The 548526-nt window shown below is 38.3% G+C and overlaps 14 protein-coding genes, 1 long non-coding RNA gene and 3 pseudogenes across 41 annotated transcripts; 10 read left to right on the forward strand and 8 right to left on the reverse strand.

Moving 5' to 3' along the window:
- The first annotated feature begins 1238 nt into the window (after positions 1-1238).
- On the forward strand, positions 1239-54596 carry PPP3CB (protein phosphatase 3 catalytic subunit beta). Of its 7 annotated transcripts, none has more exons than XM_045841953.1 (15): positions 1239-1365; positions 21714-21914; positions 22618-22742; positions 25304-25415; positions 28170-28315; positions 28593-28732; positions 28837-28914; positions 29020-29114; positions 31852-31977; positions 38097-38174; positions 43329-43355; positions 45511-45595; positions 46619-46716; positions 51538-51567; positions 52985-54596. In XM_045841953.1, exons 1-15 carry the CDS (start codon positions 1281-1283, stop codon positions 53161-53163), a joined length of 1605 nt encoding a protein of 534 aa, XP_045697909.1. In that variant the 5' UTR covers positions 1239-1280; the 3' UTR covers positions 53164-54596. The 7 variants fall into 7 exon arrangements, with proteins under 7 accessions (XP_045697909.1, XP_045697910.1, XP_045697914.1 ...); XM_045841954.1 differs by having other exon boundaries at positions 45514-45595; XM_045841958.1 differs by lacking the exon at positions 51538-51567.
- A 3668-nt stretch (positions 54597-58264) lies between these two features.
- MSS51 (MSS51 mitochondrial translational activator) lies at positions 58265-72093 on the forward strand. Of its 3 annotated transcripts, XM_045842095.1 has the most exons (7): positions 58267-58473; positions 68766-68992; positions 69407-69562; positions 70153-70277; positions 70490-71056; positions 71358-71451; positions 71806-72093. In XM_045842095.1, exons 2-7 carry the CDS (start codon positions 68790-68792, stop codon positions 72023-72025), a joined length of 1365 nt encoding a protein of 454 aa, XP_045698051.1. In that variant the 5' UTR covers positions 58267-58473; positions 68766-68789; the 3' UTR covers positions 72026-72093. The 3 variants fall into 3 exon arrangements, with proteins under 3 accessions (XP_045698052.1, XP_045698053.1, XP_045698051.1); XM_045842096.1 differs by lacking the exon at positions 71358-71451 and having other exon boundaries at positions 58265-58473; XM_045842097.1 differs by lacking the exon at positions 69407-69562 and having other exon boundaries at positions 58265-58473.
- A 5112-nt stretch (positions 72094-77205) lies between these two features.
- LOC123821162 (translation initiation factor IF-2-like) lies at positions 77206-78388 on the forward strand. Its single transcript, XM_045842439.1, has 3 exons — positions 77206-77423; positions 77868-78087; positions 78206-78388. The coding sequence occupies exons 1-3, from the start codon at positions 77377-77379 to the stop codon at positions 78386-78388; spliced, it is 450 nt and encodes a 149-aa protein (XP_045698395.1). The 5' UTR covers positions 77206-77376.
- On the forward strand, positions 77952-106466 carry ANXA7 (annexin A7). Of its 6 annotated transcripts, XM_045842109.1 has the most exons (16): positions 78015-78087; positions 78418-78542; positions 88561-88615; positions 90354-90387; positions 90490-90558; positions 91020-91130; positions 91932-91996; positions 92410-92475; positions 96689-96791; positions 97004-97098; positions 99647-99760; positions 99997-100167; positions 102857-103027; positions 103107-103182; positions 104318-104430; positions 106019-106466. In XM_045842109.1, the coding sequence occupies exons 2-16, from the start codon at positions 78451-78453 to the stop codon at positions 106139-106141; spliced, it is 1458 nt and encodes a 485-aa protein (XP_045698065.1). In that variant the 5' UTR covers positions 78015-78087; positions 78418-78450; the 3' UTR covers positions 106142-106466. The 6 variants fall into 6 exon arrangements, with proteins under 6 accessions (XP_045698066.1, XP_045698062.1, XP_045698065.1 ...); XM_045842110.1 differs by lacking the exon at positions 78418-78542 and having other exon boundaries at positions 77952-78087; XM_045842104.1 differs by having other exon boundaries at positions 90354-90558.
- Positions 106467-114990: 8524 nt separating this feature from the next.
- Positions 114991-235045, forward strand: CFAP70 (cilia and flagella associated protein 70). Its single transcript, XM_045842232.1, is given in 31 exon segments — positions 114991-115020; positions 115118-115273; positions 115599-115648; positions 116868-116970; positions 117942-118128; positions 125695-125793; positions 125964-126043; positions 131642-131821; positions 134835-135017; positions 136039-136133; positions 141369-141468; positions 147438-147572; positions 150020-150140; positions 150143-150189; positions 150363-150443; positions 152428-152519; positions 162313-162373; positions 162701-162895; positions 164661-164792; positions 179727-179852; positions 188754-188887; positions 189008-189123; positions 189323-189532; positions 205704-205862; positions 209684-209805; positions 211300-211452; positions 211943-212104; positions 215053-215142; positions 222421-222522; positions 233472-233519; positions 234948-235045. Coding segments are annotated over 28 exon segments (3354 nt in total). The 5' UTR covers positions 114991-115020; positions 115118-115273; positions 115599-115648; positions 116868-116907; the 3' UTR covers positions 235029-235045.
- Positions 154100-154867, reverse strand: LOC123821000 (annotated as a pseudogene).
- On the reverse strand, positions 234169-236088 carry LOC123821001. Its single transcript, XR_006786049.1, has 3 exons — positions 235939-236088; positions 234820-235118; positions 234169-234506 (listed from the first exon to the last, which is right to left on the reverse strand). It is a non-coding gene; the product is annotated as an uncharacterized LOC123821001 (long non-coding RNA).
- Positions 236089-236271: 183 nt separating this feature from the next.
- Positions 236272-239994, forward strand: MRPS16 (mitochondrial ribosomal protein S16). 2 transcript variants are annotated; one of them, XM_045841854.1, is made up of 4 exons: positions 236272-236452; positions 236962-237222; positions 237675-237836; positions 239853-239994. In XM_045841854.1, the coding sequence occupies exons 1-3, from the start codon at positions 236440-236442 to the stop codon at positions 237806-237808; spliced, it is 408 nt and encodes a 135-aa protein (XP_045697810.1). In that variant the 5' UTR covers positions 236272-236439; the 3' UTR covers positions 237809-237836; positions 239853-239994. The 2 variants fall into 2 exon arrangements, with proteins under 2 accessions (XP_045697810.1, XP_045697809.1); XM_045841853.1 differs by lacking the exon at positions 239853-239994 and having other exon boundaries at positions 237675-237917.
- Positions 239995-240313: 319 nt separating this feature from the next.
- Positions 240314-245321, forward strand: DNAJC9 (DnaJ heat shock protein family (Hsp40) member C9). Its single transcript, XM_045841852.1, has 5 exons — positions 240314-240641; positions 240824-240964; positions 241578-241832; positions 243877-243960; positions 244315-245321. The coding sequence occupies exons 1-5, from the start codon at positions 240462-240464 to the stop codon at positions 244432-244434; spliced, it is 780 nt and encodes a 259-aa protein (XP_045697808.1). The 5' UTR covers positions 240314-240461; the 3' UTR covers positions 244435-245321.
- A 147-nt stretch (positions 245322-245468) lies between these two features.
- Positions 245469-305027, reverse strand: FAM149B1 (family with sequence similarity 149 member B1). 5 transcript variants are annotated; one of them, XM_045841844.1, is made up of 14 exons: positions 304790-305027; positions 304599-304682; positions 300755-300859; positions 299710-299837; positions 275197-275339; positions 274315-274431; positions 270473-270640; positions 267439-267626; positions 256801-256925; positions 255110-255216; positions 252682-252906; positions 250938-251061; positions 250594-250719; positions 245469-246680 (listed from the first exon to the last, which is right to left on the reverse strand). In XM_045841844.1, the coding sequence occupies exons 3-14, from the start codon at positions 300840-300842 to the stop codon at positions 246414-246416; spliced, it is 1806 nt and encodes a 601-aa protein (XP_045697800.1). In that variant the 5' UTR covers positions 300843-300859; positions 304599-304682; positions 304790-305027; the 3' UTR covers positions 245469-246413. The 5 variants fall into 5 exon arrangements, with proteins under 5 accessions (XP_045697800.1, XP_045697799.1, XP_045697801.1 ...); XM_045841846.1 differs by lacking the exon at positions 304599-304682 and adding an exon at positions 247803-247878 and having other exon boundaries at positions 246468-246680; positions 299708-299837; XM_045841843.1 differs by lacking the exon at positions 304599-304682 and having other exon boundaries at positions 299708-299837.
- Positions 305028-305068: 41 nt separating this feature from the next.
- Positions 305069-348905, forward strand: ECD (ecdysoneless cell cycle regulator). Of its 2 annotated transcripts, XM_045841841.1 has the most exons (15): positions 305069-305275; positions 306449-306666; positions 312435-312552; positions 315117-315204; positions 315321-315499; positions 316294-316486; positions 317030-317158; positions 319325-319453; positions 320803-320888; positions 332092-332198; positions 332335-332518; positions 333694-333761; positions 335283-335497; positions 337087-337285; positions 348754-348905. In XM_045841841.1, the coding sequence occupies exons 1-15, from the start codon at positions 305070-305072 to the stop codon at positions 348819-348821; spliced, it is 2187 nt and encodes a 728-aa protein (XP_045697797.1). In that variant the 5' UTR covers position 305069; the 3' UTR covers positions 348822-348905. The 2 variants fall into 2 exon arrangements, with proteins under 2 accessions (XP_045697797.1, XP_045697798.1); XM_045841842.1 differs by lacking the exon at positions 348754-348905 and having other exon boundaries at positions 305070-305275; positions 337087-337367.
- NUDT13 (nudix hydrolase 13) lies at positions 338695-354353 on the reverse strand. Of its 3 annotated transcripts, none has more exons than XM_045841848.1 (10): positions 354242-354353; positions 350098-350224; positions 348237-348328; positions 345274-345413; positions 343913-344047; positions 343008-343114; positions 341928-342053; positions 341661-341772; positions 340792-340946; positions 338695-339815 (listed from the first exon to the last, which is right to left on the reverse strand). In XM_045841848.1, exons 3-10 carry the CDS (start codon positions 348317-348319, stop codon positions 339615-339617), a joined length of 1059 nt encoding a protein of 352 aa, XP_045697804.1. In that variant the 5' UTR covers positions 348320-348328; positions 350098-350224; positions 354242-354353; the 3' UTR covers positions 338695-339614. The 3 variants fall into 3 exon arrangements, with proteins under 3 accessions (XP_045697804.1, XP_045697806.1, XP_045697807.1); XM_045841850.1 differs by lacking the exon at positions 354242-354353 and adding an exon at positions 351848-351903; XM_045841851.1 differs by lacking the exon at positions 345274-345413.
- Positions 354354-354633: 280 nt separating this feature from the next.
- On the reverse strand, positions 354634-357619 carry LOC123821163 (annotated as a pseudogene).
- A 10143-nt stretch (positions 357620-367762) lies between these two features.
- LOC123820978 lies at positions 367763-368423 on the reverse strand (annotated as a pseudogene).
- Positions 368424-374938: 6515 nt separating this feature from the next.
- P4HA1 (prolyl 4-hydroxylase subunit alpha 1) lies at positions 374939-463880 on the forward strand. 3 transcript variants are annotated; one of them, XM_045842311.1, is made up of 16 exons: positions 374973-375080; positions 377460-377550; positions 395625-395732; positions 396859-396955; positions 397855-398006; positions 400642-400779; positions 425243-425482; positions 427254-427450; positions 429714-429890; positions 433266-433336; positions 445021-445120; positions 452453-452506; positions 457877-457942; positions 460736-460804; positions 461300-461396; positions 462853-463880. In XM_045842311.1, the coding sequence occupies exons 3-16, from the start codon at positions 395657-395659 to the stop codon at positions 462921-462923; spliced, it is 1605 nt and encodes a 534-aa protein (XP_045698267.1). In that variant the 5' UTR covers positions 374973-375080; positions 377460-377550; positions 395625-395656; the 3' UTR covers positions 462924-463880. The 3 variants fall into 3 exon arrangements, with proteins under 3 accessions (XP_045698266.1, XP_045698265.1, XP_045698267.1); XM_045842310.1 differs by lacking the exons at positions 377460-377550; positions 433266-433336 and adding an exon at positions 432163-432233 and having other exon boundaries at positions 374939-375080; XM_045842309.1 differs by lacking the exon at positions 377460-377550 and having other exon boundaries at positions 374939-375080.
- Positions 386502-386884, reverse strand: LOC123821038 (60S ribosomal protein L36a-like). The gene has a single exon (XM_045842312.1). It carries the CDS (start codon positions 386867-386869, stop codon positions 386549-386551), a length of 321 nt encoding a protein of 106 aa, XP_045698268.1. The 5' UTR covers positions 386870-386884; the 3' UTR covers positions 386502-386548.
- A 33075-nt stretch (positions 463881-496955) lies between the features above and the next one.
- Positions 496956-513822, forward strand: PLA2G12B (phospholipase A2 group XIIB). Of its 3 annotated transcripts, none has more exons than XM_045842418.1 (4): positions 496956-497296; positions 506564-506652; positions 509572-509737; positions 512145-513822. In XM_045842418.1, exons 1-4 carry the CDS (start codon positions 497086-497088, stop codon positions 512264-512266), a joined length of 588 nt encoding a protein of 195 aa, XP_045698374.1. In that variant the 5' UTR covers positions 496956-497085; the 3' UTR covers positions 512267-513822. The 3 variants fall into 3 exon arrangements, with proteins under 3 accessions (XP_045698374.1, XP_045698375.1, XP_045698376.1); XM_045842419.1 differs by having other exon boundaries at positions 512148-513822; XM_045842420.1 differs by having other exon boundaries at positions 506564-506640.
- A 107-nt stretch (positions 513823-513929) lies between these two features.
- Positions 513930-542756, reverse strand: OIT3 (oncoprotein induced transcript 3). Of its 2 annotated transcripts, none has more exons than XM_045842417.1 (9): positions 542624-542756; positions 538406-538780; positions 536844-536951; positions 528503-528625; positions 525362-525484; positions 523514-523674; positions 521585-522000; positions 516138-516237; positions 513930-514729 (listed from the first exon to the last, which is right to left on the reverse strand). In XM_045842417.1, exons 1-9 carry the CDS (start codon positions 542682-542684, stop codon positions 514559-514561), a joined length of 1638 nt encoding a protein of 545 aa, XP_045698373.1. In that variant the 5' UTR covers positions 542685-542756; the 3' UTR covers positions 513930-514558. The 2 variants fall into 2 exon arrangements, with proteins under 2 accessions (XP_045698373.1, XP_045698372.1); XM_045842416.1 differs by having other exon boundaries at positions 528494-528625.
- Positions 542757-548526: the final 5770 nt, after the last annotated feature.

Genomic DNA, 548526 nt, shown 5'->3' on the forward strand with positions numbered 1-548526 from the left:
TCCTAGAGATTAGACCTCCTCTTAGAAATTCACCTGGGGTCTATGTACTCTTGGTGCCCTTCTACAAGTGCATGAGGTGCCTCCTCTTTCGTGTTCCTTTCTCCCCAGGTCTCCTCTTCCCCTTCCCTTCCTCTGTGGAATTGTACTTCAACGCCAGAAAGATCCATTTTCACCCCTGCCCCCATCCCAAATTCTCCTCCTTCTAAAAGATAATTTGTAGGCTCTTCGAAAAGAATACCTATTGGGTACTCCCCTTCTCTATTATCCCAGGTCTCAGGATCATTGAGAGTGACAAAAGGAAACGGTAGAAAGGTGTTCTTCAAGACCTTTGGACCACTGCTTTCCTAATTATCACCATCCATTGTGGACAGATCCTGAGCACAACCTGTGCTTCAAGATATATACATCTCAGTACACACGCTGGTCTCTATCCAGAGTATCAAGAAGGATGTTGTGTTCTTTCCAAGTGAATTCTGTAGACTTTTTGAATATCATTTGGTGTCATCCCAGCCTTTTCCTTACCAGTTTGATTTGTTATTGTTAAGGAGAGAGAGAAACATTGATGGGAGAGAGAAGCATCGATTGGTTGCCTCCCCAATGCGGGCCCAGACAGAAGTTCCAACTGCAACCTTTCGGTTACAGGACAACGCTCCAACCTAACCACACTGGCCTGGGCCTATTTGATTCTTAACCCATTGGGTCTAATCTGCTCTCCCTGTATTCTTACTTTGTGCTTTCAGAGCCTTAACAATTCCAGGCTCTAAACACAAGGAGCAGATTCTCTCTCAAACTCCACTTTGAACGCTCACTTCTCTATAAATCTTGTAATGACTCCTCTATTTCTCTTGTCCTTTACCAACTAGATCCAGTACCAAATTGATATACACTTGTTTTTCTATTAGGAGGAGATTTTGAGGTTTGATCACGTTTCCCATCTTACAGGGAGCTCCAAGAGAGCCGGTGTCGTGATTCCTAGCACTCATTTATTGCAGCAACTAGTGATCGGTAGCCTTCATGCCCCACTCTGATTTTTGCCTGCCCAGAATTTTAACTTGTTCCCTTGGCCTCGTCCTGTTTCTTCAGCTTCAGTAATTTTGACCAAGTCCCTAGAGCCTGCCCCGCCCCCGCCCCCGCACGCGCAGTGCATGCCGGCCTTAGCCCCTCTGTAGGGAAAGAGGGTCCGCCATGTTCCCCGGCGGCGCCGCCGCTTGGCTCTGGTAGCCGCCACCCCCGCCCCCAACCCCGCCCGGCCCAACGCGTAGCCGAGCCCCGGGCCCAGCATGGCCGCCCCGGAGCCGGCCCGGGCTGCACCGCCCCCACCCTCGCCCCCGCCGCCCCCTCCCGGGGCGGACCGCGTCGTCAAAGGTGAGAGGTGGACGAAGCCCTGGGGGCCTGGCCTGAGGAGCTATGTGTGAGGGAGGGCGGGAGACCGTCCCCTCCGGAGCGGCCGGGAAAGGCGGGCGAGTGACTGGCTGCCTCCCTTGGGGAGTGGCCCCTGGGCGGGCCCCTGCTGGGCTGGGCTGAGTCGGTAGCGGAGGCTCCTCCGTCTTTCGCTTGCCTTCGGGCCGGGGCGGAGGTTTCGCTCTCGAGGTCTCTTAGCCGAAGGGGTGAGGCTTCTAGCCGCAGTGAGCCCCTTTTCCTACTCGGCCTGTCAAAGCGGCCCAGAGGCCGCGATTAGCTTCCTGCTCTGCGACAGCTGCTCGCCCGGCTTGCCGAGGCTGACCGAGGGCCTCGGAGACCTTCGGCCGCGCGGGGCTGGGCGATGAGCAGTCAGAAATCATCACCGCGGTTTTGGCCCACGCCTGGTCCCCAGTGACAGCCATCCGCCCTGTTCGCTCCTGCTTAGCGCCAGCCCCAGGGGTTCGTGAGATTGGACAAGGGTGAAGGGACGAGGCAGGATTTGGGGGCCTTGGCTTTAAGTGCAGTATAGATGGAGAAGAGGCCGCTTAAAAGACCTCTCCAAAAAAAAGCCTCGTGGGTAAGAAGCAGCATTTGCGTAGAAAACCGTCAACACTGGTCAAAGCCCAAAAGGGGTTATCTCTTCCCTTCAAGCACAACCCACACACTCCCCCTAGAAGGAAAAGTTAAATATTTCTCAGCTGAGCCAGAATGTCAACATTCTGGGTGTTTACTGACAAAAAGTCAACAGATTAATTTAAAATGTAAAGATTGAGGGCTAATTGAGAGTTAACTGAAGATTTCCATGCTCTCTAGGAGAGCCCATCAACTTCAAGCACTGCTGTGGAGGTGAAACACAATTTGAAATAATTTTTCTTTACCATGTAGCTTGGTCAATAGTTTGAAATCATTACAACGTTTTTTTATTGTATTATGTTTGTTTTTGAAAGATAGATACTTTTTAAATTCAGTTTCTTACATATACTGGCACAGTGTTTAAACACTGTTAGCCCAGTTTTTGAAGTCTGACCAGATATGTTTCCATTAAAATATTTAAAAACGAGAAAACCTTTTTCCTTTGTGTTGTTTTAATATTTCAATTTGAGCCTGCTTTGAGAATAACACTAATTTGTATCCAGGCTTCTGTAGATAATTTTTAAAAGTTAGTGGTCTGTCCAGCTGGGCCAGGCATTGGAATGAACTGAATAAAGAGTTTATGGAATTGTCCTGAGAAATCTTTTTAAAAAGAAAGGGTGGGGAGGGGGAGATTAGTAGTTCAGGTATTCATTCTATCATGAAATACTAGAATTTTATGGGGGTGGGAATAGGAGACCTGGGCTGACTCTTTATTTTCTGACTATGTATCTTGTGTTTATGTTTATTTCCCTGGGCACTCTTCACCCTACTGTTAGATGGCAAAACCAATCACATTCCTGAACAATTAGTTTATGCTATCCTTATGAATCTTCTTGTTTCTTGTCATATATATGGTAATGTTTTCCCTGTACTGCTTTAATACAATAAAAATAAGATTTCAAACATAAGGCATGTTCTGTAGAGTAAGTTGTGAATCTCAGTCATAATTTGATTGCTATGAAATAAAAGTCATTTGGTTTGGGTAAATAGGAAAAGAGCTTGTTGGCATATGAAGTTATAGTTTAACAGAGCTCATAGATATGTGATCTCATGTACTTAGTAGTGTATTCTTCATCAAGACAACTTTCATTTCTTTATGGAATTTGTTAGCTAGTTGAAGTGCCTGATATGGATCACATGTTTATAGAGGTGGTTTGCAACAGACTAGTTTGCACATGGAGTATTATCTCTGGCTTCCTTGGAAATTACTGGGAAATTCACCTTGCATACAGAAATCCACTTGTAGATTTCATCTTCAGACTTTCTTGACCTTTCTCATTCAATAGTTGTATACCATGATGTTACAGTTGCTGACAGAGAAGATCTCTGACTAGTTCAGCTAGTTTGCTAGTTCAACTCAAGTTTAACTTGTTAAAATGCAGATTTTTAAAAAAGTCCAGTATGTGCTAGTTTTGCAGCTGTACCATTTCATAGTAGTAATATTATGGAGACCTTCTTTGGTATCCATACAATTACTTTTTTATGCCTTGAAACTTTTCCTTTTCTCAATTTTATGCTGTTACACTTATAGTCAGGAGGCCTGTATACTACTGTCATGTAGGTTTTAAGGGTGGGGGTGGGGAATATTTATCTTTTTGTGTTTAATATCAGATGCCTGAAATTTACTTAATGTGAAGTTTGAAGTACTGGAATACTGTAGGTGATTCATATGTAAATGTAATTAGCTCTTCACTGAAATTAATAGTAGTGATTCCATATCACTAATTATGAGTGATTAGGTTTCCTGTCTAGTTAAAGGAAATTTATTTCTGAGTCCACTCCAGCTGATGGCCCTGGTCAAATTCTTCTATTTTAAAGTTGATGTAGCCCAACTGGTTTAGGTGAGATTAGCATTCACTCTTACCTATATTCTGTTGAGCATTTTTCTATACTTTAGCTAAGATAAGAAGTTGGAAATAAAAAAATAGAAAAAAACTAGAAAAAATAGATAACTGTATCTGCATAAGTGTCTTACTGCCACATCAACAAAATTGGTATGGGTAATTAAAACATAAAACCTTAAATTTATGTATATTGTTTTCCCTCCACCTCAAATTTGCCTCACCTGACTTGTCCAGATACTTCCTTTTCTTTCCAGATACTTTTAAAATGTATCCAGATTTGCCCTGGCAGGTATGGTTCAGTTGGTTGGAGGATCATCCCATATGCCAAAAGGATGCGGGTTTGATCCTGGGTCAGGGTGTGTATGGGAGGCAACCAGTTGGTGTTTCTCCTTCACAACAATGTTCTTCTCTGTCTCTCCCTTTCTCTCTCTCTAAAATCAGTAAACATTTTTTTTTTAAATGTACCCATATTTGTAAAACTAAGTTGTCCCTTGAGATTATTATATCTATTAGTCTTGATACAAAAATTCACCTTTATCACTAAGAGTGTTGTCTGTATTGTGTATATGTTCACTTTAGCATACTCAACATGACTCTCTTTTGTGTTCAATATATATTCTTTATTTTCTAGGTTATATTAACCTTATTTTTTAAATTATCAGATTTTCTGATTAAGCCAAAATACTGAAGTATCTTTTTAAATTTTTAAGGCTGATATATTTCTTATGGCCATCCTTTTTTATTTATAAGCTGCCCTGCTTACAAGTCTGAAGTCATTTGACTAAAGTGTTTTTGAGTACCTTAAGTTTATTAGGATTTCTTATTTTTCATGACAGATTTTTAGATGAACCACATAGGTCTTGGGGTCATATAGCTACTGCAGTGTTTCTTACTAGTTCTATATCATATTTTAAACCAACTTGAATTTTAATTTTTGTTTATGAGCTATTTTGTGGACTTACCTATCTAAAATATAACTCTTAAAAATGGTTTTTAATTTTCTTTCCACCTCCATTAAATTCTTAAGTATACTAAAGTAAGTCTGTAGTACCATGTTCTAGAGAAAGCAAAGGAACAGAATAGTGTGTGTGTGTGAATGAGAGAGAGAGAGAGGGAGAGGGAGAGAGGTACAGATACACTGTAGTAACAAGACATTTTAGAAGAAAAATACCAAGGAGGAAATACAGCTGCTCATTAGTAAGGCAAGTGAGGCAAAAGCTTCAGGTTCCGGAGCTATTGAATGAATTGGCAAGAGTAGTAAGGAAGTTTAGTGAAAAGGACCTTAATGCACTAATTGAGGTATGTTTTGTGCTAATTATATGACTTTATTTCATTATAAAAATGCTTATACACAGATGAAACAAGCTGGCGCTAATTGGGCATTCTTGTTTGGTATGTAATATTTATTTTAAAACTTCAAATAATCAAGTAGAAAATATTTATTGAATGCCTGCTGTATGCTAAGATTGTAGGGAAACAGCAGAAGTGTAAAAAGATAAAATATAGTCTTGGTCCTTGGGGAAATAAGTACTCATGAAAAGTTATATATGTCATAAGGATGGGTGTGATTTACAATTGCAAGCTAAGAGGCAGAGCCAGCAAGTTCAAAGGAGATAGTGACTCTGGACTGGAGTGGCCTAGCAAGAGTTTGTGTGGGAGGAAATAGACCTTGAAGTATTGGTAGGTTTCAAATAGGCAGAAGATTGGGACCTTATATTTGTCCAACATTTGAGTACCTGCTTTGTACCAGGCATTATACTAGACATTGGCAATGTAGAATTAATTAGCTATGTTAAGATAAATTCTCTTGGAGTGCTGGCAATCTAGTGGAGGAGACATTATTGCAAGTAAATAATATAATGAACTAGGTACAAAGTGCTGTTGGAGATGTAAAGGAGGAATTGACTATCTCACCTGGAGTGAAAGCATAGTCACTGAGGTTTATGTTTTGAGGTGTGCCTTGAAGGATGAGTAGAATTTCTCTAGGTAGAAGGTAGAGCTGGGTAGTGAATACTTCCTGGTAGAACAAACAGCAGCAGAAAGGCATGACATTTTTAGGAAGCACGAAATGTGTGCTTCCTAAAGTGCTTGGCAAGTAATGGCAGGAGATGAAGTTGGAAAGAATCTTTTGTACACCAAGTTAAGAAGCTGGAATTTAGGTTAATGCACAGTATAACCTCTGGATGATTGAAAACACAGTTTCTAGAGTCAGATTGACTGGGTTTGAATCCTAGGTCTACCTTAATCTTTTCACTGTGGACAAGATACTTAATATCACTAAGTCTCAGTTTTCATATCTGTAAAATAGAGATAATAAAATATCATTATGGGGTTTTTGAAGGATTAATGAAAGCTGTTCATGTGAACTGTGTACCACAGTGCCTGGCCTGGCACATAAGTACTCAACCAATGGTAGCCATCATCTTCATTATTATTGAAGGTTTTAAAGTAGACGGATGATCTAATGTCTTGGTTCTTTGAAAGCTAACCTGGTATTGTGTAGAATAAAATTTTAGAGGAGGAGGGGCTTAAATCTGCGTATTAGAAGATTAATGGTGCATCCAAATACAGAATGACCAAGGTTGAATGAAAAGGAAGAGAGAAATCAAATATGACTCAAATTGTGAGTAATATTATAAGGTAGACATATACTGGATCAGTGATTGGGTATGGGAATGAAATAGGTGGGAGAGCAGAACTTTTTAAGGAAACAATCAGACTAATTTTGCTTTAAGAGCTAATTGAGCAATTGCAGTTAGAGGCAGAGATTAGAATGACATGTAAAAGACAGGTAATGGTCAAATTGAGGATGACCCTGAAAATAAGTTTCAGGCTTTTTTCCCCTTTGTTCTTTGGTCCTTAAGAAGTCATTCAACATTTTTGAGTAGGTTAATTTAGCTGTTCTTTGAACAGTCAAGGGGAAGGAAAAGTAGAGCATATTTTTTCTAGTTCACAAAGTGGTAAGAACTTGAACTAGCTAACATTGATTGCAGTAATGGAGATGTAAGAAAATGAGAATTTGAAGAATCAATAGGACTTAGAGTCCAAGAAAAGAACAGTTTCACCAAATTTTAAGCCCAAGTGATGGAGAATAGTAATGCCACAACAAAAATCAGCCCGGAAAGGGAACCAATTTTGAGGGAAAGATATTGTACTCACAAAACTACCACAAATTAAAAGGAATCCAAGGGGTACCTTGAAATTTTGAAGACAGTGCTGTGGGATTATTGACTTTTAGGGCATATAGCCAATGCCCTCTGGTAGAATGCCTTCTACCTCTGGTCATTGAAATGGTTATACGGTTTTTCATGATTAGGAGACTTCTGATGAATATTTTAGTCACTAGAGCATTGTCACTGTTTTGGTCTAAGACAGATAGTACTGGAGTAGCATTTAAAGACCCCAGTTTCAACCATGGTTCTACCATGCTTATTAAGGTAGAGCTAGGATTCAAACACAGTCAGTTGAACTACCTAGAGAGAGTATTTAAGTTTTTTGAACCTATTATCTCATTTGTGAAATGGAGGTAAAACCTGCTTTACCAACTCACAGGATGTTGCTGAGAATTATGCAGGTTTATGTATGTGAAAATACTTTGTTAACTGTAAATGAAACACTATAAATATAGTTATTGCTGTTAAATTTGGGTCAAGATATACAAGTATTTTAGAAACTGTAACATATGTTCAATTCAATAAACATTTTTTGGTACCTATGTTCTAATCACTAGGTATGTAGAAATGAAAGACAGCCCCCTCCCTTCAAGGAACTCATAAGCTTGTTGGAGAGACAGATATTTACAGTATAGTTAGTAAGTGCCATGCTATAGATGTGTATCATATGTCATGCTATAGGACCACAAAAAAGAAAGTGACTTTAACCTAGTCTGGAAACATCAGGAAAATTTTTCTTTTTCTTTTTGTATTTAATCTTTATTGTGGTTTTTTTTTCCTGTTACCATTAAGGGTACCCCTCTCCCCCCAGCAGTCACCACACTATTGTCCATATCCATGAGTCCTTTTTCCTTGTTCAATCCCTCCAACCCCTAATCTCTCCAACCCCTACTAGCCATCATCTGCTGTCCATCTATGAGTCTGTCCCTACTTTGCTTGTTAGTTCAGTTTGTTCATTGGATTTCACATATGAGTGAATATATATGGTATTTGTCTTTCTCTGACTGGCTTGTTTCACTTAGCATAATGTTCTCCAGGCTCATTCATACTGTTAGAAAAGGAAACATTTTCTTCTTTTTTATGACCAAGTAGAATTCCAATGTCTAAATGGCCCATAATTGTTTTATCCACTCATCTACAGATGGACACTTGGGCTGCTTCCATATTTTGGCGATTGGAAATAACACTACAATGAACATAGGAGTGCTTATATTATTTAGAATTAGTGTTTTGGGTTCCTTCGGATATATTCCCAAAAGTGGGATCGCTGGGTCAAAAGACCATTTTTTTAATTTTTTGAGGTATCTCCATACTGCTTTCCACAGGTACATGTACCAATCTGATCTCTAACCAACAGTGCAAAAGGGTTCCCCTTTCTCCACATCCTCACCAGCACTTGTTGTTTGTTGATTTATTCCTTTAATCTTTAAAGATTTTATATGTTTTCATTTTTATTTTTAATATATTTTCTTGATTATGTTATTACAGTTGTCCCATTTTTTTCTCCCCTTTATTCCCCTCTTCCATGTACCCCCCACCTTATTCATGTTCATGGCTTTTATATATATATATATATTCTTTGGCTTCTCCATTTCCCATCCTATTCTTAACCTCCTGCTGTCTATTTTGTGCCTGCCAATTATGCTTCTTATTCTGTGTACCTTTTCCCCATTCTCCCTCCCTCTCCCCACTGATAATCCTCCATGTGATCTTTATTTCTATGAATCTGTTGCTGTTCTAGTTTGCTTAGATGGTTTTTGTTTTTGTAGGTTCAGCTGTTGATAGTTTTGGGTTTGTTGTCATTTTACTGTTCCTATTTTTTATCTTCTTTTTCTTAGATAAGTCCCTTTAACATCTGATAGAATAAGGGCTTGGCGACGATGAACTCCTTTAATTTGACCTTATGTGGGAAGCACTTTATCTGCCCTTCCATTCTAAATGAAAGCTTTGCTGGGTAGAGTAATCTTGGCTGTAGGTCCCTGCTTTTCATGACTTGGAATACTTCTTTCCAGCCCCTTCTTGCCTGCAAGGTCTCTTTTGAGAAATCAGCTGACAGTCTGATGGGAACTCCTTTGTAGGTTACTGTCTCCTTATCTGTTGCTGCTTCTAGGATTCTCTCCTTCATTTTACTTTGGCTAATGTAATTATGATGTGCCTTTGTGTTTTCCTCCTTGGGCCCAACTTCTTTGAGATTTTTTGAGCTTCCTGAACTTCCTGGAAGCCTGTTTCCTTTGCCAAATTAGGGAAGTTTTTCTTCATTATTTTTTCAAATAAGTTCTCAATTTCTTGGTCTTCCTTTTTTCCTTCTGGCACCCCCGTGATTCTGATGTTGGAACATTTAAAATTGTTCCAGAGGTTGCTAAGCCTCTCCTAATTTTTTTTGAATTCTTGTTTCTTCATTCTGTTGTGGTTAAATTTTTATTTCGTCCTTCTTTAAACTGTTGATTTGAGTTCCGGTTTCCTTCCTGTCACTGTTGGTTCCCTGTACATTTTCCTTTATTTCACTTTTCATAGCCTCCACTTTTTCCTCTGATTTGTGACTATACTCAACCATTCCTGTGAGCATCCTGATTACCAGTGTTTTGAACTGTGCCTCTAATAGGTTGACTATCTCTTCATCGCTTAGTTGTATTTTTTCTGGAGTTTTGATCTGTTCTTTCATTTGGGTTACGTTTTTTTTTTTTGTCTTGGTGCATCTGTTTTGTAGTAAGGGGCAGAGCCTTAGGTATTCCCCAGAGCAGGGCAACCCATGTTGCTATGCTGTGGCGCTGTGTGTGTGTGGGAGGGGTCCCAGAGGGAACAGTGTTGCTTGTTCAGTCCTGAGCAGTTTTCAGTCTCTTCCTTGGTACCTAGAAGCAAATTGGGCCCTTCTGGTGCTGATTCCCCAAGTGGGTGGTTTTGTGTATGTTCTAGGACCCTGTGGGTCTCTCTAGCAAACTCTCCTGTGAGGCTGGGAGTTTCTCCTGATGCCTAAACACCCACAGGTTTTTTCATTCAGAGGCTTTGAGGCTTTATTCCCACCCTCCACCCCCTACCTCCTGCACTGGAAACCTGGGTTGCTTGATCTGCCTTGCTCCCCAGTTGTTCCTCTGGTTTATCTGCAAACAAATATGGGACCACCTGCTCTGCCAGCTGCCACCTGGCCCACCCCTGTTCTCCAGCCACCACTTTGCCACGAGACCTCTCCACCCCAGCTGCCCCTCTCTGCCTCTCCTACTGGTTTGGATGAGTATTTCTTCTTTAATTCCTTGGTTGTCAGACTTCCACACAGTTCGATTTTCTGGCAGTTCTGTTTACTGTTTTTTTTTTTTTAAATTTGTTGTTGTCCTTTTTTTTGGTCGATGGCCAGAAGTCTAAAGATTTTATTTGTTTTTAGAGAGAGGGGAAGAGAGGAAGAGAAACATCAGTGTGTGGTTGCCTCTTGTGTACCCCCTATTGGGTACCTGGTCTACAACCCAGGCATATACCCTGACTGGGAATTGAACTGACAACCCTTTATTTCGTAGGCTGGCACTCAATCCACTGAGCCACATCAGCCAGGGCTTTTGTTAATTTATTAACGATACCATTCTGACATGTGTGAGATCACATCTCATTGTGGTTTTAATTTTCATTTGTCTGATGATTAGTGATGTTGAGCATCTTTTCATATGTCTATTGGCCATTTGTATGTCCTCTTTGAAGAGGTGTCTCTTCAGATTCTTTGCCCATTTTTTAATTGGATTGTTTGTTTTTTGGGGTTTGAGTTTTGTAAGTTGTTTATAAGTTTTGGATATTAACCCCTTATTAGATGTATCAGCAAATATGGTCTCCCATTCGGTGGGTAGTCTTTTTATTTTGTTGGTAATTTCCTTTGCTGTAAAAAACTTTTTAGTTTGATACAGTCCCATTTGTTTATTTTTTCTTTTCGTTTCCCTTGCCTGGGGAGATATATTCAATAAAAAATTTCTATGAGCAATGTCTGAGGTTTTGCTGCCTATGTTTTTATGGTTTCAGTTCTAATATTTAAGTTTTTGATCCAGTTTGAATTTATTGTGTGTGGTGAAATAAGGTGGTCCAGTTTCATTTTTCTGCACATATCTGTCCAATTTTTCCAACACCATTTATTGAATAAACTATATTTAGCCCACTGTATGTGCTACCTTCCTCTGTCAAGTATTAATTGAATATGAAGGTGTGAGTTTATTTCTGGGGTGTCTGTTCTGTTCAATTGATTATATGTCTTTTTATGCCAGTACCAGACTGTTTTGAGTTCTGTGGCCTTAGAATATAGTTTGATATTAGGTAGTGTGATTCCTCCAACTTTGTTCTACTTTCTTAGGATTGCTGTTGCTATGCAGGGCCTTTTGTGGTTCCATACAAACTTTTGAAATATTTGTTCTAGTTCTGTGACATACATCATTGGAATATTGATAGGAACTGTGTTCAATCTATAGATTGCTTTGAGTAGCATGGACATTTTAATGATGTTAATTCTTCCTATGCATGAACAAGGTATATACTTCCACTTATTTTTTTGTTTAAAAATATATATTATTGATTATGCTATTACAGTGGTCCCAATTTTCCCCCTATGCCCCCCTCTACCTGATACCCTCCATTCTTTCCAGCAGTCCACCCACTTAGTTCATGTCCATGAGTCATGCATGGAAATTCTTTGGCTTCTCCATTTTCTGTACTGTTCTTAACATCCACCTGTCTATTTTTTACCTATCAACTTATATTTATTAATCCCTCTACCTTTGGTCCCATTCTTCTTTGTTTCAACTGATAATCCTCCAAATTCATATCTGTGGTTCTGTTTCAGTTCTATTTGTTTGCTTAGTTTGTTTTTTAGTTCAATTGTTGACAGTTGTGAATTTATTGCCATTTTAATGTTCATAGTTTTGATCTTCTTTTTCTTAAATAAGTCCCTTTATCATTTAATGTGATAATGGTTTGGTGATGGTTAACTCCTTTAGCTTTATGTTGTCTGGGAAGCACTTTATCTGCCCTTCAATTCTAAATGGTAGCTTTGCTAGATAGAGAAATCTAGGTTGTAGGTCTCTGCTTTTAATAATTTGGAATATTTCTTGCCAATCCCTTCTAGCCTACAAAGTTTCTTTTGAGAAATCAGCTGACAGTCTTATAGGAATTACCTTGCAGGTAACTAGCTGATTTTCTCTTGCTGCTTTGAAGATTCTCTCTTTATCTTTAACCATTGGCACTTTAATTATGATGTGTCTTGGTGTGGTCCTCTTTGGGTCCATCTTGTTTGGGATTCTGTGTTTCCTAGACTTGTGCATCTATTTCCCTCACCAAATTAAGGAAGTTTTCTTTCATTATTTTTTCAAATAAGTTTTCAATGTCTTGCTCTTTCCCTTTGACATCTCTATGATTCAAACGTTGGTACCATTGAAGATGTCCCAAAGGCTGCTTACACTGTCCTCGTTTGTTTGCATTCTTTTTCTTCTTGCTGTTCTGATTGAATGTTTTTACCTTCTTTATGTTCCAAATCATTGATTTGGTTCTCAGCCTCATTCCCCCGCTGTTGGTTCTTTGTAAAACAATTTTTTTAGTTCATTTAGTATAACCTTCATGTCTGCCTGGGTCTTTTTTATGCTGTTGAAGTACCCAGTATTTCCTTGAGCATCCTAATAACCGGTGGTTTGAACTCTGCTTCTGATAGATTGTGTATCTCCATTTCATTTAGTTCTTTTTCTGGAGTTTTGTTTTCTTTTATTTGGGCCATATTTCTTTGTCTCCTCATTTTGGCAGCCTCTCTATGTTTCTTTTTGTGTATTAGGTAGAGCTGCTTTGACTCCCTCCCTGTCTTAGTAGCATGACCTAATAAGTTGTATGGGGTAGAGCCTTAGGTAATTGCCAGGGTAGGGCAACCCTAGTTGCCAAGTCCTTGCTCTGTGGTTCTGTGTGGGAGAGGGCTTAGAGAGGGAACAATGCCACTGCCTGGCCTCTGGGATTTTCCCCAGGAGGAAGCTGTCTCCCTGCACTTGCCCTGATGTCCGTCACTTCAGTTTCTCCCCGTATGCCACTAGTGTACTTCCAGCTGTTGCCCTGGTGCTGAAGCCTAGATTGAGTGAATCTTTGTAAATTCTGTCTGTTGGGGGCCCTTTCCAAGGAGACTCCTGAGAATAGTGCGGTTTCTTCCACTGCCCTTTCCCTAGCTGGTTTTTACAGTGGGAAATTATGGGCACTTATCTTCCTGGTGCTGGAACTGTGGGCTGGGTGGTCTGGTGTGGAGTGGGATTCCCTTACTCCTGAGGTATCCCTCCCAATTTTTATCTACCACACGTGGGTACGGGATCCCTAGTCCATGCCTCTGTGCCTCTGCACATTTCTGTCCCTTCTACTCATCTGGATGAATGTGGCTTCTTTAATTCCTTGGTTGTCAGACTTCCATACAACTTGATTTTCTGACGATTCTGGGTGATACTTTTTTTGTTATCTAGTTGTAATTTTTGCTGTGGTTGTGCGAGGAGGCAAGCTGTGTTTATCTATACCTCTGTCTTTGACCAGAAGCTCTGCTTCCAGTTATTTGTATCTTCATTTTCTTTCTTCAGTATCATGTAATTTTCTGAGTGTAGGTCTTTTGCAAAATCTTTGGTTAGGTTTATTCCTAGGTATTTTATAGCAATTGTGGATAGGATTGTTTCCTTAATTTCCCATTCTGTTAGTTCATTATTGGCATATAAAAATGCAACTGATTTCTGGATATTAATTTTGTATCCTGCTACTTTGCTGAATTCATTTTTCAGTTCTAGTAGGTTCTTAGTGGAATCTTTGGGGTTGTCTATGTACAGTATCATGTCATCTGCAAATAAAGACAGTTTTATTTCTTCCTTTCCAATTTGGATGCCTTGTATTTCTTCTAATTGCTGTGGCTAGGATATCCAGTACTATGTTGAGTAAGAGAGGTGAAAGTGGACATCCTTGTCTTGTTCTCGATGTTAAGGGGAGTGTTTGTTTTTGTCCGTTGAGATGGAGGCTGGCAGTGGGTATGTCATATATGGCCTTGATTATGTTTAAGTATGTTCCCTCCATTGCCATTTTGCTGAGAGTTTTGATCATAAATGTGTGCTGGATTTTATCAGAAGCTTTTTCTGCATCTATTGATAATGACCACGTGGTTTTACCCTTCATTTTGTTTATGTGGTGAATCACATTTATTGATTTGTGAATGTTGTACTAACCTTGCATTCCCAGAATAAATCCCACTTGATAATGGTGTATGATCTTTCTGATGCATTGCTGTATTTGGTTTGCTAATATTTTGTTGAGGATTTTAGCATCTGTGTTCATCTGGGATATTGGCCTATAATTTTCTTTCTTTGTAGTGTCTTTATCTGGTTTGGGAATTAAGATAACACTGGCCTTACTTCCCTCCTCTTGAATTTTATGAAATAGTTTGAGAAGGAGAAGTGTTGGTTTTTCTTGAATGTTTGGTAAAATTCACCTGTGATGCCATCTGGTCCAGGGCTTTTGCTTTTAGTTTTTTGATTACTGATTCAATTTCATTAGGTGTAATCCATCTACTCAGATTCTCTGATTCTTCCTGATTTATTTTTGGAAGATTATGTTTCTAGGAATTTGTCCATTTTGTCCAGGTTGTCCAGTTTGTTGGCATATAATTGTTCATAATATTTTCTTACAATCCTTAATATTTCTTTGGTGTTAGTTGTTATTTCTCCTCTTTCATTTCTGATTTTATTTATTTGGGTCCTCTCTCTCTTTTTTTTCTTGATGAGTCTAGGAAAAGGTTTGTCAGTCTTGCTTATCTTTTCAAAGAACCAGCTCTTGGATTCATTGATTTTTTTGTACCATTTTTCTTGTACTCTGTTTATTTGTGCTCTGGCTTGATTATTTCCTTCTGGACTTGATCAAGTTCCTTTAAGTGTAAAGTTAGATTGTGTATTTGAGTCTTCTTGTTTTTTGAGATAGGCCTGTAATGCTATGAATTTATTTCCCTGTTAGGATTGCTTTCCCTGCGTCTTAGATTTTGGATTATTGTGTTCTCATTTTCATTTGTTTCGAGGTAGCTTTTGATTTCTTCCTTGATCCTATTGTTGGCCCATTCATTGTTTAACAACATATTTTTAGCTTCTATGCCTTTGTGTGGTTTTCAGTGTTCTTGTGATTGATTTCTAGTTTCGTAGCATTGTGTTCAGAGAAGATGCTTGATATGATTTCAAACTTCTCAAATTTATTGAGACTTGTTTTGTGACCTAACATGTAGTCTGTCCTAGGAAATGTTCTATGTGCACTTTGAAAAATGTGTATATTCTGCCCTGGCTGGTGTAGCTCAGTGGATTGAGCGCGGGCTGCGAACCAGGGTGTCGCAGGTTCGATTCCCAGTCAGGGTACATGCCTGGGTTGCAGGCCGTGACCCCCAGCAACCCCACATTGATGTGTCTCTCCCTCCCCCCCCTCAAATAAATAAGTAAATAAATAAGACATTCATCAGGGAGGGTGTTGTCAAATATATTTTAAAAAAGAGAGAAAAGTATGTATATTCTGTTGTTTTGTGGTGAAATGCTGTCAAGTTATCAATTAAATCCATTTGATCTAGTGTGTTGTTTAAGGCCACTGCCTTGTTGATTTTCTGTCTGGAAGATCTATTCATTGAAGTCAGTGGGATATTAAAATTCCCAATGGTTACTGTATTTCAGTCACACTCTCCCTGTATGTCCTTCAAGATTTGCTTCACAAATTTAGGTGCATCTATATTCAGTGCATAAATATGTACTAGGGTTATATGCTCTTGTTGGATTGTTCCCTTTATTATTATATATTGTCGTCCTTTGTCTCTAACTATAGCCTTGGTTTTAAAGTCTATTTTGTCAGATATAAGTATTGCTACTCCAGCTTTTTCTCTTTTCCATTTGCATGAGATACCTTTTTCCATCTCTTTACTTTTATTTATTTAAAGACTATATTTATTTTTAGAGAGAGGGGAAGAGAGGGAGAAAGCAGGGGAGTGAAACATCAATGTGTGGTTGCCTCTTGCACACCCCCTACTGGAGACATAGCCTGCAACCCAGGCATGTGCCCTGACTGGGAATTGAACTGGCAACCCTTTGATTCACAGGCCTGCTCTCAATCCACTGAGCTACACCAGGTAGGGCCCATCTCTTTACTTTTAGTCTGTGTATCTTTGATCTGAGATGGGTCTCTTTGAGGCAGCATAGATATGGGTCTTGTTTTCTTATTCATTCAGCCACCCTGTGTGTTTTGATTGGCACATTTTAGCCATTTACAATTAAGATGATTATTGATAGATACATATTTAGTGCCATTTTATTGTTAGACTATTTTCCTCTGCTTGTTTGTTTGTTTTTTAAAGATTTTTATTTACTTATTCATTCTTAGAGACAGGGAAGGGAAGGAGAAAGAGAGGGAGAGAAACATCAATGTGTGGTTGCCTCTTATGTGCCCCCACACTGGGGACCTCGCCCACAACCCAGGCATGTGTCCTGACTGGGAATCAAACCCGCGACCCCTTGGTTTGCAGCCTGCACTCGGTCCACTAAGCTACACTAGCTGGGGCTGCTGCTTCTTAAAGCAAGCCCTTTAACTTTTGTTGCAATACTGGTTTGTGGTTAACAAACTCCTTTAGCTTTTTCTTGTCTGTGACGCTCCTTATTTCTCCTTCAATTTTAAATGATAACCTTGCTTGGTAAAGTAGCCTTGGTTGTAGGTCCCTCTTTTTCATTACTTTGAATATTTCACTCCTTTCTGGCCTGAAATGTTTCTATTGAGAAATCAGATGACTGTCTAATTGTTGCTCCCTTGTAGGTTACTACCTGGCCTTTCTCTTGCGGCTTTTAGGATTCTTTCCTTGTCCTTTATCATTTTAATTATGATGGGTCTCAGTGTAGGCCTCTTTGGATACAACCTGTTTGGGATTCTCTGAGGTTCCTGGACTTGTGTGACTTTTTCCTTCACCAGATTAGGGAAGTTTTCAGTCATTATTTCTTCAAATAGGTTCTCAATCCCTTGCTCAGTCTCATCTCCTTCTGGTGTTCCCATTATGCGGACATTGTTATGCTTCACATTGCCCAAAATGTTTCTTAAGCTCTTCTTAATTTTTTAAATTTCTTTTTTCTTCTTGCTGCTCTGCCTGGGTGTTTTTTTTTTTTTTTCCCTACATTGTCTTCTGAATCACTGATGTGATCCTCTGCTTCATTTCACCTACTGTTTATTCCTTCCAGTGTATTACTTATTTCAGGTCTTACACGCTTTATTTCTGACTGGTCCTTTTTTAATGGTTTCTGTATCTTTTTTTTCATGCTGTTCAGTATTCTTGTAATCATTACTCTAAACTCTATCTGATAAATTGTTTGACTCCATTTCATCTAGCTCTTCTTTAGAAGTCACTTATTCTTTCATTTGGGGTCTGTTTCTTTGTCTTCCCATTTTTGGCTGCTTCTTTGTATGTGTTCCTATGTATTGGGTAGATCTGCAAAGTCTCTGGTGTAGGCCTTCGTTAGACACTGCTCTTGACTAGCCCTAGTCAACCTATTTGGAACTTTGAGCAGAGTGCGACTCCCTCAGCTGAGCCTGTTTGTGTGCAGAAGGAACAGGCTGCACATCAAAGCTGCCTTTTATTAGCACAGGGCCCTGATGAGAGTCAGCTGAAGTCTCATAGAGCTCCCAGAGATCTGCCTTAGGTGTTAAACTAATTGGTGTTATGGTCTCAAGCTGTAATCAGCAGCCCTGCTTAAACTCCACAGGGTGGGCCTATTGCTTCCCCTCAGGCTGATACACTTGGAGGGGAGTGCTCTGCCTGAGAAAGATGCCTCCTGCAGTATGGGGAATAACTCAGCACAGGGATCTTGGTGGCTGTTCCTTCATTCTTTCCCTAGAACCACCAACCCCAGACTCTCCTCAAGCGTCTCTAGTGCACTCTGCCCTCCCTCTGCTGGAGCCCAAAGTAAGTGGCTACAAATGAAATTTTGAGCATTGGCCCCTTAAGAGGCTCTCTGAGTCTCCAGCCATCTCCCTGGCAGACAGAAACCTTGCTGCTTTTCACAGCTGGATATTATCTGGGTTCTCTGGTTCTGGTGCTGTAGGCTGGGGTGCCTGGCTTGGAGTTTAGACCCCATACTTCTCAAGGGGAGCCCTCCAGCTGCTGAAATAGTCCTCTGGAAATACAGCTGCCACCCGTGTGGCCCAGCCAGTCGTTTTGTGCCTCCTCTGCACACCCTACCAGTGAGATTGTGGTGAAGTGGTTTTTTCCATCTGTCTGTGGTTATAAAGCTTCTCTGCAGCTACTGTTCAGTTGGTTATTTAGGATGATTTCTCTACAATTTAGTTTTAATTCCAGTTTGGTCCTGGAAAGAGGCTAATGTAGCTTCCACTTACTCTTCCACCATGTTGGATCTCTCGTCATATGATGCACTTTTAAAGGATTGAGTTCTTTCTAATTTTTTCCCCCTGTATGAGAATGTGCTTATTTATACTTCCTTAGGTAATAGATACAATTCTAACCCAGCCCCCTGTTTTTAGTTGCTTTAAGGTATGAAATGTGAAGAAGCTATTGTTTCTATACAATTCCCGTCTTCTATATAATAATTACTAATCACAATGGTGACTCAGAAACATCAAGAAAATACTGTATATTGACTTCCGGCCAAGATGGAGGCATAGGTAGACACACTGTGCCTCCTCGCACAACCAAGATAGGGACCACAACAATTTAGAAACAGAATAACAACCAGAACTGACAGAAAATTGAACTGTATGGAAGTCGGACAACCAAGGAGTTAAAATAGACATGTTCATCCAGACCTGTAGGAGGGGCAGAGTCGGGCATCCAGGTGGAGAAAGGTCGAGGAACAAAGAGTGTTGGGACCGGCATAAGGCACTCTGGGAGCTCAAGACCGCAGCAGGCGGACCCTGGGTGTGCAAGCAGTGGCTGGCAGACCCCAGCCGAGGGGTGGCAATGAGCAGACCCAGCAAGGCGGCAATTGTGAAGCAAGGCACTGCGCACAAGGCGGCTGGCTAACCAGGCAGTCCCAATCCCAGTGATGGGAAATAGAGCCTTGGGGCAGTGATTGAAAACACCTGTGGGGGGTTGAGGCGCAGGGAGAGACTCCCAGCTTCACAGGAGGGGTTGTTGGAAAAACCCACGGGGCATACATGCCCACCCACACAGGAATTGGCACCAGAAAGGCCCATTTTGCTTGGGGGAAACGCCGGAAGGGACTGAAGTCCAACGGAGAGCGGAGCAAGCACCATTGTCCCTCTTGGACTCCGCCCCCATATACAGCGTCACAACCCAGAAACAGGGTTGACCCGCCCTGGTGAACACCTAAGGCTCTGCCCCTCATATGTAACAGGTGTGACCCCCTGCCGCCCGAAACAAAAGATGGCTCAAACAGAGGAACAAATGAAAGCTCCAGAACCAATACTTTTAAGTGACTGAGAGATAGCCAGCCTATCAGATGCACAGTTCAAAACACTGGTGATCAGGAAGCTCACAGAATTGGTTGACTTTGGTCACAAATTAGATGAAAAAATGAAGGCTACAATAAGTGAAATGAAGAAAAATGTGCAGGGAACCAACAGTGATGGAAAGAAAGCTGGGTCTCACATCAATGGAGTGGACCAGAAGGAAAAAAACAACATACAATCAGAAAAGAATGAAGAAATAAGAATTCAAAAAAATGAGTAGAGGCTTAGGAACCTCCAGGACATCTTGAAACGTTCCAACATCCGAATTATAGGGGTACCAGAAGGAGAAGAGGAAGAGCAACAAGTGGAAAACTCATTTGAACAAATAGTAAAGGAGAACTTTCCCCAATCTGGCAAAGGAAATAGACTTCCAGGAAGTCCAGGAAGCTCAGAGAGTCCCAAAGAAGTGGGACCCAAGGAAGAACACACGAAGACACATCATAATTACATTAGCCAAGGTAAAAATGAAGGAGAGAATCCTAGAAGCAGCAAGAGAAAAGGAGACAATCACCTACAAAGGAGTTCCCATCAGACTGTCAGCTGATTTCTCAAAGGAGACCTTGCAGGCAAGAAGGGACTAGAAAGAAGTATTCCAAGTCACGAAAGGCAAGAACCTACATCCCAGATTGCTCTATCCAGCAAAGTTTTCATTTAGAATGGAAGGGCAGATAAAGTGCTTTCCTGATAAGGTCAAGCTAAAGGAGTTCATCATCACCAAACCCTTATTTTATGAAATGTTAAAGGGACTTATGTAAGAAAAAGAAGATAAAAAATATCAACAATAAAATAACAACAAACTCACAATTATTAACAACCACACCTAAAACAAAAACAAAAAGAAACTAAGCAAACAACTAGAACAGGAACAGAACCACAGAAATGGAGATCATGTGGAGGGTTATCAACAGAGGAGTGGGAGGAGGAGAGAGGGAGAAAAGGAACGGAGAATAAGTAGCATAGATGGTAGGCAGAAAATAGACAGGGGGAGGGCAAGAATAGTATGGGAAATGTAGAAGCTAAAGAATTTATGATACATGGGCATGAACTGAAGGGGGGTAGTGGGACAACTGTAATAGCATAATCAATAAAATATATTTAAAAAAAGAGCCCTGGCTGGTATGGCTCAGTGGACTGAGTGCTGGCCTGTGAATCAAAGGGTTGCTGGATTAATTCCCAGTCAGGGCACATGCCTGGGTTGTGGGCCAGGTCCCCAGGAGGGGGCACTCAAGAGGCAATCACACATCGATGTTTTTCTCTCCCCTTCCCCTCTCTCTAAACAAACAAACAAACAACTATATATTGTACTGTATATAAAACAGTGAATATAAAATGAGTTGTCTAAAAAAACTTATTTCAGAAAAGAGGGAACTTACTGCCTTAAGTTTATGTCTTTATATAGACTCTTACTGTAAATTGCTCTCTTTCCCTCTTTATTTTGAAAAAGAAAGTAGTGTTTGGTAAAGAGCCTAAAACAACTTCAGTAATTTTAAATGTATAAAGAGGTCACTTGTTGGATTCAGTAAAAAAGGAATCAAATAAATTTAATAGGTGTATGGTAATTTTTGCTAGGTATATGACCTCAAATTGTGCTAAATACCTTTGAAAGTAGACCTTTTGCCCTGACTATTGTGGCTTAGCGGGCAGCATTCCACAAACCTAAAACAACCCAGTCATGTGTCCCTGACTGGGAATCGAACCAGCGCCCCTTTGGTTTGGAGGTCGGTGCTCAATCCATTGAACCACACCAGCCAGGGCCAGAAAACATTGTCTTTGATATTCTTATTATGAACATGGTGGCTTGTCTTATATTTGGGCTATCTTTCTATGCAGGCTTATGTGGTATTGAGTTATATTATTTGTAAGGTGAAAAATGTATGATATGTTGTGAGTTCTCCCTAAAAGATGTTTTGGCTTAAAGAAAATAGCTTTAGTTATCCTGAAAGAACTTTTAGTTTTATGAGACAATTCATTCCTCTAGTAATTCTCAACAAAGAAAATGTTATATACAGATTAACAAAAAGAAGTATAATTTGATTACTCATTTTTTTAAAAAAGTCTTTTTAAAAGATAACATGTCCATCCAATAAATGAAGATGAAACAAAAACCAGCTTTTTTTATTCTTATTTCCTAGATCCACTGATTAATTTTGTTAGCATATTATAATATAATATATAGTGATTTATTTTTTCTTAATTAAAACAATTGCAGCTGTCCCTTTTCCCCCAACACATCGCTTGACATCTGAAGAAGTATTTGATATGGATGGGATACCTAGGGTTGATGTTCTGAAGAATCACTTAGTAAAAGAAGGTCGGGTAGATGAAGAAATTGCACTTAGAATTATCAATGAGGGTGCTGCCATCCTTCGGAGAGAGAAAACCATGATAGAAGTAGAGGCTCCAATTACAGGTACATTTATTTACATTTTGGATATTTCTTTATTACATTATTATTTAGTTGCCTAGTTATAAGACTGTTTCTTCTTTAATCATATCATATTCCCAATTAATATTACGTAGACATCTTGAATTTCTAAATTATTGATGTTAATTTTTTAAAGTTTCTTTTTGTTTTTAGTGAATAAACATGATCCAAAATAATTTGAACCCTGAAGCTAGTCTAACATGCTATTTTGACGAGTCTAGTATGCTATTTTGACGGTTTCATTAGTTGTGTTGGCCATAATTCAGTTTGATTCAACAGATAATTACTTTGCTTTCAAAGGGAAATACCTAAATGTCATATTAGATACCAAAGCTAGTTATTTAGAAGTCAATAGAAGGTACTGAGTTAGATTGGAGTTTTCACTGCCACCATTATAATTTTGTCATCCTAAGACATACATGCTTGGTTTTCGAAAGAGGAGCTTTATAAACCTAGATGAAAATTTTGTTACCATCTACAAGTTTCATTACTTGTTACATTTTCTAGATCTTAAGCATAGGAACATTTGGGTACACATCATCCCTATCATGAGTCTTTATAGATAACTTCCTTCTCAGACATTTCTTGATAGAATTTATACTGTCTCTTATTTAAAAGAAATTAGAATTTAAGTAAAATTTGTTATTTCAGAGTTTTTCTTTCATATCTAATAATCTTCTTGTTTCAGTGTGTGGTGACATCCATGGCCAATTTTTTGATCTGATGAAACTTTTTGAAGTAGGAGGATCACCTGCTAATACACGATACCTTTTTCTTGGTGATTATGTGGACAGAGGTTATTTTAGTATAGAGGTAATAATCATATACTGTCATTTGATTTGCTTTTAAGTGTTATCATAGATGATTTTCATTAATTCCTAGTAAATAAGTTCCTTAAAGTTCCTTAAAGTATTGGGTTCTTTTTAATACCTCTGCATTTTCTGAAATTTTCTGGTAAAGTCATTATTTATTCCTCTTCTGTTATTCAAACTATTCCATTAATTATCCCTATATTACTCTGTTGATATAATTGCCATTTTATTTCCCAGTGGAAATTATAAGTAAACTGAGAGGTGTACACTGCCCTATTATCTAGTGGCCCTAAGGAGTTAGTGCTATTTATCTGTTACCCCTAAAGATATTAACCTGTGTGGAAAAGGATTAATTGAATTTTCTCTGATTAAATAAAGCACATTATAATACTTTTATTGCTTAAACTTTGGTGCTTCTATCCCTCTTTCTGTAGCTGTTAAGACGGTAGTATATCATGTGGAATCTTTTGTGTATTCTCAAATTACTCATTTGTTTTTAAAAACTTAAAAGGCATTAAAATGACCTATTGATTTTCACTTACTGGTAGATGGTGTTTTTCTTCTCTTTGAATTATATAAATAAAATCAGGTAATATAGAACAATTTATATTTTCTAATATAATTTCTTTAAAATTTTAAAATTGGTATACAAGATTGTATATATTGTAGGCAAATAACATAATTTGATATTTATTCTATTTTTCTTAAGTGAAAATGAAACTATTTTATATTTTTCTGTAACTAGCTTTTTTTCTTACATTCTTATACTGAGATGTATTCCAGGTCAGTAAATATAAATTTACAGCATTTTTAATATTTTCAGCAGCTGCATTGTATTCCATTGAATAAACAAACCACAATTGATTTAATCAATTCCTGTGGTTAGACACTGAAGGTATTTGCAGTTTTTTGTCATTTCAAATGATGCTTCATTTAGCCATTTATTTATGCATCTTTGCATACGTGTGTAATTATTTCTATAGGACAGATTCCTAGAGGTAAAGTTACTAGATAAAAGCTCTACCAATCGATATTTGTGTTGAGCATTTAATATGTTCCTGCATATTCTAAGCACTTAACATACATTGATTAATCCTCACAACAACATTATGAGGTAAGTACTGTTATTTTATCCAGTTTAGAGATGAGGAACCCTAGGCTTGGAAAGGTTAAGTAAACTTGCCCTAGGTCACATTGTTAGTAATCTGTGCAGCCAGGCGGTCTGACTCCAAGCCTATCTTAACCCACCTCTCCTGGTAAATATTAAAGATTTACTTGGTGAATTTCCATGCTGGTTATTATTGTTTATATCCCCTTCTTCAGTGTTTTGTCTACCTCCTTTGAAGTATGTTAGGACACCTAGTGGAGAAAGGAGTTCAGTGCTCTGTCCACTGAAATTTGCTTAGAAATTTTATTATCGTGAGTGCTTCCTTCTGTTCATAGTTTCATCATCAGGCTCCTCAACCGTCCTTCGTGGCTTCTAAAAAAACAACCATCAGAAAATAGTTCTTAACAAAAAGACTGGGGACTTTGACAAAAGCAGCAAACAATTTTAGAAAGCTTAGTTGGTAACTGAACGTGTTGGCATGTATGCCCTTATATTAGACTTATAGCTGACTTCCTAATATCTATTACTGTTATAAAAGGAAAATAGCAAAGAATCAAAATAAGGACAAGTAGTCCATTAATAAGTATTTTTAATAAGTATTTTCCTGGTTCAATTACTTTTTTTCTCTGTGAATAAAATGAAGGTGTGAATAGTTATACATTTCAGTATACCTTAACTTGATAAATATAAAGCTTATATTTTCTTTTTATGTATGATTATATGAACCAAGCTTATTTCCATATGAAATGGTCCTTCCTTTTTTTTAACCAATTAAGTAAAATGTGACTCTGTATCTTATATTAAATCTACTTAGAGAAAAAATCTTGTGTTTATTACAAAATAAACATAAAACATATCTATTTCCTTCATTAGGCAGCATGTCCTACTGCTTAAGATCAAAGTATCAGAATCCTATCTCCATTACTTATAAGTTTTATAATTTTGGACAAGTTACTTAAACTCTTTGCTTTAGTGTCTTCATTTGTAAAAGAGAGATAATATTATATACTTCATGGGGTTGGAGGAATAAATGAGAGGGATTAATTTTATAGTGCTCTATACATTATAATTATTTAACAAATGTTAGCTGCTATACTTTCTTACATTATTATTTATTGATCTACCTAAGGAGGATATCAATCTGCTAATTGTTTTTATAGTAAGTAGTCTATAAATCTAAAGTAGTTAAATAGATCATTTGACTCATTCATTCAACAAATATTTATTGCTCTTATACTGTTTGCTAGATACTTTTCTAGTGGAGAATAAGAAGGGAGTAAGATGACAAAAGTCCTTGTTTCATGAGCTTCTATTTTAGTTAAGGACAAAGAAAAAAATAATAATGAGTAATAGAGATTATAAGGTAATAGGGTTAGAGAAAAAGGAACAAAGATCAACCAACTAAGTTAAACAAAAATATAAGATAAATTCACTGGAAACATTTTCTCTTGCAGTGTGTCTTATATTTATGGGTCCTGAAGATTCTGTACCCAAGCACATTATTTCTTCTGAGAGGCAATCACGAATGCAGACACCTTACGGAATATTTTACCTTTAAACAGGAATGTGAGTACTGCCATCAGAAATAGTTTCACTTCCTCAGTATTCTTTTAGAGTGACATGGGTAGTAAGAGTTTGAAGATTTTACAGTATAACATATAAGAACAGATTTTATTTACAAACATGTATAAGAGTTGAGGATTGTCAAGAACTCTCTAGTGTCTAATGGCATTTTAAAGAACAGTTCGTTTTAAATTTTTTTTAATGTTTATTGATTTGAGAGAGAGAGAAAAACATCTGTGTGAGGGAGAGACATTGCTTGGTTGCCTCCCATGTGCACCCCAGCTAGGGATCAAAACTGCAACCTAGGTATCAGCCCTGACTGGGAATCAAACCCCTAGCTTTTTAGTGTACCGGACAATGCTCCAATCAACTGAGCCAGGACCTTAACAGTTTGAGTTTTACATATAGTCACTTATATATAGTAATGTTAATAAGAAGGATAAAAGTGAAAAAAAAAAAAAACCCAAACCATTGTCTCATTGGAGATTTTTGTACCCTAATATTGAGGCATTCCCATGAAGGTCTTTTTTTAATACTCACCCAAGGATATGTTTATTGATAATGGGGCTAGGAGGGAGAAACATTGATGTGAGGGAGAAACATTGATGTGAGAAAGAAACATCAATCCATTGCCTTCCGTACATGCCCCAAGCAGGGATCAAACCCACAACCTTTTGGTACATGGATGATGCTCCAACCAACCGAGCCACCTGGCCAGGGCCCATGAAGGTTCTTAACAAAATTATTCATTCTCTTAACACTGCAAATTGTTTGAAATGTGCTAATAATGAATTGAAATTCTTAGCCTGTAAGGTGTATCCATTTCTCTCTTAAATTATTATAGCACTGATAATCAAATAGCTATAAACAACCATGTGATACAGAGCAGTGTTTGGCTGTTTTTCACTCATAGCTGTGTGCTTGTTAAGTTAATAATTAACTGTTAGAGTTAAGTTTTAAAAATAGGTAATTTCAGAATTATTGAGACTCAAAACATGATCCAGTAAGGATCATATTAGTAGAGACTACCAGTACAAGTAGAAAAATATAGTGATGGATAGTTGTGGACATGGCAAACTCCATAACTTCAAGAGTCAGGCAGGTAACCTAAGTGAATGTAAGACAAACCTGGAAAAGTGCGTGCTTGACCTAAAAGCAATCAAATTAAAATTTTTATTAAGCCACAGTGCTGGAAAACAGGTCTGTTAGCAGACTATCAGTTTAGAACCTCTGGTTGCTGGATGTAGAGATACTCATATTTGAATGTTACAATATTAAGGAGGAAAATAGGAACTAAGGGTTTTACCCCCTTAGATAATTAACAAACCACCCACCAAAATCCTACCAAAAACAAGATATCCAGGAATTAAAGGGATAAAGGAATGTATATGGTATCTCCTTAAAAGTAAATGACAAGTTTGATTTGATAGAGTTTTTGTGTTATATTGGCTTCTGCCATCACTGCCCATTTTAAGCATGCATTGTAGACTTGAGGAATCCCTCTGCCTCTCCAGCATATGAATAATATTTTTTAATTGGATGGACCTTGAGCTTTATTATGATGATATAGAAGTAGTCTTGCTTGTATCAACAAAGTAGTCACTGACTCTTAAAATAAAGTATTAAAAATATTTTAACTTTATAGTTTTAATTTAGCCTTACTTTGAAGAATTGAACTGTTTTTAAATTTTTTTTTTAAGATTTTATTTATTTATTTTTAGGGAGGGAAGGGAGGGGGAGAGAGACAGAGAGAGAGAGAGAGAGAGAGAGAGAGAGAGAGAAACATCAATGTGCGGTTGCTGGGGGTTATGGCCTGCAACCCAGGAATGTACCCTGGCTGGGAATCGAACCTGGGACACTTTGGTTCCCAGCCTGTGCTCAATCCACTGAGCTATGCCAGCCAGGGCTGAACTGTTTTTAAATTTTTAAAAATATGTTTATTGATTTTAGAGAGAGAAAGAAACATCAATGTGAGAGAGAAATGTCAATCAGCTGCTTCCTATACACATGCCAGCCAGGTATTGAACCCACTACCCAGGTGTGTTCTCTGATCATGTATCAAACCCTCAATCTTTTGGTGTACCAGATGACGTTTTAACCAACTGAGCCACACTAGCCAGGGCAGAGTTGAGATGTTTTTAGAGATTTGACTTATTTTTAGTAGTATTATATGACTATTTGCTACATACCCAAAATAAATTTAAAAGAACAAATATTTTGTCTTCATAGGACTAATAAAAACCCTGGCTGGGTGGTTCAGTTGATTGGAGCATTGTCTCATACACCAAAATGTTGTGAGTTCCATCCTTGGTCAGGGCGTGTATGGGAGGCAACCAGTTGATGTTTCTCTCTCTCTCTCTTTCTCTCTCTTTCCTTCCTTCCTTTCCCCTCTCTCTAAAATCAATAAACATATCTTTGGATTAGGATTTTAAAAAAGACCAGTAACATTGCTTATCTTTGTTGATTTTTCTAGAGCAAGATGCTTGCCTCTTTAAAAATTGTTTACAGTAAAATTCACTCTTTATGGTGTTTAATTCTGAGACATGACAAATGTGTAGAGCTGCCCATCACCACAGTCATGATACAGAAAGAGGATACTAAATTCCTCCTGCTGCCTTCTTATAGTCACCCCTTACCCACTCTCACTTCTGGTCACCACTGGCTGTTTTCTGTGTCTGTAGTTTTCTTGCCTTTGTTTTAATAGTCAAATAAGATCAAGTAATAATGTAACTTTCCATTTAATTCTTCTTTTTCTAGGTAAAATTAAATATTCAGAAAGAGTCTATGAAGCTTGTATGGAAGCTTTTGATAGCCTGCCTCTTGCTGCACTTTTAAACCAACAATTTCTTTGTGTTCATGGTGGACTTTCACCAGAAATCCACACACTTGATGATATTAGGAGAGTAAGTACATATTTTAGTTTCAATGTTGATTCCTATATATAGTACTTTGATGGGTAGAGAGTAGATGCTTCAGACTACTCTTCACTGCCAAATTAAGTATAGTAAAAATTAATATACTGGTATTTTAAGGAAATACCCTCTAACCATTCAAAACAATGTAGTATGTAGTATGTTATACTTCAGTGTAGTATTGTAAGTTGTTATCACTTTCCTATGTCCATTCTGTTCTCACTTTTTGACAAGTTATTTTTGTTGTTTCTTTTCTTTTCTTTCACAGTTAGATAGATTCAAAGAGCCACCTGCATTTGGACCAATGTGTGACTTGTTATGGTCCGATCCTTCTGAAGATTTTGGAAATGAAAAATCACAGGAACATTTTAGTCACAATACAGTTCGAGGATGTTCTTATTTTTATAAGTAAGGAAAGCTATCCAAGATTAATCACATTTTAGTTGTTAAAATAGAATATGCTTCATATGGAAAACCGTTACTTTACTTAATTCACTCTTTTCCCCCTACAGCTACCCAGCAGTGTGTGAATTTTTGCAAAACAATAATTTGTTATCGATTATTAGAGCTCATGAAGCTCAAGATGCAGGGTAAGAATTCTGTTTCCCTGACCCAAATTAACACCTTATGTACAAATCAAACTTAGTAACAATGATTGATGCTTTACGATGCATATTAAGCTATTTGTTTTGCAGCTATAGAATGTACAGAAAAAGTCAAACTACAGGGTTCCCTTCATTAATAACAATTTTTTCGGCACCTAATTACTTAGATGTCTACAATAATAAAGGTAAGATGTTGTTGATAAAAAAATTGTTGAACAACTTAGCATTTTAATTGACTTAATTTTGAAATTATAATAGAAAAGGGGCATTGTTATGAATCTATAACTATCCAAATCTCTTTATAAAAAAAGTCTAAGATGTAAGGGAGGGGAGAGAACAAGAAATAAAAATCCAAAATGTAAAACTTAAGTCATATGTAACCATTCTACAACTTGTCACAAAAGCTGTCTTGTAAAAGTCAAGCAAAACCAAACATGATTTTCTCCAACTCCCCTTTCTTAACTCTTTCCTTTTATAAGCAAGAGAATGTTTTCTTGTTTACGTAAAACTACTGCCGCTGCTTTGACCATTTTATGTGTTTATACTGTATAGTTGTTTCTTGTTTTATGTTCACTGATCTAGGTTCTCTTTCCCTTTCTTATTTCCTTTTACCTCTACAGTCTTATCACTGCCCCATGAAAATTTGTAGTTGAGCCTTCTTTGATTAATTTACTCTGACCTCCTTTCACGGATACATTCTTCCCTTTCCTTTCTTTTTACTGTTCTTCCTTCTTTATTTCTTATATCCTTTTTTCTTTACCTTCTGTTCCATTGGTTTCCATCCCTCCTCCTCCCCTCCAAATTTGATCTATGTATAATAGTAATTGGGTTTCATAGCTTATTGACAGATGATATCAAAAGATTTTAATCGAGTTATGTGCCAAGGTCATTGGAGGTGAGCTTGGGTATGTTTATATAGTTCACATTTTTAGGAGAAGATATTAAGAAGTCAGTTCCTATTCTGTCTCAGTGTATCTAGAATTCAGTTGACTGTGTCATAGTTTGAAGAGTCAGACTGGAGTGAATGTGCCAGGAAGAAAGAACAGACTTTAGAGAGATAATGAGGTCATTATTAAATATGGGTCTTGGTGTGAATTTAAAAGAGGAGAAGAGTAAGAGTTCTTTGGGTGATTGGAGGTGATGGTTAAAAGATTAAAACATTTGCCAGAGGTCAAATAGTACCATGCTATATAATAACTTTGATACAGAATATGCTGCAAGAACTTAATACTATGTTAATTACCAAAACGCCAAACTTGATGTTAGCTGAGTTGCTGATCATTAGAAGCTAGGATTAATGCAGACTTGAATGGTTATGCCAGTGCTAAAATATTTAAAATTATATTTTGGTTTATAAATTTAAAAACTAATGGAAAATGTGCCTTCATTTTTGAGGAGAAACATGTCTTAAGTTTTGACTACATTCTCAAGAACAGAATCAAGTCCTACATTTAACTTTCTACTAGTTTCTCCTACTTTCTACTAGTGTTCTCATTTCTCAACTGTGACTTCCTCTTGTCAGTATTAACAAAGCTAGTGTTCAGTGCTCAGTTGACTGCTGCCTTACTGTTGTCCTTTGCTAGCTTGACTCAGGAGGTTAGAGGATCAATTTTCTTAATACTCAGAAAAGAAACTCAGACCATTGAATCTGTCTTGTCAAAATCAAATGTCTCTTGGTAGTTCTGAGTCTGTACATAGTGTTAGTAATTTGAGTGCTTATGTGGTATGTTATGTTTATAATGTGTCATCCTATATGTCAGACAATTTTCTAGATTCTCTTTTTAATGCTGAAAGCTTAGTATCAAGTCTTTAATTTCTGAGGCTAAATTTAAAATACTTTTATTTCATGGGAATTTCATAAGAGAGACAAACAATATTACTTGTGATTCTGTATTAGTCAGAATCTCAAATCTTGGAATTTAACATCTGTATTTCAATACTTTTTATTAAAATGAAAAAAAAATGTAGCCACATAATTATTATAATATCTGCAGAACATTTTATACTTTTATGTACTGTCATGTGAAATATATTCTCTGATCTTAAAACAAATTTCTGAGGTAGGCAGGTTGGACATATTAGTCCTTTTTATAAATGAGAAACAGATTAGGTAAATAATTTACTAAGCATTTTGAACCTAGTGTGTACCATAGCTTAGATTAGAATCTAGCCCATCTAACCCAGTGTTCCTAAAAATAATAAAATCAGTGACTGAAACTTATGTCAATTAATTTAAGATACTATTTATATCAACATATTGAAACATTAGAAAAATACCTAGAATTGAGATGAGTATGTTATCTTTTGGCATATTTGGCTGTTATATTCTCTCTCTTTTTTGGTATTTTAATGGATTTTTGCCCTAAATGAAGTAAAATATTTCTTTATAGTACTTCACTTGATTCCCCATATTAAATGAAATAAATATATTCATACATTTATAAATGTTTCACACTGGGGTTTTTGTTTTGTTTTGTTTTTCTTTATTACCATTCAGCTATACTTTTCATGTTGCCTGCAACGAAAAAGACTCTTAAATTTCTTTAATTTATATGAACTTTTAAACCTAGAAAATTGTTCATTGCCATTCTGTGTTTTCTCTAAAAATGGAGTTTTCACAATTTTGGATTTAGTAAAAGTGCATATTTATCATTGCATTATAAAGTAAAACAAACATTTTAGAAAGAATCTGGAAATTTTATTAATAATAATAAGATCTGACTATACTCTACATAAAAGTGTGTTAAAAAACAAAAAGTGTTTCATTATTAAAAATTAGTCCTTACCTCCCTCTACTAGCCCTCATTCTACTCATCCCTTGATTCACCATCCTGTTAAAAAGGTATTTTTCTGCTTTTATGTGTTTTAGACTTCTGGAAGTAAAGACAAATTGTTACATTGATATTCAAACTTATCTTGCAGCTGCTGTATTAAAGTATGAAAATAATGTGATGAATATTAGACAGTTTAACTGTTCTCCACATCCTTACTGGTTGCCCAATTTTATGGATGTCTTCACATGGTCTTTACCATTTGTTGGAGAAAAAGGTATAATTTTAATTTTTAAAACATTGTTTTATTACTGTTAGATTTACTCCAGTTTACTGTCGCAGGCACATACTTGGTAAAGGAAGCTAAAGTCTAGTTTCACTGTGGGTACAGCTCTACTTGTGTCAGTGGGTGGGGATTGGAAAGCCTCAAAGATATTTTAGTTAGCTGTTTACAGCCCCTGTGTGAATGTGTCTGGGGGACTGGGAGAAGACTTATAAATAGCCTGATGTTTTCTTCAGCTGTTGGGTTTTCTTTTTTTCTTTAGCTTAAGTCTTTTATAGAGATATAGCTTTGCTTTGTAATGGACACTTTTATATGTTCTAACACCAATTTTGGGGATGTCACAGCAGCTCATGGGAGAATTTCATAGGCCTTATTTTGGGCAATGTTAGTCATTTTATAGCAGTCCTGTACTCTGTAAAAAAAAAAAAAAGGTAAAGAAAAATCCAGATTCTAATTTAATATTTCTTCTCCTGTAAAAAATTTGTAGGCAATTTTGGTGGTAATGCTTCTTTAGTAATTAGAGTGATACCTATTAGTATATACTCAGTAGGCTTTTAAAGAGAACATAAATTCTATTTAAGAAATTCTGTGTTTTGTTCTAGTTCTATAGAATTCTTAGGACTTCCTTATTTTATCACATTTCCAATTTTGTATTAATTTTTCCACAAGGCAATACCTTAGTTTCCTTATGTGGGAGAGTATGATGAGAGTACAGACACAATATAAAACATTTTGTTCTATATCCTTCTCTATTTTTTGTCACACCTCTTTCATGTCACAAAATGTTTCTTTCTGTTTGAGATATGTTACTTCTGCCAAGGCAGTTTTTGGTTCTAAAATTTAGAGTTAATATTTAAGCAGTACATGTTAAACAGGTTTTTTTTAGATTGCCTTGACTCTTCATCAGTTACTCAAAAGGTCAACAGTAAGTTAATGTGAAGATAGAATTACCCACTTTAGCATTTGAGAAGGGGACCAGTGAAGGGCTTAGGTTTCAGGGATGCATTACATTTATAACCTTCTATCTTTGCACATGAGAAATAGTTTAATCATAGCATCATCAGACTAAAGGTAATTTAATAATTTATTTTGCCTCTTCCCTATCTCCAGGCTAGATTGCAACTCAACTATTTTAATGTAATATGAATGGAATGTGGGGGGTGGAGAAAGCAGGAAAGGTAGGTTAGGAAGAAAATGGACATTTCATAAATTCTAATTTGATTCTCTGATGTTTACACAATAAAGAAATATTTATACCTAATTTAAATGTTTGTGCTATAAGTGTTTCAACAAGGAAAGCAATAACAATAATAGTTTTTCTCAACTAATTCACCCATCAGAAACCAGGAAAGAATCACAGAATTTTAGAGCTCATAGTGAACTTAACAATCATGTGTAGTATAACTTCTTTTGAAAGATGAGACAATTTAGTCTACTTTTGGTTGCTCTCTCATAAGTGAAGATGGAGAACAGATTTCTACCAGCATATTTACGTTTGAAGTCTGCTACTAAGTGATCTTTTGTTCTTTTGCCACTCTAAATCACCTTACCAATGATAAGATGAGGAAGATTCAAACCTTTTAACCATTTTAGTTGTTTTTCTATGGGTCTTCTCAAAATTATTCACATCTTTTTAAAAACGTGAAGCTCAGATTTCAATATTATTTGCAAATAGAATGCTAACCATTGTTGAGCACAATAGGGAGATTTTCTCAAACTAGTTGCATATTTTTCCATTTTAATAATTGTTTAGATAATTGGACTGCCTTTTTTATTACTTTTTTGAAAAATCCTCGCCTGAGGATATATTCACTGATTTTTTTTGAGAGAGAGAGAGAGGGAAATATCTATGCAAGAGAGAAATATTGATATGCCACCTCCCATATGTGCCTCCACCAACTGAGGATGGAACCTGCAATCTAGGCATATGCCCTCACTGGGAATTGAACCCACAGCCTTTTGGTATATGGGATGGTGCTCCAACCAACTGAGCCACCCAGCCAAGGTACCTAACTACTTACTGATTCTAGTTGGAAGTTTTTTTAGATGTGGAAAGCAGCAAATGATAATCTTACTTATTCCACTTTAAACAAGCCAGTTTGACTCTGCTCTAGTTTCTGGGAAGCAACTAACATAAGCCAGAGATTTCCTGAAAGGCTGGTTAAATCCTCAAGTTAGATAAAAGCTGTGTTTTTTAACCTTTTGGGGGGCTTTTTATTTCATTTTTTAAAATTGTTGGAATTTCCAACATATACAACGGCAGAGTGAATGATAAGATGAGCTCCCATGTACCAATTACTCAGCTTTGACAATTGTCAAATCATGGCCCATACTGTGTTATTTATATCCCCGTCTACTATTCCCCAACACACACACCTCTCAAATATTTTCAACCAAGTCTCAGCTGGGTTTTTTTAAATCTATAAATATTTTAGAAAATGGAAAACAATTTATAGTGAGGACTCCCTTTTTAATTAAGGTAACTACACAAAAACATCAGTTTCCTAGTGCAAAACACTTTTGAGAATCTGATGAGTTATGAATTTTTACCCCAGAAAAATTCGTGTACATAACATGTTTACATTTGTACATATGCATAACATTTTCAGGATGTTCATACATCTGAAGTCAGATGGTTGTCCGCCCACCTCAGGTTTATTGGCCGCAATTTCAAAATCTCTGTTCTAGAGGATATAATATGGTATGGTCTTTAATAAAAGGTCATACATATAAGACTTATTCATTTACTAGATTTTTTTTGAATGTGTGTTTTATGCAAGGTACTTAGGATACAAAAATTCAGATATATATTTAAGCTGCATAAATGATGATAAAATGTAATACAGTAAGCACTCTAAGACAAGTATAGTTTTATAACAATTAAGAGAGGGGAGATATCTATCGAAGGGATTAAAGTAACATTTGGTCTAAGGCTTGAAGAATGGTGGAATTGTGCTGGTACATACAGGCATGAGAATTCTATGGAAGGGAACCTCCCAAGCCTGAGTCTGAAAGCAAGAAAGCATAAGGTCACTGACAAATGTTAAGGTGTTCAGTTTGATTAGCCAGTAGGATGTATGGACAGTAGTAGAAAAAGAATGAAATGTTAAGTCATGCTTAGATTATGAGGCTCTTGATCACCAACACACAGAATTTGGAACTTTCATAAAGGTGGAGAGCAAGTGAAACAGAATATGACCATGATAGTTATTTAGAAAATTATTCTGGTGAAATAGACTGGAAGGAAGACTAAAGTTGGAGAGACCTGTTATGAAGCTACATCAAGGGTCAAATGGAAACATGATGAAGCTTTGGGAGGATCTAGAATAGAGAGCAGAGGAGAACTGCAAGAACTGTAGACATGGAACCAGTGAGACCTAACAAGATTGCATGTTTAATGGGAGGGAATGATTAAAGATAACTTGGATGTTTTGAGTCTGATAATGATAGTGCCAATAACACCCTCTGATGAACACCCCTGGTATTCTATCAATGCCTCATTCTGGTTATAGCTGCTCTTAAGCTTCATTGGAATCACTAGGCCTTTGACCATGTCATTTTTTTTATTAATCAAACCTCTCCTTGCCTCCCATCTTTCCTAACACACCTTCAGACTCTTTATCTCTTGTTTTTCTATTTTGCTTGTGATAACTCAGCCCCAGTAAAGTCTAGCCATCCATTTTCTCCATTCTTATAGCCAGGATCTATAGCACTGCTGAATATATATAGACAACCTTATAAATTGGTACCACCCTTTGATTTCTGGGTGCATTAGCTGGGCTCTCAATAGTACTCAGACATCCTTTATGTCACTGGTTGGTTTCCTCTCCGATTTCCTTTAGGACGTAGTCTAAATTTTCATCCCTTTTTTCCAGCCACTTTCCTCACACTGAGAGAAAACACAAAACATTAGTGGCAGCTTTCTGTACTTACTGTTCCCTGCTTAATAAGCTGCACTCATCTTGAGTTCTTGTCTTTTTGTCCCTGGATTCTATTTCCCTTCTGCTTTTTTCAGGAAATTTGCTTCATCAGTTAGGCCTCCTATATCTTCAAATTACGCCTGAATGTTTCCTCTATAACTGATTTCTTTCTGTACCATCAAATGACCATTTCTATTCCTTCTTGGGTATTATATTTGTACTTAAACCCTAAGTGGTCATTGATGGGTTGTATTTGAGCAGTTTGTTATGCTAAAATGGCCTTTGGGCTTGGGGGAATTCACTTTAATTCTATCTATTGACATCCAGATACCAAGGGGTTCTTGTTCTTCTGGTCTGGTGGTTAGGCCTTTCCAACCAAATATTGACTTCTAAACTAACCGCAAGGGTTTTTTCCTAATGCTGTGGACTAAGCAGAAATGCTGCCTTCTGCCCTGGCTGGGTAGTTCATTTGGTTAGAGCGTCGTCCCAATATGCCAAGGTTGTGGATTTAATCCCTTTTCAAGGCACATACAAGAATCAACCAGTGACCGCATAAATAAGTAGAACAACAAATCAACTTCTCTCTCTCTCTCAAATCACTAAATTAAAAAAATTAGTTTACTTTAAATGTGAGGTTTTATTTCTGGACTCTTAATTGTATTCCATTGATCTATATGAACACCTAATATTTTTTCTAACTTTTTTTTACAATGCCTTATCTGCCCTTTCCACCTGGACATACTCCTACTTTATTATTCCTCTACCAAAAGCCTTCCTTTCTCTAACAGATCTTTGACATACTTCTTTATATTTACAGCATAGTGCTCATCACTCTTTTGTAGCATACACACACGCACGCATGTACACATTCTTCAGTAGTTAGTAAGCTTTTGGAGAGTAGGGACTGGGCATTTTATTTTTATTATTTATTTATTTATTTTTAAAATTTTTATTTATTTATTTTTTAGAGACAGGGAATGGGAAGGAGAAAGAGAAGGAGGGGAAACATCAGTGTGTGGTTGCCTCTCGAATGCTCTCTGCTGGGTACCTGGTCTGCAACCTAGGCATGTGCCCTGACTGGGGATCAAACCAGCGAACCTTTAGTTTGCACACTGGCACTTGATTGACTGAGCCACACCAGCCACAGTGGGACTGGATCATTTATATATGAATCCCAGAGTTATTAATTTCTAGGTGCTTTCAGAATATTGAATAGACATTTTTATTTACTAATTGAAGTTCATTATACCTTTTTTATTTACTAATTTGTCAGATACTTATTATGTGCCAGGCACAGTACTAGGCCCTGGGGATACAATGGCAAACAAAACAATACACTACATTCAAGAAGCTTTCATTTTAGTAAGGGAAACAGACAGTATACAAATAGTTTAAGAGGCTGCCAATAAAACCAGCAAGGAAATCCAGACTCTGAAAGAGAAGTCAAGACCAGTGACAGAGAATTGGGAATCATCTTCAAAAAGGTGATATATTAAACTATATAGTAATAGATGGAATCACCAAGAAATTTGAGCATATGAAAAGAAGTGCAGAAAGAATCTTCAGAATAGTCCAATTTTTGGAAAAATAGTCTAAAGGTAGGAAAACCTTAAGAGTAGAATCCTAGAAGCCAAGGGCAAAAAGGGAAAAATATGTAGAATGCTAAAGGTGGATTAAGCCTAAGAACAAAGTGCTGGTTCAGGTTGTTAGGTGGTCATTAGTAGTCTTAAGAGTTAAATTTCAGGAGAGTTGTTGGAGCCAGTTTTTAAAAGATTGAGTCCTGGGACTTTTTTTTTTTTGCAACAGTGGAATTGAGATGGGATTTTTTTTCCTTACTCCTTAATGCTATGTCCATAAATAAAGAATTTAAATGTATATATTTAAAAATAATAAATGTATATATTTAGATGTTTTTCATCTCTGTTCTCATCTTTGTAGGTCTTTATTTCTTTTTTCTAAGAGACCTGAAAACTTACTCCCTAAAGAATCTCTCTCATACTTGTTATCAATTAAATTTCTTCATTTTGAAAGACTTTGTATCTTTTAACTCCATCATTCCTGCTGTCAGAATATGTTAGTCTTCTTGGGTTAATCATTTGACCATTTATATGAATAGTTGCTGTGTATACATATAGACAGGTGAATATAGGCAGCTAATGTGTAACTGTTTTTTGTTCTGTTTCTTTGGAATAGTGACAGAAATGTTGGTAAATGTTCTAAGTATTTGCTCTGATGATGAACTGATGACTGAAGGTGAAGACCAGTTTGATGGTATGATTATTCATTTTACTATTTTTTAAATTGTGGAATGGTATCTTTTAACTGCCCCACTTTAGTACACACTGTTTTGCAAAATATAATCATAGCCCAAGTGACTGCTATTTGATAAGTGACACTTTTTCAGATATTATTTAAGATTTTAAAATGTTAGTGATTTAATATTTTGATGTTTGTATGAGGAAGAAGATGAATTTGGGGGAAGGGGAAATTTGGAAAAAGGAACAGAAGGAAAGGAAAATTGAAAGTATAAAAAGATGTGGTTCTTCATGAATATAGACACTGCTTAGAGAAGGGAGGATAAAAATGCTGTTTGTTTCACTGTTACAGTATTGCTTAGTGCATCAGAAACATACCTGAACCCCTAGTGTTGTTATTTCCTCTTTCCAAAAACAGAAGTAGGCTGTGCCAAACTTAGGAGTGGTTGTGTTCTAAGAAACCATCTGTAGTGTAGAGATTCAGAAAGCACTTTTTTCTTTGGAAACAAAGTTATACACAGTGTTTGGTTCTTATGAAAGCCAATCAGCCTATGCACCTAATGTGCATTTATAGTATAAATTATTACCACAGAAACAAATTTTTTTTATGTTTTGAAAATTTTGTTTAAAACTTTTAAATTCAATTAACTGAGTAAACAAGGACATAAACAACTAATAAGCTGAAAACTCTTTATTTTCTTCCTTTTGCCCTTCACATTTTTGTTAGTATACTTTTCATAGTTAAATGTTCCCATGTACTAAACATGGTTTACATATTGTTAACATTTAATAGCTACATATTTCTAAGTATGTTGATATACAATAACTTTCATAGTTACCCTCATTGGCTGGCATTCGGGTAGCTTTAAATTATCCTTATTATGAATAACATACAATAAATATATTTGTACAATAGTTTTTATTTTCCTTCTTGGAATAAATTTCTAGACGAGAATAACAGTTAAAGAATATACATTTTAGCTTTATTGTTTCAGCTATGAATTGCCAGGTTACTCTGCAGAAGAATCAGGCCAATACGAAGCTATTCCAGCAATGAATTCATAGATCTATTTCTCCACAGGCCCACCTCATTGGATTTTCCTCATATTTACTTATTTTGCTTGGTGGCTATATTGTAGTAAATTATAGTTCGTTTAATTTACATTTCCTTGATGTTAAGGGAAAAAATTACTGTCTACTTTCCAACCATGTAAACTGACCATTTCAGTTGACCACTTACCAAGTAAAATCTGAGTGAAAACTGTTTTGATACTTCTTTACTTACAAACAGGTTCGGTTCTTAAACCCTGTTGTAAGTCCATTTGTTCAAAGTACAAAGTGACTGTGCAGGTGTCTGCTATTGCCATCTGTTGGTGACAGGCAGAGATATGCTTTTTTTACTCTGGCTTGTTAACTGAAATAAATTACTTATATCAGGTTTTTTAGTTTTTTGTTTTGGGTAATAAGCTTTACCGAATAATATTTATTTTTCTTTAATTCTCTCATGTTTGTGTAGAAGTTTTCATTCTAACATGTTTTACCGTATTTGTCTATTCCATACAATTTTTAAATAGTTTTAATCAAGTATTTGTTTTCCCTGTTCTGCTACCACTTTTGTAAAGACTAAATCTGGATTCAGACTCTCGTTTCTTATAATGGCTGGGTGGCCTCAGGCAAGTTAACCTTTCTGAGCCTCAGTTTTCTTCAAAATGAAGATGATAGTACCTACCTCATAATGTTATAGGTGTTGGTATAATGACTGAAGTAATTTTTGGTACATAAGCCCCCTAATATTTTTAGATAAATTTTTCTGTTAATTTGTCAAATTACATGAAATAGCTAGTAGGAGTTTTAATTGGTATTACATTAAATCTGTATCTAAAATCTAGGAAGTTTTTTAAAAAAGATTTTCTTCATTTATTTTTAGAGAGAATGGGAGGGAGAAAAAGAGTGAGAGAAACATTGATCAGTTGCCTCTTGCATGCACCTGACCGGGAACTGAACACACAACCCAGGCACCAGCTGAGCCACATCAGTTAGGGCTAAATCTAGGAAGTTTTTATTTTATTTTTTAAAAATATTTAATTTATTTATTTTTAGAGAGAGGGGAAGAGAAGGAGAAGGAGAGGGACAGAAACATCAATGTGTGGTTGCCTCTCACACACCCCACACTGGGGGACCTGGCCTGCAACCCAGGCATGCACCCCGACTGGAAACCGAACTGACAACCCCCTGGTTTGAAGGCCAGCACTCAGTCCACTGAGCCACATCAGCCAGGGCTCTAGGAAGTTTTTAAGAAAATAATATTTAGTTTTCTAAACTAAGATCTAGATCTCTTGCTCTATATAATTAGTTCATTTACTATAATTACTCCATTTAATGTGTTCCATTTAATGGAATAATATAATTATTACATTTAAAATTATAGTTTTTCTTTGAAAAAACTGTTATTGCCCTGATCAGTGCAGCTTAGTTGGTTGGGCATTGTCCCACAAGGCAAAGGTTACCAGCTTGGTCCCTGGTCAGGGCACATGCTTTGGTTGCGGGTTTGGCCCCTTGTCAGGACCCACATGAAAGAGGCAACCAATTGATGTTTCTCTCTCACATCGATGTTTCTCTTCCTTTCTTTTTCTCTCCTTTCCCTACTCTCTAAAAATAAATAGATAAAATGTTTTAAGAAACAAGAAAAGAAATCTGTTACTACCAAGTTAAATTAGTACTTCAGTATTTTATATTCTTTTTTATCTTTATTGTATTTTTTCCATTACCATTTAGCCCCTTTATTCCCCCCCTTATATTCTTATGATAACAGGTATCTCTCAATGTGTTTTCTAACTGGATATTTGTGGGTTTATCTTATGTTCAGGAACTTGGGTCACAAAAATTATTTCCTATGGTAATTTTTGTTTTGTTTCTGTAAACTTAAGTCGTTTGTATAGGGCTAATATTATTTATTTTCTATATTTTTACCTTTTATTTCTTTTTATTCTTTAAAATATCAATATTGCAAATAGTATGTTAAATGGGAGTATTTAACATTAAATAGCTTATGCTTTAATTTTCTTCCTATAATGAATAGGAAAAAAGTTTTCTTGGTAAGTCTAGTATAGTTTGTGGTTTAGATACCTGTGACTTCTATGCATATAGATACTAAATCATTTTGGGGGATTCAACTAGGAATAAACATAAAATATTATTATAGTTTTTACAATGAGATTTTTAATGTGTCTTATCAATATTTTTCCTATCAGTGGTAAGTTATGCCTATCTATCCACTTATATCATGCTTACACTCCAGGGATGAATCACATTTGATTATTAAAGAGGCAATGTATTAGTGGAAAGGATCAATGGTTCAGGTGTCTTGGCACTACTACTATACTAGCTGTGTCATCTTGGAAAAGTTACCTGACTTCTCAGGATCTTCTTATCTACAGATTGAAGGGATAGAAAGGATGAAAATTCTTCCCCACTCTTAATTTAGAAAATTGGTAGCACTGTTTATGACAGTGTTTCTATGGGAAAATACACTGAGTTCCTCATTTCTTCACCCTTAGACTATCAAGTACTAGGAGCAAGAACTCCAAGAAAATTTTAAGAATATGAGTCTGAGAGTTTGCACGAAGGAATGACAGTGGTTTAAGGGAGGCAGAGCATTGAAGAATGGAGGAAAAGGAGAGAAGATTAGGATAGATACTGGGCTGGGGTAGGGAAAAGAGCTCCTGGAACTAGGTTTATTTCCCTGCCTTATTCATATTTCCACATTTCTTCCCCATAACTATCCATCTTTTCTGCTTTTCTTTCACTGTAATAGCATGCTTTCTGTCCTCTCCTTTTTCTACTCAGCAGTGGAACCATCCTATGGACTGGGCCTGGGGAGAAATCTGGCTTAGAAAGAAAACTTGATGGGGGTGGGGGTGTTGCTCTGGAGGCAGAACAAGGGTTTAGCTTTTCTGTGAGGAAGGGGAGAGCGCATTGGAGATTTCCCGATGACAGGAAGGAAAGAGTGATTTTTGCATATTTATGTTTGAAATTAGGTGAAGGAATAAGATTCTCTTCTTAAATGATGATCTTTGATTTTCAAATGTATGTGTGGGGTTATTTTTAAAGGCAAATATTTGCATTAACATTGCACATATAAATGCACATAGCATTCCTTTTAGAGGTATTATTTAATCAATAAAGAGTTTTTGAATACTGACTTTTGTGAAATATAGAATATTTAAAATGCATACTAAATATCTAGGAATTTAGAATGCATAGTATTTATTTCAGATATTTATCTTTTATCTTGAGTTTGGTAAAGGAAATACATAATCCATATTTGCTGTAGTTTTACTAAACTAAACCTTTGTATTTCCTATAATGCAATCATGTATCTCACTCAGCACTAGAATGGGAGATACAGAAAACCCGAATGAAATATTTCTGCTGCCTACTCTTTTAGCTATTACTTGGTTAGAAACTATCTGTTACTATTTCTGCAAAAAGATGTCCTTCAAACTCCCAGATTCTATTAGGAACAGAAAGCACATACTGTTGGTCCTGAGTATGTGCAGAAGTTCTACAATTCAGATTGAAGAAATCGTGTGCTGTTGATATTATGGAGTGAGGGAGGCTTAGTCTTTCCTTTACTAGGATTGGGTGAGGTTTTCCACTGAGTTAGTTTACAAAGTTACCTACATTTCTCTGTATATACTACAGATTTTGCAGATGTTGGTGTCCTTGAAGAACCACATGAGTTTGTATCATATTTGTGTCATTACCTTTCACTTAACATGCTTCCACGGGTGATATATTTCTTTTGGGGGATCAATATAAATGTGCGATTGTTAGTAGTCTTTTATCAGTCTTACATGTTTTCACGTGTATTTTTGTCCCTAATTTGTCTATTTTCATCAAATATTATAGTCATTCTGTCCATAATTTCTTCTGAACACATATCTTTTAAGAAATCTCCTTTAGAGCTCTGCACAGTGGCATCCCTCTTTTATTCACCCCATCCTACAGTACCACATTTTTCAAATTTCAAATATGAAGGCCTTCATTTTTCTCTCTTTCTACATTCATTCTTCAGTACCACTGCCAAGTTAAATCTCTATCTTTTTATTTGTCTCAACCACCTTTTCTCCATCATTCACTTCCTTTTTTCTGGACTCTCCATCTGAAGAACGGCTCATATATGGCAATAAAAAAGGTACAGACCAGACAGAGTTACACTGTTTTGAAATATGACTTCATAATTTAACCCTCATGTCCATGTAAGTTAGCACATTCATAGAGTACTACTTATGCAGAGTCCTCTTGGGCCTTATGCAAATTTAGTTTAAGTTCTAAGTTAGAATTTGATGTGTTTAGAAGTCATATTCCAAGATATCTGTCTTTCTGTGCATGGAAATATTTTTCCCTCTTTTTCATTCCTCTTGTTTTAAAATTTCATTCTTTTGCTTATTTGTAATGTTTTGTACTTTTCCCTGCATGATTAGGGGTGTTTGATTGTCTGTCTATTCCCCAAAGTAATTTTACTGTGGACATTTACTTTAATATTATGCATGACGTGTTTTTAGACTGATTTAAAATCCTGATTTGTACAATGTTTTTTATATTCCAGTGAATTTTTAAATTTGAAGTCAGTATAGATTATATAGCATTCAGTTTTGCAGATATATAAATTAAGATTGAAAATATGAATGTACTTCATTACACATACTTTCCTCCATCCCTGTACTCTTCTCCTAGCTTTTTTTCTTTATTTTGTCAATTTTAAAGCAAAATGTCTTACCAGTTTATTGGAGTAGAATCAGACTTACTTTATATCCTTGGACAAAATACTTAGTAAGCTTATTCTATTTGTCTGTAAAATGAAGAGATTGAAATTTGAAATACCTTTAATGTCTCTTCAAATTCTAATATTCTATGATTCTGAGATTTATAGTATTTGTTTGTTTGTTTGTTTGTTTGCATCTTGAAAATACCAGCACAGTTTTGAACTTATAAAAGCTGTAGCTTCAGTGCTCATAATATTACCCTTTATAGTACCATAACTGGTCGTGGAGCCTATTTTCTCTAAAATATGTCTTTTGTTTTCATCTTTGAAATTGGGTTTCTATTTCCTTGCAGTAAGGTCCAGCTATCATCTTAGTTTTTAATTATATGTATTTGTGGAATGACTGAATCTTCTAGCCCAGAACACTGGTTGGCAGACCTGTGTATATCTAAGGCCCCTTTTAGCCTAGTGTCTTTAGCCTTTTTCTAACCTTCTCCTCAATCATGGTGCTTCCATGTGTGCGTTTTCCTTGTATTGAAGCACAGTTCTAAGATACCACACCCTTGGGTCCAGAGTGATTCTAGTTGCTATATATGAGATGACAGGACTGAGATTGTTGTTCTTTCTGGAGGCCAAGGAAAGAAGATACAACCTTTCAGTGTTTCATCATCTAAAGATCCAGTTATTTTGGTATATTCTCTTCTGTATCAGTGATAGACAACACAGCTAACCCTGTAGAAATGAAGCATTAGAGAGCACTTGAGATCTTATTCCCCAGCAATTGTCCTCAGTTTTGGCTCAAATAAACTCTTATTTAAAATTGCAAAAATTACATACATACATACATACATACATACATACATACATAAATGGAACTGAAACATTAGTGATTCTTTAGCCATGTTTTTTAGGAAGTCTTTTCTCATTGTTTACTCTCCTTGTGTCATACTCACCTAGGGATGTAAGAGCTTGTGTATATTTGCATGACCTTAGAAAATACCTAGTTCTTGAGGTTGAGATGTGCAGTGTTGTTGAAATGCTGGTATGACTCTTATTTCTGGGTCACCTGCATAGTAGTCACTTCATACCATTGGTTTTAGAGAGCAAGGAAACTCATTTTGTCATAGTATGATGGGATATTTCCAGCCTGCATGTTAAAGGCTTTTATAATAGTTAAAAAGACAACTTGTAGGTATCAGTTTTTTTCTGTCAGTCTGCATGCCATTGGCTCTGGTGAGAATTAAACAAAGATTGTAGAATTGTTACTTTTTTGTCCTTTGGCTTATGATACAGGTTGGGCAGTAGTTTCTTTCCCATTGTGGTTTTACTGACTAGTTAGTAGTGCAAGAGTCATAAAGTTTGTGGATTATTTTTCATTTGCATCTCTATCAGATTCCAGTGTTAGACCAATTTTGAGCTAAACATTGAAAGAGTGAGAAGCTTTTAGGCATGAGTTCATCTAGTCTCCTCCATATGAGCTGGTGGCAGGGGGCTTGGTATTGGTTCAGATGAGTATGGAATAGGCTAATAGCATGGTGCAAGTGTGAATGCCCTAAACTTGAGTCTTTATTTATTCCATTGAAAGTAGGTTCAGCTGCAGCCCGGAAAGAAATCATAAGAAACAAAATTCGAGCAATTGGCAAGATGGCAAGGGTCTTCTCTGTTCTCAGGTAATGATACATTTTTCTAATTATTTGTTTCATAGAAATAACTTTTATTGTACTTTGTTAACGAGCAATGTCCTCTTTTACTTCTAAGAGCAATATAGTAGCCTTCTCCCTATAAAGAAGTTCTACATTTATACATTGAAGAGGGGAACACAAGTCCCTTTGAAACTAGAGTTTTTGACCCTCCTGATTATTATTGTTCACTTTTGATATCTCTTGGCCTTCTGTGATGAAAGTACTAGTTCTACACATTAAAAATTAGAGCAGGATAAGAAGGAAGAGGACACTTACTATTTTTTAAGATTTTTTTTTTTTTTTAACTTTAAAAAAAAGCCTCACCTGAGGACCTGCGTATTGATTTTAGGGGGAGGAGCAGGGGAGAGAGGAAGACAGGGAGAGAAACATTGATCTGTTGCCTCTTATACATGCCCTAACCAGGAACTGAATCAGTGACCTAGGTATATGTGCCCTGAACAGGAATTGAACTGGTGACTTTTCAGTTTATGGGATGATGCTGTAGCCAACTGAGCCACACTGGCAAGAGGGCACTTTCTAAGAGTATTCCAGATGAACTTGCTCATCTGTATAGGAAGTCCCTTTTGCTGGAGCCACAAATTATCTTCTTGGGGTTCATTCAGGAAGACCAGGTTTAAGGTACACATGAATGTGTCAGTCCTTTAAATTTTGTTCGCAAAAGTGATTATATCAATACATTTACTCTCTAAAGGATATGAAATACCATATTTTCTCACTTGTATAGTGCCCAATGATGATAAATTTTAATCATATATTTATTTAATGAAGCTTTTCAGGAAACACAATACATGCCTCAGTTGTAAGGCACAATCTCATATCTGAAACATTTAGAACATAGAAAGATGTATATCTTGGAATTGAGGAAAATATGGTAATAGCAATGCATGTCATAAGTTATATGCGTGGCCTACCTACATCTGGGCCTGTCTTCTCTTTTAAAATAAGTACTTGTTGGAAGTCTCTGATGTTTGTTATATTTTTCTGCTACAGGGAGGAAAGTGAAAGTGTGCTGACACTCAAGGGCCTGACTCCCACAGGGATGTTGCCTAGTGGAGTGTTGGCTGGAGGACGGCAGACCCTGCAAAGTGGTAATGATGTTATGCAACTTGCTGTACCTCAGATGGACTGGGGCACTCCTCACTCTTTTGCTAACAATACACATAATGCATGCAGGGAATTCCTTCTGCTTTTTAGTTCCTGTCTCAGCAGCTGACACAGGGAGAAGACTATATGATAGGTAGTATCTGATTAGTAAATTGATCAGGGCAGAAAATTTATAGAATGGGCATTTGTTTCAATTGAAAATAATGGTCAGTCTCTCAGACTGACCATCTCTCAGCTTCTCATGAAATGATATGGGAGCAGCTCATATCATAATATCAGAAATATTTATTTATTCATGTGTCTAATGCACCCTTTTCTTTTAAAAGCCCCAGTTTCAGAATGTGAATCCAGGATATACTACATCGTATTACTAAAATGGAAATGTATTTTTAAGTTTATTTTTTACTTTTTATGTTTATGTAAATGTATTAGACTATGCTTTTATTATCAGATACTTAATTTCAGAATTAACAATCTGCCTGGGCCCCAGAACATTACTTATGCACTTACTTGCCAAAAAATTTGTGCAAGGTTTTGTACCCTGGTAAATGATGCCAAAGTTTGTTTTCTGTGGTGTTTGTCAAATGTTCTATGTATAATTGACTGTCTGTAACATGCTGTTTCCTTCCTCTGCAGATGTAGCTGCTTTCCTAAATCTGTCTGTCTTTCTTTAGGCTAGCTGTATGTCTGTAAAAGTATGTTAAATTAAATTACTCTATCAGACACTTGTCTGTCTTTTGATGTAGAAGCAACTTTGTAGCACCTTGTTTTGAGGTTTGCTGCATTTGTTGCTGCACTTTGTGCATTCTGAACATGAATGTAACATTAGTTAATAAGTCATTGTTAAAAGAGGTTGAATTTAAATCCTGTAAGTCAAAATCAAAAGGGTGTTATTAAGTGTGCCTTTATTTTGCATGAAAATAAAAAGAATTATACATAAAGCATTCCTGTAATCTGGCTCATTGAATATTTTATATTAAAAAACACCTAACCTTTTTTGCGTAAATATATGTGTAAATACTGTGTTAACTTTTTGAAAGCCCATTTCAGATTAAATAGAAGAGAGTGTTGTAAATGTTATAGACTATGCACAGTAACTCAAAGTCTAGATTTCTTTCCCTTGTGGTTGGAAAGCAAAAAATATGATATGGAAAGCTTAATTTATTTTATTGTACCACTTTTGACAGCCCTGTAAGGGTTATTGCTCTATTAAAACAGGCATCAACAGAGCTGTTATTTTCTTTAGTCATGATTAACAATTTCTTTTTGGTGTTGTAATTAGTAAATGTTTATAGCAAAAAAACAAAAAAGGAAATTTAAATTAAAATATTTGAATAAATTTAAGTTAAATTGGCTTTTGACAATTTCATTTCACTCAGTCTCATAATAAATGCTTAAATAAATAAAAAGAGTTTTTCCTGTAGACAAATAATTTCTACTCGTGGCCTATTCACGTTTTATTCTATGTGTTATTGTGTTGTCTAATACCCCCACTGGCATATGTGAGAAGTACAACTATGTTTTGAAATTACAGTTTCAAATTTTTATTCTGAATAAGGTTTTGTAAACATTTTTTTAAAACCTGCTTTTATTTTATTTATATTCCTTACCCTCCATTTTTCTTACTCTATTATAAACATTTAAAATATGAGCTAAAAAGAATTTGATTAAAACAAATTAAGATCTTCAACATTCACTAAAACTTGCAACAATGTTAATAGAAAAAGAATGAGTTTTAATAGCTGGAAAAATGTTATACCCTTCTTCCTCTTTTTCAGAAGAGAAAAAGAAAACTGAACGGGTCTCATACATAAATAAATCTACACTACTGTCATCTCAGTTATCCTTGGATATATTAATGCTTTTATGTTGTTTCCACAACAAACCTTTCTTTTGATTTCACAATTAGCACCTGCTAATTACATACTTTGTTGGCACCTTAGCACTTCTATTTATTTTTAATTTACATGCCGTCTGAAGCTCAGTCTTGAATTTTGAAATCAGCCCCAACTGCAGGGAAGGTTTGAAAGAAAAGTGTACTAAAGAGACTGTCTATTCCAAGCATAGAGTGAGTTACTGGATGGTATGAGTTTAAGGGGTTCAATTTGGGAAACTAGATAGCTCCCTACTTCTGCCAGTGATGGTGATAGTGAGATTTGACCATGTGGTTGAAGTGATTTCCTTAGCATAAGGTAAACTTATTTTGGAACAAATAATGAAATTCATACAAAAGCTGCAACTTCGTGTTTTTTAAAAGTCATCTAGTGGTTTAAATTTTAGTAGACATGTTTCCTGATGTGAATAACTGAGAATTAAGTATTGCAAAAAACATTTTTAAATTCTAGGACCTCAGTTCTATTGTCAGAAAATAAAAATAGTCTGCAATAACTTTAAAGTTAATGATATGTACAAAGTTAATAAAGTTATGATATTAAGTATTTTTTACAAACCATACAACTATTGGAGTAGTATTTGATATTCATATTTTATGTGCATTTTCTTCATGGAAATTTAGTTGGGAGCTAGCCCTATATTGCTACCTTCACCAAGATGTATATCGGGAATTATATGGCCTTCTAGTGTTTAGTAATGTCAAATTCCTCTTGATCATTTATCTTATGTAATTTTGTAAAACACAATTTGAGACAGCACAATTTGAGACTCAAACTTATTAAGGCCATGTCAAGACATCCTATAAAACTGAAAACAAATAGAGGAAAAATAGTGCCTTTCAGATGGAATTTTGCAATTATCAGATCTCTTTCTTTCCACTGTAATGTTTAAGTTTCAGATGACTTTTTAATTCTAAACATTTGAGTTTGACATGGTATGCAATTTTGAGTATGATAGCTATTTTGAATTCAGCAAAGGATTTGGGAGCATTTAGAGGCCTCAAGAAAGGACAGAGAATATCATTTGACTTAGAAAATGCTTTTACATATCATATTAAAAGATGATTTCAAAAGTATATTATCACATTTCATAATTTGAAAAATGTAGATTTAAACTATTAATACAATCATAGATACCACTTATAGTGATGTTTTTATCTTTAATTAGTTGCCATATATGTTACAAGTTATGAAATATTTCATATAAAATCACTTCTGTTACCACAAACTCTAGAAATATTCTGTCATTTTATTTTTTTCCCCCATTCAGCTTCTAAATTATAAAGAAAATAGTCCACCTTTTGAAGAATAGGTCTAATCAAGTAGAGATAGGTAATTTATCCTGGTTTTCAGTCTGGGCAAATTCCAAGGGTATTTTCCAAATGTACAGAGCTAGATTTTATAAGTGGTGATTTGTACAGTGGTATCCAATAAGTATATCTACTTTTATTTATAATATTTAATAGTTAAGGAGAATTAATTTTTTCCCTATTTAGTGTTCATCCTACTTCTTTTGGGTCCCCAATTCATTTTACTATCTGGTTGAGATAAAAAGCTTTTCTAATTTAGTCTACTTTCATTCCTTAGATTCTTCAATGTCCTATTACATTAATAACTGTTTTAGATAAAATTTATTTCTAAATCATGTGTACTGCTAAAAGGTTGTTTTAGTAATAATTATTCTAAATTGGTCTTACTGTAGAAGAAGCAAAATACAAGGAGTGGGGCATTATTATTCTAAATATTCTCAATGTGTTCACTTTACGTAAAGTGGAGAATTGGCAGTGTTGTCAGACAGTAATATTGTTCTCTGCTGTCTTTGGTCCCGGTTCTTTATGTGAGTGCTTTATACAATTTGAACCCAGAAATAAGTCAAAGAAATTGTTGACTATAAAATGTATGACTAAATATTTTGAGATTCTGTAAGTGGGGCAGAGACAAGCTTTACCAAGAATATATTTTTTATTTATATGACCTATTTGTATGTCCATATCATGAAATAAGTAGTATTTATTGCCTGTAAGACCTCAGTTCTGTCTCTTGATTCCTATGTGGTTAATAGCTGGATTTGAAAAGATGTTCAGTAGCTTTTTTTCTGTCTTTACTTGAGAATGCAGGTTTTTAGTACCTAGGCAGATTTGAGGTGATGATAAACTGAATGAACATAAATGGATTTTTAAAGCTGTAGATGTTAATATCTTTATATATTTGGAACATCATTGTCAGAATAGAAAGGATGTTCCTAGTAGACAAGAGGGCCTTAGGGGTCCTTTTAGGTCACCCACAAAGAACAGAGCTACAGAACTATCCTACTTAGAGTAACTCACCAAGTTTAATTAAATTTCATTGTAGCCATACCAACTTTTGCAGCTTATGCTTTGCCCTGTGATTCAGAAGCAACAGGAAAAACATTGCTGACTTCTAATTTATGTCTTAGGGAACCAACTGGTGATGAGTATTATTTTAGTTAGACATGAAAGTAAAGAATTTCCTGTTTGCTCTTCTGCTGGCTACAATTCTACCATCATAATTTCACCATAGAGAATTCCCTTGTGATTATGATGGACATGATAAAACAAAAATGTTGGAAAATTCTAAGATGATGAGAATGCCGAATTCAAGATGGGTAATTAATACTGGAGTGCATTTTCATGGGTGCTGGGGTGTCTGTTTACAGTAGGTCTGTGTGTTCTGTGCTCTGAGTGATGTCATAGTGCTGTGTCTAAACTGTGCTGTGTCCAGAAACTGGGGATTGGATGGGGCTCTAATATGGGTACTATTATGTTAAATTCTAAATGATATGTAGTAGGGGGTACTGTGATATTTTAAGTGATCATTGCCTTTTCTGCTGTACAATATGACCCTTCTCATCTCTCTCATTCATTTTGCATGCCTCTGCTCACTTCTGTACAGCCACAGTTGAGGCTATTGAGGCTGAAAAAGGTACGATCAGAGTCCTTGCGCTGGGCAGAGATCTGTGGTGTGTGGGTGGGCATCAGAGAATGTCTTGTGGGTGTGTCTTACTCCTAGCTTGCACAGCCCAAGATGAATCAGACTCACTGGCTCATCAAGTTTAAGTTACCTCTCTCTTTCTCTTTCTCTCTGTCTCTCTGTCTGTCTGTCTCTCTGTCTCTCTCTCAATCAGAAGTACTGATGTCCATAGTAACAATCTGTTTTTTTCCCCTTTTATAGCACAGTGTGAAACTAGCATTTAATTTTCCTGAATTCTTCATTAGAGTATAGAATGTTATGCTATAATATCATAGCATTTAAAGTTGCATATAAAGATCTAGCCCATATTTTGTATGATTCTGTGCCACTCAAATTGTTTTTTTCTAAGTTAAATAAACCCACTCTAGACTTAGGTTTGAGTCTGTTTTTACTCATTTTCAATAATTTACCTGGGTACAGAAGCTGTAACTATGATTTTTTTTTTGACTGCAGTTGGGCTAGTCTTTGTTGATGATATTATATTCCTGTATATCATATGTTGGCTTAATATTCCACATTGCTAAATGCTTTGCTGCCCAACCATTTATTTGGTTCACAGGCACAGACCCTGAGTCCCAGGGATTGCACATATTAAAGCAACCAGATTATAACCAGTAGTATGGAATTCTTTTCCATGTACGTTTTAATGTAGAATACATCATTCCAGATGAAGTAAATGAGAAACCATAACAATTGGAGAATTGCCTTTTATTTTGATTTGGGCTTCCCAAGAACATGTGGTGAACTAAAGATGACATCACCTAAAATATGAAACTTATAAATACTTTTTTGCTATCAGCAAAACACAGATCTGACTCCTGGAGGCACTTCTCACCTTTTTCTTTTCATATTGCTGGTGATGGAATGATGTTACCTTGACCTCCAAGATAGTTCTGATCTGCTAAATTTTAACTTTACCTCTTTCTCCTCCCAAACTCTTGGTACAGATTTGTATGTCAAGGATTAACCTTGTTAAGCCTCTTCACTTGCCCCTTTTCTTGATCCTGCCTTACTGTGGTAGTTACTGATGATTTTGGGGTCTGAGGTAGGAGAAAGTTGGTACAGTAGAAGTCAGACTGAAACTCTGAGACCATTGCTTGGAGGTTGATTTTGGGGAAAGGGGAGAGTTACTTTTGTGTGTTTTTAAAAGGCTACACTAACATTGTCATCTATAATGTTGTCATGTTTGTATTTAGGTTTAAACATTTCACATTTAAGGGAAAGTTGGCATGGGGATAGAATTCAGTTAAAGTAAGATTTAAATGTTGCTACATATAGTTAATGTCTTCTTATAAAATCATTAATTATGTTTTTGAAATCTCAGAAATGTTTTTCAATTACTGACTTATCAAATTTGCATTTTGTTAAGCAATACGAGGATTCTCTCCACCACATAGAATCTGCAGTTTTGAAGAGGCAAAGGGTTTGGATAGAATCAATGAGAGAATGCCACCCCGGAAAGATGCTGTACAACCAGATGGTTTCAATTCTCTGAACACCGCACATGCCACTGAGAACCACGGGACTGGCAACCATAGTGCCCAGTGACCCACGGCTTCCCAGGGACTCTCACATCTCGGGCCTCAAATGGACAGATTACCCGAGGAGCTGGAGGGGTCAGCCACGCTGACTGTAAATGTCACAGTCTCTCTGGAGAAACCATTGTGCTTTTGAGACCCCAGCCCCCTTCGTGGATAGAGGCTTGTGGGCCCTGGGATATATTGTGCTACCTGATAAGACTGGGTCATCGCTGCCAAGGTGGAGAGCAGTAAGCAAGGGGCTTGGGGCAATTTCCAGTGGAGGGCCACTGCACCTCCATTTATGCTTGTGGTTCACACATTTAAGTTTACAATTGAGGTTTCTTTTTCCTTCAGTAGAAGTAGATTTTTGTTTTCAACCATGACTTCAAATGCAATCCTAAGAACTAATGTGGACTTTTTTTCCCCATGAAATGTCTTTAAAGCGTGAATTAGCATGGTCTTAAAATACATTACTGAGGTTACTAAACTGTATTTTGAATTATGGGCAAAATGCTGAGAAACTCAGCTGGCATTTATACAAAATGCTGACCTCAGGTCTATAGTTCTTAAATGTGGCTAATTCTGTAATATAGTCTCAGTATTTTTTAATTATGAATACATAACCTATTTCTAGGCAGACTCTCTTACTTGAACACAAATTCAAAAACTAATTTAGAATCTTTTTTGCCCAGATCTTTTGTGATTTACACACCAGAGATTTAAGAAGAAAACCTCTAAATTACAAAATTATGAATAATTACAGAATTACTCATTTAAGATACTTTAAAAGAAGTTTGTACATGTCAAAGCAAATTTTAATTCAAATCATGTCTGTAAAACTTGACGTATTTTGTGTATGCATGTTTTCATTTTGCAAATATTTAATATATAGACCTATGATGTACAGGTACAACATGTATAGGTTACCTAGATGTTATGAGAAATTTTAGTTTATTGTGAGTACTCAAGTTGCTTAAATAGCCACCAGGGTGATTTGCTGCTGGCTTTCTATCATTTTTATGTTTTGATGCAAAGGAAATTTTAAAATGTTCTGGAAGTGTTTTTGATTAAGCAATGCAGCATAGAAGCAACAAATCCAATCATTCAGTTATTAGTGGAGGCATAAAAGTCAAGTCTGCATGTTGAACATTTTCTTTTGATAGTTACAGAACTGCTTGGTTAAATTAAATGGAACCATGTGCTAATATTTCACAATTATTGACCTGTATTGATTGCCACTGTAGTTTGGTATTTCCCTTTACTTTGGTGGCCTGCTTCCCTCATGCCCTGGAATACAACTCAGAGCTCCAGGCAGCGGAACCATCTATTGTTTTGTTTGCCAGAAAGTGCACCCTGTATGGTCTCCTGTCTGAGTTGGAAATATTATGCATGTGCAGGACTATTTGAGTATTTTATAAACAGTAGCACACAATAAATTCCATGCATGGGCCGCTGCTCCTATCTCTGTGTTGGGTTTTATTTGAATGTAGTCTGATTTGACCACCTCATGCATATCAGAAAATCCTGTTAATAGAACTGTGATAACCCTAACTAGTGTGGCTCGGTGGATTGAGCACTGGCCTGTGAACCAGAAGGTTGCCAGTTCAATTCCCAATCAGGCCACATGCCTGGGTTGCGGGCCTGGTCCCTCGGTTGGGGTCTGCAAGAGGCAACTGATCAATGTTTCTTTCCCTCTCTTTTTCTCTCCCTTTTCCTTTGTCTAAAAAATAAATAAAATAAAAATAAAGAACTGAGATATATCTTTCAGATAAGATTATCTCATGCATAGTTCATGATAATTTGATGAATTGAATTCTTCATGAATTTTGCTTTTTAAAAAACTTTAGTTACACTTGTTTTACATGAGCAATAGTAGCTGAGCACTGGAGGACTGGATGCCTATTATAGATAGGCCTTTTAAACCTAATATTTAAAATCAGTGTTTCACTGAATTTTTAATTGAAAGAAAGTCTTATTGCCTAGCATTTTGTCATGGTAGTATTGGAAATTTATTGGGTGTTTTCTTTAACAGTAAGAAAAAAGGTATTAGTGATACCACATTTTCCTGTCATCATATTCCTCCTTTGCCATAATCAAAATTAGCATAGAACTTTGAAAATTGAGGGAAATTACGATATTGCTCAACACTTTATAATAATATCATACAGCAACTTTAAGTACAGTTTTCAACAATAATTATGATACACATTTATAAAGCATTAATTTAAAATCTAAATATATATACTTACCTAATTCCAGACAACAAACAGAAATCAAATTGTTAACTATTACAATTTCTACTTGCTGTTATATTAACTTGAATACTATCCCATGAAGGCATACCTGCCTTTAAAGTTATACCTGCCTTTAACGTTATATACACTGCCCTGACTGGTATGGTTCAGTGAGTTGAGCGTTGTACCGCAAACCAAAAGGTTGCAAATGCCTGGGTTGTGGGCCAGGCCCCAGTTGGGGGTGTGCAAGAGGCAACTGATTTATGTTTCCCTCCCACATCAATGTTTCTCTCCCTCTCTTTTTCCCCTCCCTTCCTCTCTGTCTAAAAATAAATAAATAAAACCTTTAAAGTTATTCACACTGCATACCTTAAATTTTTTCTTGATGTTACTTTTTTATGAAAACTGTGCATCTCTAAATTAGGAGCTTAGGTCCATCACTAGGGTTATATAGTGTTTGTGGGAATACTGGGTAAATATAAAGCATAATTAGCAAACTAAGAAGAATTACTTGTTCATGATAAAAATTGAAAAGGAGAAAGTAAGGGAAAGGAACAGAACACAGGAAAAATGCTATACATGAAGGGTGGAAGAGTAAAACACCCTGTGCCTCATAGACTACTTCCTACCTGTTTGAATAGGACCCTCCTCTAGTCTTTCTTCATAGTTAGTTTCACAACAAACCACAGAATATTTTTAAAATTAAAAAAAACATATATATATATATATTTCATGGTGAATGCAAATTATCTCTACCAGAGCAAGTAGTAGTGATAGTAAAATGTAAATTACCATTCACTATCAATTTTTTCTATATATCATCTTTTTTATTCAAATATGACACTTATGAGTTAAAAAGACAGTTTCTGACTTCTTGTACTTTCTGCAGTTCAGGCATTATTAACAGAACTGAAAACCTTTACATGTTCTTTTAATTACATATGAAATTGGCCTGAAACCTTTGTTGAAAATGGATCAACTCTATTTTGTTCAGGATTTTTGCCTGTTGGAATTGATTTTCCTTTTCCCACAGCTGTTCTACATAATGTTATATTTTGTTTCATCCTTAACATTTTTCTTCCACCCTCCCTTTTTGTATTTTGTGCTCACTGCCGTTTAGCGTTCCTTTGGAATCCATTCTCTGTATCTTTTTGCATGTAGACTTGATTTGCCACATTCCAGGTCCTCATGGCAGGTGGTCTGTTCCCCAGTTTGATGTTCACAGAGGCAGGTAAGTGACATAGCTAGAGCCAGGTGTAAGCAGAAAAACTAGATCTTGCAGTCACATAGGACCACTGCTCACAAGGTTCTGGAGTTTTACAGCTCTAAGTAAAAATGAGCTAGGAATGTGGAATTAAATTCCCCAGGTCAGCATTTATTACAGAAGGAAATATGATGGTGTTTGAGTTGATTCTTATTTTCTGTTCCTGGAAATAGTATGAATTTTTGTCATTAATATTTTGGTCTGCCTACTTTAATTATTTTTAAATCCTCACCTGAGGATATATTTTATTGATTTTAGAGAGGGAAGGAGAGAGAGAAAGAAAACATCAATCAGTTGGCTCCTATATGCACCCTGACTGGGGATCAAACCCCACAACCTTTTGGTGTACGGGATGATGCTCCAGTTTAGCCACCTGGCCAGGGTAGGTCTTGCTTTAATATTCTAGAAATATTTATAGTAGTCCCCCTTTATCTGTGGTCTCGTTTTCCATGGTTTCAGTGAACTGTGAACTAATAATTTTAAATGGAAAATTCCAGGAATAAACAATTCATAAGTTTTAGATTGCACACAATTCTGAGTAGCATGATGAAAACTCATGCTGTCCTGCTCTATCCTGCCCAGGTCATGACTCATCTCTTTGTCCAGCATATCTACACTGTCTACACTCCCATGAACCATAATAACCTCCTCTTCTTGGTTATCAGATGAACTATCAAGGTATTGCAGTACTTGTTCAAGTAATCCATATTTTTCTTAATGCTACATTCACATAACTTATAATTGTTCTATTTTATTAGTTATTACTGTTAATCTCTTACTGTGCCTAATATATAAATTAAACTGCTATAGGGCTATATGTATAGGAAAAGACATAGCATTTATAGCGTTTGTCCTATCTGTGGTTTTAGGCATCTACTGAGGCATCTTGGAACATATATACCCAGTGGGTAAGGGGTTACTACATTCCTTTTTGAAATAAATAGGGGGAGTGCCCCAGATTTGGACATTCACTCAGAAAGTGCCTTGCTCTCTTTTCAGGCAAAGTGAATCTTATATATTAATTCTGGATGTTTCCCCTACAGTTGATTTCCTCTGTGCCATCAAATGACCATTTGTCTTTCTTCTTGGAAAATATATTTGTACTTAAGCCTCAAGTGGTCATTGCTGAGTTGTGTTTGAGCAGATTTGGGCTTAGGGGAACTCATTTGGGTGTATGCTGACATGCAGATACCAAGGGGTTCCTGTTCCTCTGGTTTAGTGCTTAGGCCTTTCCAACCAAATACTGACTTCTGAACTAATTCCAAGGGGTTTTTCCCGATGCTGCAGACTAAGCAGAAATGTTGCCTTCTGCCATGGCCAGGTAACTCAGTTGGTTAGAGTGTTGTGCCCATACATTAAGGTTGCGGGTTCAGTCCCTGGTCAGGGCACATACGAGAATCAACCAATGAATGTATAAATAGGTGTAACAACAAATCTCTCTCCTCTCCTACTTCATCTCTCTAAAATCAATAAATAAAAAATTAAATTAAAAAATGTTGTCATAGTGAGAGAGGTTCAGGAAGCAGTAAGCTTCATATTCAGCCTGTCTGGCCTTTGGCAAGTTTGGGAGTGTTGACAAAGTCCTAAGCCTTCTTGGCAGAAAAGGAAGGTCAGAAAGAGAAGTCTATGGGCTGGGGGCCAAGTCCCTTCTTTCTTTGTTAGGGAGGATTAAGCACGTCTGGCTGGCAGGGCACACGTAATTACGGAGACCCAGCATTTCAGCAAAGAAAGGTGATATGAAGAGACAGCTGCAAGTCACTCATTACCTAGATCTGAGTAAATCAAACATTCACTTCACTTGGAAGAAACAGAGAAGAAAGAAAGCCGAGGGCTTAGCAGGGTAAGTGACTTTTTCATCAACCAGTTTGCTTGCTTAGTTTATAGTTGAGTAAGACATTTATCACTCCAGGGAGTGTTAATCACTGCTTAAGCAGCTGAATGTGGTCCTAATAGCAATGCCCCTAACGCATTTCTCCTTTTCTCTTATTCTTAACCCCTTTTGAGGATCTGCAATGACTAGCTTGATTCCCCTTGTCTTCTTCCCTACCTCTCCAAAGACACTTTGTATTTGCTGGTGAATTAGAGAAAATTAGATGGGCCTTCCTGGTCTGGAGTTGATGATGTGGTTTAAGTGAAACTTAAGGCTTTTGGTGGTAAGGAGGGAGAAAGATGGGAGACCTAGGACTAGGAATAAACTAATATTTTAGGGGGGTTGGTGATGAAGGATAAGAGTTTTTCTAGTCAATCCAGTTCATGTCTCATCTCCTCTCCAGTCCTTGGTGTTTTCTCTCATGTATACTGGGAGTAAATTAGAGCCCAAGTCATTGGGGATGGCTGGAAAAAAGTAAAAATGATTCCCCTTCCTAGGTGGGTAGACTCTGAACTCTGGGAAATTCTGAAAGCTTGCGATAATTCTTCACAACTTACTGTCCCCTCTTTTTTCACCTTTTTCTCAGTACCCATTCTCCCCCCTCTTGGCCCCTCCCCCCACACTTCTTATGAGGAGTCTGGGGTTAGGGTACACAAACTCACAGGTGAGTTTGTAGATGCACGTGCAAAGACCTGGTTCCTTATTTCTACCTTCTTTCTTCCTGCCAGGAAATTAATTCATTTGTATCATGAACCTGCTGTAAACACAGGAAACTATGACCTCAGGGAATTCACCAGTCCTCCCCAGGCTGTGTGATCCCTTGACTTCTGACTTCCAGCCAGTTCAGCCAACTCCCAGACAGCCAAGAGTTAATCTTCCATTGGAGGAAGACCTCTCCTTGGAAAGGCAGATAAATGCCTTTCCGATCTTAATCCAGCTTCCTTTGTAGCGTAAAGGCTTTTGGTTGTACATCAGAAAGATATTTGTCGTTACTTCTGGGATTTAAGACTCTTGAGTTGTCTCAAATCAAAGGTACTTTTCCACCCTACCTATAAACAAAAGATGAGTTAGCCCTGGCTGGTGTGGTTCAGTAGATTGGGTTCCAGCCTGCCAACTGAAAGGTCGCTGGTTTGATTCCTGGTCAGGGCACATGCCTGGGTTTTGGGCCAGGTCCCCAGCTGGGGCCCTGTGAGAGGCTACGTATTGATGTCTCTTGAACCTTGTTTCCCTCTCTCTCTTTTTCCCTTCCCCTCTCTAAAAGTAAATAACTATAATCTGTAAAAAAATTTTTTAAAAGGATAAATTTTAAAAAAAGATGAGTTTATTCTTTCAAGGTTTGTCTTGCCTGAGTGGCCTGGGTAGATAGAGCAGATAAATGCTTCTTCTAGAAATGCAGTGATAAGGAGATGTGAGGAGAAAATACAGTGATAAAAGTGTAGAGGGGTCAGGTCATTTGTTGGGAATGAAGTCCAAAGGGGTGAAAGCAGTACCACCCACCTTTAGTAAAAGGACATGACCCTTAAATCCTAAAATTATTGTTAGATCTAGTTTCTTCTTTATTGGTGGGATTGCTGCTTCTTCATATGTGTTTTGCTATCTCTGTTCTGTAGACTCTGAACCCATTCGTTCATCTCTGGGTTGAGGGGACTCGTCATCTCATGGAATGAAGGGATGAGAAAGAAAATACAAAGGAAAATATAAATTAGTTCCTTCATTAACCTGAGGACAGGGTTTTACAAGAACCATGTTGTAAGATAATGGATATTAGCTGGATGATTCTGGAGGGTTTTTTGCTAACAAATGTGGTCCGGAAGGATTAAATGTCAGACCATTTTTGTAACAAAACATGATCCCTGATTTGAACTTTAATAGTTAGTTACCTCATTCAAACCAACCACTGTGAGTGTCGTTATCCTCTCGGATTTCCCTGTCCCCAGAGGCAGTTAATCTGGGGGTTAATAATGTTTTAGTTTCTCAATCTCTATGGATACCTTTTTTAATTGAGGTGAAATCCACATAAAATTAATCCTTTTAAACTGAGCAATTAAATGTCATTTAGTGCCTTCACATTGTTGTGTAACCACCTGTGACCTTTTATGTCTGGCTTCTTGTACTTAGCGTGTTTTTGAGGCTCATCCATGTTGTAACGTATATCAGTATTTTATTTTGCCGTAACCCTGAATAATATGCCATTGTATACATATCTCACTTTGTTTATTGTCAAAGTAAGAAATGTTCAAACCTGTAGAGGATTTTCATAAGAGTTTATTTGAACCAAACTGACAACATGCTGAGGAACAGGATCTTAAAACCTCCAAAAACAGGTTTTGCAGCTGAAGGTAAGTGGTCAATTAAGGAAGATTACATGGAAATGGGGGAAATAAAAAGCAAGGTGGGGATTGGAATACAGGATAGTAAGATTATGTTCTTTCATGAGGTGGTAAGGCCTGTTTCATAGGTGTGTTAACCTAGATGCATAGAAACAATGGACAGGGCTTGGTTAAGGCGAGAAATTTTTACTAAAAAGTTATATGCCTGGGGCATGATTACCCACCAAGACCTGCCTAGTTACGAATGTGTGATCAGATCACTGTGTGAAGTTACTTTGCATAGAATCATCCCCCTTTTTTCACATAATTCATCTGTTGGTGGACTTTTGGGTTACTTTGACTTTTTGACTATTGTGAAGGGCGGTACTGAAACTGGAAAAGTTGGAGTTTTTGCTGCCTGTCACTACCATAACTGATAAGTAAAAACAGGGATTGAATCTTTATGAGTGTTTTAATCAGATGGCCAGCCATCTGAGAAGACGGTGGTTTATGTGCCCTCAAAAAGCTTCTTAGCAGCTCCTTTCAAGCTGATCTTTTTATAAGAAGAAAGGGTGGGAAAGGGCTTTGGAAAAAGGTTAATTGTATAAGAGTTGTAGTCTGACAGTGATTTTCTTAGTACTTCTTTACCTATTGATCAACAACTCTTTATCTGCATCCGGGAGTTTCCTCCCTGGAACACAATGGTTCAGATACCATCTCCATGGCTACCAGACCCCCTGGGGTGCAAAGGTTGAGTTGCTCCTTGCTGCATTCCAGTTCCTGGAATAACAGCTTTCCATGTGCATTAGTCACTTAAGCCTATCAACTAAGGCAAAAATCTTTAACTCTTGAGTTCCTGTCTCATTTTCCTTTGTTAGTTTTTTAATTATCTTATTTCTGTAAGATTCGTTTACAAACTAAAACAACGTAAGATAAATTAGCGGTGGTATTGCAGTTCATCTCAAAGAGTTTTAGTACAGTTGACGAAAGTTGCACGTTTTCCAGCTGGGGCTACATTAGCATTTTTAAGGAAAACATTTTCCTGTCCTTTAGAGTTACTATAGGTCCCCAATTATATTAGTGATTTCAGAGGCTTCCCAGGGGAGTACAAATACCAACAAGACAGGAAGTAAAAGTTTGTTCAACATATGTTCCTTCTGTAAGACAAAAGTCAGAGAGATTTAGACCAAATATACCCAGATATTTTAATCTTGTTTGAAAGGAATAAGTTCTCCATAACATGGGAAAAGAATTAAGTCGTTCTTTTCAAAAGATGACTTTCAGTTCTTCATGTGGTCCAGTGATCCATTATTCTGGTGCTTTCTTTATTCTGGTGTGATCAATCCAAGGTTTTATTCCTTCAGTTTGACCGTGAGGAGTATGTCCCAAGGTACAGTCCACTTTTCTTCTAGTTGGCTCTCTGGAGATCCTGTCTTCCAAGTCTTGAGTAGCACCTTATCTTCAGGCTCAAAGGAATGTAGCAAACCTGTGGGGGAGAGGTCTCTAATACAAGCAAGGTCATTAATGACAGCCAAGGTCTGACTTAGATGTTGTACATAGTTCTTTACCTTTACTTCTTGATCTGCATATGTATCTCCTACTCCAATTGTAGCCTGGAGTGGTCACCCATACATGATTTCATATGGACTCATCTGAATCCCACCTCAAAGGGCCACTCTTATCCTAAGCAAGGCTATAGCTAAAACTTGATCCCAATGGAGATGAGTTTCTTGACACAGATTGGCTATATTTTTCTTCAAGGTGTGATTCATCTTCTTTCCCTTCCCAGCAGCCTGAGGTCTCCATGCTGTGTGAAATCTCCACTTGATTCTTAAAAATTTACTAACCTCCCATGTAATTTCTGAAACAAAAGCAGGTCCATTATTGCTCTGGCTGCTGCCAAGTAGCCCAAAGTGAGGAATTGTTTCCTTCGGTAAGGCTTTCATTACCTCTGAGGATTTCTCAGTTCTAGTAGGACAGGCCTCTACCCATCCTGAAAAGGTATCAATGAAGACTAGCAAATATTTCCATGCCCAGGCCCTCGACTCTGGGTAAAGTCTATTTGCCAGTCCTGAAACAGGCACTGCTCTTTCCCTTCTTTTTCTGATGGGAACCTGTTTTAGGATTCTTCTTCTGGAATACATGGCTTTAGAAATTCCAGGACCTGTGAGCCATGGTTTAATATAAGTGGTTCAAAACCCCATTTGTTAGCTTTCTATAAGTCTGCAGTCAAACATTTAGAGTCAAATTGTGACAAGTCTAGAACAAGTATCAAAGGCATTATAAATTTTCCTTTAGCAGCCTCTTTTGCTGCTCAGTTGGCCAGATTGATTCTTCCAGCCACTTCAGTATCTTCTTTCTGATGCCCATGGCAATGCATGACTGCCACCTGTGAAGGTACCTGGACAGCTTCTAATACTTTTAAAATTTCTGCTGGATGCTTAATTTCCTCTTATTGGAAATTAATAGTTCTCGTTCCTTCCAAATCAAAACATCTGCATGCAAAATTAGGAAAGTGTACCTCAAGTTGATATACACATTCACTCTCTCTTCATGTAACAATTCCAGTGCCCTCTCAGTACAATCAGTTCAGGTTTCTGAGCAGAGGTTCCTGGCAGTAAGGCCTTTGTCTCTACTATTCCTTTGAGAGTCACAACTGCATACCCAGCCTTTCTGTTTCCTTTGTCCATATAACTGCTTACATCTGCATATAGAATCCAGTCTGCCTCTTCTAGAGGATGGTCCTGGAAGTCAATTCTCCTAGAATATGCTTCATCAATTATGTCAGCAGAGTCATGCAATAGTGCAGCCCAGTCAGGTCTGGGATAAGGGAGGCAGGATTTAACTTAATTGCATTTTTAAATTGCTTGGTACCTGCCCATTTTTCCAACAGAGAGCCACAAATTTGCTTTTTGCTCTGGCAGGCTCAACACTTGGTGGGGTGCATAAATGGTGATAGGCTACCCCAAGGAAAACTTTGCAGTTTCTATGAAAAGTCATAGGTGGCTGCCACAGCTCTCAAGCAGGCTGGCAACCCTTGGACAGTGCGATCTAGTTTCTTTGGCAAGCCTAGTAACACTCCTTCTGCCAGATTCAAGCAGAAACCCAAGAACTCTTACTGCTTGTTGGCAAATCTGGGCCTTCTGTGCTGACACTTGATAGCCGCAAGATGCCAAATGGTTTAAGGTAGCTATAGTATAGTTAAATGATGCATCTACATATTGTAAGAAAGCTCCTCCTTCAATTTTTAGATCTTTTTTTTTAGAGTTCTGGCTCAGGGTGTCACCCAAAACCATGTGGGAGTTCTTGAACTCTTGTAGTAGGACTGTCCAGCCATACTGAGTTTTGATCCAAGATTCCAGGTCCTGCCATTCAAAAGCAAACAACAGTTGAGAGTCTTGGTCAACCAGAATGCAAAGGAAAGCATCTTTTAAACCCAATACTGAATACCAGAGGCTGTCCCTGAGTATGCTGCTCTGTACAGTGTCACTTATTGCCCTTAAATCTCGTATAGGGAGCAACAGGGCCAAATGAGTCCATATTCCTGAAACTTCAGAATTATTGGGTGTATTCCTTCTAGGATCTCCTTTCACAAGGGATACTGCCTCTTATGGGGAGACCCTTTCCCTGGTCTGAGGTCAACTTTAATAGGGGAGGCTCGCTTAGCCTTCCCTAACCTTCCAGCAGCCCACACAGTGAAGCTCACCTAATTCTAAATTTCCTCTGGCCAGGGTTGCTTTCCTCCTTCCCACAGTTTCATAAGAAACTGCTGGATGTTCTCTGGAGGAACCTGTAGGTGGAGCTGCTGTTCCTCGGGATAGAAAGTGATTTGAACATGTAGTTCTGACAACAAATCCTTTCCCAGAAGAGAAAAACTGTACCTACCACAGCACATTCTAATGGCTTCAAGAAAATTGGTTTTTGGGGCTTCTGGAAATTACAGTTACAGTTCAGCTAGAGGTCTACTGACCACAGAATATGTCGCTCTGGTATCAGTCAAAAAGTTCTACAATTTGTTCCCCACGCTGTTAGTTTTATCCAAGTTCTTAGACTCTAACCTCCTTTTCCCTCACTTGGGGTACTCATTTTTCCAGTGCGTTTTTCTCTTGTAGTGTAATTGCCCTGCCCCAATAGGGGCTTGTCCTTCACCAAATTTGGTGGAGGTTTCAGATGGAAACCTGATGGGTTTCGAATGGAAAAAAACATTTCAGGCTCACCTCCTTTGGACCCCTCAGCCTAGTGTGCAGGATCCTCCATGGCTGGAGGGGCCATGGGAACCCTGACTGTGCTCACAGCAGCCATCCTGATCTTCCTGGTGCCTCTCCTGAGCTTCTGCTATCTGCCACAGGCAAATTCCCTTTTCTGCAGACCATTTTCTCATTTCCTTGATCTTTGACAAAACAATTCTAATCGTAGTATAGTACAGTGGTTTAAATACCCATACAGCTGCAAGCATCCTTCTGAGTCCAGACTATACATAAGCCAAACAATATTGCAATTAACATATGTTTATAAGCATAGGTCGACTAATCAGTGAAAACTTGCCCCAAAGGGCTGTTTCCTGGAACAGAGGCTTCTCCCATTCTATCAGACAGAGCTTTGTAATATTACACAAAGCAGAAGGAATTCACCCCAAAGGGCTGTTTTCTGGAATGGAGGCTTCCCTCCCATTCTACCAGACAGAGCTCTGTAATATCACACAAGCAGATGGCACCTAAATTAAACCAGAAGATACTTTTTTTACCAGACAGAACTTTATAAACCAGAAGGTGCCTTAATACCAGACAGAGCTCTGTAAACTGAAGGTGCCTTAATTATCCAGGGACTACAGTCCTGAGCCAGAAAGTACAGTGATTCAAACAAAAGTGAAGGTGACGGGGTGTTGAGAATCAGAGGCAAATCCCCCAGGGAAATCACTTGGCAGCTGCGAGGGAGTCTCCAAATCCATACGCTGAGGTCCCCCAGTCCAGGTAGCCAACAGGACTCCCCCCCAAATACCCAGACTTTCCAGAGAGTCCCAAAGTCTGTCCCATCTGGGTCGCCTGAAGCACTACGAACATTTGTACATGAGTATTTGTTTAAGTACCTGTTTCCAATTATTTTGGATATATATTAAGAGTGAAATTGCTGAGTCTTATGGTAATTATATATTTAACATTTTGCAGAGCCACCATACTGTTTTCCATAGTGTCTGTACTATTTACATTCCTACTGTCAGTGCACAAATGCTCCAGTTTTTCACATCTCACCAATACTTTTTTTTCTGGGTTTTTTATAACAGCCATCTTAATGGATGTGAAGAGTTATCTCCTGGTTGTATTTTGCATTTTCTTAGTGATTAGCATGGATGAAAAGGAAGCCACATACTAAACCTCACAAACCTAGGTGATGCCTGCACAGAGGGCCCTGCAAACTCAGGGACTGAAAGTTTTCAACATACGGGATGGCCTGTACATAAAAATTTCTAATCATGAAAGCAAGGCATGGTGGGTAGTTATGTCCTAGGCCTGGCGCTTCCTTGACAAAGGTCAGTCTTTACTAAGTAAGCCGATCTATTGTCATTTTGCATCTAAGATAACATACTTTGAAGTGTCAGAGTAGTCATCTTTTCCAGACCCCTCAGAAGCACATGCACTGCACCAGAGCAAGAGACCACAGAACCTCTCATTGTTATCTTGTTCACTGAATACCATCTCTCTGTGCTATAAATATTTATTTATCCTGTGCCCACAAATGTAAAAGAAGTGTGTCTCTTCACTTTACTTTTTATTTAAACACTTTTTAAAAGATTTTCTTTATTTTTAGAGAGAAGGAAGGGGTATGAGAAAGAGAGAGAGAAACATTGAATGGTTGCCTCTGGTACTCACCCTGACTGGGAAGTGAACTGGCAACCTTTTACTTTGTAGAACAATGCCCAACCAGCTGGCTTACTTTTTATCCAGTTCCAGAGGTTTCTCTGCCTTGCTTTCTTCCTCCTCCTTAATCTACCACCAGTGGATTTCATGTAATACTCAGTCTCCTCATTTGATTCTAATGTATAAATTAAGATGCAAAATTATCAATCTCTGGAGCATGTTTTCAATCTGTTGAGATTTTGCTTCCCAGCAGTTGTCCTCAGACTGGTTCAAATAAACTCTTATAAAACTTTTTCTCAAGCTGGACATTCTTTTTTTGACATTAGTGATGATGAACATCTTTTCATGTGCTTTTAGGCAATTTATATATTTTCTTTTGAGAAATATCTGGTCAGAGCTTTTGCCTATTTATTACTTGGGTTATTTGATATTTTTGAATTTTTTATTTTTTAAGATTTTATTTATTCATTTTTAGAGAGAGGGGAAGAGAAGGAGAAAGAGAGGAAGAAAAACATCAGTGTGTGGTTGCCTCTCACACGCCTTGTACTGGGGACCTGGCCCGCAACCCAGACATGTGTCCTGACTGGGAATTGAACTGGTGACCCTTTGATTCACAGCTGGTGCTCAATCCACTGAGCTACACCAGCTAGGGCTTATTTTTATTTTTTTTAAGATTGTATTTATTTTAGAGAGAGGAAAAGGGAGGGAGAAAGAGAGGGAGAGAGACATCAATATGTGGTTGCCTCTAGTATACCCCCTCCTAGGGACCTGGCTTGCAACCCAGGTATGTGCCCTGACCAGGAATTGAACCAGCCAACTCTTAGGTTCGCAGGCCAGCACTCAATCCACTGAGCCACACCAGCTGGGTCCCTTAAGTGTTTTTATGACTATAATTTTAGCTCTTAATGTTTAGGCTTTTAGACTCAGTAGTCAAGCTCTATATTTCTATGCTCAAGTTCTTTGTGTTTAGAATTCCTTTTTTTCTGTCTCCTTGTATTCAAAATATTACCATCTTTTGTGGTTTCTTCTGGCGATTTTTAACCTTTTTTATCTCATGGTATACATAAACTAATTTCTATAATCCTGTGGCACACCAGAAAACATGTTTGCTGATCTGACCAAAAAAAAAAAACAAAAACAGGTATAATTTTGATTCATTCATACCAGACAGTTATTGTTGTGTTAGTTGTCATTTTTTTCTTATTTGACAATCTAAGGGAAAGATGGTCAGTGCCCATGACTAAACAGTCAGGTATTGTATGTTTTAAATATTCTTGGGACACACCATTGTGTTGAAAATTGCTGGTCTTTTCCAACCACTCCCTGCGTGATCAAGTCTTCCTATAGCTCACCAGCTGAAGAGACTCACTTCTCTCCATCTCCCACTAGTGCTTTAGTTTCACTTTTCTTAAGCAATGTATACACTGCCTTATACTATACTATACTATACATTTAATCCCTCTATAAGACATTTAGATGTTAACCCTGCAGAGGTTGCAGTCCAAAAAATTACAGCGTAGGTCATGTGTATCTGAGAGATACATACATTACTAGTATGTATGTACTGAAATGCGCTGAAAAAAAAACCCAAACACTCTCAGTCCATCCTAGTGCCTATCCCCCTCAGTTAATCTCTATTACTGGTTTTGGATGAGCCCTGCCAGACATTTTTTTTAATGCATTACTTACATATACAGGGTCCAGAAGAAGTGACACCATTGAGTGTGGTTGGTGGAGTAGGTGAATGTTTCACACAAGATAGACAGCCATTTGAACATCTCACCTAAAATGTCATACGGTGTGCTTGAGTGTGATATTGTCATATTGCAGAATTACATGCTTATGATTTTGTAATAAAAAGGGGGTGTGATTTGTGCCAGACTTTGTATATTTATATTTTATATAGAACTTCATTTGTAATATTCCCCTTCTGTTTTTTTACAACTGCCTGTAGTAATAAAATATCAGTAGATGTGAAATAAATCTTACTGATATGTGGGTCTGAGAGACTAGAATGAGAAATGAAAGGTCAAACATGTGAAAACACATCATATGTATCCAGCTTGCAAAATTCCATTCCCTGTCGTGTTGCATACAGTCTCCAGGTGTCAGCGGGCAAGCCATGGCTCCACGACACCGGCAGCGAAGACACAAGAGACCTCCCCCATCAGGGGCCCCCACAGTTGTGACACCTGTGCCTCTTACCCTCTCAAAACCTGGCCCTAGTATTGATGCACTTGGCTTCTGCTCCTTGGAGAGTAATGTTCCTGGCCTATCCCAGCTGATTCTCCAAAAGCTGAACATGAAAAGCTATGAAGAATACAAGTGAGTGACTAGCTCTCTGGAAAAGCAATATATTGTCCCTGGTAGAAGTGATTTCAAAAGGTGGAGAGGGAATATAACTTGGGGATAATCGGGTATTTGCAACAAAGGATTTTTCTCATCCTGACTTTTACCAGTTTATTACTATAGAAATGTTAAAATACGTAATTTTCTAAGTCATAAATGATGGGAGTAGGTGGAAATACAAAGGTGGGGAAAGTAGATCTACAGTTGTGAGTATGCAAAACACAGTTTATTCTTGTTATTTATTTATTTACTATTATGTCTTTTTTCATTTGAATAACTGTAAACTTCCTTTTGCCCACTCCTGTATATAGGTGGCAAGGGAGGGGTCATGAGGAATTGGGGGGATGTTCTTTTTCCTATTGCTGCACCTCTTCCATGCTATCCCTGCAGACTGGTGATAGATGGTGGCACTCCTGTATCAGGCTTTGGATTTCGATGCCCTCAAGAAATGTTCCAGAAGATGGAGGACACTTTCCGATTCTGTGCTCACTGTAGAGCACTTCCTAGTGCGCTTTCAGAATCCAAGGTCCTCCGGCACTGCAAGAGGTGACTAGTCGGGCTAGTAGGGGAGATGTCTGGAAGTGATCCTCTTCTAAGACCTCACTGTGGGAGGAAAGGGCTGAGAGTTTTCAGAATAACTCAAGGCCTACTCCTCATTTTGTGTGATCTAGGCCATAGAGAGATGAGAAAAGGGTTTGGCTCTTGCTTATTTTTGGTGTTTTAGGGAAATTTGATGGGGACCACAGTACAATTCTTTCTGCCTTCCTGCTCTTGAGTGCTCAAGGGGTAAGACCATAATCTGTTCTGGGGAGGTTGGGATTGAGACATGACCATGAGAAGAGGGCAGCCACAAACTGCTGGAGTTATTTTTTCTGTAAGGGATGAAAAAGTGAGTTGTTGCAGATAGAGACTGAGGTGTCACTCTGACCCAAGAGAAAAATTACATTCCTGCTCTCTCCTGCCTCCCCTTCTAAATGTAGTCCCCAAATTTGGTGCATCAGCCATCATTCCTCTCTCTACCTCTCTTACCCAGTAACCTTCTTCCTAGGAACAGAAATATCAGTTTTCTCTCCCAGATATTCTCCCAATAATCTTTGAAATATAGGAGCAAATATTTCTGGGGCTTATTTTCTCAGGTGCAGAAATGTCTATTACTGTGGACCAGAGTGCCAGAGGTCAGATTGGCCAGCACACAGGAGGGTTTGTCAAGAGCTGTGTCTTGTGGCTGTGGACCGTCTCATGGAATGGCTTCTGGTCACAGGTGGAGTGGTGGCGGGTGGAGGGAGTTCTGCCATGATAGTCAGTGGTGGTACTTGAAGAGAGCAATGAAAGCATGTGGCCACAAGGGAAAAGTGAGGAACTGAGTGGGCAGGGTAGTAGGGCATTCCTGGTCACAGGTCGGGATAGTGGACAAGGAAGGAATATTGAGGCCAGGGAAGGAGTAGGTCACTTCTTGTCCCTTCTTTCCTGCAGGAGATTTTGTCCTACCCTCAGGACCTTGGCCACAGCAGGCTGAAGTTGTACAGGGCTGGGACACCTGGTTTTCTCTACGGCATTTACAGCTAGATGCTACAATGGATGCTGTGCTAGGTAGTCATGCCATGACCACCCTTTGGGCCAGTGTAGGAAGGCCAAGGCCAGACCTAGATGTCCTCCAGGGCTCTTTGAAGCGACTCCTGACAGATGTCCTGTCCCGGCCTTTGACACTGGGCTTTGGGCTTCGGGCCTTGGGGGTAAATGTTAACAAGATGGGAGGAAGCACAGTGCATGTAGTCGGTGCTTCCCATGTAGAGACATTTCTCACTCACCCTGGGGACTATGATGAGCTTGGTCACATGTTTCCTGGACACCTTGGCCTCCGTATAATAATGGTGGGTGTAGACGTTGCTGCTGGCTTTTCAGAAAGCACCTCAACTTCACCACTGGAACCTGGCACAGTTCAGCTTAGTGGCCATAGGGGCCTCTACCATAACTTCTGGGAGGAGCAGGTAGAGACTGGGCAGACAGCCCATCCAGATTTGGCTGTGGCATTCCATCCAGGTAAGAGTTGTTTGTTCAGGGGGTTACTGGGTGGGATCCTCTGGGAATTTTTCATTCAGACTCTTGTATCCTATTTGGAGCCCCATTCATTTGGTCAGGTTAAACACAATGTGATAATGACCTTGTTGATCATTAGCTCTATGTGCTACACCTGAGTTCAGAATTTTCCATGGCAGAACCTGGGGTGGGTGATAGTGGTAAATGAGCATTAGCAGTGAGCAAGGTGAGGGTCGGAGTGGACACAATCAGAGAAGTATCTTGCTTAAGGTCTACCTGAGCCTTTCCCCTCTCTATTCCATAGGTTTTCATGCTTCCCCAGACTTGATGGAGGCTTGGCTGCCCACCCTTCTGCTACTTCGTGATTATGAGATCCCTACATTGATTACTGTTTACAGGTTTCAACCTCTTCCTATTTGGGATACCTCCCTAACACTTCCTATTTGTGATACTTCCTTCACACTCTCTTTATGTAGATGAGCTTATTTCTCTCCCGCTTGCTCATCTTCTGCCTTCTAGTGAGGATTTTCTTCCTTCTCATACTTGGTTTTCTCGTTCTCCTTTGAACAAAGGTCTATGTTAGTAAACTGGTAATTACTGAGACATTCGGAAGGGAGGGATCGCCCCTTACCTAGTTAAGCCTTAGGTAATTTTTGGGTTTGATGAGTACAGAAATGTCAAGTTCTGAGCAGTTTCTTTCCTCTCTCTTTTTCATAATAAGCAGAGCAATTTTTCTTATGTGTTTCCCATAGCCAGCAGGAGTTGGCAGCCTCGTTGCAGATTCTGGTGGACCTGGACACACACGTCATTGCCTATGGAGCCAACCCTTTCGCGTCTCTCAAACCTGAACAGGTCTACTCCAATCCCAACAAGCAGCCTGTATACTGCAGTGCCTACTATATCATGTTTCTTGGAAGCTCCTGCCAGCTGGATAAGAGGCAATTGGAAGAGAAAGTAGATGGTAGAGTTTAAATAGCTGAGCCAGATTCTGACTGGATGCCTAGAAAAGGGGGAGGTTGTGATACCACAATAAATTCAGTTTGGGCTTCTTAAGTCACTTGTTTTTCTTATTTCCTGTCCACTGGCAAGTGTTACTTATCTATACACACAGCACCTCACAACTGGAGGTTTCTCTCCGAGTGATTAACGTCAGCTCTGTTTGGGCCTGCCATTCTACCACACCCTGTCTCCTGTGTTCCTTCTTATATCACACTCTCAGGATCAGGATATTTCCTGGCCAGGGCCTCAAGGCCCTACCCCTACCCTAACACACACCTGTACATTCTTATTGCCCTCTCTGACAGGGCAATGTCAGAATTCATTTATTCATTCAAAACGTTTAATTAGTACCTCATATAAAAGGTATTGTATTAGGGCTTTGGGGAGATACAAAGTTGAATGAGATATGGCCCTTATTCTTAGCCTAGGAAGGAAAATAATACATATACATAGGTATCTTTATTATAAAATGTAATGTGGAATAAAAAGCTGAGAAAATCTTGTAGTACTAAGGAAATAGAGTGAAAAGAGAGATCACTTTGCTAAGCAATAGTGGAAATTTTATGTGTTAGAATTTTATGGAACAGATGGAGGGCAGGGTGCTTTAGATGGAGGGAACAATAGGAGCAGAAGTTTGGAGGCAGAAAAGCATAGGAGATGTATTTGCATGCACTGGGGGATTAGCATAGATTAAGTCCGGAAGATCGATTAGAACCAGATTGTAGAAGGAGCATAGCCAATGGGTCAGCTTTATATAGATCTGAATGTGAATCCTGGGGCAACCACCAAATGCTTTGTGCCTGTGGGAAAGCTAAACTTTTTAAAGTTCCTTAATTTCCTCATTTGTAAAATGGGGATAATGTCTAGTACTCAGAGGTTCAATAAAAGTTAAATAAGAATGTTTGCAAAGTTGGAGGACTCACACCTCTCTCTTTCAAAATTTATTTCAAAGAATGGTAACCAAGACAATGTGATACTGGTATAGGACAGACATTAGAACAATAAAACACAATTGAGAATCAAGAAGTAAATCTTTACATTTATAGTCAACTGATTTTCAAGAAGGCTGCCAAAACAATTCAATGGGAAAAGAATAGACTTTTTGATGTTGTCTGGGACAGCTGGATACCCACGTGCAAAAGAATGAAGTTGGACGTTTGCCTCATACAATATATAAAAATTAACTCAAAATGAATCAAAGACCTAAGAGCTAAAACTATACAACTCTTAGAAGAAAACAGGGTAAATCTTCACACATCGATGTGTCTCTCTTTTTGTCCCTCCCTTCCCCTCTATAAATAAATAAATCTTTTAAAAAAGAATGGGAGAAAATATAAATCATATATCTTAAAAATGGTAACTGTTTCCATACTGTTTCCAAATGGCATACTGTTTCAAGTTTTATTCAGTAACATAAACAGATGAACTGGCAGTGCTGTGTGAGATAGTTTAATGATGGAAAACCAATTGGGAAGCTATTGGTTCAGACGAGATAATGCAGGTGTCAGCTAAGTTGGGCATGGAAAGGAAGAGGTGATTTCTAGCTATAATGAGTAAAGTATACAAATAGTGACATTTTGTAAATAGAACATGAAACTAAAATCTTTAGGGTTTGTTTACTGATTGTGATTAATGAAGCGTGATATACAATACCTACTAGAATTTAATCAGGAGACAAAAACCACACAGTAACAGGTGACACAAAATTTCCATCTTAGTAGAATGGTGGTGTTAGTACATAAATTCTAAATGCCTAGCTTAATGGCAAATACTGAGGAGTCTAAGATGGCTTTTGCCCTTAGAGCACTTAGAGTTTAACAGGAGAGGACTGACATAAGCAAGGGCAATATAATAGAGTTATATTTCTCTTTTTTTAAAGATTTTATTTATTTTTAAAGAGGAGAAGGGAGGGAGGGAAAAAGGAAGAGAAGCATCAGTGTGTGGTTGCCCCTCGAATACCCACTACTGGGGACCCAGGCATGTGCCCTGACTGGGAATCAAACCAGTGATCCTTTGGTTCACAGGCTAACACTCAATCCACTGAGCCACACCAGCCAGGTGAAAATAAGAATTCTTGAAAATAAGAATTGTATTTTCAAAAATACATTGATCCCTGGCCAGGTAGCTCAGTTGGTTACAGCATCATCCTGATATGCCAAGCTTGGGCTTTCAATCTGTGGTCAGGACACATACAAGAATCAAGAATTAACCAATGTCCCTGGCTGGTGTGGCTCAGTTGGAATTCTGTTAGTGCATGGAAAAGGCTGCAGTTTTAGTTCCCAGTTGGCGTACATGCCTGGGCTGCAGGTTTGATCCCTGGTCAGGGAGTCTAAAAGAGGCAGACAAACAATGTTTCTCTGTTACATTATTTTGTTTAAGATTTTATTTATTTATTTTTAGAGAGAGGGAAGGGAGGGAGAAATAGAGGGAGAGAAACACTGATGTGAGAAATACTAATTGGTTGCCTCCACTGCATGCCCCAACAAATCGCAACCTAGGCATGTGCCTGAACCAAGAACTGAACCAGTGACCTTTTGCTTTGTGGAACAATGCCCAACCGACTGAGCCACACTGGTCAGGGCCCTTCCTCTCTCTCTCTCAAAACAATGGAAAAAAAATGTCCTCTGGTGAGGATTTTTTTAAAAAGTTAAAGGAATAAAAAGAATCAGTCCTGGCTGGCAGGGCTCAGTTGGTTGGGCATCAGCCTGCAAAGGGAGCGGTTGCTGGTTCGATTCCTCTCCAGGGCAGATGCCTGGGCTGCACAGAGGTGCAGCATGCGAGAGGCAACCAATCGATGTTTGTCTCCCCTTTTTTTCTCCCTCCCCTCACTTCTCTCAAAAATAAGTAATTCTTTTTAAGAATCAACCACTAAATGCATCAATAAATTGAGCAACAAGTTGATGTTTGTCTTTCTCTCTTTTCCTCTCTGTCTCATAAATCAATAAATAAAAATTAAAAAAAAATTAAAACTGCATTGAAAATCCCTTAGGATAACATTACATTGGATTCTGACATTTCCTTCTCTCAAGAGTCTTATTTGTTTTTCCTCTAATATTAGGAAACAAATCTCTTTTTTTTTTAGCTGATTACCAAATGAAATAGTTGGCTTGGGTTTGGGGGGCTCTGTTATAGTTGATCAAATATTTATTGAACATTTATTGCTAGACTCTACAGATATCCATGTTCTCAAGGAGCTTATATTCTAGCTGGGGGAAATAAACTATAAACATGCAGAATTTCAGATGGTTTTAAGTGCTATAAAGAAAGTTATAGCCCTGGCCGGTTGATTCAGTTGGTTGGAGTGTCATCTTGTACACCAAAAATGTAGGTTTTGAGTTCGATCCCCAGATTGCATATGGGAGGCAACTGATTGATGTTTCTCTCTCATATTGATGTTCCTCTCTCTGTCTCCCCACCCCCACCCATTCTTCTCTCTCTAAAATCAATAAAAGTAAAATTATCCTCTGGTGAAGATTAAAAAAAAGTTAAATAGGGTAATGAATGTGTATAACTGGTAGTGGTGTTGATGGCAGTGGCTGCTACTAATGCTACAATGTTTAGGGAATACATACCGCTTTGAGGAAACGGGTATCATTTGAGATGATACATATAGTGGAGAACATTCCAAGTAGAAGCAATAACAAATGCAGAGGTCCAGAGAATCTCTGGTGAGTTTGGGCACAAGCTTGGTGTGTTTGGACTGCAGACTACTTTGACCAGATTTAGTGACTGAGAGGTAAGTTGAAGAGGGATGAGGTCCCAGAGGTAGGCAGACTCCACATTACATAGGGCCTAAAGGACCATGGCCAGGAGTTTGGCTTTTGTTTCCAGAGAGAAGCCATTGGAAGAGTTTAATCAAGGGAATGATATAACTGAATTTACTCTTTAGAAAGATTACACAGGATTATTAACCTTAGCATTATTCACATTTTTGGCTGCAAACTTCTTTGTTTAGGGGGCTGTTGAGTGTATTGTAGAATGTTTAGTAGCATCCCTGACCTCTACACATTTGATACTAGTAATACCTCCCCGCCCCTCAGTGACAACCAAAAATGTCTTTAGATGCTGTGAAGTGTTCCCTTGGGAACAAAATTGCTGCTCTATCCATACAGAAAGTAGACTCTGACACAATGGGATTTTCACAGTAGGAGGCGCACGATGGCTGCTATTTCACATGAATTCTGGGGCATATGATGATTTTCAGAGGGGTTTTGTTTTTGCAAAGTTTATGTGGTTGAAAACAGGTAAGTTAAATGCTCACGTGCTGTGACTACTGTTAAATGTGCCACAGTAGACTTCTATAAAAGGTTTAGTTGGGTGATCACATCTCCCCAAGAAAAGGTAAGGAACAGCAGATGATCAGGAAAAGGTTTGAAGCAGGAAGGAGTCTGTCAGTCTTTGAATTGTGTTAATAAGTGAATAATCGCTGAAAGGCAGTCCGTGCCGTGATTTCTAGGCAGAGAAAACGTGAGGAATGGGTGCCTGATGCTGAAGGGCCTTCTATGTCAACAAAGAACGGGGACTTGAAAGGATGAACTGGGAAATCGAGTGGTAGTGTCTGAACAGGCTGTTGGATATTTGGACCTATAGGTCAGGAAAGTGGGCTAGAAATAAGAGGCTTGAAAAATATCCTCTTAAGGGTATAGCTAAGGCAGAGGAAAGGTTGGGGATAGGATCACCAAGGGAATAATTTAGAGCGAGGATGAGTAAAGACAGGCTTTTTAGGGAATGCTTAAATTCCCAAGGTTTCTGGGGGCAGATTGGACAGAAAGTCCAGATATTTGCCAGGCAGACAGACTGGTAGGAAGGATCTGGGGTAAAATGCCGGGTACTCAAAGTGGTTTAAATTCAGTAGTGACCTTCCTGAAGTACCTTCCACTTCACTCCTCTTTTAGGCACGTATATATCTTCCTCTTCCCAATTAACTGTTTTTTTTTTTTTTTTTCAAATTAGAAAGTTTATTTAGAAAGTTAGAGGTAGCAGTAGGGCCCTTGAAGCCTAGCACAGAGAAAGGCAGAGGTAACACGCCTCGGGGGCCGGGCAGCGGTAGGGGGAAGAAGAGCGGAAAGGGAAAGGCGCAGGCGCGCTCGCTGGAAGGAGAGCACACCCCATTAAAAATTTTAATCCACACCATCCCACTCCATTGAGGAAGATTTTGGGTAGAAAAGCATGCAGAGTAATAGATTGATGACTCTCAAACCTTAGTGTGCGTCAGAGCCACTAGAAGGGCTGGTTAAAACAGATTGCTGGGCTCTACCCCTAGAGTTTGACTCAGTAGCTCTAAGGTGGAACCCGACAATGTGCATTTCTACCCTTTCCGTGTGATGTTGCCGTTGCGGTTCTGGGGACACTTTGAGAACCACTGTAAAAGGTAAGCTGACTGGTTTCTGCTGTGCAATGCCAGTTCTCTTGTGAGTTGCAGACACTGGTCTGGGCCTTTGAAATTGCCCCAAATGTTCAACGCTAACGTGTGTGCCAGGTTACAGGGCTCTAGTATAAAGGGAACCCAGAATCACCCTACCACTCCCTTGTGATTTTGATTAAGTATATCTCGAGTTGAGACAGTACAGGAACTGCAGTAAATATTTACTTCACAGAAGGCTAATAAAAGATGCGGTCCTTGTCTCTGGAAGATACAAGGGAGGACCCGGCCTGACGCAGCCCTAGTCTGCCTCCGAGCGCGAAGGGGATCCGGGCTCCAGAGAACAGCGGCGACCGCCCGCCCCGAGCACCGAAACGGGATCGGGGTGTGGCCCGCGGATGGAGAAAGTGGGGAAACTGGTCGGTCCACTGAAAAGAGCGTCCTTCCGCGCAGGTGGAGCAGCGGGGGCGGGGAGACGGAGGGAAAGTCGGGCCGAGTCCTGGGCCGCCCCCTGCCGGGCACCTCCCTCCCCGCCCCAGGGGCGTTCCCGGCTGCTGCGACGATCCTAACGGGCTCCCACGGCGGCTCCCGGCGCCCCGCCCTCCCCGGGCCCGCCCCGGGCTCCATCTTGCCACCGACTGGGTTGGGCTGTGACGCTGCTCGCCGGTGTCAGGTGAGGAAGGTGCCCCCTGCCCTTGCCACCCCCTGTCCCCCTCGGCCACCTCGGCCCGGCCCTCTCTGAGGCCCGCCGTCCGGGAGACGGCAGGGCCCCGCTTGTGTCCCCGCGCCAGGGGTCGGTGCCGGGGCCTGTGGGCCTCCCTGGTGGCTGGCGACTCGACGTGCGCGTCTCGGGACCCCGGCTGCCCGGTGGGCGCGCTGTGCGGTGGGATGGGCGAGGCGGCCGGCCCGGCGGACAGGAAGCGGGAAGTCCTGTTGGCCAGTTCTCTGTGGCGTCCGTCTGTCCGGAGGAGTGACGGAAGAGTGACGCCCCGCCCCTGGGCAGGTGGACCGCTGGTGGAGGGACCGCGGCTAGGAGATGGCCCGGCTCCGTGGACCTGGAGGAAGGCTGAGTGGGGAAACCAATGAGCAGCTCCGAAACAGAAGTCTGGCCGGTGACGAGACTTTCCGGTGACACAGCAAATTTTGGGAAACTTCGGGAATTTGTACTAAGCTTAGTAAACCCTAGGGCACAGTACGAAAGCCTGAAGTTGTACACTGGTTCGGGTTTCTAATTCTTGGAACTGTTACAGGAAATACCATTCCAGGTGTGATTCCTATTCCCTGAGCAGCAGCAGCAGCAGCAGCAGCCCTATTCGAACACTTCTCGGATAGAGGGAAATGGCTGATGTCCACCATAAAGTGACAAGTGGGAAGAAGTCACCCAACTGCCTTTTCACTACCTAGGTTTGCCAGCTGATAGGGCGCTGATCTGGGAATCTGTCCTAGTTAGATAATGAATGTAATGAGTTATCTCAGCCTGGGAAGGAATTTCAAGACTGGATAGGCAGGTGTAAGAGTTCGTTTTGACCACTGCAAATTTAAGCCTCTTAGCATTCCTCACCGTTGGTAGCTGCCCATCTGGTCCACGCAGAAGTTAGCCACGCCTCCAATTCTTTATCCAAGGGCCCCTGCCGACTGATTTAATAGGTCCTTCTCAACCAAGGAACAGGTTGTAGAAAATCGTATCTGCTGTTGGCCATCGACATTCACCCTTCCTGTTTCCTATTTGTTCCTATTTATTTCATAAATTTGCAACAGCTGCCTCTTGTGTTCCTGGGCTTCATGCCATCTGTGAGACTCCTATAGTGAGTCCCACCCTTTTTTGTAGTTGACTCACGGGGTGGAGATGGTTTGGAGAACCAAGAATGATTTTCTAGTCTTTTAGAGGTAGTTGTTGAGGGAGAATGCTAAAAGAAAAGCTCTGGTTCACCATTATGGTCTCACTACGCCTTCAGCAAAATGACTAATATGTTGAGTCATCCCAGGGTTTGTTTAAGCTTTTTACAAAAGGTTTCAAAATCTGCCTTTTCAATATATGGTACATGCCCAAATCAAAAAGGGTTCAAGTTAGGTGGAAAAGTAAGTGCCCTTTTCATTATGTCCCAGCTCTCCTTGCTGAGGCAGCCACTGTTTTTCTACTTCCTTGGAGACTTTCAGGGGTATTGTCTATGTAGTCAAATAAGTGTATTTTTTCTACATATGGTTACAAATTACCTGTGCAGTTTCTACCTTATTTTTTCTTCCCACTTAATATGATTTAGAGGAGAATTCATATATAAGTAAAAAAAGAGCTGCTCAGTTTTAATAGTTTCATAACACTTCATTGTAAGGCTGTCCATAATCTATTAATTTTTTTACATTATATTTTATTGATTACACTGTTACAGCTGTCCCAAATTTTCCTCCTTTGTTCCCATCCACCCAGCATCCCCCACTCCTTCAGGCAATCCCCACACCATCATTCATGTTCACGGGTCATGCATATAAGTTCTTTGGCTACTCCATTTCCTATACTGTACTTTACATACCTGTGGCTATTCTGTAACTACCTATTTGTATTTCTTAATCCCCTCACCTCTTCACCCATTCTCACACATCCTCTTTCCAACTGGCAACCATCAAAATGCTCTCCATATCCATGATTCTGTCTCTGTTCTAATTGTTTGCTTGTTTGTTTTTAGGCTTCAGTCATTGATAGATATGTATTTATTGCCATTTTATTGTTCATAGTTTTGATCTTCTTTTTCCTAAATAAGTCCCTTTAACATTTCATGTAATAATGTTTTGGTGATGATGAACTTTTTTTTTTAATATTTTATTTATTTATTTTTTTTTAGAGCGGGAAGGGAGGGAGATAGAGAGAGAGAGACATCAATGTGCGGTTGCTGGGGGTTATGGCCTGCAACCCAGGAATGTACCCTGGCTGGGAATCGAACCTGGGACACTTTGGTTCCCAGCCCGTGCTCAATCCACTGAGCTACGCCAGCCAGGGCTGGTGATGATGAACTTTAATTTTTTCTTGTCTGGAGCTCTTTATCTGTCCTTTGATTCTAAAGGATAGCTTTGCTGGGGAGAGCAATCTTAGCTGTAGGTCCCTGCTTTTCATAACTTTGAATATTTCTTGCCAGTTCCTTCCAGCCTGAAAAGTTTCTTTTGAGAAGTCAGCTGATAGTCTTACGGGGATTCCCCTGTAAGTACCTAAATGCTTCTCTATTGCTGCATTTAAGATTCTCTTTATCTTTAACCATTAGCACTTTAACTGTGATGAGTTTTGGTGTGTTCCTCTTTGTATCCATCTGTTTGGGACTCTTTGTGCTTCCTGGACTTGCATGTTTATTTTCTTCACTAAATCAGGGAAGTTTTCTTTCATTATTTTTTTCAGATAGATTTCTAATTTCTTGCTCTTTTTCTTCTTCTGGAACCCCTATCATGTGAATGTTGGACCTCTTAAAGTTGTTTCATAGGCTGCTTACATTAGCCTCATTTTTTTGGCTTCTTTTTTGTTCCTGTTCTGATTGCTTTTTTGATTCTTGGCTTTATTAATTCTATTGTTGTTCTCCTGTAAATTGCTTTTTATTTCAATTAGTGAATCCTTTTTTTCTGACTGGATCTTTTTTATGCTGTTGAGGTCCTCACTAAGTTCCTTGAGCATCCTTATAAACAGTGTTTTGAACTCTGCATCTGATAGATTACTTATCTCCATTTTGTTCTTTTTCTGGAGTTTTGATCTGTTCTTTCATTTGGGCCATGTTACTTTGTCTTTCCTTTTGTCAGCCTCCCTGTGTTTGTTTCTGTGTATTAGTTATAGCTGCTGTGACTCCTCTGTCTTGGTAGTGTGGCCTAATGTAGTGGGTGTCCTGTAGGGTCCAGTGGCACAGCCTCCCCTATCACCCCAACTGGGTACTTGAGGTGCACCCTCTGTGTGAGCTGAGTATATCCTCTTTTGTAGTTAAGCCTTAATTGCTGTTGGCCAGTCAGTGGGAGAGATTTATTTCCCCGGGTGGATCAGCTGCAAGATTGGCTGGGAACACTGTAGTCACCAATCACCATCCTCCGTGGAGGGTCAGCTGTGCAGGGTCAGGGTGTTGGTGCTCCAACATGATCTCTAGCTGTCCACTGATTGTGAAGGCTCTGGGTTTTCCTGGGTGGTGCCGGCCAAGGTCAGCCCGCACCGATGTTCTCTGCCCAGGGGCACTCGGCATGAACTGTAAAGCAGTCTACAGATGACTGCTACTTGTGCTGGGCTTGGAGACTCCCAGGAAAGCCAAGCTGTGAATCTTGGCTGGGGCTGCTGCTACTACCATTCATGGGACCACATAGTAAGAGGTATTCTGGCTGTGGGCTCACTGAGGCCAGCTGTTGCTTGTTTGAAAGGATTTAGGATTCGTGAAGCAGGAGCGAAGACCAGCCATTCATGTGGAAAAGTCACTGTTAACAACTTGGGCTGGCCAGCTCTAATTGGGTGGGATGTAGCCTCAGGGGATCTCCAGGGCAAGACAAACAGTGTTAGCCAGGTTGGTTGAGTCTCGGATATGGTACCTGCCTTCCTGATCTGTGTCTCTGTTGGGGGAGAGTTCAGAAAAGGGACAGTGGCACCTTCCTGCCTTTCTGGGAGAAAGCTGTCCTCCCAGCTTTCTCATTGATGCCAGACATTTCAGTTCCTCCCTCAATGCCACTGGTGCCTTTCAAGCTGCTATCCTGGTGCTGGAGCTCAGAGAGAGTGAGTCTGAGTAAGACCATGTGTGGATTCTTTAAGAGGAACTGCTTGGGCCTCCAGAAGTTTCTTCCACTGACTCAATCTTTATTGATTTTTGCAGCCAGAAGTTATGGGGACTTATCTCCTGACACTGGAACCCTGGGTTGGGGGGCCTGGTGTGGAGCCAGGGCTTCCCGCTTCCAATATATCCCTCCTGAATATTTATCCAGCACACGTGGATGTGGGACCAGCCCAATCCATGTCTTTGCCCCTCCTACCAGTCTTTATTTATGGGGTTTCTTTAATTCCGTAGTTGTCGGACTTCCATTCAATTCAATTTTTGACAGTTCTGAGTGATGGTTGTTCTGTATTTTAGTTGTAATTTTGATATGGTTGTGGGAGGAGGCGAGCAGTGTTCACTTACCCTGCTCCATCTTGACTGTAAGTCCCCATAATCTGTTTAAACTGTCTCTTAATGATGGACTTTTAGATTTTTTTTAACCTTTTCGTTTGTATTACAAATAGTGCTGTAATCAGTAGTCTTGTGTGTGTGTGTGTGTGTGTGTGTGTAGCATTTGTGCAAGTATTTCTATAATGGAATTGTGTTTTAGTTCTTTATATAATTACATTCCTCAAATGTACCCAAATTCACTTTCTTAAAATTGCATTATATTTTCTCATATGCAGATAGTCTTTATTTTCATTATGTTTTGAAACTCTTGTTGACATAATTCCCTTTAGGCCCTTAAAGATACGATTTAATAAATGCAGAAATAGGGCTTTGAGACAAATCCCGAGATTTAGAAGTTAAGTTCCTTATGTAGTCTTTCATACTGTAACTACTTGTTGCCTTTAAAGTTATTATTCATGTCTTTCCTAAATTACTTTCAGATTTCCTCCCCCTTTTTCTGACCCTGACATCTTTTGCTCTCAGTCCATTTGACTGTTTTTAGATGTTGTTGTCCCTTTACTCCTTATACCAACCAGGCTTAGGGAAGAAGAGGCAAAAAAATTTTTTTAGTGTCTGTTTTTACATTCAAGACTTTGGATACCAGATAACTATTTTAGAACTGACTGGAACAGTTTCTATAAGTTCTTATTATCCATTTATTAGCTTCTAACTTTGACTCAATATACGCCCATTTATTCTCAATTTAGCAAGTGTTTAGCTTCTATTCTGTGCTTATGTCATAAGGGACACTATAGTAACTTCAATTTATTGGTTCATTTTCCTATATTTTTTACTCAAAAGGCAGGATACTCTTCCCCCGTCTTTCTACCAGCACCTAGGGACAGTTTGTATTACGTAGTGGGTTTTCACTATGTAAATGTTGAGGATTTGTTTGGGGTCTTGATATAAAAATAATACAGATTATTTACAGCCATGCTGGGGAGAAGAACCAAAACACATTTTGAAAAAATTAGCCAATTAGTTGGATCCAGAGATGTCAAAATATTCTAGTATGAAAATATGATTCACAGACTAGTAGCATAAGCATCATCTGGAAGCTTGGTCAAAAATGCAGGATCTCAAGCTTCATTTCAAAACTACCGTGTCAAGAGTTTGCATTTTAACAAGATTCCCCAAGTGATTGACATATATATTAATGTTTAAGAAGTACTGTTTTATCCAGTACATTGCTCAAAGAAGAGAGAGAGGATTTGAGCTGGATAGGTGAGGAGAAGTGAGTGAGCTCAGGCTTGAGGGCCAGGTCAGTTTGTGACAATAGCGGCTGAAGCGAAGACGTGCTGAGAATGGTTCACATGGCAGAGATTTCGTATCAGGAATTAGGTGTTGGTAAGAGGGTTTTTTTTTTTTTTAAGATTTTATTTATTTATCTTTAGAGAGAGGGGAAGGGAAGGAGAGTGAGAGAAACATCAGTGTGCAAGAGATACACTGATCGGTTATCTCTCACATGCCCCCAACGAGGGGCCTGGCCTGCAGCCCAGGCACATGCCCTGACTGGGAATTGAACCAGCGACCTTTTGGTTCACAGGCTAGCAGTCAATCCACTGAGCCACAGAAGCCAGGGTGGTAAGAGTTTTTAATTGTTAAGAGTTTTTAACTGATGTTTCTCCCGCACACTTAGTTATTGATGTTTCTCTCCCTCGCTTTCTCCTTCTATTCCCCTCTCTCTAGAAATGAATAAATAAAATCTTTTAAAAATATTTTATTGATTATGCTATTGCAGTTGTCCCATTTTCCCCCCTTTATTCCCCTCCACTCTGCACACCCCCTCCCATCCTCATTCCCACCCCCCCTTTAGTTCATGTCCATGGGCCGTATGTATAAGTTCTTTGGCTTCTACATTTCCTATACTATTATTAACCTCCCCCTGTCTATTTTCTACCTACCATTTATGTTACCTATTCCCTGTACTTTTTCTCCCCTCTCCCCTTCCCACTCCCGCACTGATAACCCTCCATGTGATCTCCATTTCTATGATTCTGTTCCTGTTATAGTTGTTTGCTTAGTTTATTTTTGTTTTTGTTTTTTAGGTTCTGTTGTAAATAGCTGTGAGTTTGTTGTAATTTTACTGTTCATATTTCTTATTTTCTTTTTCTTAGATAAGTCCCTTTAACATTTCATGTAATAAGGGTTGGGTGACGATGAACTCCTTTAATTTGACCTTATCTGGGAAGCACTTTATTTGCCCTTCTATTATAAATGATAACTTTGCTGGATAGAATAACCTTGAATGTAGCTCCTTGCCTTTCATGACTTTGAATACTTCTTTCCAGCTGAGGTTTCTTTTGAGAAATCAGCTGACAGTCTTATGGGAACTCCTTTGTGGTAACTGTCTCCTTTTCTCTTGCTGCTTTTAAGATTCTCTCCTTATCTTTAATCTCGGGTAACTTGATGATGATGTGCCTTGGTGTGTTCTTCCTTGGGTGCAACTTGTTTGGGACTCTCTGAGCTTCCTGGACTTCCTGAAAGTCTATTTCCTTTACCAGAGTGGGGAAGTTCTCCTTCATTATGTTTTCAAATAGGTTTTCAATTTTTTGGTCTTCCTCTTCTCCTTCTGGCACCCCTATGATTCAGATGTTGGAACGTTTAAAGATGTCCTGGAGGTTCCTAAGCCTCTCCTCATTTTTTTGGATTCTTGTTTCTTTATTCTGTTCTGGTTGCAAGTTTGTTTCTTCCTTCTGCTCCAAATCGTTGACTTGAGTCCTGGTTTCTTTCCCATCACTGTTGGTTCCCTGTAGATTTTTCTTTACTTCACATAATGCAACCTTCATTGCTGCCTGGGTCTTTCTTATGCTGTTGAAGTACCAGCATACTGGTACCAGGATACTCCAGTGAGTTCCTGGAACATTTTGATAATCAGTGTTTTGAACTGTGTATCTGATAGGTTGGTATCTCTTTGTTGCTTTGTTGTATTTTTTTCTGGAGCTTTGATCTGTTCTTTCATTTGGGCCATTTTTTTTTCTGTCTCAGCAAGCCTGTAAGTAGTAAGGGGCGGGGCCTTAGGTGTTCTCCAGGGCCGGACAGCCCACGTGGCTGGGTTGTCACCTGTTTGTGGAGGAGGGGTAGGAGAGGGAACAATGGTGCTTGCTCCACTTTCTGCTGGTTTTCAGTCACTTCTGCCCCTACCCACAATCAAACTGGGCCCTTCTGGTGCTGATTCCCAGGTGGGTGGGTTTGTGTACGTTCTAGGACCCTGTGGGTCTTTACAACAAACTCTCCTGTGAGGCTGGGAGTCTCTCCTGCTGCCGCCTCAACCCTCACAGGTGTTTTCAGTCAGAGACTTTGAGGCTTTATTTCCTCCCACTTCAACCCTGGGTTGTGCGGTCTGTCTCGTGCCCTAGTTTTTCCTCCTGGTTTATCCACACGGGAATGTGGGACCGCCTGGTCCGTCAGCCACTGCCTTGCTGTGAGTCCTCCCCACCCCAGCTGTCAGTCTCCACCCCTCCTACCTGTCTGGATGAATAGTTCTTCTTTAACTCCTTGGTTGTCAGACTTCTATTCAGTTTGGTTTTCTGTCAGTTCTGGTTTTTTGTTTTTAAATTTGATGTTGTCCTTCTTTCGGTTGTGCGAGGAGGCACAGTATGTCTACCTACGCCTCCATCTTGGTCGGAAGTCCTGGTCCGAATAAATAAAATCTTACAAAAAAGTTTTTAATTGTTTTTGGGAATCTTATTGTCGGTAACAATATAGGTGTTTATTTCTATTAATTTCCTGTGGCTGCTATAACTAAATTACTACAAACTTGATGGCCTAAAACAATAATAGTTTATTGTCTCTCAGTTCTGAAGGCCAGAAGTCCAAAATCGGTAGTACTGGGCTGAAATTGGGTGTTGACTGGGCCACACTCCCTCAGGAGGCTCTAGGGGAGGATCTATCCCTTGTCTCTTCCAGTTTCTGGTGACCGCCAGCATCCCCCCATGTCTGCCTTCTTGGCCACAGTGCCTTCCCCTCTTCTGTTAAATCTTTCTCTGCCTCCCATTCATAAAGATACATGTAAGTGCATGTTGAGTCTCCTAAATTTCAAAAACTGGTAAATGAAGAGGAAAAAAATCAAACATTGTATCTTTCCTATATAGATTATACTTCAGACAATATAGTTCTTTCCTATATAGATTATACTTCAGACAAATCATATGGTTGTTAAGGGAAAATTTCTCAAGAAGTATTCCAGATAATAAATGAAGAAGGAATGATATAGAATTAGATGTAGGTTGATCATCAACCACAAAAAAAAGAGAGACAGCTGAGCATTATGTGTTTCCTGATATAAGTACTCTACACAAAATACCTGTTGAGTATTCTTGCTGACAAAAGTAACCTGAATCTTATCAAGCTTGTAGATCTGACTACTAACAAGAAATAACTATTGAAGAATATTGTGGAGATTTGATCAGTAAAATCCAGATAGATGGTGGTAGATTTTAGGACAAACTGCCTTCAACAAAAAAACCCTGCAAAACTGGAAAAACTGCAAACTGGAAAAATAAGAGAGGGGGGCTTATAGACTAAAAGAGAAGAGGCACATGAACAAATTTTTAAGGTACAAAATTGGTAAATGGCTGTGGTTTAAAAGAGTTCTTGTCTTTTTTTTTTTAAGATTTTATATATTCTTTAGAGAGAGGGGAAGGAAGGAAGAAAGGAAGAAAAACATCAATGTGAGAGAGAAACATGGATTGGTTGCCTCTGGTAACTGCCCTGACTACAGGCCAAACCCACAACTCTGGCATGTGCCCTGACCAAGATTCGAACTGGCGACCTTTTGCTTTGCGGGATGATGCCCAACCCACTAAGCGATATTGGTCAGGGCAAGAGTCCTTGTCTTTTTACACATAATATATTGAAGTCCTTATGAATAAAAGGATATGATGTCTGGGGATTTGCTTCAAGATAATCAAGGGAAGGGTAGTCGTTGGGGTACAAATGAAATAGGATTAACCTTGACTTGGTAATTATTGAAACTGAACATGAAGATTACATGGACATTTATTATATTAGGTTGAACCACACATTTTTTCGTATGTTAAAAACAGATGAATTTCAGTAATGCCATATAGTTCAACCTAATACTGTTCTTTCTACTTTTAAGTGCTTGGAATTTTCTATAATAAATAAAGTACAAAATAAAAAAAATAATAAAAATATTTAAAAGACAATGGAAATTTTAACACTGACACATTGATGATGTTATGGCTATATTTTTATAATAGCCCTTTTAACTAAAAATCTATGTTTTTAGAGATGTGTACTGAAGTACATACAGATTAAAATGATAGAATGTCCAGAATGCTGCCTCACAGCAGTCCAGTGGACTGGCAGGGAGGGAGAGAGAATATTGAAAAGATAAGATTGGCTATGAATTGGTAATTACTGCAGCTCGGTTATGAGCCTGTGAGGTTTCTTATCTGTTATCTTTACATTTTAATAAGTTTGAAATTTTCCAAAATCAGAATTTTATAAAAAAGAAAGCCAGGGTAAATTCAGGTATGTATGTCTACAGAATGTTAACTCTTAGTCATCATACCACTGTTTTCCACAACGTGGTTATATCACTATATGAGAGGATTTCTATGGCACATGAAAAGTATTTTAGCATTTATATATTCATTTTAATGTTACCTTCTCTTTGTGACAAGAAAACTATTTCATGTTTTCCATTTATGGAAGTGATATAAAGCAACTTGAAGTGAAAAATTGATTGACTTAGAGAAAAATACTCCTTAAATAATAGTACTGGTAGTATTTAGAGATGACAAAAATTGTATATGAAATTGGGACATTTACTACGCTGTACTGAATCCACTGGTACTGATGATGAAGTGAAGAAACATTTTATCAGCACTGCTTTTCCAATAATATCCACATATGAATGTCAACCGCCTCTTGAAAGAAGGTGTATTTTGTGTAAGACCTCTTGACAACATCTAACTACGAAGGCTTTCACCTTTATAACCAATCACAGAAGACATTTTTTATTGTTGCAGAATGTCATACCCAGGCTATCCCCCCACGGGCTACCCACCTTTCCCGGGATATCCTGTAAGTATTGCCACTTATAATATGAAAATAGCCTATATTTTTGGAACAGGTGTTGTATAGGGCCAGCCCATGACCAATCTCAGAGATATGCCAGATCAGATGTCTGACATGGCCATGCAGGGGGGCAGACCCAGTGTTGCTAGATACTCTGTCTCTTCAAGCACAGCAAGAAATCTGGACTTTATGCAAAATTGCCCCCTTTTTAAAATTGGGAAATTAATTTTTTAAGTGTTAAATGCTGTGTGAGTCAATACAACGTGTGTGAGCTAAATTTATCCCTTGAGTCACTGGTTTTTAACCTTTGTGTTAGGAGGTTTAAAATAGTTAAGAAGGACTTGACTCAAAGATAACAAATTGTGGTGGATTAGAGGGCCCTTCATTTGTAGTTCTGAGACTTTTAGTGTTTGGAGTACATCTTATAAACGTGCTATCAAATTCTGTTTGTTGATGTCTATACTACAAGGACTAAACTTACAGCTGAGGCACAAGTAAGAATCATGAATTTCAATGTTATAGTCGAAGTATGTGGGGCTTCTTTCTGACTGAGAGAATAGAAAGAGGGGCTTACAGATTAATGATAGTATATGTGCCCTTATGTAAAGTGAATATATAGCTGGATTTATCAAGGGAGAGATGAGAATTATGGATGTGTTCCCAGGTTCCCGTGTTCTAAACAGGACTCTGGTGATCATTCCAGTCAATGTAGGCTGATTGCTGAGACAGACAACCTGAACATCCCAGTGACTCACAGTAAAAGCTCATTTCTTCCTTACTTCAGTCTCCTGAAAGTCAGTGGTCGTGGGGCGGAGTCTTTGTTCCATGTAGTCTTTCAGGTTCCCAGGCTCCTTCCAGGTATTGGCTCTACCATCTTCTAGCACCTTGGAGTTCTCCACTGGATCCTCTGCTTCCAGCTGCAGATGAAGGAAATGAGAGTAGAGGATTTGGCAGGAGGTTTTTAGGGGTCAGGCTGGAAGTGGTGTGTTACTCTGTCCGCATTCATTCACCAGTATTCAGTCATATGGTCCTACTTAACTGGAAGGGGTTCTGGGAAATGTAGTCTAACTTTATGGCCAGAGAAAGAAGTTTAGTGAACACACAACAATCTTTGCTGCACTTAGATGTTGTCTGGTCCAAATTGATGCCCAAAATTTCATACCTCTTGTGTCTCAGGTCACCTTTTATTTTTATTTTTTAATTGATTTTAGAGAGAGAGAGGAACATCGATTTGTTGTTCCATTTATGTATGCATTTAGGTTGCTTCTTGTATGTGCCCTGACGAGATTGAACCCACAACCTTGACATGTTGGGACGATGCTCTAACCAACTGAAGTATCTGGCCAGGACCACTTTTTTCTAGCCCCTATTGTGCAACAGGTCCAGGTGTGTTGCAGGAAAGCCATGAATTCCTTACTTTAGGGTAGAGAGATGGATCTTTGTCTTATTTCTCGGTGCTAGGAAATTGAAGGAACTAATGAGCTTTGTTAGTTGTTGCCGAAGGTTTGGAAAGAGCCTGGCTCTTACTCCCAAATAGAGAAACTGAGTTCTGACAAACAAGTGTCCTGAAAAATATAGTATATTGATAAACTAGGATAAGATACCAAGACTTCTAATGGGGTTTTTAATATGTAATAAAAGGACAAGCTAAACTTTAACAGTTATTCCTGTCTGTTCCTTGTTTTTAGATGGGTTGTATTTCTCTGCGATAGCATTCATTTGAAAATGTTTTCTGTTTTTTCAGCCTGTGGGTCAGGAGTCATCTTTCCCCCCTCCGGGTCAGTATCCTTATCCTAGTGGCTTTCCTGCAATGGGAGGGAGTGCCTACCCAGCAGCACCAGGTAGTGGCTACCCAGCAACTGGAGGCTACCCTGCTGCAGGTGGTTACCCAGCCCCTGGAGGCTATCCTGGTGCCCCACAGCCAGGAGGAGCTCCATCCTATCCCGGAGGTGAGTTATGGGTTGAGGAATTCATGATGATTTGGGGTTGCTACAGCGCTTTCCTCTTCTTTCCTTTATCCAGTTCCTTCCTGCTTATTCTGTATGAAGTCAGAATAGCACTTAGCATACTTTCTACCTTAGGCAACAAGGATGTAGCTGGCAAGATAGAGGGATAAACATCCACAGGGGGTCTGACAACTAGGAGCAAGCTCAACAATTCTGTTGTGAAAGAAATTGAAAGAAATAATTGTAATAAAGGACCAACATGTAACAGTTTGATTATTTGTAAACTTAAGACGTGAGTAAGGCATTTCAGTTAGCATGCTTATAACCTTTAAGATAGCTTTTCCCAAAGAGGGCAAGAAATGTAGCACTTTGGTAATACAAGTTAGTAAGGCAAATGAATGAGGTAAAACCTTTAAATTTAATCCTGAGAACTGTCACTAGAGTTTATTTATTCTTTTCTCTAGTTCCTCCAGGCCAAGGCTTTGGAGCCCCACCCGCTGGAGCAGGCTTTTCTGGCTATCCACAGCCGCCCGCACAGTCTTATGGAGGCGGCCCGGGACAGGTCCCACTACCTGGTATGTACCAGGTGTCCAGAGAAAACAATAGCATGGTGTTTTGAGTTTTTCAAGTGCCATTGAGAGAACGTTATGTTTGGGATAGTTGTCTATAGATGTTTATACTGAGTACCTCTATAAATAATTTTAAATACATGGTTTCATGAACTATACTAATTTGATAAAAAAGTTTAATCAGTAAGTTCGAAATAAGGGCCCACTTTTTCAGTTAAAAAAAATAGTGTTCCAAAGCCAAAAAGCACAACCTTCTCTGTTCACTCCTACCACAAATGGACAACCCCCACAACTGTGTCTTGACATTCTTTCCAGATAGAATCAGAATTTACCTTGTTGCAAGTGTTTTTAAAAAATATATTATTTGTTAGAATATTACCATATTTTTTGGACCATAAGACACACCTAGGTTTTAGAGGAGGAAAATAGGGGAAAAATTATTGAAGCAAAAAAATGTGGTAAAATATTTAATAACATAAATAATATAATATTTCACCAACATAAATGTAAACAGAACTCAACAGCAACATTAACAACCATTATTCCTCCCAAATAGGGGGCTGGGGGGTGCATCTTATAGTCTGAAAAATACAATATATGTAGGACATATACTGTAGGACATGGCATATTTTAAAAGGTTCTTATGACCAAAGTTTGTTTTAGATTTAGTAAATTATACTAAAAAATTATCCTGGTGAATAACATAATGTGACTGTTCTTATATATTTTCATATTAACAATAGCCAATGCTGTTTTGAAGAGCTAAATCACATAAGACCTGTTTGCTGTATGTTTTTAAACACATAGGTGGCTTTCCTGGAGGACAGATGCCTTCTCAGTTTCCTGGAGGACAAGCTCCTTTCCCTAGTCAGGTATCTTTGCTTCTACTTTTTAACTTTAGTCTGGGTAACTGCATAATGCCAAAGAAGAGCACCACTCCTTCACCACAGAGGTTTTCATGAAGCAGATGGGATGGTCTGTAACATCACTTGAGACTTTCAACTTTGCTTTTAATACTCCATGCTCTCCTTGGTATTTCTGCTTTGAGTAGTATCCTGATCACTTTGATAAGGCAAATATATGTTCCTTCTCACACATGATGATACTTACAACTTTTGCATAGAGATTCACTTGGGCTCTTAACATGGGTTTTAGTTCTTTTTTCTCTTCCTCACTGCTATAGATATGACCTTGGGTGACTGGGTTATTGGTATTTTGGCAGTGTTTTATGAAGTGTGGTTTTGTTTTTCATTTTTACCTTTATAACTTTTTACTCTTCTTTCAGATCAATACAGAGTCCTTTCCTTCCTATCCTGTTTTCTCTCCTGTTTCTTTGGATTATAGCAGTGAAGTGAGTAAGGTTTTCTAATGTTCACTAATTACTAGGTCCCCTACATGTGCCTTTCTTTGTTTCTGATTTCTTGTGTATTTTTCTTTCACTACTTTCTGAGGGCTCACAGTATCTGTTTTATCTTTATGTCCCTCTAGCACTTGGCAGGGCTTTAGACATAGTAGATAATTAACTGTCTATTGAATTGATTTCTCAGTAGCTTCAAAAGGTCTCCTATATGTCAAATCCCTGCCCCATCTCTATATAGCTCCTTGGTTTATTCATTGCCTTTTTAATTCCTTATGGCTTATGCAAGTTACTAGGAACATAAGTAGTGCACTTTTATGCTTAACTTTATCTTAATTTTTTAATTTATTTTTATACTGTATATTCATAAAAATCTAGCATTTTCAAGCTTTTTTAAGGCTGGGGTGGGAGAGGGATTTCAGTACTAGAAGAGAAATACCTTAGCCATTTTCTGGCTTACTTTCCTGATTTGAGGGGTTTGAGTTCCGGAGAGATTAAGAAACTTGTCCAGAGCCACTCAGCTAGTGAAAGACAAGGCTGAGGCTGAATCCTAGCAGTTCTGACTCCCAGACCAGAGGAGTCCCTGTTACATAATGCTGCTGTGCTGATAGAACAAATGATGTTCCTCAAAACGGTCAATTGTTTTCACCCTTTTTTATTGTTGAAATTGATTGTTAGTCATACTGTAAATCTTTAACCCTTTTAATCATTCCATTACCATTTAACAGACATATACCCCTTTTCCCACCACAGTCAGCACTCTGTTGTCCATGTTCATGAGTCCTTTTTCCTTTTTATGTGATCCCTCCACCTCCTCATCACCACCACCACCACCCATAGGCTGTCAGCGGGCTCTCTATGAGTCTGTCTCTATTTTGTTTGTCAGTCAGTTTGTTCATTGGATTCCACATGAGTGAAATCATATGGTACTTGTCTTTTTCTGACTGGCTTATTTCACTTAGCATAAAGTTCTCCAAATCCTTCTATACTGTCGCAAAGGGTAAAATCTTTTTTATGGCCACGTAGTATTCCATCGTGTAAATGTACTGTAGCTGTTTTATCCACTCATCTACTGATAGACACTTGGGCTGCTTCCATGTCTTGGCAATTTTAAATAATGCTGCATTGAACATAGGGGTGCTTTTGTTCTTTAGAATTAGTGTTTTGGGTTTCTTCTATGTATTCCCAGAAGTGGGATTGCTGGGTCAAAAGGCTGGCCCATTTTTAATATTTTGAGGTATCTCCATACTGCTTTTCATAGTAGCTGTCCCAGTCTGCATTCCCACCAACAGTGCAAAAGGGTCCCCCTTTTTCCACATCCTCACCAGCACTTCTTGTTTGTTGATCTTATTTTATTTTACTTTTTAAAAACATTTTGTTTATTTTTAGAGAGAAGGGAAAGGAAGGAGAAAGACAGGGAGAGAAACAGCAGTGTGTGGTTGCCCCTCGTGTGCTCCCTGCCGGGGACCTGGCCTGCAACCCAGGCATGTGCCTTGACTGGGAATTGAACAAATGACCCTTTGGTTCACAGGCCCGAGCTCAATCCACTGAGCTACACCATCCAGGGCCCTGTTGATTTATTGATGATAGCCATTCTGACAGGTGTGAGATGGTATCTCATTATGGTTTTAATTTGCATTTCTCTGATGGTTAGTGACATTGAGCATCTTTTCATATTTCTATTGTCCATCTGTATGTCTTCTTTGGAGAAATGTCTATTCAGGTCCTTTGCCCATTATTTAATTGGATTGTTTGTTTTGTTGGTGTTGAGTTTTGTAAGTTCTTTATAAATTTTGGATATTAACCACTTATCAGATGTATTGGTGAATATGTTCTCCCATTCAGTGGGTTGTCTTTTTGTTTTGTTGACTTTTTCCTTTTTTGTGCAAAAAGTTTTTAGTTTAATGTAGTCCCATTTGTTTATTTTTCTTTTGTTTTCTTGCCTGGGGAGAAATGTCAGATAAACTATTGCTACGAGCAGTGTTTGAGATTTTACTGCCTATGTTTTCTTCAAGGATTTTTATGGTTTCAGTTCTAATATTTAAGTCTTTATTCATTTTGAATTTATTCTTGTATGTGGTGAAAGAAGGTGATCTAGTTTCATTTTTCTGCACATATCTGTCCAATTTTGCCAACATCATTTATTGACTAAACTATCTTTAGCCCACTGTATGTGCTTGCTTCTTCTGTGATTAACTGATTATAAAATATGGGTTTATTTCTGGGCTCTCTATTTTGTTCCATTTATCTGTGTGTCTGTTTTTATGCCAGTACCATGCTATTTTGAGTTCTATGGCCTTAGAGTATAGTTTGATATTAGGCAGCATGTTTCCTCCAACTTTGTTCTTCTTTCTCAGGATTGCTGTTACTATGCAGGGCCTTTTGTGGTTCCATACAAATTTTTGAAATATTTGTTCTAGTTCTGTGAAATATGTTGTTGGAATCTTGATAGGAATTGTATTGAATCTATAGATTGCTTTGGGTAGTACAGACATTTTAATGATGTTAATTCTTCCTATCTGTAAACAGAGTATGTGCTTCCACTTACTTGTACCTTCTTAAATTTCTTTCTTCAGTGTCTTATAATTTTCTGAGTACAGATCTTTTCCATCCTTGGTTAGATTTATCCCTAGGTATTTTATTCTTTTTTAATTAATTGTAAATGGGATTGTTTTCTTAATTTCTCTTTATTATAGTTCATTATTGCATATAAAAATGTAACTGATTTCTGGATGTTAATTTTTGTATTCTGCTGGAGCCCTGGCTGGTGTGGCTCGGTGGATTGAATGCTAGCCTGTGAACTAAAAGGTTGCTGGTTCAATTCCTAGTCAGGGCACATGCCTGGGTTGTGGGCCAGGTCCCCAGGTGGGGGTGTACGAGAGGCAACTGATTGATGTTTCACATCCATGTTTCTCTCCCTTACCTTCTCTCTAAGAGTAAATAAAATGTTTATTAAAAAATATATACATAGTCCCTATTTTACTTTTTGGTTTATTTCCTTATAAATTGTATTGAGGAATATTAATCACTTTCATTTTGTGCCCTTTTTTGTGGTTAGAAGTTTAAGTAACAGTGGCAAGGTTTATTTTATTTTTATTTTTATTTTATTTTAATTGTTCAAGTAGTGGCAAGGTTTATTAAAGCAAAAAGTAAAAGTCCACTCTCGGATAATAAATGTCCAGCCTGAGTACTAAACAAAAGATTAAAAAAAAAAAAAAAAGAAAGTCCATGCTCGGCAAGAGAAAGAGAGCTGGCAGTCTAAAGAGAACACTGTATTTCTTAATATACAGTGTTTTATTTCATGTCTATAATCAGGGCTCATAGAGGAAATGAGATAGTAACAAAATTATATTGCTTATTGAATATAATAAGCAATATAACAGCTCATTGGGCAACTCAATGTTCTGCTTTACTAAAGCCATTATTATATTATTGTCTTTAAATCAAACACTGCCACTCATTTCACACTATCCAGGGATCTTCTCTTTTTTTCCCTCCTATTCTACTAAGCAGGAATATCCAACTATAATTTGAAGGTTCTCAATTTTCTTCTTACAGTGGGATTCAAGGACATTATATAGCTCCTTATTATTCTTGATCCTTGGTATCATCTTTCATTCCTCTCCTTGCCTCTAAGCATATCCTGTGTCCTAAGGAAGCCCAAGGAATACCAGCTGGGATTCAAGGAATAGGAAGAATGTGACTAATTTAACAAGCTTAACTACTCTCCTGAAAGTCTGGTGTTTGACTGTCTGTTGGCAGGATAGAGATAGGTTTTTCCTTCCTATTCCAGAATGAGCCCTGATAACAAGATGCCTGTGTTCTTGTTCTAACACCCAAACACTGGCCTCTTTACCTAAGAGTTTTGACTGGGGAAGTCTTGAGTTGTTGTCTTGTCAGCAAAGAATCCTAACTTGGATTATTATTTTTATTCTTTGAATTTTTATGAGTTTATTTGAGTCAAACTTGAGGACATATGCCAGGGAGCAAGATTTCAAATGCTTCCTGAATTTTTATTTTTAATTCTTTTTTTTTTAATTAAAGAAGGTGAACATTTTTTCATATTCTTTTTTCCAATTTTACTGAGATACAGTTGGCACACAATGTTCTATTAATTTTAGGTGTACACATGATGGTTTTGTGTATGTATCTATTGTGAAATAATTGCCACAATAACCGACTTGGGTGTTATGCCTCTGGTTCTCAGCCTGCTGCGATGACTCAGGGAACTCAAGGAACAATTCGACCAGCTGCCAACTTTGATGCTATGAGAGATGCAGAAATTCTTCGTAAAGCCATGAAGGGTTTTGGTAAGGAAAATAGAATTTTGTCTTATTTATAATAAGTTTAAGTGATTAAAGTAAAAACAAGCTTTATATCATAAACCATGTTTATGTGTCAGCCTGTGTGCATGTACCTCAATTGAATATGGCACCAGTTACCTCGTGAGCATCTAAGAGATGTCCTCAGGGAGCTCCCACCACAGGCTTTATCCTGACTTAAACGTATGTGGTTCTTTCAGGGACAGATGAACAGGCAATTGTGGATGTTGTGGCCAACCGTTCCAACGATCAAAGGCAAAAAATTAAAGCAGCTTTTAAGACCATGTATGGAAAGGTATTTTTTTTTTTCTTGAGTGAGCATGAACAGTGACCTGTGGAGCCTGCATTCATGTCAGGTTGCGTACTATTGTTTTATGAGTACTAATGGAACCAAACAGATACAGCTACATTCCAGAGACCCCAGGAGTGGTGTATTCATTATTTTTTCTCTTAAAAGCCTTTGTAATTCTAGAGTAGTCTTTGATCTTGCAGTCATACCTTATATTGTGTCTGTGTGATAGATGTTCAGTAGAAAGTAGGTTATGACCACAGTCATGATCAGTAGCTTTGTTCTTGGTCTTCTCCTTACAGTGGGATTCGGGGGCTACTTGTATAGCCCCACCTGCTCTTGGGCCTTGGCATCATCTTCCACTCCTCTCCTTCCCTCTGAACATACCCTGTGTTTACGATTGTGTGGACCTTCTTGCCATTTTCTGCACACACCATGATCTCTTTTTTAAATTAAGATTTTATTTATTTATTTTTAGAGAGAGGGAAAGGGAGGGAGAAAGAGTGGGAGAGAAACATCAATGTGTGGTTGCCTCTTGTGCGCCCCCAGCTGATGACCTGGCCTGCAACGCAGGCAAGTGCCTCGACTGGGAATCAGAGATCCGTTGCTGCACAGGCCAGCACTCAATCCACTGAGCCACACCAGCCAGATCACACCATGATTTTTTATATGTCTGTGCTTGGTATGTGTTGTTCTCTTGGCCTAGAACACCTTTTTCTCTTTTCTGCACAGCAAACAACTTCTCCAGGATTTGGTTTAAATTGGCTACTCTGTGAAGTTTCTTCCATTGTGGTCCCCTAGCACTTTGTAAAACCTCTACAATATCTAATCTCACTGTCCCCTCCCCAAAACTCTGAGCTCCCCTCAGGCAAACCATGTCATTCATATTTATTTTTGTACTGTATTTATAGCACCAAGTACAGGAACAATAACAAGTACCCACTTAATATTTGTTGAAGGGATGACTTGTGACTAAAGCTAACAAGATTCTATGGCTAAAAAGTGTCATCACTTCTCAGCTATAAAGGGAAAACTGGGTATCATGCATTTGCCATTTACTTTGGAATCCTAAAACTATCTTAACATCCTCTGGATCAAGTTTATTTTTCTCAGAATGGGAGTGGAGGTATATCTGTTGGTCCCACTTTGCCTATTTTACTCCGCCTTTCCTTTTCTGCCCAGCCTAGATTCACATCTTTAGCCTTAAGGCTGATTAAACAACACAAATTCTGTATTTCCTTAGGGCTTAATATCAGACTCACTTCTCTCATAAATTCTCTCATATTATGAATTTCTTCAGTTCCTAGATAGTTTGCACTATATACACCATTCTGAATTTTCTCATATATCACTTTAGAATTAGAACTAAATTCACAGCCTATTTTCCTTATTCCCCAGCCAACTCTTCTCTTAAATTCTTATTAATCAATAAAAATACTACTCTTCTGGGCTGCATGGCCTTCTGTGATTCCTATCCTTTATCGGTCAGTGAATATTTATTCACTGCCTGCCATATGCTAGACACTGCTTTGTTCTAGCAACTGGTTATTGACTGTATCTTATTGATGTAATCTGTAAAGAGGCTCTTTAAAAATGTGTCTTCTACCCTCTGTTTAATTTTTTAAAATAACTTTTTAATTTTTCAATTACAGTTGACATATTATATTAGTTTCAGGTGTACATGTGGTGATGAGACATTTCTGTAACTTATGAGATGATCACCCCTGGTCAGTCCAGCACCCATCTGACACCCTACATAGTTTTTACGATATTATTGGCTGTTTTATTCCCTATGCTGTACTTTACATCCCATGACTATTTTGTAACTTCTTAATCTCTTCCCCTTTTCCACCCTCTTCCATTGCCAGGACTGAAGTCCAAGCCTTTGTTACTTCCTACCTAAGTATTTCAGTAGCTTAAATGTTCTTATAGCCTCTCTGTCATCATAGTCCACACTGCCTGGTGTTGACACATCAGTGCCATTTTCTTGCATAAAAGTTCCCAGTGGCTCCTCCAGCATGCAGACTCTAATTCACATTCTCTTTAGCCTGGTGTTCAAGGTAATAACCTAAGCAGGTAGTTACAACTTTGATTTACTAATCTGTGAGAACATTCCCCTCTATCAGAACTGGTTGTCTTATTGTTCCATTGAACAAGCTTTGCTTATTCTTGCCCCTATCCTAATGATTCTCAGCCATAGCTCATCATAGCCTCCTTTAGAACTTAAAAACACATGCAGAGGAGCATTTGAGACCTTGCTCCCTGGTCAGATACACCTTTGTTTCATGCATTACTTTCCTTTGTACCTGATGTAGTGGTAGAACAACAGTAAGAATTTAAGTGTTCATTGATAGAATGAATGCAATAATACATCTGCTTGAATATAACAAATTTAGAATGTATATATTTACTTATTTCTTAGTATATAATATTCAGATTTTAAATTTAGATTTTCATAAAGCAATTCAATTTCATTTTCAATGCTTCCCTTTCAAAATTTAAGCAACAGAATTTGGAGAGCACATATACTTAGTTTGTACTTCTAATTCAACAGGATTTAATTAAAGATCTCAAATCAGAGTTAAGTGGCAATGTGGAAGAACTGGTCCTTGCCCTGTTCATGCCAACCACATATTACGATGCCTGGAGTTTACGGAATGCAATGAAGGTACAGTACTGCATGTCATTTTCTTCAAATACTTTATCCTATTTCAAAAAATCCCACAAATTGTGGCATTTCTGAATTTTTAGTGACAGGTAAACCAATACATTATTTCATGTCTCTGAATATATAGAGCTTTTCTGGACTGGAGGCCAAAGATATATTTGATGGAACAGTAAGATTTAATAACTTTCAGAGATTTTATTTTTTCTTTTGTGTAATTCTCCCTTTATTTCACATAGGGAGCAGGAACTCAGGAACGTGTATTGATTGAAATTTTGTGCACAAGAACTAATCAGGAAATCCAAGAAATTGTCAGATGTTATCAGTCTGAATTTGGACGAGACCTTGAAAAGGACATTCGGTCAGACACATCGGGGCATTTTGAACGTTTACTTGTATCCATGTGCCAGGTGAGTATAGCATGAACATCTGTGTGAGGGTGGAGGGAACATCTTTACTGCCTATTGCCAGTAAGCATTCTTTATTCCTTTTATGATTTAGCCCCCTTGGAACCTTGCCACATTTAGGAGGGGCAACACAGAACCTAGTGTACACATTTTCTTGTAGTCATTTATTTCTGTAGATTTGGCATTTGAAGGAACCAGAAATTAACCTCTTTAAGGTTATATGGAATCAGAAATCAGCTTGAAGCTGTGTCTTAGGATGAGGATGAGTCTGTACTGTGAAGCTTAGCATTGCACTGCCAGTCGAGTTGTCCCGTCAGCTGAAGCTGTGCAGGACTGCCATGGAAGTACTGTTTGGGTGAGCAGGGTGTGAGGAGGGCCAGAAATGTGGAAAGTGTTTCAAGGGTCACAGAAATACTGTGATTGGCACCTCCTTATTCTGATTCCCAAGGTGTGCTGGAGAGGTGAGAGAAAATTATACAGTCCTGACCGGGTTGCTCAGGTGGTTGGAGCATTAGCCCAGTACACCAGGGTTGCAGATTTGCTCCCCTGACAGGGCACATAAAAGAATCAGCCAATGAATGCATAAATAAAATGCAACCACAAAAAAATTGATGTGAGGAAAAAAAAAGAAAATTCTCCAAATAGGGTATTTGGAACAATATTACAAACACACTTAGAATACTCTTGGTTTCTTTTCAGAAAGAACACATCTTTCACCTTTTTTACAAACACTTGTGATGAAGGTTTATTTCAAAGTGTGCAAAAGACTAGCACACTGACTCAGTGTCAGGAGTGACTGGCTATCCTGCTAGTGCACAAGGTTGGACAGTCTTGAGGGATCTAAAAGTAGAAGAGAGGCTCTTCAGAGCAAGGGGAGGTAGCTACGGAAAAGGTAGTGAGCTACAGGAGTGGGTGTGGAAATGACAAAAGAACAGGAATGGGTGGGAAGAATTCGAATTTACCTACAACCGAGTAACAGAGCAGGGGAGTGGGTTCACATTTGAAAAGAAGAGCCCTTCCCCTGTGTGGCTTGGTTGGGCATAGTCCCACAAAGCCAAAGGTCACTAGCTCGACACCTGCTCAGGGCACAGGCTGGGGTAGTGGGTCCAGTCCCAGTGAGGGCACCTGCAAGAGGCAACTGATTGATGTTTCTCTCTCACATTAATGTTTCTCTCCCTTTCTTTCTCCCTCCTTTCCCCTCTCTCTATAAATGAATAAAATTTTAAAAAAGAGAAGGAAACAAACAGGAACAGATTTAACTCTAAAAAATGATTAACACTTAATATGAGGTACTGAGTGTCTCTATTCATGGTTTAAGACCCACCCATTTTACAGTGTAAAGGGATCTCTTCCAGGGACTCACAAGGGGAATGGCTTCCTAGGAAAATGGGACTATGTATGTGTTTGAATTTAAAGGCAATAATGTGGGAAGTTTTTCTGAACACCTTTTCCTATGTTATATTTAGTCATCCACCTAGAATACACTTCTACACATTCTTTGTACCCAGCGTTCTTCAGAAGACAGTTTCTCACCTTTAAGGAATGCCCTTCCATTTTGTTCCTCAGAAAGACACCGAGGATCTTGAGGACAGCCTTTCCTTAGTTTGGGTTTGTGTTTCTATTTTTGAGAGAGACCAACTGCCCATCTAAGCTTTACTCTTATTCAGGCTCAGAACTTCTTCCTCTTTCCTTCTCCTTCCTTCCCCCCCAGGGGAAAGTTTGGTATACAAATCAGCAGTTTAGCAGAACTTGAGTTACTCATACCTTCTTCTAAAAAGCTCATGCATCATTTTTATTTATATATTCATAATAAATACTTAATGTTTTTGTTTTTTTTTAAGGTTTTGTTTATTTTGTTTATTTTTAGAGAGAAGGAAGGAAGGGAGAAAGACAGGGAGAGAAACATCAATGTGTGGTTGCCTTTCGCACTTCCCCACCAGGGACCCAGCCTGCAACCCAGGCATGCACGCTGACGGGAATCGAACAGGCGACCCTTTGGTGCTCAGGCTGGCGCTTAGTCCACTGAGCCACACCAGCCAGGGGAATAAATACTTACTGTAGTAAGATTACACTTGGATAAAGGAAAGAAAGTTCATGAAACTTCCATGTTACATGTTCCCTCCCATGACTTGAGGTCGAGGACCTTGTGCTTTCTACATAAACAGCCTGTTGGTTCTCTTTCTCTGGAGGACTCTACTACAGCCTGGCCCAAAGCAAGTGCTCCATACCTTTTAGTTGTATTAATTAATACAAAGTGGAATTAAATATAATGCATTTTAATCTTAAATCATAGCTAAGGAGGATAATAATTTCTTCCTTTAAGTGGTAGTTTATATCTCATAGTAGAGAGATTTTTCTTTTTGTTTATGTGTATAAATGATATATGTATGTATATAATTTTTTAGGGAAACTTTTTCTGGTTCAATTTAGCTCTCAAAGCCCTGAAAACTTCTCATTTTAACAAAACATCATTAAACCATGATCATATATTATAAAATCCAAAGTTGCAGTGCAATAAAGTCCTACTTACACTAGTGTAGTTTCTTTGGAAATGAAAGCTATGCATGATAAGCTTTATGCATTAATCTTTAATAAATTCTCTCTTTAAATCTGTAAGTGAATAGATGGGAAAGAAAATTTTTAATAGAACTTAATACCACTTCCCTTCAATTCCTGTCTTCTTCTTTTGCAGGGAAACCGTGATGAGAACCAGAATGTTAACCACCAGTTGGCTCAGGAAGATGCTCAGCGTCTCTATCAGGCTGGCGAGGGGAAATTGGGGACAGATGAGTCTTGCTTTAACATGATTCTTGCCACACGAAGCTTTCCTCAGCTGAGAGCTACCATGGAGGCTTATTCCAGGGTATGAATTTTTATTTTGAAGATCTGGCTTCTACTTGAAGGTGTGAAAAGATTTTAACCCGTATACATTTTGTTTGCAGATGGCTAACCGAGATTTGTTCAGCAGTGTTGGCCGTGAGTTTTCCGGAAACATTGAGAGTGGTTTGAAGGCCATCCGTAAGATACTTTTGTGTTTTGCTTTGTTATGCTTATAAATGAATGAGGCTTTGAGTAATTGTTCCTATTAAGTCATGATAATTAATATAGCCTTCCTGGAGTCTGCTGAAGCAGAGGCTGAGCCACTTCTGTTTTTACATGCAATTCCCTGCGAATGGTTGGTGGCATGATCAATTAGGGTTGTTTTGGAATTATTTGATCTTTATGCTACATATCATTCTTGTGAACTATGCAAGAATACATGGTAGATTGCAGCATTTGCATTAAGGTTCATGGGAAAGCACTAAGCAGCTATGAGTGCCACCATACAAAGCATCATTTTGAGCCACCCCCCAAAACACTGCAAGTACTCAGCCTGAGGAGACCCTTTTCTCTTTTAAAGTTAAAAACCTAATTTCTGGTGTCCTCATATTCAGATAGCTAATGAAATAGAAATTTTATTCTTATAGAGAATATGGGACTAAAGAGAGTATTGGTGACACATTGGTATTAGCAATTGAATGTCTTACAAATATTATTATACTATAGTAATTATAGCTAAATTAATAATGAATAGTTAGTATTCATTAGTTAGTAATAAATAGTTAGAATTTAATAATGAATAGTTAGTATTATCTCTACCATCTGCAGGAAAAGACTTTGCTAAGTTAATTTTTCTAAGAGAAAATGTGTCACATTTCTTATTTTCTTAAATCTTTGCTCAAATCTATATCTTCTTTTTTTATATTGGAGTGTATTTCATATCCTTCTCTGGGCAAATAATATATTTGACTTAAAGAATTAAGAATTTATTATTGCTTTTAAGAAAGGTACTGTTGGGGCCCAGTTGCTGCACATCCTGTTATTGTAAGGGGGAAAATGTAAATAATCTAAGCTATGGCATCTGTGGAGAGGAAATGGGTTTTGAAGGGTCAGAGGGAGTCTTCTAGAATTGAAAGCAGCCAGTCTGGTACATCTAGAAAGAAAGATGGATGCTGAGAAAAATCAAGGGGGAAACCATTTTCAACTAGCCTCAGATTTCTGAGATGATTACACAGAAAATGATCTGAGACAGGTTAGAAGCGATCAGTGAAGCTAGAACATGGACTACATTGTCAAGTCCTGACTCTGTATCTGAAGCATCTCTGACTTGCAGTGCAGTGCGCCCTGAACCGCCCGGCCTTCTTTGCTGAGAGGCTCTACTATTCTATGAAAGGTGCCGGCACAGATGACTCCACCCTGATCAGGATCGTGGTCACTCGAAGTGAGGTGTGAGACTTTCTTTTTTGTCTGGTCATAATGAATTTTGAACGTTGATTTCTTTTAAAAGTTCTTCAGTTGGTTGTCAGTCCCTGAGGAATGATGTTAAGAAAAAGCTGTCTTTGTCACTGCTGCTGGTTGGTGTGGAGTACAGCGTGCACTGTCCTGGTGCCGTGAGAGAGGCTTCCATTAGGGAAACAGACCACTGTACTGTATGTACCTTAGTGAAGCATCGATGCCAAGAGGTTTTTCCTACCTGAGAAGGTCTGAGAAGGAGAATACTAGTTTATGGCAAGTTGGAGAAGGTTTTCGGTTTTCATTTTGCTTATGTAAAAAATTGTATGAAAGACCTATGTAGGTTAACCCTATTAGATATAAAATTTCCTGAAATTTAGTATACCTTGTTAATCATAGAACTATTTTTGAAAAAATTTATCTTTGTCTCTTTACCTAAATATAGCTTCAAATGTTTTCCTTTCTTTGATTTTTAAATATTTACTGGATTTTTTTATTGAAAGAAAACATATACAACTGAATTATACTAACGAAGGTAAATTGCTTTTAAAAAGACAACCAGAATAAGGTGAAAACTTTTTTGCATATTTGTTCTTAGACCTAAATATTCTATGGAGGATCTTTTTTAAAAATTGGAATAAAATCTACATAGCATCAAGCTTATATTTTGACTGTTGTTGAATGTAGTTCAGTAGCATAAGCACATTCACACTGTTGTGGAACCATCACCATCAGCACTTTTTTATCTGTAGGTCCATACTCATAAACAAGAATTCACCATTCTCTCTCCCCATTTCTTTGCAGCTCCCATTCTATTTCCTGTCCCTATGTATTTGACTACCCTAGGTACCTTATATAAGTGGAATCATACACTATTTGCCTGGTTGTGATTGTTTTTTTCCCTTAAGATAACGTCTTCAAGTTTCATCCATGTTGTATCTTGTGTCAGAATTTCCTTCCTTTTTAGTAGTGAAGAATATTCTATTGTATGTATCTCCCACTTTTTGTTTATCCATTCATCTGTCGATGCATATTAGGTTTGCTTACACTCTTTGGCTATTCTTAACAGTGGTGCTTTGAACATGGGTGTACAAATATTTGAGTCCCTGCTTTTACTTTTGTGTATATACCCAGAAGTGGAATTGCTGCATCATGTGGTCATTCTGTTTTATTTTATTGTTTTTAAGGGATCACCATACTGTTTCCCACAGTGGCTGCAACATTTTACTGTCCTACCAGCAATCCACAAGTTTCCCAACTTCTCCACACCCCTGCCAACATTTATTTTCTGTGTTTTGACAATAGCTATCTTAGCAAATGGTTTTTAAATGACTAGTACTTACAATAGATGAGACTAGTACCACTCTTACCCAATGTTTTTATAGAACAGTGAATCAGACCTTCATTGGGTGATGCTAGCACTAGTATGAATACCAGCTATAAAGTGTCAGTCACTTGGTGCTATTTTCCCCTCTGCTTTGATTATAATTAGGATCTTTTCATTATCAAAGAAAAATTTTAATAAACACCAGTTTTCTTTTGTCAGCTTTTTTCTAACATCAAAAATATCTCTTGCATGCAGATTGATCTTGTACAAATAAAACAGATATTCTGTCAGACATATCAGAAGACCCTCGGCACAATGATTGCAAGTGACACCAGTGGAGATTACCGAAAGCTGCTTCTAGCCATCGTGGGCCAGTAGGAGGTTTTTTTGTTTTGTTTTGTTTTGTTTTAATTAACGAAGCTATTCAGAGCTTATCCTTCAAAGCCGTGACAGACCAGCATGCAGCAATATCAACTATCATCTAACCAAAAGAGCTTTTTACTGAAGACTGTGTCAGGGTAGTGCTTGGTTTGCACATGTGGTTATTGCCTTAATGCCAATGTTATTTTTTCTCTGTATACAATCAATGTAAAGCCATATCATAATGATGTAGTACTAATGCAATATTTGTAAAGCATAGTTTTCTCACTGCTGTTATTCTAATCAGGATACCAAATTGAATAAAAATCACAGCAATCTCTAATTCTGTGTAATAATACTGTATTTTTAAAAAGGTTGCTAAGAATTTTGCCTGCCGAAGTCCTACTAGGTCCATTAGACAGTTATAATTTGTGGTACTTTAAAACTACTACTTTAAAAAAATTGGCTCTTTTAACCTAGTGCAGTTTACATCTTATTTTATATAAATTGGTATTCTTATAAACACTGAACTTTACACATAGAAAAAAGGTTAATATTGCCTATAACAACTTTTATAAAAGGGACTAGGTATTATATGCATAAAACATATAGCTTTCTTTTATGTCTACTAAACCCCCCTGAATATCTTTGTTGGCCCCTGAATAAAAAAAAATTATAAAAGACTTTAAAACTAGATGAAATTTAATTACAATTCAAGAAAGTGAAGCTTGGTACATAGCAGATGCTCCATTAATGAGTGAATGAGTCTTAAAACATCTCCTTGGCAGAATTGAATGTAAGTTTTTTGGAAAAGTTAGGAACATATTAGTGGTACAGCAGGGTGATTTAAAAAACCATTGGTTTATCCCCAGTACTGAGCAATTACTTAATTGAGTATGTTGAGCATTATAATAAATAGGGAAAATACAATGGAAGGAAGTTTGTGATCTAGTCAGGGTTCTAAACAAAAGTTACGATACAAGGAAATTGTAAATATTGGATTATAAATTCTGCTGAGGATAAGAACTCTATTTGTTCTTTGTACTGTGCTACCTGGCATAAAGCAGATATTTAATGAAAATTTGGTGAATGATTGTACTAAAAATTGAGGGGAAGAATAGTAAATATCAAGTATAATTCAGTGCACATTTGTTTTTCGTAAGTACTAAGAAGACACGAGTAGGTGTAAGACACAACCTTACACTTAGACAGAGAGACTTAAGTATAATGTGAGGCAAAGGCAGGGTACATGCATTGAAGGATAATAGGATAAGATAGATGTAATTGCTTTTTTAAAAAATATTTGTTTTCAGAGGAAGGAGAAGGGAAGAGGAAAGAGGGAGAGAAATAGCAATGTGAGAGAGAAACATCAGTTGGCTGCCGCTTGCATGCCCCAGCTGGGGACGTGGCCCACAACTCAGGCATTTGCCCCGACTGGGAATAGAACTAGTGACCTTTCAGTTCACAGGCTGGCACTCAATCCATTGAGACACACCAGCCAGGGCCGCTTTTAAAATTTTCATTGAAAAAAGTTCATTTTTGATCTAGGTTTTGAAAAGTAATAGTGATGGGACTTGGTAAAGATGAGAAAGAAGGATAGGTATTAAAGAAAAAAAGACATAAGCAATACATTTTTAAACTTGAGATAAAATTAATATACCATGCACAGTTCAGCACTTTTTTGCATAATTACAAATTTGTGCAACCATTATTACCACAATTACCTTTTGAACATTTTCATCACCCAAAAAGAAACCTTATACTGATTACAGTCACTCATCATTCCCCTCCTCCTGTCCAGCCTGTGGCAATCACTAACCTACTTTCTATCCCTCTGGATTTGCCCATTATTGGGCTTTTCATAAGAATAAAATCATATAGCCTGGCTGGCGTAGCTCAGTGGATTGAGCGCGGGCTGCGAACCAAAGTGTCACAGGTTCGATTCCCAGTCAGGGCACATGCCCGGGTTGCAGGCCACGGCCCCCAGCAACCCCACATGGATGTTTCTCTCTCTCTTTCTCCCTCCCTTCCCTCTCTAAAAATAAAATAAAATCTTAAAAAAAAAAAGAATAAAATCATATAATATGTGGCCCTTTTTGTCTGGCTTCTTTCAATTAGCATACTGGGTTTTGTTTTTTTTTTTTTAAGATTTTATTTATTTTTGGGGAGGGAAGGGAGGGAGGGGGAGAGAGAGAGAGAGAGAGAGAGAAACATCAATGTGCGGTTGCTGGGGGTTATGGCCTGCAACCCAGGAATGTACCCTGGCTGGGAATCGAACCTGGGACACTTTGGTTCCCAGCCCGCGCTCAATCCACTGAGTTACGCCAGCCAGGGCTTCATACTGGGTTTTTTAAAATAATTTTTTATAAGATTTTTATTTATTTTTAGAGAGGGGGAAGGAAGGAGAAAGGGAGAGAAACACCAATGTGTGGTTGCTTCTCACACGCCCCACCACTGGGAACCTGGCCTGCAACCCAGGCATGTGCCCTGACTGGGAATTGAACCAGCGACCCTTTGGTTTGCAGGCCAGCACTCAATCCACTGAGCCACACCAGCCAGGGTAGCACACTGTTTTGAGATCCATCTGTTGTAGCATGAATCAGTACTTCATTCTGTTTTATGGTTGAGTACCCATTGTTTAGATACACATTTTGTTTGTATTCATTAATTGATGGATATTGGGTTGTTTTCACCTTTGGTTATGAATAATGTTGCTAGGAACATTCTTGTACAAATTTTTGTGTGGACATGTTTTCAATTCTCTTGGCTGTGGAACTAGGAATTACTAGATCATATGATATCTTTATTTTTAACTTTTTGAGGATCTGCCATATTCCAAAGCAGTGACACCATTATATAATCTTACCAGCAACAAATAATGTTTCTGATTTCTCTCCATCCTCCCCAGCACTATCATTGTCTATCTGTTTGATAATAGCCATCCTAGTGGGTGTGAAGTGGCAGCTAGTGGTTTCGATTTGCACTTCCCTGATGACTAACGAGCATATTTTCTTGTGTTTATTGGCCATTTGCATTCTTCTTTGGAAAAATGTCTGTTCAAATACTTTGCCCATTTCTTTAAAAGATTTTATTTATTTTTCTAGAGAGGGGAGAAGGGAGGGTGAAAGAGAGGGCGAGAAACCTCAATGTGTGAGAGAAACATTGACTGGTTGCCTTGTGTACACCCCTAACTGGGGACCTAGACTGCAGCCCAGGTATGGGCCCTGGCCAGGAATCAAACTGGTGACCTTTTGGTTTGCAGGCCGATGCTCAATTCACTCAGCCACACCAGCCAAGGCTCTTGCACATTTTTAAATTGGGTTATTTCTCTCTCTCTTTTTTTTTGAGTTGCAGTGTTATTTATATATTCTGGATAGTAGACCCTTACCAAATATGATTTTGTTTTGTATTCTTTTATGATACAGTCTGCTGTGGACCCTGAGAAGAAATTTATCTGCTGAGATGTACTCCCCATGGTTACCTTGTCATCAGTTGGGGACTGGGCTGAGGTGGGTCTGCCCTGGCACAGTCTGAGATGTGTGGGTCCTTGACTTCACACAGTAAAGAGTTCAGTACACGAGTCCAGGTGATTTTGAGAGTACGTTTATTAGATCCTGGGACAGTGAAACAAAGAAAGGCTTCAGTGTAAATGTAGAATCAGGAAAGGAAGTCACAGTAACAGAAGTGAGCCTAGGCTAGGTTGGTTGTTTTTTTGTTTTTTAAATATCAAGTATGATAAAACAAAAAAAAGATTTTATTTATTTTTAGAAGGGAAGGGAGGGAGAAAGAGAGGGAGGCATCACTGTGTGGGTGCCTCTTGAGCGCCCCCTACTGGGGACCTGGCCTGCAACCCAGGCATGTGCCCTGACTGGGAATTGAACTGGTGACCCTTTGGTTCTCAGGCCGGCACCCAATCCACTGAGCCACACCAGCCAGGGGATAAAAAATAAATAAAATCTTTAAAAAAAACCTCACCCAACCCAGATCTTACCTTCTTTAACCAAGGAAACAGGTGCAAATGGTTTATACATTCCAGACTGTGCTGAGGGCAGACCTGCCTGGGTACTGGCCCCTTTCTGGTGACATTCTTTAAAGGTGAAACTGACCAGAGAATGACACTGATTCCTCTATACTCTAATTCTGATGCATCAACATATCAAAGGCGACCTGGAAAACTGTTGAATATTCTGTAGTCATCCTCCTCTGAGACCTAAAATTGCTACCTTTAGAAAACAGATAAAAACCCTTAAGACAAAGGACCCAGTGCACACTCTCGGTGGAGTACATCTATGTCTCCCCCCACCTTCTTTCCTCAGAAGTGTGTCTTAGCTTGGTTTCTCCTAAGCTCTACATGTTCCCAGGAGACTTTCAACCAGGGGAGCAGTAGACAGTGGCAGCTTGTCTGAGCAACTCCCTGAACCTGTCTCCAAGGTCCCTCCTTTTGCCTCTGCTACTTGTTTCCTGAGCCCACGCAGCCCAGGTGGCCCACTTCTACCTCTGTGACTTTTTTCCCAAAGGGCCAAGGCAGCCTTGCCTAGGCTCAACTCTTCCTTACGTTTCCAAAGAGCCAAGGCAACTCTGTTTAGTCCTACTCCTGTTTCTGTGACCTTGCCTCCTCTCTCTGAAGCCCTTCCTTTGTTTCACTGTCCCCGGCGTAATTAAACACACCCTCAAAATCACCTGGACTCACAGCGTGAAATCTTTCCTACACTAAGTCAAGGGCCTGTACATTCCAGACTGTGCCAGGGCAGACCCACTTCAGTCCCAGTCCCTTTCCAGTGACACTTGGCCAGGGAGCATAGCGTCTTGTGATTTATTAGCTGGCTGATAATTGCTTGACCATCTTCTTAACTATCTGTCTCTAAAGTCAATTTTGGTTTATCGGCAGGTGCAGCCACAAAAAAAGACACAGTAGAGGCTCAGGAAAACAATTTATTATATTCCAATGTCCTAGAGACAGGAGGCACTCCACACACAGGGTCCCCTGGGAAAGACACCAGGGTGGCCAGGAATGGGGGCAGAAGGGTGGTACTTACGACATGACCTTTACTGGAGTTTCTGAGGAAAAGGCAGGGCAGGGCATGCAGTTTAAATTAGCTAGTTTGAATAATTTAGGGTGGCCTTCAATTGCCTGGTACCTGGCCATGAGGTGATTAAGGCAGAGAAATAATTGCTTCCTGGGGCTGCAGAGCCAGACACCGGACATACAGCTGTGGATTGGTTAGTCTTCATATCAAAGGCAAGCCCCTGGCTGGGTCTTTTGCTATCTCTAATAATTGGCTACTTGGGGAGGGGCAGCCTCTCCCATCCAGAATGTTTTTTTAAGATGTAAAAGCAACATAATATAAAAAAAATTATATACAGTGTTGGGCAAAAGTAGGTTTGCAGTTGTTAGTATGGAAAATAATACAATAATAAATAATAACACAAGAATAAACTTTTGTTTACTTGCAACTATAAACCTATTTTTGTCCCTCCCTGTACACACACACTACAGATTTACCAATATTTTCTCCCATTCTGTGGGTTGTCTTTTAACTCTCTTGATGGTGTCCTTTGATGCACAAAACTTTTCAATTTTGATGAAGTCCAATCTTTCTCATTCACTCTCTTTTTTGGTTGCTTTTATTTTGGAGTTATTGCCTAATTCAAGCTCATGAAAATTTGCCCTTATGTTTTTTTCAAAACATTTATAGGTTTGGTTTGTATATTTAAGTTTTGTTGACATTTTACTATTTATACCTGGTGTGAGGTAGGTGTTCAACTTCTTTCTTTTGCATTTGTATGTCCAGTTGTCCCAGCATTAGTGAGAAGACTATTCTTTCCCCATTGAATTGTCTTGGCAGTATTGTTAAAAGTTGGCCATAAATATTAAGGTCTATTTCTGAACTTTCAATTCAGTTTCATTTATCTATATGTCTATCCTTGGGCCTTGATAACAATAGCTTTGTAATAAGTTAGAAAATTGGGAAGTGTGAGTCCTGCAACTATGTTGTTTTTCTAGATTGCGTTGGCTATTCTGGATCCCTTGCATCTCCATATTAATTTTAGAATTAGCTTATCAATTTCTGCAAAAAAATCCATCTGAGATGTAGATGGTGAATGTTTTGTAGATATGAGCACTTGAGGTACACTTTGAGGTGAACACTTTGAGGTATGAGCAATACATTTGCGATATTATTGGATATTGTCAGAAATAAGTTGACTTTGGGAATAAGAAATTAGCTAATTAGAAACAAGTTTTTTGGAATAATGAGAAAGGAGTTTGTTGAGATAGTGTGTCATTTAGTGGAGATCTTTGAAACCCAGTCTGAGAAATTTGAATTTTATTAGATTTTGTAGCTCCCTCTAGATTGATTTGTGTATGTAGATGGCTTAATTCTGAATATCAGCACTATTTTACTTTTTATAGCACTAAAGAGGGTCCTGTCTATGTTTTCTATGTGCAAGTGGATGTTTTAAGTCAGTCAAAAAGTATTTGAATGTCTTTCTTCAGAAAGACTATAGGAATTTCAGAGCAGCACTAATAAGCACTCTAAAGGAATAAAAATAACATTACCTTGTAGTTTTGCCTACAGTCTAATAAGGATCAATTGTTTAAAGAATTGACACCTGTTACTTACCCTTCATTGCTTAGGCCTTGAAACCAAACACTAAGTAAACTAAGATCATAAGAGTGGTTCCCTAGCAAAGGCTTGTCCTAATTCAAGCTTATTATGGAAAAAAAAGGTATGTCATGTGGTAGGAAGGCTCTCAAGTGCAAATTTACTCACAATCCACACTTGTGGAAAAAGCCAGAGAGGAATGCATTTTTCAATAGTTCCATTGTTTTATTCTGAGAACATTTTTATTACTTTACAACACTGCAACTTTGAAAAAGTCTTTTTTTCTTTATTTTTATCATTTTAATGTTTATTAGCAGAAATAAAATTTATTAAAAAAATTTGGCTTTGGTAACTCTGTATCCTAAGTATGGAGTTTTCATGCAGAGTGACATGTATATGTGTGAATAGTTTAAATAAAAATTTTTAAAAAATAATTTCAAATGTATAGAAAAGTTGCCAAAACACTGCAAAGAATTCCTATGTCCCCTTCTCCCAGATTTTCAAGTAGTTAATATTTTAGTGGTTCATTGTTCACTCTGTGTATGTATATACGTGTGCATATAACCCTTGTTATTAACCTTTTTCTGGACCTTTTGAGGGTTAACAGAGCACACTGCAGACGGGATGTCCCATCACTCCTAAACACTCCCACATATATTTCCCCCAAGTAGGCTCACTCCCCTACCTAACAGCAAACAACCTTCTGCATCAGGAAGTCAATGTCATACATCACCATCTAGGCCACGAAGCCCATTCAGATTTCCCCCACTGTCCCAACAATGTTTCCTTCTTTCCTTTCTGGTTCAAAATGCTGTACAGGAATACATACTGCATTTAGTTGTCGTCTGTTCTGAGACTCCTTTAATCTGAAACAGTTCCAAGTCTTTTATGTCTTCGACAGTTTTAAAGAGTGCAGGCCTCACTTTCTATAGGATGGCCTACAAATGTGGGTCCCTCGTGGAAGGAATAACAAAAAATGATGCCTTTCCCTGTGAGGGAGGCTCATCAGGAAGCTCAAGTTTTGGACACATCCCAACATGGTGATGTTAACCTTGATAATCTGATCTTGCTGGTTTCTTCAATTACTGGGTTTTCCCCTTTGTGACTGATTTGTATTCCCAAATCACGCTGATATCCTATTGGTCATCAAACCTCCACCAATCAACCATTGAACCATCCACTTTGATAATGGTTGACAAACAGTAATTCTTCATTTCCATCATTTCCTCTCCATTACTGAGTTGGCATTCTACTGTTGGAACTTTCCTTCCCATTTATTTATATGAGTGTGAACTTGTGTATTTATTTCTTTTAATCAGTAGATTGTCATCCATTATTATCACTGCTTATTTTGATGCTCAAATTGTTTCCGATTTGGCCAGTGGGAGCCCCTTCAAGCTGGTTGTTAACATTGCAACATTTAAAAGTATGCATACTGCTCACATTCCTCCATGTTATGACTGCTTTGCAATATGCTTTTTTTGTAAATATATGTTTATTCATCCATTCTATTGATGAGCACTTGGATTGTTTACAGGTTTTTGCTGTTGTATTTTGCTATTCCAACTCTAAAGTAATGCTGCATTTCAACTGTATTAAAATTTCACATTATCATTTATATCGTCTGTATATTGTATAAATATTAAGCACTAAAAGCAGCATTATTTTGCATTCTCACAATGTGCAAGGCCCACTTTTAAAATACCATCTTGACTCACAGATGGCAGGATGACAGCTATGGAGGGGGAAGGTAAGGGGTGGAGGGATTGAGGAAAAAGGACTCATGGGCATGGACAACAGTGTGGGAAGGGAGGTATAAGGGGACTCAATGGTAAAGGAAAAAGACTAAACAAACAAGCAAACATTCTTTTCTGCGTTTTCCACGGAGAACGATTTAAACGACCTGCTTTAAAAACCATTTAATAAAGTCTTTATCTTGAAACAAATTTCCTTTTGTTTTTTTTCCTACTTATGGAGGGATATTGAAAGAAAATGGTTTAGAAAGCAAAACTGAAACGTGGAAAACTTTGCACTTAACCAAAACTTTTGCTAAGGGAAAGGAACACCCGTGGGACCAGAGACGCCCAAAGTAAAAAAGCTGCCACTGGCGCGCTCCGCAGGTGCAGCCGGAGCGCAGGCGCAGGAACTTACCTCTGCCCTGCTAGTTTCCTACCCTGAAAATATTATCTTATCGCGAGCACTGGGGAAAACTTGTGGTAATTACAGAAACTACGTTCTCGCGAGAGTAATTGGTTGCTATAGTTGCGGTAAATACATCTGTGGCTGTTGAGGGTAAGACGGCTGTGGCTCCTCCGAAAACCTTCTCTTCCCGGCCTGGCTAGCCTGGTCCTCCAGCCAGACCCCCTTACCTCAATCCCTGCTCTCTCAGCAGTGGCCTAGCTGCAACTCATCCCTGCAAGGCTGCACCTCCGTACACACCTAAACGCCACCGACCCTGCCAGACGCGACGCTCCCGCCAGCCCTACACCTCCCGCCCAAAGCCAGACTTAGACCCCCTTCCTGCTCGGTGCCAAGGTTCCCCGTGGTAAGCGCACACTGCACCTCTGTCCCCAGACCCACCTCACCCCATCGTCTCCTTCATATAATTTGACTCCTCTGCAGATTCTTCTGAAAAGATAAGAAATGCGTGCCCTATTGGGGTCTCTCACCATAGGAGCCTGACTGTCCTGACCATAACTTGTAATTAACCAAACTTTTTGTATTCATTATTCAACAAATATGTCGCTAATGCCTCTTGCAGCCAGGGCCTCAGAGGCTGTGAATATGAATGACAGATTACTTGTATTTAAGGGGGTAATTGAGCATTAAGGAAAAGTGCATATTGATAATATCATTGCTTTGCTTCATAGGTTTGGCGGTTTGGCCATTTTAGTGGATATTTACAACAAATGTGAAACAGGTCAGAAATTTTCTTATTTATTTTACAGACTGTGAAACAGGTCAGATGTTATTCATTTTACAGAAGGTGAAACTGAGGCTCAGAGAGGTTAGGCGTTTGTCCAGGGTCAGGCTAGTAAAGGCCTAATTCATGTGGTACTATTGAAAAGGAAAGAAGAAAACTAATGTAAAAAGTCATTTCAAATGTAAACTTGGTAAGAAAGTAGTCAGGGCCACTTAGGTTTGAATGAGCTTGGAGACATGGTGTTGAGCAAGTGATCTGAGCATTGAAGGTTGAGTGGGAAAATGAGGGAGTAGCTGGTAAGAGGCAGGATAACTATAAAGTGTGGGGGCAGCAAGGCATCTCCTTATTTTATACCACCAGTCCTAGACACACTGAACATAGCATATCCTAAGTGAATGTTTGAATTGCATTAAGTTCCACTTTGAATTGATTCAGAAAACATGACCTTTAAAAAAAAAGCATATCCAGCCCTGGCTGGCGTAGCTCAGTGGATTGAGTGCGAGCTGGGAACCAAAGTGTCCCAGGTTGGATTCCCAGTCAGGGCACATGCCTGGGTTGCAGGCCGCGGCCCCCAGCAACCGCACATTGATGTTTCTCTCTCTCTCTCTCTCTCTCTCTCTCTCTTTCTCCCTCCCTTCCCCCTCTAAAAAATAAGTAAATAAAATCTTTAAACAAAAAGAAAAAAAGAAAAAAAAGCATATCCAATTTATTTTTGAAATTGTGTCCTCAGTGTTGTAAAATAATTAAAATGTCTTTGACTGAATAAGACACATGTCAGGACTTTTTCCAGTGGACTGTATATGTGTCTGCTTCTTTCCTGTTATCAAAGAATATTTTTGTTTAACTGGGAGATTAAATAACCTTTGAGTTGAGCTTTGAACATTAAAAAGAAAGAAGGAAAAGAAAAGAAAGCTACCAAAGAACACAACGAAGGATGTGGGGAATGGATGCTGAGGATTGGCATTTATACCCTCTTTGTCTTGTGATAACTTGTGCTCAGTGAGTTAGTTACATGTACAAGGATCTTGTAAGCACTAACCAGTGGAATCATCCTTGTGGTCGGCTCCCTAACCTCTAGCAACAGTGGTTGGAAAGGCCCCGAAATTGTGGGACTATTGCATTTCCCTAAGTTCTCCTCTGGTGTTGGTAATGAGTAATGTGAGTTCTTGTGCAGCGGTGGTACATGAGGAGACAGTTTCATTTATTATGTTTACAGGGACCAAAGAAGACCAGAGGGATTTTGCCCAAGTGCCAATATGGAGCAGGTTGCATCAACAGGCAAACCTGTGCAGATCGCTGTGACAAAGGGATATGAGTTGGTAAAGTTATTTTTGGAAATCTGAGATGTTCCTAGTTTATTCCTACTTCTTGAAAGTATGTTTGTCTTTGAGCTCATATATCTCTGTCAAACACCTATGGGTCGTGGAAGATGCATTGGGAGCTCCAGAGGGAGGAATGAAGTTTGCCATCATCTCGTACCACCAACCCGCTGGCTTCACAGAGCCGTGGCCCCTCCTTCTCAGTGTTTCACTTTTCTGCATAATTTAAATTTAATTTATTGGGGTGACATTGGTTAATAAAATTATATATGCTTTAGGTATATCATTGTTTCTTATTGATAGTCTAGAATCAGGAATTCACATTACTGCATGTATATAATACCTGGCAACTTCAATATTTAACAGGTAAAACAAGAAGTAGTTTTCACTTCCCCAGACAGCAGTTCCTTTTTTCTGAAAACAATCTAAATTCTTCCCAAGTTTCCCTTGTGATTAATTTCATATGGTGAATTTAAATAATAAAACAATATGGTATAACTTAAAAATTACAAGAGTAATGGAATGGCAAAATATTCATTCAGTATTAAGTCAAAAAACTTTCTAAAGCAGGGTGTAATAAATGTTCTCTACTTTGTATTAAAATACACACACACACATTCACAAAAAGCACCAGGAAATATATTCTAAAATGGTAATAGTGTTTGCACATTAGAGATTATAGGTAATTTATTTTCCTATGTACTTCTCTCACTTTTCCAAATGTTCCACAATATAATTTTATAAACACAGTGTTATTTTTCAAATCTTCAACATAATGGTATTTAATACAGTGTTGCATTTAACTACAATTAAATTTATCTAATGACTTTTTGCCTACTTTTGTATTTGTAATATAGTTTGATAGGAAAACAGGAAAAATACTATATAGTACAAGTAAGAATGGGTTGCCAGTTGCATAGGAACATTCTCTGTTTGATTATAATTGTAAAGTAATATGTTTCTGTCAACAGAAAGGTTTTAAAGGAGATACCCCAGTTACCTTTATTCGTGCAGAATTTAATCAGGCAGTTTTGGGAGACTCTGCCAAAATTACCGTTTCTTCAGAAGGAACTGCAGTGTACAACTTCACTGCTAGCTTTGAGTTCAATCCTGAAGGAGGAATCACTTTAGATGACCTCGCCCACAAACCTGTGTTCTGTAAGTCTTTGTGGTTATAAAAATGTTAATTATATGAGTATATTATGAGGAGATTCTGAAATATTTAGTAGCTGTTGTTGGGACAGATGAACACACTTTACCTTTTAATCTAGGTATAACACAGCGCACCTGGAGTCCCACCTGCTCCCTGCAGCAGTCACCATGACCTACTAATTTTAACTAATATGTATCAAAGACCTGTTGATATATGACTCAACTTGGCAGCCCTTATCTCCTAAACGGAGTTGAAAACTCTTCCTTTGTATTCCTGTATTTACAGTTGCCAGATTTAGAATAAAACAAGAAATAAAACTTGAGAAATACTTAGACTAAAAATTGTTTATCTGAACTTCAAATTTTAAAATAAGCATCTTGTATTTTACTTGGCAACCCTATTGTACTTCTGTGTACTCACCATACCATATGGCAATTATTAATTTGCCTCCCTTGTTAGAGGAGGCAGTTTTTGAAATCTGGGCTAGATCTTATTTATTTCAGAGTTTCTACTGTTTAGAAATATCTGGGACATAAAAGGACTCAAAGAGTGTTCAATGAATGACTGGATAAGTGGGTGGATGGTTTCTGTATCCACACTGCTGTACTTTCTAACTATATAGTATTTTCTCTGACATATTTTGGTCTTACCCTGTAAGCCAAGACTCTCAAAAAGAATGGACTAGAAGCCCTGGCTGGGTAGCTCAGTTGGTTAGAGCATCATCCAGATAAACCAAAATTGCCGGTTCGATCTCTGGTCAGGGCACATACAAGAAGCAACCAATAAGTGCATAAACAAGTGTAACAATAAGTTGATCTCTCTCTCTCTTTCTCTCTGTTTCTCAAAAAGAAAAAAAAAGAATGGACTAGAAAAAAAACCACCTCACCATTTTATCTGTCTAGGCCATGGGCAGAGGAAAAAAGTCTTCCTTGAGTTAGTAGTCAAGCACTTATGTCAAATGTTAAATAACCTACAAATTTCTTAAAGCACACAAAGAACATTTATATAATAAAAACTGACCACATACGAGGCCATAAAGCAGGTCCTGCCATATATATCAAAGAATCAATAGCATGCAGACCAAGTGTTCTGATCAAAATACAGCCATCAACATTAGAAATCAATCATAAAAAGACAGAAAAAATCCATTTGGAAAATTAAGACATACTTATGAATATTTCACAGTAAAAATTAAAAAATCATTATGAAAACTATAAAACATTTAGAATCAGTCAACACCAAATATCAAAACTTGTGGAGAGGCCAAAGGGACATAAAAAGAGGTAAGTTTTCTATACTTGAACTAGTGAAATGATGAAGTGCAGACTAATAAGTAATGTACATATAATGTAATACCTAGAGCAACAACTAAAAAATATATTCAAAGAGATGTATTCAAAAGTATTATCAGTAAATAAAAATGGAATTCTAAAAAAGGTGTTCAGGTGATCCACAGAAAGGTGGAAAAACCCCCCAGAGAAAAGAAAAAGAGAACAAACAGAAGAGCTCAGCAGACTTTAGCCCTAATACATTGATAATTACATTATTATTTTTACAGAATTGCAGAGTGAATTTAAAAATGCCCCAACCATATGCTGTTGATAAGAAACTCAAAATAGAACCATATAATCAGATAAAAAGTGAAAAGATAGACAAAGATAAATAATGCACACATTAACCAAAACAAAGTAAAAGTGACTACATTAGCATTAGATAAAATAGACTTAGCAAAGAAAATAACCAGAGATAGAGAAGGTTATTACATAATGATAAAAAAGGTAAATCTACCAAGAAGACGTAACAATTCTAAGCAGGCATGTACCAAATAACAGAGCTGCTAAATATGTGAAACAAAACTGAGAAAACTGAAAGGGAGAATAGATAAATTCACAATAATAGGAGATGTAAACATCTTTCAATAATTTGTAGAATAACTAGACAGAAAGTCAGCAAGGATATAGGAAAACTCAACAGCACTTCCAACCAACAAGATCTAATCAATAGCAGAATATATATATACAGATTTTCAAAACCCCACAGATCACATACCGAAACCATTTCCTGGGTCATAAAGTTAAATGGATGAAAATAATACCAAATATGTGCTCTGACAATAATAGTATCATAGTAGAAATCCATAATAGAAAGATAATAGGAAAATCTTCAAACACTTGAAAACTTAAATCATACTTCTGAATAATCCAAGTGTCAAAGAGGAAGTCTCAAAGGGAATAAAGAGAACATTGAACTGAATGAAGAAAAAAAATGCTACATATTAAAGTTTGTCAGACATACCTAAAGCATTGCTGAGAAAATTTACGGCACTAAATGCATACATTAAGAAAGAGGAAAAACCTCAGGCCAATTATCTAAGTTCTCACTTCAAGAGTCTAGAAAAAGAAAAGCAAAAGAAACCCAAAGAAAACAGAAGGAAGAAAATAATAATGATAAAATCAGCAATCAATGAAATACATAAAGAAAAATAAGGAAAATCACTTAAATAAATAGCTGGTTATTTGAAAACATCAAATTTGACAAATCTCTGGTCAGGGGAAAGAGAGCACAAATGATCAGTTATCAATATTGGGAATGAAATGGAATGAATATTGATGCTGCAGACATTAAAAGTAAGGAAATATTGTGTTAGCCAAAAAGTCCATTTAGTATTTTTCCATAAAATAAAAGACTTTTTGTTTTCACCAGTAACTTTATTGATTTGGATATTTTGAGTGTGTCAGCTACCTCCCACATGGTATAATGCTAATTGTTCTCAATTAATGTCTCAATTTGATCCCTATCAATTTCAACTGGTCTATCTGAACACGGAGCATCATCCAGCGAGAAATCTTCAGCACTTCACGAAACTTCGCAACTTCGAAAGCCACTTTTGACATGTTCAATCGGTCACAGCACCTTCTTCATACCTTGCACAAATCTTTTTTTGCATTTCAGTTGTGTTTTTACCTTTCTTGAAATAATAAACCATAATATGCTGAAAATGTTGCATATTTTCTTCCGTCTTCAATATAAAATGGCTACACAAAATTTCACCGGTTTTTATAAGTTTTTTTTTAAATTATTCATTTATTTTTAGAGAGGGGGAAGGGAGGGAGAAAGAGAGGAAGAGAAACATCAATATGTGGTTGCCTCTCATGTGGCCCCCACTGGGGACCTGGCCTACAACCCAGGCATGTGCCCTGACTGGGAATCAAACCGGCAACCCTCTGGTTCACAGCCCATGCTCAATCCACTGATCTACACCAGCCAAGGCTGATAAGTTTTTTAAAATGCACACTGATATGACAGCTGTCACACTACAATCTAACAAAATTGTTTTGAATGAAGTTAAAGACAATTAAGTGCTACTAGAGCCATTTTATGGGAAAAAACAAAATAACTTTTGGCCAACCCAAAATTATGAACTACTTTACATATATGAATTTAACAACAAAATGAGACAGTTCCTTGAAAAACACTAACCACAACTCATCCTATATGAAAAGAAATTGCCCTATAACTATTAAGGAAATTGAACTCATAATCTGAGTTCTCTAAGAGCAGATAGTTTCACTGGAGAATTCTATAAGCCCTTTGCCTTTGCCGCTTTTAAGATTCCTTCAACTTTGATTTTTTTTCATTTTTTAAATCGTTGTTCAGGTACAGTTGTCTTCTTCTTCACCCCACCATGCCCCCTGCCCGCACCCATCCCTATCTCCCAGCCTTGAACCTACCCCCTTTGGCTTTGTCCATGTGTCCATTATACATGTTCCTTGATCGACCTTCCCCTATATTCCCCCATTATCCCTCCCCCCCCCCCCCCGGTTACTGACAATTTGTTCTTTATTTCAATGTCTCTGAATGTATTTTGCTTGCTTAGTTTTGTTGATTAAGTCCCACTTATAGGTGAGATCATATGGTGTTTCTCGTTGACTGCCTGGGTTATTTTCACTTAGCATAATGCTCTCCAGTTCCATACATGCTGTTGTGAAGGGTAGGAGCTCTTTCTTTCTGCCGTGTAGTATTCCATTGTGCAAATGTACCACAGTTTTTTGATCCACTTGTTTACTGATGGGCACCTAGGTTGCTTCCAGCACTTGGCTATTGTAAGTTGTGTTGCTATGAACTTTGGGCTGCATAGGTTCTTCTGAATTGGTGTTTCAGGGTTCTTAGGGTATAATCTGAGCAGTGGAATTGCCAGGTCAAAAAGCATATCCATTTTTAGTTTTCTGAGGAAATTCCATTCTGTTTTCCAAAGTGGCTGCACCAGTCTGCATTCCCACCAACAGTGCACTAGAATTCCCTTTCTCCACATCCTCTCCAACACTTGTTGTTTGTTGATTTGATTATGATGGCCATTCTCACCAGTGTGAAGTGGCGTCTCATTGTGGTTTTAATTTGCATCTCTCTGATGGCTAGTGATGCTGAGCATCCTTTCATATGTCTCTGGGCCCTCTGTATGTCTTTCTTAGAGAAGTGTGTGTTCATGTCCTTTGCCCATTTTTTAACTGGGTTGTTTGTCTTCCTGGAGTGGAGTTGTGTGAGTTCTTTATATATTTTGGAGATCAAACCCTTGTCTGAGGTATCATTGGCAAATATGTTTTCCTGTACAGTTGGTTCTCTTTTTATTTTAATGCTGTTTTCTTTAGCTGTGCAGAAGCTTTTTATTTTGATAAAGACCCATTTGTTTATTCTTTCTTTTATGTTCCTTGCTCTAGGGGACATATTGGTGAAAATATTGCTGCATGGAATATCTGAGATTTTCCTGCCTATGTTCTCCTCTAGGACTTTTATGGTGTTGCAATTTATATTTAAGTCTTTTATCCACCCTGAATTTATTTTTGTGTATGATGTAAGTTGGTGATTGAGTTTCATTTTTTTGCATATCGCTGTCCAGATCTCCCAACACTATTTGTTGAAGAGTCTATTTTTCTCCATTTTATGCTTCTGCCCACTTTGTTGACTATTAATTGGCCATAGAGACTTGGGTATATTTCTGGGCTCATTAGTCTGTTCTATTAGTCTGTGTGTCTGTTCTTATGCCAGTACCAGACTGTTTTGATTACAGTGGACTTGTAATATATTTTTTGTTGTTTTTAAATATATTTTATTGGTTATGTTATGACAGTTGTCCCACTCCTGCCCTTTATTCCCCTCTGCCCTGTACACCCTCTCCCACTGACATTCCCACCCTCTTAGTTCATGTCTACGGGTTGTACATATAAGTTCTTTGGCTTCTACATTTGTTATACTATTCTTAATGCCCTCTCCCCACTGTCTGTTTTCTATCTACCATTTATGCTACTTAGTCCCTTTACTTTTCCCCCACATTCCCCCTATCCTCTTCCCTGCGGATAACCCTCCATGTGATCTCCATTTCTGTGATTATGTTCCTGTTCTAGTTGTTTGCTTTGTTTTTGTTTTCATTTTTTTTGGTTGAGTTATTGATAGTTGTATTTGTTGTCACTTTACTGTTCCTTTTTTTGATCTTCTCTTTTTCTTAGATAAGTCCCTTTAACATTTCATATAATAATGGCTTGGTAATGATGAACTCCTTTAACTTGACCTTATCTGGGAAGCACTTTATCTGCCCTTCCATTCTAAATGATAGCTTCACTGGATAGAGTAATCTTGGGTATAGGTCCTTGCCTTTCATGACTTTGAATACTTCCTTCAGCCCCTTCTTGCCTGCAAGGTTTCTTTTGAGAAATCAGCTGATAGTCTTATGGGCACTCCTTTGCAGGTATCTGTCTCCTTTTCTCTTGCTGCTTTTAAGATTCTCTGCTTATCTTTAATCTTGGGTAATGTGACTATGATGTGCCTTGGTGTGTCTTCCTTGGGTCCAACTTTTTGGGGGCTCTCTGGGTTTCCTGGACTTCCTGGAAATCTATTTCCTTCACTGCACTGGGGAAGTTCTCCTTCATTATTCTTTCAAATAAGTTTTTAATTTCTTGCTCTTCCTCTTCTGCTTCTGATACCCCCATGATTCAAATGTTGGAATGTTTAAAGCTGTCCTGGAGTTTCCTAAGCCTCTCCTCATTGTTCTGAATTTTTGTTTTTTCATTCTGTTCTGGTTAAATGTTTATGTTTTCCTTCTGCTCCAAATCATTAATCTGAGTCCTGGTTCTTTCCTATCACTGTTGGTTCCCTGTGCATCTTCCTTTATTTCACTTTGCATAGCCTTCAGTTTTTCCTTATTTTGCACCCATACTCAACTATTTCTGTGAGCATCCTGATTCCCAGTGTTTTGAACTGTGCATCTGATAGGTTGGGTATCTCTTTGTTGATTAGTTGCATTTTTTCTGGACCTTTAGAGTTGCACTTTTAAAGGTGAAAAGAGTTATGGAGATAGATTATGCTGGTGTACATAATGGTGTACATTAATGTACATAATACCACTGGACTGTACACTTAAAAATGGTTATGATCATAAATTTATATAATGCGTATTTTACCACAATATTAAAAAGGCATAGAAAGAATATTCTGCTATTACTTTTGAAAACTTAGATAAAATGGACAATTTATTAGAAAAATAAAAATGGGAAAAATCTAATTAAATGAAAAAGAAACCAATGTGATGCGGACTCCGACCAGCGGGGTCCATGTGTTGTGGCTGCGATGAACAAATTCACATGGATTACAGAAGTCCTGTGGAGAAAAAGGGACGGCATGGCCACTCTCTAAGTGAGAGAGGTCCCTGATCCCTGCCTGGACAGGCTTTTATTGTTTTTCTGGGTACATCACACCAAGAATGGTCCTCATTTACTATACACAGGTTCACTTTTGAGGATTGCCTTTTACGGATAACAAAGGAAAGAATGTTGCTGATTATTTCAAAGAAAAGGATGTTGAAGATGTAAGGGGAAAAGTGTTTGAACTACTGCTTACACTCCCTACTTGGGAGGTTTAGCACAGATTTTAGGAAGTTACTTTAAAGATATGCAGTAAACACGTGCTGCTTCAATTCAAGGTGAGGGAGTTTTAGCAAAAAGCAAGTCTCAAAGCAGCCTAGGTACAATGCAGGCCTGATTCCCCATGGGAGAACCTATCCGTGGGCTCAGTTCCAGTGTGCTGACTCGCTCCCCACTGGCCTTTCTGAGTGGGGGCTGGGCTACATTCCCACACCATGCAGGTAGGTTCCCTATACCTATGGAGTAAAAGAGACTTAAGAGACATGAATTAGTTTGCAATGTCTAGACTTTATTTGGTCCTGACAGAAACAAATTGTAAAGAAAATGCTACTGAGAGACATGAGGTTGAACAAGAGAAAAGATGTATCATGTTCTTGGGAATGCTCAACATTATAAAGATGTCATTTTTCCTAAATTTCTGTAAGCTTAATATGATTTCTATAAATCTGCCAACATTTTTTTTCAATACTGAGTTGTTACAGAAGTCACTGAGGTGGTCCAGTAGTTTCCATCAGAAATCACCAATAATGGTGCCTTCTTGGGTGTCAAAGTTTATTTCTCTTAACTTAAATTTCTTTGATGATGCATTGCATGTTGCACCTTGACTATCTGATTGATGAGCTATACATGCTCTCATTTTCTTTGTTTTGATTTTTCTAGTAACTGTGACTGAAGTTTTACCAAAGGAAAAGAAACAGAAAGATGAGAAGACCTTAATTCTTGGTCAGGCTGTGGTTGACCTTCTTCCTTTAGTGGAAGGTGAGATGTATGATTTTTTCAAAAGCAGATATAAGAAAGCTCAAAAAATTTAACTCTAATGAAATGAAAAAATCAGTCACATTGAATTTGAAGGATTTGATGAAAAGATGAGCACATTTATCTTTGTCTAAGCTTTCCTTTTTTGGCTTGACTTGACCTTTTTTTTGTAGGAGAGAGTTCATTTGAAACAATGGCCCCCCTGCACCCTGTGACAGGCTCTCCCTTGGAGTTTCCTCGGTCAGGTGGTAAGGTAATCAGAGTTGTTGTTATTTTTTTAAAGATTTTATTTATTTATTTTTAGAGAGGGAAGGGAGGGAGAAAGAGAGAGGGAAACATCAGTGTGCGGTTGCTGGGGGCCATGGCCTGCAACCTAGGCATGTGCCCTGACTGGGAATCGAATCTGTGATGCCTAGTTCACAGCCTGCACTCAATCCACTGAGCTACGCCAGCCAGGGCATAATCAGAGTTTTAACATTCAACATTTCAGCCTACCATTCAGTCTGATGAGTTGTCTGGGATTAAGGTTCAATTCAGTTGAGTTCAATTTGTCAGGCACCTTCTTGTTGTAGGCATTGTGTTAGGTTCTGGGAAACAAAGATAAATAAAGCAGAATCCTACCTTAGGAGTCCATAATTTACATATTATGGATTTTAGTCCAGTGTGATTAAATGCAAGGGCACATGGGCACAGAGTGGGACAGAGTTGGTATTGGTTACTTTGCCCAGGGGTAGATGTAAGAAAGGCTTAGCCATGGAAATGCCTCTTGAGCTGTCTTGATGGATTAAATTAAATAGTATATGAATGTATATAACATACTTTCTGGTATGGTAGCCTGCCTCTGGTTATTGGAGGAGAGGAAGCATGAACTAGTAGGCTGTGTTACTAGTTTGTCTTCTGGGCTGTGTTTCCCATTCCTTCTGGGGGTTAGTAACTTCTTGGGGCACTATTTGCCACTCTGGTGTAGGTGTACTCACTCTCAGCAGATACCATGGCTACCTTCTGTTTTGCAAGAGTAAGGGAGAGAGGAGGGTCCAGTTGACCCAACTCTTCTGACTGCAGTTCTCTAACCTTCACTGTAGGTTTCTTTCTGCTTCTCATTGATCTGACCTGGGAGCTGCCACAATCCACTCCTGCATCTGCTGTGGTTCTCTTCTTATTTTAGGATGTGGTTGATTTATTCCAAGGTTTTTTTTAGATCTGATTTAATTTGACTTCTATCTTTCAAGGATTCCTTAAAAATGTCTAGTTTAGTGATGGCATTTCTTATTTTCTGGGGGTTATTATAGCATTATTCTTTAATTGGATGTAAAGACATAATTTAATATCTTTCTGTTATTCCATGTGATTTGTGCTGGAAGGAAGTGTGTATCTGAATTCAGTCTGACTTCCCTGGTCCAGTCTCACAGCCTATGTACTGTTGATTTTCCTTAGATACCTATAGAAGAAAATGTAGTCAAATGGATTGTAGTCCTCATATTTGCTAATAATATTTCTGTGTTTACTTGTTTTACATACTCCAAGAAAAAATATATGACAGTTAATTTCCATTTGCTTGAGAGTTCTCACTAATTTTATATTTAAGCTAGACTCAGAGGCTAAAATGAAATAAACTTGTACTAGGAAAGAAGATTCCAATTCACCTTCCAATAATCCCTGCCTTGATTAATACAAGCTAGGAACCTTAGGGACACTTACTTATCTTCTCAGAGACATAATGACCAGTGGTGTCACCATCTTCAGGGCCCCTTTCTTAAAATCTTTCCTTCCTTTAGTGTTCTGATTTCCTACTCACTGACTGTACTTTTCCAGGTTCCTGCACTAGATCTCTCCTCCTCATATCCTTAAGAACAAAAGGTCTATTCTTGGCCACCTTCTCTTTTTAGTGTGTGTTCATACTCCTGTGGGTAGGAGGTGGCATCCATAATTTTAAAAGTTACCAGTACACTGAAGATTTCTATTTCAGTGGCTCCATTCCAGACCCCTCTCCTGCACTCTGGAATGTCAGACTTCACAACCACCTGCTGGATTTCTCTATAATGATATACCATCAGCATCTAAAACTCAATACTCCAAAGCAACTCCATATCCACCCTTAAACTTACTCTTCCTTTTATCTTAGTTATTTTAACTAGTGGCATCACCTCTTTGTGAAATCATAGGACATGCATAGGACCTCTGCTATATCCATGACTGCTCCCTCAGACCCTAAGTACAACGAATTCCCCAATCTGCCTTTCATCAAATTCAACTTTTCTGTATCCTGAATGCCTTTGGACTCTCTATTCTTAGATTCATTCCTACTCTTTATTGTCTTATAATTTCTCACCTGGAACATTACACATTGCCTTGTAACTGCCCTTACCTCCCTCCAGTTCAGCCTTCCGACTCCTAAGAGAGTGGCATAAAAGTGAAGATGATCACATCTCTTCCCTAGCCTAGGTCTGTATGGTTCATAGATTCACCCACTGTTTGCATGGTAAGGTCCAGATTTCTTAGCAGGCATGCAACAGCCTTTATGAAATGAGCTTCCAACTTGTTCAGTTCATCTCTCAGCACTCTCTTCCTTATGCTTTATGTTCTCAAATCCTGAACTACTTACTTCCACCTGAACTCAGTATACCATGCCACTTTACTCAGTACCACTTTACACACAACTCTTCTTTTTGTTCAGAATTATTTTCTCTTTCCTCCTCTGCTTATCCAGATTCTAACTCCTATTCATCTTATAAAAGTTAGTTCATCTGACAAAAATACTATCTCTTACTCCTCCACAGCCCAATAATTAATTATTTATTTCCTCACTTCCTCAGGTCTCTATCATAGCATTTCTAAGTCATAGAGTTATAACATGAATTCTCTGATGAATTGGGCCATGTCTTCTTTATCTTTATATTCCTACTGCAATAGTAAAGTGCTTAGCATATTATGACACATTTTAAACCTAATTTTATTGTATAAAATATATGCATCTATATCTATATATGAACATATATACATTTGAAAAAAATTTATTATTAAGAAGCACTACATTTTCCAAACCAAAATTACTATTGGAGAAATAACTTGGGAACTTCCCATTAGCAGGACACTTAATTCTTTAAAAACAATACTATTTATTGTTATTAAACTGTAAATTCTTGTTATTAAACAATATTAATTATTGTTATTAAACTTACTAATGTTGACTTTTAAGAAATAAAATGAAAATAAACAAATTCTTGTCTCTTCTCTAATTTACAAAGCACTAGCTGTCTTGCCTACCCTACTTGGATACATCACTAACATCAAATCCTTGGCAGTCCCTCTAAAAAACTTATTCCTTGAGCTTATCTATGTTGCCAAAAAACTTTTCATATTTGAAAAATTAGAAATATGTCAAAGAATATGATTTTTAGATATTTCTTTTTTTAAATTTTATTTTAATCATTCTTCAAATACAGTTTTCTCCTTTTCACTCCCAATCCAGCCCCCCCCACCCCTCCCCACTTCCCTCCCATTACCACCCTCCCCTTAGTTTTTGACCATGTGTCCTTTAAGTTTGTTCCCGTGAACCCTTCCCACTGTCCCCTGAAATTCCCTCTACTCTCTTCTGTGGGCACTGTCAGCCTGTCCTCTATTTCAGTGTCTTTGGCTATTATTTGCTTATTTGTTTGTTTTGTTGTTTAGGTTCCTGTTAAAGGTGAGATCATACGGTATTTGTCTTTCACTGCCTGGCTTGTTTCGCTTAGCATAATGCTTTCCAGCTCCATCCATGCTGTTGTAAAGGGTAGGAGCTCCTTCTTTCCTTCCGCTGCATAGAATTCCATTGTGTAAATGTACCATAGTTTTTTGATCCATTCATTTACTGATGGGCATCTTGGTTGCTTCCAGCATCTAGCTATCGTAAATTGTGCTGCTATGAACATTGGGATGCATAGGTTCTTTTGGATTGGTGTTTTAGTATTCTTAGGATAGAGTCCCAGGAGTGGAATTGCTGGGTCAAAAGAATGATACATTTTTAGTTTTCTGAGGAAGTTCCATACTGCTTTCCATAGTGGTTGTACCAGTCTGCATTCCCACCAACAGTGCAGTAGGGTCCCCTTTTCTCCACAACCTGTCCAACACTTGTTTGTTGCTTTGTTTATGATGGCCATTCTGACTGGTGTGAAGTGGTATCTCATTGTGGTTTTAAAATGCATCTCTCTGATAGCTAGCAATATTGAGAATCTTTTCATGTGTCTCTGGATCCTTTGTGTGTCCTCCTTGGAGAAGTGTCTGTTCAAGTCCTTTGCCCACTTTTTAATTGGATTCCTTGTCTTTGTAGACTGGAGTTGTGTAAGTTCGTTATGTATTTTGGAGATTAAACCCTTGTCTGAGGTATCATTGGCAAATATGTTTTCCCATACAGTTGGTTCTCTTTTAATTTTGATACTGTTTTCTTTAGCTGTGCAGAAACTTTTAATTTTGATGAGATCCCATTTGTTTATTCTTTCCTTTATGTCCCTTGCTCTAGGGGAGAAGTCAGTAAGAAAGTTTCTTCGTGAAATATCTGAGATTTTCCTACCTATGTTCTCCTCTAAGACTTTAATGGTGTCACGTTTTATATTTAAGTCTTTTATCCACCTTGAATTTATTTTTGTATATGGTGTAAGTTGGTGCTCAAGTTTCATTTTTTTGCACGTAGCTGTCCAGTTCTCCCAACACCATTTGTTGAAGAGGTTATTTTCACTCCATTTGATGCTTCTGCCCCCTTTGTCCAATATTAATTGACCATAGATACTTGGGTTTATTTCTGGTCTCTCTGTTCTGTTCCATTGTTCTATGTGCCTATTTTTATGCCAGTACCAGGCTGTTTTGATTACAGTGGCCTTGTAGTATAGTTTAGTGTCGGGTATTGTGATCCCTCCTACTTTACTCTTCTTTCTCAAAATTGCAGCAGTTATTTGGGGTCGTTTATAATTCCATATAAATTTTTGAAGTGTTCTATGTCTGTGAAATATGCCATTGGTACTTTAATAGGAATTGCATTGAATGTGTAAATTGCTTTGGGTAGTATGGACATTTTGATGATATTAATTCTTCCAATCCGTGAACATGGTATATGTTCCCATTTGTTTGTGTCTTCCTTGATTTCTTTCCTGAGTGTTGATTTTTAGATATTTCATAAAAACCTAAAAGTTTTTTTTTAAAAGCACATTTGACTTACAGAATAAACATGATATAGATTAGCAAAAAATTTACTCCAATCTCATCCACTCAATTATATGCAACCACTGTTAACATTTAAGTATAGAACCTTCCAATTTTTCTTCTATGTGTGTTTGGGTTTTTCTTTTCTGGGTTTTTAAAAAATCCTCACCTGAGGACATTTTTTCATTACTTCTAGAGAGAAAGGTGGGGGTGTGTGTGGGAGAGAGAGAGAGAAACAGAGAAACACTGATGTGAGAGAGAAACATTGATGTGAGAGAAACATTGATTGGTTGCCTTCTCCTCTCTGGGGATTGAACCTGCAATCTGTGTATGTGCCCTGACTGGGAATCAAACCTGCAACCTTTCGGTCTACAGGTCAACACTCCAACCAACTGAGCCAAACCATCCAGGGTGGTCTTCTATATGTATTTGTATATACATATTTGACCTCAGCACTGTAGAAGGGAAGCACTCTAGTTTGGGGATAAGGTTCTTTTCTTGGCTCTATCTGTCTAATTCTTGGGACCTACAGAAAGTTATTTGAATCCTTCATGTGGAAATAAAGTTGACCTTTTTACTTTGAACAGTGATGTAATATTCAAATAAGATAAGGAAAAATTGTCATTTTTCCTTACCTGACATTTTCAAAATGTTGCATAATTTTACTTTATTTTTCCAGCAGTGCACTCTTGAAGTTAAAGCATCTGTGGCAGAGTCTTTATTGACCACAGCCCAGATGGTAGGAGGCAATCTACTGAAGGTCACATTGGAGGCTGCCTACTCTGTGCCTGAATCCTTCTTTCCAGTAGGGCCCCTGCAGAACTACATGGCTGGTCTGCAAGTTCCATCAAGTGGAGAGGTAAAACCCTGTAGCCAGATATTTATATACATTTAAACACTCACATGAGCATACCTTCTTCACATGCTAAGATTTCATTCACAGCAAGCTCTGTTACTGGCTAAGATTTATATGAGGCTTAAAAAAATAAAGTTTACTTCTATTTTACAAATAGATGTTTATATTTATAGCTTATATATTATACATAATGTATTATAGATTACATATAATTTATATAAATAAATAAACATGGTAGAAAAATATGTAAAACATTTTTAAATTGACAATTTTTGGATGTATTTCTGTGCGAATACTTTATGCATATTTTTGTAGATTTTGTGTAATGTACTTTGTTATCCAAAACTTTATCTTAAAGGTTATATTCTTAGTCCAAATTTCTATAGAGTGATTGTGTATGGGTGTTTTGAGTCTCTTCATAGAGGTTTCCAATTTGCTTGTTAAAAGGATTTAATTAGTTAATATTCCCACCTGTTTTATTGCCATTTTACATTTTCAGTATAGACTCTTCCAATTACTCTTCACTATTTTACATTCCCAAGAGCAGTGCACAGGTTCCAATTTCTCCACATCCTTGCTAACACTCATTTTCTGGTTTTTGATAATAGTCAACATAAGCCCTTACTGATGTGGCTCAGTGGATTGAGCACCGGCCTGTGAACCAAAAGGTTGTAAGTTCAATTCCCAGTCAGGGCAAATGCCTGAGTTGCGGGCCAAGTTCTCCAGTTGGGGGCATGTGAGAGGCAATTGATTGATGTTTCTGTTACACATTGATCTTTCTCTCCCTTTCTTTCTCCCTCCCTTCCTCTCTCTCTAAAAAGTAAACAAATAAAATTTAAAAAATAGTCAACATAAGAGGTGTGAAGTGGCATCTCCTTGTGGTTTTGATTTGCATTTCCTTAATGACTAACGACTTTCAGTATCTTTTCATGTGCTAATTGGCCTTTTGTATATATTTCTGGGGCAAATATATATTCACTTTCTTTGCTCTTTTTTTTAATCTTTGTTGTTGTTTTTGAGCCTTTGGAGTTCTCTGTATATCTTAGCTATTAACACCTCATCAAATATGTGATTAGCGAATATTTTCTCCCATTCTATGGGTTGTCTTTTGCACTCTATTTTTAGTATCTTTTTTTTTAAAGATTTTCTTTATTTTATTTTTAGACAAGAGGGGAAGGGAGGGAGAAAAAGAGGAAGAGAAACATCAGTGTGTGGTTGCCTCTTGCACACCCCCTACTGGGGACCTGGCCTGCAAACTAGGCATGTGTCCTGACTGGGAATAGAACCGGTGACCCTTTGATTTGCAGGCTGGCTCTGAATGCACTGAGCCACACCAGCCAGGGCCATAGTTAGTATCCCTGTACAAAAGACTTTAATTTTGATGAAGTGCAATTTGTCCATATTTTCTTTTGTTGTTCATGACCAAAAAATCACCATTAAACCCAATGTCATGAAGCTTTTTTCTCTGTTTTCTTCTAAGAGTTTTATAGTTTTAGCTCTTTGGTTTAGGTCTTTGATCTATTTGAGTTAAGTTTTGTATGTGATGTTAGGTGAGGGTCCAACTTCATTCTTTTGCATGTGGATAACTAGTTTTCTGAGCACTGTTTGTTGAAAAAACTACTCTGTCCTCATTGAATGTACTCGGCACACTTAATTTTGACCATTTTTGCCAGTGCTTTTATTGTTTTTATGGAGGAGCAGATTTTTAGAAGTTCTCACTCTGCCAATCCAGAAATGCCCCTTCTTCACAAAACTTAGATATTTTCGTTTATCCTCACTAGAGGATACACACACACACACACACACACACACACACACACACAACTTTTTAGAGACAGAAAGGAGAAGGGAGGGGGAGAGAGAGGGAGAGAGAAATATCCATCGGTTGCCTCTTGTACACACCCCAACCAGGTATCGAACCCACAACTTAGGTGTGTACCCTGACCAGGAATTGAACCTAATCGAAACTTTTGGGTTTACAGGATGATGTTCCAACCAACTTAGCCACAACAGCCAGGGCTTCACAAAAATTTTTAAACTTAAAATAAAGAACTAGAATAGTTGAATTCCAGGGTATGCCAATTTTAACTTTTACTAGAGACTACAAAATTGCTTTCCATAATTGTACCAATGTGCACTTCTATCAACTATATATAAAATAATACCTTTCCCTTAAGAGATTAGCCAAAGAACATATATGTGTACCCAAAGGACACAGACAACAATGTGGTAAAGATGAGGGTGGGGGCTGGGTGGAGGGGGCCAGGGGGGAAAATGTGCGACATCTGTAGTAATGTCAAAAATAAAAAAAAGAATTCCCTTAACAGTATTTACACTTGATATTTTCAGACTTTGATTTTTGCCAATCTATGGTTTAAAATTGTATCTCATTGTTTAAATGTGCATTTCACTTATCATTAACAATATCTAGCATGTTTTTATTTAAATGTAGAATTTTAAAATTTCTTTTATAAATTTCCTATTTACATATTTACCAATTTTCTATTACAAATATATTTTAGATAAATTATAAATATGAAAATGCTTATATTTTAGGCTGTTGAAAAATTTAAGTTTGTTTTTTAAAAGATAATTTTTAAAAAGTTACATCATGACCCTCATATGAATATAACAAAAAGCTTTAAAACAGTGCAAAGGTGAGTCTGAAGAAATGACTCATAAATGAGCTTTTGGGACTGTTGAAGTGGATTTGCAAATTATTCAAAACCTGTTGCCAGCCACAAGGCAATAATCAATTACATCTCCACTGGATGAAATCTATTTGCATATTTTGGACAAGAATAATTTGCATTATTATCAATTTTTAATAAATTACAACACAAAAAATAAATTACAGCACAAAGACAATGAAGGGCACAGGCTGTTCTACAGATAATCACAGAAGGGTTTGTTAGATAATACCCAGCGTTCCATTGTAAAGACACTTCAGTAATCCTTTTTGTCCATTTCAAAGTCTTTTGCAAAATCTTCTGATGTATGGTATTTATTTCTGCAGAAAGACTATCCTATTTTCTTTAAGAATGGAACTCTGAAGCTTGGAGGGGAAAAAGAACCTGTCCCTCGGCCCAAAAAATGGCCTATTGCCAACATTCTGGCTCCAGGGGCTAATAATATTCCTGATGCATTCATTGTTGGTGGGCCCTATGAGGAAGAAGACGGAGAACTCAACCACCCTGAGGTGAAAGAGTTACGCGGTTTTTCTGTGGTAAACTCAGTGCACTGATGTAAGATAAAATGTTCTGTGAATCACTGTAATTTATATACATCATCACTTGTTAAAATAAAGCAATTACGTGTCAGAATAATACAGTTAGCTATCTAATTTTGATTTAAAAGTCTCCTGACATGTTATGTCCAAAAATAAAAGGTACATTTGAATTAAATCAATTCTAAATTTATTTATTTTTGAGTAGGTAATAATACAGTCATAGGTCAAAATAAGAAATTGAAGCATGCTGTCAAAGTCTCCCTCCTTCCTCTTTATTCCTTCCCAGATCATCACTCCAATAGTCACCTTTGTTATAGTTCCTTACAGTTTCAGTGAAATAATGTGTAAGATGAGATGGTTGAGTAATACCTGACACTAAATATTTTAAGTAGTAGAGCTAAAGCTGAAATATTTGAAAACATTATGCAGTGTCTTTTCTCACTATTGTGATTAGTGGAAATTCATATTGTTCTTAGATTTATATTTTCATTTTGGTCAGGTATTTTATTTTAAATATTTAGAGATTATATTATAGTTTAGTTTAAATCATTAGTTCTTAAGACAAGTTGCTCATTAGAATCACCTGGAGAGCTTTTACAACAACAACAATGGCCAAGCCTTAACCCCACCAATTACATAAGAATTTACTTTTAAAGTAATACTAATGCCCAGGTGTTGATTATCTTTAAAGAAGCTCCCAGATAATTCTAACATGCATTCAGGGTTGAGAATCACTGATTGGGGTTCTATGAAACAGTACTGGATAGATGTAAGGATAGTATAAGTAATTTAGCTTATATACTTTATTAATGTATAAGTACCCTAAAATTTAAGATGGTATAGTATTTACAGTGGTGTCATACTTATGGCAATACTATTAGTAGTAATAAAAATATTGTGATCAAATCCATTAAAAGAATGCCCTACAAATTGAGCAGGATGAAACAATAGCACACAGAAAGAACATAAGTCCCTATCTTATATTTTACAGGACAGGGAATTTAGGAACCAATCAGAGACCATAAAGAAAAGGATTATTTGGGACTTGGAGAGCCGTTGCTATCTCGATCCTCCTGCGGTGGTCAGGTAGGAAGAGGAAGGCAATTTGTCTAAAGAACAAAGACTGTAGGTGGGAAGAAATGTCACTTTTGTTAGTTTTATCTATACAGTTAAGGTGATAGGAGACTCTCTTTCAGCACATCTGCTAATAAGAGAGGCATCTAGTGATGGTGAATTAACCAAGGTGGGTTCCTACTTCTCTTTCATGTAAAACAACTGCAGAGCTGGTATGTATGGTGGCTCCTGAGTGTAATGAGGGAAATAGGCTCAGTGTTTCTTTCTCTGACCTTTTTTAACATGTGCCCTTCATTCACAAGCTTGTCTCATGGTCCAAAAGAGCTATTGAAGTTCCAGCCTGCACATTCACGTTCCTGGCAGAAAGTTGGAAGAGGGGAGTACTTATGGATAAAAACAAACACATGCTGGCTGTTTTAGACTGTCTTATAGAATCTTCCTGCAATCTGATAACCTCTGTATCTCATTGGTCACCTTTAGATGCAAAAGAGGCTAGGAAATAGTGTTTTGTTGCTTTTTGCCCAGATTAAATCAGGATTTAGATAGTACAAAAGAACAGGACCCTTGATACCATATAGGTAACTATTAGTCTCTGTCAGTGATTTGGTGATTACGGAAATATGAGAAAAGAGAATTAATATATATATAATCTGAATGAACTAGTGTTTTATTTTCAATTAATAGATTATTTTTTAGAATTACAGAAAGATTGAGCAGGTATTATGGTGAATTTCTGTATACCCCTGGTTCCCCACTTGATTATAGTATATAATATAAAATATACATTGTTGGATTTGACTGGCTAATATTTTGTTAAGACTACATTGTTCCTATTATTACTTCAAACAAACACTTATCTATTTGACTAAAAATAAAAATAAATAAAAATTTTTCACCTTAATTTATTTTGTTCTCTCATCCTTTTCTTTAGCAGATTCAAATTTCTGACCCATATCATTTTTCTTTTCTCTGAACACTTTTATCATTTCTTGTAAGCATGCCTACGGGCCACAAATTCCCTCCACTTATGTTTGAGAAAATCTTTATTTTTCTGTCACCTTGAAGGAAAATCCCACTGGATCCAGTCGAATACTGGTTTGTTTCTTTCAGAACTTTAAATTTTTCTTTTTTTTTTTTTAAGATTTTATTTATTTTTTTTGGGAGGGAAGGAAGGGGGAGAGAGAGAGAGAGAGAGAGAGAGGGAGAAAGAGAGAGGGAGAAACATCAATGTGCGGTTGCTGGGGGTTATGGCCTGCAACCCAGGAATGTACCCTAGCTGGGAATCGAACCTGGGACACTTTGGTTCCCAGCCCGCGCTCAATCCACTGAGCTACGCCAGCCAGGGCTTAAATTTTTCACTCTACTCTCTTCTTCCTTGCAGGTTTTCTAAAAGGAGTCCAATGTAACCCTTATCCTTGTTCCTTTATAGAAGAGGTGTTTTTTTCCCTCCTGGCTTCTTTCAAGATTTTCACTTTCTCTTTGGTTTTCAACAGTTTGAATATGATATACCCAGGTATAGATTTTTTAGTATTGATTGTGCTTGGTGTTCTTTGAGCATCCTGGATCTGTGATTTTGTGTGTCATTACTTTGGTAAAATTCTTAGCCATGACGACTTCAAACAATATCTTTTGCTCCTTTTTCACTTTCTTCTCCTTCTGGTGTACCTGTTACCTACTTTGTAAGTGTCCTACAGTTCTTGCATATTCTGTTATGATTTTTTTTCAGTCTTCCCACTTCCCGTTTCAGTTTGAGAAGTTTTTATTTATATATCTTCAAACTCACTGATTCTTTCCTTAGCTATTTCCAGTCTACTGATGAGCCTATCAAATGAATTCTTCATATTAGTTGCAGTGGGTTTTTTTGTAACTTAAAAAAAAATTATTGTTGTTCAAGTACAATTGTCTCCATTTTCACCCCATCATGGCTCCCTGCCCCACCCATCCCTACCTCCTACCCTCGAACCTACATGCCCTTTCGCTTTCTCAGGGTGTCCTTTCACTTTCACATGCCCTTTTGCTGTGTCCTTTTACCTGTTCCTTGATGGACCTTCCCTTATTATCCCCTATTATCCCTTTCCCCCCTCCTCTGTGGTACTGTCAGTTTGTTCTTTATTTCAATGTTTCTGGTTGTATTTTGCTTGCTTGTTTGTTCTGTTGATTAGGTTCCACTTATAAGTGAGATCCTATGGTATTTGTCTTTCACTGCCTGGCTTATTTCACTTAGCATAATGCTCTCCAGTTCCATCCATGCTGTTATGAAGGGTAGGAGCTCCTTCTTTCTTTCTGCTGTGTAGTATTCCATTGTGCAAATGTACCACAGTTTTTTGATCCACTTGTTTACTGATGGGCACCTAGGTTGCTTCCAGCACTTGGCTATTGTAAGTTGTGTTGCTATGAACATTGGGCTGCATAGGTTCTTCTGAATTGGTGTTTCAGGGTTCTTAGGGTATAATCTGAGCAGTGGAATTGCCAGGTCAAAAAGCATATCCATTTTTAGTTTTCTGAGGAAATTCCATTCTGTTTTCCAAAGTGGCTGCACCAGTCTGCATTCCCACCAACAGTGCACTAGAATTCCCTTTCTCCACATCCTCTCCAACACTTGTTGTTTGTTGATTTGATTATGATGGCCATTCTCACCAGTGTGAAGTGGTGTCTCATTGTGGTTTTAATTTGCATCTCTCTGATGGCTAGTGATGCTGAGCATCCTTTCATATGTCTCTGGGCCCTCTGTATGTCCTTCTTAGAGAAGTGTGTGTTCATGTCCTTTGCCCATTTTTTAACTGGGTTGTTTGTCTTCCTGGAGTGGAGTTGTGTGAGTTCTTTATATATTTTGGAGATCAAACCCTAGTCCAAGGTATCATTTGCAAATGTGTTTTCCCATACAGCTGGTTGTCTTTTCATTTTAATGCTGTTTTCTTTTGCCATGCAGAAGCTTTTTATTTTGATAAAGACCCATTTGTTTATTCTTTCTTTTATGTTCCTTGCTCTAGGGGACATATTGGTGAAAATATTGCTGCATGGAATATCTGAGATTGTCCTGCCTATGTTCTCCCTAGGACTTTTATGGTGTAGTGACTTATGTTTGTCTTTTATCCACCTTGAATTTATTTTTGTGTATGATTTAAGTTGGTGATTGAGTTTAATGTTTTTTGCATGTAGCTGCCCAGATCTCCCAACACCATTTGTTGAAGAGGCTATTTTTACACTATTTTATGCCTCTGCCAGAAAACCACACTGCACTGAAGAAAGAAATGGAAGCATATACTGTGTTCATGGATCGAAAGAATTAACATCATCAAATTGTCCATATTACCGAAAGCAATTTATAGATTCAATGCAATCCCTATTAAGATACCAATGACATATTTCACAGATATAGAACAAACATTTCAAAAATTTATATGGAACTGTAAACAACCCCGAATAGCTGTGGCAATTTTGAGAAAGAAGATTAGGGGGGATCACAATACCTGATATCAAACTATATTACAAGGCCACTATAATCAAAACAGTCTGGTACTGGCATAAGAACAGACACATAGACCAATGGAATAGAATAGAGAAGCCCAGAAATAGACCCAAGTCTCTATGGTAAATTAATATTAGTTGCAGTATTTTTGATTTCTAGCATTTTCTTTTGATTCTTTCTTAGAGTTTCTGTATCTTTGCTTACATTACCCATCTGTTCCTGCATGTTGTCTGCTTTTTCATTAGAGCCCTTGATATATTAATCAATTATTTTAAATTCCCCATCTGATCATTCCAAGATCTGTGTCCTATCTGAGTATAATCCTTATAGTATCTTTCTCTTCGGGCTGAATTTTTGTTGCATTTTAGTGTTTCATACAATTTTTAATTTTATTGTTTTGATGTTCATGAACATGAAAGGTTATTTAATGACAGTACTCTTGATCTTGTAATTTTTTATTGAAAGCTGGACATGATGTACTGAATAATAAGAAATGAGGTAATTAGATTCTTTAGTGTGAGGTTTTATGTTAATCTGGCTAGGAGCTGGGCTGTGTTTAATGTTTGTTCTAGCTGTAGGTGCTAAAGGCCTTCAGTTTCTTTTTTTTGCTTGTTTGCTCTTCTCCTGTTGTCTCTGGGTTTGCATGTGAACTCTTTCTTAGATAGTGTCTGTGTTTTGTCATCTGTCAGTTATAGTCTACTGTTATCATACTGGAATTCTGTTGATTTAGTGGTAAGGTGTTGAGGAGGGGAAGTATCCTATAAGCCTATGATCTCAGTATTTTAATAGGTTTGAGTCCCTGGGTTGTGACCTTCAGAAGTGTTTTATAGCCTTTTTTTCTTCCTGCCCTTATGTGAGGCAGGAAACCTAGATGGGGCTGGAGATGCCTGATTACACTTCTCCTGGGTCAGATAGGGCTCTTGTCGTTTACCTTAAAGAGTAGGCCTTTGTTATGGAGAACGCTCTGGGCATATTCCAAAATGTTTTCTTTTTCCTTGTCTCTGCCTAAGAGGATTTTTATCTTGTCTTCACTGTGAGAATCTGCTGTAGCTCCTTGTTTTAAAATGAAAAAAAGTGTGGGGAACCTTTAAGACTGGTCGCCTAGTTTGTAACTCTTGCTCATCCACACTCAGCCTCCAGCAATATGTCAAAATTACCCTCAAATTGTTTCTACCTGTTACAGACTCCAGTGGCTTCTGCATCCTATAAGCTGACCTCAGCTGTGATTTTCTGTACTTGACCATGTCTCCAAATTTCAGGGTGGCAATTTGCCCTATGACCTTAATTCTTTGATGGATCTTAGAAAAGTTGTTGATTTTCAGTTTGATCAGCTTTTTTCTTATGTGAGGAAAGTAATAAAACAGCTCTTTACTGTCAGTCAACTGGTACTAGATGACCCACTCTATCTGTTTTCACAGTAGAGATAAACATATTTTATACTACCTTTGCATACTGGTCTGATTATTTGTTTAGAAAATATCACTAAAAGTGGAATTTCTGGGTCAAGGATTATTAATATTTTAAGGCTTTTGATTCATATTGCTGAATTGCTCTAAAATGTATAATTTGCCTCTGTAGTATATTAGAATAATGTTCAGAATTTATATACTTATAAATTTATAGATTTGAGAAAGTTTTTAAAAACCCACTTACCTCATACAAATTTATATATGTGTATTCCATTACTTTTTTTTTTAAAAGAAATATTTCCCTATAATCTAAATTATACTAACTCCATTTTTGCATATAATGCTAATGGGCTGATTCTTGATGTGCAGTTTTCAGAAGCGAATTGCAGATTGCCGATTGTGGCCTGTAGAGATCACAAGAGTTCCTCTGGTTACTCAACCCAAAGGGAAATCTGCCAAATTTGATAAGGTAAATTGATTCACTTAAAATATTTATATAAGAAATGATGCTTCTGACTTCCAGCCAAGATGGAGGTATAGGTAGATAGCTTCTCCTCTTTGCACAATAAGGATAACAATCAATCTAAAAACAAAACAAAAAAAACAACAACCAGAAATGCTAGAAAATCAAACTGTATGGAAGTCTGGTGACCAAGGAGTTAAAGAAGAAACATTCATCCAGATGGGTGAGAGGGGCGGAGACCGGCAGCGGGGCCTGAGGGGATGTGCAGCAAGGTAGCTGTACTGTCAGCCAGCCAGCATAATGTGTGGTTCCACATTCACATGCAGGGATAAAAACCGGGAGTGACAACTGGCGAGTGAGCAATCCCAGCCCCAGACCAGACTACACAGCCTGGGGTTAGTACAGGAGAAATAAAGACTCATAACCTGTGCTTGTAAAAACCAATGGGGGTTGTAGCAGCAGAAGAAACTGTTAGTGTTTCAGGAGAGTCAGTTTATAGGGTCAACAGGGTCCTAGAACATACACAAACCCACTCACTTGGGGAATCAGTGCCAGGGAAACAGCTAAAAGGGCACCACTTACAGGAAGTGGGAAAAGTGACTGAAAACAGGTCAAGAGCCGAGCAAGTGGCATTGTTTCCTCTTTGACCCCTCCCTCACATACAGTGCCACAAAGTGAAGCAGGTTGCCCTGCCCTGGTGAATACCTAAGGCTCCGCCTCTTATAACTTAACAGGTGGGAAAACACCATCAGAGAAGCTCTACCTAATACACAGAAACACAGGGAGGCTGCCAAATGGAGAAGACAAAGAAATATGGCCCAAATGAAAGCACAGATCAAAACTCCAGAAAAAGAACAAAGCAACTTGGAGATAGCCAACCTATCAGATGCAGAGTTCAAAACACTGGTGAGCAGGATGCTCATAGAAATGACTGAGTATAGCTGCAAAATAAAGGAAGAAGTGAAGTCTATACAAAATGAAATAAAGAAAAATATACAGGGAACTAACAATGGTGGGAAGGAAGCCATGATTCAAATTAACAGTTTGGAACAAAGGAAGAAATAAACATTCACCCAGAACAGAAAGAAGAAACAGAATTTTAAAAAAAATGAGGAGAGGCTTAGGAACCTCTGGGACAACTTTAAACATTCCAACATCAGAATCATAGGGGTGCCAGAAGGGGAAGAGGAAGAACGAGAATTTGGAAAGCTATTTGAAAAATAATGAAAGAAAACTTCCCTAATTTGGCAAAGGAAATAGACATACAAGTCTAGGAAGCACACAGAGTCCCAAGCAAGTTGGACCCAAAGAGGGCCACACCAAAACATATCATAATTAAAATGTCAGAGATGAAATATAAAGAGGGAATCTTAAAAGCAGCAAGAGAAAAGCAGAGAGTCACCTACAAAGAAGTTTCCATAAGACTCTCAGCTGATTTCTCAAAAGAAATGATACAGGGAACAAGTATTCAAAGTGATGAGAAGCAAGGACTTACAATCAAGATGTCTCTACCCAGCAAAGCTATCATTTAGAATGGAAGGGCAAATAAAGTGCTTCCCAGACAAGGTCAAGTTAAAAGAGTTCATCATCACCAAGCCCTTATTATATGAAATGTTAAAGGGACTTATCTAAGAAAGAGATCAAAACTATGAACAGTAAAATGTTGACAGACTCACAACTGTCAGCTACTGAACCTAAAAAAAACCAAACAAACACAAAACCTAAGCATATAACTAGAACAGGAATGGAATCATAGAAATTGAGATCACATGGAGGGTTATCAGCAGAGAAGGGGAAGGGGAAGAACAGAGAAAAAGGTATAGGGAATAAGGAACATAATTGGTAGGTACAAAATAGACAGGGGGAAGTTAGGGATAGTGTAGGAAATGGAGACATCAAAGAACCTATAGGTATGACCCATGGACACAAACTAAGGCAGGGGGACTACTGAAGGGAATGGGGGTACAGGATGGAAGGGGGCAAAGGGGAAAAATGGGACAACTATAATAGCATAATCAATAAAATATATGTTTTTAAAAAGAAATGCTGCTTCTAATTCTAATACCAATGGAAAATATGAACTGATGTGGCTGCTCCCTAGCATGACCAACTGCTCCTGATTTGTTGAATAGTTTCCTGGTTTTAGTGCTGAAAGTCTCCAGGAAACTCCACTGTCCCTGGCAAATCAGAATGACTGCTCACCCTAGCTCCCTACTGTTCACTAAAAATAACTTAGCCTTTATTCCTAGACATCCTATTTCTCTGTAGCCCATCAGTACAGTTTTACCACAGGTAAAATCATACAAAATAGCTATTTTTATAGGTCAAAAGTAGTTAAATATTGGCAATATGGTTCAATGCAATGCGTCTTTTATCATTTCTTTTAGACTTTGGACTTACAATGTTTTAGCCTGCTAATTAGTGGAGTAATAGGATTCATAGGTGTACTACTGTTCTGAAAAGATAGAACTTTGACGAGCCTAGCATAGGTTCGTTACTGTTTTGCTTGTGCATATCTGGTCTTTTATGTTTGTTCATAAACTCCCTGTAGATAGGGATCCTATTGTAGACTGCTTTGTATCCTCCACAGTACCTAGCATGATTCATTGCATATAGCAGATACTTAACAATTAGTACCTAAAATTAAGTACCTAAACTGTTTTATTGATTTTTTAAAAAAATATTAATTTCTTTTAAATGAGAGGGGAATGGAGTGGGGGAGTAAGAGAGGGACAGAAACGTGGATCAGTTGTCTCTTGCATATCCCCAACTGGGGACTTGGCTGCAACCCGGGCATGTGTCCCCACCAGGAATCAAACTGGTGGCCTTTTAGTTTTGCGGGACGATGCCCAACCCAATGAGCCACACCAATCAGGGCTATTTTATTCATTTTTAAAATGGGCTTTTTGGGAGAATAAAATTACTGCTACCGTGTTACCACTTCTCCCTTTGTAATATGTAATATGTATTGGCTAAGTTTCCTTAGGTTTCTAAACAACATAATATTATTGTACGTACATAGGACTTTAATTTCTAATTTTTTTTAAAACAAGCTGTTGGGTTTTTAAAAAGATTTTATTTATTTATTTTTAGAGAGAGGGGAAGGGAGGGAGAAAGAGAGGGAGAGAAACATCAATGTGTGGTTGCATTTCATGTGCCCCCAACTGGGGACCTGGCCTGCAACCCAGGCATGTGCCCTGGCTGGGAATTGAACCTGTGACCCTTTGGTTCACAGGCCAGTGCTCAATCCACTGAGCCACACCAGCCAGGGCTAATTTCTAGTTATTTTAATAGTTTATATCAAAAAGATTACTTTTAACCTGTAAGAATTCAATGTGTGTTCTTTCACTTTTTTCCTTATAAAAGTTTTTATGGCAAACCATACAGCCATTAAAAATGATGTTAACCCATATTTATTGACATGTTCATCTTTTAAAAAGTATTTTATTGATTTATTTTCAGAGAAGGGGAGGGAAGGGAGAAAGAGAGGGAGAGAAACATTGACGTGTGAGGGAAATATCAGTTGGTTGCCTCTCACATGCCCCCCAACCAGAGAACTGGCTGGCAACCTAGGTATGTACCCTGACTGGGGATTGAACTGGTGACCTTTTGGTTTGCTTGATGACACCCAGCTCACTGAGCCACACCAGTGAGGGGATGTTCTTCATTTTACAGATGGTAAATACATCCATGATGGCAGACATCCTCCATCCCCCACAGATTGTACTGATCAATCAAGGCACTCTTTCCTTGTGAACCTAAAATACAGACCCTCTCTCAATGCAGTACTCTAACATACCTCCACCAATTGATAAGAATGTAGTCATTAGTTAAAGGCTATTTGTCCTGTACAGTTGGTTCCCTTTTCATTTTGCTGATGTTTCTTTACTGTGCAGAAGCTTTTTCTTTTGATGAGATCCCATTTGTTTATTCTTTCCTTTATGTCCCTTGCTGTAGGGGACATATTGGTGAAAATATTGCTGCATGGAATATCTGAGATTTTCCTGCCTATGTTCTCCTCTAGGACTTTTATGGTGTAGTGACTTATGTTTGTCTTTTATCCACCTTGAATTTATTTTTATGTATGGTATAAGTTGGTGATCGAGTTTAATTTTTTTGCATGTAGCTGTCCAGATGTCCCAGCACCATTTATTGAAGAGGCTATTTTTACTCCATTTTATGCTTCTTCTCTCTTTGTGGAATATTAATTGACCATAGAGACTTGGGAAAATATATTTGCCAATGATACCTTGGACTAGGGTTTGATCTCCAAAATATATAAAGAACTCACACAACTCCACTCCAGGAAGACAAACAACCCAGTTAAAAAATGGGCAAAGGACATGAACACACACTTCTCTAAGAAGGACATACAGAGGGCCCAGAGACATATGAAAGGATGCTCAGCATCACTAGCCATCAGAGAGATGCAAATTAAAACCACAATGAGACACCACTTCACACTGGTGAGAATGGCCATCATAATCAAATCAACAAACAGCAAGTGTTGGAGAGGATGTGGAGAAAGGGAATTCTAGTGCACTGTTGGTGGGAATGCAGACTGGTGCAGCCACTTTGGAAAACAGAATGGAATTTCCTCAGAAAACTAAAAATGGATATGCTTTTTGACCTGGCAATTCCACTGCTCAGATTATACCCTAAGAACCCTGAAACACCAATTCAGAAGAACCTATGCAGCCCAATGTTCATAGCAACACAACTTACAATAGCCAAGTGCTGGAAGCAACCTAGGTGCCCATCAGTAAACAAGTGGATCAAAAAACTGTGGTACATTTGCACAATGGAATACTACACAGCAGAAAGAAAGAAGGAGCTCCTACCCTTCATAACAGCATGGATGGAACTGGAGAGCATTATGCTAAGTGAAATAAGCCAGGCAGTGAAAGACAAATACCATAGGATCTCACAAATAAATGGAACCTAATCAACAGAACAAACAAGCAAGCAAAATACAACCAGAAACATTGAAATAAAGAACAAACTGACAGTACCACAGAGGAGGGGGGAAAGGGATAATAGGGGATAATAAGGGAAGGTCCATCAAGGAACAGGTAAAAGGACACAGCAAAAGGGCATGTGAAAGTGAAAGGACACCCTGAGAAAGCGAAAGGGCATGTAGGTTCGAGGGTGGGAGGGGGGATGGGTGGGGTAGGGGACTGTGGAGGGGTGAAAATGGAGACAATTGTACTTGAACAACAATAAAAACAAGCAAGCAAATATAACCAGGGACACTGAAATAAAGAGGAAACTGAGAGTAACCAGAGAGAAGGGGGATGGGATAATGGGGGGAAGTAGGGGAAGGATCATCAAGGAACATGTATAAAGGAATAAAGGGCACATGGACAAAGCCAAAGGGGATAGGATCAAGGGTGGTAGGTGGGAGGGGGATGGGGCGGCAAGTAGTGGTAGGGGGGAAATGGAGATAAGTCTACTTGAACAACAATAAAATACTTTAAAAATAAAGTTTCTAAGATCTACGAGGCAGAAAAATAAATAAAGCCTATTTGTCAACACTGGTCCAGATGATTTGTAAGACTTTTTTTTCATTCATATAAATCTATGAACTAAAGCTAAAAGCTATACTTTCTGAGTTTTAAAAAAATTTTGTTGTTATTATTGTTGTTTTTTATAGTTTACTTTTTCTTAAGAATCAGCATTGTGAAACTGACTTTTTATTGAATTATCAATGTATTTGAGTGTGTGTTGATCCAACTACTGCCATTACTATTCTTTAACACTGTTTACATGCATTATCTCTGTGATCATATTATTATTAAAGCCATTTTGAAAATAAAGAAATGAATACCCAAAATGTCTGTTACTGGCCCAAAGTCAAGTAGTTAAGTAACATAGCTAGTTTCTAAAGCCAGGTCTTTGAATTGCTGAGTTAGAGCTCCATACCTTATACTACATTGCTCTGTAACACTAATAGGTCTCTGGTTTTATTCCTTTAGACAGATGATGAAAGTCCGCTTTCATTTCATGGTGTGGCTTATGTTAATATGGTCCCATTGCTGTATCCAGGTGTGAAGAGAATTCGGGGAGCTTTTCATGTTTACCCTTACCTCGATAATGCAGTGTATGAAAAGGTAAGAAAAGCTGTATAGAAGATATCTATACACTATACAAATTTATCCTTTAGTATGGATTCATTTGCATCTTTAGCACATACATCTTTGCAATGGATATTGGAATCAATTGGTATACTGGGATATTAAATATAGAGCCTTGCTGTCATTCTGCCATTGAACCTCAAAAAATTTGGGCCAAATATTTCAACAATAATACTATGTGTGTATAGACTAAACTCCCCAATGAAAAGGACATAGATTATGAGACTGGATTTTAAAATATCAAGGTTCAGTGATGTGCTGTCCACAACAAAGGTACCTTAGATTTAGACATACATAAGTTGAAGTAAAAGAATGGAAAAGAGACCTGGCTAGGTAGCTCAGATGGTTAGAGCATTGTCCTGATACACCTAGTTTGTGGGTTCAATTTCCAGTAACGACACATACAAGAAGCAACCAATGAATGCATAAATAATTGTGGTAACAAATTCTCTCTCTCTCTCTCTTCCCCCTTCCTTCCCTCCTTTCCTCTCTCTTTCTAAAAAAATCACTAAAAAGTATAAAAATAAGATGCCTTATTAAAAAAAGAATGGGAAAGACGTACTATGCAGGTAGCAAATATAACAGAGGTGAGTGACAATATTTATCTCAGACAAGAGACTTCAAGGCAAGAAACAAAGACATAGGGTGTCATGTCATAATGATCAAAGGGTCAATTAATCAGAAAGGCATAATTTATAAATTATATATTATGTAAAGTAAGTATAGAAATTATAAATGTATACATACCTAACAATAGAACATCATAACACATGAAGCAAACCCAAAAGAATTTAAAAGAGAAATAGGCAATTTAACAGTAGCATTTAGAAATGTCCATATTGTACTGTTAATATTTAATAGAACAACTAGATAGAAAATCTACATTAAATATAAACTTAACATGCAACCCAGCAAATTATTCCTGGGAACCTACTCCAGAGAACTGAAAACCAGCATTTATACAGATCCATGCATGTGAATATTTATAATGGCATTATTCACACTAGCCCAAAACTTACCACAGTTCAACTGGTAAATTGGTAAACAAAATTTGGTATATCTATACAAGTGAATACTATTTAACAGTGAATAGGAATGGACTACAAATAATGTAATATGCCAAAACCATTGAATTTCAAGTGAATTATATGGAATGTGAATTCTATCTCAATAAAGCTGTCTCAAAAAAGTAATAGGCTACTGATACATTCTAAAACATGGATGAACTTCAAAAACTTTATGTAAAGTGAAAGAAAGAAGACAAAAATGACTATATATTGTACAATACCACTTACATGAAATATTCCAATTTCCCAGAGATGTTAAAATTTGAAAAAATTTGCATTTTAGAATCTATGAAATACTGTAATTGTAGGCTTGGGAATGATGTTTAGTATATACAATTTTTCTTTAATATTGTCAAATTGTCTTAGCAGCTATATTGAGGTATAAATGACATATAATAATAACTGACATGTATTTAAAGTACATGATTTAAACCTTTTGACATAGGTATATATCTATGAAACTATCACCTCAATCAAGATCATGAAAACATCCATTACTCCTCATAGTTTCTTCATGACTTTTCTGTTATCCTTCTTTCCTACTTCTGTTTACTCCCCCCCTTTTTGGGGGGGTGGCTTCTTTCATTCAACATAAATGATATTTAGATTCATCCATGTTGTTCAATTTAAAAATTGCTGTAAGATTCTTTTCCAGCCATTGCAGTTTGAATTTTCCCATGCAAAGTTTTTATTTTGAACTTTAAACTTGCCCTATTCTTCTACTTATAATTGATAGGCCAGTGGTAGTTAGACAAATATTTCTTGTACAGAAATACATTCTACCACTTAATTTGAAATTATACCCTCCCTTTCCCTCTGTCTAAAAATAAAGGAATAAAATATTTAAAAAAAAATCCCTGGCTGGTGTGGCTCAGTGGATTGAGTGCCAGCTTGCAAACCAAAGGGTCATGGGTTTGATTCCCAGTCAGGGCACATGCCTGTGTTGTGGGCCAGGTCCCCGGGGCGGGACACATGAGAGGCAGCCACACATTGATGTTTCTCTCCCTCTCTCTCTCTCTCCCTTCCCTTCTGTCTAAAAATTAGTAAATAAAATATGTGTCAAAGACTAAAAGCTGTCTGATAGCAAGTTAATGAGATACACAATCGACCTGGGTTGAAAAGTCTCCTCTTAAGAATTGAATAATGAGATAGGCAGCTAACTTTTTGTGATGGTTTCACCTGTTAAAGCATGGCAATGCAATGGAATTTATTATTTTCCCTAATTCTCTTTGTTTCTACGATGCTGAAATTATCTGGAAAACTAAATGATGTTAAAGAATAATGTGGGCTTTTTTTATTTGCCTGTAATTCATTGCATCTTTTCTGCTTTTGTTTTTCTGTTTTTGTTTTTTTCAGACCAAGAGTTTATGTAGCTTGTTCCGGGATACTGGGCATCATTTGATTCAGAATAACAAAATAGGAGGAATCAATTCTCCGTTGTCCAAGCCAGTTGTTTCTAAGAGTCTGAAAGAAGATAAAGTAGTAAGAAAAGGATATGGAAGGGAAGGCCTAGGCCTGGGGATGTGGTAGGTTGTTGAGAAGGTGATGGTTTTGCTGATTTTGTTATACTCCAGAGGCTTACACTAATTTCTCATTTGGCAAATTGCCTCAGTTTAGTTTGCATTCTGATGCAGTTTAATGACCATTGTTCCTGCCATTTTAAGAATTCAATTTTTAAGGTGTGTTCATTTTCTTTCAGCAAGCATCTAGTATAAAATCTCAGAACTCAGATACTCCTTTGGAAACTGAACCCCCTCTAAACCACAATCCAGAAGGACAGGTAACTATGCGTAAAGAGGTGGAAATTAAATTTAAATTCATCAGTACTGTACTGAGCAAGGTAGTATGCTATAGTGGAAAATGCTCAGGAAAATATTCATTGAGTTACCATCCTATACTTACCAAGACTGGTTTGTGATGTTGGGTAAATTTCTTTGTCTTGCTGAGACTTGCTTAAATGTGTGGGTATCAGATTAACTTTAATGTCCTTTCCAGCATAAAAATGTATGTCTTTTCTTAAATAAAAAAGTAATAAAGAAAAATTTTAAATGAAAAACAATGGAGTATGTAAATATATAAAGTGTGTAAGTATTCTCAATAAGAATGACTAGAGGAAATAATTTTCCACAGTTTTGAATTTTTCATTTGGCATTTGTAAGAAAAAAACCCCAAGCAATCATTTTGAAAAATAAAGTTCTGATGTAGTTTTGATATTTAGGAAAATTATAAAAGTATATATATTTCTACACAATGAACATTTGCTTCTAAGCAACTATAACTAAATCCTTGAATTACCAATGATGGGGTGAATATTAAATAGTTCTGGTAAATTTTGAATATAGTGCTGTATTTAAGAGACTAAACTTTTCAGTGTGATTAATGACCATTTTATAATCTTTATTGCATTTCTTTCTCTATGGGTAACATATAATTCAAAAGATGGCATAACTAGAAAAAGTAAAAATTTATGTCTTTAATTACTTCTACTATATTGAGCCCTGTGGGGGTTAGAGATGTATCAGCTATAGCTTTTATTCATTCACTCTCAGGACACTCAACAGTCTGGTGGGTGAAATAGACTAGTATATAACCATGGTACAGAATTTTGATGAATGCTATGGTAGAGATACACATAAAAGTGTTATGTGGGCTCTGAGGAGACAGATTAATAGGTAATAGGATGGGGCAGTCTCAGAAGTCTTCATGGAAGAGGTGGCATCCAAGCTAAGTAGTGAAAGATGTGAAGAGAACCCTTTGCTAGATGAAGATGGAGGAAGAGGCATTTCAGGGACAGGGAACAGCTGGAGTCAAGACACAAAGAAGGTAGCAGAATTGGTATACATCAGTTAACTCAGTGCATGGTATGGAGAAATGAAAAAAAAGGAGAGATTCTAAGAGGTGAGAAAGAAGAGATTGAGTTGGGTTATAGAAAGACTTTGAAAGACTTGCTGAAAAGTTTGGGCTTAATTCTGTAGATGAGAAAGGACTCTTGAACCTCATCTTAGAGGCTCACATTAAGGTTTTTAACTTATGTGGAAACAAGACCTCATGTGTGTTTCAGGGCAGAACTCTTGGAAGGCTGTTGAAAAGGGAGATAGAAGTTGGGATAGGGGCCTTAGATGTGAGTTTATAGGTTTTTCTTATAGTGCAGATGAGTGTTCATAACAGTTTGAGTTAAGGGAGGGATTTTAAAGAAAGTGAGAAGCCTGCAGAAGCAAGGTGGAACTGGGAAACTTTCAGGTGTTGAGGAAGAAAAGTTAAAGATAACTCAGGTTTCAAGCCTTACTTTTTGGAAGGGTGACAACATCATTAAAAAAGTCAAAAGAGAGGATAATATACAGCAAATGATATGTTCAATTTTGGACATGTTATTTTTAGGATGCTAGCAAAAGTCTGAGTCGAGATGTCCATCGGGTCGCAGTTGGTAGGTGGTACTGAAGAGGTTGTGAGTGAGAATGTCAGAAAGTTATGAGGAAAATACTTCTGCCGGACTCATGAGAGAGGTTTAGTGGAAGAAAGAATGGCATTCACTTACAACAATTCCAAGAAAGGTACTGAACAAGTTAAACAGGGCTTCAGCTGTGGTAGACATTTCCAAGAATAAAACGCAAGAAGTAACCAGTGTTATTGTTTTTCTGTCCAGTTAAGATTACGCCGTATAAGTTCCCTTACTTGTTATATTGACGACATTATCTTATGTTACTAAAATTTTTCATAAACATGTTTTCCTGAATAGAATAAATTAGAAAAAAATGTCTTTACAGCAATACGTAGAAGCAGGGACATACATCGTGTTGGAGATTCAGCTGGACAAAGCCTTGGTTCCAAAGCGAATGCCAGAGGAGCTAGCCAGACGGTGTGTAGCAATGGTTGTCATTCTTGTTTGCAAAAACAATTTAAGTATAAATAAAAGAAAGTCAGTTTGTGCCCATAAATGTAATTTCCCTTGGGATAAACATCAATTTACTTCTTTTTCCAGATTAAGTTTTTTATGTTTTCTTACTACAAAAGCAGTATATGCCTATCACAAAAATTTTGAGAAATTGAGATTAGCAAGAAAGTATAAAGACACAGATTTCTACTCACTGAGTGATAATCACTTTTAACACCTTGGATTTATCCTTCTAGAGTTATTGTAAAGCCCCTATGTTATGCAAACACACACCCAATGTTGCATATATTTTTATGTAATTTTAAAAACTTTATTTCATTTAATTAATTAATTAATTAATTGTTGTTCAAGTACAGTTTTCTCCATTTCACCCACCACTCTCCCCCACCCCACTGACCCCCACCTCTCACCCTCAGTCTTACCCCCTTTGGTTTCTCCATTGGTCCTTTACATATGTTCCTTGATGACCCTTCTCTTCCACACCCCCCCTCCACCCCCCCCAGTTACTGTCAGTTCTTTCTTTATTTCAATGTCTCTGGTTATATTTTGCTCGCTTGTTTGTTTTGTTGATTAGGTTCCATTTATAAAACTTATTTTAGTCCCTGGCTGGCGTAGCTCAGTGGATTGAGTGCGGGCTGTGAACCAAAGTGTCGCAGGTTCGATTCCCATTCAGGCCACATACCTGGGTTGCAGGCCACAGCCCCCAGCAAATGCACATTGATGTTTCTCTCTCTCTCTCTTTCTCCCTTCCTTCCCTCTCTAAAAATAAATAAATAAAATCTTAAAAAAACAGTTATTTTAAATACTTTTAAATTTTATTGTTGTTCAAGTACAGTTTTCTGCCTTTCCCCTCATAAAACTTATTATTTGCATCATAGTGCTTTGACTGTTTTTCTAGGAAGTCCATTTTATCCAGGTTATCCAATTTGTATATGTACAGTCATTCATGGCATTTTCTTATTATCCTTCTTATCTTTGTAAAAACGGGAATAATATCTCCACCCTCATTTCTGATTTTAGTAACATGAGTCTTTTTTTTCTTAGTACCTCTGCCTAAGAATAATCCATTTTGTTGATCTTCTCAAAGAACTAGTCTTCTCATTTTATTGATTTTCTCTATTACATTTCTTTTTTCTATTTTATCTCTACTATAATTCTGTTATTTCATTCCTTCTACTAGCTTTGGGTTCAGTTTTCTCTCCTCTTCTAGTTACTTAAGGTATACAGTTAAATTATTGATTTGTGAGCTTTCTTTTTTTTAATGTGTGAGTTAGAACTATAAATTTCCCTCTGAACACTTCTTTTATTGTATTTTATAAATTTTCATATGTTGTGTTTTTGTTTTCATTCATCTCAAAGTATTTTCTAATTTCCCTGTGATTTATTCTTTTTTTTTTAGTTTAATGTATTTTAATAGCAAACTTACAGGAACAGAACAGAAGACAGACAACATTAAAAACATACTTGCATGTGGGACAACTCAGAAAAGTATAGAGAATGGATAGAATCTACTGTATGATAAAAATGCTACAAACACCATTTAGTTGCCATCAATAAGAAATTTACTTGTTTTAAAAAAATCCAAATGCTGGCATTGTCCAGAAAAATTTAACAGGTTTATTTATATTGTTATAAAGTTGAACTGCTTGAAACTTGTTCACTGAAACACCTTGACTTGCATTAATGCTTTATGTCCCCGCATCTATATTTAAAAAATTCACACACAAATGAAAATGGAAAAATGGCCAATACCTGATTTCTGTCCCCTATTTTCCACTTGTAATCATATACTTAGGTACCTTTTTGACCCCATGGAAAAAAAAATCTAACGTTCAGAACTACCAATAACAGGAAGGAGAGAATTTCTTTTTTAAGAATGAAATGTTTCCCATCATAGTGGATTCTTAATCACGTTCTCCATGTATGCGGCGTGCTAGCTGGATGTCTTTTGGCATAATTGTTACATGTTTGCCATGGATAGCACACAGGTTGGTGTCTTCAAAAAGGCCAATCAGATAGGCTTCACTTGCCTCCTGCAAAGCACCAATAGCTGCAATCTGGAGGTGCAGATCTGTTTTGAAGTCCTGAGCAATTTCTCACACCAGACGCTGGAAGGGAAGTTTGCGAATCAGTTCAGTGGACTTCTGATAACCTCTAATTTCATGAAGTGCCACTGTACCAGGCCTGCAACGATGAGGTTTCTTCACTACTCCAGTAGAGGGCGCACTCTTGAGAGCAGCTTTGGTAGCCAGTTGCTTCCTCCGTGCTTTACCACCAGTTGATTTGCAGGCAGTCTGCTTTGTAGGAACCATGGTATAGGGACTTCTTTGCTTACCCTCCTCCTTCCGCTGGAGCTTGACGAGCTGGAGGAGGTGCCCGCGTTAGAGAGCAACGGCGGCTGCGAACACTCTCTGTGATTTATTCTTGGACCTATTATTTAAAAGCATGTTGCTTAATTTTCATGTATTTGTGACTTTTCCAATTTTCAGTTTCCTTCCAGGTATTGATTTCTAGTTTTATTTCATTGTAATTAGAAAAGATATTTTGTATGATTTCAATCTTTTAAAATTTGAGATTTGTTTTGTATCCTAATATATGGGTTAGCCTACAGATTGTTCCATGTGCACTTGAAAAGAATATGTATTCTGTGGTGTTAGGTGGAATTCTCCATATATATCTATTAGGTCAAATGGCTTTATATTGTCATTTAGGTCCATTATTTTCTTTTTTTCTGTGAGTTTTTAAAAATTGTATTTTATTGATTATGCTATTACAGTTGTACCAGTATTTCCCCTTTTGCCTTCCTCACACCCAAACAGTGCACCATACTCCCTCAGGCAATCCCCATGAACCATAGTTCATGTCCATGGGTCATGCATATAGCTTCTTTGGCTACTCCCTTTTCTATCATGTACTATACATCCCATGATTATTCTTTAACTACCAATTTGTATTTCTTAATCCTTTTACCTTTTACCCCTTCCCCCAGACACCTCTACTCCTGGAAACCATACAAACATTATCCATATCTATGCTTGTTTCTGTTCTGCTTGTTTGCTTATTTTTTTATTCAATTGTCAATAAATATGTATTTATTGCCATTTTATTGTTCATATTTTTAATCTTTTTATTAAATAATTTCCTTTAACATTTTATATAATAATAGTTTGGTGATGAACTCCTTTAACTTTTTCTTGTCTGGGAAGCTCTTTATCTGCCCTTCGATTCTAAATGATAGCTTTGCTGGATAATAGAGTAATCTTGGTTATAGGTCCCTGCTTTTCATGACTTTGAATATTTCTTGCCAATCCCTTTTGGCCTGCAAAGTTTCTTTAGAGAAATCAGTTAGCAGTCTTATTGGAACTCCCCTGTAGGTAACTTCTTTTTTCCTTGCTGCTTTTAAGATTCAATCTTTACCTTTAGCCTTTGGCATTTTAATTATAATGTGTCTTGGAGTGGGCCTTTTTGCATCCATCTTGTTTGGGAATTTCTGTGCTTCCTGGACTTGCATGTCTATTTCTTTCACCAAATTAGGGAAGTTTTCTTTCATTGTTTTTCAAATAGATTTCCAATTTCTTGCTGTTTCACTTCTCCTTCTGGTACCTCTATGCTGTGAATGTTAGAACACTTGAAGTTGTCCCAAAGGCTGCTTATACTATTCTCATATTTTTAGATTCTTTTTTCTTCTTGTTCTTGGTTTTTGCTTCCTTATGTTCCAAATCATTGATTTGATTCTAGGCTTCATCCACTCTACTGTTGTTCTCCTGTAAATTGTTCTTTATTTCAATTAGTGAATCCTTTGTTTCTGACTAGACCTTTTTTATGCTGCTGAGGTCTTCACTAAGTTTTTTGAGCTTTCTTATAAACAGTGTTTTGAACATTGCACCTGATAGATTGCTTATCTCTATTTTATTTAGTTATTTCTGGAGGGTTTTTTTTTAAGATTATTTGTTTATTTTTTAGACAGAGGGGAAGGGAGAGAGAGAGGGAGAGAAACATCAATGTGTGGTTGCCTCTCTCATGCTCTCCACTGGGGATCTAGCCTGCAACCCAGGCATGTGCCCTGACTGGGAATTGAACCAGCAACCCGTTGGTTTGCAGGCCGGTGCTCAGTCCACTGAATCACACCAGCTAAGGCTCTTTCTGGAGTTTTGATCTGTTGGGCCATGTTTCTTTGTCTCCTCAATTTGGCAGCCTCCCTCTGCTTGTTTCTATGTATTACCATATTTTGCTGTATATACTGTGCTCCCATGAATAATGCACACCCACATTTTTGACCCAAACTTTCAGGAAATAAATCTTTCACTTTAATTTTTTAAAGATTTTATTTGTTTATTTTTAGAGAATAGGGAAGGGAGGGAGAAAGGGAGAGAAACATCAATGTGTGGTTGCCTCTTGCATGCCTCCCGCAGAGGACCTGGCCCACATCCCAGGCATGTGCCCTAGACTGGGAGTCAAACCAGGATCCTTTGGTTCCCAGGCCCATGCTCAATCCACTGAGTTACACCAGCCAGGGCTCACTTTAATTTTTAATTCAATTTTTAATTTATTTGCATTTAGAAACAAAACCAGTTATTGTATTCCAGGGTATTATTTTGCATACAGATATCATTATTGCTTTCTAAAATTATACTTTTAATGCATAAGCATAAGAGAATTAAAAACATTTATATAGATATGAAACTAGTACTCCCCATGTATAATGTGCACCCTTTTTTCTCAAAAATTTGTGCAAAAGAGTGCAAATTATACAAGCAAAATATGGTAGATAGAGCTGCTTTGACTCAATGTCTTGGCAGTGTGGCCTAATGTAGTAGGTGTCCTGTAGGGTCCAGTGGCACAGCCTCCCCTATCACCCAAATTAGGTACTGGAGGTGAGCCCTTTGTGTGGGCTGAGTACACCCTCCTCTTGCAGTTGAGTTGGTTGCTGTTGGGAAATAAATAAGAGGGATTTACCCAGGCCGTAAGGACTGACTGTGGCTGCCGACCACCAACCTCTGCCCTCTGTGGAGGATCAGCTATACAGGGCATGGTGGTGGTGTTCTGATGTGGTCTGTAGCTGGGTGCACTGGCCCTGGGGTTTCATAGGTGGTGCAGGCCAAGATCATCCCCACCCTGTGTTTTGCCTGGGGCCACCCTACCTGAGCTATAAAGCAATTTGAGATGGCTGCGACTTGTGTTGGGTTTGGAGATTCCCAGGCAAAGCCAAGCTGTGAATCTAGGCTGGCTACTGCTAATGCCTGGCCTGGGGCTCACTGAGGCCAGCTGTTGCTGGTTTGATAGGATCTAGAAAGTTGTGAAGCATGAGCCACAACCAGCCATTCGTATGGAAAAGCAGCTTGGATGGGCCTGTTAGTTGGGTGGGGCTGAGTCTCTGGGGATCTCCAAGGTGGGTCAAACACTATTAGCAGGTTAATGGAGTCTCAGATGTGGCACCAGCTTGCCAGCTCTGTGGGGGTAAAGTTTCAAAAAGGGACAATGGCATCAGCTTGCCTTGATGCCAGATACTTCTCTTTCTCCCTGTATACCACTGGTGCTTTTGAAGCTCCTATCCCAGTGCTGGAGCTCAGAGATAGTGAGTTTGAGTAGGTGAGTTTGTGTGTGGGTTCTTTAAGAGGAACTGCTTGGGGTTTCACAGTTTCTTCTACTGACTCAATCTCCACTGGTTTTTTGCAGCCAGAAGTTGTGGGGAATTATCTTCTTGGTAGTGGAACCCTGAGTTGGGGGCCTGGTGTGGGGCTAAGACTCTTTGCTCCCAAGATATCCCTCTCAAGTTTTATCCATCACATGTGTGTGAGGGACCAGCCTGTTCTGCATTTGCACCCCTCCTACCAGTCTGGATGGATGTGGTTTCTTTACTCCATAGTTGTCAGAGTTCCATTCAACTGGATTTCTGACAGTTCTGAATGATAGTTGTTTTATGTTTTAGTTGTAATTTTGATATGCTTGTGCAAAGAGGTGAGCTATGTCTGCCTATGCTGCCATCTTGACCAGAAGTCCCCTCTTCATCCATTTACAGTGTATAATTCAATAGCTTTTAGTATACGCAGAGTTGTGTAGCCATCATCACAATCAACTTTCTAATATTTTTATTATCTCTAAAATAAACTCCATATACACTAGTAATCACTCTACATTTCCTCCCAACACTTATGTCAACCTTCCCCACTCCTATGCCTACCCCCATCCCTTGGAAACTGTTTATCTACTTTTTGTCTGTGTAGATTTGCCAACTCTGGACATTTCATATAAATGGAATCATACAATATGTGGTTTCTTTGTGACTGGTCTCTTTCATTTAACATAATGCTATCAAGGTTCATCCATACTGTGGTATGTATCAGTACTTAATGTCTTTACTGCTGAATAATATTGCATTGTATGGATATACCTAATTTTGTTTTTCCATTTGGGTAGTTTCTTCTTAAGACAGCATTCTCTAATTGTATTTAAGTGGAAGTCAATTCATGTAACTCCTCTGCTCAGAAAGTACCAGTGTCCTGCAAGGTCCTACACATTCCGCATGTACTTTGTCCTCACTTTTTCAGTCCAGCCAAACTGACCTCCCTGCTCTTCTTCATACATGCCAGGCATACTCTTGCAGTAAGACCTTTACACTTACTGTTCCCTTTGCCTGTAACTTTCTTACCCCTGATATCTACATGACTTGATTCCTCACTTCCATCAAATGTTATTTATTATTTTAGCAAGGTTTTCTCTAGTGAAATATGCTTTTCAACTTCACCACTCCAGCCCTAAACACAGTCTGTCAGCCTTTCTGCATTACTTTTCCATGGCACATATAATTAACATATTTATCTTTATTATTTAAGTTGTTTATCATCTTTCCCCATCAAAACGTAAGCTCCATGAAGGCAAGCATTTTTGTTTGTTTTGTTTAATTCCCCAGGACCTAGGAAAGTGCCTGATGGATAGGAGCCACTCTGTGTATATTTTGAATGGCTGAATGAATAAATAACATTGTCTCTGGAGAGGACACTGGGTAGTTGGAAAACAAGGTTGGAAGGATATAGTTTATTATATATTGTTTTATACTTCTTAATCCTTGAATCATTTAGATATATTACCCATTAAAGTAAATAAAATTTAGCCCTGGCTTGTGTGGCTCAGTGGATTGAGTGCTGGCCTTTGAACCAAAGGGTCACCAGTTCAATTCCCTGTCAGGGCACATGCCTGGATTGCTGGTCAGGTCCCCAGTAGGGGGCATGTGAGAGGCAACCACACATTGAGGTTTCCCTCTCTCCCTTTCTTCCCCTCTGTCTAAAACAAATAAATAAGATCTTTTAAATTTTTTTTTATTTTCAATTACAGTTGCCATATATTGTAATATTAGCATTATGTGTAACCCCAGTGATTAGACATTACATAACTTACTAAGTGATATCCTGATAAAACTCATACCCATCTGACATCATAAATTATTAGAACATTATTGGCTGTATTACCTATGCTGTACTTGATATTCCCATAACTATTCTGTAACAACAAATTTGCACTTTTTTTAAAATTTTATTTTAATCATTGTTCAAGTACATTTCTCTGTCCTTTACTCCCGTCTGAGCCCACCCACCCATCTCTCCCCACCTCCCTCCCATTTCCATCCCCCCTAGTTTTTGTCCATGTGTCCTTTATATTTGTTCCTGTAAACCCTTCCCATTCTCTCCTGAAATTCCCTCCCCTCTCCCCTCTGGTCACTGTCAGCCTGTCCTCTATTTCAGTGTCTTTGGCTATTATTTGCTTGTTTCTTTGTTTTGTTGTTTAGGTTCCTGTTAAAGGTGAAATCATATGGTATTTGTCTTTCACTGCCTGTCTTATTTCACTTAGCATAATGCTTTCCAGCTCCATCCATGCTGTTGTAAAGGGTAGGAGCTCCTTCTTTCTTTCTGCTGCATAGAATTCCATTGTGTAAATGTACCATAGTTTTTTGATCCATTCATTTACTCATGGGCATCTAGGTTGCTTCCAGTACTTGGCTATTGTAAATTGTGCTGCTATGAACATCGGGGTGCAAAGGTTCTTTTGTATTGGTGTTTTAGTATTCTTAGGATATAGTCCCAGCAGTGGAATTGCTGGGTCAAAAGAAAGATACATTTTTAGTTTTCTGAGAAAATTCCATACTGTTTTCCATAGTGGTTGTACCAGTCTGCATTCCCACCAACAGTGCAGTAGGGTCCCCTTTTCTCCACAACCTGTCCAACACTTGTTTGTTGCTTTGTTTATGATGGCCATTCTGACTGGTGTGAAGTGGTATCTCATTGTGGTTTTAAAATGCATCTCTCTGATACCTAGCAATATTGAGCATCTTTTCATGTGTCTCTGGATCCTTTGTGTATCCTCCTTGGAGAAGTGTTCAAGTCCTTTGCCCATTTTTTAATTGGGTTGCTTGTCTTCGTAGAGTGGAGTTGTGTAAGTTCCTTATATATTTTGGAGATTAAACCCTTGTCTGAGGTATCATTGGCAAATATGTTTTCCCATACAGTTGGTTCTCTTTTTATTTTAATATTGTTTTCTTTAGCCATGCAGAAGCTTTTTATTTTGTTGAGATCCCATTTGTTTATTTTTTCCTTTATGTCCCTTGTTCTAGGGGACAGTAAAGGAAATGTCAGTGAAAATGTTGCTGCGTGAAAAAATTTGAGATTTTCTTGCCTATGTTCTCCTCTAGGACTTTGTGTCATGGTTTATATTTAAGTCTCTTATCCACCTTGAATTTATTTTTATGTATGGTGTAAGTTGGTGCTCGAGTGTCATTTTTTTGCATGTAGCTGTCCAGTTCTCCCAACACCATTTGTTGAAGAGGCTATTTTTACTCCATTTTATGTTGCTGTCCACTCTGTCAAATATTAATTGACCATAGAGACTTGGGTTTATTTCTGGGCTCTCTGTTCTGTTCAGTTGGTCCATGTGCCTGTTTTTATGCCAGTACCAGGCTGTTTTGATTACAGTGGCCCTGTAATATAATTTGGTATCTGGTATTGTGATCCCTCCTACTTTACTCTTCTTTCTCAAAATTGCATCAGCTATCTGGGGTCATTTATGGTTCCATATAAATTTTTGAAGTGTTCGTTCTATGTCTGTGAAATATGCCATTGGTACTTTAATAGGTATTGAATTAAATGTGAAATAAAGATCTTAAAAATAAATGAAATTTAAAAGCTATAACTTAATTCCATCTAGGTTCTTAAAAAGTGTCCTAAAAATGTAAAGTGGAAGTTTCATCATAAGTAGTTTTATAGTGACAAAATGTATTTTTTTTACTCACCATAAAGTCTGATATTATTGTAATTTAAAGCAGTCATAAATCATGACCTAGATGGAGGGGAAAGAAAAGCTTTCACTTGCCTGTACCATTTAAATTTCCAAAACTTTATGCTTTCAGAGACTTTGTTGAGTGTACATAAAATTGTAACACCCATTTCTTTCTAACCCCCCAAGTCAAGTGCCCCTTGTACATAGCATTGGTTTAAAAAAATATGTAATGGTAAAGCCAGGGCTCAAAGTAGCCAAAAGTACAACTTAGCTACTCATTAAGTAGCTGTTTCTTTGCTTTCTTCCTATCTGATCCATAGCTACAAACTGTTCTGGGGTTCATACTGTCTAGGCTTTTACATGAGAGAATAGCACAATGCTCAAGTATACTGGGGGAACAGACCTTAGTCTTCCCCATGCAGACTCTTTGGTGGTGGGAAGTAAGAGAACATGAATCTGCAGATAATGAAACTGTTGTTTCCTGATACAGAGTCAAGGAACTGATTCCTCCGAGGCCACCTGTTTCCCGCAGGACAGGAGGAGCTGAGAAGGTAAGTGCCAAAGCCAAGTAGAAACTGTAAGTAGTAAGGTGTTGAGAGCATCGTTTGAAAATAAAGCAAGGATTCTTCAATGTATTTTTCAGAAGGGGTGAGAACTGGCAGCTTCACATATTTTCTTCCTGTATCTATCTGTGACAAGTGGCTTACAATGAGTAGTATCTGGTGTTCAATATTTAGCTGGTGGTCTCTGAGCTGAGAAGAAAAGGGCAATTCATACCTTAAGTACTGTTGAACGTAAAACACAATCCAGTTTCAGAATTCCGTTCCACGTCTTGACCTCTTTGAGGTCTCTTTACCAGACAGTTTGTATTTTCCTAGGCGGTGAGTGACTACCACACGCAGATCAAGAACATTTCTAGAGCCATTTTGGACGAGTATTACAGGATGTTTGGAAAACAGGTGGCCAAACTGGAGAATGATATAGATAGTGAAACCCTGGTGGAGCAGAAGTGCCAGCTCAACTATGAACTTAATTGCTCTGGAAAATATTTTGCTTTCAAAGAGCAACTCAAGGTAAACATTCATTTATTTAATTATTCCATGGATTTTATGCAGCATCTTCTTTACATACTTAGTTGTCATTTTTTTCTGTGGTTATGTTCGGCTCTGCTTCCACCTTTCTTGCTGAAGATAGCTACGTTCTCCATGACAGACTGTTAGGAGAAGCTCCACTCCTGCAGAGCCATGGAATGGTTCTGCATCCTTTCAAGTATAAACCTTTAGGAAATAGATTCTTCACTTGAGACTAGGTCAGATTTTGAGCCAGATTTCATGTTGCTCTGGCAGGCAGAAACTCTGTGCCATGTACTGAGTCCATGACTAATTATCTCTCTCTTCTATTACAAACTTGTCCCTAGTCCATAGAATCACTAAGATTTGAGAAATATTTACCTAATAATAATTTCCTGAATAATAATGGCTAACTTTCTACTTATTTTTAGAGAGGGGGGAAGGGAGGGAGAAGGAGAAGGATAGAAACATTGATGTGAGAGAGAAACATTGATTGGTTGCCTCTTGCATGCACCCTGATAATAGCCTAAGCCTGCAGCCCAGGCATGTGTCCTGACCAGACATTAAACCAGCAACCTTTTACTTTGCAAGACCATGCCAAACCAATTGATCCACACCAGTCAGGGTGATAATGGCTGACATTTATTGAGTTTTTACAGTATACCAGACAAATTTTTTAATGCTTCATATTTTACTAATTTAATCCTCACAACAACCCTGTGATGTAAGTAATTCCCAGTTTTACAGATGGAAAAATGCAACATTAGTTGGTTAAGTAATTTGCCCATGGTCACAGTGCTAGTAAAGGTCAAAGATGGGACTCAGATTCTGGTAGCCTGGCTCCAGAAATCATGTTCTTAACTGCTATTCTGTGCTGCTTCTCTATGGGCATTTACTATATGCTGTGTACTATAGTAAACAAATACAAAAAAGCACGTGGAAGTAATAAAGTAAAAAATGACTGATTCTCCTGGAAGCAAGAGGCTGTTCTCAGTAGGTGGCGTGGTCACATTTCAGTTTGATTTTGGCTCTACGGTTACTAGTTGGATTGTGTTAGTCAAGTGACTTTACACCTCTGTGAGCCTCAGTTTCTTTGCCTAAACATGAGGGATAATATAATCACATGGGATCATAATGAGAATTCAGTAACATAATGCATGGAAAGTGTTTAGTTTAAAACCTGGCGATAATGTTAGCTTGAGGGGAAAAAAGAAGAAGCTGTCTTGGCTATAGCCATATGTTATTTGTAGAGCATTTTAAGCTTCACCACTTATTGCTTCTTTTTGGCTTTTCAATCATCTTCTGAAGTAAGATAGTAACACCAGAAGTCCATACCTATTTAACAAATAAGGAAACTGAAGTGTCAAGTATAAAATTCTTTATGAGATTGCATAATGGCAGAATTAAAACCAGAATTCTGTTCTCTAAATTCTCAAATCAGGCCTTCCTCCCTTGAATCAAATGGCCACCATAAGAGACATAATGCATAAACCTAATGCTAAGGTTTTCTTCAGCTTTATGACTCTCTCCACACAGTATGAGTCTTGCATTGACCATGTTAGTGACGACAGTGACATCAAGAAAAGAAGTCATACAGAGTGTGTTGATTAGGGGAAAATCAGACAGCCAACAGTTTACCAGTCGCCAAGGGATAAATCAGTTCCCATCTGAAATTCTTATGAGCCTTAGACCAGAAGCTCAGGGGAGGCCTGTGGTGTCAGCATGGTGCTGGATGTGTTATTAGACGGGTGATCTGTGTCTCTTGCAGCATGCTGTGGTAAAGATTGTGAGAGAGAAGTACTTGAAAACAACATCATTTGAAAGCCAGGAGGAACTGCAGACATTCATTAGTGAGCTCTATGTGTTCTTGGTGGACCAGATGCATATAGCCTTAAACCAGGTGGGTGTTCACAAACTAAGAGCCCTTCCTTTTCTTTGTAGGGCATCAGGGTTTCTTCTGAAAAACCCCTTTCTTCCTTGTTTCTTTTCTTCCTTAATTCCACACCATTTATTGAGATATCTGCTCTGTTCTAGGCACTGAAACACAAACATGAATAAGAAACTGTCTAAATTATAAGACTGATTTTCAGGAGAACAGTATATATGCTCTTTCAACTTCTATAAAATTAATTTTACAACTGTCATAAATATGATGATAAAAATAGATAAAATAGTCTATTTAAATTATAAAATGAAAATTATTCTGTTTATTCTGTGAATGTATGCAATTCTCACTTTTTGTCTTTAAGACTGACAAAGGAAAATTATGTTTTCAGATATCATACCTCAATGACGACGCTTTAAATATGACTTTTCTATTTGAGGGTGGCCTGCTTTTCTCCCACTTGTCTGTTCATATGTATTATTTGCACAGCTTGTATCTTGCCTTTATTTGCTCATTTTAAAAAATTTTGCAGTCGTGGTTAATTTCAAAGCAATGACAAGAATCAGTCTTTCTGTTCCCCTGGTAGTCTGTGTCTAACAAGTTATGCTTCCTTAAACCCCCTATTCTATTTTCTCTTTCCTTCACTATTTTTTTTTCTTTTTGCCACCATTAGTTTTCTTTCACTTTCTTTAGCATCCCTGGAAGAGGTAGGAGAGGAGTGTCCAGTATCCTAGGATTAAAAGTGCAATCCTGCTTTGTGCACAGATGATTTGGGTGATTTGATTTGGAAAGCAATTGAGCATGAGATAGATGGGAATTATTGTTGCCTTATGCTCCCAAGGAGCCCCTGTCTAGTAGGAGACAGATACAAAGTACAAGTACCTGTGGTAGATAGAGTAAGGTAAGTACTGTGACAGAGTGTGTCCATGGTGCAGCAGGTTAGGGGGTGCCTTAAGAAAAAGTGATAAACTTTACTCTGGGACCTTTCAGGGAGGGATTTACAGAGGAGTGTGACTTGAATTGTGCTTTGAAGGCTAAAAAGAAGTTCTCCAGGTGGATGTTTCAGAGAATTTTAGTCATAGGGAATATCAAAAAGGCATAGAAATTTGGAAGAATATGATATGCATAGAACCTGCTTATGTTCAGGAGTAGAGGTTGAAGTGGTAAGGGACAAAGAAGCAGGAGATGAAGCCAGTTACTGGGAGGAGAGTCGGGAGTGTAGAGGGAGGCTTTGTACAAAAAAAACTCACATCGAAATACGTAGAATGGGTTAGAGGTGGTGAAACTCATGATGTTAACTGATTAATACATTGTATGGAGGAAAAGAAATAAGAGATTCTTAAGTTTTAGTGACTGGGTAGCTGGTAGTACCATTATCCAGGACAAGAAATACAACAGGAGTAAATTTGGTGGGAAACAAATTGATGTTGAATTAAATTGTGAACATTGGTTCTAGTGGGATTTTACTCAAGAGAGATATGAGCTGGAGATGAAATTTGGTGAGCCATGAATAGATAAATGCTAGTTAAACTATGGTCATAGATAAAGCTGCTGAGAAAAACATGAGTAGAGAGAAAAGCAAGCTGGTGGTAGAATCTTAGGAAAAAATTAAGGGATGGATGAGTAGAAGGATTAATGAAAGAGGCAAGCAAGATATAACCATAGACATTGAAATAAAAAACAAACTGAAAGTAATCAGAGGGGAGATGGGAGAGGGATAATGGAGAAAAATAGGGAAAGGGACATCAAGGAACATATATAAAGAACACATAGGCAGAGCCAAAGCAGGTAGGTTTGAGGGTGGGCGGAGAGGAGGGATGGGGCCTGAGGGCATGGTGGGAGGAAAATGGAGACAACCTTATTTGAACAACAATAAAAATAATAATAACATAGAATATGAAGCCAGCAAAAAGAAGAAAAAGAAAGAGGCAAATCAATTGTTAAAAAGGCAAAAGAGCCAGTGGACATTGGTATCATAGAAGCTAAGGGATGAAAATTTAAAGAAGAAAAAAAGTGTTCAACATTGTCAAATATTCCTAGAAATTCAAGAAAAACAAAATCCGGGATGGAAGAAGGGGGAGTTGGTTAGAAGGCACAAACTTCCAATTATAAGATAAATAAGTACTAAGGATATAGTATACAGTACTATAGTTAACCCTGCTGCATGATATATATAAAATTTTATGTTAAGATAGTAAATCCAAAGAGTTCTCAAGGAAAATGATTTTTTCTTTTTTCTTTCTCATTTTATTGTATGTATATGAGGTGATGGATGCTACCTAAACTTATTGCTATAATCAGGCAGAAAATAGAGGTTCCAGCCAAGATGGAGGTGTAGGTGGAAACACTTTGCTTCCTTGTACAACAAAAAGAATAACAACCAATTTAAAAACAATAAAAAAACAGAACTGCCAGAATAGCAAACTGCATGAAACTCCAACAACCAAGGAGTTAAAGAAACATTCATCCAGACTGGTAGGAGGGGAGGAGATGGGCAGCCAGGTGGAGAAGGCAGGTGGAGGACCTTGCAGATGAGGCAGGGCTGGCTGACCAGGAAATTAAAGACTCAAAGCCTGTAGCTGTAAAATACTGTGGGGGCTGTGAAGGTGAGAGAAACTCCCAGTCTCACAAAAGAGATCGTTGGAAAGGTGGAGCTAGAGCACAGTGAGCAAGCAGCATTGTTCCCTCTCTGACCCCTCCCCCATAGACAGCGCCATAATGCAGCAAAGAGAGTTGCCCCTCAGGCAGATACCTAAGGATCCACCCCCTTACAGTTTAACAGATGCACCAAGACCAAGAAATATGGCCCAAATGAAAGAACAGATTAAAACTTTGAAAAAGGAGCTAAGTGATGAGGAAGTAGACAACCTATTTGATGCAGAGTTCAACACATTGGTAATCAGGATGCTCACAGAATTGACTGAGCTCAGTTGCAAAATGAAGGGAAAAATGAAGACTACACAAAGTGAAATAAAGGAAAATATACAGGGAACCAACAGCGAAGGGAAGGAAACCAGCACTCAAATCAACAATTTGGAACAAAAGGAAGAAATAAATATCCAACCAGAACAGAATAAAGAAACAAGAATTCAAAAAAATGAGGAAAGGCTTAGGAACCTCTGGGAAAACTTTAAGCACTCTGACATCTGAATCATAGGGGTGCCAGAAGGAGAACAAGAGCAAGAAATTGAAAAGTTATTTGAAAAAATAATGAAGGAGGAGAGAGGGAAGATGGTGGCGTTCAATCTTTGTTCAATCAAGAGGTTTTTTTGTTGTTTCTTTGATTTCTTAAAATAATTTTTTATTTTTTATTATTTTTATATCTCTCAATTCCTTTTGCTTTTCCTTCCTTCTTTCTAGTTTTATTCCTTCTTCCTTTCTTTCCAATTTTATCTCTTCTTCCTTCCTTCTTATGCTCTTTTCTTCTTTCTTTTTCTTTTTTCTCTTTAAATACTAACAAGTGAGGCAAAGAAAAAACGAACAAACCAGGAACTGTGAAAAGACCAGAGTTGGACCCAAAGTGAGGGCATCCCAACAGCTGAGACAGAGAGCGAGACAAATTTCACTTTGCTATTACAGACAACCTACAAGTTATTGCATATTTGTATTATTATTTTTCATTCTTACATCTTTTATTTTGATAGTATTTTTGTATTTCTCTTCTTTCTGTATAGTCTTCTTTGCTTGGCTGTTTATATTGCATTGTTTGACAGGTTTCCCCTGTTATCTCATTCATGTGTATTGCTAATTTATGTTCTTCACCTAATTTGTGTTCCTTCAGTACACTACTCAAGGTTCTATACTCCCTATTCTTGTATCTAGATCTCGTAGATTCTGTCATATGATTCTTGCTCTAATGTTACTGTAAATAATAGCTATTCCATACAATTGTAAATACTACACAACACCCCCTCCCCCCAGAACTTAGCCCACTTCACGGTTTACTGTATTACTGTAGTGATTAACTCTATTCTCTCACACACTACACCTATTTACTATCCTTTACTCCCACCTTACCTCAGAATCTGACATCCCACAACCTCACTGCTTTCTAGATCCAACTCACAATACTTCCTTCCCCAACAAGAGTCTTATCTTCTTTCCATACTTTCTAAAAAGTGTCTAGTTGGGTGGAATATCACAGTTAACACTATACATAGTCAAAGGGTCACTCATTTCTTTTCTACCAGCTGCTACTGTAAATATCATAGAATACGCTCTTGCTATCTTAATCTATTTTGCCTTCCCCCTCCAACTGATCACAAAAAAGAGTAGAGGGAAGCTGTGAACACCAGGATACCCAAAGGAGACCGCATCACTGAATCTCACAGGTGTTCTACCACAGAAGTTCACACCATAAACCCAGGGAGCCAGAACAGATCAATTTAAGAAGCAGAGGCTAACAAGAAGAATCTCACAAACAATGGGAAAACAAAGAAACAATCCCCAAATGAAAGGAAAAAAAGAAGCCTCAGAAAGAATGCTAAATGAAATAGAGGCAACTCAACTATCAGATACTGAGTTCAAAGCAATGATTTTCAGGAAGCTCAATGAGCTCACAATGAGCTACCAGAAATGACAGGGAAGCTACAATGAACTCACTGCAAACTATGTCAACATGAAAAAGGAAATAAAAACTATCAACAAGGGCCAAGAGGACATGAAGAATACAATTTCTGAACTGAAGTATGCAGTAGAAGGAATCAAAAGCAGGATCAATGAAGCAGAAGATCAGATCATTGAGTTGGTGGACAAAGTAGAAAAAAACACCCAGAAAGAGCAAGAAAAAGAAAAGAGGCTCAGAAAGAATGAAGAGGGATTAAGAGAAATGCAAGATAATATGAAACATAATAATATCCATATAATAGGGATACCAGAAGGAGAAGAAGAACAAGGGCTGGAAAACCTATTTGGAAAAGTAATGATGGAAAACTTCCCTAATTCGATGAGAGAAAAAAGTCATACAAATCCAGGAAACACAGAGAGTCCCAATCAAGAGGAACCCAAAGAGGCCCACCTCAAGACATATCATAATTAATATGACAAAATTCCAAGACAAAGAGAGAATCTTAAAGGCAGCAAGGGAGAAACAGGAAGTAACATACAAGGGAGCCCCAATAAGGTTAGCAGCTCACTTCTCAATGGAAACGCCCCAAGCCAGAAGAGAATGGCAAGAAATATTCCAAGTAATGAGAATCAGAAGTCTGCAACCAAGGCTACTTTACCCAGCAAGGCTCTCAATCAAGATAGAAGGCCAAATAAGGAGCTTCTCAGACAAAAGAAGTCTAAAAGAATACACCTCCACCAAACCAGCTCTTCAAGAGATGCTAAAGGGTATGCTTTAAGGAAAGGAAGGAAAAGAGGGAGAGAGGGGAGAGAGAGAGAGAGACAGAGAGAGAGAGAGAGAGAGAGAGAGAGAGAGAGAGAGAGAGAGAGAGAGAGGAACACAGGTATGAAAATGGCAATGAATAAGTACCTATCAGTAATAACCTTAAATGTAAATGGATTAAAAGCTCCAATCAAAAGATGTAGAATAGCTGAATGGATAGGAAAGCATGACCCACACATATGCTGCCTACAAGAGACCCACCTCAGGACAAAAGATCTACACAGACTAAAAGTAAAGGTCTGGAAACAAATTTTCCAAGCAAATAAACAGGGGAAAAGAAAAGCCGGGGTAGCAATACTCATATCAGACAAAACAGACTTCCAAAACAGGGCCATAAGAGAAACCCAGAAGGTCACTTCATAATATTCAAGGGAAGAATCCACCAAGAAGACATAAACGTTGTAAATATATATGCACCCAACATAGGAGCACCCAAATATATAAAGAAAATCTTAGAAGACTTCAAGAAAAATATTGAAAGCAACACAATTATAGTAGGGGATTTTAACACCCCACTGTCAAAAATGAACAGATCTTCCAAACAATATATCAACAAAGATATTGTGGCATTGAACAATGTCCTAGATGAAATGGACTTAACTGATATATATAGAGCCCTCCATCCCAAAGAAGCTTAAATACACATTCTTTTCAAATGCACATGGAACATTTTCAAAGATAGACTGCATGACAGGACACAAAACAAGCCTCAACAAATTCAAGAAAATTGAAATCATACCAAGCATCTTCTCAGATCACAAGGGAATGAAACTAGAAACCAACCCCAAGGAAAAAACCCCAAAACACCCAAAATCATGGAGATTGAATAGCATACTGTTAAACAACAAATGGGTCAAGAATGAAATTAGGGAAGAAATCAAAAAGTTTCTGGAAACAAATGAAAATGAACTCACAACAACCCAAAAGTTATGGGACACAGCGAAGGCAGTCCTGAGAGGGAAGTTCATAGTTATACAGGCCCACTTAAAAAAGATAGAAACATTTTAAACAAATACCTAACCCTACATCTACAAGAACTCGAGGAACAATAACAAAGACAGCTCAGAGCAAGTAGAAGGAAGGAAATAACCAAGATCAGAGCAGAATTAAATGACATAGAGACTAAAAGCACAATTCTAAGGATCAATGAATCCAGGAGCTGGTTCTTTGAAAAGATAAACAAAATCAACAAGCCTTTAAGCAGGCTCATTAAGAAAAAAAGAGAGTAAACCCAAATAAACACAACCAGAAATGAAAGAGGAGAGACTGCAACTGATACCACAGAAATACAAAGGATTGTAAGACATTTCTATGAAGAACTGTATGCCAAGAAATTTGAAAACCTAGGTGAAATGGACAAATTTCTAGAAAAATATAATCTTCCAAAACTCAATGAAGAAGAAGCAGAAAGCCTGAACACACCAATAACAGCAGATGAAATTAAAGCAGTAATAAAAAAACTCCCGACACACAAGCCCTGGACCACATGGTTTCACAGGGGAATTCTATAAAGCATTTAAGGAAGAGTTAATCCCTATCCTTCACAGACTATTCAAAAAAATCCAAAATGATGGAAGACTCCCAAACTCTTTCTATGAAGCCAGCATCATCCTAATCCCAAAACCAGATAAAGACACAACAAAGAAAGAAAACTTCAGGCCAATATAGCTGATGAACATAGACGCTAAAATCCTCAACAAAATATTGGCAAACTGCATCCAACAATACATTAAAAAGATCATACACCATGACCAAGTGGGATTCATCCCAGGAATGTAAGCATGGTACAATATTCGCAAATCAGTAAATGTAATACATCACATAAACAAAAGCAAAGACAAAAATCACATGATCATATCAATAGATGAGAAAAAGCATTCGATAAGGTACAGCACCCATTTATGCTAAAAACACTCTGCAAAGTGGGAATAGAGGGAGCATTCCTCAACATAATAAAGGCCACATATGAGAGACCTACAGTCAACATCATACTCAATGGGCAAAAACTAAAATCTTTTCCACAAAGATCAGGAACAAGACAAGGTTGTCCACTTTTACCACTTCTATTCAATATAGTATTGGAAGTTTCAGCCACAGCGATCAGACAAGAAAAAGAAATAAAAGACATCCAAATCAAAAAGAAGGAAACAAAACTGTCACTGTTTGCAGATGACATGATAGTGTACATAGAAAATCCTATAGACTCAGCCAAAAAACTACTTGACCTAATAAATGAATTTGGCAAAACAGCAGGATACAAAATCAATATCCAGAACTCAAAGGCATTTCTGTACACCAACAATGAAACAGCAGAAGCAGAAACCAAGAAAAAATCCCGTTCAATATAGCAAAAAGAAAAATAAAATACCTAGGAATAAACCTAACCAAAAAGGTAAAAGACCTGTATTCAGAAAACTATACAGTACTGAAGAAAGAAATCAAAGAAGACACAAACAAATGGAAACATAAACTGTGTTCATGGATTGGAAGAATTAACATAATCAAAATGTCCATCCCAAAGAATTTACAGATTTATTGTAATACCTATTAAAGTACCAATAGCATATTTCACAGATATAGAACAAACACTTCAAAAATTCATATGGAACCGTAAACGACCCTGAATAGCTGCTACAATTTTGAGAAAGAAGAGTAAAGTAGGAGGGATCACAATACCAAATATCAAACTGTATTACAAGGCCACTGTAGTCAGAACAGCCTGGTACTGGCATAAAAACAGCCATATGGACCAATGGAACAGAACAGAGAGCCCAGAAATAAACCCAAGTCTCTATGGTCAATTAATATTTGACAAAGGGGGCAGCAACATAAAATGGAGTAAAAATAGCCTCTTCAACAAATGGTGTTGGGAGAACTGGACAGCTACATGCAAAAAAATGACACTCGAGCACCAACTTACACCATACATAAAAATAAATTCAAGGTGGATAAGAGACTTAAATATAAACCATGACACAAAGTCCTAGAGGAGAACATAGGCAAGAAAATCTCAAATTTTTCACGCAGCAACATTTTCACTGACATTTCCTTTACTGTCCCCTAGAACAAGGGACATAAAGGAAAAAATAAACAAATGGGATCTCAACAAAATAAAAAGCTTCTGCATGGCTAAAGAAAACAATATTAAAATAAAAAGAGAACCAACTGTATGGGAAAACATATTTGCTAATGATACCTCAGACAAGGGTTTAATCTCCAAAATATATAAGGAACTTACACAACTCCACTCTACGAAGACAAGCAACCCAATTAAAAAATGGGCAAAGGACTTGAACACTTCTCCAAGGAGGACACACAAAGGATCCAGAGACACATGAAAAGATGCTCAATATTGCTAGGTATCAGAGAGATGCAAATTAAAACCACAATGAGATACCACTTCACACCAGTCAGAATGGCCATCATAAACAAAGCAACAAACAACAAGTGTTGGAGAAGTTGTGGAGAAAAGGGGACCCTACTGCACTGTTGGTGGGAATGCAGACTGGTACAACCACTATGGAAAACAGTATGGAATTTTCTCAGAAAACTAAAAATGTATCTTTCTTTTGACCCAGCAATTCCACTGCTGGGACTATATCCTAAGAATACTAAAACACCAATCCAGAAGAACCTTTGCATCCCAATGTTCATAGCACAATTTACAATAGCCAAGTGCTGGAAGCAACCTAGATGCCCATGAGTAAATGAATGGATCAAAAAACTATGGTACATTTACACAATGGAATTCTATGCAGCTGAAAGAAAGAAGGAGCTCCTACACTGTGCAACAGCATGGATGGAGCTGGAAAGCATCATGCTAAGGGAAATAAGCCAGGCAGTGAAAGACAAATGATCTCACCTTTAACAGGAACCTAAACAACAAAACAAACAAATAAGCAAATAATAGCCAAAGACACTGAAATAGAGGACAGGCTGACAGTGACCAGAGGGGAGAGGGGAGGGAATTTCAGGGGTGAATGGGAAGGGTTTACAGGAACAAATATAAAGGACACATGGACAAAAACTAGGGGGGATGGAAATGGGAGGGAGGTGGGGAGGGATGGGTGGGTAGGCTCAGACGGGAGTAAAGGACAGAAAACTGTACTTGAACAATTATTAAAATAAAATTTTAAACAAACAAACAAGCACACACACACACACACACACACACACACACACAAAAGAAAAAAAATAATGAAGGAAAACTTCCCCCAAGTGGCAAAGGAAATAAATTTCCAGGAAGTCCAGGAAACCCAGAGTTCCAAAGAAATTGGACCCAAGGAGGAACACACCAAGGCACATAATTAAGTTATGAAGATTAAAGATAAGGAGAGAATCTTAAAAGCAGCAAGAGGAAAGGAGACAGTTACCTACAAAGGAGTGCACATAAGACTATCAGCTGATTTCTCAAAGAAACCTTACAGGCAAGAAGGGGCTGGAAAGTATTCCAAGTCATGAAAGGCAAGGACCTACATCCAAGTTTACTCTATCCAGCAAAGCTTTCATTTAGAATGGAAGGGCAGTTAAAGTGCTTCCCAAGTAAGGTCAAGTTAAAGGAGTTCATCATCACTAAGTCCTTATTATATGAAATGTTAAAGGGACTTATCTAAGAAATAGAAAAAGATAACTATGAAGAATAAAATGATAACAAATCACAGCAAGCAACCACTGAACCTAAGAAAACAGAAGCAAAAACTAAGCAACCAACTAAAACAGGAACAGAATCACAGAAATAATGATCACATGGAAGGTTATCAATGGGGAGAGGTAGGGGGAGAATGGGGTTGGTAAGGTACAGGGAATAAGAATCATAATTGGTAGGCATAAAATAGACAGGGGTAGGTTAAGAATATTTAGTATAGGAAATAGAGAAGCCAAAGAACTTATATGTACAACCCACAGACGTGTACTGGGCAGGGGTGATGTAGGAGTGTGTGTGGGGGGGGGCAGAGCGGGGATAAAGGGAAAAATTGGGACAACTGTAATGACATAATCAATAAAATATACTTTAAAAAATAAACTTGTTGCAGTAATCATTTCACAATATATGTAAGTCAAACCGTCATGCTGTGCACCTTAAACTCATACAGTGACGTATGACAACTAAATCTCAAGAAAACTAAGGGAAAAAGAAACAATTTGAAATTTTTTCATTGGATTTGACAATAAAGAGATTATTGTTAACCTTTATATGATAATTTCACTGTACAAATTGAAGTGGATTCAATTTATAGTGAATTGAGGAGTAAATGAATATTTAGGAAACAAGTGAATATACATTAAAAAATTGGAGGATGAAGGGAAGAAGTTGGAAAGTAGCTAGAAATTACAGAGATTTTTTTTTAAAAGATGGAAAAGACTTTAGCATGTGTGCTGGTTTGGGAAAAGGAGTTGGCAGAGACTGTGAAAACAGAGGAAAAGGGGATAGTCAGTGGCAAGCCCAGGGTGTGCAAATGGGAAAGGGTTAAGACTTTACTCTAGTGCACTGTTGGTGGGAATGCAGACTAGTGCAGTCACTTTGGAAAACAGAATGGGATTTCCTCAGAAAACTAAAAATGGATATGCTTTTTGACCTGGCAATTCACTGCTGGGATTATACCCTAAGAATCCTGAAACGCCAATTCAGAAGAACCTATGCAGCCCAATGTTCATAGCAACACAACTTACAATAGCCAATTGCTGGAAGCAACCTAGGTGCCCATCAGTAAACAAGTGGATCAAAAAACTATGGCACATTTACATGTGGAATACTATGCAGCAGAAAGAACGAGTTTCTACCCTTTACAACAGCATAAATGGAACTGGAGAGCATTATGCTAAGTGAACTAAGCCAGGCAGTGAAAGAGAAATACCATATGATCTCACCTATAAGTGGAACCTAATAAAAAAAAAAACAGGCAAGCAAGCAAAATACAATCAGAGACACAGAAATAAAGAACAATCTCTCAGTAATCAGAGAGAAGGAGGGACAGGGATAATAGGGGATAATGGAGAGGGCCATCCAGGATCATGTATGAAGGACACATGAACAAAACCAAACCGTGGGAGGTGGGGATGGGTGGGGAAAGGGGCATGGTGGGGTGAAAATGATGACAATTGTACTTGAACAACAATAAAAATAAAAATGTTAAAAATGTTAAAAAATGAGTTTAGATGGAAGAGTTAACCTTGAAATAGAAGTTTGGGACTTCTGGCCAAGATGGACGTGTAGGTAGACACACTGTCTCCTCGCACAACCAAAAGAAGGACAATAACAATTTAGAAACAAAAAACAACCAGTACCGACAGAACATTGAACTGTATGGAAGTCTGACAACCAAGGAGTTAAAGAAGAAATATTCATCCAGACTGGTAGGAGGGGTGGAGTCTGGCAGCCAGGCAGAAAGGGGTCTTGGCAAAGTGGTGGCTGGCGGACCCAGAAAGGTGGTGGATTGTGGAGGGGCACAGCGCAAAAGGCAGCTGGGGGAGGGGGCGGTCTCACATTCACACGCAGATAAACCAGGAGAAATTGGGGAGTGAGACAGACTGAGCAACCCAGGGTCCCAGCACGGGGAAATAAAGCCTCAAAACACCAGTTGAAAACACCTGTGGGGGTTGAGGTGCTGGGAAAGACTCCCAGCCTCAGAGGAGATTTCGTTGGAGAGATCCACAGGGTCCTAGAACATACACAAACCTACCCACATGAGAATCAGCACCAGAAGGGCCCAGTTTGCTTGGTGGTGGTGCAGTGGTGGGGGAGAGTGACTGAAATCCGGCAGACTGGAGCAAGTGCTATTGTTCCTTCTTGGACCCCTGCCCCACATACAGCGTCACAACCCAGAAACTGGGTTGCCCCACCCTGGTGAACACCTAAGGCTCCACCCATCATACGTAACAGGTGCATCAAAACAAGAAAAAAAAAGCACAAATGGAAGAACAGATCAAAGCTCCAGAAAAAATACAACTAAGCGACAAAGAGATAGCCAACCTATTAGATGCACAATTCAAAGCCCTGGTGATCAGATGCTCACAGAACTGGCTGAATTTGGTCACGGATTAGATGAACAAATGAAGCCTATGCTAAGTGAAATGAAGGAAAATGTACAGGGAATCAATAGTGACGGGAAGGAAACGAACTCAAATCAATGGAGTGGACCAGAAGGAAGAAAGAAACATCCAATGAGAAAAGAATGAAGAAACAAGAATTCAAAAAAATGAGGAGAGGCTTAGGAACCTCCAGGACATCTTTAAACATTCCAACATCCAAATTATAGGGGTACCAGAAGGGGAAGAGGAAGAGCAACAAGTAGAAAAGTTATTTGAACAAATAATGAAGGAGAACTTCCCCAATCTGGCAAAGGAAATAGACTTCCAGGAAGTCCAGGAAGCTCAGAGAGTCCCAAAGAAGTTGGACCCAAGGAGGAACACACCAAGGCACATCATAATTACATTAGCCAAGGTAAAAATGAAGGAGAGAATCCTAGAAGCAGGAAGAGAAAAAGGAGACAGTCACCTACAAAGGAGTTCCCATCAGACTGTCAGCTGATTTCTCAAAGGAGACCTTGCAGGCAAGAAGGGGCTGGAAAGAAGTATTCCAAGTCATGAAAGGCAAGGACCTACATCCAAGATTGCTCTATCCAGCAAAGCTTTCATTTAGAATGGAAGGGCAGATAAAGTGCTTCCCAGGTAAGGTCAAGTTAAAGGAGTTCATCATTACTAAATCCTTATTATATGAAATGTTAAAGGGACTTATCTAAGAAAAAGAAGATAAAAAACATGTACAGTAAAATGACAGCAAACTCACAATTATTAACAACCACACCTAAAACAAAAACAAAAAGAAACTAAGCAAACAACTGGAACAGGAACAGAATCACAGAAATGGAGATCACATGGAGGGTTAGCAACAGGGAAGTGGGAGGAGGAGGGGAGGAAAAGGTACAGAGAATAAGTAGCATAGATGGTAGGTAGAAAATAGATGGGGGGAGGATAAGAATAGTATGGGAAATGTAGAAGCTAAAGAACTTATAAGTATGACACATGGACATGAACTAAAGGGGGGGAATGTCGGTAGGAGGGGGGAGGGGGGAGGGGAGTGAACAGGGAAAATGGGACAACTGTAATAACATAATCAATAAAATATATTTTTAAAAATTTTTAGAAAGAAGTTTGGTTCTGCCTCTTCCTCTGATGCTGAAAGGAAAGAGATATAGTGGATGCATAAATAAACAATTTTGGTATAGTGTTCAAAAGTTGAGGGATTTCTTGCCTAATGATTTCTATTTTGTTTGTGAAGTAACATCTTTACTGAAAGTGGAGGGGAGAAGGGTTGAACAAAAAGTTTGAAGAAAAAGAAAAAATGTCGATACTGCATAGCATTGTGACATATGTTGCTGAACAATGACAAATACATAGATTGCTGAGGGTATTAAAAGCCTTCAGCTAAGATTGAATGTCAGAAGAGTCTATGGCAGCTCAGATATCTTTATGTTGTATGCAGTTTTCCTTAGGACCAGATATCAGCTCCTACCTAAAAATGAGGCCAGATTGTAGGAGTGTTTTAATTTGGGAGTTTGCAGGACAATTTCGGGAGGAAGAGGATGCCTGGGACTTGGTATGCTGGTGACAGAGTAGTATGGATGGATGATCATGAAGTCTAGGCTTATCCACTTGGGAAATTATGGGCATATTGGAAGTGCAGGAAATGAAGTCAGAGAGCAGTTTTTAGGGGACTAAGTGAAAAAAAGGCAGCAGGCTGAGTGTGGGTTCTGGTAGTGGGTTAATTGAGGCAGAGTTTTGGTTTTAGTATGGAAGTGTGTTGCTGGAGGGATTTGGAGGTCAAGATCATCAAAATTAAAAAGAACAAGAACAGAGGCATTAATTAATTAATTATCAGTAGTTCTGTTTGGCCCATCTCAAATTTAGCTTTACTCATCACATCTCTTAGCAACTCTACTTATTAAAGTCACTGATATTATTTTTACTTCTAATTAAGGAATTTTGGGGGGTCTTCTTTGGTCATAGCTTCTAACCCAGATTATTTATTATACAAGACTTGCTTTCCTATCTGGGTATATTAGATATATTATTTTCTGGGTGTCTCCCTACATTTCTGACCATTTCTATACTGTCTTCTTTGTAGTGTCTATCTGTCTATACATCTCATAAGTATAGGTATGGCTTCCAAAGCTTTACCCTTAGCCTCCTGTTTTCTTGACATTTGAAGACTCTAGTTAGTATGTGTCAATCTTTTTTCATGTCATGACACCTAAAAAATTATAATATATCTGTACCCTAGAGAAAGTGTTCGATACTGACTTCCCTGAGGACTGAGGAAAGCAGTTCTGCCTTAAGTGATTTTTACTCACTTCCATGATAGTTAGATAACTGAGCTTCCCTTTCATCATTGGTATTTCTTTTGCTTCACTCTCTGTCTCTTACTGTATTGGCAAGACTGTAAGAAACTTTAAAATCAATTTAGACCTCATGACTGGAGTCTTGCATCTGGTTTATTCTTATAAAACTTCTCTACTTGTAATTGCTTCATTTTGTCTGCCTAACATCTTGATGTTGACAAGACCATGCCAGATGATGTCCAAGGTGCTGTCCCAGCCATTCGTACAACTAGTGAACAGCTTCGACTCTTTGCGTTTGAAGCAGAAGTCAATGAGAACTTTGGAATGGCAGCTGCATATTATGAAGAGGTAATTAAACACCTTCCTGGTGGTTGTTGTTACTCTTATTTGTACAATATGGGTACAATAAATAGTGGTTCTTGGTTATTTAAAAATCCAACCTGATTAGTGAAAGGACAGACACACAGATCAATAAGAGTCCAAAAATTGGTCCATACAAATAAAGCTATTATATTTTTGACAAAAGTATAAAAGAAATTCCATGGAGAAGGGATAGCCTTTTCAAAAAATGGTGTTAGAACAGTTGGTCATAATGTTAAAAAGAATGAACACTTGACCTAAACCTCAAATGTATTAAAATCAACTCAAAATTGATCATAGGTCTGAATGTAAAATATAAAACTATAAAACTTTTAGAAGAACACAAAGGAGAAAATCTTTATGACTTGGAATTAGGTGAAGAGTTCTTAGACATGATATCAAATCATTATTTATCAAAAATTTTTGATAAATGGAACTTTTTCACTTTTTGATTAATTTATAATCAAAATTAAAAACATATGCTCTCTGAAACACACTGTTAAGGAAAAGAACCAAAAGAAAATCTATGCAAAACATACATCTGACACAGGGTTCATTTCCAGAATAATAAGAACTCTCAAGACTCAACAATAAAAAACAACCAAATAAAAATGAGCAAAGAAATTGAATAGACACTTTACTAAAGAGGAATTAAGTATGATAAATAACATGAAAAGATGTTCAACATCATTAGCCATTAGATAATGCAAATTAAAACCAGAATGAGATGCCACTGCATACTTGCTAGAATACCTAAAATGAAAAGTGCTGACAATACCAGGTACTGGTGATGATAAAAAGCAACTGAAATCTTGAAACTTTGGTGAAGGAAATGTACAGTGATATAGCTACTCTGGAAAGTAGTTTTGCAGTTTCTTGTACATGTACCATCTGACCCATTCTTGTGTATTTACCTTAAAGAAATGAAATCTTATATATACAAATGCTTATAGCAGCTCTAGTCATAACTTCCAAAACCAGAAGAAACTAAAATATTCTTCAAAGTGTGAATAGATGAACCACGATAATCCATATGAGATGCTACTCAGCAATGAAAGAAATGAACCGAGACATACAACTACTTGGCATTATACTAAGTGAAAGAAGCCAGTGCCAAAGGTTACACACTGTATAGTTCCATTTATGTGACATCCTTGGAAAGGCAAAACTGTAATGATAGATAACAGATTACTGGTTGCCAAAATTTATGGGTAGCGGAAAAGATGACTATAAAAAGATGGTACAATGAAGTTTTCTGGGGTGGTTAGAACTGTTCTGTATTTTGATTTTGATGGTGGTAACATGAAGGTATACATGTGTTAAAATTCTTAAAACTGTATACAAAGGAAAACATTAATTTCTTATAAATAATTAAAAAATAAAACCTGTGTATTCAACAAATTCAGCAAACATTTACTGAGCCCTTACAATGTGTTATGAATGACAATTGAGTCCTCTAGTTCTTTTAGTACTGCCTACCACATGCATCATGAGCTAAATAAAAACATATGAAAACATGGTCCAAACCTTCATTTATATTTATTTCATTATTGAGATATAATTCACCTGCCATAACATTCAGTCATTGAAAGTATACAGTATTATGTACTATACTGTATTTACAAAGTTGTGCAACCATCACCACAATCTTTTAATAGATATTTTTCATTATTTTTATTTTTTAGTCTTTTATTTCTCAATTATAGTTTACTTTCAGTATTATTTTGCATTGGTTTGAGTTATACAGCATAGTGATTACACAATCATATACTTTACAAGGTGTTCTCCTGATATTTCTAGTACTCACCTGGGACCATACATACTTACTGCAATATTATTGACTATATTACTTCTACTGTACTTACAATTGACTTTTTAAAGAAGTTTTAGGTTCACAGAAGTACCACAATTTAATTTTAAAGAATTTGCATTAACAGTCACTCTCCATTCCTCTTTACCCTCTGATTGAGGCAACTGCTAATTTACTTTAAATTGTGAGATATATAGATATGCCTATTGTAGATAGTTTATATGAATGGAATCATGTAATTGGAGGTCTTTTGTGCCTACCTTTTTTCACTTAGTATAATTTTTTAAATCCTCACCCAAGGGTATGCTCACTGATTTTAGAGAGAGAGAGAGAGAGAGAAAGTAGAAGGGGATAGGGGAGGAGAGAAAGAGAGAGAGAGGGAGAGGGAGAAACATCAATGTGAGAGAGAAACATTGATTGGTTGCCTCCCATGTACACCCTAACTGGAGATCAAACTTGCAACCTGGTGTGTGCCATGACTGGGATTGCACCTGCAATATTTTGGTGTATGGAACAATGCTCCAACCAACTATGCCAACTGGCTATAGCCACTTAGCATAATGTTTTTGAGGGTCATTCATGTAGCATGTAGAAGTATTTTATTCCTTTTTATGGTGAATAACATTCCATTGCATAGATACACCACATTTTGTTTCTTCACTCATTATTGATGGGCATTTGACTGATTTTGACTTTTTAGCTCTTATGAATAATGCTGCTATGAACATTCATGTATAAAGTATGTAAGTTTTTGTATGAATGGATATTTTCAGTTCTCTTGATATATAGTAAGAAGTGGAATTGCTATGTCATATGGTAAACTCTGTGGTTAACTTTCTGAGGAGCTGCCAAACTGTTATCCAAAAGGCTGTACTAATATTTTACATTCCCACCAGTAATGGATGAAAGTTTCATTTTCTCCACATTCTTCCTAATGCTTGTTATTGTCCAATGTTTAAAAAAAATTATAGCCATTCTAAAAGGGTTGAAGTGGTATCTCATTGTAGTTTTGTTTTGCATTTCTCTAATGACTAGTGATTTTGAACATCTCTTCACATTTATAATTTTTTCAGTAGAAAATATTTTCTAAATTCTAAATTAATTGACAAAGGAACATTTAGACCTCAAATAGTTCAAAACATTAGTCTGTATAAATAAAGTGTGTTGGCTCCCAGCCAAGATGGAGGCATAGGTAGACACACACTGTGCCTCCTTGCACAACCAAAATAAGGACAACAATTTAGAAACAAAATAACAACCAGAACTGACAGAAAATTGAACTGTATGGAAGTTCAACAACCAAGGAGTTAAAATAGACACATTCATCCAGACAGGTAGGAGGGGTGGAGTTGGAGACTAGGCAGAGAAGGTTGAGGCAAAAAAAGCAGTGGCACCAGGTGTGCAGGGCAGTGGCTGACAAACCCCAGGTGCAGTGTGGCAACGGGCAGACCCAGCGAGATGGTGATTGTGAAGTGGGGCACAGTGTGCAAGGCGACTGGCTGACCAGGCTGTCTCACATTCTTGCGAGCAGGTAAACCAGGCAAAACTGGGAAGTGAGACAGACCTTCCAACCCAGGGTCCCAGTGCGGGGAAGTAGAGCCTCAAAACACCAATTGAAAACACCTGTGGGGATTGAGGTGCTGGGAGAGACCCCCAGTTTCACAGGGGAGTTTGTTGGAGAGACCCACAGGGTCTTAGAACATACAGGAGCCCACCCGCAGGGGAATCGGCACTGGCAAGTCCCAGTTTGCTTGGGGGAAGCTGTGGAAGGGACTGAAATCCGACAGAGAGCAGAGCAAGCACTATTGTTCCCTCTTGGACCCCACCCCCACATACAACGTCACAACCCAGAAACTGGGTTGCCCCACCCTGGTGAACACCTAAGGCTCTGCCCCTCACTAACAGGTGCAACAAGACAAAAAAAAAATGGCCCAAATGAAAGAATAGATAAAGCTCCAGAAAAATACAACTAAACGACGAAGAGATAGCCAACCTATCAGATGCACAGTTCAAAGCACTGGTGATCAGGTTGCTCACAGAATTGGTTGAATTTGGTTGCAAATTAGATGAAAAAATGAAGGCTATGCTAAGTGAAATGAAGGAAATGCACGGGGAACCAATAGTGATGGGAAGAAAACTGGGACCTAAATTAATGGAGTGGACCAGAAGGAAGAAAGAAACATCCAATGAGAAAAGAATGAAGAAACAAGAATTCAAAAAAATGAGGAGAGGCTTAGGAACCTCCAGGACATCTTTAAACATTCCAACATCCAAATTATAGGGGTACCAGAAGGGGAAGAGGAAGAGCAACAAGTAGAAAAGTTATTTGAACAAATAATGAAGGAGAACTTCCCCAATCTGGCAAAGGAAATAGACTTCCAGGAAGTCCAGGAAGCTCAGAGAGTCCCAAAGAAGTTGGACCCAAGGAGGAACACACCAAGGCACATCATAATTACATTAGCCAAGGTAAAAATGAAGGAGAGAATCCTAGAAGCAGGAAGAGAAAAGGAGACAGTCACCTACAAAGGAGTTCCCATCAGACTGTCAGCTGATTTCTCAAAGGAGACCTTGCAGGCAAGAAGGGGCTGGAAAGAAGTATTCCAAGTCATGAAAGGCAAGGACCTACATCCAAGATTGCTCTATCCAGCAAAGCTTTCATTTAGAATGGAAGGGCAGATAAAGTGCTTCCCAGGTAAGGTCAAGTTAAAGGAGTTCATCATTACTAAATCCTTATTATATGAAATGTTAAAGGGACTTATCTAAGAAAAAGAAGATAAAAAACATGTACAGTAAAATGACAGCAAACTCACAATTATTAACAACCACACCTAAAACAAAAACAAAAAGAAACTAAGCAAACAACTGGAACAGGAACAGAATCACAGAAATGGAGATCACATGGAGGGTTAGCAACAGGGAAGTGGGAGGAGGAGGGGAGGAAAAGGTACAGAGAATAAGTAGCATAGATGGTAGGTAGAAAATAGATGGGGGGAGGATAAGAATAGTATGGGAAATGTAGAAGCTAAAGAACTTATGACACATGGACATGAACTAAAGGGGGGGAATGTGGGTGGGAGAGGGTGTGCAGGGTGTAGGGGAATGAAGGGGGGAAAATGGGACAACTGTAATAGCACAATCAATATAATGTATTTTTAAATATTTTTTAAATTAAAAAAATAAAGCATTATATCCCATTGTAAATGGCTTATTTAATCAGTATATATTCTTAAGGGTTCATCCATATTGAAGCCTATGTCAGAATTTCTTTCCTTTTTAGGGTTAAATAATATTCCCTTGTGTGTTATACCACATTTCACTCATCCATATATCTGTCAGTGGGCTTGTGCTTGTACCTTTTAGCTATTATAAATAATGCTTCTATGAATATGGATATACACATATATCTTTGAAGCTCTGCTTTTAATTTTTTAGTATATACACAGAAGTAGGATCATTGTATCATAGAGCAATTCTATTTTTAATTTTTTTGAGGAACCAAAGTGGCTTAATTTTTCTTTATTGTTTTCCAAAGTGGCTTCATTTTACATTCCCACATTGTACAAGAGTTCTAATTTCTCCACCTCCTCATCAACAGTTGTTATTTTCTGTTTTGTTGATAATAACTATCCTAATGGGTGAGAGGTGGGATTTCACTGTGGTTTGATTCCTTGACAATTAGTGATGTTGAACCTCTTTTCCTATGCATTTTGGCCATTTGTAGATCAGATCTTTGGGAAAATATCTATTCAAGTTCTTTGCCCATTTTTGAGTCAGATCATTTAACATTTTCTTATTGAGTTTTAGGAATTCTTTATTTACAATATTCTGAATATTAATCCCTTACCACATATATGGTTTGCAAATATTCTTTCCCATTTCTCCCCAAATCACTGTGAGTTATATATTTACTCTGTAGATAGTTTATTTTGATGTGCAAAAGTTTTTAATATTTATGGAGTTCAATTTGTCTATTTTTTCTTTTGTGGCCTGTGCCTTGATATCATTTGCAAGAAATCATTGTTAAGTCCAATGGCTGAAGCTATTGTCCTATGTTTTCTTTTAAAAGTTTTATAGTTTTAGGTCTTATGTTTAGGCCTTTGATCTAATTTGAATTATTTTTTTTATATGTAGTGTTAACTAAGGGTCCAACTTTATTCTTTTCTATGTAGATATCCAGTTTCCCTAGAACTATTTGTTGAAAAGACTGTCCTTCCCACCCTCCCTTCCTTCCTTCCTTCTTTATTTATTTTAGAGAAAGAGAAGAAGGGGGAGAGAGAAAGAGAGAGAGAGAAACGTGAATTTGTTGTTCCACTTATCGATGTATTAATTGGTTCATTCTTCTATGTGCCCTGACTAGGAATCGAACCCACAACCTTGGCATATTGGGACAATGCTCTAAACAACTGAGCTACCTGGCCAGGGCCATGTACTTTCCCTATTGAATGTTCTTGATACCTTTGTCTAAAATAGTTTGGCCATATATGCAAGAGTTTATTTCTGGGCTGTCTATTCTATTCCATTAGTCTTTGTGTGTGTGTTTATACCAGTACCACACCAATTTGTAATTTATTTCTCATTAACCTATGTGATTTATTTATTTTATTTTTTATTGAATTTATTGAGGTGGCATTGGTTAATAAAATTATATAGGTTACATGATCTATATATTGTATTGTGTGTTCACCACCCCAGTCTCATTAAACTTTGTTTTAATGGGTCTCAAAGTTCTGTACTGATTTTAAAATCTAATAATTTAAAAATACCATACAAAAACCCCAAATGGTCTAAAACATTTTCACTTTCTTCTAAAGATTTTTATGATGTATTGTAATCATTACCCAATCTTTTACTATTAAATTTAAATGGCTAATTCAGACAACCAGTTCTGAGACCATTCTTCCACCACTGATTAAGACTGGCATAGCAAGTTTCAGGGATAATATTTATTTAGCCTTCTGAGCATCCTGGGCAACTTGGTAACTTTGCCAGCTCCAGCTGTCTTATTGTCTACTGCTTTGATGACACCCACAGCAACTCTGTCTCATGTCACAAACAGCAAAACAGTCCAGAAGAGGATGATCAGGGAAGGTCTCAACATGCATGGGCTTGTCAGGAACCATATCAACAATGGCAGTATTGCCAGATTTCAAACACTTTGGGCCATCTTCCAGCTTTTCCCAGAATGATGATCAACTTCCTTCATCCCAGCAAATTTGCAAGCAGTGTGAGCTATGTGACAAGCCAGCACAGGTGCATACCCAGCACTTATTTGGCCTGGATGGCTCAGGATAATCACTTGAGCTGAGAAGCCAGCTGCTTCCATTAATGGGTCATTTTTTGCTGTCATCAGCCACATTGCCACAATGACTATTTTTGACAGGCATGTTCTTGACATGGAAGCCCACATTGTCTCCAGGAAGGGCTTAACTCAAAGCTTCATAGTGATTTCAAACTTGATTTCAGACTTGACTTAAGCTGTAACATTGACTGAAGGAAAAGTGACCACCATGCAGGGTTTAGAACACCTGTCTCCACTCAGCCCACAGGGACAGTACCAATACCACCAATTTTGTAGACATGCTGGAGGGGCAGACACAGTGGCTTGTCAGTTGGATGACATGGTGGCAGGATGCAATCCAGAGCTTCAAGCAGTGTGGTTCCATTGCCATTGCCATATGGGTGACTTTCCATCCCTTGAGCCAAGGCATATTAGCACTTGGCTCCAGCTTGTTGTCACTATTTCAACCAAAAATTGGCACAAATGCTACTGTCAAGATTATGGCCGATTTTCTTAATGTGGGTACTGGCTTCTTTAACAATTCCCTCATATCTCTTCTGACTGTAGTGCAACTCAATGGAATCCATTTTAACACAAATAATCAGTTGTTTCACACCCAGTGTGTAAACCAGAAGGGCATGGTCATGGGCCTGCCCATTCTTGGAGATACCTTCTTTACATTCACCAACATAAGCAGCAACAGTCAGGACAGCACAGTCAGCCTGAGATGTGCCTTTAATCATGTTTTTAATAAAGTCTCTGTGTCCTTGGGCATCAATAATGGTCACATAATATTTGCTTGTCTCAAATTTCCACAGGGTAACATCAATGGTGTTACCACACTGACATTCAGCTTTCAGTTTATCCAAGACTTAGGCATACTTGAAGGAGCCTATCCCCATCTTAGCATTCTTCTCCTCAAAATTTTCAATGTTTCCTTTGTCAGTCTCACCACATTTGTAGATCAGATTGCCGGTAATGGTAGTCTTGCTGGAGTCTACATGTCCAAAGATAATGATGTCAATATGAGTGTTTATCTTTCCCATTTTGGCTTTGATTAGTGGTGGTTTTCATGACACCTGTGTTCTGGAGACAAACCTATTGTGAAAAAAAAAAAGCCTTAGCTTTGTAAGTTTTGAAATCAGTAAGTGTGAGTTCTCCAGTTTTATTTTTCTTTTTAAAGATTGTTTTGGCTATTTGGTTTCGTTGACATTCCATATCAATTTTAGGATGGGTTTTTCTATTTCTCAAAAAAAATTAGGACTTTGATAGAGACTACATTGAATCTGTAATTTGATTTGTGTAGTATTGACATCTTAACATATTAAGTCTTCCAATCCATGAATGTGGAGTGTGTTTCTATTTATTTATGTCTGCTTTAACTTCTTTCAGCAATATTTTGTAGTTTTCATTTATTATGAGGTGCTTTTTTGAATATTTTTAGATAAACACATTTTCCAATTAAGATTATGACAAAAATAAATGTATATGAATCTTTAATATGAACCATAAAATCAGTCATTAGCTTCCTAAGTAATTGGATGAGCTTATAGTAACCAGAACACAAATACCAGAAAGCAATCAATTTTTAGGTTATTCTTAATAAATATTTATTGATTTGACTGTAAGCCAGAACACTGACTGTATTAGGCATTCAGAAGTCAGTGGTAAGCAAAAAAGAAGCCATAGTTTCTGCTTTCATAGAGCTTATAGTATTTATGGAGTGCTCCTGTGTGATGTCATGTGCATTAAATATAACAGTGTAAAATAACTTTGGTTCTCCTGATACTTCGTGCTGTAGAGGCTGGCTCGTGAGCCCCAGAACCTGGAACACTGGTTGGACTATGGTGCCTTCTGCCTTCTAATTGAGGACAACATCAAAGCACAAGAATGTTTTCGGAAAGCCCTTTCCCTCAACCAGAATCATATCCACAGGTATGTGTGAAGAGAGATGGGGAATGAGTAGGAGCAGATAAACTTCTATATGAAGTGGTCTTTTCTCCATGACTGTGATACTGGATCATGCTGTTAATCATGTTGGTGCTATCTCCTCAGCTTGTTGCTGTGTGGTGTCCTGGCTGTCCTGCTGGAGAACTATGAGCAGGCAGAAATTTTCTTTGAGGATGCTACTTGCTTGGAACCAACCAGTGTTATAGCCTGGACTTTACTTGGTATGATATTTTCCTGTGATCTGAATATGTTTTTATTACATTATAAGATTCTCCTTTGTCTTTCTACTGTTTAATGGCTCTTCATGTAGTTATTCAACTTTAGTAAAAAATGTGAAAAATGTAAGTGAAATATTACAATTCTTCAGTAGATGATGGTGGCAAATCAGTCACATTTATTTCAGCATCTTTCTTTCTTCAGGTATATACTATGAAATTCAAAACAATGGTATTCGAATGGAAATGGCATTTCATGAGGCCTTCAAACAGCAGCAGGCCCGAGTAACAAAGCAGAAGAGCACTGGTACTGTAGAGTACGTTGAAGAAGGAGGGAAAACAGAATCCAGTTTTGGTCCTTGGAGAATCACTAGTGGTTCTTCTACAATAGCAATCAAGGTGGAAGCCCCCCCAGGTAGGACAAAGGAATGGAGATGATTAGTAGCTATTGGAAAAAATTACTGGTCTTCTGAATGGAACTAGGCACATAGTAGGTATTCAGTAAATATTTGTGAAATGAACAGGTGGAGTTTTGAGTTGTTCCAGGGATACCAGGGAAGAATCCTCCAATATATTTCCTCGTTGACATGATTGAAAGTCTAAAGCTTTTAATGTTGCTATTCAGTGTTTTTTATCTTAGAGAATTTGCTATCTCTGTGCACCCCTAAAAGGAGTATCATTCTAGCAGATTAAATTTCTTTTTTTTCCTCCTCACTCTCTTCCCCAACATATAAGGTCCCTCTCTTGTGATTCTTAAATTTACTTACGTGTTTGTACACTCCCTTTTTTCCACTGTTCTTCATTGCCATTCTTTTTTTCTCCACTTTAGGAACTTGGTCATTCTACTGTGTGTTTTTATTTATGTGTTTCTTGCATATGTTATTTTATTTGTATGTTATTGCATATTCTTATTTTGTGTGCATATACTTTCAATAGTTTGAGGTATAATTGATATTACATAAACTGAATATATTTAAATGTACAATTTAATAAGTTTTGACACATAACACACCTATGAAAATAGCACGACAATCAAGATAATGAACATATCCAAAATCTCACACACTTTCCTTGTGCCCATTCATACTCTTTTTTTCTTGCCCCCATTGCCAGAAAACCAATTAGCTTCTGTCACCATACATGAGTTTGCATTTTCTAGAATTTTAGAATTCCAGAAAAATTTAGAATTTTCAAGAATTTCTGGAATTAAATAGAATTGCACAGTATATAGTCTTTCTTGTCTGACTTTTTCACATACATATAATTATTTTGAGATTCAGACATGCTTTTGCCTATACCAGGAGTTAATCCTTTTATATTGCTAAATAGTTTCCCATTATATGAATATGCTACAATATGTTTATCTATTCACCTGTTTATAGATATTTGGTTCTTTCCAGTTTGGGGCTATTAAAATAAAGCTGCTGTGGATGTTCATCTACAAGTCTTTGTATGGATATATGTTTTTGTTTCTTTTGGATATATGTAGGATTTGAGTGGCTGGAATCATGGTTTTTTAGCAGTATGTTTTTTATTTTCTAAATAGTTGGGGATTTTTCCATATATGATTGTTTTTTATTTCTAATTTAATTTCATTGTGATTAGAAAACATACTTTGCATGGTTTGAATTCTTTAACATTGATTTTGATCAGTTTTATGATCTAGTTATATGACCTTTCTTGAAAAAATGTTCTATAAATACTTGAGAAAATGTGTATTCTGCTGTTGTTGACTGACTGTTCCAATAGATATCAATTGGGTTTAATTAGTTGATTGTATTGTTCCTTTATCTTTTGTAGTTTTGTGCCTTTGAAGTTTTGTTTTAGTAGTTCTTCCTGTCTCATTTTATTTTCTTCAATTAACTTTATCATGGTAATTTTACATTTAGATCTTTATCCAGATTTCATCGTTGTGATGTTAGGTGGGCATCCAATTTAATTTTTCTCCGTATAAGGATCTAGTTTTGTCAAAATCATTAATTAAACAATAATATTTCCCCCTTAGATTTAAGGTCCATATGTCTTTGAGCTCTTTATTCTGTCTTTTTTATCTGATCTTAAAATAACATCACACTCTTCATTGCTGTGCTGTTGTGGTATGCCTTAATATCTGGTATATGAGTTTCTCTAATTTACTTGCTTTTTTATACCAGACTTAGCTATTCATGGACCTTTATTCACATATATGGATTTTACAGTGAGTTTATAGAGTATATAAAAATCCAGTTGAAATTTTTATTTGAACTACATTGTATTTATAGATTAATTTAGGGATAATTAACATGTACATATTATTTAAACTCTTCCATCCAAGTATGTTAAGATCTTCCCATTTACTTGTATCATCTTCTATGTATTTTACTGAAATTTTAACATTCTCCCCAATGAGGCCCTCTTTAAGTAATTCATAGATATTTTATAGATTCTATTGTTATCATAATAGGGTCTTATTTTAATTTTATTTTCTAGCCAGTTATTGTTGGTATTTTTTAGTGGTTATGCTATTGATTTTATGCATTTTAGATTTTACTGTATACTATTGTTCTTTTTTAATTTTTTTTAATTGCATTTTATTGGTTATGCTATTAGAGTTATCCCAATTTTTCCTCTTTGCCCCCCTCCAACCTACCCACCTCACTCCCTCAGGCAACCCCACACAATTGTCCATGTCCATGGGTCATGCATACATATGTTCTTTGTGTTCTTTGGCTACTCTGTTTCCTATGCTGTACTTTATACCCCTATGACTATTCTTTAACTATCAATTTGTACTACTTAATCCTTTCACCTTTTTTACCTGATCCACCAACCTTCCTCGTGTCTGGCAACCACCAAAATATTCTCTGTATCTGTGATTCTGTTTCTGTTCTACTTGTTTGTTTATTTTGTTTTTATTTAAAAAAATTTTTTTTTAATTTTTATTTATTTTTAGAGAGAGTGGAAGGGAGGGAAACAGGGAGAGACACATCAATGTGTGGTTATCTCTTGTGTACCCTTTACTGGGGACCTGGCCTGCAACCCAGGCATGTGCCCTGACTGAGAATTGAACTGGCGACCCTTTGGTTCGCAGGCTGGCACTCAGTCCACTGAGCCACGCCAACCAGGGCTATTTTGTTTTTTAGATTCAATTGTTGATAGATATGTATTTGTTGCCATTTTATTGTTCATATTTTTTATCATCTTCTCAAAGAAAACTCTTTAACATTTAATATAATAGTTTGATGATGATGAACTTTTAGCTTTTTCTTGTTTAGGAAGCTCTTTATCTGCCTTTTGACTCTAAATGATAGCTTTGCTGGGTAGAGTAATCTTGGTTGTAGGTCCTTGCTTTTCATGACTATGAATATTTCTTGCCAATCCATTTTAGCCTGCGAAGTTTCTTCTGAGAAATTAGGTGACAGTCTTATGGGAATTCCATTGTAAGTAAATAACCAACTTTGTGTTGTTGCTTTTAAGATTCAGTCTTTATAATTTCAATTATGACTGAAGATAAAGACTGAATTAAGATTCAGTCTTTGGCATCTTAATTATGATGTGTCTTGGTGTAGGCTTCTTTGGGTTCATTTTGTTTGGTACTCTTTCTGCTTCCTGAGCTTTTAAGCCAGTTTCCTTCAAGTTAGAGAAGTTTTCTCTCATTATCTTTTCAAAGAGATTTTTAATTTCTTGCTGTCTCTCTTTTCCTTTTGGCACACCCATGGTGTGAATGTTGATATACTTGAAGTTGTCCCAGAGGCTCCTTACACTATCCTCATTTTTTGGATTTTTTTTCCCTTTTGCTGTTCTGATTGGGTGTTTTTTGCTCTCTTATATTCCAAATTGCCAATTTGATTCTTGGCTTCATCCACTCCACTTTATTCCTGTAAATTGTTCATTTCAGTTAGTATATGCTTCATTTCTGATTGGTTCTTTTTTATGATTTCCATGTAATTTTTTACACTATTGAATTTCTCTCTGAGTTCATCTGCTCTTCTCCTAAGTTCATTCAGCATCCTTATAACCAGTGTTTTGACCTCTATGTCTCTCAGGCCTGGTAGAGTGGACTAACATAGTTGGTGTCCTGTATGGTCTAGTGGCACAGCCTTTCCTATCACTCAAGCTGAGTACTCGAGGTGTACCCACCGTATGGTCTGTGTACACTCTCCTCTTGTAGTTGAGCCTTGATTGCTATTGGCAGGTCAATGGAAGGGATTTATTAAGGTTGATCAGCTGCAAGGACTGGCCATGAACTCTGACTACCACCCTCTGACTACTGTGGAGGATCAGCTGTGCAGGGGCCCACTCCACAGAGCAGAATTTACTTCATCAGGCCTCTTGTGTCTACTGAGTCTGCCCCTTGAGTGTGTCACTTGTGGAAGAGTTGGGTAGTGGTACTCTGACATGGTCTGTAGCTGTGCATTGGATGCACAGGCTCTGGGGCTTTCTTTGAGGTGCTGGTCATAGTCAGCCACCACCTGTGTTCTGTCAGGGGCCACCTGGCATAAGCTACAAAGTGATCTACAGATGACTGCTAATTGTATTGGGCTTGGAGGTGCCCCAGTGAGGCCATGCTGTGAACCAAGGCCTACTGCTGCTAGTGCCAGGCCTGGGGCATTTAGGAAGAGGTACAGGGACTTCCTGGGGCCAGATGATGCTTGTTTGAGAGGATTTAGGAAGATCTGAAGCCTGAGCCAAGACAAATCATTTATATGGAAAAGCCACTGTTAACAGCTTGGGTGGGCCTATAAGTTGGGTGGGTCAAAGCCTCATGGAATCACCAGGGTGGGGCAAATAGTGAAAGCCAGATTGATAGTGTCTCAGATATGGTACCTGTCTGCCAGTTCTGTGGGATGGGAGGGCTCAGAAAAGGAACAATGGCCTCTGCCAGCAGGTCTCTGTGGAAGAAAGCTGCCCCTGAGCTCCCGTCCTGATGCTAGACACTTCAGTTTGGCCCCATCTGCCCCTGGTGTCTTTCAAGCTGCTGCCCCAGTGCTGGAGCTCAGAGGGAATGAGTCTGAATAGGCCCATGTATGGGCCATTTAAGAGGAACTGCCTGGGAATCCAGCAGTTTCTGTTTTCCACAGCCTCAATCCTCACTGGTTTTTAGAGCCAGAATTTATGGGGACTTATCTTCCTGGCACTGGAACACTGGGCTGGGAGTGGGGGGACTGTTTTGGGGCTGGGATATCCCTTCTGATTTTTATCTGCCACAAGTGTGTGTGGAACCAGCCCATTCTGTGTCTCCACCTCTCCTACCAGTCTTGATGTGGTTTCTTCTTTAGTTCCATAGTTGTAGGACTCCATTCAGCTCAGTTTCTGGCAGTTCGGAATAATGATTGTTCTATAGTTTAGTTGTAATTTTGATGTGGTTGTGTGAGGAGATGAGTTGTGTTTACCTAGGCTGCCATCTTAGCTTTCTTCTACTGTATATTATTATTTTTAGATTTAACTTGTATACAACAGTCTTCTTTGACTCATTGATTCTAACACATTATTAATTCTATTGTTTTTTTCTTGAATATGATTATCATGTCATCTGTCAATAATGAGAGTGTTACCTTTTTCCTCCAGATCCTCATACTACTCATGTCTTTTTATTATTTTCAATAATATGTTATATAGTCATGTGCTGCGTAGCCATGTTTTGCTCAGTGATGGATTGCATATGTGATGGTGGGCCTATAGATCAGGGATGTCAAACTCATTTTCACCAGGGGCCACATCAGCCTCAGAATTGCCTTCAAAGGGTCTAATGTAATTTCAACTCCTTAACAATTAAGGAGTAGTTACATTTATACAGTCCTAAAACTATTTCAGCCCTTTGACAGCAGCTGCAAAGCTGATGTAGCCCCGGGTGAAAATGAGTTTGACACCTCTGCTATAGATTATAATGGAGCCGAATTTCCTGTAAGAAATAGAAGGATATGTGGATCAGGAGGATTTTTTTCTTTGACAGGAGCTATGTCTGTGGGGCTTGGCAATAGATTTCCTCTCACTCGTCACCTCAACTTCGAGTGTACAGATTACATCCCAGTCAATGAGCTGTGACCTGTTTCAGCATGAAGGAACCTGTACCTCCCCAACTGCTACATATTCAGAAGGTGCTACAGCCTCCCAGACACAGCTTGATGGTCTTCAGAGAACACTGCTATAAATTCTTTGTTGAGGACCTAAGATCCTGTACACAGAGAAACAGGTCTGCAGGAACTACCTTAACAACTATTAGGTGCCACTTTAGTACCAGTTTTCTGTGGTAGCATGGAGCTAGTCTGTCCCTGTACTTTGGAAATGTTTTCAGATTGTAATGATGAAAAGCACAAGTAAGTTTTATTTCTTCTATCAGTGAAAGAGAGACCCCTAATATAATGAATTTCAGAATAGAAATCAATGCAATGGGGAACAGCAAAGAACAGAGAAAATTAATGAGACCAATATGAGATTTTTTGAAAAGATCAATTAAATTGATAAATTTGATTAGAAAAAAAGAAGATACATTGTACCAATTTATCTGGCTGTACAACTATTCCCATCAATCAGGAATGAAAGGAGACACTGCTGCAAGTCTTATCCATATTAGAAATATAGTAAGGGAAAATTATTAACAACTTAATGTCAACAAATTCAACAACTTAGGTGAAATGTAAATACCTTGACAGGCATAAAAAGGTTACTCAGGAACAAAGAGAAAATTTGAGTAGCCCTATATCTCCTAAGGACTAAATGTGTAATTAAAAATCTCTCACAAAGACACTCCTGGCCTACCCTCTTCCTATCAAAAACTTAGAAAATAGAAGAGGGAATACTTCCATTATTGAAGTTTGAGAATAGTTGTCATCATGATACCAAAACCAGACAAATCCATCCAAGGAGAGCATAGCAATAAACTTCATGAACCTAGACACAAAAATTCTTGACAAATAGCCTATCAATTTTAGCAACATATATAAAAGATAAGCTATCCAATCCAAGTAGTTTGTAAGTTTGGTTTCGCATTTGAAAATCAGTGCAGTTTACCACTAGACCTGCTAAAATTAAGAAGACTGATGAAGATTAATAAAGTTATAGAAAGGATATGCAGTTACTGGAATTCTCAAACATTTCTGGTGGGAATACCAAGTGGTATAACTAGGAAGTTTCATTTTTAATTAAATTTATTGGGGTGACACTGGTTGATAAAAGTATATAGGTTTCAAGAGTACAATTCTATAATACATCATCTATATATTACATTGTATTCACTACTCAACGTTAAATATATATTAGACCCCTTTTACCCTTTATTACCTCTCTCCCATCCCCTTTTCCCTCTGGAAACTACCAAACTGTTATGTCTATAAGGTTTTGGTTTTTTGTCTTGTTTGCTCATTTGTTACTTTCTGTTTTATAGCTCACATATGAGTTAAATCATACAGTTCTTGACTTTTTCTACCTGCCTTACTTCATTTAGCATGGTATTCTCAAGGTCCATCCATTGTGTCACAAGTGGCATTATTTCATCTTTTTTTATGGCCAAGAAGTATTCTATTGTGTATAGGTACCATATCTTCTTTATTTAATCATCTATAAAAGGACACTATTGTTTCTATGTCTTTTTTCTCCTTTTTAATTATTATTATTTTTTTATTGTTGTTCAAGTACAGTTTTCTGCATTTTCAGCCCACCATGGCCCTCCACCCCATTCATCTCCATCTCCCACCCTCAAACCTACCCCCTTTGGCTTTGTCCATGTGTCTTCTATACATGTTCCTTGATGGACCTTCCCCTATTATTCCCTATTATCCCTTTCCCCCTACCCTCTGGTTACTGGCAATTTGTTCTTTATTTCAATGTCTCTGGTTGTATTTTGCTTGCTTGTTTGTTTTGTTGATTAGGTTCCATTTATTTGTGAGATCATATGGTATTTGTCTTTCACTGCCTGGCTTATTTCATTTAGCATAATATTCTCCAGTTCCATCCATGCTGTTGTGAAGAGTAGGAGCTCCTTTCTTTCTGCTGTGTAATATTCCACTGTGTAAATGTACCACAGTTTTTTTTATTCACTCATGTACTGATGGACACTTAGGTTGCTTCCAACACTTAACTATTGTAAATTGTGCTGCTATGTGCTCTAAACCATTTTCCATAGCAGCTGTAGGAGTCTAAATTCCCACCAGCAGTGAATGATGGTTCCTTTTTCTCCACAACCTCTCCCACATTTGTTATTATTTCTCTTGTTGATGATAGTCATTCTCACAGGTGTGAGATAGTATCTCATTGTAGTTTTGATTTGCGTTTCTGTAATAGCTAGTGAAGTTGAGCATCATTTTGTATATCTGTTGGCCATCGACATAGTTAGAATGACCATATTACACAAAGCAAAATACAGATTTAATGCAATCCCCATCCAAATCCCAATGGCACTTTTAAAAAAAGAAATACAGGCTCTGGCACAAATAATGCCCCTTTTTATTACAAAATCTTTTATTACCAAATCATAAGCATGTAATTCTATAATATAACAATATCACACTCCAGCACGCAATATGACATTTTAGGTGAAATGTTCAAATTAAAACTATAAATTATTACACCCATATTATAACCCTACCAACCACACTCAAGCAGGCATTACTTCTGCTGGAGTCTGTAGAACAAAAAAATCATCAGATTTGTATAGAACCACAAAAGACATAAATAGCCAAAGCAATCCTGAGGGAAAAAGAGCAAAACTGAGGTATCAGACTCCCTGACTTCAAATTATACTACAAAGGTACAATAATCAAAACAGCATGATATTGGCAGAAAAAAACAGACATGCAAACCAATGGAACAGAATTGAGAGCCCAGAAATAAACCCACATGTATTTGGGTAAGTAATTTTTGACAAAGGAGCCAAAAACATTCAATGGAGAAATGAAGAACTCTTCAATAAATGGTCCTGGGAAAACCAGAAAGCCATATGCAAAAGAATGAATCTAGACTGCTATTTGTCACCATACACAAAAAATTAACTCAAATGGTAAAAGACCTAAAAATGAGATCTGAAATAATAAATTACATATTCATAGCAGCACAATTTACAATTGCCAAGTGCTGGAAGCAACTTAAGTGCCCATTGGTAAATGAGTGGATAAAAAACTGTGGTACATTTACACAATGGAATACTATACAACAGAAAGAAAGAAGGAGCTTCTACCCTTTGTGACAGTACAGATGGAACTGGAGAGCATTATGCTAAGTGAAATAAGCCAGGCACTGAAAGACAAATACCATATGATCTCACCTATAAGTAGAACCTAACCAAGAAAACAAACAAGCAAGCAAAATATAATCAGAGACATTAAAATAAAGAACAAACTGACAGTAATCAGAGGGGAGGAGAAGAGAATAATGGGGGAAAATAGGGAAGGGCTGTCAAGAAACATATATAAAGGACACATGAACAAAGCCAGCAGAGGTTGGGGAGTAGGATCCAGGGTGGGAGGTAGGGATGGGTGGGGCAGAAGTAGTGGTGGGGGGAAAATGGAGTAAACCGTACTTGAAGAACAATTATAAAATGAAAAAAAAAAAAAAGAAGGAAACATAGGGAGAATTTACTGTATTTGATCCCAAAGGCAGGGGAAGGAAAAGGAAAAATAAATGAATGGGACTGTATCAAGCTAAAAACCTTCTACACAGCAAAAGAAATCATCAACAAAACAAAAAGGAAATCTACCAAATGGGAGATGATATTTGCACAGAACACCTCTGATAACAGTTCATATCCAAAATATATAAAGAACTCATACTGAAAAACAAAAACAAATAATCCAATTAAAAAATGGGCAGAGGACCTGAACAGACTTTTCTCCCAAGAAGACAACCAGGTAGTTTTAAAATAAAGTTACACATACATGCATCAGCGATTTCACTCCTTGGTATTTACCCAAGAGAAATGAAAACATATGTCCTTGCAAAGATTTATATACAAATATTCATAACAGATTTATTTATAGTAGGCAAAAACTGGAAACAACCCAGTCGCCTATAGATAGGTAAATGGTTAATAAAGTTTTGTGGAACCACATAATCAAAAACCACTTAGCAAAGAAAGAAATTACTGATATACACAATATGGATGAATCTCAAAAACATTATGCTAAGTTAATAAGCCAGATACAAAAGAATACATACTGTATCACTGTATCATTGCATTTAAGTTAAGTTCTTTAAAAAGCAAAACTAATCTATATTGACAGAAAGCAGGTCAGTGGTTGCCTTGGGTTGGGAGCTGGGGATTAACTGTGAAGAGCACAAGGGAGCTTGGGGGAGTATTTAAAGTCTTGTATATTGATTGTGATAGTGGTTACTTAAGTGTAGATATTTGTTAAAATGCATTAAAATATACACTTAAAAGTGAACACTTTATCATATGTAAGCTATACCTCAGAAAAGCTGAATATCAATAATTTTTTTTCATTAAGATCCTCACCCTTTAATTATCAGTTTGTATAATTGAACCACTCTCCTTCATAAAATACAAGTTGGATTGCCTCCTAGATCTCTGACAATTTTTGTTTCCTTTGTTAGCTTCTCTTTCTTGTCATGCTATTTAGATACAATTTTCCAATAGCACAGTCTTACTTTCTTTTTTTTTTTACTTTTTAAAAAGATTTTATTTATTTATTTTAGAGAGATGGGGAAGGGAGGGAGAAGGAGAGGGAGTGAAATGTCAATGTATGGTTGCCTCTAGCACACCCCATACTGGGGATATAACCTGCAACCCAGGCATGTGCCCTGATTGGAAATCAAACCGGTGGTGCTTTGGTTCGCAGGCCTGCGCTCAATCCACTGAGCTACACCAGCCAGGGCACAGTCTTAATTTCTAAGCAGCCATCTACCCTCAGTTTTCTTTTCACTACTGATAATTCTCAAATATCTGTAACTCTGACATCCCCCTAGAAACCAGCAGCTAGATTATTCTACTAGTGAATTCAACTCCTTATCTTCTAAAACAGGGGTGTCAAACTCATTTTCACCAAGGGGCCACATCAGCCTCGCAGTTGCCTTCATAGGGCTGAATATAATTTTAGGACTTTGTAAATGTAACTACTCCTTAACAGTTAAGTGGGAGCTGGGCACTGCCACTGAGTAGAAACAAGGTGCTGGGCCAATTAAACAAGGTGGAGGGCTGGATTTGGCCTGCGGCCTTGTGTTTGCCACCCATGTTCTAAATTGACTCTACATCCTTACATTAGGCACCCAAGCTCATGATCTTATCCATGTTCCTCTTTCTTGCTTGCTCGACCTTCCCAGATCCCTTATCAGGTTAATTCCCAAGACTAGTTGATTCTCTTTAAAAATGTTGGTTGCATCTTCATTTATGTTTTAAAAGATTTTATATACTTTTAGAGGGAGAGAAACATCAATGTGCGAGAGAAACAGAAACACCTATCAGTTGCCTTTCACATGCCCCCAACTGAGGACCTGGCCTGCAACCCAGACATGTGTCCTGGCTGGGAATCAAACCAGTGACCCTGCAGTTTGCAGGACAACTCCCAGCTCACTGAGCCATGCCAGTCAGGGTGCATCTTCCCTTTTGATTCCACTACTCTCCATTATCAAATGCCTATAGTGTTGTAATAGCTTTATTACAGACCTCTTGTCTATATCCACACTGTTTTTCTCCTTGTTCCCTGGTACTGTTGGAATAATCTTCATAAAATACCACTTTCATCCTTTATTTTTCTGCTTAATACTCTTCATTGTAACCCTCTCCTTTTGCCTGTGGAAGAAAAATCCTAGCATTCAAATATCAATACAGTGTTGACCTAACCTAACTTTTCCTTAATTTTCTTTTTTTTAGAAAATTTTAAAGATTTTATTTATTTATTTTTAGAGAGGGAAGGGGGGGGGAGAGAGAGAGAAACATCAATGTGCAGTTGCTGAGGTCATGGCCTGCAACCCAGGTATGTACCTTGGCTGGGAATCGAACCTGCTACACTTTGGTTCACAGCCCGTGCTCAATCCACTGAGCTATGCCAGCCAGGGCTAATTTTCTTTATGCAATCTTCAATAGCCAGTAAAATAAATGACTACTTCCATGCTTTTGCCAGTGGCATACCCCCAGCTTGAATGCCCCTTCTTTTTCTATCTATTCAATTTCTACATATTTTTCAAAGTGATATCTTTTTTTTTACACTTTAAAGAGTGTTTTATTACAAAGCTTCTTTTAAAAAATGCTCAGCATGTTAACTCAAACTGGAATGACAAACATTAGATGACAGTCTGGGGTAAAGGCTGTGCCGTGCTGTTTAAAAAAAAATGGGTACATCAATGATCATTTTAACAAGTGGCATAAAATTCCACTAACTGGCTAATAAAAACAGATACAAATACAGAACATTTAAAGTAATAACAATTCAAGTTCTGGGCTTTTTACAAGAAGGGGTGAGAAGAAATGAAAATTCACTACAAACTGGTCTACTGAAAGTATCTGTTAAGTTTACCATTAAAAAAAAGAGAAGAAACTTCCGGCCAAGATGGGGGCATAGGTAGACACACTGTGCCTCCTTGCACAACCAAGATAAGGTCAGCAACAATTTAGAAACAAGATAACAACCAGATCTGACAGAAAATTGAACTGTATGGAAGTCCGACAACCAAGGAGTTAAAATATACACATTGATCTAGACCGGTAGGAGGGGCAGAGTCCAGCAGCCAGGCGGACAGGGTCGTGGCACAAAAAGCACGCATAAAGCTTAACCCATCCCAGGCACTTAAGTCATCCCCAGCGCACAGGTGGCTGGCAGACCCAGCGAGGTGGCAATTGTGAAGCGAGGCACTGTGTGCAAGGCACCTGGCTGTCTAGGCCACATTCGTGCACTGATAAACCAGATGAAATTGGTCAGTGAGACAGACTGTGCCACCTAGGGTCCCAGTGCGGGGAAGTAGAACTTCGGGGCACTGATTGAAAACACCTGTGAGGGTTGAGGCACAGGGAGAGACTCCCAGCCTCACAGGATATTGTGTTGGAGAGACCCACGGGGTCCTAGAACATACACAAGCCCACCCACATGGGAATTAGCACCAGAAAGTCCCAGTTAGCTTGAGAGAAGTGGCGGAAGTGTCTGAAATCCGACGGAGAGAGGAGCAAGCACCATTGTTTCCTCTTGGACCCTGCCCCCACATACAGCGTCATAACCCAGAAACTGGGTTGCCCCTCCCTGGAGAACACCTAAGGCTCCGCCCCTTACTACATAACAGGTGCGACCAGACCCCCCCCCCCCAAAAAATGGCTCAAACCGAAGTACAAATCAGAGCCAATATTTTTAAGCAACCAAGAGATAGCCAACCTATCAGATGCACAGTTCAAAGTACTGATGATCAGGATGCTCACAGAATTGGTTGAATTTGGTCGCAAATTAGATGAAAAAATGAAGGTTACGATAAGAGAAATGAAGGAAAATGCACAGGGAACCAATAGTGATGGGAAGGAAACTGGGACTCAAAACAATAGAGTGGACCAGAAGGAAGAAAGAAACAATTAAACAGAAAAGAATGGAGAAAGAATTCAAAGAAATGAGAGGCTTAAGAACCTCCAGGACATCTTTAAACATTCCAACATCCAAATTATAGGGGTACCAGAAGGGGAAGAGGAAGAGCAACAATTAGAAAAGTTATTAATAATAAAGGAGAACTTCCCCAATCTGGCAAAGGAAATAGACTTCCAGGAAGTCCAGGAAGCTCAGAGAGTCCCAAAGAAGTTGGACCCAAGGAGGAACACACCAAGGCACATCATAATTACATTAGCCAAGGTAAAAATGAAGGAGAGAATCCTAGAAGCAACAAGAGATAAGGGAACAGTAACCTACAAAGGAGTGGCCATCAGACTGTCAGCTGATTTCTCAAAGGAGACCTTGCAGGCAAGAAGGGGCTGGAAAGAAGTATTCCAAGTCATGAAAGGCAAGGACCTACATCCAAGATTGCTCTATCCAGCAAAGCTTTCATTTAGAATGGAAGGGCAGATAAAATGCTTCTCAAATAAGGTCAAGTTAAAGGAGTCCATCATCACCAAGCCCTTATTATATGAAATGTTAAAGGGACTTATCTAAGAAAAAGGAGATAAAAAACATGTACAGTAAAATGACAGCAAACTCACAATTACTAACAGCCACACCTAAACCAAAAACAAACTGAGCAAACAACTAGAATAGGAACAGAACCACAGAAACGGAGACCACATGGAGGGTTAGCAACAGGGAAGTGGGAGGAGGAGAGAGGGGGAAAAGGTATGGAGAATAAGTAGCATAGATGGTAGGTAGAAAATAGACAGGGGGAGGATAAGAATAGTATGGGAAATGTAGAAGCTAAAGTACTTATAAGTATGACACATGGACATGAACTAAAGGGGGGGAATGTGGATGGGAGAGGGTGTGCAGGGTGGAGAGCAGTGAAGGGGGGAAAATGGGCCAACTGTAATAGCATAATCAATAAAATATATTTAAAAAAAGAATATGAATAAAGTTAAAACTGCCCTGTCAAAAAAAAAAGAGAAAAGAGCAGAAGAAAAATAAAGTGAAATATGTAATACTGTCCACTGCTACTGACAGAGTGGATTTGGCTGTTACGTTTATTCAGCTCTATCAAACACCTTCAAAGACAGAGAGGCCACTATTTGTTACAAGTCATTCACAGAGAAGCCACTTATTGGACAAGATGCTGCTCAAAACAAAGGTGGCTTCTTTTCATTTCATTTTTATTTCAAACTTTTCCAGATCTTTGAATTTTATTTAAAAGTTCATAGCTAGCAAAATATACAAGAAAATTGAAACTAAAAAGTGTAAATTAAAAAATTCAAGTTTAAAAAAGCAAACATTAAGATTGATCCTTTTGCACTGTTAAGTAAAAGCTTTAGGAGAAAGGAAGAGAAAGACAAGTAAAGACGGAGACAAAGAGGGAATTCTTCCACAGGGTCCCCACTGGGAGGAGGGAGGGCGTGCTGGCTGCTGGCTCCAGTTGCTTGTGGCAGCCGCAGCAGCCAAGTGACTGTCCTGGCCAGAAGGTGACAGGTATGGATGCGAGATGCTCTGGGAAGGGCACGGGGACGTGAGGGAGGCGAGCTGCTCAGTGGGCCCAGGGCCTGCTAGCAAACTCATGTGCTTTTTAATTTTCTTTAAAAAAACCTTTAATGCTTTATTTTGGAACTTGGCTCTCACAGAGGATGAAAGAGGGTTTGGCAGTGATTGTCTCTATGAATCAGTGTTTCTAGCAGTGAAGCTAGAAACCTCCGAAGCTAGTGAAGCTAGAGTGACCTCAGAGTGAAGTTGGTGTCTGGCCTCATTTGAGGTGGACTAGGCAAGCCGTGGAGACAGTCTGGGTTTCAACAAGCTTCCATCTCCAGAAGAGGTCCCGGGGTTCTGCCTTGGCTTTGCACATTGGGAATGAGCTTCGTTTTCCACCATGTTTCAGATGTAGGCAGCTGTCATTCTTGGACCTGTACCTGATGTGGATTCCTGTAGTTTCTCTCTCTTCCTCTTCTTTTTCTGACCATAATTGTCTCTTGCAGACCAACCTGGATAAAGCTGCATATGTAGCTGTCTTTCCTTCCACACTGATTCATAATATTTAGCCTTCTCTTCACAGGAAAGGGCATGCCACCTTCTGCCTAGAATCTGGTTGATAGCTGCCCTTTCTTTCAGGGTATACTCAGCCACGACATTGGCTCTCATTTCTTTCATGTATAACATAAAAGCACTCAGAGGCTTCTTAATGTGAGGTCTTTTTGGTTCCTGCTCCTTTCGCTGTTCATGCTGAGGTTTCCTAAAAAATGGGTGTGGTGGTGTTACAGGAGGGGTGCACAGCACGAGGAAGACACCAGAAGGGAGAGGAGAGAAGCAGGAGAGAAGCAGAGCATCTGTTTACATCACCAGTCAAACCTGGGCTGGGGCAACCCTCCAGCTCTCCACAAGCCTGAACACCTCAAAGCCGTATCTCTTGCTCTGAGTGACTTCTAATCAGGAGCCAGCTGGCACTGCTCATTTCCCACCTGGCATTGCTTTTTATTTTATTTGTCAGTGTTTGCTTGAGAGGCAACATGCATGTTTAAGAGCTTCAGCAAATTATTTAACTCCACCATGACTCACTTAGTTTAAAAGAGTATAATAAATAAAATATGTGAAAAATAAATGAGATTATACATTAAAATCCTTACTATAATATTTGGCAAAGTCTTGATCTAACACAGCTACTTTATTAGTAGTAGTAGTAGTAGGTTAAACACTGAGATGATTATAATTCCTGTTCTTCAGGGATTTTAATATAACCTAAAAATACATTAATCTTTTTATCTGGATTTTTGAGATTTTGAGTTTAGCAAGTTACTTTTATAATCAGTATCTGTTTGAGACTTAGGCTAGTGGCAGGGATAAACCAGAAGTCATAGTGGCAGAAGCCATAGTATCATTTGAGCTTCTACTCTTTAAATTATATCAGAAATATAAAAAGTCTAAAAAACAAGTTTGTCCATGCAGTATTTCAGGAATATGTTTTTATGTTTTGAAAACTGATTGTATTTTATCTTCTGTACTAACCTTTTAATATTCAATGTAGGAAGGGGTGTTTCTTTTCTCATTAAAATTTAATCTATTTAGGGCCAGGACCTCGGTTATCCATCCTGGATGAATTTCTTGACGAATCTTCCAAACGGCTGTCATATTCACAAGAACAAGTTTTGCCTGTACCATCTCAGGATCCATTAGTCAGCCAAAAACCATCCAATGTATTTGTCAAGGAGATACCAGAAAAAAGAGGTAATTATGAATAAAGATTTCTAATTTAAAAAGGGATCTAAACAAACTAGACAAGGATGAGAACTCCTGTGATTACCAAAATGGAAATTTTAACTTGTTTGAGGTTGATTAGTTTATCCATCATTTTGCCTAAGTGCCTTCATGTGAGGCTAGGCTCTGAATCCAAACTTAGTAATACAACTCTTTGTTTTTCTAAAAAAATATATATAAAAATTTATTTGAGCCAAAACTGATGACATGCTGGGAAGCAAGTTTTCAAATGCTCCAAACTCAGTAAACAAGAATTATGCCAGAAAGAAGAGAAATAAAAATAATAATCAAGTAAAAGAAATAAAAATACCAAAAAAATAATAAAAATAAACAATAAAATGCAAGTTCTATAGGATAGCAAAGTGAAATTCGTCTCAGTTTCTCAGTTGTTGGTGTTAGACTTGTGATCCTCCTCTAGATATGTTTTTGGTCCTTTCTCTACTCAGGTCTTATTGTCTCACACTTGGGAAAAGAAAAAAGAAAAAGAAAAAAAGCCTCCTGCTGTCTTTAAACCCACCAAGCAAGTTCTGCTGATCTTCCTGGATGCTGCAGGCATAAAGGGGTTGGGAGAAAAAGTGAAGTTGGGCTTCACTTTTTTCCTTTCCTGTGGTTTTGCAAGGATGGGGCTTGGTCTGGGTTGCAATGTTCACGGGTGCCCAGCTCCAGCCCAGGCCTTCAGAGTGCAGCTGGGCCCCCACTGTCCCTTTGCACCAGAACCACGCCTTTAATCCACCACAGTGTTCTGACCATCAGGTGCCCTTATTTGGAGCAAATCACGCCCCTTGTCCTCCCTCTTCACTGGCCTAGCCACTGGGCAAGTTCCTTAAACAGCGGCTGATAGCCCATTTTTTTTTTTTTTTAGTAAATTCCTCTTGTTTGCCCCTGCCATTCTCAACAAGAGCCCTGCACAAGAATTCCTTAAACAGTGGCTGAGTATGGTACTGGCATAAGAACATATACATAGACCAATGGAACAGAATAGAGAGCCCAGAAATAAACCCAAGTTTCTATGGTCAATTAATATTCAACAAAGGGAGCATGAGCATAAAATGGAGTAAAAATCATCTTGCCAATAAATGGGATTGGGACATCTGGACAGCTACATGCAAAAAAATTAAACTCCATCACCAATTTGCACCATACACAAAAATAAATTCAAGGTAGATAAAATATAAGTTGTGGCACCATTAAAGTCCTAGAGGAGAACATAGGCAGGAAAATCTCAGATATTTCATGCAGCAATATTTTCACTGATATGTCCCCTAGAGTAAGGGACATAAAGGAAAGAATAAACAAATGGGACCTCATCAAAATAAAAAGCTTCTGCACAGCTAAAGAAAACAGCACTAAAATGAAAAGAGAACCAACCATACAGGAAAACATATTTGCCAATGATACCTCAGACAAGGGTTTGATCTCCAAAATACATAAAAAAACTTACACGACTCCACTCCAGGAAGACAAACCACCCAATTTAAAAAATGGGCAAAGGACTCAAATAGATAATTCTTTAAGGAGAACATAGAGGGCCCAGAGACAGGAAAAGATGCTCAGCATCACTAGCCATCAGAGAGATGCAAATTAACACCACAATAAGATACCACTTCACACCAGTGAGAATGGCCATCATCACCAAATCAACAAGTGTTGGAGAGGTTGTAGAGAAAAAGGAACCCTAGTTCACTGTAGGTAGGAATGCAGACTGGTGCAGCTGTTACAGGACAGATCTGTGGGAGGGGACAAGATACTGTTACCAAATGGACCCCCTGCCCTGGGGTCCCTCTGTGCTAGGTTCACCTTGCCCGCTGCCAAAGAATTACGGCTCTTGGTGCCAGAGTTTGGTAAAAAGGAAAGGAACTATTTATTCAAAAGTTATACAGACTTAAGAGTAATGACTTAATGTCTTCATTAAATTCCCAAAGTCCCTTAAAACACCCACCAACACACAGCCCTTCCTTCCCCTCTCTTCCCGGTCTCGGGTACCATATCGCAGGAAAAAAATAGAAGTCCATGGCTTGAGTACCCCCAGTTCTTCCCAGTAATCTGGGCTTGGCTGGCAGGAAGCCTAGAGGTTTCCTCTGGTTCCCAGCATCATCAGCTGTGTTGCCAGGATCTCCAGTTCTTAAATCCAAACCCATGTGGCACCTTCTCATGGCCCACCAGCAAGAGTCCTTTCACCCCTTTCCTTCTCTGCAAGATCTTACATTGTCTCTCCTGATTCCTAAGCCACATAGCAAAGGGAGCCCCAAAACCATGTGGTTCCCCCAAAACTACGTGGTTTCAACCAAAACCATGTGGTTCCCCTGGTATGGCTGCCATGCTTAGGTTTAAATCCCAATGCAAATCTTCCTCTGCAGCCGCATTTCTGACTCTTCCCACAATGCACCTGCCAGCATTCCTGTATTTGTCCAGCTTTTCTGGGCTGCCATAGGAAGTCCAGGGAGGTGTGGCCCTGTGGCATGGAGCAAACCATCTCCAAGTTTTCACACAGGTGCTGTAACCAGGGGGAGCTACCTCCTAGTTATGTCATGGGTCAAAGTCACTCCCATCTCTCTGGCTCAAAGCTTGGCCACAGCTACTTAACATATCTATGAAGCCACCCAAAAGTTATAGATACGAAAAATAACTCTCAATGGCCCTGCTTCCTGTGTCCTATCCCCTAGTTCAGACTTGTGAGGGTGAGGAAATCCACTTTATAATTCCTGGACACCCTGAGTTCTGGAACCGGTTTCAAATCCTTCATTTGTCGGGGATGGGGGGCTGGTGGCACCCTGTTACACAGCCACTGTGGAAAACAGTATGGAATTCCCTCAGAACACTAAAAATTGAACTGCCTTTTGACACAGCAATTCCACTGCTGGGACTATAGCCTAAGAATCCTGAAACACCAGTCCAAAAGAACCTATGGACCCCAATGTTCATAGCAGCACAATTTACAATAGCCAAGTGTTGGAAGCAACCTAAGTGCCCATCAGTAAATAAGTGGATCAAAAAACTGTGGTACATTTGCACAATGGAATACTACACAACAGAAAGAAAGGAGCCCCTACCTGTGCAACAACATGGATGGAACTGGAAAGCATTATGTTAAATGAAATAAGACAGGCAGTGAAAGACAAATACCTACCATAAGCGGAATCCTGTAAGCGGAACCTAATCAACAAAACAAGCAAGCAAGCAAAATACAACCAGAGACATTGAAATAAAGAACAAACGGACAGTAACCAGAGAGGAGGTGGGTGAGGAATAATAGGGGATAATAGGGGAAGGTCCATCAAGGAACATGTATAATGAACACACGGACAGAGCCAAAGGGCATGTAGGTTTGAGAGTGGGAAGCAGAGATGGGTGGGGCAGGGAACCGTGGTGGCATGAGAAGGGAGACAACTATACTTGAGCAACAATTAAAAAAAGAAAAGAACAAAAAATAAATAAACAAGGGTTGATATTTAGCTCAGAATACTAGCCAACTACAGACCTATGATTTTCTAACAATCATTCTTCATTTTTAGAACCTCTATAGATTGTGTTTCACATTCGGGAAGATCTGAATACTTTTTAAAATACTTTTATTTGGTTGTGACTTGCACTTGGAACCACCAGTAGACTAGTCTTAAGAACCTTTGAGGTCTCCTCTTTGGGACCATTGGTACGGAGCAGCCTATTGCTTTCCAGATTATAATCTATCTCATATATTAGATTAGAATACTCTCCCTGCTCCATTAGTGTACCTGAGCTTTGTATATTTTTTCCTTTACACCTAATTGTCTATTCTTTTAATACATTTTCAGAAGCATCAAAATCTCAAGATTCATCGACTTTTCTGCATCCTTCCCCTCAGGGTGTTTCCCAAACTCCTACCACCATCTTTATGGAGACCATACACTTTTTGATGAAGGTCAACGCTGTGCAGGTCAGATTATTTGGATTTGAGCAAGTTAGTAGAAAAATTTTGATGAACTACTTATTCTATGTGTGATGGTATCTTTGCAAGCTTAAGTGTGTTTGATGCAGAAATCAAATAAGCTATTGAGAGCACACTGTAAATCCAAAGGGGTGAGCATCCAAGTGTGGACCACTCTCTACAGAGCACATCAGAGGACCTCACTGCGAGTCTGCTTCCTGCAGAATATCAGCACTGTGAATTCAGACTGAGTCTTATGTAAACTGATGTCACTGTATTATGGGAACTCATATTATGTGAGTGTTGGGGGTTCACAGGAGCCTAATCATACCCTTCTTCTCTTTCAGGTTCTGAACCAATTGGAACAGATACACAGTGCTAAATGGGGGGACTAAAAATATTAAATTGTTTTATTGGTAAAACGGGGCTGGAGATGTGACTGGTTCCAGATTTGACTTACCCATGCTATCATAGGTGGAACAGGTGGATAGCAGCCTCCTCCCAGACAAGAGCATCCTAGGAGGTCTACCTGCCACATGGGAAACAAGAAATATGTATCCATGAAGCAAGCAATAGGAGAGAGAGCAGGATCCAGCTGGCCCCATCCAATGATCCCACAGTATGCATGCTCCACTTTGTGTGGAAAAGTTCAAGAAAGGGCAAGAATGATGAACTGGGTGGGAGGGGGCCACATTAAACTTCCCCAGTAGAGAAACAGGCTGTCTCCCTGCCGCCCATGTCAAAGAGCCAGAATGCAGGGAGTGGGAATAGCTGCAGAGCCTCCGTCCAGTACTTCCTGAGAAGGTGTTTAAGTGTTAGTGGAAGTTTCTATATTATAGGCTGAGATAGGAACAGAAGGGAAAGAAAAGAAAAGAAGGGTTCTCCCTTTGCTTAACAAGTATGTGAGACTTTGTCAAATTTTCAGGCCTTGTATAGTATTAAAAATAGAGAATAGCTCTAAGTATAAAACTGATGCATATAACAAATATTTGAGAGTGTGTCAGAAACAGATACACTGTTTCCAAGATTCTGAGTATAGAATTTTAGCAGAGAGGTTTTTGCCTCTCTTTGGGTTTCCTTACAATTACAGCTGCCTAAAAATGTTACCTCATGTGTAAATGTCAATGAAGTGTCTCTCTGCAGCATAACAAATACAGGTTAATACTCTGGTTTCTCTTCAGATCATATAAATCTTTCTTCTCTTACAAATACAGGTTAAAACATATCTGGTGTGATGACCAGCAAGACCAACGTTGTGCAATACTGCCAATTATTCACTTGGAAAAGTCTACATTTGATGACTAAGTGAATAGCTGGTAATGAATCCATGATGAGCTGAACATTTATAATTCACCTCTAACCTTTTGAAGTTGATAATCACTTCATTTTATAATATGTTCCTTATTATTTATTATCAGAAACAGAATCTTCAACCATAAGAGCCATGGAACTGACACAATGCAGCCATTTATGTGTTCCTTATAATCCGATGTTTCCTTGCAGTATGTGCACAGAGTGCTTGCACATGAGCTGTTACGTTCTCAGGGAGGCCCCAGCTGTGAGTATTACTTGGTGCTGGCTCAGATACACCTTCTCAAGAAGGACTTTCCCAAGGCGGAGGAATACCTTCAACAAGCAGCTCAGATGGATTACCTGGTAATAACTTTTGCTAAAGCCTCTTGAGTTTAGTTTGAAGAAGGGGCAAGCAGGCTTTCTTAAAGGTGGCAATGTCATATCTCAGGTAGATTTCTGATAACCAGAGGTGGGGCACATCAGTTGTCAGTTAATTCATCTATCTACTTCCTTCCATTGGTTTTTCTTAAGTAATCATGAGTTTTGCAAAGGGACAGAGGAAAAGATAAGGACAGCTCTTTAGCAGATAGTTAATCTATTTCAAATTTTCTGGACTTCTTTTTTCTTATTGTGAACACTATCATTGTTAGGCTTCAATGTTTTTCTTAATATTTACCCCCAAAACAAAACTGCAAGAATACAAGAAAGAAATGAGAAGACAAACCTCTTTTTAATTGAGTGCTATTAGAAAAAGAAAGCAGACTTAATCTAAATTTTAATGTTAAACAAAGCTCATTAATGTACTTTAAAATACCACCTCATCCCATGTACTACCTGCTCTTCACTTTTTCAGAACCCTAATGTCTGGAGTTTGAAGGGCCACGTAAATTTTCTGAGTGGAAATCATGCTGAGGCCAAGGCGTGCTATGAGAGAACTGTGAGTTTTGTAGTGGATGCTTCTGAGATGCACTTCGTGTTCCTGCGACTGGGGCACATCTATCTGGAGGAGAAAGAGGTGAGGGGTAGAGGATGGGGAATAACCATGTCACTCAGGTCATGGTCTGGGACCTGACTATGGGCAAGTATTAACATCCATGTTGACTAAAAATTAATACAATAATGGCACTTTTATATTGAAAGAAAAAGTGACCTGTCTGGCATCAGATAACCAGTAATTAATAGAAATAGGATTTAAATACAGGCAGCATCATACTAGTCTGTGGTTTTAAACATTATATACTAAAAAGTTACTAAGAATTCAATAAATTTTATTTTAGCTAATTTTCTTTATTAGCAGTAGTAGAGATATTCTTAACTTGCCCTAACTAATGGAAAGTGTCATGGGCTTTGACATAAGTGCTCCAAACTTCCTCCTGGATACAAAGGATTATATTTAATTTGGCCGAGGCTAACCTCATTTCACAGGGCACTCTGACCTGACTTTTTAGCAATTCCTCTCCATGTTTTAGGAAATGCTCCAAAGCCTTCTAAAGGAAACTTTCTGTTATGAAAACTTTCAAATACACGTAAACAGAGGAGAAGAGTGAACCAACATGGACCTGTGACTCCACTTCAACAATTACAACATCCTCCTGAAGGCCTTTTGTTTTGACTTTATTCCATTCCCCACCTCCCAGAACACCTAGTTTTCTTTACGTTTAAAATAAAACAACAGCAGCAAGAAGTTACAATGCCTTATAATTTAAGTAGGAGAGCTCACATAGGCTTGAAAGAGAAAAATTGCAGTAAATAAGAAGCTTTCCAATGTCATTGCAAGCTGCGTCTACACAGAGCTGCTGACTTATGCGGTCACTCGGCTGTTTGCTATGGCTCTGCTGTAGTTCCATCTCACATGGAAGATACAAGACAAGAATTGGTCCTTTGAGGTTTACTACTTTTTTTTTAGTTTTTCTAAATGTCTCATGTACTACTGAGAGCTTCTAAGATGTTTTACAACAAGCGAACAGACTCTTAGAATATGAGTTTCTGTCAGGTATATTCCTTAGTTCAGAGATTCTGTGTGTCACCCCACCACATGATGTCACTTTTAAGTGAGAAGGGGTAATCTCTAAGTCTAGGTGGAATTCAAATAATCACTGTGGTCACCCAGAACTTCCTGTGTAACTCTTTGCTTCAACTCTCAAAGAGACTATGAATGTCTTTGGAACTGCTTTCACGTCAAAGTCTGCCCTTTAATTTAGTCTGTCCATCTCTTGCACAAGTCTTCTTGCAATAGCTCTCTGAAAATAGACATCAAATACAATTTAAGTCCAGAACAGCTAACACAATATTAAAAGAACAGAAGTGGAAGACTGGCCCCCTACCCAACTACAAGACTCAGTATAAACTATAACAGTGATCAGGTCAGTGTGGTATTGGTGAAAGAATAGGCAAATATATCAATGGAACAGTATAGAGAACCCAGGAATAGATCCACATAAATACAGTGGAGAAAAACAATCTTTTCAACAAATAGTGGTAGAACAACTGGACATCCATGTGCAAAAAAAAAAAAAAAGAATCTAGACACAGACCTTATGCCTTTAAAAATTAACTCAAAATGGATCACAGAATTAAATGTAAAATGCAAAACTATAAAACTCCTAGAAGATAATATAGAAGAAAACCTATATTATATTGGAAATGGTGCTGACTTTTCAAGTACAACAACAAAGGCATGATTTGTGGGAGAATTGATAAGTTAGTCTTAATTGAAATGAAAAGTTTATGTTTTGTAAAAGATAATGTGAAGAGAATGAGAAAACAAATCATAAACTTGGAGAAAATATTTGTAAAAGACATATCTGATAAAGGATTGCTATCTAAAATATAAAAAGAACTCTTGAAACTTGACAATAAGAAAACAGTCTGATTTTAAAATGGGTCAAAGACCTTAATGGATACCTCACCAAAGAAGATATGTAGATGGCAAATAAGCATATGAAAAGATTCTCCACATCATACATCATCATGGAAATACAACATTTAAAACAACATTGAGATACCACTACACATCAACATCTGGCCAAAATCTAGAACATTGGCAACATCAGATGCTGACAAGGATGTGGAGCATCAGGAACTCTTATTTATTGCTGGTGGGAATGTAAAATGGTACAGCCACTTTGGGTGACAGTTTGGCAACATCATACAGAACTAAAATTATTTTTAACATCCCATGCAGTGATTGTGCTCCTTAACATTTATCAAAAGGAGTTAAGAACATATCCACACAAAAATCTGCACTCAGATTTATAGTGGCTTGATTCATACTGGCCAAAACTTGGTCACAACCAAGGATGTCCTCCAGTAGGTGAATGAATAAAGAGTTTGTGGTACATCCAGGCAATGGAATATTATCAGGGATAAAAGGCAATAAGCTATCAAGCCATGAAAAAATACAAAGGAACCTTAAATGCACACTACTAAGTGCAATAAGTCAACCTGAGAGGTCTACATACTGCATGATTCTAACTGTATAAAATTCTGAAAAAGGCAAAAGTATGGAGACAGTAAGGAGACCAGTGCTTTCCCGGGGTGGGTGAAGAGGACTGATGAATAGGTGGAGCACAGAGAATTTTTAGGGCAGGAAAATGCTCTGGTGGAGGATACCTGTCATTACACATTTGTTCAAAGCCATAGACTATATGGACTTTGGGTGGTGATGAAGTACTGGTATAGATTTATCAATTACAACAAATGTACCACTGTGGTGGGGGAGGCTATACATATGTAGGGGCAGGACGTATGTGGAAATCTCTGAACTTTACTCTAGATTCTTCTATAAACCTTAGCCCCCCCCCCCAAAAAAAAAATTTAAGGTTTAAGAAAAGCATATAACTCAAGGACTCAACTTAGATTGGTCTGGAGTGCAACTGCAGAGGCACCATGATTATCTTAGTACTGCAGTAGTTGAAGCCTCCAAAGGAACAATGGCTTAGTGAGTTTTTTTTTCCTCTACAGTATGAAAAAGCAAAGAAAACCTACCTGCAAGCCTGTAAGAGATCACCTTCATGCCTTACTTGGCTGGGACTGGGAATTGCCTGTTATCGGGTAAGAGGATGAGGGCTTGACACTAGCCCATGGTATAGCTGACCTTGATCCCTTGGTCTTTCAAGCACCCTGGCAGTTTGGGATGACAGTGAAATAGCAATCAGGGCCATTTTCTCTTATGAAAAGTCGCTCTTCCAAGTTGTTTAGCAAACTGAAGTTTAATCTGAAGTAGAAAAATAAAACGTTCTTTAAAAATCCTGCAGAAACTTGAACCAAGAAGATACAAAATAAAAAATTTCAGGTTATTTGATACAGAAGCTCATAATTTTATAATGCTATCTGTAAGGGGAAAATGATATAAAATCTCCTCAAATTAAATTAAAGAAATTGATTGATATTTACTAAGCTCTGTGGTCTCTTGATATTCAGGAGAAGCTGCTATAGCTTCTGGAAGGCCTTGTGCTCTGCCATCCCTAAAAACGCTCGAGTTACTTTCCTTCCCTCTAATCTTTGAAAGAGGTGTGCATCCTGCTCTTCTTGTCTAATTTTTCACATGTATTCTTGATTCTATCCCTCTCCTTCTCTTCTAATACCTTACTCTCTTAATTTTTTCTTTCTGCATGATTTAAAATTGTAAACTGTCCTTCTCAGTCAGCTCTTTGCCCATGCCTTCCCCCTTCTTATTAAACAGCAGTGATGATGACAACCTTCCTGGTTGTCAACCTTTGAACCAAAAGTGGTGTCTACATTTCTTGTCTCCTTTTCCTTATTGCTGTTTTTAAACCATAAAGAAAAGATATGTTCATGACAGAAAATGTGTAAGATACAAAATATGAAGGAAACATAAAAATATCCATAGTCCCACCACCACTCAGTGATGACCACTGCTAACATCTGAGCACATTGTTCTCCAGACTCTTTCCATACACATATGGAAGCAATTGTAAATATATATTTACTGCTTAAATAAGGTGATCATGTTATTTATCATACAAACCAAGGCACTTCTGAGGATGAAAAGAGTGCTATTAATAATTACAATGGGACACAGATACTGTTCCAGGCCAATCAGGGCATGTGATCACTTATACATAAGCCAAGTGCCCTCTTCTCCACCTTCCCAGAAAGGAAGTAGCATTTGTAGCAGTTAGAAACCTGGCAATACTGTTGAAATCACAAGAAATTATTCAGATAAGTCATGAATCTCTTTATTTTGAATAGTGTTAGGAATAGTTTTAGTGGGAAAGAAAGAAAGAGAGAGAGAGAGAGAGAGAGGGAAAGAAAGAGAAAGAAAGAAAGAAAGAAAGAAAGAAAGAAAGAAAGAAAGAAAGAGAAAGAAAGAAAGAAAGAAAGAAAAAAAAAACACACACAAAAACTTGAGTTAAACCCTACCATTAAAACTTCCAGGTAATCTCTGGCCCTCATCAATGTTTTAGTTAAACTATACCGATGTGTGGATATACCATAATTTGTTTTACTAACCACTTATGATTGGACATGTTAGTTTCTACAACTATACTATTTATTAATAAACACCGCTAAAATAAACACTCTTGGACATAAATTTCTCTGCTTAACTTTCATTATTTCCTTAGGATACATTCTAAAGGAATGTAGAAAAATGTTAAAATATTTAAATTATAGTGTCAACTTGCCCTCTAGAGGGGGTGTATACTGATTTATACTTCTTCAGAAGGTATGAGTCATTTTACTTTTACCTCATCAATAATGAACATTATCATTTGCCAATTTGATAGGTATCTTTTCAAATATTTTTATCTTTATTTTATAGGTATCTTTTTAAAATAGTTTTTTATTTTTCAATTATAGTTAACATGCAATATTATATATTAGTTTCAGGTGTACAACATAGTGATTAGACATTTACATAATTTATAAAGAGATCACCCCAATAAAATTAGTACCCAACTAACATTATACATAATTATTACAGTATTATTGACTTTGTTCTCTATGCTGTACTTTGTATCTTCATGACTATTTTGTAACTACCAATTTGTGCTTCTAAAATCCCTTTCCCTTTTCACCCAACCCCCAACCCCCAACCCCTTCCATCTGGCAACCATAAAAATGTTCTCTGTATCTATGAGTTTGTTTCTGTTTTGTTTATTCATTTATTTTGTTTTTTATATTACACATAAGAGTGAAATCATATAGTATCTGTCTTTCTCTGTCTGGCTTATTTGACTTAGCATAATACCTTCTAGATCCATTCATGTTGCTGCAGATGGCAAGATTTCATTCTTTTTTATGGCTCAGTAATATTTCATTGTATATAGATACCACTTCTTCTTTATCCATTCATCTATTGATGGACACTTAGCTTGCTTCCACACCTGGCTAATAATAATAATCCACACCTGTAAATAATGCTGCAAAGAACATATGTTTTTATTTACAATGTGTTCTTTCAAATTAATGTTTGGGGTTTCTTTGAATAAATACTCAGAAGTAGGATTGCTAGGTCCTTCTTTGTCTCTTGTTATAACTTTTGTTTTAAAGTTTATTTTGTCTGGTATAAATATTGCTACCCCAGCTTTTCCTTTTTTGTTTTCATTTTAATAAAATAACTTTTTCCATCTTTTCACTTTTGGCCTCTGTGTGTCTTTCAAGCTGAAGTAAGTCTTGTGTAGATATCATATATGAGGGTCTTGTTTTCTTATCTATTCAGCCACCGTGTCTTTTGATTGGAGCATTTAATCCATTTACATTTAAAGTTGATATATAGTTATTGTTGATAGATATGTAGCTATTGTTGTTATAGAAATATAGTTATTATTGATAGAAACGTAGTTATTGCCATTTTGTTATTCATATTTTTAAACTTTGTTTTTCTTCTTAAAGAAGTTCCTTTAATATTTCATGTAATATTGGTTTGGTGGTGATGAACTCCCTTAGCTTTTTCTTGTCTGAGAAGTTCTTTATCTGTCCTTCCATTCTAAATGGTAGCTTTTGCTCTTTTCATGACTTTGAATATTTCATGCCAGTTCCTTCTGGCCTGCAAAGTTCCTGTTGAAAAATCAGCTGACAGTCTTATGGGAGCTCCCTTGTAGGTAATTAACTGCTTTTCACTTACTGATTTTGAGTCTCTTTTTATCTTTCACTATTGGTACTTTAATTATGATGTGTCTAGTGTGGTTCTTTTTGCATCCATCTTGTTTGGGACTCTCTGTGCTTCCTGGACTTGCATGTCTGTTTCCTTATCCAGATAGGGACATTTTCTATCACTATTTCTTTTTTCTTTTTTTTAAAGATTTTTAAAAATTTACTTATTTTTAGAGAGGGAAGGGAGGGAGAGAGAGAGAGAGAGAGAGAGAGAGAGAGAAACATCAATGTGTGGTTGCTGGGGGTCATGGCCTGCAACCCAGGCATATACCCTAACTGGGAATTGAACCTACAACACTTTGGTTCCCAGCCCGTGCTCAATCTACTGAGCTACGCCAGCCAGGGCGCCCATCACTATTTCTTAACTCATTGATCTGTCTCTTCTCTTTCTGGTACCCCTATGATGCAAATGTTGGTATGCTTGATGTTGTCCCAGAGACCTCTAAACCAGCACTTTTTTTCTTTTTAAAAAATTTTATTGCATTTATTGGGGTGACATTGGTTAATAAAATTGTACAGATTTCAAGTGTACAATTACATCATCTATATGTATAATATATCATCAGTATATTTTACTGTGTTCACCACTCAAAGTCACGTCTTCTTCTATTACCATTTATCCCCTCTTTACCCTCTTCTACCTGCCCCCACCCCCTTTCTCTCTGGTAATCACCATATAGTTGTCTATGTCTATGAGGGCTTTTTTTCTTAATCCCTTCACCTATTTCACCCCTCCCCTCTGATGGCTATCAGTCTGTTCTCTGTATCTGTGAATCTGTTTCTATTTTGTTTATTTTGTTCATTAGATTCTAACCCCATTTTTTAAAATTATTTTTTTCTTTTTTGCTTTTTTGATTGGGTGTTTTCTGGTACTTTTCTTCCAAATCACTAATTCTTTCCTCTGCTTCATCTACTCTACTATTGATTTCCCCAATGTAGTTTTCATTTCAGTTATTGTAGTCTTCATTTCTGACTAGTTCTTCTTTATGGTTTCTATCTCCATTTCTATGTTTCCTATCTCTTTGTTGAAGTTCTCAGTGGTATCATTGAGCATCCCTATAACCAGTGTTTTGAACGCTGCCTCTGGTAGATTGTCCTCATTTTGGCTGCCTGTTTGTTTCTGTGTAGTAGCTACTACATCTCTTGGTCTTGGTACAGTGGTCTTATGTAGTTGGGACCCAGTGGTGCAGTCTTCCTGGTTACCTGAGTCAGGTGCTCCAGGTGTGTCCCTTGTGTGGGTTGTATATGCCCTGTTATTGTAGTTGAGCCTTAACTGTTGTTGGCACATCAATAGGAGGATTGACCCTCGGGCTGATTGGTTTGAGGACTGGCTATGACTACAGTGGAGGAGCTATTGTGCAGGGGCTGACTCTACAGAGCAGGATTTGATTTAGTAGGTCTTATCTGCCTGCTAAGTCTGCCTTTTGGCTATGTTATTTGTGGAGGTGGTTGGGTGATACTCTGTTGTGGTCTGAAGCTAGCCCTCAGGTGTGTTGATCCTGGGGCCTCTTGGGAAGGGCTTTGGTGCAGGCCAAGGTCAGCCGCTGCCTGTGCCCTTCCCAGGGCCTCTTGGTATGAGCAGCAAATTGATCTATAGGTGGTTGCCTCGTGTGCTAGGCTTGGAGGTGTCCTGCGAGATGCTAAGCTGTGATCTGAGGCTGGCTGCTGAGGCCAGATGCTGCTTGTTTGGGTTTTGCAAATGTTTGAGAGATTTTAGGAATGTCTATGGCATGAGCCAAGACAGGCCATTTATATAGAAAAGCCCCTGAAGAATGCTTGATTGGGTTGAAAATTGGGTTGGGTTGAGGTCTTAGGGAATCACCAGGGTGGTATGAAGGATTTTAGGTAGGTTGATGGAGACTCAGATATAGCACCCACCTGTGTGTGCGGACTGGGTACGGGGAGGGCTCAACAAAGGAACAATGGCCTCTGGGAGCACTTCTGTATGGGAGAAAGCTGCCCCTCCAGCACTTGCTCTGAAGCCAGAGAGTCCCTCCTCGTATGTTCCTGGTGCCTTTAAAGCTACTGCCCCAGTGCTGGAGCTCAGAGTCTAAGTTCATGAATGGGCCCTTTAAGATGAGTACGTTGGACTCCAGAAGCCCTCAGTCTCACTCAGCCACAATTGCTGCTGTTTTTCACAGCTGGAAGTTATGAGGACTTTTCTTGCCTTCACCAGAACCTTGGGCTGGGAGCTTGACATGGGGTTGGAGCTTTTGCTCCTCAGGGGAAAATTCTGCAGCCAAGATATCCCTTCCCATTTTTAACTGCCATTCATGGGTGTGGGACCAGCCTGGTCTGCCACTCTGCCCCTCCTACCAGTCTTGATGTGGCTTCTCCTGTATAGCCTTAGTTATAGGACTTCTGTCCAGCTAGACTTCAGGTGATTCTCAATGATGGTTGTTTTGTAGTTCAGTTGTAATTTTGATGCAGTTGTGGGAGGAGGTATGTACAGCATTACTTACTCTGTGATCGTGACTGGAAGATCAGTATGTATCTTAATTTGCATTTTATCACCAAGGAGGTTGAAATCATGTGATATACATATTTGTGTACTTGTGAATTACCTGTTCATTTCCCAAGTTCCATTTACCCTTCACTATATTACAATCAGGCGTATATCCCTTACCACTTTACTGAAACTTATCTGACAGAAGTCCCCTATGCCAAGTGCAATAGACAGATGAAGTCTCAGTGACACTTAACCCTGTTGACTACTTCCTGTTGAAGCCTTCTCTTCCCTTGACTTTCATAATACCACATTCACAATGTTTCAGTTCTGTGTTTTCCTCTCTGATGTCTCATGCTCAGCCTTTTTTACTGGCTCCTAGTCTTATACCCATGATAATTGTTGGATCTACTCCAGTGATCTTAACTACCACTTGTGCCCTAATGAATCCTAAAGATTCAGTTTGTAACACTTTTCAAGTTCTGGCCCTTATATCTAACAGTGTAATGGACAGCTCCATTGATGGTTTCTTAGTCACCTCATAAAATGTACATATCCAAACTAGAGTCTAACTTATTTCTCAAAGATTCTCACATTCCTTGAGCCTATACCTTCTCCTATATTCCCTGTGTTGGTGAATGGGGCTATAATAAACCCAGTCAACCATGCCAGAAACCAAAAAGCTATCCTAGTCTACTTTCCTGTTACTTTTAATCCAGTCATCAAATATCCTATTGATTTGGTGCTTAAACATCTCTTAAGTCTATTGTCTCCTCTTCTTACCTATTTTTACTGGTCTAATTCAAGCTCTTTTCTTTTTTAACATATCTGTCAGGGAACTCTTTGAGGGCAGGGATTTTATTTTCTCTTTTTCTCCCCAGTATCTATCATATTGCCTGAGAGAGAATCCTTAGCACATACTTGCTGATTGAATAATGAATCAGTATTTCAGAGACATTTAAAGTGTAAGTCAAGTTATGGGCTTTGCTGAAAGGTCATTTTTCATATTGTCTTGGGCCTAGAAATCCATTATTTTCTAAAATGGAAAAAATGAAGAGCTACTTTATTGGGGAAAGGAGTGCTTTATTTTTTTCTTAGGTTGCCTTTTGGAAGATTTTATAAAGCAAACTAACAGTCTGAGGAAGCAGCAATAATATCCATGTAACCAGAGCTCAGGAAGCACCCTAGAGTCACTGCATATTGTACTGATTGCTCAAGATTGTGTTGTTAATAACTAATTTTAGGGGAAAGGAAGCTTTCTGAATGATAGTATTTTGACAAGATAATAGGACTTTTACCTTAAGACAAAGATGCAAAATTTAAGGGGAAAAACTACAAATGTACCTGATAGCCCACTGCATGTGGGGAAATCACTGAATGATGCACATACGACAGTAAATACTTCTGGTTTTACAACCCTGGCACCTGAAGCTCCACGGTTCATGGATGACCTGCTGGGACTGCTATAGAGGAAAGAAGGCAGAGGGGTATACATTGTAAGACTAAAGGGTGGTGCTCCAGATTCCCCTATGTGGCTTTTTAAGCAGAAAAATTTTACTTTTATCTGGTTTATACATTAGGCCACCACATAGGATTTTGTTTGAAAAAAGAGTTCTGTTGATTAAACAAAAACAAAATGTTGAAAGCTATTGGTATAGGCCACTTACACCAGTGTTCTTTGGATACAGTATTTTCAGCTAAGCTGACTCCAGCTGGTTTAAGTGAAAACTGCATTGACTTAACTGACATGTCTTATTTCTATCAAGCTCGAGGAGATCACAGAGGCAGAGGATGCTCTCTCTGAAGCCAATGCATTGAACAACTACAATGCTGAAGTGTGGGCATACTTGGCCCTGGTCAGCCTGAAAGTGAGTGTTTACTATCCTTACACAGTGCCTTCTTAGGGCAAAGAGATGAAGAACTAAGCAAAGCAAGAGATAGTGGGATGGCCATTAATGCACAATAGTTGAGGTTTGATCAGATTCAGATTTGGTCATTACATAAATGAAGGCTCTGGGAAGCCTCTACTTGAAATGTGCTTAAAAAATCATGTACGCAGGTATGTTTTTCTGGAAAAAAGATTCTAAGAATGGAAGTGAGCCATTTGGGCTTGGTGGTCATGGGTGAGCAGGAGTGCGGTGTGCCAAGGCTGACTCCTAGCCAAGGGCTGTGGATAGGTTAGGTTCCTTGCAGCACTTTTCAGCTACTTCCCTGTGGGGATCAGGGTCTGGCCTAGAGCTGGGGTTAGGAATGCTGAGTGGGGAGCTGTGCAATGGCCGTGACTGACAGTGCAGTAGGCAGCAGATTAGACTTGGGGGCAGTGAGCTGTTCTCCTGCCCCCCCCCCCCGCCCCAGGCACCTCTTCCACCTGCCTGCGCTCTCTTGTTTAGGATCTCAAAACTGGGACTATGGTAAGCATTCCTTGTATAATCATTCCAGTCATGCTCTGTATCTACGAAAACTCCTGGAGCTATACCTATATCCTTTGATTTCCCCCTTTGTGTTTTATGTATGGCTTAGAAAATCTATGTAAGAATCCAATAATAAAAATAAAGGCAAAGTACGCTATAAAGGTATAGATATATATGGATTACCAACAAAAGGACCAACACATACCTCTGATATACTAAAACAATTTATTCAAAAGATCCTATTGTTTTTATATTTTTAAAGGAGATTTTTTAAAAATTTAAAAGATTTAATTTATTTTTATAGGCGAGAAGGGAGGGAGAGAAACATCAGTGTGTGGTTGCCTCTCATGTGCCCCCTACTGGGGACCTGGCCCACAACCCAGGCATGTGCCCTGACTGGGAATTGAACTGGCAACCCTTTAGTTCATAGGCCTACACTCAATACACTGAGCTACATCAGCCAGGGCCAGATCTTATTGTTTTTAAAATGAACCTGCTACTATGAACATCTTTATAATTGTCTCTGACTTTTTAAAATCTGAGACCTGAATTTGAGGTAGATAGTTTAGCTATTTACCTGATACTAATCAGGAAATACATGGCATTTTTATTGAAAATGTATTTAGTTATATTTAGCAACTTCATTTCTGAGTTCCTTGCTCATTAATATAGTTTTCATTTCAAAAAAAATTTAAATGGAAGTGATATTGTATCAGAATGTAAACAAAGTCAAAGACCAGTGAAGGAGGTGTTCTACTAGTCTTTCTGAATCATCCTTCCCATTGCATTGCTGGCTGCGGGTGCTTATTCTGGATATAGATGGGAAATTAGGTGAGGGTATTGTGGGAGTTTGTGATAGCTGCTTTACCTATAGAAAATAACTCTCCCCAAATTAAAGAACTTGCTTAAATAACTTGCACATCAGTCTAAAATCAAATTGGGAATAATGTCTATTGTGATTATAAGAGAAATGAACAAAATAAAAATTACTGGGTTTTCTCTTCCTGAATATCAGTATGAGAAATACCTGCATTCTTTCCCCAGCTCTGTTACAACCAGCTGTGGGATCCTGGGCAAGTCACTCAAATTTCCTGGGCCTCAGTTTCTTCATCTTTTAACTAAAAGTGTCCAAATGAAAGATTTTAATACAGTTCTCTCAGAAACTGATAGATTTGAATAAAACAATTTACAAGGTTGAGCTCAAACAACAACATAGAACTCTGCACTTAACAATTAGAGAATACATATTCTTTTCAAGCATAAATGAATTATTCATATGCTAGACCACAAAGACAGATTCAACAAATACATGTAGATCACACTGCAGTGAAATTATAAATCAACAACTACAAGATAGTCCAAAAGATTCATACATTTGTAAGCTTCAAAATTTGCTTGTAATTAATTCATGAGTCAAAGAGTAAATCGTGATAAGTTCTTGTGGTAGGTAGAATCCTCAAAATGACCTCTTAAGATTATTTTACCGAGTACTAGTAATATAGGTACTGCTTTGAAGGGAAGTCAGAAGGATTCAAAGCATGAGAAAGATCCAACACACAACTGCTGGCTTAAAGAGGGAGAGGGACCACATGTTGAGGAAAGTGGGTGGCCTCCAGAAGCTGAAAGCACTCTGTGCTCACAGTGAGCAGGGCAATGGGGACCTCTGTCCTGCAAGTACAAGAAACTGAATTCTGCCAACAACCTGAATAAGCTTGGAGGTAGATCCCTATTAAGAATCTAGCCCTACTGACACCTTGATTTTGGTGTTTTGAGGCCCTGAGCAGAGAACCAGCTGAGACACGCCAGACTTCTGACCAGTGGAAGTTGTGAGATGACAAATGGGCATTGTTTTAAGCCATTAAGTTTGTGGTAACTTGTTATTTGGCAGTAAAGAACTAATATAGGACTTGTAGTAGATGTTTATAATAATGGCCCCCATTTAATTGTGCTTTCATGTACAGGAGCTCCAAGCCACGGAGCTGCTTAAGTGTTTGTGATATTCCGAAAAATCCACCCAGAGGACCAGTAGTATAGATGTGCCATTTATTACATTACAGGGGAGTGCACGAATAGTGGTTGATTGGTGCAAAAGCAACCATGTCCTGACTCCGGCGTTGGCGCTACTAATAGGGTTAGGATGGGAGCAGTGGATGGGAGTGGGGAGAGAGCCGTGGTAGCGCATGAAAGTGCTACAGGGCTGTGATAAACACAAGAGCCTAGAGACACAGGAGCCTTGAGAGACTGTTTTCCTCACTCGTTATGGCTGCTGGCCAGGCAGCCACCTGTTTTCTGAGGTGAAGGGGCCATGTCCTGAGTCACCCCACAACACCCTTTGCAATGTGATGTTGTCACTCCTCTCATCAAGAGGAAGTCTCCTCACTTCTATACTCGCTGGAGTCTGAGCTGCACTTGTGAATTACTTTGATCAGTAGAATATGATGGAAGTGTGTGGGTTCTCAGAAACTAGGCCTTTAAAGGTCCTACAGCCATTGCTCTTGCTCTCTTAAAACTCTGGGTCCACCATGCTGTAAAGAAGCCCAGTTTAGCCTACGGGAAGCTCAACGTCCACCTGGGAGAGAACTGAAGCACCTTGGCCAACAGCCAAACTCACTTTTTGAGTGAGGCCATCTTCACCCCTCCAGCCCTAACCAAACTGTCAGATGACTACAGCTGCATGAGTGATCCTAGGAAAAATCAGCAGAATGGAATTCTTCTAGAAAAATCCCATAATATTGTGAGAAATAATATATTGTGTATTAAACTACTAAGTGTTTGAGGTGACTTGTTACACTTCAGTAAATAATTGAAGTGGGAATGAATAAAAACAAAACCATTAGGCCCTGGCTGGTGTAGCTCAGTGGATTGAGCACCGAACTGTGAACCAAAGGATTGGTGGTTTGATTTCCTGTTAGGGCACATGCCTGGGTTGCAAGCCAGTTCCCTAGTAGGGGTCATGTGAGAGGCAACCACACACTGATGTTTCTTTCCCTCTCTTTCTCTTCCCTTCCCCTCTCTCTAAAATAAATAAATTAAATATTTTTTTAAAACAAAGCCATTATATATTGGAAATATGGAACACAATTAAAGCAATATAGAGAGGGCAATTTATAGCCTTAAACATGTACAGGATCTGGCAGAAGTAAGGCTTGCTTGAACGTGGTTGGTAGGGTATGTGAACATCTTGCATGAGGTGGACAGCAATTTAAATATTTCACCTAAAATGTCATATGTTGTGCTTGAATGTGATATGTTATGTTACAGAATTACATGCTTATGATTTTGTAATAAAAGACATTGTAATAAAAAGAGGTGTCACTTATGCCAGACCCTATGTTTTAGAAAAGAGAACTGAAAAATCAATCATTTAAATAAAAAAATTTTAAATGATTTAAATATTTTAAATTTAAATGGCATATTTAAATATATATTTAAGTATTTAAATTTAATTATTATAAAATATTTAAAATAATTTAAATTTTATTTAAATGGTTTAAATCATTTAAATAAAAATATTAGTAAAAAGAAAGAAAAGAAAAAGAAAGGATAATCAGGAAAATGAGTATACACCTGAAACTAATGTAATGTGCTAATTATACCTCAATTAAAGAAAAATAAATATAAATTTGTAAAAACATGGAAAATAAGGAGTAGAAGTAAATTACATTTAAAACAAGCACATAATAAGGAGGATTAACAAAATCATAATTTGCCTCTTTTTACTTTTTTATCCTCACCCAAGGACATGCTTACTGATTTTAGAGAGAGGGAAAAGGAGGGGCAGAGAAAAGGATAGAAACATTGATGCCAGAGAGAGAAAAAAAGCTGCTTCCCAGGCATATACCCTGACTGGGAACTGAACCAGCAACCTTTGGGTTTACAGGACACTTCAACCAACTGAGCCACATCAGCCAGGGCCATAAATTGCTTTTTTTGAAAAGACTGGTAAATAGACAAACCTCTTGTATACTGATTAAGAATTTTTTAAAAGAGAAGGCAAAAATAATGAATATTAGCAATAAGATAGATACTGAACTATAGAAATTATTGGCTAAAATTCAACCCATTCAGGCTATATAAAAGAGAAAACTAGCTTTTTAAAAATCTGAAAATATATCTTCAAAATCTATACTATCACATGAAATGGTGAAAAGGTAGAAACATTTTTTTGAAGGCAAGAACAAGACAAGGTACCTGCTATCATCACTCCTACTCAACACTATACTGGAAGTTCCACCAAGGAAAAAACACATACACACAAAAGAAATTGGAGAGGAAAGACTAGAAAAGAACACAAGAAAATATATGAACGAACTAAAAGAAGTAATAAGTTTCAGTACTTAAAGTGTAGACAAAAAATGAATAATGATGGCTATTAGTGGGGAAAGGGGTTGGGGAATAGAGTGGAAGCAAGACATCTTAATGTGTACCTTATTATATCCTTTTGATGTTAAATGATGTATATGTATTATCTATTCAATAAATATTAACAGAGAGGTGGATTTGACAAGGATGTTGGATAAAACGGTAATATAAAAAATCAATATCATGAAAATCAGATGTCATCAGGAACAACTAATTTGAAAATCTAATTTTTAAAAATTCCATTCAAGACCTGTCAGATAAAATTTTTAAACTTTATTGAAGGACATAAAAGAAGATATAATAGAAAAACCATGTTCATGAACAGGAAGTTTCAATAACATAAAGATGAAAAATTTCCCCAAATATCTACTTAAAATGCAGTTCCAATAAAAATAACATAGTTTTTGAGGAACTTCATAAGATATCCATAGATTCACTTTAGTGCAAGATTTTGTATACTATACCACCTTTTGTATACGAAGGAAGGAAAAATGAAATCATACACAGATTTTCTCATTTGTGTTAAAAAAAAAAAGAGCACAGGAAGGAAAAATCCAGGATTATCCAGAGTGGGTCTATAGGACATGGGCAGGCAGAGGGTAGAAAGATGGGAGGGAATGAGAGGATCACACTCTGAACCTTCTTGTACAGGTCTGACTTTTGTACTATTTTAATGTTTCATATATTTTTAAAGAAATAAAATCAATAAGAAATTGAGAGATCACATAATTCATATCATAAGCAAATAAAAAATATTTCTAATGAATAATATAATAACACTGAAGGTGTAAGAAAGGGAACTCAAGATACTTTTGAAAAAATTTTGAAATAAATACACTCAGACTAGAGAGAAGAAAACCTCGGTACAAATATTGGACTGTAGTTACTAGGCTCTTTTTTGCAAAGTAATGAGTTAGGTCTGAAATTACCAAGTATTCTGTGATTCACCCAATAAGTACTTATATTGTGGATAATGGGAGCTGTGTTTCTTACTGTCAGAGAAGTGAACTACAAATATGGAAATGGGGAAGATACAATGAATCTGTAGTGGTGGATTAGAATTGGAGATACTAACCAGAGGGGAGGTGGGAGAGGATAATGGGGGTAAAGGAGGAGAGGGTGGTCAAGGAACCAGTATAAAGACAAATAGACAAAGCTAAAAGGGAGTTAGGATCGAGGGTGGGAGGTGGGGATGGCTGGGGTAGGGGTGGGGAAATAGAGACAACTGTACTTGAACAACAATGAAAAAAGAAAAAAAGAATTGTAGATACTGATATAAGGTCATGAGTTGAAGACAGATAGATAATATATATTATATACAATATATGAAGGATATATATAGTATATAAAGTGTGTGGGATCACTATGCCTAGAGCTCAGGATTTTGTTTTTAAATGAATTAAAAGGAACCAGGGCATTTGTCCAGTTTAAAAAAATAAAGGAGTCAGTGGCTGTTTGAAAAATGGCTGATTTTAGGACAGGGACAGGAAAAGTACAAGATGCGTCTGGAATATTTTGTTGAATCAAGTAAAAATACTAAAAGAAAGATTGAGATGTCAAAAGCACACAAGGAAAAAATAAAAGACAATGGAACTAGCTTAATGGGGGATTCCATTGGCCCTATCTGGGGCAATTGGAGCATTGAAATAAATAGTTATAGTAAAGGATTCCAGATGAGAAAGTATGAGCCCACAGTAATATAATTAAACAAATAAATGTAGAAGAGGGAAGCTTACAGTAGAAGGCTAACTATTAAATGTATAAAGGGTTGTGGAATCAGAAAATCACAATTTGGAGAACCACTATAATAATAATTAATTTAGGGGACAGTTATCAATGTGTACTAAAACTATGGATGAATATGTAAGGAGTAAGAAGATATTTACATAGACTCAAAGTATATCCCCACGAGATATATATGGGGAACAGAGTAATGTTATAGTAGAAAAATCTGGCAGATAATAGTCTAAACAAATGATAAAAGTTACCATCAGCAGTATTAGAATAAACAGCATATACCTCCTGATAGGATGCACTGAGGAGCACACATCATTTTTGTGCTATTTCCACTAAAACTTTGTATTCTGACATGAAGAAAAATCAGACCAATAAAAATTGTAGACTATTTTACAAAATAACTCTCCTCTACTCTTCAGAAATGACAATGTAGTGAAACACAAAGGCTCAAAAACTCTTCTGGATTAAAAGAAACTGAAGACATGAATATTGAATGCAAGGCATGACCCTGGATTTTTTGTTGTTGTTACAGGAAACAGTGGGCTATTAGGGAAAATCTGAGTGAGGTCTCTAGATTGTATCAGCAGTTTTCAGCCTTTTTTTAATCTCATGGCACACATAGACTAATTACTAAAATTCTGCAGCACATCAAAAATGCATTTTTTTTCAGATCTTACAAAAAATAGGTAAACTTTTGATTCATTCACACTGTATAGCTATTGTGTTGGCTATTGTCATTTTTAAAAATTTGTCAATCTAATGGAAAAGAGGTCAGTGCCCCTGACTAAATAGACAGGAATTGCACGTTTTAAAAATTCTTGCAGCACACCAGTGTGCCACAGCACACTGATTGAAAATTGCTGAATTAGATAGTAGTATTGTATTTATGCTGATTTTGATCATTGTACTGTCATTATGTAAGAAAATGTCCTTGATTTTAGAAACACATACTGAAATCTAGAATTGCACAAGTCTGCAATTTGTTCTCAAGTGGTTAATATAGATACGTGTGTATGCATGCACATGTACAGAGAAGAGAGAACTATTTTTGTAAATTTTCTTTAATCTGGAATTATGTAAAAAATTTTGAAAGGAAGATAATTCCTTAAAATGATGCAAATTAACACCACACTACATACCCACCAGAATGGTTTAAATAAAAAAGACCAGCAATACCAAGTGTTGACAAGGATGTGAAGAAACTGAAACCTTCACGCATTGCTGGTGGGGTTGCAAACTAGTGCCACCATTTTGGAAAACAGTTTGGCAGATTCTTAAAAAGTTAAACATATGCTTACCATATATTATAGTCCAGCAATTTCAGTTCTTGGTACTAGTCAAGAAAAGTGAAAATATATGTCCACACAAAGATTTCTCTATTTCATTGCAGCATTTAATAATAGCCAAAGACTGGAAAAATTCCAAATGTCCATCAGTAAATGGATAAACAAAATCTGGAATATTTACACAGTGGAGTACTACTCAGCAATAAAAATGAAAATTTGGTTCATGCAACAATATGGATGAGCCTCAAAAACACTGTGCTAAGTGAAAGAAGAAAAGCACATAAGATTATATATTTTATGGTTCCATTTACTTGAAAATTAGGGAAACTATAGAGACAAAAGTAGATCAGTGGTTCCCAAGAGTGGGAATGGAAATTGACTGCAAACAGACATAAAGAAACTTTTTTTGACTGATAAAAATCTTCTATAACTAGATTGTGGTGATGGTTGTGTACTGAACTTTAAAATTAGTGAATTCGTGGTATGTAAATTATATCTCAATAAAGTTACTTTTAAAAGACTATATAGCCCCCTCCACATGAGTAACATATGGACTATTTAATAAATAGTGGTGGTGTAACTATCTGTGTGAAAAAAATTAGTTCTCTATCTCATGACACACACATACACGCATGCACAAATTTCAGCTGGTTTCAAGACTTAAATCATAAAATTTTGGACTGTTTAGAAGAAAATATAGAGAATACCTCCAGGTCCTCATGGTGCACAGGTTTCTTATAACTAAAAACACAAAGCAAAAAAAAAATATCAATAAATTAACAACTTTAAAATTGGAAATTCATGTATAACAAAAGATGCTGAAATAAAGCATAAGGACTTTATTATAAATACTTGCAGCATTTATAACTAAGAAAGGTTTTAGTATCCAGATTATATAAATAGCTACTACAATAAGAAAAAAAACCCCTACAAATAATCTGATTGAAAAATGGTCACAGGACCCATCAGTAGATGGGTAGACAAAAAAGCCATGGGACATTTACACAATGGAATACTACTTGGCCATATTAAAAAGGAGAGAAAGAAAGAAGGAGAAAGAGAGAGAGAGGGAGAGAGAAGGGGAGGGGGAGGGGAGGGGAGGGAGGGAGGGGAGGGAGGGGGAGGGGAGGGGAGGGGGAGGGGAGGGAATCTTACCCTTTGTGACAGCATGGATGGACCTGGAGAGCATTATGATAAGTGAAATAAGCCAGTCAGAGAAAGACAAGTACCATATGATTGCACTCAGATGTGGAATCTAATGAACATAATGAACTAATAGGTAAAATAGAGACAGGCCCTTAGATAGCAGGTGGGCAGCTGTCTGGGTGGGTAGAGTTGGGGAGGCTGGTAGTGGGATTGAGAAAAAATGTTAAAAAAGAGAACACTCATGGACATGGACAACAGTATGGGGATTGCCACAGGATGAGATGAAATCGGGGGTAGAGGAGGGTATTACGGGGATAAATGATGGTGGAAGGAGACTTGACTTGGGGTGGTGAACATGCAATACAGTGTACAGATGATGTGTTGTGGCAATTGTATAATTGTCCCTGAAACCTGTATAATTGTGTTAACCAGTGTCACCCCAATAAATTCAATAAAAAGGGGGCAGGGAGATAGCAAGATTTTTTTTCCTGACCCCCACCTAAAAAAAGAAAAGTGATCACAGGATAGAAATATACAATTTGCTAAAGAGGAAATTGTAAAAGTCAATAAATGTATGAAAAGTTCTGCCTCATTAGTAACCATGAAAATGCAATTTATAAAAATGATGTGACAGAAATTCACCATCAGGTTGGCAAAAATTAGTCTGATATTGAACAGCATTGATAAGGATTCTTATACTTGCTGGTAGATGTAAACTGGTGTAACTAAAGTGCAATATGGCATGATGTAGTCACATGCATATCTACAACTTAGCAATTTTATATTTACGTACATTGCTAAGAAAAATGCCAGAAGACAGGTATAAAGATATTTACTGCAGCATTTTCCTATTATGCAAAAAAAATTGTCATTCTTTTTCAAAATGATTTTGGTTGTTCTGGATACTCATGTCATTTGGGCCTCTGCCTCCCTATGGCAGAAATATAACAAAGGTAACAGTGATAGAAAAGAAAGATGTACTGGAAATGGCCCATGAAATTAGGAAAACTTCGAAGTGTAGATAAAAAAAAAAGGAAAATCTTTGGGGCAATAAAAGTTTTGTGACCTAGTGAAAATTTACCATGAACTAACACTAATCAGGAACTCAGTCTAGATACTCCATAAGTTCCCTTCTAGCCTGAACATTCTGTGGATCTCATATTTATGTACTGAAGCTTTCCCAAGTGACCTGGCATAGTCTAATTTGCTAGGCACAGAGATTTGTGAAGTGTAATAGTGAATTCATATTATTCTCACTTAACTCCTTGAGTGAGAATAACTAGGAGCAGAGTTCTCATCTCATATCCAGATCTGCATGGAAGTAGTTTCAGCATCTACTTTTTCTAATGCATAGAGGCAGGGTAAAGTTAAAAACTTAGACTTTGGTGCAAGACCGAATTATTTTAAAATCTAGCTCCTCCACTAATTAGCTTCATAACCGTTGCAAGTTATCTTCTCTGTGCCTAGATTTTTCTATCTGTAAACTGAGAATTATAATTATCTCCTAGGGTTGTTTTTAGGATCAAATGAATGTAGGTAAACACTTAAAACAATGTAAACAAATTAAACCACAAAGTAAGCACTATATGAGTGCTAGTTATTATTAATAAAATGGCTTTAATCCTGAGCAGAACAAATGACCCATGGTGCTTTCAGGAAAAAAAAAAAAAGGAGATAAGCTAAGTTATTTTTAAGCCTTTTGAAATGAAGAAGGCATATGTATAATTTTCCTGCCTCACCTTTCAATTCACAGTCTCTTCACTAAGAGGGTAGGGAATTCTCTGCTTTAGGTAGAAATGTTCTTTTTGGCAATGGACTTTCCCACATAATGTTTATGACATATCACCATCACCAGCTGCTACTCTGTTTTTTCAGGCTGGACGACAATTGGAAGCTGAGCAAGCTTACAAGTATACGATGAAGGTATGATGAAGACACCTCTGCTGTTTGCACTGTACTGAGGCTGGAAAACTGGGAGGAAGGGACTGGCTTAATTCAGAACTTTATAGCATTTCACGATGTGAGAATTTCTTCTAGAGGCTTTTCTTACCATCTTCTCCATTATCATAGGACTCCTGGGTTTGGAACAATAACCAACATATTACCATGGGGGAATCTTTCTTTGTACTTCTTTAGAGAACATGGTTTAAATGGAAAGACAGGTGGCTTGGGTATCAGTAGACTGGAATTATGATCTTAGCTTTGTCATTAACATACCGCATTAACCTCTCTGGGCCCCATTTTCCTCGTGTGTAAAATGAAGGTGTTGGTCTAGTCTAGGATTGAACAAATTTGTTCTGTAAATGGCAAAATAGGAAATATATTAGGCTTCGTGGACCAAATGGTCTCTATTGCAACTACTACACTCTGACTTGTAGTGAAAAAGCAGCCATAGACAATTCATCAACAAATGAACGGGGATGTGTTTCAAATAAAACTACGAACAAAAACAGGCAGTGCAGTAGATCTGGCTCACGAGCAGTGACTTAGCAAACCCTGGTCTATTCTATTAGCTGTGAATTATAAGTAATTTGACTTGAAAGTCTGTGGCTTAAACAAATTTGGAGTTTTATTTTCTCCTCGTTGAATGAAGAGTCCAGGACTGGTACCACAGGTCCACAATGCCATCAGAAACCCAACCTCTTTCCACCTTTCTGCTCTAGCAATCACAGGATACGGTTTCCATCCCTCTGAGTTGAAAGACAGCCATTGCAGCTCCAGCCACTTCATCTATGTTTCAGGCACAATAAAGAACAAATAGGGGGAAAGGACAAAGTGGTCGTGCTAGTAATTTCACCTCCCTTTGAAGAGCAATGACTTCAACTTGTATTTCATTGGCCACAGTGGCTGTAACACTTCCCTTGCAAGGGACGTAGGACATGTGGCTTTTTAGCAGGCTGCATTGCTGCCCTGAAAAGACAGGAACATTTTTTTTAAGTAAAGAAAAGAGATAGTGAATATTCAGTAAACAACTAGATGTCACTACTACACATCTTGATTCTAAAATTAAATCCATATCTAACATCTTTGCTGCCAAATGGTAATAGTATACAACAGTCAAGATATATTGCATGATAATGTGAATCTTTTAAAAATAAACTTTTTTGAAGTTATTTTTAAAAAGTGTACAAACTGTGACTGTTCATACCACTTGATGAATTTTCATAAAGTAAAAATATCCATATAACCAGCACAATGTTCTGAGGTATTTTAATGGAGTTACCATGAAATAGAGAATATAGCCAATTCCATCCCAAGGAACTATGTTCTTTAGCTGTGGCTTCAGAAATGAGGGGTCTCCACACAGGTATATCAGATATGACACATGTCCCCTTCCTTCCTTTATTGCAGCTAAAATTGAAAGATGAGACTCTGCTTGCAGAGATCCACATGCTACAGGAGACGTTTGGTTTTGGAAATCCATCTTTTTGACTTCCTTTTAGCTGAAGAATTTTCTCTATGGGACTCTGAGTTCTTCTCCTTCCCAGAGAAATTAAACCTGGATGCTCCACCACGTAAGACCTGGGGATAGAGAACAAAAGAATCTTCACCACAAACAGAAACCCATTCATTTATTTCCATTGGCTATCTTACTTGGTATCAAATGTTAATGGTTGTTTTTACTGATTGACAGTAAAATGGATGACAATAAATGGAAATTGGATATTCAAAAGTCATCAGTGTGGTTCTGGAGTTGTTATACCGAAGTATATACAAGAATATATAAATATATATATAAGAATATATAAATATATAAAATTAAGGCATAGTAGGTTCATTATTGGGGTTTCTGACGAAAGCTAATCGGGACCACTTCTGGGGGAAGTCAGCTGCTAAGGTCCCTGGCCAGGTTAAGTTACTGGAACTTGGGAATTAAGGCATCATTTTCTAAGGTGGAACTAAAGGAAGAAAGCTATGCTGGGTAACTGTATTAGGTCAAAGAGCCTATTAGCTGGAGCCAGGCCTTTTGGATCCAACAGTGAACAGAGATGCTAGAGAGGTGCACAAGGGCTCCATAATGAGTCCATTACCCTCTCATGGATGCAAAACTCAAATTGAGGTCATTTTTCTAGGGCTAAAGATGACAAAGGAACGATACTTCACCCCTGTTCTCCTGGATCACTGCACAGCAAAACCAGGGATAAAGCCCCCATGCTTTATTTTTCAGAAACGGACGAGAGAATAGAAGGGAAGGTGAGAGGCATATTAGTAAACACTGAAAGATAAACTCTACGTTAATTTATAGTCCTTTCCCAGACTGCCGCCCCGTCTCCCCACCAGACTCTGAGCTTCCTGTAGGCAGGGACAGCGTCCTTCCCTCTTTGGGTTTTCAGGACTACACCTTGGCGCTAACAGGTGCTCAAAAACATTTGCTGGAAGGAAGGACTAATCGAGCGCTGTAGCGCTTCTTAGTCGCTCCGGACATAATGCTCCCAGTACTCCTCACTCCACCAGGAACTCCCAGCTCAGCACCGGCCGTGAACGCTCACAAGGTGAGGATTACGCTGCTACGCCAGCTATTAGCAAATTGTAGCGCACCTTTTCTTTTACGTTTTTTGGTTTTTGTTTGTTTGTTTGTTTTGGCGGCAGTTTAAGGGAGGTACTTTCGAGTTCACCGTGTTGCATTATGGGGAATGTAGGAGCGGACAGCGGAAAGGGCTGGGTGAGAGGACCATTCACTTCCGGCATCGAGGCACTTGGGGTTGGCTCCCGGCTCCCTGACCCAGTGGTTTCGCAGCGTTGACCCTGCGCATCCGGAGGCGGTGGAGCTGATCTTTACGGGCGGCGGGACCCTTCGAGGAGCCGCTAGTTGCGCACGGTCTTCGGTGCACGCGGCTGCACCATGGTTCAGCTTAGTGAGTGACAGGGACCCGAGAGACCTTCCGGGCGGTCCCGGGGACGTAGAGTACCGGGTGGAACAGCGCCGTCCTAGGCGAGCTGGAAGCATCCCTAACCTGAAACAGCCAGATGGCCCTATGTTTGGTCATACTTTTCATTTTCTTCTCACCTAATTACCCCTGAAGCCCTGTGACATAAGAGGCGTTCATTTTACCGATGAGTCAACTGCGATCCCTACCTGGTCATAGAACTAGTAAATGACAGGCCTGTGCTGAGTGAATTAAGGGTTGAGGAGGAAGTCATTTCTAGAGGGAGTGCATCAGAATGGTTTTCACAAGGGAATGGTTTCTAAGCCAGATTTCTGGAGGGAGTGCATCAGAAGGGTTTTCACAAGGGAATGGTTTCTAAGCCAGAGTTCAAAGAATTGGTTAGTAATAAGGATTTCCACTGCAGGAAAGAGAATGTTTTGTCTACCTCATTTTACCCATTTTGTTCCCTCGTTTCTTAACTGCTTATTTTTCTGCAGCTACTCTCCTCTGCAAGGCCTACCATGGAGGCCACTTAACCATCCGTCTTGCTCTGGGTGGCTGTACCAACCGGCCTTTCTACCGCATCGTGGCTGCTCACAACAAGTGTCCCAGGGATGGCCGTTTCGTGGAGCAGCTAGGCTCCTATGATCCACTGCCCAACAGTCATGGAGAGAAACTCGTGGCTCTCAACCTGGACCGGATCCGGCATTGGATTGGCTGTGGGGCCCACCTCTCTAAACCTGTGGAAAAACTTTTGGGTAACTAGCCTTACCTAGGGATTTAAAATTAAAGTTAATTATAGAAAGATGAAAATTAAAAATGATTTTTATTACCTGTAGGCTGCTCAGAACTGCAGTGAGAGGTAAACTTGTGATCTAATTGCATTTTGAAACTGGAGACCTTTTGGGGACTCCTTTACGAGACTTTTTTGGGTGACTGGGATTTTATGTTAAAAATGGGAACAGTGTGTTTTGAATGGTTGTCAGTTTGTCTTTTTTCCAGTGAGGAAAATAGTGTTAGGAAGTTGACAACATCTATTGTCTGCTTGCAGTAAGGAGTTGGGGGAAGAGATAAGACAGACTGGTGAGTTTGTTTTAAATCCATGCTCTAGGTCAGGTCTCTTATTAGACCTCAGTTCTGTGAGGCCGAGTTCCCAGGGAAACATTGGCTTATACTGTGTTATAACAAATGAAAATCCTGTTGCTTTTAGGTCTTTCTGGTTTTTTCCCTCTGCATCCCATGGTGATCACAAGTGCTGAGAGGCTTCGACGGAAACGGGCACGTGAAATCCTCTTAGCGTCTCAGAAAACAGATACGGAAGCTGCAGAAACAAAAGTGACCTGACTTCAGTGAGCAAAGCAGCGACAACAAGGTCAAAGTCCTCTTAAAACACTTGTGCAGAGTTGTTAGTTTTATTAGATTTAGAGGTCAATAAATGGAATTTTCTTTGTCATCCATGTTCTTCTGGGCCCAGGGAGAGATTGTTCTTGTGTGACACAGAGCTGAGCCTAGGTGCTAATTATTAGCTTTTCCAGCCTTTATCTGGGGAAACACATTGGCTGTGGGTTAGGTTTGAGCCCTGGATCTCTTAGACAGCTTTACAGTCTGCTGACTTCAAAAACTTCCCTGTTTCAAAGTCCTCAACCAGCATATCCATGGCCAGTTCAAGTAATTCCTACCTTAATCATTTATGGTTATCCCACCAGTTTAAGAACACAGTTACCACCCTGGCGATGTGGCTTAGTGGGTTGGAGCCTCGCCTCATACTGAAAGGCTGCCGGTTTGATTCCTGGTCGAGGCACAGTCCTGGATTGTGTGTTCAATCCCTGGTCGGGGCACATAGGAGAAGGCAACCAATTGATGTTTCTCTCTCCGCCTCCCTCCCTGTCTTTTCTAAAAGCAGTGAAAAAGTGTCCTTGGGTGAGGAATTAAAAAAAAATACAGTCACTTCGCTTATTGTTTTTGTAATCACAGATTTATATTTCCTTAACAATCTTAAATTTACAAAGGTAGATTTATTATGAGCTTTTAGTCTGTAATAGTCTTTTAATAATGAGAAACTGGAAAAAGCTAATATTGTAAAGTGCCTACATATGTTAGAATGACCTTTTACATGCAAGGTTATTTGTGAGATTTATAAGGTATTACAAAAGTCAGAAAGGATTATCTCCATTTTGTAGATGGGTAAGCTGAAGTTCAGAGGTGGTAACTTGCCCAAGGCCACAGTTTAATATTGGCAGAGCTAAGATTCAGACCCCAGTATGCCTACTTGCAGAGCCCTTTGCAATATGTATTGTTTGTAGTGTGATGGCAGGAGGAATAAGGAAGGATTGGGGCGTTTCAAATGTACACTTAAAAAGTCAGTGATAGAATCGGGTTTAGGTATCACAGGTTTGGTAATATAAATGACTGGCTGTGGCAAAAAACCAAAATACTACATTTTCTGCTCCATCCTAACCTCAGGATTTTACAACCACAAGCATGGATTAGATGGTTTTTGTGCACATGTTGAATAATACAGATTTCAAATTCTGTCATAAGACTAGGATATAGGAGATTTATAAAGGAGAATCTAAAACCCTAACAATGTACCAACTTACTTTATTCTCTGGATTTTATATTCTGAGAACAATTAACAGCCACCTCAAATTGTGGGGTCAGGATTCCCCAAGATTGTTACTGGTGGGCCTCCAATTGCTTTGAGGAGAGCAGACTTGGAAGGCAAGGCAAACAGAGCGAGACTGACTACCTTGGATGCGGGAAGGGAAATACTTTCAAAATGATAGGAACTCTGAACATTTAAAAGATAACCTGGAGAGTTTGATGGGAGAGAAGCTTTAATTGATAGAGCAAAAAAGAATGTGATTTTAAAAAATACTGATCAGTGAAGGGAACTGCTGTGAAATAGGTTAAGATGAGGTATTTTTTTGAAGTAGAGTTTCTGCCAACTCAGTACCTCCTTTGTGCCCTTGTCTGTCTTTTGCCTAAGATCTGTACACACATATTTCCTCTCCGAAGACTGTGTGAGCTCATCCTCTCCCTGATTTGTAGTTCTCTCTAGCCCTAGCCTTGCCTTGGATCTCTAGGCCCATAGTCCTCACCATGTCTTAGCTGATTGCATTAGCTACCATCTTCAAATTTAATATGCTCAAAATTCAGCTCTGCACTTTAAAAAGCATTAAAAAGAAAAAGCCTTCACTTCAGCAGCTTATATTTTTATTAAGGTGAGGATTTGGATCATGTTATCTCCACCAAAGTGGAAAGTGATTCGGGAGCTGGAGAATGAATGGGACTGATTCTGTAATGTCAAATCTAAAAGTCTTATCAGATCATTTTTTAAAGGCCTGCATTTTGTGCTTTTTGTTTAATGTAGACTTTTTTCTTGCAGGGCTCAAAGGAAGTACCTACTCCGCAGCCCCACCCTGTAGGTTGCAAAATTATTTGGGCTTTAGAGCTCTATATACTCTTGTGGGGATCATCTTTGAAAAATAACAAATCTATTTAACCATCGCTCTTTGAAAAACCACATGTATATGAGCCACGCGAAATTATCCAATGCCGATGTTATGCTGTTTCGTTGCTTTAAAAAAAGAAAACGTATAGGTCCAACCTAATGTGGATATTCCGGGTATTAAGAGAGATTCTACACTGGCACATTGAGGAGAAGATAGGCGCCAGATTTCGAGTGCCTCGGAGGAGAGGGCCTGGCGGCCTTTGGGCTACTTCCGCTTCCTCCGAGTAAGGTGGCTCCCGCGGGCAGAGAAACCTGGGGAGCCCGCTGGGCTCCACCTCCTGGGAAATCGACGCCGCTGTTTCCCAGCCCCATTTTGCGGCTGCCGTAAAGTGCGGTGGGTGGCCACGCCCCTTTTTGCGCCCCTTGTGACGCCAGCGCCCAGGGCTTTTTGCGCGGGAAAAGAAAGCAGTCCGGAGCTCCAGCTACACCTGCTGGGACCCACCTTTCGAGCAGGCTGTAGCAGGCTCCGCGCCTCCGGGGGCTATGGGGTTGCTGGAGCTGTGTGAGGAAGTGTTCGGCACCGCCGACCTTTACCGAGTGCTGGGCGTGAGACGCGAGGCCTCGGACGGCGAAGTCCGACGCGGCTACCACAAGGTGTCCCTGCAAGTGCACCCTGACCGGGTGGGTGAGGACGACAAAGAGGACGCCACTCGTCGTTTCCAGGTACGTGAGTCCCAGCTCCACCGGCCGCCCGGGCTGCCAGTGGTTTTCGGGATGATTGGCCCGAATCCGGGGAATCCTGGGTGGATTCCCCGGAACCCGGCCCAGCGTTTTCTAATCTGTTTCTCCCTGCACGGTTTCAGTGAGTGCGGCGAGGGTGACTTTTGGATGCTCTTACCCCGCAGATCCTCGGGAAAGTCTATTCCGTTCTGAGTGACAAAGAGCAGAGAGCGGTGTACGATGAGCAGGGAACAGTGGACGAGGATTCTGATGTGCTCAACCAAGATCGGGACTGGGAGACGTATTGGAGATTACTCTTTAAAAAGGTAGAAGACTCCAGAGACTGTTTTTGCGACGATTCCCATTATTTATTCAAAAACGTTTATTTTATACCTCTGAGGCATTGCATTTTGTGTTGTGCAGGAAGGGGAATTTGGCCTAGAAATACACAAACATACAGGCGTTCCTTAGGGAATGTACGACGTGTACTGTATGTATTTGAAGAAAAACATCTACTGAACCATTAGGTTGAGCCATATGTATGTGTGTGTATACATATACACACTTTTACTGAAACGGGTCTTTAATTACCTGTTGAAATGGGTCTTTAATTACCTGTTGATGTAGAGTGATTGTAGTGAAAAAGGGGGAAACTTGATTTTTTACAAAATATGCTTACATATCCAATTGTAAGTCCTGAATGTTTCTCTGGGACTCCTCACACCACTGGAAACATTACTTAAATTTTCCTGGCCCATAATTTAGTAGTTCTGAAGGTTGAACTATGGAGAACTCTGGAACAGTGTTGGCATAGAAAATTAGGTTCCTTGCAACAATTTTAACTCAGCAACTTGTATTTGGGGAGAACTATTTTAACACTTAAATCTAATTTTAAAGTAATATTCTCAAAGGTAAAGCAAGTGTTCCTTATTTGTTTAGATATCTCTAGAAGACATTCAAGCTTTTGAAAAGACATACAAAGGTTCTGAAGAAGAGTTGGCTGATATTAAACAGGCCTATGTGGACTTCAAAGGGGACATGGATCAAATCATGGAGTCTGTGCTGTGCGTGCAGTACACAGAGGAACCCAGGATAAGGAACATTATTCAGCAAGCCATTGATGCTGGAGAGGTCCCATCCTATAATGCCTTTGTCAAAGAATCAAAGCAAAAGATGAATGCTAGGAAAAGGAGGGTAAGATTTTGAATGCTATTTACCATTTATATCTTGACTGCCTCCAAAAAGAATTTGAGGATATTTACAGTAATGGAAATACAAACAAAACTGCAGACATAAGTATAAAGGTTAACTTGCTATGTAGTTCTTATTAAATAAAATGAACATATCAGTTCATCAAGAGAAACTTGTCCCTAGTATGTTGTGCTCGAGCAATTTACTACATGGATTATTTAAATGATTGCTATCGTCTTAATGCTGAAACAGTCTTCACATGGACCAGTTCTTTTAGCTTTTCTGAGGCATTGCTCAGGAGATAAAGTAATGGAGTCCAAATACGGTACAGATTTGCCCAGGTTGATTCTTGAGTTGAGTCCAGAATATGCATCTTTAAAAAACAAACAAAAAAAACTATTTGGTTTATTTTGATTGTGTCTCCAAACACATTTCGAGGAACACTTTTGGAGAATCAGGCTTTTGAGCCATGATTCAAACACCACACACTTTTGAGACATGTGTGTCCTATATATCCATATTAAATGTGGAGTTGCTGGTGGTAGGAGCTTAAGGATAGCTGGGGTTCCGGGAGGGAGTAGATTCAAAGTAGGAAACATCTGTGCCTCTGGTCTTTTGGGTTAAACCAGACTAGTACCTAAGGAGCCATTGCTTTAAGCTGATTTTCATAATGGGAAGTCCACGGAGAGCAAACAGTGTGAGGTTTTAAATATTTGGTGGGTATCTTAGATGGATATCTTATGTTGTGTGGCTGAATTTGGAGTATGAGTAGGTCTGCAGCTTTTAGATAAAAAATAATACACAAAGGGAAGCTGATTGATGTGTGTTGAGTTGAGAGAAGTAAAATGTGTATCAAGATATATTTTGTTGACCCTGGACTGTGTGGCTCAGATGGTTGGAGCATTGTCCTGAAACCGAAGGGTTACAGGTTTGATTCCTGGTCAGGGCATATTATCTAGGTTGTGGGTTTGGTCCCTTGTCCAAATGCATTCAATCCCCAGTACAGGCATGTATGGAAGGCAACCAATCAATGCTTCTCTCTCACACTGGTGTTTCTCTCCCTTCCTCTTTCTCTAAAAAGCAATGAAAAAAATGTTCTTGGGTGAGAATTAAAAGGAAAAAAATGTATAATTTTGGCTTATAGGCTATATTTAGACTCAGGATGGCAGTTTAAAGTGGTAATCATTTTCTCAGGTGAAACTGAGCACAGCAGTATTCAGTAATAGGACATTAGTTTGAGAAACTTCCCTAAAGTATTGGGGGAAGGGGTGGCGTAGTTTTGAGAGGGACTCCAGCATGCTGCGTGCCGGGAGGGGGATATAGTATAAGAGAGATTGGTCTGAGAGTAGACAATAGAAACTGTGTCTGTTTATTGGAATAAAAAGGTTCTAATGTATCATCATTCCCAGTATTAATAGTATTTATTGTTATTTGGAAAATTTGCTGGGGTTGGAACCTCTTAATAGTTTTAGTTGTTGCACTGGAGGAAAAAAACAAACTTAATAACCTTTCCCAAGGTATTCTTGTGGTACTTTGGAATTAGTGCCCCAGGAAAATTTGGCAAAAGAGGTGCCTTGAAATCAGGTAAAGAAAGGTTAAAACTGAATTTGTTAGTGTTTATTCTGACTACTTGGAATTTTTAAACCAAGGTTATTTTCAAGGCTGACATCAGTCACATGTAGTAAATTGGGTTTCCAGAGGAGGAATCTGAGGTGCCTGTATCCTGGTGATGTTTTTGAGGGCATCCTTTGTTAAGTGGCCTTTTTTAGTTCTCCAAGCATTTTGTTTTCCTTTCTATAATCACATGGTTATTAATACTGAAGTACTTGCTACCCCTAACAAGTCAAGATGAGGAGAACTCAGAAATGTTTATCAGAATCAGAAGACATACTGCTTGCTCTCAGCAATTTTGCCTTTTAATGAATGACATATTTATGCAGTTTTATTCTAAGTAATCTTCAAATTGAAAGGGTCTTACAGATTTGCTTTTGGTAAATAGGATATATTTTTAGGTTGAAATGGAATCTCACGTGAGTTTCTGTTTTAGGCTGAGGAAGAGGCTAAAGAAGCAGAAATGAGCAGGAAGGAGCTGGGACTTGATGGAGAAACTAACTTGAAAGCAGTCATTCAGGTAAACTTGGCAGGCTGTTTGTGAAGGCTGCTGCCATTTCTTCATGTTCTGATTCCTGCAGTTAATGTTCTTTGGAGTATATGTATAATGTGGGTATTCTGTCTTTTTTTAAGACATAATTCACAAATCATATATTCATCTTTTTAAAGTGTACACTTCAAAGGTTTTTTTGTATATTCATCAAATTGTACCACCATCTAATTCCAGAACATTTCATCACCCTAAAAAGAAACCCCTTGTCCATTAGCAGTCAATCCTTATTTTCCCTTCCATCAGCCCCTGGCAACTACTAAGTACATTTGTGTCTATGAGTAGTCTCATATTTTGAAAGTTTGTGTTTTAATTCTTCAACAGAACAGACAAAAGGATCGGCAAAAGGAAATGGACAATTTTCTGGCTCAGATGGAAGCAAAATACTGCAAACCTTCCAAACGAGGAGGGAAAAAAACAGCTTTCAAGAAAGAAAAGAAATAATGGAATTTTCTCTTCAGAATTCATTAGGTGTTAGCTGATGGCATTGTAGGCAAAAGGTACAGACAAGATCTGAAGACAAAAGTCAATTCAACCCTTGGGAAAAGTTGTCTTTCCTGACTAATTATGTGGATTAAGTATATAACCAGAGTCACTTGAACTGATCTTAGTATATCCTAGAAATCCTCTGACATTCTGTGAAGTTCTCCCATAAAGGATTTGGTGGTGATCATTGAGGGGAGAGGGGGAGATTGGTATACTTCTGACAGCACTTGCTTCTGTGTCCATACTTTCCTTACCAGCTATCATTGCTACACAAGAGTGAACTGCAGAGTATTCAGAGTGATGTGGGCGTTTATTACAGCCAGTATTCCACTTAGCAAGAAATGCCTTCAGAACCCTTGCTGGACATCTGTCTTCCAAATACTTGACAGTTTGCTTTTGGTCTTAAATAGATCCTCCCTTTCTCTCTGTTTGTTTCACTCGACCAGGTTTTGTACTCTTTGCTTGAAGTATAGGAGAAACAATTGTTCACACCACTTCAGGCATCTTTATAAGGCTTAACATGATTAAACAAGTAAAACATGATTTAAGTTTTAAATGATCACTGGAATATTACTGCTAAATGCTCTTGGGCAGGTCACTGAGCTTGTCTGAACTTGTTTTCTCATCCATGAAAGGGTGAGGGAGTTTGGGTAAATGACTTCTTAGAAGCCTTTCTGGCTCTTAACTCTGATTTTGAAAGACAAGCTATCAGTAGTTTGTTTTCGTGCACTCATGGTATTGATTTGCAAGAATAGTACAGAGATTTTCACTTATGTGTAATCCAGTTATATGTATTCATTAGAATATATGGAAGGATTTTAGGGACTGTTCAACTTAAAATCTCTGGCTTGTAGAGTAATATTTTCAATGCCATATGCATAAAATAAGCCTTCTGTTACTGAGCTTTATGTATCATAATTTATCAGATAAGCAAGTACATGACATGTTTTCAGTTTGTGGACTATACACAGATTAAAAAATATACTCTTTAATTGTATTAAAATATAATTTAATGCAGGTTGTTTGAAGCATCTGTCTTCATATGACAGTATTAGAACACTTTGATATAATACAAAATTATCCCATCTTATGGTCACTTGAATTTATCCCTCTGAAGATTAACAATAAGGTCTAAAACTGGTATGATCATTAAAGTTAAAGTTGAATGAAATTTAAATAAAATAAAGCCATAGTTCAAGCCGTTGCTGCATTCATGGGTGCACTCAGGAGAAGGTCTGGGGTAAAATTAGAAGAATGTCTAAGTTCTCTGCTTCTGCTCTTAGAATATGTTTATGCTGGAATAATCACCATCTGAAATTTTAAGGAATTGCATCTTTCTGGCTCACTAATAGATTCTATAAATTTGTAAACTGACTTCTAGAGCTGAAGGAGAAAATCTGGCAAGTTGAATTTAATATATGAGAGAAATATGACCACTAAAGAAAAGCAGTATAACCTAATACCAGTCATTGTGAGGTTGAGCTGTCCTGTCTGAAAAAAGTAATATGCATTACGGTTTGTTACCTATGCTACTCTACACCAGTGTTTAACATTGACATTTTTAAGATACTCACCCCTTCTGTATCTGTCTGTGGGGCTGGGCATCTAACGAGAAAGCTTTAGGAATGACATCTGTTTGATGAGTTCAGATTTTTGACAGCCCTGTGTGCTAAAAATGACTTAAAACTGAGTACAACTCTCTGGAAATTAATATAAGCAGAAGTATTTCAAAGCCAGTGATGACTTAATGAATGTTATCAATAATTTGCTGGTTTTTGTGTGTGTACAGTCTTACAGAATCCTATAATAATTGAACTGTTTGTTCATTGTTAACAGACAACATGAGCAGTAACTTGGGAGTAATTATTCTTCTGTTATATCTTTCGGTACAAACTTTACTGTCTGTTGGAGTAGTTCAACTTAAAGCTGAAAGAAGACTAATTGGAGATAGAAACAGTACCCATGTAATCTTTGGCAGATACTCTTTTCTTAGCAATTGTACCAAAATAACTCTCCATGAAGATAGTTTCAAGTTGTCTCTTCCATACAAACTCTGCATCACAGGAACACTGGCTTATGAAATCTTCCCACGTGTTTGCTGCAGCCTGAAGCAGGTTCTTCCCATTTGCCCTATGGTCCCTGCCTGGTTCTAGAGACTGGCCCACTTCTGTTTTGAGACTTTGTAGACCCATGTGGTTGAGGACCTGTAAGATAAAGAGGATATCATAGAGTGACACATTAGTAGATACTAGATTTGGTAACCTCAAATTCATATCTGAGGGCTTTTTTTTTTTGCTCCAATAACCAGGTAGACTTTAAATTTGGAGACTGGGAATGAGTAGTAAAGTATATATTTGCCAAGGCAACAAAAACCTTGTGTATTTATGGAAAAATGTCTACATTAAGATATGAAAGCATAACCTAACTTTTAGAGAAGTTTTCACTAATTGAAAAAGAATAAAATGTTTCACTTAACTAAACTTTACACTAGTTACACGTGACCATGAGCATGTCTGAATTTAATAACTCAGCTCAGAGGCAGGATTGCTTTTCTGTGAAGACGGATCCAAGAAAATAATCCATTGAAAGCATTCAAAGACTACCATACTGCCACTAAGAACTGAATGAAGAGAATTCACTTAGACTACAGAGATCGTTCGGGGCAGATTACTTTTTAATGTACTTGATGATTTATTAACAGGAAACATACTAACTGCCCCACTTCTAAATTTCATCTATAACATAATGAGAATGAACTTAATGATTGTAAGAAGACTATTATAGGAAGAACAAAGACATTCTTAAATTTTCTCCCATCACTCATGGGAAAATAGAAGCTACACAATATAATGTAGAAACCAAAAAGTAAATGGGATAGGATCAAACTCGGCATATCTTGCCATTTTAGAATTGTTTTGTCTTATTAGCCTTGCAGGTTAACTGACCAAAGCAGTTTATTCTATCATAATATGGATTTTGCCTACATAACATTAATACAGTGTTTGAATGTTAATGAAAGTAATTTATTTGGCTAGATTTTTTTTAGATTAAAGAAAAAGTACTGTTCACCTTGCCAAAGTGGGGAGAGGTTAATTTACATAATGTAATGAAAACAGAAATCTGGCACTTTTTGGCTCTGAACAGTAGAGCTCTCCTTAATCTTTTTATTATATCCCATCTTCCAAAATGAATTTGAGGTGACTTGCAAAGATGTAGGAAAATGAAATATAAAAGCCAAGGGAAAGGAAAATAAGCATAGAATTTAAAAAAGACAAAGGTAGGGTCCTAACAGCCACACAGGGGCAGGACAGCAGTCTGGGCCCCACCTGTCCCTGCAGAGGCCCTCCCAGGTCGGGCCTGGTGAGGATACTCGGCTGTGCATGAATGACATTGTGTGTCCAGCTGAAAAAGAAAAGAGACACTTCTTACTATAATGCTATGTCTCCCAAAAGGCAGTATGTTAGCAGATTGATAGGGAAAACCTTCAAATTGGTCAACGTAAATGGCATTTGCCACTAATCCGAGGGACAAGTTGGCTGAGTGCACCCTCTTACATTCCAAGGGAGAAATCCCAAGCCAAAGGCCCACACAGCCATTTGTTAACATGTAAAAATTGTAAGTTCTACAGCTTTATTAATATGCCTTTAAGAAAATCTTAGCATTTATACATCTGTATGGTTTCATATTCCTAAATATAATTGGCTGCCAGGGGAATTTAATGCAATTTCTGTTGCCTGCTGACTGTTTAAAACAATGAACAGCATTTTCAGCCACATTGAAACATCCATGACTTTTGTACTTGAAATACAATATGAAACATTTCAAAATTATAAAGATTTTAAGATCTAAAATATTAAAATGTTAAATACCAAAAAGTAAAAGCTATCCATGCCGTCTCACTGGCACTTCTGCAATAAAAAAATAGCCCTCAGTTCCATGTCAGAGCATTACAATCAAGAGATTTCAGGAAATTTTTTTTCCGTTTGAAGTCATATGTTTGGATCAGGGGTCAGCAAATTTATTCATAGAGGACCAGATAGTAAGTATTCTAGATTTTGTGGTATGCAGTGCTGTTGTTGGAACTACTCAGCTCTACAGTTATACTGGGAAAGCAGCCAGAGAAAACAGTACATGAATGAGCATGATGATTCTGCCCTAAGAAAACTTATTTTTTAATAAAAACAAGTAGTAAGCCAAATGGCCTATGAATGCTGACTCCCATTCTGGGTAAGACTACCAAGGAGCAGAGTGCTCGCCTGGCAGTGCCAGGCCCAGGACTCAGATCTAGTGCTTTTAGTTACACTGAGCTACTAGCTCATATCCCTTTTCATGACAGCAAATTGAGAAAGAAATGGCTAAGGTAAGAAATTTTTACTTTTGTTCTAAAACTATAAAAATAAACTTGAATTCTTTCATGTATTCACCTTACTCCTAAGGCAACCAAAAATCAAATGTTTGATATGAGAGAATCTAGATATAGAATATAATCAACACACTGCTTAACAAATGTTCTGGGTCAAATTATGAGAAGACATTTAATAAAGGTTCTCAAACTTTCTGAGGTTCACACTGAGTAAGAAACAGAAGTGCTCATGTTTCCCTTTTCCCTGTTTTGTTTCCCTGAGGCAAACAAGCCACCTCAGGTCTACTGGAGTAAATGGTGTCCCCCCAAAGTTTATATCTACCTGGGACCTGTGAATATGGCTTTATGTGGAAATAGTATCTATGTTCATATAATCAAGTTAGGATGAGGTCTGACTGGATTAGGGTGAGCCCTAAATCCAATGACTGGTATCTTTATAAGGGAAAATTGGGAGAAGGCTATGTGAAGACAAATCAGAGTGGTGCAGCTGCAAGACAAGAAACACCAGGGGTTGCTGGCAACCATCAAAAGCTAGGAGGAAGAGGCAAGAAAAGACTCGCCTAGAGTCTGAAGAGGGAATATGGTACTGCCGACACCTTGATTTTGGACTTCAGGCTCTGGAACAGAATAAATTTCTATTGCCACCCAGTTTGTGATCATTTGTTACGGCAGTTCTAAAAAATGAGTGTCCCATTCATTCATTCTCATTCTAGTGGAGGAAAGATTGTATGCTTCAATGTAGAGCCTAAGATGATGCTTCAGGCTCTAATAGTTCAAGGGTTTTGAGTTGGAATCAGAGGGCTGCAAACACCACTATCCTGGGAACATAGACTCTGTGGCCCCTCGTTCCTGGGTGCTAAGTGTGGCCCCAGTCACTTCCCCAAGCTCAACAAGCCCTCTTACCACAAAGCAGATGAGGAGGGGCCAAGCAAGCATACCACTGGGCAAGGTCAGGGCACGACCGCTAGTCGCCCAATTACTTAAAAGTAAAGGGGCTAATAAATGTACATGGAATGATAAGGCACTGTTAGGCAGCTTAAACAACCAAAAATTCCTAAATCCCAAGTTGCCCATCTACCAGTCCACATCGTAATCTGACAGCACTATTGGTATAAACTCCATGAGAGCAGCAGTAGAAAATGAAGTTATGCTGACCAAATATGCACTGATGTTTTAACTTTTTTTTTTTTGCTTATTCTCAGAAATACCCAAACTTTAATTTTTTTTGGTTTTGTAATTCATACATAGGGCATTTGTGTCTGTGTGTTACATGCTGCTGAGTTGGCTGACTCCTGCTGACCCTGTGAGTGATGTCCACAATGTGCTGTCCTCAACAGCCCTGCTCAGCTCCTGTAGACACGTGCCTATGGCTTCTGTTACGGAGTCAACTCATCTCGTATTTGGTTTTCCTCTTTTCCTGCTGTCTTCTACTTTTCCTCAGGATTATTGTCTTTTCCAAAGAATCCTGCCTTCTCATGATGTGCCTGAAGGAGGACAGCTTCAGTTCTGTCATTTTGGCTTCTAGTGATGTTTCAGGCCTCATTAGCATTTTATAATACTTTATTGTACAAGTTAAAAGACTGGCAAGAGTCCAGTTAGAATTTCAACAAAATGTTCTTAAAACACTATTTTCATTGTTAGAATCTCAACTTTTATGCTTTGAGTTGATTGAGCTACTATGAGTCTTAAGTCTGCCAGACTAGTGTTTTTTTCCTTTTCCCCAACTATCAAGACCACAGAGGAAACATCACTACCAAAAATGACTGAGTTGTGTTGGGCCTGGAGAAAAAGTCAGGTAAAAGGAGCCTCTCCTGGGGCTGCTGATGATTAGGCTCATCCACCACTGCACTTTGAGCACGATTAGCATCACCGTGGGTTTTCTGTGGCAGAGACAAAATTACAGAAACAATTAAAACAATTTGCTATGTGTGCCCTACATGAACCCTACCAAGCCAAGCACCTCCAGTTCCATTGCCATTGAATAGAATTCAGTATTGCTTTAGACAAAATCTGGTATAAATTATAAGGCCAGAGTCTAGGTCCTACGGAATTACTGTCCATGCGGTTTTATAAGCACATGGAAAGGGAACAGACATACCGTTTGCCTTTGTGGCCCCACAGTGCTCAGGTGTTCCACTTCGGCTGTGCCAATGGGTGGCAGCAGATTATTTCGGCTCAGGGGCATTGGTGAGGGAGAAGAAAGGGAGTCAGCCACCACTTGGCTGCAGGTCAAGCAGTGAACACCAAGACATGAAAACATAAAGTTAGAACAACGCAAGCAAACTGATGAATTTAATGTTATACACAGAAAACTTTAACCTGTTTTAAGTTTTTAAGTAAAGAGATCTCATTGAAAGGACTGTGGGTTTTTTCATAGTATTTTATGATTTTTCTTGAAACTATCCTAAACACAGCAGAAGTTGAGCCTTTCTCTTACAGAACTTTGGAATAAAAGTTTGCTCTGCTCTAGCTGGTGTGACTCAGTGGATTGAGTGCTAGCTTGCAAACCAAAAGGTCATCAGTTCAATTCCCAGTCAGAGCACATGCCTGGGTTGTGGGCTGGGGCCCCAGTTAGGGGCATGCAAGAGGCAACCAATACATGTATCTCTTGCACGTCAATGTTTCTCTTCCTCTCTTCCTTCCCCTCTCTAAATAAAGTCTGTAAAAAAACCTTTTCCCCTTATCTGCTGTTGCACTTCTCTACCAATAATGGATTTGTAATTTCACATCTGATGGAATTCACTGTTCTGATTATCCTTTTCACTAATAACTATAATTCCCAGGAAAGGCCCTACACTCCCCTTTTCTGCCATGGAGTTTGGAGCAGTTGGCTGTGTTACTCATACCCAAGACGGTAATTGAAACTGAGTGATACTTTCATGTCCATGAAAAAACAAAGCAACTTCTTTTTTCACTTTGAAAAAATGCACTGTCAGAAGGGATGAGAGATTAATTATACATCAAGACCACTCCTAAATGAATGAATCTATAGCTATATCAGCATGGAGACAGCCTCAGCAACATAATAAAATAGTGAGCAGGTGAGGTGAACCCCGGTGTCCTGACAAAGATTTTTGGTGGTTTTGGACATCTCTTTTAGTGAGTGTTAGGATAAATTATAATGAGAAATTGAAAAATAAAAATCAAGAAGTAACATGTTGGGAGATAAGTATAGTGATGTGCTTAATTTAGAAGCTGAATTAAAAACAGTTATGACACTATTTCATACCCTTGATCATCCTAGAAATCAACCATCCTACATTTTATGAATTAACTAAATAATTTAATTGTAAAAATCGGTGTTTTTTGCAAAATGAGGCTCAGTGTGTAGCAAATGAAAGGTGAGAAAAGGGGAGAGGATATGTGTAGAAGTGCCGAGGGGTATTTTTCCTGGAACATAAATCATAAGCAATGACTTCTCTAAGGTTTACGAACTTTTCATTGTCAGTGGAATAAGTAGTTCCCAGTGGTACAGAAAACACTAAAAGAGAATTAACTATTATTGTGGGATGAACTTCACTGAACATGTTCCCACTAGGGAAAATAATAAAATACATATACCTTTTATTTCTTTGGTAAGCATCACTGAAGTATTTTAGCCAACATTTTATTTGTAGAAATAGAAATCTTCAGCTAAATCAACAGGAAAATCCAGTGTCTGTGTTCACATTTAAACCAATTTTTTTCTGTAGTGGATGGATTTGAACCAGTGTGCAATCCATCATAAGAATACATGATGATTAGTTTCTAGACATGTATTTCAACATTATATTTAAATTAATTACATAAAATTCTTAATGAGTTTTACCACAATTTCCAGAAATTCTGCTTTTGAAACCTACACTCGGGATCCTCTGAGGATTTCTTCCACAGGTCTTGGTGTTCCAGCTCGGGAATGGCTTGTGCTGATGGGATGCAGGGTTCGTGGTGGGGGGTTGCGCCTCCTGGCGGACTGCACTGTATATGACAGAGATGATGTACAAAGCTCTAGGGCTCGATTTGACCAATTTCGGGTCGAAAGGGTGGTACTGGACCCAGGCCTCATAAGTAGCTTGTCATCGAGATCTCTAGTGGCCAAAGAAACCCACAGTGAAATTGAGATTGCTCTGTACTGGGAGACACGACTCAAAGGGTGAAAAACAGACTATAAAACATTCAAGGGAGAAAAATGCAAAAGTGAAAACTAACCTAGTTTCTGGAAGTTACATTATCTAGCTCAGGCATGAGAATGTGTTCTTAAAAGAAGGGCATCATTTCAGTCGTACACAGAATGGAGATTTGGGAAATAAATTCTTATTCACCTGCTATCACGGTCACTTCCTTCAGTTGCCAGTGAGGGCTAACCTGAAGGGTACCTCCTCTGAAGTGCTTCCTGAAAGTGTACCTCAGGGACTGATTTCTATCATATTCAAGGCGTTCTTTGGTGCTGAAAAATGTCACTGGAAAGACTTAGTTGAAAGGCAAATATTGCTACTTGGGAGCAGTGTGACTACCCCTGCAGAAATTAAAATGCCAAGCTAATTGGAACTTGCACGGGGAGCGGTTTGGGTTCCTTGGAAATCTGGGAGCAGGCAAAAGGTCCAGAGCCATGTGCTGCCAAGGGTAGTAGGACCACAGTAGATTCTTGTTTGCAGAAGCAACTGTGAAGTAGAACACTGATGTAAGTGCTCTGATAAATAAAATACTTTGCCCAAACAGTTCAGTAGCATAAACTCTGTCCTATAGACTCAGGTTTTTTGTTTTTTAAGCAGGTGAAAGGATGTTTGGCCCTATTGTAAGGCACGATGAGATGAAGGCAAAGTGAAACAATAAAGCTCTGCCACTTGCTCTTTGGCTTTCAGCAAATTCCTCAAAGTTTCAGGCCACACTGACACCCTCTAGTGCAAAGTGTGCTTGGGTGTTGGGAGGACTTGGAAGGGAAAGTGCCCATCAAGGAACAGGGATACGTCTTGAGCATTACAAGAGATGTTCTGGTCTTCCTGCTTCCCTGACCATTCACGCAGGCATTTTCTTTACATGCCCTGCTTTCATAACTCTAAATTTGATTATCGCCTCTAGCCAGGGGACTTCTAGATCAACTGCCAAATATGACCTCTTGCATATTTTCCCACAACATGGCCCATCATCGTAAACTCAACACATCCCAAACCAGACTTACCTTCTTCCCAAACAAGCTTCCCTTGAGTTTGAAATTCAAGAGTTGACTGTGATTCTTCTATTTTTATAGAATTTGATTTCTTTTGTAAGCTCCTATTGTATTTCATTTCTTTCTCATCCTTTGCTACAACTTGAGTGCAGACAGACCATTAGTGGCACATGTTTGAACTCCTACATTAGATTCCTAACCTACATTTCCTACATTTCAATCTAATATATGTTCTACTGTTGTGAATCTTTTAAATTCCTTATTTAAATATATGTAATCCCCAACTGAAACTCATACATTGCTGGTTGGGAGTATAAAACGGTACAATTACTTTGGGAAATTGTATGGCAGTTTCATTTCTAGATACTAACCCAAGAAAAATGAGAACATAGGTCCACAAAAAAGACTTGTGCAGAAATATTTATAGCGTTTTTACGTATCACAGCCCCAACTTGGAAACAGCCCAAGTGTTCACTAACAGAAGAATGGATTAACAAATTGTATACTCTTAGAATAGAATACTGCTTGGCAATAAAGGAGACAGTAACATGCAGTAACATGGAGGGATCTCAAAAACATGGCATTCAGTACTCTCACAGAATGGAATACTGTTTGGCAATAAAAATTCAAGATCATCAATAATCTTTGGCCAGAAGCATTCAAGTTCTGACCTGTCTCCTACTGTAGCAGAAATGATCTTTCTGTTCTAAGTACTGTATTTTACCATCTCCAAATCTCCTCCCACATCATTTCTCCTACCTAGAATAGTTTTACTGCTTTTCTCTGCTTTCCAAATTCCCATCGTTCAAGGACAAGTTCAAAATCTAAACTTATCTGCCAAAATGTCTTCCTTCTTTGGGTCTATCATAGCACTCACTCTGGGTACCACACACTTGGCACTCGGTCACAAAAATGCCCTATTTCGTTAGGTCTTTCTCACTCATGTGTGTCTTCTCTTTCTAATTATCCGCTCCTTGAGGGTGGTGACAGTTTCCCTTAGATGTTTTTACTCCCAAGATATCTGATTGCTTGGTAGCAATACATACATGTTGATTGATTGACTTTCCTTTTATTTCTCAGTGATCTACTTAAATTCTATATTATTAGAATTTTATACTCCTTACAGGATTTTGTCCATCAGGGAGAGATTTCTTGGCTGTAGAGGCATCCCATGAACCAGGAGACCGTTCACATTTGGCTGATGACCACTTGCTGCTTGACAGAGACTCATCTACATGTTAAAAGAAGATGTTGCTCATTACTGGTTGGTGAAGACACCTGCCTAGTTTCCCAACTCTGCCAAAAGTTGTTATTTCCAAATTAGGTTTTGTACACATTTTTGTCCTGTGCCTTAACTTTTGTAATATCTTGGCCAATAGCCTAGCTCGGCCCCAAGTTCACTGTTGAGATGGCAGAGTCAGTCCTTTCCTAAATGACAGCAGGTGGGGGAAGCCTGACCAACTTAAATGAAAGCACTTAGCAGCCACTGTCATAGGGGAGAGAGGACCTTTGTTATTATTGTGAGAAAAGAAAACACAAATATGGAACAGAATTTTAAAAATAAGGGTAAACGCTAATGTTATCTCTACCACCATCACACAGTCTTACACTCTACATGAACTAGTTCTTTCTCCTTCACAACTCCTGGAGTAGTCACCTGTCAATGAGAACTGAAATTCTAAAGACTTTATTAGAAGGATTTAATCTAAGTTGGACTGACATTAGGACCTCAGAGTCCTGTTTCTTTGCTCTCAGGTCATTGTTTTGGTCATTTCCTTTGCCGTTCACTTTCCTCCCATTTTCTCTCAAGAATGTGTGGATTAACACTTCTTTCTTTATCTCATTAGCCAGAACCATTCAAGTTAACGGATCAGGACTTAGGTTTCCTAAACCATAGCCAAACCAGTTCTACATGGAGAAGTATTTTATTACTATACAAGGAACATTAGTTCACCTGGTTCATCCTTTGATGTGATAAAGTATTAATTGAGCCTTGCTGGTTTTATTTTTAAGTAACACTTTTCTAAACCCAGCTGTACAATATCTGCTTAGTATACCAGCAAAGCGAATACTAGAGCTGGTAGTAAAATCCAGGGTTGATGAGCTTGGCCCAAGCATTAGACTCCTTTTTCTCTTTTCTTTTTTCCCCTCCCCACTACTCCCTCCTTCCCCCAACTCTTTTGCTACAGGCAACAGTGGAAAATTATCATATAGTAACTGCTACTATATAATCGTTACACAGTGATGAGACCAGGATGAGCCTCAGCAGGCTCATCAACCTCCTGCAAAAAATGGCCATATTTATGTTTGTCCATAGACATAATTGAGACCACTTCTCTCTGGTTTGCCTTTTATAGCTGTGTTGAGTACTAGACACAAAAAAGCAAAAAATTAAAAATATTAAAAACAAAAACCAGGTAGGCAGTGACCAAAAAAAAAGGGGGCGGGGGAGGGATTCCAAAGATATTCAAAGGACAGAATGTTAAGGACTTAAAATATCTGATAGCTAGTCCCTGTTTTCATCATATTCTTCATTCTTCCTAGAACAGTTAAGCTGACCATATAGTTGCTTCTAGATTACACAGTTAATACATACCTTTTCAAATAGCTGACTGAGAATAAGTTAACCCTAATTTGCTATTAATTTTTCAAACAAATTGAATTTGTCAATACATAGAATCACTGGCTTATAGTGATAAACACATAACTACTGAAAAAAATGAGTCATAAATAATACATTTAATACAAATAACTCAGAGCAAACTTTTGATAAGAATAATCTGAGGCTCTACAGTGTATTCCTCTGGGGGCTTACCAGATTTGAGGTCATCGACAGCACCTTAGACTGTGGCACTCGAGGTAAGACCAAAGGTTGTGGTTCACTTAGCACACAGGGGCTTTCCGAAGCCGATCTGGTGATTGCAACATTACTCTCATCATCTGAGCAAAAAAATGGAATTATTATCTGTGGATATCTCCAGACCCACTGCAACAGTACTGTGAAAAGAAATCTTCCCTGAGAATTCATTCTCAAGCTAGATTTCACTCATCTTTGTAGCCCAATTTTTTTACCACCTGCATGGTTCCAAAAAAATCCTCAAAGAATTCCGTTTAAGGAAGTTTCCCAGGCTTCAGTGCCTATTGGTACCTGGCTGAAGGGAAAGCAAATACAGTGGCACCTCGGTACCCATAGTTAATTCGTTCTGGAACTTGTGACGAGCACCAAAACCCACAAGTACCAAACGATGAAGCATTTTCTCTTGCGAGGTGTTGTTGCCACTCATGCAAATTCTGGAAAATGCAATGAGTCCTGAGCAAGCAGCTGAGTGCTGAAACTTTTTGTCATCAAAATATGACAAGTACAGGGTTTGAGGAGTTCTGAAGCTGACAAGTACTGAGGTGCAAGTCTCTAGAGCAAAAAAAGAAAAGAAAATCTCTAAAGCAAAGCTATGCAACAGAATATTTGCCGCCGATGGGAATGTTCTACATATGCACTAACATAGTGGTCTCTAACCACAGGTAGTAATGGAAAACTTTAACATTTGGTTAGTGTGAGGAACAGAATTTTAAATCTAATTGTAATTAAAATTTAAATAGCCACATGTGACTAGTGACTACTAACACTAGAGAAAGCTTCACCCCATTAATCCAGGCCTCAAAGAATTTCCACACATAAAGCTACAAGATTAAAACTCACTGTTAAAAATCACAACTCACAAGGACACAAAACATCTTGAGGAAAAGCAAGCAAAAACAACATAATCAGGTCAGCAAAGACTTAAGAAATTGAGATTATCAAGTTCAAAATGTAAGAGGTGAAGCAATTGAAAAAATATGAGTAAAGAGTAAGACATAAAAATAACCAAGCAGATTTGTAAAATAAAATGAAATTACGAGAACTAAAATTACTAAAAAACCAAAAAAACCCTCAACAGAGACAACAGCAGATTAGATCCTGCTGAAGACAGACTTAGTGAACTAGAAGAAGAAAACTTGAAATCCTGAATTCAGTCCAAAGCAAAGGAGGTGGAAAATATGAACTGTACACTGAGGGGCAAATTTTACTATATGTAAATTATACCTCAACTTAAAAAATGAAGATGTAAAACCACAATGAAACACACCTTTATACATCAACAAAAAATTAAAGTTGATCAAAAACTATTGATAAGATTGTAAGCACAGGAACTCGAGTACTCTTGGTGGATATACATAACTGGTACTATCACTTTGGACACTTTGGTGATATCTAGTGAAGTTGAAGATGCATTTCCATATGAGCCAGCAACATCCTTGGTGTATACCCTGGAGGAGCTCTTGCACATATACCAGGAGGAATGTTCAAGAATGTTCATAGCTTCATGGATCATAATTACAAACACTGGATTTTGGTGGGCTTTAGCACTTTTCACCATCAAATTTGGCTTAGAAACTGAATTCAAGATGAGAGATTATGTTTCTGAGTAAAACTAGTATCAGTTCTTGGTGGTCATTGGTTCTAAATCACACCCATGATCACTCTGTTTACTACTGTTTCATTCTGAGGAGGTATACCTGTCCTCAACAAATACATCCATGAGGCTTGTTTCCCCACTAGCAAATCAGACTTAAAATAATTTTAAAATAAATAATAAATATTCTTTCATAATTTATATTTTAATACTGGCTAATAATATTAATTAATTAATATTAAAATTAAATATTAAATTAATATTAAAATTAATATTGACTGAAAGTTAAAATGATGGTAAAAATACCAAGTTATAAAAATGAACAAATAGTTACATTTACTCAGTTTTATACACTTTTGGTTTAGAGTTGACACCTCCAAATATGACAAATTGCCATGTGGCCCTACTGTATATATGACTAGCATGCAGTTTGGCTTTTCTTTCTCACAGAGAGGCAGAAAAAAACAATTCTCCAGTAGTAGGGATAGGTTTGTACCAGCACCTGCAGGTTGGTCCTATCAACAACTAACTGGTCCACTCCAAAGCCAAAAATGCAAGTATTCTTCCATATGGTATTTTTTAAAGTAATGATAATAGCCAACATTTATAGCACTCATAAATATTATAGGAACTACTCTATGAATTTCACATAATTCATTTATTTCTCAGATGACCACAGGAGGTAAATATTAGTAATATACTTGTTTTATAGGTAAAGAAATGGAGGCACAGCAAGGTTAAGCACCTTGTATAAGATACAAAGTTAGCATCAGAGCCAGTGGTTGAACACAGGTTGTCTGGTAACTGTGCTTATAACCTTTATGCCACATGGCTTCTCATGTGGCTAACAGTTTAGAGCAGGGGCTGGCAAACTATGGCCTATGGGCTAAATAGGACCCATTACCTGTTTAAAAAAAAATCATACTGTAGCAAAATATCTGTAACATAAAATTTAGTATTTTAACCATTTTAAAGTGTGCAGTTCATGGCATTAAGTGCATGCATTGTGTTGTATAACCATCACCACTAATTCCATGCCTTCTTTCACTCCAAAGGAAAACCCCATGCCCTTTACCATCACTTATTTTTGTAAATAAAGGTGTAAGAGTAGTTTGCTTATTCTAGTTGTATAGTACTCCATTGTATGAACGTATCACATTCTACTGCTGAGGGACATTTGGGTAGTTTTCCAATAGAAACTATCCAAAATGAAATACACAGAGGAAAAAAGTCCAAAAAATATCTGAGGGATCAGTGATCAAAATATACATGAGTAACCAGAGTCCTGAGGGGTGGTGAGGTTGGGGGCAGGGCAGACAAAATATCTGATGGCATAATGGCTAAAAACTTTCCACAAAACAATGAGCCCACAGATCCTAATAGCTCAACAAACTCCAAGCAGAAATAACATGAAGGAAATTACATCAAGGCACAGCATAATCAGATTGCTCAAAGCCAATGATAAAAAGAAAATCTTAAAAGCAACCAGAGGAAAAAGAGACATGTACACAGGAACAAAGAAAAGGACGACATCAGATTTCTTGTCACAAACAATACGCATGAGAAGACAGGGGAACAACATTCTTAAAGTACTGGGAGAAAAACTATCTACCTAGCCCTGGCTGGCGTAGCTCAGTAGATTGAGCTTGGGCTGCGAACCAAAGCATCATAGGTTTGATTCCCAGTCAGGGCACATGCCTGGGTTGCAGGCCACGGCCCCCAGCAACTACACATTGATGTCTCTCTCTCTTTCTTTCTCTCTCCCTCCCATCCCTCTCTAAAAATAAATAAATAAAATCTTAAAAAAGAAATTGTTTTCAAAATTATTTAAAAAACACAACTGTCTACCTAAAATTTCATTTCCTGTAAAATTATCTTGAAAAATATGAAAGCAAAATAAATTTTCATATCTACAAATGAAAGAATTAATCACTAACAGACTCACATACAAGAAATGTTAGAGGATATCCTTCAGGTTGGAAAAATTAAAACAATTTTTTACTGAAATAAAATTCACATAACAAAATTCACTGTTTTTTTTAAATAGATTTTATTGATCATGCAATTACAGTTGTTCCATTACCCCCCTTTAGTGCCCTCCACCCTGCCCCCCCACTTTCACCACCATTCCCCCATGCCTTGTTTGGTTCATGTCCATGGGTCGTGCATATAAGTTTCTACCTACCATTTATGCTACTTATTCCCTGTACCTTTTCTCCCATTCTCCCCTCTCTACCTCCCTGCCAATAACCCTCCATGTGATCTCCATTTCTGTGATTCTGTTCTTGTTCTAGTTATTTGCTTAGTTTAGGTTTGGTTGTTGGTAGTTGTGACTGTTATCATTTTACTGTTCATATTTTTGATCATCCTGTTTTTCTTTTTTTTTACTTTTTAAAATATATTTTATTGATTATGCTATTACAGTTGGCCCATTTCCCCCTTCTCTCCACCCTGTATACCCTCTCCTACCCACATCCCCCCCTTTAGTCATGACCATGTGTCATACTTATAAGTTCTTTGGCTTCTCCATTTCCTATACTATTCTTAACCTCCCCCTGTTTATTTTCTACCTACCGTATATGCTACTTATTCCCTGTACCTTTTCTCCTCTCTCCTCCTCCCACTCCCCTGTTGCTAACCCTCCATGTGATCTCTATTTCTGTGGTTCTGTGCCTGTTCTAGTTGTTTGCTTAGTTTCTTTTGGTTTTGCTTTAGGTGTGGTTGTTAATAATTGTGACTTTGCTGTCCTTTTACTATACATATTTTTTCTGTATCTTCTTTTCTTAGATAAGTCCCTTTAACATTTCATACAATAAGGGCTTAGTGATGATGAACTCCTTGAACTTGACCTTATCTGAGAAGCACTTTATCTGCCCTTCCATTCTAAATGAAAGCTTTGCTGGATAGAGTAATCTGGGATATAGGTCCTTGTCTTTCATGATTTGGAATGCTTCTTTCCAGCCCCTTCTTGCCTGCAAGGTCTCTTTTGAGAAATCAGCTAACAGTCTGATGGCCACTCCTTTGTAGGTTACTGTCCCCTTATCTCTTGCTGCTTCTAGGATTCTCTTCTTCATTTCCATCTTGGCTAATGTAATTATGATGTGCCTTGGTGTGTTTCTTCTTGGGTCCAACTTCTTTGGGGCTCTCTGAGCTTCCTGGACTTCTTGGAAGTATATTTCCTTTGCCAGAATGGGGAAGTTCTCCTTTATTATTTGTTCAGATACGTGTTCAATCTGTTGCTTTTCCTCTTCCCCTTCTGGTACCCCTATAATTCGGATGTTGGAATGTTTAAAGATGTCCTGGAGGTTCCTAAGCTTCTCGTTTTTTTTGAATTCTTATTTCTCCATTCTTTCCTGTTTGGTTGTTTTTTTTTTTTTTCCTTCTGGTCTACTCTATTGTTTTGAGTCCCAGTTTCCTTCCCATCACTATTGGTTCTCTGTGCATCTTCCTTCATCTCTTTTATGGTAACCTGCATTTTTCATGTAATTTGCGCCCCAAATCAACCAATTCTGTGAGCTTCCTGATCACCAGTGTTTTGAACTGTGCATCTGATATAATTGGCTATCTCTTGGTCGCTCAAAAGGATGAGTCCTGGGGCATTGATCAGTTCTTCTGTTTGAGACATGTCTCTCTGTCTCTCTCTCTCTTTTTTTTTCCCCCTGTCTGGTCACTCCTGTTACGGTGAGGGGCAGAGCCTTAGGTGTTCTCCTGGGCTGGGCACCCCAGTTGCTAGAATGTGACGTTGTATGTGGGGGCGGGGGAGGGAGGGAACAATGGTGGTAGCTCTGTTCTCCTGGGACCTCAGTCCCTTCTCTGGGATCCTGGGTTGCGTGCTCTGCCCTGCTCCACAATCGCTGCCTCACTGGGTCTGCCAGCTGCTGCTTGCCTACTCAGAGTCCACCTGCTGTGATCTTGCATGCCCCAGATGCCTTACGTGCTCCCAGTTGCCTTTTGGGCCCAGTTCTCCCTGTTCTCCACACGCTGTGACCCGTGCCTGGCTGCTCCTCTCTGCCCCTCCTACTGGTCTGGATGAACGGGTCTACTTCAACTTCTTGGCTGTCCGACTTCCATTCAGATAAATTCTCTGTCAGTTCTGGGTGTTATTCTGCCTCTAAATTGTTGTTCTAATCTTGGTTGTGCATGGAGGTATCGTGCATCCCCTTATGCCTCCATCTTGCCGGAAGTCTAAATTCACTGTTTTTAACCATTTTAAAGTATACAAGTGAGTTCTTTAACTTACATTCACAATGTGTGCAAATACCACCACTATCTAATTCAGAAAACTTCTATCACTCCAAAAGAAAGCCCATGTTCCCCAATCCCTCTTCCTCCATTCCTTGGCAACCACTAAACTATTTTCTGTCTCTGTGGACCTGCCTGGTCTGGACATTTCATCTGAATGAGATCATGCAATAACACAATATATGGCCCTTTGTGCCTGGCTGCTTTCACTTAGCGTACTTTTACATAGGTTCATGCTGTAGCAAGCATATTACTTAATTCCTTTTTATGGATGAGTAATACTCCATTGCATGGCCTGTTAGTTACTCAGGCTGCTACAACAAAACACCACAGACTGGGTGGCTTAAACAACAGAAATTCATTTTCTCACAGTTATGGACGCTAGCAGTCCAAGATCCAGGTGTTGTCAGGGTTGGTTTGTGGTGAGACCTCTCTTCCTGGCTGTAGGCAGCTGCCTTTTTGCTGTGTCCTTTTGTCCCCTCTTTTTCGTGCATGCATACAAGGAGTACTCATGTCTCTTCTTCCTCTTATAAGGATACCAACCTGATAGGATTAGGGCCCCATTCTTAAATACCACCCCAAAGGCCCTATCTCCTTCACATGCATGTGTGAAACACATTCACATTGGCGGTAAGGGTTTAACCATATGAATCTTTTTTAAAGAATTTATTTATTTATTTTTAGAGAGGGGAAAGGAAGGAGAAAGAGAGGGAGAGAAACATCAATGTGTGGTTGCCTCTCACTCACCCTGCACCAGGGAACCTAGCCTGCAACCCAGGCATGTGCCCTGACTGGGAATTGAACCAGTGAGCTTTGGTTAGCAGGCCGGCACTCAATCCACTAAGCCACACCAGCCAGGGTCAACATATGAATTTTGAGGAGGACATAATTCAGCCCATAATGCACAATTCACCAAATTTTCTTTATCCATTCATCAGTTGGTAGACATTTGGGTTGGTTCCCCTTTTTGATCATTATGAATAATGCTGCTATGAACATTCATGCACAGGCTTTTTGTGGGTATGTGTTTTTGATTCTTTCAGTTATATACCTTTGAGTGGAACTGCTGTGTCAAATGGTAATTTATATTTAGCCTTTTGAGGACCTGCCAAACTGTTTCCAATGCAGCAACAGCTACACCACTTTATATATTCACTAGCAGTGTGTGAAGGTTCCAATAATCTCCGCATTCTCACCAACACTTGTACTGTCCTTTAAAATATGTACATCCATCCATCGTAGCAGGTATGACATGGTATCTGATTTTGGTTTGGTTTTGATTGGCATTTCCCTAATGAATCATGAACTTGAATATCTTTTCATGTACTTACTGGTTATTTGTATATCTTCTTTGGAGAAATGTCAATTCAAGTTATTTGCCCATTTTTTAAATTGGGTTGTTTGTCCTTTTGTTGTTGAATTGTAGTTCTTTATATATTGTGGCTGCTAGATTCTTATGAGTTGTATAATTTGTGCTTATTTGCTGCCATTCTGTGGGTGATTTTCTCACTTTTCTTGATAATGTTTTTGAAACAAAAAGTTTATTATTCTGATTAAGTCCAATTTATCTATTTTTTTCATCATTTGTGGACTTGGTGTCATATCTAAGAATCCACTCCACACCAAGCAATGAACCTACAGATGCAAATAGCTCAACAAACTCCAAGCAGAAGCAACATGAAGAAAACTACAAGACATAAGCTCATGCCAATCATGAAGATATACTCTAATGTTTTCTTCTCAGAGTTATATAGTTGTAGTTCTTAAATGTGTGTCTTTTTTTTGCATTTTTAGTTGATATTTTGTATATGGTGTCAAGTAAGGTCCCAACTTCATTCTTTTCCATGTGGCTATCTAGTTGTTCCTATACCATTTATTGAGGAAACTATTCTTTTCCACATTGAATGATCTTCACACTCTTGTTGAAGATCAATTGGTCATAGATGTGTGGGTTTATTTCTGGACTTCTGAATGTATCCTATGCCAGTATCACACTGTTTCAAATTATTGTAGCTTTGTGTTAAGTTTTAAAATCAGGAAGTGTGACTCCTCCAACTTTGTTCCTTTTCAATATTGTTTTGTATATTCAGGGTACCTTGAATTTCCATATGAATTTCAGGATGAGCTTGTCCATTTCTGCAAAAAAAGGCAGTCAGAATTTTGATAAGGATTGTACTCAACCTGTAGATCTATTTTGGGGGTGTTGCCAGCTTAAATGATATTACGTCTTTCATCCACAAACACAGACATCTTTCCATTTCTTTAGGCCTTCTCTAATTTCTTTTAATAATGCTTTGTAGGTTTCAATGTATAACTCTTGTACTGCCTTTGTTAAGTTTATTCCTAAGTGTTTTATTCTTCTTGATGCTATTATAAATGAATTGTTTTCTTGATCTCCCTTTCAATTGTTCATTGACAGAGGCTGGAAGAAATTTGAGAAGCATGATGGAGAAGGCATAAATTACCTTGAACAGATTTAGTAGAAATCTGGATTTGGAGGATGCTGTAGGGGATGGCTCCAAAGGAAATGAGGAACATTCTATTAGAACGTGGAGGAAGGGAGATGTTTGTTATTTGGTGGCAGAAAGATTAGTGAAATGGTCTCCAGTAATGTGAAAATCTGAACTTGTAAGTGATGATCTTGGTTATATATAGCTAAAGAGATTTCCAGTCAAAGTGTTGAGGTTGAGGTCTGATTTTTTTCTTGCTGCTTATAATAAAACATAAGATGAGAATGATAAATTGAGGGAAAAACTATTAAACATAAGGAAACCAGGACCTGATGAATTTGGAAATTCTCAGTGTCTCTAGATGGCAAAAGACTCTAAATGAAAGAAGGCTGTCAGACCTCCACAATTCTACTGGTAGGAATCAGCCTGGTAAATCTACACTAGCTGCAAACATGTGCTACCTTTCATGAGAAAGATGACTCAGGGTGAAACCAAGAGCCCAGACAGTGGAGCAGAGGGCTGAGAGGATTATTTCCAGGCCTTGAAACTTAATGAAGGAACTCCCAATAATTTTCCCAATTGGATTTCAGAATTTCATATGGATCCCTTTTTACTCTCCATCCCCCTCCCCTGCTTTTTTAACTGGAATGTCTATAACTGTTATCCTTTCTCTGGCCCACTGTTATATGTTGGATATGGAGTCAGATTAACTTTTCTCTAGGAGTGAAATGGTTAGATTACATAGTTAGATGTTTACATACCTGCGTACCTAACCTTTAGTTTCACAGGTCTGTGGATGGAAATGAATTGTGCCCCAATAACTTATTTAATGTATTACATCCAAGAAGTTCATTCATGGAAGGACCTGATTTAGATGATAAGATGTTTGGACTTCTGATTTAGGATGACTCTCTTGGGAACCCTAGGAGGGAGATGAATGTATTTTGCATGTGGGAGCACATGAATCACTGGGGACCGGTGGGAGGATTGTAGTGGGAAGACTCCAAGGTGGCGCCCCTATGATGCTCACCTCTTGGTGTTCACACCTTTGTGTAATTCCCTCTCTTTGAATGTGGGCAGATGGGCAGGACCTGTGACTTTTTTCAGAATAATAGGTGATGGTAAAAGTGAAGGGAAGTCACTCCCATGATCATGTTATATTATATAAGCTTCTGTCTTGCTAGCACACTAGTTCTCAGTCTTGCCAGTTTTGAAGAAGAAAACTGTCATGACTACTATAAGAAACTGAAACTTTCCAAGAACACACAAAAGGAGAAGTGGATCCTTTTTTACTATAGTTGAGCCTCTGCATGAGAACCCAGCCCTGGCCAACACCTTGATTGCAGCCTTTTAAGATCCCAAGTAGAGGACTACCCAAGCCATTCCTGGACTTTTGACCCACAAATCTGTGAGATAATATATATTGTTTGAAGCTGCTAAGTTTGTGATAATTTTTTGTGCAACACAGAAAACCAACACAAACAATTCTTGGAAAGTTAAATAAACATTTAACCATATAATCCAACTATTCCACTTGTAGAAATTTACCTAAGAGAAAAGGAAATATATTTCCAAAAAATTCTTGTACACTAGTGTTCATAACATCTTTACATGTAACAGTCCAATGCTGAAAACAATACAAATGTCCATCAACCAATAAATGGATAAATACATTATATAAGGAACAATGGAATACTCGGCAATACAAGGAATAAATTATTGACACACACAAGGACATGGATGAATCTCAAAACGGTCAAAATGAGTGAAAGAACTGATAGAAGAGTAAATGCCATATGATTCCATTTATATAAAATTATGCAAAACAAGAAATCCATAGTGACAGAAAGATGAGCTGCCACTTGGGGATGGTGGGTCAGGCAAGGGCAGGAGAGAGGGATCACAAAGGTCATTTTGAGGTGATGGATATGTTCACTAGATTGGCTTTTTTATGGTTTCATGGGTTTATACACAGGTCAATTTATCAAATTGTATACCTTAAATATGTATGATTTATTTTATATCCATTATTCTTCAATAAAGCAGTTTAAAGATGTATTTGCCACTTACACATTTTATTGTCACAAATAATTATATTCAAAGAGAAAGTATAATCTCCATCTAGTCACCACAGACTAGCCCTTGTTACTCATCTACTCATTCTCAAACACTTTCTAAATATCTCTTAGTTTCTGTGGGAAATATAAATACTAGTCCTTTGCACTAATGAAGCATGTAGTCTAACTGGCTGGTCAGTGCTTGGAAATCATAAACAACTGTCTTTTTATATTGTTTCACAAAGATCCTTACCAGAAGCAAATCCCTCCCAGTGAGTACGTGTCAACTGCTCCATGCAGCTCAGGACCTTGCTCCACACGTCGTCAAACACGTGAGCAAGGACATCCTCTGTCATGCAGTAAAATGGAGCGATGGGCGGATACCCTAATTTCTGTTTCTCTGTAGCTGCTTCTGCTTTCTTTCCATGAAACCCCTCTTCCCTGTAACAGAAGCAAGATGGAAAGACTTCATGGTTATTCTTCACTGAATGCTCACCACTGTCCTTTGTTCTTAGGAGTGTGACTTGTGCCCCTGCCCCCACCCCTTGCCTAGCATATGTAGCACATGCTTTAAGCTATCCTATGAACAAAGGGAGACTGCAGAGGAGACTGCATTTCCATTATTACCCCTACCCCACCCCACTACTCTGCCAAAAATAGAACAAGAAAAATAAGACTGAGAATCATTGTGATTTTTTAGCTTTAAACAGATAAGCATTGCCAATTGAGTAACAAGCTGTGACAAGCATACAGAAATCATCTTTTTTTGTTATAATTGGATAATTTATTTTTTTAATGATTTTATTTATTTATTTTTATAGAGGGGGGAAGGGAGGGAGAGAGGGAGAAAAACTTCGATTGGTTGTCTCTTGCATGTCCCCAACCAGGGATCTGGCCCACAACCCAGGCATGTGCCCTGACTGGGAATTGAACCAGTGAACTTTGGTTTGCAGGCCGGCACTTAACCAACTGAGCCACACCAACCAAGGCTGTAATTGGATAACATTTAGATTAATATTAATATCACACATTTAATGATGTGCACATTACTGTGATTATGCTCCATAATTATTTAAGGCAACGATTCATTAGAAAAACAGTTAACATAGATTATTAAAATACTTTTACTAATCCAAATAAACACTTGCCAATTGGCTGGAAATGAAAAAGAGGGAAACCCAACAGCACAGGAATCTACTCTGAGGCTCTTCTGGAGACTGTGTATCTGTAACTCCGAAACTCCCAGGTAGCCAGGTCTCTCTTCTCTGGCAGAGAGTACCAATAGCCCCACAATTCTGGGGGTGCGGTGGGGGGAACTAGCTGATGTGCTTACTATGACAGATGTATTCTAAACTAAGACAAAGCCAATTGTGGAACTGGCTTGGGGTAGGGAGAAAGATCTCTCAGCTTCTGTCTACAGTGACAGTTACCCCCGGGGCAGCAGAGGTCTCAGAACTAAACAGAAAACTGTTGGTGGAAAGAAGGGTGCCAGGAGATTTATGCAGGGCAATCAAAGCTCCTTTCCCAAGGAGAACATTTGGGGAAGGAAGTCTAATTAGTATTAATTATATTTAAATTTATATTTCTTTTTAGAGGAGATAACACATTCGCATGATGAACAATTCAAATTGTAGAAATGTATTCATGCGGTGAAAAATAAGCCTCCTACATCTCTTCCCCCAACGCCCATTCCCCAAAGTAAACATTATACATCAGTCCAGAGAAATAGTTACATTATACACTATACTGCATGGTGTTCCTTTATTTAACAATGTATTTTGGCCATGGATCCCTATCAGTACACATAAATCTGCCTCTTTTAAAAAACAGCTGCAGAGTATTCCACTGGATATATCCAGTATGTGTAATGCATCTAACTAGCTGTTATCGATCAACCAACTTTTTGCTCTTAGAGTCAATGCTGTAATTAATATCCTTGTACTTAGTTCTTTAGCTACATGGGTATTATATCTGCAGGGTGAATTCCTATAAATAGGATTATTATGTCAAAGGACCTATGCATTTCAATTTGAAAGATATTGCCTACTCTCCTCTAAAGAGATAGTGTAATTCTTCAGTTATAAAACAACATGTCTGTTTTCCCATTCAAGTAATTATCACACTACTTTTATTCCCTGCCTTATTGTCTGACAGATAAAATAGTATCTTATTATAGTATTAATTTGAATCCCCACTTGTGAATGAGACAATTTCATTTCATATATGGATTGGGCAAAAGTAGGTTTATAGTTGGGAGCACGTGAAACAGTTTATTCTTGTATTATTTATTAATTACTGTATCATTTTCCATGTGAACAACTTTAAATCTACTTCTGTCTCACCTTGTGTTTAAAGGCCATTTTCTTTTTATGTGAACTAAAAATCTAATTATGTGAACTATAAATCTAATTCATGTTCTTTGCCTGTTTAGTCCTTAGTGTTTTTATTATTGATGTGTACACATTAAGGAAAGTAGTCTTTGTGTATGTGTGAACTGCATATGTTTTTCCAGTCTGTCACCTGTCGTTTGACTTTTTATAGTTATTTTAAAGAATTTTTAAATGACTTGTATATTCTGTGTTATGGTTAGGAAGACCTTACCTATTCCCAAATTATTTTTATGTTTTATTTTTTTGTTTATTGACTATTTTTTTTGAGAGAGAGACAGAAAGACAGAGACATCAATTTGTTGCTCCACCTGTTCATGCACTCATCAGTTGTTTCCGGTATGTGCCCCGACGGGGGATCTAACCCACAGCCTTGGTGTATCAGGATGATGCTCTAATCAACTGAGTACCCAGCCAGATCAAATTATTTTTTAAAAACAATCTTTCATAATTTATTTTTTCCCTAAACTTATATGATTTCACTTGTCACATTTAAATTTCTTGTATGTATGAAATTTATATTATGTAAAGAATAAATTAGGAACCTTATTTTTTCCAGACAGTTTATCTATGTTGCACCAAAATCATTTGCTGAACCTACTGTATAAAATTAATTAATTAATAGAAAAAAATTAATTCATCTAAAAATGTTTACTGTCAAGAAGAGGCAAATGATATATGCGGGAAGAAAAAACATAAGGAAGTCCAGTAGGTAGAAGTAATAGGGATTTATATCAACTAAGCACATGAACTCTGGATACCTGAGAAGTAATAGAAAAGTAGTAACAAAAAGTGACATAAATCTAATTACAGGTAATGTTGGTAGCATACTTTAGAAAAAGTAGATACTAATACATCAAAGAGGAGAGGAGTAAATAGCTTAAAAGACATATAACTTACATATCTGTGTGGTCAAATGCTAGATATTCCTCTATTATCCCTTCAGAGAGGATTATACAGTCTTCCTCTTCTTTTCCCATAGAACACAGGCTAGGGGGTTTGGCAATGGAAGATGCTTTATGAACATAAGGACTTGAAAAATGTAACTTCTTTCCCCTGATGCCAAATCTGGAAGAGAAAAAAGGCAAATAATAATTACGTACAACATAAACAGTTCTCACAGCAACTCAGTCACACAAGTTTTAGCTTCAAGTCCTTGTCCTGGCGACACCTTCCTGTACTACCATAAACCTTAATGCCTATGAATCCTCAGAACAGGAAGAATAAATACTAGCCATACACTTACCTGCTTAGGTGTATTATGAAGTATTGAATACTGCTTGGTATCTTTTCAGTTGCAACAACTGTGGCTATAAAATAATTTATTTATTTATTTTTTGGATTTTATGTACTTATTTTTAGAGAGGGAAGGGAGGGAGATAGAGAGAGAGAGAGAAACATCAATGTGCGGTTGCTGGGGGTCATGGCCTGCAACCCAGGCATGTACCCTGACTGGGAATCGAACCTGCGACACTTTGGTTCGCAGCCCGCGCTCAATCCACTGAGCTACGCCAGCCAGGGCTATAAATTTTTTTTTAATCTAAGAATATTTACATTCATAATTGCATCTTTAAAGATACCTCAGGAGGTTATATGCTTATTTCCATAATTCCATCATTGTTCAAAATGCATGCTCCTTAGGGGCAGGGATCTTCTCTTACTTGTAATGTTTAAATTTCTCTTCAAGCCCGAGTATTCAATGGATATGTGATGACTTATTTATTTCAGCTGGCTTACATTGGCGAAAGTCAGTCAGATCTGAGCAATACAATTTTTTTAATGCAACAAAGAAAAGGTTTCTTAGTTGAGGAAGTATCACTATGTCCAGAGTCACAGGTGAGCAAATGATTAAAGACCTGGTTCTCTGGTGGCTTTCAGGGGATGGATTACATAGAGGAACACTCACTACTCATGGTGACTAAGGCATTTGGGGTCTTGGTCAAGATCATGGTCTCTACAGATTGGTAGAGGGTAGGAAGGAGGTAGTTAATCATTTGAGCAATACAAGTTTTAAAAATGGCTATTAGTTTAACTAAATATCAAATATAACCAAGTCATGTTATGTGTTATTCTTTATCCTTTTTTTATACCTTGGGTATTTTTTTAATGAAAAAAAAAAGAATAAATCTATGTTACTTTTTACCAAGGTTAGTGGTAAAATCTTATTGGAAGACATTTCAGAAATATATGTTTGAAGTCTTAAAATAAATATACCCATTAATTCAGTGATTCGGTTTGTAGGGATATCTTTCAAGGATATGCCTTACCAGGTTAAGCTATAAAAATTATCATCACAGAATTGATGATAGAAAGACAGAGACATCAATTGCTGAGGATTAAAGTTAGTCCAACAGTTTCAAAATACAGGTTTAGGTATTGATTGTTTAAATAATGGTATATTAATTCAATGGAACACTATACAGTCATTAAATTAATGCTGTAGGAGAAAACAGAAAGAGCCCAGAATAAAATGGTAAGGATTGTATAAAAAGATTACATAATATATACAGTAATTTCAAAAATTATATATATATATATGTGGCAGAAAATGCTAGATACCCCAACATCCATTCTCTCCTAGTAGATCATGTCAGTTTATTTCAGGAGAGCGACACCCACCTCAAAGGCTACATTTCCCACTACCTTGCAGCCAGATGTGGCCAATAAGATATGAGCAGAATTGTTACGTGGGATTTTGGAAAGGCTGTTTAAGGGGAACTTGTTTGGCTGTCAGGGTTGCCCTTTTGCCCTTTGCCTTTCCCTCTTTCTGCTACCCGGAATGTGAATGTAATATCTGGAACTCTGTGAGAAGTCTTGGGCCATAAAGAAAACGTCAGGGAAAACTTCCTTGGCTAGCATGGTGTAAAGGAAGAAAAAATTAGGATGGGCCTGGAACATCCTACTGTAACTAGAAAGCAAGGATATAGTGAAGACAACAACAAAGGAACTAGCTTGACATGGCCTAGCTGTAACAACAGAAACATCAATCATAATGGTTAATTAAAACATAAATATTTTGAAATGCTATGAGTTCATATGGTACTTGAGAGGAAATATCACACATGGACAAAGTAGTAGTTATGAAAGTAAATAGCATGAATTCTGTTTAATTTGTTACTGCTTTCCTTATGTAGTGGCATGCTAATATAAGCTGGACAATTTGTTTCATCTAAGTATATATCTGTGTACAGATAGGCATTTGTTTCATCTGTACAATAGTAAATAAAAGTAATTATTGAAAACTGTAAGTCAAGTAGTCCAGAAAAGAAAAGTGAAACTGAAAACAAGAAGGCTCAGCCAGCGGTGGGGTCCGCAGGCTGAGAGGGGAGGAAGGAGGTCTGCAGTGCGCTGCAGACGGAGGATCGGGCCCCTTGGGGGAGCGCACTGCTTAGACTTGGCTCTGTTCCCTTCGAGATGAAATCTCTGGATGAAGCTATTATTTATAGCTGTAAAATCAGAATGAGGTACATACATAAAGTTTATACTAACAGATCAGAAAAATGTATTTTAATGACAGCACATGAGTTAGGCAGTTTTTGTCAGTAAGAATTAATGAATACTTCATCTCTGTGGGACACATTAGTTGTAAAAATTTGAAAATTATATAAAGGGAAACTTTAAAAAGCAAGCTCAGCCTTGTGACCAGAAACTTAAGTTTATATCACTTTGAGAAAGGCAGACAATTCCTATATCTGATCAAAAGTCAGTTAGTTGATAACCCAGATCCCATAACCCTAACTGGCCTAAGACAGTATGTTTCGGTTGGTGGACTGATGAAATTACTACAGCAAAACAGCTAGCAAAAGTAAGTATTATGACAATTCTTAGATGGTATCAAATAGTGAATGAAACTACAGTCTTAGGGAAAAGTATAGGAATACTAAGAAATGAATTAAAACTATGATACTTTATGATATTTAAATGAATTAAACTATGGTAGGTTTAAGGGTAAGCATAGGTTTTGAAATAATCCTATTTGGGTATATTTTGCTGCTGTTTAAACAGTATGAGTTGCTCCAAAGAATTAGCCATTTTAACTAATACACTAATTACCCGTTAAGCTAAAAAACTAACAGCAGTTTAACTTCTATGAAGAGATTAAGTTGTAAATAATATTACATGGCACTTTTTATTTTATTTATTTATTTATTTATTTTTATACAGAGATGAAGGGAGGGAGAAAGAGATGGAGAGAAACATCAGTGTGTGGTTGCCTCTCATGCACCCCGCGCCAGGGAACCTGTCCCACAACCCAGGCATGTGCTCTGCCTGGGAATCGAACCAGCAACCCTTTGGTTTGCAGGCTGGTGCTCAATCCACTGAGCCACACCAGCCAGGGCTAGTATTACATGTTTAAGCAAAAATCACTTTTTCAAAAAAATTTTAAGGTCTATTTCTCAGACTCCTAAATTTCTTTAAACCAGACTATCTACCCATTTAGTCCAAGAGAGAACTTCCTGTATCTGTAGATAGATGAATATAGGTATAGATTACACACACACACACACACACACACACACACACACACACACCCCAAAAATATCCTTAAACCCTAGGGAATGTCTCACTTTTGGGAAAAAATTATATAACAATTCTTATATGCACAAAGACTATGGTCAGTCTTACAGAATTTGCTGTCCTTTATTAAATAAAAAAGTAGGAAGAAGTATTTTAATTCCTCAATATAACTAGTAGAACTTGGGCATTCAGATACATAAATACTTAGATATTAGAATACTTACATAGTAGAATCTCTTTCCTGAGACAGTGTTGCCTCATGTGAAACTGAAATAGCAGAAGGGGATCTGGGATACAGTCCATAACCTTCACTTGGAGTGATTATCTGCTTACCCAAAATCCTTCAAAGTGAACATAAAAAACAATTAACCACCCTTACCTGTCATAAACACAAAATGTGGGTATTTTTAGAACAAATTTGATAGCTCTACATAGAAGTCCAGTATATATTTAGTCTGATAACTGATTAAGAATGATTCTTAGAAAATGTGAATACAGAACCTTATTACAGATGTATGTCTCTTCCATAGGATAGACATGGAAAAAATTAAAGCTATTATAGCCCCTCCCCCCCAAAAAATCCAAAGAAACTGAGCAAACACTTGTAATTTTCCCTCCATCCTCTAAAATAATCTTCTTTAAACCTGTCAAAATGAGTGAAAGCCAAGCCAAAATAGTGAAAACCATGAATTGTATTCCTAAGAACAGGAAGCTTTATAAATTTTAAGTATATGTATTAAGTGCACTAATATGGTTTCTAAGGAAATATTTCTAACAGCTTATGTGTACTTTCAACTATATGTAAAAATTTCCCTGTCGATAAGAGTGTCAACAAGCACATTTTCTGACTGTGTTGTTCAAAAGAAGGGCTTTTGCACAGCCATGATACACAGATCCCAGCTAAGCACAGAAACTGTCTCACTGGTTCAGGGTGACATATTCATGGTTATGAAAACTCCGAGAAACTGCCAGCAACTGGAGTTTTCTTTCCATTGCAGCTTCACACTGCATGACCTTATTCACTCTCAAAGCCATGCCCAGAAAGATTCCAAATTCGAGTTTCTTTGGAAATCTGCTTTTCACATCTTTGTACTGGCCATGAATACCTGAGGTGAGGAAAACTGCATGTCCACTGTTGGCACTCCTCCTGTAGACTCTTGGTGTGTGCACTCAGCTTCTGCTCATACAGGAGCTCATCAATGGCTGTGAACATTGCCTGGACTTTCTCAGTGGCATTTTGATCAAGTTCCTAGAAGAAAATATTACCCCAAAGTATTTAGATGAACTTCAGTCTCTTAAAAATATTAAAGGTTGAAAGAAATCAGATTTTGTTTTGTTTTCAATATTCAGTCCATTTGAAATACTGTTGAATTTCCACAGAAGTTAGTGTTTTCAGATCTTAGAATATTCAGCTGTCCTCCCTATTTTTACTTAAAGAAAGCTTATGGAAAATTCTACTTTTTTAAAGTAACTTTTTTAAAGTAACATCGTAAAAATGCTGCATTATAATCATTTTGAAAAATCCAGAAAAGTATAATGAAGAAAATTACCAATAATTCTACCACTCAAGATAATGATTGCTAATGATTTCAGTATAGGTGTTTGATGATATTCCAGCAATTATTTAGAGCTTAAGGTAGACAGTCCAATGTGCATATTACTTTGTAGTCTGCATTTTTCACTTGGCAATTTAGGTGATGTCCTTGCCCTGTGTGACCTATCCTTCAGCAGCAGCCAAAGGGGTGGCTGTAACATGTGAATGTGGTCACATCATCATGCTCTCTGACTCTCTGCTTACTCTCTACTCCATCTGGATTCATGCACGTTATTATATGACAGTGTAAGAAAAGTTGTTCCTTCTTTTAAAAGTATAAGATGAAAGAATATGTATTTTCACTCTAAGAATGAAAGTCTGCTCCTATGTAATAAAAAAAAGGACTTCCTAGGTTAACTATGAATACAACACAAATATGTTTTTTAAAATTATTGTTTGAAAGCTCCTGAGGCATGAGATGAGATTTCCCTAGTCTCAGTGAACTTTGTTATTCTTTACTATTAAATCTACTGAAATATTTGCCTGTTATAACTTTTCCCATTCCTGCATTTTCAACATTCGGGAGTCTTTCCATTTTCACCATGTTTCTTTAAAGAGCATGAAACTGGATTTTTAAAATCTAATATCAGAGTCTTTATCCACTTGTAATTATTATAATGTGCAATATTTGGGCTTATTTCTCCCATTTATTTTTGTCTTCCATTTAACTTCCTTTTTTGTGTGTTTTTTTCCTCTGTTTCTTCTGTTACACTGAGTTTTCCTTATTCCCCCTATCAATTTGGAGGTTATTCATTATGTTTATATTCTTTTAGTAGTTACACTTAAAATTTTAGCATTCATACTCCCCTATTTTTCTAGCAAAGGCTAAAGTTTTTCAGTATTTCAGTCCTGCACTGAAACAAATCAAGAACCTTGATCATTTTTGTAATATACACATATATCAAATAATTATGTTGTATACCTAAAATTATACAATGTTACATGTCAATTATATCTCCATTTTAAAAAGAAAAATAAGAAGAACAAAGATATGAGACACATTGTGAGGAAAGAATCCACAGAACTGGATGACTAATTCAATAAGAGGTGGTTGTGAAAATGAATGCAGCCTTCTGTTTTGGGTGACAGAAAGGAAGATGCTAGTAACAACAGTGAACAGTTACCTAACAAAATATTCTTAACTGAGAAGATCTCAAAGATCCTTATACTAATTAACCATTCCCTATCATATCTTTTCTCATTCATTCACCTTTTTACTTTGACCTAATTTTAGACTTAGTATCATAACAATTGTGAAAACAGGAGAGGTGAACACTCAGGACTTCTCAGGAACACTCTCACCAGTGTTATTCACATCTTCAGACCCTATGGATCATGAAATCAATTCAAAATGTTCTGAAGTGATATAAAAAAGGAAATAGAATAAAGCAGAACAGAATGTAAGGTATCATAGTGATCACTCATAAAGGTTATTACTTTGTGGAACTCTGTCTTCTGTTTTATGTACACACACTGGTCACAATATCAACTAGTGTGACAATTTTAAAAGTTTGGAAGCCACTGATCTAGACCTTGTCCATCTTTCAAGTCTAACCCTTCCCACCTCCAGTTTATAAGATTAGAGTATCAACAGGAACAGAAAGGGGCATATGGGCATGAGACATTTTTCATCACTTTGACCATGAACAACAATCTGTGTAAAACAAAAAAAAATAATGACTCGATATGCTTTAACTTTTTTCTAAGCATCTTCATATTACTTTTATTGTGAATTGTATTAGTGTAGTTTTTAAAACATTAGATGTTATTGTTATTTAATAACTACTTAGATTTACCAAGTTCTTGGCACAGAGTTGCTGATTATATCTATATTCTCTTGGTCCTTTTGCTTTCTGTAGGGTCAATAGTTATTTCTAATTTGCTCTCATTTCTTTTCTGTGAGATTATTTATTTATTTACTTATTTATTTTTAGAGAGAGGGGAAGGGAGGGAGAAAGAGATGGAGTGAATTATCAATGTGCAGTTGCCTTCCACATACCCCCACTGGGGACCTGGCCCACAATCCAGACTTGTGCCCTGACTGGGAATTGAACCAGTGACCCTTTGGTTCACAGGCAGGCACTCAATCCACTGAGCCACACCAGCCAGGGATGCTTTCATTTCTAATTTTGTTCATTTGTGTCTTTTATTTCTAGGTCAAACTAACTAAAGATTTGTAAATTTTTTTGACTTTATTTCAAAGAGTCAACTTTTGACTTTATTGTTTCTGTTTCATTAATTTCTACTCTAATCTGTATTATTTTCTTCCTCTGCTTGCTTTAGATTTAGTTTGCTCTTCTTTTTGAGTTTCTAAAGGTGGAAACTTTTGCTGTTGATTTGAGACTTTTTTCTGTAGGCATTTTTCCTTTTTTAAATTGAGGTATAATTGAAATACATATATTAGTTTTAAGTGAACAACATAATGATTCAATATTTGTATATATTGCAAAATAATCATAAGTCTAGGTAACATCCATTACCACACAGTTACAATTTCTTTTCCTTGTCATGAGAACTTTTAAGATCTACTCTCTTAGTAACTATTATCAACTATAATCCAGCATGCAAAATATTTTCTGTTTTCCTTATAGATTCCTTCTTCAGACCATCAATAATTTAAAAGAGTATCATTTAGTTTCCAAATACAGGTATACTTCATTTTATTGTGCTTTGCTTTGTTGCGTTTCACAGCTACTGTTTTGTTTTTGTTTTTTTACAAATTGAAGGTTGTGGCAACCGTTTGTTGAGCAAGTGTATCAGTGCCATTTTTCCTACAGGCTCAGATAATAGGGGTTTATTTTTAGCAATAAAGTATTTTAAAACAAAGGTATATAAATATTTAGGCATAATACTATTGCACACTTAATAGACCAATGTATAGCATAAGCATAACTCTAATACATACTGGAAAACCCCAAAATTCATGAGACTCACTTTATTGTGGTGTTTTGAAACTGAATTTGCAGTATCTCCAAGGTATGCCTATATTGAAGATATCCAAATTTCTATCTGTTGTTAATTTCTAACTTAATTCTACTATGCTTGGCGAATATGCCTTGTATAATTTCAGTCCTTTTAGATTTACCAAATTTGATTTATGTGTGTTTGAAGAGTATATATTCTTGTCGTCGTCTGGTGAAATGTCAGGTCAAGTTGGTTGATAGTGTCGTTCAAGTCCTCAGTGTCCTTGCTGATTTTCAGTCTAGTCATTTTGAAGGCAGGGTATTGAATTCTCCAGCTATAATTGTGGCATTTTCTGTTAATGCTTTCAATTCTGTCAAGTTTTACTTCATGTACTTTAAGGCTTGGTTATTAGATGTATATACATTTATAATTGCTTTATTTTCCTGATGAATAGGTGTTTTTATCATTATGAAATGACTTTTTGTTTCTAGTAGTATTTTGTGCTAAAGTATATTTTGTTTGAGGTCAAATTCAAGGAGTTTTATGGCTGCCTTGGCTTTCTAAAAAAATTATTTTATTTTTTAATAATTTATCAGTGTGACATTGGTTAATAAAATTATATAGGTTTCAGGTGTACGATTCTATAAAATATCATCTATATTGCATTGTGTGTTCACCATACCAAGTTAAGTCTCCTTCCATCACCATTTATCCCCCCTCTTTTACCTTCCCCAATCCACCTTTCCCTCTAGAAATCACCACAGTGTTGTGTCTATGAGGGTTTTTTTTTCTTAATTCATTCACCTTTTTCACCCAGACCTACATCCCCATGCCTTCTGCAGCTGTCAGTCAATTCTCTATCTATGAGTCTGTTCCTATTTTGTTTGTTAGTTTATTTTGTACATTAGATTCCACATGTGAGTGAAATCATAAGGTACTTATCTTTCTCTAACTGGCTTATTTCTCTTATCATAATACTTCCCAGGTCCATCCATGCTGTTGCAAAGGGTAAGATTTCCTTCTTTTATATATATATATATATAGTTGAGTAGTATTCCATTGTGTAAATGTACCACAGCTTTTTTTATCCATTCATCTACTGATGGACCCTTGGGTTGCTTCCAAATCTGGCCTATTGTAAATAACACTGCAATGAAGATAGGGATGCATATATTCTTCTGAATTAGTGTTTCTGGTTTCTTCTCATATATTCCCAGAAGTGGAAACACTGGATTATAAGGCAGTTCCATTTTTAATTATTTGAGGAAATTCCATACTGCTTTCCACAGTGGCTGCACCAATCTGCATTCCTAAGAACAGTACAAGAAGTTTCCTTTTTCTCCACATCCTTGCCAACATTTGTTTGTTGACTTATTGATGACAGCCATTCTGACAGGTGTGAGGTGATATCTCATTGTGGTTTAGAATTGCATTTCTCTGGTGATTAGTAAAGCTGAGCATCTTTCCATATGTCTATTTGCCATCTATATGTCCTCATTGGAGAAGTGTCTATTCAGATCTTTTGATCATTTTTTAAAAACTGGAGTGTAGGTTTTTTTGGTGTTGAGTTTTGTAAGTTCTTTACAAATTTTGATATTAGCCCCTTATCAGATGTATCATTAGTGAATATGTTCTACTATCCAGGGGGTTGTCTTTTATTTTGTTGATGATTTTCTTTACTGTGTAAGAACTTTTTAGTTTGAAGTAGTCCTATTTGTTTAGCTTTTCTTTCCCTTGCCTGAAGTGATATATCAGAAAAAATATCACTACAAGAAATGTCTGAGATTTTACTGCCTATATTTTCTTCTAGTATTTTTTATGGTTTTGAGTCTTACATTTAAGTATTTAATCTATTTTTAGTTTATTCTTGTATAAAAGGTGGTCTAACTTTATTTTTTGCACATATTATTCAATTTTCATACCATTTATTGAATAGACTATCTTTACCCCATTGTATATTCTTGCCTCCTTTGTCAATTATTAATGGGCCATAAAGATGTTTTTCTCTGCACTCTTTGTTCTGTTCATTGATCTATATGTGTGTTTTTATGCCAGTTCCATGTGTTTTGATTATGATGGCCTTGTAATATAGTTTGATATCAGGTAGCATCAGTCCTCCAACTTTATTCTTCTTTCTTAAGATTGCTGTCACTATTGGAGGTCTCCTTTGATTCCACATAACTTTTTGCAATATTTTTTTCTAGTTCTGTGAAACACACCATTGGCATCTTGATAGGGATTGCAATCTATAAATTGCTTGGTAGTATGGACATTTTGATGATACTAATTCTTTCTTTTTAAATTTTTTAGAAAAATTATTTATTCATTTATTTTTAGAGAGGGGGAAGGGTGGGAGAGAGGGAGAGAAACATCAATGTGTGGTTGCCTCTCATGTGGCCCCTTCTGGGGACCTGGCCCGCAACCCAGGCATGTACTCTGACTGGGAATCCAACCAGCAACCCTTTAGTTCACAGCCCATGCTCAATCACTGATCTACACCAGCCAGGGCCTTGATACTAATTCTTTCTATCCTAGACCACAGTATGTGCTTCCACTTATTTGTATCTTTTTCAGTTTCTTTCTTCAGTCTTACAATTTTCCAAGTACAGGTCTTTTACATCCTTGGTTAGGTTTATTCCTAGGTCTATTGTTTTTTGATTCAGTTGTAAATGAGATTGTTTTATTAGTTTCCCTTGCTAATAGTTCAATATTGGTGAGTAAAAATGCAACTGATTTCTGGATATTGATTTTGTATTCTGCTACTTTGCTGAATTCATTAATCGGTTCTAGTAGGTTTTTGATAGAATCTTTAGGGTTCTCTACATGCAGTATCACATCATCTCCAAATGATGACTCTTTTACTTTTTCCTTTCTAATTTGGATGCCTTTTATTTCTTCTTCTTGTCTGATTGCTGTGGTTAGGACTCTAGTTCTATGTTGAATAAAAGGGTGAAAGCAAACATACCTATCTTGTTGCTGATATTAAGGGAAACACTTCTAGTTTTTGCCCATTGAGTATGATGTTAGCTGTGGGTTTGTCATATATGGCCTTTATTACATTGAGGTATGTTCCCTCTATTCCTGCTTTGTTGAGAGTTTTTATAATAAATGAATGCTTGATTTTATCAAATGCTTTTTCTGCATTTATTGATATGATCATGTGGTTTTTAACCTTCATTTTGTTTATGTGGTGTATCATATTTATTGACTTACAGATATTATACCAACCTACCATCCCTGGACTATTGCCTATTTGATCATGGTGTATGATCTTTTTAATGTATTCCTGGATCTGGTTTGCTAATATTTCATTGAAGATTTTAGCATCTATGTTCATCAGGGATAGTGGCCTATAATTTTCTTTCTTTGTAGTATCTCTATGTGGTTTTGGAATTGGGATAATGCTAGCTTTGTAAAATGAGTTTGGGAAGTCTTTCCTCCTCTTGAATTTTTCAGAATAGTTTGAGGATAGATTTTAGTTCTATGAATGTTTGGTAAAACTCACCTGTGAAGTCATCTGGTCCAGGACTTTTGATTTTGAGGAGGTTTTTTTATTACTCTTTCTGTTTTGGTAGTTATAATCAGTCTGTCCAGATTCTCTGATTTTTCCCTACTTTACAAAATTGTGTGTTTCTAGGAACTTATCCATTTTGTCCAGATTCTTCAATGTTTTGCATATAATTGTTCATGTTTTTCTTACAACCTCTTGTATTTCTGTCAGTCAGTTGTTACTTCTCTTTTATTTCTGATTTTATTTATTTGGTTTTCTATATTTTTTCTTGATGAGTCTCATTAAAGGTTTGTTAATATTGTTTATCTTTACAAAAAAAAAACAGCTCTTGTGTTCATTGATTTTTTTGTATTATTTCTTTTGACTCTATTTCTTTTATTTCTCCTCTGAACGTTACTTCCTTCTTCTACTCACTTTGGGTTTTGTTTGTTGTTTTTTCCTAGTTCCTTTATGTGCAAAGTTAGATTATTTAAGGTTTTCCTTGTTTCTTGAGGGAGGCCTGTAATGCTATGAATTCCCCTCTTAGGAGTGCTCTCACTGTGTCCCATAGACTTTGGGTTGTTTGGTTTTCAATTTCATTTCGCTCAAGATATCTGTTCATTTCTTCCTTGGTTGCATCATTACCAATTCATTGTTTAGTAACATGTTATTTAGTCTCCAAGTCTTTGTGTGTTTTTCAGTTTTCTTTCTTGTGATTGATTTCTAGTTTTATACCATTATGGTCAGAGAAGATGCTTGATATGATTTCAACTTTCTTAAATTTGAGACTTGATTTGTGTCCTAACATGTGGTCTACCCTAGAAAATTATCCATATGTACTTGAACAGCATGTATATTCTGTTGCTTTGGGATGAAATGCTTTAAAGATATCAATTAAATCCATCTGATCTAGTATGTCATTTATGGCTGCTGTTTCCTTGTTGATTTTCTGTTTGGAAGATCTATCTATTGATGTCAATGGGGTGCTAAAATCCCCTACTATGACTGTATTACTGTCAGTCTCTCCCTTTATATCCACCAAGATTTGCTTTACTTATTTAGGTGCTCCTATGTTGGGTGCATATGGTTAGAAGGGTTATATTCTCTTGTTGAATTATTCTCTTTATCATTATATAGTGTCCTTCTTTGTCTCTTATGATAGCCTTTGTTTTAAAGTCTAGTTTGTCAGATACAAGTATTATTACCCCAGCTTTTTAAAAAATTTTCCATTCATGAAATATCTTTTTCCATCCCTTTGCTTTTAGACTGTGTGTATCTTTTGTCCCACAGTCGGTCTCCTGTGGACAGCGTATATATGGGTCTTGTTTTCTTATCTACTCAGCTACCCTATGTCTTTTGATTGGAGCGCTTAAGTCAATTACATTAAGGTTATCATTGACTGGTACTTATTTATTGTCATTTTATTCTTTTAACTATGGTCCTCTGTCTCTTCTTTCTTCTCCTTTGCCTCCTTCCTTGTCCTTTATTATTTCTTATAATACTGGTTTTGTGGTAGCAAATCCTTTAGCCTTTTCTTGTCTGGAGAGCTCCTTATTCTTCCTTCAGTTTTAAATTATAGCCTTGGCTATAGGTCCTTGCTTTCATCATTTTGATTACTTCAAGCCAATCCCTTCTGGCCTGAAATGTTTCTGTTGAGAAATCAGTTGACAGCCTTATGGGAGCTCCTTTGTAGGTAACTGTCTTCCTCTTGCTGTCTTTAAGATTCTCTCTTTTTCTGTAACTTTTGCTATTTTAATTATGATGTGTCTTGGTGTGGGCCTCTTTGGATTCATCTTGTTTGGGACTCTGCACTTCCTGGATTTGTATGTCATTTTTCTTTGCCAGTTTTGGGAAGTTTTTGGTCATTTCTTCAAATAGGTTCTTGAGCTCTTCTCTCCCTCCCTCCCTCTCTCTCTCTCTCTCTCTCTCTCTCTCTCTCTCTCTCTCTCCTCCGCTCCTTAAGGTACCCTATTATGTGGATGTTAATATACTTCATGTTGTTCTAAAAGTCCCTTAAACTATCCTAATTTATAAAGTTTTTTTCTCTTTGCTGTTCTTTTCTACCTTGTCTCTAAGTTGCCGATTTGATCCTTTGCTTCAGGAAATCTGTTTATTCCTTCCAGTGTATTTTTCACTTCGGATATTGTATTTTTCATTTCTGTCTGGTTCTTTTTCATGGTTTTTATGTCCTTTTTTATGCTGTTGAACATCCTTATAACATTTCTTTGAACTCTATGTCTTGTAAAGTGCTTGCTTCCATTTAGCTCTTCTTCTGGAGATTTCTCCTGCCCTTTCATTTGGGGCATGTTTCTTTGACTCTCTATTCTGGCTGCCTCTTTGAGTTCATTTCTATGTATTAGGTAGATCTGCTATAGCCTCCAGTCTTAGTAGGATGGCCTTCTGTATTAGGTGTTCTGTGGGGTCCAGTGGTGCAGTTTCCTTGATTACCTGAGCTGGGTGCTCCAGGAATGTCCCTTGTGTGGGTTATGTGGGCCCCCCTATTGTAATTGAGTCATGATTGTTGTTGGCCTGGTCATGTGTGGGACTGACCCTCAGGCTGACTGTGAGGCTCAACCCCTATGACAGCATGCAAACTGCTGTGCAAGTGCTGACCACACAAAGCAGAATTCACCTCAGCAAGGTCTGGTGCCTGCAGAGCTCTCCCTTTGGATATGCTGCTTGTGAAGCTTTTTGGATTCTTCCCTGATGTTTGAAGCTGGCCACTGTGTGTGTTGGTTCTTGGCTTCTTGGGAGGGACTTTGGTGTAGTCCAATGTTAGATGCTGCCTGTAACTGGCCTTGGGCAAACTATTTGGTGCACAGCAATCCAGTCTGTAACCACCTCTGGGTGCATGCAGAAAGGACCAAGCTGAGCACCAAGGCCAGCTTTTACCAGCACTGGGCCCAGGGTGAAGTCAGCAAAAATCCAAAGATACTCAGATTTGCTTCCATCTGCCTCTACCTGCAGTTTGTCTGTTAGGCTTAGTCACTGAAATAGTCTCTGGTGGTACTCATGTTGCATGAGGTAGTTTCTCAGTGAGTCACCTGGTAGGGACTAGTTGTGTGCACCAGACTGAAACAGGTTCAAACTCAGTGCCAGGGCTGGGTCTGAGGCCACTCAGCAAATGTTTCACGGTATACCACATCTAGCTGCAACCTGCTGGGTGCTTACACACCTTTCTGTTGGGGCTGGATCTTAGGGAATCATCAGTGTTTATCAGGCCCAACAGACCAAGAATTGGCCAGGTGAAGGGAGGGCTCTGCACCAGTCAGGCATGTGAGGGGAAAAATGGCCCCCATGTTAGATCCACACAACTGTCCTAAATTCTGCCAGGAGGATTTGGAGCTCAGCAGCCTGGGCAGCCGAGGGTCAGAAGGATTGGTTTAGTGTATCTCCCTTGAGGGGGAGGTGCCAGTCAGGCTTCAGGGAAGGTGGGGGGTGTGGCCCCCTTCTGTGAGCCACGCAATTTAGCCTTGCCTGAATTTTGTCCTGACCTCAGAAGAGCAGAGCCACTAAGAGTCAGGCAGGTGGGGCAGCTAGAGCCCAATGGGTGAGTCTCCACCATAAGCCCAGAGGGTGGGGTAGTGGCTCTCCTGTGAGTGGGAAGCACCAGTCAGGTTCACGGGAAAGAAGGGGAATGACCCCTGCCCCAAGCCACACAACTCTGTCACTGATACCTCCCGAGTCTGCCCAGACCTCTACTCCTCAGCCAAGGCAGCTGACTCCTCAGCAGGGCGAGAGCTCCACAGGGTGGGGCAAGAGGGAATACAGAGGTTGCAGCTATTGCTTTTCCCAACCTGGTCCTACACAGAAGGGAGTACTCCACCCAAGAAAGATGGCATCTGAAGTATGGGAGAATGACTCAGCTCTGGGATCCTGGCAGCTATCCCTCAGCATTTTCCCGAGAGCCACAAACCCCAGACTCTATACAACTCTAGTCCACTCCGCCCACCCTTCACTGGAGCCCAGGGTGACTGGCTGCAAATGAAATTTTGTGTGTTGGTCCTTTAAGAGGGTGCTGTGTTTCTAGCAAACTCCAGTCTCTCCATGATGGACAGAAACCCCACTGATTTTCACAGCCAGATGCTAAGTGGATGCCTCTTCCCAGCTCAGGTGCTCTGGGCTGAGGAGTCTGGCTTGGGATTTAGATCCCACACTTCTCATGTGGAACCCCCCACAGCTGAGATATCCCTCTGGAACCTCAGCCACCACCGTGGGAGCAGGGTCAGCACTTTTCACGTCTCTGCCCTTCCTACCAGTCTTCTATAAACTCTTGGTTATAAGAATTCTCTTCAGCCCTGGCTGGTGTGGCTCACTGGCCTGAGAAGCAAAGAATTCTCTTCAGCTAGTCTTCAGTTGGTTATTCAGGGTGATTGTTCTGTAATTTAGTTGTACTTCCAGTTTGGTCAAGGGAGGAGGTGAGTTTGCTTCCACCTTCCTGCTGCCATCTTGAGTCCCTTTTGCCCTGGCTTTTTATTTCTAAGCCCTCATGTCTCCTCTGCATTAGCATGCTTGACTCATGGTCAGCCAGGGATGTATAGCTTGGGCCCTCTGTGATCTCTCCTGCATGGATATGTGGCGAGCTTATCAGGGCCTTCTATGGCTGTTTAATTTCCCAGATCTCCTTAATAAGTTTCTCAATTGTCTGTCAATCCATTTTTTGCCCCAACCAGTACCGAAGCCCCAGACTACCTGAGCCACTGTTTCTCCTTGTGCATGTGCTACTGAGTTTGCTACTGTTGTTGACAATGCTGTTGGGTATAGGCATCATCCAAGTTCCACTCCAAATCTACTGAGCCCTCTCTGGTGTTGAAGCTGCTAGTTTTCACAGCTTGTACCTTAGTAGTTAAGTAGACTCTCACTGTTCCTCACTCAAAGTTCTATTGATTTCCATGTATAATTACTTGTGAGGTCTGCGGGACATGGCACTTCCAAACCCCATAAGAGAAAGCTTGCCAGAGGGCCCCAGCCTAAAAGGAACGTGGATCGCTTTGGAAACGGATTGTAATTTCTTCCTATCTCCTTTTGGGAGTGGCTTCTTGTTCTGTGTGACTGCTTCTTGACCTTTTCCCTCTGCATGTACACACTGAGGTAATGTAGTTTAGAGTCACACACAAGACTCATGCCCCCTTTGTCTGGGACCCCTGAAAATAAGTCTCAGACTCAGGGAGGCAGTCTGCTGCCATTGGTGCTCCCTGTGATGTGAGTACTGTTATTTTGCTGTGTATAATGCACACTTTTTTTGTCCAAATATTTGAGGGAAAAATAAGGATGCACATTATACATAGGTATAATGATTACATACCATGCCTATAATGGGTGTAATGATCCCATGTATAATGCACACAAAAATGTGAGTGCACATTATACATGGTAAAATATAGTAATAAAGGCTATGTCTGCTCTGTCCAGTCCTCCTTGTGTTTTTTTCGGCTTATCCTAATGAGCAGTCGAGAATCCTGGGCTCACCTTCCTTGTGTTACACTACTGCTCTTTTTGTTGTGTCCCTTTAGCCAGTTTCAGAGTCTTGAAATGGTTGCTTTTGACCATTTTATCCAGTTTTATTGTTGCTTTTTGGGAAGAGGATTTGTCAAGCTGCTCACTCTGCCATACTAGAAGTCCCATCTCATAATTTTTTGTATTGTCTTTGTCAGGTTTTGGAATCAATATTATGTTGGCCTCATAAAGTAAATTGAAAATGTTCCTATTTATTGGAAAAATTTTATGTGATTGTTATTTCTTCCACAAGTATATAACAGAATTCAGTGGTGAAACCACCTGGGCCTAGACCTTTCTATATGAGAATTGTTGATTACGTATCTTTAAGAGTTTAACAACTATTCAGATTTTTTTGGAATGTGTTTCATTTAAGTTAAAGAATTTATTGGCATAAGATTGTTCATATTATTTTATTAATTTTTAAAAAGATTTTATGTATTTATTTTTAGAGAGAAGGGAAGGGAGGAAGAGAGAGGAAGAGAAACATCAGTCTGTGGTTGCCTCTTGTGCACCTCCAACTAGGGTCCTGCCATGCAACCCAGGCATGTGCCCTGACTGGGAATGGGATCAGTGACCCTCTGATTTGCAGGCTGGCGCTCAGTTCACTGAGCCACACCAGCCAGGGCGGCTGTTAATATTCTTTTAATGTCTGTATGATTTGTAGTATTGTCTATTCTTTCATTCCTGGTATGTAATTTAGGTTTTCTTGCCTTTTCCTGACCAGCATTACCTGGGGGCTTATTAATCTTTTCAAAGAATCAACTCTTGAATTTGTTCATTTTCTTTTATATAAGAAATATATATGTATGTATATATACATTTTCTTTTATATGTATGTAATTTTTAGTTCATTGATTTTTGCACTTAATTATTCCTTGCATATTACTTTGGGTTTAATTTACTCTTTCTAGCATCTTAAGGGAGAAACTTAGTTTATTTATTTCAAAGCTTTCTTTTGTTCTAAAATCAGTATTTGAAGGCATAATCTTCCTCATAAAAGCTACTTTAAACACATCCACAAATTTTGATATTTTGTGTTTTTGTTGTCATGTAATTTAAAATACCCTCTAATTTCCCTTGTAATTTAATATTTAGAAAGTTGTTTAATTTTCAATTATTTGCAGAATTATTCTATGTCTTATTGTTACTGATTTGTAATTTAATTCTTTTGTAGTCAGAAAACATACTCCATAAGATTTAATCCTTTGAAAACTATCAAGACATTTTATGGCCCAGCACACAGTCTGTCCTTGTGAACATTACACAAGCACTTAAAACTATGTACTCTGCATTTGTCAGGGGTAGCATCAGATCTTTATATTTTTACTGATTTTTAATTGTTCTATTAATTACTAAAATCTCTAAGAATAATTGCGGATTCACCTATTCCTCTCTTTAGTTTTATCAGTTTTTCATCATACATTTGGAAACTCTATTAAATGTGTACTTATTTAGAATTGTTATGGCTTCCTGGTGAATTGTGTTATGTATCAAAGTGTATCCTCCCCAAATCCATATGTTGAAGCCCCAGCCTGCAATGTGATTGTATTTGGAAATAGAGCCTTTATGGAGGAAATTGTTAAATGAGATCATAAGGTGGAGCCTTGTGGGACTGTGGGATTGTGGGACTGTGATAGGACTAGTATTCTTATAAGACGAAGAGACACCAGATCTACCTGTGTGCATGACCAAGAATAAGGCCATGTGAGGATACAGCAAGCCACGAATAGGGGCCTAACCAGAAACCAACACTCATCGCTTCTAACCTAGAAAGTCATACAGAAGCCAACATTATCCTAGAACTCAGTTCCCTTAAAAAAAACAGGTATACTATATACACCTATATAAGAGCAACAAAGAGATTAAAAATATAATTTTTAATATTATACCATGCCTGCTACCTAGGAATAAACCTTCAACAAATGTATATTACCTTTATGGGTAAAATTACAAAAATTTATTAAAAGTTATTAAAGAAATAGATAATAAATGGAAATATTTCTATATCAAACCCATGAATACAAATATCATAAAGATGGCAGTCTTCCCCAAATTGACCTGTGCAATTTAACAATCAGATTCTAACATACATGAAAAGGATTGGCCAAGACAATCTTAACAATGCAGTAAGAGTGTCCTACCACATATTATGATTATAAAGCTAGAGTTTAATTAAGACCCATTACAATTAGCATGATTTTTAGAATAAAACAGTTTAGAGAGCCCAGGAAACAGACCCTTTCATATTCTGAAACTTAATCTGTAACAGTGGGAGCATAGCAGGTCAGCAGGGAAAGAATGTAATGATTCTCCTGGAAATGATACCACCTTCTGTGGCAGAAGTTGGGAAAGAATGTGTGCATTTTTAGTGACCACAGTGGCTAGGGGGTGAGTAGGTGTTTAATAGGAGGGGATTGTGAATACTAAACATCTTGCTGCACGTGGGACATTTCTGTACAATAGTCACACCCAAAATAATGAAAAATGCCCCTGCTTAGAAGTACTGAATTAGTCAGTAAATGATGCTGCAACAATTCATTATCTAAATAGAACAGTTAAAATAATGTTCCTGCTATATACCATATACAAAAAACAATTCTAGGTTGATTAAAGACCTGAATGTGAGAACTGTAAAAGTATTAAAAGCCACATACCAGGAGAAGATTAAGATATGGGCAATACATTTAACAAAGGATGAATGAAGAATCAGTGATTAACTGTATTTGGTTACTACTACCAAAAACAATAACAGTGGCTTAAATAAGATAAAAGTTTATTTTTTTCTTTCATAAAAATATTAGTCTAATGGTAGGCATTAAAAAGCTGATATGGTGGCTCCATTAATATCAAAGACTTAATTTCTTCTATCATTTCCATCCTCAGTGGTGCTTCATGGTTCACGATGGCTGCTTCCTTTTTTTTTTTTTTTTTGCTTTACCTTTAGCCACAGTACCATGTTCCAGGCCAGAATTAAGAAAAAGGGGATAAATAAAAAAATAGCATTTGAGAAAGCCCCATCTCCTGACTTTTGTGTATAATTTATTAGTTACCCCTAACTGTAACAGATGCTAGGAAATAAATTTTCAACTGAGTATAATACCCCAAGTTTTATAGTTCTCTAGGAAGAGTGGATATAATGTAGGTATCTAATAGACTCTATATATTGAATGAGGTATGGCCAGTGGGACAAACCTGGCCCACAGCCTTTTTATAAATAAAGCTCTATTGGAATGCAATCACACCCATTAATTTACACATTGTCTACTGATGCCTTCTCATTACAGTGACAGAGTTGAGGCTCCTGACAGAGATGGAAAAGCTTAAAATATTTACCATCTAGCCCTTTACAGAGAAAGTACACCTCCTCTAATCTAAAAGATAAGGAACATCTACTAATTTAATATGAAAACAGTAAGTAAAAAAGTAAATAAGTATGAAATATAAACAGGCAATTTCCAGACTACAAATATGTACAATATCATGCATAGACATACCATATCTCCAAACATAATGCTGATCAAGTGAAGCCAGGTAGATACAAGAATTACATGCTGTATGATCCATTTATAAGAAGGACAAGAACAAGTAAAACTGGTGATAGCAGTCAGAATAGCTTTTCATTAAACTTCCAAGTCTGGCAAAGATTAAAAAGTCTGATCATTTCACTGTGTGGTCAGCAGTGTGGGAAAACAGGTCTTTCCGTATGTTGCTGGTGAGACAGCAGACTGGAGGAATATTTACAGAGGTCAGTTTGGCAACAGCTTTTGAAATTATAAAAGCACACATCTTTTGGCCAACAATTTCACTTCTAGAACTGTGTCCTCAGGTATATTCACATTTATGCAAAACAATATATGTACAATGTATAAATGCAGCAGGGTATTTTTGCTGTGTTTCATTTTGTTTTTTGGTAATAGCAATGTATGTGTAGCCATAAAAGAACAAAGAACTTTTAAAATTATATGAATATTGAGACTTCTGGCCAAGATGGAGGCATAGGTAGACACACTGTGCCTCCTCACACAACCAAAAGAAGGACAACACCAATTTAGAAACAAAAAAACAACCAGTACTGGGAGAAAACTGAACTGTATGGAAATCCGACAACCAAAGAGTTAAAGAAGAAACATTCATTCAGACCGGTAGGAGGAGCAGAGTCAGGCAGCCAGAGGAAGAGGACTCACAGCAAAGTGATGGCTGGTGGACCCTGGGTGTGCAGGCAGACCCAGCGAGGCGGCAGATTGTGGAGGGGCTTGGCGCACAAGGCGGCTGGTGGAGTGGGTAGTCCCACATTTGTGCACAGATAAACCAGGCTAAACTGGGGACCGAGACAGACCCCAAAGCCCAATGTCCCAGCATGGGGAAATAAAGCCTTAAAACACCAACTGAAAACACTTGTTGGGGTTGAGGTGCCGACAGAAACTCCCAGCCTCACAGGAAAGTTTGTTGGAGAGACCCACAGCATCCTGGAATATACACAAGCCCACCCACCAGGAAATTGGCACCAGAAGGACTCAGTTTGCTTGGGGGAAGCAGTGGAAGTACCTGAAATTCAGCAGAGAACAGAGCAAACGCCATTGTTCCCTCTTGGACCCCTCCCCGACATACTGCGTCACAACCCAGAAAATGGGTTGCCCCACCCAGGTAAACACCTAAAGCTCTGCCCCTCACTTTGTAACAGGAGAGTCAAGACAAAAAAAAAATGACCCAGACAAAAGAACAGATCAAGCTCTAGAAATAATACAACTAAATGACAAAGAGATAGCCAACCTATCAGATGCACAGTTCAAAGTACTGGTAATCAGGATGCTCAGAGAATTGGTTGAATTTGGTCACAAATTAGATGAACAAATGAAGGCTACGCTAAGTGAAATGAAGGAAAATGTACAGGGAACCAATAGTGATGGGAAGGAAACTGGGACTCAAATCAATGGAGTGGACCAGAAGGAAGAAAGAAACAACCAAACAGAAAAGAAGGAAGAAACAAGAACTCAAAAAAATGAGGAGAGGCTTAGGAACCTCTAGAACATCTTTAAACGTTCCAACATCTGAATTATAGGGGTACCAGAGGAGAAGAGGAAGAGCAACAAGTGGAAAAGTTACTTGAACAAATAATAAAGGAGAACTTCCCCAATCTGGCAAAAGAAATAGACTTCTAGGAAGTCCAGGAAGCTCAGAGAGTCCCAAAGAAGTTGGGCCTAAGGAGGAACACACCAAGGCACATCATAATTACATTAGCCAAGGTAAAAATGAAGGAGAGAATCCTAGAAGCAGCAAGGGATAAGGAGACAGTAATCTACAAAGGAGTTCCCATAAGACAGTCAGCTGATTTCTCAAAAGAGACCTTGCAGGCAAGAACGGGCTGGAAAGAAGTATTCCAAGTCATGAAAGACAAGGACCTCCATCTAAGATTGCTCTATCCAGCAAAGCTACCATTTAGAAAGGAAGGGCAGATAAAGTGCTTCTCAGATAAGGTCAATTTAAAGAAGTTAAAGGAGTTCATCATCACCAAGCCCTTATTTTATGATATGTTAAAGGGACTTATCTAAGAAAAAGAAGATAGGAAAAATGTACAGTAAAATGATAGCAAACTCACAATTATTAACCACACCTAAAATAAAAACAAAAACAAACTAAGCAAACAACTAGAACAGGAATGGAACCACAGAAATGGAGATCACATGGAAGGTTAGCAACAGGGAAGTGGGAGGAGGAGAGAGGGGGAAAAGTACAGAGAATAAGTAGCATAGATGGTAGGTAGAAAATAGAGAGGGGGTAGGTAAGAATAGTATGGGAAATGTAGAAGCTAAAGAACTTATAAGTATGACACATGGACCTGGCTGGCGTAGCTCAGTGGATTGAGCAAGGGCTGCAAACCAGTGTTGCAGGTTCGATTCCCAGTCAGGGTACATGCTTGGGTTGCAGGCCATGACCCCCAGCAACTGCACATTGATGTTTCTCTCTCTCTCTCTTTCTCCCTCCCTTCCCTCTCTAAAAATAAATAAATAAAAATCTTAAAAAAAAAAGAATTAAAAAAAAGGAAAAAGTATGACACATGGACATGAACTAAAAGGGGGGAATGTGGGTGGGAGAGGGTGTGCAGGGTAGAGGGGAGTGAAGGGGGAAAAGGGACAACTGTAATATTATAATCAATAAACTATATTAAAAACATTTAAAATTAAAAAAATAAAATTATATGAATATTCTTCAAAATATAGTAAGTGAAAAAAATGGCACCAGAGTGTGTAATAACAAATATTATGTAAAAATAAGGATATTTAAAATATACAAAGTTAGCAAAGGAATAAATTAAATTTGTTAAAAGAATTCATGTCTGGTTCTTTATTCTAACTGAAGTTTGTTTTGCCATTTAAACTGTTATTTGCTATTCAGTTGGCCAATAGTCATTATGTTTTAAGGATTTCCTTCACCTAGCTTATTGAGAATTTTTATAAGGAATGGTTTTTGAATTTTATCAAATACCTTTTCAGCATCTATTAGTTTGATCATATTTTTCCTTTGAGTAATTGATGTTAAACATATGAATGTTTAGATACTGATATGAATGTGCAGATACTGATCCATCTTTGTATTCCTAGAGTAAACCTTACCAGATCATTAAAAAAAAAAAAATCAACCCAAACCATATAAAACTAAAATAGAAAAGAATTAGGTTAGCTATTTTTATGATTGTTGGCTATCAAAATTTAAATATATACAATTAAACTAAAAACAGAGGTCTTCCTTCATATCATTATATTAAGTTTGAATTTTAAAATATTCCAAAAGAATTAAATCTAAGAATATAAACTCCAAAATCACTATAAATAATAAATATATTTAGCAAAGTAGTATGTCATCAAATTGGGACAGAAAACTAGATTTCTACAGACCAGTGATAGCTCAAAAAAAAAAACTAAGACAGTTCAAAAGTAAGTAAAGTATATAATTAAATACCAAACTGAATTTTAATAGATTGTAATAATAAAAAGTAAATTATAAAATGACAAATAGGACTAGTGAAAGATATAAATAAAAACTATATATTTAGCTAGAATACTAAGTTCAGTAAAGATGACAAATTATTGAAAATATGTATATAAAGTATTTAGCACAGTACCTGGCATATACTAAATATTTAATAAATTTTAGTTCTCACCCTGACTGGTGTGGGTCAGTGGACAGAGCACCTGCCTGCAAACTAGGGGGTCGCTGGTTCGATTCCTAGTCAGGGCACATCCCTGGGTAGCAGGCTGGGTCCCTGTTTGGGGGCATGTGAGAGGCAACCAGTCGATGTATCTCTCACACATTGATGTTTCTTTCCCTCTCTTTCTCCTCCCCTTCCCCTCTCTCTAAAAGTAAACAAATAAAGTCATTAAAAAATAAATTTTAGTTCTCTCTATACATACCCTAATTTAATAAAAAGTAATAATGCAAACCCAATTAAATCCCTGATAAATACTTTATAGAAAATGTTATAGAAATGAAAATAAAATTTCTCTGAAAGAGTAAAGACACAAATACTAAATAATATACATTGTTTAGTGAACACTAGTAGGTTTTTTAAAATATGAAAAACCACGATACTAAATCAAGTATAGAAAAAATGGTTTAAAAATAGATTTAACAGCATAAGAACTTAATTCATACCTTATACCATATATTATAAAAGTCTTGTGAGTTAAGAAGCTCAACATGCAAGATTCTACTAAAAAGCTATGAAATTCCATCTTCCTTTATTTTTTGAAATCTACTTTATTGATTATGCTATTAGAGTTATCCCATTTTTCTCCCACTTTATTCCCCTGCACTCCCTCTCCCACCCGCATTTCCCCCCTTTAGTTCATGTCCTTGGGTTGTACATATAAGTCCTTTGGCTTCTCCATTTCTTATACTATTCTTAACTTCCCCATCTATTTTGTACCTATATTTATGCTTCTTATTCCCTGTACCTCTACTACCATTCTTCCCCCTCCCCCTCCCTGCTGATAACCTTCCATGTGATCTCCATTTCTGTGATTCTGTTTCTATTCTAGTTGTTTGCTTAGTTTTTTGTTTGTTTAGGTTTGGTTGTTGATAGTTGTGAGTTTGTTGTCATTTTACTATTCATAATTTTGATCTTCTTCTTTTTCTTAGGTAAGTCCCTTTAACATTTCATAAAATAAGGGCTTGGTGATGATGAATTCCTTTAACTTGACCTTATCTGGGAAGCACTATCTGCCCTTCCATTCTAAATGATAGCCTTGCTGGATAGAGTAATCTTGGATATAGATCCTTGACTTTCATGACTTGGAATATTTTTTTACAACCCCCTCTTGCCTGCAAGGTCTCTTTTGAGAGATCAGCTGACAGTCTAATGGGAACTCCTATGTAGGTAACTCTCTCCTTTTTTCTTGTTTTTAAGGTTCTTTCCTTCTCTTTAATCTTGTGTAGTGTAATTATGGTGTGCCTTGGTGTGTGCTTCCTTGGGTTCAACTTCTTTGGGACTCTGAGCTTTCTGAACTTCCTGAAAGTCTATTTCCTTTGCCAGATTAGGGAAGTTCTTCTTCATTATGTTTTCAAACGAGTTTTCAATTTCTTCGTCTTCCTCTTTTCCTTCTGGCACCCCTATGATTCGGATGTTGGAACATTTAAAGTTGTCCCAGAGGTTCATAAGCCTCTCCTCATTTTTTTAAATTGTTTCTTCATTCTGTTCCAGTTGAATGTTTCTTTCTTCCTTCTGGTCCAAACTGTTGACTTGAGTCCCAGTTTCCTTCCCATCACTCTTGGTTCCCTGTACATTTTCCTTTATTTCACTTTGCTTAGCCTTCACTTCTTCCTCAATTTTGTGACCATACTCAGCCATTTCTGTGAGCATCCTGATTATCATTGTTTTGAACTGTGCATCTGATAGGTTGGCTATCTCTTCATCACTTAGTTGTATTTTTTCTGGTGCTTTGATCTGTTCTTTCATTTGAGCCATTTTTTTTGTCTTGGTGTGCCTGTTTCAGAGTAAGGGGTGGAGCCTTATGTATTTGCCAGGGCTGGGCAACCCATGTAGCTGCTTTGTGGTGCTGTATGTGGGGGAGGGGTCTGAGAGGGAACAATGCAGCTTCCTTGGCTCTCAGTTGTCAGTCACTTCCTCTGGTACCCACAAGCAAATTGGGTCCTTCTGGTGCTGATTCCCAGGTGGGTAGGTTTGTGTATGTTCTAGGACCCTGTGGGTCTCTCTAACAAACTCTCCTGTGAGGCTGTGAGCTTCTCCTGCCCCGCAGCCTCCACAGATTTTTTCAGTGAGAGGTTTTGAGGCTTTATTTCCCCGCACTGGAACCCTGCGTTGCGTGGTCTGTCTGGCTCCCCAGTTGTTCTTCCCCATTTATCTGCATGCAAATGTGGGACTGCCCTGGTCCTCCAGCCACCATCTTGCTGTGAGTCCTTTCCACCCCAGCTGCTTAACTCTGCCCCTCCTACCAGTCCGGATGAATGTTTCTTCTTTAATTCCTTGGTTGTTGGACTTCCATACAGTTTGATTTTCTGGCAGTTCTAGTTGGTTTTTGTTTTTAAATTTGTTATTGTCCTTCTTTTGGTTCTGTGAGGAGGCACAGCATATCTACCTCCACGTTGGCCAGGAGTCAAAATTTAAATTCTTTACCGTGGTTTACAATGCCTAATGATTCTAGTCCTGTCTACCTCTCTCATCTCACTTGTGCTTTTCTCATCCTGGTACACTCTTCTCTAATCATCCTGACCTTTTTAAAATTCTAATAATATACCAAATACTTTCCCTTGGGCACACGAAGCTCTTTTCCTTCTTAGGGCTTTTGTATCTACTGCTGGTTACCTATCTGGAAAGCTCTTTTCCTCACTCTTCATACAGTTAACTCCTAAACTTTCAAGTTTCAGATCTACTCTACCTGAAACCCTCTCTAAAGTGAATTCCCCTAACAGGAACTTCAGGTTTCTTTATTCAGAAATGTCTGTAAGTGGTAGCTAATGATTTGTAAGGACTTTGTAAATCTGCATTGCTTAAATGAATGAAAATGTAACTTCCTGAGAATTGAACCTTGACATCCTATCCTAAATGAGGCTCACTGTTGGCATGTATGAGTCACCCATAGGAACTTTTTAAGGAAGATCTTTATGACCTGTATCCATACTCGGCCATCACCTCTTTCACACCAAAAGTAGCTGCAGGGTGTGGTGGTTGCTTCTTTTGTGATGTTTTGGGGTGGGAGAAGGTGGATTTGATGAAGTCAGTAATTCAGGACTTAATTCCCTCTCATGTTGTGTTTCCTTTTTCCTTTGAATCAGGGTATGAGATAGCTTCTAAGAGCTCTAGCTTCACACTGGGAAGAGTCTCTGTGGCTGTAATCGCATGGTGGCAACACCTGGAACTTAAAGTAGACTTCTGGTATAGCTTCACTACTCAGTTTATTTTTTAGCAGTTTAATGGACACATTTTAGAATCTTCCATTTTGTATGGAATTAGATCCTCCCTTTCAAATGTTGTAATTAACATCACTTAAAATAAAACTTGAATAAAATATTGGTACCTCAAAAAAAATAAAGTGAATCCCTCTTATTTATAATGTTCTTTTTCAGTACCGTCATCTTCCTTTGAGCTCTTACTATCTTTTGTGGTTATTTTGTTTATTTGCTTTTGTCAGTCTCCTGTGTTAGACTATTGAATCACATAAGCCTCCCTCACCCATATTCCCAAGTACAGTATCTGACAACAAATGTGCTCAAAAAATATTTGTTGAATGAAGGAAAACAGAAAACCCAGTTATTAGCTAATAAGGAAAAGCTCTATTATGATACATTAAAATAAGGAAATGTTATATAACTATTCAAACTGACAGGGATGGAAGTAGTAATTAGAAAATACCTATATGAAGTAATGGTGAATGAAAAACTATACCACAAAATAGAATACATATATATCATACAACTATGTAAGGAAAGTATATATACATCCAAATTAAAATGACTGGAAAATAATTCATGGTGCTAATAATAGGTTCTAACAATTATCAGTCTTTTATAAAGAAAGTAGGTTGCTAACAACAATATTGTGGAAAAGTGCTCACAAAATAATATAAGTGAAAGAACAGAGCATAATACTGTATGTATACTATGATTACAGCTGGGTCAAATTAAACATAGCTTGAAAGAGGATACAGAAATAAAACTACCTATTGCATCAAAGTGAAAGACATGTTTAAAATTTGTCTATACAAAAATTTTTTACTGCTCACCCGAGGATATATTTATTGATTTAGAAAGAAAGGAAGAGAGAGGGAGAGAGAGGGAGAGAGAGGGAGAGAGAGGGAGAGAGAGGGAGAGAGAGGGAGAGAGAGGGAGAGGGAGAGAGAGAGAGAGGGAGAGAGAGAGAGAGAGAGAGAGAGAGATCAATTGGTTGCTTCCCATACATGTCCCAACTGGGATCGAACCCGTAACCTAGGTATGTGCCCTGACTGAGGATTGAACCCACAACCTCTTGGTATACAGAATGACCAACTGAGCTACCTGGCCAGGCAATTTTTTTTAAGGTTGCTGTAAAAATAGTACTTTACAATGGGAGATATAGCTATAAATAAATAAGTAAATAAATAGGAAATCTCAATGCCCAATTAATAATGACTGAATAACACTTTGTGTAAACATCTTTAGTCCTTTTTCTAATATATATAAACAAACATATGTAAAATAAAATTAGAACTATAAAAACTCTCCCTAACCTGCTTTTTTTCATTTAACAGTAGCATTTTCCCAGTGTGTAATGGCTTAATAAACTTTCAAAAACATTTTAAACAAAGTAACATTAGTGTTACATTGGTGGAGACACATTAGTGAACTGAACACAGCAAAAGGAGTAAGTCCTGGGCCCACATCCATACTAACCTACAATTGTTTCAGTCAAGCACTAAGTAAGCATATCTAAAAATCAACTATATCTATAAAACAAAACAAATACTCAGAGGGTGAAGACTGATGCTTCTTTATAAATATTAGAACATGTGGTAAATTTCAGTATTAAAGTGTAAAGAAACAATGCAGGAGAGTGAAGGAATGAAAGATACTGACAAAACTGACAAATCCTAACTCCCAGAATAATCTCTCAAGTGCTCCACAGTAACATACAACTCACACCATATCCCCAGGAGAAGTCCGAGCTGCCTTCAGTAGAGATCCCTGTGCCTGTATAACTTGGAAAAGCAGACCTTGAATTCCCAGTATCAGCTGATGTAAAAGGTGATTCTTGTGTGATGTCAGACTCACTAAGTACAGAATTTGGAAAGAAGAGAGGAAACAGAAAAATTATTATTTCCTCAAGTTTTTGAAGCATTAATTACTCAGTGACTAGGTAATAACATATGTACAAATACATCTAAAGAAGCAAAAGTCAATGAACTTGAAATTTAAGCATCAAGAAAAAGTCCTGTCCAATTCCTATAGAATTGATGGCAGTCATTGGACCTAATAGCCATAGTTTAGAATGAATACTTTAACCTTCCACCTGTAACATATACCTTTGACAACTAAAGACACTTCAGAAATATTGGTAATATCTGAGATTATATGGCACTTGCACAGTTAATCAAGCACTTTTACAAATACTAATCCCGTTTTATCCCAACAACAACCTGGTGGTGCAGAACTCAGCCCCATTTTAAAGACAAAGAATCTGAAATTTAGTTCCAGGTTTTGAAACTAAGTTTTATGATTGCAATTTTTCCTGTAATACCACATTGCTTCTCAGAAGCTTCTTTGAAGTTATAGTCTCCTCTGTTGTATTTCTTAAAATAGTATATGCAGCTAATATTTACTCAGCATTTACTATATGCCTGGCATTATGCCAAGTTTTGTATACTTCATCTCATTTATATTCACAACACCTTTATGAAATACTGTTATCAGGTAAGTAACTTGCAATTTAATTCAGCTAACCAGTGCCAGAACCAGGATTAAAAATCGTATCTGTTGGACTCCTGAGTCTATGTTTTTCAAAGGTTATAAAAATAAGTATGACATTTTTTCCATTAGCTGTTCCACACTGAAGATAAATGGTAATGAAATGTGGTAAAAATTTGCTTTGTTTCTTTGGTACAAGGCTTGATACCAACCATAAGCTAAAAAAACAAAACCTTTGCCATTATCAGGTATAAAAGCAAACAAGTACACTCTATGTTATTACCTTTGGGAGCTCGTGTCTTTTGTGTGGCTGTCATTGGCAGAGGAAATGTCATCCAGCTGCTCTGGAAGGGGATGATGACTAAGAGCATACTTTGTTATTCCTTTCCTGTAAAAGATAAAAAGAAAGGTATATTTCATATAAACAAAGAATGTACTTTTCAGAAACATAGTCTAAGTTGGTCACATACTTCTTGCTGCTCTGGAATTGCATTGTCCAATACATTAGGCACAAGCACTTAAATTGTGATTAGTCAGAAAGGAGATGCACAGATGCATTTTAAATGTAAAACACACAGGACTGTGAACTCTCAGTATAAGAATGTACAGTATCTCACTATTTTATCTTGCTTATATGGTAAAGTGATAATGTTTTGGATGTATTGAATTAAAAATATATATTCTTAAAATTAATTTCATGGCAAATTGAAAATATAATAAGGTATAACGACACAACTATTACAACAGCTAAAATAAAACATGTTGATAATGCAAAAGGCAGGCGAGGACATGGGGAAACTGGATGTCTCACATATTGCTGGTGGGAATGAAAATGGTACAGCCACTCTGGAATAGTTTTGGTTTCTTATAAAACTATAAGACCTAGCCATGGTAATGCACTCTTGGGCACTGGTCCCAGAGAAGTGAAAACTTACATTCATACAAAAATATGCATGTAAATGTTCAGAACAGCTTAATTTATAATTTTAATAAAACTGGAAACAACGGAAAAGTCCTTTGATGGGTGAAGGGTTAAACTCTGGTGCATCCACACAATAAAATATGATCCAGAAAAAAAAAAAAGTGACCTATTGACACATGCAACACCTCGGATGGCTTTCAAGGACATACATTATGCTTAGTGAAAAAAGCCAGTCTCAAAAGGCTGAATACTATATAATTTCACTTATACAACGTTCACAAATGATAAAACTACAGAGAAGAGATGAGTGGTTACCAGGAGATGAAGGAAGGAGTGGATGTGACCAGCAAGGGGCACATACACAAGACTGTTCTTGGTGGTGATGAAACACCTCTTCATCTTGACTTTACTGGTGGTTACACAAACTTCTATGAGGCCAAATTGCATAGAACTACGTGCCACATACACACACGAAGGAATGGATATAAAAACTAGTGAAAAGTGAATTAGGGTCTGTAGTCTGGTTGACAGTACTATACCAATGTCAGTTTCCTGGCTTTGAAATTATACTACGGTCATGTTAAGAGGTAGGTCATCATTGGGAAAAGTTGGGTGAAGGCTTCATGGGACTCTATACACTACTTTTATAACTACCTATGAGTCTATAATTACTTCAAAATAAAAAGGTAAAAAAATTGATAATTACTTCAAAAAAAGGGTAAAAAAACCTGTTTCTACTACTTTTAATATGACTACCTGAAATTTAAAACTACAGATGTGGGTTGTGTTATATTCCTATTGGACAGTGCTGCTGTGGAGTGCAACATGTGTGTAAGAACAAACTAAAGGGTGAGTTATATATTCCAGTCCTAATCATCAATACTAGATTTTCCTCCCCCACAAAATTCAGTAGTCAAGTAAATTTAGGAAACACAATAGGTTAAACAAAGTTACACAGGTTCTTTACAAGAGGTCTTCCCAGAGATGTATAGTATACACCTCTAATACTCTTATTTCACAGGAAAGGAAACTGAGGCATAGAGGGATTACGTAACCTGCTTAAGGTCATAAGGCTCATGTAAGTGATGGAGCCAGGATTCAAACCCAAGTAGTCTGGCTCTGAGGCTTCTCAGAGCAAATGAATAATTTGAGATTTTAGTGAACTGTACTATTTTTTATATACAAATATGAAGTTAAGGGCCCAGTCAGTGGAGCTTGTAGTTTTAATTATTTCTTCAATGGTGGGAAAGGCTTGTGCAGAGAGCTATTTGTGCTTCTTTCACTCAGTGATCCTACAACCAAAAGCTTGTCTTTGAGACAGTGATAGGGATTAGAAATGTGGACTCCAGCTAGGAAATAGAAAACTTAAGACATTTTTTAGTGTGTCAGAGAAAGTGGATTATGGAGTGACAACTAGATAACACCAAAGAAATTTTAAATTTTTTTAAAAAATTTTAAAATTGATAACAGCATTGTGGTGACACAGGAAATGTCTATCATGCATACCGAAGTATATAGGGGTAAAATGATAGTGCCAAGGATTTTGTTTCCTTATTTCACAGATGAGGAACAAAGAAAATATAGATGAAGCAAATATATTAAAATTTTGATAACTTTAATGTGGGTGATTGATGGCTCATTATATTTACTATGTATTTGTGTTTGAAACTTAGCATTAAAAAATGTAAAGCTGTATGTAGAAAATGACTTTTTCCAAAATCTTTCCAACATCTACAATTTGGAAGTGTTGGGGAGAAAACTGAAGTAACCACTTCAAAGCAAATCATCATTATAATACCTAAAGTAAATTAAAATTGCTTTTAATTTACAGTCACTTAGATGCATATATTACTCATCATCTTCATCATTCACATAACCCCGACTCCTCTAGAGAATCCCCTTTGGGAAAGTTATGTTTAGGGAGTGTCAAATTAACAAATGAGAACAAGTAACACAACTATACAGGGTCAGTAATTCTGGCCCAATAAGTGCTTATCAACACTTTTTTCCATAAAAGATAGTTTTTACTCTCAGAATGATCAGGATTTATTATAAAAGCATATTTTTAGCTAAACCTAGTTGCATTAGGAAATGACATTCTTCTTCGTAGTTTCTAAAAAGCTTATTATCTGAATTGCTACTGTGTAGGTATCTTATTATTTAGTAGATAATACACTTCAGAAAGGCAAGGAGAGATCACAGACTGATTTTCTTTGTGTGGCTATTGTACCAGGTAAAGGTGGAAAGGGACAAGGCAATTACTATTTTCTGAGGACCAACTATGTGTCAAGCTCTGTGCCATCAGTTTAGACATGCTTTTAGATAAGGTCTTATTCCTATACTAAAGAAATGAAGAATCAAAAATTTAGCAATTTGCCTAAAAGTCACACGGCCAGAAAAAACCCTAGCCAGAAACTCAGATGTGACTGAAGAATAACAAGCTTGTTATTACTATACCATATATACTTAATATTAATAAATTGTATAATTGCTAAATTACACAGCTTACTGGAGAAGGGGGGGGGGCGACTGGAGTTAAAAAGCCAAGCTCAAAAGCTTATTGGTTATATAATCTTAAGATGTGTGTATATAACCTGTGTGACATAGCACCTTCTGACAAACTGAAGATAATCATACCCATCCTACTGAGTGGTTGCTAGAAGGATGGAGATATGAAAGTCTTTTTCAAAGTGTAAAAGCATTTATAAATGTGTGAAATTATCATTACTTACTACATTACAGTACTTCAGTGGGGGCGGGGGGGTGACTTTTAGCCAGAAATATTTACTCTCTAAAATCTCAGAGCAAAACTGATCCTTGTACATTCTGATGCTTAACTGTAGAAACGGAGAGGCAGTACGTGTAATGGTTGTGACCAAGGCTTCAGAATAAGATTGACATCGGGTTTGCACTTCAGTTCCACTACTTTCTGTCTGTGTAATCTTTGGCATGCTATAATCTTTAAATCTGGGATCTTTATCTGTAGAATGCAAAATAACAGTCCCCATCTTCTATCCTTGTTGAATAGAATTAAGTGAGCTAATGTAAGCAGCTTTGCAAGGTGCCTGGCACTAGATAGGTTTAACTTCATTATAACAGTCAGCTACTGACAACTTCTTGTGGAAACTACCAATGCCTTAGGAGGCCATAGTTCGGGAAGTGCCGCCCAAAAGGGCCAGGCCCTGGGACAGCACAGGTGACACACCCTTAGCAGGAGTTGTAGGTAGAAGGGACAAAGTCCGGCAGGGCTGGAAGGAGAGATTTCCGAAGAAAATTTTCTTTCTCCCACCTGGGAAAGGAAAGGAGCGAGGGACTGGTCACGAAGGGTCCCCAGAGCGCCCGCGCCCCACCTCGCCTCCCCTGGCCGTGGCTGGGATGGTTGAGCATGGCACTCACAGCTCCAAGCTCTGTGGCACAGACTTCCGAGTGTATCTGGAGATCATCCTCCTCTTCCTCCTCAATCGCGGCCGGGGCGGGCACGCCAGGGTGGGGGCCTCCAGGCCTGGCCCTCCCGCCGGCTCCTGCCCGGCCCCCTCCCGCCACCTTGCAGCCCCGTCACGCCCCGTCGCCTGGACACCGGACCGCCACCTCCTCGGGTTCCCCACCTCTCCAGTCCACCGCCCTCCCTACTCCCCCGCGGGGGCGGAAGTGACGAAGGCGTCGGGCCGCCAGCCTAATGCTCCGGCCTAAGCGTGGTGGGGACGCTGCCGGTTCCGGCGCTGAGCGGGTTTCTGACTTTCAGAGCTGCCTTGGGCCTCAGGTTCCAGACAGGCATTTGGACCGAAACTGGGGCCAGGCTTTGGCGGCTGCTGGCTGTTCCCGACAAGCTCACGCGGTGCGGGGGGGGCGGCGGAGGAAACGAGTCGAAGAGACCCTAGAACCGTAAGAGGAATTGGCTTCATTTTGTCAGGTGGAAGGATGGAGCTTATCTGAGTAAAGAGCCCTAGATTTACAAGCCAGGCCTCAGCTACTCGGTCGCTTGTCTTTCTGTTCTCCTTGTTTTCTCATCTGTACTGTGAGGAGCTAGCTCGAGTGACCTCAAAGTCCCTTCTACTTCGAACACTGAATTGGGTGCTTGGCATTATGGGGTGGGTAGAATTACTGTCTGTCCCTCTGGGTTGAAAGGCTAAATGACGATTTGGACAGACTGGTGAATGGGTGTCTGGATAGAAGATGCAGGTTCCTCTCGACCTCATTTTATTAGTCCGTTAGCTGAATAAATATAAAAATCGGATCACGTGGGCCATCTAGTGCAGTGCCATTGTTTACAAAGCATCACCTGGAAGCAGTAATAAACTAGTACTTTTGTTTGTAAGGGATGCCCGTAGAAAATAAAGATATCTACCTCTTAGTTTATTAGAGCTGTGTTCTCCTGAAAGATGGGCAAATTTTGGACAGATCAAGAACCGTAGGCAGATTGTTTTGGGATGAGACATGAATGTTTTGTAGTTTTGAATTGCTCTATTTCATGATGTGTTTATGAAAGAGATTGATTAAAATTCTGCAGAGTAGGGGAGATTGCTTTTAAGAGGGATTAAATAATGAAAATGTAAATCGGAGAAGGATCCTAGAGATGGTAGAGTAACACTCTAATTCTACAATGAAAGAAAATGCCCCAGAAAGAGATAGTGAAGTGCCCAATATGACACAATTAATTTAGTGGCAGAACTGGGATTTTGGTTAGTATTTAAACAGAGGATGTTAATGCAGTGTTCTCAAAAAATGTTACACATGCCACTGCAACTACAAAGGCAAATATTTTTCAATTTTGTTCTTATAAAAGTATTATTTAATTTGGGAATGTGATACTGGATTTCCATTCATTGTGTTATATCACAAGTTTTTAAACATAATTTTAAGTACAAAAATGTCATTAAAAGAACATTAAATAAGTGTTACTATATTTGATATATTGTTAAGGCAGATACCATGATGGTATGTGGATAATTGAATTGTGGAAAACAATGTTAATGGAATCACCTACAATAGTTCAGGGAATGGAATATTACTTCTGCATTGTTCTACATGGTTTATACTATTGAAACTTAAATGTAGTTTTCAGAGAAGAATGGAGGAAAATATGAAGCTTGCTACAGTAGAAGATACTGTGGAGTACCGCCTGTTCCTGATACCAGATGAACCAAGGGACCCAGAAAAACACAAGGAGATTCTTCAAAAGTATATTGAGAGAATAATGACCCAATTTGCACCTATGTTGGTCCCTTATATCTGGCAGAATCAGCCGTTCAATCTCAAATATAAACCTGGGAAAGGTAAAGAAGGCTCTTTTACTTCTTTTGATTTGATATGTATAACTTTTAATGTTATTCTGATAACTGATATATAATAGCCCACAGTTTATTTGTTATTGTAAGGAGGTTTATATCCTGAACTTTTTAGATTGGTGATGCTTGCCTGTATTCAGTTATGCCCTTAATTTTTTTATTCATTCATATTGATGAAAATGTTCTAGTAACTGTTACCTTAGGAACTAATATATATCAACATTATTAAAAACTTGGGGCTATTCTTTTAAACTTTACTTTTCTATGCCATACTTATCTAGATACCTACACGGAACAGATCCAGGCATCTTTAGTTGTTACTCTGCACACATTTCTCGCCATCAATGATGTGTTTAGTAGGCTGCCTTGTTTTACATAGTCGTTTTGGTAGCGATCTAACAGTGGCTCTGCCTGGCTTATAAAGAGAAATTATTGGGCTTTATGACCATTATTTGCCATTTGGAAGCATTCTGAGGTTCCTTCACAGTCTTCCCTGTGTTGCTGAGGTCTGACCTCTGGCCAAATGTGGCATTTTGTCCTATGGTTTCTGTAGCTTTACTAAAGTGACTTATGGATAAAGGACCAAGGCTCTACTTATGCAGTGATTTACGTGAGATCTTGTTTTGGATCAGGAGCATCTTGTTAGACCATCAGTCTGGCTCTCAATTGGCTGCCAAATGTCTTTCCTACTGTAAGTTTTATTGAACTCCTGTTCACTGAAATACATGTGGTACTTATTGGCAAGAACACTGTCACTTCCAAAACCAACTCCTTATCTTTTTTTTAGTATATTTTGTTGATTACACAATTACAATTGTCCCATTTGTTTTCTCCCCTTCTGCCCTGCACCTCCCTTACTCTAGCATTCCCCACCCTTTAGTTCATGTCCATGGGTCATACATATAAGTTCTTTGAGTTCTCCGTTTCCTATATCATTCTTAATCTCTCCCCATCTATTTTATGCCTACCAATTATGCTCCTTATTCCTTGTACCTTCCCCCCATTCTCCTTCCTCTTCCTTCCTGTTGATAACCCTCCATATAACCTCCCTTTCTGTGATTCTGTTCCTGTTCTAGTTGTTTGCTTACTTTGTTTTTGTTTTTGGTTTGAGTTTTAGGTTCAGTTGTTGATAGTTGTGGCATTGTATGTGGGGGAGGAGTCAGAGAGGGAACAATGCTGCTTGCTCAGGTCTTGCCCTGCTTTCAGTCACTTCCCCTGCTACCCACAAGCAAAGTGTGCCCTTTAAGGTGCTGTCCTTATGCTAATTCCTAGGTGGATGGGTTTGTATATGTTCTAGGACCCCATGGGGCCCTATGACAGACTTTCCTGTGAGATTGGCAATTTCTCCCATCACTGCAACCCCCACAGATTTTTACAGTCAGAGGTTTTGAGGCTTTCTTTTCCCCCACTGGAACCCTGGGTTGAGAGATCTGTCTTGCTCTATAGTTGTTCTTCCTAGTTTATTCACACGGAATGTGGGACCACCTGGTCCACCAGCCACTGCCTTGCCTGCCTGGTCTGCCAGCACCATCTTGCTGCGCATCCTCTCTGCCTCCGCTGCCTGTCTCCACCCCTCCTACAAGTCTGGATGAATGTTTCTTCTTTAACTCCTTGGTTGTCAGACTTCCATACAGTTTGATTTACTGGCAGTTCTGGTTGTTTTTTGTTTTTAAGTTGATTGCTATCCTTCTTTTGTTTGTGTGAGGAAGTGAAGTATACCTACCTACACCTCCATCTTGGGTGGAAGCTCCCACCTCCTTATCTTTTTTCCCCAAAATTTTTTGTCCAGTGCCATTCACCTACTTATTGAAGCTAGTTAGTAATTTACAGTCACACTCAGCTCCTCACTTCACCATGTTCAGTCAGGGACTAAATCCTAGTGTTATTAATCCTAAAATATGACCCCTTCTCTACATCTGTTTGTTTGACTATGGTCCAGGCCCTCCTTATCTCTTTATCCGGAAGATTGTGATAGTCACCTAACTAACTTCTCTGGTACCAGTGTCTCCAGTTTCTCACACTGTTAAACTTACCTTTAAAAATACAAATTTGATCATGTCACTCTTCTGCCTAACATTCTTGAACAGTTCCATATTGCTTCTGGAGGAAGTTTAATATATAAGGTAGATAGAAATAGATACCCTAGACTTCCAGCCAAGATGGAGTCATAGGTAGACATGCTATGCCTCCTCGCACAACCAAAAGAAGGACAACAACAATTTAGAAACAACCAGAACTGACAGAAAATTGAACTGTATGGAAATCGGACAACCAAGGAGTTAAAAGAGATATATTCATCCAGACCGATAGGAAGAGTGGAGTTGGGCAGCCAGGCGGAGAGGGGTCACAGCACAAAAAGCAGTGGCACTGGGTGCGTAAGGCATCCCAAGCATGCAAGACAGCAGTGGGTGGACCCTGATCATGCAGGCAGTGGCTGGCAGACCCTGGGCACTGGGTGGTGACAGGCAGACCCAGTGAGGCGGCAATTGTGAAGCAAGACACTGCATGCAAGGCGGCTGGCTGACCAGGCAGTCCCACATTCATGCACAGATAAACCAGGCAAAATTGGGGAGTGAGACAGACCGCTCAACCCAGGGTCCCAGCACTGGGAAACAGCCTCGGGACACTGATTGAAAACACCTGTGGGGGTTGAAGTGCTGGGAGATACTCCCAGCCTCACAGGAGAGTTCGTTGGAGAGACCCACGGGGTTCTAGAATGTGCACAAGCCCACCCACATGGGAATTACCACCAGAAAAGTCCAGTTTGCTTGGGGAAAGGGGTCAGAGGGACTAAAATCCGATAGAGAGCAGAGCAAGTGACATTGTTTCCTCTCGGACCCCGCCCCACATACAACATCACAACCCAGCAACTGGGTTGCCCCGCCCTGGTAAACACCTAAGGCTCCGCCCCTCAGTCCACAACAGGCATGTCAAGACAAAAAAAAAAAATGCCCCGAACGAAAGAACAATTCAAAGCCCCACAGCAAATACAACTAAGCGACGAAGAGATAGCCAAACTATCACATGCACAATTCAAAGCACTGGTGATCAGGATGCTTACAGAATTGGTTGAATTTGGTTGCAAATGAGATGAAAAAAATGAAGGCTATGCTAAGTGAAATGAAGAAAAATGCACAGGAAACCAATAATGATGGGAAGGAAACTGGAACTCAAATCAATGGAGTGGACCAAAAGGAAGAAAGAATGAAGTCAGAAAAGAATGAAGAAACAAGAATTAAAAAAAATGAGGAGAGGCTTAGGAACCTCCAGGACATCTTTAAACATTCCACCATCCAAATTATAGGGGTACCAGAAGGAGAAGAGGAAGAGCAGCAAGTGGAAAAGTTACTTGAACAAATAATAAAGGAGAACTTCCCCAACTGGCAAAGGAAATAGACTTCCAGGAAGTACAGGAAGCTCAGAGAGTCCCAAAGAAGTTGGACCCAAGGAGGAACACACCAACGCACATCATAATTAAGTTACCCAAGATAAAAGAGGAGAGAATCCTAGAAGCAGCAAGGGATAAGGAGACAGTAATCTGCAAAGAAGTTCCCATCAGACTGTCAGCTGATTTCTCAAAAGAGACCTTGCAGGCAAGAAGGGGCTGGAAAGAAGCATTTGAAGTCATGAAAGGTAAGGACCTACATCCAAGATTGCTTTATCAAGCAAAGCTTTCATTTAGAATGGAAGGGCAGATAAAGTGCTTCTCAGATAAGGTCAAGTTAAAGGAGTTCATCATCACCAAGCCCTTATTGTATGAAATGTTAAAGGGACTTATCTAAGAAAAAGAAGATAAAAAACAGTATAGTAAAATGACAGCAAAATCATAATTATTAACAACCATACCTAAAATAAAAAGAAAAAGAAACTAAGCAAACAACTAGAACAGGAACAGAACCACAGAAATGGAGATCACATGGAGGGTTAGCAACAGGGAAGTGGGAGGAGGAGAGAGGGGGAAAATGTACAGAGAGCAAGTAGCATAGATGGTAGGTAGAAAATAGACAGGGGGAGGGCAAGAGTAGTATGGGAAATGTAGAAGCTAAAGAACTTATGACACATGGACATGAACTAAAGGGGGGGAATGTGGGTGGGAGGGGGTGTGCAGGGCAGAGGGGAATGAAGGGGGAGAAATGGGACAACTATAATAGCATAATCAATAAAATACATTTTTTAAAAAAGAAAAGAAATAGATACCCTAATTGGAGCTTCTCCAGTTTAACAAACTTGAGAGATCTGGGGTGAGGAGAAGAAGAGTTGGTTGGGCTCTTCTTCCCATCTTTCCTTTTTTGCTGTGACAGCTCTTGAGACACTCCACCATGCACTTGTTTGACCTCACTCTGTTAATGTGGTGTATCACATTGATTGACTTTCATTATGTTGAACCATCCTTGCATTTCAAGAATATATCCCACATGGTCCTGGTGTACAGTCCTTTTAGTGTGTTAATTATTTCAGTTTGCTAGTATTTTGTTGAGGATTTCTGCATCAGTATTCATCAGGGATATTCGTCCTAGTTTTCTTGTATTGTCTGTCTGGCTTTAGTTTTAGGGTAATGCTGGCCTCATAAAATCAGGGCATGTTCACTCCTCTTCAATTTTTTGTAAGAGTTTGAAGATTATTGATGTTAGTTCTTCTTTAAGTGGTTGGTAGAATTCTCCAGTGAAGTCATCTGGTCCTAGACTTTTTTTTCTGTTGGGAGGTTTTGATTACTTATTCAGTATCCTTACAAGTTATAGATCTGTTTAGATTTTGTTTCTCTTCCACCCAATCTAATTAAATTGGGTCTACTTAAATTGTGTGTTTCTAGGAATTTACCCATTTTTTCTAGGTTATCCAATTTGTTGCTATATAATCATTCATAGCATTCTCTTATAGTTCTTTTTATGTCTGTAGAATAGGTGGTAATATCCCTCCTTTCATTTCTGATTTTAGTTGTTTTAGTCTAATCTCTTTTATTCTAATTAATCTAACATTTTGTCAATTTTGTTGATCTTTTCAACAAATCCACTCAGTTTATATTGATTTTTTTCTGTTATTTTTCTGTTCTCTATTTCATTTTTCTCTGCTCTAATCTTATTTCCTTCCTTCTGCTAGCTTTGGATTTAGTTTGTTCTTTTTCTTAAGGTGTAAAGTTACATTATTAATTTGAGATCTTTTATAACTGTAAACTTCCATTTTAGCACTGCTTTCACTGCATCTCTGAAGTTTTGGTATGTTGTGTTTTTGTTTTTATTTGTCTCAAGATATTTTCTAATTTCCCTTGTGATTTTTTTCTTTTGGTTGTTGAAGCATCGGTTGTTTAATTTCTACATATAATTGGATAATATCCTTGTTTGAAAACTGCTCTGGCCAAATCTATATCACACCTATATCTGCGGAGCACTCTGTTGGCTGTCGTGTCTCTGCACCCTTGCACCTGCTCCTCTGTCTTTCCGGAATGCCTGCTCCTGGTTGTGCCTTCAAATGAGTATAGCTAAGACATCACTTCCTTTATGTTCACGTAGTCCCCAGGGCATACCTCCATTCATCGTCCTGTTTTGAGATGGCTCGGTGGTCTATCTCCTGCTGTCCCGACCCTCAGCCCTTCAAGACTGTGTTTCTTGTCTCTTGTTCAGGATTGCAATCCCAGTTCCTAGTAGAGTACCTAGTAGAGTAGCACAGTCCATAAATGTTTGTTTAGTGGAATGACTCTGCATTTTTATTTGTGCTGGCAAATTAATTTGATTATATGATTGTTTTTCTCTTGTTTTTAGGAGGCGTTCCTGCTCATCTGTTTGGTGCGACAAAGTTTGGGGATAACATTGAGGATGAATGGTTTATTGTTTATATAGTGAAGCAAATTACAAAGGAGTTTCCAGAATTGGTAGCAAGGTACTATATTTATTTTAATAATTCTAAAGGTATTTTATTCTTGAAAATGATGACATTTTTATCCATTCAATAATTTGTTTCTGTAGCCTGGTATAAATTGTACAGATCTGAGACATAGATTTTAAAAGTGACTTCTGTGTTTTCTTTCTTTTCTCTTGTGACTTCCTTTTCTTGAGGAATAATGAAAGTATCAATGGAGTGTTCACCTTCCAAAAAATTTCCAACAAAACCCTTTCATTAAACCATTCAGCCCTGGCTGGCATAGCTCAGTGGATTGAGCGCAGGCTGCAAACCAAAGCATTGCAGGTTCGATTCCCACTCAGGGCACATTCCTGGGTTGCAGGCCAGGTCCCCAGTGGGGGCCACATGAGAAGCAACCACACATTGAAAAAAAAAACCATTCACCTGGCTGGCTTAGCTCAGTGGATTGAGCGCGGGCTGCAAACCAAAGTGTCGCAGGTTTGACTCCCAGCCAGGGCACATGCCTAGGTTGCAGGCCATGAGCCCCAGCAACCACACACTGATGTTTCTCTATCTCTCTCTCTTTCTCCCTCCCTTCCCTCTCTAAAAATAAATTAAAAAAAAAACCATTCAAAACCAATTTTTAATGGTTTTCTCATTATGAAAGAAAAAATATCCATGATCAACAAAATTCTCGGAAGTAATCATCAAATTCTTGTGGGTCTTTAAAAAAACTTCCATATACACACACCACATATTTCACAGTTATATTTACTATGTATGTTATATACCATAACTAAAATTTTTGAGAAATTATGTGCAGAATAAATTTGAAGAAATGTTAGTGAACGATTGTATGGATAGCAAAGTAAAATCTAACTCAGTTTTTTAAATGGGAGCTGATAGCTCTCTGTAATGACCAAATTTTGCCAGCAGATGGCGTGTCACCCATTTACCAGTTGTCTTAGTTTCCTAATCAGCCCCCAAATTCTGATCTTTTTGTACCCACCCAACCTCGTTCCCAGCAAAACAGAAAAACAACAGCAACTTTGAAAACTTAATATTATATTGAAATTTAAAGCATACGTAAAATTAGAGAATGAATTCACGCATACCTATCACGCAGCTTCAAAAATTAACAACTTACGGTTATTCTTATTTATTTATACCCTTCCCCTACCTCCCCATCACATAAGATTATTTTAAAGCAAATCTTCAATACTATGCCATTTGATTTTTTGATACTTTGGGAGGTAATTCTAGATGGTAAGAACTCTTAAAACACTACAGTTATAACACCTAAAATAATTAGCAATGATTTCTTAATACATGATAGAATTTTAAATGAACAAATACAAAAGTATGAGTTTTCTGTCTTTACAACTATAATAAAGAGGGGGCAAACAATACTGTTTATGTGCAGATTCTGATATTTATATATTGATGGTTCATACCTGCATACCAGGCCTATAAAAGCTCTTTAAATAGTAGCCATCTACTATCTTGTAAGTTTTTTTGAGATAGGAAAAGAAAGTCTTTCTCTATGTCTCTGCATTAATCTTCCTAAGGTACAGCTGTAACCATTTTACTAATCTATTCTAAAACCTTTCAGTCTTTTTGTCTATAAAACTAAGCTGATTTTCATTGATTCTGTCAACAGTTAAAGCGCTTCCTAAAATGACATAACTGTGCTTCTCTAGTCTTGTTCTTTACTAGTTGTCATTTTCCAAATATTCACCTTCAGTTGCCACTTCCGTGTTATTTTAAATTGAATTTATTGGGGCAACATTGGTTAATAAAATGATACAGGTCTCGAGTGCACAGTTCCATAACACATCATCTGTATATTGTTTGTGTGTTCACCACCCTACGTCAGGCCTCCTTCCATCACCATTGCCACCACCATGGTTTTGCTCATGGTATTCCTTCTGCCAAGAGCATCTCTCCTTTTCTCCTTCCATTTCCACCCATTAAAAGACCTATAGCCATATATATAATATGCTACCTTTTGTGTGTCAAGAGAAGAAAATAAGAATTTATATTCCTGTTAGCCAGATTATGCATAAGCAAACTCTAGAAAGATAAATAAGAAATAACAGTGATGGAAGGGTATGAGTTGGGCAGATAGGGACACAAGTAAGAAGGTTTTTCATTGTGTAACTTCTTATGTTTTAAAGTTTTAGCCATGTGACTCTTTTATGTGTTCACAAATTTAAATTTTCAAAATAGTGCAAATAAGGCAAAGCAAAATTATCTTTCAAGGCCCAAGTTACACCTCCTCTATAAAAACTTATCTTGAGTATGTGTGATTTTTTTCTTTTAAAACCCTGTAGTACTTTGTATTTTTTAAAGATTTTTGTCTACTGTTATTTATTTGTATATTTATTTTTTCTCCAACTCCCACATACAGTCTTATAGTTTCCTTCAGTGCCTAATGGTATCTTAAACATATACTTTATTATAGCAGTCTATACATGGTATATACTTAGTTAATAAGATGAATGAAAAAGTATATTAGAATGAGAAAAGTGTAAGAAAAATCTGTTTGATTATTAGCAAATAAGTGCTTTATGAATGCAAAATTGGAACTTTTTTTCCATTAGGATCGAAGACAATGATGGTGAGTTCTTGTTAATAGAAGCTGCTGACTTTCTCCCTAAATGGTTGGATCCTGATAATAGTGCTAATAGAGTAAGTATTTACAAATTTGGAAGATTTAGGGAGATAAAATCATGTTGCAACATTTTTAATGTGGACTTAGAGTTTATCAGTGCCTAGTATGAAAATTAAAATGTATCATTTTGCAGGTGTTTTTCTACCATGGGGAGCTGTGCATTATTCCTGCACCCAGGAAACCTGGAGCAGCATCCTGGTCATCCACTACACCCCCAACAATCCCACAAGCATTGAACATAATCTCAACACACTCAGAAGAAATTCTGGCATCAGAATCTGTACGAGCTGCTGTGAATAGGCGCATCAGAGGGTAAAACAATAACGCTTTCATTGCTTGTCACGGAGCCTTATACTTTAGTGCAGTTTAAGTCTTTCATTGAGTGTAGACTTTCTTTCACCTAGATTAATGCTAATTTTTATCCTGTCATTATCCTTCATGAAATTGAGTAACAAATTATACATATATTTTAAAATCAGGAAACATGTATCTTTTACTTTCCATTTAAAAGTATTATAATCCAGTCCCAACATTTTAATATTATTTACCTTAAATATTATGGCTAAGTATTATTTATATCCATAAATAAAAATTTTCAGACCTTTAGACATGAAAACTTAAGGGAACACAATGTGCTTGGGTTTTTCAGTAGTTCTGGGCTTTATGTGGGATTCTTATCTATGTAGAACGCTTTAGCTTCTATTCAGCAGAAAAGGCCCAAGTCTCATATTAGTTCAGCCATTCAAATTTGAGTACCTATTAAATATTTATTACCACTCAGGTCTTAATAATATTAAAAACTTTTTTAGTTTTGTTTCAGTATACTTTGAGCCACTTTTTTAGAAGAATAAACTTTTATTTTATCCTTGTTTCCAACTATGATGGAATTTTTGTTTTGTTTTTATTGAACCAACTTAACCCCTGTTTGAAATTTGCCATTTCCTCCCACTTCTTCTCTTTCCCCTTCCTCTTTTCTGTAGTTTTTAGTGTACACAGTATTTTTATCTTTACCTCTTTTGTCACTCTTCACATCTCACTGTTGATGAACCAAGACAAAATATGTATTTACACATCATAAAATAAAAGTAATATGTTACTTGTCACAGATACCCAGAGAAAATTCAAGCCTCCCTTCATCGAGCTCACTGCTTCCTTCCAGCTGGCATCGCAGCAGTGCTAAAGCAGAGGCCGAGGCTGGTAGCTGCAGGCGTCCAGACATTTTACCTGCGGGACCCCATTGACCTGCGAGCCTGTCGTGTATTCAAGACATTCTTGCCTGAAACACGAATAATGACATCGGTAAGATATCACTCTTGGTCATTTAGTTTGTCTCGTTGGAGAGGTGAGTGTTATTTTAATTGTTCACGGAAAAAATTGGAAATGCTCTGTTTCCTCATTGCAAGTTAATACCCATTTCTTTTACATCCAGTGAGAAAGATTTCAAGAGACCTGACTCCCTATTTTGTATCTCAATGTTTCCTAGCTATTTCTGACCATATTTTCCTATTTGAATAATAATTTTCTTAACATAAAACATATAATTTCTTTTCGTGAGTTAAGAATTATTTGTTTATCTTTTACCCATCAAAAAATTGCCATATAATGTAACTAATGATAATAATTCCATTAGTGATAACTAAAAAGCAGACAGTAAAGGTAAATTTTATGATATGTGAATTATATCTCAAGCTGTTACTAAAAAATATTGGCAGTGACTAGGTTGAGTCTTTGCATTTCATGTGAAAATGAAACTCAAATGAAGTTATTATTATTAACTATGAAATAATATTCAAATTTTTAATTTCAAGAAAAGATTCATATCTTTTGTGCTTCATTGTCCAGGTCACCTTTACTAAATGTCTATATGCACAGCTGACGCAGCAAAGGTTTGTGCCAGACCGGCGGAGCGGGTACCAGCTGCCTCCTCCATCTCATCCCCAGTATCGAGCTCATGAGTTAGGCATGAAATTGGTAAAGTTGAACCAGAACATTTTGTTTTCTTCCTATATATATATGTGCTCTTAAGAGAATAATGGCACAGCATATACAGTCTAGAAATATACCCAGTTTATATGAAAATGTAGTAAAATGTGACATTTCAAATAAGGAAAAATGGATTATTCCGTAAATGATAATAGAACAGCTGTGAAGCCATCTGAATATTAAAATTGATTACCCCATACCTATACCAAAGTAAACTACAGTTGGACCAAATATTTAAATGAGAAAATTGAAACCATAAAATTTGAAGAAAACACAGGAGAACTTTTTATAATCTGAGAAGGAAAGGCCTTCTAACCATGACTTGAAACCAGAAGCTAGACAAGAAGAGACTGACAAATTTGATTATGTGTAGAAAGGAAAAACCCCATAAGTAAAATCAAAAGAAAGTAAACATGGAGAAAGTATTGCATTTTTAATTTAAATGACAAAACTGAATTCTCTAATATATAGAGTTCCTACAAGTTAATATGATTGGAATTACTAATCAATTAATTAAAAATGTTCAGAAACATAAAAAGATAGTCCGGAGAAAAGGAAATACCACTGATTTTTAATCTAAACATATGAAATATGTTGACCCTTGCTCATATAATAAAATAGATGTAATTTAAAGCTATAAAATAGTATTTTCACCATTTGATTGGCAAGTATCAAAACGTTTGATAACATATATTGAATTGGTAAAAATTTATAAGGAGATAATATTATCAAAGATCACTGATGGCACTATAAATTGATTTAGTGTCTTAGAACAATTTGTCAGTATCCATCAACGTTTGGAATGCACAAAACTGCCCTGGCTGGTGTGGCTCGGTTGGATGATTGGAGCATCTTCCTGTACACTGGAATGTTGTGGGTTCGATTCCCGATCAAGGCACATGAGTAAGTTGCAGGTTCAATCCGTGGTTGGAGAACATACACAAGGCAACCAATTGCTGCTTCTCTCTTTCTCTCTCTCTCTCTCTCTCTGTCTCAAAACAGCAATGAAAAAATGTCCTTGGGTGAAGATTGATTAAATAAATAAATAAATAAATAAATAAATAAATAAATAAATAAAATGCACAGACCCTTTTGCTCAGCATTTTCACGTCTAGACATTTACCCTCCGTGTATTTCAAGTGTGCACAAAGGCATACCAGGCTACTCATGACAGCACTGTTTATAGTAGCAACAGATTGAAAATTGCCCAAATGTCTATTAGTAGGAAAATAGATAAATTATTATCTATCTGTGAAGTGAGATGGATGAATTTATGTGTGTGCATTTAAAATTATCTCCAAGGCATGTGACTAAATGAAAAAGCAAGGTTCAGAATAGGGTGTGTGTTGCCATTTAGTGACAAAAGGGGTGGAGTAGGAGGATATACATACTCAGACACACACTATCTGCTTGATGCGTAGATTACTTCTGAAGTGATACGCAAGAAATTGGTAACAGTAGCTTCCTCTAGAGTGATTAGGGAAGCTCTGTGTTTGAATTATCTTGCCACATGCATTTACTGTATTTTTTAATGAAAGGACTCTTAAGATGAAGTTTTCTCACTTTATGTCTGAGACCACCATGCTCAATTCATTCATAATTTCTGTCAGACAAGAAGCCTACAAGTCTTTTTTTTTTAATCCTCAACTGAGGATATGTTCATTGATTTTTTTAGAGTGAGAGGAAGGGAGAGAGAAAAAAACATCGAGGTGGGAGAGAAACCTCGATCAGTTGCCTCCCATGTATGCCCCAACCAGGGATCGAACCTGCAAGCTGGGTACGTGCCCCGACCAGGAACGGAGCCCACAACCTCTTTGGTGTGCAGGACAGTGTCCCAACCAACTGAGCTGCCCGACCAGGGCATGCAAACCTCTGTTAAGCAAATAAGAAATAAATTTAAATTCTAGTTCAATAATCAAGAAAAGAAATCTTGTTGAAGGTAACAAGAATTCTTATTTTGTATTAGTTGCTTTCCCTTTGTAATTTTTAGTAATCTATGGAGATTGGGAAACTTGGAATAAAGTCAGATTTTTCATAAAATTCCAATAATGTTACAAATGTCCACAAGTCCATGTGTCCAGTTACCTGATTCTTGAGTGTGGCTAAATGGAAAGGAAGGAACCTGATAATAAAACTATTATCTGTCCCATCTAGGCACATGGATTTGAGATTCTATGCTCCAGATGTAGCCCACATTCTTCTGACTCCAAGAAGTCCCATGTGACTGCCTCACCGCTGTGGGCGGGCTTCCTTGACAGTCTGAAAAAGAATGATTACTTTAAGGTAGGATTTGCAACGCATTTTTAAAATTGTACTACCTAGGGAAAATCAAGCCAGTGATTTACAGTCTAGTGATTTACAGTCCAGTGATTTACTGCCCTGTGGTTACAGTAGAGACAACAGTATGGTGATTGCCAGAGGGAAGAGGGGATGGGAGGAGGTAGAGGAAGGTAAAGGGGGGATAAATGGTGGTGGACGAAGACTTGACTTGGGGTGATAAACACACAATACAATATACAGATGATGTATTGTAGAATTGCATAATTGAAACCTGTATAATTCTGTTAACCAATGTTGCCAATAAATTCAGTTGATAAAAATAGTCCTGTGATCCATTTTTAATGTGGGACATAATTATAGGAGCTAGAATGTAAAGGAACCATTCTAGTTCAGTGGTAATGAGGGGGTGTCTATGAACTTTATCCAGTATTAGAACAATTAATAACACTATGTAAAGTGATAAAAATTATTATTTCTATCAGGTGAACAATTGTCACAAATCTGTAAAGCAAGACACCAAATAGCAAAATTAGCAAAGACAGGGATTTAAAAAATTACAAAAGACAACTAGTAAATTTTTCTTAATTATATTCACTCTCACAGTAGTGAAGATATGCATATGAACACAATAATAAAGACTTTTTCATGTATGTAAAAAGGATTTGAATGGTATTCATTGTTGTTGAGGGTATAGTGAAATTAATACTCCTATACATTGCTGGTAACAGTGTAAATTGATAGAACCTTAACTGCAAAGTAACTTAGTCATGTGTTCCAAGAGCTAAAGAAAGGTTCAGACTTGGAACCTTCACTTTGGAAAATCTATTTTAAGGAAACATTCAAGAAATACAAAAGTTCATAAGAATTTGATGATTATGATGACTGCATAGCAATATGGAGAAGTGCTTATATTATAGTGTATTTTTTAATGAGTGTAAAATATCAAGTATGAATGCCACTATAAACATGTATCTGAAAAACAAATGATAGTTAAGGTGGAACTATGCTGTGTTTTGGTTCTGTTTGTACTTTGTTTTATCAATTAACGACTGGTTAACCAATTATTTCTTAATAACTAATTAAATAATAGAAAATGGTAGAAAACCTTTCAACCCGGAAAGAGGGCCTTAATGGTGAAAAAGATTAGGAGCTGCCACATCTACCCCAGTCCACTTCTTTGAAGGAATCGGAGCTCAAACAGGTATATTAATGCCAAAACAGTGACTAGGGCTCAGGCCTCAGGATTCCTGAACAACATATCAGGCACCGTCTCCCTGAAAGTCATTGGTAAGCAGGTCATTTTGATGACATCATATAAACAGTGTTCTCATAGGCCATTATAATTTTTTTAGGGACTGATAGAAGGATCTGTGCAATACCAGGAAAGACTAGAAATGGCAAAGAACTACTTCCAACTCTCAGTAAACCGACCAGAAAGGTGAGTTTATTACTATTTCATCATGGCAGCAGAGGTTAAGGAAATACTTTTAAGGATAGTCACAGAAGTTGGAGTTTACATGTTTAAACAGTTACTGGCAAAGACTATGATTACTGAAGGGGCTGGGGCTGGGGCAGAAGAGGTCCTGTGCAGACGGCCTTCCACACTGGTCACGATTGTTACCTTCACACAATGGCTCATGTTCATTGAGTACCTAAAGTGCAGGCCACTTTAAACTTGTTTATTTCTTTGTTTTGTTGTTTAGGTTCCTGTTAAAGGTGAGATCATATGGTACATTTACACAATGGAATTCTATGCAGCAGAAAGAAAAAAGGAGCTCCTACCCTTTGCAACAGCTTGGATGGAGCTGGAAAGCATTATACTAAGTGAAACAAGCCAGGCAGTGAAAGACAAATACCATATGATTTCACCTTTAACAGGAACCTAAACGACAAAACAAAGAAACAAGCAAAATATAACCAAAGACACTGAAATAGAGGACAGGCTGACAGTGACCACAGGGAAGAGAAGAGGGAATTTCAGGGGACAACGGGAAGGGTTTACAGGAACAAATTTAAAGGACACATGGACAAAAACTAGGGGGAAGGTGGTAATGGGAGGGAAGAGGAGAGGGTTGGGTGGGTGGGCTGGATTGGGAGTAAAAGGGAGAAAACTAGACTTGAACAATGATTAAAGTAAAATAAAAAAACCCCAACTACTTGTTTAATTCCCCCTTTCAGCCTTGTAAAACAAGTACAGTTGTTATTGTTCTCTATTTGCCGCTGAGAAGCTGAGACCAAGAGAGATTAAGGAATTTGCCAGAGGTCACAGAGCTAATAAGTGACAGACCTAGGATTCAAACTCAGGCAGTCTGGTGTTGAGCTGTGTGCTTAGTAATTCCTGTAGTTCTGGCTGTGTTTAGCTGTTCTAGGTGGGTCTAAAACACAGGACGAAGCAGGCATTCAGTTTCCAGATCAAAACCGTTCTAACCTGCCATACATCTCCTGGGGGAGGGAAGGAGTGAATACAGGGTTGGAAGAAAATGGCACCCCTTTAGAATTTAATGAAGTTGAGTTTTAGTTCTGGTAACGGTGGAGTAACATATTGGACTGACTCCCTTCCTATTACAATAACCTCCCTTCCTTTACAATATTTATATTGTTAAATAAGTAAATAAGTACTTATTTAACAATATAAATAAGTAAATTTAACAATATAAATCCTGGACAGAATATAAAGAATAAGTTATTTCAAGACACTGGAGGACAGCAGAAGTTGGAGGGAATAGGACCCCTGAGAGAAGAAAATCACAATTGGTGAGGTCTACATTATGTGACTTGTCTCTAAGGGCACCTCCTTGTCAGGAAAGCACAACTCAAGCAGAAAGTCCTATCGGGCTGAGGAATCACAGGTCAGAATTTGATAGTGGAAAAAATGTAATTTATGTTTGCAAAATTGAATTGAGATACTTAAAGCTATTAATCAACATGAAAGAAATAGCTTTGTGTATGCTATGGAGGCCTCAGGCTGTGTGTGTGTGTGTGTTTTGTTTTGGGCTTTTTTTTTAAAGTCAAACTGATCTGGTTTTGAACCCTGTGCATTTTGTCAACATTTCAACCACCACATATCACATGTATTTGTGTAGTAGAATGTTCTTTGAAGATTGTGTAAAGCAAAGTTGATGCTGAGAGTGCTAACCCCTGTTGTCTATGAGATGGTGATGAATGACTTTACAGCAGTCATTACTATTTCATAAGTGTCTAAGGACATCTTTGTCCCATTTCTATCAGTTTTATGGCAATAATTGACAGCAAGAAGGTGGCTTCTTAGCATATCATTTAAGAAAACTTGGGAAATAGAGCCAGGAGAGGAAGGAGGGTGGCTCTCAAAGTTAGAGAATGCTCCCCCAGGTGATTCCTCTCTGCCTCTAGGAGGCCACTCCTCTGCTGAGAACTGTCACCTTGAAGTCTTGGGTTCAAGAGACATTAAGAAATTAGACTCCTGTAGGAGAATTAGGGCTCCTCACACACAGTAAGATAGATTGGTGGTTGGGTAGTTCTTCCCTTTAGATAAAAGAGTTTGTTGTTGTTATAAAAGTAGCATGCATTCATTATAGCAAATATAAAAAGATGTACAGAAAAAAATTTATACCAAAGTCATCCACTATTATCATTTTAACCTACTGCCTTCCAGGATTTTTCCCCCATACCCAGCTGAATTTTTTTTAAGATTTTATGTATTTATTTTTAGAGGGGGAAGAGAGGGAGAGAAACATCAGTGTGTGATTGCCTCTTCCACACCCCCTATTGGGGACCTGGCCAGCAACTCAGGCATGTGTCCCGACTGGGAATTGAACTGGTAATTTTTTGCTTTGCAGTCCAACACTCAATCCAAATGACTATAAGACACCTTGATATTCATTTATTCAGTCCACTGAGCTATACCAGCCAGGGCCCCAGTTGATTTTTAAAAAAAATTTATACTGTTAGAAATTGTGTGTCCTGTGCATATTTTTTACTCATTATTAACTTATATTTTCCCATGACATTAAAAAGTCTTTATAAACATAACTTTAAATAGTTGTACATTTCAGCAAATGAATGTACCATAATTTACTCAATATTTTTGCTACTGGCAAAAATTGCAAATTGCTTAAGTGTTTAAAATTTTAATTATGTTCCAGAAGAGACATTTATTTCCTAAACCAGGATAATTTGTAAACAGTTTAAAACCAAACTGATATCTTCCTCCAGACCTATTATTGAATTTCCAGTTTTTTAAATAGCTGAATTAATACCATACACTACTTCCCACTGTCTTTTTTTTTTTTTTAATTCTCACCCTGGAATATGTTACTGATTTTAGAGCAAGAGGAAGAGAGAGAGAAACATTGATTGGTTGCTTCCCATACACACCACGATGGGATATTGAAGCTGCAACCAGTTATTAGCCCTGACCTAGGATCAAACCCGCAACCTTTTGCTGTATGGGACAACACTCCAACCAGCTGAGCCATCCAGCCGGGGCCCCACTGTCTTTTCATAGTACCACGAGCCTCCCTACCACCCAGGCCTGGCCATCCTTCCATTTGAGTCCAGAGGTCCTGTCAATTATCTTGTCCTCCATTCCCCTTTCTTACTGCTGCCTAGCTACTTATTTCTTGAACTGTGGCAATATCTACTTGTTTCTCAACCTCTAGTGACTCTTCCAATTCAACTTTTAGAGCCAAGAGAATATGTTTGAAATAAATCTTGAATCATGTCACTCCCCTCTCCAAAAAGTGTGAGATTGTGATAGTGAAGAATTAGATGCAATCTGAGTGTCCGTCAATAACAGGTATATGAATGGCAATGCATTTATATGATGAACTAACCTCCAATCAGTTATTTAGGATTTAGCTAAATAGACATAAATCTAATTCAAGATTTCACCATCTTGGCACTATTTACATTTTGGGCCAGATAATTCTTTGTTGTGGGTGACTCTCCTGTACATTGTACAATGTTTAGCAGCATCCCTGGCCTCTGACCAGTAAATACCAGTCAGACTCCCTCCGTCTCCAGTTGTGACAACTGAAAGTGTCTCCACACATTGTCAAATGTCCCCTGAGGGACAAAATTGTCCCCAGTTGAAAAACACATTTATATTCACTTACTCAACAGATACATTTGAGTATCTCCTGTACCATACCCTATTCCAGACACTGGGGATCCAAGTGAACTCAGAGTCTCCCTATCTGTATAGAGCTTATATATTAGTGTAGGAGAAAGACAACCAACCACTGTATGATATTAGATGGTGATAAGTGCTTTGAAGAAAAACCTGTGTATGGGAAGAGAGATGGAGGCTGCTATTTTAGCTAAGTTGGTCAAGGAGGCCTTTCTGATGAGAACAGACCTGAATGAAGTGAGGGAGTGAGGCAAATAGAAATTTGTGGGGATAATAACGTTCCAGGTAAAGAGAACAAACAGCAAATACAACATAGAAACACACACACACAGTGGCCCAGGATCACACTTGTTAGAGCAGCAGGAGAACAGACTGGAACTGAGAGTGGTGGTCATCGGGAAGAACATTAGCCTTATCTATGATGTTTTTTTAAGTACATGTACATGTTACTAGTTTAATATTTTATGTTAAATGTGTAAATGTAATCATACATTTAGACTAAAAGTAAATTTAACAATATTATAATTCTGGGTGGTAGAAATATGGACATTTGTTATATTATCCCTTGAATTAGTCTGTATTGTTTCATCTCTTAAAACTAAAATTAAAAATAACAAAAAAGTCATCATTGATCACCCACAGATTTTTTAGGCACTTTAGGCTCACTGCGCTCTCATCCGGGTCCATCTGTTCAGCCTCATCTCCCTGCTGACCCCAGTCCCAGTGCCGCCTGCTCTCTGAACATGTTCTGCACTCCCTGCCTCAGTACAAATGCTCGTTTTCCCTCTTGCCTAGTTTCTCTGCCCCGTTTTACTTGTCAAAATCCTCCCCATTTTTAGCCCTGGCTGGCGTAGCTCAATGGATTGAGCGTGGGCTGCGAACCAAAGTGTCGCAGGCTTGATTCCCAATCAGGGTACATGCCTGGGTTGCAGGCCATGACCCCCAGCAACCGCAGATTGATGTTTCTCTCTCTCTCTCCCTCCATTCCCTCTCTGAAAAAATAAATAAATAAAATCTTAAAAAAAACTCCTCCCCATTTTTAAGGCCTAATTCAACTGCTTCCATTCTCTCTCTCACTTTTTTTTAACCTCTGTGCCTTCATCTCAGTGAGTGTAATTACTGTCTCCTACAATGCTCTGTAGCATTTAGTATTCCTGTATGACTTATGGTTTGTAATTTATTATGATTTTTTGTATATTTTTTCTTTCCTAGTAATAGTTATATAATATGGAGTAGGGACAATATTTTTATCACCCTTGTGAGTTAGGGAGGTATGCAAATGTTTATCAAATGAATGCAAGTTCATTATATAACTTGATTTGCTCCTTTGTAAATAGTACAGACAAGGTTCCATCAATTTATATAAGTCACATCACCATCATAAAATAACTCACTCATAAAAATAATCTCTGTGCATATTTCCTTATCAGTTTGTAGTAGGAAGAGCACAAAATAATACCAGAAGACTTGATTTCAAGCCTTCGCTCTGTCCAACTAAAAGACCTTGCAAAAGTTATGGAACTTCTCTGGGCTTTGGTGGTTTCATGTTTAAAACAGCACAGTAATTGGAGGACTAAATAAGAGAATGCATTTAAAGCACTATGTTAGCATTATATAGCATACATGTTAGATTAGTTTTTGTTCATACTTCTCTCTGGGTTTTCTTTTCCTCAAATATAATATACATATAAATTGAAGGAGTTGTTGTACTAGATCAGCCACTTCATGGTCTTGCACAGGACTGGCTGCAGAGCCAGTGGGGAGGGCAGGCGGGTGGTCTCTGAGCCTCCAGCCTTCATCCCAGTCAGAGCAGGTTGTTTCTTTCCACCAGCGTCACTGAGCTGTGCTTGACAAATATAATTCTCAGATGTTTAAAGTGTACATTTGGTGACTTTAGTGACATATAAATACTTTGTGAAAGGATTCCACCATCTAGTTAATGAACACATCCATCACCTCACTTGATTGATTTCTTTTCAGTGAGAAAATTTAAGTTCTGATATCTTAGCAGGTTTCAGTTACTAATACAATGTTATCAACTTGAGTCATAATGCTTTACATTAGATCCTTAGCCTATAGTCATCTTACAGCTGAGAGAGTGCACCCTTCTTCCAGCCGCCTCCCATTTCTACCTCACCCCTCGGTCCATCCCCTTTTCTACTTCGTGTTTCTATGAGTTGGATGTTTTTGTTGTTGTTAATTTCTACATATAACTCACCCTACAGTACTTGTCTTTCTCTGGTTTATTCCACTTAGCATAATGCCCTCAAAGTCCACCCATGTTGTTGCTAATGGTAGGATTTCTGCCTCTCTCATGGCTGAATGATACTCCATGTGTATGTATAACATATCACATCTTCTTTATCCATTCATCTGTTGATAGACCCTGGGGTTGTTTCCATATCTGGGCTATTGTGAATGATGCAGCAATGAACACAGGAGTGCAGCTGTATCTCTAATATCCTATTTTCATTTCCTTTGGATAAATACCCAGAAGTGGAGTTGCTAGATCATCTGGCAGCTCAATTTTTAATTTTTGAGGAGCCTTTGTACCGTGTTCTATAGTGGTTGCACCAATTTACATTTCTTCCAACAGCGTGTGAGGCTTCTCTTTTCTCCACATCCTCACTGACACTTGTTGTTTCTTATATTTTTGATGATGGCCATTCTAATGAGGTAATGATTTGCATTTCCCTGATGATTAGTGATATTGAGCATCTTTTTAGATACCTGTTCACCATGTGTATGTCTTTGGAAAAATATCTATTCAGTTCCTGTGCCCATTTAAAAAAAATTTATTAAATTTCTTCTATGGGTTTCAGGTGTATAATTCTATAACACATCATCTGTATATTGTATTGTGTGTTCACCACCCCAAGTGAAGTGTCCTTCCATCACCATTTACCCCCACCATATCTTCTATTTCTTTTACCTCCTCTTACCCCTTTTCCCTCTGAAACTCACCATACTATTATCTATGTCTATGAGGGGGTTTTTTGTTTAGGGTTTTTTGTTTGTTTGTGTGTTTTTTTGCTTAATCCCTTCAACTTTTTCACCTAGCCCTGCAATCCCCCTCCCCTCTAACAGATGTCAGTGAGTTCTCTATATGCCTGTTTCTATTCTGTTTGTCAGTTTACTTTTTAGATTCCACATAAAAGTGAAATCATATGGTACTTGTCTTTCTCTGACTGGCTTATTTCACTTAGCATAGTACTCACCAGGTCCATCCATGCTATAGCAAAAGGCAAGATTTCCTTAATTTTTATGACTGAGCAGTATTCCATTGTGTAAGTGTACCACAGCCTTTTTATCCACTTATCTACTGATGGACACTTGGGCTGCTTCCGAATCTTGGATTGTAAATAATGCTGCAGTGAACATAGGGGTGCATATATTCTTTTGCATTAATGTTTTTTGGTTTCTTCAGATAAATTCCCAGAAGTGGAATCACTGGGTCATAAGGCAGATCCATTTTTAATTTTTTGAGGCATCTCCATACTGCTTTCCGCAGTGGCTGCACCAGTCTGTGTTTCCACCAACAGTGCAGGGGGGTGCTCCTTTCTCCACATCCTCACTAACACTTGTTTGTTAATTTACTAGTGATAGCTATTCTGACAAGTAGGAGGTAATACCTCATTGCGGTTTTAGTTTGCATTTCTCTGATGATTAGTGATACTGAACATCTTTTCATATGTCTGTTGGGCATCTGTATGTCCTCTTTGGAGAAGTGTCTGTTCAGCTTCCTTGACCATTTTTTGATTGGATTGTTTATTGTGAGTTGAGTTGTATAAGTTCTTTATAAATTTTGGATATTAAGCCTTATCATGTATATCATTGGCAAATTTGTTCTCACATTTAGTGGGTTGTCTTTTCGTTTTGTTGATTGTTTCCTTCGCTGTGCAAAAACTTTCCAGTGTGACATAGTCCCATTGTCTGTTTTTTCTTCTGTTTCCCTTGCCCGAGGAACTATATAAAAAATATATTGCTACAAGATATGTCCAAGATTCTTCTAGGATTTCTATGCTTTCAAGTTTAACATTTAAGTCTTTAATCCATTTTGATTTTATTTTTGTGTGTAATGTAAGAAGGTGACCTAGTTTCATTTTTTTGCATGTATTTGTCCAATATTCCCAACACCATTTATTGAATAGACTATCTTTTACATTCTTGTCTTTGTCAAATATTAATTGACCAGAAATGGCTGGGTTTATTTCTGGGCTCTCTGTTTTGTTCTATTGATGTATGTGTCTATTTTTAATGCCAGTACCATGCTGTTTTGTAGTATAGTTTGATATCAGGTAGAGTGATTCCTCTACCTTTGTTCTTCTTTCTAAGATTGCTATGGCTATTTGGGCTCTTTTCTGGTTCCATATAAATTTTTGGAATATTTGTTCTAGTTCTTTGAAATATGCCATTTGTATCTTGATAGGAATTGTGTTGAAATCTATCGACTGCTTTGAGTAGTACAGAATTTCAATGATATTAATTCTTCCTATCCATGAATATCATAAATGCTTCTACTTTTTTGTTTCATCTTTAATTTCTTTCTTCAGTGTTTTATAATTTTCTGAATACAGGTGTTTTACATCAATTGGTTGCTTTTCCCACACCCCCAAATAGGGACCTGGCCCGCAACCCAAGCATGTGCCCTGACTGGGAATTGAACTGGTGGCCTTTTGGTTTGCAGGCTAGCACTCAGTCCACTGAGCCACACAGCCAGGGCCTTAGGTATTGTTTTTTTTTATGCAGTTGTAAATGGTATTGTTTTTTTAGTTTCCTGTTCTGATAGTTATTACTGGTATATAAAAATACAACATATTTCTAGATATTTATTTTGTATCCTGCTATATTACTGAATTCATTTTTTAGTTCTAGTAGTTTTTTGGTAGAATCTTTAGGGTCTCAATTGGGTATCATATCATCTGCAAATAATAACAATTTTACTTCTTTCTTTCCACCTCTGCCCATTCTCTTCTATTTTATTTGGTTTTTTAAATATATTTTATTGATTATGCTATTACAGTTGTCCCATTTCCCCTGCTTCATTCCCCTCCACCCTGTATACCCTCTCCCACCCACATTCCCCCCTTTAGTTCATGTCCATGTGTCATAAGTTCTTTAGCTTCTACATTTCCCATACTATTCTTGCCCTCTCCCTGTCTATTTTCTACCTACCATCTGTGCTACTTACTCTCTGTACCTTTTCCCCCTCTCTCCTCCTCCCACTCCCCTATTGATGACCCTCCATGTGATCTCCATTTCTGTGGTTCTGTTCCTGATCTAGTTGTTTTCTCTGTTTGTTTTTGTTTTGGTTTTAGGTGTGGTTGTTAATAATTGTGAGTTTGCTGTCATTTTACTGTACCTGTTTTTTATCTTCTTTTTCTTAGATAAGTCCCTTTAACATTTCCTATTATAAGGGCTTGGTGATGATGAACTCCTTTAACTTGACCTTATCTGAGAAGCACTTTATCTACCCTTCCATTCTAAATGAAAGCTTTGCTGGATAGAGTCATCTTGGATATAGGTCCTTGCCTTTCATGACTTCAAATGCTTCTTTCCAGCCCCTTCTTGCCTGTAAGGTCTCTTTTGAAAAACCAGCTGACAGTCTTATGGGAACTCCTTTGTAGGGAACTCCTTTGTAGGTAACTCTCTCCTTTCCTCTTGCTGCTTTTAAGAGTCTCTCCTCTTTTATCTTGGGTAACTTAATTATGATGTGCGTTGGTGTGTTCCTCCTTGGGTCCAACTTCTTTGGGACTCTCTGAGCTTCCTGAACTCCCTGGAAGTCTATTTCCTTTGCCAGATTGGGGAAGTTCTCCTTTATTATTTGTTCAAGTAACTTTTCCACTTGTTGCTCTTCCTCTTCTCCTTCTGGTACCCCTATAATTTGGATGGTGGAATGTTTAAAGATGTCCTGGAGGTTCCTAAGCCTCTCCTCATTTTTTTGAATTCTTGTTTCTTCATTCTTTTCTGACTGGATGTTTCTTCCTTCTGGTCCACTCCATTGATTTGAGTTCCAGTTTCCTTCCCATCACTATTGATTCCCTGTACATTTTCCTTTATTTCATTTAGTGTAGCCTTCATTTTTTCATCTGATTTGTGACAAAATTCAACCAATTCTGTGAGCACCCTGATCACCAGTGTTTTGAACTGTGCATCTGATAGTTTGGCTATCTCTTCATCGCTTAGTTGTAATTTTTCTGGAGCTTTGGTCCATTCTTTCGTTTGGGCCTTTTTTTTTTTTTTTGTCTTGTCGCACCTGTTCTGTATGAGGGGCAGAACTTTAGGTGTTTACCAGGGCGGGGCAACCCAGTTGCTGGGTTGTGATGCTGTATGTGAGGCAGAGGTCCAAGAGGGAATAATGGCACTTGCTCTGCTTTCTGCCGTATTTCAGTCACTTCTGCCACTTTTTCCAAGCAAATTAGGCCCTTCTGGTGCTGAATCCCCTGTGGGTGTGTTTGTGTACATTCTAGGACCATGTGGGTCTCTCCAACAAACTCTGCTGTGAGGCTGGGAGTCTCTCCCAGCACCTCAACCCCCGCAGGTATTTTCAGTCGGTGTTTTGAGGCTTTATTTCCCGGTGCTGGGACCCTGGGTTGCATGGTCTGTCTTGTTCCCCATTTTCACCTGGTTTATCTGCGCGTGAATGTGGGACCACCTGGTCTGCCAGCCGCCTTGTGCATCGCACCCCTCCACAATCCTGGGTTCTCCTGCTGCTGCCTTGTGTGCCTGGGGTCTGCCAGCCACCCCTTTGCCACTACCCCTCTTGGCCAGGCTGCTCAACTCTGCCCCTCCTACTGGTCTGGATGAATGTGTCTACTTTAAATCCCTGGTTGCCAGACTTCCATACAGTTCAATTTTGTCTCAGTTCTTGTTGTTTTTTGTTTCTAAATTGTTGTCCTTCTTTTGGTTGTGTGAGGAGGCACAGTGTGTCTACCTATGCCTCCATCTTGGCCAGAAGTCCCATTCTTTAATTACCGTATTTTTTGGACCATAGACACACTAGGGTTCAGAGGAGGAAAATAGGGAAAAAAATTTTGAAGCAAAAAATGTGATAAAATATTTAATAACATAAATAACATAATATTTTACCAATGTAAATGTAACCAGAACGCAACAGCAGCATTAACAACCATTATTCCCAAATTTGGGGGTGGGAGTGCGTCTTATAGTCTGAAAAATATGGTAGACTGTTTCCTTGTTTTTGGGGGGACTTTGTGTTTTTTTTGTTTATTTGTCTGGTTAGTTGGGGTTTTTTTTGTTTTGTTTTGAGTTACATGAGTTCTGTAAATATTTTGGATGCTAAGCCCTTATCAGATATATGATTGCATAAATTTTCTCCTGTTGTTCTTTGAGCCCTTTTATAGAGCTCCTGGTAAATTTTATTTGTGAAAAAGGTATCCATATCCTAAAATAAGTATTTTACAATCAAATCAGACTAGGTAATTCCTTTCAACTTTAAAATACTATATTTTTGTGATTATTATTCTGAGTGTTCTTATTAAAAAATACTTGTGTCTTTTTTATTTTTTTATAGTTCTTTTGCTATAAGCCCAGGTGAAGAAATCTTAACCTTATTACAGACATTACCATTTGATATTGAAGAGCTTAAGAAAGAAGAGGCTAATCTTCCCCCAGAAGATGGTAAGTGGTGGACCAGGATAGGCCAGATGGGTTAGAAAAATTAAAACTAAGTTTCATGGGAGCCTTCTCCAAGGGTGAAGGTTCCTTTTGTGTGAATGTGGTATAGTGTGGCAGCACCACATTTCTTCTTTTTCAGATGACCAGTGGTTAGATCTCTCACCAGACCAGTTGGACCAACTACTGCAGGAAGCTGCAGGCAAAAAAGAACCAGAGCCCCCCATTTCCAAGAAGGAGGAGAACTATGACTTAACACAAGTCTCAGAGAGCATGAAAGCTTTCATATCCAAAGTCTCAACCCACAAAGGAGCAGAGCTGCCTCGGTAATTTGTGCTAAAGTATAACTATCTATCGGGTGTGTCCTACCCACGGCCTGCGGGCTCTAGGCAGCCCAGGATGGCTATTAATGTGGCCCAATACAAAATCATAAATTTACATAAAATCTTTTTTGTTTTTGCTCATCAGTTTTTGTTAGTGTTTGTGTATTTAATGTGTGGCCCAAGACAACTCTTCTTCTTCCAATGTGGCTCCGATGCTAAAAGGTTGGACACCCCTGAACAGTCATAACGCCAATGTTGAAGTCATCCATCATTGCCAGTCCCACACTTTTTAAGTAAATGTACCGCTTTGTTATTCTGCTTTGTTTCCCTGTTTTGGTACCTAGTACCATGACAACTTATATGGAGTCAGTTTCTAGTAACCTTACCCTTTGCAACCCTTGAAGTAACCACTCAACAGGTCTAAAAGCCACCGTCTCCGAGCTGTTAGGGCAACCATGAGCTTCTTTTGGCGTTTACTCAGAGCCTTGTGGACTCTTAACATCCAGCGCTCAGCAAGCTCAGACTTCTCGTCTCCCACCTGCAAGCATATTGGAAGCTTCAGACTCAAAAGGGTGGGATAAAAGGGTTCATCAGAGGAAGAAATAATAGAAGAAGTGGGAAGTTACATTTGGCAAATAATGGGGAAAAAGGCAGATGGAATTGTTAATTGCACAGCAAATATATCTTTATTAGTGTTGATGCTCTGGAGCTCATGAGAGGCTTAAAATTTATGTCCAGTATTGTTCTTAATCGTTTTTATTATTTTTTATTTTATTTTTTAAAGCTTTTATTTATTTATCTTTAGAGAGAGTGGAAGGGAGGGTGAGAGAGAGGGAGAGAAACATCAATGTGTGATTGCCTCTCGCAGGCCCCCAACTGGGGACCTGGCCCACAACCCAGGCATGTGCCCTGACTGGGAATTGATCTGACCACCTTATGGTTTGCAGGCCAGAATTCAACCCACTGAGCCACACCAGCCAGGGCAATAATTTGCAAGCATTATTTAAATGTTTGGTTTTTAAAGAGAAATATCCTTTTTTTTTTTTGCTAATGTTAGATATTTCTCATGGGAAGTGAAGTGAGGGTAGTTCTAGTAGCTCCTCAGAATGGCATTACTTTAGAAAAAGTTTCAAAGAGTTATGTTTAGGATAAATTGTTTTTTTCCTTTCATCTTACAGAGAACCTTCTGAGGCTCCAATCACTTTTGATGCAGATTCTTTTCTTAATTATTTTGATAAGATTTTAGGTAAGTTATAGTGTGATATTTATTTTCATTTTGAAACTGTTAAGTGGTATGGGTAGGGCAGTGGAGCATTGGATCTCTCAGAAGATAAAATGCTTTCTCTTCATAATTTTGTGTTGCTTTCAATCATGAATCCCTGCTGTCTTGGGTGGTTTTGCAGAGGATGCTTAGCTCAGTGCTTAACATAGAAGTTGCTCATATTTGTTGAATGAGTGAATGCTGTGTGTTTAGATAGAGTTACCTTGGCTCCTATGTTATGTTATTTTGCTCTTTTATACTTACTGAACTTACATGCTAATAATGAGACATATAGCCCAATAAAAGAAATCAACAAAGGATATAAAAAGGCATAGCCTTGAAGAAGAAATATAGTCAATAAATATTTGAAAAAAGTTAACTATTTCCAGGAAGCAAGTAAATACACAGTAAAAATAATTACCTTTTTTGCCCTTCGTATTGGCAAAAACTTAAAAGACTGACGGTAACCAGTTTTCTCCAGGGCTGGAGGAGTGAGCACTGTGCACACTGTGGGGCAGAGGTGCACGTCGTCTTTCCTCAGGGCCGCTCGGTGCTCTAGAGTGTTTATAACTTTTGACTTCCCAATTTCAATCTAGGAATTTACCCTGTGAAAATGACACATGTGCTACTATGGTGATTGCAGCATTGTAGTAGCAAAAAAATGGGACATCCTAAATGTCTATCAAGAGGGACATGGTTAAATAAATCATAGTGTGGTTGGGCCTTGAGCAACATGGGGCTTAACTGTGCAGGTTCACTGACATGTAAATGCTATGAATGTATTTTCCTTACGATTCCCTTAATAATATTTTCTTTTCTCCTGGTTACTTAATTGTAAGAATACAGTATATAATACATATGCAAAATTTATGTTAACTGTTTATGTTATCAGTAAGGCGTCTGGTCAACAGCAGGCTATTAGTGAAGTTTTGGGGGAGTCAAAAGTTATATGCACTTTTCAAGGGTCAACTGCATATCCATATTATGAAATACTTAATAAAGAATAAGGTTCATCTGTATGTTTTGACAGAGTAGGACCTCCAAGACATACAAATAAGTAGAAAAGCAAATCATTGTTTAGTGTGTATATTTGTGGGGAAAGTACAACCATGTTTATATATGTACCCAGACCTGCATAAAGGTCTGGATAACCACCCAACTATTGAAAGATGCCTAACTCTGGGAAGAGAGTGAAAAGTGAGACAGTAATTCTGCATGGCTTGAATGTTTACATCAAAATGTATTCATGCATTATGTAGTTTTGAAATTTTCAAGTAAAAAATTTTAATTAATTGAAATCACTTTTTTTTTTAAGCTGAATCTTTCAGGTCAACCTGTGTACTTTTCTGCAAATATCTGCCACCAGTACCATTTTCTGGAAGTGATTTTTGTGAAGGAGTTTGCCTATGTATATTGGTTCTTTTCTGCAAATAATATTCTGAGCCTTTTGAGATGTATAATAAGAAATTTTTTTCACCAAGTGGCTTTTTCTGTGTTGGGGTGTAGGGCCAAGGCCTCCTGAATCAGACTCCGATGACCTGGATGAGGATGACTTCGAGTGTTTAGACAGTGACGAGGAGTTAGATTTTGAAACACAGGAGCCCGGGGAAGAAGCATCTGTAAAAGGAGCACTTAATGATCTCAAGTCATACATGGCCCAGATGGACCAGGAACTGGCCCACACCAGCATTGGCAAAAGTTTCACCACCCGGAAGCAAATGGTATACATGTGTTTAACTTCTTTCCCTTTCTGAGTTTGTTATAAAGAGTAGCTACAACCCTATTTTATCTTAATAGGATTTCTTAGTTTGTGATAATATTTTTCTGATAAATTTGATTTTTTGATTTGAAATAAATAAAAACATGAATTTTTCCTAACTCTGGAAAGATGAAGGATTATTAACTTTATTTTTCTAAACATAAGCTTTATTATATTACTTATTCTATGTTATCTATCAGGATTTAAAATCAAGTCATGTGATCTGTTGAAATTAGTGTGAGGGTTGCCCTGGCTGGTGTGGCTCAGTGGATTGAGTGCTAGCCTGTGAAACAAAGGGTTGCTGGTTCGATTCCCAGTCAGGGCACTTGCCTCAGTTACAGGCCAAGGTCCCCATTAGGGGTGTAGGAGAGGCAACCATACACTGATGTTTCTCTTCCTCCCTTTCTTCTTCCCTTCCCCTCTCCCTAAAAATAAATAAATAAAATCTTTTTAAAAAGTTACTTTGTGGTTAAATACTATTACTAACGAGTTGTTTAAAATGAGAAATGACCTTAAATATCCAAATATTTTTCAAGTATTAATAGTGTTTGAATTGTATGTTTCCCTAATTTAGAGCCAGATTTAGAATTCATCTTTTACTAATGTTTTAAATTTCGTTTTTATACCAGCACTGTCTAACCCTAGACAAAGAAATTAGGGAAATAGAATGAACCCTAGAATTTCATGGATTAGGGTTGAAAATCTGTCTTTGCTCTTCACTATGACTGTGTCCATTAACCAATAATCCTCATGTTTATAGAATTAACATGAGAACCACATGAGACAACAGTGAAACCCACAATGGGCCCTTAGTTTTGGTAATCTAAACCACATTTAAAACTATAGTCACTTCCAGTATTGCCAATATCTAATAGAAACTATACATTAGATTTATCTAAAGCAGTGTTTCTAAAGTTTCAATGTCAATTTGAGCCACGTAAATATATTATTAAAATATAGATCCTGGTTAAGTATGTCTGGGCTGTGCCTGAGATTTATATTTCTAACAAAGTCCCAAGCGATGCACATTTGAGTAGTGAAGATATAAAGGTTTATGGATCAAGTTGCATCTTTCAAATTTTTTCCCAACCTGTAAAATCAGAGGCTCCAGTAACAATTCAGTCTTTGTGGTTCAACTCCAAAAAGCTTCAGGTTTTTACTTGAAGTTTTTTCATTGGGAACAGGGGGTGAAGAAAATCTAGTTTCTTTCACTTAGGAAAAAATGTTAATGTTTCCTTTTTGTGCTTTTTTTTTTAACTCTTAGGCATACTATAAATGTACCTCCTCAACCCTGGTTGTCTCCCTTGGGCTGTCTCAAAATAGGGAAGAAATTCATTCAGTTTGTAGACGCAGAATTTTCTTAGAAGTGTCTCAAGGCCTTTGGTACCAAATTTGAATACGTGTTTTAAATGACATGGTTTATTAGACTTCATTTTTGCTTTCTATCATTGGGATTTAATTTTACATTGTTGCTTAGTTAGCTTTGAATTGTAAGTACCATCAGTTTAATGGCATATCACCCCATCATTTCCTGTTCCCTCCGTGTATAAGGAATCTACCAGGAAGAATTCAGATGAGGAGGATAATGGTGCAGGAGGATCTGTTATGACACCAGTGGATGTAGACCTGAACCTGGTTTCAAATATATTGGAATCATATAGTTCCCAGGATGGACTGGCAGGACCTGCTTCCAACCTCCTACAGAGCATGGGTGTGCGGCTGCCCGAGGACACCGACCACAGACCTGCAAGTGAGCCAATGGGAGACTAAGGGCGAGCCTGGCCTCTTTCTTTCTTTCTTTCTTAAATAAATGTTGAATCTGAGTGTGCTCATTTCTAGTTTACAGTGCTCTTTTAGTAAAAATGTTTCTTTATTACAAGTTTCACAGGTTGCCCCTCAAGTGTCCTCTCTCTACAAGGTTCTCTGTGATCTTCAAGAGGTGCACACAGGCACCGAAGTCAGCAGAGAGAATCCAGCCCCTGAGATGAGATTTACGTGCTCCTCGTTTAGAATATTGTTTAGTTTTATCGAGGATTAAATCTTGGGTAGAGAATGGAAGGTAGTCAAAAATAAGGAATGGGTGGGTTGCTTTTTTTATTCCACGTACCAGGAATGACCTTGAGCCCAGCTCACTCTGGTGACAAATATATTTATTTTAATGTTTTACCTGTTTTTACTATTCTACTTCATAGGCCAGTGGGTTCTTTTTATCCTTAGCACCTTCGTAATGAATTGCTACATAAACATTCACCAGCCAGGTGAGCCCTGGACGAAAGTTTCTTTTCTTTATCTGTCATTTCCAGTATCCCAACCTTGTCCTCTTTTGCCTCAGCTTTCAGATACCTTTGGAGTTCTAAAGCAAAGCTCTCTTCCCACTCAGTGCTGGGAAACAAAGTTCGATGTTGCAGCTTCTCCCATTAGCCACTGTCATCTTTTCTTTTCCAAAACACATTAATCCAAAAGCAAACAGTTACTCCAGGGTAAATTTGAGAAACATCACACACTCCCCTTTCTGACCTGTATTTTCAGACGGGGGGATGTGTACACTTGTGCTCACAAACACACCCACACAGGGCTAGGAAAGGCTGGGAGAAGGTAGTACACATGGACCCTGAACTGTTTTCTTCTAACTGCAAGATATGGGGAAATCTCGGGGTCTCTCTTTCGAGAGTGCCTTTCCCTTCTACATGCTGGGTTCAGCTCAGGTCAGGGCAAGCTGCCAATCTCACAGGACAGTCGAGTCCCATCATATTTTATCCCTCAACATGTCCTGATGAGTGCACCTGGACTTTACAAAGCAGCGATGGTTTGCTGGCAAGAGGGAGAACAATGGTCTTTTCGTTTCAAAAGGGAATTCAGTGCTTCAGCTTTTCTAGTTCTGAAATCTCTTTTGCTTAGTCTGTGGAACTCTGATGCATTCATAATCATAGGGTGTTTGGCACTTACATATTTAACCACAAGTTAGTGTCTAAAATCATCAGAAGATACGGCTCCTTCCCCAGCCATGCATTCCTCTTTTCAAGCTGGCCTCCAGCGGTATTTCTTCTCTGCACATTGCTTCAGTTCTTCCAGACTTGGAACCTGGACTTAAACATTTGTCACACTAAATTCACACTTGCTGCGATTTCTTCACTCATAAAACAGAAAATACATCTGAACAAAGGAGTGGAAACTTATTTTATTTCCTCCAGACAAATTCTCCCTCATGGCAAGGTATACAAATGGCATATATGAATGATGAGAAATCCTAAGTTTAGTTTATCCTATAGAACTCAAGAAATGGTTCACATTTCTTGTTCTGGTTCGCCCTCTCTAAGCCCTTAGTTGAAGTTACAACACTGGATGTGCGAATGGCAGTGGTCATTTTACACTTAGGAAACCAGGAACAGCAATGTGATCCTCCCAGCCTTGGATCACAAACCCAGCTAAGTGCTTCACTGAGAAGCAGTGACCGCAACAGAACAGCATTGCTTCTGACTTACTGCAGAGCTCTGAGGGAGACCTTAGCCCCCACTTTCCTCATCCCTTCAGTGACTTAAAGAACTATGACTTTTATTTCACTACTATATACAAAATAATCACCTGCACATAAATTCAAAACTGTTATGTTGTACTATTTGTCTTAAGTCTATGAGGATAAAAAGTAACTCAGTGGGTTGAGATTTGCTATATATTTTAAATAGTAAGATAAAAGTTTTAACCAAAATTATACCAGGCACATTTTGGCAGTTATAAACCCAGCATTAACAAGCCACACACCAACAGTTGTTTGCACCTGAGGTTTCGGAGAAGATGGGTGAACAAGGGCCTACATCTAAACTGAAGCCTCGGCCTTCCCCCTGGCTTTGACGGTCATCATCCCAGTAGTCTCTCTTCTTGCTCTGGCACCTCTGATTTTCTGTAAGTAGGGATGGCTTTCATTCACACTGCTGGGAGAGGTGTCTCGCTGTTGGCTCACCTTATTCTCTGCCTTAATGTGAGTTTGGCTAGATATGGCATTTTGTCACCTCTCCTTTTCAACTGACATTTGATATGCCCCTCTGAGATACTGAGGAGGGATCTAGGTGGCCTGGTCTGAGCTAAGCAGGCAGAGAAGGACAGGTTGGTTTTTCCACCCACTCCTTAATCAGTTGGTGGGCAATGGCTAACTTCGGGGGCAGCCAGAATGGGAAAGTCCCATTCTGTTGCTTAGTATATGGGTCATTTCTCTTCAAGGCCATGACCACCTCATCATGACTGAACCAGGCAGCTGCTTCTAGTTCTCTCAAGTTTACCTGGATCTGAAAGACAGGAAAAACAGAATGTAAGATTAAGAGCTACAAAATTTAGAATATTATGGCCAAAGGTGAGAAATGGTTGTAGAACTGGGAAATCTTGGAAGGTAATACCTGGGATCCATTGACTGGGAGATAATCAACTCTAGATATTGCCCAGGAGCAAAAGAGGCATCATTAAGAGATAAAAGTTAAATGTTTAATAGTAAAAAAAATTTTTAAATATTCTGGAAGCACAAATACTAAAATATTAAGAGTGGTTAATCTAGAGGGTAAATTATGAATAATACCTGTTTTTCTTTCTGCCTCTGTTGATTTTATAACATAACAAATGTTACTTTAAAAGATAAAGTGTAATTGACAATACTCAAAATCAAAGAATCTCTTTGCAAGAGGCAAAGTAGTCATGGGAAGTCATGAATCATGGGAAGCTGAGAAAGATGAGATTGTTCTCATTCCATAGAAACCAAAGCAGAACAGACTGTGGTAGATAGGAACCACTGTGCCATCTGTCAGGGTTGCTACAGGAGAGCAAGATAAGACAATAGCTAAGTACCTCTTAACCAGAAAGGAAGGCCTATAATCATTATTATGCAATTGATAATTATTAATACTGATTATTTGTGCCCAGCATCCTGATTGGCTTGAGCAATAAGATCAATCTCGAACTCAGCCATTAAATTTGATACATGATGTATTTAATCTATGGCAGATGCTGTGTTAAGTCCTGATGATGAAATATATATTGTCTCATGACTGAGACATATGCAAGGAAGAATGGAGATCATGTTAGCACCCCGTTTCCGTGATGATTATTCTCCTTACAAGATTGCTAATTCCTTAAGGATATAAATCATATCTTACACATCTTTGTATAATCTAGACAATGTTGGACTAGACAGGTGCTTAGTGAGTAGCTACTGACAAAAGCTTGAATGAGGCAGAGGAAATATCACAGCATACAGGAAGCCTCAGAACTGACCTCGGTCTGTCCAGGACTCACAGCTGCATGACAAGCAATCATGAGTGAGCTGTTAGGAAAGGGCCAGTGCTGGGATGCGGAGTAGTGCAGTCTTTCCACCTCCAAGCCCACCTCTTCCGCAACTTCTCGCTGGACAGCCTCTTCCAGACTTTCACCTACAAGCACTCAGATTAATTCAGGACAGCCCTGCAGCAGGAAGGGTGATACAGATGCCCATTTGTGAAAGAGCAAAACTGGCTCCAAAGCATCATTGAAATACTTGTGGGAGAACCTTAAATCTCTGAGTCTGTACAACAGGAATCAAGCCTAGAGTTGGGTGTTGAATTGCAATAGTTAAACCAACACAATACAATGCAAAATGGTCATAACACTAAACAAGAGTGGCAGTGGGAGAGGTTACTGTCTCGTCAGCTTTAATAAAATTCTAATGCCACATTTTACCATTTGCAAATTTTACACTGACAGAGTGAAAAAACCTGTAAATAAATACTGAATTCTGGTTAATATTATGCATGCTGAAATATTTAGGGAGAGGTGTACTAACATCTGCAATCTATGCATCAGAAAAGAAGATGGGTTAATGGGCAGATAGAAGAGTGGATAGGTATGTGATAAAGTAGGTATAGGAAATTAGAGTCTAGGTGGTGAGAGTGTATATGGGTTTTCACTGTATAGTTCTTTCAACTATGCTGTACGTTTGAAAGTCTGCCTATAAAATATTGGAAAATTATAATGCCAGAGGGGTTTTCTGGACATAACAGGAGGGAAGGTGCTTGACACCCCAAGCACTATGACAGCAACACAAGAAATAACTACTATTGGCGTGTTTTTGCGTCTTCCAGTGTCATCTGTACATGCCCTAAACTTACCTATATCACAAAAACCTGCCAAGGCAGAGTACATTCCCTTGGGGAAAGAACTCTGACGGGCAAGCAGGCATCGAGTCCCATCTGACACGAGAGTGATCACCACAGGAGCCATCTAGGAAAAGGGGAAGGAAACTAGGGTTTTGGAGCCTGTGAATGGGATGAAGGCATGAATCACCACAGAAAGCCTTTTAATTGTACCGGCTTCCATCCCCAGGACAGAGCAGTGTGTAGCCTTCTTGATTACTGGCCTTTTAATGCTGTGCTTACCTGTGGATAATAGATCATCTTATTAGAAGGGCACACACGCTTGCTGCCAGCCACATTCTTCTTGGTGGGCTGCCCACTTTTGCTGCAGAACTGATGAGCATCATGCCAGCGGAGGAGGGCCTGAGCCTAGCAATACAAAAATGGGCTTGGTTTCATTTGGAGAGAGTATGAGGCTCATCTATAATAGTGTGGGGCCTAGTATTCGGAACAGCTCAAAGGGAAATGCCAATGCCCTTCCAGTTCACCTACTTTACATGGTTATTAAACTTTCAAATAAGGAAACTACTGAACATAATCCTCGGACATCTGAAATACAAGTAAAGCGTATTTTAAATGTATTATGAATTATTTAAAATATATGTAATATATAAAGCATTATAATAAACACCCATGTACTTATGACCCAGCTTAAAAATAAAACATTTCCAGCCCTGGCTGGTGTAGCTCAGTGGGTTGAGAGTGGGCAGTGAACCAAAGGGTCACTGGTTCGATTCCCAGTCAGAGCACATGCCTGGGTTGCGGGCCAGGTCCCCAGTTGGGGGTGCGTGAGAGGCAATCACACATTGATATTTCTCTCCCTCTTTCTCCTTCCCTTCTCTCTAAAAATAAATAAGAATCTAAAATAATAAAACATTTCCAATATAGTTGAACATCCCAACATATATTCTTCCTCAATAAAGTTTGAATATTTTTGCAAATAAAAGATGTTTACTTAGAGATATCTCTAATTAAATAGATAATCAAAAGCACTTTAGCAAGTGAAATGTAAAGCTGTAAGGATGAATGAAAGCAATAAAAAATAATTTCTCATAGGAAAAACATGATGCATGACATGCTATGGGTCACTGATAATGTTTATGAGGCTGACAGATGCCATAGATCCGCAGGTATTGGTCCTGACAGCAATCTTGCCAAAAACAAGGACAGAAGAAAGAAGAATCAATCTCCCTATAGCACATTGTCCTGCCAAGGTCTGTAGGGAGAACTATAATCTACGCTAGCCTCGTGTCATGCATGCACTACTTGCCCTTGTATACTGTTTTACTAAATTTCCCACAGAACTGAGAAGTCAGAATCTACCGTGGACAGCAAGGAGGCATCCTTCACACTCAGCCGAAAGAGAGCCTTCCTCAACTCAGTGAAAGAGCCCTTGAGCTCTGCCTCCATTTCTGGTTTCTGTAGGGAAGCTAGAAAATTAGAAAAGAATGAAATGAAACAAATGTCAAACTGCCTCAGCCCCTCTCAAATATATCTTGTTAGAACAGTGTTGCCCTAGCTTGTCAAATAAGACTCAACTAGGGAAAATAAAATATATACAGGTTCTCAAGCCTTGTGTGGAGATTCTGAACAGCCAGTGAGTGAGGCCCAGAAATCTTTTTAACAAGCACCAGGTGATTCTCATATTTAGGCAAATTTGGGAAACAGCACGGTGCTATTTCCCAAGCTCCTTTTCAGGGCAATGAGAACACCTGTGCTAGCCAAACACTAGCCCTGGAAAAAAGGTGGAACTGAACCTGTAAGCACCTATCTGAACCTCCTGTCAGCACCCTGACATTGGGACACACCCTGAAGGGGAGGAAAGGCCAGATGGGAGCCACGTGCTGTGGCAATCTGGCCCCCAAACGCAGCACTGAAGATCCAGTGTACTTCAAGGTGACCTGTTTATCCACTGGCATTGATAAGAGATACAAGAACAATGTCATGAATTTTAAAACATTTCCTATGAAATATTTATGACAGAAAATGTATAAAGGTAGAGAATAATACAATAAACATCTTTGTATCCACCACCTGCCTTAGAAAGAAGGCATTAAAATTCCTTTATTTTCTTTTAAATGACAATAGTAGATGGTACTATTTTTTATGCCCTAACTTAAAAATAGAAAGTTGATAACCTTTCTCTATTCCCAAATCTTTTTTTTGAAATTTTACTGTCATGTGAAATCCCAAAGTCTGAGAATTCCCAATAGGAATAATGTATGTACCACTCATGGAAGAGGAGTTAGTTAGACCTAGGTCCAGAGCAAACCATGCTTCATGCTGTTCGGAGCATCCAATTAGCACAGAATCTTCTATTCTTTGTGCATCCTGTCCAAGCTTTCCCAGGAGCTTTTCCAACTCTAAGAAACATAAAAGGAGAAGGGAGAAAAACAAGGGCTTTAATTGAACCACCTGAGCCATCTTATAGGAAATCATCTACATCAGCCTGAAGTAGGCATACCTAGCTTCAGTGGCTGCCCTGCAGCTAATTAGCTACATAAACTTGGTCTAATATCTTAACCTCTCTAGGCCTCCATTGTCTCATCAGCAATCCGAGGAGTTCAGACTAAAGAAGGAATTCTTCCTGCGTAACCCTGTAAAGAATTCTTCCTGCGTACCATGAAAGGAGTATATCCCCTAGTTTAAAAGATCCATGGTAGTTAACTTATGGGACTGAAAAAAGAGTCACATTTAAAATGGTAGAGACCAAATCAACTGTCTAATGTGGTCTCTGGATTATGCACCTTCTGTGGGCCAAAGCAGAATGAGCATCTGAGATCCCAGTCTGTGGAAGACGAGCTCTGTCTCAGGAGCAAACCTGTCCTCCTGGGCATGAAAGACTCCTATTTATTTGTTCACAATACAACAAAATGTTGCTACATCTCTAAATATTTAGTGCCTTCTGATGGCATCCTCATATTCTTCTGCAGTGCTGGAAGCTTGCTTTTAGATACTCCAACATCTGCCCATGAAGGAAATGAATGGGCAGTGTATATTAAAGTTAGTCAGGGTATAGCAACATCATATAAAACCAAAAGTGTCTTGAAAACCAAATCCCAGCAGCTTAGACATCTCCAAAAATGGTATATCTCCAATATACCCAAAAAGAGCTGTAGAAACAAATTAGCTTTAATTCACTTTAATTTTGACCCTTCTAGGAGAAATGAAATCACAATGCAAATTCTTGCCAGTATAACAGTGTTCTACTCCATGGAGGCTGGAAATCACGTCTAAGGCAGGAGTGGCCAAATCTTTCAGGCTCTTGAGCTTTGTCACAACTACTCTGCTCTGTCATTATAGTGTGAAAGCAGCCACAGACAATCTGGAAATGACTGTGTTCCAATAAATTTTTTTTTTTTTAAATGTGGCAGGTTCCAATATGGACAGCAGTTTTGCTGACCCCAGGTTTAAGGCAGTAGTGGTTCATACCATCCCCAAATATGATGTGGCTGGGCAACACAGGTTTATACACTAAGTAATTAATTGGCAGAAGCAGTTTGAAAACACCTGTCCTTTAAAGCTGGAGGATCCTTCTCAGGAATTCAATATGGACTGAGTTCTGCTTAGTTGTCTACTCGGGGCTTACCTACTAGGCTATACTGGGGCAGCAGGTATTGATGTTCTGATTTCTGAAGCAAAGGAGCCAGGTTATGAAAGAGATAAAATGCTCCTGTCTGCTGGGCTTTTTTACATGCATCATCATCTTCCTTCAGTTCAAATAAATACCTGTGTTTTGGAAATAAAGCATTATGAAGCCACATTTATTTACTTGCACAGCATTCATCTTTGAGAATCCTGTTCCTGCATCCCTCTCCTACCACAGTTATTTCCTCTTACGTACACCCCACATTGCTCTCTGAAGGATCTGAGGTGGCTGCAGGCAATCAGCTTCTCCTTGTCCTGCTATATACCTGGCCAGTACTTCTGTGCTTGCCCTTCTGTTGTACTAGCTGTTAATCTGTCTGTCTCCCCAAAAGATTATGATCTCCTTAAGGGCAGGGTCTGCCTTACTTCTGTATCTCCAGTATTTAGCATATTGAATGGCTCAATTCCATAAATATTTATTGAATTGAGCTTCAAGGGTAATATTTACTGAATTGAACCTCAAGGTACTTTGCCAATATTGCATTATGAGGCAAGAATTTACCGCAGTGGATTGAAAGGAAAACAAGTGATGAAATATCAACCACAGAATACCTACAGGTGGATACAGACTTCACTATTGCAGTCAAAGAGTAAACACTATACCTTCAGTAACTCTCATTCAATCTAGGGACGATAAAGAGCAAGTTTCATCTTCAATGCAAGTTTCTCTCAACTATCTAGTCCCCCAAGTGGACACCATTTGCTCCTCATCTTTACTGAAGAGACCACTGATGGGAAAGGGAAGCTATTACTTGACTTATTTAGTAAGAGTAACATTTTCAGTAGCCAAAATAAAAATGTGGAAAAGAGAGCATCATATAATGAGCTTCTATTGTAAAAGAAATCGTACTGGCACACGTCCTAGGCTTTTCCAGTGTCTTCATTAAGGATGGCCTACGTCTATCCTTTTAAGAGCATTGGGAATCCGGTCAGCTTTCCTGTGATGTGGGGAGTGGGGGAGACTGAAGGTAGATTCTCTTTCCAGGCCTTAGAGATAACTGTTTTTGCCTGTGGAAAGCCCTAGAACAGACTCTTGGGTGTACAACATAATTTGTCACTTAAGCAGGAAACCAGGTTTACAGATAAGTTCTGTAGGATCTGTGCGCTTTTATAACACTGGCAGGCAAAGTTGCCTCAACATAAAACTATGAAGCAAAATGATAAACACACCTCAGCAATGTCCTTAGAAACCTATTGTTGACTGTGTGATAAAAGGGGTTACAAAGATCTCTTTGTGGACAGAAGACAAAGGAAACCTGAGATTTTAATACCACTGATATTTTTAAACTTATCGTGAGGGACTGCAGCCTTCTGGGGCAAAGACTCAATGCATGTCAAAGGAGAGACAAGTGCCACTGAGAAGTTCCCAAATATAAACAATAGAACAAACACGCCGCCTTCATAAAAGAACAGAAAGAGTGGTACAGCCCGTACTTTGCCCTAATGACCCTAGAAAACAAAACACGGAGGTTAAGGTCTTAAACCTGGGGCCTCATTGGAACTGGAACTGAGATTAAAAAAGTTTTACATTCTTCTGGATCAGAAACACCATTTTTAAAAATTCATTTCTCCCCTTTAGTTATAATAGCATGGAAACCATAAAATGAAGATCAAACTTAAACTGTTTTTTTATATTATAAAAGTAAAAAAATAAAAATCAGGAAATTCTATAAAATTCAGGAGATTCTATAAAAATCAGGAAATACAGTTATCAATTTTTTTCACAAAAGGAAATCATTAAGAATCCCACAACTCAGAGATGATCACTGTTTACACTTTGGAATTCTCCAAACTATTTATTACTATTAGGCATGTATACATACATAGGTCTATTTAGAATACCTACTAATTTGTAGCCTTTTTTCTTAAACATATTAACATTTTTACACCACATTCCTTATTAATAGAATTTTATTTTTTTCTCATGACTTTTGATTCATTTTTAAATATACTTAATCACTTTAACACTCATTTTTAGACTATTCAGTAATTCTGTTATTGTTCTCAGAGTCTCACCCTGAGAACTGCAAATAACGTAAGTGCCCAACAATATCAGAAACAAACATTGCAATTCTGTTGTGTTCTCACCCTTGCTCGTGTCAGGCTGCATGCTTTTGTGCCTTTACACTTCGGACTGGCACTCATATTTGGCGGAGCATTCCATGTGGGAAGCCTTGGTCGTGAGTGTTCCCTCCAGAGGAGTTTTACACTTGCTTCTGCAGGGTGCCCGGGGTATTATTAGTTTAGGGCCACTACTTAAATTCTTTTCTTCAGTAGGGGATTTTTGGACTGCACCACATGGATGATACAAATTTAAACTCCCAAACTATATGAGAGCAGGCTAGTGATTTCAAGTTCACAGATATCAAATGTGCCCAGGCTGTGACAAAGAAGTCATTTACCATTTTCCAATACTGGTACAGATTTATGTTTTCTAGTCCAGTTTTCACTGGTGTTTCATTCTTTGGTGGCAGTGGGTATCAGAACTGGAGTTATTTACATTATTCTCAAGAAACTTCATGAACTATTATTCAGTATAGTTTTTAATTCATTCCATCATATGGGTGTGACATAGTTTAATTTCTCTCTACCTGTTCACTCACCATGCGACAACACTTCAGTGCCCACCATGTGCCGGGTACTGTCTTATGCACCAGGGGTGTCGATGGAAAACACACCATTCCTATCTTAACAGAACTTACATTGAAGCATGTCAGCTATTTTAGATATTACTGGAAATTTAGTTTATTTAAAACTTTTCCAATTACAAACAACTTTCAGTGAACATCCTTATACATAAATCTTAAATCTTACAACCTTAGTCCTCAATATAGGATTTTGAGATTTTTATAATTTAATGGGCTGACATTTGAATAATCAGAGCTCAGATTGGTCAAAACTCACCGGGTCTTGGTGACGTAGGTTGACAGCAGCCTGTAGCACCAAAAAGATTTTCGCCTGCAAGCAGTCCCACAGTACAGAGACATTGTCAGGTCCTTAGAGGAAAGAGTTAAAAAAAAAAAAAGGATCACAGTATGCAATTTAAAGTAATGAATCACCAAGAAGGTTATACTTTAAGCCAGAATAGTATTACTTTTTAATATTAAGAGAAACTGAATAGGAGTCAGGTGATCTGGCTTCTAAATTGCATTTCTACCACAAACTAGCTATGAGATTTTAACTTTGCAATGCCTCTTTCCTAAAGAACAGAATCAAAACCTGTTCTGCCCACCTAGTGTATGGTTAGGAGAGTCAGCTCACTGCACACAAGTAACGTGCGCTTGTCCTTCCATATCGTGGATCTGTTGCCGGGAGGTAGTTGCTGAACCAAGGCCCCCATTTCTCTCCTCCCTTGTACATACGTGGGGCCAAAACTGTCTTAACAATGGAATGTGAGTGGAGTCATGTTTCTCTCTTCTAGGCCGAAGCGGTTCAGAAGTGGCTATGCCTCTTCATCCTCCTACTCCCCTTCTGCTAAGAAGACTCTAGATGGCAGAACCATTAGATGGAGAACCTTGAGTCACTACATGGAGAAGAGCCACCCACCAACCAAAAATCCCCCAACCTTGGACAAGTTATGAGTGAGAAATAAACTTCTACCATAGTAAGTCACTGAAGTTTCAAAGTTTGCTACTGCAGCTAGCATTACTCTAACAGACCAAGTAAGTCCGGGAGTGTCTCAGAGTAATGGGGCCACATTTCTCAGAATACCTGAAAACCAAAGTCCCTCTGAATATGAAGTACGTAGGAAAAATATAAAATCACAGCCATTAGAAAAATATTTCAAAAGATAGCTACGCAAATCTACATGGATCTAAGGTATTTTTTTATTTCATTGTGAGAGAAAACATGCTATTATCTTTAGAATGTATTTTGCTGAAGGTGATTCCTTTTAAATTGTATATAAGTATTTTATTTGCCATGAAAAGTACATTTCATATTAGCAATACAATTGTCAAAAAGTGCCCCTGAAATGAGAAAATTGGCACAGTTAAATAATCAGCCACCCTTTTAACTGTGCCCAAGGGAAACACACTTTAACACTAAACCACCAAAGGACATCTAAATTTTAGGCCTCCTTGGTGGCATAATTATGAAAGACATATGACTAATCTTTGGGCAGTTTTGGCTATGTTGGTCCTAGCCAAAGGTAAGTTATATTTAGCAAATGACATTCAATAAAGTATTCACAGAGCCTGACTTTATGCAAAGGCCCTTAAGGAATGCAAAAACATACAGGGTGAAAAGCCTGCTCTCAAGTGACTCCAGCAGGAGAAAGAAAACAAATGATTTCACAGAAGGCAGTATGTGATACACAGGTTACACAGCATCCCAGCACAGTATTAGCAGTGATTAGACTTATGTGATATACTGGAAGAAATGTATTTAAAGTCAACATTTCTTCCTCATATGTATCTCTGAAAATGTAATAAACACTCCTTTCACCTAGCAATTCCACTTCTAGGAATTTTTCCTAAGAAGGAAAGGATATGTACAGGAAAGTTAAATGAAAGTTATGATAAAAAGGAATCATACACAACTGTTAAAAAATAAATAGAAAATAACAGTAGAAAAATGTATGTGTAATAAGCAGGAAAGATATTCAGAATATATTAAGAGAAAGTAATTTTTGGTTGGTTTAATCTGATCTAATTAATTTATAAAGAAAAGAACATATATTTCCTTGGCAAGTATGACTCAGTTGGTTGGGTTGTCATCAAGAAACAGAAAGGTTGCAGGTTCAATTTCTGGTCAGGGCACATACCTAGGCTGCAGGTTCGATCCCCAGTCTGAGCATGTACAATTCCTAGTCTGGGTGCGTGCTGAGAAACAACCAATGAATGCTTCTCTCTCACATCAATGTTTCTCCCTCTCCCTTCCTCTCTCCCTATCTAAAAAGAAAAAAAAAAAGCAATGAAAAAAATCTCAGTTTAGGATGAAAAGAACATATATACATACAAGAATACATAAATTAGATACATATTTATTCAATATTTGTATTTTTAAAGTGATTAGAAGTACACATAACAAACCGTTAACAGTGACTAATTTGGCAGAGCAGGATGGAAATAGATTGAAAAGGGTACCTGTAATTTTTACTTTATACATTTCTGTACTTCCAACCCAATTAACTGTGTATACATACTCCTATTACAATAAAATAAAGTATAATAAGGGGTCGTTCCTGGGACTAACCGCACAGTGAGGCTATTTCCAGGCCATTGTTTCCTCATCACATTCCCTGGGAGCCAGAATAAATGCCGTTGGGATGGTCCTTGAATCCTGAAAACTGTAAGAGCTGTTTGGTTGTAGTTATGACTACGAGGACCTGTGCAGCCCACAGCGCTTGATTGCCTGATGCTTTGCCTGGTTTCTGCTACTGAATACTACCCCTTGTGAAGCACTGTAACCTGCTAACTCATGGGATGGGGGTTGCAGAACTTGTAGAAAACATGGGTATGTATCACAGAAATGTGCGCTTGAAACCCATATGATCTTATTAACCAATGTCATCCTAATAAATTTAACTTAAAAAAAAAAAGAAAACAAAGAGCCCTGGCTGGTGTGGCTCAGTGGAGTGATGTGCGAACCAAAGTGTCTCAAGTTCGATTCCCAATCAGGGCACATGCCTGAGTTGCAGGTCAGGTCCCCAGTAGGGAATGTGCAAGAGGCAACCACACATTGATGTTTCTCTCCCTCTCTTTTTCCCTCCCTTCCCCTCTCTCAAAAATTAAAAAAAAAAGTTAAAAAAAAGAAAGAAAAAGAGAACATGATGAAATTCTTAATGTAGCTTTAAAAAATATCAATAATCAAGAGCAAAACCAGAATTATTTAAACTGAGAATTGTACCTTTGTTGGTAGTCATAAGCCTAAAAGATTAAGTCTAATTCCTTTTCTGAATGGTCCCTTGTATATTTTTATATCATCTTATATAAAAGCAGTGCAGAGTCTATTTAAAAGTCAAAGAAGAGAAAACGATTTTCTTAAAATTCAGTTTTTACTGTATTTTTCTCTTTAAATAGGTAAGTTACAAAATTAATATAACTACATTACAGGACATCTGGAACACAAAATTGTGAGAGCACCCATTATATTACCACATAAAAATAACTTCTATTGAATATTTATTTTCTAGACTTTTTACTCATACCATTTTTACATATTTATAATCAGAGGACATATTTTTTCAACGTGCTTTCATGAGACATGGTATAAGCAGTCTTCTACGTTTTTATAGAAACTTCATAATTTTTTTGGCTACATAATTCAAGCATACTCATACTGACTTTAGACATTTTAGGTTGCTCTGATTTTAAAGTATCAGAAATGCCACCTGAATACCTCTGTGCTGATATTTTCAAGTTATTTTTTTAAGCTATTACCCAAAGTAGAATTACTGGGATAAAATTTATTTTAAAATCAATAACACTGCCCTGACTGGCATGGCATAGTGGTTTGGGCATCGTCCCATAAACCAAAGGGTAGTTGGTTTGATTCCCAGTCAGGGCACATACCTTGGTTGCAGGTCAGGTCTCCAGTTAGGGGTGCATAAGAGGCAAACGATCGATATTTCTTTCTCACATCAGTCTTCCTCTCCCTTACCCTGTCTTTCTCCCTCCCTTACCCTGTCTCTAAAAATAAATAAATAAAATCTTTAAAAAATGAAAAATAAAATCAATGGCTCTTTCTACACACTGTCACACTTAAAAGATTAACTAACATATAGTTTAAGAGAACTTTTCTATTTCTTTGATCACTGTAGAGATTGAAAGTGTTTTCAGATTTAATAGTCCTTGTTCCCCTTTTGAAAACATCTGATGTCCTGTGCTCATTTATTAATTGTGGTTTTACTCTCCTTTTGACCATTCTAATTTTTAAAATACTATAGCCAGTTAGTGAAAGACAAATATATGATCTCACTTACATGTAGAATCTAATGAACAAAATAAACTGATGAGCAAAATAGAAACAGAGACATGGACACATGGAACAGACTGACAGCTGTCAGAGGGGAGGGGTTGGTGGGGACTGGATCACAGAATGTGAAGGGATTAGCCAAAGGACATACATGCATAAGCCACGAAGACAGACAACATTGTAGTGATGGGCAGAAGGAAGGGGACCTGGGGTGGGGGGCAAAGCTGGGGAAAATGGGGACATTTGTGATAGTGTAAGCAAAAAAAATAAAGTTAAAAATATAGTACATTTACAGCACATTCCACAATTTGATCACCAACATGCATTATAGGAACCAGCTGCTCTGCGTATTGTTTTTCTCTTTGAAACAGTCATTCAGATCGAATCTCAGTACAAAAAAAAAAAGAGGCTCTTTTAACAGTCAAGAGGATATGTGAGATTTTAGAATGAAAATATAATTTCTTATAGCCCTATACTATTCAGAAATCTAGTAGAGTGAAAATTTGCTACTTTTTCCTGAACTATTGGTGATTTTTTACTATCTTTTGGGATCTTCAGTGTGATGCGTAACTCAAAGTGTATTGGCCCACAGGCTCAGATTTGGTCAACGTGCCACCATACATCTTTCTGCTCAAAGGCCACTTTACAAACAGAATAGTTGTCATTGTTTGAATCAGGGCTACCGTTGTGTTTTAATGCCTGGCGGCACACTGAAGACAAAGTTCACTATTTACAAAACACATTTGGCAGAAAATACCTGCATCATTGTTTTACTTTAGATGACAACCTTAGGCCTATTCTGTTTACAGTACAAATGCAAGTCTCCAAAGCAAGGAAGAACAGGGACTTAAGCACTGGACAGACTCTGGTCCTTTTAGTCCTGGCTCCCCCACAGACTGAACTTATAACCTGGGGCTATCACCTAGCTTGTCAGAGCTTGGTTTTGGTCTCACTTCTCACTGGGAAGGGAAGGAGAGAATAAGGACCTCAGTGTATCACAACTACGTCAGGTTTTGCATAACTACTTCTCAGGTCTGCTCAACTGTAAAATCCTTAAAGGTGAGGATTGTGTCTTCCCTATCTACAACAGCTGGCACAGTGTAAAAAACAATATATTAATACATGAATGAGTGAATGAAGTTATTCCATTTTACAAGATAAAACTTTAAGAAGTTAACCACAGAAGTCTGAGACCACAATCCTTCAGAGTAGCAGAGTCAAAGCCAGGGCTATCTGGCTCCAAAGCTTATGTTTTAATAAATATATGAGAAAGCATTTTCTAACATTCATTTTATTATTTACGTTTTTAAAAAGTGCAAAGACTGATAGAGATGAAAGGTAATATTGTTTTTACTGAAAACTATTAAATTATGAGGCAAATCCCTTAAGATTCACAATTTCTCTGACCCCCGTCATGAATGGTTCACATACTTCTCATCCTGTTCATCTTAACAGAAGTAATTTGTAAAACGCTACAGCATGACAAAAAAGCCCATCTTGAATCTCCCTGGTTACGTCTACCAAGCAGCTGGGCTGGCAGTATTTGAGAGAGCCCTCTGCAAAGGGTCTGTCTTTTCATTGCAGCAGACCAGAATGGGAGGGGAAATACACAAAACTGAGAGGCCACTGGGATACAGATTTCAAGATCTCACTAACCAGCTTTATGGTTTACTTTCTAAAAACTAATTTTTCCTCCCTTAATTCAAAAATAACTCATGCACAATGCAGAGAAGTTAGCAATCCCATTTCCAAGTGACTCTCCAAAAAAGTACCAGAAAGTCATTAGCTGTGGTTAATAAGATAATTCCACAAATTATGATGCAAAACTGTGGTCATTCCCTGGTTTCTGCAAGAAGGAAAAGGGGCTAAGCTGGAACTGCAAAATGCTGTAACTAAGAGGGGTTTTTTTTTTTCCAAGTTCTGCTTATACTTTCTCATAAAATGCCTCCTGCACTTAGAACCTGAACAGTTTTCTGTCCAGTTGTACTCACTCTAAATTCTGTTGGAGGTGGGTGCCGTTGTAGGCCTCAATAATCAGCAAACACCAGGAAACTCCTAACGTTCCTGGGAAGTGGGGCTTCCCTTGACCAGAGGGACTCCGCCACACTTCCCAGAATCCTCCTGGGCATGCCCTCTGGGAAATGTAGTTCAAGGTTTATGTGATCTGCTAAGCCTTCCAGTGGCACAGACAATATGGTTGTCAAAAGCCTGATCTAGGATCTTCTAAATCCATTACCAGGAGAACTATTGTGTATTTGGAGAAGGCCGAGTACCATTAGATCCATTTTTTTAATAAGATAAAATAAAATCATTAAACCAGTTATACACAGAGCATATTTTGTGAGGGAAGGGGAGGAGTTTGAGGCCAGAAATGAGACACCTTTCAACCTTCCTGTATCTTTAATTCTCTCTCTGCCCACTTTTTTTTTTCCCAAAAAATAAACACCTTTTTCACATAAGCTTTTAGGAAAGGAGGGAGGAGGATTTCTTTGCCTTTCCGGGCCTTGGTTTTCCTCAGCTAGAACTGCAGCCCCTAGCCCGCTAACACAGAGCCATCTGCGTGGCCATGTTACAGAACAGAACAAGGGGGGCCTGGGACAATATACTATTATTGAAAGAAGGCCCCGGGTCCGTTATGTCCGCTGCCCTAGGAAAGACGTCTCTCAATGCCAGAGATTCGTGAAAAGGAAAGGAAATGTTTATTTAATGCTATACAGACTTCAAGTAGTGACCTAATGTCTTTATCAAAAATCCCAAAGTCCCTTAAAACACCCACAAACACAGTCACAGTCCTTCCTTCCTTCCCCCTTTGCCCAGTCCAGAGTACCGTATCTCAGGAAAGGAAATAGAAGTCCATGGCTCAGGCAGTCCTCTGGTTATTCCCAGTTAGTCCTCCATCTCACCTGGGAGACCTCCCTGGGTTCCCGGCAACCTCGGCTGAGTTGCCGGGATCTCTGCTAAAACCAGGTGGTGGTTCCCCTTCTAAAGTTGTGGGGGTCCCCACTCTGTCCAGGCCTCGTGGTTCTCCCTCTCAGGGCTGCGGGAAGGGGAGAGTCCCCACTCTGCCAAAGCCACGTGGTTCTCTCTCCTAAAGCAGCACCGTTCTCTCTGGGATGCAGGAGTCTCCACTCCATCAAAGCCGCGTGGTTCTCTCAGGACTGCGGGAGTCTCCACTCTGCTAAAGCTGTGTGGCTCTCTCTCTCTCAAAGCAGCATGGTTCTCTTTGGGATGCAGGAGTCTCCACTCCGTCAAAGCTGCGTGGTTCTCTCTCCTATGGCTGCGGGAAGGGAGAGTCCTCACTCTGCCAAAGCCGTGTGGTTCTCTTTTTCAATGGCCGCCAAGTCTGGGTTTTAAATCCCCGCGGCCAATCTTCCTCTGCAGCCTCATTTCCGACTCCTCCCACACTTGGCTTCACTTGCCAGAATTCATATCCTTCCAGCTTTACTGGGCTGCCATCTTGAGTCTGGGCAGGCGTGGCCCCATGTCCTGGAGCCAATCTTCTCCGAGCTCCCACGCAGGCGCTGTAGCTTGGGGGGATCTGCCCCCAGTCACATGTTGGTGGGGGAAGTTACTTCCATTCCCCTGGCTCAGAGATGATCACAGCTATTTAACATATCTAAGCGACCAGCCAAAGGCTATAGATATGTTAAATGACCACGCCAGAGGGTAGCTGCAAGGCTGTTGCTTTGCAAAACAGCTCTCAATGGCCCTGCTCCATTTGTCCCTTCCCCCAACCCACACCCTGGGTGGGGGGATGGAGACATCTTAAAATCTCCTGGACACCTTAAGTTCTGGACCCCATTTCAAATGTCCATTTGGGGTCCCCCCTCTTGGCTGCACCCTATAACAGCCACACCGGCCTGGCCTTGAGGCGAGGCACGCAAGAAGCATGCCCTGCTGGAACTGCTCCTCGAGAAGGCGGCTGATTGTGGCGTTCTTTTTCCCTTCATCATATTTCTTCTGAATTTTCTTTGATCATTTTTTGTTTAAAATCTCTTCTCCCTCAGGAGTCAGCTTGGCCTCTGTCTTGCGGCCCAGCGGCAGCACATAGTGGGACTCGTACCGCTGTCGGTGAGCACCGTGCAGCTCGTTACCAGGGTCTCAGTGCGGACCAGTCCTTTGCCGGGTGTGTTGTAGACATCAGTAATCCCTGTTCTGCGCGTGCAGCGCCCCGAACCCCAGGAGAAGTTGCCCTTGTCCAACCTCAAGGCTCAGTACTTCCTGCCGCCTCCCCACACACAGACCATGTCCGCAGTCGGGGTGATCTTAGTGGGCAGCAGGGTGTCCCAGCCGGTAGTTTCACTTCTTGAGGCAGGGCTTTCTCTTGCCCCCGGTCTTAGGGCGCTTGCACAAGTTGTGCTGAGAGATGCCTGTGGCTTGCCACTGAACGGAAAAACCTGTCTGCCCGCTTTAGAACCAACTCTAACATTTCATGAAACTCTGCCAGTTTAAACGGACAAGACTGTGTCTAAATGTGTTTGAACTTAAGATAGAACGCATCCCTTGACCAACCAGGGCAAGAGGATTCCACCTAGCTGAAAGCAGTTGTCCGGCAGAAGTACTTTAATGCTGTTCTCTTCTCTTCTCACTACGAAAATTACTTGCTTCTATGAGAAGACAGTTTTGAAGGCCATCCAGTCAACATATATTGAATGGATACCCAATGTGCCTGGGATTGTTATAGGCGCAGGATATCACAGAAAACAAAACATGAAAACTTCTGTCCTTGTGTAATTATTCTAGAGGAGAAAACAAATAACCAAACAAGTGAATATACAATGTGTCAGGTGGTTGTAAGTGCTAGGAAGAAAAATAAAGCAAGATAAGAGGAGGAAGGATTTTGCTATTTTATATAGTGTGGTCAGCTCCATGGATAAGGTGATATTTGAGCAAAGACCATAAAGGAAATAAAAAGGAAAGCAAAGTGAATGTCTATGGGAAGAGATTTGTAGGCAGGAAAAAACCCCAACAAATGCAAAGGCCCTAGAGAGGACGTGTGCCTGGCAGGTTTGAGGAAAGGCTAGCACAAAGTGTGGTGGTCAGAGATGCAGTCAAAGAGCAGCCAGATCACATAGGACCTTACACATCACAGCTCTTACAGAGCCATTGTGACACTTTTTAAAAAAAAATTCTGAGAGGGATGGGATATTATAGAAGAGTTTAAAGAGGAAAGTGAAATGATTTAACTTACATTTTAAAAGAAGCACTCTCAGTGTGGAGATTAGACTATAGGAGATAAGAGTTATTAAATTCAGAGTTGTTAGGATGTACCTATGTTGCCTGGGAAGGAAGAGTAACAGCGATGATTAGCTAACCAGCTGCTTCTTTTGGACCTGTCCATCAGCACCCAGGCTTTTTATAGAGTGCATCTCGCACAGGCTTGGGGGGTGTGGCAGAAGCATGCTTTTGACATGCTTCCTTCCTCCTTAAGGAAGGAAGAGAAATTTTGAGGGAAATAAGATATAAAGTCAAAGAGTTCCAAAGAGATGGGGAAGCATACATAGGGAAATTTAGGACTCCAGTAATTTTTTTAAATGATTTATTTATTTATTTTTAGAGAGAGGGGAACGGAAGGAGAAAGAGAGGGAGAGAAACATCAATGTGTGGTTGCCTGTCACACGCACCTTACTGAGTACCTGGCCTGCAACCCAGGTGTGTGCCGACTGGGAATTGAACCAGTGGCCCTTTGGTTCGCAGGCCAGCACTCAATCCACTGAGCAACACCGGCCAGGGCATGGCTCTAATAATTTTTTTAAAAAATCAAAATAACTGTTTTTGAGCAACTAAGCATTAAGTGCTATATAATAAAAAGTACTATGGTCTGAATGTTTGCATCCCCCCAAATTCATATGTTGAAATCCTAATGCCCAAGGTGATACTGTTAGGAGGTGAGGCCTTTGGGGGGTGATTTGGTCATGTGAACAGAGCCCTGGTGAATGAGATTAATGTCCTAATTAAAGAGACCCGAGACAGACCTTTGGTCCTTTCACCATGTGAGGATACAGGGAGAAGCCTGCAGTCTGTAGCCTGGGAGAGAGCCTTCACTGGAACTCAACCATTCTGGCACCCTGATCTTGGACTTCCAGCCTCCAGAATTGTGAGAAATAAATTTTTGTTGTATATAAGCCATCCAGGCTGCGGTGTCTTGCATTAGTAGCCCAAACAGAGTAAGACAAATAGCTAAGATTAGCTGAGCATTTACTGTGCTCTGGGCACTATGCAAAGTGTTTTACATATTTATCATTAATCCTTACATCCTATTTATTACTATTTGCACTTTATAGATGAGAACACAGAGGCTATATATCCTTGACCCCTATAATGTACTATCAACCTGGGTTGTGTCTCTGACTGGGGGTGTGGAGCAGGAAAGCTGATGTACATATTGGAAAATGTTGGAATGATGGAAATAATCTCATGTTCATAGATCTAAAGACTTAATTTTATTAACAGGGCAATATTCCTCAAACTGATCTACACATTCCATGCATCCCAGTCAAAATCCCAGCTAATTTTTTTGCACAAGTAACAAAAGAAAAAAATCAGACTTCATCAAAATTGAAAAATTTTTGTGCTACACACAATATCATCAAGTACTTGAAAAGACAACCCACGAAACAGGAAAAATGATTGCCAATCATACATTTGATGAGGAACTGTACTGAGAATATATAATGAACACTTACAGCTCAGTAATAAAAGATAAATAATTGAATTTTAAAATGAGCAAAGGATCTGCATAAACATTTCTCCAAAGAAGATAGAAAAATGACCAATCAGTACTAAAAGATGGCTCATTGGCCATCAGGGAAGTGCAAGTCCAAATCACAATGAGATACCTCTTCATACCCACCAGGGCGGCCACATCAAAAAGGCAGATAATGACAAGGCGTGCTGAGGATGTGGAGAAAATAGAATCCTTAGACACTACTTGTGGGATTGTAAATGGGGTAGCTGCTTTGGAAAACAGTCTGGCATTTCCTTAAAAAGTTAAACATAGAGTTACCAAATGACCCAGCAATTCCACTCCTGGATATGTATCCAAGACAATTGAAAACATATGTCCACATAAAAACTTGTTCACAAAGTTTCATAACAACATCATTTAAAATAGCCAAAAAGTAGAAGAAATTCCAATGTCCATCATCTGGTAAGTGGATGAATAAAATGTGGTGTAGGCATACGATGGCACTTTATTCAGCAATATGAAGGGGGGAAGTCCTGGTATATGCTACAGCATGGATGAAGCATAAAAACAGTATGCTAAGTGACTGAGTCCATTCCCAAAAGATCACATATCACACTTGTATACCTCAATAAAATGTTCAGAATTGGCAAATCTGTAGACACAGAGGTAGATTACAGGTTGCCTAGGAAGCAACTGCTAATGGGAATGGAGCTTTTTATTTTTTTCTTCTTTTTAAGTGATGAAAATGTAAACTTGATTGTGTGATGATTGCACAGTTCTATGAACCTACTAAAAATACTGAATTGCATACTTTAAACAGGTAAGTGGTATGTTAAGTGAATTATAGCTCAATAAATCTGTTAAAATATTTAACCAAATCATTAGCTGTGTTAAATAATTATAATGCATGGTTAGTAAATGCAACAAATGTATAGACAACTATAATCCTCATAGCTTTTTTAGGTCATGAGGTAAAAATCATCTTTTCCCAGACATGCTTAAGTTCAAAGCAATGACATGTATTAACCATGTAATAAAGTAACAGCATACACTCGGTTAAGGGCACAAACTGAGCCTCAAGTCACTGAATCACAGTCTAAGTTATGAAAGTAACAATGTACTTAAAGATATGTGTTTATTAATTTATTGAACAGATACTTACTACAAGCCTGTCACGTGGCAAGCATCGTGTTAGAATGGCAGATACAATGGTGAATAACATTGTTTCTACCATCAAAAATTAATTATGCATACACATGTGTGTATGGTGTGGGTGTGTATGTGTGTGGGTATATTGGCAGGCGAGCAGGTGAGACAACAGTACCTTTACTCTGTCTTTGACAAATTACAGGAGTGGACAGCAGGATGTAGGGCAAACTTGAGTAAACTTGGAGAGAAATTACAAGTTCACTCTGCAAGCAGACTTATAGTTGGATATTATCGCATTTTATGTGGGATAAGAGATAGATCTTAATAGACAGGGGTGGGGAGGGATTTACATGATGGCCCCTTAAATAATAAGCCACAGGCAAGACCCTGCCTGTTTGCATAGCCACTGGCACATAAACACTGGGAGGTCCTTATGCTTCTCTTCAAGAGCGAAGTACCATAGGTTTTCTTCTTCTCTGTCTTCTCAAATGTGGAGTAATGCTTCACACAGCAGTGACTAGAACCAAAACTGAAGTCTATATACACCTGGAAGCCAGATGAAACAGAACAGTTAGGGTATACCAAGGTCAAAATTAATTTGAATACATGATTTTGTTAGTGAAATACAGTCACTAGACTGAATATGGTTTTGTTTCCTATTAATTGAACTTTTTACTTTTCCTCTCCCCCTCTTTTTTAAAAAATATGATTACTTAAGGGGCATTTCATTGTAGTCACTAGTGATTCAGTCAGAAAGTCAGCAAAAGATAAAGAAAGATATGAAATTGTCAGTCTCATTATCAGTTCAATCATGGGCTGTGACTATAGCTAACTTTTTGCTTCTCTCTTGGCTTGCACAGTCCCATCTTTGCCCCAGCATCTGAGGAGTTCTGAGAATTAGACAAAGCGTGCACTCTGTGTGGTTATATTCCCATAGCAAGTGTAAATTGTTCTGTTATTCAATCTAGTGATTATTTCACTTCTCTAGGCCTCAGTTGAAGATATTTCTAAATCTCTAATATAATGTAAGAATTATAACATATATAGTCATTAAGTTTTCAATGTTGGATGAAAAGAATTTGGAGATTTTCCTCATGATTTTCACGATTCATATTGTCTTTATCCCTACATGACGGTGGTAGCTGAGGAGGTAGCTGTTATCTGTAATCTATGGTCACAATAGTGCTTTATAAACCACCACAAAATCACAGAGGCCTACAAAGGTCTATTACTCACCTCCGGGGTAGTTGGCTAGGTGGTTCTGCTGATCTTTATCATGCTCGTTTATACCATTGGACAATCTACAATGGTCCTGACTAGGATGGTGGGGGTGGGTGGGCGCTGCACCACATCATGTCTCTCATTTGCTAGCCAGCTGGGCCGAGCACATTCTTTTGATGGTGATGGTAGAGGGCAAAAGCACAAATGGAAAAATGTGAGTCTCTGCTTGTGTCACAAAGCATGTCTTACAGTCAGGCCCAGAGTTAAAATGGGAATGTATTACAAGGTTACGTGGCAAACAGTGTAGTGAGGGGTTTAGGCCAACCACAAAGTTAGAGGGAACAGTCCCCACAGGACAGCACCCTCACTTCTGATACCGACTGCAAGTTCAAGGGGTTCCCAAAACCACTCTCAATAGAAGGATTTGTGGAACTCACTGAAAACTATTATACTTACAGCGATGGCTTATTACAGGGAAAAGGTACAGATTAAAATCAGACAAAGGGAGTCTAGGGAAGTGTTAAATGTGCGGCTTCCATTGTTCTCTCCCCACAGTCAGGATGCAGTACTTTCCCCGCATCCATGTATGACAATGCATGTAGGATGCTGCCAGCTAGGGAAACTCACTCACGCATTGGTGTCCAGAGTTCATGCTAAGGTTCTGTCACCCAAAGTCCCCACCCTAAATCACACTGTTGGTCCTTCTGGTGTGCTACTCCCTACTCTGCGACGACCACTGGGTGTGGTCAACTCCTACCCTAAATCACACTGTTATCCAGTGTGTCTGACGCAAGGCTCCCATCAGGCATAAAATTACCTCCCAGAAACTGAGAGTAAAAGCCAAACCTCATTTTGGGCAAGGTAAATTATTATTATTTTTCACTAAACAGGAATGGATACAGGAAGTAGGAAAGAATTGGGACTATTAATGCAATCAATCTAGTAGAATAACTCAAAAGCATTCCTTAAATTGGTAAAGGATACGAAGCAGTGTTCTCTAACTTTAGGGTTAACTTAAGAGCTAACATTAACCATGGACTAATTATAGATGCTGCAAGTAAGCTTCCTTCTCTTTACCCCTTGCATCCATTCAGATTAAAACTAATCCTTGCATTTCATAATTCTTTTCAAAGTCATTGAAACAGATGTAAAATTCATCAACTTTGGTTCTGTGATCAAAAACCAACAGAATAAAACCTCATACAACTAATTCTATGCTATACAGCATCCAATGATGATTACTTTTATAAATATAGTAAGGACTTCGTACTTTTTCAAGAACTTTCAGAACAACTATCTCAATTGATTCTCAAAATGACTCTTTTGGCTATTTGCTAGATGAAGAAAATTTCAGCATAACCATTAAAGCAATTCACCTAGGGTCACCCTGCTTCACTGTTAATGGTGGACCAGAAGCACCTGTGCTCACTGATGCCACCAGTGCTCCTTCCGGACTGAAATTTTCTTCCAAGCAAATACTATAACTCTGAGACTGAATAAATTCTAGGTCCTAAACTCTTGAGTCTTATTCCACCAAATAAAGTTGAGATTTCTGGCATTCTTGTGTGGTTCCTTTGAGCTCTTGACAAGTTCATTGGGGTGGGAGAATGCATGGACTGGCCAAGCTCTACAAATCTTTCAGACAGTCAAGTCAAATGCTGTTTGTTTATAAACAGAAACATTCTCCTAAAATGTAACTTATTGTTTTTAGTAAAATATTTTAAAATTTTGTAAACATTTCCTATGCTTAACAAAATGGCTGTTGGATATTCCCCTGAAAGCTACAGCACTTGAAAATATTTAATAGTTAGTGTTAAGAGTGATATTTATATCCAAAGAGTGATACATTCATTGCTAAGGAAAGATAGCAGAAAATGGAACAGGAGAAAATGGAACCTGATATAGCTGTCATGCTATTCATAAATTGTTCACAACAAAAGTTGGTAAATAACTATGCTTCATTCATCAATGAATTTGCAATGCCTGATAAAATGCCTGGCATGTTGTAGGTGCTCAATAAATATTTGAGGTTTAAAAAAACTTTTTAGAGAGGGGGAATGGAGGAAGAAAGAGGGAAAGAAACATTAATGCGTGAGAGAAACATCAATCAGGAACAGCTGTCTCTGCATGCGCCTACACTAGAGACTGAACCTGCAATGCAGGCATGATCCCTGACCAGGAGAATCAAACTGGCATCCTTTTGCTTTGTGGGACTGAGCCACAATGGTCAGTGCTGTTTTTTTTTTTTCTCAATAAACATTTGAACGTATGAATAAATAAATAACTAAAATAGGCTTCCTTATTACAACAGGTACTTGGTAAAAGGTGGTATTCTTCTGATACCATTGTTTTACTTTTGGAAAACAAGTACCATATTTTGTCATGTATTATGCATAACTTTTGTCCAAATTTTTGAGGGGAAAATAAGGATGCACATTATGCATAGGTAGTACCTGAAATACCTTGTATCTGTTCTTGTGTTTTATAATTATGTGTTATATAAAATTTTGTGTACCATAGTATGTTGAAAAATAAATGCTAAAATTCCTTTACAATACAAAAAGTATTTAAATATAAATAAATAAAAACTGAATTAAAAAATTAAAACAAAAACTTTTTCCCCAAAAGTTTGGGTCAAAAACATGGGTGTGTATTATACACGGCAAAATATGGTACATCTGTTGGAATTAGAAACTTTCCAAAACAAAAAAACAGTTGAAGACTGAACTGGAGCCTCTTCTAAAAGGACTCATAATACTAATGCTAGGTACTACATCAGTTAAGAGGTGTTTGGTTACTTGCAATTGAGACTTAAGAAAACTCAAGTTTAATTTGCTTAAACAATAAGGAAATTTATTAGATTGCATGGCTAAAACATCCAACTATATGTAAAACCTCAGATTCCACTGAATTAAGGTTTTTCTCAGCTCCTCTCTGCTCTGACTTGCTTTATGGGTTGGCTTTGTGCTCATGTCGGCTTCTTTCATGATGGGAAAATGGCTGCCAGAAGATCTTAGGGCTATTTATTTTCTTGTTCTTATCCAGAGAGTATGTCGACCCCCAGGCATGAAACAAAAGTATTGGTCTCTATGTGGATCAACTTAGGCTACAATCTCTTCTTCCTGGAGAAACAACTCCTGAGGTTAAAGGAGTGTCATGAATCATTTGGGAACTGGGTTAAGTGCCCATTCCTAAACCAATCACTGTGGTGAGACAGGTTGTCACATTAGTGATGTGACTCAAGCTTATCAGGCCATGGGGTCACCCTTGATTGGGAGTAAAGTAAGTTTCTTGGATCTGCACTTTGATATATTTTTATGTTTTGGAATGTTGTCTATGTCATTATTTCTGAAAGAAAAAATATATGACATATATGACAAATTTATTGATTTAGGGACCAAACAAGGCAGCATTTGGTCAGTTAAGAAAGGCACCTCATTGAAAATACATCACAGTGATGTTGAGTGATTCCAGTCATGGGACTTGAAGTTAGGAAGGACAGTCTTTGGATGATGTTGATTATGACAATTTCTCATTCATTTAAAGGAGCCATTCACATATCATGGATAAAAGAAAGGCATAGGATTGCAGTACACATTGGGTGATTGCTGAGAGCTTACCCATGAAAGCAGGTAGAATATCAAATCAGCAGTAAGTCAGGAAGGGAGTGAGACCAGCCTGCCCTACTCTCCCTATGACTCCTGTAAACTTGATTTGCCACCCTCCCCAACAGCACACCCCATATCTCTTTCAATGTGTAGATGATTTTTTGATCTCATGGTGTGAGGAACCAGGGTAGTTAAGCCCTCCCTGTCTCAAGCTATAGGACAGACAGGACAACGGTTTGATTTCCTGCATTCCTGAGCAGGCAGCCCATGAGATTCTGAGTTAAAAGCTGAGGACTCAGGGCACCAGCTTTAGAAAATATTGTCACAAGACTTCTGGCCAAGATAGAGGTGTAGAGAGACACGTTTCACCTCCATGCACAACCATAAGAGAGGTCACAACTAATCTAAAAAAAAATACAACCAGAACTACTAGAAAATCAAACTGGATGGAAGTTTGAAGAAATTAAAGAAGAAATATTCATCCAGATGGGTAGGAAGGGCAGAGACGGGAACTGGGGCAGAGAGGATGTATGGCAGCAGCAGTGAGGCAGTGGTGGTGGCGGCTGGAATGGGTGGTCCCATATTCACCTGTGGTGGATAAAAACCAGGAGGGACACCTGGGGAACAAGCCATCCCAGCCTCAGGCCATACTGCGCAGCCCAGGGTTCCAGTGCCAGGAAAATAAAGCATCATAACTTCTGGCTGTAAAAATCAGTGGGGGTTGGGGCAGCAGAAGAACAGCCAGTCTCTCAGGAAAGTCTATTTAAAGGGCCCGCACCAGCCTTGAATGTATGCAAACCCACCCACTCTGGGATTCAGCACCAGGGCAGCAGCTAGAGGGTTGTCAGTTGTGTATAGGAAGTGTGGGAAGTGACTGGAAATGGGGTGAGAGCCAAGCAACTAGCATTGTTCTCTCTCTGACCCCTCCCCCACATACAGCATCACAAAGCAGTGAAGCAAGTTGCCCCAACCAGGAGAATACCTAAGGCTCCACCGCTTACAATGTAACAGTTGCACCAAGACAGAGTCAAAGCAGCTGTACCTAATACACAGAAACAAACACAGGGAGGTTGCCAAATTGAGGAGACAAAGAAATATGACCCAAGTAAAGAACAGATAAAATCTCCAGAAATAGAACTAAGTGACACAGAGATGGTCAACCTGTCAGATGCAGACTTCAAAAAACTGGCAGTAAGGATGCTTAGAGATTTCAATGAGCATGGCAAATGCACAGGGAAAGAAATGAAGGCTACACTAAGTGAAATAAAAAAAAAATCCATAAGGAACCAACAGAGAAGGGAAGGAAGCTGGGGTTCAAATCAATGATTTGGAACATAAGGAAGAAATAAGCAGTCAACCAGTACAGAATGAAGAAACAAGAATTCAAAAAAGTGAGGAGTGAATAAAAAGACTCTGGGACATCTCCAAAAGTGCCAACATCCAAATTGTAGGGATGTCAGAAAGAAAAGAGGGAGAACAAAAAACTGAAAACTGATTTGAAGAAATAGTGAAAGAACGCGTCCCTCATTTGGCAAAGGAAATAGACATACAACTCCAGGAAGCACACAGAGTCCCAAAGAAATTGGACTCAAAGAGGACCACACCAGGACACATCACATTTAAAATACCAAAGGTTAAAGAAAAGGAGAGAATCTTAAAAGCAACAAGAGAAAAGAAGAGTTACCTACAAAGGAGTTCCCATAAGACTATCAGCTGATTTCTCAAAAGAAACTTTGCAGGCTAGAAGGGACCGGCAAGAAGTTTTCAAAGTGATGAAAAGCAAGGACCTACAACCTAGATTATTCTATCCAGCAAAGCTATCATTTAGAATGGAGGGGCAGATAAAGTGCTTTCCTGACAAAGTAAAGCTAAAGGAGTTCATCATCACCAAGCCCTTATTATATGAAATGTTAAAGGGACTTATTTAAGAAAAAGGAGATAAAAATATGAACAGTAAAATGGCAACAAACTCACAACTATGAACAACTGAATCTAAAAAACCAAAAACAATAAAACAAACTAAGCAAAAGACTACAACAGGAACAGAATCATAAAAATGGAGAGCTACCAGTGGAGAGGGGGAAGGGGAAGATTGGGGAAAAGGTACAGGGATTAAGAAGCATAATTTGCCCTGTCTGATGTGGCTCAGTGGGTTGAGTGCTGGCCTACGAACCAAAGGATCACCTCACTGGTTTGATTCCCAGTCAGGGTACATGCCTGGATTGCAGGCCAGGTCCCTAGTTGGGGGGTGCATGAGAGGCAACCACACATTGATATTCCTCTCCCTCCCTTCCCCTCTTTCTATAAATAAATAAATATAATCTTTAAAAAAAGAAGCATAATTGGTAGGTACAAAATAGGCAGGGAGATGTTAAGAAGAGCATAGGAAATGGAGGAGCCAAAGAACTTATGTGCATGACCCATGGACATGAACTAAGGAGGGGAATTGCTGGACAGAAGGGGGGGGTACCAGGTGGAGGGGGGCAAAGGGGAAAAATTGGGACAACTATGACAGCATAATCAATAAAATATACTTAAAAAAAGAAAAGAAAATATCATCACAAGTCCAGAGTAAATGAAAACTGATTTCTAAGAACTAGCACTGTACCTTCTTATCCCCTCCAGTTTTTAAAAAATTACTTAGCCATATTTCTTTTACATATAGTAGAAATTCTACCATAAAGAAATAGCATCACTACAACACTGATGCTTTTTTGATATTTTTTTGAGCCCCTCACCACTCTTTGCTCTACATCATTACCCTGAGCACCCCTCTCCTCTGCCCTGCACCTAAGAGCAGGGATCGTGCTGCAGAGTGATGAGCAGTGGTATGGCTTCACCTGTTACTAAGATTTGGCTTTGGAGAAGGCTGCTAGGATGCTTGGAAACAGGACATCAGGGCTCTGGGATGTGCCAGTGAACTCCACCACTGGGGTAGTCTGTGTGTAGTGGCTCTCCAGGTGGATTTTCAAGGTCTTCTTATTATAATCTGATTGGAGAACCAAGAGTTCCCCCATGATGTCATCTTTCATGGACTCCCTTGGGGGTATTGAAATCCTCATGGCAGGAACAGCCACTAAAGAGATCATCCTTGTGATTCCCAGAATGGCAGAGAGTCTGGGATGCAGAATTCAACCATAGAATCAAATTTCTTCTCTATGAGGTTATCAAATATTTCTGCATCCTTACAGTCCAAGAGAAGCCATCTAGAAGAAAACCATTTTTGCATGGAGGGGTGTCCAGATTCTTCTCAATTAGCTCCTCTACCATGTCATTACTCACTAGTCTCCTGGCATCTATAGTAGCCTTCAGCTTTATTTCTACCTCTGAGCTAGAAGCTACCATGTCCTTTAGAATGTCCCCAAGTAGCTAGATGGCAGACACAGAATTTTTTGGCCAATTTAGGTGACTGGGTACTCTTGCATGCCCTGGAAGGCTCAGCCACATGGCCCAGATGCCTTCATAACTCTCTGGGAGCAGTTCAGCCAAGGGCATGTTGGGAACCATGGCTGCTAAAGCCTCTCACTTGCAAATATTTCTAAAGTCCCATTTTCTCCCTCTTCTGGGATTCCAACTGTACATATGTAGGATTGGTTGATATTATCCCACAGTTTTTGGATATTCTGTTCTGTTTGTTTTTCACTCTTTTCCCCTTTACATATTTGTTTGGATGACTTATCCTCTTTTCTCAGCTGTGTTGAGTACGCCAATGAGTCCACCAAGGATTATTCATCTCTGAATATCATGGGATTATTTTCCTAGTATTTTTATTTGATTCTTATCATTTTCATCTTTCTATTTAAATTCTCCATTTGTTCATGCATGTTGTTCACTAGTTAGTTTGAAGTCCTTATCTGATAGTTCCAACATCTGGCTCATCTCTGCATCCATTCCTATTGACTACTTTATCTCTTGACAATGGATTTTTTTGTTTTCTGTGTCTCATGGTTTTCTAATGAATGCTAGACATTGTGTGTAGGACAGTATTATTTTCTGGTAAGTAGTGCCCACACCTAACAATGAACACACTTCTTCTTCTGCTAAATTGTTATGTGAGGGGTTGGATTAATCTAGTTAGATGAGTTGGGCTGGGCCTTGTTTCTATAGCTACCTTCATTAAATCACAGACTTCAAATTTCTTTAGTAGGAAGCTGCTGTTTCTTGGTGCTTAGTGTGAGGACTAGGTTGACAGAGTTTAAAATCACTTCTGGTCCTTAGTTGTTACCATAGCTACTAATAATACTTTATTCAAGGAACATTCACTAATTGATGAACATGTTCAACTTTTTCAGATGCAAAAAGAAGATATTTATTGGAGGTATATGGTTCTAAAGCTAGAGCAGCTCTGCTCTAATGTTCGGCTATTCTAAGGGAAGTCATATCATCCTTTCTCTACTCCCCAAGTTACCTCCCATCTTCACTGTAACCAAGCAGGGATGACCAGGTTAAGTAGTCATATTTAGATTTGATATGAAATGTCCTTTATGGGCAACCAAATGTTATTAACAGGGATAGGTTAGAAGTTTCTTTCAGCTTTACAACTCATTATTCATAACATAATGTAAATTTTTAAAAAATATTTTATTTATTTTCAGAGAGAGGGGAAGGGAGGGAGAAAGAGAGGAAGAAACATCAATATGAGAGAAAAACATCAGTTGACTGCCTCTCGCACACCCCCAACCAGGGACCTGGCTTGCAACCCAGGCATGTGCCCTTACTGGGAATTGAACCAGTGACCTTTCGGTTCACAGGCCAGTGCTCAATCCCTTGAGCCACACACCAACCACCGCCAGAATGTTATATTCTTATATCTCACACAAGATGAACTTATAATCCAAACTAACCTCATTAAATTCTGATAAAAAATTTTCCTTTTATTGACTAAGCATTGGTAAGTTCTAAATCTTTAATTAAAATTTTACATATCCAATAATTGGAAGAATTTCGCATAGATTAGTTTTAGGCTCACTACCATTTCAACTTTGCTTCTCCTCCATTATTCATATATTCTTGATGCTAGAACATAGGACACATTCAAATAGCCATAAAATGTCTGGCCCTTCAACTTTGTTTTATAGTTCTGGGTGGGTAGACAAAATGAGTGGTAGGAATATTTTTGGATTCCATTCCTATATTGGAGCCGCTGGCAATGTCTTAACTGTGCATGGAAGTCACTATGAATCACAAAAATATATCCTGTTAAACTCATACCAAATGTATTATAACTCAACTTCCCTTCTGCACATTTTTAAAATGCTTGTTAGTCACTCCAATACCACTAGACAAGTGTGACAGAGGACAAATCAGTGAGGAAAAATTAGCAGTCTAAAGATTGCAGTTGAAGTCTGGCCAAGATGGAGGCATAGGTAGATACAATTTGCTCCTCAAACAACCAAAAGAAGGACAACAACAAATTTAAAAACAAAAAACAACCAGAACTGCCAAAAAAATCAAACTGTATGGAAGTCCAACAACCAAGGAGTTAAAGAAGAAACATCCATCCAGACTGGTAGGAGGGGTGGAGATGTGCAGCTGGGATGGAGAGGACTCATGGCAAGGTGGTGGCTGGAGGACTAGGAGAGCAAGGCAACGGCTGGTGGACCAGGTGGTCCCACATTCATGTGCAGATAAACTGGGAGGAACAACTGGGGAGCATGACAGACGGCACAACCCAGGGTTCCAGTGTGGGGAAATAAACCTTCAAAACCTCTGACTGAAAACACCTGTTGAGGGTTGAGGCAGCGGGAGAAATTCCCAGCCTCACAGAAGAGTGCGTTGGAGACCCACCCTACAATGTGCACAAAACCACCCACCTGGGAATCAGCACCAGAGGGCCCAGTTTACTTGTGGGTAGCAGAGCAAATGACTAAAAGTCAGTGGAGAGCTGACCAAGTGCCATTGTTCCCTCTTGGACCCCTCCCCCACATACAGTGCCACAACACAGCCACATGGGTTGCCCCCATCCCCCACAAATATCTAAGGCTCCACCGCTTACTACTTAACAGGTACACCAAGACAAAAAAAATGGCCCAAATGAAAGAAGAGATCAAAACTCCAGAAAAAGTATAACTAAGCGACAAACAGATAGCCAATCTAGCAAACTGCACAGTTTGAAACACTGGTAATTAGGATGCTCACAGAAATGGTTGAGTTTGATTACAAATAAGGAAAAGTGAAGGCTATGAAAAGTGAAATAAAGGAAAATGTACAGAGAACCAACAGTGACGGGAAGGAAACTGGGACTCAAATCAATGGTTTGGATCAGAAGGAAGAAATAAACATTCAACCAGAGCAAAATGAAGAAATAAGAATTCAAAAAAATGAAGAGAGGCTCAGGAACCTCTGGGAGAACTTTAAATGTTCCAACATCCACATCATCGGGGCACTAGAAGGAGAGCAGGAAGTCAAAAACTTATTTGAAAACATAATGAAGGAGAACTTCCCCAATCTGGCAAAGGAAATAGACTTCCAGGAAGTCCAGGAAGCTCAGCGAGTCCCAAAGAAATTGGACCCAAGGAGGAACTCACGAACATCATTATTACATTACCCAAGATTAAAAATAAGGAGAGAATCCTAGAAGCAGGAACAGGAAAGGAGACAGTTACCTACAAAGGAGTTCCCATAAGACTATCAGCTGATTTTTCAAAAGAAACTTTGCAGGCAAGTAGGGGCTGGAAAGAAGCATTTGAAGTCAGGAAAGGCAAGTACCTACATCCAAGATTGCTCTATCCAGCAAAGCTGCCATTTAGAATGGAAGAGCAGACAAAGTGCTTACCAGATAAGGTCAAGTTAAAGGAGTTCATCATCACCAAGCCATTATTATATGAAATGATAAAGGGATTTACCTAAGAAAAAAAAGGAAGATAAAAAATATGAACAGTAAAATGACAACAAACTCACAGCTATCAACAACCAAACCTAAAAAACAACAAAAACAAAACAAACAACTATAACAGGAACAGAATCTCAGAAATGGAGATCACATGGAAGGTTATCAGTGGGGAAGGGGAGGGAAGAATAGGGGAAAAGGTACACAGAATAAGAAGCATAAATAGTAGGTATAAAATAGACAGGGGGAAGTTAAGAATAGTAAAAGAAATGGAGAAGCCAAAGAACTTACATGTACCACCCATGGGCATGAACTACGGTGGGAGAATGCTGGTGGAAGGGGGGATGCAGGGTAGGTGGGGGGAATAAAGGGGAGAAAAAAATGGGAAACTGTAATAGCATAATCAATAAAATATACTTAAAAACATTGCAGTTAAAAACATTTACTTTTATAAATTTTACAAAAGCATATACCATGTGAACATATTGCTAGGGCCTCTTCCAGGGCCTTGGAAAGGGCTAGTGCAAATGAATGTCCCTGAAATTTTCTTAGCTTTACAGTAAATCTGCCTCAAGATTTGGAGCTATTTTATTTATAGGGTAATTGACAATTTTCACTCTGCTCTACATAGGGCTGGTGGATAAGTTTACAACTCCATTTGAGGCAAAGATTTTCTAGCAGATCTTAGCCTGTTGTGTTAAGGGGTGGCTCACTGCTATTGGTTTACACTAGCAGTTCTCAAACTCTCTGGTCTCATGACCATTTCACACTCCTAAAAAGTACTGAGAACTCCCAAAAGCTTTTATGTGAATCTTATCTATCAACACTTACTGTGTTAGGAATCAAAACAAACCTGTAAAATATTTTTATTAATTCATTTAAAAACAATAATAAATCTGATGCATGTTCACATAAATAACATTTTTAAACCAAAAGTAACTATATTTTCCAAAGTAAAAAGAATTTAGTGAGAAAAGAGGCATTATATCATCTTTCTGTAAGTCTCTTTAATGTCTGGCCTAATTCTCAAATCTGCTTCTGTATTCAACCTGTTGTACAGAACATGTTCACTGTGGAAAACTCCATTGTACTTTCATTACAGTGAAAAAGGCAAATAAAATCTTACCATGAAATAATTTTGACCCTGGCCACCCTGACCATGTTTTCAGAACAGTTGATTTAGACATCACTATATAGCAGTCTCCCCTATCCACAGAGGGTATGTTCCAAAATCTCTAGTAGATACCTGTAAGTGCAGATAGTGTCAAATCCTATATATAATCAATACTATGGGTTTTTTTCAATGCATACATACTTATGATAAAGTTCAATTTATGAGTTAGGCACAGTAAGATATTAATAACATAATAAAATAGAATAAGTATAACAATGTACTGTAATCAAAGTTGTGTTAAAATGGTCACTCACTTCAGGGGACCCCTTGCTGAGGATCAGTACTTTCTGGTGCAACACTTTGCTGTCAACTGGAACACAAAGCTTTCTGTTCATGCATTCCACCCACAAATGTAATGCCTTTTTCGTCTTAACTAAGGATTTGTCACACACTGTGGCCATAATTTTTTCAGTTTTAGGTGCAACAGCAACACTAGCATGAATTTTTTCTTTTTTTTTTCACAATTTAACAGATGGAACATTCATTTTTAGCAACCTTAAAATATGATTTTTTCTTTCCTTATTAAGTGAAGAATTTTAACCTTTTCATTTACAGCTTCTCTTTAGCATATCCAGATTGCCAGCCTCATTAATCTTGCGCTTTGGGGCCATTAAGTAAAAAAAAGGTCTTGAACACAAGCACTGTGATACTGGGACAGTGGATCTGATAACCTACAGGGCTGTCTACTAAGTGACTGATAGGTGGGGAGCATAACCATCATGGGTAAGCTGGACAAAAGGATGATTCATGACCTGGGTAAAATGGAGCAGGCTGGCTCAAGATTTCATCACAGTACTCAGAGGTGTACATTTGAAAACTTAGGAATTATTTACTAAATTGTTTACTTATGGAATTTTTCATATAATATTTTCATCCCATGATTGATGGCAAGTAACTTGAAACCACGGAAACTGCAGAAAGTGAAATCCCAGATAAGGGGAGATTACTGTATAGTTATTTTCTGGTTGCTTAGGGTTCCCAAAGTAAGCTTTCTCTATTTCTGTATCTGTATAATGAACCCCACCTCCTAGATAACAGTCAAATGTTAATTATTAATCACTATGTTTTTTAGCATCCATGGAAAACTTCAGAAACAATTTTTGGCGGACAGTAAATCTTAGAGAAGGCATTCTTCCCTTTCCCTGACAAGAGAAAGATTATCTCTTTCAATGTATATGCTTCCTGATAGTAAGGCTTTCTTCTTTTACGAATACAATGACCAAGGAAAATGTTAGACTAAGACCAAAAACAACATTAGGTGTCTTTTATGTTACAACAACACAATCTAATATTTACCAAGTCCTTTCTGTATGTTATGCTTGTGCTAAGAACATTAGGTACATATTACTTCTCACAATAATCCTATGAGGTATCTACCCTGATTACTATTCTACACATGAGGAAACTGAGATAGAGAGGTTAACGCCCAGAGGTTAACTGGGCCAGGAACAGAACCCAGAAAAAGAAGTGCAGAGTCCATTTTCTACCGATAAAGTATAAAGATGGGCGATGGAGCGAGATCTGCACAACAGCAGAGGTGATAGAACTTAAAAAGCAAAAGCCTCAGGACCACTCTCGGTACCCTACCAGGGATGTACTTTATTCTTGTCCACCGGAAGCTTCCTTTCTGCTTTGTTTTCTACGCTACCATGCTCCCCTTCTCATATTCAGGATATTTCCTTGCTGGAGGCTTCATCTTTTAATCCTGGGGCTGATCCCGCCATTCAGGTGCTAAATAACGTGGTGAGAACGCGCAGGACAAATCCGCGGTAACCACCGAGCCAACGGCGTGCGGAGCATTTTGCGCAGGCGCGTTAAGTCCCAGGCCAGGCTGCCGGCCCCACCCCCGGGCCTCAGACTCCACCCGCTAGTGGAGAGTGTGGGCGTGGGCGACGGGTGTGGGCTGGTGTGTGGGGGCGGGAGCGAGGCCGGGCGGGCGCCTGCGCAGTCGGTGGCACGCTGGTGTGATAGGGCTCACGTAGAGAGGGCTGCAGTCGCCTCCTATCCAGCGTTGCCGTGGCGGCCTAGAGGTTATAAAAAGGCTTACTGGCTCCCTCTGCCGCTCAGTCGCGCCGCCAGCGGGTAGAAGGGAAGCAGTAGGTAACCCGCCCGTGTGCTGGCAACAGGGGACTGAAGAAGGCGCTCCTGCCCTACTTCTCAGGTGAGACGCTCCCCGGATCTTGGAGACTGAGGCCGAGGCCCTCAGGCAGCTGTGGTCCTTATCGTATCGCTCTGGTGGTCCGGTGCCTGTCCCTTTTGGTGGGATAGCTTGGGGGGCGAGGGTTCGCCAGTATTTCACCGCAGCCTCAGGGTCTTTCTGGGGACTCGGCCCCTCGGCCTGCGCCGCGCGACCCCTGTCTGGCCCAGAGGCTCTTTTCTGCCCTGGTGTATGCTCCCCTTCTCACCTCCTCCCTGGTGGGCGCCTCCAGCCGTTCGTTCGGGCTGCGGCAGCCTCCGTCCCCGCCCAGGGGACCAGAACTTTCGTGAATATTCCTTCCCGGGAAGGAATCACCCTGTTGATTTTTCCGAGCTCCTCTCATACCTGGTCCTCCCTGCAAAACTGATGGAATGCGCGTGCGGGACGTGGGGTTTTGGCTTCCCTGGCAGCAGATTGCTAGCATGTGGCCACGGACAATGGATTTTAAAGCTCAGAGCTGAAGCCCTCGAGGCATTTTTCCCACTATCGAAAAGCCACGGGGTCAAGGAAGAGAAGTACTGGGCTAACTCAACTGTTGCGCACCGCGGTGTTGCTTTAGCAGCTAGACGTAGCCCCGGGCGGCGAGTTGCCGACTGGTTGAGGAAGTCGGCTGTCAGATCACCCTGTCTTCGGGGAAGCCTTCTTTTCCTTCCTACTTTTTACACAGATTTTTTTTTTTTTTAAGCGCAGGAGCTTCTCCCCTGTTCATCTTTCTCAGCAGTTTGCTGCTTTTAAAGTCCACGTTAGTAAAACGAATTCCATGGTTGTGTGAGAACCTTGAGTTGGAGTACATGAATGGCCCCCAGGTCTATGTCTTAAGGGGGAGCAGTGGTACCATAACTATGAGACTATTTTCCTAAATAATCGAGTATATTAAATACAGTTCAATTTTAAGAACTAAACATCTTATGTGTCCCGGATAGAGTGGAGAAGACTCTTGGAATTTTTGGACTGTTTGCTTTTAGAACGGGATGAATAAGAACCTAGATCTATCTCCTTTGATGAATTGATCCGAAAGGCGAAGGCGGCTTGCCAATTTCAACTTAACTGTTTCTGGTTTCTCCGAGAGCTGCGGCTCCGACTTTCCCTTGGAATGCACTCGAAAGGGATGAAATAGCCACTACGTGAGAGGGGGAGGGGAAAAGACGTGGCAGGAGTGTTCTTTCATCAACTCTTTTGCTCATTTTTTTTTTTTAGGTTCTGGAAAGAAACATATTTCTCTTTTAGGTTTAGACGTAGCTTATGAATGAGGCTAGTCTTTTCCTAAAATAATCAAATGAAATATTCATTCCGCATAGCGGGAACACTGGAATTTAATTTATAAAACATTTCAAAGGGAGTTTTCTCATCGAGTTTCTATGGAGAAAACGGATACCTTAGGCAGAAAATATTCAAGAAGCTGAAAATGAACAGCCTTGAATATGTTTGGCCTTGATTTGAAATTTAAATAGGCGTTTTATGATTTTTCTTTAACTTTGGTTTTTAGCTTGTGAGTGTAAATTTCTTTTTGTGAGTGCAATTTTAGAATCTGAAATATGAACTTCAAATTTAACTTTTTTTGTTCCGTGGGAAGCATAGGTTTTATCACTTACCTTTAAAAGTTTTGTCATTTTTGGTTTTGAAACATTATGCCTTAAATCCTGCCAGTATTTCAGATAGCTGATGGCAATGTTTCTTACAAATTTAACATAGACTAACTAGGAAAAGGACTACTTTGCCTTTTTTTAGGTGGCTGATGCTGTGTCCTTTGACCTCTTAAAACGAGTTTTATTTTTAAGTACAGAAAACCAGGGCTTTGGTAAGCAGGTAATTACATTGGCAATTTAGTATTTAGTGTCTTGGTAACTAAGGTAGTAAAATAGATGACAAATTGTATACAACTTTTAATTATTGCAGAAAAATTTAGACGGTGCAAAAACTATTGGAAAAAGAAAGTTTTTATCAGCTAGGTAGTCCAAGTTGTTGCAGGTGAATCTTGGCTTTTTGTTAAGGAGATGTTACCCTTTCTAAAACTGTAGAGTGGGTTGTATACTGACAAGCAGTGTCTTTCAGAAGGCAGTTGAGTTCAAATTCTTTTAATTCAGGGATGCAGTCATAAAGCTTGTGAGCCTTCATTTTTGTGGACAGAAAGCCTTATTTTACTTAGCAATTAATAATCAACTGAGATATAATTACTGCTGCTCTCAGATTTGAAAAGTGTACTCTGTGAAATACGTAGTAGCAGTTCTCAACCTCGTTTGAGTTCATGAAATCCATTGAGAATGTGATAGAGGGTGTGGGACCTGAGTCAAAAAATGCAAGTACATATACACATCTGAATGGAATTTTGTATTCCCTTTACAGATATTCTCCTCCCTCCTCTCAAGCATATGTAGAAACTTACAAGAACTGAACAATTAGAAGAGATGTGAAGTTAATCTTTAAGGATATCTAGGTATATCAAGGCAGTATTTCTTGAATATTTCTGAAAATTGAGCTGGGCTTGTGAGTCTGACTGGACTGAATATATAGATGATAATAAACTTTTGCTAGAAGTTTATTTGACAAACATTAATAGGTTGGTAGGAGAATTGTTGAATTGCTAAATTGTCTAGGCAATCATATATCATATTTTCCCCCTTTGCCTCTCCCTGCCACTGTCCCCAACATGTAACATTTCTTTGGTTCTATTCTGAAAGTGGAAAATGCTTGAAGGTAAACAAAAAGTAAATCGCACAGGCCCTTGGTATTAAGCTCTGTTGCTCTTACAGTGAAATCTCCAACCCTATAATTAAATCATAGTGCTGTGTGTGTGTGTGTTGTATGACTATGTAAGAGATAAGCTAAATGAATGTGTATGTATATTTGGGAAACTAGTTAAAGGTTTGTGTTTCTATATAATGAAAAATTTTAAATCTATTTTATTTTTATTTTTAATCCTCACCCAAGGATATGTTTATTGATTTTAGAGAGAGAGAAAGGGAGAGAGAAACATCGATGTGAGAGAAACATCAAATTGTTGTCTCTCTCGTGTGCCCACCTTGGGACTGAACCCAAAACCTAGGTATGTGCTCCCACCAGTAATGGAACCCATGACCTTGTGGTTTCCCAGACGATGCTCCAATCAACCGAGCAACACTGGCTGGGTGGTTTACTATTTTTAACTTAAATAGTGTTTTATCAGATTGATATACTAAGCCTCTTTCTCTTCTTGCTGGGCGTTTGAGCTGCTTCTCCATTTGTAAGTAGTGTCTGCCTATATAGTTACAGTAAACTTTAACCACTTTTATTCTAGCTGCATTTTCTTAAGGAAAAGAAACACATGTCAATAGTTTTTTTTCTTTCCCCGAAAGGATTTTCTTGGGGAATTGGACTGGGTCCTAAACAGATGTTTAAATCTACTAGATTACAACTAAGGCATTTGACAATTTATGAAGTGTTCTTTTATATAGTTTGAGCTTCAGAATAATTTTGTGAGGAAGTTTTATATCATCCTCATTTTACAAATGAAGAGCTAATAGGTTGGGACTCAAAGAAGTAGTTTGCCCTAGATATAGTAAGTAGCAGAGCTATGTCTTGGACCCAGGTAGTCTGTTTACTGATTCACAGTTTATATTATTCCATCCTTGAGAATTGGTCAAACTGACTTTGAAGTAATGGAAGGGGAAAAAAAAAAAAACAATGGCATATTAACAATGTATTAGAAAGTTTTCAACATTAGGAGTTGAAATAAGGTAGGGTTCCTGGTTAGTAGTAATTAACTTAGTCATTCTACTCAATTTTAAAAGCATTTATAATGTGCCCAGTACACATGGTGGGAAAAATCAAAAGACTGATGAGAAATGTTTCATAGGAGAAATATGACATAAATGTTACATGGTATGTAAGCATGTTGCTAACATTGTACTTGATATTAAATCTGAATAAGTGTTGAATGGAAGCACATATCTAGGTTCACATCCTCTACAACCATGAATTTATTTTCCTCCATTCTAGTATATGTGGTTTTATTATGTATATATTTTCGTCCATGTTATGTGTTACTCCTTTTTATTGCTGAGTAGTATTACACTGTATGGATATACCACAGTTTGTTTTTTTGGTACATTTACCAGTTGACAGACATTTGGGCTGTTTCCAGCTTTTAGCTGTTATAAATAAAGCTGCTATGAGCATTCATGTACAAATCTTTGGAGGGATATATACCTTCTTTCCTCTTGCATAAATATGTGGGAATAGAACAGCTACATCATATATGATAGGGAAATATTTTTTCCCAGTATGTGACTTGTCTTTGTTTTTTTAACAATGTTTTTCAAAGAGCAAGGACTATTTTTATTCATGGACAGTATGTCTGTACAGAAAATTTGAAAGGTTGTTAAAAAAAGCTGTAGATCTAAGGTGAGTTCAGCTAGGTTGAAGGACAATCAATATATAACAATCAATTGTATTACTTTATACTAGCAAGAACAATTGGAAATTAAAATTTAAAAGTATCATCCTAACAGTACCAAAACCCATGAAATACTTAAGTATTAACTTTTACAAAATATGTCCAAGATTTGTATACTGAAAGTTAAAAAAAATGCTGATGAATGAAGCCAAAGAAGACCTACATAAGTGGAGAGGTATTTCATATTTATGGATTGGAAGACTCATTCTTGTTAAGATTTTCATTCCTCCGACACTGACCTATAGATTCAATATAATTTCAGTCCAGATTCCAGTAGGATTTCTTATAGAAGCCGATAAGCTAAATCCAAAATGGATGTGGGGGGAAAAAAAAAAAAAACTAGGAAAGGCAACACAATTTTGAAAAAGAACAAAGTTGGAAAACTCACACTACCTGATTTCAACTTATTATATAGCTGCAGTACTCAAGTCAGTGTGATATCGGAGAAAAGATAGGCATACAGATCGATGGAACAAAATACAGAATCCAGACACACAAAAATGATCAACTTGTTTTTGGCAAAGGTATAAAGGCAATTTAGTACAAAAGGATAGTATGGAATAGTTGGATATTGATATGCAAAAAACAAAAAATCTGTCATGCTAGTGCACCTAGTTATCTCCTACTAGGCACTAGACGCCCCCTGCCTAGGAATTTATTAAATATTTAGACAGTGTCACAAGGCACTAATGGATATGAAATATGAAATAAAGTTTACTTTTACAATAAACTGCAAAAGGGTTCAAGGACAAGGGCTTAGGTTTAGTTCAGAATGAAGCAAGAGTGAAGAAGGGTGGTTGGTTTTAGTTTTTTTTTTTAAATATATTTTATTGATTTGCTATTACAGTTGTCCCATTTTTCCCCCTTCTCTCCCCTCCACCCTGTACACCCTCTCCCACCCATATCCCCCCCTTTAGTCATGTCCATATGTCATAAGTTCTTTAGCTTCTACATTTCCCATACTATTCTTACCCTCCCCCTATCTATTTTCAACCTACAATCTATGCTACTTATTCTCTATACCTTTTCCCCCTCTCTCCTCTTTGCACTCCTCTGTTGCTAACTCTCCATGTGATCTCCATTTCTGTGGTCTGTTCCTGTTCTAGTTGTTTGCTTAGTTTCTTTTGGTTTTGCTTTAGGTGTGGTTGTTAATAATTGTGACTTTGCTGTCCTTTTACTATACATGTTTTTTCTTTATCTTCTTTTCTTTGATAAGTCCCTTTAACATTTCATAAAATAAGGGCTTGGTGATGATGAACTCCTTTAACTTGACCTTATCTGAGAAGCACTTTATCTGCCCTTCCATTCTAAATTAAAGCTTTGCTGGATAGAGTAATCTGGGATATAGGTCCTTGTCTTTCATGACTTGGAACACTTCTTTCTAGCCCCTTCTTGCCTGCAAGGTCTCTTTTGAGAAATCAGCTGACAGTCTGATGGGAACTCCTTTGTAGGTTACTGTCCCCTTATCTCTTGCTGCTTCTAGGATTCTCTCCTTTGTTTTTACCTTGGCTAATGTAATTATGATGTGCCTTGGTGTGTTTCTTCTTGGGTCCAACTTCTTTGGAGCTCTCTGAGCTTCCTGGACTTCCTGGAAGTGTATTTCCTTTGCCAGCTTGGGGAAGTTCTCCTTTATTTGTTCAAATACGTGTTCAGTCTGTTGCTTTTCCTCTTCCCCTTCTAGTACTCCTTCTAGTACCCCTATAATTCGGATGTTGGAATGTTTAAAGATGTCCTGGAGGTTCCTAAGCTTCTCCTTGTTTTTTTGAATTCTTATTTCTCCATTCTTTCCTGATTGGTTGTTTTTTCTTCCTTCTGGTCCACTCTATTGTTTTGAGTCCCAGTTTCCTTCCCATCCCTATTGGTTCTCCATGCATCGTCCTTCATCTCTTTTATGGTAACCTGCATTTTCTCATCCAATTTGTGCCCAAAGTCAACCAATTCTGTGAGCTTCCTGATTACCAGTGTTTTGAACTGTGCATCTGATAGATTGGCTATCTCTTAGTCACTCAAAAGGATGAGTCCTGGGGCATTGATCTGTACTTCTGTTTGAGACATGTCTCTCTCTCTCTCTTTTTGGTCTGGTCACTCCTGTTACGGTGAGGGGTGGAGCCTTAGGTGTTCACTGGGGCTGGGCACCCCAGTCGTTAGATTGTGAGGTTGTATGTGGGGGCGGGAGGGGGAGGGAACAATGGCGGTATCTCTGTTCTCCTGGGACCTCAGTCCCTTCCCTGGTATCCTGGGTTGCGCGCTCTGCCCTGGTCCACAATTGCTGCCTCACTGGGTCTGCCAGCTGCCGCTTGCCTACTCAGGGCCCACCCACTGTGATCTTGTGCGCCCCAGATGCCTTACGCGCCCTGGTTGCCTTATGCGCCAATTCACCCTGTTCTCCACCCGCCGCGACCCACGCCCGGCTGCTCCTCTCTGCCCCTCCTACCAGTCTGGATGAACGGGTCTACTTCAACTTCTTGGCTGTCCGACTTCCATTCAGATAAATTCTCTGTCAGTTCTGGGTGTTATTCTGCCTCTAAATTGTTGTTGTTCTAATCTTGGTGGTGCGTGGAGGTACGGTGCATGCACCTATGTCTCCATCTTGCCGGAAGTCCTGGTTTTAGTTTTCATTGTGGCTTGAAGAAGGGACATGTGTGATAGTTCCCATGTCTGGGATATACGTGGTTTTAATTTCCCACCAACACTGAGGGAGGGAGTGACTGGATTTTCTTTCTACTTTTTTTTTACATTTAAATATGGCTTTTATTAGATTGATATGAGTCATGTGTTTCACATTTTGATTTTTAAGACTATCTTAACAGTCATTTTTAAATGGATTTTCTTTCTTTAAATTTTTAAAAAAGATTTTATTTATTTTAGACAGAGGAAAGGAGGGAGAAAGAGAGGGAGAGAAACCTCAGTGTGTGGTTGCCTCTTGCGCACCCCCTACTGGGGACCTGATCTGGCCTGCAATCCAGGCATGTGCCCTGACTGGGAATTGAACCAGCAACCCTTTGTTTTGCAGACAGGTGCTTCATCCACTGAGCCATAGCAGCTAGGGCTTTAGGTGGATTTTCTTACTGCTTTACCCAGATTGCCTAAGGGAGTTGGGAGTGCTGGATGAAGAGGGCTAAGGGGGAACATTAGGACAACTGTAATAGCATAATCAATAAAATATAATTAAAAATACAATCTTTTCCTTTATTGTATCCTCAGTGCAAAAAGTACCTCACAGTTTGTGCAAAAACTAGTTCAAAATGGTTCATAGACCTCGTGGTAAGACCTAAAGCTATAGAATATCTTGAAGAAAATATAAGACAAAATTGTCTTCACCTTGGGTCAGGCAAAGATTTCTTAAATATGACACCAAAAGCATGATCCATAAATCAATGCATTGTTAAATTCAACTTCATCAAAATTAAGAACTTCTGCTGCTGGAAACAGTGTCCTGCTGCTGGAAACAGTGTCATGAGAGTGAGAAGACAAGCCACAGACTGGGAGTGAATACTCCTCTATCACATATCTGACAAGACTTGTATCCAGAATGTGGAAAGAACTTACAAAATTTTAGTAAGTAAGGAACCTAGTTCAAAATTGGCAAAAGATTTAAGTAGAAAATTTCCCAAAATGTGTGGACAGCAAGTGAATATACCCAAAGATAAACATCATTAGTAATTATGGAATTGCAAATTAAAACCACAAGATATGACTGTATACCTAGTGAGAAAATTAATTAAAAATTAAGAAAAATGAAGGAAAATGACAATAAATGCTAATGAGAATATGGAGCAATTAGTGCTTTCTCCCATTGCTGATGGCAATGCAAATGATATGGCAACTTTAGAAAAACATTTGACAGTTCTTTTTATAACGTAAACATACTCTTACCATACAACCCAGCATTCCTACTCCTAGGTACCATACTTTAGCTGTGTATAATGTGCTACCATGTATATTATGCACCCACATTTTTGTGCGCCTTATACATGGGATTATTATACCCATTATTATACTTATGGTATGTACTGTATTTTGCCATGTATAACGAGCTCCTGTGTATAATGTGCACCCACGTCTTTGGTCTGAACTTTCAGGAAAAAAATGTTTTAATTTTTCAATTCAATTATTTATTTATTTATTTATATTTAGAAACAACCAATTATTGTATTCCAGGATATATTTTGCATACAGACATCGTTATTGCTTTCTAGAGTTACACTTTTAATGCATAAACATAAATAAAAAAATTAAAAACATTTATATAGATACAGAATTAGTACCACCCATGTATAATGTGAATCCTTTTTTTCCCTAAAAAATTTGGGCAAAAAAGTGTGCTTTATACATGGCAAAATACAGTATTTACCCAGTGAAATGAGAATGTATGTAATTTCTTTTTTAAAACAGCTATATTGAGATATAATTCACATACCATATAATTGATCTTTTAAAGTGTGCAATTCAGTGGCTTTTAGTATATGCACAGAGTTGGGCAATCATAGCAATAAGAAATTTTAGAACATTTTATCACTCCAAAAAGAGCACCCAGATTCATTAGCAATCAGTCCTGTCCCCCTCCCCTAGACAGCCACTAATCTACTTTTTATCTCTGCAGGTTTTTTCACTTAGCATAATGTTTCTGATGTTCATCCTGTTTACCACTGAATAATATTCCATTGTATGGATATATCATATTTTGTTATCCATTCATTTTGGGTTGTTTCCACCTTTTTGGCTATTATCAATAATGCTGCTGTGAACATTCATGTACAGATATTTGTATGAATGTGAGTTATCATTTCTTTTGGATATTTATCTAGGAGTGGAATTGTTAGGTCATGGTAACTCTATGTTTAACTCTTCTGAGGAACTGAAAAGCTTTTCCAAAGTAGTTTATACCATTTTACATTCTTACCAGCAATGTCTGAGTGGTCCAGTTTCTCCACATCCTTGTCAATGATGTTTTTTTCACAGTAGCTATCCTAGGAGCTGTAAAGTATTCTCATTGTGGTATTGCTTTACATTTCCATGATGACTAATGATGCTGAGTATTTTTTCAAGTATTTATTGGCCATTTGGAGAAGTGCCTCTTCAAATCCTTTTCTCATTTAAAAAATAGGTTATTAATTTAGTATTCTTATTGTTGAGTTCTAAGAGTTCTGTATATATTCCAGGTCCTAAACTTTTATTAGAACTACGATTTGCACATTGTATTTCACATTCTGTGTGTTGTCTTTTCACTTTCTTGAAGGACAAAAGTTTTAAGTTTTGATAAAGTATATCCAGTTTATCCAGTTTTTTCTTTGGCTTCTTATATTTTAGGTGTCATATCTAAGAAACTTGCCTGGGTATTATTTCTAATTGCCTAACCAAGCTTGTGAAGATTTACACCTATTTTTTCTAAGAAGTTTATAGTTTAAACTTCAAAATAGTCTTTGATGCATTCTGAGTTAAACATTTCAGGATCAATTTAAGTTAAGCTTCATCTCAGGTAATTAATGCATTTGTTATTATGAATTAGATAATTTTTTATTGTTTACTGTGATTGGTTATTGTTTGTATAAAAATTATTTTCTAAAGGGAATGCCATTTTTTCAAATTATTTTTTAAGTAATATAACTTAAAAAAATTCAGTCTTTAATGATGTTTTATTGAAAACTCTGCTTTTTGAATAGTTTTCCTTCACCTCATATTCCTTTACTAAAGCTTAAAAAAGTCTAAAATATATACTGTACAAAATTTTACTTTTCCCCTGTGTCCCCTGTGTCATTAAAGTTCTCTTATCAGGAGTTCCAGTGTGAATCAAAACAGATGAAATTTGTTTTGGAGCAGAAGGGGGTTTATGGTGGTGTTATGCCAGCTAGTAGAGCTGTGTAGTCGATCATGTAGATTTTGCTAACTCTGTGCATGATTCGAATTTGCCTCTTCACTTTAGTGCTACTTTGACCTTGTTATTTAGCTAATTTATTTGTTTATTTATAGAGATACTCTATTAACAATGTGTTTATTAAAGAAAAGGCAGAAGTTGAAGGAAGAGAATTGATTGTGAACCCACTTCTCAGACATTTTAAATATTTTTGGAGTTCTTTTTAATTACTGTATAGTTTTAAAGTTTTTATGTATGTATCTAAATATGTTCTTTAAATTTAAATTAGGCTTAAAAACTTCTCATATGTATATTTAGCACTCTCTAAATTAGAAAACAAACTTAGTTTTAAAAGTTTAAGTCTCTAAAGGATTGCTGCTTTTTATATTACTGCTTCTTAAATACTCCAGCCAGTGTTTTGATATTCATGTTTTGAAATACAGTTTCTTTTAAAAAAAAGATTTTATTTATTTATTTTTAGAGAGAGGGGAAGGGAGGGAGAAAGAGAGGAAGAAACATTGATGTGTGAGATAAATATCAATTAGCTGCGTCTCGAGTGCCCTCAACCACGGGACCTGGCCCACAACCCAGGCTTGTACTCTGACTGGGAATCGAACTGCCCACCTTCAGTTCACAGGCTGGTTCTCAATCCACTGAGCCACACAAGCCAGGGATATATATACACAGTTTCATTAATATAACTAGTAATCTTACAACCAAGAGAAGATACTGCAAATTCTTTCTTAAAATGAGAAGTATATGTGTTAATATTTGGAAACACCAGCATTTATAAGCAACAAGGAAAACGTACACTTTAACATTTATGTCTTTTCCTTCTTCCCTTCCACTGCCTCTGTCCACTCTCTTTTCCTCCCACTCAAATTCCTAAACTATAAAGAATCTGCATCTGTCTGCTAATAGACTTGACTACTTATGTCTTCTTACTGTCTTAGCTCAGGTTTGAGGTTGTGTGTGCTTCCCACCATTCTCCAAGTCTTTTCTTTCCCCACATGCCTTCAGACACCCATGGCAACAAATCCAGCTATTCTTGAGTTCTTGCCCCACATCCAAAAGTAACATTTTTTTTTCTTTAAGTGAACATATCCTCATGATTTTATTGTCACATAATAAAACGAAAAATGAAGCTTAGAACTGGATCACTTGGCCCTTTCTCTTCTTATCTCCTCCCAGTTCAAAATGCTTGCATCTCTTAATAGCCAGCATTCTCTTAGATCTGCAGTTGGGCTCAACACATTCAAGCCCCAGCACAATCTTCTTTGTAGTTTTAGCCTTTTTCCTGAAAATCGTCTTAGTCTGCCCACCATAGCCACTCTGCTTCCTGTCATAACGCCGCTTTCCCTGTGCATACAGAGAATCCTTGCCCTTCTTGTACTGTGTTACTTTGTGGGGTTGATGCTTGCCACACTTCTTACAGAAAGTCCGGCGGGTTTTAGGGACTTTCACCATGTTTGTGAGAGCGCTAACAGCACGGAAAGCCAAAAGTAACATTTTTTAAGTGTCTTCTATGTGCCAGGTATCATCCTAGGCACTTTCATCTAAGTTACTACTTTTTTTTTTTTTCATTACGTATGAGCGGTCACATTTTGACCTCATATTTTGATACCTTATCTTTTCACTTACTATGTTTCCTGCTAGAGGGGCCACCAAATGAAGGTGGATATTCTTGATGAATCTTATTAATTTGGGGACTCTTGATAACAGTAATTTTTATGTATTCTCTGTCCTGGGAACTATAATCCTGACATTTTTTCCTACATCAGGACATGCATGCATTTCTAACTAAAGTATTTGAAATAGTTGAGAGGTATATTGTACAATTTAAAACTCAGTGAAGAATGGCACCATTTTAATAATAAATCATAAGATTTATTTATTTCTTAAACCTTCCCTATCAGCCTACATTAATTTGTAAAATGTTTCTGGTTTAGGGGAACTTGAATTTCTTAGTTGAAACAAAAATTTGAAACATTGAGTTTATTTATTATTTATTTTGCCTCTAGGAATATTAACTATAGGGTTGATGAAAGAAACTGTATTAATTAGGACTCTGTGTTAAACAAAAACCCAGCTCATACTAGCACATAGTGGAATTTACTTAAATATTGTGGAGATAGGAAGTTGTCTTAACAACCGAGGTCAAGGGTATGATTAGACTTCAAGAATAACTGGAACATCAAAATGTTTTCTTTAGTCTCTCATCTCTTTTTCTCTCTGCATATCTGCTTCATTTTTAATTTTTTCAGATATGCTTCATTCATTTCTTGTCCTATATGTCAAAACCTGGTTTGCAATTTCTCCCAAGCTTTATTTATGTAGATCATGCATTCAGAGAGTTCCACTTCTTTCTGAGTTTCATTTTCAGAATTTCCAGTGGAGAACTTTGACTAGTTGTTTGGTTAGGGAGAAGCATCATGCGATATAAAATGCATGTTGGAACTATGGGGATGAATTAAAGGTAGAATGGGGAAGTAAAGGTAGAAGGGAGCAGTTTCCAGAAGGAAGGGAGTAGGGGTGTTGGAGATGGCATATGGGTGAAAACAAGTATTTTTGAAATTATCTTCATTTTTATCTGACAGGGAATGTTTTGAACTTTGGAAGAACCTTCAAAATGCAGCCTGTGTAGCACTTTCAGTTAAGGACAGTGTCTTGATTTAGAGCTTCTTTACAGTTAAATTTTAAATGCTGTTCAGTTGGAATTATGCCCATAACTGGGTTCACTGCTATAGTGCAGAAAGCTGTGGGGAAGAGGCTAGCATGATTTCTGAGGTTTTTAAAAAAGATTTTATTTATTTATTTTTAGAGAGAGGGGAAGGGAGGGAGAAAGGGAGAGAAACATCAATGTGTGGTTGCCTCCCATGCGCCCCCTACTGGGGACCTGGCCTGCAACCCAGGCACGTGCCCTGACTGGGAATCAAACCAGTGATCCTTAACCTCACAGGCCAGCACTCAGTCCACTGAGCCACACCAGCCAGAGCTGATTTTTGAATTTTTATAGAAAAGTTGGTCATGCCATTAAAGCATATGTCCATCAGATTTTAAATACTAAAGATGTAGTACTCTTTGGGAGCAGAAATATGACTGGAATTCATGAAATTAAGTTAAAGCAAATGAATTTTTGCAGAGGGATTATAGGGAAGAGCAGAAATGTGACTAATTCTATTAGTAATCACTCTTAGTTGTCTTGGAAAATTCATCCTGCTTATATGGAAGAGACATGACAAGTCTTGATACATACCACATTGCAGTGGCCTGAATTAGGAGTCTGAATTTTTCATTGACCATAAAAACTGTCAAAAAGATTAAAATCCTAACATAGATGTCAGAAGACCAACAGTTGAATATGGGATATCTATGAGGAAAAATAGACTTAAAGCTGGAGCTCTCTAAAAGCAGGTTTGGAACAGTTGTGGGAGGTATGCAGCAAAACTGTTAGAAGGAGCTCTGTGGAAAATTTTTAGTGTCAGAGAAAGTTTAGATTAGAATATCAAGCATTCTTTTGTCTGCCCTACTAATTTTTGAGTTTGGGAAAGACAAACTTTTAGAAATGTAATTTTTTTTCTTGGAAGAAAAATGTTAGACTCAAAGGCTAATAGAATTATGTGTTAGGTAATTCATTGAATAACTTGTGCGTACAATTCAGTGAATACTGACAAATCAAAATTGTAAATATTTACAGTGTAGTAGAACTGTTTTAAAATCTGTTCCCAGGTTTTATTGACCTGTGAGTGTATGGGGACTGGACTTTCCTGGAGGAAAGACTGTAGGAAAATTTTGGATCAATAATACACTTTGCAGTTTATTTTTATCCAGGCCTACCTGAGAATAAATTTCCCAGGAAAGTTTTTTCCATACCATTTTTTTCTTACAGTTTTTAAAACATAAGATTGATGTATATCAAATATTGTAGGGAATAGACATTTATGTTATAAAAAATGTTAATAAACACTCATGAACTTAACTGTCCAGCCAAGAACCAAATATTATCAGGAATTTATCCATACTGTTTCAGCACTACATTTTATTCCAATATAAATTTATTTTTGTATCTTTGACTCTTTTTTGGCTTTCTTTTCCTCCCTCCCTCTCTCCCTCCCTCCCTCTTCTTTTGCCAAGTCTTCTCAGGGAGCTGAGATTTATTTTTTAAAGGAAATTTCATTTTCTTAAACCCATTTCAGTTCTATTTCAAGTATGTTTGAGGATTCAGAACAGGAGACATTTTATGTCTTACTATGTCTTCATCAGTAAGGAAATCGTTATGTTTTAAAAACCAGTGATAAAGATATATTTAACTATGTCATGTCATATACATCACTTAAGATTTCTGAAAGAATGTGGTTGAAACATAGTATTAAAACAGATTCAAGGAGCCATTACTTAGAGTAATTAGAAATTCAATATTTTTTCAAAAAATAAGTTGAAGTAAAATCTATTTTAAGGTCAGAGAGCACCTTTTGTGTGATTTGAAGGCATGTTTGCACCCAGTTTTTCTCAAAGCTTGATCCTAGACCAGCAGCATCGGCATTACCTGAGAAGTTGAGTAAATTATCTAGACACCTCAGACCTTTAGGTGATTCCAGTATAGTTACAGTGCGAGAACCACTGCTATCCAGGGCTGTCTTTATTTTCATTAACTAGCTTAGGTTGGCTTGGCAGTTTGAAGTAATGCTGCATGGGTCTGAAATTCCTATTTTAAGTGACTGAAATCCTGTTGGGGGGAGCTGTGTGGAGGGAGGAGGAGGAGGAACATCCTTGGGCCCTCCTCAGCTTTACAAAGTGTTTTGGGTGAGTGCTAATTACAGAACCAAATGGGAACAACCCCTGCCCCCCAACTGTTCTAAGTCCAGGATTTCTAAGGTTCAAGCCAATCTGGCCAATGCAAGAGGGGCTCTTGTGACTCAGAGAAGACCATAATTGATGCTTGTACAAAAAAAGTGGGGATTTATAGGCTTCCTTAGCTGGGTTAGAAGATTATTGGGGTAGCTCACAGATTCAAAGCAATAATGGGAAAACTCAGGAGTGAGGAGTTTGGAACTGTTTGTCTCTGCAGGACTGTTTCCTGTTTGTAGATTGGGTTCCTATGTATCCTTGACAAGTGGGAGCAATGGCCACAGGCAGCTCCAGATTCACATCCTCTGAGCTTAGCAACTGCACTTAAGAGCTGCTTTTTATCATTTTACAAGTCCTCCCTGCCCCCCTGGTCCCGCCCTAGCAGCTATGTTCATAGAAATGAAGGTGAGTGACTGGCCTAGCCTGTGTGATGTGTCTATCTCTGGGAGAAATGAAAACAGAAATGTGTGCTATTCTGACAATGTATGTGGATGTCCCATATCACTACTAGGTATAACTGTCTTTGAGCCTGGAGAGAAATCTGGAGGCTTATAGAGTTAGAAAATGGGACATGTTCAAACATGTATAGTTAGCTACTTTTTTGTGTTACAGAGTAGTTAACCATTCCATTAAAGGCTTAGGTTGCCATAATATGGGAGTTGATGTTTTAGGTTTATTATTTTGTGTACAGTTAATGTTTTGTCATTATAAAAGTGAATATGCTGCCCTGCTCGTAGTGGCTCATTTGGGTGTTATTCTGCAAAGTGAAAGGATGTTCGATTCCCAGTCAGGGCACATGCCTGGGTTACAGGCCAGGTCCCCAGTAGGGGATGCATGAGAAGCAAACACACATTGATGTTTCTCTCCCTCTTTTTCTCCCTCCCTTCCTCTCTTTCTAAATAAATAAATAAATAAACAAATAAATAAAATCTTTTTAAAAAGTTAATATATCCTAGAGTGCTTGAAAATACAGAGAAATAGAAAAAATCACTTAGTGTTCTGCTGTCCAAAGACAACTACATTTTGGTAAATTTTCTCTGCATGTTTTCTTGCATAGTTGTGATATTATGTTAATTAAATTTTTAAAATAAGTATTTATTTATAACTTTCTGTCAGAGTAGTAGAAACTTTATCTCATTCAATCAGATTCTACCAGGGTTGTATGATGTTAATTTATTTTTTAAAAAACTTTCTAAAATTTTTCTTACTAAATTATTGGGGTGACATTGGTTAATAGGATCATATGAGTTTCAAGTGTACAATTCTATAATACAATACAATATCTGTATATTGCACTGTGTGCCCACCACCCAAAGCCAAAACCATCACCGTATATTAGACCCCCATGCCCCCATTCCCTCTGGTAACCACTGCACTGCTGTCTGTGTCCATGAGTGTCAGTTTTATATTCCACATATGAGTGAAATCATATGGTTTTTCTGATTGACTTGTTTCACTTAGCTTAATATTCTCAAGATACATCCATGTTGCCACAAATGGCAGTATTTTGTCCTTTCTTATCGCTGAGTAGTATTTCATTATGTGTATGTACCACATCTTAATTTCAGTTCTTTTTCGAAGAATACTTTGGTTGTCTCCATGTTTTGGCCAACGTGAATAATGTTGCAGTGAACATAGGAATGCATATCTCTTTGTGAATACATGTTTTTGAGTTTTGGGGGTAGCTACCCAGGAGAGGGATTGCTGGGTCACATGGTCGTGCTATTCTTAATTTTTTGAGGAACTTCCAGACTTTTTGGCAGTGGCTGTACCAGTCTACATTCCCACAGCAGTGAAGGAGGGCTCCCTTTTCTCCACAATCTCTCCATCACTTGTTATTACTGGTCTTGTTGGTAATAGCCATTTTTAACAGGTGTGAGGTGAATTTCATTGTAGTTTTGATTTTCATTTTCATTTCCCCAGTAGCTAGTGAAGTTGAACATCTTTTCATCTGTTGGCCATTTGTAGTCTTCTTGGATTTAGAGCAGTTTTAGGTTCACAGCAAAACTGAGAGGACGGTACAGATTTCCCATGTATTCCCTGCCCCGGCACATGCATAACCTCAACATCCTCTGTCAGGTGGTACATTTGTTATAATTGATGAATCTACATTGAGACATCATAATTGCCCAAAGCTCATAGTTTACATTACCTGTTTACTCTAGGTGTTGTGTATTCTTTGGGTTTGAACAAATGCATAATGACGTGTATTTATCATTTTATCACACATAGCATTTTCACTGCCCTAAAAATCCTCCCTGCTTCATCTATTCACTGCCGACATGTACTGATCTTTTTACTTCATAGTTTTGCATTTCCCAGAATGTTATGTGCTTGGAATCATACAGTATATAGCCTTTTCAGATTGGCTTCTTTCACCAAGTAATATGCATTTAGGGTTTCTGCCTGTGTTTTCTACCTTAATAGCTCATTTCTTTTTTTTTTTTAAGATTTTTTATTTATTTATTTTTAGAGAGGTAAGGGAGGGAGATAGAGAGAGAGAGAGAGAGAGAAACATCAATGTGCGGTTGCTGGGGGTTATGGCCTGCAACCCAGGCATGTACCCTGGCTGGGAATCAAACCTGCGACACTTTGGTTTGCAGCCCACGCCCGGTCCACTGAGCTACGCCAGACAGGGCCAATAGCTCATTTCTTTTTAGCAATGAATAATATTCCATTGTCTGGATGTATCACAGTTTATCCATTCACCTGCTGAAGGACATCTTAGTTGCTTCTAAGTTTTGACCATTATGAATTACGGTGCTGTAAACATCTGTGTGCTGGTTTTTATGTAGACATGTGTTTTCAGCTCCTTTGGGTAAATACCGAGGATCATGATTGCTGGATTGTATGGTAAAAGTATGTTAAATTTTAAGAAACTGCCAAATTGTCTTCCAAAGTGGTATACCATTTTGCATCCCCACAAGTAATGAATGAGAATTGATGTTAATTTTGAAATCTTCTCCCTTTTTTTGTTTAAATTCACAAGTTAAAGGATATGTTCATTTTAAATTACTTGACATAGCACCATCATTAGATATTTTTAATTGTTAATTTGTTAAATTTGTTTAATTGTTTATTTAATGGGCAGAAAGTATCTTATTTCAGTTTTTTGTGTCCTTCATTACTGAGTTGTTTTTTGTTTAGTTATCTATAGTTCCTCTTTTGTGACTTTCTACATTCTTAATCCACTTACCTATTAACATCTTACTGATTTGTGTGAGTACCTTAAATGAACTGTTTTTTCTTTAGTTTCCCAGTTAGTAGTAGTAGTTTTTTTTAAGCATATAAACCTAAATTATTTTGTGTATTTAAATCCCATCTGGCTTTCATTAAGTTGTTTTTATCACTTTTAAGTTTAGAAATTCTCTCCTTTGAGAGATCCAACAACTTTTTTGCTGTTATTTTATATTTGTTGATTATAACTCTTTAGTCTATCTAGAATTTATTTTGCAGCATGATAAGGTAAAGGTACATTTATTTTTCATATCGTTAATACTTTGAATTTTTATATAAGCGCTATCATTCTTAAAATGCAGTTTTCAAGCTTTTTTTTAGTAATTTCTGTAGGCTAATGATTCTTGATTCATTATGAGGTTTAAGGACGAAGAAAGATGACAAGGAAACTTTAGTGACAGAATATATTGTAACAATGAAAAAATAACAACTTCTTACTTGACAAATCTAAACTTTCTCATAAGAGTTAAACATTAGAAAGCATTTCTGATTAGCCTGCTGTTAGTACAGCAAAAGCATTTGTATTTTCTGGAAATAACATTTGTTCATGAAGGAAATTATGACATAGACCCGTTTAAAGTGAGAAGATTCTAGACGTTTCATGCAGTCCAGGATTTTGCATGAGCCTTGTGCTTTGGCAGGAGCCCAGGAGAGGAAGTGTCTGCATCTGCTACATTCTAGAAGCTTTCCCAAAGAGTTACTGTAGAGCAGCCAAGAGAGCAGTGTACTTTACTACTGTGTGGTTCTGGAAGTATCTGGAAGTTTGCGGCAAACTTGAGAAGGAGACTTCAAAGTACTTCCAGAATGTCAGTTTCTATGGTGATCTTGATTGAGATTCAAGTTAAGAAAGTGGGGTAATGTTTTGTTTTGGTTTGGTTTTGCAGTAGGGAGCTTTCCAATGTAAATTTTAACCCGCTGGTTTGGGTGAAGTCACTTGGGAAGAAACAGACAGAGGTTCCTGCAAAAAGAGGAATAGGGTGACAAGTCAGACAAAGGACCTGTGCAGAATAATCAGTAGCCTGTTACTGGGCAAATGATACATTAATGGTAACTGATTCCCCTGTAAGGTATTAAGAATGACTTAAAGTCTGTGTATGTGATGGAGAAGGAACAAGTGGAGAATCAGGGCAATAGGGCATTTAGGGAAAGCAGGGTAAAATCTTTCTGTTACTTAATTGGTATCTGCATCCACCATGAAGAATACATTCTAGAAAGACAATGCTACCGGGCACAAAGAAAAAAGACTGAAGAAGTACTTTGCTGCCTGGTTAAAAAAAAAGCCACAGCTAAGTACTAGGCTGGGGATTTTTTACATAGAACACAGTAGATAAGATAAACTCGACACCGAGTCTTTTGAGAGAAATTACTAGCTTAAATCAACAGGGCTGTTTTTCCTTTCTTGGGTTCTGTACAACTTTTAAAAAATAACGGCTTCATTGAGGTGTAATTCATATACCATACAAATCACCCATTTAACGTCCGTAATTCAGAAGGTTTTAGTACTGTCACTGTTTTTCCACCATCAGTCACCAGTCAGTTTTAGACATTTTCATCACACCCAAACCCCCAAATAAGTTAATTGAACTTATTTTAAAATTTAAAACTATATAGGGAAAAGATGAGGCAAGTTGGAAATTAAAGGATTAATTAGAAAGCTCTGAAAACTCTGTTCTCTTTAGAATGTATTGTAACATTATAAAGTGTATTTTGGTAATATTTAAATTAGGTTACTTTAATAGAACAGTATATTTTTATGGGAAGTTGATGGTTTAGCTCTGGATCACAGAGAAGTTATTTTTCAGGCTATCTGAAAGCAGTACTACTATCCAATTATTCTAATTGTAGTAGTCAGTGATTAAGGAGAAGATAAATTTAGGTTGAATTGTTAAGCATAAATTATCAAGTGATAAACTTTTTTTTAACCTGAAATATCAAGTTAGTACTATAATTTTTATTATATGAAAAATAAAATAGTGGCTCTTATTAAGTAATCAAACTACAAGAATTAGCAGCAGTTCTACGGGCAACCTTGGGGTTGGGGTCTGACTTACATTTTTGTTTGTAAGAAAAATAAGTTGGAAACTTTTTCTACTCTGCCTTTTAAAAATTTTTTGTAACGACCATATTTTTCTTGTAGGTGTGTGAACCTGTAAAATAAAGACTTTCAAAATGATCCGGTGTATTTTAATAGTAGGGATTCTACTTCGCCAGTCTTTGTCCCATCCAGGCTTTTTTACTTCAATTGGTAAGTCCTAAATCTTCTTTGGTTTTATTGTTTTTGCATTTAAAATTTTTTATTTTTTGGCATTTTAAGTTAGTAAAAAGAAATACACTGTATTCTAAAAGACATTCTCATTTTAAAATTCAGCTTGTTTTTTTAAAATATTTTTTCTGATTACAAAGGTAAAACATTTACAGATTAAAAACTTATGAAAATTTAGGAAAGCATACAAAAGAAAATTCTCTATTAATAGTTCCACCCAGCAAATAATTTAATGCATATACTTAGTCTTTCTTAATATTTAGATATACACATTATTTCATAGCCTGCTTTTCCATTTAAGAATCTATTGTGAACCCAACTTATTTTTTCCTACATTATAATTTTAAGAAATCTATAAAGTATTATCAAAATGGCATATTGTTTAAAGGGGAAACAAATCAGAAGTACATAGTAAGTACACAGAAGTATACATAGAAGTACACAGAGTGTAAGACACTTGCATGTCCTCTTACCCCCAGAAATATTCCTCATGGTTGGTGAGTATCCTTTTATGTTTTCCTGTATGCGTACTTCATTGGTCTTAAATAGGATGTTTTCCTTCATCTTGTTGCCCAGCTTTACCCTTGTGTGATTATAGAGGTAATTAAAACACAAGTATTGTATTTATGACACCTAATTTCAGGATATAAAATGGTGAGTTCTCTCATTCCCATTATATATAAATAATGGATTATTGGATTTTCAGCTGTGAATAATACTTTTTGTTAGTGTAGTTTTACTTATGGAATAAAAAGTTATTTCTAATTAGCCTAAAAAATTAAATAATGGTGCGGGGGGAGTTGGGGTCAAGAAGAAATATTGATCCTTGGAAAGTAGTGTTATATTTTTAGATGAGAAGACAATTTACTAATACAGTCCATCCTTGCAAGTTAAGGAGCTTGAAAATTAGAATTGGAACACATCAGTAGAAAAATTTTTGGCTTTGTTTTTATTTATCCGGTTAAAAAAAAAGGAAGAAAAACATGCTTTCTCATGCCAGTTAGATTGTTTCATAGCAAGAAGCATTCTTGATTATTCTTAAATTAGTCTAAAATACTTGTGTTGATGAATATGGGTATTTGATAATCTTTCTTTCTCCTTCTTTAAGGTCAGATGACTGATTTGATTTATACAGAGAAGGACCTTGTGACTTCCCTGAAAGACTATATTAAGGCAGAAGAAGACAAATTAGAACAAATAAAAAAGTAAGAAAAAGTGTTTATTTATTATGACTGTGACTCTACCTGTTTTATTTCTAGAGCTAAAACATTGAGTGGAAATGAAAGCCATCTCTCAGTCTTAAAAAGCCCACTGAAATGGCTAAAATAGGAGCAAAGAAAACAAGAGTTAGGCCTGGGCCAAGAGTTCACATGGAAGAACATGGGTTGAGATAAGAATATAAATGGATATGGTTGTTGACTGAAAAATTTTAAAAATGGTTGTTAATATCTTCTGTCTTCTAACCTCCCTAATCAAAACACTTACTGGAGCAATTTCCCAAATCTATTTATCTTTCACTGCTATGGTTCCATTCTAGAGATTATAGTGATAAGTATTGTTAGTATTATTTAATTGATACAGTTTTTCTTCAAAGGATAATTTATTTTTAATTGACTTGGGTTCATAGTTAATCCTGACCTGAGAATTTGTATCTTTTGTTTAATAAGTAGCTAAGTACTCTTTTTTTTGTTGCTATGAATGTAAAATTTTGGTGTAAGTATGATTTAAATGGACATATAACTGAATTCAGATTGGGCTAATTTGTACTTTGCAATAATCAGTCATTTGGCTTTAAGGACCTGTGCGGAAATGAATATTTAGACCATTACTAGAGGGATCCAATTACAACTTTTACTAAGATAGGTTTCATTTACTTAAACCATTTGAGAGGAAAAAAGCTAAAGAAAAGGTCTTGTAGTTATATTTATATTCTGCCATGCTAGATTTTATCCTTAAGAGCATTTTGCTTTTTAAAAAACCTTCATAATTTTACTTTTAAAAAGAATTTTTAGGTATTGTTTTAACTCGAAAACCTCTAATACAGACTTTTTTTTTAGTGCATTACTAAATTGTGTTTTCCTGATTATATGTCTTACATGTATAGATGGGCAGAGAAGTTAGATCGGCTAACTAGCACAGCGACAAAAGATCCAGAAGGATTTGTTGGGCACCCTGTAAATGCCTTCAAGTTAGTGAAACGTCTGAACACTGAATGGAGTGAGTTGGAGAATCTAGTCCTTAAGGATATGTCAGATGGTAAGTCAGGTGGTAAGAAAATGAGCCCCCCAAAGTAAGGCAATATTGCTACCACCTGTAGAAATGCCACAAGTAGGGATATTTCAGTTCCCAGAACATCAAGTATTAACTGTTACAACTGAATTATTTCTGGGGTGTATTTATTTATTTATTTATTTATTTATATTTTTAGAGATAGAAGAAGGGAGGGAGAAAGAGAGGGAGAGAAACATCAACGTGTGGTTGCCTCTCGCATGCCCCCAGCTGAGGACCTGGCACACAACCCAGGCATGTGCCCTGACTGGGAATTGAACCAGCAACCCTTTGGTTTGCAGGCCTGTGCTCAGTCCACTGAACCACACCAGCCAGAGCTAGATAGTATTTTTGAAACTTAGGATTGTTTTACTTAATAGACAATAAATTTAAAAACTGAGGCTGCAAACAGTAATAAGTAATGTCTGTATTTGGAACAGTAAATTGTGATTGGAGTATTTTTTCGTGTTTTTTTTTTTTTTTTTTGATAACATTTTTTAAAATTTTAATTGTTGTTGAAGGACAGTTTTCTGTCTTTTACTCCCATCCCAGCCCACCATAATTGGAGTATTAAGGTGTTTAAGGTATTTAAGGTATTTAAGGTATTATTAACAGACCCAGAAAATGAAGTCTGAAGCTTAAGGAAGCAAAGGGATGGGGGTTAGTACATAGTACAGGCTCAGATATCTGTTGAATGACTGAAGGTGGCAAAAACATTTTTTTAGATTTATTTTTTATTGTATTTTTCCATTATCATTTATCCCCCTTACACCCTCGCCCCGTTGCCTCCACACTGTTGTCCATGTCTGTGAGTCGTTTTGACTCTTCTACTCTCCAACACCCCCACCCCAGGGCTGCCAGGCTGCTCTCTATCCATGAGTCTGTCTCTGTTTTTCTTGTTAGTTCAATTTGTTTATTAGATTCCACATATGAGTGAAATCATATGGTATTTAAAAAAATTTTTAAAGAGGGGGAGAGAATTGAGCTAGCTATATAGATGAAATAGTTATGTAAACTAAACTATTTTGCATAGGATAGGAAACCTTGAAAAGAAAAGTTCAGGCAAGCACTATGAATACTTCCTCACAATGAGAGGAAAATACCTGTGATATTTGCTGTCATATATAACACCATGACAACATTTTAAAGGTCGTGTGTGTGTATATATATACGTATTCATTCATTCATTTATTTAAAATTCTCAAATAATCTGTATGATCTGAGTTCTTTTATAAGGTAAACCTTGAGACTTTGACATTTTAATTGTGGTAGTCATTCATAAAGCTACTATATATATTTTTTTCTCTTTTTATTAAGGAGGATTTAAGCAATTTCTTAACATTTGTTTTGGGACTAAAAGTCAGTATAGTCATCTGTAAAATTTATAAAACTTGTTTGTAAAATTCCATGTGGATATCGTGACTGAGAGTTGGTTTTACAACTAAAAAAAATGCTTTATATGAAAGCCCTTTTCCAGCTAGTTATTCATTTTTACATTTTCATTAACGTAAAAATGCATGGCTCTTTGCTGATCAAAAAAGTTGGTAAGTAAATGAGAGGGAAAGGAGGTCTCATACCAAACTTTTATTGGCAAATGATGACACATTTTAAAAAATTTATAAACTTTTTGTTTTTTTGGTTCCTTAAAGAGTATTTAGCATCCATTCTCCTTAAGGGTTATATAGTTACCAATAATTAGTTTGATTTGTGATATATTTTATATATAAAGGTTTGAAATTAAGATTTTTATATAGAGCAAATCTTGATGAACACTATATTCAATAATTAGATTTAAATATATTTTAATAAACAAGCTTACTTAATGTTTTTAAAAATATGAGTGTAAGTCTTTTTTAAGATTTTATTTATTTACTTTTAGAGAGAGGGGAATGGAGACAGAAAGAGAGGGAGAGAAACATTAATGTGTGAGAGATACATCAATTGATTGCTTCTCACATGCCCCCAGCTGGGGACTTGCCCTGCAACCTAGGCTTGTGCCGTGACTGGGAGTCGAGCTTATGACCTTTTGGTTCTCAGGCTGGTGCTCAATCCACTGAGCCATACCAGCCAGGGCTGATAATCTTAAATATATAATCAATAACTCTAATTCTCCTTAAACAATTCCACCAAACTTTATATGTTTACATATTTATATAATGTGTGGCACATGGAAGAAAATAACAATTTAAGAACATATATTTTACTTACCATGTATTACCTGAAAGTATAATTGGTTGCCCATGAATATCATTTTCAAATCTGTTCATTTTTCAAGCTTAATGGAGGCTATGTTGTACAACTAAAAGCTCAATTATTATGTTAGTTGATCTGTATCTACTAAAGCATACATACATAATTTATTTGCATCTACTAACACAGGCTTAATTTATTCAGTGATCTCAGATTAAGTAACACTAGCAAAGGTTTGGGAAAATAGAAGGTGTTAGAGGTATGTCATGTCTCATTCAGTGTATTTAATTTTTTCTCATTAAGCATGTGGAACACAGTATAGTAGACAATTATAATAAAATCAATTTTGAAAAAACTTTGTAAAGACTGTACTGGAAATTTGAAGTCTCTGAGGTTCTAAAGTCTCTGCACTCCCTTATTTCCTTATTTCCAGGCTTTATCTCTAACCTAACAATTCAGAGACAGTACTTTCCTAATGATGAAGATCAGGTTGGGGCAGCCAAAGCCCTGTTGCGTCTCCAGGACACCTACAATTTGGATACAGATACCATTTCAAAGGGTAATCTTCCAGGTAAGAGTTCTTTTAGTCTATAAAAAACATGTTACCTGGCTTCTCTGTTCAGTCCAGTAGGACAGTGTTAATGTGAAAAAGACTTCACTATTTTAAGATTTTTAACTTTGTTTTCTAGCCTTTGAGGACAAAACAACCCTCTATTTCTCAAGGACTTAATAGTTGGGGGTAAGCTTCAAGCTTGTTACTCTGAAAGCTTATACTTACAAGGACTAACCTTAAGTAGGCAATTTTAGCATGTAAGAAAAAGAAACAATCATTTTTCCAAATGTTTTTATTTAGAACACCCAGTGTTTATATGTAAAGTTATAAGGGAATTGATAATCAAAGATTATGTCTTCAATAATTTAAAAACCAAGACCTGTTGGGTATGTGCAGATTTTTTAAGTGTTCTGCAGTGTGAACATCCTGCTTTCTAATATATTTTTGGCAAAACCCATGTTTTATACTTGATCATAGCCAAAAGGCTGGGAAGTGATACAAAACCCATTTTTTAAAGTTATGGCTGATTATTCTATGATAATTTGCTTTAAAGATTTTTATTGTACAAAAACATATAAAAATTAACTATTTTAACCAATATTAAGTGTGCCATTTAGTGGCTCTAAGTAGTTCACATTGTTGTACAACCATCTCCACCATCCATCTCCGTAGCTCCTTTGATCTTGTAAAACAGAAACTCTATACCCATTAAACAATAAGTCCTATTTCTTTCTTTCTCCAGCCCGTAGAAATCATCATTCTACTTTTTTGTCTCTATGATTCTAGTATGTCATAAGTGGAATTATAAAGTATTTGTCTTTTTGTGGCTGGCTTATTTCACTTCATGTATTGTCCTCAAGGATCATCTGTATTATAACATGTGTCAGAATTTCCCTACTTCTTAAGGTTGAATAATAATCTATTGCATGTACATACCACATTTTGCTTATCTGTTCACTCATCAACAGACACATGAGTTGCTTCCAAATTTTGTCTATTGTGAATAATTGTGCTATGAACGTGAGTGTGCTAATATTTCTTTTTTTAATCTATTTTATTGATTATGCTATTACAGTTGTCCCATTTCCCCCCTTCTCTCCCCTCCACCCTGTACAGCCTCTCCCACCCACGTTCCCCCACTTTAGTTCATGTCCATGTGTCATACTTATGAGTTCTTTAGCTTCTACATTTCCCGTACTATTCTTGCCCTCCCCCTATCTATTTTCAACCTACATTCTATGCTACTTATTCTCTATACCTTTTCCCCCCCTCTCCTCCTCCCACCCACCCCCCTGCTGCTAGCCCTCCATGTGCCCTCCATTTCTGTGGTTCTGTTCCTGTTCTAGTTGTTTACTTAGTTTCTTTTGGTTTTGCTTTAGGTGTGGTTGTTAATAATTGTGACTTTGCTGTCCTTTTACTATACATGTGTTTTCTTTATCTTCTTTTCTTAGATAAGTCCCTTTAACATTTCATAAAATAAGGGCTTGGTGATGATGAACTCCTTTAACTTGACCTTATCTGAAAAGCACTTTATTTCCCTTCCATTCTAAATGAGAGCTTTGCTGGATAGAGCAATCTGGGATATAGGTCCTTGTCTTTCATGACTTGGAATATTTCTTTCCAGCCCCTTCTTGCCTGTAAGGTCTCTTTGGAGAAATCAGCTGACAGTCTGATGGGAACTCCTTTGTAGATTACTGTCCCCTTATCTCTTGCTGCTTCTAGGATTCTCTCCTTTGTTTTTACCTTGGCTAATGTAATTATGATGTGCCTTGGTGTGTTTCTTCTTGGGTCCAACTTCTTTGGGGCTCTCTGAGCTTCTTGGATTTCGTGGAAGACTTCCCTTTGCCAGATTGGGGAAGTTCTCCTTTATTTGTTCAAATACGTGCTCAATCTGTTGCTTTTCTCCTTCCCATTCTGGTACCCCTATAATTCAGATGTTGGAACGTTTAAAGGTGTCCTGGATGCTCTTAAGCTTTTCCTTGATTTTTTGAATTCTTATTTCATCATGCTTTCCTGCTTGGTTGATTCTATCTTCCTTCTGGTCCACTGTATTGTTTTGAGACTCAGATTCCTTCCTTTTACTATTGGCTCTCCTCTGCGTATCTTCCTGCATCTCTTTTATGGTAACCTGCATCCTTTCATCTAAATTGCGCCCAAAATCCACCAATTCCGTGAGCTTTCTGATCACCAGTGTTTTGAACTGTGCATCTGATAGATTGGCTATTTCTTGGTCGCTCAAAAGGATGAGTCCTGGGGGACTGATCTGTTCTGTTGGAAACATGTCTTATGTCTTTCCCTGTCTCTCCTTTTTTTTTTTTTGGTCTGGTCGCTCCTGTTACGGTGGGGGGCTGAGCCTTAGGTGTTCACTGGGGCTGGGCACCCCTGTCGCTAGATTGTGACGTTATATGTGGGGGCAGGAGCGGGAGGGAACAATGGCGGTAGTTCCGTTCTCCTGGGCTCAGACCCTTCTTTGGGTTCTTGGGCTGCGAGCTCTGCCCTGGTCCACAATCGCTGCCTCACTGGGTCCGCCAGCCGCAGCTTGTGTACTCAGAGATCACCGCTGCATTCTTGCGCCCCAGATGGCTGTTGCGCCGATTTCGCGCCAAATTTTCCCCGACCTCCTCGCGCTGCTGACCCGTGCCAGCCCCGCGCCCGCCCGGCTCGTCTTCTCCTACCAGTCTGGATGTACAGGTCTACTTCAACTTCTTGGCTGTCTAACTTCCATTCAGATAAATCCTCTGTCAGTTCTGAGTGATATTCTGTTTGTAAATTATTGTTGTTCTAATCTTGGTTGTGCGAGGAGGTACGGTGCGTCCACCTATTCCTCCATCTTGCCGGAAGTCTCCAGTGTGCTAATATTTATTCAAGACCTTGCCTTCCATTCTTTGAGTATATGTGCAGAAATGGAATTGCTGGATCATATGGTAATGCTATTTTTAATTTTTTGAAGAACTGCCATACTGTTTTTCATAGTAGCTATAGCATTTTATATTCTCAATTTCTCAATATTCTTGCCAACACTTGCTATTTTCATTTTTATTTTTTTGATAGTAAGCGTTCTAATAGATGTGAGTTAGTATCTTGTTATAGTTTTTCATTTCTCTGTCAGTGATGTTGAGCATACTTTCATGTGCTTAGCAGCCATCTGCATACCTTCTTTGGAGAAATGTAAGTTTAAGTCCTTTGTCCTTTTTTAATAGTGTTTGCTTATTGTTGCTGAATTTTAGGAGTTCTTTACGTATTTTGGATATTAACCCCTTAGAATATAAATGATTTGAAAATATTTTCTCCCATTCTGTGAGTTGCCTTTTCATTCCATTTATACTGTGTTTTGATGTACAAAATTATAAAAATTTCAGTGTCCAATTTATTTTTTTCTTTTATTGCCCATGTCTTTAGGATCATGTGCAAGAAATCAGTGTCCAATCCACTGTCATGAAGCTTTTGTCCTGTGTTTTCTTCTAAGAGTTTATTTTATTTTATTTTATTTTATTTTATTTTTTATTTTATTTTACTTTACTTTTTACTTTACTTTTTACTTTACTTTACTTATTTTTAGAGAGAGAAAGAAGGAGGGAGGAAGAGAGGGAGAGAAACACCAGTTAGTTGCCTCTCACACACCCCACAACCCAGGACCTGGTCAGCAACCCAGGCATGTGCCCTAACTGGGAATAGAATTGGTAACCTTTTGGTTTGCTGGCTAGTGTTCAATCTACTGAGCTACACCAGTCAGTGCTCATCGAAGCGTTTTATTTTTTTAGGTCTCACATTCTTACATTTAGGTCCTTGGTCCATTTTGAGTTGATTTTTGCATATGGTTATGTAAGGGTTCAACTTCATTTTTTTGCAAGTGGATATCCAAATTTCCCAGCACCTTATGTTTGAAAGACTGTCCTTTTCCCAAATGGCCTTGACACCCTTGTCAAAAATCACTTGACCATACATGTGAGGGATTATTTCTGGGCTCTGTTCTGTCTATGTTTATCTGTATGTCGCTACCATACTGTTTTCATGACTTGGAGCTTTGTAGTAAGTTTTGAAATCAGGAGGTATGAAACCTTCAGTTTTGTCCTTTTTCAAGATTGTTTTGGCTATTTGGGATCCCTTGAGATTCCATATGAGTTTTAAGATTCGTTTATTTTAATTATTGTAAAAAATGTCATTGGGATTTTGGTAGGAATTACATTGAATCTAGATTGCTTTAGGTAGTAATTGGCAGCTTAACAATATAAATTTTCCAATCCTATGGACATGGGATGTGTTTCCATTTATTTATGTCTTCCTTAATTTCTTTTTTTAAAAGAATATTTTAAAAGATTTTATTTATTTATTTTTAGAGAGGTAAGGGAGGGAGAGAGAGAGAGAGAGAGAGAGAGAGAAACATCAATGTGCAGTTGCTGGGGGTTATGGCCTGCAACCCAGGCATGTACCCTGGATGGGAATCAAACCTGCGACACTTTGGTTTGCAGCCTGCGCTCAGTCCACTGAGCTACGCCAGCCAGAGCTTAATTTCTTTTTTTAAAAAAGATTTTATTTATTTTTAGAGAGGGGAGTGGAGAGGGGGAGAGAAACATCATGTGTGGTTGCCTGTTGAGCTCCCCCTACTGTGGACCTGGTCTGCAACCCAGGCATGTGCCCTGACTGGGAATCTAACCTGCGACTCTTTGGTTCACAGGCCAGTGCTCAATCCACTGAGCCACACCAGTCAGGGTAATTTCTCTCTCTCTTTTTAAAAAGTTTGAAATATCTCTCTTTTTAAAAAGCAGGAGAAAGAGAGAGAGAGAAACATTGATGTGAGAGAGAAACATGGATTGGTTGCCTCTTCCATGTGCCCCAACTAGAACCTAACCCTTCAGCCCGTGGGATGACACCCAACCCACTGAGCCATACCACCCAGGGCTCTCTTCTTTAATTTCTTTCGCCAGTGTTTTATAGTTTTCATTGTACAAGTCTTTCATTTCCTTGGCTAATTCCTATGTATATTTATTCCTAGAATTGTTTTAGTAATTTTCTTTTCAGATTGTACATTGTTAATATCAGAAATGTATCTGATTTTTGTGTATTGACTTTGTATCCTATTATTTTCTTGAATTCACTTAATAGCTCTAACAGTTTGTTATGGAATATTTAGGGTTTTCCATATTTAAGATAGTATCATCTGCAACCAGAGATCATTGTACTTCTTTTTTCTAAATTTGGATGCCTTTTACGGCTTTTTTTTCCTTAGGTGCATCTTATTGTGAGCACCCCAGATGGACCTCGGTTTTAGATGAGGAAAATAGGGGGAAAAATTTTGAAGCAAAAAATGTGGTAAAAAACGTGCCTCTTATAGTCTGAAAAATACGGTGATTGCTCTGGCTTGAACTTCCAGCACTAAGTTGAATAGAAGTGGTGAAAGTGGGCATCCTTGTTCTTGAGATAAAGGAAAAGCTTTGCCTTTCATCACTGAGTATGTTTGCTGTGGGTTTTTTCAAATATATCTTTTATTATGTTAGGGTACTTTTCTTTATTTCTCATTTGTTGTTGTTTTTTTTTTAATCTTGAAAGAGGGTTGAATTTTGTCAAATGCTTTTTCTAAATTAATCGACATGATTATGTGGTGTTTCTCCTTAATTCTGTCAATGTGGTATACTACAGTGATCAATTTTTATATGTTGAAACATCTTGGTGCTCCAGGAATAAATCCCACTTGGTCATGGTGTATAATCATTTTAATATGCTGCTGAATTCTGTAGGCTAGTATTTTGTTGAGGATGTTTTGCATCAGTGTTTATAAAGGATAATTGATCTGTAGTTTTCTTGAGTCTTTGCCTGGTTTTGGTATAAGGGTAATGCTGGCTTCAGAGAATGAGATAGGAAGTATTCTCTGCTGTTCAATTTTTTTTTGGAAAAGTTTGAAAAGGATTGGTGTTAGTTCTTGAAATGTTCTGTAGAATTCTTCAGGGAAGCCATCACCAGGTCTGGGGCTTTTCTTTGTCAGGATACTTTTGGTTACTGATTCAGTCTCCTTACTAGTGATAGTTCTATTTGGACTTTCTATTTTTTCCTTAGTCGTGGCAGGTTTTGTGTTTCTGGAAAATTTGTCCATTTTATCTAGATTATAGAGTTTCTGGGTGTGCAATTTTTTCTTAGTATTCCCTGATAATCCTTTGTATTTCTGTAGAATTGGTATTAAGGCCCACACTATAATTTCTAATTTTAGTAATTTGAATCTTTTCCTTTTTTCTTAGTTGATCTAGCTAGAGGATTGTCAATTTTGTTGATCTTTTCAAAAAACCAACTTTTGGTGTCATTAATTTTCTGTTGTTTTTCTTTTCTCTACTTAATTAACCTCTGCTTTAATATTTCCTTTCTTTTGCCAGCTTTGGGTTTAATGTGTTCTTGTTTTTTTCTAGTTTCTTAAGTTGTAAATGGGTTGCCTATCTGAGATCCTTCTTGCTTTTTAATATAAGCATTTATAATTATAAATTTCTCCCTTAGCACTGCTTTTACTGTGTCTCGTAAGTTTTGGTATGTTGAGTTTTCATTTTCATTTGTCTTGAAGTACTTCCTAATTTTCCCTGTGATTTCTTCTTTAATATATTTGTTGTTTAAAACTGTGGTGTTTAAGTTTTACAATTTGTTTTATTGTTATAGCTTTATTTTATTAATGATTTTCAACCTCACATGATTATTTCCTCTTTGCCATCTCTAACATTTTCTATGACTGTGTGGCTTACTGCCATTACTATCTCCTTGTCATTATCAACTCAAGAAATAAGATACATTACCTTTGTCTTCATACTGAAATGATTTTCTTAGTAATAAAGTACAATAGGATGAGTTATTTGTTAAGATGTTTTATTGTTCATCTCCGTTCTTTAGGGGTGAAGTATTAAGTGGGAAAACTAATCATGATGTAATGTCAAATACAATTTCTAGTAAGCTAGACTAATTCCATTACTTGGATTTCCAGAAATGTGTAAATTTAAAAATTTTATTTTGTTTCTACTAATAGTATACATTAAACACTTCTCATTATGACTTTATTTTGAAAAATTGGCTTCTGATTTAAAACATCAATTTATTTAAGAGACATTAATTATTTAATGTGTGCCAACCATTATATTAGGTACTGGGGATGCAGTAATGCATAAGACTCATACTGCTCTTGCCCTTAGGGTGCCTACATTCTTATGATATAGTATGAGGAAGGCCTAAATGGGGATAATTGAGGATATGTGGGAACACATAGAAGGAAACCTAATTCTGGACTTGATTAGAGGTGTAAAGGATGACTTCCTGGCAGATGTAACATTAAAAACACTGAGATATAGTCCAGCAATACATGAATGGATAAAAAAGTTATGGTACATATATACAATGGAATATTACTTGGCCATAATAAAGAATGATATCTTACTATTTGTGACAGCATGGATGGACTTAGAGGGTATTATGCTGAGTGAAATAAGCCAGACAAAGACAAATATCATATGATATTATTTATATATGGAACCTAAAGAATAAAATAAACAAACAAAATAGAAACAGGCTTATAGATGCAAAGAACAAACTAATGAAGGCCAGAGGGGATGGGTATTGTGGGGACAGGGTTAATAAAGGTGAAAGAATTAAGAAGTACTAATTGGTAGTTACAAGGTAGTGGTGGGGATGTAAGGTAAAGCATAGGGACTGTAGTTAATACTTTAATAGCTATATATGGTAATGGATAGGCATTTGAACTATCAGAGGGAACACTTTGTAACCTATATGAATGTATTTGCTGTGCTGTACACCTGAAACTAATACAAAAAAGTGTTGAATGTAAACTATAATAAAAAAATAAAATAAAAAATCAAAACATTGAGATATAATAGCTAAGAATTATCCAGGAAAATGGGGTAAAGAGGAGAAGTGGGCATAAGAAAAGTATTCTAATCCATGAGAACATGTATAAAGGCCAGAGAGGAGGTGAGAGCATTTAATATCAGATAGCTAACAAGTGGTTTGTTCAGGACATGAGTAAATGAGTTGGGGTAAGAGATGAGGCTATATAAGTAAGCAAAAGCCATCTCTTGAAGGGATTTGTAAGCCATGTTGGGTTATTATTATTCTTAGTGTAATGAGAAGCCACTGAAAAGTTTTAACCAGGGAAGTTTTTAGAAATATTCTGGCTGCAGAATGGAGATTAGACTGAGACCTGGGGGTAAGGAAAAAGTAATCCAGGAGGAGGCTCTTGTAAAAATTTAAATATGAGATGACATTGGTAACTAGTGGGTATGGAGAGAAGTGGATAGGTTATCAAGCTACCTAGGAGATGGAGCAGTAGAATTTGATGATGAGCTTGATAGGAGTTTCTGACTGCTTCAACAGCTAGAGGGATTCCATTAAAAAAATAGAGAACACAAAAGAAGCATATTTTGTGTATATGGGGATAATAAATTTCATTTAATTTCCTGCATTTCTTTTCATTTGAAACTTTATTATCTTCCCTTCAAAATGGCATTGAATATTATTAAACCTGATTTTGTTGTGTTTCTTAGGAAATTCATTTGTTCCTCTGAGTACCTAGCCTTAATCTAGAGATCAGTTGGTAAGGCTTTTCATAGAGAATGAAAATAAACCACTCTGAGAATATGTGTAGTTTTTCGTCTGGGCAATGTTTATCTTTTCTCATGCACTTTGTGTCTCCTCATTGAATTCTCTTCTTCAAGTCACTGTTTTGGGCTAGTTTTTACAGAATTTTCCTTTTCATGCAAATTCATTATAAGTGTAGTGATTGAAATTTCCTAAGCCATATTATATCTTGTAAGTGGTAGAAATAACACTACAGTGAACCAATAAACCTTTTAAGGCTTTTCGTTTGTTTGTTTATTCTACAAACCTTTCTCTCTTGTTAACAGTGAAAGATCATATTTATGTATAAAGGCCCCATGTGCACCTTCACTTTCTTTCTAGACGTAATGACTTCTGAACTTGGTGTGTGTTCTTCGTCTTTTACACTCTACTATAATACATATATTGTATTGTGTCTTTACACTTTAAACAAATAATATATCGTACTCTGTATCTTTCTGTAACCTTTCACGCAGTGTTTTTGAGTAAACTCATCCATGTTGGTCACAGTCATCTGACTGCTGTATATAGTATATGACAAAGTTTATTCTTTTATGGATGGATGGATATTAAGGTTGTTTCTGATTTTTTTGCCATGTTAAACAAGATTTTAGCAAACATCCCTGTTTATGTCCATGTACACACATGGAAGAGTTCATCTAGGGTATAAGAAGTCAGGGTATATGCTTCTTCACCTTTACTAGATATGACCAGATTGCTCTCCAGAGCAGATGCGCCAGTTTACACTTTACCAGCAATATATGAGAGTTCCCATTTCTTTATATCCTTGCATACCTTTGGCTTTGTCAGACCTAAAATTGTAGTGTATAGTTTAGGTGTGAATGATGGAGGTGAGAGTTGTAGGGGAAGGATCATTTTAATTGTTCCCAAACAAGCAAACAAAAAAAAAATCAGATAAATGTTTATTTCAGTGAATTTATATTTATGTCATGTTACTTCTTGCTTCATTTTGTCTGTTTCTTGTCCTCTTTGGTTTGAAATGCTTTGTTAATATTTTAATATAAAATCTGGCCCTGGCTGGTATAGCTCAGAGGATTGAGCACTGACCTGCAAACTAGAAGGCCATAAGTTCAATTCCCAGTCTGGGCACATGCCTGGGTTGTAGGCCAGGTCCTCAGTTAGGGGCGTGTGAAAGGGAACTGATCACTGTATCTCTGGCATATCCATGTTTCTCTCCCTCTTTTTCTCCCTCTCTCCCTCTCACTCTAAAAATAAATAAAATCTTTAAAAAATAAAATCTGGTAAGTATATGCATTAGCATCAGTATAGACAGGTCCTTTAGTTTCAGGTTGTCCCTAACTCTGATTTGTTGAATAGGTCCATGTCTTCCAAAGATATCATACTTTTTTTCTTTTTTTAGCTGTGATTTGGTGGTGGGGGGTTATGAAGAATGTCTTACACACAAAAAAATTGTATTTACTTTGGGTGGAAGTTGAATGTTCACACTCTTGGTCACTTGCATGACTATCTTGGTAAGTTGATAAGGTTGTTAAACCAGGGAGTAAATTACCCACAAATCTCGAGCTCACTGAGCTATGGGTGTGTCATACTGCTTAGATGCACATACCAGCCTCCGAAGTATATGCATTTTAAATGTTTTTCTCACACAGATCGAGTTCTTATCCACAAAGTGTTCCTGTGCAGTATAAGAATTTTTAAAATAAATGTTCCAGTTCATAGATGAACAAAAATGTATTTCTAAGTAAATTTACCTGAAGTATCATGTAATATAGTTTATTTTGTGATAATAAATTAAAAGGACTCATTTTGGTGTTAGGTTACCTCATATTTGGGTTGCTACATTCAGTCTGATGTGCTAATGTCAATCATCCATGCCAATTCCTTAGAATCAAAGAAATGTACAACTTATTATTTCTTATCAAATTCTATTTGCCCTTTGTATGAAAGTTTTTGTAGTCTTTTTCTGCCAACATCACTTTTCCTTATCTCATTTTCTTTATCTTCTTGCATATTTATTTTTTCTTTTCATGTTTTCTATTTTGGAAATAGCCTTCCCTTTGAAATGCTGCATTACTTCTTTTAAGAATCTAATTCCCAGACATTCTGCTTTTAATGGGATGTTGCATCACTTTTTTATTTCCTTCTTTTAAGAGTCTGATTCTGAGACATTCTGCTTTTTTTTTTATTGTTATTGAAGTACAGTTGTCTCCACTTTCCCCCAGCCTTTCCCACCTCCCACCCTCGATCTTACCCTGCTTTGGCTTTGTCCATGGGTCCTTCATACATGTTCCTTGACAACCCTTCCCCTTTTTCTCTCCATTATCCCCTCCCACCTCCCCTCTGATTACTGTCAGTTTTTATTTCAGTGTCTCTGGTTCTATTTTGCTTGCTTGTTTGTTTGTTGATTAGGTTCCACTTACAGGTGAGATCATATGGTATTTGTCAGACATTCTGCTTTTAATAATTGTGAGTAGATCAGTAGGTAAGAAAAGTAGAGATAATAACTAGCAAAGCAGAATAGCTAAAGATACTACTAATAGTAGCTACTAATAGTAGCTACTACTAATAGTAGCTAGCTAATAGTAGATACTACTAATAGTAGCTAGCTAATAGTAGCTACTAATAGCTACTATTTCCATTATGTTTTGAAATAATGTTGCCAGAATATCAGGTCATGTAAAAAATATTCCTGGTGCTACCTACAGTACATGGATTTATGATATATGTTCTTTTATGTCTTTTGCACATCCCTGAGGTCCTAATTGCTGCATTGTAAGTTCTTCTTAGAACCGTACACCAGTTCTCATAACTGAAAAACAATAGGAGAGTCAAAATGGGATATGTTTCTTTGGTTTCTGGAATTGCATCATGTTAAACTATTAAGTTTCATGGTATCCTTTCCTAGAGTGGAGTGTGTAGTAGAGAGATAAGGGAAAAGTGATAAATGTGGATCTTCATCTTCTTAGGAATACACTGATAATAAGTTACTATCCATAAGTGACTAACAGGAGGCAAAAAAAAAGTGAATGGGGGTAGTTGTATGATTTGAATATTTGATTGTATTGATCAGTGTGATCCTTCAGTGCATACGCCTCCATGCTGGGACTCTGCCTGCTATTGGAATATGACAGGCCATCCTCAGCCTGGGGCATACTTTCCCTTAGACAGTGAATGTCTGATCACTAGCAAAATATGACAATGGCTTTACTTCCTCTTAGTTTATTTCTAATAAACTCCCTTTCTGCTAGACTTTAAAAAAATGTATTGACACCATAGGATATAGCTGAGTTTGGTTGTAGCCAATTTAGTGATTCTTTGAAGTGTATTGAATAAAAATGTATTAAGTAAAACACCATTGTGTTTCCTTTTCTACCAGTTTCCCTTGTGATATCATCAGACATTTAACTAAATGTATAAAATTTTATCTGTTTGATCAGAGAAACTGGTTAGTCTGCTTTTGACCAATAGTTTGTTTTAAAAACTTTACCTTTCTGGAAGAATGACTTCTAGCACAATATTGGTTTATTCTCAGTAGTGTATATTTGAAGGGAAATGTTGTCAGGTAAGTATTATTTATTTTTATTATCTAATTATATTTTACTTTTTCACATAGTAGTCATTTTCATTTTTGTTAATGTCAAAAAGGCACTTAAGTGATTTTCTTTATAAGGCATAAAAAGAGCCCTATAGGACATGAGTTTCTCCTTTTTGGTGTTATTTATAATATATTTTATTATGGAAAATACCAAATATAAAAAAAATAAAGGAAGTGATATAATGAGCCTCTTACTTACCCATCATTACTCAACTTCAAAAGTTTGTGACACTTTACCATTCTTGTTTTGTTTCCTCCACTTTTTCTTGTTGCTGTTCTTACTGCTTTAAAAGCAAATCTTAGACATTGTATTGCTTTATTTATTAGTAATTCAGTATGCATATCTAACTGATTAATTACATCCTTTTAAAAAATAATATAGTCACTGTTATCTAACCTAACCAACTAACAATATTTTCTTAATATTATTTAATATTTAGTGCTCAGTTTCTCTGGTGATCTCAAAGATGTCTTTTTACAATTGCATATTTTGGTTTTGTCTCTTAAGTCTCTTTTATTTTTCCTTCTCATCATTTTTTTTCTCCCATTTCATTGATTAGTTGGAAAAACCTGGGCATATGTCTTGTGGAATGTACCACATTCTGGAGTTGCCTGATTTCTTCTTTTGTGTTGTTAACTTGTTCTTCTAACTCTTGTTTCCTGCAAACTGGTTAGCCTGAGGCTTGATTAGATTCATTTTTAAGTTAACTCTATAGGTGGCACTTTGAACTTTCTGTTGAATTGCGTAACCTGATAACACTTCTTGTGATACTGATTGATGATGAGTAGCTTCAGTGGTGGGTGACTGATACCTCCATATAAAGTTCTTTCTCTAATTTTGTCTAATGCATTAGACAGCCTTTGATGATCATTGCCTAGAACTATTTCATTAGGGGTTGCAAAAAGGGTGACTCTTCTTATTTCATCATTCTACTTTTATTAGCTGGAATTCTATAAATAAGAACTTTCTTGCAGGAACCACTTGGTTACCCTGCACTATATAATTTATACATGAAAGGTGAGATAAATCCTTGATTCTTTTTCTTGTGTCAGTTTTCAATCAGTTATATTCATTATTTCATTTGGTGTTCAGATTATCCCATTTTTAGGTCAGTGGAAAACTCTTTAGATTGGCTAATTGGTCTTTCTGAAGTGATTTTATTATTATTCTTTGCTGTCAAGGAAGCTTCTTTGCTTTGTGTCCCCATTTTTTTCCAGGCTTATCTTATAAATTTCTATCCTAGAACAGGAATTAGACATTTCTATAAGGAGCTTTGATTCTTTTTAATGAGGAATGACATTTAGGGAGCAGAATCTGGCTAGGTTCTTGGGATGTTTATTGCTATTGAGTTTGGCATTGATTCTAGGTATATTCAATAAATAGAGGTATGTGAGTTCATATTGTTAACTCTAATTCAAATTTAAGATTACAAAGTTTATACATATATCTCTTTTGTGTTGAAACTCTTGGTTCCAATGACATTAACATAATTACTTCTTTGTATTATACTATGCTTAAGGTAATTTCAAAATAACAGTACCTGTATCACTAGGGACATTAAGACTATTGAATACATTTTATTTCTTTGTACTTTTTATCCTTAGAATATATTATACTAGATATGATCAAAGTACTGTTTTAAAAACATGTTATTTGTGTGGTTATGCCCTCAATGTATTTTATAGTTGTGTTCATTTATTTCAGTTTTTTTTTCTCTGATTTTGGGGGATCGTTCTCTTTTTATTATTAGTTTTACATTTTTATTTTTTAATTTTTAATTTTCTAGTTACATACGTAGGAGTGAAATTGTCACAGGTGGGCACAGGTAACCAGGTTCTTAGTGATCGGGACAAAGAATTGAACTGAACACCCAGAGTTTATAGCAGAGAACATGGGAGCAGGCCAACTCCCAAGCAGAGATTGACCTCATGGGCTGGAGGGACTCTATTCTTATAGGGCAGATCCTCCCTGGCTAGTTTTGGTGGGCTTTACTGAGCATGTACAAGTAGTTGCATTACTTTAAAGCTACTGTGCATGTGGTCTCCCATGATCCTCCCTGATTGGCCACCAGGGAAGAGGGCCCCACAATGCTACCGAATTGACCCCCTTTTCTCCTGGGGTCCCCATGTACTAGGTTTGCCTTTCCCTAAGCCAGAGAATTATAGCTCTCCATGTTATGGATTGGTGAAAAGGAAAGGAATTATTTATTCAAGTTACACAGCCTTAAGAGTAATGACTTAATGTCTTCGTTAAAATCACAAAGTCCCTTAAAACACCCACAAACACACAGTCCTTCCTTCCCCCCTTTGCCCAGTCTGGGGTACCGTATCTCAGGAAAAGAAACAGTAGTCCATGGCTCAGGCAGCTCCCGGTTCTTCCTAGTAATCCATGCTCGGCTGATAGGCCTCCCTCGCTTCTCAGCACCATCAGCTGTGTTGCTGGGATTTCCAGCTAAAGCTGCATGGTGGTTCTCTGCTAAAGCTGCAAGCTGCATGGTGATTCTTCTCATGGCTAAGGTGGGGGTGGGGGGGGTGTCCCCTTGTGCCAAAAGTGCGTGGTCCTCCTTACATGGCTGCAGCTGCGTGCTTCTCTTCAATGGCCACCGAGTCTGGGTTTAAATATCCTTCCGGCTTTACTGGGCTCCATCATGAGTCTGCACAGGGGTGGCCCCATGTCGTGGAGCCAGTCATCTCCAAGCTCTCACGCAGGCGCTGTAACTAGGGGGAGTTGCCTCCCAGTTACATCTTGGGGGGAAGTTCCTTCCATCCCTCTGGCTCAGAGTATGGCCACAGCTATTTAACATATCTATGCAACAAATTAAACGTTATAGATATGTTAAATGACCATGCCAGAGGTTAGCTGCAAAGGTTAGTTGCTATGCAAAACAGCTCTCAGTGGCCGTGCTTCATGTGTTCCTTCCCTCAACTCACACCTGTGGTGGAGGGCGAGGACATCCTGTGTATCTTTCTAATATTTCCTGGACACCTTGAGTTCTGAACCCCATTACAAATCCTTCTTTTGGGGACCCTCTGGCTGTACCCTTCTACCCTCCTACAAAATTACTGGGTTACATGGTATGTGTACATTTAACTTTTAATAAACTGCCAAATTGTTGTACCATTTTATATTTCTATCATCAGTGTTTAAGAATTCCAGTTCCTCCACATACTCGCCAACATTTGGTGTGTTCCTGACTTTGCCTCCCCCAAAGTCTCAAATATTTATTTCTTTTCTAGAAGTTTTATAGTTTCAGATTTCATGTTAAGCTATAGCATACATTTTGAGTTGATGTTTTTTGTAGAGCAGGCAGTAGGGAACAATGTTTGTTTTTAAAAATATGAATGGTTGAACAACATTTATTGAAAAGACTTTTCTTTCTCCTGTTAAATTGCCTTGGCGTCTTGGTCAAAAATGATTTGATCTATTTCCTGACTTGAGCCTGTTCCATTGATGTATATGTCCATCCTTACACACTAGCAAACAGTCTGAATTACTATAGTGAGTAATAAAGTAACATATATATATATAAATATAAAGTAAGCTTTATAAAGTATTGAAATCAAGTATTAGAGAGCATATCCTCCAACTGTGTTTTTAAAATTGCTTTGGCCATTTTAAATTCTTTTTTTTTCTTTTTTTTTAATTTATTGATTATGCTATTACATTTGTCCCTTTTCCCCCCTTCCCTCCCCTCCACCCTGTACAGCCTCTCCCACCCACGTTCCCCCCCCCTTTAGTTCACTTCCATGTGCAATTCTTATGAGTTCTTTAGCTTCTACCTTTCCCGTACTCTTCTTGCCCTCCCCCTATCTATTTTCAACCTACATTCTATGCTACTTATTCTCTATACCTTTCCCCCCCTCCCCTCCTCCCACCCCCCTGTTGCTAGCCCTCCATGTGCCCTCCATTTCTGTGGTTCTGTTCCTGTTCTAGTTGTTTACTTAGTTTCTTTTGGTTTTGCTTTAGGTGTGGTTGTTAATAATTGTGAGTTTGCTGTCCTTTTACTATACATGTCTTTTCCTTTATCTTCTTTTCTTACATAAGTCCCTTTAGCATTTCATAAAATAAGGGCTTGGTGATGATGAACTCCTTTAATTTGACCTTATCTGAAAAGCACTTTATCTTCCCTTCCATTCTAAATGAGAGCTTTGCTGGATAGAGCAATCTGGGATGTAGGTCCTTGTCTTTCATGACTTGGAATATTTCTTTCCAGCCCCTTCTTGCCTGTAAGGTCTCTTTGGAGAAATCAGCTGACAGTCTGATGGGAACTCCTTTGTAGGTTACTGTCCCCTTATCTCTTGCTGCTTCTAGGATTCTCTCCTTCGTTTTTACCTTGGCTAATGTAATTATGATGTGCCTTGGTGTGTTTCTTCTTGGGTCCAACTTCTTTGGGGGGCTCTCTGAGCTTCTTGGATTTCTTGGAAGACTGTTTCCTTTGCCAGATTGGGGAAGTTCTCCTTTATTATTTATTCAAATAACTTTTCCACTTGTTGCTCCTCCCCTTCTGGTACCCCTATAATTCGAATGTTGGAACGTTTAAAGGTGTCCTGGATGTTCCCAAGGCTCTCCTCGATTTTTTTAATTCTTATTTCATCATGCTTTCCTGCTTGGTTGATTCTATCTTCCTTCTGGTCCACTGTATTGTTTTGAGACTCAGATTCCTTCCTTTCTCTATTGGCTCTCCTCCGCGTATCTTCCTGCATCTCTTTTATGGTAACCTGCATCCTTTCATCTAAATTGCACCCAAAATCAACCAATTCCGTGAGCTTTCTAATCACCAGCGTTTTGAACTGTGCATCTGATAGATTGGCTATTTCTTGGTTGCTCAAAAGGATGAGTCCTGGGGGACTGATCTGCTCTGTTGCACACATGTCTTATGTCTTTCCCTGTCTCTCTCCTTCGGTCTGGTCGCTCTTGTTAAGGTGGGGGGCGGAGCCTTAGGTGTTCACCGGGGCTGGGCGCCCCAGTCGCTAGATTGTGACGTTATATGTGGGGGGCGGGGCGGGGCGGGGGCGGGGGCGGGGCGGGGGCGGGGGCGGGGGCGGGGCGGGGGGAATCAATGGCGGCAGTTCAATTCTCCTGGGCCCAGACCTTTCCCCGGGCTCCTGGGCTGCGAGCTCTGCCCTGGTCCACAATCGCTGCCCCACTGGGTCCGGCAGCTGCAGCTTGCGTACTCAGGGTCCACCGCTGCGTTCCTGCGCCCCGATGGCTGTCGCGCCGATTCCGCGCCAAATTTCCCTCGACCTCCGTGCGCTGCCGACCCGCGCCAGCCCCGCGCCCGCTCGGCTCGTTGTCTCCTACCAGTCTGGATGTACGGGTCTACTTCAACTTCTTGGCTGTCCGACTTCCATTCAGATGAATCCCCTGTCGGTTCTGGGTGTTATGCTGACTGTATTTTATTGTTGTTCTAATCTTGGTTGTGCGAGGAGGTACGGTGCGTCCACCTATTCCTCCATCTTGCCGGAAGTCCTCCGGCCATTTTAAATTCTTTATAAATCTTAGAATCAGTGTGTCAGTTTCTACAAATATGCCTGTAGGAATTTCTGTTACAGAACACAACAAGGGGGGCCTGGGACGATATACTATTATTGAAAGAAGGCCCGGGTCCGTTATGTCCGCTACCAGAGGAGAGACGTCTTTCAATGCCAGAGATTCGTGAAAAGGAAAGGAAATGTTTATTTAATGCTGTACAGACTTCAAGTAGTGACCTAATGTCTTCATCAAAAATCTTAAAGTCCCTTAAAACACCCACAAACAGACACAGTCCTTCCTTCCTTCCCCCTTTGCCCAGTCCAGAGTACCGTATCTCAGGAAAGGAAATAGAAGTCCTTGGCTCAGACAGTCCTCTGGTTCTTAGTCCTCCATCTCGACTGGGAGACCTCCCTGGGTTCCTGTCACCCTCGGCTGAGTCGCCGGGATCTCTGCTAAAACCAGGTGGTGGTTCCCCTTCTAAAGCTGTGGGGGTCCCTGCTCTGTCCAGGCCGCGTGGTTCTCCCTCTCAGGGCTGCGGGAAGGGGAGAGTCCCCACTCTGTCCAGGCCGCATGGTTCTCTCTCTCAGGGCTGCAGGAAGGGGAGAGTCCCCACTCTGTCCAGGCCGCGTGGTTCTCTCTCCTAATGGCCGCCAAGTCTGGGTTTTAAATCCCTGTGGCCGATCTTCCTCTGCAGCCTCATTTCCGACTCCTCCCACACTCAGCTTCACATGCCAGAACTCGTATCCTTCCAGCTTTACTGGGCTGCCATCATGAGTCTGGGCAGGTGTGGCCCCATGTCCTGGAGCCAATCTTCTCTGAGCTCCCACGCAGGTGCTGTAGCTTGGGGGGATCTGCCCCCAGTCACGTGTTGGTGGGGAAGTTACTTCCATTCCCCTGGCTCAGAGATGATCACAGCTATTTAACATATCTAAGCGACCAGCCAAAGGCTATAGATATGTTAAATGACCATGCCAGAGGGTAGCTGCAAGGCTGTTGCTATGCAAAACAGCTCTCAATGGCCCTGCTCCATTTGTCCCTTCCCCCAACCCACACCGTGGGGGGGTGGAGACATCTTAAAATCTCCTGGAAACCTTAAGTTCTGGACCCCATTTCAAATGCCTATTTGGGGTCCCCCCTCTTGGCTGCAGCCTGTAACATTTTGACTGGGATTGTGTTGAATCTTGGGTAGATTTTGGGCAGCATTGCCATATTAACAATACAGAATTTTCTAATCTATGAAAATGCTATAGCCCTCCATTTACATAGGCCAGAGAAGTTGGGGTAGGAGACCAGATATTTTGACATTAATGTTAAACCACCATGAGTCTCACAATTACTTTCAACATTGTTGTCAAAAATTGGGTAAACTTTTCTTCCGCCTCTCCCTCCCTCTTCCTGCTCCTTCCCCCCTCTCTCTTTTTTTTTCTCGTCTTCTGTATCTTTTTTACTGAAAGCAAACTAATTACAGGCTTAGTTTTCTGTTCATATCCTATCTTTGTCCTCTTCTGTTCAAAATTTTTATATTGTTTTGGTTTCTAAGTATCTAATCTATTTGGAAATATGTTGGCAGTGAAGTGTGATAACACATTGGCCAATATAGAACATGAAACTGTAAGTGGCATAGTGGGCAGTATCCATTTTGGGGTCTGAAATAATACCTTTTCATTAGATTGCCATGAGAATCAAATGGGCTTAAAGCTTGTGAAAGCTAAAACAACAAAATGTTGTTATTAATGTTTTTATTAACAAAGAGGCACCCAAAAAACTTCTTAAAAAATGAGATATAATTGATATATAACATTGTATTAGTTTAAAGTGTACAACATAATGACCTGACACATGTATGTGTTATGAAATGATGTCATGTACATCATCACTCATAGTTACATTTTTCATCCGTGTGATGAGAACTTTTAAGATCTACTCTCTTAGCAACCTTCAAATATACAGTACAGTATACTGTTATCAATTATAGACACCATGCTGTACGTTACATCCCTAGAACTTATTTATTTTTTAATTATTTTATTTTAAAATTTTATTGTATTTTTTCCATTATCATTTATCCCCCTTACACCCTCTTCCATCTCCACCCAACACCCTGCCCCCACCCCTCCAGTAATCACATTGTTGTCCATGTCCATGAGTTCTCTCTTTTGCTCCAGGACTTATTTATTTAATAGCTGAAGGATATATCTTTTACCTTCTGACCACCTTCACCCATTTCTCTCATATTATTTGCAAAACTTTTTATTTTCTTTCAAGTTTCAGACTAGAATAATAAGATCCACTGATGTCTTGCTTTCGTTTTTGTTCCTTCTTCCTGTATGTAACTACTATTTTATTAGTTTGTCTATTTCCATTTCTTTTAGAAAATATAAGCAAATATATATTCCTATTTCATGTCAACATAAACACAGAAGGTAGCATGGTAAAAATAATTTTTGTACTTTGGTGTTTTGATTTATTGGTATGCCCTATATCATCTCAGTATATAGGAATTCTCCTCATTTCCTTTTACAGCTGCATGTTACACTGTTTCATGGAGGTACCACAGATTATTTAACTAGGCCCCTATTGATGCACATCTGGTTCGTTTGCAGTCTTTCACTTTTCAAAAAATAATGCTGCCAGTAACCTTGTGCATATGCTGTTTTGCATTTTTGCTAAGTGATCTTTGGGATATTCTTCCTATTAGTGATGCCACTGAATCAAAGAGTGAATATGTAAATAATTTTGCTAATATTGTCCCAGTTTCTATCCATAGTAGTTGCATCATTTTGCATTTTCACTAGCAATCTATAAGAGTCCCTGTTTCCCCACAGCATCATCAAAAATGTTGTCAAACTTTGGGATTTTTGCCAACCTGATAGTTCACTTTTCTTTAATTTAGAGTGACTCATATGTGTACCACTTTCTTTGTTTATCATTCTTTCTTGTATCTTCGACTTTTCTTTTAGAATTATTTTCCTCCTGCTTAAAAAAAACACATACTTAAGAAGCCATCACATGCACTCTGTTTGGCGTGGGATTCATTGTGTTACAGAACAGAACAAGGGGGGCCTGGGACAATACACTATTATTGAAAGAAGGCCCCGGGTCCGTTATGTCCGCCGCCAGAGGAGAGACGTCTCTCAATGCCAGAGATTCGTGAAAAGGAAAGGAAATGTTTATTTAATGCTGTACAGACTTAAAGTAGTGACCTACTGTCTTTATCAAAAATCCCAAAGTCCCTTAAAACACCCACAAACAGACACAGTCCTTCCTTCCTTCCCCCTTTGCCCAGTCCAGAGTACCGTATCTCAGGAAAGGAAATAGAAGTCCATGGCTCAGGCAGTCCTCTGGTTCTTCACAGTTAGTCCTCTATCTCGACAGGGAGACTTCCCTCGGTTCCCGGCACCCTTGGCTGAGTCGCCGGGATCTCTGCTAAAACCAGGTGGTGGTTCCCCTTCTACAGCTGTGGGGGTCCCTGCTCTGTCCAGGCCTCGTGGTTCTCCCTCTCAGGGCTGCGGGAAGGGGAGAGTCCCCACTCTGCCAAAGCTGCGTGGTTCTCTTTCCTAAAGCAGCACTGTTCTCCTCAGGGCTGCACATGGCTCTCCTTCTCAAAGCAGCATGGTTCTCTCTCCTCAAGGCCGCCAAGTCCGGGTTTTAAATCCCCGCGGCCAATCTTCCTCTGCAGCCTCATTTCCGACTCCTCCCACACTCAGCTTCACATGCCAGAATTCATATCCTTCCAGCTTTACTGGGCTGCCATCATGAGTCTGGGCAGGTGTGGCCCCATGTCCTGGAGCCAGTCTTCTCTGAGCTCCCACGCAGGTGCTGTAGCTTGGGGGATCTGCCCCCAGTCACGTGTTGGTGGGGAAGTTACTTCCCATTCCCCTGGCTCAGAGATGATCACAGCTATTTAACATATCTAAGCGACCAGCCAAAGGCTATAGATATGTTAAATGACCATGCCAGAGGGTAGCTGCAAGGCTGTTGCTATGCAAAACAGATCTCAATGGCCTTGCTCCATTTGTCCCTTCCCCCAACCCACACCCTGGGTTGGGGGATGGAGACATCTTAAAATCTCCTGGACACCTTAAGTTCTGGACCCCATTTCAAATGTCCATTTGGGGTCCCCCCTCTTGGGTGCACCCTGTAACAATTGTGCTTCCTGAATCTGAAGTTCCATGTGTTTTAATTCTGGAAAATTGTCCACCCTTATTTCTTTAAATAGTGCCTCTCCCATGTTCTCTCTATTGTATTCTTCTGGAACTCCAAGAAGACATAATTAGACCTTCTTATTTTTTCTTCCTTGCTTTTAATAGCCCTTTGTACAGTATTTATCTCTCCTCCCTGCTGCAGCTTGGGTCATTAATCCTGTGGTAATTGATTCAGCTCTCTCTTCTAGGTTTATTATTCTCTTTTTATATTATATCTATCTTGCTGTTTAACCTGACCAGTAAGTTCTGATTTCATTGATTGTATTTATCATTTTTAGAAGTTCTGTTTTTCCTGTTTTGTTTTTTTGAGTATCTTACATGTTCTTATTTTGTTTTTTCCCCTTTCCTTAAACATTTTATTCATAGTTATTTTGTATTCTTAATCTGATAATACCAATGTCTGAAGATCTTGGGGGATGTCTGATATTATTTGTGAATAGTTTCTGCTTATTTTGCTCATGGCTCTGCTTATTTTATCATATGCTTTGTAATTTTGGAGTGTGTGCACTTGTTTAGATTGTGTGTGGGAATATTGCAAAACCTGAGATGATTTTTTTTTTTTGTATAGTAGACAGGATCATTGTTTTTTAAAATATGAATATTTAGTTAGATTTCATAAAAATTAAAACATCTGTGCTTCAAAGTACACCATCAAGAAAGTGAAAAGACACTGGAATAAAACATCTAGGGTAGTTAAAAAGAAAGTGAAAAGACAACCCACAAAGTAGGTAAAAATATTTGAAAATCATATGTCTGATAAGGAACTTGTATGTACCATATGTAAAGAATTCTAATAATGAATCAGTAATACAAATCAACCAAATTTTTAAATGGGCAAAGGCTTTACATAGATTTTTTTTTAAATGATATACAGATGGACAGTAAGCATGTGAAAAGATGCTCAGCATCATCATTAGGAAAGTACAAATCAAAACCACAGTGAAATACCACTTCATACTTCCCAGAATGTCTGTAATAAAAAAGATGGACAATAACAAGTTATGGAGAAATTGAAGCCCTCATACAGCTGCTGTTGGGATTGTAAAATGGGCTGTAGCCACTTTGGAAAAGTGTTTGGCAGTTCCTGAAAATGTTAAACAGAGTTACCATCTGACTAACAATTCTACTGCTACATATTTACTCAAGAGTAATGAAAACATGTGTCTGCACAAAAGCTTGTATACCAATCTTCATAGTACCATTACTCATAAAGGCCAAAAAGTGGAAACAACTCAGTGTCCCTCAACTGATAAACAGAATGTAATCTGTCCATACAGTGGACTATTATTTGGCAATAAAAAGTATGCAGAAACCTTGGAAAGTATGGATGAACCTTGAAAACATGCTAAGTGAAAAGGGCAGTCACAAAGACCATATGTTACATGATATCACCTATATGAAATAACTAGAATAGGCGAATCTATAGATACACAAAATAGATTCGTGGTTGTCTAGGCCTGGGATAGGCAGGGGGAGAAAATAGGTAGTGTCTGCTAATGGTTACAGGGTTTCTCCTTTGGGTGATGAAAATGTTGTAAAATTAGACTGGTAATGGTCACATAATTCTGTGAATATACCAAAAGCTGTTGTATTTTTAAATGGGTGAACTTTATGGTGTGTAAATTACATATCATTAAGGCTGTTGGAAAGGGAAAGAAAAGGAGGAGCAGGGGAGGGGCCAGTTGACAGGTTTGCTTCTCTTTTGTCCATTCACCTCTTACCCAGATTATTATTGGTTAGGAGAAAGATAAATGTATCCGATAAGGTGATTCTTGCTGTGTTAGAAAAATCGCATGCTTCAACTTTATTGATGTTTCATTTTGGTTTGATGGCTGATAATTGACTTTTTTTTTTACTTTCTTAATTGATGTTTAAATACAGTTGTCTTCATTTTCCCACCACTATTTTCCCCTGCTCTACCCACACCCACCTCCCACCCTCAATCCTACCCCCCACCCTTGGCTATGTCCATGGGTCCCTCATACATGTTCATTTATGTCCCTTTCCCTTTTTTCCCATGTTATTTCCCTCTCCTCTCCCCTCTGGTTACTATCAGCTTGTTGTTGATTTCAATGTCTTTGGCTATATTTTGCTTGCCAGTTTGTTTTGTTAATTAGGTTCCACTTACAGGTGAGAGTTCTAAGTGAAGTAAGCCAGGCAGTGAAAGATAAATGACATCTTGATAGCTAGGTCCCATGTGCCCTGTTGGCTGTGTGATTCTTGCCATGTTTTATTATCTTATAAATTTCTATGTATAGATTTAACATAATTCCTGCTTTTCCTACCTCCAAGTATTGTTGTGAAGTTCAAATGAAATCTGTATAGTCCCAAATCAGCAATTTTCAACTGATGTGTTACAAGAATTTTTAAATCATGCAGTACCTGACTGTTTAGTCAGGGGCACTGACCTCTTTTCCCTTAGATACACAACAATAGCCATCCAATGTGAATGAATCAAAATTATACCTACTTTCTGTCAGATTGGCAAAAAATATGTTTTTTGGTACGCTGCAGAGTTTTAGTAATTCATTTATGTGTGCCATGAGCTTACAGAGGTCAAAAATTGCTGTCCTGAATAAATGCAGAGTAGTATTAAGAATCCTAAAGTCCCGTGTTTTCTTTCCACAGGAGTAAAGCACAAATCTTTTCTAACTGTGGAGGACTGTTTCGAGTTGGGTAAAGTGGCCTACACAGAAGCAGATTATTATCACACAGAACTGTGGATGGAACAAGCATTAAAGCAGTTGGAGGAAGGCGAGGTTTCTTCTGTTGATCAAGTCTCTGTTCTAGATTATTTGAGCTACGCGGTGTACCAGCAGGGAGACCTCGATAAGGCACTTTCGCTCACAAAGAAGCTTCTTGAACTAGGTATGTTAACTTGGTCTAATACAAGGGTATATGTAATACAGATATATTTGAATATATATCTCATCATATAGCTTTGGTACCTTTTATTTGTTAGAATTCAAGTGCCTCATTTATCAAATATATCCTCTTTCTGATTATCCTCTAAATAAATGGCAACTGCTTTTTCTCACCTAATGGTACTGTGGCAGCGACTGTGTTTCGTTTCTCTGTTGTGTGCTCTTTAGGAATATCAAAATTGAACCTTAGCTAGCTAACTCAGTCGAAAATGTTTCTTTACCATGTTACCATGTTAAATGTTTTTTGTCATGTTTCCTTTAAAGGATGTTTTTGTTAATTGCGTTTCATACTCAAAAAGAGTGATTTGAAATAAATACATTGAAAATATATTTGTCATATTCAAATATTAGAAAAGTGTGATGTCTTAAGAGGTCTTTAACACTAGTATTTTATTAAATAGAGATGTAGCATTTTTCTAAGTATCATTCAGGGACCATGTGCATCAGAATTACTTGGATACTTACTAGAAATGAAAATTCCTTGGTTTCCACCCAGGCCTACTAAATCGGAATCTCTGGAGGTGGAGTTGTATGCTAATTAATTCAGGTGGCCTTTGGTATGTAATGAAGCCTTAAAACTTAAAAAATTAATTATTTTATGAATAGATAAATATGTGTATGTCAGGAGAGTGGAACAGCTCAAAAAGATGGGTCACCTGAAAGTGAACTTTTGATAATTAGGTGATTTATTAGTTGAATGAACAAATGGAGTTATTAATTCAAGTATTCTTTTTTTAGTATTTTTCAGTGATTTTTTTCCTCTTGACCTAAATGACTTTACTTATGGCACAAAAGTTTTAAAAATAGAAAAAGATAGAAAAGAGTCATCCATTCTTCAATCACCCAAAGATACCTATAAGTTTTTTGTTTCCTTGTTGTGTATACTCCCTTCACACACACACTTTTCCCTTCCTTTTACAAAATTAGGCTCATATTGTATATCACAACATATATTGTGAGCAGTTTCTCAGAGACAAGAAATATTTTACAAATAAGGCTAGATTTCCTAAACACTTCAACTAACGTCACAAGTGAAGTTTCTGTATACTGTTCTGCCTTTTTTCTTTGTGTGTTTATGTGTGTGTTTTCTTCTGAATGGGTGGAGTAAATTCTCTTTTCCCTTACTAAAAGATAGCTAAAAATTATGACTAGCAATTCAGAGACAATTAGTGGATTCTGGCTTATTTGAAAATTATATCTTGAGTTTTTCTATTCTGTCTCATTTAGAATTTGGGGGCTAAAATCCACTCAGCCCTCAGAAGTAGGCTGTGTTCTGCATTTATAAGTTATCTGTGGTAAAGGTTGCTTTTGAACTTACACAGTGTCTTTCCCATGTTAATTACATTTCAGTGTCAGAAAAATCTTTTCCATTGCTTAAAATAAGAATGAGAAATATTTTAAAATTTATTTGACATCAAATTGATCATACATAGTTCCTTTGGCTAATTAGTAAGTTCTTAAAGTAGAAGCAGTAATTGCTACTTTGAAGTAAATGACTGGTTCTGTCTCCAGAATCCTTTTTATATGGGGTGACTGTATGTCCTGCTTTACTTGGGGCAGTACTGGTTTACACCTGTTGTTTTAGCATAATAATTTTTACTAATGCCTCTTTCTGGTTTAGAAGGTAAATTGTTTAGTCTTCTGTTTATATTATTGTATTCTGATATTTGAACAACTGTAAGCTTACTCATGGACATGCTTTTCTCTTCTACTAGATCCTGAACATCAGAGAGCTAATGGTAACTTGAAATATTTTGAGTATATAATGGCTAAAGAAAAAGATGCCAATAAGTCTGCTTCAGATGACCGATCTGATCAGAAAACCACACTGAAGAAAAAAGGGGCTGCTGTGGATTACCTGCCAGAGAGACAGAAGTACGAAATGCTGTGCCGTGGGGAGGGTATCAAAATGGTAAAGTGGAAAAGCCAATTGTGTGTGAATGTGTGCATGTGTGTGTGCATAGTTCTAGAGAGAATTGAGTATTTTTATATTTTCCTATATGATCAAAATCAGAATTACTGCATAAAGTTTTATAGTGTGCCACATCACCTTTTTTGTGTCACACTTAATATGCTCCAACTGTTAGTAAAATAGTTTTAAAATAATGCTTGTGAATCATACACCATTACATGTATTCTTGGTAATACTACACTTTTCATAGTTTAAAAGGTGAAGGATCAGATAATTTAAAGGAAGTGATAAATTTTTTCTTATATCTTAATACAAAAGAGATTTTAGCCATCTTAAGTAGAAACAGTACACCATTCTAATCCATCCTATGAAGCAATGAATTCATCTATACAATAATCTCTTCTGGTTTTGTTGCTAGTCAGCCTTGACAGGATTGCTTAGTAAGATGTTTGTCTAGTGCAGAAATATTAAAAATGCAGAAAGACTTTCAAGAGACTTGCAAGACTTTCAAAAGACTTTCAAGAGACTTAAAGATTAAAAACATTTATTCTTTAAAATACTAAAATGTGTCTATAAGTATCACTTTGTTTAATTGTGTATCTATATTTATGTATTTATAACTTGGAGTACCAGTGCTTTAGAATGGTAGTAGATAATAGGCCAAAAACAAAAGCATTCAAATCTGGAAAACAGGCATAGGTTTTTGTGTAGCCTCAGTACTTTTCAGAGCCTTTTTATGGTAATGTGTGTTATGGATAGAGAGTATTCATTGCTTCTCAATGTTAACGGATAATGGAACTCTCTTTTGAGGAATATCACGTGGTACTAGTGTTCACTTGAATGTGGGCATACATAGAAGGAAGTGAAATAGTGGATTTTTAAAGTATTTTTAAGTGTAAACATTGGAATAGTGTGTACCTTTTTCTCTACAACTAACGAACTTCAAGCTGGACTTAACATTTTAGTGTTGATAACTTTTGATACTTGATGACTTGCTGTTGACAGCATAACCTCTGACAGAAGACAAGTAGCTCCTGTCTATGTTGACAGCTTTGAGTGTTTGAAGTTCATGGAGTCCTAGAAGAACATGCCTACTTTTTCTTTGGGAGCTAATGAGTAAAGACAAGGACGGTAACACTTTGTTAGACTCGTGAAACAGTATTTAAAGCTTCACATCTGAATATTTTAGTACCTTTTGAAGATAAGGACTGTTAAAAAATAATCACAAAACCATTATCACACCTAAAAAAATTCACACTGGCTTCATAATATCATCCAATATCTAATGAAGCGATCAAATTTCTAATAGTGAACACATTTTTTATAACTCTTATAGAGCAAAATAGGACTCTAAGTGTAAAACATGACTGCTGATTTGCCAGTTTGTGGATGTGACACAAGATATCAGCTCTGCCCAAAATCAAAGCATCATTTTTCTCAGAATAAATTCATCTCATCATTATACGAAAGATTTATTTGGTAAAAAGCTTCGGATTTTACTCTAGGTAAATAAAGTACATGAGAATAAACATGAATCATTTGTTTTAGTATGTTAACAAATAATTAAAACAAAAACTGATATTATTTCTACTTCATATGACATACTTGTTTAATCAAGAGAAAATCAACCATTCAATAACTTACGTAGTTAATATAATACATAGGTGATTAAAATAAATACTTGCTTTCTGGACCACTCTATTTTAAATACCCAGTAAATAAAAGCACCTGGTTTCTTTAATAAGTTATTTTCTATCGTTCAGAGATACGCATTTTCATCTTTGCTTTAATTTATTATTATTATTATTATTATTATTTTTTTTTTTTTTTTTTTGCCACAAACATCTAACTGGGAGTTATTTAGAAAAACCTGGTTAGGTTTTATTTTACTTTTTAGAAACTTTCTCTTTCTGGGTGTTTCCCAGTTACTCTGTGATGTTTGGAGCAATGCTGATCATTCATTTAATATTTCCATGAACATTTCTTTCGTGTTTATAACACCTGAACTTTTATTTTGATGAGAGCAGGGTTAAAAAAGAAATCCTCTTTTTTTCCTTACTTAAGGCCGACCATCTCTCTCCCAGCAACTAATCATTGATAAAATTTTTTAAATCCTGTAGGTCCTGTTTGATGCAAAATATTTGCAGAGGAACTGTTTCTTTTGTGTCTTCTTCCACAGATAACTCTCTGGATACACAAGCATGATTAGGCATTAAAAATACTATTACTCTAACATCTTTATCATTTTTAACTTTATGTTTAGACTCCTCGGAGACAGAAAAAACTCTTTTGCCGCTACCATGATGGAAACCGGAATCCGAAATTCATTCTGGCTCCAGCCAAACAGGAGGATGAGTGGGACAAGCCTCGTATTGTTCGCTTCCATGATATTATTTCTGATGCAGAAATTGAAATTGTCAAAGATCTAGCAAAACCAAGGGTAAATAACTTTCTTTTTCTCTTCTTAATTTACTATACCTGTGTATCAGTTTTTCCTTTGCAAGATTACACATGATCATTGACGTGGCAGTAGCCCCAGAGATAGAGATATCGTTGCCACAACATAATGGAGCTGTTAACTAAACTGTATTTATACCAGTTGTTCCTCAGTTTGTTATCAATGCAAATAACATATCTTGCAAACAGGATTTTTAAATTAAATTTATTAGGGTGACATTTGTTAATAACATTATACATGAAAATAGGTTGAAGCTTTTAATCATGAAAATTATGGATGAGATTTTTATTTCACATTTAACAAATTTGTTTCAGCATTTTCCTGAAAAATTTTTTTATGTATTTCAGAGTCCTTTAGTTTCAGAGACTAATCAAAAATCAACTTTTTCATTCTTCTGTATTTTTGTCTGAAAGAATACTTGAAGTATTTTTATTCCCTTATAGGCATATTGTAACTAGAAAGTAATTTGGCACAAGCATCCTGCTAATTTTAAGTAATAACATCATAGTTTTCTGACTTCAACCCATAGATTATTTATTTTAATAACAAGAACAATTTGGCCCTGGCCAGTGTGGCTCAGTTGGCTGGAGGTCCCATAAACCAGAAGGTCATGAGTTCGATTCCCAGTCAGGCCACATACCTAGGTTACTGGTTCATTCCCTGGTCTGGACATGTATGAGAGGCACCCAATCAATGTTTCTCTCTCATGTTGATGTTTCTCTCCCCATCTCTTATCTCCTTTTCCCTCTCTCTAAAATCAGTAACCGTGTCCTTGGGTGACAATAAAAATAAAAAGAATGAAACAATTGAACATAAATGCCATCTTATAAACTTAGTGTTTAGTGCAGAAATTCTCTTTTTTGAGAATGTGAGAAAGACGACCCTTTATGCTCTTAATAACCATTAAACCATAATGGTTTAATAACCATTAGCTTGTTATTAAAACATATTTAGTCTTCCTGACAAAAAAAATACAAACTGTCATCACCTTCATAAAGAGATTATTAAGTAAAATGCTAGGCATACTTTTGCTCTTTTATAACACAGGAGTTGGCAAATATCTTCTTTATAGGTCCAGAGAGGAAATATCTTTTAGGCTTTGCAGCCACACAGTCTGTCAAAAACTATTCAACTCTACTGTTGTGGTGCAGAAGCAGCCATAGAAAATGTATGAATGTGGCTATATTCCAATAAAACTTTTATTTCCAAAAGCAGGTGGCAGGCTGAATTTGGCCCATGGGCTGTCATTTGCTGATCCTCGTTATATCATAAAGGTTGAATTTTCTGGGTATCTGTACTGCAGAATGACCTTACAGTCAGAATTTTGTTGTTAAGTTTTACTACTTTTCCAAATTGCTACTTTTTGTTTTTTACCAACGATTACATTTTAAAAAATGGAAAAGGTGGTCTAGTAAATATGGATTCTTTACAAGTGAATTCTTGTAAATTTTTACTTATAATTACATCATATTCTGTCATTCTCTTTTGGATTTCTATTTTGATCCATTAGATGTGTTCAGTAACCCCAGTAAACCAAAGTGTCTTGGTAGACTGTTTATTAAGAGTTAAGGTTTGGAGGCCAAAGTCTTCAAAAGGGATGTTATTATTTTGATCAAGAGATTCAGTAGCAGTAAAAATTTCATACTCTGTTAACCACAGAATCATCCTCCATTTAAAAAAAAGTTTAAAATATTATCTCTGCTGTTATCTTTTTTTTAATGTTTTTGACATTTTTGAGTTTTATTTACATTGTGCTCAGTCCAAGATTATTTTACTGTATATGTAAAATATATATGAGCATATATCTTGAAGTAAGACAAGATTGACCTTGAAACAAATTTTGAACATTAACCTTTGCAAAACAGTATCATCATAAAAAATTAAAATCAGAAGTTTGGAATGAATCTTTAATTGCAAATAGCCATTCTTATAACTAAATTAGACTTCACATTTTAGAAATTTTTCTTCATTGTCACATCCTCTAACCATTGAAAGAAATTTAATTTTTAATCTTTTTTGTGTACTCTTTATTCATGCAAAACAAAAAAATTTTTAAACTTTTTAAAAAATACAAAAACCTAAAGAAACCACTGGCTTTCAAAGCTTAACACAAGGTGACTGGAACCAGTCTGTGGAGTTATTTTCTCTTTTCAGCTTCCATTGTAAAAATCCCAGAATTCTGACTGGTTGGGTAAATGTGATTCATTTTTTTTTTTGTTTTGTAATGCAAGTATTTTGATGGTTGGCTTCACAGCTGAGGCGAGCCACCATTTCAAATCCAATAACAGGAGACTTGGAGACGGTACATTACAGAATTAGCAAAAGGTAAGAGATATGTATGCTGCATATTGTGATCTCTAATGATCGTTTTGTACATCCTACAGGAATTATTCATTTGAAGGAAGTAGGTCATTTTCAGGCTCCAGCTCAAGTCACCACCTGTTTATATACGCATGGATAAACAGCTTTGTGTTTCACAGGTCTTTTCCTTAAACTAGAAGTTGTGTTTTTAATCTTCAATTGGTCTGTTACTTTTAGGGAGTTAACAGGCTTTGCATCTCTCTTCAGGTCAGGAATTAAATATCCAGAAAATGGCTTGTTAGGTTTTTCTTCTTTTTCCCTTCTCACCAAAGGAGGGAAAAAGAAAAAAGAAGCAGCCTGGGTTAGTCTGGGAGTAGTCTTTGTTTTTGCAGCTCTCTCACATTCATAAATGCTGCAGTGAATTCATCATCCTTCGTGGTGATTTTGTTGGCATTTGTTCAAAGGTCTTGTAAAATACCATTGTCATTTTGGAGTAATCTGTATTCCTCCTGTTGGAGTTTTTATATTAAAAAAAATTTGTTGACTTAAAAGTTGGCGATGGAAAGTACAGAGTTATTTTTCTGATCTCTCTTCCAACTGCTATTACTTATAAATTTAGTTGCCTTATACTTTGCCAGAGAGACTTAACAACAGTCTTGTCTTGGTGAGAGTTTTCAAAAATGAATTTAAAAAGACAACTAATTTTTCTTTTGTCATAATATTTAAAGAACATTAAACTTCTAGCTCTGAGAAAGTTCCTGTGAAACCAGTGCTATAAGTCATTTACATACAGCTTCAAATGATTATTTTTTTTTTAAAAAAAGTGAAAGGACAATAAATCTACAACAAAAATTTGTCAACTTGTTTTCTCTTGATTTGGAAGTGGCTTTTCTAATTGCCACCTTTCTAAATGTTTTTGCTGATTTGAAACCATTACCTACCATCCAGACCAATCCGAACCCTTCCAATCACCTGTGGCTTGGCAAAATAAAACAAACAAAAGTCCAAAATTGCCTGCTACGTGAGTAAGTCCTTGTCCTTTCTCTTTTTTTGTAGCTGAGCCGAGCTACTGTACATGACCCTGAGACTGGAAAATTGACCACAGCACAGTACAGAGTATCTAAGAGGTAAGGGAGTAATACAGAGCATTATAGTCATATTTGGGTCATTTTCTTTATTGAGAATCTAATTTCCATAAAATCCATAATATGGTTTCAGAGACCTAGGCTTAGGCTTAGGTATTTGGTTATAGCCATGCCTGAATTTTCATGATGGACTAATAAACAGACATGGTTATGGGGCAGTTAACAGATTTTCCAGGGTAACTTACTAATTTTCAAAATCCCTCCTGTGACTCCCCAAACTGTACCGGCTAAGTGAAGTTGTATTCTCATATTGACGAGGAGTTCCCAAAGACTCTTCGTAGAACAAGGCTAAAGCAGGGGTTTAAAAAATCTCTGGGTCACCCAGCAGCTGTAGGTATTAAGAAGGTAAATGTCTTCAAAGATTATATAGCAAATCTTTTGCAAGTCAGTTGGCTTTAAATTATTTGACTTTCACAATGTTTAAAGAGAATCTACTCAAGCCTGGATCACTGAAATAATTTTTAATAAGAGAAAACTAATTTATGTATATAAGGTGGAAGGAGCTCACAGAACAAGTGACATTGTTCCAACAGAACTCCTTTTCTACTTACTTATTTATGTGTAGAAGGTTTCTTAGCTACCATAAAAGTGAAAATAGAATGATCTTTGAGCTGAATTCAGTCTCATTCTAGCAACAAGTGATATTTATTCACAAATATAATATCTAATTGACAGCAACAAAAATAAGCCCCATCCATCTCAATAGGAACATTTTAATATATTTTCACTTTTTATATTTGATAATGATTGTTTAATCATGTTATTTAGATTAACTGTATTACTGATTATTGTAATAAGTCATTCCAAAGACATTAACACTTATGTGTTAATATTACAGGAAATTTACATTTTATAAATTTCTATAGTTATTTTTGTTGTAGAGAAATATAATATGATTTTTTAAAAAGACTAGGCATAGAAATAAATCACTCTAGGACAGGGCTTCTCAGCCTCAGCACCATTGACAATTTGGATCAGATAATTCTTTGCTGTCAGGGGCTGTCCTAAGCTTTGTAGGATGTTTAGCAGTATCTCTCACACTCACTGGATGCCACTAGCACCCTGTGCCCTGGTTGTGACAATCAAAAATATCTCCAGACATTTCCAAATGTCCCCTTGTAGGCAAAATCTTCACCACCATTCCCAAGGACTCTCTGTGTCTCCAACCCCATGGAGAACCATTGTTCTAGGGTAAGAATAGAATGAAAATGAAAGTCCAAGGGGAAAAAAGAATGGTGTAAAATTGTTAAGTATTAAAAACACTTTATTCATGCATTTTTTAAAGTAGATGATAATGGGCATCAAATCATTATGGTATTTAGAGTCCAGTGGATACATTAAAAAGTAATTTTTCAGAAATTACCACTATTTTCAGTATGACAGAAGTAAATCTGTTGAAACTATTACATTAAAAAAATTTTAGTTGTTAACTAGAGAGTTGTGCAAAGGAGTACATAGATTTTAAAAACTGTTTTAGGAGATACTCCAATAAAAAAAATGGGATATTACTGTGGTACGTCATAGCAAAGGTGCTATGGAGGCTGGACAGATTGTGCTGGTGTGTTTACTTATTCTTTTTGGACAAAGCTGTCTGTTCTTCATGTGTTAACCTTCATCATCCCCAAAAACACATCTTGGATTTTTAACTGTCTGCCCTATACCACTAGCTTCCTTCTTACTTCAGTTAGAAGACATAGTTAGAAGTTTCTGTAGTATGATTTTGATTCAGGAACACTAACAGATGGTAAGGATTTGCAGAAACTAATTTGTATTGTGCATTGTAATTAGCTAATTTTAAGTTAAGCTTAAGCTCATTTTCCATTTTATTACAGGACCTCTTTTATGTCTAAAAAACTAACCTATTATTTGTTACTGGGAAAAAACTTCAGCCATTATATATTTTATCAGAGATCATTGCAAGATTTTTAGGCATTTTTGCTATCATGAGGCTTATAAGCATCCAAATTACCCAGATTTGGATACTTTTAAGAAATGTGTAAAACAAAATTTCATGAGCCTAGTGTTTGGAAAGTCATTTTTGGAAAATTTTTATATGTACAATAGACCTTTTGAAGAAATATCCAGCCCACAGAGTCACTGGATTCTTACCAACAATTAAAAATAATTTTTTTCTTAATTTTATTTTAATTGTTGTTCAAGCACAATTTTCTATCTTTTACTCCCATCCCAGCCCACCCACCCAGCCCTTCCCACCTCCCTCCCATAATTAAAAATAAATTATTTTGGGGAAGGTGACCTACAAATATTTTTCTTTAAGAACTAAATATTTCTAAACATTTTGAACTTACTTTTTAAATATTCTAATTGTATAGTTTGAGGAACAATTTTATTAGATTTTTGAGAAAGGTACAGCTGTACTTTATATTACATATGGCAGCAGAAAACATGTAATAGGTTAGCGTGAGAAGTATTAGAAGACGGAGTAACACCAGAATAAATTCACCCAGTCTTGGCAAAGTATACAAAATGTGTGTGTGTGTGTGTGTCCAAGATGACCTAGTAAAAAAAGGAGTTGCATAGCAAGTGATTTTCATCTTTACTCTTTGGAAAATTGTTCAGCAGCCCTTTTAAAAATGTATGTTGAAAGAGAGGGTTTTAATTGTTAAAGAGGAATTTACTCCATAAAATGTCCAATACATTTAACATTGTAACAAAGAAAAAGTTTTTACTATCTTCAGGATTTATAGTTATGTTGGGATATTTTCTACCCATCACTGTAAATATGAATTTTGAAGATTCCTACAAGTGAAATAAATGAGTATTTTATGTTTTTTTCATATATTATACCTCTGAAATAGGCATCTCAAATGCAGAATAGAAGAAAGAATTTGTGTATTTTTTAAAGATTTTATTTATTTATTTTTAGACAGAAAGAAAGAGAGGGAGAGCGCATCACTGTGTGGTTGCATCTCACATCCAGCCCAGGCATGTGCCCTGATTGGGAATTGAACCAGTGACCCTTTGGTTTGCAGGCCAGTGCTCAATCTACCAAACCACACCAGCCAGGGCAGAATTTATGTGTATTGAATTAATTAATGTAACTCTTTTGCTCTGGAAACATCTATATTTGAAAGGGTCAGAAGGTAATTTCAAATATCTGTATTTTGAGAAATTTCTAATTACATCATTTTCTGGGGAAGGAAAAATATGTTTTAGTGTTCTAGCAAATAGAATCTTCTTTGGGCAAAAGTATGTGTGGAAATCCATTACTGTTTAAAAAACAAAAAGTTTTTATTTACTTTATTGGCTCTGAACTTTTGGCAAGTCATCTCTGTCTTTGCCAATATTAAAAAAGCCCTAAAAACTTACTAGAGCTAGTTAATGGAGGAGCTAATAATTCTGGCTAAATCAGAGGAATGGAATTTTAGTTTTGAAAGGTAAGCATTCAGTTATGTGCACCAGATATCATATATTGAAAGAATAGCCCTGGCTGGTGTGGCTCAGTGGATTGAGCACTGGCCTTGGAACTGAAAGGTTGAGGTTGGATTCCCAATCAGGGCACGTGCCTGGGTTGCTGGCCAGGTCTCCAGTTGGGGGCCTGTGAGAGGCAACTGGTCGGTGTTTTTCTTACACATCACAATGTTTCTCTCTCTTTCTATCTATCCCTTCCTTTCCCTCTCTCTAAAAGTAAATCAGTAAAATGTTTAAAAAAAAAACAAAACGCAAACCACTGAGTACTAGAACAACCCTGATTTCTGATTGTTTAATTTAATGCAGGAAAAAGAATTCCAGATCCTGAAAAAATAGATAGTTAACATATATCACAATATCATTGTGTCCACTGAGTTTTTAGCAAGGTTGTAACAGTGTAAATTCAGAGCTAATTTTTTTAGACTATCTGATAAGTCTTCAATAATGTTGAAGACAGATTAGCAGTAATGGTTTAAAGGTGGGACCCAGATGAATAAAGTGTTTTAAATGAATGGAGTTTATTAGCTAAGAAGATTATTATATTTTGAAGGGGTTTTCGCATGAAAGTCAAATGAAGTAACTTCCCATGTATCGGTAGAATTAATTTTCTTTTCTAGTGACTATAACAGAACCACAATTAAGATAATAGTGTTTTTAACCTGCAGTTATTAATTACTTTAACTGCCAAACTTCAAACCTTCCATTGAGATCATTTATAATATAATAAGTGCCAATTAAATCTTTTTTAAAAATTTAAACAATTGAAATATTTTTGCCTCGAAGATTGGCAAAGATGAAAAAAATTGATACTGGCAAGTATTTTATGAAATGGGCACTCTCATAAACAGTTTGTGGGAGTATAAATCTGTAGGTTTTATTGGAGGTCAGCATTAAAATGTGAAAGTCATCAAGCAGTTCCACATCTAATAATTATCCTACAGAGATATTCCCACAAGAGTACAAAGATGCACAGAAATTTTTGTTACAGTATTGTTTGTAATAGAGAAAAAGAAATAACCTCATTTAACCAGTGCTTTATTGATAGACCTTCATGGTCATTTTGGAATTAAATGCATTTTTATTTTAAAAAGAAAAACAGTAGTTTAAAAAACAATGAGGACTGAGAATGTAATGTGGTACAGATGCTGTGGAAAATAGTCTGGCAGTTCCTCAAAAAGTTAAACATAGGATTATCATATATATGATCCCGAAATTCCACTTCTACAGGGTCTGTACCCAAAAGAATGGAAAGGTGGGACTCAGATACTTGTACACCCATGTTCACAGCAGCATTACTCACAACAGCCAAAAGGTGGAAGCAACTCAAGTGTCCTCTGATGGATGAATGAATAAACAAGATGTCATATATACCTGCAGTGGAATACTGTTTAGCCTTAAAAAGGAATGAAATTCTGATACTATGTTACAACATGGGTGGACCTTGAGGGCATTGTGTCTAGCTGGAAACAGTGGGGAATGGTTGCACAATTTGTGGTTGTACTTAGTGCCACTGAATTGTACACTTAGAAAATGGTTAGAATAGTAGATACTGTCCTCTGTATTTTACCATATTTTTAAAAGGTGGTTAAGACGGTTAATTACATGTTACATGCTTTTTCACCATGATAATTGTTTTAAATGAGGCAGTGCTATATGTATTGACCTGAAAAGATGTCAGAACTATTTTCAGGGGGGAAGGTGTATGTGTATATTGTGGTGGGAGATTGGAAGGTGCGTGGATTCCTGTTTTTTTGTTTGTTCGTTTGTTCTTTAATTCTCTCTCTGTTTATACAGAGGGAAAATGTTGAGATACTATATAACTTTTTGTTAATAGTGTTTACCTGTAAGGAATGGGACTAGGAAAGGGACTTCATATATTTTTGTATTGTTTGAAAGTTTTGTATTTCTTTTTTTATTGTTGTTCAGTTACAGTTGTCCTGCCTTTTCCCCCATTGCTGTCCCCTACCCCGTTCCCCCCACTCCCACAGTCAATCATCCCCCTCATTGTCCAGGCTATTTCTTTTTAAACAGTTTTATTGAGATACACATATGCCATCCAGTTTATTCATTTAAAGTGTACCATTCACTGGCTTTAGATATATTCAGAGAATTGTGCATCCATCAGTACAATCAATTTTTAACCCAAAGGACATTTTCATTATCCCGAAGAGAAATTCTGCACTTTTTTGCTGTAACCACCCAATCCTCAGTCTTCTCCCACTCAGCCCTAGGCAACCACTAATATCCTTTCTGTCTTTATGGATTCATCTCTTCTGGATGTTTCCTAGAAATGGAATCATATGATATATGGTCTTTTGTATCTGGGTTCTTTCACTTAACATAGTGTTTTCAAGGTTCATTCATGTTGAAGTATCAGTAGTTCATTCTTTTTCATGGCTGAACAAATATTCCATTGTATGGATATACCACATTTTATCTATCTTATTCATCTATTGATAGACCGGATTATTTCTACTTTTTGGCTATTACAAGTAATGCTGCTCTGAACATTAATGTATAGGTTTTTGTGTGAACATAAGTTTAAATTTCTCCTTTGTGTATACCTAGGAGTGAAATTGCTAGGTCATGTAGTAACTTTGTGTTTAAACATTGGAGAAACTGCCAAACATTTCCAAAGTAGCAGCATCATATTATATTTCCACTAGTAATGTCGTGGGGTGGGAGGGTCCAATCTCTGTATGTCCTCACTACTTGTGATTGCATCTGCTTGATTACAGCTGTCCTAGTGGGTATTACACTGTATCTCACTGTGGTCTTGGTTTGCATTTGCTGGGTGGCTAACGATATTGTGCATCTATTTTATGTGCTTAGTGGAAATTTGCATATTTTCTTTGGACAACTGTGTATTCAGATCCCTTACCTATTTTTAAATGATCTTTTATTGAATTGCAGTAGTTCTTTATATAGTTTAGATTTGCAGACATTTTCTTCCATTCTGTGAGTTGTCTTTTCACTTACTGGATGGTACCCTTTGAAGCGCAAGTTTGGTTTTTTATTATGATGTCCAGCTTATTATTATTGCTTGTACTTTTGATATTACTGCTAAACCACGGTTTAAGATCACAAAGATATACTCCTATGTTTCTAAGAGTTCTATAATTTTAGCTCTTACATTTAGGTCTTTAATCCCTTTTTAGTTATTTTTTTATATGGTGAGAGTTACAGGTTCTACTTCTTTCTTTTGAATGTGCTAATCCAGTGTCCCAGGACCATTTGTCAAATATAACAAACATTTCATACATTTGCAATTTTAAAAGTATAACATGAAAGACTGAAATGGTCATTGCTAAGTGGCAAAGGGAAGGTGTTTTCCTTGGTAGCAGGGGACTTCAGGTTGAAGAGTAAGCAATCGTAGTCAAGGAAAAGGTTAACTATAATAAGGGAAGCAATAACTGCTGAAATGAGGCCTATGGAATTAGAAAGTGTGGATTCAAAAGCATAGATAGAAGATCCAACCTCTGTGAGACTGAAGAACAGTGCTTTTACCAAAGTGCAAGAGAAAAGATAAGAATAGCTGCTTAAATACTGGTGGTAGCAGGGAAGGAGGTTGAATATACCAGAAGTAGAAGGCAGGTTCTCTTAAGGTGTTAGGTTCCAGGATGAAGTAGGGAAAGTTGTCTTGTCAAGATGTATTTAATGTGAAACTTTATTACAACACTTGCCAGTTATCTATAAAAATCATGTCAGTAGTTAGTTGCTTATAAAGTTCAAAAACCGATCAAATTATTGACAGGCAGAAAAAATATGTACATTGTCCTACTGTGTTAGTTCAACATACTACATTAGTTCTATATACTTCCTTACTACCTGAGAAACTGAGTGAGATTTTGGGAGAAATAAATTTTTAGTGTATTTATCAGCTATATCCTTTGTAACAGTAAAATTCTTGGATCCTTCCTATTTCTGCTACACTGAGGAATTCTACTCAGCCAGTTCCTATAAATTTGCAAGAGACCACCAGACGAATAATTATGGTAGAGTAAATCTTAGATAAGTTCTAAGATGCATTCATTTAGCAAATATTCATTGAGCATCTCCTGTGTGCCAGGCACTGTAATAGGTTCTGCAGATATAGTGATGAGCAAAACCAGGCAGAATTTATATGTATTTGGAACTAGTAGTTAAATGAAGACATCTTACCTTAATGAAATAACAAATTAATGTGTAATTACTGTGGTAAATGTTTAAAGGGAAGGATGATATAGAACTATAAAAACATCAAGGGCAGCTGCCTGCTCTATTTTCAGGTGCGTGAAGGTAGCCTCTTCCTGAAGTGCTTCAGACTGCAGGCAGTTGCCAGCTCTGAGATTCATGGGGGGCTGTTAGAAGCCCAGGATTGTTCTAGGGGTACAGTGGCCACCATTCTCTATCCTCCCAATCACTAGAGTGATTCCCATAGCATCTAGCAGGAGCCTACCAGAGTCACTATGATCCTGTTAGGTATCAAAGGTATGAAGAACATTTTATTTTATTCCATTGAAGAAAATGTTAGGTGTATATGCAGGCAAAGACACTTCTTAAAGAAGCAGAGTGCCAACAAGACCTCAGTCTTTTGAGGAAATAGGCTGAAGAAGATTCCCACTGGAATGGGATATTCTGAACCCTGTAGCATCTGGGAATGGGGTGGATGACATGTGCTGGCAGGTGTTTCTAGACTGAAGGACCATGGTACTAAAACAACAGCAGGGCTACACAGGGAGGGCAGCATTCTCTGAAGATGTAGTCTCAGTAGTTAGGAAATGCAGGGAAGTTGGAATGAAGGTTTGGATTCTTCAGCTTTGTTGATACTTACTTTGATACCAAGATTGGGCACAAAGTAGAGGGAGAAACAGTTATTGAAAGATTCAAATAGCATTGGGTGCTAAAGTCATCATCTGTTTCTGATACACATTGCTCTAAGAGACTAGTGCTACTGAGTGGACATGGTATAGGTGGTAACACGTGGCAATGTGGGATTAACAGATGATAAAAAGACTGTAGCCTCATCAATTTTTTCAACAAATAATACTTAACCTCCTCAACCTAGAAAAGGATTTCTAAGGAACATAAATTGTTTCTTGTCATTGGCTCTGTAGTCTAGTTTTTTCGTGGTAAAAGTAACTTACTTTAATAATATGTATACACATATATTTGTGCTCAAATTACCTCTTATAAGTATATGAGTGAAGAAAAACTCAGTTCAATGAAATGAAACCTCACATCTAGAATATGTAAAAATTGTTTGAAATCACTAACCCTTATTAAGGGTATAGTAGTCAATAGAAGAAATTGTGAAATACAAATCAAATGTGTAATGTTATCAATTATGTACCAAAATGGAAAGCTAGTTTTGAGAAGTGATTTAGAAGCCTTGCTATTTCAAAAGCTGAAAGTATTACAAAGGTATATTCCTAATCATAATTAATTGCCACTGTTTAATTGTGAGGGGAAATTTAGTAGATTATAACAGCTGCATTTTACAACATTTTCCTACATATATACAAAAGACAAAGATTTGCTTGTGCTCCAAAAGAGGGCAAAATTAGAAAACTCACTGTCTTGAGCTCAATTGAGTATCTGTTACTTAAGAAGGAACTTGGTAATCATTGTGGCACAGTGAACAATTGTCTTACCAATGAGAAAGGTGCATTCATATAACAGCTAAAAACCAGATGTGGTTTTTAATGTTTCATAAGATAGTCTTAATCCTGGCAGTTATTATTATTTTAGTTGCCTTTCTGACTACTTCTCAGCACAGTTTGAGAAAATGTTCCTGAAATCAGCTCATGAAAAAGAATCCTAATATATTTTCTTCTGAAATGGATGTGAGAAATGTAAATTTTACAGCAGTATTATTTGTCCTGGTTTAACTTTTAATAACATGTCATGTCATTTTCATGTTATAATTAGTGAAAAAAATAAAAAACTTCCTCCTCCTTCCTCTACCCCCCACCATCCCCCTGCACCCCCCCCCCCCCCCCAAAGAAAAAAAGCTCTTATCTAGTCTGGCAAGAGGAAGAGGCAGGGAAGAAGAGATGACCGAAGTGATAATCCAAAGGCTTCACTTTGAAAAAGAGGAACATTCCGGGCCAAGAGAAGAGCATGTGTACTAGCCTTAGGGCTATAGGAAAAGTCCTTGAAGTGTTGCTGGGGCACCGGGAGAGAGGCAGAGGGTAGTGGCAGAAGCTATAAGGGAACCCAGGACGGAGCAGCCAAACAGACTGAAGGGATATCTGGGGAATGAATGAGTGAGGAGGAGAGTTTTAGGATGGATGAACATTTGGATATGTTACTTAAAAGAGCACATACAATGAGAATTAGAAAATCTTGTAAGATTTAGTAGCACAGTAGGGTAATGGGTGATATTAACAAAAGTTTTGATGGAATGCATTGAGAAATGAGCCTGTGGAGAAGTTGACTTGAAGAGGGAAGAGAAAGGTTGGTAGTTGGAGGGAGATGGAGAGTTGAGAAAACTTTTAAATTTGTATTTATTTAATGGGACAGACTTAAGCTCAGTTTAAAGCTATGGGAGGAATTATTGAGAACCGAAGTTGATTATATAGTAGAAGTGCTAATCAGTGATTTATGGTTCCTAAAATGGCAGAGATAATAGAAACTAAGGCAGGGGGTTAGCCTTAGATAATGGAGAGAAATTCCTGGGAACTGGAATGAAGGCACTAGAATGAATGAAAAGGAACAGATAGATGTAAATGTAGGTAGATTGTATGGTTTCCATTTTCTGTGTGAGATAGGAGATATGTTACCTACTGAATGAAGGGGGAGACTGAGGTGGGGTGGAGTTCAGGGTATAGGAGGGAGTAGGAGGAAGGGCCCATTTGAGGTTGGTGTACATTTATTTCTACTGGAGCATGTCCACTCTGTTTCACGACTTTCTTCAATAGGGTTTTGTGACGTGGGTTTTAAGTTTAGAGGGAAAAAATCCATTCAGGATTGTATTTTTACCAGATAGTAGGATTGAAGCTCTCAGCAGGAATGTTGCTAAAATTGTGGGTCATGAAGTCAAAGTTTGATGAAAGGAGAGGTGAAGAAAGAACAAGACTAATAGACTGGGAAAGAGTACATGTAAAGGAGATACTTGAATTTGGGGAGTATCTTTATTTTATTGAGCTATGGTTTCCATACCATAAAATTTACCCTTTCAAAGTGTTCAATTCAATGGTTTTTAGCCTTTTTTATTGTGCAGCCCTTATCTAATTCCAGAACATTGTCATCACTCCCAAAAAGAAATCCTGTGCCCATTAGGAGTCCCCCCAATCCCTCTTTCCCTGGCAACCACTAATCTACTTTACGTAGCTATCAATTTGTCTACTTTGGACAGTTCACGTAAATGGAATCATAATGTGTTGCCTTTTGTATCTGGCTTATCCTACTTAACATGATGCTTTCCAGGTTCTTCCATGTTAGCAGCATCAATACTTTATTCCCTTTCAAGGCATAATAATCCAGAGCCTGGTTATACTGTATTTTATGTATCTATTCATCAGTTGGTGGAAATTTGGGTTATTTTCACTTTTTGGCCATTAATAATGCTGCTGTGAACATTTGTGTACAAGTTTTTGTAATCTCTCTTGGGTCTGTCCCAAGGAGTGCATTTGCTGAGTCTGGTGGTACCTCAGTGTTGAGCAGCTTGAGTTGTCCAGCTGTTCAGAGTGGATGCACCACATTGCCATTCTGCCAGCAGCTATGAGGGTCCAGTGTCTTCACTTCCTTGCTGACCCTTGTCATTGTCCATCTTTTTCTCTACACCCATCTTACTGGGTGCATTTGGGTGCTCAAAAATTATTTATGCAAGTAATACAAGAGTATTTTTTTCTTATGTTAGTATTATATAAATCAGGCCCAAAACCTTATGACCCACCCCAGTCAGTTCCTCTACCTAACCTAGAAAGAACAATTATGTCAAGTTTGGTATGGATTTTTCCAGAATTAAAAAAATCTCACTGTAGATAGCCCTATATAGCCTTCTTACATTAACCCAACTATTTTCATAGAAACTACAATAAAAGAGATCATTTTTTCCTTTCTAACTTCTAACTGTAAAATGTAACATCTTTTTGAAATTTCAACATTCATTAGTAAAAATCATATTAGACAAGCAAATCAACTAAATGCCTAAAGGCTTATTGTCCCATATGTAATAGCTTTTTAAATGACAGCTGTTGTGTTCATGTATTGAAACATCAGTAAAACTAGTATTTTCTTCTTGTTCTTAGTGCCTGGCTCTCTGGTTATGAAAACCCTGTGGTGTCTCGAATTAATATGAGAATACAAGACCTGACAGGATTGGATGTTTCCACGGCAGAGGAATTACAGGTGGGTAATTATATTATCCTTGAGTTATATACTATCACATTATCCTTAAGTTATCTTTATACTTATTGAAAAAAATGCCTCAGATGAGATTTCCTGACACTACACAGGCAGCACTCAGTTGGCATGACAGGCTGGGACTGTAGGAGTGAATAGTTACGCTGAACCCAGCAAATCAGTGAGAACATTAATAATCAGTGAGAACATTATAATTGTTCTGTGTTAAAACTTTTCAAAACATTAAAAACTCTTACTGTTGAGTATAAATTTATAAGGAAGTGAAATAATGTGACACTAATATTTATTAAGTACACTATAATATTTTCTTTTTTTCCACTCCTAGGGCTGTTAGGTGGTAACCAAGGCAGTTCTTTAAAAAAAATATGTGTATATATGTATTTAATCTTTTCTATTGAGATATAATTCATATACCATAAAATTTACCCTGGTTTTATTATATTCCCATAGTTGTGTAACCACCAATACCATCTAATTCCAGAACATTTTCATCATGCCAGGAAGAAACCTCACCTACTTAAAGTGCAGTCATACCTTGCAGATGTTGTGGTTTTGGTTTCAGATCACAGCATAAGGCAAATATCACAATAGAGTGACCTCACACCAGGTTTTTGGTTTCCCAGTGCATATAAAAGTTATGCTTACACTATACTGTAGACAGTTAAGTGTGCAGTAGCATTATGTCTAAAAAAGCAGTGAACATTCCTTAATTTAAAAATACTTTATTGCTAGAAAATGTTCACTCATCTGAGCCTTCATCTGTCTTTTTGTTGGTTGTTGGAGGGTCTTGCCTGATTGCTAATGGCTGCTAACTGACCAGGTCAGTGGTTGCTATGGCAGTTTCTTAAAATAAGATAGTGAAGATTGCCACGTTATAGATTCTTCCATTCATGAATGATTTCTCTGTAGCATGCAGTGGTGTTTGATAGCATTTTAACCGTAGTGGAACTTCTTTCAAAATTGGAATCTGTCTTCTCAGACCCTGCCTTGGCTTGATCAGCTAAGTATTTGTAATATTCTAAATCCTTTGTTGTCACTTCAACAATCTTCATAGCATCTTTACTAGGAGTACGTTCCATCTGAAGAAACCCCTTTCTTTGCTCATCTATGAGAAGCGACTCCTAAGATTGCAGTATCTTATTATCATCAGATCGCAGCAATTTAGTCACATCTCCAGGTGCTAGTAATTCTAGTTCCCATGCTTTGTCCACCACATCTGCAGTAACTTCCTCCACTGGAGTCTTGAATGCATTAAAGTCATCCATGAGGGTTGCAATCAGCTTCTTCCAAACTGCTGTTAATGTTGCAATTTTGACCTCTTCCAGTGAATCCCAAATGTTTTTTTCTTCAATTTAGTTATTTTTTAAAATCCTCACCCAAGGATATGTTCATTGATTTTAGCGAGAGATGAAGGGGTAGGGAGTGAGAGACAGAGGAAAACATCAATCAGTTGCCTCTCGTGAGTGCCCTGACTGGGCTCAGACCTGCACCCTGGGTCTGTGCCCTCACTGGAGATCGAACCCACATCCTTTTGGTGTATGGGATGACACTCCAACCAACTGAGCCACCCAGCCAGGTCACCTCCATATAGTTTTTTAAAACTTTTTTTCTTTTTAATAGTTTTTTACTTTTTAATTACAGTTTACATACAGTATTACATTAGCTTCAGGTGTACAACCCAGTGATTAGACACTTATATAACTTATGAAGTGAACACCCTGATAAATCTAGTACCCATCTGACACCATACATACAATATTATTGGCTATGTTTCCTATGCTGTACTTTACATCCCCATGACTATTCTGTAGCTACCAATTTGTACTTCTTAATCCCTTCACCTTTTCCACTTACCTCCCTAATCCGCCTCCCATCTGGCAGCCATCAAAATGTTCTCTGTATCTAGGAGTCTGTTTTCTGTTCTGCTGTGTTTATCTTCTCTTTTAGATTGCACATTTGAATGAAATGATATGGCTGTTGTCTTTCTCTGTCTGACATATTTTACTCAACATGATACCCTCTGGTCCATTCATGTTGTTGCAGAAGGAAGATTTCATTCTTTTTTATGGCTGAGTCATATATTCTGTTGTACATATGCACCACTTCTTTATGCAGTCATCTCTTGATGGACACTTAGGTTGGGTCCATATCTTGGCTATGGTAAATAATGCTGCAGTGAACATGCGGATGATAGATATGTATTTATTACCATTATATTATTCATATTTTTTACGTTTTTCCTTTTTCTTAAAGAAAATCCTTTAACATTTCTTATAATACTGGATTGGTGGTGATGAACTCATTTAGCTTTTTTTTGTCTGGGAAGCTCTTTATCTATCCTTCAATTCTAAATGATAGCCTTTCTGGGTAGTATAATCTTGGTTGTAGGTCCTTGCTTTTTATCACTTTGAATATTTCTTGCTCCTCCCTTCTGGCCTGGAATGTTTCTGTTGAGAAATCAGCTGGCAGTCTTACAGGAGCTCTCTTGTAGGTAACTACTGCTTTTCTCTTGCTGCTTTTAGGATTCTCTCTTTGTCTTTAACCTTTGACATTTTAATTATGATGTGTCTTGGTGTGGGCCTGCTTGAGTTCATTTTGTTTGGGACTTCCTGTGCTTCCTGGACTTGAGTGTCTTTTCCTTCACCTGGTTAGGGATGTTTTTAGTCATTATTTCTTCAAACAGGTTCTTGATCCCTTGCTGTCTCTCTTCTTCTGGTACCACTATGATGCACATGAATTATGCTTGATAATATCCTGGAGGTCTCTCATACTTAATTTTTTAAAATTCTTTTTTCTTTTCATTGCTTTGCTTGGGTGATTCCTGTTATCTTGTTCTCTAAATCACTGATTTGATCCTCTGCGTCATAACCTGCTGTTGATTCCGTCTAGTGTATTCTTCATTTCAGATATTGTATTTTTCAATTCTGACTCGTTCTTTTTTATGGTTCCTATGTCTTTTTTAATGCTTACTGTCTCTTTGTTTTCAAGTCCTCACTATCATCCACTCTTTGCCTTAGGTCCTTGAGCATCCTATAATCATTGTTTTAAATTCTGCGTCTGGTATTTTGTTTGCTTCCGTTTCATTTAATTCTTTTTCTGGGGATTTGCTTGTTTTATTTGGGGCACATTTCTTTGTCTCCCCGTTTTGTCTGCCTTTTTGTGTTTGTATAGTAGGTAGATCTGCTATAACTTTCAAACTTGTTTTAGTGGTTTTATGTTGTAGGTGTCTTGTGGGACTCAGTGACTCAGTCTTCCAGATCCCCTGAGCTAGGTGCTGCAGGAATATCTTTTGTGTGGGTTATATGTGCCATCCTGTTGTAGTTGAGTCTTGAATGTTGTTGACTTGACTGTAAGGATAGACCTCAGTCACAGTGTATGAACTGCTATGCAGGGGCTGTCCCCTGAGGTAGAGTTGTTCCCAGCAGGGTCTGGTGCCTCCCAGGAACTGTCTTTGGATGTGTGGATTGTGTGGCTAGTTGGGTGAACTCTAGTGTGGTCTAAAGCTCACCCCTGGTTGTGTCTGTTCTGGGTCCACTTGGGCAGAGTTCCACTGCAGGTTGATGTCAGATGCTGCTTGGGCTACCTGCCTGGAGCTACCATGCAATTTGCTGTTTGTAGCTGCCTCTTCTGGGCCTAGGTCTATGGGGGAAGGGCTAAGTTGCATACAAGAGTTGGCTTCCTCCAGCTCTGAGTTGGGGTCAGACCAGTAAAAGATCCAAGGCACCTTAAGGTCAACATCTACTGGTCAGCCACTTTGCCACCCTCTGAGGCTGCCTAGTCTTCCTTGAGAGCCTTTTGAAGAAGTATGTAGAATGGACCCTGGCTGGCTGCCACCCACAGACTCTTCCACAAGGTGCAGGCTCGATAGGGCAGGGTGACTGGAGTTGGGGGGACAGGGCTAGTGGGTCTCCTGCTTGGGGACAGCACAGCCAGGCACTTAATGGTGGGAAAATGGCCCCTACTCCAAACCATACCATTTAGTCTCTGCCATAGTCACTAACCCTAGCTCCTCCAGGAGGAGCACACCACAGGTTCAGGAAACAGTGCAGCCAGCTAGCCCCTTTGCAGAAGCAAGCTCAGCTGCTTCTGGAGCTGAACTTGGTGGAGCCCCCGGGAGTGAGAAGGACTGGTCAAATGAGTCTTCTGTTAGGGGAATGGTGCCAGTTGAGCTTACAGGGGTCGCGGATAAGAATGGCCCCCTGCACCATAGCTGCACAACCCAGTGCCCATCTTGAGTCCTGGACAGGAACCTCCCTGTGGGACTGAGCTCAGTAGGGCAGGGCCACTGGGAGTCAGAAGGCCAGGCCAAGAGAATCATCAGGTGGTGGGGGCTCTAGGTGAGTGTGCAAGTGGGGGAAGAATGACTCCTGTTTCAGAGCTGCACAGCTTAGTAACTGAGTCTCCACCAAGAGCTTCTCCAGAAAAAGAGCACCCCCAAAGTTTGCTGTTGGGTGCACCCAGCAGACCTTTCTGTAAGACTAGAGCTTGGCAGGGTGGTGTCACCAGTAGTTGGATGTTTGGGCTAGTGCACTCCCCAGCTGGTGCTTGTAGAATAGGAGTGTGTCACCCTGGGAAGGTGGCACCTGAGGGTGGTATGGGATAGGGACTTAGTGCAGGGACTTCAGTAGCTGACCCTACAGATTTCTCCTTGGGGCCATGCCACCCAGATCTTCTCTTTATGACTCCTATATATCCTGAGTTGCCTTCCCTCTATCTGAGCTCCAGGTAAAGTGTCTAAGAGCAAGATTATATGCACTGGCCCTTTAAGAGAGCACCTGGGTTTCTAGCAGACTCCCTTCTCTTTCAGGCAGATAAGAGTCCCAGCTGATTTTCACAACTAGATGTTGTGCAGGCTCCTCATCCCAGTTCTGGTGGTCTAGGTTGGGGATCCTGGCATGGGGTTCAAATCCCACACTCCTCAGGTGGGGCTTTTGCAGCCCAGATATCCTTCTAGATTCTCAACAACCACAGGTGGGTGCAGGGGCCAGCCCTTTCTGTATCTTTGCACTTCCTACCAGTCTCTATGTGACTTCTTTAAACCCTTGATTATAATACTTCTGTTCAGCTCGCCTTCAGTTGCTTATTCAGGTTGATTGGTCTATAATTTAGCTGTAAATCTGGCTTGGCTCTGGGAGGAGGTGAGTAGCTTCTATCTACTCTGCAGCCATCTTCAAAGTAAGAGTTTTTTGAATAGCAAAAGTGGAAGCATTTCATGTAGCTATTTCTTCTATATCTCCATTTAAGTTTGATTTGAATTTCATTTAAAGCATTATTCCTTTACATTTTTCTGTCATACTTTATTGGTCAATTCCCTCTTCCAATTATACATTTTCATAAATATCACATGGGTTCTCACTGGGAGAGAGGTGGCAACATAACCATGTGATTTGCTGTCTGTACATTATTCATACTGTATGTTATTCAAACTGAGTAATAGAGGTGCAGTGACCAATCACTGATAGACTTGGAACAAACTGAGGTGATTGGTCATTGATCTTGATATGCAGTTGTTACTGACTTAGCAGTCTGTGGACTGAAGACCTACCAGCAACATTCGTACTTTATGCATTACTCCAAATGAATGTACCCTGGTAACTGAAGTTTCAACTGTTGTCAGGTTCTGGTATTAATGGTTAGCTAAACCGTGTTATCTGAGATTTGTACATTTTGGAATTGGACAAAGCAGGACAGCCTATGTTTAAATTTGCTTAATTAAGTTGCCATTCCATGGTAATCTACAACTTCCTTGGTATTTATCCATGGTAATCTACAACTTCCTTGGTATTTATCTGATTATTAGAAAGTCTTTGCTGTGTCTTTTTCTTTCTCCTTGGTACTTATCTGATTATTAGAAAGTCTTTGCTGTGTCTTTTTCTTTCCTGATCTGTATTTATTTCATCTGCTTAGCATTCACAGGCTCTTTCAGGCTACTTGATGTATTCCTTTTTAACAGGCTGATCCAACTCAAGGTATCTATCTATAACAGAAGACAAGGTGGCTCGGTTGGAACATTGTCCTCTACACCAAAAGATTGTGGGTTCAGTTCGCTGTCAGGGCACATACCTAGGTTGCTGGTTCAGTTCCCCATTGGGGCATGTATGGGAGGCAACCAATTGATGATTCTCTTCCACCCTCCCTCTCTCCTCTCTTTCTAATATCAATAAACATATTCTCAGTTGAGCATTTTTTTTTAAAAGTAGTAAAATATCCAGAGTAACAATAATTTACCTAGAACTTGGGTTTTACTGTGGATAACACTCTTTAAATTATGTTCTCATGTCATATCCTCGAAATTACTCTTTAAATTACATGATTCTTTCATTTTTGTCAGCATTTTACCATATTGTGATGGAAGGAGGGAGTAAAAGAAGGTGTCATTTTTCTTACTGTATAAGTAAGGAAATTGAGGTTACATATACTGTAACTGAGAAAGCTAGAACTTGAACTCAGACCAAATATTTTTCTTAAGTTCTTTTTGCTACTTCACCCTAGTACATTGTCATAGCCAACTGAAGTTGTTAGAGCCCTCCAGCAGGAATAATTCAGTTGGTGTTAACTTCTTCCCTTTTTTACTTTAGTAGGGGAAAATGTGGGAAAGGGATTTTGTTAAAGGGTATTGGGAGTTTGCCAGCATTTTCAGGTTTGGAAAACATGCCTTGATTTAAATTCCAAAAGGAAATGTTTAGTGAAAATTAATCATAGAAATCTCATAATTCTCATTTTAGAAAATTTTAATTCTAAAATTCTAATTCAAATTTTAGTTTGTTATATACTAGAGAAAAACATGCATCCCAACACTTGCTAAAGAAAAGCCTATTAACAAAGGTTCTCAAATAGCATATAGTAGCCACCCATGCTTTTTATCTGTGGTTACTTAGGAGCTCTCATTGATTTCAAGTGTTTTGCTTCTCACCCTGGCCAGGTGGCTCAGTTGCTTGGAGTGTCATCGTGTACACTAAAAGGTTGTGGGTTCAACCAGTCAGGGCACATAACTAGGTTGTGGGTTCATTCTCCAAGTCAGGGTGCATATGGGAGGCGACTCATTGATGTTTCCTTCTCTCCCCATCCTACTCCGGCCTCTCCTCCCTCCAAGCCCCTGCCCCACCTTCCTCCGTCCCTCCCCCTTCCTCTCTGCCTTCCTCTCTCTAAGCATATCCTCAGGCGAGGATAAAATAAAATAAAATAAAATAAAATAACTTTGCTTCTTATTTCTCTGGAAGTACCTAACCATGATAATGTAAGAGGCCAAAATGGGGCTTACAGATTTTTAAATAGTAATCTTGATAGTTTTTGTTCATCTTTGTTTCTCTCCTTCAGGTAGCAAATTATGGAGTGGGAGGACAGTATGAACCCCATTTTGATTTTGCACGGGTAAGTAAAAACAGTAGGAGTTCTGTTCTTTAGTGTTAAAAATTCATAGCCTGTTTGTATTTCATGGAAGGATGGTGGAATAAGTACTCTGTGAAACCTTTTTAACAGTAAAAAACAAACCTAGATACACAAGAAAATAATTTAGAATGCTTTTAAGTGCATTGATGAACCTGGATGAAACAGGAAATTATCAAAAGCAAACTGAACAAAGAAAACCTAGACTAAAATTAGAGTGTGAATGGGGGACAGAAAACACTGAGGCTGGTGGCATGTATTTCCAGGAATCTGCAGTTTGGGGGTGAAGAGCTAGCTCTATGAGAGGACCTGCCATAATGCAGGTTATTGAACCCGAGACTCCTGTGTAAAACCTCAATCTCCAAAAGGATTGCACCTTCCAAGAAAGACAGAATGGCTTTGACGACAATGTGCTTTGAGTCAGGAGCCTTCAGGACAGTTGTGTCTCACTGTCCTGGCTGGAGTGTGGTGCCCATGGGCAGCTTCTGCAGGGAGTCTGAAGGCCTGGGCCTGCCCTCACATGGAGCTCAGGTTTGAATTTGTACTACCCTGGAAGAGGAGACGTTAATTTAAAGTTGTTAGCCTTAGTAGTGTCCTTGGTACTTGGCTCCCTGAAGAGAAGCATCCTCATTCTAGCACCTTGGGTATGTTAAAGATTAAGTTCAGCTAAATATGAACTAATTTTTTCAAAAATAACTAAGTGGTAATAAGGCACTATTGGTGAGACTAGAGCCACCCACAGACTGAGATGTCTCTAGGATGTTAGACACTTGAATCGTCAGATGCAGACTATAAAATAACTATATAACATGTAAAAAAAAATAAAAGGATAAAATTTAATAAGCTCTCAAAATGATTTAACACATTTAAAAACAAAGAGAAGTTCTAGTTGAAAAAGTAATTGTTAGGATTTAAAACTTAGTGGGTAAGTTAAAAACACACTAGAGACAGGTGAGATGAATAAGTGAATTGGCTGATAAAATAGAAGAAACTACAAGAATACATTTTGAGAGACAGGAAGATAAAAAACATAAAATAGATATGAAGAGACTGGAGAATAATATAAAAGCAGCTTGCAAAAAGCTATTATTGCCCAAGTAGTCTTGCTTAAGATTAATAAATATTGAATCTTTTTGATTTAATATATTGAGCTATAAAGTATGGCATTACCAAATCTTAATTTAAGATTTATTGTAATTACATGAATTCCAAAAATATGCAGGGTATTTTAATAAATTTCTTGATCTGTTACTCTTTTTAAATAAGGGTATATTCTTTTGAAAGAAAATACAGTCTGTATATTGTGTTATAACTCTTGAGTATCTTTTTTTTTTTAAAGATTTTATTTATTTATTTTTTACATAGGGAAGGGAGGGAGAAAGAGGGAGAGAGAGAGAAACATCAATGTGCGGTTGCTAGGGGTCATGGCCTGCAACCCAGGCATGTGCCCTGACTGGGAATCGAACCTGCGACACTTTGGTTCGCAGCCCGTGCTCAATCCACTGAGCTACGCCAGCCAGGGCACTCTTGACTATCTTAATCTCATGATCTTAGATTATTTTTCTATGTAGACCAGCAAAAAATATATTTTTAGTCTTTTTTTCTATTTTTCTTTTTTAATCTTCTAAGCTGAACTATATTTTTTCTTTTTTCAAGTATATTTTATTGATTATGCTATTAAATTGTCCCATTTTTTCTCCCCTTTATTCCCCTCTGCACTGCAACCCCTCCCACCAGCATCCCCCTACCTCCTGCCCTTAGTTCGTGTCCATGGGTCATACATACGAGTTCCTTGGTTTCTCCATTTGCTATACTATTCTTAACCTCCCCCTGTCTATTTTTGTACCTACCATTTATGCTTCTTATTCCCTGTACCTTTTTCCCCATCCTCCCTCTCCCCCTCCCAACTGATAACCCTCCGTGTGATCTCCATTTCTGTGATTCTGCTCCTGTTTTAGTTCTTTGCTTAGTCTTTGTTTTTGTTTTGGGGGGTTCAGGTATTGATAGGTGTGGGTTTGTTGTCATTTTATTGATCATAGTGTTGATCTTTTTCTTTCACAAGTCCCTATAACATTCATGTAATAAGGGCTTGGTGATGATGAACTTCTTTAGCTTCACCTTACCTGGGAAGCACTTTATCTAAAGTGCCCTTCCATTCTAAATGATAGCTTTGCTGGGTAGAGTAATCTTGGATGCAGATCCTTGCCTTTCATGATTTGGAATACTTCTAGCCCCTTCCTGCCTTCAAGGTTTCTTTGGAGAAATCAGCTAATAGTCTTATGGGCACTCCTTTGTAGGTAACTGTCTCCTTTTCTCTTGCTGCTTTTAAGAGTCTCTCCTTCTCTTTAATCTTGGGTAATGTAATTATGATGTGTCTTGGTGTGTTCCTCCTTGTGTCCAACTTCTTTGGGACTCTCTGAGCTTCCTGGACTTCCTGGAAGTTTATTTCTTTTGCCAGATTGAGGAAGTTCTCCATTATTTTTTCAAATAAGTTTCAATTTCTTGCTGTTCCTCTTCTCCTTCTGTCCCTCCTATGATTCGGATGTTGTGAAGTTTAAAGTTGTCCAGGAGATTCCTAAGCCTTTACTAATTTTTTAAATTCTTGTTTTTTCATTCTGTTATGGTTGCATGTTTATTTCTTCCTTCTATTCCAGATCATTTATTTGAGTCGAGGTTTCCTTCCTGTCACTGTTGGTTCCCTGCACATTTTCCTTTAGTGCACTTTTCATAGCCTTCACTTGTTCCTCTATTTTTGTGACCATACTCATATTTCTGTGAGAATCCTGATTACCAGTGTTTTGAACTCCACATCAGATAGGTTGGCTATCTCCTTGTCACTTAGTTCTTTTTCTGGAGTTTTGATCTGTTTTTTCATTTGGGTCATATTTCTTTGTCTTAGCACATGTGCTATGTTGTAAGGGGTAGAGCTTTACTATTCTCCAGGCCAGGGCTACCCACTTGGTTGTGACTCTGTATGTGGGTGAGGGGTTCGCAAGGTGCTGTTTGTGCTGTTTGCAGTGCTGTGCTGAAACAGTGCTGTTTGCTCGATTCTCAGCTGGCTTTCAGTCACTTCCCCCATTTCCCATAAACAAACTGGGCCCTTCTGATTCCGATTCCCAAGTGGGCGGTTTGTGTACATAATAGGACACAGTGGGTCTCTACAATGAACTCTCTTGTGAGGCTGGGATTTCTCCCTCTATTGCAACCCCCACAAGTTTTTACAACTAGCAGTTTTGAGGCTTTACTTTCCCAAGCTGGAACCTTGGGTTGTTGAGCTGGAACCTTGGGTTGTGCTGTTTGTCATGCTCCCCAGTTGTTCCTCCCAGTTTATCTGCATGCAAATATGGGACCACCTGGTCCACCAGCCCTACCTTGCCCGGTCAGCCAGCTGCCACCTTCCTGAGTATCCTCTCTGCCCAGCTGCCTGTCTCCGCCCCTCCTACCAGTCTGGATAAATGTTTCTTCTTTAACTTCTTGGTTGTCAGACATCCATACAGTTCGATTTCTGTCAGTTCTGGTTGTTTTTTATTTTTAAATTTGTTGTTATTCCCTCTTTTGGTTGTGCGAGGAGGCAGTGTGTCTAGCTATGCCTCCTGGCTATAGGACCTACCCGGCCAGAAGTCCTGTTTTTCTTTTTTTAAAATTTTATTTATTTATTTTTTTAGAGAGAGAGAGAGAGAGAGAGCGAGAGAGCGAGAGAGAGACAGAGACATCAATGTGTGGTTGCTGGGGGTCATGGCCTGCAACCCAGGCATGTACCCTGACTGGGAATCGAACCTGCGACACTGGTTCACAGCCTGCGCTCAATCCACTGAGCTACACCAGCCAGGGCTCAGAAGTCCTGTTTTTCAATGACTGAAAAATGTCTGCAGGTCTTGGATGATGTGAAAGAGTTTAAGTCTATATTAATATAATTTTTTTCTTAGCTTTTTATTTTGAAATAATTACAGGTTCCTAGAAAGTTGCAAAGAAATGTACAGGAACCCTGGATGGCATAGCTCAGTGGATTGAACGCGGGCTGCGAACCAGTGTGGCAGGTTCGATTCCCAGTCAGGGTGCATGCCTGGGTTGCAGGCCATGACCCCCCGCAACCACACATTAATGTTTCTCTCTCTCTCTCTTTCTCCCTCCATTCCCTCTCTAAAAATAAATAAAAATCTTAAAAAAAAAAAGAATTATCAGGTTACATAGGTCATGCTGTTTAAAAAAAAAAAAAGAAAGAAAGAAATGTACAGGGAGTTTTATGCATGCCCCTTCACTCTGCCTCGCCTAGTGTTAACATCTTGCAGAACACTATCAGAACCAGGAACTTGGCAGTGGCACAAACCACACAGCTGATTCATATTTCAGCAGTTACATGTGCACTGGTGTGTGTGTGTCAGAGTGTCTGTGGAGTTTTATTACATGTGTAGCTTTGTTTAACTACCACTAAGATACAAACCACACCATCACCACAAGACTACCTTTCAGTACTGTGTAGCTGCACAAACCCTTGTGCCTCCCTCCCCTCACTGCTGGTAACCACTAATCCTTTCTTTCCTACAATTGTTATTTCATAAACATTATGTGTATTATATACACTCACGTATTCTTTTTAGATTTCACTGAGCAAAATTCCCTTAAGATTTATCCAAGTCTAACAGAAAGTATCGGTGTTGTGTTCCTTTTTATTGCGGCATAACAGTCCATAGTATGAATGTACTGCAGTATTTTTAGTCATTCACCCTCTGATAGACATTTGGGTACTTTCCAGTTGTGGACTATTAACAGATAAAGAAGTATGTAAATTTCTGTGCAAAAAATACATTTTTATTTTTCTGGGATAAATGCCAAGAGACTACATTATATTTTAATTTAGATTTACATAGCCAGATACAAATTCTCCAGACAGATTAAATTGCTGACTGTCCAAAAGAAAGTTATAGCAGCAGCAAACATTTGAATTAATTGTGAATTCAAAGTAAATCTCAAGGTAAACTTTCTACCCACAGAGAACAGACTTCGTGAATGTAGCTAAGAGACTCTCATGTCTTGTTTTTTTCTTTTGGAAGCTAAAAGTGCAGGTATTAATTTTTTAAATCTGTGAATAGTAACTGTTGGTTCTCATTATTTACTTTAATAAATCTGGGGTCCTTTCCACCAGTGATCTTATAAAAAATAATCAGTGTACAAGTTGAACCAACAACCAACCAGTATATTTGCATGCCTGCTGCATATAATTCACTGGATATTATAAAGGAACCTTTTGGCGTTGTTTTTGTCATACTCTTCAGCATATTACCGATGTTTAGTGGCCACTGGAGAATTTGCGTTACTGAAGTTTACACCACTGAATTAGTTGTGTTTTATTTACAGAAGGACGAGCCAGACGCCTTCAAAGAGCTGGGGACAGGAAATAGAATTGCTACGTGGCTGTTTTATGTAAGTTATAGCTGAAATTTTTATTTTAAGTTGGGGTTTGATCACATAACTTACTTATTTTGATGTGTTCAGATGTTTGCTCTTATTTACCATCGTAGTTAAAGTTTTTGCAGCTTAGTAAAGGGAGTCACAATTTTTTTTCAGTTGTAACATTCAGTTGTACTATTACAACCTGAAGAAGAAAGTTAAAATTACTGATAGTCTCACTACTTGGAGACAGTCATTGTTGGTATTTTGTAGTATGGACTGTGGTCATCTATGTGTATATAAGGATCTCTGTTTATATGAATTTACATATTTGCAGTCAGATGATGACTGCAGATACACATTATTTTTATAGTTTTGAACTTTAATTGATATAAAAGTATACAGAATACTAACTATATAGCAATAACAATAATCTGTGATAGTCAGCATCCAGATCAAGAAGGAGCACAAACAGCACCGTGGAAGCCCCACCAAGGAAAACCATCCTCACATTGTTTCTCAGAGTTTCGAAATAGTGTGAATTTTGTTTCTTTATTTTTATTTTTTTAAAAGATTTTATTTACTTATTTTTAGAGAGAGGAAAAGAAATAATCAATATGTGGTTGCCTCTTTCGTGCCCCCTTCTGGGGACTTGGCCCACAACCCAGGCATGCACTCTTACTGGGAATTGAACTGGTGACCCTTTGGTTTGCAGGCCAGTACTCAATCCACTGAACCGCACCAGCCAGGGCTATTTCTTTATTTTTTTAATTAAGTATATATTCATACATATAGAAAAAAAATAAGATTTGATTATAATCTCTGTCCTAGTTAACTCTTGCTGCATAACAAATCACCCCAAAACTGAATGGTTTAAAATAACTTTATTTTAATCTTTCATGGCTGTGAGGTTGACTGGGCTTCCCTCAGGGTTCTTTTGGATCTCTCATGCATTTGCAGTCAGATGATGACTAGCCCTACAGTCCATCTTTAAAGGCTGACATTGAGGCTGGCTGTTGGCCAGAATACCTGCCTGTGGCTTGGGCTTCCTCACACATGGTAACTGTATTGCAAGAGCAAGTATCCCCCTAAAAAACATAGCAGAAGTGCAGGGAACTTTTAGTACTTGTCCTCAGAAGTCAGATAATGTCACTTCTGCTGTCTCACTTACTGCTGAAATGTCTCTCTCTCTTTTATTTCTTCTTGCTCCCTGTATCCATCTCAACCTTGTCAACCTCCTACTTTCCTTCCTTATTTCTGTCCTTCCTTTGTGATTTCCATCCCTCTCATCTATAGTATCTTAGATCTTTTGGGGAGTAAAAAGACACCATAGGAATGAAAAAAGATTTAGGTACCATGAAAAAAGGATTTAGGATCAAAAAGGATTTAAGACTTATCAATGAATTTAAAATGAGAGCAGATTATGGCAAAGGGAAAACCCTTGCCAGGAGAGAAGTTGATATATACATTATACAACATTTATACTGTAAGTCTTGTATACCTTTTAGAGATGAACTCCCCATAGAGTGTACTAATTTATATCCTACCTTAAAGTGCATTTTTTGTCACTTTTTGATCTTTCACTTGTCAGATTGGCAGTTATTGTGGTTTTAGTTTGCATTTCTCTGATTAGAGAGGTTGAGTATCTTTTCAGATATTTTTGGCTGTACTTGTTTCTTCTTGTTTTTCTTTGCTTTTGTGAATATAATGATGCTGTGCTATTTGGTCCAATGTTTATTTATATTAGATTATTTATTAGATTATGTAGATTATTTGAGTATTATAACCCCTTCTGATTATACTTTGATTAGATTAATATTCATTTAACCCCCATTATTTAAGTACTATTCCTATGTAGGCTGCATAATACAACTTCCTAATTTCTCTAAAGTTGGTTTCATTGCTGTTAGTTAAGAGCTGTGAATTCTGTTATTGATTATATATTTTTCATGGTGAAATGCCCTTCCTTATCTCACTTAGTGCTTTTTAATTTGATTTAGACTGTCTGATATTAAGCTCAAACTGTTTTCTTTGGTATAGCATTTGCCTGGCAACCCTTTTCTGTTTTCAGTGTTTGTAACTCAGCTGTTTTAGATGTGACTCCTGGAAATAGCATATAGTTGGCTTTTGCTTTGTGATACAGTCTTTATCTGCTTACACCTTGTATTTGTTACTTTTGACAAAACCTTCACAATATGATTTGTTTACTTTGCCATATTTTGTGCATGTGCTTCAGCTAATATGGAACGTTCATGTTTGAATTCTAGGTTACCCTGAAGACTAACTATATAATTCTTTAATCTTCTACTTTTCAGTTAATGTATGTTGATTCTCTACCACAAAAAATGACAAAACTGATTTTAGTTTACTGTTATTTTTCTTTTTAAATTTCTATTTTGTCTAAATTAATTTACTGAGCACCTACTAATCTTGAGATACTGTTCCAGACACTAAAGCTCAGCAGTGAACAAAAAAAATGGATGAAAGTGTCCTCCCATGGATATTATCTTCTAGTAGAATAATGTATATATTTATACTCTATATTCCTTCATTTGTCAATTTAACTCATCCTTTTTACCTCTGGCTGCAAGTGAAGTGCCTATCCCAAATTATGTTCCCATCTCCCTCCCTGACTTTATAATTCCTTTATATGTGTACTTTTTTACTTAAGTATGTAAACCTAAACAGCATCTTTTGTTTTTTAAAAACTGAGTAGCAGGTACAAACTCACCTATATAAGGAGAATTCCAGATGTGCTCATATTCTGGTATTCAGTTTAACGTCCTAGTACCAGCACTTCCGGTGATGCTTTCTCACCTCTTACAGATGAGCGATGTGTCAGCAGGAGGAGCCACTGTGTTTCCTGAAGTGGGCGCTAGTGTTTGGCCCAAAAAGGTAAACTTGGTTTGTTATTTTAATTTTGTGTGTCTCTTTTTCTTCTCCTAAGGAAGAGATGCATCTTTATTTCATGGTCTAATTAATGAATTACAATTTTAAAGATAGTATACTTACGGACTATATTATCTTTAGGTAAAACTATGGATATTTTTATGGCGCAATTTGCTATGAGTACCTTGAAGTAATGAACCACAAAGAATTGGTATTTAAACGTTTTCGTTTCTAATATGGGTTTCATGTGATGTTTCCCCCTCCATCCTGCTGTTGCAAGATTTGTTTTGGCAAGTCCCCTTTTTTGGCAAGCAGCTTTGTAGTATCAGTGTTTTCATGTGATCACTAAAATTTGTACATGGCGCTCATATTTTCAGAATTATATTAGAGGAAGCTATAGCTGCCATAGTGGAGTACTTTCACAGGAGCAGAGGAAAATTCACTGTAAAAAGTTATAACCTGATATTTTATTTGGGCATAATTTTGTATTGCTCTCCACAGGGAACTGCTGTTTTCTGGTATAATCTGTTTGCCAGTGGAGAAGGAGATTATAGTACACGGCACGCAGCGTGTCCAGTGCTGGTTGGAAACAAATGGGGTAAATATTTTCTATATTCTCCGAATAGAATTTGTGATTTTTGTTTCATATTTTGAAATTATCTACATCTTAAAAGAAATTGAAAAAACTTTTCACAGATTTGCATGCTATGACTTTAATATAAAATGAAGATTCAACCAAGCAAGTTTCTCATTTTAACATAAATTTGCTTTTAACAGATGAGAATTTTGATGTTTTATTTTTAATAATATTTCCACTTGTTATTTTAAGACTCCTTACTTGACTCAGTGTTAAATAAGACAATATCTTCCCCTTAATAGGTTCATAGTTGTCTCTGATTGAGACATACTAATTGATAAATTATAGTGTAGCACATACTAATACAAAGATGAAAACAGAAGAATGGCAGCTTCTTACATTTGGGGAGGCTTATTTTTAAATTTGGTTTTGGAGATAGAGCAGTAGTTTTCCAGGCATGTTAGGAACCAAGTCTGGGACTATTAAGAAACGAGAGAGGTGCTTATTGTCAAGGTCATGAAGTGTAGGAGTTGCCACATTAAAAAAAGAAACAGGTGCAGTTATTTTAACATGTCATTTAACCCCATAGACCCATTTTAACGTGTGTCACGAACCACATTTCGAGTGCCCGGTAGCCGCATGTGTGTAGTAGCTACTGTGTTGGACACAGGAAGGTTAAGGAGTAACACCTGATCATCAGAGGTTTAAAAATCTTCCCTGACGATTACGTTTGAGAACCACTAGACTAGAGCGAAGAGAGGCTAGTGGAGGAGAGATCGGTTTAGAAAGGTTTTTCTGTTGTCTTAAGTGGGTGATGATGAAAGCATGGACTAAGGAAGCAGCACGAAAGTAGGATACCAAAGACAGGATTCAGCAAATGTAAAGAAAATTGACCAGGTTTGACGAATCAAAGATTGAATATAGGAGTTGAGAATGGTAAAAAAGTAGTTAAGAGTTACTAGGGGTTCCAAGTTCAGATATTTTGTAGATGTTGCTGCTATTGATTAGGTTCTGTGATACAGAAGAAGGACTAGGAAATCGATTGCTTTGGGGTTGCAGTAGAAAACGGTATCTTGGAACCAAGGAAATAACACGTTAACAGTAGTGGTTGATCAGAGAGTTGCTCCTTTAGAGTGAAGACTTTGTGTTCATTTTAAAAATGTGTTTGTATTAGAGATTGTATTTTGCAAACAGGTAAAAGTATTCTGTCTGTACCTACATTTTCATTTAATATGTGTTTCATTTCAAGCCTTATGTTGAACATTAGAAACTTTAGGAAATTCACATACATAGACTCTCAAATGTACACATATCTAAAGTCTTTCCTGTTTCCAGCATTTAGTGAAGTATTTGAAAGACTGCCTAAGTAGCATCTGCCTTTATCTAGTTTTGGTCTTGAACTTTTAGCCCATAGAAAAACTTTATTAAAAGACCTAGTTCTTACCAGTGAATTTAATAGATTTTGTTCTCTCCACAGTATCCAATAAATGGCTCCATGAACGTGGGCAGGAGTTCCGAAGACCGTGCACCTTGTCGGAGTTGGAATGACAGACAGGCTTCTCTTCCTCTCCTTGTGTGCTCAGATGCGTCTGACACACACAGTTCCCAGTCTTAACTTTTAAGAGTTTACAATGGACTAACATAACACTCCATGGTTGATTCAGTTATGAACCTCACCCCATATTTCATCTGTGGACAATCACTAACTTTGTGGGTATTTTTTCTTTTAAAAGTAACACTAAATCACCACACTGTACATACAAAACCTTAAAGTTTAGTTGATATCACAGAGGGCAAATCAAGGCAGACTTAAAAATGAGAACTTTTTATATTTGTTACATTTTAAAGAACTCTTTGGTTAGAGGAAAAGTGTAAACATCTGATTATAGTATATCACTACATCTCAGTTGGTGGGTGGTAGGCTAGAATGTCTTATTTTCTGGGTCCGCCTGAAGACTAGGAATAAACGAGGCCTCTACTCTGGGTGCCATTCAAAGCTTACTCCTCCGCATACTTTTCTAAGTTTACTTTTTTCCTCCCAAGTCCTTTTAAAAGAAAGTATACTTTATTTTACCAGTCCCCATTTTCTCTCATAGCTCCTCTGTGGTGAATTTAATCTGTTTGAGGTAAAATAGTTTGATCTTAAAAAAATTTTAACAGTTCTACATAACAACACTGGGGTTCTCAACTAAAATGATCATCACTTGGTCTGTTTTTTGTCCTTTTTCTTAAATGACTGATGATTTTTGTCCATAAAATTTAGTTTTTATTAGGGCTAATACCTTGCCTCATTCTTGCTACAGCAGGGTGATGATACTGGCATCCTGATTAAATAAACATTGTGCCTTAGGAGACTGGAAATTTAAAAATGCACAAGTCCTTTCAATGATGAGGGAATTGATTTTTTTAAAGAAATCTTTTTCCTAAAAAGCCAAAATGTTTTTTTCAATTCTGAAATGTGTTGTGACAATGACCTATTTATGATCTTAAACTTTTTAAAAAATGTTTCTGTTTCCTGTGTGGTATTTTTCATGTTTGAATGTGTGTGCATACTATAGTGATAATAGGTTATTTCTGTTTATGTTATGGTCTATCCTCTTGGTTTTCATTTACTGTTAATATCTCATTTTTATGGAATGAAAATTTAGGCTCTGTGAACTCTCAGCTGTTTAATCAGTCAAAATATGTTTCATTCAAAGGGAGCTCTACAACTTTCCTCTATAGTTATGAGGTTATTACAATAAGATTTTGAAAAGTACAGTGTGGTACTAGAAATCTGTGAACCTAATGAAATGTGTTAGTGACCCTCAGGCTAATGTTTTACATTTCGTATGGTGAATCCTGATTCATACAAGGGCTTTTTATCCTTTATGCAGTATTTAAATATTTAACAAAGAATTTGATTAAATCTCCGGGAAAGAAGGTGAAAAGAAATCAATGGTACTTTTTCTCAGCTACCCTTTGTTCCACCACGACTATTATAGTAAGAAATACTGAGAATTGAGTTCCGGCCAAGATGGAGACATAGGTAGATAACGCTTTACTTTTTCACGCAACCAAAACAAAGGATAACAACCACTTTAAAAACAAAAACCACCCAGGACAACTGCCAGAAAATTGTACTGTATGGGAGTACTACAACCAAGGAGTTAAAAAAGAAGTATTCACCCAGACCGGTGGGGAGGGGTGGAGATGGGGAGGGGTGGAGATGGGAAGCCAGGGTGGAGAGGATATGTGGCAAGGCAGCAGCTGGCAGACTGGGCAGGTGAGGCAGCAGGTGGATGGGTGGTCCCACATTCGCATACATATAAGCCACGAGGAACTACTGGGGAGCGAGTTAGACCTTGCAACCCAGGGTTCCAGTGTAGGAAACTAAAGCTTCAGAACCTCTGGTCTTAAAATTCTGTGGGGGTTGCAGCAACAGGAGAAATTCCCAGTGTCATAGAGGAGTTCGCTGGAGGGGCCCCTGGGATTCTAGAACATACAGAAGCCCACCTGCCTGGGAATCAGCACCAGGGAAGCACCTGAAAGGGTACAATCCACTTGTGGGGAGCCAAGGAAGTGACTTAGAGCTGGGCAAGAGCCAATCAAGCAGCATTGTTCCCTCTTGAATCCCTGACCCCCACATACAGAGCCACAACGCAGAGAAGTGGGTTTCTGTGCCCTGGAGAATACCTAAAGCTCTGCCTCTTACAACGTAACAGGTGTACCAAGACAAAGAAATGTGGCCCAAATGAAAGAACAGATAAAAAATCCAGGAAAAGAACTAAGTGATGAGGAAATAGATGCAGAATTCAAAACACCAGTAATCAGGATGCTCATAGAAGTGGTTAAGCATGGTTGAAAAATAAAGGAAGAAGTGAAGCCTATACAAAGTGAAATAAAAATAGGGAACCAACAGTGAAGGAAGGAAACCAGGACTCATCAACAACTTGTAACAGAAGGAAGAAACACATTCAACTGGAATAGAATGAAACAAGAATTCAAAAAAAATGAGGAGAGGCTAGGAACCTCTGAGACAACTTCATACATTCCAAAATCCAAATCATAGGGGTGCCAGAAGGAGAAGAGGAATAGCAAGAAATGGAAAAACTTATTTGAACAAATAATGAAGGAGAACTTCTCCAATCTGGTGAAGGAAATAGACTTCCAGGAATCTCAGGGAGTCCCAAAGAAGTTGGACCCAAGGAGGAACACACCAACGCACATCATAATTAAATTACCCAAGATTAAAGATAAGGAGAGAATCATAAAAGCAGCAAGAGAAAAGGAGACAGTTACCTACAAAGAAGTTCCCATAAGACAATCAGCTGATTTCTCAAAAGAAACCTGCACGCAAGGAGGGGCTGAAAATAAGTATTTGAAATCATGAAAGGCAAGGACCTACATCCAAGATTACTCTATCCAGCAAAGCTTTCATTTAGAATGGAAGGGCAGATAAAGTGCTTCCCAGGTAAGGTCAAGTTAAAGGAGTTCATCATCACCAGGCCCTTACATAAAAATGTTAGAGGGACTTATCTAAGAAAAAGATCAAAACTAAGAACAGTAAAATGATGACAAAGTCACAACTATCAACAACTGAATCTAAAAAAAAAGTAAACTAAGCAAACAACTAGAACAGGAAGAGAATCACAGAAATGGAGATCACATCAAGGATTATCAGCAGGGAGGGGAGATAATAGGGGGAAAAGGTACAGGTAATAAGAAGCATAATTGGTAGGTACAAATAGGGGAAGGTTAAGCATACTCTAGGAAATGGAGAAGCCAAAAAACTTAAATGTATGATGCATGGACATGAACTAAGGTGGGTGGGAGGCAATGCTGAGTGAGTGCAGGGCAGAAGGGGACAAAAGGGATTAAAAAATGGGATGATTGTAATAGCATAGTAAAATATACTTTAAAATTAAAATATTACTGAGAATTAAATTCAGACCTTTAGTCAAATTTTGGGCCATAGGTGATTTTTTTAAAGGTTTTATTTACTTTTAGAGAGAGGGAAAGGGAGAGAGAAAGGGTGAGAAACATTGATGTGTAGTTGCCTCTTGCACAGCTCAAACTGTCAACCCAGCCCACAGCCCACGCGTGTGCCCTGACTGAGAATTGAACTGGTGACCTTCTGGTTCATGGGCCAGCCAGCACTCAATCCCCTTAGCCACACCAGCCAGGGCACCATAGGTGATTTAAAAAAAAGAAAACAAAAAAAAAACTTTCTTTGACGGAAACAATGTTAATTTAAAAGTATAGAAATAAAATATGGGTTCAAAGGACAAAAACCAACCTTTATTTCCATATGTATTTTATCAGGTAGCATAGAAATAATCTATTTTCAAAAGAAATAACATTCCATAATCTTACAGATATCCTTGGTATATTCACCCGCAAACCTCATAAAGGGATTGGTAAAGTTTTTTCTGTTTTAGATATTATAGAAGTATCCCAAGTTTCAAAGTTGCCATCTTCTTTCCAAATGAAAAGGAGAAAAAAGATTCCAGTATAAAGCTTTGTGCCCAGTGGTTGTTACAATCCTATTTTTGCTTTAATAGTGGGCTTTAGAATGGAGCTGTCATGGACAATGTGGAGCTGGTTTCCTCACTAGGTGCCTGTCCCTGAGTGCCTGTCATTCACTAACTTTAAGCATGCAGTGAACTGAAGTGTCTACCAGAACACTTGAACAGCAGGTTAAGTAAATGTGATAACTTCATAATGGTAGAATTTTTAAAAAATTTAATGACTTTAGCATTTTTAGGAAAGCTAAATGGTAAATGCAGTGATGAAGTAATCAACCATCTACTTTGTTGAAAAGGTAATAAAAAAGATTATTACAGCTTAAGAGGATTGAGTTGATGTAAACAGTAAAAACAAATTGTGTGTGTGTGTGTTTGAGACCTTATTGCTGCTGAGAAGAATGCAGATATCCCTACACAGCCACGTGTTGACTGGGTATTTGTAAACTGTATATCAGCTATGCTCTGACGTCCACCTAGCTGAAAAATGGACTTTTCTACAGGGCCTCATGAGCAAAACAATTGGATGACTGGATTCCTGCCATTAAGAAATTTGTAGTATCATATCGAAAGAACACAAGAAACAGCCGATCGTGATTAAATAAATGTAAATCACTTGAGACAATAAACAATTATGAAATAGAGATTGCTAGGAGAAAGCAGAATGAAAATTATACAGCTAGAAACACAAGAACTGGTCTCTTCCTTAGCGGCACTTACTTCACTACAGTAGGAGTCCGTGTGTTAGAAGGAACATGATTGGATATCTTAGAGAAGAAAGAATGAATTCACTAGAGAATACAAAATAATCAGGTTTATCAGGAAATGGATTTCAAACTCATAATCCTCCTAATGTCCTTGAATATTATGCCACCACACTGATGAGTTTTGCAAAATGTACCAGTAAAGCTCTTGGCTGCTTGCTTTATTAACTTTTGAAGATTGTAATTTACTTTCAGTGTAAATATAGCCTTCACTCAAAATACATTTTTATGCAGGAATACTAAGTAATAAAAACATTAAAAGGAAGGCAGTCTTATCAAATGTAAAAGCAGATTTTTTACAAACAGGAGAAACAAAAGGAGTGGAAGTCCATCAGGGTCTGCTTTTTTGGGGCCTGTTGAATTCCCACTGCAGCACTATTCTGTTGAAATTAGTTTACAAAGCAAGATAATCATGTAAAATAAGCCCTAAGGTCTGGAAAAAAAGGAATCCTTAGATTGTACTTGTTCCAGTTTCCTAACAGGCTTATTTCTAACACAAATATGTTTTAAGCTAAGCACCTTAAAGGATTCAGAAAAGAACTTTGTAAATAGAATGTAATAGAGTGGCATGTGCTTTTACATTTCAGGGCTTTTTAGGTTGATGAATTGTATACTGAGTCAACCTTTTCTACAAAAGGTATTCACTTATTTTTAAGTCCCCAGAGGGCCAGAATTATTGTAATGTCTAAAGCCATAAATGTAAAAAACTTCATAGCAATGTAGATTTTATGTGGGTCTGGATGTATCAGGTGTTAAATCATTTATTATGCAAATAACTACATAATGGTTAACTTCTAATAACATACTGATCTTATTCTTGGATACTTATATAATGAAATATTGTTAACCCTTAGATGAAATAACAGTAGTTGAATTCAGTTCATATTCTATTTTTACTTTATATTTAAAAGGCAAAAAAGTTAGGGTTCTGTGACATGAAACACCTCTCAGATTTTTTATCTGAGATGGAAAAAAGTACTCCTTATTAAAAATAAGCTGTTACTTTTCCTACATTCCCTTTTTATTCAACTATGAGGAAAGAGTGTGTGGGGAGTTCAATAAGGAAATAATGAAAGCTGCTGTGAAGCAATGCTGCTTGGTTTGCAGGAGAGCTGGCGTGGACCGTGTTACTGGTTCACAGCAGGAGAACCAGACTGCATCCAAATCTGAATAAACTTCATCAGTAAATACATGCTTTTTGTTCAGTTAGCTTTTTCATAACAAGATTTTTATGAGGAAAGCAGTGTGGTGTTTGTGCTGTAGTACAAGCTCTATCTCAGTGAGTGCCAGCTTTAAATAGCATTGCTCTAAAACAGTACAAATTGATTCTACATTTTTGAAAGCACTACGGGGTTTGGATCTTGGAGCAGAAAAAGCAGACTTTGTATGTCTGAGCATAATGGGAATGATAATTCAGAATAATTATTTAACTTCAACTGTTTCAAGGAATCAACATGTTTACATTTTAGCATTTTGTCTTTAAGGGGATAGATTTGGATCAACATTTCCGCTGGTTCTAAGACCACTTAATATGACTAGTTCTAGCTAGTATAAAACATATATAATAATACAATTTCTAGAGGAAGATACTAGACCAGGAAGCTCCAGGTCCTTGTTCCCCCATGGAAACATGAAACTAACAACTAGAGCTGGGGTAAAACAATGTTATAGAGATCTGGAAAACAGCCAAAGTGAAGTACCTTATTTTTCAGACCATAGGAGACACCTAGGTTTTAGAGGAGGAAAATGGAAAATTTTTTGAAGCAAAATATGTGGTAAAATATTTAATAGTATAAATAACATAATATTTCACCAGTGTAAATGTAAACAGAACTCAGCAGCATTAACCATTATTCCTCCCAAATTTGGCGGGGGGGGGGGGGCGTGCATCTTATAGTCTGAAAAATACAGTAACCAAGTGAAGACCCAATCAAATAAAAGCCATGTTCAAAATGCTAGGCATTTTCATGGTGTTTTTAAATTTCCCTCGTCCTGCCCGCAATCTGTGCAGCACAATTGGGAGGAAGTAGCTGCCTAATATATGTATTCCTTTTCTTCAACCAGAGGGAGCAGAGCACACCCTGTTTGTAATATTCTAGTCTGTTTGGCAGCTGCCTGATGGACTGGTCTGTTTGAGCTAACCTACAGCTCTGATGGGGAAAAGCAGTTAAAAAAGCCCATCGGACACCAATTGTTAAAGCTTCAGGGGGACTACAGACTTGCAGATGGTGAAGGCAAGAGACTTAGAAACTGGGGTCAGGGGTCAGGATGGGCGGGGCAGGACAAAATGGCGGCTGGACTACAATAAAAATGGCGGCTGGACTGCAACCCGGAAGAGATGGCTGACATCAAAGCAGGGCCCGAGGGGAACCACCAATGATATATTGCTGCTTTGTTCACAAGGGACCAATCCCCAGCTCCCACAGAGAGCCAACCCAAAATAAACCCCGCCATTTTCCCTGCTCGGCGGTGCGACTTCTCTGGCCCCTTTTCTCTGGACCAGAGAACCTCGCCCGGAAGCGCAAACTTCAATAAAGCTCTATACTGCCTAACTTTGTGTCTGATTTGCATTTATTCCTTGGCAGAGCCTAAGAAAACCTTTCATCAGGCTTTTAGGAGAGTAAGATTTAACAGCAGCCATGTATATGGAGAAATCAAAAAAGGACAAAGGCAGGGCAAGATGCATGCCAAGAAAAGACCTTAAGATGCCACCTCAGGCTATTCCAAGGATTGAAATATGACCAAATTACTGAAGATCTTCCTTAGCATGGAGTCAGTCTGCAAAGACTGGGAGAGAAGCTGGTTTATTCAAATACTTACATTTCAACCAAAAAGAAAAATTACACACAAAAAACCCCCCAGGAAAATATGGCCCTTTCAAAGGGAGAAAAATTATGTGGGGAAAAGAAAAACATTCCTGAAGAAGAAACCGACACTGGTATACTAAATAAAGACTTTCAAACACCTGTCTTACATATGCTCAAAGAGCTAAAGGGAAATATGGACAAAGAACTAAAAGGAGGAAAATGTTACATGAATAAAAGGAGAATATTAATAAAAATAAAAGTCCAAAAGAACCTAACAAAAATTCTGTAACTAAAAAATACAATAATTGAAATGAAAAATTTATTAGATTTACCAGCAGATTTGAATAGGCAAAAGAATAAGGCAGCAATAAATCAGGTATTTAAAATAGTGAGTCTGAGGAACAAGAAGAATGAAGAAAAGTGCACAAAACCACAGGGACATATAGGACACCACCAAGCAGCCCAGTGTATGTGTTACATGAGTACCCAAGAAAGATACTTGCTGAGAGGTCCATTTGAAAAACATGATAATAATTTCCCCAGTTTGAAGTCGTGGATTGAAAAAATTCCAAAAGCTTAAATTCCAAGTCGGATGAATTTAAAGAGAACAACAATGAGGCATGTTATAATCAAATTCTTAAAAATTCTTGAAAATTCTTGAAAACCTTGAAAGCAGCAAGAGAAAATTGTCATATACAAGGAATCCTGAATAAAATTATTAGTGGATTTCTTGGCCAAAGCCAAGGAGGCCCAAAGACAGTAAGATAACACATTAAAGTACTGAAAGGAAAAATACGTTAATCGAGAATTCTATCATCTAGCATGTGTCTTATAAAAATGAGGGTGAGCTTAAGCTGTTCCCAGCTTTGGGCTGGATTGGGAGTAAAAGGGAGAAAACTGCTTGAACAATGATTAAAAGAAAAAAAAAAGAAAAAAGATGTTCCCAGCTAAACAAAGCTGAGGGAGTTCATTACCACCAAACCTGCCCTATAAGAAATGCTTCAAGTTGAAAGGGCACCAGTCATTGACTTAAAGCCAAATCAAAATATAAAGAGCCACAGAGAGGTAAATATATGGGCAATAGAAAAATCAATATTGCAATTTTGATTTGCAACTCTCCTTTTTTTTATACGATTTAAAAGACAAATACATAAAAAATGAGCCCTGGCTGGCATAGCTCAGTGGATTGAGCTCGGGCTGCGGACCGAAGTGTCGCAGGTTCGATTCCCAGCCAGGGTACATTCCTGGGTTGCAGGCCATAACCCCCAGCAACCATACATTGATGTTTCTCTCTCTCTCTCTCCCCCCTTCTCTCTCTAAAAATAAATAAAATCTTTTTAAAAAAGAAAAAATACATAAAAAATGATAAATCTGTGCTAATGGGTACATAATCTCTAAAGATGTAATTTGTGACTTCACTAACAAAGGTGAGTGGAGCTGTAAACGAGTAGTTTTTGTGTTCAGTTGAAGTTGGTATCATTTCAAATTAGATTGTTGTAACTTTAACCTGTTATATGTAGTCCCCATAGCAACCACAAACAAAGTTATCTGTAGAATATATGCAAAGGGAAAGGAAAAAGAAAAGGAACTAAAACATGTCACTTCAAAAAATCAGCCAAACTCAAAGGACGGCAGTAATGGAGGAAATGAAGGACAAAAAAAGCTGTAGGACATTAAGAAAGCAAAATGGCAAAAACAAGTCCATCCCTATCAGTAATAACTTTAAATGCAAATGGACTAAACCCCCCAGTCAACAGACATAAATTCACATACTGGATGGAAGACATGACTGGACCATATGTTGTCTAAGACAGACTCACTTCAGACCTAAAGACATGCACAGCTTGAAATTGAAAGGATGGAAAAATATCCCTATCAAAATCCCAACAGTGTTTTTTTTACAGAAATAGAAAAATCCATCCTAAAATTAATAAGGAATCTCAAGGGATCCTAAATAGCCAAAACATTCTCGAAAAAGAATGAACATAGAGGTATGACGTTTCTTGATTTCCAAACTTCCTCCAAAACTACAGTAATCAGAATAGTGTTGTACCAGCATAAGAGACATAGAGACAGTTGAAATAGAGTAGAAAGCTCAGAAATAAATCCCTGTAACTCAAAATCAACAACAAAGACCTGATTTTTAAAATGAACCAAGGGTCTGAGTAGACAATTCAAGAAGATATGCGAGTGGCCAGTGAGCACATAAAAAGGCGCCCATCACTAATCATTAGGGAAATGGAACTCCAAGCGAACTACATTCCATCTCATACCCTTTAAGATAGCTACTATTACACACACACACACACACAAAACAAAATAATGAGTGATGGTGAGGCTATCGAGAAACTGGAATTCTTGTATTGGAATCCAAAGTAGGTAAGAATGTAAGATGGTACAGCCACTGTGGCAAATGATATGGTGATCCCCCCAAAACTGGAGTTACCATATGATCTAGTGATTTCTGGGTATGTATCCAAAAGTAATGAAAACAGGGAACAGAGAATCATTTATACACATTTTAATAACATTCTTCACAATAGCCACAAGGTGGAGGCAACCCACATGCATAACTAAAATGTGGCATATACATCCAATGGAATGTTATTCAGCTTGAAAAGGAAAGCTATTTTGACACATGCAATAACATGGATGAATGTTGGAAACATGTTGAGTGAAGTAAGCCAAACATAAAAGGATAAATATTGTATGATTTCAGTTATATGAGGTACCTAGAAAAATCTTTCTTAGAGATAGGAAGTAGAATGGTGGTTGCCAGCAGTTTTGGGGAAGTGGCAAATGGAGAGTTATTGTTTAATGAACACACAGTTTAAATTGGGGAAGGTGAAGAATTTTTAGAGATGATGAGGTGATGGTTGCACAACAATGTGAATGTGCTTGATGCCACCAAACCGTTCAACTGTGCAATTAAAGGTTAAAATGACTTTATGTTATCCAGTCAGGGCACATGCCTAGGTTGTGGGCCAGGTCCCCAGTAGGGGGAGCGCAAGAGGCAACCACACATTGATGTTTCCCTCTCTTTTTCCCACCCTTCCCCTCTCTCTAAAAATATATAAATAAAAATTTTAAAGATGTTTGAAAAAAATAAGCATAAAATTACCCTGCAATCCAGCAGTTTCTCTTCTGGGTATACAGCCCAAAGAATCACATTTGTATGGCCCTGTTCACAGTATTGAGCACAATGGCTGACTGGCAGTGGGGGGACCCAAGTGTTCACTGACAGATGAGTAGATGAATAAAATAAAAGGTATAAAGGAGGACAATTTTTAAAGTTAAAAAATTAACAATTCAAAAGAAAAATAAAATAAGCAAAGATGATCTAACATAAATGTAATAGAATCCCTAAATAAATGAAGCCAAGTGAAGAAATAAAGCTTAGAAATTATATTTCAGGAGAACGTTCTAGAGTGTAAGTACCTGACACTAAGGTTTTAATGCTGAGGCCTCCATTTCACATCCATCGTCTTGAACAAACATGGTCAGCTCTATGGCACAGCTCCAAGCAAAACAGTTAGACAAGGAAACAGGCTCTCCCCCCAGTCATGAGGCTCCCCTTGTAAAATCCTGGATAATCTAGAATACTGACCACCTGAGTGTCCCTGCTTTTCCCATCCTGTGCAGTGATTTATGTTCTTATACTTGAAAGTTGCCAATAAAGAAACCTTTGAAACTTTAGGCAACCTACCCTCGGTCCCTAATAAAGCCAGGCATGTGTTCCCTCCCTTCCTAGCCATGACCTTGCCATGTGGCCCTGGGCATGCTCTGTGCCCCCGTGAGTCTGGGAGCACTCAATCCTGTTCTCCAAGGTTTCCCGAGGGTTTCTGCTGAGGTGTGCCCTGCAGTCATAGTAAGAACCTCAGGCTGCTCCAGCCACAACATTGGCTCCCATCCAGGAAATACGGGGCGAGGCTCCTGCGGGTCACACAGGCCCAGGCAGGGCCTAGGGCATTCCCAGCCAATGGGATCACTGTCAACAGGCTGGGACTGACACGACACGTTCTTGAAATAAAAAATATTTAAAAACACATACTGAAAGAGCCCATTGTGTACCTCAGAAAATAAGCCAGAGCGACCAACACCAAAACATTTCTGTAAAGTTACTAGACTTGACAGAGAGGGAAAAATTCCTTCAGGCATTTTGGCCAAAAGACCTCATTACTTACAAGGGAGAGAAAATTAGATCATCGTCCCATGTTGATAGAAATACTTTATCCCAGAAGAAAATGGATTAATATATTTAAGACAGTCAAGGAAAGAACGTGTGAACAAAGGACTCTTTATGCAGAATTACTGACCTTCAGTGAGAAAGGGCACAGACAATTCTACGTGCGGGAACTTGGAAAACACTGCGCCTGTGATTCCTCTGCAAGGAATCTAGAGAATGAGCTTCACACACCAGAATGGAACTTATGAAATAGTTCGATATGAAAACAATAAGAAACACTAATTATCAAGACTGTGGGTTATAGCAGCAGTTACAGGAAAATATTGAACTGTTAATGTTTATGGTATAATACCCAAAAAGACTCTATTCATAGTATAGTCACAATGGAAAACAGTATGGAGGTTCCTCAAAAAGTGAAAAATAGAACTACATATGATCCAGTTTCCACCTGCTGTATTTACCTGAGAGAAATGCAAGCACAAAATTGAAAAGGTACGTACACCCTCATGTTCACTGCAGCATTACTTACCGTAGCCAAGACAGCGAAGCAGCCTACATGTCTCTCAGTGGGTGATTGGGAGAAAGAACATGTGATCTCCACAGTCATCCCTTAGCATCCACGGGGGGTGGTCCCAGGACCAGTTTTGGACAACGCATTCCACAGATGCACAAGCCCCTTGTATAAAATGGCATAGTGTTTGCACATAACCTATACACATCTTCTCACATACATCGAATCATCTCTAGATTGAAGACTCTCTAGATTACATAATTAATACAATGTAAATAGTTGTTATACTATATCATTTAGGAAATAATGACAAGGAAAAAATTCTGTATATTTTCATTACAGATACAACCATCATAGCCCAACCACATAGCACACATCGGCAACAATGTAACCTTTCCTTTTGAACATTTCGATCTGCTGTTGGTTCAATCCATGGATGCAGGTATAGAGGCCAACGGTATATAAAATGGAATCTTAGCCATAAAAAAGAAGGAAATCCTGCCCCTTGTAACAACATTGATGGTCCTTGAGGACATTGTGGTCAGTGAAATAAGCCAGACAGAGAAAGGCAAATACTGTTTGATCTCACTTATACATGTAATCTAAAAACAAAACAATAAAACAAACTTATAGACACAGATACCAGATTATTAGTTTTCAGAAGTCAGGGGTGGGGGTGAAATGAGTGAAAGTGGTCAGAAGGTACAAATCTTCAGTTATAAAATAAATAAGCCTTGGGAAGTGATGCACAACCTAGGGACCATAGTTAATAATACTGTAATGTATACTTGAGAGTATACATTGCTAAGAGACTAAATCTTAAAAGTTCTCCTAAGGAAAAACTGTAACTCTATGTGGTGATCATATTGCAATATATACGAATATCAAATCATTATGTTGTACACCTGGGACTAATATAATAAGGCAATTATATCTCAAAAAAAAAAAAAAGAATTATCAGGCCAACCAAATGTCGACAGTGCCAAGTTTTAGAAATTCTGATCTCAGCCATTTGGTCAAGAATAGATGATGGAAATGTACTGGTTGGACTGAGGGGTTTGCTTGGAAAAATTATCTTTCAGTTCTTCAGGAAGTATTACAACTGAGCCTGATCAGATATCATATTTCTCATTCAATTACCTTTTTCTTAAAACATTAAAGGACATTATAAAAAAACAAAAAAAAATAATACAAAAAAATCAATGTATTCAATTCAAAAAAGAATAGAGACAACCCTTAGGTGATGGAAATAATTAGAGCTTAGGTGAAAGTTTATAGCACTAAATGTCCATGTTAAAAAGAAGAAAGGTCCAAACTTAAAAATCTAAGTTTAAACCTTAAAAAGCTAGAAGGGCCATGCAGTGAAATATTACTCAGTGATAGAAAGAAATGAAGTACAGACACATGCTCAAGTTGGTCAAACCCCCAATACATACAAAGTGGGGGGGACCCCAGGAACTTATTTCTAAAAAATTGTGTATTTATTACATGTTTAAACTTCAGTCACCTTCAAAGTACTCTCCATTTGATGCGATACACCTGTCGAGACGTTTTTCCACTGCTCAAAACAGCTTTTGAACTCATCAATTTTTATGCCTTTCAGTGTGTTTGCCATTTTTTGTTTCACCTCTTTCACTTTGGCAGAATGTTTCCCTTTGAGGAGTTTTTTCATCCAGGAAACAAAACAAAAAATGTCACTCAGGGTGAAATCAGGTGAATAGGGAGGGTGAGGCATGGGGACCATGCCATCCTTCGTTAAAAACTGCTGAACACTCAGCATAGTGTGGGCAGGTGCGCTCTAAATCACCCATGCTGAAATCAGCAAACACATTGAGTCTTCAAAAAAATTCACTGAAGCTGTACACAGCTTCTCACAACACCACCAGCTGCTACACTGATACAGATGGGTTCCTAGCACACTCACCTAGGGTGGGGAAGCCTGTACTACAAGGGGCCCTCCCTCCAGAAAATAATAACAGTTTTGGGGGAGTCCCCCCTATATACTAAGTGAAAGAAGTCAGTCACCAGGGACCACATATTGTCTGATCCACTTTGAAATGTCCAGAATAGGCAAATCTATACAGGAAGAAAGCAGATTAGTGGTTGCCTGGGGATAGGGAATTAGGGAGTGATGGCTAGAGGGCAGAGGGTTTCTTTCAGGGGTAATGAAAATGTTCTAAAATGTTTTACAATGATGAAAAAGAATTCTGTGCAATACTAAAAGTTAGCATATTGTACATTTTAAGTTGTTGAATTGTATAGTATGTCAATTCTATTTCCATAAAGGTAATAAAGGTATTTCTTAAAGGCTTAAAAAACAAACAAAAAGCCAGGGGAAAAAAGCTTAATAAAGTTAAAAAAATAAGTGATATAGAAAGTGGAGAAACTATAGAGAAATCCAACCAAATCAAAGGCAAATTTTTTCAACAGCTCGATAAAATTGATAAAGCTCTAGCTAGATTGATGAAGAACAGACAGAAAAAAAATTACCAGTATCAGGTGTCAGAAGGGGGAGATTACTACAGATTCTACAAATATTAAGTTATGGACAGTTATGGAATATTATGAACATCTATTGGGTTGGCCCAAAAGTCCATATGGTTTTTTCTATAAAAGAAAGGACACATTTTTCATTTTCACCAATAACTTTATGATACAGATACTTTGAGTATGTTGGCTATCTCCTGTGTAGTATAACACTGATTATTCTCAATTAATGTCTCGATTTGATCACTGTCAACTTCAACTGGTCTACCCAACTGTGGAGCATCATCATCCAGTGAGAAATCTCCAGCACAAAACTTCACATACCACTTTTGACACATTTAATCAGTCACAGCACCTTCTCCATACACTGCACAAATCTTTTTTGTTTTTTGCATTTCAGTTGCATTTTTACCTTTTTTGAAATAAGTGTAATATGCCAAAAATGTTGTATATTTTCTTCCATCTTTGATATTAAAATGGCTACATAAAAATTCACCAGTTTTGATAAGTATTTTTTTAATGCACGCCGATACGACAGCTGTCACATCTACCAAAATTGTTTTGAATGAAGCTAAAGACAACTAAGCACTACTAGAACCATCTTACAGAAAAAAGCAAATGAAATTTTTGGCTAACCCAATAAAAGGGACATACATTGGAAAGGAAACAGGAAAGTAGTCTTTATTCACACACATGACAGGATTGTTTGTAGAAAATTGTAGGGAATTACAAAATAGCATTAAAACTAATAGCAGGCTGACAGCTGTTGGGGGGAGGTGAAGGGATTGAGGAAAAAAGAACAAAACTCATGGAAAACAGTGTGGTGACTGCTGGGGTGGGGCGGGGTGGGGGTGTGGGTGGTAGAGGAAGGTATCTGGGGGATAAACGGTGATGGGTGGAGACGTGACTTGGGGTGGTGAGCACACTGCACAGTGCACAGATGGTGTGCTGTGAAGCTGTGCACCTGAGGCCTGTGTAATTTTGTTAACAAATGTTGCCCCAATGAATGAAATAAAAAGGAAAAGACTACAGTTGCTAAAGGAAAATGCCATCCCAATAATTAAATTGGACTGATTGTCAACAATTTACCAAGAATACGAAGTCCATATACAAAAATCAGTTGGAAATTGAGTTTTAAAATCAATTTGTATATTAACACTGAAAATGCAAAACAGTTAAATCTAATGAAATATGTGCAAGAACTATATAGTGAAAGATAGAGAACATGACTGAACAATATTAGAGAGGCCAAGAGTCAGTGGGGCTGTAGATGATGTTCATGGATCAGTTTCTCAATATTATTCTCTCCAAATGAATCTACAAATTCGACAAAATCCCAGTCAAAATCCAAGCAAGTTGTTTTTATAAGTTGATAAGGCTCATTCTAATGTTCACATGGAAATGCAAAGGGGGTAGAAAAAACAAAACGATGTGGGAAAGGGGGAACAAAGTTGAAAGGTCTACATGATGCGATGTAAAGGCGTTTTATGAAATAACAGCAGTTAAGATAGTGTTACTGACTTCCTGTCAAGATGCCTGGGCTCACCTCCTTCCATAACCACAGTAAAATCACAACTAAATTATAAAACAACCGTCACTGAAAAGCACCTGGAGACGAGTTGAATGGAATTCCAACAACTAAGGACACAAAGAGAAGCCCTGAGACTGGCAGGGGGGGAGGAGACGAGTCTATCGCCCATGGTGTGACAGTGGAGAACTGGGAGGGCTGTCTTGGCTGCAGAGGTGCCCCCTGCGGAGCAAGGGTCCCAGCCCCACACCAGACTCCACAGCCAGGGGCTTTAGTGCCAGGAAGTCAAGTCTCCACAATGTCTGGCTGTGAAAACCAGCGAGGATTGCATCCGAGGGAGAGAGAAGGTCGTTTCACTAGCTAGACTGAGCATGGACTTGCTGGTCCATAGATTCACTCACTCTGGCCCCCAGTGCTGCGGCAGCTGTTTGAAAAGTGCCAGGGACATATGGGGAGGGACTGAACTGATGAGTTTGGTGTGACAGCTGGAGCGGCAGGGGTCAGGGCAGCTCTCTCCAGGGACAGAGTGCGCACAGGCACCATTGTTTCTTTCCTGAGCTCTCCCCACACCCGGCCAGCAGGCACAGGCAAGCACCAAATCTGAGTTCTCCTATAACCTGGCTAACACCATTTGCCCCATCCTGGGGATTCCCTGAGATCCTGCCTTGCACATCTCAGGCGTGTGACTCCAGCTGCTCCCAGTGGCCTTTCCACATAAGCACAGCTCATGCTGCAGACTTTCCTAAAATCTCTCAAAGGTCCAAAAACCACAGACAAGCAGCAGCTGGCCTCAGCATGCTCAGTATCTTTACTAAGAGACCCCAGAAAGGGCGAGCAGCCTCAACTTATATTGTAAGTCCCATCAGGTGGCCCCAAACCTGGCCTAAGCTGTGACCACTGTTGGCTTGGAACACAGCTCCAACTAAATGGCCACAAGCCTGGAGGTTGGCCTCAGCTTACTTCAGGGTGCCCAGCAGAGGGTGCCAAGCTCAGCACTAGTGGCAGCCAGCCTCAGTTTGCAGTAGCCTCTCCAAGCCCAGCACAAGTGGCAACCAACTGTAGATCACTCTGTAGCTCTCACCAGGCAGCCCTCAGCTGGGCACAAAATGTGACTGATTTTGACCTGCACCAGAGCCACTTCAAAGATGCTCCAGAACTAATACAACCAGTGGCTGGCTTTACACCATACCAGAGCACCACCTAACCAGCACCACAAACAACACACATGAAGGGTGCACTCAGCTGGCACCAGAGCTCTGCTAGAGCAAATCATGCCTTATGGCATCAGCCCCTGCACAACGCCTTGTACACCACAGTCATGGTCAGCCCTTTTAGCCAGTCAGTCTTAGAGTTAGTCCCACCCAATGACATCCAAACAGCAATCAAGGTTTGCCTACAACAGGAGGGCAAACCACCCACACAAGGGACACCCTGGAGCTCCTGGCTCCAGTGAACATGAAGAATATGCCACTGGCCCTCACAGGACACTTACTACATAAAGCCACTATACCCAGACTGGGAGACACAGCAGATCTACCTAATCATAGAAGCGCACACAGGGAGTCAGCCAAGATAAGGAGACAAACATGTTCCAAATAAAAGAATAAGACAAAACTCCAGCAAAAAAAACCTAAATGAAATAGAGACTGCAGTCTACCAGATACAGAGTTCAAAACAGCGGTAAGAAGGATGCTCATTGAACTCTGGGGAAGAATAGATGAACTCAATGAGAACCTCAACAAAGAGATAGAAACCATAAAAAAGGATGAGTCATAAATATAGAATACAAGAACTGAAATGAAAAAAATGTATACATTAGAGGGAATGAACAGCAGAGGATAGAATCTGTGATTTGGAAGATAAGGTAGCAGAAAACATCCATTCAAAACAACAAAAAGAAAAAATTCAAAAATATGAGGATAGTTTAAGGGTCTTCTAGGACAATACCAAGCATACCAATATCAGTATCATGGGGGTACCTGAAGGAGGATAGAAAGAGTAAGGAATTAAAATCCTATATGAGGAAATAATGATGGAAAACTCCCCTAAGGTGGTGAAGGAAATAGTCATGGAAGTCCAGGAAGCACAGAGAATCCCAAACAAGATAAACCCAAAGAACCCCACACCAAGACACATCATAATTAAAATGCCAAAGTTTAAAGACAAAGAGAGAATTTTAAAAGTAGCAAGAGAAAAGCATCTAGTTACCTGAAAGGGTGCTCTTATAAGAGTGTCAGATGATTTCTCAATATAAGCTCTGTGAGTGAGTGGCAAAGTGATGAAAGCAAACACCTACAACCAAAATTACCCAGAAAGCCTCTCGTTTAGAATGGAAGGAGATATAAAGAGTTTCCCAGACGGGGAAAAAAAAAAGCTAAAGGAGTTTATTATCACTAAACCAGTATTTCCACTATTACAAAAAATGTTAAAGGAACTTCTTTAAATAAAAAATAAGATAAAAATACAAATTAGAAAATATAGAAAAGGGAAAAATGCTTACTGACAAGGGCAAACACTTAGTAAAAGCAGTGGATCAACCAAATATAAAGCTAGTACAAAGGTCAAAATGCAAAAGTAGGAAGATCATATAAAATTACAATAATAGACTAAGAGATAGTAACAAACACATATACAAAGATATGTTTAAAAATGACAAAACATAAACATTTGCACATGGGAAGCCAATCTTTTGGCATGCCCCATGGTGGCATTTGGTTCTTCTGGGGCCTCTATGGCAGAATAACTGACATCCCTTCATAATACTGAGTGGTAGCCTTTTTCCTTGCTGTTTAGCATCCAAGCTCAGCATTCTCCTACCCCTGTATATATTGCAACCTGATTAATATGATTTTTAATAATATTTTTGCTTAAATTAGATAAAGTGCTATGTTATAAGTAGCTAAGAAAGAGTCATGGCCAATAAATAAACTATGAAAATAAAATAAAATTATCATAATTTTCAGATTATATGATTGAGCATAGAGGGAAATCTGGGAAATATGCTATCCACAAATAACTAGAATACTAGATTGAAAGGATGTTATGAAAGTAGACATAAAATGCTACTTACATTCAGAGGGAAAGAATGTCTAGCTCTGAAAGCCCAGTGGTGGTCTTGTGATGCTGAGAGGTGGTAGGCAAATGGTTTTTGTGCATAATCCTTGTATATGCCAATGAAATTAATCTGTTGGTATTTTGAGGACTTTTGCATCAATATTCATACAGTATATTGGTCTACAGTTTTCTTTCCTTGTGGCGCCTTTGTCTCACATTGGTATCAAAGTGATACTGGACTCTTAGAATGAATTAAAAAGTGTGTTTCCACTCCAATTTTTTGGAAGAATAAGAATTGGTGTTGGGTCTTCTTTAACTGTTTTGTAGAATTTAACAGTAAAGCCATCTGGTCCAAAGCTTTTTGTTGTTGTTGGGCGGCTTTTCATTATGATTTAATCCCAAACTAGTCATAGGTCCATTCAGATTTTCCATTTCTTTATTATTCAGTCTTTGAGTTTAAGTAATTTGTCCCTCCCATCTAGGTTAACCAATTGTTGGTGTACATTTGTTCATAGTACTCTTATTTTTAAATTATATTTTATTGACTATGGTATTACAGTTGTCCTGATTTCTCCCCCTTTGCTAACCTCCACCCAGCACCCCCACTCCCACAGGCAACCCCCCCCCACCATTGTTCTTATCTACAGGTTATGTGTATAAGTTCTTTGGCTAGTCCATTAACTATACTGTACTTTATATTCTCATGGCTATTTTGTAACTATCTTATTTGTACTTCTTAATCCCCTCACATCTTCATCCATTCCCCCACACTCCCCTTCCCACTAGCAGCCATCAAAATGTTCTCTGTATCCATGATTCTCTGTATCAATTTTCTTGTTTACTTAGTTTGTTTTTTTAGTTCAACTGTTGATAGATATGTATTTATACCCTTTTATTATTAGTTTTGATCTTCTTTTTCTTGAATAAGTCCCTTTAACACTTCATATAATAATGGTTTGGTGATGATGAACTCCTTTAGTTTTTCTTGTCTGGGAAGCTCTTTATTGGCCCTTCGATTCTAAATGACAGCTTTGCTGGGTAGAGCAATCTTGGCTGTAGGTCTGCTTTTTTCATGACTGAATATTTCTGGCCAATCCCTTATAGTCTGCAAGGTTTCTTTTGAGAAATCAGCTGATAGTCTTACGGGAACTCCTCTATAGGTAACTAAGGTTTTTCCTCTTGCTGCTTTTAAGGTTCTATCTTTAACCTTTGGTATTTTAATTATGTGATGTCTTGGAGTGGGCCTCTTTGTATCCATTTTGTTTGGGACTCTGTGCTTCCTGGATTGCATGTCCATCTCTTTCACTAAATTAGGAAAGTTTTCTTTCATTATTTTTTCAAAAAGATTTTCAATTTCTTGCTCTTTCTCTTCTCCTTCTGCCTCTGCCCCACCATGATGTGAATATTGGACCTCTTGAAGTTGTCCAGAGGCTGCTTATATGATTCTCATTTTAAAATTTTTTTGTTATTCTGATTTTTTTCTTCCTTATTTTCCAAATCATTGATTTGAGTCTCAGCTTCATCTACTCTACTGCTATTTCCTTGTAAATTGTTCTTTATTTTAATTAGTGTATCCTTTGTTTCTGGCTGGATCTTTTTTATGCTCCACTCCTTACTAAGTTCCTTTAGCATCCTTGTAACCAGAGTTTTGAACTCTGCATCTGATAGATTGCTTATCTCCATTTTGTTTAGCTCTTTTTCTGAAGTTTTGATCTGGTCTTTCATTTGGGAGATATATATATATTTTTTTTATTATATATTTTTTTGTCTCAGTGCTCCTGTTAAGTTGTAAGAGGTGGAGCCTTAGGAATTTGCCAGGGTGGGACATCTGATGTTGGTGCATTGTCGCACTCTATGTGGGGGAGGGGTCAGAAAGGGAACAGTGATGCCTGCTCTGCTCTTGGCAGGTTTTCAGTCACTTCCCTCACCCCCTACCTGCAAATTGGGCCTTTCTGGTGCTGATTCCCAGGTGGGTGAGTTTGTATACATTCTAGGACCCTGTGGGTCTCGCCAACAAACTTTCCCATGAGGCTGGGAGTTTCTCTCGCTGCTGCAACACCCACAGGTTTTTACTGTCAGAGGTTTTGAGGCTTTATTTCCCCAGGCTGGAACCCTGGGTTTGCAGTCTGTCTTGCTCCCCAGTTGTTCCTCCCAGTTCATCTGCACCCAAATGTGGGATTGGCAGCCATCACCTTGTCCTCCTGGTCCTCTAGCTGCCACCTTGCTGCATGTCCTCTCCACCCCTGCTGCCTGTCTCTGCCCCTCCTACTGGTCTGTATTAATATTTCTTCTTTAACTCCTTGGTTGTTGGACTTCCATACAGTTCAATTTTCTGGCAGTTCTGGTTGTTTTTTGTTTTTAAATTGTTGTCATCCTTCTTTTGGTTGTGCGAGGAGGCAAAGTGTATCTACCTATGCCTCCATCTTGGCCGGAAGTTGAGCTGATAAGGGGTTAACACCCAAAATATATAAGGAATTCATACAACTCAATAGCTAAATCAATCAATCAACAACCAATCAATCCAATTGTTTAAATGGGTAGAAGATCTGAATAGACATTTCCAAAGACATACAGAGAACCAAGAGATACATGAAAAGGTGATGAATGAAACTATTCATCAGGGAAATGCAAATGAAACCACAATAAGATACCACTTCACACTTGTTGGAATGGCTATTATGAAAAGGACAAGAATTAACTATTGGTGAGAACATGGAGAAAAGGGAACACTTGTGAACTCTTGGTGAAAATATAAATTGGTTAAGCCTCTATGGAAAAGAGCTTCTTCCTCAAAAATTAAAAATAGGCCCTGGCCAGTGTGGCTCAGTGGATTGAACGCTGGCCTGAGAACCATAAGGTTGCTGGTTCAACTTCTGGTCAGACCACCTGCCTGGGTTGCAGGCCAGGTCCTTAGTTGGGGGTGAGTGAGAGGCAGCCAATTGATGTTTCTCTTCCCCTCTTTCTCCCTTTTCCTCTAAAAATTAATAAATAAAATCTTGACTTCCAGCAAGATGGAGGAATAGGTGGACGCACCGTACCTCCTCGCACAACCAAGATTAGAACAACAATAAAATACAGTCAGCATAACACCCAGAACCGACAGGGGATTCATCTGAATGGAAGTCGGACAGCCAAGAAGTTGAAGTAGACCCGTACATCCAGACTGGTAGGAGACAACGAGCCGAGCGGGCGCGGGGCTGGCGCGGGTCGGCAGCGCACGGAGGTCGGGGGAAATTTGGCGCGGAATCGGCGCAACAGCCATCGGGGCGCAGGAACGCAGTGGTGGACCCTGAGTACGCAAGCTGCGGCTGCCGGACCCAGTGGGGCAGCGATTGTGGACCAGGGCAGAGCTCGCAGCCCAGGAGCCCGGGGAAAGGTCTGGGCCCAGGAGAATTGAACTGCCGCCATTGATTCCCCCCCGCCCCCGCCCCCGCCCCCACATATAACGTCACAATCTAGCGACTGGGGCGCCCAGCCCCGGTGAACACCTAAGGCTCCGCCCCCCACCTTAACAAGAGCGACCAGACCGGGAAAAAGGAGAGACAGGGAAAGACATAAGACATGTGTGCAACAGAGCAGATCAGTCCCCCCAGGACTCATCCTTTGAGCAACCAAGAAATAGCCAATCTATCAGATGCACAGTTCAAAACGCTGGTGATTAGAAAGCTCACGGAATTGGTTGATTTTGGGTGCAATTTAGATGAAAGGATGCAGGTTACCATAAAAGAGATGCAGGAAGATACGCGGAGGAGAGCCAATAGAGAAAGGAAGGAATCTGAGTCTCAAAACAATACAGTGGACCAGAAGGAAGATAGAATCAACCAAGCAGGAAAGCATGATGAAATAAGAATTCAAAAAATCGAGGAGAGCCTTGGGAACATCCAGGACACCTTTAAACGCTCCAACATTCGAATTATAGGGGTACCAGAAGGGGAGGAGCAACAAGTGGAAAAGTTATTTGAACAAATAATAAAGGAGAACTTCCCCAATCTGGCAAAGGAAACAGTCTTCCAAGAAATCCAAGAAGCTCAGAGAGCCCCCAAAGAAGTTGGACCCAAGAAGAAACACACCAAGGCACATCATAATTACATTAGCCAAGGTAAAAACGAAGGAGAGAATCCTAGAAGCAGCAAGAGATAAGGGGACAGTAACCTACAAAGGAGTTCCCATCAGACTGTCAGCTGATTTCTCCAAAGAGACCTTACAGGCAAGAAGGGGCTGGAAAGAAATATTCCAAGTCATGAAAGACAAGGACCTACATCCCAGATTGCTCTATCCAGCAAAGCTGTCATTTAGAATGGAAAGGAAGATAAAGTGCTTTTCAGATAAGGTCAAATTAAAGGAGTTCATCATCACCAAGCCCTTATTTTATGAAATGCTAAAGGGACTTATGTAAGAAAAGAAGATAAAGAAAAGACATGTATAGTAAAAGGACAGCAAACTCACAATTATTAACAACCACACCTAAAGCAAAACCAAAAGAAACTAAGTAAACAACTAGAACAGGAACAGAACCACAGAAATGGAGGGCACATGGAGGGCTAGCAACAGGGGGGGGTGGGAGGAGGGGAGGGGGGGAAAGGTATAGAGAATAAGTAGCATAGAATGTAGGTTGAAAATAGATAGGGGAGGGCAAAAAGAGTACGGGAAAGGTAGAAGCTAAAGAACTCATAAGAATTGCACATGGAAGTGAACTAAAGGGGGGGGAACGTGGGTGGGAGAGGGGGTACAGGGTGGAGGGGAGGGAAGGGGGGAAAAGGGACAAATGTAATAGCATAATCAATAAATTAAAAAAAAAATAAAAAAAATAAATAAATAAAATCTTAAAAAATAGAGCTATTATATGTACGATCCAGCATCCCACTTCTGAGTATATATACTCAAAGGAAATGTTCACTTCAGCACTATTCATAATCTCCAATATATGAAAACTACCTAAGTGTCGATCTACAGATGAACAGATAAAGAAAATGTGAGACATATGCACACGCCCACATACACCCCACACACATACAATAGAATATTATTTAGCTATGAGAGAGAAAGAAACCCTGACATTTGTGACAACATAGATGGAACTTGAGGGCATTATGAGTGAAATGAAGCAGACGGAGCAAGATAAACACCATATGATCTCATGTAGAGGTGGAATCTAAAAGAGCTGAACTCACAGAAACAGGGAGTAGAAAAGTAGTTGCCAGGGGCTGGGGGGTTAGGGAAATTGAGACAATATAACTCAAAGGGTACAAACTTCCAGTTTTAAGATGAATAAGTTCTATGGATATAATGTACAGCATGGTTAATAATATTGTATTAAATACTTGAAAATTGCTAAGAAAATAGATTTTAAATATTCTCACCACACACACAGAAATGGTAACTATGTGAGGTGATGGAAGTGTTAACTAACCCTGCCATGGTATTCATTTCATTATATATAAGTGTATCAAATCAATACAATTAAATTTATACACCTTAAATTTATAAAATGTTATATCAATTATACTTCAATAAAGCCAGGGAAAAACTGGGCAAAGAGTGATTGAACAGACATTTCTCCAAGGATTATATACAAATGACCAATGAGCACATGAAAAAATGGTTATCATCAGTAATCATTAGAGAATGCAAATCAAAACCACAATGAAATACTACCACATACCCAGAAGGATGGCTATTATCATAAAAGGCAAATAACCAATATTGGTGAGGATATGGACAAATTGGAACCCTTGTGCACTGCTGGTGGAGGGGGGGGGGGTGCTGTTAATGGTGCATCCATTGTGGAAAACAGTATTATGGTTGCTCAAAAAGTTAAACATAGAGTTACCATATGGTCTAGCAAATCTATTTCTATGTGTATACCCAAAGAACTGAAAGCAGGAACTCAAATGGATATTTGTACAGCAATATTCATAGCATATTATTCACAAAAAAGAAGTGTTGATACACACTATCACATGGGTGAACCTTGAAAACATTATGCTAAGTAAAACAAACCAGACACAAATATGGCATCATTCCACTTCTACTAAGTACCTAGACCAGGAAAATTCATAAGGACAGGAGGTAGAGTAGTATTTGCCAGAAACTGGGGGAAGATGGAAACAGGGAATTATTATTTAATGTGTATAGAGTTTCAATCTGAAATGATGAAAAAGTTCTGGAGATGGATAGTGATGACAGTCGAAGAACATTATAAATGGACTAATGATACTTTATGCATATAAAAATGGTTAAAATGCTATATGTTATGTGTATTTAACATAATAAAGGATTTAAAGTATCAATGGAACAGAATAGAAAGCCCAGAAGTAAACCATGCCTTTATAGTCAATTAATATTTGACAAAGGAGGCAGAAACATATAATGGGCTAGAGATAGTTTATTCAATAAATGGTGTTGGGAAAATAGGACAGATATGTGCAAAAATAAATAAATAAATAAACTAGACCACCTTCTTATGCCACATCCAAGAATAAACTCAAGATGGATTAAAGACTTAAATGTTAGACTTGAGACCATAAAAATCCTAGAAGAAAACATAGGCAGTAAAATCTTGGATACTTCTCATAGCAACATTTTTTCCTGATGTATCTCCTTGCACAAAGGAAGAAAAGAAAAAATAAACAAATGGTACTACATAAAACTAAAAGCTTTCTGCACAGCAAAGAAAACCATGAACAAAATGAAAAGACAACCCACTGAATGGGACAACATATTTGATAATGATACATGTGATAAAAAGTTAATATCCAAAATTTATAAAGAACTTTTAAAGCTCAGTACCAGAAAACCAAACATTCCAGTTAAGAAATAGGCAAAGAACCTAAATAAACATTTCTCTCAAGAGGACATACAGATGGCCAATAGACATTATGAAAAGATGCTCAATGTCACTAATCATCAGAGAAATGCAAATTAAAACCACAATGAGATACCATCTCACACCTGTCTGAGTGGCCATCATCAACAAATCAACAAACAAGTGTTGGTGAGGATGTGGAGAAAGGGGAACCCTCATGCACTGTTGGTGGGAATGCAGACTGGTGCAGCCACTGTGGAAAGCAGTATGGAGTTACCTCAGAAAATTAGAAATGGATCTGCCTATGACCCAGTGAACCCACTTCTGGGAATTTATCCAAAGAAACACAAAGCACTAATTCAAAAGAATATAAGCACCCCTATGTTCATTGTAGCATTGTTTACAATAGCCAAGATATGGAAGCAGCCCAAGTGTCTATCGGTAGGTGAGTGGATAAAAAAGCTGTGGTACATTTACACAATGGGCTACCACTTGGCCATAAAAAAAGAAGAAAATTTTACAATTTGCAACAGCATGGATGGACCTGGAGAACACTATGACAAGTGAAATAAGCCAGTCAGAGAAAGACAAATATTGAAATACCATATGATCTCACTCATATATAGAAGCTAATGAACAAACTGAACTAACATGCAAAATAGAGACAGACTCATAGAGAGCAGGCTGACATTTCTGGGGGCTGGAGGGTGGAGCGAGCCAAAAATAAAGAAAGAGAAAGAACTCGTGGACACACTCGTGTGGTGATTGTGGAGGGTGGGATGGGTGGAGGTGAAAGAGGGTATAGGAGTGACAAGTGGTAATGGAAAATACAATAAAAAATTAAGGTATCATGAAATGGAAAAAAATACCATTGATACCTCAAGTAAGAGCTGCATCAACAGAAAAATTCTCCTCAAAGTTAAAAATGATCAAATATTTGCAGTTCTGGTCAAAATGGCAGTGTAGGTATATGCAGTACTCAAAGCCTCTCACAACTAAATCAAAATTACAATAACCTGCAGAACAACCAATATTCAAAACCACTCAAAATCTAGCTGAACAGAAGTCCTATAACTAAGGATATAATGAAGAAGCCACATCAAGACTGGTCAGGAGAGCAGAGATGTGGAACTGGCTGGTCCCATACCTACGTGTAGCAGTTAAAAATCAGGAGGGATATCTTGGCTGTAGAGGTCCTCCCTGAGGAGCAAGGCAAACCAGCCCTACACCAGAACATCCAGACCAGAACTCCAGTGTCAGGAAGAGAAGTCCTCATAACTTCTGACTGTAAAAATCAGAGGGGATTGTGGCTGAATGACACAGAAGGCTCCTGGAGTCTAAGGCATTCCTTTCTTAGGGCCCACTCACTGACTTACTTGAGCTGACTTGCTCTGAGCTCCAGCACTGGAGCAGTAGCTTGAAAGGCACCAGAGAGGAGCTTAATGTCTGGCTTCAAGATGCAGGCTGGAGGGGCAGCTTTCTCCCAGAGAAAAGTGCTGGCAGAGGCCATTGTTCCTTTGCTGAGCCCTACCCCTGCAGAACCAGCAGGTGGGCACTATATCACAGATTCCATCAACCTGACTAACATTGTTGCTTCACACTGGTAATTCCCTGAGACACCACCACACTTGACTTGTGTATCCACTAAAGTAATTTGCAGTGGCTTTTCCGTAGAAACAGCCTCTCATGGCTCATGCTTTGGACTTTCCTAAAATCTCTTGAGCAAGGAGCATCTGGACTCTGTGTGTCCTGTACCTCTTGCCCTTTCTAAGTGGCCCCATGCCCAGCACTAGGTACAGCTGACCATGGTTCACAGCTTGGTCTCTCTCAGGCACCTCTAAGCCCAGTACAAGTAACAGACATCTTCAGATCACTCAGTAGCTCTGGTTAGGTGGCCATGAGCAGGGCACAGGCAGTGGCTGACCTTGACCTGTATCTCCCAGGAGGCCCCAGAGCCAGTTTACCCAGTGGATAGCTTCAGACCACACCAAATTACAACCCAGCCACCTTCATGAGTGACACACTGAAGAGAGGGGAGTTGGTGAATACTGAAGATCACCCGAAGTGAGTCCTGCTCCATAGGGTCAGCTCTTGCACAGCAATTCCTCCACTATAGTCACAGCCAATCCTCAAAGCTGATTAGCTTGGGGGTGAATCACTCCCAGTGACATGCCAACAGCAATCCAGGCCCAACTCTAACAGTAGGATGTACACAGCATACAAAGGGACACACCTGGAGTGCATGGTACAGGTGACGGGGGAGGCTATGCCACTGGACCCTACAGGACACCTACTACATAAGGCTGCTTTGCTTGGACTGGGAGATGTAGCAGCTCTATCTAGCATATAGAAACAAATACAGGGAAGCAGCAAAAATGAGGAGACAAAGAAACAGGTCCCAAATGAAAGAATAGGAGAAATCTCCAGAAAAAGAACTATATGAAAGAGAGGCAAGCAAACTACCAGATTCAGAGTTCAAAATGATTATAAGGATGCTCAAGGAACTCAGTAAGAACTTCAACAACATAACAAAGAACATGGAAACCATAAAAAGAATGACTCAGAAATGAAAACACAAACTGAAATGAAGTACACATTATTGGGAACCATGAAACAGAAAATCAAATCAGTGGTTTGGAAGATAAGGAAGCAGAAAACACCCAGTCAAAATAACAAAAAGAGAAAGAATTTAAAAAAATAAGGATAGTGTAAGGAGCCTCTGAGACTTCAAGCATCTCAACGTTTTTATATTCCAGTAGCAGTGGAGAGAGAATGAGAAGTTGAAAAACTATATGAAAAAATAATGACAGAAAACTTCCCAAACTGGGTCAAGGAAATAGACATACAAGTCCAGGAAGTGCAGAGAGTCTCAAACAAGATAAACCCAAGAGATCCACACCAAGACACATCATAATGAGAATACCAAAGGTTAAAGATAAAGAGAGAATCTTCAAATCAGCAAGAGAAAAGCACTTATTTACCTACAAGGGAGTTCCCATAAGACTGTTGGCTGATTTCTCAAGAGACATTTCAGGCCAGAAGGGACTGGCATGAAATATTCAAAGTGATGAAAAGCAAGGACATAGACTCAAAATTACTCTACCCAGCAAAGCTATTATTTAAAATCAAAGAACCGATAAAGAGCTTCCAAGACAAGAAAAAGCTAAAGGAGTTCATCACCATCAAACTAGTATTATAAGAAATATTAAAGGGTTTTCTTTAAGAAGAAAAAAAGATAAAAAAATATGAATAACAAAATGGCAGTAAATGCATATCTATCAACAATTACTTTAAATGCAAAATGTGTTAAATGCACCAATCGAAAGACATAGGTGATGAATTGACAACAAAACATGACCCTTGCATATGCTGTCTGTAAGAGACTTGTGTTAGATCTAAAGACACACACAGACAGAAATAAGGGATAGAAAAAGGTATTTCATGACACTGTAAACAACAACAAAAAGCTGGGGTAGCAATACTTATACCAGACAAAACAAACTTTAAAACAAAGTCTATACAAGAGAGAAAGAAGGACCCGGCAATTTCGCTTCTATTTGAAGAAACACAAAAGACTAAATTGAAAAGACATATATACATTTATATGTTCACTGCAACAATTATTGAAAAAAGCCAAGATATAGAAGCAACTTATGCGTCCATCAATAAATAAATGGATAAAGAAGTATTGCATATATACAATGGAATATGACTCAGCCAAAAAAAAAAAAAAAGAAAAAGAAAAGAAATCTTGCCTCTGCAGCAACATAGATACACCTAGAGGGCATTTTGCTGAGTGAAATAAGTCAGACAGAAAAAGACAAGTGCCAGATGATTTTACTTATATGTAGAATGTAAGAAACAAAGCATAACAGAAACAGATTCATAGAGAACATTTTGATGGTTGCCAGATGGGAGGAGCATTATGGGAATATGTAAAAAAGGTGAAGGGACTTAGAAGTACAAGTTGGTATTACAGAACAGGCACAGAGATGTAGAGTACAGCATAGGTAATGTAGTCGATAATATTGTAATAACCATGTATGGTGTCAGGTAGGGACTAGATTTACCAGGGGGATCACTTCATAAGTTTTGTAGGTGTCTACTCACTGGATTGTACACCTGAAACTAATATAATATTGTACATCAACTGCAATTAAAATGAATAAAAAAGAAAATATATATTATTTGTGATCTTGCATCAACTGTAATTCAAATAAATAAAAAAGAAAAAAATATATTACTTGTGATCTTGCATTCACCAAGAGCAACTGGCATTGTTTTCAATTATATGAACTGAAAATGTCCAGGACTTCTGGCCAAGGAGGAGGCGTAGGTAGACACACTGTGCTTCCTCACACAACCAAAAAAAGGACAACAACAAATTTTAAAAAAAAGCAACCGGAACTGCCAGAAAATCAAACTGTATGAAAGTCTAATAACCAAGGAGTTAAAGAAGAAACATTTATTCAGGCCAGCAGGAGGGGCAGAGACAGGCAAAGACAGGCAGTTGGACAGAGAGGACTCGTGACAAGGCAGAAGCTGGAGGACTAGGTCAGACAAGGCGGCAGCTGGTGACAGGGTGAGGTGGTGGCTTGCAGACTGGATGGTCCCACATTCACATGCAGATAAACTGGGAGGAACTGGGGAGCAAGACAGACCGTGCAATCCAGGGTACCAGTGAAGGGAAATAAAGCCTCAAAACCTCTTACTGAAAACACATGTCAGGGTTGAGGTGGCAGAAGAAACTCCCAGACTTACAGGAGAGTTTGTTGGAGAGACCCATAGGGTCCTAGAATGTACACAATTCACCCACCCAGGGATCAGCACTAGAGGGGCCAATTTGATTGTGGGTAATGGGGGAAGTGACTGAAATTCGGCAGAAAGCAGAGCAAGCACCACTGTTCCCTCAGACCCCTCCCCCACATACAGCCTCACAACTCAGCAACTGGGTTGCCCCGCCCTGGTGAACACCTAAGGCTTACTACATAACAGGCCCACAGAGACAAAAACAATGGCCCAAATGAAAGAAGAGATCAAAGCTCTAGAAAGAAATACAACTAAGTGATGAAGAGATAGTCAATCTATAAGATGCACAGTTCAAAACACTAGCAATCAGGATGCTCACAGAATTGGCTGAATATGGTCACAAATAAGAAGAAAAAATGAAGGCTATGAAAAGTGAAATAAAGGAAAATGTACAGGGAACCAACAGTGACAGGAAGGAAATCAGGACTCAAATCAATGGTTTGGAGCAGAAGGAGAAAAGAAATATTCAACCAGAACAGAATGAAGAAACAAGAATACCAAAAAAAAAAAATGAGGAGAGGCTGAGGAACCCCTAGGACAACTTTAAACATTACAACATCTGAATCATAGGGGTGCCAGAAGGAGAAGAGGAAGAGCAACAAATTGAAACTTATTTGAAAACATAATGAAGAAGAACTTCCCCCATCTGGCAAAGGAAATAGACTTCCAGGAAGTCCAGGAAGCTCAGAGAGTGCCAAAGAAGTTGGACCCAAGGAGGAACACATTAAGGCACATCATAATTACATTAGCCAAGGTAAAAATGAAGGAGAGAATCCTAGAAGCAGCAAGAGATAAGGGGACAGTAACCTACAAAGGAGTTCCCATCAGACTGTCAGTTGATTTCTCAAAAGAAATCTTACAGGCAAGAAGGGGCTGGAAAGAAGTATTTGAAGTTGTGAAAGGTAAGGACCTACATCCAAGATTCCTCTATCCAGGAAAGCTATCATTTAGAATGAAAGGGCAGATAAAGTGCTTCTCAGATAAGGTCATGTTAAAGAAGTTCATCATCACCCAGCCCTTATTATATGAAATGTTAAAGAGACTTATCTAAGAAAAAGAAGATAAAAAATATGAACAGTAAAATGACAACAAACAGTTATTAACAACTGAACCGGAAAAAAACAAACAAAGCAAACAACTGGAACAGGAACAGAATCACAGAAATGGAGATCACATGAAGGGTAATCAGCAGGAAGGGGGTGGGGGGAGAATGGGGGAAAAGGTACAGGGAATAAGTAGCATAGATGGTAGGTAGAAAATGGACAGGGGGAGATTAAGAATAGTATAGGAAATGTAGAAGTCAAAGAACTTATATGTATGACCCACGGACATGAACTAAAAGGGGGGAATGCAGGTGGGAGGGGGATGGAGGGGAACAAAGCGGAGAAAATGGGACCACTGCAACAGCATAATCAATAAAATGTATTAAAAAATAAATACAAAGGACCAAAAATGTTAATGAAAGTATAAATTTTAGTGATATAATAAATTTGCAGAAAAGCAAGTCAGAAAAATCTTATGATCAAGATATCACATATTAATACATATATTACATAAAATTATTACACCAAAATATTTGCAATTTATAACTATATTGTTACTCAGGTATCACTCTTACCCCATTATATTCTATAAGTGATAAGACATTTTTAAAGGAAAAGCTTTATATTTTAGTCCCTTTAATGGCATGATTTCCTGCTTTTTGAAAATGAGTTCCACATTTTTATTTTGACTGGGACACACAAGTAGCTAGACCTGATTACAGCTTTACTCCTGAAGGCCTCATCATTTTTTTTAAAGATTTTATTTATTTATTGTTACAGAAGGGGAAAGAGAGAAAGAGAAACATCAATGTGTTCCCTCTCACATGTTCCCAGTTCCCAGCAACCCAGGCCTATCCCCTGACTGGGAATCAAACCTGCGACCTTTTTTTGATTCACAGGCCGGCACTCAGTCCACTGACCCACACCAGCCAGGGCGGCCTTGCTATACTGACTGAGTCATTTAACTTTTGTAACTCATTTTTTACCTCTTAAATGGGAATGATATTTACCCTGCTTTGTAAAATTGATGTGTAAAATTGATTATATTTATAAGTATATATATATTTTATAAATATATACATACATGTATGTGCACACACACAGTGGTTTGAAAAGGTACGGGTGCTTTAAAATATGGAGGCACTGTTGATCATGTGAAATATTTTTCACCTCTACCATTCCTTGACTGAGAGTCTTTAGACAAACACACTTCTTACCTAAAATGAAGAAATTTAGTTCATTATATTCTTCGGAGTTTTCCAGACTTTTGAGAGAGAAGTTACATTTGGTCAAAAAAGTGTATCATTGTGGTAGACTAGTGATTTCAGGATGGAATTCATCTCTTCCTATGACTAATAGCAAGTATAAACTAAACATGATGTCAAAACACTAGACTTCCGTCAACACTCTTAAAGCCTCAAATTCCAAATAGTGTTTGTGAGGAACCCTGTGACTTTTAAGCACCTGAAGGCAACTCAGCACTAGGAGAGCCGAGTTCCTCCAGGACCACCCCGGGCAGTCCGTAGATGCCACACAACCGAGTGTAAATAAAATCACTGGTGTAAGTGAAGAGACAAGCAGGCTCCGGCGCCAGGCTGCCTACAGTCGGGAGCTCCGCCAGCCTGGAGGACAGGGTCTGAGCACCAAGTAGAGACGGAGGCAGAGGCGGGGGTCCCAAATCTGAATGCCCAGTCCGCACACTCTGACCATGGGAGCGGGTGACATTGTTAACCCACGGTCACTGGGGTTTTTCTGAATCCTTTGTACATATTCCTGAATCTCCCTCGAGACCATATGTAGGCGACTGCCTTAGGGGTGGGGCTGGGACCTTGGGACAAGAACCTGCCTGACTCCAAAGGGCCAAACTTGTAACTGATCAATAGATTAACGAGCTGGTTGGGGGCAGAATTCCAATGGCTCCAAAGCCTCCTACAGATCGCCAGCATCTCCCTCCTCCTCCAGGGCTGTGGAATCCACTTGGTAGTGTTCTCTCTTGCTGGCCATCCCTCCCACTGCCTAACCTTTGCCCTTTCTAATTGCCCTGATCTCATCCCAACCTCCATAGCTATGTTTAAAGTCCACCTCTGGGGAACACAGACTGAGTGTTCCAGATAATCCCTTTTGCGGTCCTGCCCGACCTCAGGCCTACGGGCTGTGTGCCTGGGCTTCCCGGGACTGGCTGGGGTCTGAGGAGGACCCACCCAGCTACAGGATGAGGCTGGTCACCAGCTCCTTGATTCTGTGGCTCAGCCTGGGGGGCGGCCTGGCACAGAGCGACACCAGCCCTGACGCAGAGGAGTCCTATTCAGACTGGGGCCTCCGGCACATCCGAGGCAGCTTCGAATCTGTCAACAACTACTTTGATTCCTTTCTGGAGCTGCTGGGAGGGAAAAATGGAATCTGTCAGTACAGGTGCCGATATGGTGAGTACACACGGTTTCTCTTTCTGTAAAAGCTGCTCCTGGTGGACCTGTGAACGCCACTGCAGGGTCACAATGGGCCGTGAACTTTTTGCTGTCATTCACCTCTTAGGTAGGCTTCACCCAGTGAAATCTGAATCTCAAGTAAACAACAGATAATGTGTTAATACATTTGAAATAGAGGGTCCGGCACAAATAACGCCCCCTCTTTTTATTACAAAATCATGAGCATGTGATTCTGTAACATAACAATCTCACACTCAAGCACACCATATGACATTTTAGGTGAAATGGTCGAATTAACTGTATAAACTATTACACCCATATTATCACCCTACCAGCCACACTCAAGCAGGCTTTACTTCTGCTGGACCCTGTATGTGGGAACCACTTATACTGACAAATTATTGGTTGTTTATCTGAAATGCAAATTTCACTGAGCTCCCTGCATTTTATCTGGCCATTTGAAGGGGTTTGTCGTGAGGCGGCACTTCGGGGAAAGGTGGCGTGGACGAGCAGCGAGAGCACAGAGGTGTTTGGGAGTTCCTAGGATGAAGTGGAAGCTGTGCATCCGGAGGAAGTTTTGCCAGGGGCTGAGGTAGCTTCCTAAGTCACTCTGCACTAAGCCTGGAAATGGAATTTTCCCCCTAGTGCTGTCCACACCGTCCTTCCAGCTTTGCAGGTCCCTGATAGGATCTGCATGTTGCCTCTCCTCAGTCAGCAATGGCAGGCCTTCAGTGGGCAGGAAAGGTTATTGCCAGCTGCCTCTGCCCACCTGGGACCAGGCCCTGAGGGGACTGGGACTGTCCCTTAGGCCTGGTGCCAGATACAGCATTGTGAACGGGTAGGAGCATCATCACCTGGCGCCGAGGTAAAGAGGAAACCTGGGTGCCGGGATGCATGCCTGGCTGCCAAAGAGGAGACCCTGGGGCCAGTTCTTCCTTCCCTGCTCTGAAGTCCACGTAATGGGAGCTGAATGCTGAGCCCTGGACCTCAAAGCTGGGAGGCAGGCAGTAACTTCAAAGGCAAATGCTTTAAAAAGCATATGCAGTCTCATACAGCATTGGTTTTATGGTTGAGTTGATCAAATGTTTCATCATGGGGCTAGAGATAAAAATAGAGAGCCAGTTTAGCCCAGCAGGAAAACACTTGCGAAATGTTTTCTCCAAACACTCAGCACACAGAACTCAGCTTTGAGAGAGACTCAGAAAAGCTACGTACTTGTAGACTCACCCAGTCTCCCTCTCCCCTTTTTACCTGCAGGCAGGAAAACTGCTCTCTTATAAGACAGAACTGACTGGGAGACAGTGGTTAACCATTTCTCCAGAATAAAAACTTCTGCAACACAGAATTTTAACCACCTATGATGATGAAAAACGAAGCTGCATTTTCTCTGTGAAGATGCCACAGGGTAAAAGCCTGGTCTCCGCCAGGACCGGCTTGGACCCCCAGCCATGGCTTTGTTGAAGGCGGGTTGTACACGAGCAGAGAGGCCTTGTCACTGGACTGTTCTCGGCCGGTCCACACCAATGGGGCAGGAAAGCGATGAACTCACTTCAGATCTCAACACAGGGGCTCTTTTCCTTCCCAGAGGCAACACAAGATTTCTCTCTGTGGTTCAGCACATACATACCAGCAGGAGTTTTTTTAGGAACACAAGAAGCAACACCTTTCTTTAGCAAAACAGCATTAAAAGATTTCAGCAAATTCTAGCTGAAAGCTTCTACCTGGGCAGGCAGGGTTGGTGTCAGCTGCTCTTGGTGGGGGATGGGAATAGTCAACAGAGAGATTGCACGAAGGCAGATAACTCCTCTCACTCTGCAAAACAGAACTGTTCAAGGAGGGGCCTGAAACGCACATAGAATATATGGGCGAGGCCTTATTACCTGGGGACCCAGCAGAGAGGAGGACCTGGATGCGGTGCCTAATCGGTACAGAATATCTTTTCAACTTGATTGTGAATCAAGCATTCTTTTGAAGAGATAACACCTAATAATTAGCAGAGTCTGTGCATTTTAGTTGGCCCTGTGATACACCTCTCGTACACAGTGTGTCTCTTCCCTCTTTAAAGCAGAGGTTCTCCGACTCACCTGGACTCTAAATCCACTGCTGGGCCCTCGTCCCTCCAGTCTCTGATTTGGTTGGTCTGGGGTAGGGCCAGAAAATGTGTGTTTCTAACCGTTCCCTGGTGATCCCGATACTGCTAGTCCAGGGACCACACGAGAAAAAAAATGCTTTGAAGGTTGCAATCTTTTGCCAGAAAGAACAATTTAGCAGCAATTAGCCTACAAGAAAAAAATTCTATTTCACAGGCACTTACCAATACCAGGCATAGTACCTTGGGATTGCGGGTTTCTTTCCAGACCACCATGGTAAAGTGAGTTTCGACCACCAATGAAACAAGTTGTAATCTTTTTGCTGGTGGAGGGTCTCGTGGTCAGTTTGTAAAAAACACAACACCTGTGAAGCACAATAATGCAAGGCGTGACTAAAGGAGGTGTGCCCGCGCTTAAAACAACGGTTTGCTACCTTGGCCCTGCACTTAGAATCACCTGCAGCTTCCTACCAAGCAAACCAATTAAACCAGAATCTCTGTGGGCTGGACTGAGCCAGACAAGAGTATTTTTAACGTTTTCCAGGTGATTACAAAGTGCAGCCAAGGTTTGGAGCGGTATTTAAAAGGTCATTCTTGGAGAATTTCAGCCCATAGGTTGTTCAGATGGGTAAAGGTGTGTTTGTACCCTGGTAGCCTACAATAGCGTGTCAACATTGCGTCCCACACTTCTTATATTTAGAGCAATTCATTTTCATATCAGGACACAAATTCTGGTCAAAGGTCGAGCTACAAACAGTACAAGGAGATTCAGAACCATCGACAACACACATAGTGCAACTGTTATAAGGAGTCTGCACTGATGTGGACAAGATTCCCTCTCCCACTGCAGAGGTTCTGATTTAGAGGCCTGTGGTAGGACCCTGGAGCTGCTCTGGTGGTCGGTCCTAAGGGGAAAATCATGGGTTTGAATTGGGCGGTGGCAAGTGGAATCTCATCGCTGGTGACCTTGAACAAGTTACCTAACTCTCAACCTTTGTTTCCTCATGTTTATAAATTATGTTAATAATACCTACTTTGGAAGGTTGTTGTAAAAATAAAAGATTGTATATCTAAAGAATTACTGCTATGGGCTCTAGATGGGTAGCTTAGTTGGTTAGAGCAGGGTTCCCCTACACCAAGGTTTTGGGTTCAATCCCTGGTCAGGGCACAGACAAGAATCAGCCAGTGAATGTATAAACAAGTGGAACAACAAATCGATGTCTCTCTGTCTGTCTGTCTCTCTCAATTCAATTTAAAAAAACTTAAAGAATCCTTGCTATGTATGGCCCATGACTGGTGCCAAACACATTTTATGAACGTTATGAGAAAGATGGTCTGATGAACAAGTTAACTGTGCATTCAGATTCTTCCAGTTCTTTCCCAGCATTAACAAACAAACAAAACAAAACAGAAATCCCAGTGGCTGGACAGCACCCTCGGTTTCTGGAAGAAGTCGCTGAATGATTTGAGGTTCTGTGTCTGTGTGAAGCTCTCAGGCGGAGGCTCCCTGGAACAGAATGTCGTGTCTTAGAAGTCGTGATTGAAGATACTGTCCGCACTGCCACACTTTGTTTGAGGACCTTGTGAGGAATTTCTTTTTGGGCTTAGTTCTAAGGAAAAAAGTATCTTCAAATATCAGTCTTTTTTTTTTCATTAGACATTTTTTTATCTGTTTGAAATCTTAGAGCAAAATTTTATGGACCTGTGAGTTTGTATTTTTCCAGGGACACAATTCACAGCCTTTGTCAGATTCTTCAAGGGATCCAGAGCCCAAAAAAAGAAAACAGCTACTGGTTTAGAGACAAAGGTGGTTCTCGTGCCAGGACGCCCAATTGTCCCACTTTGCTGGGGACTGAGGGAGGGGTCTGGGGTTCCTGGGGTGTGGAGCTTTCAGTACGAAACAGGGACAGTCCCAGGCAAACTAGGTCAAGTTGGTCACTTCATGCCATAACTTTATCTACTTGAGCAGCTGAAATAGAATTCATTGATTCAATAAAACTGTCACAGTTCTGCTTTGTTCCCTTGATGTGTCACTTGTATGTCATGCTTGAGTGTTTCTGGAAGTAAGCAGGATGTACATTTCAGGTACAGGGCTCTGCCTCCTGGAGACCTGAGTGAAGCACCGGGCTGCTTCTACCAGAACCAGCTCCTCCTCACAGAGAGGGACTCGCCCTCCTGGGAAGACTTAACCCTTGACCTGGGTCGGAAAGCCCCAGGAGGTTTTACTGCGCTTTTTCAGTGACGAAACTGAGAGAAAAGGTTGGCTCCAGTGGCAGCACGCACAGCTGCAGGGAGAACTAGAGTTCCCTGGCTGACTCTCTTCCAAAATCACTCTCAGTTCTGAGTATTTCAAGTGTTTTATGGTGACTTTATTCAGAAGTTTCTAATTTTCATCTATCAAGTCTGTCAGTCTTTATATTTTCTGAAATTTTTGTCTTGCTTAGAAAGCCATCCTCACATTATGATTATAAGAACATTCTGCTATTTTTTTCTGGGAAAGCAGTCAGCTAAGACATAATAAATGAGTACTGCTGTGTTCCAATGACACTTTTTTATGGACACTAAAATCTGAATTTCATATAATTTCACATGTCACAAAATATTATCCTTGTTTTGGCATTTCCCCCACAACCATTAAAAAATGTAAAAATCATGTTTAGCTGGCAGACTATACAAAAACAGGCAATGGGCTGGACTTGGGTCTTTGGGCCAACCAGTAAACGATGGGATCGAGCCATCAGCACCCACTCCTATAAATAGCCCAAACCAGAAAATAGCACCAACTTGTACATTATTAATGCCTGGACTCAAAACCTCAAACTGTAAACTCAACACAACTCGAAACTACTCACACTATAATTTGAAGATATAGTATATTATTCCCGTCAAGACTCAAATCGTCAACTTTTTCCTTTGAACTTGTACTTCAAGCTTCATTCCTAAACAGATTTTCTGCAACGATCATAAATATTAAACACAATAAAAAATAACCTCCATCAATAGCACACCAGTTAGGAAGTGTCTATAGCTGGCGTTTCCTTGTCTTTCAAATTGGGAGATCAGAGGTTTACATTCTGTAAGTCCTCAAGTGCAGTGAAGGCAGAGGGAACACACGGGGTCTGCTGTGAAAGGCCCGTAACAGGAGAATTGTTAAAGGTAACTTTACCATCAAATCTAGACAATTGTTTCTTCATTATGTTTTTTCTTATTTCTTTAAAGCTAGTACATATAGAACATTTGTAAAAGAGCAATCCAAAAAAAAAAAATAAAATCACCATAATCTCACCTCCAAGATTAAATACACATTTGATCCTATGGCACAGTGTAATTATTTTCATAAGTGTAATTCAATTACTGATATTAGTTAATACACTTTACCTGTTTCCCCTGCCAGTGCTTCCCTCTCTCTCTCTCTCTCTCTCTCTCTCTCTCTCTCTCTCTCTCTCACACAGACACACACACACACACACACACACACACACACACGCAGGTATAGTAGAGTTTTCAAGCGTAAGTTATACTTCTTGAGACCTTCGAAAAGTAATGCTGGCATTACTGGCGGGCTGGCAGACTCCATCAATAGGTATGTTCCCTCTCCGTTACAAAAAAGAAACATTGAGTTAAAATAAAACATTTAAAAAAATACTCAGACTAGAATGAAATAAAGGGAAACTTTCAAGTTCCAGAAATCAAGGGAAGACACGAAGGGACAGCAGAGAGGGGAGCCACCACTGTGGCCATGGCCCATGGGTTTCCAGTCTGGCACACAGGCAGACGCCAGGGCTGGGGAATGGGCTTTAATGCTCAAAGAGAGGAAAAGTAACCCATTACCTTTCCTAAGAACTGGGAAATTGGAACTGTATTCTTTGCACAAAGCTTAGGACTGAGGAGCTGCCCAGGCTGTTTAAAAAAGATTAGAAACCCTCTATCCAGTATTCCAAGGAAATAGCAAGGATGTTTTCTAGTCACCTAGGGCTAGGGCTTGAAGGACAAATAAAGAACAATCACTAAAAATCTACTACTCCCAGCATATTCTAAGCACAGGTGAGAAATCTGAGAGACTAACATGAAGGATCTTGAGACTCCTAGCGCCGCAGCAAAGGCAATTGAGGGACCGCTCTATAGTGTACGACGTGTATGACCCAGAACACAGGAGTCCTTCAGAAAAACGAGCCATTCTGAAGACGAGTTCTCACTAAAAATTTACACAACATGTGAAAAATAATACACCATAAGGGAGAGTCAGTAAACATTAAAAAATGAAAGACTTAACATCCCCAAAGCTGGAGAGAATAAAATAATCTACAGAGTCTAGCACAAATAACACCCCTTTTTTATTACAAAATCATAAGCGTGTCATTCTGTAACATAACAATATCACACTCAAGCACACCGTATGACATTTTAGGTGAAATGTTCAAATTGCTGCCCATCTTGTGTGAGGTATCACGTACCCTACCAACCACACTGAAGTAGGCGTTACTTCTGCTGGACCCTATATGAAAATAATATAATAATATATATAAATAATATCACAAGAATTTTTGAAGTTATTAAAGGAACAGAAAACATAATAAAAATAACTCAATGAAAATGAACACACACATTTAAAAGAATTAAGTTATATTCTAAGAAATGAAAATTATAGTTATTGAAAGAAAAAACTCAGTGGATGAGTTAAATAGCAGATTAGTTACGGTAGAGAGAATTAGGAAAATATGAAATAGATTTTATGAAGCTAGTAAAAATTCAGTATATAGAGAGAAGAAATTGAAAACATGAACGCGAGTTTAAGGAGCATAGGATTAAAAAGATTCACCACTCAGTGATGCGAGGCCCAGAAGGAGAAACTAGAGGAATGAGGAAAACAAAATATTCAGACAATGGCGGTGAATTCTTCAGAGCTCAAAGAATCCCTAATCTTCGGATTGTTCCAAGCAGGATAAGGATATGTAATTTTTATCTAGATACGTTGTAAACTGTGGGGGTGGGGAGAGATTGGAACCCTTGTGCAGTGCAGGTCGGAATGTAAAGGATGCAGCTACTAATGGGAGGAAAAGACAGAAAACTGTAATTGAACAACAATTAAAATATTTAAAAAAAGGATGCAGCTACTGAAGAAAACAGTTGGACTATGCCTCAAAAAGTTAAACATGAAATTACTATATGACCCAGTAACTCCACCCCTTCAATATATACACGCAAAAGAATTGAAAACAGAAATCTGAACAAATACATGTGCACACTGTTTATAGAAGCACTTTTCCCAGGTTGAGTCAGAGGATGGAAACAACCAAATTGTCCATCAGTGGATGGATGAATAAGCAAACTGTGGTATTTCCAGAGAGCGGATTCAGCCATGGAAAGAAATGGGGTAAAACACAGATAAACTGTGAACACATTAAGTGAAAGAAGGCAGTCACAAAATGTTAGATATTGTATGATTCCACTTATTTAAATATCCAGAATAGGTAAATCTCTAGAAACAGAAAGCAGATGAGTGGTTACCAGGGATCGGGGTGGGGGACGGAGGGGAATGGGGACCAGCTGCTTAAAGGGCACGGGATGTCCTTTGGAGGAGGAGGGAACGTTTTGGAACTAGGTAGGGGTGATGGTTGCACAACATTATGAGCGCACTGAATGCCACTTTAAGATGGTTAATTTTATGTTATGTGAATGTCACCTCATTGAAAAACAGATTAATTAGACTTCATCAAACTTTTGTTTTTCAAAAAATACTATCAAGAAAGTGAGAACACTTTATTGAAGGACAAAAGAAAATGAGAAGCTTTACTTTGCCCATGTTTGAGAAGACAGAATATTCTAGGAAAGTCAGTTGTCTCCATATTAATCTATAAGTTCAATGTATGTTCAAGCAAAATTCTGACCATCTTGAACTGTGGTGACTCTCAAATTCAGATGCAGGTGTAATTCATATCCAGGAATAATCAAGACAATTTTGAGGAATGATAAAGAGGGAGGGCTTTAGAGTGTACATTTAGTATTTAAAAGTTAAAATGAAAATGGGGTGCAAAGGGGCTTCAACTGTACTTGTAATATTTAATTTAAAAATTTTATAGGAAGTTTGATGATGTTAACCTTTATTATGTTTGTGTAGTGGGTTCATGGGTGTTGGTTTCTCTGATTTTTTCTTCAGTTTTGAAATTTTGTAATAGAATAATTAAAATATCTGATAGAAGACTAAAGAAAAAAATAGAAATGCCACGTACCTCACTTCAGGGATTAATTTTTAGTTTTTTTCTTCAGTCTTACACTCTGTCTTGCATTTCCTTAAAGGAGAACATGGGCTTTGGAGGCAAACAAGACATGTGGACTTACCTCCTACTTCTCCCACTTACTGTGTGGCTTAGGCAAGTCACACGGCCTTTCAGTCCCATTCTTCTTATCCAGGTTATATTGATAAAACTACTCACTGGAAATGACTGTTCTGAGGTCACCCGAGGTCAAGTCGATCTTTATGATGACTGCCATTGATACAACTGACAAAGGTTCCTTGTACATATTTGCAAGATCATTAAATAACTGAAATGCGAAAAGGCTGTACTTGAACAACAATAAAAAATAAATAAATAACTGAAATGCCATGTAGGAGAAACCAAGACATTAAAAGCTTTTCAGACAGGTTCTGCTTAGTTCTGTATTAGAAATGCCAAAAATAGGGGTGTTTTCTTTGTTCTTTGGTCAATAACAGTGTCTGCATCTATGGAATTTTGCAAAATTCCATTCAAGTTATTTTGGAAAAATATTTGTGGTAGTTATAATTCTGATTTCTGAAGTGTATGATCAGGTTGTGTTTTCCTTTTTCTGTGCAAGGAGTGAGGCCGGGCAGTGGAGAGAGGAGTAAGAAACCCTAAGTTTCAGCTCTGTTTTGCCAGGCACCTCATCTTCAAGGTCATGCACTTAAGAAACGTTAGAATTCTTATTAAATAAATGCTCATAAAATTCTTCGAGAGTAGGAGAAAAATGCCAAGCTTGTCCTTTATGAGATCATCATCACTACCATCATCACCACCTAATTTGGATGTATCTGCTGAGGAACAATAACTTTGAAAGGAAAAATTGAATTGGCTTTTAGATAATTTTTATTTCATGAATGCTTCCAAATGCTTCTTCTAAATGTTTCTTCCTGCTTCTTTGCTTTCTTTCTCCTCTAGGAAAGGCACCAATGCCCAGACCGAACTACAAGCCTCAGGAGCCCAATGGCTGCAGCTCCCACTTCCTGGGTATAAAGGTACCAGAAAGTGTATGTACCACCCCCATCACGTTCTTAATGGATTTTCTTTTTTTAATTTATTTTTTATTGTTATGCAGTTACAATTGCCCCAGTTTCCCCCCCATTCTTCTCCCCCACCATACGCACCCCCACCTCCCACATTCAATCCTCCCTCTTCCATTGTCCCTGTCCTTTATACATGTTTCTTGACGACCCTTCCCCTTCTTTCCCCCATTATCCCTCTCCCCCATTCCTCTGGTAATTGTCAGTTTGTTCTTTATTTCAGTGTCTCTGGTTGTATTTTGCTTGTTTGTTTGCTTTGTTGATTAGGTTCCACTTATAGGTGAGATCATATGGTATTTGTCTTTCACTGCCTGGCTTGTTTCACTTAGCATAATGCTCTACAGTTCCATCCGCGCTGTTGCAAAGGGATTGGTTTTAATTAAGACAAATTCAAGAGTTATCACTGATGGAAGTGATCACTTATAGAATATAGTTGAGCAATGTGATTAAGATTTTAAATTGGATACAGAAGAAGGGAGATAATTTTTAAAAGAAGTATCTGATTTCCTTTACTCAGAGGCAGCTGTCTCTCAGATAAGTCCTTATACAGTGAACCAAGAAATTGCCATCGCAAACACCTGCCAAGCTTCAGGGGCTCAGACATAACTAAATCTGAAACAGATCTGAGGGCTTTTCCCCCACTGTGCTGGAGCCAGCTGGCACTGACCAGTGAGAGCTGATTGGGGAGCATCGTCAGGACTTCTCGTGTCGGGAGTGTCAAATCAGCTACTTTTGGACTATTAACATCATAGAAATCTGCAAACATCCTCCCTAAAATAACCCTCCACACACACATCCAGCCACTGGCTAAACGTTTATCATGCACTGTGGACCATTTCTCAAACTGCCGGCCTCCCCTGAAAATAAGTTACACATTAATTTCTTTTAAGACTTCTTTAGTAAAGAGGTTTTATGTAAAATGTAGGCAGAGGAATTTCATATCTAAACTGATTTTTAAATTGTAACTTTACTAGGCTCAGCTTTACTTTTCTGATGATTCAAAAGATTTTACTTCGTAATAATTGTCTAAGCAGCATGATGCTTATTCTAACTAAATCCTGCTCCTCTGTGTGGCATTTTTATGCAGATTGGAAAATGGTCCCCTTCCCTCAATACAGTATTCTTCAATTTGTCAGAAATTTATCTTAATATGCTGATTTTGTTAGAAAAGGAAACTTGACTGCTATTGGCTAGACATTTTTCTTAATAAACATATAAATCCATGATGTCTTGTGGGAAAGCACCCGTAGACATGATCCTCTGGAGCATCGAACAGCCTGCGCAGCTGTGCGCCCAGCCTTGTCCGCAACAGTCAGCATGTGCATGGACACAGGAGAAAGACACTCATTTCAAACATATATTTATATTAGAAACACCACCTACTTTTGGCCAATGTATTTTACTTGATGCCAGTTTAGCAGCTATGGAAGTCGTATGCATTATATTTTAGAAGTAATGTCATTTGGTTTGCTGATACAAACTCGAACCAGTTCAGGAATTTCCAATTCAGTTGGATTGAGTGATAGCCTCTGTACTCATAATTCTCAGCTACCTCTGTGTGATATATTTTTAGTTTTAGGGGTAAGGTATAAACAAAGTAGTTTACCCAGAATTGCAGAGCCCAGGCCCCTGCCTAGTCTAATAATGAGTTAGATTATCTCTTAATGTTGCTTAAAAGGGCATTTAAACTGTCAAACTGCATATTTTGCTTAGGTGGCTTTGGAATAAAAGTTTGAATAAGAGAACACTTAGGAGACCCAAGGGGAAAGGACCCATAATAGCTGATGAATCAACCCCCACCCATGCCCTGAAACCAGATTTTCACAGATTCTATCCAAGTCCAAGTTTATATTCTCAGAAAAACTGCAAAAGATTCCAAGATGCTCTATCTACACCTAGACCCATCCTGTTTCCATCTATTTTATACACCATATGATGATTACTCTTCTTTGTTCACTCTTTATATCATGTCCCTTCCTCACTCAAGTGTTTATCAAGTCTAACTAGTTCCTTTGGAAGTCAAAGTCATCCATCAACTTAGCCTTTTCCCCAGTGAAAACTTTTAATATGTATGCATTTCCCTGCTAAGACTCTTGAAGACTAAACAAACTAATTGATCTGCTCACATATGATTTGCTCATTATTTCCTTCCTTTACCTGCTATTTTCTAAGTCTACCCTAATTTCTGTTAATCCTCTCTTCATCTTCTTTCAAAATCCTCTAAAAAATTCCTGTTTGATCACTTTACATATGGCACTCTATGAGCTTACTCAGCTCATGCCACAACATTTACATTGGTTAACAAATGTGCACACATGTGTGTCTGGGTGTGTGTTAGATGTGAGCAGAGTCCCTTGTGTTCAGGAGCTCTGTGTCCTCGCCCTGACTTTGCCCCCAACACGTACACACACACACACACACACACACACACACACCATTAAAACAGTATGCGGTGGGTCTCTGATCAATGCTGGTGACTGCTTGAGGAGCTAAGGCTTTATTTTCCATAATTCTGAGTCTTGGGATCCTTTGCTCAAACAAAATCTCACATGAGTTTTAGCTAAATTTGGAAGTCTTGAAGCTCTGTTCCTGGACTAATGTTCAATTTCTATTTTCATCACTGTAGTGGCCTGTGGATTTAAAAATTACTACAATCCAGAAGAAGAGAAAACAGATCACTCTGAGTTATTAAACTAATAATTAAATTGTGATTGAAACTTACCATCCTGTGACTATCAGCCTGACATATTCTCTCAAGTCACTGGTGTTTCTCAATTGACCTGAATATGTGGCAGGAATTTGAGAATTGGCTCACTCAGCATAAGGGCAAGGTTGCCTAAGGTCCCTGGTCTAAACGTGGCATTTTCCTCCTTCTCTTTTCCCCAGATGGACTTGGGCATTCCAGCAATGACCAAGTGCTGCAACCAGCTGGATGTCTGTTATGACACTTGCGGTGCCAACAAGTATCGCTGCGATGCGAAATTCCGATGGTGCCTCCACTCTATCTGCTCTGACCTGAAGCGAAGTCTGGGCTTTGTCTCCAATGTGGAAAGTAAGTATCTTAAGGGCATGTACCTATGAGCAGGCACTTTTGTTCTTGTTTTCACACAGAAATGTATTCAGAGACCCTTTTTTCAAAGAGGCCGTGAGTGATCATTGACCTTTATGGAACACGGAACCATGCAGGAAAGGCTGAGGGGGATGCTGGGCACTCATGCGCTGAAGCTCTTGCTGTCTTGCCCAGGAGCTGCTGGCTCCACTCCTGATGGATGGGCCACACCAGGGCCTTCCCAGAGACATAAAAACTTACCCATTAACGTGGAGAAAGAGTTGCCCAGTTGGCTTTAGCTATCCATTCCACTGTTAAGTAATTTTCCATAAAAGGAATTATTCTGTATGGGATTGCTTGGTTATTTTCTTATTTTGTTCTCAGTCAGGGAAAAAACTTTCTTAAAAACCTATTTTTTTGTGTGTGTAAAGGTACTTGTATACATGTACTTGAGGATAATTATTTTTAAACAGCTGCTTAGCTGATTTCTAACACTGATTCTGTAATTTCTTTTTCCTAATTCACTTTAGGAAAAATTTTAATCCCTTAGTTTCTGAAGCCAGAACATTACACCCAGGTATTAGCAGTATATATATTTTAGATGGTGATGTTTGAAAGTCCAGCTTATAAAAAACTGACCCTGTACCACTGAGAAGGTCAGTAGGAAAAATTGAGATCTTGTTCAAAGATCCATATTCAGAGTGCAGTCCTTGAATAATCTATGAGGGCTTGAAAATACAGATGATTGATTCGGCCCTGCAAAAGGGAATCACTCTGCCTGTACCAGCAAAGGGTGAGGAAGTACTTGCTGCTCATCCAGGGTCAAGTCAAGTTACTTTCTTCAATCAACGCCCTATTGGTTGTTTCTCCTAAATATCTCTGAAAACTTACTGCAAATTAACTCAATCTCTGGGTCCCATCAAATTTATTCTCCCCATAGGGACCAGACATATTTTTACACCATATAAGTCTGGTCATCTTCCTCTTCCTTAGGATTAAATTCAAACTCCTTGCTATGATATACACGTGTTCATCTTTAGCCTCCCTCTTTAGCATCACCTTGCTTATTTCAGATTTCTCTCCTGACTTTTGCCTTTCCAAGGTACTTGGGTTGATGGCCCATATCTTTCTGCATCTGCAGTTCCCTCTGCTTGGAACACTCTGATCATTCATTTATTATTGTTGTTGAAGCAGCTTTATCGATGGTGAAAAGCTGAAAGCTTTTTCTCTAAAATCAGAAACAAGACAAGGATACCCACTCTCACCATTTCTATGCAACATAGTATTGGAAGTCCTAGCCAGAGCAATTATGTAAGAAAAAGAAATAAAAGTAATTCAAACTGGAATGGAAGACACAAAAGTCACTACTTGCAGGTGACATGACATTATATATAGAGAAACCTAGAATCCCCCCAAAACTGTTAAAACTAATAAATAAATTTAGTAAAGTTGCAGGATATAAAATCAACATACAAAAATCTGTTGCATTTCCATACACTAATAACAAACTACCAGAAAGAGAATTTTAAAAAAAATCCCATTTACAATTGCATCAAAAAGAATAAAATACCTAGAAATAGATTTAACTAAGGAGGTGAAGGACTTATACACTGAAAACTCTAAGACACTGATGAAAGAAATTGAAGAAGACACAAATAAATAGAAAGGTAGCCCATGCTCATGGACTGGAAGAATTGATATTGATGTCCACACTACCCACATGAATCTACAAATTGAATGTTATCCCTATCAAAATTCTAATAGAAGGTGTTCTGAGATGCCTTCCACAGCAATCCTTACCCCTAAAGGGATAGAGACCCATGCTGTGGGCTCCTATACCACCTTGGGGTAATTTCAGTTACGGCGTAGTGTAACCATCTCTTCACCTGTCTATTTGTCATCCTCTTTTTCTAAACTGTGAGATACTTGAGTTGGGGTCCCTTTGGTCTCTGTATCCGTGATGCCTGACAGAGTGGCCAGTCAGCGTATCCAACAGGCACACATGTTTTTCAGTGAGTAAATGGCGATTCACCCCACACTTGAACAGGGAAAGCTACAGGGAACATAGTAGTGTTATCTGAGCAAGTGTTCTGCAAAAATGATAAATTTTCCATGGAATGACCATAGTGGTGTGGAAGATTCCGATGGCTAACCATGGTTTTGACCTGGAGGCCCATACAAGGAGGGTACCCCAAAGTATATTCTGCTCTACTAGATTAGATGGAAGCTTCTCTGAAAAACCTTCTTTTCAATGTATGCTTTTCCTTTAATTCTGAATTTGAGTCATTACTTCTACTTTCCTCTGGGTGTGATGTCAACCTTGGAAAGACACTACCTCTCTAAAATTACTCATACTGCTTGGGGGTAGTTTTAGGTATTAACTTTTATACTTCTCTGTGTATTTTTCAAGTAGCATGCGATTCTCTGGCTGACACTGTGTTCAACACTGTGTGGACCTTGGGCTGCCGACCCTTTATGAACAGTCAACGGGCAGCCTGCATCTGCGCAGAAGAGGAAAAAGAAGAGTTATAAGGAAGAGGTGATTCCCTGTTGGTTCTGAGTGACACCACAGCTGTCAGTCCTGGAGAGGGGAAAATGGGGCAGATGTGTCTCATCCCTTTTTCCAAAAGCTTGGACGCCTCAAAGCAGGAGGAAGGAAACACTTGACAGCTGGAACTTGAGTCCCATCCTTTGAGGAGAATTGGAAAGAAGACACGGAGTGATCTGAAGCTCACTCGTCACTTTAACGCTGGTCTCCCCAACTCAGACACATTCGCCTGGAAATTCAGGCTCTTCGCTTAAAGACTCTATAAATAAAGACTAAATACTGGGATTCCTGAACTTAACAATCATATTCATAAGTGAAATTTTGGAGAGTCCAACCATTTGGGAAGCAGTGAGTTTCCTCTAGTCCATGTGTCAGTTGCCAGTAAGCATCTCACATATAATAAAGTGTACTTTTTAGAAAATTTGAAAAGAGATGAATGAATTCCATTATCACTAATTTGCTTCCATTTTGCTTAGAAGAAAACAGAACCCAACCTGGTGAGTTCCATCAACGATCACAGTTATTCCCTCTGGTGCTGAAGAAGTAAGAATCAGCAGTCACAAGCTCATGTGATGAAAGCCAGTGCAGGTGGAGGTTAGGTGGAGTTTGGTCTCTGAGGTTCCATTTCTTTTCCTTCAGGGAACAATTCCCGTTAACATCCCCAAGTACTAGGTGGTCTTCGTATCATGTTAAGATCTGAGAAGCACTTCGTAAAAATTGCCACTGAAGATAACTTGAAAAGTCCCTAAAATCTGGGGGGAGTGAGAGACAAGTGGCCATTCCCCAAATAGTGGTTCTCAACCCTGACAGCAAAGTAGAATCAGCGGAGGAGAGCTAGAACACAAAGGCTCTCAGGGGGTGGCGTCCACAGACAGGTGCGCCTTGTTGTGTTGAGTTTGGCTCTATTGCACTTCACAGACATTACATTTTTACAAATTGAGGGCAAGACCTCCCCCCAGAAAGAAAGATTATGATGTGCTTTATTGAGATACTCACTGTATCGTCGTGGTCTGGAACCAAACTGGCTGTATCTCTGAGGTATGCCCGTGTTGCTATTTCATAAAAGCGATTCTGATGCACTGTGAGGACTGAGGGCCACGAGGGCAGGGATTGGCAACTGAAAGCCCGTGGACCACATCAGGCCCGACCCTTGTTTGCGTTAAATCTGATTAGAACACAGCCGTGCTCACCTGTGCCTGGGGCTGCTCACGGGACACAGCAGCGGAGTTGAATATTTGTGACACACACGGTACAGCCCAGGAAGCCTAAAATATTTACCATTGGCCTTTTCAGGAAAATTTGGTAAACCCCCAATCTAGAGAAATTTCTCCTTTCCTTTCCTTTTGTTTCCTTTAATGTCACTGGTTCCATCAAGATGTTGATTGTAGCCATTTCTAAAAAGAAAAAGAAGAAAAGCTGTTTTCTGATCTTACGTAAACCCACAAAATTAATATTAAGAAATTGGATTTGACTGAAGATAAAATGTATCTCTACAGTTTATGCTATTTATTTCAATAAAATATATTAAGCACCTACAAAACAGTATTTTATAACTTTTTCTATTGTCTTATCAATCTGAGGGTATAGAATACCAAAGAACAGGGCTTATATTACCAAATTTTAATTTTGTCTACAGTTCAGTTATTGAACCACAGAAATGCATGTTAATGAATTTAACATTTATTCATTGAAGACATTTCACTTAAGACAATATAAAAACATCAGAAGAAAATATTGTGAAAGAGAAAATCTAAACAGTATTTTTAGTACACACTTACACTGATGAATTTCCAAATCCCCTATAACTGTTCTGTATTTGAATTGAAATTTCAGGGTATATTATTTACATATTTGAGAAGTCAATGGATATTTAAGTCATAGTTTCAAGCAACTGTTTACTTTTTTAAGTTCTTAATTTGAAATATTATACCCAACTTTTGATTTTAGTGGTACTACTGCATCCTATGCAAGGTGTTTTATTGTAGAAAAGACACGGAGGGAATTGGGTGAACTGCCTTCTGTGTGGACAGCAGAGCTTTCAGCCTTGGGAGGATGAAGCCCTAACGGGGTCGGGAGGGTGGGGGTCGGCAGCAAGCTGCCCTCTCGTGGCCCAGTGGGCGGGAATCCGAATGAGTGGAGTCCAGGGGCATCTAGACCCACAGCGTGAGGTTTGAAGAATGCCAATGTTCTAGCGTGTAGACAGGTGTTCTCAGGGGGAATGGGGAGAAGGTCCAAACAGGTGGGCAGCCCGAAGTCAGGTCTTGGGTGTTCGGGTCCTAGTCCTCCCAGTCGATGGTGATCGGGCCGCCTGTCAGCATCTGGCTCTGCATAGTAGCTGTGCTCCCTCCTTCTGCCTCGCGACGCACTCGCCGGTGGCAGCCCTGGGCACAGCGTGACCGTTCCTCCAGCATTCCACAGACAAGGACCCGGCAGTGCAGAAACACTTCCTGCAAGGACCATAATTGTAATTAACAAAAAATTACAACAGCTATCGCTTGTGGGGCACTCTCTAGAAGCCAGACACGGCCACATGTTTCATGTAGATTTATCTCATTTCATCTAAACAACAACCTTTGAGGTAGATGTTATCATCTCCATTTTAGAGATGAGAAAACAGACAGTAGAGAGATGAGAGAACTTGCCCAAACCCACACATTAGTGAGGTGGCAAACACATGGAGTCCCATGGATAATTGAAAAATCCCACGTCCATAAATTATGTGCAGGGCCAGGAGAGACCTCTGAGAAGCCAACATCTACTGATGTGAACACCTTCGCTCTTCACATGGGGATGAGGAATAACATTGGCTCCCATGCACTTCTGTGGAAAAGAAGTTCTTTCTCCGAGCTTCTTCCTATAAGTAACTTCCCAAAGCATGTTGCCTCGTTGAGGAGGGAGAGCAGGATTAGCCATCACAGTTGGCACTTGTTCTGCAGCAGTGATGCAGCTGCAAAGGATGTCAGTGCACTTAAATGCAGTGTGGAAAACACTGTTGGTTTCTTAAATTTGTGCTGAAATGTTTCAACAACAATGTTGAAAAAAAACCTTCCAGCTTACCCTCCCATATAAAACTGCTTATAACCCGTATATCCATGTGTGCACATTTAAAAAGTAGCATATTCCATACGTAGGTAAATTGTTATGACAAGTTTTTTCATATCTCCTTTTTCTGTATTTCCATATTTCTATACCATTTTAATAACTACTTAATACTGCACTAACTGATATGGCTGCCCTATCTGGGGTTTTTTTTTTCACTCCCCTTAAACGGCACTATAAACACAGACCATGAGTCTTGTTTTTCTTCTTTTGCTTGCTTGTTTTTGAGAATTAGAATTTTGAGAAAAAATAATATGGTGATTTTATGGTTATTATACATATTATTAGACAACTTTCCAGACAGTATACCAATTTATATAGCCAATGTATAAATGTACAATGTAATTTTGCAAGTGTTTTGATTCATAATTTTTATAAATGAATATGCATAAATGTATCACAATTGTTTTAATTGGCATTTTAAGTATTATTTTCACTGAGTATTTCAATATTTATTTTTTCTGTGAGTTTTCTGGCCATATTCTTTGCCATGTGGTCACTACACAGGCTTTTTCAGCCATTTCTGCTACAAGGGTTTGAAATTGGGATCATATAGTACTTTCTTCAAACAAGCAGTTATTTTATTGGGAGGGGCAGATAGTTACAACATTCATGAAAGTGTTAAGCTTCTAGATGGCCAGTTTTACAATATTTTTTCCAGAGGTGATGCAGATTGTAACTGTGGACTCGTAGAATGCCAACATGTTGGACACTGGGAAGGAAGGCTCAGGTGGCTGGGGCAGGGGCTCAGCTTACCTTGTGGTCTTTGCCCACAAACTTGAAGACAGGAACCTGGAAGTGCTTTGTGAGGTGGTCCCGTGACGTGTACTGCTTTACTGAGTCATCTGAAACACAGCTAAAGTAGGACAGGAGAGCACGTAAGGCTTGATTGTTCGAGCAGAGGTGGAAAAACAGTCCAGGCCAACGTGCTTGGTCCAAGCAGAGGGAAACTGGGTGGAGGAGGCTGGGCTGCACCCAAGCTTTTTGAGAATGAAGGAAAAATGAAATCCCTTTCCGACCCAGCCCTGCTCATGGGCACTGTCCGTCCCAGCTGTCGGTCACTGTCCCCACAAACTGCACACGAGGACCTCCAGCTAAGTCAATGTATGGAAGCATTAGCAGCAACAGCGACATTTATTTCAAAGATAACTTTTGACATAAAGGTCTCTTTGTAAGGCTGTATTTTAATTTGCAATATATTGCAGGAATTCTGCATTCTCGTACTTTATTATTGGTTTGAAAAGGCTTTTGTTTAACTGGAGATCATAAATATTTATGGATACTTGATACATAGTTACCCCTGAAGGGGATTCAAGGGCGAGCAAACCCCAATTCAGAGAGCTGCATGAAGATCCAAGTTTCTTAGAGAATAAATAACTGGTTCTATTGGGGAAAAGTCATTCAGCTCCAAATTGTTTTCATCCCTCTTTTCCCAAATTTAATACTAAACTGTAGCTTGACAGGGTTTGGGGTTTTAATCTCAGGTCTACAGGGTTAGTTGGGGGAAAAGAAGTATTACAGATTTTCCAGTTTGAGGCCATGGTTTAGTATTTATGAAACTTTTCTCCTTAAAGGTTAAAGGCCAAGGATCACACTGTGTCATCTTTTTGCCCTGAATTCTAAATGGAGTTTTTTCTAAGCATTTTTCTTTTTATGGGTACCTAATAGTTTCTGTCCACCAGGCCAGGGAAAAAGGATCAGCTAGAAAGCCTGTGAAACTCGATACTTCCTTCCTGTGCTAACGGACCACTTTCTAGTTCTTTAACTTGCTCTTTCAGTGCAGTTGAAAACTCCAACAAAATTGTTTAAAAGTAAGATGTCTTGACTGTATTATTATTATCTTACTCCGCTGAACTGAAGAGGATGTAAACATAGGTGGTTTACATCCACCTATGTAATGTGGTTCCTGTTATTTCTTGCATTTATGTATTTATTTTCACTTTCCTTACGTAAAATTAATTTTTGCCACCTTCCAGTCACGTGCTGTGATAAATCCTGTCGCGCATCTAATCTGTGCAGCACGGCGCGCAGGGCGCTGCAGAGCGCAGGCGGATGAACAATATGGTCTATGAAATCAAGGAGCGTGCATTCCAATGTTTATAACAACACTGGTAATGCAATGTCAAATGGCAGTTTTGTCTAAGTGTCTCAGCATTTTAAATTTATCTAAAGATACTAAGGGGTGGGGCACTTGGAAGAAAAAAATAAAAGAAAAAGAACCAAGACGTGCTTACAGAGTATAATACACACCAGACTTCAAAGACTTAGCAGGAAATGTAAAATATCTCACTAGTAATTTTTTATTAACTAGATGTTAGAATGATAATATTTTGGAGAAATTGGGTTAAATAAAATATTTTATCAAATTTAAATGCCATTATTCTTCTTTAAAAGAAAAAGTGAAGCAGAAAGCGCTGTTCCTAGGCAACACGTTCCAGAATAGAATGCAGGGCAAACTCTGGACCTTGGGTTGGTGTTTGCTGTGGTTAAACAATTTAGTTCTGACAACTTCAAGTTCGTGTGCTACCAGAAAGGAATGATGATAGATGATATTCCAAAGAAATTGATTATACAAAAGTTGCCCAGTATTTGATTTTGGATTTCAATATGTTTCTTTTTCTGGAGATTAAGTTTCTAATTCCACTTTGCCTTGGCTGGTATGAAATTATTTTGCATTCTCATAGCATGTGTCAACTAGTGCTAGAGGGCGGTGACTCAGATGTGTTAACTATCAAGGGAAACCAGCTTCATTTACATTTAAGCTGAGGACAGTAAATCATCAAACAATTTACAGATGTAAGTGAACTGCATTATGTTTACTCAAGGCTCTGCATCATTATGCTAAATGCTCCGTAAAATTCATCAGGCAAATATTCAGTGATGGTCACTCTGGGCTCAGCATTGAGAAGGGAGGAGAAGGAAGGTTTCTTGTTCAGGTTGGGAGGAATCAGGGAAGACTTCATGAAGGAAATAAACCTCACTGAATCTTGAAGGACCAGTAAAAATCGCACATAAAGAAAAGGGCAAGATTTCAGGCAGAGGAAACAGCAGGTGCAGAGCCAGGAGGGTATGAGTGACAACAGAGTTTGGGACTTGCTCATCGTTCCCTCTGACAGGAGCGGGAACTGGAGGACATAGGAATCAGAGGGCCAGGCGCAGTGAGCCAGGGTGAGAGCTGGATTTTTATCTTGAGGGATTACTTCACATGCACCATTACTGTAGTGCCCACGACTGTCCCAGAGATGGGACTATTTGCCTGTATTAAATAGGCCAACACAGCTGTGTTTTTGAGTTCTTGTCTCTACTTTTTAAGCATTATAATTTATTCCACAGTTTTTTATTTTCTGCTTTGTATGTGCTGAGGGCTGGCTGGGAAATGAAATAGTATACCTTCTTAGAACTGTCTAAAAAAATGTCCCAAGGGTCTGAATAATAAATATACAAACAAACTTCACAAGTTTTATTGAAATTGTAGATTACATGATTCCCTGGTGAGTTATGATTATACATTTATTTTTGCAAAAGCAAATTTGAGTGGCAAAAAAAAACTCTCAATGTTAGAGAAATGTTCATTTTGATGGTAGTGATAGTTTCACAAGTGTATACATCATAACTTACCAAACTGTACACTTTAAATAGTACATTTATTGTATGTCAATAGTACACCAATAAGGCTGCATAAAACAATTAAAAAGGAACCAAAATGTACTCTCCCCCTAAAAGTAAATCAGTTCTCTAATCTACTTAGCATTAAGTATATATCTAAAAAATAAGTAAATTAAATATGATGCTTCTACTTTTTCTTTTAAAACTTTCCGGAGATTACTTAAGAGGGAAATAAATCCAAAGGACTATAGATCCTTGTGAGACCTATTACTTGCCATCCAAACCAGCTCAGAATGACACATTTTCCATATTCTAAAAACATGCTCAGGAGACTGACTATAGGAATCTGAGGCTAGAAGGATTCCTACTGGTAAACAGTTACATTTATCAATCAAAGGAAATCAAGAGCCATTAAAAAGTTTTCAGGCTTCTGGTCAAGATGGAGGTGTAGGTAAACACAGCTTGCCTCCTTGCACAACCACAGCAAAAATTACAACTAAACTATAAAACAACTATCACCCAGAATCATCAGATAATCGAGCTGTATGGAAGTTCAACAATCAAGGAATTAAGAAAGCCACATTTATTCAGATGGGTAGGAGGGGCAGAGACGTGGAATAGGCAGTCCCACTCCCATGTGTGGTGGATAAAAATCAGGAGGGATACCTTAGGGGCAAGGAATTCCAGCCCCACACCAGACCACCCAGCCCAGGGTTCCAGTGCCAGGAAGGTAATTCCCCATAACTTCTGGCTGTGAAAACTGTGGGAGTTGGGGTGGTAGAAGAAACTGTGGGATTTTCAGGTGTCTCCCCTTACAGAGCCCACAACAGACTTAGGACCTACACAGACTCACTCCCTCTGGGCTCCAGCACTGGGGCAGTAGCTAGAAGGGCACCAGTGGCATAGGGGGAGAAACTAAAGTGTCTGGCATCAGGGCAAGTGCTTGGGGGCAACTTCCTCTGGAACAAAATTCCAGAGGCCAGGCAGCAGCCATAGTCCCCCTCTCTGAACCCTCCCCCAACAGAGCCACAGAGCAGCAACACCATATCAGAGGCGCCATCACCCTGGTTCACAAGGGTTGCTCTGCGCTGGCAATTACCTAAGTCTCTGCCCCATGTAACTTACAGGCGCACTTTTCTACAATAGGACACACTATTAATGCAGGTAGTCAAAGCAGCTCTACTAATACATAGAAACAAATACAGGGAGGCTCCCAAAATGAGGAGACAAAGAAATATGGCCCAGATGAAAGAACAGAATAAAACTCCAGAAAAAGAACTAAACAAAATGGAGATAAGCAATCTGTTAAATGCAGAGTTCAAAATACTGGTTATTAGGATGTTCAAGGAACTCACTGGGTATTTCAATAGCATAAAAAAGAACCTGGCAAAAATAAAGGTTATAGTAAGTGAAATAAAGAAAAATTTACAGGGAATAAAGAATGGAGGGGATGAAGCCAAGCATCAAATCAATGATTTAGAACATAAAGAAGAAAAAACTATTCAATCAGAATAGTAAGAAGAAAAAAGAATCCAAAAAACAAAACCAAAGATAGGCTAAGGAGCCTCTGGGACAACTTCATATGTACCAACATTCAAATAATAGGGGTGCCAGAAGGAGAAGAGAAAGAGCAAGAAATTGAAAGCTTATTTAAAAAAATAATGAAAGAAAACATCCCTAACCTAGTGAAGGAAATAGACATACAAGTCCAAGAAGCACAGAGAGTCCTAAACAAGAATCTTAAAAGCAGCAAGAGAAAAGCAGATAGTTACCTACAAAGGAGTGCCCATAAACTGTCAGCTGATTTCTCAAAAGAAACTCTTCAGACTAGAAGGGACTGGCAAGAAGTATTCAAAGTGATGAAAAGCAAGGACCTACAACCAAGATTGCTCTATCCAGCAAAGATACCATTTAGAATCGAAGGGCAGATAAAGTGCTTCCCAGACAAGGTAAAGCTAAAGAAGTTCATCATCACCAAGCCATTATTATATGAAATGTTAAAGGGACTTTTATTTAAGAAAAAGATCAAAACAATGAACATTATAATGGCAATAAATTCACAACTATCAGCAACTGAATCTAAAAAGCAAACGAAGTAAACCAGTAGAACAGGAGCAGAATTGTAGATATGGAGACCATTTGGAGGATTATCAGTTGGGAGAGGGAAGGGGGAGAATGGGGAAAAATGTGCAGGGATTAAGGAGTACAAATTGGTAGGCATAGAATAGACAGGGGGATGTTAAGAACAGTGTAGGAAATGGAGTAGCCAAATAACTTAAATGCAGGCATTTACAATTCAAAATTATTATTTGGAACTATCATATTCAATATTTTAACCTCAAATCTGCTTTTTTACTTAATCCTTTTTGTCTTGATTAATGACATCCAGGCAGCCATCTGAGCGAGACCCCTTGCAATAATTTTTGACCCCCTAGTCCCACACCAGTTTCACCTCCAAAATGTTAATGAATGGTTTCTGAACTAATTAAGAGCTCACAAGAGTGCCACATTGTTTGGGGGAAATTACTGAGTGTACTTGCACACCTAGAGGTCACACATGAACTAGGAGTAATAAACCCTTTAAGCAGCATAATTACCCATCCTGGATGAGGTAGTACTTCAGGATCTCGTCGATCTTGGAAGTGGGGGTGGCAAAACAGCTCTCCACCAGGCTTTCTAAGCCGTTCACATGCACCAAAGGCTCAATTCCAAAGTAGAGGGAGTCTCGAAGCTTGAGGGTGGGCAGAGCTTCCCGGTAAGGCTCTTCAAACTCATTGTCCTTGAAGATCTCCAGAGTGAATGGGAAGATTCCATGACTGCGGCCCATGATTTCCAGGGGGGCGTTTCGGAGGTTGGGCACATATCCCTCAGAGATGGTGTACAGGCGTGGAAACTCGCAGGTCACCGGGATCAGTAGCTTGCTGGTTCGGATGATGATGTCTCCACTGCTTCCTGGTGTCTGCTTGGGTAGACCTGTCACGAGGTTGCTAGCCACGATCTTGTCATTCACCACCTGAGCCAGGCCAGGGTAAAGAGAGGAAAGAGATTTTACATTTGTTTCTACAAAGGTTTCCCCCCGCTCTTCATAAACGTAACAATCTCCAGCCCTCAAAACACGTTAGTGATTTGGTTGCTGAAGCCTGTAGTGTTTTAATATTTATTTACACACTACTTAATGGTCAACCCACACATTCCTTTGGAATATTACTCATAAAACCTGAGCTATGCAGAATTAGCAATTTCAAAGCTCCTATGTTTGAGAAAAGGACAGCTTCTGTATATTATTTTTTCTGTAATCCTAGACCTGGTGATTATGCTGCAGCATGACCTTGTGCTGAACTCATCCACATGCAGAACTTCAGCTGTTACTCTTATGCACGTAATTTCCAATTCATTATGTCCAGACTTGTCTGCTCTCCTGTGTAGCAGAAAGTGACTCATGGGCATTCCCATGTCATTACCCACAGACAAAACAAACACGACTTGCCTAAAGCGTGGTCACCTTCTTCTCAAATAACTGTTCCATGTCTCACCCCAAGTCTAATAGCTCTCTGATTTTGTTTTAGTCAGATTCAATAAATATTTGTTTAATCTAATGATCACATGGGCCTCTGCATTGATCTTCAGGATCTAGGTCCTCTTTTTTCTATCCATCTTGCACACTTCTGATTTCATCATGACAGTGCCTGCTTAACCCCTAATGCCCTGCCCCCCTCACCCCAGCACACAAGACAAATCTCTGGAACTCGTCTAGTTTCCTTTCCAATATGAATTCCTGGCCTGTCAGGCTTCATTGCCCATTCACCTCAGCATAAGCTTAATTGCTCCATCTCTGGGACTCGCTCATTTGTTTCCCGTCTGAAATGCCCCATCTTCTCCTCTCCACCTGTATGAGAGGCAAAGCACACACAGGCTTCCACCCTGACGCAAGTCCTGCTTGTCTGGGCTGCTCCAGTGTCTCCCCCTTTCTGGCTTCCGACAACACCTGTCATCTAGACCACTATGTCTTTCTTATATTTTGTGTGTATTATCATCTCAGTACTACTGTATATGTTCTGAAAAATTGGAAATCTTATCTCATGTGTCCCTGAGACTCCCCAGCACAGAAATGTGCACAGATTCTTGGATGAAGGTATAAAACTTTTACCTCCACCTGGTTCAACACTTGAACTCACTTGTTACCTCATAAATGGACCACCATCTACCTCAGTCACTTTCTTCAAGTAAAACAATACTGGTGCTGATACACTCAGGAAAATGTCTACACACAGGGGAGAGATCGGGCTACATGAGAACAGAAATAGCAGAATTTTTCCTAACTTCCTATCCTCACAGTGCCAGGACCATAGACAGATGCTCAATAATACATTTGTTAAATGAATGACATTTGATGTTTTGAAATCTGTTCTTTCGTATGGGAAGATTTCATCTAGGACACACACAAGCCATACCGCATACCTCTTTCAACTCCCTCCCAAGTAACTGGCTTTTGGTCATTCCCCAAGTGTCCTCCAGGAGGAACCTACATCGACCACTGTGCCGCATGTCTTGAGGGAGAAGACCATGTTGACGTGGGTGCCATTGGACACGCCTCGGCAGGAGGTGTTGGTCAGGAAGAGCTCCAGCCCACCGACCAGGTCCCTGGGGATGCTCACTTCAACGGTGCTGGACTTGCACGACACGGGGACTGTGGCAGAAAGGGGCTGCTGTTAGAACCGAGACGCCTGAATGAGAAGAAGGGCAAGGAAGGCTTCTAGAAGAAACAGTTTCACCAGCATGCAATTTGAGCTTTTTGTTCTAGTCTCCAGGAAATCTATGAGGCTCAAGACAAGCCGATGGATAAAACCAGGACTCCTGACTCCCAAGGCTGTGGTCAAATAATGCTCCTGAAGTAAGTGATTCCTGAATGAGCAAGTATTGTGATCAAGTTTCAATTCAAGAGACATTTATTTCAAAGTGTGGCTCGCATAACTCCGTGAACTGAAACACCCAAAGGATTCACTTTTAGCACAAACACAATTTATTGCCAATACAGAAAAACTACTGCTTCGATACAGGGTTAAATTCGATAATGGCACTGCTTTGGCTTCCCTGTTAATTCCTGCTCCATAAAACAGGTCACAAAAGTGGCATCAATGCACCTGGGGAAGAGTTCCAAATTGTCTTTGCACTGTTCACTAGCCATAAACCCCAACTATAAATTCCACTTTAACTTAATATAAAAAGGTTGCTTTTCCTCAGTGTTCCTGTGTTCCCTTCTTTTAAGACTCTACAAATACCCTGAAGAAAGTATGTATGGGTACTATCAGAAAATACGTGAGGAGAATATCAATATTTGAGGATATGTCATACAAACTGGACAGTGAAAGTAAACCTGGGATAGTTGCTCACTAATCTTTACTGGATGAATGGATTAATGGCCTGGACATAAACAACTATGTTTCCAGAAAATAGTTCTCAGAGGATTGTTAATGCAAGTATTGTAAGTGTAGAGAGAAGAATCCATCCTCTAGTGCTTTCAACTTGGTTTCACGACCCAATAATCTGTTAGAATACAGAAGAACTCCATCGGTGTCTTACACTTCTAAATGAAGTATTAGTTCTCAATTAGTAACAGAAATTAGAGAAAAAAATCAAAGGTAAAAAAGCAAAGGAAACCAAAAGATTCAGCAATCCCATTTTGAGGTATTCATCCAACAGAATTAAAAGAAGAATCTCAAAAAGCTGTTTGCACCATGTTCATAGCAGCACTGTTCACAACAGTCAAGAGGTAGAAGCAACCCCAATGTCCGTCAACAAGTAGCTGAATAAATAAAATGTGGCATATCCATACAATGGAATATTATCCAGCCTTACAAAGGAAGGAAATCCTGTCAGATGCTACTACACGGAGGAAACTTGTGGCCCTAGGCTAAGTGAAATAAGCCAATCACAGAAAGACTAACACTGCACAGCGGGGGGAGGGGAAATGGGAAGTGGTTTCATGGGTATAGATGCTCAGTTTTGTGCAGCGGAAAAGTTCTGGAGGTCTGTTACCCAACAATATAAATATACTCCACACTACTGAACTACACACTTGAAATTAATTTAGATACATTTTATGTAGTTTAGTGGATTAGTTTAGTAGATTTTATGTTATATATTTTTTATCACAATTTTCAAAACAGCAAAGCAAAGTCAGTTTTTTGGTAATCTTTTCTCAGGAATCTTCTCCTTTGAAGGTTCCAGAATGAAGAGGCAGGGATGCATGCCTCGGAAAGAGTAGGAGTTTTCAAAGCTGAGAATCTTGATACTTCTGGATGAGAAAGGTAGGGAGTCGGGGGTAGGGGGAGAAGTGTGAATCAGAGCAGAGGTCACGCCCGTGCAGGTACTACCTTGGCAGGTGTGGTTATCCTCAGATAGCACCAGGCCCCGGGGGCATTCACACTGATAGCCCCTCTCAGACACCAGGCAAGAATGGCTGCAGCCGCCATTGTTGTTGTGGCACCCTTCAATGTCTGTAACAGAGACCGCAAGAAAAGGGAATGGTTTTTGAGGTGACACTTTGCATCTGTGCTTATACTTAGCCCATCACAGTGTCACTGGGGCCTAATAGTCACTGAGACATATGGGAAAGCCCACAAAATATGTTTATTAAATGTTATAGCTACAAAGATCAATCTTACAATATCCACAGGTCTAGACACCTAAGCTGGTCATTTTGTAAAATACCCTTGAATCTGGATTTGTTTTTCTCTCTGTTTTGGGGAAAGAAGACCCAAGTAGCCATGCCTATTCATTTACCTACTATTACTTATATGGACACCTTCTCACTATAAGGGCAGAGTCGAGTAGCTTCAACAGACTCTGTATGGTCCACAAAACCCCAGATATTTACTATTTGGCCTATACAGACAAATTTTGCTGACTCCTGTGCTAGCGGTAAGATAACAGAAGGGAGTGCTTTCAATCATCCAAGACACTCAAGAAAAGGTATCAGCTGGTTTCCAGTTATAGCTATAACTCACTTCAATAATAGTAAAATAATTAGTTCTTTGGCACATCAGTAAATTAACTTAGGATGAATTAATTTTTGTGAATAATTTTCAATGAGTTAATATGTTTAAACTTAAGAGAGATTAAGCTATCACCTGTTTATAAATCTGTGTAATTAAATAGGATCAAAGTACTCCTATGGGTTTTTGAAATAGCTGAAAATATATATAACAATGTAGAAGGAAGCACAAAAATATGCTATAAGATGTTAAAATCAACATTAATAGAAATTTTTTTCTTAAAAATGATCTTCCAAGCCCTGGCTGGCATAGCTCAGTGGATTGAGCGTGGGCTGCGAACCAAAGCATCGCAGGTTCGATTCCCAGTCAGGGCACATGCCTGGGTTGCAGGCCACAGCCCCCAGCAACCGCACACTGATGTTCCCTTCCTTCTCTAAAAATAAATAAATAAAATCTTAAAAAGTCTTTAAAAATAATAATCCATAAGTCCATCCCATAATTTTAAAAAAATGATCTTCCTTGCTCTGGCTGGTGTGGCTCAGTGGATTGAGCACTGGCCTTCAAACCAAAGGATCACTGGTTCAATTCTCAGTCAGGGCACATGCCTGGGTTACAGGCCAGGTCCCCAGTAGGGGGCATGCAAGAGGCAACCACACCTTGATGTTTCTCCCCCTCTCTTTCTCCCTCTCTTCCCCTCTCTCTAAAAATAAATAAATAAAATATATTTAAAAAAAATGATCTTCTTTTAGTCATTTAATTTCTCTGAGTCTCGGTTTCAGTATTTATAAAACAAAGGGTTGGACATGTTCATTCAGGTCTAAAACTGCAAAGCACAAAATAAATTCAAATTTTAAGTTGCTTTGAAGGATTTAAGTCTCTTACAAGAATGCATCAAAATGTTTAGAATAAATATATCTGGCAAGTGTGACTGAGGGTCATTTTAGTTATGTCTTTTATTCCTCTATGATCTATAAACTTTAAACACAAAACAATAATATTACTTAAAAATTAAAAAGTGCCTTTTATTTTTAAAAAGATGCAATTATCTAACAGACTAGCTAAAGAAACAAATGTTTGAATTATCAATACAATTTACAGATTACAAATATGAATCTTATTCATAAAGTATAACTCGTATACTAATTTTATCTCCTGCTAAAATATTTTTCAGTTATGGTTATTAGGTTTGAAAATTTAATGAGCATTAACTGTAATATTTCCAATAAAATTCTCATGAATATTTACCAAAGTTCCTTGTGCAGCATCTCATTAATATTCAAATATGCAAAGATCATTGCATAAAATAATTAAGATTTAAGGAGAATTCAGGACATTACTATTATTCAATAAAACTTAAAGTAGTTTAACATTCTGGTTAATTTTGTTAATAATGCAAACTTTGTTCTATGGAATAAATTGTGGGAGCCAGCCATAATTTTCCCTTTTGGGGTAGGATCTTGTTATTTTGAGTATAACTAGAATAAAGTAGACTCTTGTAAGCAATATTACAACTCTATTTTGCCACACATTCGATTATTCTGTGGGACAATCACATGTCTTTAATAATAATAATAATAATAAAGCCATTTATATCTTCATATAATCTGCCACCAGTTGGGTTTTTATGCTCTCAATTCTGAATATCATGAGATTCAGACTAAAGCAGAAGTGTTCAAATTTTAGTTGCGATAATTTGCAAGGGCAAAATGTGCCTTAGAGAAGGGTATAATCTAAGTTTCATATATAATAGTAAACAATTTCCATTTCAATTACTTAACATACATCACAAATTCTATTTTATTACTTAGTCATATAAAATATATAAAGCAATTTCACTATTAGAAATAGTTTTACTCATCTCCAAACAGTGTATTAATTTTCAATAAATGCAAAGCATACGGGGGGTGGGGGATAGCTTCATGTAAACCAATTTCCCAAACTGGTAGAAACACGCATCCCACCCACTGAACCAGTCTCCAGGAGAGAGACCTGGGAAGGGCGAGCTGTGGAAGCACCCAGATGGTTCTACTCGGCAGGGAAGTTTGAGAGAAACTGCTGCAAACCATCTGCTGTCTCCTGCCCGTGTTACCTTGCTACTGCAGGTGTGCTCCTTGGAGTCAAAGCATAGGTGTCACCTTGAAGTTAGTTACTTAGAAAATGCAACATGTTAGCCTGACCCCAGACATACCAAATTGGAGTCTGCATTCGAACAAGAGCCTGGGGGATTCATGGGCACATCAGACTTTGAGAAACACAGGATACCTATTTTAATTTTCCAAGTTAAAAAGGTGGCTCTTTACCTCTTACTAAGTGCCACTCCCTCCTGTGAACTCTTGGAGACAAGATTAACAGTGAATTCTATCTGCAAGCACCCTCAACGATGATGAACCCCTTCTGTCACTTCCTTACACAGCCAAACTGTTACTCCCACCTAACAGTGGGCAGTTTCAAGATCATCAAAGAATAAGCCCATGGCCTTGATCTGGGCTCCTGATGTGAATCCCTTCTTACCATTCTCACCTTCACAAGTCCTGCCATCACTTCTTAACACACGGCCAACCCCGCACTCACAGCGAAATGAGTTTTTGAGGTTTACACAGATCTCACTACAGCCGCCATTGTTTTGTTCACATTCGTTCACGTCTGTAGAAAAGAAACGCCATTTACATCCTGCTGAGCAACTCGATCTTCTTACCCCCTTAGCAGAATCCCCACATCTTTTCACATCACACTTTCCACCCAGCTTCCTCTCCGAGATCCAGTATAATCAATCACTTCTATCAACCTGAGCTCCTCAGCCAAGTTATTTTTTGTCTGCCCTTTGCTGGAGCGGAGTGCACCCACTTTACCAATTCCCTCCTAAGGCCAAAACTGTGGGGGAAATAAAGTTCCTTTTTTTTTTAACCTGGGTTCACCTATTTATTTGCATTGGTGAATTTCACTTTCTCCAATGAGGTCCTGACAATTTTCTAAATAAATACAAACTTATAAACCAAACTGCGTTTTAAATGCATTAAATGAACTCACATTGCAGAAGAAAATATCTGCATCTTCTGAGTTCATTTAATGCATTTAAAAAATCTTAAGTAAGTTCAAGACAAAATTTTTGAGGCAGTCTTATGCCACATGTGAACAACTGCCCTCAAAATCTCTTTTAAATATTAGAATATTCCCACTTTGTACTTAAACAATAATGGTTAAGTCATTTTAACAATCTGATGGAAGATAGGGACTCTTGCCTTAAAAAAAAAAAAGCACAATTGGCAACAAATGTTGACCCCCTTCCTTCCACCAACAAAAGGAAGCTTGTGAGCTAAATTTGTCATGGCTTGGATGTAGGACTGAAGCCAGGGACTGGGGTTGAAGCAACCACAAGACGACAGGAAGCATGGCCTCGGGTCCAGGAGGGGAGACGGCTGGAACTAAAACCATGTCCAGGACCCTGGCAAAGGTGCCCCACAATGAAACGGGGCACAAGATCTTTGCTCCGAAGCTTAGGGAAGCAGTCAGGCGGCTCTCTGCCTGAGGTTCTAGGAGAGGAAATGCTGGCCCTCTCACGGTTGAGGTATTAACTTACACACTTTGCACAGGGCGTGGGGATACTGAAGCTGAGAAACTGATGTAAAACTTGGCCTGCACTGGTGAAACCTCTGTGATGCCTGACAGAAGCATCTGAAGCTGGCTGTAAAGCTTCCATAAACCAGGTAATAAGATTGGAGGCCACCCACCCCAATAAAACAATTACATCTGAAGATGGTTCACCATAAAACATTAAAAATGAGGAAATGATCTCCTACAAGAGGGAGCTGTCAAGATAACAAACAGGAGGCTTTGAACTGGAGATAAACAGAATAATCTAGAAAAATCCATAACACAAGGCTTTTTAAAAATTACCATAAAGATAAAAAAAAGCCTCATAACCAAAATAAGGGTGTAGAAGGACGAAACAGAGTTGGAAACAAGTATGTAGAACTGAAAAATAATATAGTCAATAAGATTAGAATCTTCAGTGGATGGTAAGAGGGGCTGGCAGCCACCCTGGGTGTGGCCACACCAGGCTTGGGGCCAGGCCTCTGTGTTAAGCCTGGACTGCTTCCCTTGAGACTGATATTTTTTTATGTGGAGAGAAATAAGCTTCTACTTACTTAAGTCATTGTTATTTGGGGTCTATTGTTATTTACAGCCTGACTTAGATACTATACCCCAGCAATTCCACTTTTATAGGTGCATTCTATAGAAAATTTCCCACATGGGGTAAGGTATAATTTTTATGTTAATGCTAAGAACACACAAAACAGTGTGTATTATCATAAGGTACATATATAAGTAATTAAAGCATAAAAACAGGGATCAGAAGAAAATGCACTAACTTTGAAACAGTGATTCCCCCTGGAGGATGTGAGAGGAAAATGAGATGGAGTGAGATGACCTGACTTGTACTTGCAAAATTTTATTTTCAAAAAGAAAGAAAAATTTAACTATAGTCAAATCTGTGTATATGTGAGTCTGTTATATTTTTCTATACTTTTCTTTCTGCCTAAAAAAACTACACAATTTAAAATAAATTGTTAAAATTATATTACTTTTTTTTAAAACTAGGGGTATATTGACACATGCATTCAAACTTAAAACTTGCCTCTAATTTTAGAGAATTTATGATCTCCCTGAAACTGATAGACCACAGTTAGGAACTGGGACTTTTCCCTGTGTACTGATAGGCAAAGATGTCCAAAATAAATTGTTAAGCAAGAGACATGGATGATGTGTATGATATTCAACCTTTGCTGTGAAAAGAGGGGGGCAATAAATAAACATACATATATTTGGATTTTTACATCTCTCTGAAGAAAGCCTGGAAACATACATGAGTAAACAATATAAGAGACATCAGGGCAAGATGGAGGCACAGGTAAACACGCCTTGCCTCTGCGCACAGCTACAGCAAAAAAATACAGCTGTTCTACAACATAAATATCACCCAGAACCATCAGAAAATTAAGCAGTGTGGAAGTCCAACAACCAAGGATTTAAAGGAGCCACATTCATCCAGATGGGTAGGAAGGGCAGAGATGTGAAGAGGCGTGGAGATGGGAATGGCAGTCCCACATCCATATGTGGTGGGTTAAAAATGGGAAGAATACCTCAGGAGTGAGGGGTCCCAGCCCCAGTCCAGTCCACCCAGCCCAGGGTCCCAGTGCCAGGAAGATAACCCTCAGTACTTCTTGCTGTAAAAACCAGTGGGTGTTGGGGCGGTGGAAGAAACTGCATCCTCATAAAGGGCCTGCAATGGACTTAGCAACTCACCCCATCTTGGATTCACCACCAGGGTAACAGCTGGAAGGGGACCAGTGGCATACAAAGAAAAAATGAAGTGTGAACACCAGGAGACAGCTCCCTCTGGGGAAAACTCCAGAGGCTAGGCAGTAGGCATTGTCCTCTCTGTGAGCCCACTCCCAAACAGAGCAGTGGCACGGGTTGCCCTGCCCTGGTGATTACCTAAGTCTCTGCCCCATACAACTAACTGGTGTGCTAGGACAAAGAGTCAAATCAGCTCTACCTGATATACAGAAACAAACACAGGGAAGCTCCCAAAATGAGGGGACAAAGAAATATGGCCCAAATGAAAGAACAGAACAAAACTCCCAAAAAAGTTCTAAGCAAAATGGAGATAAGCAACCTATCAGATGCACAGTTCAAAACACTAGTTATCAGGATGCTCCAGGAACTCATTGGGCACTTTAATGCTATAAAAAAGACCAGGCAGAAATGAAGGTTGTATTAAGTGAAATAAAGAAAAATCTACAGGGAACCAACAGTGGAGAGGATGAAGCCGAGAATCAAATCAATGATTTGAAACACAAGAAAGGAAAAATTATTCAATCAGACAGCGAGAAGAAAAAATAACTAAAAAAAAAATGAGGAAAGGCTTAGGAACCTCGGGACATCTTTAAACACACCAACATCTGAAGAGGAAGAGCAAGAAATTGAAAACTTATTTCAAAAAACAATGAAAGAAAACTTCCCTAATTTGATGAAGAAAATATGCATACAAATCTAGGAAGTATAGGGAGTCCCAAACAAGATGGACCCAAAGAAGACCACACTAAGACACATCATAATTAAAATGCCAAAGGTTAAAGATAAGAGATAACCTTAAAAGAAGCAGGAGAAAAGCAGAGAGTTACCTACAAAGGAGTTCCCATAAGACTGTCAGCTGATTATTTAAAAGAAACTTTGCAGGCTAGAAGGGACTGACAAAAAATATTCAAAGTGGTGCAAAACAAGGACCTAGATTACTCTATCCAGCAAAGCCATCATTTAGAATTGAAGTGCAGATGAATTGCTTCTCAGACAAGGTAAAGCTGAAGGAGTCCATCATCATCAAGTCATTATTACATGAAATGCTACTAAAGGGAATTACATAAGAAAGAGAAAAGATCAAAACAATGAACATTAATGAACATTAAATGGCAATAAATTCACAACTATCAATAATTGAACCCAAATAACAAACTAAGCAAAAAAATAGAACAGGAACAGAATTATAGCTGTGGAGATCATTTGGAGGGTTATCAGCTGGTAGGAGGAAGGAGGAAAATGGGGGGAAAGGTGCAGGGATTAAGAAGCACAAATTGGATTTCTGGCCAAAATGGAGGTATAGGTAGATACACTTTGCCTCCTTGCACAACCAAAAGAAGGACAAGAACAAATTTAAAAACAAAAATAACCAGAATTGCCAGAAAATAAAACTGTATGGAAGTCTGACAACCAAGGAGTTAAAGAAAAAACATTCATCCAGACCAGCAGGAGAGACAGAGATGGGCATACAGTGCAAAGAGAACTTGTGGCAAGCTGGCCCCTGGTGGAGCTGGTGGTCCCACATTTGCCTGCAGATAAACCAGGAGGAACAACTGGGGAGCGAGACAGACTATGCAATCCAGGGTTCCAGCATCAGGAAATGAAGCCTCAAACCTCTGACTGAAAATACCTGTGGGGGTTGAGGCAGAAGGAGAAACTCTCTGCCTCACAGGAGAGTTTGTTGGAGAGATCCACAGGGTCCTAGAATGTACACACAACCCACCCACATGGGAATCAGCACCAGAAGGGCCCAATTTGCTTGTGGGTGGCTGAGGAAATGACTGAAAACAGTTGAGAACCCAGCAGGTGGCATAGTTCCCTCTCGGACCCCTCTCCTATGTATAGCACCACAATGGAGAGACGAGGGTTGTTCCGCCCTGGCAAATACCTAAGCCTCTGCCCCTTACTACGTAACCAGCATGCCAAGCCAAAAAAAAAAAAGGCCCAAATACTTTTATTTGGGCCTTTATTTCAACAGATCAGAACTCCAGAAAAAATACAACTAAATGATGAAGAGTTAGCCAATCAATCAGATGCCCAGTTCAAAACACTGGTAATCAGGATGCTCACAGAAATGGTTGAGTATGGTTGAAAAATAGAGGAAGAAATGAAGGCTATTAAAAGTTAAATAAAGGGAACCAACAGTGAAGGGAAGGAAACGGGGACTCAAATCAATGGTTTGGAGCAGAAGGAAGAAAGTAACATTCAAGCAGAACAGAATGAAGAAACAAGAATTCAAAAAAATGAAGAGAGGCTTAGGAACCTCCAGGACAACTTTAAACATTCCAACATCCGAATCATAGGGGTGCCAGAAGGAGAAAAGAAAGAGCAAGAAATTGAAAACTTATTTGAACAAATAATGAAGGAGTGCTTCCCTAATCTGGCAAAGGAAACGGACTTCCAGGAAGTCCAGGAAGCTCAGAGAGAACTAAAGAAGATGGACCCAAGGAAGCACACACCAAGGCTCATCATAATTACATTACCTCCAAGATTAAAGATAAGGAGAAAATCTTAAAAACAGCAAGAGAAAAGGAGAGAATTACCTACAAAGGAGTTCCCATAAGACTGTCAGCTGATTTCTCAAAAGAAATCTTGTAGGCAAGAAGGGGCTGGAAAGAAGTATTCCAAGTCATGAAAGGCAAGGACCTACATCCAAAATTACTCTATCCAGCAAAGCTTTCATTTACAATGGAAGGGCAGATAAAGCACATCTCAGATAAGGTCAAGTTAAAGGAGTTCATCATCACCAAGCCCTTATTTTATGAACTGTCCAAGGGACTTATCTAAGAAAAAGAAGAAGATTAAAACAAAACAAAACAAAACACACACACACAGTAAAATGGCAACAAACTCACAACTACCAACAACCTAACCTAAGAAAACAAAAACAAAAATGAACTATGCAAACAACTATAACAGGAACAGAATCACAGAAATGGAGATCACATGGAGGATTATCAGTGGGGAAGGAGTGAGAGGGGGAAAAGGTACAGGGAATAAGAAGCATAAATGGTAGGTACAACATAGACAGGGGGAGGTTAAGAATAGTATGGGAAATGGAGAAACCGAAGAACTTGTATGTACAACCCCTGGGCATGAACTAAGGTGGGGGAATGCTGGTGGGTTGGGGGTTACAAGGAGGAGGAAAATAAAGGGAGAAAAAAATGGGACAACTGTAGTAGCATAATCAATAAAATATATATTTTAAAAAAAGAAGCACAAATTGTTAGCTACTAAATAGACAGTTAAGAACATTATAGGTAATGAAGTAGCCAAAGAACTTATATGCAAGACCTATGAGCATAACTAAGGGGGGCATTGCTGGTAGGAATGGGGATATCATCAGGTGGAGTGGGACAAAGGGGGAAAATTGGGTCAACTGTAATAGCATAATCAATAATATATATTTTTTCTAAATATTTTATTTATTTATTTTTAGAGAGAAGGGAAAGGAGGGAGGATGAGAGGGAGAAAAACATCAAGGTGTGGTTGCCTCTTGTAGGCCCCAACTGGGGACCTGGCCCTCAACCCAGGCATGTGCCCTGACTGGGAATTGAACCTACTACTCTTTGGTTTACAGGCTGGCACTTAATCCACTGAGCCACACCAACCAGGGCAATGAAATATATATTTTTAAAAAGAAAATAATGCAAGATTTTACTTTGAATAGGGTGGATAGGAAATGGAACAAATGGGAGAGCTAGACATTTCACTGTATACCTCTCATGCTGTTGAATTTAGGTACTATTTAAATGTATAATGTATTCAAAGTTGTGTTAAAATAAAGGCAAAGAAATAAATGAATCAGATTAATTGTGGTGATCACATTGTAGGGTATATAAATGTCAAATCACTATGTTGTACATATGAAACTAATGTAATATTATATGCCAATTATACTTAAAAAACATAAAGAAGAGAAGTAAATGAACAAGTCTTGCCTTAAAATAAAGCCAAGCTCTGACCAGTGTGGCTCAGTTGGTTGGAGTATTGTCCCATAACTGAAAGGTTCAGGTTCAATTCCCGGTCAGGGCACATACCTAGGTTGTAGGGTTTAGTGCGCTGCCCAGGTGCGTGAGATTCCCCGGTCTGGGAACCTCCCTGGTCTGCGCCTACGATCACCAGTCCTCCCATGCAGGGGAGGCAAACAATCAATGCTTCTCTCTAATGACAGTGTTTCTCACTCTCCCTCCTCTCTCTTAAAAATGCAATGAAAAAATGTCCCTGTGTGAGGATTTTTTTTTATTTAATTAAGAAAAAATAAAGCCAAATATTTTCCAACAAACGAGTGTCTAAGTGTGAGCTGTGAGAGGGGGAGAGGAGACGACAGGAGCCGTTGTGTCCTGTGCCCCAAACTTTTTAGCTTTAAATCACAGTCAAAATGGGCTTCACAGGAGCCCTACCGACTGCTATGGGGGTCTAAACAGGGCCCACAGGGTGGTCGGCGGGCTCATTCAGGGGACTGAAGAACAGAAGCTTTTCTCAATTAAGAAGCTGTTTGTGTCCCTTTCACTCTAATCCCCTGTCCCCATCTGACCCGCTAGTTCTCCTTGAGAAGGTGCACGGCAGGCCTCCGCTTTGTCCCTAGGCTTGTTCTAAATCCATTGGAGTCTGAGCACAGAAACATTCATGACATTAAAGGGAAAACAGATTATCTTCAGTCTTGGTTTTTCCAACTGTATTTTCTTCCAGTTCCAGACAACAGAACCAGAGCAAGTGTGCAGTTAAACAACTCCGGATCTCTTACAAGCAGTCTGACTTCCCTCTCACGCTGCTCAGAGAAACCAAAATTATATTCGTGTGGCTGTAGGAGGATGTCCTTAGACAATTCTAGACCCCACTGTCCAACAGAAATACAAAGAAAGCCACACAAATAATTAAACATTTTCTAGTAGTAGTATTTAAAATTTTTGTCAAAGAAATTGATCAAATTAATTTTAATTTTAATAATATATTTCATTTAATCCAGTATGTCCACAATATTTCATTTCAATATATCATCAATTTTAAAATTATTGAGATATTTTACATTTTTTAAACTAGTCTTTGAAATTCAGTGTGTATTTCATGCTTATATAGCATGTCTCAATTTGTATGCTAAATTTTCATGAGAAATATTTCTTCTGTATATAGAGTCATAAAATTTACAGTTGGCTACTCAAGTTTTCCCAAACACTTTCAGTTTTCTAATTACTCAAGTATTGGTTTTTAAATTAAAATTAAGTAAACTTCAAGTTCAAATCTCCAGTCAAAGTAGTCCCATTTCCAGAGCTCAGTAACCACACCCGACTAGTGACTCCTGAGCTGCACAGCACCATTCCCGACTATGCCTAAACATGGTATAAAATTGTCCCAAAGCTTTAGTTAGGAACTAAAAAGGCAAACTCCATTCCAGGTGTTCAGACACAAACTGGAAAAACAATGGAGCTCTGAATCAGGAAGAGTTTGTCATTTGTCCCTTTGATCTTAGTAGCCTGTTTCTACTTCAAGGTTAGTCTCTTACCGAAGCAGGTCTGCCGGTCGGGGCCCAGCACGGTGCCTGGAGCACACGTGCACTCGCTGGCGCCCAAGCAGCTGCCGTGGCAGTCCTCATCGCAGATGTCATAAAAATCTACGGAAGGATGAAGATGGCTTCTGTGAGGACTAGGACCAGAGGACACTCTCATTCATGAATTCAATCTACTAGCTTCTAGCCAACATCAACAGAAGTCTCCACAATGGAATACTACTTGGTTGTAAAAAAGAAAAAATGTTATCCTTTGCGACAGTATGGATGGACTCGTAGAACATTATGCTAAGTGAAATGAGCCCGTCAGAGAAAAACAAATACCATATGATCTCACTCATATATGAAATCTAAACCACAACAACAAAAACAAAAACAAAAAAACAAGAAATCACACTGTTTAGGGATTACATAAGCCCAATGGAAAGAGATACGACCCAGGGATGTTTGTCATTCAGATCAGTGATTCCCAACTTCAGATCCACAGGCTCTTGTCTGGTCACAGAGCTTCTGCAAATCTAAAGTCTCACCAAGTATGAGTTATAGATTAAACAAACATTATCTCCTACTTTTCCTATGTACTCTTTTAAAAATGTATATAGATTTTGATAAGGGACTGATAACACAAAAATTTATTTTAAAGTATTATTAACCTAAAGTAGTTTTCCCTATATGATTAAAAAACATCAGTGGATACTAAGCACAATGCTATCACATAGATGGCTAATATAGATTTTAAAAAGGGGTCCTCCATACTTAAAAAGGTTAGAAATACACTACTTACACAACCTAAATCAACATTTCATTTTTTAAAAATTTTATTGTATTTTCCATTAGTATTTAGTCCCCTTATATTCTCCTGTATCACCCTCCTGTATCACCACACTGTTGTCATGTCTGTGAGTCCTTTTTCCTTTTTGCTCAATCCCTCCACCCCAACCTCCCTCACCCCTGCCCCACCCAGCTGTTTTCCTGCTATCTATGAGTCTGTCTCTACTTTGCTTGTTAGTTCAGTTTGTTCATTAGATTCCCCATATGAGTGAGATCATATGGGATTTGTCTTTTCTCTGACTGGCTTGTTTCACTTAACATAATGTTCTCCAGGTCCATCCACACTGTTGCAAAGGGTAAAACTTCTTTTTTATGGATGAGTAGTATTCCTTGAGTAAATGTCCCATAGTTGTTCTATCCACTCATCTACTGGTGGACACTTGGGCAGCTTCCATATCTTGGCGATTGTAAATAATGCTGCAATGAACACATGGGTGCTTATGTTCTTCCAGATTAGTGTTTTGGGTTCATTTTCTAGTGTTTTGTTTGAATGAAATGAAGACAAAATAAAACAGAAATGATGAAAGTCATAGCTCCTTTCCCTTTCTATTCTCCAGGAATTTTTCAGAAATTTAAGAAGAGATCTCAGAAATCACAATCTAGAGGTATATGTGGCTCTAAATCCATGTTACTCGGACTCTGGGATACGACCACACCTAAATTTCACATGGCACTTTTCTCTTTGATGCCTTGTGGGGGAGGATGAAGAGCATAGGGAAGGTACTTACGACCACAGTAGACATGAAAGCAGACACTAGGCTTGGTCAGGCGATACACATAGTAGCCCCTAGGGCAAGCCTTGACCTCCACGGTGGTGTTCCAGAGGCAGCAGTTCCCTCTGAAGCTTGCACAGGCCTGGCGCTGCACGATGCCCTCATCCTCTAGAGGGTGGCTGCCATTGAGCCAGACAGGCGCATGGGTCCCACAGCGGTTTTCTGGTATGCAAAAGGTGGGCATGGCATCTCCCGCCATGCTTGTGAAGCGGTACCACTCCCCGTCCACGTGGTTGTCACACAGAGGTGGGCCTTGAGACTCTTCGAACTGGTGGTCAGTGTTCCTCCAGGGCTCATTCAGACTGATGTAAGCAGAACAAGGATCTAGGGCTGGAAGCGAAGAGAACACCTCACAGGGACCTTGTGATATATCCCATCCCAGAGACCACCTGATATATCCCAGGCCTGAGCCCACCTTCTTGGTCCCGTGTTATCTGGGGTTCAGAAAGAAATACTCTAAAGTCCCCAAAAGTAGCTGTTTAAGATTCCCCAGGTTGACTTAAAACATGTTTCCCAAATGCCTTTTACAAAATTATTTCAAATCTATCTAAGGTTTAGTGTTAGCATTGGGCTAAACTTGTTATCCACAGAAATCAACTGATGGAAGGAGAGTCGTTCCAAAGAAGGGAGGTCAGGGTTACAGTCTCATTGAACTCTGCGCTGGCAGACAATATTTCGAGTATTGTGTTCAGACCTGGAGGCGATACTTCCTGGAAGCAATGAACAAACTTGGAATCCGGAGGAAGGTGACTAGGCATAGAAGGAAGCTTTAAATAATTTACTCGGGAAGGAGCTGAGAACTGCAGTTTAAAGAAGACTGAAAAATATGCATATTATTTTTCAAATGTCTGGATTAGGCTTGTAGAAGAGGAGTTAGGTATTCAGTTATAGGACCAAGAACAAATTGTTATCGGGAAGCAAATTTTGTTCAGCTATCTAGTCACAGAGAGGTATCACAGTGTGGTAAGCCGCTCATCTTTGGAAATTTTCAAAAAGTGGTCATTTGTAAGCACAATTGTAGCTGGAATTTTGCACTAGTGGAAAGTTTGACTTGATAATGAATGTGTGAAACTCATCCTACTGAAGAGGAAACAGCCTCTGGCACAAGTCACGTGAAACACATGGAATACTGGCAAGTGGTTACGGAAGACAGTCTCAGAGTGAGTATGTTCCATCAGGCCATTGGAAATATTGTGAACTTCGTAGATTCACAATTGGCCAGGGCATCACCATGTACAATAGGGCAGAATTTTTCTGGTATGCATTCTTAGTGTATACCCCGCATGGACAAGCATCTCATCAAAAACATTTTAGTGAGTAAAGACGTCAATATTCCCAATATTCTCCTTGCTTCCCTCAACTTCAGGAAAACATTGAACTAATGTAGGCAAATTGTCTGTATGAAGAAGCTATAAAACCAAGAAATTCTAGAAAGGAGCACTAGCCAGGGAGTACGATCATTCTTATGCATGTCAAGTTGACTTAACCGGCACTGCAGGCAGGGAACTCACACTAAGCCAACACAGGTTGTGGGCGGGAATTTCGGTTTTAGCTGATAACACACACTAATTAAGTGCAGATGGGGCATGATTGCAAAGTCTAAGCTGTCTAGAAAGTATTTTGGATTTTTCCAGTCTACATTTCACACTCAAGTTTACCCTCTAAACTTCACCTGCGGGTAGAGGAGGGTGCAGCCTCCTGCTCATGGCTCCAGGGAGCATGTGACCGTTAGGGGCAGGAAATAAGTAGGATGCTGCCCTTTCTGGAAATAACACACTTGCCAAGCTGCACTTGGCCGAGCAACCCTGTCCTCTAGAATGTCCCTGAGGCCTCACAACAATGCCCTAGATCAAAGCTCAGTGTCCCCAGGGGAAGGAATGTCCTCAGACAGACTCTCCTCTCAGAAGGGAAAAATTCCCTCATCTGCTCTCCCAGCTGTGGGTTTCCAGGGCAATCTCACAGGTGATTATAAATTCATAGAAATATTTGTTTGGTTCTTTTCCTTGGCTGTAATTTTATAAGAAATGGTTAGGTACTCGACTTTTAATGATTTTTACAGAAATTCCCAAACGTTCCTCAATAACTGTTTTATGATTTATGTTTTTCCTTAAATTTAACTGTAATTTCTTGTGCTCTCTGTTAAAGTTCACTTCTGGCTATAGGGGGGATATGGCACACACAGGACAGAGTTTCCTACTAACTCCTGTAAAATAAATAAATAATATGTTTTTAAAAAGTAATCCCCGCAATAGTCCTAACATTAAATATACCCATTCACCTCCACCTCTTTTAAGGCAGTAATTCAGTCCTTTGGTAACCTGTTCATTCCTGTTTCCAGCCTCTCAGCATGGAGCCCGCAATTCCATATTATGCACACGGGCATCCTAAACTGCTGACGTACAGACACGCCTCAGTCGGGAGAGCTCAGAAAGAACAGCCCTGTGGTGTCCTTTCAAAGGTCGAGTCAGGAGGGCCTCGGCCTGCCAGAAAACTCCTCTGCCTTTACCAGGACATCCGCCTGCCAGCCATCCAGCAGGCCGCCCCTCTGGGGTCCCCACAATGGGGACGCTGGGACTTCTGTGCACCCCAGGCACGGCACCTCGTGGTGGCCAAGCGCCGGGGCCAAGGGTACTGTCAACGTCCCAGAACTTTTGTCCCAGGGTTTGCAGAACCAGAATCCCCAACCCTCCGGAGTCCTTGCCCTGGAAGCTGCCCCTCGATCAGGCTCAGTCCTGGACGCCCCCTCACTTCCCTTCCCTCTCCGCTCCCTGTCTTCTCTACTCTCCCCCTTGGCTCCCCGCGTCACCCCCCTCTTCTCCTTTCCCTTCTCCACTCCCTTTCTGTCACCTCCCCTCCTTCCCAGGGCAAGCATCCCCCCAGTCCCTCACTGCAGACACCCGGAGTTACCTTTTTATCTATCTTTCTTTGGGCAAGGGGTCAAAAGTCCTAGAAGGGCTGGGGGCAGGGCGGGGGCGCGGGGAGGAAATCTGGGAAGGGAGAAGGCATGTGATTGGGAGGCACAGGAGGCCCCCCTGGGGAGAGGAAGAAAGGCAAGCGACTGGGAAAGGGAGCGAGGTTGAGGGGAGGACGGCTTTTGCTTAGGAGACTCTTGGTTAGTTGTGGGCCACAGATACTGGGTGATGAAACCTAGTTCAAGCTGATCTTTTTTACGTAGACTACTAAAAACAGTTTTAGATTGAGGATAATGGAGAAGATAGTACAAAGAGTTCCCACATACCCTACACCTGCTTTTCCCTATTATGATACATTATACATGGTACCTTTGCCACAATGAATGAACCAGTGTTGACACATTATTATTAACTCAAGGACACAACTTATTTAGGTATTCTTCATTTTATCGTCTTTGGCCCCATTCCAGGATTTCATCCAGGATAAAACACTACATTTAGTTTTCATGTCCTTAGGGTCTCAAGCCTATTTCTAGTGTGTCTCCTCAAAGGTGCTAAAGCGAGGCCTGGCTCAGGGTCAGCAAAGTGCTGAGTTCCTCAAAAGTGCCAAGGACGAATGTTCTCTCCGTTTCAACCTCCTCTCACATTCTCTTCCAATTAGAACTTAAATTCTGCCGGAAAAGGGAGAGAGACATTTGTTAGTAACTGGAATGGAAACTTCAGCTCGTTGGCCAGTTTTGTGTCGGCCTGAGCAGGGAGACAGTTTAAGACTCTTTTGGCCTGTGCACAGAGACGTGCTTCCAGATGCCGAGGCTGAGAAGTTTAATTTACCAGATCTGTGCCTTTCACAGAGCTATGGCTTGCAATTCGTCTCTTGGAAGTATTAAAGAGAAAAGCTCTATCCTCAACTCTAAACATCGCCGTTTTTGCTCTTAAAGTAGTAACTATAGAAGTGCCTCAAATATAAAGAGGTCAGGCTTCCTTTTACACGCACACACGCACTGTAAGCAACGTTTAGCTAGTGGAAAGCTGTTGGCAATGGCCGATCCAAGGAAATTTTGGCTGCCCAGGCAAGAGGCTAAGAAAACCATGAAACAGAAATTCTCTGAAAATATATCATCATAGGTTATCAGTGACTTTTCTTACACTACTGTAGGCCCAGTATTTCAGATACTAGAATATAGCTCTTAATAATCTGTACATAACAGCAATTTCCCACACCAGAAAGTTCAGGATGCCGACTGCGTGCCACTAGACTCACCCATTGGTGCTGCAGGTGTAACCGTGATGAAGAGGCAGGTGAGAAGCAGCAACTGAGGCATCCTTCTGGATCAGCCACCAGAAGCAGACTGGAAACTCCTCGTAATTTCAGTTTCCTTTTGTCCCCTTCTTTTTCAGAGCACTTTTTAAAAAGCCTCGAGGCTCTTGTGAAGAAAGACTTTTCAGTGCTGCTTGGGGCTTTATCAGAGGAAAAGGATGAGCAAGATAAGCTGTCCATTGCTCTGGCCTTGACCCCACATAGACGCACTGCTTTACACTGTCAACCGGGTTACTTTATTGATATATTTCTTTGGGGAAAAAATACTTACAACCACTCATCCTCCTATTGTTTTCACATGAGAATTCCCTGCAATGAGGCCTCTGTATCTTATCCAGAAGGGAACTGTAAATGAGGGGCGTCCCTCACGTCAAAATCTTATTTTGTGACCTCTAGGAATTGACTTTGTGATGCTGCAGCCACGCCACTGCTACGAAGAGAGGACGGGAGGAAGCCCAGTTGCTGGAGCTGGTCATTGAGAAGTGTCATGTTCAGAAGGTCAAGTAGTTTATAAGAGCGCACAGAAAGGTAGTAAGGACAGTTGTGGAATGGGGATGATACTCTCTTATAGCAAACCCCTAAGTCTTTTATTGTGATCTTTGGTCTCAAAACTTCTTAAAGAAATAGGTTTAACTTGTGTTTTTATCAATTTAAGCAACAATAAATATATATTTTCATGGTGCTTCTCTTCCCCCAATTTAAAATAGTTTAGTATCATTTATTTTACTAATTCTCACACTAAGCTAGGGGTAGGGATTTCAAATTAGGAACTATTCCTTATGGACAACACTGGAAAGTAAGTGACACATTTTACTAGAGCTTCATTTTTAGCCGAGAGAGGGAAAACATAGAGACCTGTCTATAACGTGTCCCAGACGCTATTGGAGTAATTACAGGCTTGAAGTTGGCTAGCTCCCTAGCAGTCCACACTGCGGGTACCTGAGAACTGGCACACGCTGTTACTGAAGGTGATGTTAAGGTGAGGGATAAAAAGAAGGGTAGGGGAAAGGTTTCTGTGTGTTTGTTTTTAAGTCCTATATTAAATAAGGATCTGAATGAAATAACTTTTCTTCCCTGATTTTACCTGGACCAGATGCTTTGGGCTTCTGTTACTCCTATACTTTTTCTCTTCTCTGTTTCTTTCCGTGACAACCAAATGTTTAGTGACTGAGAAAAGACAACTATTGTCTTTAGGAAGTAGTCCTTAAATTTATCTTTAAAATATTTTAGCACAATTTGTTTTACTATGCTAAGTGGCAGTCAAATGATTGTGGCCCCTTTCCTCTAAGGGTTTCCGTTCAATTAAACACTAGTGCTTATACTAGGGTTCAGATGCTGGGCCAGTCCCTGGTTTTTGAGAGGGAAAAGCGGTCCCTGCAAGCACAGAGTTTGATGGCTAGCAAGGGATTTCCATGGACATGAACTTGTAGGTACTTGATCACTAATACTAGCGGAACACAGGCAACTTGACCATTAGCTGAAGTTGCAATTTGATGTCAGCAGTGAACGACTCTAGGACTGAGGAGCTGTCTCAGGCAGGGCAGTGCTGCTAAGTGTCAGAGTGCTCTCGACAGAAAACAACAGAACCCTGCAATTTCCTGTCCCTGAGAAGCTGTCTGAGTGCTTGGTGTGGGCTGCAAATCACCAGAGGACGTGCAGTCGAGATAAACCCAGATTTGCTGCCAGGATTGATTGCTTGAGTCAAGGACTTTTAGCAGATAGCCCCCTAGGTTCTGTAAACAAGCATTCCCAGGATGGAAGGATTTTTTTTTACCCCATTTTTTTTCAGTTGACCTGCCTTTTCATTTTAACTTTTTATGATGAAAAAATGTAAATATATACAAAGGTAAACAATAATGAACACCCAGCAGCAATTGCTAACGTTTGTCATTCTTATTTCATTTATATATCAGTAGGCATTTCTAACACAGGAATGTTTCCATTTTCCATTATCGTAATATCATTACTACTTCAAAAACTTAGTAATAATTCCTTCATATCTAATGCCCATTCCATATTTAAATTTCTCCAATTATTTAAAAAATTTCTTTGTATTGCTGGTTTGAGACAGTCAGGATCCAAACAAGAATCATATTCTTAAGTATTTTAAATCTATAATGGTTCCCTCCCCCCATTTGTTCCAGAATCCAAGTCATTTGTCCTATAGAATGTCTCATAGTCTAGATATTGCTTCTTGTGGAGTCTTTTAGCCCATATTTGATGTTAATTCTTTTTCATATTTTCTTTTTTTCTAATGTGTGTGCTATTAGAAATTAAAAACAAAAATATGGCCCTGGCTGGGTGGCTCAATTGGTTGGAGTGTCATCCCTTACACCAAAAGGTTGCCGGTTTGATTCCTGGTCAGGGCACATGCCTGGGTTATGCGTTTGATCTCCAGTGGGGGCATATGCAGGACGTAACCAATCAATGTCTCTCTCTCTCTCTCTCCCTCTCTCTAAATCAGTAAACATATCCTTAGGTGAAGATTAACTTAAAAAAAAAAAACTACACTGGTGATACTGAAAGAATTTAATGCACATGGAAGTGCTGGAAATAGATCAGTTAGGAGGTGGATAAAGCAATCTGCTGTTCAGGATAGATCTCGGGGAGAGGAGTGGATGATCATCCATGGAAAATGGGATCCAAGATTGAACCTCAGACAAGCCCAAAGATGTGGGCAGAGGAAGAGGATGCTGCAAAAGAGACTGAGTAGTATTCAGATTTCTAGAAGGAAATCCAGGAATGGAGTCATAGGAGCTGAGGGCAGCTTCAAGGAGGAGGAACTGCTCAGTGGAATGATTCATTTATAGAACATATGTAAATGAAAATGTATAGAGTGGGTCATTTTATATTCAGTAGGCTACACTAAAATTAACCTATACATTCATCCTAAGGAAGTAATCATGTAGTGTGTTTTAGAGATAAGGAGTTTGGACATACAGGAGAGCAACAAACTAAAGTTTGTTGGCAGTGGTAAAAGTGAATCACAGCCCTTAACAATTTGGTGAAACTGAGTTCTAAAATCTAGTAAGTTCCACTTCTTGTGAAATCTTTCCTGGTACATTTTAAATTTCAACCTATTTTTCTTGTAGTCATCTACTACGTGCTTACCACGCTACAGCCTGACAAGGAAGATACATTAGCATGTGAGGCGTGAACTCTATTCCTCCCATTCACCACATTCGCCATACTCACCAGTCCTCCAGTCACTTGCTTGGGTTTGATTGAAAAGTTGAACGAGTTGTGACATAGCTGCTCTCTCTGTGCCTCAGTTTCCCTCTCTTTAAAGCATTGGTTTGATGAAATCAATGGTTTGCATCAGAATCATCAGGAGGACTTGTTATTGTTGGCTCCCTCCTACTTTCTGATTCAGTAGGGGGCAGAAAACGTGCATTTTTAAGACAGAGATGCCAAGCTCCTGCTCTAGGGACCCTACTCCCAGAATTCTTTTACTTTTCCAGCTCTACAAATCTATGACCTCTTAGCAAAACTGCATTATCAACACTCACTAATGGATTTAACACTCTCCATGATCTCCACTGAAAATTTACTAAAGTCTAACAGAATGTCATGGAATATATAGATGGTATTTGTTGAATGCAAACAAGAGCTTAACAGTTTCAATCTTCTACGTACACCATGCACATATCTTGGGGATATCCATTAGGTTGCTGGGAGCACTTTAGGTAGCTAAGGAGACTCTTTTACATCTTATACCACACTAAATGCAGTCAGAATTTAATACATTTTTAATTCAGACACTTAATGCAATTTTTTCCTTCAATAAATTTATTGGAGGTAACACTGTTTAATAACATTATGTCAATTTCAGGTATACAATTCTGTAATGTGTCTGTATATTGCATGTGTGCTCACCACCCAGAGTTTAGTCTCCTTCCAGCGTCATATATTTGACCCTCTTTATTCTCCTCATCCTTCCCTCACCCTCCCTTATCCCTGGTAATGACTGTATGTTGTTTGCTTCTATGAGCTTGTTTTGTTTGTTCATTTGTTGCTTTGTTTTAGATCCCACATGAGTGAAATCATAGGGTTCATGTCCTTTTCCTTATAACTTATTTCACTTAGCATGATACTCTCAAGATCCATCCACTGAAATAGCAATTTCATCCTTTTTATGGCTGAATAGTATTCCACTGTATATACATATCACATCATCTTTATCCAGTCATCTGTCAAAGGACACTTAGGCTGTTTCCATGTCTTGGCTATTGTGAATCACGCTGCAATAAATACAGGGGTACACATATCTTTACAAATAAACATTTTCAATTTGGGGGGATATACACCCAGGAGAGGGATTGTTGGGTCATATGGTACCTCTATTCTTAATTTTTTGAGGAACCTCCATACTGTTTTCCATAGAGGCTGTACCAATTTACATACCCATCAGCAGTATATGAAGTTTCCCCTTTCTCCACATCTTTGCCAGCACATCTTGTTTGTTGATTTATTGATAATAGCTATTCTGACTGGTATGAGGTGGTATTTCATTGTGGCTTTAATTTGCATTTCTCTTATGATTAGTGATGTTGAACATCTTTTCATATGTCTATTTGCCATCTATATGTCCTCTTCGGAGAAGTGTCTGGTTTGGGCCTTTGGCCCATTTTTAATTGGATTGTTTTTTACTTGTATGAACTACTTGTGAATTTTGGACATTAGCCCATTTTCAGAGGTATCATTTGCAAGTATCTTCTCCCTTTTGTTTTGTTGATGGTTTCCTTTGTTGTGGAGAAGCTTTATAGTTTGATGTAGCCCCATTAATTTATTTTTGCTTTTATTTCTCTTGCATTTGGTGTCCAGTTCACAAAAAACCCTGAGACCAGGTCCACAGTTTGGTGCCTGTTTTCTTCTATGTATTTTATTGTTTTAGGTCTTATATTCAAGACTTTAATCCATTTTGAGTTAATTTTTATGTGCAGTATCAGCAATCTAGTTTCATTCTTTTGTATGTGGCTTTCCAATTTTTCTACTACCATTTATTGAAAAGGCTTTTCCTTTTTCCATTGTATGTTTTGGCTGCTTGGTCAAAAAGCAGTTGCCCATATATGTGTGGGTTTATTTCTGGGTTCTTAATTCTATTCCATTGGACATTTTTTCCATTGTGTCTAGTTTTTTTCCCCCAATACTATGCTGTTTTGATTACTGTGACTCTGTGATATAATCTGAAGTCAAGGAGTGCGGTATTTATGACTTTGTTCTTTCCTCAGGCTTGCTTTGGCTATTTAGCGTTTCAACACAAATTTGAGAATTTTTTGTTTCTTTGAAAAATGGCATTGGGATTTTGATGGGGATTGCATTAAATCTGTTTATTGCTTTAGGTAATGTGGTAATTTTAACTCTGTTAATTCTAATCCATGAACAACGTGGAGTATCTTTCCATTTCTTTGTATCTTCAATTTTTTTTCAACAATGGCTTGTAGTTTTCAGTGTATCGAGGTCCTTTACTTCAAATTTATTCCTGGTATTGAAACTCTTTTTGTTTCAAGGCAAATGGAATTGTCTTCTTTATTTCTTATTCTGAAATTTCATCGTTAGTAGATAGGAACACAATAGTTTTTTGTATGTTGATTTTATATCCTGCAACTTTATTGTTTCTAATAATCTTTTGGTGGAGTCATACAGAATCATGCTGTCTGCAAACAGTGACAATTTAACTTCTTCATTCTCAATTTGGATCTCTTTTATTTCTTTTGTTGCCTGATTGCTGTGGCTAGGACTTCCACTACTATGTTGCATAAATGTGAGAGTGGGCATCCTTGTCACATTCCTGGTCTTAGAGGAAAGGCTTTTTCACCTTTATGATATTACCTGAGGGTTTGTCA

The sequence above is a fragment of the Phyllostomus hastatus genome, unplaced genomic scaffold (genome assembly GCF_019186645.2).
Source record: "Phyllostomus hastatus isolate PE091 unplaced genomic scaffold, TTU_PhHast_1.1 phas_contig_38, whole genome shotgun sequence".
In the NCBI taxonomy this organism is placed as follows: domain Eukaryota; kingdom Metazoa; phylum Chordata; class Mammalia; order Chiroptera; family Phyllostomidae; genus Phyllostomus; species Phyllostomus hastatus.

Excerpts from the sequence above, each read along its gene's own strand:
- OIT3 (XM_045842416.1), bottom strand. The coding sequence starts at position 542,684 with ATGCCTCAGTTGCTGCTTCTCACCTGCCTCTTCATCACGGTTACACCT. Across the intron at positions 523,675-525,361 it reads GGATAACCACACCTGCCAAG|TCCCCGTGTCGTGCAAGTCC; the intron begins GTAGTACCTGCA and ends TTTCTGCCACAG. Across the intron at positions 516,238-521,584 it reads TACTACCTCATCCAGGATGG|CTGTGTTTCAGATGACTCAG; the intron begins GTAATTATGCTG and ends GTCCTACTTTAG.
- PLA2G12B (XM_045842418.1), top strand. The coding sequence starts at position 497,086 with ATGAGGCTGGTCACCAGCTCCTTGATTCTGTGGCTCAGCCTGGGGGGC. Across the intron at positions 497,297-506,563 it reads TCAGTACAGGTGCCGATATG|GAAAGGCACCAATGCCCAGA; the intron begins GTGAGTACACAC and ends TTTCTCCTCTAG. Across the intron at positions 509,738-512,144 it reads CTTTGTCTCCAATGTGGAAA|TAGCATGCGATTCTCTGGCT; the intron begins GTAAGTATCTTA and ends GTATTTTTCAAG.
- ANXA7 (XM_045842104.1), top strand. The coding sequence starts at position 78,451 with ATGGCCCGGCTCCGTGGACCTGGAGGAAGGCTGAGTGGGGAAACCAAT. Across the intron at positions 91,997-92,409 it reads AAGCTCCTTTCCCTAGTCAG|ATCAATACAGAGTCCTTTCC; the intron begins GTATCTTTGCTT and ends CTCTTCTTTCAG. Across the intron at positions 92,476-96,688 it reads CTTTGGATTATAGCAGTGAA|CCTGCTGCGATGACTCAGGG; the intron begins GTGAGTAAGGTT and ends TCTGGTTCTCAG.
- MSS51 (XM_045842095.1), top strand. The coding sequence starts at position 68,790 with ATGGCTCCACGACACCGGCAGCGAAGACACAAGAGACCTCCCCCATCA. Across the intron at positions 68,993-69,406 it reads AAAAGCTATGAAGAATACAA|ACTGGTGATAGATGGTGGCA; the intron begins GTGAGTGACTAG and ends CTATCCCTGCAG. Across the intron at positions 71,452-71,805 it reads ACATTGATTACTGTTTACAG|CCAGCAGGAGTTGGCAGCCT; the intron begins GTTTCAACCTCT and ends TGTTTCCCATAG.
- NUDT13 (XM_045841848.1), bottom strand. The coding sequence starts at position 348,319 with ATGTCTCTGTACTGTGGGACTGCTTGCAGGCGAAAATCTTTTTGGTGC. Across the intron at positions 342,054-343,007 it reads ATGCCTCCTTGCTGTCCACG|GCTCAGGCCCTCCTCCGCTG; the intron begins GTAGATTCTGAC and ends TTGTATTGCTAG. Across the intron at positions 339,816-340,791 it reads TGAGTCCTGGACAGACCGAG|ATCCAGGTAAACTTGAGAGA; the intron begins GTCAGTTCTGAG and ends CCTGTCTTTCAG.
- DNAJC9 (XM_045841852.1), top strand. The coding sequence starts at position 240,462 with ATGGGGTTGCTGGAGCTGTGTGAGGAAGTGTTCGGCACCGCCGACCTT. Across the intron at positions 240,965-241,577 it reads GGAGATTACTCTTTAAAAAG|ATATCTCTAGAAGACATTCA; the intron begins GTAGAAGACTCC and ends TTATTTGTTTAG. Across the intron at positions 243,961-244,314 it reads ACTTGAAAGCAGTCATTCAG|AACAGACAAAAGGATCGGCA; the intron begins GTAAACTTGGCA and ends ATTCTTCAACAG.
- FAM149B1 (XM_045841843.1), bottom strand. The coding sequence starts at position 304,836 with ATGATCTCCAGATACACTCGGAAGTCTGTGCCACAGAGCTTGGAGCT. Across the intron at positions 300,860-304,789 it reads GTGCCACAGAGCTTGGAGCT|GAAAGGAATAACAAAGTATG; the intron begins GTGAGTGCCATG and ends TATCTTTTACAG. Across the intron at positions 299,838-300,754 it reads AAAGACACGAGCTCCCAAAG|TGAGTCTGACATCACACAAG; the intron begins GTAATAACATAG and ends TTCTGTACTTAG.
- LOC123821162 (XM_045842439.1), top strand. The coding sequence starts at position 77,377 with ATGTTGCCGTTGCGGTTCTGGGGACACTTTGAGAACCACTGTAAAAG. Across the intron at positions 77,424-77,867 it reads TTTGAGAACCACTGTAAAAG|GTGGAGCAGCGGGGGCGGGG; the intron begins GTAAGCTGACTG and ends CCTTCCGCGCAG. Across the intron at positions 78,088-78,205 it reads ACGCTGCTCGCCGGTGTCAG|GGGTCGGTGCCGGGGCCTGT; the intron begins GTGAGGAAGGTG and ends TCCCCGCGCCAG.
- LOC123821038 (XM_045842312.1), bottom strand. The coding sequence starts at position 386,869 with ATGGTGAAAGTCCCTAAAACCCGCCGGACTTTCTGTAAGAAGTGTGGC.
- P4HA1 (XM_045842310.1), top strand. The coding sequence starts at position 395,657 with ATGATCCGGTGTATTTTAATAGTAGGGATTCTACTTCGCCAGTCTTTG. Across the intron at positions 396,956-397,854 it reads AAATTAGAACAAATAAAAAA|ATGGGCAGAGAAGTTAGATC; the intron begins GTAAGAAAAAGT and ends TTACATGTATAG. Across the intron at positions 425,483-427,253 it reads AAAGAAGCTTCTTGAACTAG|ATCCTGAACATCAGAGAGCT; the intron begins GTATGTTAACTT and ends CTCTTCTACTAG.
- MRPS16 (XM_045841854.1), top strand. Across the intron at positions 237,223-237,674 it reads ACCTGTGGAAAAACTTTTGG|GTCTTTCTGGTTTTTTCCCT; the intron begins GTAACTAGCCTT and ends TGTTGCTTTTAG.
- ECD (XM_045841841.1), top strand. The coding sequence starts at position 305,070 with ATGCTCCGGCCTAAGCGTGGTGGGGACGCTGCCGGTTCCGGCGCTGAG. Across the intron at positions 335,498-337,086 it reads TCACCACCCGGAAGCAAATG|GAATCTACCAGGAAGAATTC; the intron begins GTATACATGTGT and ends TCCGTGTATAAG. Across the intron at positions 337,286-348,753 it reads CACCGACCACAGACCTGCAA|GCCGAAGCGGTTCAGAAGTG; the intron begins GTGAGCCAATGG and ends TCTCTCTTCTAG.
- PPP3CB (XM_045841953.1), top strand. The coding sequence starts at position 1,281 with ATGGCCGCCCCGGAGCCGGCCCGGGCTGCACCGCCCCCACCCTCGCCC. Across the intron at positions 21,915-22,617 it reads AGTAGAGGCTCCAATTACAG|TGTGTGGTGACATCCATGGC; the intron begins GTACATTTATTT and ends TTCTTGTTTCAG. Across the intron at positions 25,416-28,169 it reads TTTTACCTTTAAACAGGAAT|GTAAAATTAAATATTCAGAA; the intron begins GTGAGTACTGCC and ends TTCTTTTTCTAG.